Source organism: Hyperolius riggenbachi, chromosome 4, assembly GCF_040937935.1.
Source record: "Hyperolius riggenbachi isolate aHypRig1 chromosome 4, aHypRig1.pri, whole genome shotgun sequence".
Lineage (NCBI taxonomy): Eukaryota > Metazoa > Chordata > Amphibia > Anura > Hyperoliidae > Hyperolius > Hyperolius riggenbachi.
In genome coordinates, this window is record NC_090649.1 from 483,147,071 (window position 1) to 483,723,786 (window position 576,716).

Consider the following 576,716-nt stretch of genomic DNA (forward strand, 5'->3'; position numbering starts at 1 on the left):
ATACCTGTTCTGTGAACCCCCCACTGTATACCTGTTCTGTTCAGTGGACCCGCCACTGTATACCTGTTCTGTGAACCCGCCACTGTATACCTGTTCTGTTCAGTGGACCCGCCACTGTATACCTGTTCTGTTCAGTGGACCCGCCACTGTATACCTGTTCTGTTCAGTGGACCCGCCACTGTATACCTGTTCAGTGAACCCGCCACTGCATACCTGTTGTGTTTAGTGAACCTGCCACTGCATACCTGTTCTGTGAACCCGCCACTGTATACCTGTTCTGTTCAGTGGACCCGCCACTGTATACCTGTTCAGTGAACCCGCCACTGTATACCTGTTCTGTTCAGTGGACCCGCCACTGTATACCTGTTTAGTGAACACGCCACTGCATACCTATTGTGTTCAGTGATCCTGCCACTGCATACCTGTTCTGTGAACCCGCCACTGTATACCTGTTCTGTTCAGTGGACCCGCCACTGTATACCTGTTCTGTGAACCCGCCACTGTATACCTGTTCTGTTCAGTGGACCCGCCACTGTATACCTGTTCTGTTCAGTGGACCCGCCACTGTATACCTGTTCTGTTCAGTGGACCCGCCACTGTATACCTGTTTAGTGAACACGCCACTGCATACCTATTGTGTTCAGTGATCCTGCCACTGCATACCTGTTTTGTGAACCCGCCACTGTATACCTGTTCTGTTCAGTGGACCCGCCACTGTATACCTGTTCTGTTCAGTGGACCCGCCACTGTATACCTGTTCTGTGAACCCGCCACTGTATACCTGTTTAGTGAACACGCCACTGCATACCTATTGTGTTCAGTGATCCTGCCACTGCATACCTGTTCTGTGAACCCGCCACTGTATACCTGTTCTGTTCAGTGGACCCGCCACTGTATACCTGTTCTGTTCAGTGGACCCGCCACTGTATACCTGTTTAGTGAACACGCCACTGCATACCTATTGTGTTCAGTGATCCTGCCACTGCATACCTGTTCTGTGAACCCGCCACTGTATACCTGTTCTGTTCAGTGGACCCGCCACTGTATACCTGTTCTGTTCAGTGGACCCGCCACTGTATACCTGTTCAGTGGACCCGCCACTGTATACCTGTTCTGTTCAGTGGACCCGCCACTGTATACCTGTTTAGTGAACACGCCACTGCATACCTATTGTGTTCAGTGATCCTGCCACTGCATACCTGTTCTGTGAACCCGCCACTGTATACCTGTTCTGTTCAGTGGACCCGCCACTGTATACCTGTTCTGTTCAGTGGACCCGCCACTGTATACCTGTTCTGTTCAGTGGACCCGCCACTGTATACCTGTTCTGTTCAGTGGACCCGCCACTGTATACCTGTTCTGTGAACCCGCCACTGTATACCTGTTCTGTTCAGTGGACCCGCCACTGTATACCTGTTTAGTGAACACGCCACTGCATACCTATTGTGTTCAGTGATCCTGCCACGGCATACCTGTTCTGTGAACCCGCCACTGTATACCTGTTCTGTTCAGTGGACCCGCCACTGTATACCTGTTCTGTTCAGTGGACCCGCCACTGTATACCTGTTCTGTTCAGTGGACCCACCACTGTATACCTGTTCTGTTCAGTGGACCCGCCACTGTATACCTGTTTAGTGAACACGCCACTGCATACCTATTGTGTTCAGTGATCCTGCCACTGCATACCTGTTCTGTGAACCCGCCACTGTATACCTGTTCTGTTCAGTGGACCCGCCACTGTATACCTGTTCAGTGAACCCGCCACTGCATACCTGTTGTGTTCAGTGAACCTGCCACTGTATACCTGTACTGTTCAGTGAACCCACCGCATCAGTGCGCATACCTGTGCAGTTAAGTGAACCCACCTACCTACGTGAGTGCACGCAGTGTGATATACCACTCCGTGCATACCCAATATGGACAAAACAGGTAGAGGAAGAGGAAGAGGTAGTGGCAGAGGCAGAGGAAGGCCACCCGGCAGGTCTGCGCGAGGTCGTGTAAATGTAATTTCGTGTGGACCTGGCCCACAGTACAGTGCTCGGAAGAAGGCACGTCCCATCACCTCCCAAGATTGTCAGGACGTGGTTGAGTATTTAGCGACACAGAACACCTCATCTTGCTCAGCCACCAGCGCTACTACTAGCACCACTTCCGCTGCATTTGACACTTCGCAAGAATTATTTAGTGTTGAAATCACTGATGCACAGCCATTGTTGTTACAGCCAGATGAATTTTCACCAGCTAATATGTCTGAGTTACGCGGCAACACTATGGATGTAACGTGTCAGGAGGATGAAGGACCTACTGATGGTGCAAGTTTGGATTTGTCTGAGGCAAGCGAAGCTGGGCAGGATGACTACGATGATGACGGTAATAGGGATCCTCTGTATGTTCCCAATAGAGGAGATGAAGAGGGGGACAGTTCAGAGGGGGAGTCAGAGAGTAGTAGGAGGAGAGAAGTTGCTGAAAGAAGCTGGGGCAGCTCTTCGTCAGAAACAGCTGGTGGCAGAGTCCGGCACCATGTATCGCCACCTATGTACAGCCAGCCAACTTGCCCTTCAGCATCAGCTGCTGAGGTCCCCATAGTGCCCACATCCCAGGGTGGCTCAGCGGTGTGGAAATTTTTTAATGTGTGTGCCTCAGATTGGACCAAAGCCATCTGTTCGCTCTGCCAACAAAAATTGAGCCGTGGAAAGGCCAACACTCACGTAGGGACAAGTGCCTTACGAAGGCACCTGGAGAAAAGGCACAAACAGCAATGGGATGGCCACCTGAGCAAAAGCAGCAGCAGCACACAAAAGAAAAGTCACCCTCCTTCTCCTCTTCCTCCTTCAGGTGCATCATCTGCTTCTGCCGCTTTCTCCCTTGCACCTTCACAGGCACCCTCCTCCACTCCGCCTCTGCCCTTGAGCGGTTCCTGCTCCTCTGCCCACAGCAGCAGTCAGGTGTCCGTGAAGGAAATGTTTGAGCGGAAGAAGCCACTTTTGGCCAGTCACCCCCTTGCCCGGCGTCTGACAGCTGGCGTGGCGGAACTGTTAGCTCGCCAGCTGTTACCATACCGGCTGGTGGACTCTGAGGCCTTCCGTAAATTTGTGGCCATCGGAACACCGCAGTGGAAGATGCCAGGCCGCACTTATTTTTCGAGAAAGGCCATACCCCAACTGCACCGTGAAGTTGAGAGGCAAGTGGTGTCATCTCTTGCGAAGAGCGTTGGGTCAAGAGTACACCTGACCACGGATGGCTGGTCTGCCAAGCACGGGCAGGGCCGCTACATTACCTACACAGCCCATTGGGTGAACCTGGTGGTGAACGATGGCAAGCAGAAAGCGGCGGACCAAATTGTGACACCTCCACGGCTTGCAGGCAGGCCTCCTGCCACCTCCTCTCCTCCTGCTACATGCTCTTCGCTGTCCTCCTCCTCCTCCTTGGCTGAGTGGCAGTTCTCCTCTCCAGCTACACAGCCCCAGCTCCGCAGGGCCTATGCTGCATGCCAGGTACGACGGTGTCACGCCATCTTAGACATGGCTTGTCTCAAAGCGGAGAGTCACACTGGAGCAGCTCTCCTGGCTGCTCTTAAGAAACAGGTGGATGAGTGGCTGACCCCGCACCACCTGGAGATAGGCAACGTGGTGTGCGACAACGGCAGCAATCTGCTTGCCGCTTTGCATATGGGGAAGCTGACACACATACCCTGCATGGCACATGTCATGAATCTAGTGGTTCAAAGATTTGTGGCAAAGTACCCTGGCTTAGCGGATGTCCTGAAGCAGGCCAGGAAGTTCTGTGGGCATTTGAGGCGCTCTTACACAGCCATGGCACGATTTGCAGAAATTCAGCGTAAAAACAACATGCCGGTGAGACGCCTCATTTGCGATAGCCCCACTCGCTGGAACTCGACCCTGCTCATGTTCTCCCGCCTGCTAGAACAGAAGAAAGCCGTCACCCAGTACCTCTACAACTGGAGTAGAACGAAACAGTCTGGGAAGATGGGGATGTTCTGGCCCGACAACTGGACACTGATGAAAAATGCATGCAGGCTCATGCGGCCGTTTGAGGAGGTGACCAACCTGGTGAGCCGCAGTGAGGGCACCATCAGCGACTTAATTCCCTACGCGTACTTCTTGGAGCGTGCTGTGCGTAGAGTGGCGGATGAAGCTGCGAATGAGCGTGACCAGGAACCGTTACGGCAGGAACAGGCATGGGACCAATTTTCATCAGACCCAGCTGTTTCCTCAACACCTGCGGCAGCACAGAGGGGGGAGGAGGAGGAAGAAGAGAGGTCGTGTGCAGAAGACGAGTCAGACTCAGAGGATGATGAGCAAGGTGTTTCTTTGGGGGAGGAGGAGGAGGAGGGGACAGCGGCAGGAGAACAACCGCAGCAGGCGTCGCAGGGGGCTTGTGCTGCTCAACCTTCCCGTGGTATTGTTCGCGGCTGGGGGGAGGAGGTTGACTTACCTGACGTCACTGAGGAAGAGCAAGAGGAGATGGAGGGTACTGGATCCGACTTTGTGCAGATGTCGTCTTTTATGCTGTCCTGCCTGTTGAGGGACCCCCGTATAAAAAACCTCAAGGGGAATGAGCTGTACTGGGTGGCCACACTACTAGACCCTCGGTACAGGCACAAAGTGGCGGACCTGTTACCAACTCACCGGAAGGTGGAAAGGATGCAGCACATGCAGAACCAGCTGTCAACTATGCTTTACAAAGCCTTTAAGGGTGATGTGACAGCACAACGCCAGCAAGGTACCACTGCCACTAATCCTCCTCCCGTGTCCACGCAGTCAAAGACAGGACGCTCCAGCGATCTCATGGTGATGTCGGACATGCGGACGTTCTTTAGTCCAACGCCTCGCCGTAGCCCTTCCGGATCCACCCTCCACCAACGCCTCGACCGGCAGGTAGCCGACTACCTGGCCTTAAGTGTGGATGTAGACACTGCTGTGAACAGCGATGAGGAACCCTTGAACTACTGGGTGCGCAGGCTTGACCTGTGGCCAGAGCTGTCCCAATTTGCCATCCAACTTCTCTCCTGCCCTGCCGCAAGCGTCCTCTCAGAAAGGACCTTCAGCGCAGCTGGAGGCATTGTCACAGAAAAGAGAAGTCGCCTAAGTCACAAAAGTGTTAAGTACCTCACCTTTATCAAAATGAATGAGGCATGGATCCCGGAGGGCTGCTGCCCGCCCCAAGACTAAGTCAGTCCCCGCACACACAGCATCTCTGCCTGCACGCCGTGTGACTGGCTGCCTGGCCTGCCCCAAAAAGACTAAGTCGCTCCCAGTCCCTCCACACAGCATGTCTGCCTGCAGGCCGCTTCACTACCTTCTCCGCCACCACCAACAGGGTCCGGGACTCCAGGCGGATTGCTGAATTTTTTAGGCCGCTGCTAGCAGCGGCCGCTGTAATAATTTTTATGGTGCGTGTACATGACTGCCTAATTTTTCTGGCTGCACTGAGGGCAGCTGCAACAACAAAAGAAAAGGCATGTACATGCGCCCATTCCCCTTCGTGATCATTACCTTGCCGTGGTGAAGGGGCTTGCGTATCACAATGAAGCAATGACCGGCGCCTAGATGAGTGTCTCGGGGGGCACACAAAAGATAATAAGGTCGTTGCTTCATTGTGGTCAGACCAAATTTGATCAGCTGGACAGTCACTGTTCTGTCATTCAGCTACATCAGCCAGGCCGACCATATGGGCTGTAAAGCCACCAAAACCTGCACTCTCGCCATGGTGCGCACCAGTCCAGCACGGCCGTCACTAGTACAAACAGCTGTTTGCGGTGCGTTACACGGTGAGTTTGGTGTGTCAGTGTGAAGCAGTACCTTAATTACACTACCTGATTGATGTATACACATGCAAGATGTTTTAAAGCACTTTAGGCCTGTCATTTAGCATTCAATGTGATTTCTGCCCTTAAAACGCTGCTTTGCGTCACATCCAGATTTTTCCCCGGGACTTTTGGCGTGTATCCCACTCCGCCATGCCCCCCTCCAGGTGTTAGACCCCTTGAAACATCTTTTCCATCACTTTTGTGGCCAGCATAATTATTTTTTTTTTCAAAGTTCGCATCCCCATTGAAGTCTATTGCGGTTCGCGAACTGTAACGCGAACCGAACGTTCCGCGAAAGTTCGCGAACCCGGTTCGCGAACCTAAAATCGGAGGTTCGGCCCAACTCTAGCTATAATGTTTCCTGAGCAAAGCCAGACTGAATGCTCAGTCGGGGATTTTATCTGGGCTGATAAGAAGCAGGTTGAACAGTAAATAATGAAACAGAGAGCAGGGTATGTGTTTTCTCTAATGTTCCCACTGATATATATGGTAAAATACATGAGTGTGCTTCGTCTCTGGTTTCCTTTAAATGCTTTAAAAAGGAGTCACATCGCTTTGGTGGATCAGTGTCTTGGCGTTACACTGCAGCCATTGTAAGTCAGAGGATTTCCTGGACTGCAAAGAGAAATATACAACTGTTTCTTACAGGCTTTTGCACAAATATAATGATCATTCCTTTGCAGTTTTTTGTTGTTGTTATTCCAGTTTGCGCAGTATCATGGGGCGACGCACTGTGTTCCAGAGCTAAATCTTAAGACAATGCTATTGTACTTTACTAGCTGGACAAAAGGTCTCTTTTATGCCTTAATTATTTAACAAGGATTTTCATTTTTAATGCTCGGAGAGCCTTAATCCATGAGCAATGCAAAAGATTTATAAATGAATAAACAGCCAAATTTCCAGCATCAGGGACAGTCATATTATCCCAGGAAAAAACACATATATAAGTAGATAAATACTTGTTCCACTTACATACCAGGGGCTTGATTCTCTGAAGAGTGCTAAATGTTAGCACGCAAGGTGCAGTGCGCGCAAAGTTTTGAGCTCGCATGGTAACTACTGTTTGTGCACGCTAACACAGACGTTTGTGTGCGATCGCTTGCCCGTTCGCGTGCAAAGTCTGCATTATGGCACGCAAACGGGAGTTACAAAAACTTTGCACACGTAAAGATGCATGCACGGCACTTCGCGTGCTAACTGTTTAGCACGGGCGTGCTAACAGTTAGCACCCTTTACTGAATCCAGCCCAATATGCATTGTACTGTCCATGACTTGATTTCAGTGAATTTTATATAGTAAATAAAGAGGCATTTTCCATCTATACTGTCTCTGACTGAAGCCAATCCTGATGTCATTTCCTCCCTTACTCCTTTCTTTCTTCTGGGAGCTGCACTGTCATATTTAGCTTCCTTTGTAAACACATGTGAGCACAGCATAGATCGTATTTCAACATCTTCTGCAGAAATAGGCTTCTCAACCTGTCAAACTGAACTGCCCTCAGCCAATCAGTGAGGAGCAGGAATGTGGGAGGGGAGATAACAAATTTCCCTTTCCTCAGCAATGTACCAAAAAGAGCTAGGTTGGCTGAGATAAGATTTATTACAGCAGAAACATTTATGATTATATTGGAATGCTTGCAATGCTGGGTCAGGTTGTAGACTGCATAATAAACATAGACAGTGGGTAAGTGGAATTTGATTTTATGGCTGATAATCCCACTTTAATTTCTGCTGTAAACCAGCAGTTTTGGGGGCGCATTTATCAAAGGTGGCAAAACAGAGTTAAAGTGCTGAGCTAGAGTTCAGCGCTGCGAAATATGTTGGCGCATTGCAAATGCAATAAATAAATAAACATTCAGCCCCAGGTTGCTTCCCGACACTCGAGTCTATGCGGACTGCACAGCTGCTGCAATCCTGAGGGCCATCTTATGCGGGGAAAGCTAGCACGACCCGTGGTGTGGGGTCGGGATGCGACCTGGGGCTGAATCCGGATAGAGAAACTGCGCGGAATTGGTAGAGAGGGCACGGATGGCGTCCTCCATAGAACAACAATGCACACAGGTATTAATCTTTATTTCTGTTTTTCACCTCGTAAGTCCTTTAAGAATCCAGGACTGTGAGGGCCCGTTTCCACTTGTGCGGTATGAATCGTTGCGGTAAAAATTTGCATGCGGGTGTATGCGAATTCGCATGAATGACGCTGTATGCGAATTTAATCATGGCAGTGCCTGTGTGCTTTTCCATGGATTGCGAATTCGCATTAAAATTTGCATACACACGCATAGCGGTATGCGGTATGGGAATTCGGATGGCTCTGCCATGCAAATTTTTCACACGGGTGAAAACACTCAGAATCCTGACAAGTGGAAACAGTCCCATCCACTTGTATTGGCTACGCGGATTCGCATGCGGCAAACGCATGCGAATTCGCGATAGTGGAAATGGGCCCTAAATGACATTTTCTCTGTAGTTAGTCTTGAGTTGGATTGTAGCACAACTCTCAAAGATAAGTAATTAATGGTCATAAAACTCTTGCATGGTAGAGATTTGATTGCAACTGGTAAAAATCTGAAGGAACAGATTTAAAGTAAAGGTTCAGGGAGTGGGAAAAAAAATAAAAATCCATATCCACTTACCTGGGGCTTCCTCCAGCCCGTGGCAGACAGGAGGTGCCCTCGCCGCCGCTCCGGAGGCTCCCGGTCGTCTCCGGTGGCCGCCCCGACCTGGCCAGGCCTGGCTGCCAGGTCGGGCTCTTCTGCGCTCCAATCTGTGCCTCACGGGGGCGCGCTGATGTCATCGGACGTCCTCTGGGCTGTACTGCGCAGGCGCAGTAGTTCTGAGCCTGCACAGTACAGCACGGAGGACGTCCGATGACGTCAGCGCGCCCGCGTGGAACGCAGAAGAGCCCGTCGTTGGAGCGCAGAAGAGCCCGACCTGGCAGCCGGGCCTGGCCAGGTCGGGTCGGCCACCGGAGACCACCGGGAGCCTGCGGAGCAGCGGCGAGGGCACCTCCTGCCTGCCACGGGCTGGAGGAAGCCCCAGGTAAGTGGATTTAGATTTTTATTTTTTTTCCCACTCCCTGAACCTTCCCTTTAAAAGGTCAATAATACAAGATAGGAGCTGTAGAACCGTACAAACTGCCTTCATTCACTTGAGACAATAAAAAGTGTAACTTATGTTTTTAGCTTTTAAACACAAACTAAAGGTTTGATTAGATAATTTTGTTCAATTATTCCGTTAGATCAAATATAAAGATTTTTCCAACATATCCGATTGGGTTTTTGTTGAACAAAAAAAACAAAAACGGGACAATGGTTGCCGGCTTGCCGCTATATAAATCCAATAAATAATAATAATAAATCTTCATCAAAAAAAAAAAAAAAGACTATTTTCAACTCTCAATCGCTTCGATCGTTTTGGTTGAATAAACGGGAAAATCAATTTTATTGTACCGTATATGGGCACCATAAGACTGGGGGATTCCAGGAAAATTATCTTTAGAAGGACTGTCGATACGCTTGTTTATCTTTTCAGTTTATTTACAATTCAGGTTTGCCACGTTCACAGTGGGGCGTTGCGGCACTCGTTCAGGGGCCGTACGTTGTGCTCATAAATGGCGGGGAGCATGGTCACAAGAACATGTCCAACAGGCAACGGCAGGTTGACAAGGAGAAGAAACGTCTGAGGCTTCCCTCTACCTAGGTAAGTATCTAACTTTTTTTTTAAATCTGCCTTGGGATCACTTTAACCTAAAGAGATCACCACCAATAGGGTTGATCGAAACTGCCGAATTCCGATTTCAACAAAACTCGGCATTCTGCAGGCAAATAACAAATTTTGTATTCCAATTTTTGTGTTCCGAGGGCATATTCTCACAAAAGATTTTTATTGATTTTCCCAATACAAAACAGATCAGTTTTAAATGATACCCGAAGTGACATGTGGCATGATGAGGTAGACATGGGTATGTACAGTGCCTAGCACACAAATAACTAGGCTGTTGTGTTCCTTTTTTTCTTTCTCTGTCTGAAAGAGTTAAATATCAGGTATGTAAGTGGCTGACTCAGTCCTGACTCAGACAGGAAGTGACTACAGTGTGACCCTCACTGATAAGAAATTCCCCTTTTTACCTCTTTCTTGCTCTCAGAAGCCATTTTCTGCTAGGAAAGTGTTTTATAGTTGGAATTTCTTATCAGTAAGGGTCACACTGTGGTCACTTCCTGTCTGGACTGAGTCAGCCACTTACATACCTGATATTTAACTCTTTCAGGCAGAGCAAGAAAAAAAGGAACACAGCCTAGTTATTTGTGTGCTTGGCACTGTACATACACATGTCTATCTCATCATGTCACATGTCACTTCAGGTATCCATTAAAGTGCGTCTTAAAAAATTGCAGAAGGACACAGTGATAATACATGGTACAATAAGGTCTGCAGAAGCAGAAACATTTACACATAGGCAGAGTTTAGATGTCAGCATCATTTACTGACATCTCTAGTAGTCAACAGTTGGCAAAAATAAAAGTGTCTGTGTAGGAAAGCTACCATGCAGGATCAGTGGCTTCAATGCTCATGACAGTTTGTACCGTACAGATTATCGGATAGTCTGGATATCATTGGTAGTGTTCTTCTTCTTAACCCTATGCGCAGACTATATGAACAGTATGGCTAGTATGCTGCGCGCTATGGGAGCCACTGAAGCCATTTTCTATAGAAGTCAAGGTGCGGATGTGAAAATTGACTTCGGAGACAAGAATTTTTGGCAAACAGTGACACCAACAAGATGGCAACCGGGGAATCCCCGATCCCTGGAGGCCACGTTAGAGCGGCAGAACGAGCTGTTTTCCATATGGTTCCGGAGTCCCAGCCTACCAGGGCAGGCGATGCCCTGGTCTGCTGGACCCCCATTCATGTGAAAAACTGCTTGTTCTGCCACTCTAACGTGGCCTCCGGGAATTTTGTTAACTTCACTGTGGGGCAAAAATTCTTGTTTTAGAAGCCAATTTTAACATTCCTAGCCATTGTTAGCTGAAAACTCTTGTTTTTGTAGCCAATTTTCGCATCGGCAAAACAGAACCCAGTACTTGAAACTGTAATTTTCGATTTTTGCGATTTTACTTGGAACGGCTGCATTCCGAAAGCTCATCCCTACCTATGATCAGATTTTAACCTGTATTATTAGCTCAGGTGTCCTGTAATGTGAATGCTACCGCAAGTCTTTAAAAGGTCGTTAAATCTGACCCGCGGTGGGGGAGACAACTCAGAAAACTTTTACTGCATCACGGACAAAAGGCGGATCACACAGATCAACTTTCTTAATAAAGCGACTCGAACGGCATTACTAAATATTCCCACACTGCGGCTATATTTTATTGCATGAAATATGAACGCTCTGCACCAGCCACTACAGCAGACCCCATACTTCTTGTGTTGTCCTCAGCCATTGCACATGTGCAGTTCCTGCCTATAGAAACGGTTCCCTGATCAATGCTGAAGGAACGTTTACTGGAACTGTTGGAAGAAATTGAATACTACAGGGCCCTCAGGGAGAATCTGAGATGTTTCTAATTGGCCGAGGGCCAGCATCATAAACGTGCATTGTTCCAAGTGAGTATGGGAGAACGGAAGTAGGAGAGCCTTAATAAATGGGCTTTGCTTGGATGAATCCAAACCTCCGTGCTGAGTAGGGAAATAAGAGTTTATTGCTTCTCAGCGGTGGAGCCTTGGATGAGAGCCGTGTATTAGCTCCAGAGGCTCTATGCATGACATCGCATACTGCTTTCAGACTTTTATAGTTATATTCTGGATGAACTTGCAGATCAGATCGCTGTTGGGTGTGTGACAAGATGTTCTGGCCGTGATGCACAAAGCTTGTCTGAGGAGTTATCTCTTGCCCAGGGATCTCACGGGGTCCTCCAGATAAAACAACATGGGGCTCCATCAATGAGCCTCAATCCCATCCTCCAAAAGTTGGACAATGTAATACTAACCTCCAACTTTCCACCCCCGATTTCCCCCCACACCGTTTCAACACCACTCAGTCTTTTTCTACACCTTAATAGACTTTTTTTTTTACCATAAATTAAATTTATGGTAGTATAGGTTGGATCAAGTTAATTTAGGCACTTCCAGGGGGGAGTGTTAGGGTTAGGCAGTAGGTGGGGGGGAGTTAAGGTTAGGCACTTGCTGGGGGGAAGGGTGAGGCATTAAGTGGGGGGGGGGTTAGGAACCTGCGGGGGGATTAAGATTAGGAATTAGGGGGTTTAGGTACCTACAGGGGGCTTAGGGTGAGGCACTAGGTGGGCAGGGTTCTTTTTAGGCACTTACTGGGGGAGCTAGGGGTAGGCATTAGGTGGGGGGGGTAGGTACCTACAGGGGGATAAGGATTAGGAATTAGATGGAGAGGTTAGGCACCTACAGGGGGGTTAGGGTGAGGCACTAGGTGGGCGGAGGTTCTTTTTATTCTACTACCAACACCCGGCGCCCAACTCATGCGGCGCCGCCACAATACATTCTTATTTAGGTTTTCTGGACCAGTCATTTTGTTCCCATTGGACATAACTGGAGATCTCTGAAGAACTCACTGACTATTCATTTTTTCCAACAGATTCATTGTGGATAAAATACATCACTATACCATCGCCACTATTATACATAAATAATAATATAAAAAGTCATGCAGAAGGACTTAACGCTGGTTACAAAATTTTTTAAAAAAGATGGAAAGCAACTTGATACATAAACATTACGGAACATATGGCAGAAATTAAAGGGCGAATAAAGACCACAAGAGAGGGAAGTAAAAACAACACAAATGCCAAAGCAGAATCAGGCAGAGAAGGAATACGGTGCGGTTACAAAAATGAATAATAACATTCTGACTGAAACTATTAAAGAGAAACCTTAGACTCTTCTCAGTTCTTCAGCTGTGAATGTTCCTTGGCCAGAGAGCTCCAGATCTTCATACCAAACATTTAACTTCCATCTCACTTTTGTTCAGCTTGTTCCTTTTTATTGTTCTTACAACAAAATGTGGACAAGGGAAGAAGAATACTTTAATGCCCTGCACATTCCTAAGCACTTCCAAATAAACAGCATGCTGGCTTAAAGGACACCCGAGGCGACATGTGACATGATGGCGTGTATGTACAGTGCCTAGCACACAAATAACTAGGCTGTGTTCCTTTTTTTTCTTTCTCTGCCTGAAAGAGTTAAATATCAGGTATGTAACTGGCTGACTTAGTCCTGACTCAGACAGGAAGTGACTACAGTGTGACCCTCACTGATAAGAAATTACAACTATAAAACACTTTCCTAGCAGAAAATGGCTTCTGAAAGCAGAAAAGAAAAAAAGAGTTAGTTCATAGCTCTGGCATATGTCAAATAATGTTATTGTTAAAAGTAGTAATGTTAAAAGTAGATTTAAATATAAAATAAAACTGTAAAAATATCTTTAAAAGTCATTTTTAGGACGAGCATGATAGATACAATTGTTTACTTCATTAGTTTATTTTCACCACGGGTGTCCTTTAATACAGAGCCTGCATGCAGCGAGTTAGAATGACGTAGTAGTATATACAGGGGCTGCTGTTGGAAAGAGAATTGGGGGGGGGGGGGGGGGGGGCTGGAGCTGCAGCTAAACAACAGGGTGTTAAAAGATCCAGGACACCTTGGGATATTAAGGATAGAGATAGAATGTGGTGTGCTGTGGCGGGAAATGGGTGTGGTCATCATAATGCTGTGGAAACTGGACATTGTGCAGAAGTGGGCATAGCCAACTATAATGTAACAGTAACTCAAAAGGGCCCTGAGTTTTTCCCAAAAGGCTGTTAGGTAAAGTGACCCTAAAGATGATTACATCATGTTTTCCCACCCAAAACCCCACATATAATAAGGCAGCATTACCCCAGCAAAAAAAACAAAAACAAAAAAACCCCACACATATACCAAAGAAGCGTTTCCCTACATACTGGAAATGCAGAAACTGTTACCACAATGTGAAATGCAGAAAACGTAATGCTACATAAATGAGATGCAGAAACCATTACCACAGATGTGAAATGCAGAAAACGTAACGCCACATATATGAAATTCAGAAACCGATACTACAGAAGTGAAATGCATAGAATGTTACCACAGATGTGAAATGCAGAAAACGTTACTACAGATATGTAATGCAGAAACCATTAACAGAAAACTGCTAATACCCCCCCCCCCCCCCCCACACACACACACACACACACCACCACCACCACCACACGGGTGCTTCACCAGCTCCAGCCCACACAACTGCTTCAAACCCAACCAACTCTACTAAGGTGGTGTAGTGGTTAGTATATTCACCTTACCACGCTGGGTCAATGGTTCGAATCCCAGACAGGGCTTTATCAGCACAGAGTTTGTATGTTCTACTCCGGGCACTCTGGTTTCCTCCCACATCCCAAACACATACAGGTGAGCTACTTGGCTTCTGCTAAATTGGCCCTAGACTATGATACATACACTACATGATATAGACACAGGACTATGGTAGGGATTAGATTGTGAGCCCCTCTGAGAGACAGTTAAGAGACAAGACAATATACTCTGTACAGCGCTGTGGAAGATGTCGGCGCTATATAAATACTAAATAATAATAATGTTTCTGTGATTTCTTCCCACAGCTGATTTTTGCGGTTTTTCTTCCTGTATGGGGGCCATCGTCTCATTGGTGATGTCAATAATATGTACAGAAGAGATACAGTCACACGATTTTTAATGTGTGCAGATTTTTAATGTGTGCCAAAAATATAGAAGCCCCAGTAATCCCAAAAAATACATAAATCAATACAGAATATTGTAGGGAGGAGTGATGATGGCGTCAGCAGTGGTGTAACAGTGGGCTAACTGCCACATCCATCATTTGTTTTATTTGTTTTCATTATTATTTTAAACTAGTAGACCTAAGCCTGTTAAAAACGGGCTCCAGGTCTCTCTCTCACCGCCGCATGTCAGTGCGCATGCGCGCGCACCTGCCCCCCCTGGCCCCGTCCTCCTCCTGTCCCAACGGCTACACATGCGCAGTAGCGAAAAACCACGGACACAGGATGATGCAGGGACAGTTAGGTTTTATTATATAGGACAGTGATGGCTAACCTTGGCACTCCAGCTGTGCTGGAACTACAAGTCCCATGAGGCATTGCAATACACTGACAGCTCTAAGCATAACTCGGGGAGGCAGAAGCATGATGGGATTTGTAGTTTTGTCACAGCTGGAGGGCCAAGGTTAGCCAACCCTGATATAGGATAATAATACTGGGAAGTCAGTGTGCTGTTGTTCTTTTACAGAACTGCTCATAATGATGCATATTTCAAGCTCTCGAATGCCACCTAATATGGCAAGGAGAGCCGCTTCGGCCCGCGGGCCTGGTGTTTGACACCTGTGCACTAGATCGGAAGTTCACAAGGGCAGGCTCCTCCCTCTAGTGTTTCCTGTTATACACCACACAAAAAAAGATGAACAGGTATGTATTTTGTACTTGTGTCGATGGATTTTGTGATTACACTGCATTTTTATATTTACGCTACCCTCATGTTACGTGCGCGATTTTCACTAGTGTGGTTAATATGATGGGTTGCACATGCTTTATTAGCCGCATAGCGCGCGTAACCACGGATACGCGTGCTATGCTGCGGGTAGTGCAACATAGCGAGCGCTAGTAAGTTACGGCTCTTCCTGGAGATAAGGAGAGCTCCTCTCATCCCGCCCTGAGCCCCTTCGGGTCCAATCACTGCAAAGGACGTGATCCCCGCACTCTGATTGGCCCAATAAGCTGCTTGTCAAGTAACAGGCATTACGCGCAGCATAGCGTGTGCTTCTGTGATTATGCGCGCTCTACAGCTAATAGTGTGCGTAGCGTGCAACCCATAACTTTCAGGGCACGCTAGTGAAAATAGCGCGAGTAACAGGAGGTTATGTGCGCTATTTCCTTTAGTGAATCAACCTCTACATAATGTGTTGGCAACATATAAATAAATAATAATATTAATGAGTGTAAATTTGTCAAGGCCCATAAAAGAGGCTAAACTTCTCTGAGGGCACATGGGGCACATTTATTAGGGGTGAATGTACTTACTGACCCACTGACCCGAACATTGAGCTGGGCCAGAGACAGGCAGGGCCGGATTTAAACATATTACCGCCCAAGACCCACTGTCACCAAAGCCCCCTCTCCCTGTGCTCCTCCCATCCTGTGTGCTGGACCCGTCTGTGCTGTGCTCCTCCCATCCTGTGTGCTGGACCCGTCTGTGCTGTGCTCCCTCCCACCCTGTGCTGTGCTCCCTCCCATCCTGTGTGCTGGACCCGTCTGTGCTGTGCTCCCTCCCATCCTGTGCTCCCTCCCATCCTGTGCTCCCTTCCATCCTGTGCTGTGCTCCCTCCCATCCTGTGCGCTAGACCCGTCTGTGCTGTGCTCCCTCCTGTCCTGTGTGCTGGACCCGTCTGTGCTGTGCTCCCTCCCATCCTGTGCTCCCTCCCATCCTGTGCTGTGCTCCCTCCCATCCTGTGCTCCCTTCCATCCTGTGCTGTGCTCCCTCCCATCCTGTGCGCTAGACCCGTCTGTGCTGTGCTCCCTCCTGTCCTGTGTGCTGGACCCGTCTGTGCTGTGCTCCCTCCTGTCCTATGCTGTGCTCCCTCCCATCCTGTGTGCTGGACCCGTCTGTGCTGTGCTCCCTCCTGTCCTGTGCTGTGCTCCCTCCCATCCTGTGCACTGGACCCGTCTGTGCTGTGCTCCCTCCCATCCTGTGCTGTGCTCCCTCTTATCCTATGCTGCCTCCCGTCCTGTGCTCCATCCTGTCCTGTGCTGTGCTCCCTCCCATCCTGTGCTGTGCTCCCTCCTGTCCTGTGCTGCCTCCCGTCTTGTGCTCCATCCTGTCCTGTGCTTCCTCCTGTCCTGTGTGCTAGTCCCATCTGTACTATTCACCCTCCGATCCTGTGTTGTGCTCCCTCCTGTCCTGTGCTGTGCTCCCTCCGATCCTGTGCTGTGCTCCCTCCTGTCCTGTGCTGTGCTTCCTCCTGTCCTGTGTGCTAGTCTCATCTGTGTTGTGCACCCTCCCATCCTGTGATCCTTCCTGTCCTGTGCTGTGCTCCCTCCCATCCTGTGCTGCCTCCCGCCCTGTGCTCCCTCCCATCCTGTCATGTGCTCCTTCCTGTCTTATGTGCTAGTCCCGTCTGTGCTATGCACCCTCCTATGCCCTGCAGTGCTCCCTCCTGTCCTGTGCTGTGCTCTCTCCTGTCCTGTGTGCTAGTCCCGTCTGTGCTGTGCTCCCTCCTGTCCTCCACTGTTCCCTCCTTCCCTATCCTGTGCTCCCCCAGCCCAGTATATACAGCAGAATATATGTGCAGCAGTAACAGTGCTTCTCTCACCTCCTCCAGGTGTTCACTGTCCATCTTCTCACCAGCCGTTTCTCGCTCTAGTGTCCAGCCTATCCTCATGGGTAGCGTGATTACACACAACATGAGCAGATGAAGATTCTGGGCACTAGAGTGAGAAGTGAGCAGTGAGAGAAGCATAGTGGTCTAGGGGAGCACAGGATTGGGAGTGCACACCGGGACACCGGAAAGGGGGGGGCTGTGACCACTGCGGTTTACATGTTTGCCAGTCTGCTGCCCGCCCCATGCTTCCTGGTGCCCTAGGCCATGGTCCTTGTGGCCTTGCGTTAAATACGGCCATAGAACAGGACAAGGTGCAATGTCAGCGCCCGTCTCCTTATGCCCCAGTGGAGTTTTGACAAGCATTAGGCTGCCTTTAATCATACTTGGAAACAGTGTATTTCCTATCTCCGAGCCCTATAGCTGCATTAGAATAAATAAAGCATAAAATATGTAAACGACATTCAGCATCAAAGGTTTCACCCGCAGAGCAGCGTAGAAGACGCTCTTGCCCCAGGCTGGTTACAGCATAATGCAGCCATAGATAAAAGTACCAGATCTGCCATACATATGAATGAGGCACAACTTCTGCTCCTACCTCTGCTCGTAATGCGGACTGTCAGCCAAGAGACTCGAGGTCACATGAAAGACACAGGACGTGGAAAATAGACAATATATACCTTGGCAGCTCTGCTAGTTTGCTATGCACACATATGTGTATGTATGTACAGTGGAGGAAATAATTATTTGACCCCTCACTGATTTTGTAAGTTTGTCCATTGACAAAGAAATGAAAAGTCTCAGAACAGTATCATTTCAATGGTAGGTTTATTTTAACAGTGGCAGATAGCACATCAAAAGGAAAATCGAAAAAATAACCTTAAATAAAAGATAGCAACTGATTTGTTTTTGTGGAGTATACCAATAAATTTATGTCTGTTGAAGTTGACAGTTTGTATCTCTGCTTATAGGAGGTCTACCACTGCCTTCCAAGCATTTTTAACCATTTTAGCCTATTTTATACTTCTGGCTCCTCTGTTTACAATGCAGTACTCACCTAAGAAGAGACACCTGGAGGGCGAAGGCACCCCCAAAGCCAAGCCACAGTAGGTAAAGAAGTTGGTAGCAGGAAAAAAGGGCGCCACCATAGACTTTATTGCGAAAAAAAGCAGAAAAAAGGGCGCCGCGTATCGTTAACACCATTAGAACATTAAGGTTTTTGAAGTATGTTACCGTTTTAGAAGCTTGCAACATTATAGTTTTTCTCATGTTATTTCGTTTGTATGTACAGATTTTACGTTATCAAAGACATTATCATTTCTATGCGGAAAAGGGTGTTTTTGCAAAGGGAGTGGTTAGGGTTAGGCACCACCGGGGGGAGTGGTTAGGATTAGGCACCACCCGAGGGGGCGGGGGGTGGTGGTTAGGGTTAGGCACCACCAGGGGGGTGGTTAGGGTTAGGCACCTCCAGGGGGGTGGTTAGGGTTAGGCACCACTAGGGGGGTGGTCAGGGTTAGGCACCACAGGGGGAGTTGGATTTAGGCACCACCAGGGGGGTGGTTAGCGTTAGGCACCACCAGGGGGAGTGGTTAGGGTTAGGCACCACCGGGGGGTGGTTAGGGTTTGGCATTACCAGGGGGAGTGGTTAGGTTTAGGCACCACCAGGGGAGTGGTTAGGGTTAGGCACCACCAGGGGGAGTGGTTAGGGTTAGGCGCCACCAGGGGGGTGGTTAGGGTTAGGCACCACCAGGGGGAGTGGTTAGTTTTAGGCACCACCAGGGGAGGGTTCTGAGTAAGAGTAGGATTTGGATAAGCTGTATTGTTGAATTATGTAACGATTTTTAACATTAATATCTTTTTGTTATTATTTCCCGTCTGTTTTTACAACGGTATTTATTGTTAACCAGGTTTGACAACGATGTTTATCGTTATCAGATTTCGATATCCACGGGTGCCATTTCATTATCCAGCTGGGCCCTTTTTTCACGGCGCCCTTTTTTCATGCACGCAATAAGTTTATTAAATGGACAATCACACACAGTCCACTTACTCAGTTCAGTAAAACTGCACTCCTGCTGGGAGATCCTTGTTGCTGATATTGTGGTGAAACCCCTCCCACGGTGTGATGTCATGACCATGGTAGAACAATGCTATTTAGGTATGCAGAACATGGCACGGTTGGTTCATTGGAGGAAGGCTTAGTTAAAATTTTCTATAAATTATGTTATTTCTCTGAAAAACACCTAACTGGCTATCTCAGCTGGCTTCCTGTTCTTGACTGAAGATAAATTATACAGATGTAACAGGACTGAGCCAATGTAGTTCCTCCTTTTGCAAAGTACTTCCAATGTAAATTTCAGATGTGGATAATCTACTTCCTCATTTATTTACATTGTGCCCTGATTAATGCCAGCATATTGCTTGAATTATGTTCGCCCCAAACAAGAATGGAAAGAAGTTCGACGAAGGTTTATTTAGAAATGCCGCACCAAGGCCTAAATTCTAAATGTCAAGCCTCATAATTGTAAGAAGGTGAAAAAGTACTCTTTGCCTTTCATACGGGTTCTGTCATATTTTTGTGTTCTCTGAAAATGTCAAATACTTCGAAGATTAAGTCAGTTATTTAAATCTGTAGCGTTTCTTTCATGTTTTTAAGGCAACCAGTCACAAAGAAGCATCTGTAAAAATCAGAGTCTGCACTTTCCTGAAAAAAAAAAATGTCTGCCCTTTTATTATAACCTTATAAAGGACACCGGAAGTGAGTGAGATATGGAGGCTGACATATTTATTTCCTTTTAAGCAATACCAGTTGCTTGGCTGTCCTGCTGATCCTTTGCCTCTAAAGCTGGCCATACACTAGGCCGATTCCCCGCCGATCGACAGCAGATTCGTTCACGCTACACACTAAATTTCGACCTATTTCATCCCGAAATATCGTCCCGTCGATCGCTCCGTGCGGGAAATTACCGTAGATCGCCCGCGGGTAGGGAGCGCATCGCTAGCGGCGTTCGAGTGCCCGACGACCGACGCAATACAGCTGCAATACATTACCTGCTCCGCTGGCGCGACTCCCCAGGTCTTCGCTGTCTTCTCAGCTCTGGTCTGGTCTCCGGGTCCGGCATGCTTCACTTCTTCCTTTCCCGGCAGGAAGTTTAAACAGTAGAGGGCGCTCTACTGTTTAAACTTCCCCCAGACAGGAAGAAGTGAAGCATGCCGGACCCGGAGACCAGACCAGAGCTGAGAAGACAGCGAAGACCAGGGGAGTCGCGCCGGCGGAGCAGGTAATGTATGCGAGGGGGGGTGTAGGAGCGGCAGCATCACCACCACCACCACAGATTGTGAACGGTTTCAGGCTGAAATCGATGCACAATCTGTTGCAGTAAAGGCAGCCATACGATCCCTCTCTGGTCAGATTCGATCAGAGAGGGATCTGTTGGTCGAATCTGATGGCAAATCGACCAGTGTATGGCTACCTTAATACATTTAGCCATAGCCCCTAAACAAGCATGCAGATGTTTCTGACTGATTAGTCTGATTAGATAAACCCCATGCTTGTTTCCTGTGTGTGATTCTGACACTTCTCTAGCCAGGGTCGTAGCAATAGCCATAGCAGCCATAGCAACTGCTATTGGGCCCTGGAGATGAGGGGGCCCAGGTGTTAATTGATATGTTAAATATTTACTTTGCTTTGTTGCTCCGCCCTCTGACTTTGTCTCAGTGCCCATGGACTATACACAGTGTACATAGCATGGAAATGTATATTGCCCAGTCAACGCCAGGTGGCAGGTCAAGCAGGTGGCATGGATCAATAGTGCCTAGATCTAAAGGCACCATGCTATGGGGCCCTATAGTCTCTAGCTACGCCACCGAGTCCTCCCAAAGACAAACAGGTTAGCAGGATAGCCAGGTAACTGGTATTAAATACGGCAGCCTCCATACACCCATTGCTTCAGGTTCACTTTAACTAGAAATGTCTTCTCGCCGTTCTCCTTGGGGCCGGTGCAATGCCAGATTTTGCCGACTACAAGTATTGTTGCTCCGTCTTCAAGTTTTTAACACATATGCGCACAACCGCAACATTAGAAGCTTAGATTTTTCCTTTCTGAGCAGTGGCATACCTAGGGAATTTTGACACCCGGTGCAGATTATTTACAGACCTCCCCCCCTCTCAAAAAAACCCACAATTTTTTTGATGGGAGGGGTGACTGGCTGGGGCGCCGAGCGAGTCAATGAAAATGTTTGTATTTTAGGGAAAAGGAGTCGTCAGGATGTAGACGGAGCTGTTACGAAACTCTGTACTCTATACAGTGGTGCAGAAGATATCAGTGCTATATAAATACACAGTAATAATATGGTAGGACATTACTCTATGACTAAGGTATGATTAGATTGTTAGCTTCTCTGAGGACAGTCAGAAAAGGAGAACATACGAAAGAGGGTGGAGCATAGGAGGAGAGATGGGATAAAGAGGTAGAGGCACAAGACAGGGAGCCTGGTGGGAGAGGAGAAATGTCAGGAAGACCTCTCACCAGGACTGCAGACATCACCAGTGCTGTTTGGCAGGGACATGCTGTTAAAAGAAGCCACTGAAATCTGAAAAGAGGAAAGGGTCATGGGGAAGACAACAGGGTGGGAGCGGGAGCTGGGAAAAGAGATAAGACTACCTGCAATCAAGCTAATCTAACTTGCCTGGAGCTTGCTTCTCTGCTCACTACAGCATTCAGCTGTCAGCACCTGTATCACTGGCTTCTGCAACAGCAGACTGCGTTGCATTATAGATTAATTACTCTGATCAGGATAAATAATCAATAGTCTAGGGCACTCTGGTATTACAGCAGCCAGTGCACATGGCTACTGATGACAGGCAACTTCTGAAGCACTAAACACATCCTGCCACCTCTTCCTGCTAATGTTCCAGCTGCAGCACAGCAATCATTCTCTCTACTCACCCTGCTGCTCTGCCATTAACTCAATGCAGGCTGTGTGTAGAGAGCGAGGAGACACATTGCCCACAGGACAGGAAGGGGGAGGGGTGCTACATCTGGTGCAGGAAGTAGTACAGTCCCCTGCACTGCCTGCTGCTATTTTCCCGAATGTTGCCCAAACTAAACTATGAAAAATGGTCCCAGGTGGAAGAACACAGTGGCTTAGCACCACACAGCGGCACCCCTAGCCATGGCTACACCCGGCCCTGTGAGCACCTGTAGCCCTACGGTAGGTACACTACTGTTCCTGAATTTTTCCTAGGAAATCATTTTTCCTTTTCTTTTTAAAATAACTTTTCAGCACTTTAAAAAAGTACCAAATAGTAGGTGAAAAAGTACCATCAAAATTACTTAGGAGTATTTTGACGCTTGCTGGGGGTTTAACCTTTTAGCGGCCACATAAAGTAAAAAATGTACCATATATACTGAATACAAGTCGACCTCATGTATAAGTCGACTCCAATATTCAACCATCTTAAGCTGGAAATTTTTATTGACTCAAGTATAAGTCTAACCAGTAAAGTTAATGGCTGCACTTGGGGATCAGGACTGGGGAGTCTGGGGATGAGGAGGGATTAATGACTGCACTGCATACTGTATTGCAGCCATTAACCTCTCCTGCCTGACTTACGAGCTCAAATTATAAAAAAAGTGAAATACCTTTTTAAAGATGCCATCGACGCCTTCCCATTTATTCCGCCTTACCCCCGCTTCAATAGCTCCCCACGGTTGGGTCCCGACCCCTCCGAACAGATCGGGTTAAAATTACCCGCTCAATATGGACGCCACAGATGGCCGCGGCTGCGCGGTCCACATAGACACGATTGCGTCTGCGCAGCTCTAGGGCCTCCTCCCGCCGTGTCATCAATCCATGACAAATTGATGACATGGCTGCACAGTCGCAACCGTGTCTATGTGGATGCGCAGCCACGGCCATCTGTGGCGGCCATATTGAGGGCGGAATTTTAACCCGACTGTGAGGATCCGCTGGGCTGCTTGCGCAGACAGGCAGCCTTTTGACCACTGTTCAGGTCTGCATTCTGCAGGTCTCTGGAAGAGAGACCTTTTGTCAGTATTGCAGCTTGCTGCTGAGGAATTTGGATACTCCCGTTATGCAAATCCCCTACCTGCTTCCTTTGATGACTGGCAATATAAAGAGCTATGTTTCCCAGAGTCCTTGGCTGGTCATAAGGATTCCTTCCTGTGAAACACTCCTGGAGGAGTGTCAGCCTTACTCTTTGTTTGAACATCAGCTTAGAGTAATTTATGAAACTGCGCTAGGCAGGTTTCCCTAGTGCAGTTAGGATTGTGTATCTGTTTTGTTTGTCTGTTGCGATTGTCCTGTCCCAGGAAATCGTTCTGTGTGTCTGGGTGCTAACCGGAACAGCGGTTGTTACTGGTAGCCCCTTCTGATCTGTCTTACTTGGATCGCACTAGCCTCTTGCGCTAGTGCTGTGGATCCTTCTGTTCTGCCTCCCTGGATCGCACTAGCCTCCTTGCGCTAGTGCTGTGGATCCTTCTGTTCTGCCTCCCTGGATCGCACTAGCCTCTTTTCGCTAGTGCTGTGGATCCTTCTGTTCTGCCTCCCTGGATCGCACTAGCCTCTTTTCGCTAGTGCTGTGGATCCTTCTGTTCTGCCTCCCTGGATCGCACTAGCCTCTTTCGCTAGTGCTGTGGATCCTGTCTCTCGCCTGTTCCTGTTTTCTTGTGTCTGTCTTGTCTGCTACGAACGCTTGCTGGAGGCTCGGTGAGGTAACCGTTAAGCAAGCGCTCGCGTCCTCTGTTTTATGTTTGTCTGTCGGTGGTTAGTTAGGCGTGCTTGTCCCTGTTGTGCTTATCATGTGGGGACCGCGCACGAATGCGTGCACTGTTGCGAATGAGTGCGGTGTTCGCGTTCAGCTAGCGTTTGTTATTTTCCTTATCTTTCTCTTTGTATGATTTGCTGTGCCTTTGCTACTCTTGTGCTCTGCCTTGCTGTAGCCTTGTGTCACATCTGGCGATCGCACCTCTCGCGATCGCGTTCCCATTTTATATCTGCTGTTGTGTGTGCACTGTCGCGGGTTGGCGACTAGTTTGGTGCACACACATACAATCTGTCCCTGTGCTCATTCGCAATCACCTCTCTTGCGATTGCGTTCCTGCCCTTCGTGCAATTCCTGTCTGGCGTGTGTGGCAGGGCAGAGGAGCCGTTCCTCTGCACTCCACAGCTCCACCTGTCGACAGGAATTTCCCTCTACAGGTGCATTGCACCTTTTGCTGGGTTCCCGCAAATTATACGCTTGTGGAGGATTTCCACAGTGTCAGCGCACGTCTTGTGCGCTGATCACGGAGAGAATCCCACAATCGTTACACCGACCCGTTCAATGGGGTCGGGACCAAACCGGGGGGAGGGAGCCTAATGAAGTTGGGACAAGGCAGTATGGGCGTCGATGGCGTCCTCCATACATAGAGAATTTAAAACTTTTTTTATAATTTGAGTTCGTAAGTCCTTTAAGTGCAGCCAATACCTCCTCCATGCCCCCAAGTGCAGCAAATATTCACTCCCCTTCCTGCAGCCCTGTATTTCACCCCTGCCCCTTTCCCTATTAATTTTTGTGGCCAGGACTTTCAGACCTGTGTTTTCTTGGCATTTCCTTTATCAAGAAAGTATCACTTACCACTGGGTAAAGTGCTGCAAATGGGAATGTCACATTACTAGTACACATTACTCAGTGTGACTCATGAATAAGCCGACCCCTATACTTTTATGAAGTGAATCAGACCTACATTTCTAGACTTATACTCGAGTATATACAGTATGTGGCTGCAGGACCACATTTTTTCTGCCACTAGGGAAGTGTGCCCTCCCCAGCCTGGCAGGCTCAGCAAGGTATGCAGAGTGGGTGGCACTCTTTATTCCCGAAATCCTCTTCTGACTTCCAATCACATGTTAGAACATGTGATCGGGGCTCAGAAGATAGTGTCAGCAATGCAGTGCCACTCGGTGGTGGAAAAGGGGTAATGGAAGAGTACCCCTCCTCCTAGTTCCTTCTTGCACCCTCTAAGTCATTACTGGTAACTTTTTTTCTGGCTGCCAGATATAAAATAAGGTGGTTTTTAGGGAGCATTCCAAAGTGTGATTAATACAGTGTGCTGTAAAATCAGCCAAAGCACATACTGCAAAGTAAAAAAACTTTTTAATTTGATCAATATTTATTTAAAAAAAAAGTTTTTGTAGTACTGTTGCTGATATTCTGCCAAAGTACACATTACCAGTAGCGTAGCAATAGGGGATGCAGAGGTAGCGACTGCACCAGGGCTCCTGGACCAGAGGGGCCCACTAGGGGTTCTCCTTCAACTGCTTTATTAGCTCTTCATTGGTGCTATGCTGGTAATGATCACCTCTTTATGTGCTTTAATTAGTTGTAACCATTAATAGACTGTTCTCCTCCGAAGCTTACACCTCTCTGATGCTTCAGCTATCCCTTCCCTGCTTATTGCGCTCTGACACTGCAACTGTCCCCTCCCCTGATTACACCTCTCTGACACTGCAGCTGTCCCCTCCCCAGCATACACATCTGACACTGCAACTGTCCCCTCCCCTGCTTACACCTCTCTGACACTGCAGTCCTCCCCTCCCCTGCTTACACCTCTCTGACATTGCAGTTGTCCCCTTCCCTGCTTACACATCTCAGACACTCTAGCTGTCCCCTCCCCTGCTTACACCTCTCTGACACTGCAGCTGTCCCCTCCCCTGCTTACACCTCTCTGACACTGCAGCTGTCCCCTCCCCTGCTTACACCTCTCTGACACTGCAGCTGTCCCCTCCCCTGCTTACACCTCTCTGACACTACAGCTGTCCCCTCTCCTGCTTACACCTCTCTGACACTGCAGCTGTCCCCTCCCCTGCTTATACCTCTCTGACACTGCAGCTGTCCCCTCCCCTGCTTACACCTCTCTGACACTGCAGCTGTCCCCTCCCCTGCTTACACCTCTCTGACACTTCAGCTGCCCCCTCTCCTGCTTACACCTCTCTGACACTGCAGCTGTCCCCTCCCCTGCTTATACCTCTCTGACACTGCAGCTGTCTCCGTCCATGCGTACACCTCTCTGACACTGCAGCTGTCCCCTCCCCTGCTTACACCTCTCTGACACTACAGCTGTCCCCTCTCCTGCTTACACCTCTCTGACACTGCAGTCGTCCCCTCCCCTGCTTATGCCTCTCTGACACTGCAGCTGTCCCCTCCCCTGCTTACACCTCTCTGACACTGCAGTCTTCCCCTCCCCTGCTTACACCTCTCTGACACTGAAGTCCTCCCCTCCCCTGCTTACACCTCTCTGACACTGCAGCTGTCCCCTCCCCTGCTTACACCTCTCGGACACTGCAGCTGTCCCCTCCCCTGCTTACCCCTCTCTGACACTGCAGTTGTCTCCTCCCCTGCTTACACCTCTCTGGCACTGCGGCTGTCCCCTCCCCTGCTTACACCTCTCTGGCACTGCAGCTGTCCCAATGTAAAATTTGCACTGGGGGCCAGAGCTCCTAAGCTACGCTACTGCACGTTGCCAATATACTGTGTGGATGTAGTGTGTGTGAGAAATATGGAAGCTGCCATCTTCATTCCCTCATAACTGGCTGTCATGCTGAGCCTTTGGCTTTAGTTGTTTTTGAGTCGCACACCTGCAACAAGCATGAAGCCAGTGGCATCAGATCAGAGTCAAATAATTGGATGTGCATGCTCAATCTAGGTCAGTGACTTAAAGTAAACCAGAGACAAAGTAAATTAAAGAACTGATACTTACCTGGGGCTTCCTCCCGCCCCGTAGACACGTGTGAGTCCCTTGCTGTCCTCCTGCGGTCTGCTGTTCAGCCACGATCAGCACACATGGAAAGTTCCTGCTTTAAAGAGGGCGGGTTGGATGCGTGTCAGAAGCAGCGGTAGTGGCAGCAGATTTGTGGATGATGGATACCAGATCTAAAATTGTTCTCCCCTGGGCCCCTGCAGAGTTTTAGCGGCGGAGCACACTCACCTGTCCAACGGTGCGCTCCCTCCTTTCTTCCCCTCTTCATTCCCACTGGTGCACCTGTCTCCTCAATAGAAAAGTTAAACTTCAACTTTTCTATTGTGTAAAATACCTGTAAGAGTGTGCGCAGCCCACGCTGCACCCTGTCCTCTACTTTAATGGCTAGCTACTCCCAGGTCAAATGGACATTTGCATGTCATTTTGTGGTTGTTTAAAATAGAGGTTAGCATCCCTTTCAATAGCATAACCTCACTGTGGTGGAAGGGTCTACTACAAATTTTTTTTGCATGTAAACTGTTTTGGAAGCTAACATCCTCCATTAGTGTAAACTCTTTTGGATGCAGCTAGGTGCATTTATACCTTTAAGAGGCTCTGCATGCCTTCTTGCTGTAAAGTCATTCAGATGCAGCCTGGTGATGGATGCGCCGCCATTTCTCCCTACTGTGCACCCGTTTCCTGTGGCCTGGCGGTATGTACGTTATCAGACTGGGTTCATGCTGCGGGGCCACAGGGGAACAAGAGGTCATTGGGGATGCAAATAGGACATGGAAGGACTAGGTGGGGGGAGACGTGGGGGGGGGGGGGGGCCTGCCAGTGTGCCAGTATTTGCAGTATGTGACAGTAATAGATCCCTCTCTGATCAGATGCACCTATCTTTTGATCAAATCTGGTGGCCATCTGCCAGCGTATGGTCACCCTTAACAAACCCTTGGCACAGAAGTCAGGCAACTGGCATTGTTTATAAGACAATAAAGATGGCAACCAAATTATTTTCACCTCATTAAACGTCTTATAACTTTCATTGTCTTTGTCAGGTTACAGCAGGATGCACACAATGCAGTGGCAGCTCCAGCTTCAAGTTTTTTGGGGGGCTCAAAGGGGTCACGATGAATAGCTGGTTCGGCCCATTTGGGTGATCAAAATCAATGTTTGTATGGCGAGCTTTAGATATTTTGTGCTTAACTCAGGTGATAAAATTAAGGCTAACTAGTGCAGCAATGATAGGAACCAAATGCAAACGTCACAAACAGAACTCAGAGGCTTTTGAGCAGAGCAGATTGTCCAAATGATGGTGCTATTATTGAAGAAAAGTTACCTACTTTACTTTACCTAATGTAGCTAAGCATTGCTGGAGACTAGAGCTTGTTTTTTACAGACAGGAAGTTTTGAATCAGGATTGTTCTCTGTCTGTAAAATACAAGCTGTAGTTTATTGGCTAATTTAAAAGAAAAACAGTAAGCTTTCAGCTTGTAACCCTTCTTCAGACTCTCTTCCTGTTGACTGACAATGTCAGGAGGACATACAGTCAGAAGGAGGTAGAGAGATTTTTTTTTGCAAAAGAGCCATCTAGATACATTAATTACAAGGGATCTTGCAAGGATTGTGAGGTATTTATGGGAAATAGATAAGACCCTTGGTTTACTTAACACCTACATAGACTCAGGCTGACATGGAGAGTGTTTTACAGACCCTATCCTGTTCAGTTTATCCCGCTAAAGCCAGGAAACAGTTAATTGTATGTTACTGAGGGGGGGGGGGGGCACTCAGGGGGATACAGTGATTCCCAGGGGAGACCAGTGCCCCCGCATGCTCCAGTGCAGCGACGCCCATGAAAGCATGGGTTCGTCTGTGAATTTCTTGTTCCTACTTGATACTGAACTAAATCAGGACGGGACCAGTTTCTCTCACCCCCTCCCCCCCCCCCCCCAAAAAAAAAAAGAAAGAGAAAGAAAAACTGGATTAGCGTTGGAATGCACAAGAGCGCCATGGAAATTCTAGCAGAAGGATGCTTAGCAGTTTGAGAATTGGTTTCTGGTTTGGCTTCTTTTCATAGTAATTCCTTTGTCCCTTATCCAAAAAAATAAAAAAGATCAGACAAAAGTAAGCAGTTCTTACAGCGTCGTGGTTATGCAGCTATGCCGCGTCTCTCTTCTGATGAATCTCTCGATTGTTACGTCTCTGCCCACCTCCAGATACCCCACAACAATCGAGGGAATGGCTGTGTTCACATGCAGGCAATTGGGTCCTTACAACTCAACTAATCATATGAGTGCTTTAACCATTTCACCTCCAAGAGTTTTCCCCTGAAAAACCAGAGCAATTTTCACCTTTCAGCCCTGCGTCCATTCATCTGCCAATAGCTTTATCAGTACTTATCACACTGAAATTATCTATACATTGTTTTTTTTTTCACAACCAATTAGGCTTTCTTTGGGTGGTACTTTGTGCTTAGAATTATTTTATTCTGAATAATAAGAAAAAAAAATCGGAAAAAAAAATCATTATCTCTCAGTTTTCGGCCATTATAGTTTTAAAATGAAACATTCTACTGTGGATACAACCCACACATTTTATTTGCCCATTTGTCCCGGTTATTGCAACGTTTAAAATATTTCCCTAGTATAATGTATGGCGACTATATTGTATTTGTGAATGAAGGTGCATTTGTTTCAGTTTTGCATCCAACACTAATTACAAGCCCATAATAAAAGAAACAGTAATATACCCTCTTGACATACATATTAAAAAAGTTCAGTCCCTAAGGTAACTATTTATGTTTTTTTTATTGTATTTTTTTTTATACAAAAGTTTTATTTGGGTAACTATGGGAGAGTATGAGAGAGTGTGGGAGGTAAGGAGTTAATTTTAAATGTATGTATAGGTCTTTTTATAAAAAAATAAATAAATGTGTGTAGGTGTAATTTTACTATTTGGCCACAAGATGTCCTTGTGCATTACTTTCCTTTGCGTACTATTAGTACGCGAACAGGAAGTAATGCGTGGTCGCATTACTTTCGGTTGTTGTGAATGACTGTGGCATCTCTCACGGTGACTTAGATCAATGAACAGGAACTGCATTTCCATACATTGATCTCCCCTCTAACGATCGGCGGCGAGCGCGGGAGCGCGCACCTGCAAGGGACAAGTATCTACGTCCCTGTAAAATTGGAAAGTTCATATACGCTCTACCCCCCTCACCTCCAGCTAGTCGGTGCAGGATCTGGGATCTACGTTCCTGTGAGGTGTAGAGGGATTTTGCAGGGATGTAGATACTCGTCTCAGGGGAAGGAAAATGGTTAAAGGGTCCAAGAGGCTTTTTTTCTGCAGTTTGTCCTGATTTCCAATAGCTGTAAGAGCTGCCATTCCACACCCTTCCCTCTGCACTTATTAATTCATGGGAAGGTGTGGATTGCAATTAAGTGTAACTTCATTAAACTGTTTGAAGTACAGTGTCCTATCTCCCCCCTGCTGATGAATGCTTTTGTTTGCTTATTGTTACTGGTAATTACAGCAGTTCTTATCTGTCTGCTCTTTCTGTAGACTGCAGACCACAGAAATAGGGTAATAAAAGCCCCTAACAAACATTTCAATGTAAAAAGAAGATGTAGAATGGATTTTTTTTAGTAATGAGCCACATTGTTAGCATACATTTTTAATGTTCTTTTGAGATGCCCTGGGGGCTAAAAAATGCTGCTTAATTCACTTTAAAGGAATACTTAAGTCATTTAAAAAAAATGACTTTTACTCACCTGGGGCTCCCCTCAGCCCCCTGCAGCTGAACAGTGCCCTCGCCGTGTCCCTCCGATGCGGCTGGTCTCGCCGGCGGCCACTTCCGGTTTGGTCGTCACCGGCCGACAGGCTGTGAACGCGGCTGATTATCCGCGTCCCCGGACGCAATAGCGCCTTCTACAATGCTATTGCGTCCGGGGACGCGGATAATCAGCCGCGTTCACAGCCTGTCGGCCGTTGACGACCAAACCGGAAGTGGCCGCCGGCGAGACCAGCCGCATCGGAGGGACACGGCGAGGGCACCGTTCAGCTGCAGGGGGCTGAGGGGAGCCCCAGGTGAGTAAAAGTCATTTTTTTTTAAATGACTTAAGTATTCCTTTAAAGACAACCTGAACTGAAAATAAAAAGTCAAAATAAACATACACAGATCATACTTACCTCCCATGTAGTCTGCTCATCAATCTCTTTCTCCTCTACTGCATCCTGTTTGCCCACTGTGATCAATAGATTTCTCTATCCTCCATTTTGAAAACGGCCATTACCCCATAACAGCTTCCTGGTCAGCACACTGTTAAACTGTAATATCGCCCACTTGCGCCATAGGGAAACATGGACATTACCTTGCGCATTCAGTTATAACTGACAGCAGTTGATATATAACTGACAGCAACTGGTATATTTCAGTTCTGACACAATATTGTCAGAACTGGAAGGGATCACTGTAAGAAGAAAATGGTGAGCTTCTGAGAAGAACTGACGGTGAGGTTAGTATGTAATATTCATTTGCAGCTACGTCATGTATTTATTTTAAATAATTTTACTCAGTACAGGTTCTCTTTAAGGGAAATATCAGATCTCTTCAGTTCAGCTGTATGTATTGTAAGGATATAAGGCAAATTTTCTTAAAAAGAACCCGAGGCGGAATTTTAAAATCCTAATAGTACCCAGAGGCATGTCCTGTGCACAATGACATGCGTCTGTGTCCTTCTATTGCCGCTGCTAGTGCCCCCTGCGCTCTGCTGTCCCTCCTGAAAATATCGCCATGCTAGCGACAATTTGCTTGTCGCTAGCCGTTCTGTTTACCTGAAGCTTGTCAGTCAAGCCTCCTCCGCATTGCCGCCTCTATTACAGGCTCCGCCCGCCTCTGCTAGCTTCCTCCAATCGGAAGCCAAGCTGCGACCCAGGAGTACTCCTGGATTGCGGCTGGCAGATAACCCCTGGATAACGTGGAGTTTTCTGTATATAAGAGGATACTGGAAGATCAGCTGTTGGATGAGCAGTTGCTACTTGCTAACTGTGCAGTTTAGTTGACATCTGGCCTCAGTGTGTTTGTGTATTTACATCCTTGGTTTAGTATATAGGGTACCGGTAGCAGCAATAGTTGAATATGATAAGTTAGCGCCGCCTGGTTACACCCTCCCACAAGTTAGTTGTCATAACAGTAGTTATTACGTCCACAACAGCTGTGGATTAAATGATAATTAAAAAGTAATTTGAATGTAACAAACTGACAACAATAGACTTCCCGCCAACACAACAGACAAGATAATCAAATCCAGAACAGCCAATAATAATTGCATCCGTTGGCCGATGATAAGGTAGACAATAAAAGTGATGTAGTGAAGACAGCAATATACAAACTTCAAACATTTTTCACATAATGGCCGCAGTTATCTGCCCATGAACCATTAAGGTGCCCAACGGGTGCCAAACTGAGTTCAGGTCTATTTGTGGCTACACTTGTTATGGGTGTAAAGAGCCCGATGGCCACACTTGTGTTATGACTCTTGTGAGATGGGCCCCCAGGCCGGGAAGGGCACCAAGGGGAGGCAAGGGAAGGGTGTGAGCATTGGGGGGACCCTTGAAAGTTTTGCTGGGGGGACCTGATGAATTGTAGTTACACACTCTGGCTACCTATACGGGGGGGGGGCTCTCTGGCTACTTATACTGGGGTCCTCTCTGGCTACCTATACTGGGGGTCTCTCTGGCTACCTATACTGGGGGCCTCTCTAGCTATCTATATTGGGGCGCCTCTCTGGCTACCTATACTGGTGGCCTCTATGGCTACCTATACAGTGGACCTCTCTGGCTACCTATACTGAGGGTTTCTCTCTGGCTACCTATACTGGGGGGCCTCTCTGGCTACCTATACTGGGGGGCCTCTCTGGCTACCTATACTGGGGCACCTCTCTGTCTACCTATACTGGGGCCTCTCTGGCTACCTATACTGGGGTGTCTCTCTGGCTACCTATACTGGGGCTTCTCTGGCTACCTATACTGGGGGTCTATCTGGCTACCTATACTGGGGGGCCTCTCTGGCTACCTATACTGGGGTACTCTCTCTAGCTATCTATATTGTGGCACCTCTCTGGCTATCTATACTGGGGGTCTATCTGGCTACCTATACTGGGGGTTTCTCTCTGGCTACCTATACTGGGGGGCCTCTCTGGCTACCTATATTGGTGGCCTCTCTGGCTACCTATACAGTGGACCTCTATGGCTACCTATACTAGGGTAATCTCACTGGCTACTGGGGGGCCTCTCTGGCTATCTATACTGGGCGTCTCGCTGGCTACCTATACTGGGGGCCTCTCTGGCTACCTTTACTGGGCATCTCTCCCTGTCTACCTATACTGGGGGTCTCTCTATGACTACCTATACTGGGGGTCTCTCTCTCTGGCTACCTATACTATGGGTCTCTCTGTGACGACCTATATTGGGGGTCTCTCTATGGCTACCTATACTGGGGGTCTCTCTCTGGCTACCTCTCCTTGAGGTCTCTCTGGCTACCTATACTGGGGGCCTCTCTGGCTACCTATACTGGCGGGGGGGGGGGGGGGCTTCCCTGGCTACCTATACTGGGGATCTCTCTGGATGCCTATAGTGGGGGACGGGGGACTCTCTGGTAAACAATGTACCGCTTTTAAATTTCAGAATTCTAACATAATCAAACCGCCAGGAAGGGTACACTATACAAAGGTAATCTGATGAGGCTATTTCTGCGTTTGGAAAAGGTATGCTTTAAACCGTACGTCTATATATAGCTGGCAACCCATGTGAGTTCCATGCCTTCTTCCAGCGAGGAGGACCGGTCATAGCACTGACTGCACCTTTATAGCGCCTTTCTGGAAAGACATGAACAGGCATCCACCTAAAAGTCCTCTATAGCTTCTCGCTATAATTTCCTTTAAACAGTTATTACTGTTTAGTCTAGCGCCAACTTTTTTTTTTTTTCTCTAGCTCCTGCATTCCACAGAATGTTACAATTATAAAATAGCAGCAGCGGCTCTACCTCCCACTACTCCAGTGCTCGGCCTGGAACCAAACTGAGCGCAGCTGGTGCGAGAGCGCCTGTGCTTTCACTCCGCCGCTACGACTTCATGTTTATGGGTAGAACCGTATTAAAGAGATAATATTGTATTTGTTGGCCGGTGGCGCAGACTTGAAAGCGCGCAATGCAAAGTGGTTCGCTTTCTCCCTCTGACGTCGACGTTGTATAATGAGCGATTTATGTTTTAAGTAACGCTAATTAAAACAGTTTACGGTTTTCTGTTGCCAAAAAGTCAAGAGCCAACACTTTCTTTTTATTTAGTGAAAATAGACTGACTAAATGGACCTCACTCTTATTATTGCACGTCTAAAACCACAGAGGGGGTGAGGACATGGGACTGTCTCCGGTCTGCCTTGGTTTGCGCCAAGGAGGCTGGGTTTGTAAAAATGGGTGTGGTTCGGGTAAACACACAGGATGATTTTGTTGAATGAATGGGGAGAGGGATGTAAAGTGAAAGTCTGCTTTTGTTAAAGTGACACTGAAACAAAAATAAACTTACAATACTGTGCCTGACCTACAAATCTGTCCATCCTACATTTCCGATCTTACTCAGAGGTACACACCTAGACAATCACTCCGCTCCTCCAATGAACTTCGCCTGACCGCCCCCCGCATCACCCAGTCCCATGCATGCCTCCAGGACTTCTCAAGAGCTGCTCCAACACTATGGAACTTCCTACCTCCACCCATTAGGGTTTCCCCCTCCTTCAACATCTTTATCTTCAAGAAGGCCCTCAAAACTCACCTTTTCACTCTGGCCTACCCCCCCCCCCCCCACTAGTGCTCTAAACCCGCAGCTGAACTCTGGTCCCCTACCTCTCGTGTCCCCACCTCTCCCTCTAGATTGTAAGCCTTTGGGCAGGGTCGTCCTCCTTTTGTGTCCTACCTGATCATGCACCTCCATTACTGTGTACCCATGCTGTGCATTTTAGTGAACTTGACTTGCCTAATCTCCATGCTCCCAGGGCCGGCCCTAGACTTTTTGCCGCCTGAGGCAAATTTAGAAGAAATTTGCCGCCGCCGCCCCCCCCCCCCACCCCGTGGGGGGCCGCCGAGCCGGAGGGGTAGCGGGCAGGACGGGGGTATTGGGCCTAGCGGTGGGGAGGGGGTTCGGACCCCCCCTCCCTCGCCTGGGTCCCCCGATCTGCGCTCCCCTCCAGCTGTACATAGGAAGCAGCCGATGCCCAATAGTAAGAGGCACGGGCGGGGAGGACTCACCTTTTCCGCGTTCCAGCGTGCGCTCCACTGACGTCACTTCCTGCATCGTCGTCCACTTACAATACAGTGTGCGGCGATGCAGGAAGTGACGTCAGTGGAGCGCACGCTGGAACGCGGAAAAGATGAGTCCTCCCCACCCGTGCCTCTTACTATTGGGCATCGGCTGCTTCCTATGTACAGCTGGAGGGGAGCGCAGATTGGGGGACCCAGGCGAGGGAGGGGGGGTCCAACCCCCCTCCCCACCGCTAGGCCCAATACCCCCGTCCTGCCCGCTACCCCTCCGGCTCGGCGGCCCCCCCCTCCCCGCACCCACGGACGGGCGGGTGCCGCCCCTAGAAGTTTGCCGCCTGAGGCAAACGTTTCACCCCGCCTCATGAGCGGGCCGGCCCTGCATGCTCCCATCCAGTGACTGACTAAGCATTACCTTGTACTCATACTGTGCTGCATGATCTGGTATTTCTTGTATTCAGGTATTGTCATATTGCTGTATGTCAGCCCTAAATATTGTCTGTAACCTTAACTAATATCCAGCGCTGCGTAATATGTTAGTGCTTTATAAATACAATAAATAAATAGAATAATGAATTGTATGTGTAGTAGGGATAATTAATCAAACATTAGTAGCAAAGGAAAGAGTCTCTTTTTTTTCAGTTATATAGCTTTCATATTTGCATTTTAGAAACCACACTGTATTTTAAGCAGTAAAACAGTGCAAAGATAATGATCCTTTGAACTTCCCTGCAGTAAAACCTTATATCAAGCTTTCTCTCACTGTTTCTTGCCTGTTTAAAGAGAGTCTGAAGCGAGAATAGATCTCGCTTCAGACCTCATATATAGCAGGGGCACGTGTGCCCCTGCTAAACCGCCGCTATCCCACGGCTTAACGGGGGTCCCTGTCCCCCCAAACCCCCTCCGTAATGCGGGGGAGCGCTTCCTGGTTGGGGCAGGGCTAACCGCCGCAGCCCTGCCCCACGCGCGTCTGTCAGCGCGTATCTCCGCCTCTCCCCCGCCCCTCTCAGTCTTCCTTCACTGAGAGGGACGGGGGAGAGGCGGCGATGCGCGTCTGATAGACGCGACTGGAGGCAGGGCTGCAGCCGTTAGCCCTGCCTCCAGGAAGGATATCTCCAGCGACCATTTTCCGACCAACTTTTGCGGGGGGTGGGTTGGGGGTGAAGGGACCCCCGTTTAGCCGCGGGATAGCGGCGTTTTAGTAGGGGCACACGTGCCCCTGCTATATATGAGAGCTGAAGCGAGATTTAGTCTCGCTTCAGTGTCTCTTTAAGCTGCTCAAAAAAAAAGGACTTCAACCAAGTTCAACCAAGTTGGTGGAATAGCTCAGAAAAGTTATTTTGCGTACAGAACAACTGAGTTTTTTAACTTTTTTTTTTTTCCGATACTAATGTTCTATTTCTTAGCTGTACTACACATACAATTCATTATATCATAAGTTTTGTTTTCGCTTCAGGTTTGCTTTTAAAATGATCCCGAGCTAAGGCTCGGGTTCAAAATCATATACATACCTTACACCTGAGGGCCCGTTTCCACTAGAGCGAATCCGCATGCGTTGTCTGCATGTGGATTCGCATAACCAATACAAGTGGATGGGACTGTTTCCACTTGTCAGTTTTTTCCTGCGTTTTTCTGTGCAGGATTTTTCTGCACAGTAGAGCCTGCAGAATTAGCCTGCGAGTCGCCTGCATTCCACACGCAGGCGATTCGCAGTCTATGTATTTGATAGGGAAACCGCACATGCGTTTTTTGCCCCGATTTCACGTGCGAATTCGCATGAAAACTAATGTAACTTGAACCAGGCAGTGACATGGTTAAATTCGCATATACCCTGCCTATGCGAAATCGTGGCAAAAAACGCACGCGGAATCGCATCTGCATGTGATTTCATCAGCGGTGGAATTCCGGCGATTCGCACCGCACTAGTGGAAATGACCCCTCACACCTAGGGTGCTTTTGCCTTTTTTTAAGCGCAGGCGATTTTAAAAATTCGCCCTAAAAGCACTTGTGCAATGATTCCCTATGAGAGTGTTCATATCTGAGTGGTTCGATTTCGATCTGCTCACCAAAGCGCTGCCTGGACCATTCTTGGGGTGATTTGCCTCAATCGAAGGTATAGGAAAATCGCAAAGCGCTTGGAAAAACGTATAGTGATTTCCTGAGCACTTTCATGAATAAATACATTGGGCTTGATTCACAAGAGTGCTAACTGTTAGCACAGCCGTTTTTCGTGTGAATTTTCACGTTCGCGCGCAATTAAATGTTTTCGCGTGAAATCACTATCGTTTTTGCGCGAAAATTCGCATTTGCGCGCGAAAACGATAATTTCACGCGAAAATGGTTAATTGCGTGCAAACGCGTAAATTCGCGTGAAAAACGGCCGTGCTAACAGTTAGCACTCTTTTGTGAATCAAGTCCATTGTATTTATTCTTTTCCGGGTCAAAGAGTTCACTTCCTGACTGACGTAGGAAGTGAAAAAATAGAATCGCACTGCAAAAGCACTTAGAAAAGCGCCGTATTAAAAACCGCAGTGTGCAGGTAAGCGTTGGGAGGCACTAAAAAAATAGTGCAAAAAAATTGAAAAAAAGATGGCGTCAGCAATTTGGATTTTAGATGTGAACAGAGCCCACTAGAGGGAAGCCTCAGGATCCTACTGAGGCCTCTCCCGCCAATCTAAACCCCTCGTTGTTGAGCACGGTTCCCCTCCACGTCGGGGCCGAGCAGCTCTTCTTTGTGATGCGGGGCTGCGCGAGTTCACCCGCACTTGTGCAGTACCATGCTCTGACTTACTGCTCATGTGCAGTCGAGCTGGGTCGGCTATTGCGCGGCCCGCATCAGGAAGAAGATTAGCGACAATGCATTGTCGTCAATTTTCTGGGGGTCCGCGCTCAGCGACAGGGGACAACACAGCAGGGAGGGAAGCCGCAATAGGTTCCTGAGGCTCCCCTCTCTTTAGGGAAGGATGTGGGGTTGTACACCTAAGTTGTGGCTTAGGTACTCTTAATGGCCTTGTTCACATCTAAAATCGCAATTGCTGAAGACAGCGTTTTGCGATTTCGCGCATGATTTTTTTTAGCGCCTCCCGGCGCATAACTGTGCATTGCGATTTTTTGTAAAGTGTTTTTCTAAGAGCTTTTGTGAAGCAATTCGTTTTTTCACTTCCTGACGCAAGTCAGGAAGTGAACTGTTTGACCCAGGAAACAAAAAAATATAATGTATTTATTAATGAAAGCAATGAGGAAATCGCTATACAAAGCACTTTTTTCAAGAGCTTTGCGATTTCCTTATACCTTCCATAGAGGTAAATCGCCCTGAAAATGGTACAGGCAGCGCTTTGGTGAGCGGATCGGAATCGAACCGCTCAGATATGAACACTCTCATAGGGAATCATTGCACAAACGCTGTTAGGGCGATTTTGAAAATCGCCTCACCGGCACATTTAGGGCTGGAACCCACAAGAGCGTTTTTTGAGCATTTTGGCAGCGCTGCGATACGCTAGCGTTTTGCCAAAACGCTCAGCTGATGTTAATGGATGGGGCAACTTCCACAGGAGCGTTTGCGTTTCCCAGAAACGCAAACGCAGGACCTGCAGCATTTTGGGAGCGTTAGCGCTTCAATGTAAAGTATTGAAACGCAAGCAGAAACGCTCAGCAAAACCTAAACCGAGCGGTTTTGCTAGCGTTTTGCGGTTCAGCACACTGTAACAAAATTAAAAATAATTCACAGGACCAATCAGGATAAAAACGCGAAACGCAAAACGCTACACAACCGCTGAGCAAAAAAATACACTGTTGCAAAACACGACCGAAAACGCGCATGAATCCGCTTGCAAACCGCTCAGACAAAACGCTAGCGGTTGCGTTTTGCGTTTGCGGATTTCAGTGGGTTCCAGGCCTAAGGCCAGGCTTCCACTTGTGCGTTTTGTGTCAGATTTTTCTCTCAGAAAATTCGCATTGATTTTACAACTAATGGTGGTGAATGGGGCTGTTTCCATTCAATGCGAATTTTCGTTAGCGTTCGTACGTGTGAAAAAAAATCTGAGCTCCTGTATCATTTTTTCGGACATCGCGTACGATTCGCGTACAATGCTTTGTATAGGCAATGCGAATTTTCGCGTTACTTGCCCGAAAATTCACATTAGATCCATAGGTTACAGGAAGTTGTCAGCAGTCATGACTAAGCTGTTACTAGGCAGATTATGCATATTTAACTAATGCGAATTTTCGCGTACGAAAATTCGCATAAAAACGCTTACAAATTGACATGCAAATTTTCCCCAATCAGAAAAATCGTATACTTTTTTTTGCAGGCGAAAATGTCACGCTACAGTGGAAACGTAGCCTTCAAAACCTAAGAGCGACCTAGGTATGAACAAGCCCTAAAGCCGGTCTCCAGTCCAGGCATAGAGCTAAGAATTAGGAATGGTCGGAAATGTCAATGTCCGATTCCGCAGAAATTCCGATTTCCGCCATTACCGATTTCACGGATTTACGATCGGTTTCCGATTTCTGAGTTCGGATTTCCGATTTCCTAGTAATGTTTTTTTGCATTCTCTGATTGGCCAAATATTTCCGAGTTGACTCTACATTCTCTGATTGGTCCAATGCTTCCGAGTTCTGGGATTGGGCTGAAATTACCGAGTTGTGGTTATGCAGTATTTCTACAGAAATCCGATTTCAGAGTTTCATTTTCCGATCAGAAATACGGATTTTCAATCGGAACTCGGAAATTTCAATTCCATGAAAATCCGAATGAGCATCCCTACTAAAGTGAACCAGAGACGAAGCACCCTTGTGTATTTTACCATAGAAATCAGTGGGAACATTAGAGAAAACATTTACCATGCTCTCTGTTCCATCCTCACTGCTAAAAGTGTCTGTTATCTAGCTGAGATAAGAATCACGGACTGAGCATTGATTCTGGCTTTGCTATAATGACTCAGCTATAATGATTCCTGAGCAAAGCCAGCAGGGGGCAGGCTTGGACTTGAAGACACCAAAGAACACAGTCTCAGCTATAATTATTCTGTAGCAAAGCCAGACCGACTGCTTAGTCGGGATTCTTATCTTAGAGGTGATAACAGGCAAATTAAACAGAGAACAATGTAACAAAGAGCAGATTAGGTGTTTACTGTCATGTTCCCACTGATTTATAAGGTAAAATACATGAGGTTGCTTCATCTCTGGTTCTCTTAAGAATACAGCAGAACAGCTTAGTAAGCAGAGTGCTCACACGTTTTTGGGTTAAATGAGGCTTCTGTATGAAAAAACAAAACACAACACTAGTTCTTGCAATTTTCACTACTTGACCAGAAGATAGGAATACAGCAGCTTTGTCTCAGACTTTGTGATTATTACTAGGGCTGCTCAAATCCGGGTACGGGAGATACTCGGATAGTTGCTATCCGGATATCTCCCAGTAAACCTGTGCGGGGTGGGCGGGGGGTCAATCTTACCTGTCTGACGTCTTCTTCGTCCGTCCCTGGCGCCTCCCACGATGCGCTCCACGTGATTACAAACACTTCCTCCTTCAACCCGGAAGGAGTGTTTGTAATCACGTGACCGCCGCTTGGACCGCATCGTGGGAGGAGCCGAGGGACAGACCGAAGAAGACGTCAGACAGGTAAGATTGAACGCACAGGTTTACTGGGAGATATCCTGATGTCTCCCGGATCCGGATTTGAGCAGCCCTGATTATTACTGCTGCTGTTTGGATTGTGTGATCCTGCAAGCGTTGCGGAGCACAATTCCCTGCAGAGTACTCGCCGCAGAGCGAATTCACCTGTCAAGCCGGTGCTTTCCCTCCTTCATCTCCATCCCCACTGTAACATGCTGCAGAAGATGTCAGTGCTATACAAATACAGTTAAAACTCGAAAAATTTGAATATCGTGCAAAAGTCCATTTATTTCAGTAATTCAACTTAAAAGGTGAAACTAATATATGAAAGTCATTACATTCAGAGCGAGATATTTTAAGCCTTTGTTATAATGTTGATGATTATGGCTGACAGTTGATGAGAACCCCAAAATCAAAATCTAAGACCATTAGAATATTGTGTAAAGATTCAATATTCTCGGCTCAAAGCGTCCGACTCTAATCGTCTAATTAATGCAAAACACCTGCAAAGGGTTCCTATTTCATAGATTAGTTTCACCTGTTTGGCCTTATTCCGATCGCGTTAGGCGTTTTTTTTACGCAATTTTTTTTCCCGATGCTTGGGTAGGCTCTGCGTTTTTCTTAAAAGCTTTTTTAAGCGCTTTTCCAGAGTGTTTTTTTAATTCACTCCCTGACGCAAGTCAGGAAGTGAACTCTTTGACCCGGAAATGAATAAATACAATGTATTTATTCATTAAAAAGCGCTGGGGAAATCAATATACAAAGCGCTTGCAATTTCCCTATACCTTCCATTCAGGGCAAATCACCCTGAATATGGTACATGCAGCGCTTTTGTCAGCAGCAAGCAAACGGACCGCCCCAATGAGAACTATCTCATTGGAAAGCATAGTGTAAGCGCTATCAGGGCAATTTGTACAAAGCGCCTGCACAGTCTGGGTGTGAGGAGCAGTTTGGGGGAGCAGTCTGGGTGTGAGGATAAGCCAGACTCCTCCTATGCTGAGACATGTAGTGCACACACTGCACAGCTGCCAGCCTCCCCCTATGCTGAGACATGTAGTGCACACACTGCACAGCTGCCAGCCTCTTCCTATGCTGAGACATGTAGTGCACACACTGCACAGCTCCCAGCCTCTTCCTATGCTGAGACATGTAGTGCACACACTGCACAGCTGCCAGCCTCTCCCTATGCTGAGACATGTAGTGCACACACACTGTACAGCTGCCAGCGTCCCCCTATGCTGAGACATGTAGTGCACACACACTGCACAGCTGCCAGCCTCTCCCTATGCTGAGACATGTAGTGCACACACACTGCACAGCTGCCAGCCTCTCCCTATGCTGAGACATGTAGTGCACACACTGCACAGCTGCCAGCCTCCCCCTATGCTGAGACATGTAGTGCACACACTGCACAGCTGCCAGCCTCTCCCTATGCTGAGACATGTAGTGCACACACTGCACAGCTGCCAGCCTCTCCCTATGCTGAGACATGTAGTGCACACACTGCACAGCTCCCAGCCTCTTCCTATGCTGAGACATGTAGTGCACACACTGCACAGCTGCCAGCCTCTCCCTATGCTGAGACATGTAGTGCACACACACTGCACAGTTGCCAGCCTCTTCCTATGCTGAGACATGTAGTGCACACACAGCACAGCTGCCAGCCTCCCCCTATGCTGAGACATGTAGTGCACACACTGCACAGCTGCCAGCCTCTCCCTATGCTGAGACAAGTAGTGCACACACTGCACAGCTGCCAGCCTCTCCCTATGCTGAGACATGTAGTGCACACACACTGCACAGCAGCCAGCCTCTCCCTATGCTGAGACATGTAGTGCACACACTGCACAGCTGCCAGCCTCTCCCTATGCTGAGACATGTAGTGCACACACACTGCACAGCTCCCAGCCTCTCCCTATGCTGAGACATGTAGTGCACACACACTGCACAGCTGCCAGCCTCTCCCTATGCTGAGACATGTAGTGCACACACACTGCACAGCTGCCAGCCTCTCCCTATGCTGAGACATGTAGTGCACACACACTGCACAGCTGCCAGCCTCTCCCTATGCTGAGACATGTAGTGCACACACTGTACAGCTGCCAGCGTCCCCCTATGCTGAGACATGTAGTGCACACACACTGCACAGCTGCCAGCCTCTTCCTATGCTGAGACATGTAGTGCACACACACTGCACAGCTGCCAGCCTCTTCCTATGCTGAGACATGTAGTGCACACACTGTACAGCTGCCAGCGTCCCCCTATGCTGAGACATGTAGTGCACACACACTGCACAGCTGCCAGCCTCTTCCTATGCTGAGACATGTAGTGCACACACACTGTACAGCTTCCAGCGTCCCCCTATGCTGAGACATGTAGTGCACACACACTGCACAGCTGCCAGCCTCCCCCTATGCTGAGACATGTAGTGCACACACACTGCACAGCTGCCAGCCTCTTCCTATGCTGAGACATGTAGTGCACACACACTGCACAGCTGCCAGCCTCCCCCTATGCTGAGACATGTAGTGCACACACACTGCACAGCTGCCAGCCTCTTCCTATGCTGAGACATGTAGTGCACACACACACACTGCACAGCTGCCAGCCTCCCCCTATGCTGAGACATGTAGTGCACACACACTGTACAGCTGCCAGCGTCCCCCTATGCTGAGACATGTAGTGCACACACTGCACAGCTCCCAGCCTCTCCCTATGCTGAGACATGTAGTGCACACACTGCACAGCTGCCAGCCTCTCCCTATGCTGAGACATGTAGTGCACACACTGCACAGCTGCCAGCCTCCCCCTATGCTGAGACATGTAGTGCACACACTGCACAGCTGCCAGCCTCTCCCTATGCTGAGACATGTAGTGCACACACTGCACAGCTCCCAGCCTCTCCCTATGCTGAGACATGTAGTGCACACACACTGCACAGCTGCCAGCCTCTCCCTATGCTGAGACATGTAGTGCACACACACTGCACAGCTGCCAGCCTCTCCCTATGCTGAGACATGTAGTGCACACACTGTACAGCTGCCAGCCTCTCCCTATGCTGAGACATGTAGTGCACACACTGCACAGCTGCCAGCCTCCCCCTATGCTGAGACATGTAGTGCACACACTGCACAGCTGCCAGCCTCTCCCTATGCTGAGACATGTAGTGCACACACACTGCACAGCTGCCAGCCTCTCCCTATGCTGAGACATGTAATGCACACACACTGCACAGCTGCCAGCCTCTTCCTATGCTGAGACATGTAGTGCACACACACTGTACAGCTGCCAGCGTCCCCCTATGCTGAGACATGTAGTGCACACACACTGCACAGCTGCCAGCCTCTTCCTATGCTGAGACATGTAGTGCACACACTGCACAGCTCCCAGCCTCTCCCTATGCTGAGACATGTAGTGCACACACACTGTACAGCTGCCAGCGTCCCCCTATGCTGAGACATGTAGTGCACACACACTGCACAGCTGCCAGCCTCTTCCTATGCTGAGACATGTAGTGCACACACACTGCACGGCTGCCAGCCTCTCCCTATGCTGAGACATGTAGTGCACACACACTGCACAGCTGCCAGCCTTCGCCAGCCAGCCACAGACACTCAGGCAGCTCAGATCCTCCTCCTGTTAGCTCCTCCTCCTCGGAGTGTGCGCGGCTGCGGGAACAATAAAGTTATTGCAGAGAAGGAGGCGGAGCTGAAGCGGAGAGGAGAGGCGGGAGCAGCGGACCGGGAGCCGCACTGCATGACAGACCCCGCCGGGAGCAACATGGACGGCTTCACCGGCAGCCTGGGTGAGTGAGCACCGCTTGTGTGCCCGGACATGGGGGAGCTGCGCCTGTCACCGGCTGTCTGTGTGCAGAGATAGAGGGATATGTGTGGTATGGAGGGCTGTGTGCAGAGATAGGGGGGCTGTGTATAGAGATATCTGTGCTGTGGGGGGCTGTATACTGGCAGAGGGGGAACTGTACTATGTGTAATGGGGGGGGGGGGGCTGCATACAGAGGGAGCAGTGTCTGTAGTATGGGGGGCTGTGTACAGACAGAGGGGTCTGTGCCTGTCACCGGGGCTCTGCATGTACAGAGCACTCTGCGATTCCCATATGAATAGGGGGGGGGGGGGGGGAAAGAGGTTATTGGGGGAGTCAGGAAAACTTCAGCTGCAGCAGATTCAATTCTTAGTGTACCCCAGCTGCCCCCCCCCCCAGCTCCTGGGTTCCCCCCCCCCCAGCTCCTGGGTTCCCCCCCCCCCAGCTCCTGGGGTTCCCCCCCCCAGCTCCTGGGCTTCCTCCATAGTGTGTCTATGCCAATGCTGTGTATATGCATGGAGAGATATAAGGGTAGACACACAGCTAGTGCTCTGTCTAAACTCACACACTATATTTAATCTATTTCCTGGACCAAACATGGTGGCATACACATGGGTATTGGTTCCGCCCCCTAACCCATGTGTATGCTGCCATCGTTTGATCCAGGAAAGGAAAATTACGGAAGGTAAGTATACAATTTTCCGATTTCCTGGACCAAACATGGCGGCATACACATGGGTTAGGGGGTGGAGCCAATACCCATTCGTATGGCGCCATCGTTTGATCCAGGAAAGGAAAATTACGGAAGGTAAGTATACAATTTTCCGATATAATTATCTCCAGAGTGCTCTTCAAATCTTTGAAGCCAGTGCTTTCTGCCATGCTGCTCATACCCTTTGGAGCTCCCTACCATATGCAGGAAATGCAGCTCCATCCCTGGAGGTGACTAAAAAGCCACCTGTTCAGCCAGGCATTTGTGGACTTTTCCTTTATACTACAATTTACCATTTAACCAACAATTAATGATCGTAGACAAGCTTATGCACTTGTTGTTTGTACACAGGATGCAACTTCCTGTCTGATTACCTGTTGATCTGATGTCAAGTTACATGTTTGTACCCAGCTTTACTTTCTGGATGATCCGTGTGTAGGAAGAATCTGGCTGTCAACTGGCTTTTATCTGGTTATTTTTATTGCTAATCAGGTTCAATAGTTTGACCAACTTTTGCAAACTTTTGGATCCTGGCAGTCGATTGGCATATTGGGCACTAATGTGTATGTGTGCGCCCCTTTTTTATTATTTTTTTTTGTTTCTCCTAATCTTTGTAGTATGATTGTCTGTGTGTTGGAGGTTATGTTTGCAGGGAGTTCCATGGCTGTTCCATGTGGGTCTTGTGTAAATCCAGAATTTTCTATAAAATAACTTCCCCTTACAAGTCGCAGAACTGTAATTGGAAGATAGTCCGATTTGTAACTTCTCAATTCTGACAGGGTGGATAAAAGACACCTTTTTGCACCAGGGCCTTATTCTACTTGCTTGCCAGGGATTGGACATTTTGCATAATCCATGCAATATATTCCCAGTGGAGTCAATGGCAACTCCTGTAATTCTGTTGCACATGCAGGGGACTGATGTGCTCATATTGTACTGAAAAGCCATGTACAGTAATATTCTGACAGCACAACCACCGGTCAGATCTCAGTGAGTCGTTGTGAATGGGATGAAGCACTGAGCTAAAATCTTCATGCTGTCTCCCCACATTGCAGCTTCCTCACAAAACCCCTTGTGGCCTTATTGAAAAGGAAATACTACTTTTGCTGTAAAATTGCCTTGAAAGTAGATCAGTGCTGCACATGCCCAGTGAAGGCAAGCACTCGTTCATTACTTTGTCTTGTGGTTGTTTGCTTCCTTTTCCTGGGTTTGGAACTTGCACATGCCCGGTTTACAAGCGCTTGTTCCTGGCCACGGGTGCTTCTTGGATACTTGACTGAGGGCCAGTCGTATATTGGAGAGGTGGGGAATTGGTGGGACACTAAAGACAACGAGAAGCAGGTAATCTAGCCTGCCATGGGCTTAAAGGGAACCTGAACTCAGAACTTAAAGATAAGCAACAGCATAATAACTTTTTAAAGAATAACATTTTTGTTACAATTGATACAAATACTGCATTAAATCTGCAGTATTTGTTTCCTGCTTTCATGGAAGCAGACATGGGCTTAACATCCTGTGTTTACAAATTAGCTGCTCTGCCAAGGCAGCTAGCTGACCCAGCTGAGACTAAATTACAGTTGTGATTAGTCTCAGATGAAGGGGCATTAGATAGGCTAAACTCTCTAAATACATACAGGGTGCATTTCTCTGTTTTCCTTCTGTCATGTGCAAGAGTTCAGGTCCACTTTAAAACTAACCTGGATTGAGAGGTAAATGGAGACGGCCATATTCATTTCCTTTAAGCAATGCACATAGCCTGGCTGTCCTGTTGATCCTCTGCCTCTAAAACTCTTAGCCATAGACCCTGAACAAGCATGGAGATGAGATCAGAGGTTTCTGACTGGATTAGCTGCATGTTTGTATCAGGTGTGTGATTCAGACACTACTGCAGCCAAAGAGACCAGCAGGATGCCAGGTAACTTGTATTGTTTTAAAGGAAATAAATGTCAGCCTACATATCACTCTTAAGGTGTCCTTCAAATTCACACTCCCCCCCCCCCCCCCCCCCCTCCCCCACTTATTGGTACTTTAACCACTTAAAGCCATGGACTGAAGGGTTCAGATGTATGCCAGCGCTCTCCCGCTCTGCACATGTGTTTTAGCATAATAGTTGGGCTTTTATAAACTACCTATTTGCACCAAAACTGCACAAACGGGATGTTTATACACATCCATTTGGTAGGAAGTGATGAAATATACAGATGCTGCCATACTATACTAAAGCTTTTACAATTGGCTTGCTTGTGCTGGCAGCCTACTTCTGTAATATACAGTTACTGGGGCCTTTCCATTCATTTACACATACAGCTGCTAAGCCTGCCGCCAGCCTTTGTATATATGCAGAGACATGGTTTGCTGCCAACCCACCCATGTACATTTTTGTTGAAAATGTGTGTTTTTTTTTTTTAATTTTGTACACCAGCACATATCATACATAAGGCCGGTTTACACTTGCTTAAAAAATGTACCCATTTGGCACGTTTTTTTTTTTAAGCTCTACTTGTTGCAGGAAGTGGTTCCTAACATTAAAAAAAAAAAATCTGCCTCCGCTTTGTATGTTTTCCTGGACCGGACCTGAAAATGTATGCAATGAAAGCCCATGAGAACGGACAGTATCCTTTTTCGGGGATCCTCCATAGGGTTGCAAAAGACCAGTGGGAATCCTTAGCAACTGGGAGGATTCCCATTGGTTCATGGTTGACCTAGGACACACACACACACACACACACACACACACACACACACACACACACACACACACACACACACACACACACACACACACACACACACCACACACACCACACACACCACACACACCACACACACCACACACACCACACACACCACACACACCACACACACCACACACACCACACACACCACACACACCACACACACCACACACACCACACACACCACACACACACACACACACCACACACACACACACACACACACACTCTCACACTCTTATGCTACGTACACACATGCGACAACGATCGTTCGTTAAGAACGACCTAAGTAAAGGTAGTTTTAAAATGTGTGTAACGATCTGATCGTTAGAACGAACGTTACATCACAGAAAGCAACTATTGCGCCTGCGCATAAAAATGAGAAGTTCCATGGAGAAATAGTGAAATGCGCATGTCAAGCCTAGTACGAACGATCGTTTCCAACGATGTACTACTTTTGCAAACGATCGTCGTTGGTTAAAATCCGCCGAGACAGAACTTTCTTTTGTAGCGATTTGGCTCGTTCGTCGTTTGCCTTAATAGTCGGTGGTTCGTTTTTTGTAACGATCGTCGTTGGTAAAGATCGGGGAACGATCGTTACAAACGACTATAGTCACATGTGTGTACGCACCTTAACACTCTCACACACTCACACACTCACACTCTCTCTGCTGCAAGCGAATTCAAAATGGACAGAACGCATCTGCCTAGTGGATGGGCTTACCGTGCCAGTTTTGCATCTGCTCTGCTAGTGTAAAATGCCCCCAAATATACTGTATATACTGGCGTATAAGCCTAATTTTTCAGCACAAAAAATGTGCTGAAAAGTTGCCCCCTCTGCTTATATGCGAGTCAGGCGGATGGTGGAGCAGGTTGTGTTACTGGCAGAGGAGCGCAAGAATCGTGCACTAGTGATCCTGCTGTTGCCAGCTGGCTCCCTGCTGTGTCCGTGCCCCCTTCCCCTGCAGCATGGTATGCAGAGTGCGCTGATCAAGACTACCTGTGTCCCCCGGCTTGTGGAGCGGAGCCTGCAAGCAGCATGTCAGCGGTGCAATGATCGGGGATTCTTCCTATGTGGCAATCGCTGTCTCATATCTATGACCTCATCTAGTGGCATCTTGAGACACCAACTATCCATCCTTGTGGCACATCTGGCTATGGGGAGGGGGATTGACTTGTACTGGGGGCACATCTGGCTACTGTGGAGTGGGCTATGCTAGGGAGGGGGCTTATACGCAAGTCAATCACTTTTTCCTGGCTTCTGAGGGGAAAGTGGGGACATCGGCTTATACGCGGGTCGGCTTATATGCGAGTAGGTACAGCTAGTTATTTTTGTTGTCTACAAGCTTCATAATCCTTTGTTTCCTGTGTTGTGTTTTTGCCTGTGAAAGCCTGTTGATATTTTTTTTTTCCCCCCCAAGATATTACAGGTTAGTTTTGCGTATAATGTTGGTATATTGTGTATTTAATATCCCACATCTGCTGGCTTAGCTGTATGCATCCAGGTTGAGCTCTTTGAAATCCGTCCATTGCTTTGTGTGTTATTGCATTATCTGTTCCTCCTTCCTCTGCTTATTGCATTAAGGTGCGTACACACATGCGACTATAGTCGTTTGTAACGATCGTTCCCCGATCTTTACCAACGACGATCGTTACAAAAAACGAACCAACGACTATTAAGGCAAACGACGAACGAGGCAAATCGCTACAAAACAAAGTTCTGTCTTGGCGGATTTTTACCACCGACGATCGTTAGCAAAAGTGGCACATCGTTGGAAACGATCGTTCGTACCAGGCTGGACATGCGCATTTCACTTTTTCTCCAAGGAACTTTACAATTTTATGCGCAGGCGCATTAAGTGCTTTTACGTGGTGTAACGTTCGTTCTAACGATGTGATCGTTACATACTTTTTACAACTAACTTTACTTCGGTCGTTCTTTCGTCAATTAAAAGATCGTTCGTCGTTGACAACGAACGATCGTTGTCGCATGTGTGTACGTAGCATTACTCAGCTGACTGCCAGTCGTAGATAATTCGATACTGTCCTGCAGCTCACACCTGGCATATTTTTGTAAAGTGATCTGCTTTGTGAATAGGAATGTCTACACAGAGTGTAACTGGCGACTGGAATGCGAGTGCCCCCCTCAAAATCCCCCTCCGACACGCACAGAAATTTTAACCGTGAAAAACCAACCTTTCGAAAGCTTTTGAAGTTTTGTTGTAGAAAAAAAATCTATTTAAATCACTTTCCTGAGAGAGAAAAGACTGTGGCCCTTGAAGACTGCTCCTTTGGCTGTTTTTCTGTTTTTTATTATTTAGTATTTATATAGCCCTGGCACCTTCCGCAGCGCTGTACAGAGCATATTGTCTTTTGACTAAAGGTGCATACACACATGCGACTATAGTCATTTGGAATGATCGTTCCCCGATCCTTTCAAACGACGATCGTTTAAAAAAAAAGCAACCAATGACCATTAAGTCAAACGATGGACGAGCTACATCGTTAAAAACGAATGATCTAGCTTGGCAGATTTTTTTCCAACGACTATCGTTTGCAAAAGTAGTACATCGTTGGAAAACGGTCGTGGAACTTTTCATTTTTATGCGCAATAGTTGCTTTACGTGATGTAACGTTTGTTCTAACGATCAGATCGTTACACACCTTTTAAAAGCTAACTTTACTTAGGTCGTTCTTTCGTCAATTAAAAGTTTGTTCGTTGTTCACAACGAATTATCGTTGTCGTATGTGTGTACGTAGCTTAACTGTCCCTCAGAGGGGCTCACTATCTAATCCCTGCCATAGTCCTATGTCTATGTATGTATTGTGTAGTGTATGTATCATAGCCTAGGGCCAATTTAGCAGGGCTGTGGATTCAATTTTGGGTACCCGGAGTTGGTGGTTTCATAAACTGAGGAGTTGGAGTCGAAAGATTTTTGTACCTGCTCCACAGTCCTGCAATTTAGGGCGCAGCTAATTAACTTATCTGTATGTTTTTGGGATGTGGGTGGAAATCGGAGTGCCTGGAGGAAACACCCACATACACAAGAACATACAAACCCTCTGCAGATAGTGACCTGGCTGGGATTTGTACCGGTGACCCAGCACTGCGAGGCAAGAGAGCTAAGCACTACGCCACCGTGCTGCCAATTTGTATTACTTGTAGCGATGTAGAGTGTTTATGGTAGAAATACAGACCATGTTGGGAGCCTAAATGCATGTATAGCTACATGAAGCAGTTGGAATATCCATCTTACAGTGTAGAGGAAAAGTATGGTAAGTGTATGATTACTCCAAGTGTACAGGGAAACCTCTCCTACAAGAAATGAGGCTGCTATCACAGTCCCCTGTTTTGTGGATGATTGGCTGTAGCACAGATATATACTCGCTCTGTACTAAAAAACATGGTGGTTTGAGGCCGTCTCTGATGAGAATACAGGTGTACTTTGAATTGCTTTAAAAGGAACCCCAGATGAGAGGGATATGGAGGCTGCCATATTTTTTTTTCCTTTTTAAAGGACACCAGAGCCCAAAAACGTTAGAGAAACGGGGAGCAGGCATATACTACTAACTGTCCTTATGTCCACCATTCCCCCATTCTATCTTCCCCACCACCACCAGGATCCTCTTCAGGTCGGCTGGGTAGGAACCTCCTGTGCAGGCACCAGGCTGCGCGAGTCCTACACCGTGTGCAAGTGGCTGGGAGTACAATGTGCATGACTTCTTGCGCAGTGCGCTCCTGGCCACAGGTGCAGCCTGGAGCCTGCGCAGTAAGACCCAATAGAGGATCCCAGGGGGTTTTAAGTGAGCTACAGGATGGGGGGGGGGGGGGGGAGAAGGTAACGTTGGGCATAAGGACAGGTAGTAGTAATACATGCCGTTTCTCCGTGTGGTGTGTTTTTTTTTTTTTTTTTGAGTTCTGGTATCCTTTAAATAATACCAGGTAAATGGTAACTGTTGGATTGGTCAACTCCGCAGAGTCACATCAGAACCCCATCTAGAAAACTGCTAGATAGAAAGTGCTACCTACCACAATCTAAAAACTACAAAATCTTCTCATACATAATCATAGATAATAAATGACAAAGTTGGCAAGTGCTAGAGTCTACTCAGTGCTTGGTTTGAATAGATATACGGCCCTCAATGCAGTCCTTGAAGTCTTCACTGCGTATTCTGGCCCATATATACCTCAGAGAAAACAAAGGGCAGATCATGGCATAGACCGTACTATTAAAGGGACTCCGAGCAGTGCAGAAACTATGGAAAGATGCATATCATTTTAAAGCTCTCTTTCTCCTCTTTCTAATGATATATAAACCGCCACCCTACGCCTTTTAGTTTTCGCTATTTTCGCGATTGAAATTGCCGCGGCCACGATTTCAATCGCGAAAATAGAGAAAACTAAAAGGCGTAGGGCAACGATTTAGGTGTCGTCAGAAAGAGGAGAAAGAGAGCTTTAAAATGATATCCATCAAGCCATAGTTATATTGTATTACACAGGGCGACACTTTCCCCAGTGTCAGCAGCTCCATTCTGCTGAATGCAGCTGCTGACTTTGACAAAAAGTCGCCCTGTGTAATACAATATAACTATGGCTTGATGGATATCATTTTAAAGCTCTCTTTCTCCTCTTTCTGACGACACCTAAATCGTTGCCCTACGCCTTTTAGTTTTCTCTATTTTCGCGATTGAAATCGCGGCCGCGGCAATTTCAATCGCGAAAATAGCGAAAACTAAAAGGCGTAGGGTGGCGGTTTATATATCATTAGAAAGAGAGCTTTAAAATGATGTGCATCTTCCCATAGTTTCTGCACTGCTCGGAGTCCCTTTAAGCTCCTATTTCCCAGGTGGATCTTTAATCCAATATTTACTCGTAATCCAGGGTTTAGAAGTTAAAGGGGAACTGAAGAGAGAGGTATATGGAGACTGCCATGTTTATTTCCTTTTAAGCAATACCAGTTGCCTGGCAGCCCTGCCGATCCTCTAATACTATTAGCCATAGCCCCTGAACAAGCATGCAGCAGATCAGGTGTTTCTGACATTGTCAGATCTGACAAGACTAGCTGCATTGTTGTTTCTGGAGCTATTCAGATACTACTGCAGAGAAATAGACCAGCAGGGCTGCCAGGCAACTGGTATGGATTAAAAGGAAATATGGCAGCCTCCGTATACCTCTTACTTCAGTTCCCCTTTAAAGCCAACGTCTGTCAACCAAACTCTCATTTGTAAAACCAGATAGTTTAATTAAAAAAAAAAAAAAAAAAAAAAAAAAAAAAAAAACACTAGCACTACTCACTAGTTATTGTTCATGTTGAACGCGGTGCTTTTTATGCAGCGCTGCAGAGAAACACTTGGTGGGTCAATGACCTCACCAGCTGACCGGAGTAGGAAGCCGTGAGTGCTCGTATTATGGATTTGCAGACTGGAACATATGGAGACGGCCTACAGCTGCCTTACATCTGATAACACAGCCTCTCTGTCTTCAGTTAGGAAAACTTGAGCACATTTATAGTTTTTTTTTTTTTTTTGTATTTTTTTTTGGGGTGGTGGTTGTGGTGGGGGGGGTGACGTGTGTATTCATACATGCGTCTATTTTGCTGCGTTGCGTATTTTTCTGTAGTCTCACTTCCTATGACGATGTGAAGGGTTCTACAGTAATGAATATTATTATTATTATTATTATTATTATTTGTGTGTGTGTACTTTGTTGTGCACTTTTATTGTCAATTGGGCGCTAGACCGAGGGCTGCTCCCTGCAGTTTGGTCACAACCATTCATGAGGGCAAGAAATGAGGGACCCAGCAGGAAACACTATATCCAAACTCCCAACCAAATAGGTAAAGTTTACCTGAGTTTTAAAAGGAAAAATTCTTACATACCTGGGACTACTCCAGCCTTCTCCAGTCTCCAGCCTTCTGGATTCTCCGCAATCCTCCCTGTAACTTCGGCCAGTTGGCACAGTGCGACGGCGTGCGTTCCCCCGTCTGGGAGTGTTCTGCACCTGTATAGGAGTAGATTGCTCCCGGGCCGCGTGTGGCCGGGCCAAGCACGTGCAGTAAGCCCCGACTCCCGAAGTTACCGGGAGCCATAGCGGAGGAACAAGGCAGCGGAGGAGGACAGCGAGGGAGAGATCAGGCTGAAGGGGGCTGGAGGAAGCACCAGGTATGTATGCATTTTTACTTTTAATACATCTCTGGTTTACTTTAAGTAAAGTTGTACCCAAATCCCAGCAGCTGAAGGACGAGGGTCCTGGTGTGCAATTAGTGTTGAAAGTTTCCTGCTAGGTCCCTCATTTCTTTCAAATGAGTCGCTATGGGCAGGGACTGCCTGTTGATCTGAGATTTCCTGCTGGGATTCCCTCAACTAATCTAATGCCTAGTACACACCTTACAATTTTTCTGTCAGATTCTCTGAAATGCTAGGAATACACGGTACGTTTTGTACCACTGAATTGAGCCGCTGGATCGATTCCGGCGCGTCCCCGCGGGCGCTTCTTATCTTCTGCTCGTTTTCTTCCATTGTCCTGCCTGCGGTATCGAGAGCGGAATTGATCTGGCGGGTGATTGGACATGTCGGATTTTATCAATCGAGCCATCAGCGGCTAGATTCAGTGGTACAAAAGTATCGTGTATTCCTAGCATAAAGCAGGCCATACACTGGCTCGATTCACGGCTGTTTCGACAGCAGATCCGATCCTGGGATCGGATCTGCTGCCAATCGCTTGCGCTAAACGCACCCGCCGATCCGATTTCCTCCCGAAATCGGATCGGTCCGTCGATCGCGCCGTGCGGGAAATTACCCTCGATCGCCCGGCGGTAGGAGCGCGTCGCTTGCGGCGTACGATTCGGGCCCGATCCGAGCATGTATACATTACCTGAAGCTGGCTCCGGGGTCCTCTTCTCCTCGCTGCACCGCATTTCCGCATGTCCCAGTGTACGCTTATACTTCCTGTGTCACTCCGGTGACCAGGAAGTTGAAATAGAGGGCGCTCTATTTGAACTTCCTGGTCACGGAGTAACACAGGAAGCGCCGGGATGGAGCAAGAACAGCGGTGCGGTGCAGTGCAGAGAAGACGCCCGGGAGCCAGCCTCAGGTACTGTATACGGGGGGGGGGGGGGACAGGCGGCAGGAGCAGCTGAACAGATTGTGATCGGTTTCAGGCTGAAATCGATTCACAATCTGTTTGCAGTAAAGGCAGCCATACGATCCCTATCTGATCAGATTCGATCAGATAGGGATCTGTCAGCTGGTCGATCTAATGGCACATCGACCAGTGTATGGCCACCTTAAAGGAGTACTATCGATTGAAACGACTTTTTTTTTTAATACTCTATATTAGTGTACACATTACCACTAGTGCTAGGGGCATTTTATTTATTCACCCAGGTCTCTCTCCCTCTATCCCTGCTTAAAAATTCATTTCTCACACAGCTCATAGTAGTTTGGGTCACCCTGAGCTGCTTGGTTACTCTGTCACACAGCTCACAAATATATTTCACTGTGTCACTCACAGCATGCAGGAGACATGAGGAGAAACAGGCTGATCTGAGGTGGTAATAGGTAACTAAATGAGCTGTAATATTGCTGGAATATAACTAGCTATACCACGAGTCTGTGTTTACACTCAGACTGGCTGCCTGCTTGAGGCGATTCACTCCAGGCTGCATCCACTTTACAAGCTGCTGAGAGGGGCAGACCACTGTCTACAATTAGCATTATTAGTATCTTTATCAGTAAAGAGAAGCAAAGATAATAAACACACATTGCTAGAATCTTTAACCCCTTACCACCATATCAACAAGATTCTTTCAGCAAGGTAATAATTAAACTATAAACTGAGGAGTTGATAGCATCTCCCCTTTGCAGAGACATGGTCTAGCCCTCTGGGAGCTCAGTATTAGATACATTTGTATCCAACACTGACGCCAAAACTGACGGAGGATTTTACAGCTGAGAGGAACAGCTGTGTGAGGAATCAAATTGCTCCTAGTACTTGTCCTAATGTGTGCTACAACATACAGCATTTAAAAATAAATGCATACATCGATAGTATTCCTTTAAGATTTGCCTGCCAGATAGATAATTTCCAACATGTTGGAAATTATCTATCTGCCTAGCAATTAGGCATTGTTCTACTCAGCAGCAGATAACCAGAAGACAATGCACCAGAGATGACCAGTCTCTACCAGTACTTTACAGAAAATCTTACAGAAAATTGTATGGTTTATACTAGGCATAATGCCTCATCTAGACGGAGCGATCCGGCGGCACGATTAGCCGCTGGATTCGCCTCTTCCGCATCCCCGCGCATACCTGCCGCGTCCCCGCTCGCCCGTGCGTGCGTCGGATTCGATCCGCCGGCGTCGCTTATCTTCCGCTCGATTCCTGCCATTATCCCCTCCTGGGGAACGAGAAGGGAATCGGCGGCAGCGAGTTCGGACCTGTCGGATCTTATCAATCGAGCCTCATCAGTGGCTCGATAAGCCAAATCGCCGCCGGTTCGCTATGTGTAGACGTAGCATTACACTTTTCATTGTACATTGCAATCACAATTGCAGGCAGTCAATAAGTTGCTAATAATGTGGACTCTACAGATGAATGTGATACTACAGATAGTATCCCTGGATAGTGTACTGCCTCTGACACAGGACACCTGGGTTCAAATCTCACCCCTTCCTATTCAGTAAGCCAGCGCCTATTCATTAAGGAGTTCTTGGGCAAGACTCCCTAATACTGCTACTATCTCAGAGCACTCTAGTAGCTGCCTCGCAAGAGCTTTGAGTCCGACAGGAAAAAAAAAAACTATATACTGTACAAATATAGAACTATAACTAAACGTGTAGTACTTGCTTTCAAAATGCACATTTATGTTCTACTTCATCAAATCCGATGTTTAATCACTTCATGCAAATAAGATGTTTTATATAAACATCCATTCTGCGATCAGTGAGCAGAGCGCAATCGCTCAGTGTAAACCAGCCAAAACGGATGTCGGCTGCTGAGGAAGTGGTAAATGGCAGGGGCTGCACAAGATCAGTCTAAAGCTCAACACACACCATACAATCTTGGTTGTACAGATTTACCAAATTTATGTAGTATAAGGGCCAACAGATTGCAAATACCTTGAATGATTGATTGGATAAGCTCTTATACTACATGAAAGTGGTAAGATTGAACAACCAAGATTGTATGGTGTGTGTTGAGCCTTAGGTTGTAAACCAGAAATGTGGTTCATTACTCCTACAGTATAAATTATATACTCTAAGGGGTTGTTCACACTAAGGGTGCTTTGGCTATTTTTAAGTGCTGGCGATTTTCAAAATCGCGCTAAAAGCGCTTGTCCAATTATTCCCTATGAGTGTTCACATGAGCGGTTTGATTCCAATCCGCTCACCATTGCGCTGCCTGTACCATTTTCAGGGCGATTTGCCTCAATGGAAGGTATAGGTAAATCGCAAAACACTTGAAAAAGCGCTTTGTATAGCGATTTCCCGAGTGCTTTCATGAATGAATACATTGCATTTAATCATTTCCGGGTCAAAGAGTTCACTTCCTGACTGACGTCTGGAAGTGAAAAAAACAGAATCGCTCTGCAAAAGCGCTTTATAAAAAAAAAATTACAGCGCGCAGGTAAGCACCGGAAGGCGCTAAAAATAAATCTCCCGCAAAGCGCTGGCATCAGCGATTGCGATTTATGATGTGAACAAGGCCTTACTAAAAACCTGACATGAAAAGTTATTTTTAAAAAGAATAAACTACAGATTGATTAGTATATCAACAATACATGCTGACTTTGTTATTGTAAAGTAAAGTGTGGTTAAACATCGATGCCTTTATGACTGCAATGGGAAAAACGTTCAGTCAGCTAAAAGTGTATTTTGTTTTTTTTTCTTTTGCATTGCTCCTTTCAGTTCTGGTTTGTTATTGTAGATTAGCGGTAATGTGTTCTTAGGGAGTCATCGATATCGAGTCCATTAGGTATGTAATAAACTTGTATTTCCGTTGATTGCTGGCTATTGATTGCTGTCTTGCAAGCGATGAACCCTTTAAATGGATATCCTAGTCTTTTGCCAATCAAAGCATCCTGAGTCCTGCTATTATAGCGCAGTGCTTTTAGCTTCCACTTATTGTTAATGCTTACCTTTTTATATATTTAGCTATTGCAGAGCTGGACAGACCACAGACCAGCGGGCTGCCGGTAAATCTGGGGCCTAAAAAACAAACATTACTGGCTTCTGAATTGGACAGCCTGGATAGCTCCTGAATCCTATAATGGTTTGACAAGCACTCTTGTATTCTGTTGCATGAAAAGGCAGATATTAGTGAAGGTGGCTATACATACATAGATTGCTCTCATTGACCATCTTTAAAGGACCACTACAGCGAAAAAAGCAAGTAGTTCAAATCTGACAGGTTTTGGACTAGTCCGTCTCCTCATGGAGAATTCTCAGGGTTTGAAAAGCATTGCGAAAAATGCCCTCAATTTTAAGCGAGTGTGACCCCAGCTTTCAGGATTTTTTTTTTTTTTTCGAAAAGCACTTGCTGAGCAGCAGTTGTCAAATCTAAATGCCAAAATGGTAAAACACCAGCCTCCCTATTTGGGCAGTTAGATTTAGCAACTGTTGTACAGGAAATGCTTTTGAAAACAAACACCCTGAGGCTGGGGTCACACGTGCCTAAAATAAGGGGCATTTTCCACAATGGTTTCCAGTGCAAGAACCCAGTGCACTGGGAGCAATGTGCAGTTTTTTCGCATTGGGGGGGAGGAAGGTGTGTGTGTGTGTGTGTGTGTGTGTGTGTGTGTGTGTGTGTGTGTGTGTGTTTTTTTTTCTCCTTAAAGGTAACCTAAGCTGCGGGATATGGAGGTTTCCTTTTTAAACAATACCAGTTGCTTGGCAGTCCTGCTGGTCTCTTTGGCTGCAGCAGTGGCTGAATCACACACCTGAAACAAGCATGCAGCTAATCCAGTCTGACTTCAGTCAGAGCACCTGATCTGCATGCTTGTTGAGGGGCTGTGGCTAAAAGTATAAGAGACACAGGATCAGCAGGAGAGTCGGGCAACTGGTATTATTTTAAAAGGAAAAATCCATGGTTCCCTTTTAAGGGAGGTTTGTAAATTATATGGGCTGTCTCCCTAGTCCGTCTGTATGACAGACACAGAACAGTTATATCGTGCTTTTCTCCTGGCGGACTCAAAGCGCCAGAGCTGCAGCCACTAGGACGCACTCTATAGGCAATAGCAGTGTTAGGGAGCCTTGCCTAAGGTCTCCTACTCCTAGGTGCTGGCTTCCTGAACAGGCAGAGCTGAGGTTCGAACCCTGGTCTCCTGTGTCAGAGGCAGAGCCCTTAACCATTACACCATCCAGCCACCGCAGTCCTCAATCTTCAAGCTGCAAATGCCGAAACTTGAAGTGGCCACGTTGAGAACGTGTCCCTGTTAATCACATTATGGACTTCTTCCCCTGGCATGCTTTTTTTAGGCATCCGGGCCCCACTTTACCATGGGCACTTCAAACATTGGTTCCTGGTGCTGGGAGAATCACGATGGAGCCTTGCTCACATATGGATAGTGTTGAGCTCACGAGTAGTAAACTATTCAAAGCCGTAATTAAAATGAGGCTTGATTGCCTCAGGTGTGCGGCTGGGAGAGAGGTGGTTACTTACCCAGAAGTCCGCGGTCCTGTATGTGGTCCAAACGTCTGACGCGTTGCAAGACTCACTAGGCGCACTTCCCCCTTCCAGCTTCAAGCTGCCAACCGGCAACGAATAACCGATTTTCAAATCGGCGTTTGCCTTTTGCATATTTTGGTTGTCAAACCAGTCTTTCAATGTTAATCAAATTATTTTCTCTTTGATGCAAATAACCGCTGAATGTTTTGATGTCTTGTGTTGGAAAATACTCACCTTTTGCATAATCGTCCTGTTATGCAAACATTTCAGTGATAGGCTATCATTTGCACGAGCAGCTGCTTGATAATCATTATCGGTAGAATACTGCCACTGTCACAAAGTCCTGCCGGATGCTGGTAACATTAGTGATGGCCTTTTCTATAGTCTTCTGCACAGCCTCAAATTTTTACCGGAAATCAGGAAAACTTGACAACTTCTGTGCAGTGCAGAGCACAGCAGCCCCATACATACGCAAGGACACTGCAGTGCGAAGCACCGCAGCCTTGTACACACAGGATGACTGTGCAGTGGGGAGCACCGCAGCCTCGTACACACGGGAGGGCTGTGCAGTGGGGAGCACCGCAGTCTCGTACACACGGGAGGGCTGTGCAGTGGGGAGCACCGCAGTCTCGTACACACAGGGAGGGCTGTGCAGTGCGGAGCACCGCAGCCTCGTACACACGGGAGGGCTGTGCAGTGCGGAGCACCGCAGCCTCGTACACACGGGAGGGCTGTGCAGTGCGGAGCACCGCAGCCTCGTACACACGGGAGGGCTGTGCAGTGCGGAGCACCGCAGCCTCGTACACACGGGAGGGCTGTGCAGTGCGGAGCACCGCAGCCTCGTACACACGGGAGGACTCTGTGACATCCCCTTGACGACGGTCGTTAGCGACGCCTCTTCTTGCCAATGGGTATGCATGGCATCACACCTCGAGCGAACGAGACTTCAAGCGTTCGCGGTACTTTGTGCGGGAGGCGTCGGATCTTAGCGGTCTACCCCGCCGTGATGGTTCTTCTTGCGATGCTAAGCGTCGTTCGCATGGTCGTGCGCTTGTACCCACTTCACGATATCTCGGAATCAATCGCTCGGTACTCAAAAGAATCATCGGTCGTTGGGAAAATTGTGACGTGGGTAGCTTTACTCTGAGTTTTTAATTTCTTTTAGTTCTTCTCATCAGTGGCCAGAAGACTGGCAGCGCGGTGAACTTGCATAAACAGACGGCTCCCTCCACAAAAGCACTGACATTTGGCTAATGTGGAGGCGGCTGCAGAAGGTCATGCAGATGAGGCAGCCTCTCCTAGCCCAGATCGGTATATTGCGGATCTTTGCTGCTGTCAGATGTTAGGGCAAGATTGTTTATAGGGAAATTCCACAGTGGCTATAAACCTATGCTAGTGCTTATTTATCAAGGGCTAATGTACACAGGCCTTTCAGTTCCCCATACAGTTTATGCTCAGCTATAGTAGCTAGGCAAACTAGGGTCGTCTTGAGGTCAACTTGAACTCCAGCTTAGAGGAACTGTAAAACAAGAATTGAACTTCATCCCAATCAGTAGCTGATACCCCCTTTTCCCATGAGAAATCCTTCCCTTTGCACAAACAGGGAGGGCTGATATTCTGGTGAAACCCCTCCCACAGTGTGATGTCATGACCATGGTCCTGACAGTTTGCTGTCAGAAACACTTGATGTACTGTATGCTTGTTTAACCATTTAGTGGCATCCTAACGCATTAATACGCCATGCTTTACCCTATTAACGGCAACATGACGTATTAATAAGTCGCGCGTTCCCGCCGCTGCTACCGCCGTGTGCGCGCCGCTACGGCTGCCGTTTCCGTCAGGATCCCGTGCTGAGGGATTGGGGAAGAGGACCAAACGGTCCTCTACCCAATCGCAGTGCCTGGAGTGAATGGACGTGACCGCGAACAGCGGCTACGTCCATTCACAAAAACAGGAAATGTAACAATTAAATAAAGTGTAAAAAAAAAAAAAAAAAAAAAAAAGTGAACACTTACTATAACAAGTGTTCACTAGCGCCATCTTGTGGCCAAAAAGTATATGAAAGTATACAAAATACATACATTTACAAGTACATACACATGAGTAATAAAATTAATAAAATTCCACTTCCAACACTCCCCCTCCAAAAGAAAACACTTGTAAAAAAAAAAATCAGCTTAAAATAAATAAATATACTTGCCTTAGGGACTCAGCTTTTTTTTAATCTATATTTTATGGGGGAAAATTAATTTTAATTTATTACATTGGGGCTTGTAATTATGGCCAGAACAAAAAAACAGAACAGAAAAATAACACCTATATTTCAAAATGATATACTGTCGCCATACATTGTGATAGGGACATAATTTAAATGGTTTAATAATCGGAACAACTGGGCAAATACAATGTGTTTGTTTTATCCACAGGAGAATGTTTAATTTTAAAACTATAATGGCTGAAAACTGAGATGATTTTTTTTCTATTTTTTTTTTTGTTTTTTTTCTCATTAAAATGCATTTAGAATAAAAAAAATTCTTAGCAAAATGTACTACCCACAGAAAGCCTAATTGGTGGTGAAAAAAACGAGGTATAGATCATTTTCTTGTGATAAGTAGTAATAAAGTTATTAGGGAATAAAAGGGAGAAGCACTGACAAGTGAAAATTGCTCTGGTCCGTTAGAGTAAAAACCCTTGGGGGTTAACTGGTTAATTCCACTAGCAATCGCTAGCGTTCACGCTGAACGCTAGCGATTGCTGAATCACAATTACCGCCGATTCCCCGACGTTCGCGGCCGCGATTTTGCTATGCTATGCACTGCATAGCAAAATCGCGGCAAAAGTCGCTCCGTGGCGCGATCGCGATCAAGTAAAAAACGAAACGCGGTAGTGGAAATTACCTACCGCGATTCCTATGTTAAAAAGCAAACCGTAGCGATTGTAAAATCGATAGCGGTTTGCGTTTTTGCGAATTAGCCAGCGCAAACGCTCTGGGGGAAAAGGGCCCTAAGGGTCTATGGCTAAGGCTAGATGAATCTGCATAGAACCCCCTGATTTTTATTTTCCGGTCTCTCCATTCATTACTATTGATTTTCGCAAGCAAAAACTCGAATGGTGTGGAAAATTGTTAGAGGCGGACGATTTTTTTTTTTTTTTTTTTCTCTCTTCCCTGTCTGCAGGGGGAAGCTAATTTCTCCTGTAATGGAAATGGGCCCATTGACTTGTATATGTCATGCGACTCTGCATGCAGAAAATGCTCGCAAATTTGCGTTAGTGGAAATAGGCCCTAAAAGTGGAGGCAGAGGATTAGCAAGATTGGCAACTGGAAATTTTAATATGGCAGCCTCCATATTCCTCACTTCAGTTGTCCTTTAAGTCCTCTGACCCACCAGGTTTTAATTTTTGAGTTTTGGCAGACTTCAGGTGTGCTTTACAATTGATCTTTCCCTTGCAGCCAGTTTTTTTTCAAAACTGACAGTAAGCTATAATTACACATGTTCATAATCATGGCATCAGTGGTGTGTGGGATCAGCTGGCAGGTGGTGTATTCACTGCCTTTAGCCACTCCCCCTGCCCCGTATGACAGACTTTACCCTGATCCAGCGCCGTGGACTCGGCTCAGGGAAATAGCCGTCCTATTTTCTGTGATGATTGCAATTCCATCCCCTCTAGCGGACGGTCTCCAGATCTCCCTCATTCTCTCTGGGCCGGTGAATGACCTGCGGCCAAGCCACAACCCATCCCTATAAAAGCTTTGCTAGGAGGCAGAGATCAGTCGCGTTGTACTCACAGCCTGACTTCTATCAGTGATTTGGGTGAATGGCTTTTCCTTTCCTCCCCTGAGATCACTGTGAAAGCGGTTTTGCAGGTCTTCGCTGTATGCCGGCGAGTTATATTACCCACTGACTTGTGTTCTCTTTTGGGGACACTTGCAGAAATCTCATGCTGTGGAATTCCTGTCTCGGAATCCCTCTGCCAAGGAATATTACTTTTCCTGCTGCCGCAGGGGGGAGTCTCACTTTCCCCGCTGCATTCCCCATAATGTCAAACAAGATGGAATCTGAGGGAGAGAGTGAGGCAGAATGTTGGATGTGGCTGGTTGGCAGCTTATCCAAAAGATCACATTGGCAACAGGTGATTGGGCATTTAAAGGACAACTGAAGTGAGAAGACTAGGGAGGCTGCCATATTTATTTCATTTTAGACAATATCAGTTGCCTGGGAGCCTTGCTCTATTTGGCTGCAGTAGTGTCTGAATCGCACACCTGAAACCAGCGTGCAGTTAATCTTGTCAGATCTGACAATGTCAAACGCCTGATCTGCTGCATGCTTGTTCAGGGGCTGTGGGTAAAAGTATTATGCTAGGTATACATGATATAATTTTCTATCGATATCCCTCCTCCCTAAACTGTCCGATCTGAATTTTGATTTTTTTTTTTTTTCTGAGCGTTTTGGTTCAATGGAAGGTATAGGGAAATTGCTAAGCGCTTGAAAAAGTGCATTGTATAGCGATTTCCCCAGCGCTTTTATTTCCGGGTAAAAGAGTTCACTTCCTGACAGATGTCAGGAAGTGAAAAAAAACAAATCGCTCTGCAAAAGTGCTTAGAGATGCTCTTTACAAAAAATCCCTAATGCGCAGGTAAGAGCCGGGAGGCGCTAAAAAAAATTGCGCACAAGGATTTATGTGAACAAGGCCTTGGGGAGGAGAGTAGAGGACCACACTCACTTACTGCAACTTTCAAACTGGTCAACAATGGTACTGCAATACTTCCAGCCCTCCTCAGCAGATGCATAAGTTACACCTTTTTCCAAAAGGCTAGCCCATTTGGACTAATCCCATAGGAGAACTACTATGGTACATATTGCTGATTCGTCATACCTTGATAAAGGGGATCCTCTGTGGTCCACGAAACAATTGTGGTTGAGGTTACCTGATTTATACACTTGGAAGTAAAGTAAGCTATGTGTCTTCTGATTTGCAGACTGCAGATTTGACTTACAGCTATTCACTTGGATGGGATTCTACTGTATATCTATCTGACTGTTTCATCTCTTAACAAAGAAAGGTATTCAGCCATAGTTGCACTTTTGACAGACAACTTATTTTCCTACAGCTCCCTCTAGTGGAGGGCAACATTGGCTGGTGTACAAGAACTTCGTACTGCAGCTGGGGAAAAAGTTATCTGTTAGTACAGTATGATCTTGTTATAGTTAACTCCAGGGGACTAGGAAAAGGGGTTTACTATATCAGAAGTTGTCCTAGAAATGTCCCAGCATGCCCTGGTACATTCTCTGCTGCACAGGAGCAGCTCTGTCCTCCCATTGGAGGTACAGTACAAGCACTTGTACATTTGGTGGACTACAAGGTTAAGTATACCTCAGGGCTGCATAGCCAGACAAATTGCTGGTATAGTATCCAATTGCAGCTATCTCTGAACAGAGGCAGCCACTTCCTGTGAGTGGCTCTGATACCTCTGTGGGCGGGACTTGCAGCAGCAGCCTGAAGAGAGCAGCTGACCATGGGCTTCACACTGGCCTATGACGCATGCGCTGCCCACTTTTTACTTTTTACTTTAGAGTCAGCGTCACATAGGGGCTGAAAAACCTTTACTATAACAGTTTTTATATTCAGGTTTACTATACCAAGTGTTGATCCCATAGACTTATAATGGACATTGTCCTATAACTGAATGTTTACTATATCAGAGTTTATCATAACCAGATTATACTGTATTATCTAAAGTGTTAGGGCCCGTTTCCACTAGAGCGAATCCGCATGCGTTTCCTGCATGCAGACTCGCACAGCCAATACAAGTGGATGGGCCTGTTTCCACTTGTCAGGTTTTTCTGTGCAGGATTCTTCTGCACGGTAGAGCCTGCAGAATTCGCCTGCGTGAGGAATGCAGGCGATTCGCAGGCTATGTAGTTGATAGGGAAAACGCACATGCGTTTTTGCCGCAATTTCGTGTGCGAATTCGCATGAAAACTAATGTAAATTTAACCAGGCAGTGACATGGTTAAATTCGCATATACCCTGCCTGTGCGAAATCGCGGCAAAAACGCACGCGGAATCGCATCCGCATGCGTTTTCGTCAGCGGTGGAATCCCAGCGATTCGCACCGCACTAGTGGAAACGAGCCCTAAAGAGGTGGCCAAATTTTAGTGTGTGTGTGTGTACAGGGCTGTGGTGTCGGTCCAAAAATCCTCCGACTCCTCAGTTTAGGATTCCACCGACTCCGACTCCACGACTCCGACTCCTTTAATTTGCATATTACAATTTTGTTGCTTAAAAGTATGTAACATGAAATTCGTCTCTTAACTGCCAACGCTTAGGAATTTTACAAGACAACTGAAGTGAGAAGGATATGTAGACTACTATATTTATTCCCTTTAGACTAAAACTAGTCCTTGGTAAGAGTACTTGTAAAAGGTACAAACCGGAACAAAGAACATCTATCAGGCCCTAGGCAATGTAAGTGTGGGTACATGTAAGAATGATGTGCAGGTACTCTGCAGGGGAAGGAGGAGATTGTAAACAGACAACACCTCTGTGTTCAATGTGCACAGTATTCTCAGTGGATTCCCTGCAGCTCTGTGGGGAGTGCATATGTAGAGTATAGTACTACTGTGTAACAAAGTAAACCTGAGACAGATGAAATTTAAAGTTTTATACATACCTGGGGCTTCCTCCAGCCACCTTCAGGATAATCAGTGCCTCGTTGTCCTCCTCCACCACCTGGATCTTCTGCTATGAGTCCAGGTACTTGAGCTAGTCAGGCGTAGTGCGCATGCACACACTCCGCCGCCAGGAGCATACTACACCTGTGCAGCACTATTGCGCAGGTGCAGAATGTTCCTGGCTGTGGGAGTGGCATGCGGCCGGACTGCGCTGACTGGCTGAATTACCAGGACTCATAGCAGAAGATCCGGGTGGTGGAGGACAGCGAGGGACTGATTAGCCTGAAGCGGGCTGGAGGAAGCCCCAGGTATGTATAAAACTTTTCATCCGTCTCAGTTACCTTTTTTTAATTTGTAGTCACCAAACCAAATTTTAACAACATATCAAATTATTTGATTTCATCAGCAAAGGGAGTGCATACATTTGCATAAATCAGCATCAATGCGGAATTATTTCCATCTCGTTGACCATCTCTATTAGTGACACAGCTACACATCAGGCTTTATACTTACAGCATAGATGTTATTTAGTATATATAAGATTCCTGTGTACACATCATATATACAGTCACAATCAGATATGTATATCTGACCTTAAAAATACGGGGACTGCTTTATTGAAGCAGCACAAGTAACTCATTTTGATTGGTTTTTCATTTTTGTGGACAAAGCACAGCTATTACTGTATATATACATTATTTTTTATGACTATTATCTGAGAAATAGAACATTTTATCATATTTTCTATTTTAATTAGTTACAAATTCATTAGGAGTCGGTGCATTTTTTTTCCTACTCCAGGCACCCAAAATTGCCCGACTCTACGACTCCGACTCCACGACTCCGACTCCACAGCCCTGTGTGTGTATATATGTATGTATTCTAGTGCTTAGGGTCCATTATTGACAGGTAAAAGCGCAAAACCGTAACGCTCAGCGCTACCTGTTTCACAGGTTTTTTTTTTTTTTTTTTTCCCCGTGATCACCACGGTAAAATCACTGTACACTCGCGATTCCCGACGATCGCGATCAGCGCTTTTATAAGCACTATATAGTGATCACGCCTGAATCGCGAGAAATTGCTACAGGCAACACGTTTTGCGATTGCCATTAATCACAAAACGCCCGCGATCCGTGGCCGCATGATTCACAAAGCTTTTCCACCTGTTTTCACCTTATCTACTGTGTGTTACATTTTAAGCTCCCAAAGAGCAAAAATATAATATAATTCAGGTAAGAAAAGTAATATTGAAATGAAGTTAATCAGGAACAACTTACTTTAAAGAGAAACTCCGACCAAGAATTGAACTTTATCCCAATCAGTAGCTGATGCCCCCTTTTACATGAGAAATCTACTCCTTTTCACAAACAGACCATCAGGGGGCGCTGTATGCCTGATATTGTGGTGAAACAAGAAACTGAGGACCATGGTACTCCTGGCAGTTTCCTGTCTGTGAACCCTGTTGCATTGTGGGAAATAGCTGTTCCAACTGCCAAAACAGCAAGCAGTAGCTACATCACCTGCCAACAGCAATAATGTCACCATGTGATAAATGTCAGAATGTAAATCAGGGAGAGGAAAGATTTTACAATGGGCAAACCCTGACTAAATCATTTATACATAATTATTTTAAAAATGAAGCACTTAATTTATTACAATTATTTTTACTGGAGTTCCTCTTTGTGATTATTTTGCTTGTAAAGGTGCTGAAAGGTTATTTTTATTAATTAGGTGATAGATAAATCATTTGAGACATGTTGTGAATCGAGCTCTATGAGATTACTGCCGTAGTGTTAATATTGCGCTAGCGCTTTGGCATGTAGCGGGAATCACCCGCTAATAGCCCTAGTGTGAATGAGCTGTTAGAGTGGCCTCCCTTTGGAATGCTGGACAGGAAGTTGTCATGGCACATCCTGTACGGTCAGTACGCGTCCCATGCTTGTAAGTTCAAGCCTGTAGCAGTGTTCTTTGTGTTCATTGATTGCATTGGTTGCAGACACACAGCCGGCTGAGGGATTCCAGGAATATAATTCTGGCAGACAATGGATTGCCCTCATTCTTTAATACAGTACTTATTAGTCATTTTTCTTTACAGAAACACTGAGTGCTGCAGGGAAGTGACCCTTTGGGGGGGGGGGGGGGGGGCAGCGTGGCAATCGGTATGCACACGCAGCTAGTAAAGTGCTAGCTGCGTGTAGCAAAAAAAAAAAATTATGCAAATCGGCCCAGCAGGGCCTGAGAAATCCTCCTGCGCGGCTTGCCCCGAACTATGTTTACTGCCAGGAAGGTTAAACCATACATAGTGGTTGTTTGGTTTGGGGGAGGTAAGTCCACCCTTTGTTATGCTGTTGCTTATCTTTTTTAGAACTGTAGGGAAATAACTAAATCATTAAGTCAGTGCTTTCCTGATTTACATTCTGAAATTTACCACAGGTGGCCACAGCATATCAGCACTCTATCTGTTTACCTTTAAGCCAGTGAATAGAGCTGTGATGGACCGCAGACATCTAACAAGAGGAGGTTTGGTCAGAGGTCTTGTCACTCCTGGTTTTAGTTCTAGTAAATCCGAATAACAATCTGGCATGACCTATAATAAAAACTTGTTCTCCTGCACTTTATTGCCCAGTTATCCTAGATGCCTTTGACCACAAGTAATGTCATCTGTGTAGCAGTCCCCCCAGCTCACAGGAAAGCAATTCTAGGAACTGCTAGATGTCACTCAGCATACGCCATGCTTATCAAACGCCTGCCTAGTAAGTAAGCTGCTCATGCATGAGTGCAGAAGGAACCCGGGCAGTGGCCGAGGACTAGAGGACAGCGTAGGAAGGATCACAGGGCGGAGTGCTGCTCTGTCTGTCCCGTGGCAGCCAGTGGTGCCTGGATAGAGTTCCTAGAGCTGGTTGCACAGAGGTTGGTGGTAATGACCTGTTAGAAGAGCTGGTGGTACTCTGCCTCTGTTATTAATGTGCTGTGAAGGTGGACCTGTGAAGTGGGCAAAGACTCCTAAATTGCATCTTCTGTTTAGCAGCCGGTATCTGTGTCAGAAAGCGTTTTTTGCTTTTTACATGCTAATGAGTAACTACATTTGTAGGCACAGTGATGGATAATTTGCCTTCAGCACAGATCCAGCCATTCACAATCTGCAGTCTGTTTGTGAGAGGTCATCATTGCAGCCCCAGCCATAGGCAGCTCTGTGTTTTGCATGTGAAGTCTCTGAATGAATATTCTCCTACACGGGACAAAGACATAATTGTTGATCCGCTGCTCTGTTGACGGCTTCCCTAATGTCCGCTAACCCTTTCCAAGGGCCGAGCGGGGACTCTTATAAAGCAGCGCGGCTTTGTTCTTCTTATTTTTACAAGATAGTCAAGGATAATATCCACCTTTATACCCAAAATGAAAAAAAACAACCCATGTGTTAATTCCATGTGTGTGGCAGTGTTTAGTCTTTCTAGCTTTGAAGTTGTGTTGGTGGAATTGTATAGTGTTTACTGTACTGGCATTAAACTTGAAAGGGACTGTGTGATATATTTTTTCTATTTTTAGTAAACACTTTAATGTTTTCCTAAAGCTTCCTACCAGAGGACGGGAAAGTACATTCCACTCTTTATTCATCTCTAAGCTGATAAAAAAGGCTACAGAGTTAAAAAGGAATGACAGCAAACCTCCCCCAGGAAATTCAAAGGCAGGACTAGAGCGTCACCATTTCAGGAGAAGAGAGGCAGCAGTGAGTTAAGGGCCGGTTCACACGGACGGCAGGCGGCGTTGGGGCGGCCAGGAAGTCGCGTCGTCCTGTGACGTCCCGTTCGGTGGCGGCGGTACAGAGATCGTCGCGATCGGCGTTTCTCGTCCCCGCAGGGGGACATGAAGCCGCGCCGGCTAGCCGTCCCTGGACGTTGCATGCGGCTTCTAGGGACGGCCGAAACGATGCGTTAAATCGGGATCAGAATGCCTCGTTTATGCAATCGACGGTAACCGCGCAATGCTAAACGCTCCTATTCACTTGAATGGGAGAGTTTAGCCGATGGGTCCCGAATGCTTGACGGTAGACGCCGCCAAGCGTCCGTGTGAACCGGCCCTAAAGGATACCAGAAGTGACGTGACATGATGAGATAGGCCTGTTTATGTACAGTGCCTAGCACACAAATAACTATGCTGTGTTCCTTTTTTTTTTTTTTTTCTTCCTCTGCCTGAAAGAGTTAAATATCCGGTATGTAAAGCCCCATCTACACCATGGGACATTGAAGCGATCCGGCGGCTCGGTTAGCCGCCGGATCGCCTCTTCTGCGTGCCCGCCGCGTCCCCGCACGCCGCATTCGATTCCCCGCTCGTGCCCGCTCGTCCCCGCCAGCGCCGCTTATCTCCCGCACGATTCCCTGCCATTGTCCCCTCACGGGGATCGAGCAGGGAATCGGCGGTGCGAAGATCCGTCCTGCCGGATCTTATCAATCGAGCCGCATCAGCGGCTCGATTGATAAGGAGCATCGCGGCCGCATCTACGCGTGTAGATGCGGCTTAAGTGGCTGACTCAGTCCTGACTCAGACAGGAAGTGACTACAGTGTGACCCTCACTGATAAGAAATTCCAACTATAAAACCCTTTCCTAGCAGAAAATGGTTCTGCTGTGGGCCACTACCTCCCTATCTAGCAGTAAGGTTATGTACTTCACAATCCTTAAAGAGACTCCGTAACAAAAATCGCATCCTGTTTTTTATCATCCTACAAGTTCCAAAAGCTATTCTAATGTGTTTAGGCTTACTGCAGCACGTTCTACTATCACCATCTCTGTAATAAATCAACTTATTTCTCTCTTGTCAGACTTGTCAGCCTGTGTCTGGAAGGCTGCCAAGTTCTTCAGTGTTGTGGTTCTGTGATGCATCTCCCCCCTCCAGGCCCCTCTCTGCACACTGCCTGTGTATTATTTAGATTAGTGCAGCTTCTCTCTGCTCTATTATCTTTTACAAGCTGGATAAATCCTCCTCTGAGCTGGCTGGGCTTTCACATACTAAGGAATTACATACAGGCAGAGCTGTCTGCACTCTGCAGGAAGAAACAGCCTGACACTTCAGTGGAAAAGAGAATCTGTATTGTTAAAATCGCACAAAAGTAAACATACCAGTGCGTTAGGGGACATCTCCTATTACCCTTTGTCACAATTTCGCCGCTCCTCGCCGCATTAAAAGTGGTTAAAAACAGTTTTAAAAAGTTTGTTTATAAACAAACAAAATGGCCACCAAAACAGGAAGTAGGTTGATGTACAGTATGTCCACACATAGAAAATACATCCATACACAAGCAGGCTGTATACAACCTTCCTTTTGAATCTCAAGAGATCATTTGTGTGTTTCTTTCCCCCTGTTCTCATGCACTGAAGTTTTAGGCTGCTCTTTTCTTCCTGCAAACAGCTTTGCCCTTGTCTGTAATTTCTTAGTATGTGAAAGCCCAGCCAGCTCAGAGGACGATTTATCCAGCTTGTAAAAGATGAGTGAAGAGAGAAGCTGCCCTAATCTAAATAATACACAGGCAGTGTGCATAGAGGGGCCTGGAAGGGGGAGTTCATAGCAGAACCACAACACTGAAGAACTTGGCAGCCTTCCAGACACAGGCTGACAAGTCTGACAAGAGAGAGATGCATTGATTTATTACAGAGACTGTGATAGTAGAAAGTGCTGCAGTAAGCCAGAACAGATTAGAATAGCTTTTGGAACTTGTAGAATGATAAAAAACAGGATGCAATTTTTGTTACGGAGTCTCTTTAAGCTATTTACACACTGGAAGATAGAATTGTGTGAGATGAACGATTGATCCACGATCCATAAAGGTGGCCACACACCATACAATTTTTTAAATATCTGTTCAATTTAAGAATTGCAATCAATTTTTCTGACTGATTGTAACAAATTAAAAAATATGACCAATGTACCACACACCTATGTTCAATTTTTCCCCAATTATGATAAACATGATTGGAAACTCTGAGAAAATTGCTAGGGTGTGTATATTAACCCATTCAGGTTCCGTGGTTTTCACGAGAGAAATGTTCACCTCCCATTCATTAGCCTATAACTTTATCACTACTTATCACAATGAACTGATCTATATCTTGTTTTTTCCGCCACCAATTAGGCTTTCTTTGGGGGGTACATTTTGCTAAGAGCCACTTTACTGTAAACGCATTTTAACAGGAAGAATACGAAAAAAATGGAAAAATTCATTATTTCTCAGTTTTCAGCCATTATAGTTTTAAAATACATGCCTCCATAATTAAAACTCACGTATTGTATATGCCCATATGTCCCGGTTATTACACCGTTAAAATTATGTCCCTATCACAATGTATGGCGTCAATATTTTATTTGGAAATAAAGGTGCATTTTTTCCATTTTGCATCTATCACTATTAACAAGTTTAAAATAAAAAAAAATATAGAAATATTTCATCTTTACATTGATATTTAAAAAGTTTAGACCCTTAGGTAAATATTTACTTTTTTTTTTTTTTTATTGTAATGGTTTTTTTTTTATTTATAGTAAACATTTTTATTTGGGTAGTTTTGGGAGGGTGGGGGGTAAACAATAGATTTATAATGTAAATGTGTGTTGATTTTAATTTATTTTCATTTTCAGGTGTAGTTTTACTTTTTGGCCACAAGATGGCGGCCATGAGTTTGTTTACATGACGTCACTCTAAGCGTAACACACGCTTAGAGTGGCGCATCAGGAAGGGAACGGCCAGAAAAGGCGCAGCTTCCGAGAGAAGCTGTCGCTTTTTCAGCGGGGGAGAGGAATCAGTAATCGGGCTTCATAGCCCGATATATTGATTCCCTGACTACCGAATCCGAGGCCGGGAGTGCGCGTGCACGCGCGCGATCGGCCGCGGGGGCGCGCGGTAGCGCACATGGTTTCTGGACGTAGTTTCTACGTCCAGAAACCAAAATAGGTTAATAAACTTACCATACAATCTTAAGAGAAATTGAACAGGAATATCTGGCATTCCGGATCGATTTAAATAGAAAAAGACGGGAATTCCGATCAGATTTTTCAGTCGAATGAAGAAAAAACTTTGAGTTTTTTCGAGAGATACGATAGTTTTCATCGAATTGCTGCAAAATCGGATCATTTTATTGTATCGTGTGTGTGTGGCCACCTTAAAGGGACACTTAAGTCAAACAAAAAAAATGAGTTTTACTCACCTAGGGCTTCCAATAGCCCCCTGCAGCTGTCCGGTGCCCTCGGCGTCTCCCTCCGATCCTCCTGGCCCCGCCGGCAGCCACTTCCTGTTTTGGTGACAGGAGCTGACAGGCTGGGGTCGCGAATGATTCTTCGCGTTCCCAGACACATTAGCACCCTCTATGCTGCTATATGGTATATGATATATGCTATAGCAGCATAGATGGCGCTATTGTGGCCAGGAACACGAAGAATCACTCGCGTCCCCAGCCTGTCAGCTCCTGTCACCGAAACAGGAAGTGGCTGCCGGCAGGGCCAGGAGGATCAGAGGGAGACGGCGAGGGCACCGGACAGCTGCAGGGGGCTATTGGAAGCCCTAGGTGAGTAAAACTCATTTTTTTTTGTTTGACTTAAGTGTCCCTTTAAGACAGATCTTTACCAATTTGTTCCGAACGATTGCAGGAGACTGCAATAGAAATGCCAAACAATCATTAAATGGTAGGATTGTTGAACAATGCAAAGTGTAGCTATACCTTGGCAGAATTTGCGGACACATTGTTTAAAAATCGTGCGTAGCGCTTTACAACCTGCAAACGACTAGTGATTTGCCGATGTGATCTGTCATGTCACTTTTAAAAAGTCAGGGTACCGTCCTGAATCATGCGTTGGTTGTTAGAAAAAGGCATAAATGGTGGCTTCACCGAATATCTGAATGATGAGTGGTTCATCGGCCGTTTATACGATTTATCCTTCCTGTGTGTGCGAAGCTGTCCTACCACTTCAGTACTGGCTGTTTTCACTTACAAGGCTTTCTCAAGAGCTGCTCCAACACTATGGAACTCCCAACCTCCACCCATTAGGGCAGCCCCCTCCTTCTTCATCTTCAAGAAGGCCCTCAAAACTCACCTTTTCACTCTGGCCTACTACCCATCACAAGTGCTCTAAACCCACAGCTGAACTCTGGTCCCCTACCTCTCGTGTCCTTACCTCTCCCTCTAGATTGTAAGCCTTTGGGCAGGGTCCCCCTCCTTTTGTGTCCTACCTGATTATGCACCTCCATTACTGTGACCCCATGCTGTGCATTTTAGTGAACTCAACTTGCCTAATCTCCATGCTCCCCTCCAGTGACTGACTAAGCATTACCTTGTACTCATACTGTGCTGTGTGATCTGGTTTGCATGTATTCCTGTATTGTCTTACTGCTGTATGTCACCCCTAAATATTGTCTGTAACCTTAAAGAAAACCTGAACTGAAAATTAAAATTAAAAATAAGCATACACAAGTCATACTTACCTTCCATGTAGTCTACTCCTCAATCTTTCTCCTCTTCTGCGTCCTGTTTGTCTACTGTGATCAATGGATTTCTCCGTCCTCCATTTTTAAAATGGCCATTACCCATAACCGCTTTCTGGTCCGCACACAGTTAAACTGTAACATCGCCCACTTGAGCCATAGGGAAACATGGACATTACCTGGTACATCAGTTTTCCTCTCAGCTATAACTGACAGCAACTGATATTTTACTGACAGCAACTGATATATTTCAGATTTGACAAAATATTGTCAGAACTGGAAGGGATCACTGTCAGAAGAAAATGGTGAGCTTCTGAGAGGAACTGATGGCAAGGTAACTATGTAATGTTCATTTGAAGTTACCTCGTGTGTGTTCTAAAATTTTTTACTTAGTACAGGTTCTCTTTAACCACTTGCCGACCAAGTGATTTCCCATTGATCTGTGCTGGGTGGGCTCTTCAGCCCCCAGCACAGATTGTATTGCAGGCAGGGCGATCAGACTGGACCCCCACTAGGGGGATGTCCTGCTGGGGGGGGTCTGATCGCCACCGCACTGCTGTGCCTTGTGGGGGGGCTCCTCAAAGCCCCTTTCTGCAGCGCTATTCCCCCCCCCCCCCTCCTTCCTCTCCTTCCCTCCCTCTCCCTGGCTCTGTGGGCGGTACAGGATGGCGATACGTCCTTTACCGCCTCTGATAGGCTTCAGCCTATCAGACGGCGGCGATCCCCGGCCTATCAGAGGCCGGGGATCGCCGATCTCCTTTACGGAGCTGCTGCAGCTGCAGCGCCGTACAGTGTAAACACCGGGGATTTCTTCCCCGCGTGTTTACATTTCGCCTGCGAGCCGCGAACGGAGGCTCGCAGGCAGTTCACGGAGACGCCCTCCGTGAACTGACATGGAACGGCTGCTCGAACCGTTTCCATGGAAACACGCAGACAACCAGTTTACGCCGATCGGCGTTAGCTGGTCGTCAAGAGGTTAAAGAGACTCTGAAGTCGTTTTCTTTTTCTCCCTGCTTTTGTCATATAATCCTGTTCAGCATTAATGCGCAAGTGAAATCGCCGTATCCAAACGGCATATTACTGATTTATGACAGAGGATTAGCCCTGCAAAGCTTTACCCTGTAGCTCTGCCTCCTCCGAGGTCAATCTCTGCTGATCGCCGCCTCTCCCGCCCCTCTCAATCTTCTCTCACTGAGAGGGGTGGAGAGGAGGCGGAGATTGGTTGCAGAGAGGCAGAGTTACAGCTCAAAGCTCTGCCTCTCTAGGGCAGCACGAACTGCGACCTACAAAGTCGTGGAACTTTGCAGGTCGCTTTCTCTATTAAATCATTAATGTGCAGTGGGGATGCGGCGATTTCACTAAGGCATTAATGCTTAAAGGGATACTGTAGGGGGGTCAGGGGAAAATGAGTTGAACTTACCCGGGGCTTCTAACGGTCCCCCGCAGACATCCTGTGTTGGCGCAGCCACTCACCGATGCTCCGGCCCCGCCTCTGGTTCACTTTCGCTTTGCCGTGTCCTCGATCCCGCTGATGTCATCAAGAGCGCACAGCGCAGGCCCAGTATGGTCTGTGTCTGCACAGTACACTCCTGGTGACATCAGCGGGAGCGAGGACACGGGCGTGCAGGCGCAGTGGTTTTCTGACTTAAAAGTCAGAAATTCCAGAAGTGAACTGGAGGCGGGGCCGGAGCATCGGTGAGTGGCTGCGCCAACACAGGATGTCTGCGGGGGACCATTAAAAGCCCCGGGTAAGTTCAGCTCATTTTCCTCCGACCCCCCCCCCCCCCCCCCTACAGTATCCCTTCAACAGGATTATATGACAAAAGCAGGAAAAAAAGACTTCAGAGTCTCTTTAATGTCCAGCGCTGCGTATTATGCCGGTGCTTTTATACATATAATATAAGGCTCTGCCGATCCTTGGCGAGTACTGGTGTCTGACTGGACTTCCTTGTTCAGGAACCCGGCTGTGCCCAGTCCTAATTATTCCATGTCTGCCCACCCTCTGCCACATGCCAACCCTCGCCACTCCCCCCCCCCTACCCCCAATAACTGTGCAATGTGAAATTTAGGGGTAGAGTACTTTAATGTTGTATTTGCACTGTATAACCTCAGTTAGGATTCCTGACTCTGAAAACTGTGTGTTCAGCTATAAACTATCCCTAGTGTCCAATGAAAGCACAGGAATAAAGAGAAGCTTGATGGAGAGCAGTCGAGCCTGACTGGCGATACAAGTCATTTAGCCTGCGAGAGCCACAGCAGAAGCCGGGCAGCCAAGGCCCTGGCATCCTCCCGCCTCCACATGCAGCAGCCAATCGCAGCTCTGCCATGCTGCAGGAATACAAAGCTACCAGTGACTTACTGCTGCATGCATCATATAACTCACAGCCTGGACGTCACTCAGCAGACCAGTTGGAGGCTTAGATTGTTTCCATGTCCTTCTAATCCTATACATGTCAACAGGGCTGGCCTAGGTTACAGGGCAGCCTATGAGGGAATTTAATTTTATTTAAAGAGGAACTTTAGCGAAAAGGGGAAAAAAATAAATCAATGCGTTGCAAAGTGAGAAGTTAAATAGAAGAGAGATCAAGAAATGATTGATATTCGCCTTGTAATGTGTTCAAATTGTTTTATCCACAATCAGCCTGCATGTTATCATCTTTACTACTGGCAGACATGAAAAAAACAGGCAGCACCAACTGCCATGATCTATAACCACACCCCTTAACAATGATAGGCTAAAAGGTTTTTATTTTATTGATATACATACTGTATGCACAGAGGGAGATACTGGTTGCTTTGGTAGTTTGAAACAGCCCCTTGCTCACATAACCTTTTTATATTTCTTGATTTATCCTGAAAGAGAATCTGTACTCTAAAATTCTTACAATAAAAAGCATACCATTCTATTCCTTATGTTCTCCTGGGCCCCTCCGTGCTGTTTCTGCCACTCCCTGCTGCAATCCTGGCTTGTAATTAACAGTTTTAGGCAGTGTTTACAAACAAAACATGGCTTCTAACTAGAGTGTGATAGGCTTGAGAGTAGCTCAGTCTCTGACTCATACAGAGCTTGGAGAGGGTGTGTATAGCTTCTGCCAATGACAAGCAGTGCAGCACATTCCACACATTCCAGCCTCAGCCGACAGAGCCGATAGAAGAGAGAAGATTAGATCATATAACGGAGATAACACAGCCACTGTGCAACTAGAAAAGGCTGCAGTAACACAGACCACATTAGAACAGGCATAGGAACTTATAGGATAGAAGAAATGAGGCTGAAAATGTTGTTAGTCTCTTTAAAGTTTTCTTATATAAAATAAGTATTGCCATGGCATTATACTGTATTGAATAACTTCACCACTCTCTGATTCTAAGATGTGTGGCCAAGATTACCAAGAGCATTATTATTATTTAGCATTTATATAGCGCTAACCTCTTCTGTAGCGCTGCACAGACTGCAGAGTATATTCTCGTCACTAACTCTCACTCTGAGGGGCTCACAATCTAATCCCTATCATAGTCCTCCTATGTCTATGTATGTATCATATAGTGTATGTATCGTAGTCTATGGTCAATTTATGGGGGAAGCCAATTAACTTACCTGTATGTTTTTGGTGTGTGGGAGAAATTGGAGTGCTCAAAGGAAACTCGCGCAGACACGGGGAGAACATGCATACTTTGTGCAGATAGTGCCCTGGCTGGGGGACCCAGCGCTGCAAGGCGAGAGTGGAAAGCACTACGCCACCGAGCACGGAGGAGGAAAAATCTATTAAACCTTCGCACTCTCGCATGCAAATGTTCAAACAAATGCATTCACAGATTCACTCATCCAGGCACAACTGTTATCCCTACAGCTAAGTTAAAAGCCGGGTCTTAGTTCACAGAAGAATGCATTCCCATGCCTAGTCGCTTATACTGCGCAGAAGTACCCAGGTAAACATAGGTGTCCTAACTCTGGCCCTGTAACATGCATAGTGCAGACATGCAAACACATTCATTGCATCAAACCTATCAACTTCCTCTCCTGGGAAAGACAGTGCATCTTACCAATCGCACAAGGGAGCTAACGTTATGTGTCCATGTGCACCATGCGCATACACCAGCATAAGCTGTGTGCATGCTGACAAACACATACAGGGGAAGGAGGGAGTGCACTGAATTAGACCCTAGCCACAGGGGTCAGTAACAAGAAAAAAATACATATATCCAGACACATTGCCTCTAGTTAGGACACCAAATAAGTTATTAAGGAAAGGGAGGTGCTGAAGGGGGTGTGGCCAGAAAACAGCAAAAATCTATTAACCCTTCGCACTCTCACATGCAAATGTTCAAACAAATGCATTCACAGATTCACTCATCCAGGCACAAATGTTATCCCTACAGCTAAGTTAAAAGCCGGTGTTTTTGAGGATGAAGGAGGGGCTTTTGTTGGCGGGGCATAGAGGCTCTTGCTGACCATACTCTGACCGCATAACCTCAGGCCCTCCTTTTTTATTTTTCTGGTGACCTGTTAGGTGGTTGGCTCTAATTGCTTTTCATGCATCATTCCCATCCCCTGCATCTTATCTTGTGTGTACTTAAAGTGGATCCAAGGTGAACTTTGTCATTGCATAATTGTGTTCCTTTCCTATTGTTTATAGGGCATTCCTCAAGCCAAATACTTTTTTGTATTTGTTTTAATACTCTAATTCCCCATAAACTAAATAAACCACGCCCACAGGTTTTCAGAGAGCCTTGGCAGTAGCAAGGGCTCATGGGAGCTCAGTCTGGGCAGGAGGAGGAGGTGTTACTAGCCATTGATTTCAGAGGGAGGAGGGGGGATTAGTTTTTTTTTTTTTTTATCAGGCTGAGTGCTCAAGATACAGATAAGCCTGCCTCTGTGTAATGTTTACAAACATGGCTGCTGTCATTGTATCACAGGAAGAAATAATCATTTTCTATTAAAGCTGTTTGCAGCTATATTTGCTGTGTAAACTATCTAAACTTTAGATAAGATATATAGACAAGTTACTTGTTATAGTTAGTTTTTCATCTCGGATCCGCTTTAAGATATGTCTGAATACATTAGCGTTGATAGTGATCTGTAAGCCATGTGTTTGTGCTTCCTTCAGCTGCCAGCGTTTCCAGTTCTGTCTCCAGACTTCAGCAAATCGCCTTTTGCCAAGAATTGCACTGGCTGCGTTTTCCCCTAGACTGTTATCATAATAGTTTTCTGCTGTTTCAAAGGTTCTGCTACTCCTGGCCTGTGATTTTTATCGCTTTGCTTGTGGTTGAATGAAGGGCGTGTATATTTTCTCCCTTAAAGTGTAACTGTTGGGCATAAAATAAAAAAATCAATAATTTTTATCTGGTAAACAAGTAATAGGGATGCTAACTGGGGGGGGGGGGGGGGGGAAGCCCTGAAACGGAGAGGTGGAGATATTGGTGGATTGGCTCATCTAAGGAAAGTATCTGACTTTTCCCATTATTTTACAATCCAGGTATCCTTTATCGCTTTTTTACATCTAACATCGTGTGCAGGAGCCATTAATTGTCAGGAGCCGGGAAAACGCTGGCTCCCGACAATTACAATCTCCTGGGTGCGTCCCAACACACCAAAATGCGGCGTCGGGTGTGAAAGGTAAAATGAAAGGCTATGGATTTTAATTTTACCTTGGTTAACGCAAAGTTTCGACTTTGCGTTACACCGCAGAAAACAGTCTGTGGTGTGAAAGAACCCTTAGTGTACTCGGGGCTTCCTCCAGGCTGATTGCTCCCTCGCTTTCCTCCTCCGCCCCCAGGATCGTCCACAATTTGTCCCCGAAAGTCCCTCAGTCAGCGCAGTCCGGATGCACGTACCCCACTCCCCCCGTTGTATTCCTGTCGCTGGTAGTGTTCTGCGTGCGATGGAGCTGTTCACACGCAGAATGTCCCGGAAGACTTTCTGGGCAAAACTGCAAGGTGTTTAACACCCCCCCCCCCCCCCATCTCAGGTTCTATTTAATGTGAGACATACTGTAGCTATTCCGTTAACAGGGTAGAATTATAGGCTAGAGTCGCTTACAAAAGGATGGCCTCATCATGGTGAAAGGATCCAGTATGGAGTACACAACAAGCAAACTGCAGCGAGTCCCTGTGGAATAGGCCTAGTCAGGTCTATGTTGCCGGTGCACAATCCCTCTGTGGGTCACCACTCCACACATGGTTCAATGTAGTAAATACGAAGGAGGCACTCAATTGGCTTCAAACTTGCGTTTTATCAAATCCCAGTAATACACTTTTTTTTACATGTTTCGGGGCATATCCCCTTCATCAGGTGTACATACATTGAATGGCACACAGTGAATAAATACATACTTCTAACCACCACACCCTAAATTGGACCACCTCCATCTTGTCAGCTGACAAGTCAACTGATCACTGACATCACACAGTCCAAAGTCTTGTTAACCCCTTAGGGCACTAATCAGAGGCATTACTATATCCGTCTACCTCGGTAAACCTGATTAACAAATCAAATTACATTACTGCATCTTAGGTAAACCTAATACAGACAATACTGCGAAAAACTTCTGTTGCAAATATTTGGACCACAGATCCATCTTACCACCCTCTAACCGACACCCCCAACCAATCACGATGGTGTGTGTCCCATTAATACCTGGGGATTGGAGAGAGAGAGAGAGAAATTAAGTCAGTAACACATAATACAGCATCATAAAAAACATCTCAAGCTGAACATTTCATTCATCCCCTTGGGGTTGATGGACTCCAATTTTCTCATCCACCGGGCCTCCTTCTGTAGGAGAATCCGGTCTCTGTTCCCACCTCTCTGCAGCGGTGGTACGTGGTCCAAAACGAGCCAGCTTAACTGTGACACCCTATGTCCGCATTCAAAAAAATGTCGGGCTACTGGGGTGTCACAGCTTTTTTCTCCTGGCTTATAACCACGAATGTCACCCTTATGCTCCTGAATCCTAGATTTTACTATTCTGGTGGTTTTACCCACATAGAACATCCCACAAGGGCATTTCAAGGCATAAACAACAAACATGCTGTTGCATGTATACATTGAGTTAATCTTTATTCTGACACCAGAGTATGGATGTTCAACATAAGCGCCTTTTATAATTGCATGGCAGCAATTGCACTCCAAACAGGGAAAAGTACCCCTTTTCCCTGTCAGATCACCAATACATCGTTTCCTGGTTGACAGATCAACCCTGCTCACCCTGTCACTTATTGTTTTACCTTTCTTGTAGGAGAATAAAGGTGGCTCAGTGAATAGCATTCCAAAACTTGGGTCATGCTGAAGTATGGGCCAATACTTCATAACGACCCCCTTAATCATTCCAGACTGTTTACAGAATGTCTGCACGAACGGAATCTTGTTTTTACTCTGGTTGTTCCCCTGTCTACTACTATTCAATAGGTTATCTCTTGAGATTTGAGCCACCTCCTTCTCCACTTTCTCAAGCTTACCTTTCTTGTATCTGTTAGTAATCCGTTCTGCAGCAACTCTGTATCCGTGGTCTGTGGATGTGACTCTCTTTGCCCTAAGATATTGCCCCTTAGGGATACCTTTCACCACTGCGGAGTTATGGAAACTGTCCGTTCTTAAAAGATTGTTGCGATCAGTCGGTTTCGTATACAAATCCGTATGTAACCCCCAGTGTATTACTGGGATTTGATAAAACGCAAGTTTGAAGCCAATTGAGTGCCTCCAGTATGAAGTACTTGCATGCAAACAGTTTTGGAAGCTAATATCCTTCATTCATGGTAATTTAGTGCATTGGTTTTGCATGCAGGATGTGCACCCTGCCTATAATTAGGCTCTGCACGTCTATGCTGGTAGTCACTCAGATGCAGCCTGCTTTAGGAAGCGCCGTCGCCTCTCTCTGCTGTCTAATAGATGACCAGTTAGGGGTCTTTCACACCAGAGCCCGTTTCCTGCGTTTTGACGCAAAGTCAAAACTTTGCGTTAACCAAGGTAAAATGAAGGTCCTTAGACTTTTATTTTACCTTTCACACCCGATGCTGCGTTTTGGTACGTTGTGGTTCGACGCACCCCGGGGGCTTTTAATTGTCGGAAAGCTGGCGGTTTCCCCCTTGGGTAAATTAATAGCTACCGCCGCTGATTGCGTTGCACCGCAACATCCCAACGATACGCCACAGGCTATTTAACGCGTGCAGGAGGTGTTCTGTTGTTAGATGTGAAAGAGCCCTTAGTTGGTCAGGACATGTATGTGCAGAGCTACAATGAAGCTGCACTCTGAATGCCCACATCAAACACTAGTATGCCAGGAGACCCTAACACTGCAAGAGAGGAGTGCCCGGCTGCTTGCCTAAATTGTATTAGCGTATCTCTGCAGCAGCATTTGCACAGAATCCGGTTCTTGCACAATCTGAGATCTGTAGTTCAGCAGAGGCTGAGGGTGGAAGTCTGGTCTTCAGCTGATGCTGAACATTGAACACGCTGTTCTGTTTACTGTTCCATGCCATTTACAACAGTATAGAGACCTAGTGACAAGGTAAGCACAGATGGCTGAAGCTGACTTCACTGTTCCAGGATCTGGCAAGCCTTGTAACTCGCTAATGTGTGCTTAACGCTGCTCGTTAAATAAACTCCCCTATGCCGGCCTGACACGTCACGCCGGGGGCCCCTCGTACTGCAAAACCCGCCGCTCGGACCTCAGATCCTCAAAGGCTAATGTTCCCTCTGCCTGTTTTTCACTTCTCAGTTATGTTTAGGGAAAGTCTCTCAAGGATATCTAGGACCGTGCTCTTCAACCTTTTTGCAAACTGTACCACTTCTATCGCAAGAAACATTTCCACCAGTGATTTAGCAAGGGGGGTGGGTGGGGGGGGGGGGTTGTCGTGAGACCTGCTGTCTTTGCTACATTACAATCTGAGGGGATCAAAAAGACTTTTTTTTTTTTTTTTAATGTACGTACGTGTGAGGAGTGTGGTGTAATCATGGGGGTTGTACTATGCCATAAGATGAGGCAAATTCTATACTTGCATTTAATGGGAGCTTAGATGCTTTCCTTGTGTTGAAAGACATCCATGGCTACAATAACCAGGTAATGCCTAATGATGTTGATCCAGGGATTTTATCTGATTGCCATCTGGAGTCCGGAAGGAATTTTTCCCTTTTGGGGCTAATTGGACCATGCCTTGTAAGGGTTTTTTGCCTTCCTCTGGATCAACAGGGATATGTGAGGGAGCAGGCTGGTGTTGTACTTTGTTCTCTGGTTGAACTCGATGAACGTATGTCTTCTTTTCAACCCAAATAACTATGTAACTATGTAACTATGCCCCCCCACTATAGATCTGTCACTCACAATCAGCTAAACACAATATCTGTGCATGAACACGAATTTCATGGGCCTGCTGGTATCAGCGTTATTGGATTTAGACAGCTATTTCCTTTGTGACTGGAAGGAAATGATAGCCATATTTTATACCAAGTGAAGAATGTGTAACTGGTTCCTGCAAGAATGACAAATGTGTTGACTTCTATTCCACCCACAGCTCTGTGCATGTGCTGCATAGTGATGAAACGATTCACTGTGAAGGAAGGCTTCTGTGCTCTGCATCACAAAGTCTCACACAGCTAATGGCCCTCATTATTAAATGATGCACAGTGTGTCACCAGGGGCCTTGCCATGACTGGAGGGGTGACAGAGGGACTATGACTTCTGATGGTGGATGACTGGTCAGCGGAGAGAGGCTGAGCAGCAAATGTGCGTTCTATTCGCTGTCCCCTGTGTGTCTCCCAAGCACATAAAAGCAACTATTCATGAATAAAATCATTCAGTGCTTTAAAGTGACACTGTAGCAAACAAAAACAAAAAATTGTATGTGTAGTACAGCTAAGAAATAGAACATGAGTAGCAAAGAAAATAAGTCTCATATTTTCCAGTACAGGAAGAGCTAAAACTCCAGTTATGTATGCAAAAGAGCTTCTCTGAGCTATTCAACCCAACTTGGATTGAAGACAGTCCTGTTTTCTGTAGCATTTATGCATCAAAGAAACAGAAGATTTTACTGCAGGGAAGGTCAGTCATTATTTCTGCTGTTTCATAGTTTAAAATACAGAGTGGGGTAAAATACAGAGTGGGGACGTTTTTATAAGTCAGACAGTGTTGCTGCCGCTGTGCGTTTGCATGTACAAATAGTGTGGGGGGGGAACCACCAACGAAAAAAATACACCTTTGTTTCCAAGGACATAATTAAAATCTTGTGAGAACCAGGACAAATGGGCAGATAAAATGTGTTCTGTAAAGAAGCAGTGTTTTTATACCAGGGCTGTGGAGTCGGTACAAAAATCTTCCGACTCCAACTCCTCAGTTTATGAAATCATGACTCCGGGTACCCAACATGGCTCAGACTCCTTAGCCTAATACTTAAAGAGACTCCGTAACAAAAATTGCATCCTGTTTTTTTATCATCCTACAAGTTCAAAAAAGCTATTCTAATGTGTTCTGGCTTACTGCAGTACTTTCTGCTATCACCAGCTCTGTAATAAATCAATGTATCTTTCCCCTGTCAGACTTGTCAGCCTATGTCTGGAAGGCTGCCAAGTTCTTCAGTGTTGTGGTTCTGCTAGGAACTCCCCCTTCCTGGCCCCTCTATGCACACTGCCTGTGTGTTATTTAGGATTAGAGCAGCTTCTCTCTTCTCTCTTATCTTTTACAAGCTGGATAAATTGTCCTCTGAGCTGGCTGGGCTTTCACATACTGAAGAATTACAGACAAGGGCAAAGCTGTTTGCAGGAAGAAAAGAGCTGCCTGAAACTTCAGTGCATGAGAGCAGAAGGGTGAAAGAAACACACAAATGATCTCTTGAGATTCAAAAGGAAGGCTGTATACAGCCTGCTTGTGTATGGATGTATTTTCTATGTGTGGACATACTGTACATCAACCTACTTCCTGTTTTGGTGGCCATTTTGTTTGTTTATAAACAAACTTTTTAACACCGTTTTTAACCACTTTTTAATGCGGCGAGGAGCGGCGAAATTGTGTCAGAGGGTAATAGATGTCCCCTAACACACTGGTATGTTTACTTTTGTGCGATTTTTAACAATACAGATTCTCTTTAACAGGGCTGTGGATTTTGTACAAAAATCATCCGACTCCTAAGTTTATGAAATCGACTCCGACTCCAGGTGCCCAAAATTGCCTCGACTGCGACTCCACAGCCCTGGTTTATACTAAAAATATAGGGGATGAAATGTGAGAAATACTTTTTTTTTTTTTTTTTCCCATTTTTTTCCATGTTTTTCCCTTTAAAATGCATAGAAAAGAAAGTAATTACAGAAAACAAATACCAACCCTAAAAAGCCCAATTGGTGGTGAAAAAAACAAGATATAGATCATTTCATTGTGATTAGTAGTGATTAAGCTGTTGGCAAATGAAAGGGATGAACACTGAAAGGGGAAAATCGCTTTTGTCCGTTAGGGTAAAAACCCCTTTGGGGTGAAGTGGTTAAAGTGAACCCAAAATGATCGATTAACCTAATTCTAAGTAAGACTTTCGTAGGATCTTAAGTGGGATAAGAACTGCGATTTTTCAACTCTCATCGCATTGGAAAACGCACTTTTTTTTTTTTCCTTTGTGTGCCCCAGAGGACTTTATGTGGGACCTTTATGTGGGATTTCACATGCATTTTCCGCTATGTGGCAAAACACATGCAGTTCAAATAAGTGTGTTTCCTGTGTTACCAAGATAACAAACAGTGATCCTTATCAATACGCACTCACCTGTGATGAGGCGGCAGCCAGTGGTATTGCACGAATAATAAGGGTAGTATGGCGCTGTTGATGTAGTAGTTTGCGCTTTCGCCTTGCATCGCTGGGTCCCCGGTTCAAATCCCAGCCAGGGCACTATCTACATGGAGGTTGTATGTTTTCCCTGTGTCTGTGTGGGTTTCCTCCTGGCACTCCAGTTTCCTGCAACATACCAAAAACAGATACAGCTAAATTAACTGGCTTCCCCTAAAATTGGCACTAGACTACGCTGGTCACTATGGTAGGGGTTAGATTGTGAACTCCTCTGAGGGACAGTTAGTGACAAGACTATATATTCTGTACAGCGCTGCAGAAGATGTTGGCGCTGTAGAAATACTAATGTGACTGTGAGAAGCTGTGCTCATAACCTGCAGGTTAGTGATGCTGCCTGTTATGGAGGGGAGGTGTAGGGACAATATGGGTAGTATGGTGTAAGGCATTGTACAGATGCTAGATCAGGCATGGGCAAACTTGGCCCTCCAGCTGTTACGGAACTACAAGTCCCACAATGCATTTGTCTTTGAGTCATGACTGTGGCTGTCAGACTTCTGCAATGCATTGTGGTATTTGAAGTTCCTTAACAGCTGGAGGGCCAAGTTTGCCCATGCCTGCGCTAGATGGTTCTTGGCTGAGGCCGCCTCTCTACCTTTCTTCCACTCCCCATTTTGTGCCACCTGCAGCCCCATTTAATGCAGTCATTTCATTTATAACAGCAGCTGCGCGGTCCGCGAAAGAACCTGATTATCTGATAGTTGATGTGAGCGGTTAATAAGGTTAAGAGCCAATAATAACCCGCCAAAACAAGTAATGATTTCTTAAAGTAGAATGTTGGCCATTCTATCATGTTATGTCATTCTGATGTCCGCTGGCATACTAGCCTAGGGCAATCTCCGGTAAGTGCAAGGCGGGGAGCCGATACTGCGCATGCGCTGGAGCCGGGAAGGTAAATATTTACATCGCCGTTATTCGGAGGGGCACAGCGAGACAGCCGTGGGACATAGGAGGACGAGGGAAGCCTCCATAGGATCCGGAGGCTTCCCCCACCCGAGGTGAGTACCCCCAGGGGAACTTTTTTCTCGTTATAGGTTTTCTTTAAATAATACCAGTTTCCTGGCTGTCCTGCCGATCTATTTGGCTGCAGTAGTGTCTGAATAACACCAGAAACAAGCATGCAGCTAATCTTGTCAGATCTGACAATGTCAGAAACCCCTGATCTGCTGCATGCTTGTTCAGGGGCTGTGGCTAAAGGCATTACACAGGAGTAGCAGGACAGCCGGGGATCTGGTATTGCTTAGAAGGAAATAAATATGGCAGCCTACATATACCTCTGAATTCATTGGCCCTACCACGGTCGGTGTCTGTTGCATGGTCCAAAGTCAATTTAGGAGGGAGCCAATTAACGGTTTATTGGCTATTTACTGCTGTGCTGGGAAGCCAGGTTTAAAAGATGTTGGCAACCACATGTCTGGTATTTTTCCTCAGTTAAGTTTTGATGGATTTTCACACATTTCTCTGAAGTTGTGCGCGTGTGAACAAGTCCGTCAGGCCTCTCATGTGTGAAGTATTGGAATGATTGGGACACCTGCGTGGCGGTGAGGTAATGCCCTCCGTGTCGCCGTATCAGCTTCTCCCACACCAGGTGTTTCACGCGCTGCGTTCCCCCACTGGTGTGTCTGTCTGTGCCAAGCCGCGGAGAGTAAGGAGATAGCGTAATTACTGCTGATCTCAGCTGCTTGGCGTACTGAAATATTCAGAACTTTTGTTCTCTGTGATTAGCATGTCTTCCCTCATCTGTATATGAACTTCAGGTGTGCTCTCATGCCAGGTACGCTGAGGGATGACCAGACACTAGAACATACACTAGAAAATACAAGTAAGAAAGCGACGATCACTTCTGAAGTTACTATCAAAGCAGCAGCCATGCTTAACCACTCAGTTGTTTTCACTTTATGCTTCCGAGCAATGTTCACCTCCCATTCATTAGCCTATAACTTCATCACTACTTATCACAATTAACAATAACAATAATATTTATATAGCGCTTTTCTCCTTGGGGACTCAAAGCGCTGTGACCCTGCATTATGCAGTCACAAAGGCTAGGGAAAAGAGGTGAGTTTTTAGCCTTTTTTTAAAGCTGTCCAGAGAGGGAGCCTCTCGTACTGATTGTGGAAGTGAGTTCCATAGAGTAGGGGCTGCGTAGGAAAAGGCCCGAGCACCAAATGTTAAGTATCCTGGGAATAACCAGCTTCATCTTGTTGGCAGAGCGGAGGGTGCGTGGAGGGGCATAAAGTTCCAATAGATCCGCTATGTATTTGGGTCCCATGTGGTGTAGAGCCTTGAATGTCAGCAGGCAGATCTTAAAATTGATTCTCCATTTTACTGGCAACCAGTGAAGAGTTTGCAGTACTGGGGTGATGTGTGAGCTGTGGGGGGCATTGGCTAGGAGTCTGGCTGCAGCATTCTGCACTAGCTGTAAGGGGCGCAGAACCTTTTCTGTAGATCTGATGAACAGGGCGTTGCAGTAGTCTAGGCGGGAGGATACAAATGCATGAACCAGGGCAGGTAGGTCTTCAGCTGGGATAAGGTGTTTGATTTTCGCTATATTTCTTAGATGGAAGAAGGAAGACTTGACGACAGCTGATATCTGCTGTTTGAGTTTTAGATTTCCATCCAGGATCACCCCAAGGTTTCGCACAGAGTCTTTATACTGTACAGTATCTCCCCAATTGCTAGTTTGAGGTGGTGAGCTTTTTGAACTTTATCCATCATGTGTGGACCACCTACCACCAACACCTCTGTTTTGTCAGAGTTCAGCCTCAGCCAGCTGGTGTTCATCCAATTTTGTAAATCCACTAGACACGCATTTATGGATGCTGATGGGTCTTGGGTGCCAGGCTTGAAGGACAGATACAGTTGTTTGTCATCTGCATAACAATGGTATCCTAGGCCATAGTTCTGGATTATTTTGCCCAGTGGGAGCATGTAGACTGCAAAGAGTAATGGTGATATTGCAGAACCCTGTGGAACTCCATAGGGAAGTGGCACTGGATTAGAGTAGTGTGTGCCCAGACATACTTGCTGTGTCCTGCCAGATAGGAAGGTCTGAAACCAGCTAAGAACAGTACCCCTTAGGCCACAGTAATTCTTCAGTCGCTGGATTAGTATTTCATGATCCACAGTATCAAATGCTGCAGACAAGTCAAGAAGAATCAAAATTGAGCAATCACCCTTGTCCCTTGCAGTAAGTAAATCATTCATTACTCAGACTAATGCTGTTTCAGTGCTGTGCCTTTTCCTGAATCCTGACTGAAAAGTATCAAAGATGTTATCTGTAAGCCTGGCTTCTAGCTGGTTGGCGACTGCTTTCTCGATAACTTTTGATAGGAATGGTAAGTTCGCCACAGGTCTGTAGTTGGTTACAGAATCAGGATCTAGTAATAGTTTCTTCAGGAGGGGTTTTATGATTGCTTTCTTTAGTTCTTCTGGGAAAAGACCACTTTGCAAGGAGCACTGAGTGATTTTGTGAAGTGCTGGCCTTATCAGCTCTGGGCACTGCATTAAGGATCCAGTTGGGCCAGGATCCAGGTCGCAGGTAGTGGGGCGGAGACTTTGAATGAGAATTCCAAAATCTTCTTCACTCAGTGTCAAAGACTTGCCATGGTGGTACGGTAGTAGGCATATGCAACGTCCAGTGGTCAATTGATGTTTTTGGTGTAATGCTGGCACGGATGGTAGACACCTTGTTTGTGAAGAAGGCAGATAATTCTTCACACCTTTCCCTGGAGTATGTGGTTGGGGCTTTTAGGCAGGAAGGATTGCAGAGTGATTCCACTGTGTGGAAGAGTTGACCAGCTCTGTTGTTGGCTGTAGATATTTTGTGCGAGATAAAGTCTGATTTTTTTTTTTTCTTGGTTATTGCTTGTTGGTATTGTCTGAGGTGTTGAATTAGGCTAGATTTGTGCTCCTCAGACCCTGATTTACGCCACTGTCTTTCAAGTCTGTGCCCTTTCTTTTTTAGATCCATGATGGTTTTGTCAAACCAATTAGCTTTCTGCTTTTTGGTTGCTGATTTGGTGCGCCATGGGGCAATACTGTCAAGTGTTTCGTATATCGTGTTGTTGTACTGGGTTACTAGAGTGTTTGGGTCCATTTGACTGTGGAGCAGATTTGTAAAATCCAGGTTGGCAATTATCCTCTCCGGTGTTAATTTATTCAGGGGACGGATTTTGATTGTTTCTCTAGGGAGCTGCTTGATAGGGTGATGTTAAATAGTAAACTTTATTATGTGATGGTCTGACCACACCACTGGGGTTACTGTTATGTTACTAAAGTCCATTCCAAGGTGCAACAGTAAGTCTAGCGTATGCCCTCCTCTGTGGGTAGCAGATTTTACAACTTGTGTGAAGCCTAGTCCACCCATGAGATTTATTAGTTCATTTGCATTTTGATCTTGTTGTTTCCGCCACCAATTAGGCTTTCTTTGGGGGTACATTTTGCTAAGAGCTACCTAACTGTAAATGCATTTTAACAGTAAGAATAAGAAAAAAAAATGAAAAAATTCATTGTCAGTTTTCGGCCATTATAGTTTTAAAATAATGCCTCCATAATTAAAACCCACATATTGTATTTGCCCATTTGTCACTGTTATTTCACCGTTTAAATTATGCCCCTATCACAATGTATCGCGACAATATTTTATATGGAAATAAAAGAGCATTTTTTCCGTTTTGCATACATCACTATTTACAAGCTTATAAAAAAAAATAGAGAGAAATATTTCATCTTTACATAACGTGCCCCTAACGCAACACATGTTAGTATTGAAGTTGGACGTTGTATAGAGCAGCGTTATGCGTCTCTTGATGCGTTCGTGATGCGTACCTTTTGACACATACTATGGAACGAAAACGGAGCATGCGGCAAAGTAAAAAAAACAAAAAAAAACAAAACAGTACTGAGCATGTGCAAACATCTGAACCCAGCTACATACGAGTATAACGCACAGCATGCTGCACTTTCATAGAACGTGCAGCGTTATACTCCCAACGCAACGTGGGCACTGTGAACAGCACATTGATTTTTAATTGCTGTGAGTTGGGCTGCGTTACAGGCTTCTCTAATGTGCGCCTGTAACGTCCCACTGTGAAAGCAGCCTAAAGGTTTTTTTTTTTTTTGTTGTTGTAGATTTTTCACCTTTTCCTCAATTCATAGGGCACCAAGACTTGTCCTTTTACACCATCCAAATACATTGAGTAAAATCTGGAGGTGGTGATTTATTCCCTTTCCCCCCCCTCCCCCTCTTGCCTGAAAGTTTATGTATGTGTATGTGTGTGCCTTGCAGGGATTTCCTTCAGGGTATACATGAGATAATTACTGGCTTAGTTACAGCAATTATCCTAATTATGATAATACTACATCTTGGTTTCTCCAGCACACAGACTGCTGCAGGCCCAGAAGGAAGCTGTTGTGCAGGTCTGTTATATACTTGAGGGCTTGTGCGAGCTCATCTTTGTTTTAGCGCTGTATCAAATCTTTTTCCTTACTGCTGTATATCTTAGTGATCTATCTTTATCGTGATAGTGTTTTCATTAGGAGAAGCAATCTTTCAAAGTATGTTAAAAGCAAGGGGAACAGTATTCAGATGAGATTTACAAAAACTGATATAATTGAAGGTGGGAACATGGTCAGTAAAGGAGGCAAAACACTGGTTGATATTTTAATTTTTTTCCATGGATATCCGGATGGTTTGATCATTTGAAAAAGTCTGCAAGAAATCAGTGCTGCATAAGATCGATTTTTTTCAAGCTTACACTCACCGGTCCCCCAATGTGCATAGCCTTTCATTAGATTGCATGCTGACATTTATGGTGTGTGCAATCAGATGGATCCCTCTCTGATCTGTCGTCTGGCCATATAGACCAGCGTATGGCCGGCTTTACTGTTGCTGTTAGCGAATCTGACCTGGTGGCTAGGGCGACCACTTGCAGGCTTTGACCATTTACAGGACCTACTGTTTTCGTGCAGTTAGAAAAAGGCATGACTGTGCCATACACAATGGAGCGGAATCTGGAGGGCTGTGGGGATCATTTGCAATTGCCGTTAAAAATCCAGTGTGCTCCATCCTTAGTTGACACAAAAGAGGTTTGAGGGAGGGGGAAACTCTACAAGTGGTAAATTCTCAACTGTGCATTCCCCTCGACTGAGCTTCCTCTAGCTGGTGTAAGAGGCTTAACCACCCTGGTGTTCTATTTAAATTGCCAGGGTGGCGGTGGCAGGGGTATTTCATTTTTTTTTTTTTTTCATGCTGCCAACTGAAAGTTGGCAGCATGAAAGCCCACTAGAGGTGCGCCCTTCTGAACGCTTTCGGCGATCACAAGTAACAAGAAATCCCGCGGAGAGCAGGATTTCTTGTTAGGCTTACCCCGTCGCCATGGCGACGATCAGGCTGCAGGCATCTCAGATCCAGCCCTTTGCGCTGCCCGAAAGTTTTTGGTCCGGGCAGCGCAGGGCTCTGGCGCGGGGGGGGTGGCGTGGCCCTCTTCCGCCGCTGCAGGCGATCGCCGCTGAACGGCGGCGATCGGAGGCCACACGCAGTTGGCAAAGTGCTAGCTGCGTGTAGCGCAGTTTATTTGATGTAAATCGGCCCAGCAGGGCCAGAGATATTGGACTCGGCGGGTATGGATGAGCTCCATACCGCCAGGAAGGTTAAAGTGTACCTGAGATGGGGGATTAGCAATAAAATATAAATACCTGGGACTTCCTCCAGCCCCCTCCTGCATGATTGCTCCTACGCCATCCTTCTCTTCCGCTCTGCTTTCCCGCTTCTGGCCCTGGAATATCCTCCAGTCGGGCCAGTCAGCGCGTGTACAGTCCGGCCGTGCACGCTCCCGTCTCCTGTCGCCATGAGTGTTCTGTGCCTGCGCACGTTCCTGGCGATGTGAACACGGTGGGAGCGCGCACAGAGCCAGGCTGTACATGCCCAGTTGGCCCTGGACCAGAGGACTTTCCAGGGCTAATTGCAGGTGGACGGAGCGGGAGAAGAGGACGCTGTGGGATTGATCAGGCCGGAGGGGGCTGAAAGAAGTCCCGGGTGTGTATAATTTTTATTGCTAATCCCTCATCTCAGGTTCCCTTTTAAGACCTGGGGCTCGGTGGCGAAAGGCCTGGGACTGAAATCACTAGACTTCCGTAACTGTGAAAACGTGATTTCTGGAGTGATCAAGATTTGGCTCTGCAGCTATTAATGCATACCTTTCCAAAATGCAGCATGCAATGCTTTGCGATTGTGGCTGCAAGCGGAACCACTCCCATAGGGTTCCACTGTTGCAGCTTGAGGTTGCCATTGCCGTACGGGTGAAAATGAACAGACGGCAAAAGGATAAAAGTAGCTAAAACAAGAAAAACAGGGTAGGCAGCGGTGGACTTGCCTCGTCCAAGTAGACACAAACCGGTTGATATATCGGCAAGCAAATTTATTTAATATGTATGCTCCAAAGGGTCAAAGCAATGCGTTTCACAGTTGTGGCCCGCTTCATCAGGCAATAGGGGATGCAGCATACAGCAACAAGTGTCTATGACTCAGCCTAGTGCCTCTACGGAGGTAAGTCCACCACTGCCTACCCCGGGTTTTTAAAGTTTTAGCTACTTTTATCCGCTTGGTGCCTCTGTTCATTTCCACATTGCTGGGCATACACGGCTCGACGCAGGCTTATCAATCGAGCCGATGATGGCTCTATTGATAATATCCAATGTGTCTGATCACCGCGGGTATCGATTCCGCTCTCGATACTTGTGGGCGGACAATAGCGGCGAATCGAGCAGAAGATAAGAAGCGACGGTTGGGACAAGCGGGAATTGATTCGGGTGGACGTGCGGGGACGCGGCGGGAGTCGATCCCGCCGGATCGACCCGTGTATGCCCAGCATTAGTGGTAACCCAGGTTTGTGAGTATAACTTTACATGCCTCTCATTACCCACCTCAATCCGGTACATACTGCACTATATTGGGCTCTCGCCATTCTCTCTCTCTCTCTCTCTCTCTCTCTCTCGTTTTCTCATTGCCGTACTGGTGTGTAGGTTGAGGTCGGGGGTTTAAAATAATTGGAAGTACAAAAGCCATTTTAGAATGATTTGTCTTAGAACGACTGTGGATATAACCTCTTCCTCACTGAATTTCTTGAAGACGGCCTGTGTGATTCTTGTCAGCATGAACCAATTGATCTAATTCCCCCTCTTGCCCCATGTCCTGCAGCTAGGGTTGTGTTGAAGCTGTCCTAATAAAGTGAAGGAAAGGCAGATATTAAGTTACAGAATTCCTCTGCAGGGAAAGAGAGTGCAGATGCTTTCTGAATGCTTCCAGATGGGTGAAGTCTTCTGAGATTCCCACCAAATTTCTTTATTTCTGTTTTTACTTTCATGGATTGAATTCCCTTGATTTGACAGAGAACGATTTATTTCTCTTTCAAATTATCTATTATGGGGTTCCCTTACAACAATAGAAGGGCTGACACTTTCAAAGTGCGACTCCGCTTACAGAAATGGAACGTCGCTGCTGTTAGTGTGGCCAAGAGGAGGTCTAGAAGCCAGTTTCCTATCATGTTCATTACATCCTTGCAGGTGTTTTCCAGAATCCTCTGCCTATAGGTTATATTCCTCTGCTGCCTATATGTTGCAACTTAAAGAGAATCTGTACTGTCTGATTTGTACAATTAAAAAAACATACCAATCAAGTCACTGTGATCTCCTGGATCCCTCTTTGCCGTTTTTCTGCTGTGATCCTGGCTTTTAATCAACAGTTTTAGTCAATGTTTACAAACAAAAAACATGGCCGCTAACTAGGAAGTGATGTATGTGTGTGTATATACTGTATATCATGCTACAGTATACAAGTTTTTATTACATAGTGAACTTTCTGCACTCCAGTCAGGGTTTCTCAGCATGGGCAGCTTCCCCCCCCCCCCCCCCCCTCAGACAAGCTGAAATTGAGAGCAGAGACCTGTCTGTGAGGAGTAAACAAAGCGCACTTACACAGAGCCTGCAGGGGGCGTGCATAACTTCTCCCTATTACCGCAGAGGCAGTGCATTCCTCTCTGGATCGATACACCTTGACAAAGAAGAGATTAGATATATTAGAGACAGTGCAACTAGAAAAGGCTGCAGTAATCCAGACAACATTAGAACAGGTATAGGAACTTCCAGGATAGAAGAAATAAGGCTGAAAATGTTGTTAGTCTCTTTGGTGGAACAGTTTATAGGAAATGGAATGCTCAGCTTTCTTTACTGGAGGTCAAGTGACCATGTGTCCAAGTCTTGTGATGTAAGCACTGCACAGAGATGCTGTTCGGTTGCTTAGGGGAGGTGGTAGTGACACGGTGTGGAGGAACAAACACCATAGACTTTCCTGGTCAAGACCATGCTGAACGATCACCTTGGCACGAGTAGTTTTTCTCGAGTGTATAAAGCTTTCTAGCCATTACCATATAACATCTATTTCTCAAACCAGTGATAAAACCTGTATGATTCTCAGAACAAGCAGGTTTTATGATTATGTATTTATATAGCGCCAACATCTTCTGCAGAACTCTGCAAAGTACCGGTATATTGTCTTGTCCTTCAGAGTAGCTCCCAATATAATCCCTCCCATCGTCTTATAGCTATTATGTATTGTAGTCTAGGGCCATTTTTTGGGGGGGGGCAATTAATTTATATGTACGTTTTTGGGAATGTGGGAGGAAACTGGAGTGCCCGGAGAAAACACACACAGATGCAGGGAGAACATACAAACTCTGTGCAGCTAGTGCCCTAACATGGCTTCGAACCGGGGACCCAGCGCTGCGAGGTGAGAGTGCTAACCACTATGCCAACCCTAGCAGGTTTATAATCCTACCTTTTCTCCTGTTTGCTCCTCTTCTTTGCACCAGAAATACAGCTGAATATGAATCAGTAGCTTCCTCCTTTTGTGAGGTTTTATGGTAAAGTTCTGCGGAGTTGAGGCTCTCCCGCGAGTTCTCCTTGGCAGAGTTCCCACACCAGGCATTAGTTTGTATTTTAGCAGCTGTTACCTGTGAAATGAGATGAGGAGCCTGAGGGATTCTGGGTCCTGTACCCACGTAGACATAGCTTTATGTTAAGCAGATAAGCAATGACTATGGGTGATCGGTTTACAGGCGTGTCGCACATGACACAACATGCTTGTACTGTCTCCGCCGCTTGTTAGCAAGGGGATGACACGACTGCACATCTATCATGTTACAACGTTTATTTCCTTTCTGCTTCTTGATGGTTTTTTTTGGGTGTTTAAAGCGAACCTGCAGGGAAAAAAAGAGACAAAGTATGATATAATGAATTGTATGTGTAATACGGCTAATGAATAGAACATCAGCAGCAAGGAAAAGTATGTTCCCGTGGTCTGCTGTTCAACCGCGATTAGCTCCGGTAACTGGCTCAGTCAAGTCAGTCTGGGTATACTGCGCATGCGTGGACCACATGGGCATGCGCAGAAGACCCAGACTGGACCAGATTGAGCCAGTTACCAAGACTGATCACGGGAGGACAGCGAGGGACTCTCACGTGTTTATGGAAAAAACACCTAAATCCAGGCACATCGCCTCTAGTTAGGACATTTTAAATAATAAAGGGAGGTGGTAGAGGGGGTGTGGCCAGAAAAATAGCAAAAATCTGTAACCCTTCGCACTCTCGCATGCAAATGTTCAAACAAATGCGTTCAGATTCACTCATCCAGGCACCACTGTTATCCCTACAACTAAATTAAAAGCCGGGGTCTTAGTTCACAAAGGAATGCATTCTTTTGCTTCGTCCCCCTAGATAGGTTTGATGTAATGAATGTTTGCATGTTTTCACTATGCATGTTACAGGGCCAGAGTTAGGACACCTTTTGCTTAGTCACCTACACTGCGCAGAAGTACCCAGGTAAATGTAGGTGTCCTAACTCTGGCCCTGTAACATGCATAATGAAAACATGCAAACATTCATTCAATCGCCGCTCGGAGACTGAAGTCGGGGCGGAGCTCCGCTCCCCGAGCAGGAGATGCGCGCGATCTGCAAATCCCACCCCAGGACTTGACGCCAGTTGGCGTTAGGCGGTCCTGGGGCTGCCGCCACGACCACGCTCATTGGCGTGGGGCGGTCGTTAAGTAGTTAAAGTGAACCTCCAGACTAAAAATCTACTCAGCAGCACTGAAGGCTTGGTGTTTAAAAGTTTCACAACATCAGAATTTTGTTTTTCTTGCCCAAGACTCCTTTTTAGCTGCACAGAAGAAATCTGTCCGGGCATTTTTCTCCTGATGCTGTGCAAAGTATGATGGGATTTCTGATCTTGTTGCTTAGCGCGCAGCTGGGAGGGGTGATCAGGACATTTGGAACTGTGTCTCAATGCTCCCTGTCACCTCCTTTCAACCAAAAAGATGGCTGCCCCCACACAATCACAAACCTTTGCCTGTTCTTTTAAAACCAGGTGGGTAAGAGATTATATTTCCTATCTATTTTAATTAACGCAACTTAATGATAGTATGTTTGTTTAGGCTGAAGTTCCTCTTTAAGTCCTGCCTCTGGTGTTCCTAGCCAAGGCTGGGGTTTAATGAATTGTCCACTTCTTAGTATTATGGCGCGCAGAAGGTTTACGCTTGAGTGTGTTTACTTCTCAGCATCCAAAATCCTTCAGCCTAGACTTCCTGAACACTCAGACTGATGAATGTCACAAGTTCCACTCATAAGCGGCCCTTCAGAGATCTGTGCGCAGAGCAGGCTGCCAAGTTGTGGGGCTTCTTCTAAATAGGCACTGGCTTTGATAAAGCTCTTCCAAAATGTATTTTTTTTTTTTGTCATGCGAGAACAATTGGACCAAATCTTGGTGCAGGAGTTGCGCAGAGCTAAAATGGTTTTTATTGCCGTCTTTGACCCCAGCATAATCCAAAGCCTGAGTGACAGCTGAGCACGTTTCTCTCCCACCTGCCGGACGCCACTCTGTTGTGCGCTAGATGTGGTCCTTCTGCGCCCTCCCCACTCCATAACTGAAGCTTCGCTAGCTTACCTTGCTGAGCAGCCGTCCTTGTGAGTGTGGAGGGGACTTCAGAGCCTCGTGCAGATGTGAGACGGAACTCTGCCAGGGTGATCATTCAGGGAATGTTTCAGCCAAGAATCTAGCGTGTGTACAGGTGTGTCCCCTGAGATCCTAAAGATTATGCATGCCAGAGCTTTAAAAGAGTTATCAGGCAAAAAAGGTTGGCAAAAACGAAACTAGCTGGCGGCGGGGGACCGAAGCAGCAGTGAGTGACTACGAGGGCACAGGATGGCTGCATGGGGCTGGTAGAAGCAGAACTAGCTGGCGGTGGGGGACTGGAGCAGCAGTGAGTGACTATGAGGGCACAGGATGGCTGCATGGGGCTGGTAGAAGCCCCTGATAACACCTTTAAAGTGGACTTGAACTCTTGCACAGGTCAAAAGGAAAACAGAGAAAGGCACTCTGTATATATTTAGGGAGTTTAATTCCACTCTCGTTTGTGTCGAATTCCAAACTACTGCAACTTTTATACTGAATTTTCCAAATTGATGCAGCTGCAAAAAGATGATTCCAATGCAGTATTATTTATAATTTAAGTATTTATATAGTGCCGACCTCGTCCGCAGTGCTGTACAGAGGAGCTCACAATCTAGTCCCTACCACAGTCATATGTCTATGTATGTATCATATAGTGTATGTATCATAGTTTAGGGCTTATGTACAGGGAAGCCAATTAACTTATCCGTATAGTTTTGGATGTGGGAGGAAACCGGAGTGCCCAAGGGAAACCCACAGACAAGGGGAGAACATACAATCTCTGTACAGATACTTCCCTGGCTGAGATTCAAACAGGGGACCCAGCGCTGCAAGGCGAGAGTGCTAAGCACTACACCACCATGCCGCCCAGCAGCTGCATTTCTCCTCCAAATTAGTTGCATCATGTTTAACAGCCTTTATAATAAAACTTAACTGTCCCTGCATACACTCCTGTCCCTGTGTGCGTGGGTTTGCGCTACTGTGCATGTGCCGGACGGACAGCCGTTGGGACAGGACGGCGGGGCCAGGGAGTTGGACTGGGTGCATGCGCACTGGACTGGGTGCATGCGCACTAACATGCGTTGGCGGCGGTGTCAGAGACCTAGACCCCGTTTTTAAACAGGCTTAGATCAACTAGTCCCTGTATAATGATTGCCTCGTGCTAGAGTTATGTGTCTGTGGCATTCCTGGGCAGTACAAGCAGTGTGCTGGGAGGGAATACACCTAGGTCGCCCCCGCTGTTGTCCTCCCGTTCTGAATTTGTTCATCCTGTAATGTGTGAAGCTACAGCAGGACAGGCAGCGCTTGTGTGAATTCTCACCTATGCAGTTGGCCATCCCTGCCGCCTCTCAGCAGAGCAGCGTAATTGCTGACAGTGTCGTCGGAGGGGCACACATGGTACGCGTTCTGCCTTTTTATGTCTGTGAGGCAAAGCAGATGCGACTCCAGCTAATTTGTTTACAGAGGAACTTTAATATTTCTGAGAACAAGAAAATGGGGATTTTTTTTTTATATAGAAGCATTCCACAGAATAGAGCAAGTAATTGCTGACAGCCTTTCATTTTTTGGCAGGGCGGAAAGACAAGGCTGTGTCCATGCTTGGAGTTTGCTGCTTTCCAGAGGCTGCACACTTGTTAAGTGCCTGGTACACGCCTGATTTACTGTCGCCCGAAGGTTGGGGATGCAGAAGTGGCACAAGGGCGATGCTCATGGGAGGATTGCGGGGCTTGATTTATCATTTTGCTTTAGCAGTGCAGCTTAATGAGCAGTAGTGCACCCTATGCACGCCTTAAAGAGACTGAAGTGAACAAAAATTGCTATTTTTACCTCGTAGTTCGCTTCAGTACTCTCAGTAGAGGTAAACCGCCGCATCCCGAGCCAAAACGAGGGTTTTAGACCCCCCCCCCCAAATCTCCGGGGTCAATCCGGGCAGCACTTCCTGAAAGAGGCAGAGCTTTCTGCTGTAGCTCTGCCTCTACTGATGTCAATTGTCACGGATCTCCGCCTCGCCGCACGGCGATTGACGTCAGTAGAGGCAGAGCTACAGCTCAAAGCTCTGCCTCCCCGGGCAGCAAAAATCCACGACCAAGAAAGTCGTGGGATTTTGCCCCGGGGATTCGGGGGGTATAAAACCCTCGTTTTGGCTCAGATGTGGCGGTTTACCTCTATTGAGACTACTGAAGCGAACTACCAGGTAAAATAACAATTTTTGTTCGCTTTAGAGTCTCTTTAAATAGCAGCGCGTGCTACCATGTAAGGAGTGTCTTTCTTAGTTACGTGCATTGCTTCCTTAGCAATGTGCATAAGATTAACTGCAGGTGGTCCTGCTTCTGTAAAGTATAGTTACCGCAATACTTCACTCGCGGCCGCTACTGGGTTAATTTAAATTATGTAAATTAACACAGTAGCGGCTGCGAGTGAAGTATCGCAGGAACGATAATTCACTCGAGCAGGGCCACTCGCAGTTAATGTTACGCGCATTGCTAAGGAATCGGGGAGGGGTTTCCCATCAGGCAGGAGGATGGGGAGGGGTTTCCCATCAGGCAGGAGGATGGGGAGGGGTTTCCCATCAGGCAGGAGGATGGGGAGGGGTTTCCCATCAGGCAGGAGGATGGGGAGGGGTTTCCCATCAGGCAGGAGGATGGGGAGGGGTTTCCCATCAGGCAGGAGGATGGGGAGGGGTTTCCCATCAGGCAGGAGGATGGGGAGGGGTTTCCCATCAGGCAGGAGGATGGGGAGGGGTTTCCCATCAGGCAGGAGGATGGGGAGGGGTTTCCCATCAGGCAGGAGGATGGGGAGGGGTTTCCCATCAGGCAGGAGGATGGGGAGGGGTTTCCCATCAGGCAGGAGGATGGGGAGGGGTTTCCCATCGGGCAGGAGGATGGGGAGGGGTTTCCCATCGGGCAGGAGGATGGGGAGGGGTTTCCCATCGGGCAGGAGGATGGGGAGGGGTTTCCCATCGGGCAGGAGGATGGGGAGGGGTTTCCCATCGGGCAGGAGGACGGGGAGGGGTTTCCCATCGGGCAGGAGGACGGGGAGGGGTTTCCCATCGGGCAGGAGGACGGGGAGGGGTTTCCCATCGGGCAGGAGGACGGGGAGGGGTTTCCCATCGGGCAGGAGGACGGGGAGGGGTTTCCCATCGGGCAGGAGGACGGGGAGGGGTTTCCCATCGGGCAGGAGGACGGGGAGGGGTTTCCCATCGGGCAGGAGGGCGGGGAGGGGTTTCCCATCGGGCAGGAGGGCGGGGAGGGGTTTCCCATCGGGCAGGAGGGCGGGGAGGGGTTTCCCATCGGGCAGGAGGGCGGGGAGGGGTTTCCCATCAGGCAGGGGGAGGGCGGGGAGGGGTTTCCCATCAGGCAGGGGGAGGGCGGGGAGGGGTTTCCCACCAGGCAGGAGGGGGGAGGGGTTTCCCACCAGGCAGGAGGGGGGCGGGGAGGGGTTTCCCACCTAATGGGTAACCCCTCCCCGTCACTGTTTTATGAAAGGATTTTTGTATCTTGTCCATCTGGAAGCCTCTCACACTCAGCTCAGCCAGCTTGTCCACTGAACTGTAAAGTAAACGGTTCTTTCCAAATAAACCTCGACTCCGTCTGGAATTCACTCAGCAAAAAGCTGAAAAAATGTATGATTTCAGGCTATACGGTTGTAGGCTGCCCAACGCAGAATTAACCAGCAACAGTAAAGAGGACCAGTCCCTTAAGACATGGTTTGCAGACTTCCAGAGTTCAGTAGGACACGTCGGCTTTACCAAATCACATTACTATAAGTAAAAATAGTCACCTGTGCAGAAGATTACCAAAGAAGGGTTTACTGGTTGCCATGGCAACAGGAAGATCTCCCTTTCTGCCACTGCATCTGCAAATAATGTAGGATCAGCATCCTGGGTCTGGTCTTTTGGGGAAGGAGGCATTTCAGCTGTATTTACTAGCATTTTATCTCTGCAGTGAAACCAACTGTATCTGAATATTAACCGTTCTTTAAAGTGGGATAAAACTCTGACATAACATTCAATAAGAATGTGTGTTCTTACTTTTTATCAGGGCTGTGGAGTCGGTCCAAAAATCCTCCGACTCCTCAGTTTAGGATTCCACCGACTCAGACTCCTCTAATTTGCATATTACAATTTTGTTGAATAACAGTATGTAACGTGAAATTCGTCTAACTGCCAACGCTTAGGAATTTTACAAGACAACTGAAGTGAGAAGGATATGTAGACTACTATATTTATTCCCTTTAGACTAAAACTAGTCCTTGGTAAGAGTACTTGTAAAAGGTACAAACCGGAACAAAGAACATCTATCAGGCCCTAGGCAATGTAACTGTGGGTACATGTAAGAGTGGTGTGCAGGGGAATAAGGAGATTCTTCCTCTATTACACATTCTTCATGCACAATCTAAACAAGGTTTATGGGTGACAGACAACACCTCTGTGTTCAATGTGCACAACATTCTCAGTGGATTCCCTGCAGCTCTGTGGAGAGTGCATATGTAGAGTATAGTACTACTGTGTAACCAAGTAAACCTGAGACAGATGAAATTAAAGTTTTTTTTTTTTTTTTTATACATACCTGGGGCTTCCTCCAGCCCCATTCAGGCTAATCGGTCCCTCGCTGTCCTCCTCCACCACCTGGATCTTCTGCTACGAGTCCAGGTACTTGAGCCAGTCTGGTGTAGTGCACATGCACACACTCCGCCGCCGGGAGCATACTACACCTACTATTGCGCAGGTGCAGTATGCTCCTGGCTGTGGAAGTGGCACGTAGCCAGACTGTGCTGACTGGCTGAATAACACTTTTCTTTCATCCGTCTCAGGTACCCTTTAATTTGTAGTCACCAAACCAAATTTTAACAACATATCAAATTATTTGATTTCATCAGCAAAGGGAGTGCATACATTTGCATAAACCAGCATCAATGCAGAATTATTTCCATCTCGTTGACCATCTCTATTAGTGACACAGCTACACATCAGGCTTTATTCTTATAGCATAGATGTTATTTAGTATATATAAGAGATTCCTGTGTACACATCATATATACAGTCACAATCAGATATGTATATCTGACTTTAAAAATACGGGGACTGCTTTATTGAAGCAGCACAAGTAACTAATTTTGATTGGCTTATTTCATTTTTGTGGACTGAGCACAGCTATTACTGTATATATACTGTATATATACATTATTTTTAATGACTATTAGCTGAGAAATAGAACATTTTATCATATTTTCTATTTTAATTACAGTTACAAATTCATTAGGAGTCGGTGCATTTTTTTCCTGACTCCAGGCACCCAAAATTGCTCCGACTCCGACTCCACAGCCCTGCTTTTTATTACCCATACAGTTACCATATTTGCTTTTTCCCAAAGTACAGTTTAGCTGCTCTGAAAGCTGCCATTGCTCCTTATTGCATAGCTGCTGTTTATATATTAAAATCTGTCTAGTGATCATTTCTCAGTTGCACACATACTAGAAGCATACAGCCTATCACAGTGGATCGCTCCTGTGTCACACGGCTGTCCCCAGTACAGTGCTGTACAGCCCTATTAGACGACGGTTTCCCTGTCTAACAGTCTCCGAGCGCCAATCGCCGCTGGGAGACTGAAGGAGGAGCGGATGCCCATAGAAGGCCGTTCGTGCCAATTGGTGTGGAGCAGTCGGCTACAGGTTACATTTTAGACTTTTCCTTTTATTATTGATCACACTTTGGGTGCTCTTTAACCCTTTTTTTTCTTGCAAGTTTGCTTTCATCTTCTACCCTTTTTTTCTGACTTCAGTGTACCTCTCCAAAGCATATTACTATTTTAGTAGTTAATACGTATGCATGTATGTTAGTGTATTGAAGAATTTGTGTTGCTAAGTACCCATCAGAAGAGCTGACAATCTAATGTCCCTACCATAGTCTCTAAGGCCAATTTGTGGGGGAGCCAGTTAGCCTGGCACTGTGTTCTTTGGGATATGGGACTTAATTGTAGGCTGGTGGTCATTGGCCAGGCCGTGAAGGGAGGAGCACCGCTGCTCAGCACAGCCCACAATACACAGAGCAGTGGTGCCCTATGTTTTCTTTTCTAGGTGCCACCAGACTTCGTTGCTGTAATAGGTATAGAGCCTTTTAATCAATAAATTAAAGTTAAAGTACTATACTCTACCTTCTGATTTTCTTTTTTAAAGCGGTATTGTCACCATAAAAATCAAATTTCAACAGCAACTGGTCTGAGTGTATTAAGTGATAAAGATGCTAAACCTGCATTCAAAACTTTTTCTGCTGTTATGGTTTGGAGTTATCACATACTTTAGGAGCACTGGCCCTAGTGCCAAACCGTGCCAAAAAGTTGAATGCGGGGAGTTCTTTTGAATGCTGGGAGTTCTTTTTAGCTATAATATATTCCTCCTCTTCCATTTATTTCCCTGCTTAGCTGATTACTTGTGTTTACAAGCAAGGCTGAGGTGACTCAGTGATTGGATGTGTAAATAAAAAAAAAGCCTCTGGGAGGAGGGCAGCTAATGAATACACAATGAGCAACTGAAGGGAGGAGGGAACAAGAGTCAGGGAGGATATGATGTCAGCATTAGCTTGGCAAGATGGCCACTGCCTAGAATAGGATTTTCTGTTTTTTCCTTTATAAAATTCACAGGAATCGTTACGTGAATAGCACAATACATCTGTTATGTAAGTAGAAGTAGTATTTATCTACTTATATATGTGTATTTTATTTCTAGGTTAGCATGGGTGTCGCTTGTTCTTTAATGTTTTTGGGATTATTAAAGTGGACCTGAACTCTTGTACAGGACTGAAGGAAAGCATATTGAAACGCGCCCTGTATGTATATTTACAGAGTTTAGCCTGTCCCCCTCAGTTATGTCTAATCACAAGTTGTAGTTTGATCTCTCCCGTGTCACCTGACTGCCACGGCCGATAAGCTCATTTGAAAGCACAGGATGTTAACAATATGTCTGCTTCCATGAAAGCAGAAAGTAGACACACTGCAGATTTATTGCAGGACTTGTATCCGCTGTAACAAAGAAATGTTTTTCTTTAATGGACACAACTGGGTAAGCGATGATGGTGTTAATGCTTAGCTGCTAATAGTCAGGAAACTGGCAGTGACTTTCACACTGGATCCTTTCTTAGGAGGTGACTCGCTTTGCAGTAAAATACCAGGACCAGTTTTTCAAGTTTCGTAAATGACAAATGTCTGTGTAAGTGATATTGAGAAGGCAGGCGGCTACACATTCCTACTGTAAAGATTTTCTATTTTTAGTGGAGTCAACTCAAATCGTTTTTGGGGACTGCATTACAGCAGAGGTTGGCAAATTCATGTGGAATTGAGGAATTAGAAGCTGAGATACTGATTACACCACCTGTGCATCGGTGAGGTTGCCTGCAAAACTTGCACCGCTGGGGAGTCACGAGGACAGGTTTCAGAAACACTGGGGTAGTGAATTGCAACTACTTTATAAATGGCCACCTTAAATGACACAGGAAGTGAGAGGGATAAGGAGGCTTTCATATTAATTTCCTTTTAAACAATACCAGTTGCCTGGCAGCTCTGCAGTATTTGGCTGCAGTAGTGTCCGAATCACACCAGAAACGGGATGCAGCTAATCTTGTCATGTCTGGCAATAATATCAGAGCACCTGATCTGCTGCATGCTTGTTCAGGGGCTATGGCTAAACGTTTTAGAGGCAGAGGATCAGAGAAAGCCAGGCAACTGGTAGTTTAAAGAGAACCTGAACTGAAAATTAAGTCACAATAACCATACACAGGTCATACTTACCTTCTGTGTAGTCTACTCCTCAATCTTTCTCCTCTCCTGCGTCCTGTGTCCACTGTGATCAATGGAATTCTCTGTCCTCCATTTTGAAAATGGCCATTACCCCAAAACAGCTTCCTGGCCAGCACACTGTTAAACTGTAGTATCACCTACTTAAACCATAGGGAAACGTGGACATTACCTTGCACTTTCAGTTGTAACTGACAGCTGCTGATATATAACTGAAAGCAACTGGAATATTTCACTTCTGACAAAATATTGTCAGAACTGGAAGGAATCACTGTAAGAAGGAAATGGTGAGCTTCTGAGGGGAACGGACGGTGAGGTAAGTATGTAATATTCATTTGCAGCTACGTCATGTGTTTATTTTACATAATTTTACTCCGTTCAGGCTTCCTTTTTAAAAGGAAATAAATATGGCAGCCTCCATATTAGTCTTGTTACAGTTGTGTTTTTTTAATGCCGCTCACATTTGCTATTTAGGAAACCTGTACACTCTTGCAATAAGTGCCTGGTAGTATTTCAGATAATCATGTTGTGTGCCTTTTTTTGCTAGTGATCCGACATGCTGCAAAATCATAAATGATTGCGGCTGTTTTCCTCTGCAAGTACAGTTACCACTTGTTCGCCCCTCTCCCCTCCTAGAGCTGAGCACGTCAGACAGCTGGAAGCCAAATAGTGTTTGTCAACTTTAATTCTAAAACTGCCACATGAAACAGTGGCCAACAAAGTGTTGAGCTGTAAACAGGCCGTTATTGTAAGATTTGTCTAGGAAAATTAACTGAACCGCCATTTTCCTCAATTCTTACAGGTTTGTTGGCAGTATCAACATAATTACCAAAACTGCAGTATAGTAAAGCAACCAATAGATGTCACTGTCTGTAATAGGAGTTGATGATCTCTGTGGTATTGTGATTTCCTAGATTCATTCTTTGATCCTCTCTGTTCTATGTAAGCTGCATTTCCTGATGGTGGTGTATGATCTATCTCTGAATGCGTTTCTTCAGTAAAGAGTTCTACCTTGTTATACTGGCAGCCTATCTGCGTGTACAGACCCCTCTCTTCCATCAAGGTGCACAGTGTTTTTTGTGAAGTTTTATACATTTGCTGTATGACTCTCTGGCATCTGTGCAGTTGTATCTTCTGCTTTTCTCTGGAGAGGTCACAGGCTGCTTTGTTCTCTATAGACGCTGCTATTCTTGCTATACACAGCGAGCCTAGTGATGAGAGCCATACTGTGACTCTGTCATTTTTAATATGAATGCTGAGTTTGTCATTTTTTGTGTATGAAGTATAACTAAGCTTGCACAGGCCTAGAAAGCTTTTCTCTCACAGGGACACTAATGCAATTCCGGCAAATGTCACAGGAGATGCTGTACATTCTGTTACAGGGTGACGTGTGCTGCTTTCACTTCAAAAGATGATGCCGGTGGAACAAGCGTGGCATTAGCAGTAACATCTTGGCCTCAGCTGGGGGTGAGCTTATGCATACTGTGCATTGCTTTACCATTGTAAGGCCCACTCAAAACAGAAGAAAGGCAAGTTCCGGGTACTAGATGCGTTGCAAAGGACACCACTTTATTTCATCCCACCAAACAAATGCACAGCATGGCTGGTCTGACAGCTGTTTCGCAAAACACTTGCTTCCTCAGAGACCAATATCAATATTGTGAAAACGGTTGCCTAATGTATTTCAATGGGATGGGGCACACCAGCGGTTTGAGGTTTTTAGCAAACCGCAAACGTGGGTCCTGCAGCACGTTTGCGGTTTGCAGAAGTGTTTCTGCCTCAATGTAAAGTTAAGGAAAAACTCAAACCGCTCTGGAAAACTCTAGATCAGAGCGGTTTTCCAGGCGTTTTTGTTACAGAAGCTGTTCAGTAACAACTTCACTATAACAATATATGAAATCTGCTACACAAAAACGCTCCCAAAACGCTAGGCATGTTTAGAAAAACCTCTGCCCGTGTTTCCAGCCGCGTTTTTGGAAACACGTGCGGGAGGCCGGCACGCACGACATCAGACAGTGCATAGAGTGCACTGTCTGATGTTCACACTGCATGCGTTCCGGACCTGTGTGGTCCGGGAACGCATGCTACACGCATTTTTTTGTAAAAACGCGTGGCTGTCCCATTCACTTTTCAGTGATGGAGTCAGCCACGCAACGCACACAAACGCGGATGACGTGCGTTCGCATGCGTTGCGTTCCGCACGCATGGCCATCCGCATTTGTGATGTGAACGGGGAATAAACATGCCTAGAATCGCTCTGAAAATCTGCTTCAAAAACCTCTAGAGTTTTGAGGATCTGCTAGAGGTTTTGGTGTGCACTGGGCCTATGTGTTTGGCAATTACAGCGGTATAAAGCATTTAGAACAAAGTGGAATCAATGCTGTGTACTGTTCTTTTACACAGTCTCAAGAATCCAGTCATGTTTGAAGTTAATTGAAAACAGTCTCCTGATGGGTAACTTGTGTCATTTGCTCTGCCTGTGGCCTCTTCGGGTTCTCACCTCCACAGTTTGCATTTATGAAATTTTTGTTCACACACAGATTTGTTTTGCCCACAAGACCCTTTGAAGCAGTCTGCATGAAGGCCAGTTCTTCCAAAAAGGGTGCTGATTGCGTTGTGGTCCAATGTTTTCAAAATCTGAAGATCTCTGAGATAATTACGGACGTGTGGAAAGCAATTTGCAGGGGGCCTGGGCCAACATGCCAAGTTCTTCTGTTGGTTTGGAGATTGACTGTTAAAGTGCTGGCAACTTTTTGTTTGTGGTCTGGAAGGAGAGGGAAGGAACTTGTGCAAGCCATATTTTCCAACAGTTTGGAGAAATAGGAGGGTGTCATGAATAAGGCCAGCCACGAGGAGAATCTGGTGATTGGCCGGAATCATGGGACTTGGCCTTTTAGACATTCCTTTACCATTTTTATTTTGATTTCTAAGTTTCAAAGAGGAAAAACTTGTGTACCTTTTTTTTTGTTTGATGGACCTTAGATTTATCTTTGGTTCGGTTCTCTTTTTTGGAATCTCTTAGGCCTTGTTCACATTAGAAATTGCCAGGGCAAGTGCTGAGTGCTTTTGTGAGCGCTTTTGCATGTGCTTTCCCCAGCGATTTTAAGGACGATTTGTGCTTTCTTTTATTTTATTATTATTTATATAGCGCTGACATCTTCCGCAGTGCTGTACAGAGCAGTGTTCTCCCCAGACCCTTTTAGCCGGGTGCTCCACCCGGCTAGTTTTGGTGAACACTCGGCTGTCCTTGGCTTGCTGTAAGCAGATTTGTTCACAGAAGCACTGGCCCTGCATTCTCTTATCTCACCCACCTGCTACCTTTTTTTTTTATCCCACCCGGCTACTATTTCATGCCACCCGGCTGGAAGACATTTCTGGGGAGAGCACTGCAGAGTATATTGTCTTGCCACTTAACTGTCCCTCTGAGGAGCTCACAATCGAATCCCTGCCGTAGTCCTTTGTCTGTCTATATTGTGTAGTGTATGTATCGTAGTCTAGGGCCAATTTAGAGGGAAGCCAATTAACTTCTCTGTATGTTTTTGGGATGTTGGAGGAAACCGGAGTGCCCGGAGGAAACCCACACAGACACGGGGAGAACATACAAACTCCTTGCTGATGTTGACCTGGCTGGGATTCAAACCGGGGACCCAGCGCTGCAAGGCGAGGGCGCTAACCACTACGCCACCGTGCTGCTTTCTTAAGCGCGTTTCAATGCGCTTTTTTTTTTTTTTTTTTACTTCCTAATAACAATCAGGAAGTTAACTCTTTGCCCTGGAACTGATTTAATTACAATATATCCTTTTTTTTTTTTTTTTTTTTTTTTTTTTTTAAAGAAGCGCTCGCCAAATATCTTCCCTATACCTTGCATTGAAGTGCAAACGCTCTGGAAATCGTGCAGGACCTGTGTTTGCACTCGGAAAAGAAGGCTCCTTGCTCATGTGAGAACACTCACATAGAACATTGCACAAGCGCTTTCAAAGCTATTTTTTTTAAAAACCGCTAGCGCTTCAAAAATAAAAGCGAAACAAGTCTTTACTGTGAAGAAAACTCTGGCAATAAGACTAAATATATTGAGCATCACGCTACATAATCAGCGTGCCTTTTTATTTCTTGCAGTTCTGGAGTATGGAGGTGAGAATAATTACTGGTTATTCCTTGGTGGTCATCACAATTTTCTTGTTGTTGTAAGTTTCAATAGTTTATTTGTAAATAGACATAATAAACATAATACAGCCATTCAATTTTTTTTTTCTGAACGGATTATAAAAATGTAATCTGATGGTCGATCAGCCGCCAATTCTCCTGATGTATAGCCAGCTTTAGTGACAAGACCACATATACTGTACTATCTATATATCTATATCTCAGTGTTCTCCTCAGAAAGTTTTTTTTCTAGCCGGGTGGCATGAAAAAGTAGCTGGGTGGAGCAAGATGAGCGAATACAGCACCGGTGCGTCTGTGCACAACTCTGTTCACAGCATTGGAAAAGGTGAGCCGATGACACCTGGGTTCCCATCAAAACTAGCCTGGTGGAGCACCCGGCTAAAAGAGCCTGGAGAGAACACTGTATATGTTAAATAATAATACATTTACTGAGTACATCTGTGGATCCCTTTATGATTTCACCAAATGGGTTACACAAGTGAAAAATCAGACCTGATTTGGGGTCATTCTCTGTAGACGTTCCTGCGCCGCGCTGTATCGGTCTTTGTTCCCAACCTAGAGTTCCGAAACCATTTGCTTCCTTTCGTGGTGCTAGGCGGCTTTTTTTTCTGCCTCTTAATGCGTAAAAAATACCTATCACATCATCAACATTCCTTACCTTTGTCTGGCAGGGGTCTGTCGGCCTGCTTGGCTTTGCTTCGGTAATCCTCCTGGCTGCGGCTCGTACAGGACTCCTGAGTCAGGGTTTGCCCGCATGTCTCTGCTTTCTTTTCCCTTCTCTTGCAGCTCCCTGGCCGGCTGTAATCATGTAAATCAATAGCTCAGCGCTTCTGCTAATTTTGTTTAGGTCACCCGGCCTGATGTGATTTTTCTCTTAGCTGAGCTGACTCTTCTTGGAAGGGATAGGAAGAGAGGGAAAAAATAGCTAAACTACTTGTCTGAAAATATTGGCTTTGGACGTGGCCGGAGGTCGGTGCCAAATGTAACACCATCGCGTACTACTGGATAAGATTCCGAGCAGCAGAAAGCCATGACAGTGTAGATTTAACACGAGATACAGAGCAGAGATGGCGAGATGATGTCTGCTCATATGCTGTGCCGCAGTCACACACCTGTTCTGAAACGCTGTCATACTTTCCAGTGTGGTGTTTGTTCAAGGATCAATGCTTTAGATTGTAATGGCCCATACTCACGGGCAACTTTTTTGCCTGTCGCCAGCACACGTGAGCGTGTGCGCGACAGGCCGGCGACAGCTCGTCGCAAGGTCCCTCCGCATACACACGGTGGAGGGACCTGGCAACTGATGCGGCGGAAGCTGTTGCTTTTGCGCCTCCCCCCCGCCGGAAGCCTAATGGATACTTATCTTGTTGCTGTCGCTAGTCCGCTTACTCACGCGGACTAGCGACAGTTGCGGCGGCGACTGTCGCCAGGCGATTGAGCGGTTCAATCGCCTGGCGACATCAGCGACGAGCGACAGTTCGGGGTGCCCGCCCGGGCAACGCCCGCATACTCACGGGCGACATTTGTAGCCCGTGAGTATGGGCCATAAGCCTCTGGCAGTAACCACCCCCCCCCCCTGTGTGTCCAGCTTGCTCATTATTTATATAGTGCTGTACAGAGTACCGTATATACTCAAGTATTCTAGGAATTTAGGTCTTATTCACTTCATAAAAGTATAGGGATCGACTTATACACGAGTCACAGGCAACACTGAGCACACTGCGTAATGTGTGTACTAATGCTGACATTCCCATTTACAGCAATTTACCCAGTGGTAAGTGATGCTTTGAAGAAAAGAAATACCTAGAAATCAGATGTGAAAGTCCTGGCCACAACCATTAATAAGGAACGGGGCAGGGGGGGAAATACTGGGCGGCATGAAAGGGAGTGAATAATTGCTGCACTTGGGGGCCTGGAGGAGGTATTGGCTGCATTTAAAGAGGAACTCCAGTGAAAATAATGTAATAAAGCGCTTCATTTTTACAAAAATTATGTATAAATGATTTAGTCAGTGTTTGCCCGTCGTAAAATCTTTCCTCTCCCTGATTTACATTCTGACATTATATGGTGACATTTTTACTGTTGGCAGGTAATGTAGCTGCTGCATGGTTTTTTGGCAGTTGGAAACAGCTGTAAACGGCTATTTCCCACAATGCAGCAAGGTTCACAGACAGGAAACTGCCAGGAGTACCACGGTCCTCAGTTTCTTGTGGGATGGGCTTCACCACAATATCCGTCATACAGCGCTCTCGATCTGTTTGTGAAAAGGAATAGATTTCTCATGTAAAAGGAGGTATCCGCTACTGATTGGGATAAGGTTCAATTCTTGGTTGGAGTTTCTCTTTAAAGAGACTCTAACACCTTTCTCAGCCTTAGTTCTTCTATCCTATAAGTTCCTATGCCTGTTCTAATGTGCTCTGGCTTACTGCAGCTTTTCCTAATTGCACTGTCTCTGTAATAAAACTTATCTCCTTTCCTCTGTCGTGTCTGTCGGGCTAGGCTTGAGTGTGTGGAATGTGCAGGGCTGCTTGCGATTGGATAGAAGCGATACACACCCTCTGCAGGCCCCTTGCACACTCTGTATGACTCACACACTCTGTTTATGTGAGCCTATTACAAGCTGCTTAGTTTGTTTGTAAACACTCCCTAAAACTGTTAATTACAAGCCAGGATTGCAGCAGAGAGTGGCAGAAACAGCACAGAGGGGCACAGGAGAAAATAAGGAATACAATGGTATGCTTTTTAGTGTAAGAATATTAGAGTACAGATTATCTTTAAGGGACAGGTTAAATCGGTATCGTCACCATAAAAATCAAATTTCAACAGCAACTGGTCTGAGTGTATTAAGTGATAAAGATGCTAATCCTGCATTTAAAACTTTCAAAAAATTTTCTGCTGTTATGATTTGGAGTTATCACATACTAAAGGAACACTGGCCCTTTAGTAGTCGGTGCCAAAGAATTGCATGCTGGTGGTTCTTTTTATCTATAATGTATTCCTCCCCTTCCCTTTATTTCCCTGTCTGCTGCTTATCTGAAACCTGATCCCCCTCCTCACTTGTGTTTACAAGCAAGGCTGAGGTGACTCAGTGATTGGAGGAGACAAGAAAAAAAAGTAAAGGGCAGAAATGACATCAGGATTTAGCCTTAACTGTGGGCAAAAGACATGGCCCCCACCAGGAACAGAATTCTCGTCATTTACTATATAACATTCACAGAAATCAAAACGTGGACAGTATATAATACATGTTATGTAAGTAGATCAAGTATTTATCTACTTATATATGTTTTTTTCCCTGGCATAGTATGGCTGATCCTACTGCTTTAATGGCTGCAATACTGTATGCAGTTCAGTCATTAACCCCTCCTGAGCCCCAAGTGCAGCCATTAACTTTGCTGGGTGGACTTATACTTGAGTCAAAAGAATATTCCTGCTGAAGAGGGTTGAATATTGGAGTTGACTTATACACGAGGTCGACTTGTATTCGAGAATATACAGGTATATTGTCTTGTCACTTAAAGGGTCACTGTCGCAAAAAAATTGTCAAAATACATGTAAGCACATTCAAAAAAGTACAGTATGTTTCTTCCAGAGTATAAAGTGAGCTATGAATTACTGGAAATCTACTGGAACTGGCAGGTTTTTTGACTAGTCCATCTCCTCATGGGAGATTCTCTGTATTTAACTTATTTTTTACAAAATCACTCCATGGAAAGGATCTATACAACGATGCAGGCTGCCCCCTACCTTTTTATACATTACTAGTAGACCCAAGCCCCTTTTAAAACTGGCTCTAGGTCTATGTTTTAACAGTGCACATGCTAGCGCACCCGCCGCTCGTGCACACGCTGCCCCGTCCTGTCTCAACGGCTGTCTGGGTCCCTGCTGCGCACATGTGCAGTAGCAACACTGACCCAGCTACAGACAGGCACACACAGGGACACTGGGGTTCTATTCTAGAGGATTATGGCAGTTTCAACAGCCGTTCACAAAGTGCTTTTGAAAATTAAATGAGAACATACAAATTCCATCCAGATAGTTCCCCCGGCTGGGATACGAACCGGGGACCCAGCACTGCAGGGCAAGAGTGCTAAGCACTTCACCACTGTGTTAGGAAAATGCACAGTACTGTAGTACATATAGTGGCCAACTTTGTGCCTCCCCCAAGAATGCCTAAGCTTACCGCGCGTGCTCCCCCCCCACTTAACTTTATCTGACCAATAAGCCGCAATTAGGATTATCTTGGGACCCTGCCATAGGCACCATTATAAACTGGCTGTAATATAAAATTTGGGCGACTGCGTACCAACATCCCGGTGGCACCTGCTATATATCAGGCGACGGGACCCCCAGATTTCAAAGTATAGCCGCAATTTATAATGGTGCTTATAGAGGCGCCTGAGCTTCTGCCGGTAGAGGATGCCCACGTTTCCTGCTTTGGGTAACAGATCAGAGGTGGCTAATAATGCAAATTACTGAGCTGCAACCATAACTGAAGGCACACTGGCTGTACATGAAGGCCAGGCCATGTCACAGATTGCAATCCCAAGGCTCACTGCAGTCACATGGAGCTGGATGGCTTGGAATGGTTTCCAGCTGCCCCTCGGATATGCCAGAAATAAACAAAGGCTGACATGTTGTGACTTTCATCTGTTGAAAGGTGGGCTGTGAAGTTCTGTGTGGCACAATGTGTTCTCCTGGTTTTCTACCTTCTAAATAATGCACTGGCAGGACAATGCAGGACGCTGTGTTCCTTCTGCAGAAAGCTCGGAGGGCTCCCAGCCATCCCTGCTTTCCTAATGGGTTATATCCCACTCCACAACCCACTGTGGGACAGTTTATAAGAGTACCTCCACATAGTGCCATAAAGGGCTCACATTAGCGTATCACAATTATGAGGAGACTGTCAACCGCAGGGAGGGCCCTGTGGGGCCAGAAGGTTATTTTCCCTGTCCTGAGACTGACAGCTAAGGGAACGGAGAGAAACTTTCTGCTCTCTGCACAATTGTTCTAATGACTGCATCTGCTCAGCCACTGATAAGGAATCAGACAAAGTTTTGTAGAGAAAGATTTGTAGGCAGTCCCTATACAGTGCAGTGGGCTTTTGTGTACAGGGCCAAGCCCCCAAACTCTCTACCCCTCCCCAATTGCTGTGTACTGTAGTGATGCAGATCTGACAATGTCAAACCCCTGATCTGTTGCATGCTTGTTCAGGGTCTGTAGCTAAAAGCATTAGAGGCGGAGGATCAGCAGGACAGTCAGGCAACTGGTATTGCTTAAAAGGAGATAAATATGGCAGCCTCCATATCCCCCTCGTTTCAGTTGTTCTTTAAAGTGTACTTATAAATGAACACCCCAAGTGTTCATTCATACTTACTTAGGGCTTCCTTGAGTCCCATGAGGTCCATGGCCTCCCTCACCGTCCTGGGAGTGTTCTGCAGTGGCGCAGTACTACTGTGCAGGCGCAGGACGTGTCCAGGCACAGGAGAGCAATGGGGGTGCCTGTGGCCGGGGCGCACATGCGCAGGAGAGCGCAGCTGGCCGGATTACCCGTAAGGATATCTAGTGAAGAGGACAGCGTTGGGAGGGGGGGGGAGGCACGTTTATACATAAACGCACTGGGCCATCTCAGGTTCCCTTTAGGGCTTTGGTGGTTCATCACCGCCCCCTTTCCACAACTCATGGGTGTGCAGGTGGGAGGGCCTATGCATACCAGGTCTGCCCTGTTTTTTAATCAGCATGTAATAAGGTATCCTGGAACAAAAGGCGGCGAAATCACAGAAGCTATTTTGAAGGTATAAAGCTATGGAACAGAAAGCTTTTATTTGTTTTGTAATGAATCTCGTAAGTTTTTTACGTCTGCTTTGTGCGAGGCAAGCTAATGAAATCGTCAGTCACCTTTTTATAGTGCTCATTACCTATCCTGTTCCGTTCAGCCTGAGAGTGACACCACTGAGAGGAGGCCGAGGTCAGCCCTGCCGAGTGTAATTCTACTCAGTCCTGGAAGAGAATTCCAGACCTCGCTGAGCAGAAAAATGAGGCTGCAACCAACCAGGAAGATGTTTATTTAACCCAAGATATTCATAAAAAGAGAACTATGCCGTCTGCTTTATGTGCAGCTTTGGCTGTAATTAGACTGAGCCATGGAATGTGCTGTGCTGGGCTCTTTTACATATTTACAGCATCCTTCAGCTTCTTATGCGCTGAGGTCCACGGCAGACATGCAATAAAAAACTCCAGGTGACAATCAGTCCTTCATAGACCCTTTTTAAAAAGTTAGAATTTAACCACTTCCCTACCCTGGTCATTTTCACAGTTCAGCTCCACTCATTACTTTGGCAATGACTTTATCAATAATTAGCACAACTAAAAGATCTATAGATCCTCTGGGCCAATTTTATTTATCACATTTCTTTTGTTAGATTTCCTTGCTACTAATTAGTACTGCTGGAATGTGTATTTATGACCCCAGGGGCAGTGTGAGAAGATAAGAGGACTTCTGCTTTTCAGTTTTTTAATTGTCTGCTAGCCGAGAGAGATCAAAGCCTTCCAGAGATTTATAGCGCAACGAGATTCTGCCAGCTAAGTTCAAAAGCAGTGCATTTATCTCAAACCAGATAATTCCTTTGAATATTCTAATGGAATGGGTTAGCACTACAGTGTCATTGGAGAAACTGCTGCCCAAACTCCTCTTACCCCCTACATGAGAGATAAAGGAAGGAACTGGGAGCGGGCAGCATCTACTCTTTCCCTTTCTGCTCTCTCCCACTTCCTCTCCTGAGAAGTTTCACTTTGTGACCAGCACTGCAGCTTGGCAGTCTCATTTCTAGGAATGGTCAAGGAGATGAGAAGTTGATTTGATTCAGGTTTATTAAAATTTTATATGCAAATTTATGCTATGCTTTATATTCTGTATCCTCCTAGACCAGAGGTGTTCAAACTTTTTAGTCAAGGACCATATGCCATTCTTGAGACTGCTAGGGGAGGCTGAGCTATTGAAATAAAACACAATTTCTACAGATTGCTGTTATGTACACTATGGCTGTCACCTTTTTGTAAAATAAAACCTCTGCACACAGTATATGGGTTATTTCACGTGGACAGTGGCAGCTGCTCATCAGTGCCTGTTAGACAAGACAAGACAAATAACATTTATATCGCGCTTTTCTCCTGGCGGACTCAAAGCGCCAGAGCAGCAGCCACTAGGACGCGCTCTATGGGCAGTAGCAGTGTTAGGGAGACTTGCCAAAGGTCTCCTACTGAATAGGTGCTGGCTTACTGAACAGGCAGAGCCGAGATTCGAACCCTGGTCTCCTGTGTCAGAGGCAGAGCCCTTAACCATTACACCTTCCAGCCACCACTGCTGCTGCTGGCCCCTGCAGGCCACATGGAATTAACTTTAGAGGGCTTTGGGGGCCACCAGAAATGGCTCGATGGGCCGCATTTGGCTCCCGGGCCGGACTTTGGACATTATTTCCCTAGGCTCTCAAAACATGACTCCAAGCCAAAGGGAAATTATGCCAAATGCTTTTCTGCTCGGTTGAAGAAAAGCATTTAGTACAGTGAAATGAGATACCTCCTTAATAAATGACCCTAGGGGAAAAAAAGTTGATGAGAGCAGTGAGAAGTGGTTTCTTGCCTGCAGCGGCATGGTGCGAAGAGGTACACATGACTTACCTGGGGGAGAGTATGGGAAGGGTTAAATTATTTAGTATTTATATAGCGCTGACCTCTTCCGAAGTATTGTACAGAGTATATGTAGTCTTATCACTAACTGTCCCTCAGAGGCGCTCAGTCTTATCCCAATAATAGTCCTATGTCTATATATGTATCGTGTGATGTATGTGTTGTAGTTTAGGGCCAATTTTATGGGGACGCCAAATAACTTTTCTGTATGTTTTTGTGGATGTCGGAGGAAACCAGAGTGCCTTGGAGGAACCCCACACAGACACGGGGAGAACATACAAACTCCATGTAGATGTTGCCCTACACCACCGTGCTGCCCACAGCCGTTAACTGCTTTATTGCGCAGTGAGCTGGGTGGAAATGTCGCTGCTCTGCGAGCCACAAACGGTTAATGTTTTTCAGCACAGGGAGGATGTTGTTGGGGACTAGTGATCTCAGCTCTTTGCTTGAAGAGGAATCTCCCACTCTGGTGGCAACAAGAAGTTAGAGGACCAGAGAAGCAGTCAGCAGCCAATTCTTTTTATAAATGTACTGCTTTATAGTAAAAATTACAGACTTTCAATGCACATAAAACTGCATTAGTAATTAAAAAAAAAAGAGGATGAAATGGGAGCTAACATTCAGGCCAGTAGGGGGAAACATCACCGTCAGCCTGTCATACTTTAGTGCATTTCACAGTGCTGTCAGTGTCAGCAATATGATGTGATGTAGGCGCAGAATGATGACCTCACCGCCTGCCTGTCATATTGTACTGCATTTCACAGTGCTGTCAGCAATATGATCAGATGGAGGCGCAGAATGATGACCTCACTGCCTGGCTGTCATACTGTAGTGCATTTCACAGTGCTGTCAGCAATATGATCAGATGGAGGCGCAGAATGATGACCTCACTGCCTGGCTGTCATACTGTAGTGCATTTCACAGTGCTGTCAGCAATATGATCAGATGGAGGCGCAGAATGATGACCTCACTGCCTGCCTGTCATACTGTAGTGCATTTCACAGTGCTGTCAGCAATATGATAAGATGGAGGTGCAGAATGTCGTCGCCACCGCCAACCTGTCATACTGTAGTGCATTTCTCAGCGCTGTCAGCAATGTGCCAGTGATGTCATCATTCTGCGCCTCCATCTCACATTGCTGACAGCGCTGAGAAATGCACTACAGTATGACAGGTTGGCGGTGGCGGCGACATTCTGCGCCTCCATCTTATCATATGGCTGACAGCACTGTGAAATGCACTACAGTATGACAGGCAGGCAGTGAGGTCATCATTCTGCGCCTCCATCTTATCATATTGCTGACAGCACTGTGAAATGCACTACAGTATGACAGTCTGCCAGTGATGTCGTCATTCTGCGCCTCCATCTCAGACTTTCATACTGTACTGCATTTTACAGGATGTGATTGGGGGGGAGGGGTGGCAGAATTTTATTTAATTTTTGTATTTATAAAGTTCCAACATATTACGTAGCGCTAACCACCTCCATTCAATGCGTGGGCAGTGGAAGACCCTGTGCTCATGCTGCACTGCTGACACGCTGGTCTATGTGACTCACTTGACAGAATTGAAAGTCTTGGCAGGCAAGACATGTCCCATTTACATTTAAACTGCGTATTTAACTGGCTTCCTAGATTTCAGGCTGGCGTAAAGTTCAGTAGCCTGCAAAGGCAATTAGGAAGAGCGAGAGGGCCCATATGTCTTATAGAAGACTGGGGAGCCTGTATTCTGTAGGCGGTAGGGGACCTATGGACAGCAGTGAGTATGGTTACAGAATGTGTGTGCTGGCGTATTGGCTGTTGGTATGTGCAATGTGGGGGCTAGCTGCTACAGGCCTGCAGCACCTTCTGAGTATCGCTTAGTAAATGGCTTTTCATGGGCAGTATTTATTGCAGAGTGGTGAGCTTTGCCTGGAGAGCTGCTGTAAGGAGACAGCGTGAATTACTGTATGTGTCTATGGAATGGGCTTTATCTGGATATTAAACATTCAGCGTTAGCAGCCAGAAAGGAAGAATGTAAATGTGGCGGTTTGTCATTTTCTTCATTCTTTACGCGTTGGCATGCTTAGACTAGCGCTGTAATCACTCCTGTCTTTCGTAGAGATAGTAGATGGTGTTGCATCACACACAACACAACACCCAGGGGTTACAGGAGAATTCCACAAAATGGCGTTTTTTCCTCTTTATACAGTAGAGTCCTAGTTAACCGGAACACGGGCTTCCGGCAGTCCCATCTAAAAGTGCGTACACACGTCTGATTTTTCCAAACGACCGATCGTTCGAACCGGTCTTCTGGACGGCAAATCGGTCGTGTGTACAAACGGGCTGCTTGGCGGATCGGTCAAAACCAGTCTTATCAGCTGAACGATCGTTTGTACACCCGCCCGGTTTGACATCTGAACGACTGGTCGTTTTGGAAAATCTGATGTGTATGTACCTTAAGGGATACCCGAAGTGACATGTGACATGAGATAGACGTGTATGTACAGTGCCTAGCACACAAATGACTATGCTGTTCCTTTTTTTTTCTTTCTCTGCCTGAAAGAGTTAAATATCAGGTATGTAAGTGGCTGACTCAGTCCTGACAGGAAGTGACTACAGTGTGACCCTCACTGATAAGAAATTCCCCTTTTACCTCTTTCCTGCTCTCAGAACCCATTTTCTCCGAGGGCAGTGTGTTATAGTTGGAATTTCTTATCAGTGAAGGTCACACTGTGGTCCCTTCCTGTCTGAGTCAGTACTTACATAACTGATATTTAACTCTTTCAGGAAGAGAAAGGAAAAAAAGGAACACAGCCTAGTTATTAGTTTGCTTGGCACTGTATATACCCATGTCTATCTCATCATGTCACATGTCAGTTCGGGTATCCTTAAAGATATTCCACAGTTTTATTTTATATTTAAATCTACTTTTTAGAACTCTCAGAAGCCATATTCTGCTAGGAAAGTGTTTTATAGTTGTAATTTCTTATCAGTGAGGTGTCACACTATAGTCTGACTCAGACAGAAACTGTCACTTACTTACCTGATGTTTAACTCTTTCAGTCAGAGAAAGAAAAAAAGGAACACAGCCTAGTTACTTGTGTGCTAGGCACTGTACATACACATGTCTATCTCATCATGTCACCTCGGGTATCCTTTAACCGGCATACCTGGCGGGACACAATGGGGCGTTCTTAACTAAGATTGCACAGCGTTGTGCAGCAGGAAATGCTTACGACTCCTCCGGCGCCATCTTTTCACTTCTTGCAGCTCTTTGCAGCATCCTCGTAATGGCTCCCCAGCGTGTCTCCTGATCCACATCGCACATCGGGTCACATGACACATTGGGGCCATGCAAGGACGATGCCACAAAGCAGCTCGGGAGCTGCAAGGAGTGAAAAGAATGGCACCGGTGGATTCGGAAGCATTTCCTGCTGCACACCGCTGTGCAGTGAATCAGTTGGGGGGGGGGTAGTGTTTTTTTTTTATTTTTTTTTTTTATTGTGGTTTGCTTGACTCCTCAAGCAACCAGCCGGCGATTTTGGCAAAACGCTCAAGCGCTAGTGCTATAATACCCTATGGGCCCGTTCTTGGGTGATTTGCGTTAATCGCCAACGATTAACTCAAATCTCCAAACGTGCAGCCTGCACCATTTTCAGACGATTTCCCGGCGATCGCGTTTCAGTGCTATAGAAGCGCTAAACTCTATCGCGGGAAAAAAATCTCTGCAGTGTCTAGTGATTTTTACGTGTGAAATCGTGGAAACATCACTCCTGCAAGTTTTGTGCTTTTAAAGAGGAACTCCAATGAAAATAATGTAATAAAAAGTGCTTCATTTTTACCATAATTATGTATAAATGATTTAGTCAGTGTTTGCTCATTGTAAAATCTTTCCTCTCCCTGATTTACATTCTGACATTTATTACATGGTGACATTGTTACTGTGGGCAGGTTATGTAGCTGCTGCTAGCTGTTTTGGCTGTTACAGACAGCTGTAAACAGCTATTTCCTGTCTGTGAACCTTGTTACATTGTGGCAGTTTGCCCAGAGTACCGCGGTACTCAAAGCTTCTTGTGGGAGGGGTTTCATCACAAAATCAGTCATACAGCGCCCCTGATGGTCTGTTTGTGAAATGCAATAGATTTGTCATGTAAAAGGGGGTATCAGCTACTGATTGGGATAAAGTTCAATTCTTGGTCGGAGTTTCTCTTTAAGTGTGAATGGGCCCTGAAAGTTGTGCTTCCCAAAAAATGTTTAAAAAGGAAAAAAAAAAAAAAAAACCCAAAACCTGACTTTTTGAATGGTTACATCTTCAGTGGTTAAGGTGGTAACTCTATAGGTTTTGCTAAGAGCAGCATGTAAAAGGATTTTTATTTTTTAAATTGTTCTCTAAACCTCTCTAGCTTTCATTTCCCTGTTCTTGTAAAGCATCACAGCGAAGTATTGCCTTACAGACCAGTTTCTTTGTGCCTCCTCCGCAGCTCGGCCTCCACATGTCTGGTTTGTTCCGTTCAGGAAGCAGTGTTTGCAGAGTGGTCATGTGACCCCAGCCCTGTCAGTGGGCCCCGCCTCTAGATAGCAGTTTCAGTGATTCAAAAGTAACCTTTGCTCAGAGCAGGCTCTTTCTCCTGCACAGATAGAACCTGCAGCAGTGCGTCTTTAAGAAAGTCCTATTTTTAGCCCGTGTGGATGCTGAGTTTAAAGGTTTTGCAGTTAGAAAGCAGCAAGAGACTGGAATAACGTTCTAAGGAATATCACTCTTCACCTGCAGGGTTTTCCCTCCATCCCTTGCAGCGCAGTTGGATTCTGCAATGACAGCCGACAGTGAGTACAGTACAATAAGCCTTTTTGTCGTGTAGAATTGCCATGGGTATCCTTTTGGGAGGTTCCAGCCATGTTCCTCATTCCTGCTAATTACACACGATGTTTTCTAGCGCACGATTACTAAATTACCCCTTTTACTAAATGAGATAAATGCAGACGTGCCATCGTAGAGTACAGAGTGCGAAAGGCTTTATTTGCACTTAATGTGTTGTGGGATTAGCTTTCTGGAGTCTCTTCCTCCCTTCGGATCAGTACATGGCTTCCTTAGCATTGTTACTCTGCTGCCTCTGTGCAGCCACATGGCGTAAGAGTCGACGTGCAGACTGGATTATCGTTACTGAGATATCTGCCGCTCCTTCGTAAAAAGATAGTTTCAGCTTTGCAGCTCAGAAAGTACCGTAATCCTACGCTGATGAATTTCCCGGAGATTTCTAATGAGGTCATCACTTGTTTGTAGTGTAGATATCAATTCATTTATTGAGTTTTTTTGTTTGTTCTCTCTAAATTGATGTACTGACAGATGTTACAGTCCCCTGCTTACAAATGACTTGATTTACAACTTTTCATACATAAAGTTGTTTCCATGTACAAAATATACAGGGTTTTTTTTTAATTTGCATATTTTTGTTTGTTTTTGGTTTTCGATGTGCTTTTAAACTACTTTCAACAATCTCTACAAACATTATTTATACAATATGTCCAAATCCAGAGTTATACATAATCAAAGTGGATAATTTATTAACTTCTGGATAACACACAACTCAACCTACAAATTCACTTTACAAACCGGTTCCGCACTGGGTGATTGTAAGAAGGGGACTGCCTTTTGGCGGTCCTTGGCCAACTGTACTCACCTCACCCCCAACAAAATGATATGTACAACACAGGGGACTGCCTTTAGACACGCTAGTGCCACATGATCCAATCCTAAGCAGGCAGCAGGTCTGTATGAGATTTAACTTGGTGCTACTGTATATTTATGTGGGCTTAAAAATAAAATGAGTCCCTGATAATGCAATGTACTTACATACCGATTTAATTACTTTAAAATTCATGCTTGTCCCTGCCTTTTGTCTACTGCCATGCTCTTGTATGTGTTTACAGGTGATCTTGGCACTTTAGTAGAAGTATAATAATGTGTAGTGTGTAAATTTTTGCAGACTGCAGCTTGTTTAACCTTCCTGGCGGTAAGCCCGAGCTGAGCTCGGGTTATGCTGCGCAGGAAGATATCTCAGCCCCTGGTGGGGCGATTTGGGCCATTTAAAGTGCTGTACGCGCAGCTAGCACTTTGCTAGCCGCGCGTACAGCTTGGTCGCCGCCGCTCTGCGGCGATCGCCCTCGCACGCAGCGGCAGAAGAGGGCCCTCCCCCTGCGCTGCCCGGACCAATGAGTTCCGGGCAGCGCTATGGGCTGGATCGGAGGCGTCTGACGTCGGCTGACGTCCATGACGTCATTCCGATCATCGCCATGGCGACAGGAAAAGCCAAACAGGGGAGCGCGTTATATACGCTTTCCCCTGTTTGCTATTGATGCCAGCGACGATCGCACTAGAGACAGATGTGCCCTCTTGTGGTGTTTCATGTAGCTACCACTCTAGTAGCTTTACATGAAAAAAAAAAAAAATTTAAAAAAAGGATTTTTGCCTATTTGGCAAAAAAAAAAAAAATTACCGCCAGGGAGGTTAATGTCCATATATACACTGTAAAAGCATTATTATTTAGTATTTATGTAGCGCCAACATATTACGCAGCGCCGTACAGAGTCTATTGTCTTGTGACTTAACTGTCCCTTAGAGGGGCTCACAATAGACTATCTATCATAGACATGTCTGTGTAGTGTATGTATCAGACTAAGGCCAGGTAGGGGGTAGTTAATTAACTTATCTTTATACCATGCATACGGAGCTTGACATGCCTGAGGGTAAAATAATCCATGTATAATGAATTATTGATTATGACCCTGTTTTAAGATGTCTTAAGCATACTTCAGTTTAGTACACAAATTCTTTTGAATCTGCATGCAAATTTATGCAACTAGGCCACCTCTGCTTCCACTGATGAGTTTATGAAGCTTGGATAGTTTAAAGGAGTTTTCAACTTTTTAGACGGTTTTGCCGAGTTTTGTATTTGCTTGGATGCAGATATTGCATGTTTGTTTTTGTTTGAGGCCTCTTTCACAGTGGGATGTTGCGTTTGATGCGACGTTAAAGTCGCACAACGTGTCCCTAACGCAGCGCATGTAAGTTATAAAATTGGACGTTATTTTGTACTACGTTGGCTCTTGGTGCACAGTTTTCGTCGCATACTGATGGAAGGAAAACTGCATGCGTTACATTTAAAAAAAAAAAAAATACTGAGCATGTGCAGCAAATGTATTGCTAAACGCACAGCATGCAGCACAGTCTAAATATTGCTACACGTTACACACAACGCAACGTGTGCACTGTGAATGTTGCACAGACTTTGTATTGCTGTGCGTTAATCTGCGTTATAAAATTTTCTAACGTGCGACTTTAACGTCCCACTGTGAAAGAGGCCTAAAGTAAAGTTGTTGTTTCTAATCTAACTGCGTGATTGTGCGATGAGATGAAGAGGCCGCACTGTAGGAGACATGTGAGTTCTGGTGTACAGTTCTCCCTTGTACACCCATCAGGAGAAATCTAGCTGCTGCCAGTGCTGGCTTAAGAAGACTAGACTCCCAGCCGTAAGATTCTGGCTGTACTTTTGAAAACCCTTTGAACAATTTTTGCAAGTCAGGATTGCAGATTTTTATGGAACGATTGACTGTGTTGTAAGCAGAGTATCATTTTTAAGGCCTGTTTCCATGACAAAACACAATCATGCGTTTTTTTCCCCTCTGTGCGGCTATGCAGTTTTTGCAGGCATTTTAAAATCCCTGGGGCTTTTTTATAACATGCAAATATTTGCAGATTCAGGGAGGGAGTTAAGCCTAGTGACCAGGCTATTTTTTATAAATTAGGGCTCTGCAGCTTTTAATGGCTTGCTGCAGAGCCACACAACCGAGCACACATATGAATCACCCACCCCTTTTCTGCCTCATCTGTGCTGATTGGGGGGTAGAAGGGCAATCGCACAAAAAAATGCAGCATCATTGTGTTTGATAATCCACAAGCACCACAAATTTACATGATTAAAGTGACACTAAATCCAGCTGAAATAAAGTTCGACACCCACTATCCCTTTAGCAGCCAATTTATTTAGAGACCTGCAAGGGCTACAATTTTAGCACATTTTTTTTTTTTATTTAATCTTTGCTACATTTCCTAGCTTCTAATTAGTGCTGCAATGTGTATTTACAGCAACTTGTCACTAGGAGGCAGTGTGAGACAATAATGTACTTCAACAGAGAGACATCAAAGTAAGCCAAAAATTTACAGCACAACGAGTTCTGGCAGCTAGAGACAAAAGCTGCACACTTATCTTAAAGTGAGATAACTTGGTTGTGGCTGTGAACAAGTAAAGAAAAGGGAAGATGTTGCATCCTATAGCCTTAAGTGAGTTTCATTGCTCCATGTTTGCTTTAAAGGACAACTGTAACGAGTGGGGCTGCCAGTCATTTCCTTTTAATCAAAACCAGTTATCTGGAAGTCCTGCTGATTCTCTGCCTCTACTACTTTTTAGCCATACCCCCTGAACAAGCATGCAGCAGATCAGGTGTTCATGACATTGTCAGATCTGACAAGATTAGCTGCATGCTTGTTTCTGGTGTGATTCAGATACTACTGCAGCCGAATAGACCAGCAGGGCTGCCAGGCAACTGGGATTGGTTAACAGGAAATGTCAGCCTCCACATACCTCTCACTTCAGTTGTCCTTTAAGGTTTTTGGTTTTTTAGTTGGCAAAACACGATCATTTCAGAAGTCACATTTAGTTAAAATAGGCATTTACAGCTAAGCAACAAATATATGGAAAGTAAAGACAGACGTTGGGTGATTTTCAGGGTAATGGATGTGTCTTTTCATTGAATTGTTTGATATCAGCAGGCAGGTCACACTTTGGCATGAGTGTTTCCATGTCTGCATGTGGCAGGGCTCCAGGACACGTGTTAGGCCTCAGCCGGTACGGGCAGAAGGAGATTAGCTTTATGGTGTCTGTACCACGTGAAGTCCATCCTCATAACTGGGAAGATTTTCTGAGTACTTTGTTTCCAGCGCTGTGATCAGCACTCCTTCCTCTGAAATGCACCAGAGCAGCGTAACAGCGCCACAGCGCCTTCAGAGTGTTCCGGCTGCGAGGACACTTCCCTTATATATTGTAGTGCTGTCGGTCTGATCAGTGGAAGGACAAGCAGCCTGCATGATGCAATAGGAACTTCCTGTCAGTTCTAGGAGCTGCTGTGGGCGGAATGATCACATGGAGGAGGTGGACTTATGTACAATAAGTGAGGCTGTAAGGACCTAAAAGGCTGACCTGATGCTGCCTCCTTACTGAAAATATCCTGGTTGGCTGTAGTGATTTCCCTTCCTCCTCGTTCTATATCCCAGTGCTTGCCTCTCCTGTATGTTACATGCCCATCGTTCTAAATGTGTGAAAATACACACACAAAACACAGAACATTTTATATTGTGCTTTTCTCCTGGCGGACTCAAAGCGCAAGAGCTGCAGCCAATAGGGCACGCAGTAGCAGTGTTAGTGTCTTGTCCAAGGTCTCCTTACTCAATAGGTGCTGGCTTACAGAACAGGAAGAGCCGAGATTTGAACCCAGGTCTCCTGTGTCAGAGGCAGAGCCCTTATTAGTACACTATCCAGCCACTGGCAGTGCTTCAACAAACAAGGAGCGCGCCCAAAGACTGTGGGCAGATAGGATGATGCCCTTGCAGGAAAGCTCTTACCTGGAATGTTGTGCTGGTAGAGCCTGTAAGGGTAGCTAGCGGTTGAGCTGTGCCCTTCTTCTACTGCAGGGACTGGGGGGGGGGGGGGGGGGGCTCATAAGCCACGTTCACACCTGAAAATAGCTAAACAGAAGCGCTTAGCACTTCCGTTTTGCGTGAGTGATTTTACTGCGATTTAACGTGGTATAAATCACTGGACACTTCCCCGATTTCAGAGCGATCACGGTCATCGCTTTATAAGCACTGTACCGCGATCGCATCAGAATCACCCCTAAAATGCTGCAGGTAACACGACTGCGATTGGCACCATTAGTGGCACTGAGAACCCTGCCATAGAGTAACAAAGCACAAGCCATTAGCGGGAGATTCCTGCTAAAGTGTGATTGGGCCCTTAGGCATCCTGGATGATCCAAAGGGTTGCTGAAGGAAGCCGCTGTGTAAGACCCCATTCACACTAGAGCGGTTTGCCGCGATTTCGGCAAAACGCTCAAACGCTAGCGCTTTTTAAAAGCACTAGCGTAATGAAACCCTATGGGCCCGTTCTTGGGCGATTTGCGCTAATCGCCGCAAATCACCCAAAAATGCCAAACGCCTGCACCATTTTCAGGCGATTTCCAGGCGATCACGTTTCAGTGCTATAGAAGCGCCAAAATCGCTGCAGTGTTCAGGGATTTTTTTTCCTGCAACATGCCGGCAAAAATGAAAACTTAGGTGTGAATAGAGCCGAAGCGAAAGCGCTAGACTCCCACATCCGCTGGTGCTGGCTGCAAGATGTAACGGTGGTGTGCAGGAAGGGGAGCTGTATGGCAGTGTGTACTCGTAGTGGTATTCTACTATAGATTACAGCCCAAAACGGCAGCATTTCCCTGCATGCGTGTAGGTTGGGAAAATGCTGCCTATCTCTTTAATGAATTGCCGTCCGGATCTGTGCTGTGCATGGCATGTATTTAGCGATGTCTGGCTGCGGTTTCACAGCACTGCGGGAGCCGGCACTAAATCAGAAACGGCCGCGACTCCTACTGGAAATAAACCAGATGGTTCAATAGATAATTTCCAACAGGTCCGATCTGATTTTTGATCAGAAAATCGATCGGACAGTAAATCTGCTGAAAAATCTCATTGTGTATTCCCAGCATTGGTGCAAGTAGTTATCTCATGGATCAGCCTGGTATAGGTTTTGAATAATGGTTTATTGTGACTCGTTTCATCAGACAGTAACCTGTTGTCCCAAATGTCCATCTGGTGCAGCATATTTGTCCTTGGTGTAGACCAATGTAAATCTTTTTGCTCTCCATTGATATTTTGTAGCATGAATGTGCTTTGTGATTTTAATTCAGCATTGAGGCTCCCATAGCCGGTATATCCTGCCTCCTGTAGCACATTGTTTCATGAATGGACTCCCATGTGTCCTTTTTATAGGTGCGTACACACGCTAGATGGAATTTGGCTAAAATGATCCGGCTTCCAGGCTGTTTCCTGAAGTGAAAATAAACTTATGATATAATGAATTGTATGTGTAGTGCAGCTAAGCAATAGGGCATTAACCCCCCCTGGCGGTATGACTCCCGCGGCTGCGCGAGAGTTTTTTCACTTTTTTTAATTTTTTAGCGTGTAGCATTTAGCCTAGTGCTAGCTACATGCTTCCCCCCCCCCACCTCCCTGCGGCGTCCCCCCGTAGCGTCTGATCGCCGCCGGCGCCGCTTGCCCATAAGGAAATCCCGTTCTGAACGGGATTTCCTTGAGGGCTTCCCCCGTCACCATGGCAATGATCGGATTGACGTCGTGACGTCACAAGGAATCCCGATCCACCCCATAGCGCAACCTGGCGCCGATTGGCCAGGCTGCGCAAGGGGTATGCGGGGGGGCCCTGTATCGCGGCGGGTAGCGGAGCATCGGCGGCGGCGATCAGACCAAACACGCAGCTAGCAAAGTGCTAGCTGCGTGTTTGAAAAAAAAATTATGTAAATCGGCCCAGCAGGGCCTGAGCAGCACCCTCCGGCGGCTTACCCCATGTCACACACGGGGTTACCGCCAAGGAGGCTAATAGAAAAAAGGTCTCGTGGTGTTTTCCAGTACAGGAAGAGTTGAAAACAAAACGCTTGAGTAGTTATTTATGCAAAAGAGCTTCTCTGAGCTAGTCGACCAATTTGGTAGAACTCTGTCCAATTTTCTGAAGACCTTAAAGTGGACCTGAACTCTTGCACAGGAAAGAAGGCAAACGGAGAGAAAGGCCCCCTGTATGTGTTTAGAGAGTTTAGGCTGTCTTATGCTGGGCATACACGGCTCGATTTTTGCCACTTTATTCTCCTGCTCGATCAATTCCCTGCTCAGTTCTGCAGGCGATTATCTTATCTTCCGCTCGTTTTTCTTATCTTTTTTCCATTGTCTATTTTCCATTGGCCACCTGTACCCCCTTCCTCTGTCCCCTTCCTTACATACCCAAAAGCCTCCCGGAACCCTCTTCCAGGTCCCCGGAGTCTGGCATCAGTGCATAGGCACTGGCCCGGGAGCGCGCATAGTTTTTAATCTGCAAGGAGTTTGTATGTTTTCCCTGCGACTCCTTTTCCCTCCCAGATCAAAAAAACATAGATACTGTAAGTGAAATGGCTTCCCCCTAAATTGGCCCTAGACTAATTATGCACTACACAATACATGCATAGAAGTATAACTATGGTAGGGATTAGATTGTGAGCTCCTCTGAGGAACAGTTATTGACAAGACTAACTACTCTGTACAGCGCTGCGTAATATGACGACGCTATATAAATACATAAATAAATATGATTGACCCATCCAGCTTCTTATTCCAGAGCTAATTAGGAATATGAAACAGGACTTTTGTCCACTACTTCTTTGCACTGTATATTTACACCTAACACTCCATTTACCTTCAATTGTCTGTTTAATTGTATATTCAAATTGCTGGGTACAGGATATCTCTCCATGCCACATGACTGTTGTAAAATATCTTTCGTACACCTTTTTTTTTTTTTTTTTTTTTTTTTTTTTTTCCCCCTTTCCCAGTTTTTTGGAATTATCCGGCAATTCACAGGTGATACAGAATATCCAGCTTATGTAGTAGCCCATCATTTTGAATCCCCCAGGGAAGTGGGCATTGGAGGAAGTATAATCTACGTACCCCACTTTATACAGGTGGCGTTCCCTTTTCCAATCACTGGCTGTTGCTCTTTGATGCATAGTCCTCTGTATTCCCAGGTGATATAGTATCCTGATTTGATTAATAATTGGCTTTCTCGAGTTACTTCTATTTATGTTCCTCGGAATCTGTGTCTTTCAGAAATAGGTCAGCAATGCCTCCTCCTAATACACGAGCTCTGTGAATACGGGTATTGAGAAAGCGGCGAGAGATCGTATGTTGGTCACCACAGGCATAAGTTCTCATGCTAAAGAATCTCTCTTCAGCACAGTAACCATTATTCAGCCACTCCAGAGTTTGGCTATCCAATGACAAAAGCAAAGTTCTTCACACCTCGTAAGACTGTAATGTTACCCGCTACCTTTTGTGTTTATTTTTTCCCTGGCCTCATTTACCTGAGCTACAAGTTACACGGCTTGCCTCTGACTTCGTCCTAGATTCTTCTCTAAAGGGGAGCTCCGCTGAGACCTGTGGTTGTAACTAAAATTCATGGGGTCCCCCAATGTCCACACCCCTTCCCTAGCCTTCCCTTTTATGCCCTCCACGGATTTGGAACCATAAGAACTCCTGATCTGAAGTATAGTCCCCTGTATTGGAGGAAGGGAAGGTTAGTGGGATTTGGGGCCACCCTGGCTGAAATTCTGCTGCTTTACCTCTGGACATTCTGTTTTGGACAAAGGGAAAAGGTACATAACATTAAACCTCCGCTCAGTGCAGGAAGTGGATCCTTTATTATTATTATTACTAGTTTACAAACAGGCTCTAGGTAGTGAAATGACCGCAACCAGTCAGTGTGCGTGCGCGCCCTGCTCCCAGGCCCGACCTGCCGTCTTAATGGCGGTCTGTACTGTGCACATGCGCAGTACAAAAAAGCCACGGACAGAAAGGGAAAGTGGATGACGCAGGGACAGTTAGGTTTTATTGTATAGGATTATTATTTATAAAGCACCAAAGCATTGCGCAGCACTGGACAATAAATAGATACAGTAATACAACGGATGACAGATGTAACAAAGTTATACAGCATAGGACAAAGCTATACAAGGCAAATGGTACAAATTACATGATCATGCAATTTTGGGTTGGTTAGGTTGGCCCAGTGATAAAAGTACGAGGGGGTCATAGGAAAGGAGCACACGGTCATGTAGAATACACTAGGGAAGGGAAAGGGTACAAGATACATTATCATGTGATTTGGGTTGGTTAGGTAGGTCCAGTAATACAAGTACGAGGCGGTCATAGGAAAGGAGCACACGGTCATGTAGAATACACTAGGGAAGGGAGAGGATACAAGACACATGATCATGTGATTTGGGCTGGTTAGGTAGGACCAGTAATACAAGTACGAGGCTGTCATAGGAAAGGAGCACACGATCCTGTAGAATACACTAGGGAAGGGAGAGGGTACAAGATACATGATCATGTGATTTGGGCTGGTTAGGTAGGCCCAGTAATACAAGCACGAGGCGGTCATAGGAAAGGAGCACACAATCATGTAGAATATACTAGGGAAGGGGGAGGGTACAAGATGCATGATCATGTGATTTGGGCTGGTTAGGTAGGTCCAGTAATACAAGTACGAGGCTGTCATAGGAAAGGAGCATACAATCATGTAGAATACACTAGGGAAGGGAGAGGATACAAGACACATGATCATGTGATTTGGGCTGGTTAGGTAGGACCAGTAATACAAGTACGAGGCGGTCATAGGAAAGGAGCACACAATCATGTAGAATACACTAGGGAAGGGAGACTCCGCCAAAGGCTTACAATCGGGGGGGGGGGGGGGGGGTGAAGGAAGGGGGTGAATAATTGCTACACTTGGGGGCCTGGAGGAGTTTTTGGCTGCACTTAAGGGACACTAGGGGCAATGGATGGCTACAATACTGTATGCGGTGCAGTCATTAACCCCTCCTGGGCCCCAAGTGCAGCCATTAATTTTGCTGGGTAGACTTGTACTTGAGTCGGTGAAAAATTCCAGCTGAAGAAGGTTAAATATTAGGGTTGACTTATACACGAAGTCGACTTGTATTCGAGTATGACCAGTGTAAAATAATTCTTAGCAAAAAGTATCACCCAAGAACCGCCTATTTTGTGGCGAATACAACCATATATAGATCAGTTGAATGTGATAAGTAACAAAGTTATTGGCGAATGAATAGGATGAGCGTGATGTAAACATCGCTCTGGTTTTAAAGGGGGTAAAAAAAACCCTGCGGTTAGGAAGTGGTTAAAGGATACCTGAAGTGACATGTGACATGAGATAGACATGTGTATGTACTGTGCCTAGCACACAAATAACTATGCTGTGTTCCTTTTTTTTCTTTCTCTGCCTGAAAGCGTTAAATATCAGGTATGTAAGTGGCTGACTCAGTCCTGACTCAGACAGGAAGTGGCTGCAGTGTGACCCTTACTGATAAGAAATTCAATAAATATAAAACATAAAATATATAAAACACTTTCCTAGCAGAAAATGGCTTCTGAGAGCAGGAAAGAGATAAAAAGGGGAATTTCTTATCAGTGAGTCAAACTGTAGTCACTTCCTGTCTGAGTCAGGACTGAGTCAGCCACTTACATACCTGATATTTAACTTTTTCAGGCAGAGAAAGAAAAATAGGAACACAGCCTAGTTAGTTGTGTGCTTGGCACTGTACATATCCATGTCTATCTCACCATGTCACATGTCACTTTGGATATCCTTTAAACCTTTTTAGGTAGAAGGATATATTTACACAGATCTGTACATCCGTCCTGAATAAGGGACAAATGTGGAAGAAAGAGGGACTTTGTTCCTCTTTTGGAAGGACAGTCCATCTTTGGGGACAGTTGGAAGCTATGTAATACTTGACATGCGGTTGTTAGTTACAAAGCGTTTTCAGTGGTACAGCTACTGTCAGTTATGCAATCTCTAACTGGTGACGGTTACAGCGCTGGGTTTGGAGACAGGGAGGCAGACGTCGGTGTTTGTGTTGGCGAGTAAACGTGTCGGAGGGCTCAAGCAAGTGTCAGCAGGAGGAAAGACAAACGCTTGGGGAAAATTCACACGGTGTAAAGCCAAAGAGCATGATTTGATGAAGCGCTGCGGCGTCTGGAAGGGAAGACTAGCAGCAGCGTAAGGAAGGTTGCAGTAAGACCATCTGGCCCTGGAATGTGGAGGAGTGGTCCCACATTTAAGCAGGCGATGATGGTGAGGCTATTTAAAGGCCATTCCAGGCAAGCTATGCACTCATCTGCATTTTTTACATTGGTCTAATAGCTTCTTTACTAGAAGAATCGCATGCACATTTACAATAGAATGTCCTGCATCCTAACCGATTACTCCAAGGTTTCTTTAATGGAAGAAGGGTGCATACACACATCCAATCTTGATTGGCCAATTTTACTACCTTCATGTAGTATGAGGACCAACAGATTCCAAATACTTTATTCCCGAGCCAAAGCTCTGGTTCAAAATAACACTTTACCCTTAAGAGAGGAAAGCCTCAGGATCCTATTGAGGCTTCCCTCAGTGGTCCCAAGCCCCCCCCCCCCCCCCCCCCCCATTGCTGAGTGTGGCTATCTTCTACAATGAGACTGCCCATGTGTTGGTGGACTCGCACTGCTACTGCATGGCCATGATGCAGGAAGAGGAACTGCACGGCCCCGATGTGATTAGTGACCATACCTAGATGTCCAGTCACCTTCTGAGGAATCAACTTTTACGAGGGCACCTTGAGGAGGGGGAGCGGTACGGTCAACTACTGAGGAAGCCACTTTAGGAAGCACCTCAAGGAGGGGGAGCGGTCCGGTCATCTACTGAGGAAACCACTTTAGGGAGTGCACCTCGAGGAGGGGAGTGGTCTGGTCGTCTACTGAGGAAGCCACTTTAGGAGGGCACTTTGGGGGTCGCCTGGTAAAGCCACTTCAGGAGGACATCTTGGGTGTGGGTGACTGGTCTACTACTGAGCAGGGTTGTGGAGTTGGAGCGATTTTGGGTACCTGGAGTCGGTGGTTTCAATAAACTGAGTTGGATGATTTTTGAACCAAATCCATTGCCTTTGTAAAAATTAGACTAAGGAGTTGAGGAGTCTGTCAGCAATTTGAAGGACCTGGAGTCTGATTCGGTGGTTTCATAAACTGAGTCGGGTGATTTTTTTTTTTTATTTTTTTATTTTTATTTATTTATTTATTTATTTTGTACAAACTCCACGGGGGGGGGGGGGGGGGGTGTGTGTTAATTTCTGGTCGTCCACTTTAGGAGGGCACCTCGAAGAGGGGGGAGCAGTCCGGTCTTTAAGCCGGCAACCTTGATTTAAATCCTGCTGTTTGCTTTTTGTAATCTTGTCAAGTTTAAAATCCACTTTATGCTTCAGGCCACAGATATTGGAATGTAAGCCGTCCGGGATGGGATTAGTGCTGCCGTGTACAACAGTATGCTCTCATAATCATTTTACTGAGCCTTTTCTGGGGAACTCGCGATTGAATTTAATCCGGCTTTATGCAGCTGAAATTGACAATTACTAAACTTTGTTTTGGTTTTTTTTCCCTTCCTCTTTGACTTTTCTTTTTGCTTTGTTTTTCCAGTCATGCTCATGTCGTGTAGTGCGTATTTGCCACTCTGTGAATTCATGTCTCGAGTCCCTGAAATAGGTCACCGTTTCCAGGTGGCTAGACTGAAATCCAGCAGGCTGTTATCATTAGCCGAGATGGTGGATATGATGACGATAATTTCTGTGTAATGTCTGACTTTGCTGCCTTCCACACTAAGCAAAGCCCCGTACACACGCTCAACAGCGGTCCTTTATGCAGCACAATTATCAAACAACTTTTGTGAAACAAGTTGAACAACCCAAAAAAAAGTTACACTACGCCTGCGCATCCAGTTATCCTAACGTGGAACGCAACTCACTTGCGCTCCACGTAAAATTTTAAGCATGCACACTACGCACTTTTTCCCATGATGCGACGTTTACTACGTCACATCGCTCATCAGTACAAACGCGTCCATTTTTACGCATGCCTCTTTAAATCAGGTTCCGTTCTTATTTTGTAAGCTATGGCAATATACCCTACTGTACAGGATTAATTTGGAACTGCTATGGCCCCCTACCCCCCACTCCTGTAAGATTTTCTGCCAAAAAGTCGATTTTTTTTTTTATTTTTTATTAAGCAGTTGGCTCTAATCAAAAACTTACTAATTTAGGAGCCATTTTATTTGGAAAGTTTTTTTAGATCCAGTTTAATCCCGTCAGTAACCCTACCCTCGTATAAAAGACCCACATCAGCTTCTCTGGCATACGTGTGAATAACTCCCAACCCGATACCTGTAAACATGGGGAGAGACTGTAATGCAAAGCTTGTGCTGTGATGGCCTCTTCTGCATGTGACAGGCTTTCCAGTGTGAAGGATAGGCCTTTCCATGTCCCCAATGTCAAACATGTTTTGTCATTTTTCTTTTATTTGTAAACAGATTTTTCTTCCTCCCCTTCCCCATTACTTTACTATTTGGTCCAGTTGAATATCCATAATTCTCTGATCCATTTCAGCTCCGATGGACATTCTCCCGATCGTGCCCCTTGCACCTTGTCCCGAAAACCACTCACACCCACACTCACACCCACACTCACACCCACACCACACTCACACCCACACCCACACTCACACCCACACTCACACCCACACCCACACTCACACCCACACATCCACCCACACATCCACCCACACATCCACCCACACATCCACCCCCACACACATCCACCCCCACACACATCCACCCCCACACACATCCACCCCCACACACATCCACCCCCACACACATCCACCCCCACACACATCCACCCCCACACACATCCACCCCCACACACATCCACCCCCACACACATCCACCCCCACACACATCCACCCCCACACACATCCACCCCCACACACATCCACCCCCACACACATCCACCCCCACACACATCCACCCCCACACACATCCACCCCCACACACATCCACCCCCACACACATCCACCCCCACACACATCCACCCCCACACACATCCACCCCCACACACATCCACCCCCACACACATCCACCCACACCCACACATCCACCCACACCCACACATCCACCCACACCCACACATCCACCCACACCCACACTCACACCCACACATACATACACCCACACACCCTTATGTTGGTTGTCCATGTACTGTTTGTGATTTGAATTCAGTGAATTTTATATAGTAATTCAAGAGGAAACTGTTCCAGACATTTTCCATATTTACTGCCTCTGACTGAAGCCAATCCTGATGTACTTTCTACCCTTACACTCCCCCCCCCCCCCCCCTGCCTGAAATGGTGTATGCATTGCCAGCCCTCCTTCCCACGGAGTTCTGTACTAGAAAGTGCACTGTCATACCTAGCTTGCTTTGTAAGCACATGTGAACACAGCATAGATAGTATTTCAGCAGCTTCTGCAGAGGGGGTGAGACGTGTTTCCCTTCTCTGCCACCTGTCAGACTGAACTGCCTTTAGCCAATCAGTGAGGAGCAGGAATGTGGGAGGGGAGATAACAAGCTTCCCTCTCTCCGGCAATGTACCAGAATAGAGCCAGGGTGACTGAGATAAAATTCCTCACAGCAAAAACATTTGATTATATTGGGATGCTTGCAATGCAGGGTCAGGTTGTAGACTACATAATAAACACAGAGCAGTGGGTAAATGGAATTTAATTTTATGGCCGACGACCCTTTTCTTTCTCTGCCTGAAAGAGTTAAATATCAGGTATGTAAGTGGCTGACTCAGTCCTGACTCAGACAGGAAGAGACTTTCACTAATAAGAAATTCCCCCTTTTTATCTCTTTCCTGCTCTCAGAAGCCATTTTTCTGCTAGGAAAGTGTTTTATAGTTGGAATTCCTTATCAGTGAAGGACACACTATAGTCACTTCCTGTCTGAGTCAGGACTGAGTCAGCCACTTACATACCTGATATTTAACTTTCAGGCAGAGAAAGTTAAAAAGGAACACGGCCTAGTTATTTGTGTGCTAGGCACTGTACATACACATGTCTATCTCATCATGTCACATGTCACCTCGAGTATCCTTTAACTCACTAACTAGAACAGCGGTGTAAGAAAGCGAGATGGAGGGATTTAGAACTGAAGCGGCACAGCGGAGAGCCTCGTAGACCTACAGGAGGAAGTGTCAAGTCAATCGGCTCCCCGGCACTTGTTTTTTCTCCCATTATTCATGGTGGGACTTGAAAATGCCTGAGGACAGGCAGCTGAACGCGGTCTCCGTAAATCCACTCTAATCCAAGACTCTGTGTGCTTAGCAGAGGATTGTGCAGGCTGCGGGGAGCCACACTCTGCTGCCCATCTTTCATCGCAGAAAGTAGGTGTCACTTGCTGTCAGGAGTTTTTAGCATACACACAAAAGTAATAAGATTACTGGTCATCGGCTCTGGTGTCTCCCATGATTTGGAAATATCCTCCCGACAAAAAGGCAGTCACGGCCAATAACACAGTGACAGCACTGTTCCAGGAGGACAGCCTCATTACTTGTCATTGCCCTGTCCCATTTCCAGATCACATGGTCGCGCTGGACTTGTATAGGCCTGGTAGTACGTGCAGCAGACTTGTATAAGGCATCCAATATAGAAATGATAGCCCTAGTCCTGATAGTAGATGAATCCAAAGCCTCACTGTGTCTGGTAGATGCCTTTCTGGGTCTGTTTTTGCAGACTTGACCCCTCACCCTGGGACAGTAAATTAGCATCACCACCCAGTCCTCAAGTGTGCAGACTATTTCCAAGGATTTAGTCCCTTCTGTCCCCCCCCCCCCCCCCCCCGTCCCCCCATAACCCAGAGCGCATGATTTGTGCATTTTTACCATAAAGAAGTCTTTGCTTTAATTGGGGCTGTTAGTTTAGTTTTATTTCACTTCAGGGTCCATTTAAAAAGGACCCCGAACTCTCACACAGCATACAATGAAAAGTTTTCATTCCACATATAAATGCTGTAAATATCTACTGCACTGATCTTTGTGTTAAGCCTCCCTGGCGTTATGATTATTTCCAGATTTAAGGTCTAAAAGCCATACATTTTTTTTTTTTACAAGCTTTTAGACCCTAAAAACAAGAAGAAAAACATACCTCAGAGAGGTTTGCAGCAGCTGCTGCATGAAACTCAATCAGTCACGGGATTACCACCCTGTTCTGCGGCTTTCCGTCCCGAGCCTGACTCGGGATTAACGCTAAGGAGGTTAGGTTATGTCCCACTGGGATGGAGTTCAATCCTGGGTTGCAGCTTTAAAATTTTCCAAGGAGCTTTTGGCAGTGGGATTTTTCTGTACCTGCTGGGCTACTTGTAAGATATATTATGGACATTATAGATGAATACAGACCAAACAAGAGAGAAGTGACCAAATACACCATGACAGATTGTTTTTAGAGAACAATAAGGTGAAGAAATTCTAATGTGGCTCTGGCAGGGAAGACATCCCTACAGTCTGGTCCTCTGTTCTTAAAGACCACCTCCAGCCAAAAAAAAGTCTGAATGGCAATACATATATCTAGTCTAGGCACTGTGTACAGTTAGATGAACATATAAAGTTTACATCTGGTACATCATTGTGGATAGAACAGACTCCCATTTATATCTGTATGTAGCACTTCCTTATTCCTCCTGAAGCTGAAAGCATTGTGCCCACCTCTTCAGCCTGGTTAACTCCCCTGTCCCTCCCTCCCCTGCTATCTGCCCCTCCCTCCCCTGCTGTCTGTCCCTCCCTCCCCTGCTGTCTGTCCCTCCCTCTCCTGCTCTCTGCCCTCAGCATGTGTCCTTCCCTCCAGCCTGGTCCCTTACCTTCTATCTGCCCCTCCCTCCCCTGCTCTCTGCCCTCAGCATGTGTCCTTCCCTCCAGCCTGGTCCCTCCCCTTCCCTGCTGTCTGCCTGCCTGGATCAAATTACTACTTTTTCACAAACTGTAGTACAGAGAAGAGACAGGGAAACTGCAGAAGCTTATCTTATCGTGTCTGTTTGCTACAATTCTTATTTCAGATGTCTGACTGTCTGTCTGCCTGCCTAGATTAGATCACATGGACATGAGGGGTGGAGTTATGACATCAATCCCCCAGCATCCTTTGCACCTATAGTTTGGAAAGGAAAAAAGTCAGGGCCCAATTTCACACTGGGGGCAGGGATTTCAAGGTTATATGTGGAATACGGACCCTGGGGATGAGAAAATCACACTTAATCATGTGTGAGTTTATATATCTTGACAATTTTTTAGGTTTAAAGGAAACTGTCATTTATAATATAGGTACTCTTTAATACTAAGGCATAGGAATGACACGGCTGATATGCTCAGGTATTTGTAAATACTGCTCTATGTTCCAGGCGGTCATGTGAGGTCAGGGGAGGTTGTGCAGCGCTTCTTAGCTCCCCTCCCGTGTCGCTCCTTCCTTCCTGTGCAGCGCTATGAAATGATTGCAATCAATGTACGTCTCACAGGAAGCAGCCTTGCCTCTCGTAGTTATCACTTCACTAGTGGATGTGGCTGTTTGTGAAGGACAGGATTTTTTGTGATTTCTTTAAGCAGCTCTTTTGAATGCGCAAAAGATTTGTAAACCTGAGTTTATTCTGTTGAGGGTCTTTTGCTTTTTATTTTTTTAATTTAAATAGCTGTATGAACTTTATAGCCTCGATGCAGCCAAAAGGTTTATTTCCTCCGCGAGCAGCAAAGTTCTGTGACTGTGTGTTCCTATGGAACTCACTGTAGCTTATGTGATTTGTGTACATCACTTGTTTGTGTCAACACAGCACAGGGAGGGGGCGGAGTGAAGAGACAGGCATAGGGAGATTCTTGCCATTACCAGTGACCAGAGATAAGCAAGCTTCTCCTGCTCTCTGCGGGGAAAATACATGATTTTACGCACAAGGAATGCTTAGAAATGCTTTCAAATGTTCTTTTGTGTAATAGAGTAGTTGCTGAAATTTTATGTTTTTGAGTATAAGCCATTTTAAAGGACAATTGAGGCAACGTGACGAGAGATGTGTATGTACAGTGTCAGGCACACAAATGACTATGCAGTGTTCCTTTACTTTTAAAGAGGAGCTGTCAGCCATACTATCTCAGGGAAAAAACACATATATATATGTAGATAAATACTTGCTCTACTTACATAACAGATGTATTGCATTGTCAACTTTTTGATTTTAGTTATTTTTCTACAGTGAAAGTAGAGATATAGTATATAATAGGTGCTGGCTTACTGAACAGGCAGAGCTGAGATTCGAACCCTGGTCTCCTGTCAGAGGCAGAGCCCTTAACCATTACACCATCCAGTATGCATTGCCTGTTCTTCACTATAGAAAGTGCATTGTCTCAGCATGAGAAATATTGGCCAATCAGAGAGGAACAGAGGTGTGGGAGGGGAAACAGGAGGGAAAAAGGCTTCAGCCAATCAGGCTGCATTAGTTAAGTCTGCAACTTCCTTTTTGTGTACCAAATTTTGTGTACCAAAAGTCAGGTAAACTGGGGAATGATCATTTATCAACATGAAAAGTAATAGTGATTTTAACTTTTGGATAGCCTGGTTAGCATCCTTATTACTTGTTTACCAGATAAAAATAAAGAATTGATTTTATGCCCGACAGTTACTCTTTAACTGCCTAAAAAAGTAAAAAATCAGGTATGCAAGTAAGTTTCTGTGCAGGTCGGGACGTGGGTCAGACTATAGCACAACCCTCACTGATAAGTATTTACTGCTATAAAACACGTTCCTGTCAGTAAATTGCTTCTGAGGGAAGGAAAGAGATTAAAAAAAGGGTAAATAGTTCATAGATTTGAGCTCTGGCATACTTCAATACATGTCATTGAGCAGAGACCCTGAGGCAGTAAAAACTTAAAACTAGATTTAAATATAATATAATGTAACACAATGGACAATTTTTTAATTGTTTTTATCAACTGCTTGTTTATGAATAAAGATTATCCTTCATTGAAACCTAATTGGTTCTTTGAGATATGATTTCATTATTTATGGCCTAGATAGGTTCTTTTCTTTGTATACATTAAATATAAAATAAAGCTGTGAGATATCTTAAAATGTAATTTTTAGGATGAGGAGAATAGATACAATTGATTATCTCATCAGTTTATTTTCACCTCAAATTTCTTTTAAAGCGGAACTGAAGTTAGATTTAAAACAAACGGTTTAACTTACCTGGGGCTTCTGCAAGCCCCCCAGCAGCCGTCCTGTCCCGCGCCGGTCCTGCACGAGCCTCCGTTCTCCTGCCGCCACTCCGTTCTGTTCCTCGACTTTCAAGTCCAGGCCAGCGCAGCCCTGCCATGCGTATCCTTATTACGCTTTCCTGTCTGGAATAGCGATATTGCGGACTGGAACACGAAGGATATGGGTGGCCAGAGCCGTGCAGGCGCAGTGGCCCGGCAGCAAAACCGAAATTAGCTGGCGGCGGGAGAACGGAGGATCGTGGAGGACTTGCGTGTGACAGGACGGCTGCTGCGTATGTGAAACCGGTCTGCGCAGACTGACAATAGACCACCGGCTTGCAGGTCTGGGTGAGACTTATTCATTTACCATACATCTGTGCGGGAGATTGACATATTGCAGAAGGTTATTGCATGTTACTATGACATATGTCATGGAGTTATACCCACACAGACAGTGGTACCTGCTCTAGCGCTTATTTGTGGGATCTATGTGTTGGCCTGTGTACTATGTTTTTAATTTGTTTTTATTTTTAAAGGGATAAGTCCTTAATAAACTTGAGATTGTTTTCACTACATTATGGTGTGGCGAGTTCTGATTGCTAATTGATTATAGTGCCTAGATGGACACTTTAGTTTGTAACGATAGTTGCTACAGGTCCATGGCCTTGGCCCTATTTCTTTTGGGCAGTGTTGTCTCTATTTTTTGCGTTGTGAGGCTAAACTCTCTCAATACATACAGGGAGGCATTTCCCTGTTTTCTTTCTGTGCAAGAGTTATGGTTGTCTTTAACCACCCTGGCATTCTATTTACATTGCCAGGGTGGCGCGGCAGGGTTTTTTCGTCGTGTTTTTTTTTTTTTTTCATGCTGCCAACTGAAAGTTGGCAGCATAAAAGCCCACTAGAGGGCGTACATAGTGCGCCCTTCTGATCGCTTTCGGCGATCACAAGTAACAAGAAATCCCGCGGAGAGCGGGATTTCTTGTTAGGCTTACCGCGTCGCCATGGCGACGATCGGGATGACGTCAGCCGACGTCCTGACGTCAGACCACTCCGATCCAGCCCTTTGCGCTGCCCGAAAGTGTTCGGGCCAGGCAGCGTAGAGCTCGGGCGGGGGCACCCTCTTCTGCTGCTGCACGCAGCGGATCGCCGCTGAGCGACGGCGATCGAATACCACACGCAGCTAGCAAAGTGCTAGCTGCGTGTGGCACAGTTTAATTGGTGGAAATCGGCCCAGCAGGGCCAGAGATATCAGACTTGGCGGCAATGGACGAGATGAGCTTGTCCATACCGCCAAGAAGGTTAAAGGATACCCGAAGTGATATGATGATAGACATATGTACAGTGCCTAGCACACAAATAACCATGCTGTTCCTTTTTTTTTTTTTCTTTCTCTGCCTGAAAGAGTTAAACATCAGGTATGTAAGTGGCTGACTATCCTGACTCAGACAGGAAGTGACTACAGTGTGACCCTCACTGATAAGAGATTCCAACTATAAAGCACTTTCCTAGCAGAAAATGGCTTCTGGGAGCAGGAAAGAGATAAAAAGGATCAATAGTTCATAGATTTTAGCTCTGGCATACTTCAATGAATGTGCCATTCAGCAAAAACAAAACAGTTAAAACTTAAAAAGTAGATTTAAACCTAAAAATGACTAAGATATTTCACAGTTTTATAACAGGGAAGATAGATACAATAGTTTATTTCATTTGTGTATTTTCGCTTCAGGTGTCCTTTAAAACGCACATCCACCTGCGTCACAAAGCAACATGAAAGTGTGCACAAGTCCTAGGTGTGGAATAAAAAACAGATTTTAAAACGTTGCTTCTTTTTTTAACAGTTCCTCTATCAACATGGGGCAGTTTGTGTCATCACTCATTATTTTGTATACTTGGCTTGCTTAACCAAATATTTCACACTTTTCCTCTAGTGTCAGATCAGTGAAATGTCTGTCTTGACACTTTTTTTTTTTTTTTTTTCCTGAAACTGGTTTAAACTGCCTCGCATACTTCACTCAAAATACTTAGGAATAAAAGACAGCTGCAGAACGGTTATCACAGCGTGAAGATGGAAAGTGTCAGGACTGATATTTACTCTGCACATGCTCTGAATAGCCCTTGTTTGCATGTTTCTGGTGGTATTCTGTTCCGTAGTCGCGTCAGATACTGGTATAGGGCCACTGCTTGGAATGGTAGTGAGTGTATGTGAGGAATGGGACATCATGGAGACAAAGATACATATATAATGTGGCGTCAGTGGTAACCATGCGAATACCTTTTAAAACATACCTGAGTTGGCAAATGACATGAGGTAAAGATGGATACTTAAAGCGGACCTGAATGCACAACTTCCTCTCTGTTTTAAAAGATAAACAACATACTAACCTTTAAAGAAAATTGTTTTTGTTACAGCTGGTACCAATCCTGCAATATATCTGCAGTGTCTACTTCCTGCTTTCACAGGAGCAGACATAGGGTTAACATTGGCTGCTCTGTCGTGGCAGTCAGCTGACACAGCTGAGAGATCAAATAACAGTTGTGATTAGTGACAGATGAGAGGGAATTAGAGAGGCTAAACTCTTTAAATACACACTGTGCATTTCTCTCTGCTTTCATTATGTGCTGCGCAAGAGTTCAGGTCCACTTTAATGTGCTAGTCCTTATAAGAATGTTGCCCGAGATCCCTTTGTATGTTATTTTTTTTTTTTTTTTTTAATTGCAAGGGTTAATAGACTTTTATCTTTGCCAATGAGGCAGAGGAATACAGACTGGATTCTTCTGAAAAGTAAACATGGAAGAGGAAATGCTGCTGCTAAAAAGGACAAGGCTGAAAAGTTCAGACAGTTACAGTATTCTTTCTTTTGCAGCTGAGTGGAGCTGATTTTACATCGCATCGACATGGCTGATGTTTAGAATTCAGTTCTTAAAGAGGAACTCCAGAGAAAATGTAATAAGTGCTTCATTTTTACAATAATTGTGTTTAAAGGATTTAGTCAGTGTTTGCCCATTGTAAAATCTTTCCTCTCCCTGATTTACATTCTGACATTTATCGCATGCTGACATTTTTACCAGGGCTGTGGAGTCTGAGACGAGGAGTCTGAGTCGGGGCAATTTTGGGCACCCGGAATTGGAGTCGAAGTCGTGGTTTCATAAACTGAGGAGTCTGAGTTGGAGTCGAAGATTTTTGTACCGACTCCACAGTCCTGATTTTTACTGCTGGCAGGTTATGTCAGTGGAAGGAGATGCTGCTTGCTGTTTTTGGCAGTTGGAAACAGCTGTTATTACCCACAATGCAACAAGGCTCCCACAGTGTGATGTTAGGCCCATGGTCATGACATCACACTGTTGGAGGGGTCTCACCACAATATCAGCCATACAGCGCCCCCTGATGATCTGTGAAAAGGAATAGATTCCTCATGTAAAAGGGGGTATCCGCTACTGATTGGGATGAAGTTAACTTCTAGGTTACGGTTTCTCTTTAAACTATCAACATCCATTCTCCTGAGCACTCTGAAGTCCAGGTCAGATGACATCACTGGCGGCTTCTTGTGATGCTATTATCTTTTTAACCCTTTCCAATCCAGTTGCTGGATCCCTAACGCCCACCCCCTGGAGGGTCTCTACCACCTCGCACTTGAGGGGGTGGGGCCAGCTCCTGTTCACACTGCAGCTCCGCCCCTTGCATCCCAGCGTCATTTCCAGGGTTGTGGAATCGGTACAAAAATCGTCCAACTCTGACTCCAACCCCTCAGTTTATGAAACCTCCCAACTCCTCGACTCCGACTTCACAGCTCCCGCAGTTTCATATTTACATGGTGTAGCATGGTGCTGGAGGGTATGGAAGGATCAGACTTAAGGTGCCCAATAATGGTACCATTTTTCTCATAAGATGCGATCTTAAAACGCAATTTGAGCGATTGCAATCGATAATTGCCTTCCAATTAATTCCACCTATTAACGGAACGATTTAAGGTTTTACAATCTCATTTGATTGTAAAATCCAACCTTCAGTTTGATAATTTTTCCTTTTCCAATCGACCAAACAATTGTATGTTATCGATTTGCACCACATGCAATGCAGTTTTCTGTACAGTTTGATTATAAAAAGTGTCAAAAGATCGAATCTGAAGGGAACATTATACCATTAATGAGCACTTTAAAGGAAACCACAGCTCTGTTAAATAAAAATACCTCATGCTTGCTCCCGCCCCATCCACACCGATTACTCCCACGCCGCCGTCCTCTGCTGCCTGCATCGGGTATCTGGTTCCCGCACTTCTGTCAGTCGGAGCCAGTCTGGCGTAAGAGAAGTGCACCCTCTACGAATCTCTCTGGCAGCTGCAGGAGAGATACGCGAACAGTGCACTTCTCCTGTGTAGACTGCCTCAGACTGACGAAAGTGTGGGAACCCGATACCGGAGCTGCGGGAAGCCTGAGGACTGCATGTGAGTGATCCGTGCGGATGGGGCTGGAGCAAGCACGAGGTATGTAAAGTGTACCAAAGCTCTGTTAAATAAAAAGATTTATAAAGCGGAATTTTTTTTTTTACTAGAACAGCATTCAAAGGGTTACACACAGGACTTCAAAGTTCAGTGCAGAGAAATCTGGACACATCCTAAGTGAAGATGTTATCTTGTGTTTACTTAATCGTATCAAGTGAGGAATGTGACACATTCTGACTGTGCAGAAGCTGCTGGGCACAGACAGACACTCAAAGCATGTCTGCCTTCAATGCATAATGAATAAAAAAAAGTTATAAATAAAATGCAAAGTCCGCTCTCAAAGCAAAAAACTGTACATTTGGGAACTAATAATTTCAAAAATAATATAACTGTGGCATATAAAAAGTTGGAAAACCTGTTTTTATTGAATATTATGTCGGTTTTATATTTAAAGATGATTCTGTGCCGGATTTTATCCAGTAACAGCGCTACCTAGCGGCATCCATTTTTCCTATGTTGGAACTATGCTGGAAACTGCCAATATCGCAACATAGTCTGACACAGGATTGGAAATGGTTGAAACTATTGTTTGTGGGCGAGGTAGTAAGGTTGGTTTAATTAAAAACAAAATGCTGTATTTCCAGAAAGTATAAACTAGCCTCCCTCCCAAAAGCGTAACCGCGTTCTATGAAGCCTCCAGTAATCTCCTGTGTGGTTCCAGTCTTCAGAAGCAGCTTTTGTGCGTACCATGTTTACTTCCCTGCTATTACATCACCAACTCCAAGGCCTCAGGCTGTTTGTGTTACCTTTTTCGTATTTCATAATTGATTTGAATATGGCTTCCAAATCGTATGACAATTACACTTCTATAAGTGGAGCCTTGAAAGCCCCTGCAGCGGCAGCAGTTAATTGCTCTTTACTTTTCGCTTCCACCTGCTGCTTTGTTTGTTAAAGGCCCTCGTTCCCCTGATCATCTCTGCTGGAACATCCTGGTGTTTGCATGTGGTTGTCTCTGTACCGGACAGGTAATGTCATCTCTGCCGTACATCGGGGCTTTGTGTACAAAATGAAAACCTTGCAAACAGCGGCGCGGCCAAATAAATGTCCCCGAATCCGTTCTACCTGTCGTCGTCCAATACAAAGTGCAGAGAGACAATGGCGGCGTTGTTTTGCATGTCTGTTGTTTTATGTTGAGCCCATGTACAATTTCATGCTTGGAAATGTGTGGATTGCTTTATGCCTGTCCTAGTTGGGTGATATTTTACATGCATGCTTTGGTAGGATTTACAGGCTTTTTTTTAGTGTGTAGTTATTATTATTCAGTATTTATATAGCGCCGACATCTTCTATAGCACTGTATAGAGAGTATTGTCTTGTCCCTTAACTGTCCTATCTCTGTCATAGCCTGGGGTTCATTTTAGGGGGAAGCCAATTAACGTATCATTGTTTACGGGATGTGGGAGGAAACAGGAGTGTCCTGGGGAAACTCACACACACTGGGAGAACATACAAACTTCATGCAGATAGTGCTCTGGCTAGGATTTGAAACAGGGACCCAGCGCTGCAAAGCAAGATTGCTTAGCAACATAAGAAAAATGCAGGGAAAATAAACCTGCATGCAGGACTCAAAATTGCATCAAAATCAGAATCGCGTGTAGTGTAAAATGGCCCTAGGGCTCTTATATCGCATCAGAAATCGGAATTATTTGTAAAATCGCATTAAAATCACGGTCTGTAGCTCTTCCTTAAAGGGAACCAATCACTACTTTTGTTTCCTTGTCTCTAATAGCTGTAGGAGCTGCCCTGTTTCCCCCTCCCCTTCTAACTGCTCTCTGTTCATCCAGGGGGAGGGGAAAAGATGGCATATGAGACTTCTCTAAACTGTTGGAAGTACAGTGTCTTCTCTACCTGCCCCCCCCTCCCTGCTGATGAAAGCTTTTTGTTTGCTCTCTGCTAATGTGTTCAATAAAATAATTACATCAATCCTTATCTGCCTGGTGTCAGGCAGGCCATGGAAGTAGAAAGATAAAGGGCAAAAAATGCCTCTGCTAAACCTTTAAAGAGACACTGAAGCGAAAAAAAGATATAATGAATTGGTTGTGTACTATGAATAATTACTAGAAGACTAGCAGCAAAGAAAATATTCTCATATTTTTATTTTCAGGTATATAGTGTTTTTTTCTAACATTGCATCATTCTATAATATGTGCAGATTACACAACACTCAGCATTCAAAATGATTCCTTCAGAGCAGTCTGTGAACGAATGACCTCTCCTCTAGCAGAGGAAAAGTAAACAGTTGAGATGATAAAAGTCAGATAACAGCCCTCTCCAAAGTCGTAGAGCTTAATGGCTTTTTTGCATAAAGATAACAACTGGAGTTTAACTCTTCCTGTACTGGAAACAATTAGACTGATGTATCTGATCTTAATGTTTTATTTCTTAGCTGTACTACACATACAAATCATAATATCATCACTTTTTTTTTCGCTTCAGTGTCTCTTTAAATGTAAAAAGGTCAAATGAGTTTTTTTTTCTTCTTTTTTTCACATTATTGGCATGCATTTTTAATGTTCTATAGAGATGCCCTGGGTGCTAAAAATGATGCTCGGTTCACTTTAAGAGTTGCAGCGGAGTGTGTTTTGGCACCTTGAGAAATATGCATTGCTTTTCTTGGTTTATGAGACTTGTAAGGCCAGCAGCGATCATCCATCCCCGCAGGCTGTTTTCCTTCACATCTCTGGTTCCCAGGAGGTTTCATGAGATAATGGGCAGGGCTGGCGTTTAATCATTATAGAGCAAAGGGGAGAGAGAGAGAGAGAAAAGTGTTGCTTTTCTTTCACTTCATTTGAGATCTGTTGACAAAGAAGAAAATCTCTGGCTCTTGCCAAGGATACGCTGCCTAAGCCGCTGCCAAGCGGCCTCTTAAAACGTACAATATCTCCTTGGCAGGAATTTTCTATGAAAATAATGGAGTGAATTCTATGGAAAATTGCCTGGGCCCGGGAGGAGACTGCCTTACTGCAGCCGGGCTGGGAAGTAAATTATATAACGAAGTGTATGCATCTCATGTGACAGAGCATTCCGTTCTATTCATAGCCGGTGAATCTTCTTACAAGCATGTACACAAATCATTTGTGAAGTTCACGCCGAGGGTTTTACTCTTTAAAGGGTTATAGACTTAAAAAAAAGCATTGTTTTCAGTACATGAAAACAAGAAAAGCAATCCAATTAAACCCCCCTGAGCTGATCCCAATGGACTATGGATTGGACAGATCCAAGCTTGTGCTCCAATAAAGAGAAAAAGAAAACCTTAAAGGGGTTCTGTGGGGGTGTGCCGAGGGTAAAAACACACTAACCTGGGCCTTCTATCAGCCCCCTGTAGCCGTAATGTGCCCACCCCCCCCCCAAAAAAAAACCATCCCCCCCCCCCGCCATCCTCCTCTGATGTGCCTTTCCCCGCCGCCGGCACTGGGCAATTGTTCGTCTAACACAGACGAATAATGCGTGCTCCTGTTGGCGTCATCGCAAGCTTACTGCGCTGGCGCAGTACGAGGGTGGCTTGTACTGCGCGCTTCCGATGATGTGAGCGGAAGTTAGCAGGCACGCAGCCACGGCCGTGCAGCCGCAGTTGGAAAGCATACCGCGCTAGACCGGAGCCGGCGGTGGAAAATGGCAGATCGGAGGACGGCGTGGCACATGACTGCTACAGGGGGCTGATAGAAGCACCAGGTAAGTGTCTGTTTTTACCCTCAGCACCCCCCCACAGATGCAACTGAGCATCCCTTAATAGCAGTAATTAAAAATGCATGCTAAAAATGGGGCTCATTCACAAAAAACTTTCATTTTACCTAATCTTTTTACATCTAAGGGTTAATTACAGGCAGTATTTTACTACCTTCACTTCCTCTATCAGCAAGCAGCAGAAAATGGAAGGCAGATAAGGACTTTTTTTTTTTTAATTTAGAATTAATTACCCAGAAGCTGAGATAAACAGACCCATTCAGCTTTAGGGAGGTGGGGGGACACTGTGCTCCAAACACATAAGATAAATCACACTTGATGAACTTCACACCAACCCTGGATAATGGCAGTGAAAAGGGGGGAGGGGGGGGGTGTTAACTTCTCAAACATGGCAGTTATTTGAAACTCTGAGCTGCAAAGATTCCTTTAACCTCCCTGGCGTTCTATTAAAATCGCCAGGGAGGCTGCGGGAGGGTTTTTTTTAAAATAAAAAAAACTATTTCATGCAGCCAACTGAAAGTTGGGTGCATGAAAGCCCACTAGAGGGCGCTCCGGATCTGCACTTTCGATCGCCTCCGGCGATCAAAAGTAACAAGGAAGGCCGCCAGCCGACGTCCTGACGTCTGCCGCCTCCGATCCAGCCCTTAGCGCTGGCCGGAACTGTTTGTTCCGGCTGCGCTGGGCTCGGGCGGCTGGGGGGACCCTCTTTCGCCGCTGCACGCGGCGGATCGCCACACTGCAGCGGCGATCAGGTAGCACACGCGGCTGGCAAAGTGCCGGCTGCGTGTGCTGCTTTTTATTTGATAGAAATCGGCCCAGCGGGGCCTGAGGAACCCTCCTGCGCAGGTTACCCCGAGCTGAGCTCGGGATAACCGGCAAGGGGGTTAAGGCAGTGATATGCAAATTTGGCTTTCCATCTGTTGAGGAACTAGGAGAGAGGGGTATAGTAGGGGAACAGACAACATAGACGCAGGTAGTCTCCGACTTACGAACGACCCGCCGATACGAACGGCATGGATTCTGTGTTGCCATAAAAAAAAAAAAAAATTCAAATTGGACTTCTACTTTTTGAGAAAAATTAAAAAAAAAATCAAACAAAAAATGGCTTTTAAACTTGTATGGCAGAGGTGACACAGAGGGTGACACTGGAGGTACAGGGGACAGAGATGGCACCGTTCCGACTTAAGAACCAATTCAGGTTAAGAACGAACCTACAAGTCCCTATCTTGTTCTCGTTAACCGGGGACTACCTGTATATGGATCCAGCATGGCCATACCTCTGTGCTTACCTTGGATAGCTTTACTTAGTGTCAGGTTTGTTTTGACAGCATTACTTCTTGTATCACTGCAGTTCTCCTTTGTCTGCCATCCTGGGGTTTCTCAACCTCTTATTGGTATGTACCCCTTTTTAAAATGCTATACTCACTACGTAGGTCCAGCATAGTAAACCTTATCACAAGTAGCCCATGACAAATATATATTTAATTGTAGTGCATAATTGGTTCGAAATCATTTCCAAGCATCTACTATTGCTTTTAATTTGCTAAAATACTAATTTGGTGTTTTTTAAATTAAAATGTATCATTTTTTAAAACTCTAAATTTGGTATTCTTGGTGAAGTATATCAAGCCCGAGTTACCCCTGGAACCATCAGAAGTACCCCCTTGGGGAACACGTACCACACGTTGAGAACCTAGGCTCTAGGCAATCAGTATTGCTTTATTAAAATGTAGAGAACCTGAGAGCCCAATATCGTGTAGTATGTTAAAACATAAACAAAGTAAGGCAAATCAGTGAGAAGAATATACTCACAAACGTGGGTTACCATCAGGCAACCACTGTATAAGCAGGTGAGAAGATTAGACCTGTCCTCACTCAGGATTAAGAAGTCGCTCTCTGTAGATCAGAATAAGGGGTAGATCACCCCTCCACCAGGGGTGGAAACTATTTTGCAGTAGGAGCGCCTCGCCAGCAGAATAAAAGTGGATAAAAACCTTTAAAATTTGCTTGGAGGAAGCGGTGGACTTGCCTCCATAAAGCAGACACGAAAGACTGTCTGAAAAGTAGCAAAGTCCACCACCTCCTCCATGCAAGTTTTAAAGGTTTTATCCACTTTTATTCTGCTGGCGCCTCTGTTCTTCTACTGCAGTATTGCTTTATTGTATTTATACAATAATATGCTGTACATTATTGTGCTGTAACTTTCTGCCATAAAACATCCGTATGTTTACACTGTCTTTAGTGTTTCCATTTGTCATCACTGCACTTCCACAAAGTAAAGATAGTTTGTCCATTTCGTTCGGTACATTGTGCCATCCAGAGAGACATTAATTTATAGATCTCCCAGCTGCTCTGCTGACTTATTTGTTAACTGGGTCGTGGATAGTGATGGTTTGATAAGGTCACGCTGTGCTCACTCAAATGCTTTCTTTCCGCAACTTGACTTCCGGAGTATTTTCTGAAGACGCTTATTGGCGTTTAATCATCACAGGAGATCAGGACTGTTATTATTCCACTGCCGTGTGTGTGTGTGTGTGTGTGTAATGCCACTTTTATTTTTAAAGGGACACTTTTATTCAGATACTAGCAGTGCATCAAGTGTATTGTATGCATAGCCTAAAGGTCACGTTGCTGTGTCTGCTTGCCCTTGTTAATATGAAACTTTAACTACTGTTATATTTATCATACAGTTATAAATATGTGATCGCTTACAGTGCCTGCTGAGCTGTACGTGTTGTGAGCACCGTAGCACAGCATTACTCAGAGCTGCAACAAAACACACTCTCCACACTTCATTGGATTAAAGCAAGCGGTGTCAAACTCCATCACATAAGGTGCCAAAATCTAGTCACCTAGTCTGAGCCGGCGGGCCAAATTATTTAACCCTTGAGCAGCCAATATATTAAGAGGCTTGCAGGTGCTCCAGGCCAATTTATTTAAAGGGAACCAGAGATGAACCTTTCACAAAAAATAAACATATCAGTCGATGGCTTGCAAAGAATAAATGCTCTACCTGATAATTTCGCCGCTCTGGTGTGCCTTATTTAGTGTTTTTTATCCATTATTGCTCCAGGAAACATCAAATATGGCCGCCGGTTCATATCCCTTCTGCTTCCAGGTTATGAGTTGTTCTGGATGTGCTGTCTAGACTATGAGAGACTAGGCTGCTAGTTAGGCTAAATGCAGCCTTTCATTTTGGTATGATGTGCAGCTGCCTGTAGGAAGTGTCTTTCATAGGAATTAAACTGCAGTCATCATCAGTATCTATGGAGAGTGCACACAGATCACATTTTGCAGCCACACTTATCTGTTTTAGAGATTCTCTCTCAGCAGCAGCAGCCCCTCCCATGTCATCACAGCTCTCAGTATGCAAAGCAGGAAATCTAAGCCAGGAGGTGGCAGGCTTGGGCTTGAAAAGACTCCACAGAAGAGTGACTCAGCTATAATGATTCCAGGTCAAACCTAGACTGAGCCAGTCGGGGATTCTTATCACAGCTGATAATAGACTAATTAAGCAGATAAGACTGAAACTAAAAGCAGGGTAGGTGTTTACTGTCATGTTCTCACTGATAAATGTAATAAAATACATGAGGGTGCTTCGTCTCTGGTTCTCTTTAAGCACCTTTTTTATGTTACATTTTCCTTGCTACTAATTAGTACTGCTGTAAAGTGTATTTATGCCCACTTGTCACTAGGGGTCAGTGTGAGACAAGAACAGGATTTCTTTCAGTCTCTCTATTTCCTGCTAGCAGAGAGATATCAAAGCATACCAGTAACTTACAGCACAATGAGTTCTGCCAGCTGATGTCAAATGCTGTGCACCGTATTTTTCGGACTATAAGATGTTACTGACTATGACGCACCTAGGTTTAGAGGACAAAAACCAGGGGGAAAAAGTATATACTAAACCTGGTGCATCCATGGTGAAGGGGATCTTGTGGATTATGCCCCTTTGTACCTCGTGTCTCCCTGTGTCCTCCTGTGTCCACCTCTGTCCTCCTTGGCTTTCTCTATGCCGCCCTGTGCCCTCCATTTGTCCCCCGGTGTCCTCCTCTGCACGGGCACAGTACAGGGAGTCCCCGACATTGCAGTGGGTTGGAGGTTTGTATTGGCAGGCGTTCACAAGTCAGGAACTCCCTGCATTTGGACTATAAGACGCAGTGATCAAAATGTATATTTGATGTTGCTCATTAGCAGAATGTGTTCAGGCTGGTGTGAGTCGGACAGCATCACCTTGTTGTAAATGATCCACAATGGAGGTAATGCTCCTGTGACTGTGACTCCGGCAGGATCCTTTAACATTCACTGGAGCAGAGAGATACGGCTGAGATAAGTGAACTAGAGAAAGGCGAGGTGTGAAAAACAAAGCGCACCATTCATATTTACTGTTCCAAGCGAGCTGTGTGTACATTTCAGCCCTGAGCCGGTTCTCCTGTCCTCACATTTCAGACGTCTGCTTGTTATGTTTGCAGTTCCCTGAAATCTCATATTGGTTAGTACAGTAGACAACTCAACAGGACAACTTGCATGTTCTGACGGTGCCCAGAACAGGAAACTGACCCAGACTCCACCTAGGGGACCTTGGGAGGGTAGTGTGTCCAGAAACCTCATGCCAGTATATGCAAAAAGTAGAGGGGGGGGGGGGCACGCACTCCTCCGGGATATAACTGAGGTGCTATCACGGTCAGCCCACCAGGGCATGGGTAGGCCAGATATTTGTATTGTGCAAAGACCAGCACACTCAAAATAAGACTGAGAAAGTAGCTTTAACTTAATCCAGCAAATTTACAGGCAGTTCAGAATAGTGTACAAAATAGTGTAAAATTAAAGTACTATGAGTATGTGAACAGGAAGTAATGCTTAGATGTGTTACGCCGGAAGATACAATGGCGCAGGCGTCTCATTGACACAGGGCCACCTGCGGCAGAAGACGAACATTTATGTCCCTGGGACTTCAGGTGAAGTTTCCCAGGATGTAATTATACTGCTACGGTAATTGGCCTGGTGCACACCAGAGGAGTTTTTGAGCGTTTTGAGTTTTTTTAATCTGCTGCTAATGTTATCCTATGTGTCTGTGCACACTGGAGCAATGAGGTTTTGTAAAAAAAAACCCATAGCATTACATTGGGAAGAGCTTTTGAAACCTCTAGTGAAACGCTAGAGGTTTCAAAAGCTCGTCCCAATGTAATGCTATGGGTTTTTTTTACAAAACCTCATTGCTCCAGTGTGCACAGACACATAGGATAACATTAGCAGCAGATTTAAAAACTCAAAACTCTCAGAAAAACTCTTCTGGTGTGCCCCAGGCCGTACTTGCCATTCGACCTAGCAGGTCAAATAACTTCCAACGGGGGACAGCAGTGGGGCGACGGGACGGAGAGAGAGGTCCAGGAAGGCTGTAAGGTAGCCAGTCTTCCCTTTACACAGACAAGTGTCTAACCTGAAGCAGGGTTCCTCATTTCAGGTTCATTTTATCTGTAATAGACTTGTAGATATGTATGCATTGTATTAGAATCTCGCATTTTTATAGTACAAACACTGAGGCCACCAACTGTCCCTCAAAGCTCCCAGTCTAAACCCTACCATAATCATGACTTGACTATAGTGTGGAGTCAATTTTGGAGTCAAAAAGTAACTTTCCAGTATGTTTATGGGGTATGGGAGGCAAAGGGAAAGACTAGGTAACGTGCAGCTTTTTCATGCAAATTTTGTAATTGGGCCAATCAAATTCAATTCGATAGGCCTAGTTGCAATAAATTTCCGTGCATGGTGGTAATCCTACATGCAGATAGTACCCTAGCCGAGATTGCCAAACCTAGGCCTCTAGCGCTGCCAGGTATTTATGCGTGTTTATAATGTATATATTCTGAGATCAACCATGAGGGCTTAACCACTTTACCCCTCGCGGTACGGATTTCTCCGTCCCTTTTTGCACCCTTAAAAAACCAAGGGACGGAGAAATCCGTACCTCCCGCGCTACCGCCGCTGTGCACGCCACCGCCCGCCCGGAGATCAATGAACGGGAAAATCCATTCCCGTTCATTGATCTAAGCCCCCGCAATGATCTGCTGCTTCTATGAGAAACAGCGCGATCATTGTGATTTTCCCAGCCTCATACTGCTTCCTGTAAGCGTCCTTCCGGACGCTTACAGGTCGCATGAATACCAACTCACTGTGGCCATCTTGTGGCCAAATAGTAAAACTACGCCCTAAAGCATTTTACATATACAATTACATTCATTTTACACAATAAATTAACTCATTACCTCCCACATTCCCCAATTTTATTTTATTTTTTTGTAATTTAAAAAAAAGTTACCTTAGGGACTGAATTTCTTAAATATTTATGTCAAGAGGGTATAGTATAACACTGCTACTTTATAAACTACGGGCTTGTAATTGGGGATGGATGCAAAACTGAAAAAAATGCACCTTTATTTCCAAATAAAATATTGGCGCCAAACATTGTGATGGGGACATAATTTAAACTGTTTTATAACCGGGACAAATGGGCAAATACATTTCATGGGTTTTAATTGCAGTAGCATGCATTTTTTAAAACTATAACAGCCAAAAACTGAAAAATATTTTCCCACATTTTTTTCCTACTTTATCATTAAAACACATTTAGAATAAAATAATTCTTGGCATAATGTCCCACCTAAAGAAAGCCTAATTGGTGGCGAAAAAAACAAGATATAGTTCATTTCATTGCGATAAGCAATACTAAAGTTAGACGAATGAATGGAAGGAGAGCTGAAAGGTGCAAATTACTCTGGTGTTAAAGGGGCAAAACCCCTCAGTGGTGAAGTGGTTAAAGAGTAGCTTTCAGCCACACTATCTCAGAAAAAAAACAATGTTTTTATTTTAGTGATTTTTGTACAGCAAAAAAGAGAAACTCCTGCTTAGCATTTCCCATTGTAACTGTGGCTATTTTGAAACCAATCCTGATGTCATTTCCTCCCTTACTCTCCTCTGTCTAATTGTGTATGTATTGCCTGCCCTTCGCTATAGAAAGTGCATTGTCTCAGCATGACAAATATTGGCCAATTGGAGAGGAATAGAGGTGTGGGAGGGGAAAACAGGAGAGAGACTTCAGCCAGTCAGACTGCATTAGTGAAGTCTGAGGGGAAATAGAGAAGCAAATAAAAGGACAACCCACCATGTCCTTTGTGTACCAGATGTTGTGTGTACCAAATAAGATCAGGTAAACTGGGGAATGATCATTTATCAACAAGAAAAGTAATAGTGAGTTTAACTTTTGCATTGCCTGGTTAGCATCCATATTACTTGTTTACCAGATAAAAATAGAATTTTCATTTTATGACCGTTACATTTCAAAGTCTAGTTTTGTATTTTTTAAAGTTTTAGTCATCCTGTTTTTGCCAGCCAGGTTGTTTCTGGAGACCATGTCCCCATGGATCTCACACACCTGGCCTGGTGTCTTGTTCTGCACATTGTAAAGCTGGGCGTGAGGAGCAGCAGGAGTCCTCCCCGCTATAGGTTAGTATAGTGTCTGCTGAAAGGGGGATCCAGCTGGGCTGACTGTTCTTTCCTGGCTTTAGAGGACAGGGACACCTGTGCGGAAATGTCAACGGAAATGATGGCAAGCTATTAAATTTGACAGCAACTGTCTCTATCAAGGCCTTCTAACCACGTCCTAAGCACTCTAGCGGTGTCCGCGGCTATGGCAAATGTGCTGCCCGGAGGCGGGTATAGCAAAGCGTATGACCAGCAAGCGGCGATGACTTGGGCAAGGCCTGGAGCCTGCGGTTTCTCCTAGAACCACGTCGGTCGGAATAATACGTGAGCTATAAGGCATGTGGTATGAGAAATATGTCACTCACGAGCTATGTAGTCCTGAAAACACCAAGGCACACTGTTATTATTGGCTCCCGCATGTGGACAGCACCGTCCTAGATGGAGAATCTGGCCTCCTGCTCGTATATTGGCTGCAGAGGGAAAACGAGTGACCTGGAGAGGTATTCTGGAATGCGCAAATAACGCAGTATATAACTTCCAATTGCTCAGGGATTGTTTTGACATCTAGCTGAATTCCTTCTGCCAGCTGGTCTTAAAAATCCCATACCAAACAGAGAACACATGTTGCATTCATCAGGCATGGAAGGACGCACCAGTCTGCTAAGAAAGCAGGGAAGTTAAAAGCACATTCCGGAGCAACGTGGAAATTTCCCATTTCAAAAGAGACGGCCTACTACTTATCCCGCTATTACACACATCGATTCTCTTATTGATTCTGTGCTCTGCTGATGGTGATAACTGTGTCCCTCTGACGTCCACCTATAAATAATAGCAAGCAGGTTTACCTCCATGCATGAATGGACTTAAAGGGAACCAGAAGTGAACGGAGCAGGTTTTTAAGGAATATTACCGATTCACATATTTTTTTCAATTGACACAGGAATTGTTTGGGAAGTGCTGCTAAGTACTGGTGTATACATTTTAGTAGCAACTTCTTTGTTTACTGTTATCCATATACATTCAAACTTTACTGACACCAAAACTGACGGCTGACTGAGCCATGAGGAGAGGGGAAATTCCCCTCACACTTGATCAGTAACTCTATGTGTAGCTCTGTGTGTGACAGAGAAGAGAACTCCCAACAGCTGCAGCTCCTGTGTCCTGTGTTTCTGACTGAGCTGTCTAAAGAGAGCAGAGGAAATGTAACTAATTGTCACAGCTTTTTCATACTGTTTGCTTCCAGAGTTTGATATGTTTGATATTTGCTTTCTGTAGTCTGATATGCAACTCTGGCTGCTGTGCATTGAAGCAGACACCCCTTCTGCAATTGATTTGTCCCAATATAGCTAAATCCTACCCTCAATAAATTACAGCTTTTGCCTCTATTTTACATGAAAAGTAGGAAAATGTTTACACAGCTACTTAGACATTATTTGCACACTGTCATTTTAGAACACTTGGGCATCGATAGTATTTCTTTAATTGTAAGGGTTTTTCACCTTCCTTTGGATCAAATGGGCCATGCAAGGACACAGACGGGTGTAACTAGAAACCACCGGCCCCCTCTGCAAAAATTTGGATGCCCCGCTTGACCCCAAATTCCCCCCCGTGGTCTCAGGGCTGTTTTGGAGGGCCAGAGGGGTCGCAGCATGAGAGCATAGGCACACATCGGCGGGGAGGGGGGACAGTCCCGTCCCCCCCCACCTCAGGTTCTTATCTCAGGGCTCCCGGGCAGGAACACATACCTCCATCCACCGCGGAGGTCCGATCTCGAAGTGCCTCACCTCTACTTCCTGTTCAAACAGGAAGCAGTGTCAGACACTTAGAGAGAGGAACCTCCAGCAGTGGAACGCATGAAGGGATGTGTTCCTGCTGCCGCTGATGGATGCTGGAGGGGGGAGAGCCCAAAGTGAGGGAGAGGGGGCACTATCCCCTCTCCCCGCAGGTGTGTGCCCATGCTCTCTGCTCATGTTATGACCCCTCTCTGCCCCCCATAATGGCCCTGAGCGGGCCCTAGAGGGCCCTCCCCCTGCGGGTGCAAGGGGCTGCAGCCCCTATTGTTACGCCACTGGGTGCAGGCTAGTGTTCGTGTTATGATCGTACCATACGTTCTGGAAAGCCCAGGGAAATTCCTCTAATGTGATTGGGTAGACAGCGCCCTCTCAAACCGTAGGTTGTAGTAAAAATACGCCCTCACTATTCAGCCAATCAGATTGCTTCAAGTTGTAGACATTGCTGTGATTGGAGAACTGTTTTCTGTGGACTTTCTTGCTGGCTCACCTCAACACATGGGTAGGGAAGGGTTAATGTGAGAGTTGGTTACAGGAGATGATTGTAGAATATCCGTAATGTTACCGATATCCAACTATCTGCTTCTTCCGTTGACCAAATGAACCCGCGCCTAAATCCCACATTCACCCTCCAGCGATGCAGAATGCTGACCGATGGCTTTTTCTTTAAAGAATCGCATAGCATTGGTGTGAATGACTGCCAAGGAGTTGATGGAACGTCCTGCCAGCGGTGGCTCAGGGAAGCGGCCACATGGCCTCTCCACCATATTCTGTGTGAGGGTTTGATAAACGTGCAGCTGCCTGTGTGTTGTGTGTTATTTTTTGTGGTGAGGCTGTTTAATATTTGCCAGGAGTTAATCTGGCCTGGCAGAAAGGAGAACAAGGTTACATCCAGAGAGGTTTCATTATACAAGAGGCCCTTTCATTTCCACCGCTTTCCTTATGGTGGTAATCATGTGCCAAAGAACTGCAATAATCCTCTGCTCATTTTGTAATGTTTGTTTTATATTGCCAATGCTTTTTGATATGTTGGTTTTGTTTTTATGGCCTGTAGCCTCGTACTCTAAATGAACAATCCACCGACAGTCAGTAGTTTCTTGCTAAACAGCCCAACGATGCAAAAAGATAATGGCCAATAACTGTTCTTGGGCAGAATGAGCCATCTATCCTGGCAGATCTGTTTGCGTGATTACAATTCGTTATCTCATAAGCTTGTTTTCAGCTAAGGTTTGCTTCAAAAATGATCTTGCATGACGCATAGGCCACCTCTCCTCAGAGCGATGTCAAGGCCACCCGAGTCCTCCCATTATGCCTTCCTTTTTATATCTCGCCATGATGCAGAGCATCTGAGGTTGATTTGCAATGCGCTAGAGAGGGAGATACTAACTGAACCAGCAAACCAGGACTGGAGCTTTTTATGCTATTAGACATTTAAAAAAAATTGGATGCCCTCTACAAACCTTTATACTCGGCTTTGGGAGACTTCCACTGCTCATTCCTGTGCCAGTCAGTCTTCTAGTTGTCTGCATACTCCTCCTTCTTCCACTTGATTATCTCTCTGAATACTCTGCCTTCCTTTTCCACCCGATTAGCCCTTTGATATCCTCCCCTTCTTCCTCTCAAGTACGCCTCTGGATACTCTACTCTTCCCCTTATTCACTTAATTAAGCCTCTGGATGCTCTCTCCCTCTTTGGCATGCTTACGCCTCTGGATACTCTCCCCCTCTTCTTCTTCATTACGCCTCTAGGTACTCTCCCCCTCTTGATTATGCCTCTGGATACTTTCCCCCTCTTCCTCTTGATTATGCCTCTGGATACTTTCCCCCTCTTCCTCTTGATTACACCTCTGGATACTCTCCCCCTCTTCCTCTTCATTACACCTCTAGATACTCTCCCCCTCTTCCTCTTGATTACACCTCTAGATACTCTCCCCCTCTTCCTCTTGATTACACCTCTAGATACACTCCCCCTCTTCCTCTTGATTACACCTCTAGATACTCTCCCCCTCTTCCTCTTGATTACACCTCTAGATACTCTCCCCCTCTTCCTCTTGATTACACCTCTAGATACTCTCCCCCTCTTCCTCTTGATTACACCTCTAGATACTCTCCCCCTCTTCCTCTTGATTACACCTCTAGATACTCTCCCCCTCTTCCTCTTGATTACACCTCTAGATACTCTCCCCCTCTTCCTCTCGATTACACCTCTAGATACCCTCCCCCTCTTCCTCTCGATTACACCTCTAGATACCCTCCCCCTCTTCCTCTCGATTACGCCTCTGGATACCCTCCCCCTCTTCCTCTCGATTACGCCTCTGGATACCCTCCCCCTCTTCCTCTTGATTACGCCTCTGGATACCCTCCCCCTCTTCCTCTTGATTACGCCTCTGGATACCCTCCCCCTCTTCCTCTTGATTATGCCTCTGGATACCCTCCCCCTCTTCCTCTTGATTACGCCTCTGGATACCCTCCCCCTCTTCCTCTTGATTACGCCTCTGGATACCCTCCCCCTCTTCCTCTTGATTACGCCTCTGGATACCCTCCCCCTCTTCCTCTTGATTACGCCTCTGGATACCCTCCCCCTCTTCCTCTTGATTACGCCTCTGGATACCCTCCCCCTATTTCGTGCTTGATTATGCCTTTGGAAACTCTACTCCCACCCCTCCGCTTAATTACGCAACCAGATATTCTTTCCCCCCTTTTGCTTAATTATGCCTGTGGACACGCTCTCCCCCCCCCCCCCCCCACCCCCACTCTTCCTCTCAATTACGCCTTTGGATACTCTCCCCACTTCCACCGCATACTCTTCTGCCTCCCTCCAGAACCTGACACTGGAGAGAAGTTGGGTGAGCAGACTCCATCAGCTATACTGCTTTTCCAGTGGGTTTCATTGGTTGTAAGTGTTGCTCTTCAGCTGAGTGCCAATGAAAATCATTAGCGGCAGAGTGAACTCTGTTCAGACATAATGTGTGAGGAAGATGTCAGAGAACTTTGAGTTTCCCAGAGGTCAAGGAGTTAATCTCTTCTGATCTTCCATGCAGCCTCCCTGCTGGTGTAATGTTATTGGTTCACATGTATACCGTCCTACAGAGCATAGTGCTGAGTCAGTGGAAACCTGGAATAAACATAGCCCCGTGGTACAGTATTGATGGCAGCCGTCCATGTAATAAATTACACACCACGACAGAGACAAATGTACGCTAGACTCGCATGTTCACAATACAAGCAGCTACTTCACTTAAAGCCTCCGGGAAGGACAACGACCGCAGGGATGCTAGATTTATTCTGCCTTTACCCTGATTCAGGCTGGGACGAATACTACATACATAATACAGCAATGTTCCCTTTATGTGAAAGTCTCAACTAACCGGCATGCCTGAGGCATAACGTGGAATTTGTTTTTGGGCGGGTTTTGAAACTTTTTAAATACTTATCGAGCCTCCTGCAACGTCTAGCAGCCTTCCTGCAGCACCTAGCAGCTCCCGTGCACGTAAGTCGGGGTGTCACCTGATGTGGGTCAGGTGACGCACCGGTTTCCGTGCACGGGAGAAGCCCGAAGGACGCAAGGAGCAGTTATGAGGTACAGGAAGGCTGCTCGAGGCCCGGTAAGTATTTGTGGGGGGAGGTTTGTTTTTTAGGTAAGCACATGTATCAGTCTTCAGGCGATCCCCGCTGGTGACAGATATCGAGGACTCTGATGTATGTATTTTCCTTGACGGGAAAAAGTGTGTGTATATGTGTGTGTGTGTATGTGTGTGTGTATATGTGTGTGTGTATATGTGTGTGTGTATATGTGTGTGTGTGTGTGTGTGTGTGTGTGTGTGTGTGTGTGTGTGTGTGTGTATATGTATGTGTGTGTGTGTGTATATGTGTGTATATGTGTGTGTGTGTGTGTGTATATGTGTGTGTGTATATGTGTGTGTATGTGTGTGTATGTGTATATGTGTGTGTGTATGTGTGTGTGTGTATATATGTGTGTGTGTGGTGTGTGTATGTGTGTGTGTGTGTTTTGCCTCAGGGCCTGGAGGAATTCACCCACTCCCCTGGCTGCAACTAAATACCAGACAGCGATCTTTGATGTGGCTTGCACGTCTTTACTTGCTGTTCTATTTTTCTCGTTTTATGCTCAGTACAAAGTTCTAGATGTGTATGTGTGTATCAGCAGGCTATTAAGCATCCCCGGGACTGCTGAGGTCAGAGGATGGGCTACAGAGGACACTAACCCAGTAAACTGACAGAAGTAAACCTGCAGTCCAATTCAATCAGATTAATGGAATTGATCCAAAAAATTGATCAATTTTGATCCATATTACGAAATATCGTAATCGGAGAATCGATTGCCCAAAGTATTGTATTATTAATGGCCACCGGAAGCTTACTTGAAACCATAACCGTGTAGAGATTTGTATTTTGAACTCCGGAGGATTGTCCCCTCTAATCAGGGTAGCAATTGAATCCACCACCTTGTCCACCCAATCCGACGAGTTTTCACTAGAAATCGAATTGACCATCTCTGATTCTCTGTGAGATACGAACAATTCTGGCTTGTACAAATTTATGCAGCTTGGAAATTGATTTACAGCACAAAACCTATTACCACAAAAAAAACCTTGTTGCCGAATCCGAGGGGTAATCACATTATCTGTTGTTTACATTCCTTTGTCAGCTACAATTAGTAACCATTGGCAGCAGTGCTAAAACTGAGCTGCACACGTAGTAGAAGCAGAGAGCGCTGAGACGAGATCACTGGATAGATTTTAATATATGAATACAGCAGCTATGCATTTAAATGCAAAGCAAGCTTTCAGAGCAGATAAACTGTACTTTGGGTACTTGTAATCTGTAAATGGGCAATATTGTACACAAAAGCAATTAAAGTAACTGGGTAATAAAAAGTTGCGAAACACATTTTTATTGAATGTCATGTCAGTTTAATCCCGCTTTTAATTTATATACTTGAATTATTCGCAAGCTGGAATTATTAGCCTGTCGACGGTCTTTAACCACTAAGCCCCATACACGCTCAACAGCGGTCTTCTATGCAGCACAATTATCAAACAACTTTTGTTGTGAAACAAGAACAACCAAAAAAAAAAGTTGCTTGCTAGGGCTGCACGATTTTAGGAAAACATTTAAATTGCGATTTTTCTCTCAAATTGTGATTTCGTTTTTTTCACGATTTTCTTCAAATCAAGCTTTAGCACTAAATTCCCAGTGCCCCCAGTATAGGTTAGCCAGGTTGGCGCCTCCAGTATAGTTACCCCAGTTTAGGTTTTTTGGGTAGGTGCCTCCCGTATAGGTAGCGGCCAGCATGGTTGCCCCAGTATAGATTAGCTAGGTAGGTGCCTTAAGTATATGTAGCCAGTATAGTTGCCCCTGGTTAAGGTTAGCTAGGTAGGTGCCGCCAATATTGCCCCATAGGTTAGCTAGGTAGGTACCTCACGTATAGGTAGCCAGTATCGTTGCCCCCAGTATAGGTTAGCTAGGTAGGTGCCTCAAGTATAGGTAGCCAGTATAGTTGCCCCCACTATAATGTAGCCAGTATAGTTGCCCCTGGTTCAGGTTAGCTAGGTAGGTGCTGCCAGTATATTTGCCCCATAGCTAGGTGGCTGCCATCAGTATAGGTAGCCAGGCAGTATAGGAGTAGCAGCTGGGGAGAGCGGGCATAGTAAGAACTTACCTTTCGGGATGAAACCGGCAGCTTCTATCTTCTTCCTCTCCTAGCCGTCCATCACGTTAATATCAGTGCCCACTGTGATGACTTCTGGTTTCATAATCGCAGGGGGCGCTGTAATCAACGCGACTGACGGCGCCTGGGAGAGGAAGTAGGAAGAGGCTGGAAGTAGGAAGGCGAGTTGCGCTATAATTACACGTGTCGGGTTGCGGAAAAACATACGCGGCAAAAAACCCCGCCGCTTTCACGATTATGTAATCGTCGTGCCCCACATTGCGATTTCAATTTTAAAACTATTAATCGTGCAGCCCTATTGCTTGCTATTGTTCACACAACTGATAAGACGTCAATCCAACTGTTGGACTGCAATTAGTGTTCACTGCAATATAACACTACAAAGCTCTCCTCTGCCTGCTAGGCTGCTGTAGGCTTTTTCAAAGAGAAAAAATTGTTAGAGTAAAAAAATACATTTGTGAGAAAAACAAATGCAAGCAACCAAAATAAAGCCACCAAATATTTATTCCGTAGGTAATAGTACTTATAAAAGTTTGATACTTGGTTATCATTTTTGTACAGCCAAAAAAATATGCCTCTAGCTAATTACCTATCAACACTTCTCTTATTACAGTTTTTATTGTACCTAAAATATAAACATGCCAAGCCCTCAAAGCACACCTGTAAATATTAATGTCTCACTGCCAAGCAAGACAATTAAACCTGTCACACATTTAAAGGTAACCTGAAGTGAGAGGTAAATGGAGGCTGCCATGTTTATTTCCTTTTAAGTAATACCAGTTGCCTGGCAGCCCTGCTGATCCTCTGCCTCTAATACTTTTAGCCACAGCCCCTCATCAAGCATGCAGATCAAATGCCCTTACTGAAGTCTGGCTGGATTAGCTGCATGCTTGTTTCAGGTGTGTGATTCAGCCACTACTGCAGCCAAAATGATGAGCAGGACTACCAGGCAACTGTTATTGTTTAACAGGAAATATATATCAGCCTCAATAATACATCTCGCTTCAGATTCCCTTTTAAAGGGGATCTGTGGGGTAACCTAAGGGTAAAAACCACCACTTACCTGGGGCTTCTATCTGCCCCATGGAGCAGTAACGTCCCACGCTGTGCTCCTCCAATCCGCCGTTCTCCGCTGCCGGCCCCGGTCTAGCGCGTCATGCCGTCCAACTGCGGCTGTGCGCCCGTGGCCTGCTCGCTCCCGCCCGCTTCATCTGAAGCTTACTGCGCAGGCATAGTACAAGAAAACCTCATACTGCGCCTGCGCAGTAAGCTTCCGAGGACACGAACAGCAGTGCGCATTATTCGGCAATGCCAGACGTAAGTGGCGGTTTTTATCCTTGCCAAACCCCCACAGAGCCCCATTAAGTTTCACGTAACAGTCGCACATGCACACACACATACACCGGCGATTGCGATTTGGGGAAAATCTAATGTATCGCTTTAGTGTCTACACTACACCTCAGTTAAACTGAGAGGGGAGGGTCTTAATAATAAGGGACACGTTGGGAAGATACAGTCTTCCTCCTGCCCTTGTAGTTTGAATTGTTTAGCCACATGGGCACATGGTAACAAAATCATTGCTAGAACTCTGGCTGCAAAACTAGCTCAGAACTGCAACCAAGAGACTCTGAGGGCTCGTTCCCACTATCGCGAATCCGCATGCGTCCAACGCATGCGGATTCGCACATGTAATGCAAGTGGATGGGCCTGTTTCCACTGTAGCGTTGTTGAGGTGCGTTTTTTTTCAGCGGTAAAAAAACGCACAAAAGCCAACGAATTCGCCTGCGAGTGGAATGCATGCGAATCGCCGCTAATGTATTTAATAGTAAAAACGCATGCGTTTGTTACATGCGTTTTTACCCGCGATTTCGCACCTTTTTCAATGTTATTTTGCCCTGGCAGTGTCATGGTTAATTTCGCATGGCAGGGTAAAAACGCATGCGGAAACGCATCCGCATGCTTTTTTACAAGCGTCGGAATGCCGGCGAAATCACGTCGCAACAGTGGAAACAAGCCCTGAATGTGCGGTCTGAGGAGCCAGAATAGCTTCACCATGCCAATTTTACGTAGAAGTGAGCCATGGGCCTGAAATGGTTAATATCCCTTTGGTTTTGTTAACTCTTAGCTTAGGGATGCTTAGCTATATGAAATTACACCCCCCCCCCCAACATTCTGGGAGACTAGGTATATTTTGTACAGGCTTTGGAACTCAGTCAAAAAATAAAAAAAAAAATACATAGAGATGCTCCTGACAGCAGTTAAGCTGTAGCTACTTGTGACTAATTTCCGGATGTAAATGGGGGAGAGAAAAGATTTTACAATGGGCCAACACTAAAATCTTGAATGAACGAGTATTGTAAAAAAGTCATTTTCTCTTCTATTCCTCTTTAATAATCTTGAATGACAGAGACTTCCAGATTCTTTTGGAATCTCCTGTTTCAATAAACTCTAATTGTATATTGTCTTATATGATGCATCTCCGACTATTTTTTTTAAGTGCTGCAGAAGATATCGGTGCTATTCATGCATAATTATAATTTCTTGAGGTGGGGAGAGGAACTTGGACTTCAGGGACTGTTCTGCTGCAACTTTTACTACTGGCAGTAACTGGGAGAGAAGGGTGCCCTCGGGGTGGGGATTGCATCGGGGCCCCCAAGTGTTTTTATGTAAGCGATAGGCAGTGTAGTAAGGGAAAGGCATTTGCCTGTCAGGATGACTGTGTGCTTGGATCTGCTGACATTTGACTCTCATTACTTGCACCAAACTGAGATTTGGCTGCTGTCTCCACCCCTCTCCTGTGGAGTCTGAGCACAGGGGAAGCAGGCAGGGCAGGCACTGGATGTGTCTGTATGTCACAGTGTCTTCTTGAGGATCTCTTTGTGCCAATACAGAAGTGCTTTGTGGTAGGCCATCTGGACTGGGAGGATTTCCTCGCAATTCGAAGCATGACGCGTGTCGCAGTGCTGTGGGATTTACTGTGAAGGCTCTGGAGGCTGCGAGGAAACGTTGACAAATTCGACTTTAGGACGTGTGAAAGAGGTGCTAGGATGGAAGCCAGCTTGCCTGACCTCACGTCTGCGGGGCTTTCCTTCAGCAATGGTAAGGTATGCCTCGTCCGGGGCACACGCGCAGCATTGGCGTCCCTCGCCGCTCACGCCTGATAACATTCCTACACTTTTATTTCTGTCTGGCCGCTTCCTAGAAATGTTAACTGCTGGCAGCTCTCACCACCGGCAAACTGGTAAAACTAGAATTTGTGCAGGGGACTTTTTACATTGGAATGTGCCAGAAAGGGGACCTGTCAGATGTCGCCGCCTGAACGCCAGGAGATAATGACGGCCTGTACAAGGCTCAGATTGCCCTCCGGGGCGTTCATTAGTGAGTCGGTGTGGTTTGTGTCGATGTTGGCTATAGTATGGCAGCCGCAATGTTCCGCGACTGGTACTCTTTAACGCAGAGCCGGTTTGTGAAACGTTGCGTTCTGCTGCATATGCATTTATCTATTTTTTTTGTCATAATGAAGAGCGTTTCGAGTGCGTTTGCTTTTCGCACCTACATTTTTTCGCTTATGTGAATCGTGCGTTTTTGTATGTTTTTGTATGCGTTTCTGATATGCTTTTCATGATTTTTTTTTGAAATGTGGCCAGTATGAAAGCAAGCTCTTGCATCACTTCTGTTGTGGGCTGTGTAGGAGAGCTTACAAGTTTGTAGTTGTTGGAGTTTACACGTGTGTTTGAGATGCTTAGCCTGCACTTCAAACATCAAACGCTCCACTGTAAAAGTAGAAGCTTCCATGAATTGAGCAGCACACATTTTCGATGTCCTCTCTGACTCATCACTAGGAAGTCAACAGGAAGCGGAAATACATCATCACTTGTTTTTCATGCAAAAACACACAAAAAAGCAATGCAAACGCAATAACATGCTGTACCTCTGCATCACCATTGACATACGTTATGTGCGTTTTGGAAAAATGTGCAGCAAGTTCGGCGTTTCAAAAACGCACATTGCATAATGAAAACAAATGCATTTTTTCATGCGGTCCATTATGCCCGTTAACATGAGCAATGTACACAACGCTAGAGTTTCTGCCTAGTCTGTTCCTACCCTTGAAGAAATATGATCATGTTCTAATAAGCTGTCAGTTTAAATATTCCAAATTGCTTCGCCCAGGAGGTGGAAGATATGGCTAACAAATTACTGGATAATGAATGCCGTTGAGGATTAAAAGGATCAGTTACTATATGCTTTGATTATAGGGAATCTGAAGAGAGATGGATATATGGAGGCTGCCATATTTATTTCCTTTTAAACCGTACCAGTTGCCTGGCAGCCTTGCTGATCTCTTTGGCTGCAGTAGTGTCTGAATCACACACCTGAAACAAGCATGCAGTTAATCTTGCCATACACCTCTGAAACAAGCATGCAGTTAATCTTGCCATACACCTCTGATCTGCATGCTTGTTCAGGGTCTTATGAGGTTATCTTGTCTATGCCTTTATTGCATCTGAGGCTTTATTTTTGTCTTTGACCCTGTTTAGAACCTTTCCTGCTCATTTCCTGTCCAGGTAAAAGGGCTGGACACTGTACAGGAAATGCTTGAGACACTGCAAGACATGCACATCTCAACCTGTAGCAGAGTGGTGGAAGATAGAGAATAGCTCTTGAACACTATTGGAACACTGAGTCCCAATAGTGTAATATGTACTGGTAAATGGTTACTAGATAGAGTAAATGGTAATACTCACAAACCAGGGTTACCATTCGGCAACCACTGTAAATGCAGGTGGGGAGATTTTCCTGACCCCACTCAGGAATAAGTCTCTCTTTGTAGATGAGAAAAAAGGGGGTTCAACCCTCCACCCAGGGTGAACTCCATATTATGCAGGAGAACAGAGGCGCCAAAAGGATAAAAGTAAGCTAAACGGAGGATATGGATTTTTTCCTTTTAAAATAATACCAGTTGCCTGACTCTCCTGCTGATCCTGTGTCTCTAATACTTTTAGCCACAGCCCCTGAACAAGCATGCAGATCAGGTGCTCTGACTGAAGTCAGACTGGATTAGCTGCATGCTTGTTTCAGGTGTGTGATTCAGCCACTACTGCAGCCAGAGATCAGCAGGGCTGCCAGGCAACTGGTATTGTTTAAAAGGAAACATCCATATCCCTCTCAGTTTGTTCCCTTTAAGCGCTAGAGATTTTAAAAGCTCTTGCTAATGCAATGCTATGGGGGAATCTTACAAAATCAGATTGCTCCAGTGTGAACACACATAGGATAACATTAGCAAGAGCTTTTAAAATCACCAAGCGCTTATAAAAGCTCTTGTAATGTGAGCGAGCCCTTAAAGTGGAGATCTCTCCTGAGTGTCTCGCTGTGAGCAATTCATGCAGCTATAGCAAGGTTTGAAAATGGTAGGACTTCCTCCTGACTCTATATGGAACTTCCTCCCGACGTTTAGAAACCGTAGTACTTTTGCTGGGTGCAGCTTTAGAACAAAAATAGTTATGCAGCTTTCACTGAAGGGAACTCTGATTATATGCTTAATCAAGGGCCCGACCAGCGTGCAATTTAGCCTTCTGTGTGAAAGAGGCCTCAATACTGTGTGAAGGTGTTTTTTTTTTTTTTTTTTTTAAATATTAAGTTGTTCCTCCATTTCAGTTTGCAGCCAGCTATACATTTGTAAACCTGAGTGAAGCAGAAATTGCTGTTCTTTGTCAGCCTGGAATCTGTACACTTAGGGTCCTTTTACACTTAATCAGTTGCTCTCAGTTAAAATGGAAAGAAAACTGATTTTCAAAGTAATGCCCATGTTTTCCTATGGCCTCTTTTACACTTAACGCGTTTTAACTGAAATCCTCTTCCCAATGCACGGCTATGGGAAAAAAGCGGGCACTAACGCATCCTAACGCATGCCAACTGATTAAGTGTAAACGGGCCCTTAGTAGAGTACAGCTTGCCTAGAATCTTCCCATCTTGCTGCAATACTAATCTGCTACACGGGAGGAGGAGCTTGTTGTCCATGCCTGGACCAATCCGGTGACTGGGCAATGGTAGTGGCCAAGCTGGCTTCCAGCCTGTAAGGCCCGGGGCCCACTGGAGCATTTTTGGCTGCGTAAGCCTGAGGCCATAATTCCAATACCTGCCTGTGACATTTTTGAGCAATTCAATTCAGGGAAAGCAGATGTCTGGGTCAAAATCACATTCTCTGAAATGACTCAGTTTAAAGTGAACCTCCGGACTAAAAATCGACTCACCAGCACTGAAAAGGCTTGGTGTTTAACAGTTTCACAGCATCAGAACTTTGTTTCTCTTATACAAGCCTCATTTTTAGCTGCACAGAAGAAAACTGCCCGGGCTTTTTTCCCCTGATGCTGTGCAAAGCATGATGGGATTTCTGATGTTGTTCTCGTTCTGCTGTTTTGGCGAGAAAATTTTTTTTTACAATTTGAATTTGACATTTGAAGCCTAGCGTGTGCAGCTGGGAGGGGTTATCAGGACACAGGACAGTTGGAACTGTGTCTCATGCTCCTTGTCACCTCCTTTCAACCAAAAAGATGGCTGCCCACATGACAAAGATGGCAGCCCCCATGAATCACAAACATTTGCCTGTTCTTTTAAAACAGGGTGGGTAAGAGATTATATTACCTATCTATTCTAATTAACATAACTAATGTAACTTGATGACAATATGTTTGTTTAGGCTGAAGTTCCTCTTTAAAGAGAAACTCCGACCAAGAATTGAACTTTATCCCAATCAGTAGCTGATACCCCCTTTTACATGAGAAATCTATTGCTTTTCACAAACAGACCATCTGGGGGCGCTGTATGACTGATACTGTGGAGAAACCCCTCCCACAAAAATTCTGAGTACGTACTCCTGGCAGTTTCCTGTCTGGGAACCTTGCTGCATTGTGGGAAATAGCTGTTTACAGCTGTTTCCAACTGCCAAAAAAGCATGCAGCAGCTACATCACCTGCCAGCAGTAAAAATGTCACCATTTAATAAATGTCAGAATATAAATCAGGGATTTAAAAGATTTTACAATGGGCAAACACTGACTAAATCATTTATACACAATTCTTGTAAAAATAAAGCACTTTTTTATTACATTATTTTCACTGGAGTTCCTCTTTAAGGCTATTCTTAAATGCTCAAAAAAAAAAATGCTCTAGTGGGTTCCGGCCCTTCTTGTTTAAAAGGTAATAAATATGGCAGCCTCCATATACCTCTCGTAACGGTTGTCCTTTAAGTGGGTCCCAGACACTGTGTAGAATAGTTTTTGTTTTGCAAAGGTGTGTTTAGTTGCTTACATATAAGCAAGCTGAAATGAGTCAACCTTCTTGTCCCCTGCAGCCAGTAGTGTCGCCATTGTCTTCAGTCAGTATTGTACTTATTTAGCAGCAAGGCATTTGCTTTGAAGTGGATACACACTTTAACTTTTTTTTTTTTAAATAGTTTTAGTTTTAATACAAAATCCAGATACTTAACTAAGGAGAGGGAAGGCTCTGGATCCGATTGAGCCTTCCCTGCCGCCTCTTGGTGCCCTCGTTCCAGCCCTGTCACCCCCCTTGTATTTGACTAACTAGTCAGATACGTTTTTGGGGACCCGCAGATGGCTCCGGGAGCACTTATCGCCGAGTCCTGCCAAAGACGGGCGGCTCAGTACTGCACATATCGACTCCAAAGAATTTTATAGGCTCTGACTCCAGCAATCTATACAATATATCAAAAATGCCAGCACTGTCATTGCTGTTAAAATGGGCATCAAGTTTATACAAAAATAATCTTCAGTTCAAACAAATTATAGAGCAACATTCAGATTTCACATGCAGAGTCTCCAAAAACATCCAATGGCTTAACGATTCGTGGTGAGGCACTGCTTCCAATAGGGCTCCCGTGGTGGCAAACTTCACTGGGGGAACGATTTGCTTTAAAGTATACCTAAAGTGAAAAAGAAAAAAAACCTAAAAATTACAACTACGGTATATAGAACTAATCCTAAATAAAACTTTTCTAAAATTTTATTCTTATTGTTATAACTTAGGGGCCCATTCAAGTAGCAAAACGATAGTGCGTAACGATGAGCGCAGTAAAATCAGTGGACACCCTTGTGATTCCGACGATCGTGATCAGCGCTTGTTTAAGCACTTTACCATAATCGCGGCAAAAAGCTGTAGGAAACATGTTTTGCGATTGCCGTTTTCCGCAAAACGCCTGCGATTGGCGGCAGTGAGGTCACTGCCATAGGATTATAATTGTGCTAGCGCTTTAAAAAGCGATAGCCCTTCAGCAGTTAGTGGGAATCACCCACGCCGTAGTGTGAATGGGCCCTCAGGGTTAAAAACTTGAAAAGGGTCTGAAGTTTCAGCCAGGTGTAAGTTTGCACTGACGAGGTTTCATCTTTTTCCTGGGGCTTTCAAATCCACGCAGAGGTCTTTTTGCATCAAATCAGTTTTCCAGAGGACTGCTACTGCAGGCTTTCACGTCTGTGCAGATAACGCACTGGTTTTTTAAACCTTTGCATTGAAAAAAACACAGGCAAGTTCTACGTAGAATTGGGACTACATGTACACGTTTATCATGTCAGGTCTCTGTAGCTGCCCCTTAACGTGTACCTGAGACAAAAATTATTAAAGCATTTATACTTACCTGGGGCTTTTTTTTCTGCCCCCTTCAGGCCGTTGGCCTCTTCTTCCAGTTGGCTCAGTTGTGCTGTACTACGCGTGTGGCCCAGGCATGCATGCCCCATTGTGCTCTTAGTCTTATTGCCAGCAGGCGCAGACCGCTTCCAGCAATGGCGCATATGCAGTACAACTTGACTCGCGTGGCTGGAAGAGACTGGACCGGCCAGCTGTCAGATTAGCCCGGGAGGTTGGCGTGGGTGATGACGGCTTAAAAGGATTGACTGAAGCCCCAGGTGAGTATAAATGCTTTAATTAATCTCGGGTTTCCTTTAAGCTATTTGGAATAAAACTTGCGGTTATAGAATCTAATTGAAGAGATTGCCATTTTCTCTATTGGCAAAAGTGGAGTTTCACTTGAGCGGTCTAATATTAATTGAGCAATGAAACTGTGTGATTATTACAGGAGTTCTGTCTGTCTGGGATGTTTGCAGGTGTAAACTCTGTGTGACTTTGGGTACAAATACTACATGGTTGGGCGTTCCAAGTACAACATGGCTACCAATGGTTTGTTTGCCAAGGAATTACTGCGCCAGAGTGACTGCTTGCCGGAGGCTAAATGTATTTCCTGTAGAAAGGACAAAGGACAGAGATGTGTGGGGGACTGTTTGCTGTTGGGTAACAAAAGCCACTAGAAAAATAATGTAGCACGGTCCACCAGCTGGCTGTGAAGGGTGGGGGACACCTAAAGAAATAAAGGTGTGTGTGTGTGTGTCTTCACCTTCCCCATTGTTGCTCAGAGAAGGTGGGACACGGTCCCTCGGATGACAGTTTAGGGGCAGAGTGCTGTACAGGAGCCTTGCACCGCTGAATGTCTGCTACAGACAGACATTTTATACATATTCATACTTCACACATGTATTTTGCAATTTTTCGCAATAGTGGTCCTTTAACAGCGTAAAATACGCTTTCGGCGAAAAAACATTGGCTCAGGGATGACCCACAAAGGAGTACATACCAGGGCTGTGGAGTAGGCCCAAAACGATTTGTGGTTTTATAAACTGAGTCAGACTCCAGGTACCCAAAATTGCTCCAACTTCACAGCTCTTACAAAGTTATGGGGTTGGTACAAAAATAATCTGACTCCAACTCTGACTCCTTTTATGAAACCACCAACTCTGAATCCAGGTATCTAAAAATTACACAGACTCCTCCACTCTGACTCCACAGCCCTGGTGCATGCACTGAAATGGTTGAGAACCACTGGCTTGTACGGACATGTCGGTCCAGCTGCTCTCTAGGCCCTGCGCTTTCTGTATAATGGACGGGCCTGTCCCTGCAGATCCATGCATTGGTGCCGGGCTATATATAGGACAGCATAAACAGTGGTTCCCTTTCTCTGTACATGCAATGTGAACAGGAATGCACATTGTGTAACAAGGCTACAGTCGTAAATACACACACAGGCCAGGGCTGCAGCTTCTATAGCTATTGTGGATTACCCCTGCCGGAGTGCAGCCCTGTGAATTTGGAAGTGAATTAGGGCCCATTCTCACTGGGGCAATTAGCAGGCGATTCCCACTAATCGCCAAAGAGCTAGCGTTTTTTTTTTAAAGTGCTAGTGCAGTACTAAGTATATGGCTGTGATCTCATTGCCGGTGACCGCCGCTGGATTAGCGGCAATGGGAAAATGCGTTGCATGTAGAGTTTTTTTACCGCAATTCTGGAGTGATCGCGATAGTGCTTCAAAAAGTGCTGATCGGGGATCACAAGTGTACATCGATTTTTTTTTTTTTTTTTTTTTTTTTTTCTGTGGGTTTTTTTGCATTTACAAGTGTGAATGGGCCCTAAATGAGACGCTGCCAGCTGCTGTGAACATAGTTAAATTTTGTAGGTGTGGAGGACAAGTCTGTATTTACCACATACTGGGCTATGTCTGCTTAGTATGCGAATGTCTGCTGTATATATGCTATGGAGGAGACTGCTTTACTAGACTGCTTATTGGTTTACAATATTACTTTATAATGTAGTCTTTGCCCACAGTAAAATCTTTCCTCACCCTGATTTACATAATCAGACTTCACTTGGTGGTGACCTCTTTAGTCCAGCTAAGTGATCTCGGTGAAAATGTTTGTTGAGTTCTATGCACAGAGGGAGATGCTGCTTGCTTAGCAGTTGGAAAAAGTTATTTCCCACAATGCAATGAGGCTCACAGATGGCAAACTGTCAGGACCATGGTCATGACCTCACACTGTGGGAGGGTTTCACCACAATATCAGCCATACAGAGCCCCCTGGTGAATTGTTAGAGAAAAGGTAAAGATTTCTCATGGGAAAGGGGTTATCGGCTGCTGATTGGGATAAAGTGCAATCCTGGGTTAAAGTTTCTCTTTAGGGTAGGAACACACTAGGCAGAATCGCATATGCGGATTTTCATAGCGGAAAACGCATATGCGATTCTGCCTAGTGTTTTCCTACCCTGAAGGACAACTGTAGTGAGAGGTATACAGAGGCTGCCATATTTATTTCCTTTTAAACAATACTAATTGCCTGGCAGCCCTGCTGATCTATTTGGCTGTAGTAGTGTCTGAGTCACACCAGAAACAAGCATGCAGCTAATCTTGTCAGATCTGACAATGTCAGAAACATCTGATCTGCTGCATGCTTGTTCAGGGGCTATGGCTAAAAGTATTAGATAAGGGGTGTCAAACGCAAACACAAAGTGGGCCGAAATTGTACACTGGGATCTAGTCACGGGCCATCATCAATGTCTAGTGCTCCCCTCCCTCCCATATACAGTTCCCTGGTGTCTAGTGATCCTACCTCCCCTATACAGTTCCCTGTGTCTAGTGCCTTCCCCCTCCCTCCCCTATACAGTTTCCTGGTGTCTAGTGAGCCTCCCTTCCCTATACAGTTCCATAGTGTTAATTTATTTCGCCCATGTCCCCCATATGGCTTCCCTGGTGGTCTACAGAGGGCCAAACGTAATACAAAGCGGGGAAACCCCTTGAGGGCCAAATGTAATCTCTCTGAGGGCCATATTTGGCCTGTGGGCTGGAGTTTGACGTGTATGTGTTAGAAGCAGAGGATCAGAGGGCAGCCAGGCAACTGGTAATGCTTATAAGGAAATAATATGACGGCCTCCATATCCCTATTCTTACAGTTGTCCTTTAATCTGGGACCTTTTTCTCCTGGTAGTTTCCTTTGCTCTTCAGCGCTGACTTCTCATGCTGACACAGAGCAGATAGCAGCACAGTCACATCACACCCAGCATGCTAACCACCTGACCACCGCTGTGCCACCCAGTGACTAGGATTCTGAGGGTTGCAGACCGCAGGAGAGAGAGGTGTAGGCCCATTATAAGTAATGGAGGTTAAGTATTATATGTAATGATTTCCTCAGCTCATCATTCTAAAGAAATGTCTGTCCTTCCCTTGTAAAAGCTTATCTTTGTAAGTGATCAGCGGTCTGTGTGGCAAACTGACATAACCGGTTTGTGCTGAGCTGTGCAGCATAATCTCTACCACGGCTTGTGGCTTTCATGTTGTTGTCCTACTTTTGTTAATAGTTATGTATGATGAAACAAGTGAACTGTATGGAGAGTCATTACATTAAAGGCATATTCTCTAGATCAGAAGTTATAGCATGTGACTTTGTAGTAATACTCATCAGCAGAAAAGGACAACTGTAGCGACAGATATATGGAGGATGCCATATTTATTTCCTTTTAAAGAACAAGCGACACCCATGCTAACCTAGAAATAAAACTAACATCTATAAGTAGATGAATACTCTCTTACATAACAGATGTATTGTGCTATCCACATAGTGATTCCTGTGAATTTTATAAAGGAAAAGCAGAAAATCCTATTCTAGGCAGTGGCCATCTTGCCAAGCTAATGCTGACATCATATCCTCCCTGACTCTTGTTTTCCCCCCTCCTTTCTCTTGCTCATTGTGTATTCATTAGCTGCCCTCCTCCCAGGGTCTTCAGGCACTCCCACTGAGGTGTATACTAGGAACTGCACTGTCTCAAGGGAACCAGCTTAAAGAGCCCCTTTAAAGCAGTGACAAATCTAATGATAGATATTCGATATAAGTCTAGAAATTTAGATCTGACTCACTAAATAGTATGGGGGTCGGCTTGTACATGAGTTACGAGCAACAATGAGCACACGGAGTAATGCTTGTAACTATAAGTGACATTCCCATTTGCAGCAATTTACCCAGTGGTAAGTGACGCTTTCTTGATAAAGGCAATGCCAAGAAAGCACCGTTCTGAAAATCCTGCCCACAACAACCATTAACAAGGAAAGGGGGGGGGGGGGGGTACTGGGCTGCATTAAAGGGAGTGAATAATTGCAGCACTTGGGGAGGAGGTATTGGCTGCACTGAAGGGACAGGAGGGGTTAATGGCTGCAATACTGTATGCAGTGCAGTCATTAATCCCTCCTGGTCCCCAAGTGCAGCCGTTAACTTTTCTGGATAGACTTATACTTGAGTCAATAAAACATTCCAGCTTAAGAGGGTCTAATATTGGAGTCGACTTATAACTAGGTCGACTTATGTTCGAGGATATATAGTATATAATTATAACTTTTTAAAATGAAATTAAAATGTACAAGTTGAAGCACTCACTGCGCCCGGCATACCGTGCGTCAACCTAGACCATCGGCGTAGCAAAATAACGGCAGAGTCTTACTTTCTCTGCTGCGCGCTTCACAAGTGGCCTGCATGAGCCTCACAACACCCACACAAAGAGCGCACACGCATAGATTTCTGAGTATTCTGCTCTGTGCTTGGCTCAGTGGCCAGAACTACTTCTGTGTAGTAAAACCATACGTTACAGTTCTTTTTCCTTTTCTCGTGCCAGCAGCAGCTTTGTGGCTTTCACAGCTCCGCCTCCTCATCCTCCTGCTGAATGGCCGCAGGAAGTGCCTCTTTACTGCAGAGCCTCCGGTACAGATTAGTGAATACACACCATTTACACAATTATTTGTACATTATTTCTCTCCGCGTTTAGCAAATGATTAAAACTGTTTTTGAACTACTGTTTTTATCCCCCCCTATAAAATTAGTGATCATGTGACTTGTTCTCCAACTTCCTGAAACCGCTGTGTACACCTGCTATGGGAGTGACCTCATTGTTACATCACAATCGTAGTGTTGTGCGATTATTGCCCCGATTGCGTTTTGCTCCCGACTGTTCACATTGCAATTGTGTCGAGTGGAAAAAGCTTTTGTAAGGCTACTTTCACACCAAGACGTTGCGTTTTAGGGGACGTTAAGGTGCCCCTTATGCAACGCATGGTGGTGTTGAAGTTGGACGTCAGATTGAGCCGCTCCAGGATAGTGATGGGAAGTCCAGATCTTTTTAAGGATTCAGATCATTCAAATCGGATCATTGATAAGATCCGATTCTTTGAACCGAATCATTTGAATCATTTTACTAGGGAAGCAGACTGGGGGTGACATGACTAGCAGGGCAGGACTTTCCCTGCACTGTACATTCTGTATGTTCCTGTTTCTTCCAGACAGACATCCACTGTAAACGAATCTTTCATTGTGATGATCCGGCTGATTCGACTCACAAAAAAGATGCGGATGAAATGAACGATTTGTTCATGATCCGGACAACACTACAAGTCCCACCACGAGTCACCACAGTGCAGTGAATATTAATTAGCCATGTGGCTAGTCACTGAGCAATGTACATACAATCTAACACAGCTCTATAGGGGTATAACGTACAGCATGCTGCACTTTCATTTAACGTGCAGCGTTATACCCTAACGCAACGTGGGCACTGTGAACAGCACATTGATTTTACAGTGCTGGGAGTTAGGCTGCGTTACTGGCTGCTGTAACGTGGGACTTTAACGTCCCATTGTGAAACCAGCCTAAACGCAAATGCATTTGTGCTTACAAGTGGAAAAGCGCTATACAAATGTTAGGATTATTAGGATTATTTTAAAGAAAAAAAATAATAATTTGTTCTCCAACCCTGTATCCATGCAGACTGGTACAGAGGATGGGTAACTGTTACCTGTCACACTGCACTCTCTCCTTCCGTACATCATTTCCTTCTCACCTGCATCCTCTCCCATCAGCTCTTGCGTGACCTCACAGGGACACCAATGGGAGATGGATGCTGATGTGACTGGAGAGAGACTACCCATTTCTTATCTAGCCATTGCTATGGAGGGGTTTTGACGTGTGCACAATGACACTGAAGACTTCGTAAAAGTTTAAAGGAAATCTGAAGTCAAAGGGATGTGGAGGTGGACCTAATTCTTCCCTTTTAAACAATGCAAATTGCCTGGCTGCCCTGTTGATTCACTTACAGCCATAGACCTTGAACAAGCATACAGCAGATCAGATGTTTCTGCCAAAAATCTGACCAGATTAAGCTGCATGCTTGTTTCAGGTGGTTCATTAAAAACTGGGATGATCAGCAGGACCGCCAAGCAAAATGGTATTGTCTCAAAGGAAATAAATATGGCAACCTCCACATCCCTCTCCTTCAGAGAGAGTGTCTGCTACACATTTCATAATGCCTACCCGCTACAGCCTCAGCCTTTACCACTTCATCAGGCTATGCCATTTACCCCCCTCTGCCCCTTCCTGCCATCCCAGCAGCCAGTGCAGGTGCTGAGCGATTTGGGAGAAAGAGCCATACCAGGCAATGTAAAGGCTCTGCTCACAATCTCATAAACCACCTGTTTATGCAATGATTGCACAAGCTGTATCCTGACACCAGGACAAAGGCACCTGGCCATAAATCAGCTCTGTCTATCCGGGTAGCTGTTATCTGAGGTCACAGCCATGCAGTGTAGGCAGTGGGTAAGCACAATGGACCACGAGTTATTAACTATTAAATGGGGGAAGGCGATAAACCTTGCTGTTCGAGAGAATAGAATAGTATCTCATTCACATTTACGTTGGCTAGATTTTTGTATTTCCTATTACTATTTGTTTGTGTTTTGTAGTTAATGACATCGCTGAGTGTTGTGCTTATTCTTAACCGTGATAAATGGAAGAGGGGGAGGTTCTGCTTAAAGCAAACCTGAACTGGAAATTGAAAAGTCAAAATAAACATGCACAGGTCATACTTACCTCCCGTGTAGTCCACTCATCAATCTTTCTCCTCTCATGTGTCCGGTTTGTCCTCTGTGATCACCGGAATTCTCTGTCTTCCAATTTAAAAATGGACATTACCCCATAACCGCTTCCTGGTCAGCACACTTTTAAACTGTAATATCGCCCGCTTGAGCCATGGGGAAACATGGACACTACCTTTGCTCATCTGTTATAACTGAAATGGGGTGCTTCTACCATAGTCGCTTAGATGGATCATTTTAATTGTTTGATTGGTTTGCTACCTACAGATTGAAACGTGTAGGTAGGCGCGTGTCTGTGTGTTTTGCCTAATGAGCTGTGTAGCTATTATGCAAGCTATATCATTCAGTAATAAAAATGCAGATTGAAGTGTTAACTTTGAGGCTGTTTTTTTTACTTGTGGCGAGCGTTGTGGTGCGATGCTTCACCCGCCAACTTTGCAACGCCAAAAAAAGGTTCATATGACCATATGCATACCACCGCACTTCTTTCCTCACCCAATGATGTACTTGTGACTGGACAGGAAGTACGTCACTGGGATTCCCGGCTTTTCTGTCCTGTTTGCGTTGTTCCGCACATGCGCACCGCCATCAGATTTAATATTTCTGCATCACCCATTGACTTCCATGCATTGCATTGCTGCGGAAGTCGCACAGTAACACACTGTTGACTTTGCGGAAGAATGGCGACAAATCTGAAGCTTCCGGCGCAACATGGCTAGTGTACTGGGCCCCATCCACTTTATTTGCCGTTGTTACTCTGCGTGCAGAAAGGGTAACGCAACGCAGAACGTGCCAGAGTGTAAAAAGTGGCCTCAACAAGGAAGGGTAAAGGGCAACTCTGCATTTAGCTTAAGCTAGAAAAATAAAAATACCTACTGTGTATAATCTTATTTACCAATCTCCGATGTAGACGAGTTGGTACAGCATTCAAGAGTTGGCCCAGTCCAAGAATTGAATTTTTTTGCGGTAGCTATGTTATTATTATTCGTATTATTGAGAGGAAAAAAATGGATTAGGAGTCTTCTAGAAAAGCGCGCTATAAATGTTCTATGTCTTGTCTTGACCCGGGATTCCTAATGGCTGCAGAGGGGGATAGTTCAGCCCTGGCGCCTCTGTGTGCAGCGCTGCCGGAGTGGAGGACGCTGAGCTATTCTGTAGACAGGCAGTGGGCGGCTGGTAATTGCAGTTTTAATTTAGACGGCACCTTCAGCAGCTCCCCACGTCTCATTATTCACCGCGCTGATTAACCGCAGTTTAATTGAATTTCGTAATTTTTTTTTTTTTTTTCTGTGAGATTGGAACCTTTTGTTAGAGGCAGCTGGAATTCTGCTAAATGAGGCTCCTCAGGGGATTAAAATCCCAGCTTCTAAAATTACAACTTTCACTTTAAAGCAGAATCCAGAATGGCAACATACTACAGGATGATCCGGATTATGTATGGGCCAATAGGGAAGGATGGGGAGGGATTCAGTACAGAACTCTTAAAGGATACCCGAGGTGACATGTGACATGAGATAGACATGGGTATGTATAGTGCCTAGCACACAAATAACTAGGCTGTGTTCCTTTTTTTTTTTTTTCTTTCTCTGCCTGAAAGTTAAATATCCGGTATGTAACTGGCTGACTCAGTCCTGACTCAGACAGGAAGTGACTACAGTGTGACCCTCACTGATAAGAAATTCCAACTATAAACCGCTTTCCTAGCAGAAAATGGCTTCTGAGAGCAGGAAAGCGATACAAAGGGTCAATAGTGCATAGATTTTAGTTCTGGCATACTTCAATGAATGTCATTGTGCAAAAACAATAAAAAGTAGATTTAGACAAAATAAAACTGTGGAATATCCAGTCATTTTTTAGGAGACGGAAGATGGATACAATCGTTTCTTTCATTAGTTTATTTTCGCCTGAGGGTAAACTAGCTCTCGGGCATCAGTTCAGGTCCTGATGATATACAGATGTGCTGCTAGCCTGCAGACCATCAGCACATTCTGTTACTATGGAGAAGGGGCGGAGGGACAAGATGCACAACAGAGCAGGAGGATTAAAGGATACCCGAAGTGACCTGATGAGATAGACATGTGTATGTACAGTGCCTAGCACACAAATAACTGTTCCGTTTTCTCTTTCTCTGCCTGAAAGTTAAATATCAGGTATGTAAGTGGCTGACACAGTCCTGACTCAGACAGGAAGTGACTACAGTGTTACCCTCACTGATAAGAAATTCCCCTTTTTACCTCTTTCCTGCTCTCAGAAGCCATTTTCTGCTAGGAAAGTGTTTTATAGTTGGAATTTCTTATCGGTGAGAGTCACACTGTAGTCACTTCCTGTTTGAGTCGGGACAGGAGTGAAAAAAATACCTGCATCATATTTTAAGGCACGGAGGACGCCGTTCGCGCCCTCCGTGCCGTTCCGCCGGGTCCCCGCCAGCTCATGCGGCCATGTTTGTAGAGGCAGGAGAGCCCGGCCCGGACTGTGAGGTTGGGAGCCGGCCCGGGGGGCTATTGAGCGGCGGGTACCCGGCGGAACTGCACGGTGGGCGCGGACGGCGTCCTACGTGCCTTAAAGAGAATCTGTATTGTTAAAATCGCACAAAAGTAAACATACCAGTGCGTTAGGGGACATCTCCTATTCCCCTCTGTCACAATTTCGCCGCTCCCCGCCGCATTAAAAGTGGTTAAAAACAGCTTTAAAAAGTTTGTTTATAAACAAACAAAATGGCCACCAAAACAGGAAGTAGGTTGATGTACAGTATGTCCACACATAGAAAATACATCCATACACAAGCAGGCTGTATACAGCCTTCCTTTTGAATCTCAAGAGATCATTTGTGTGTTTCTTTCCCCCTGCAGCTATCTTCCACTGAAGTGTCAGGCTGTTTCTTCCTGCAGAGTGCAGACAGCTCTGCCTGTATGTAATTCCTCAGTATGTGAAAGCCCAGCCAGCTCAGAGGAGGATTTATCCAGCTTGTAAAAGATGAGAGAAGAGAGAAGCTGCCCTAATCTAAATAATACACAGGCAGTGTGCAGAGAGGGGCTTGGAGGGGGGAGATGCATCACAGAACCACAACACTGAAGAACTTGGCAGCCTTCCAGACACAGGCCTGACAAGTCTGACAAGAGAGAGATAAGTTGATTTATTACAGAGATGGTGATAGTAGAACGTGCTGCAGTAAGCCAGAACACATTAGAATAGCTTTTGGAACTTGTAGGATGATAAAAAACAGGATGCAATTTTTGTTAGAGTCTCTTTAAAATATGATGCAGGTATTTTACTTTTTTTTTTTGCCTCGGAAGTCCTTAAAAAAAGACTTAGAGCCAATTTTTAAAAAGGCTTGGGTCTACTAGTAGTATTTAAGAGGTAAATTTTCCCATAGACTCATCGATTTTTAACTCATTTGATTCATCTGCTGGGAATCCATTCCCCAAAATATCATATCAATATTTTGATCGATTTTTGACAAAAATATCGATCAAGAGTATAAATCGGACAGGATGGAAAATTTTAAACATTGGGGGCGGGGCAAGAGCATTGGCAGATCGATGGCCTATAGCTTTGCACTGCATCAAACAGAGCCACTCTGCAGTTCAGTCGATTGGCAAGGGCGGGGGTTGCGTGCACGGTAGCGGCGACAAAGGATGTTTTAAAACTTATGTTGGTCTGTTAAGACTAACAGGATCTTTTAAAACCTGCATGTGGGCAGGTAGTGGTTAAAGGACCTTTGTCGTGAAAATAGTAAAATTTTAAATACTTGCAAACCTATACAAATAAGAAATGCGTTTCAGAGTAAAATGAGCCATAAATTGCCTCTCTCCTATGTTGCTGTCACTTACAGTAAGTAGTAGAAATCTGACATCACCGACAGATTTTTTTGGACCAGGCCATCTTCGGATGGGGGGGGGGGGGGGGGGGGTCTCAGGGTTTTCTTTATTTTTAAAGGCACTTAGTGAATGGCAGTTGCTCCGTCAAACTGCCAAAAAAGTGTGCAGGGAGGCTGGCTAGCATATGTTTATAAATCTTTTTCTGGGAATGTCTTTATAAAGAATAAAGGCCATGCTGAGAATTCCCCATGCAGAGATGGACTAACTCAAAACCTGTTGGTTCTGTCAGATTTCTGCTCCTACAGTAAGTGACAGCAACATAGGAGAAAAGTAATTTATGGCTCATTTTACTCTGGAAGAAATGAGATTCTTGTTTGTATGTGTTTTAAATTTTAAGATTTTGTGACAATTCCTCCTTTTAATGACATCAAGGTGGTATAATCCACACAGAAGGTTATTTTAGGTTGTTGTGCTTCATAAATACTTGGTGCTGTTTTCCCACCTTGCTGTGTAGTGGACCTCCTGCTGTTTGTACTGTGATGGGAATCCTGCGTGGACCCACGTGAGCTCTCCTGCTGTTTGTTGGCCGGTTGCTGTAGCAGCTCTGTGAGGTTGTGCTGAGCCGAAGTGAAACCTCCTTACTAATAACGTTGAGACTTGTTGCATCAGAGGCTGGGGTCGCAGTATCCAGGGAAGTGTGCGATGTGATTGTGCTTTCAGGGATTTCCCCCTCTCCTAATGCACCAGCGGCGCCTGCGGAGTTATTGATTAAACCAAAGCTGCTGGGCCCCCTGTACTCCTGACTTCAGTAAAGTTCTTGCACATAGTTATTACTCAGCATGTGCAGCCTGATGTCTTAAAGGACATCCAAGGTGAAAATAAACTGATGAGGAAAAACAATTGTATCTATCCTCAGTCTCCTAAAAATGTGTTGTTTTTTTTTGTTTGTTTTTTTAGATATCCCAGATTTATTTTATATTTAAATCTAGTTTTTAAGTTTTTACTGTTTTATTGTCTCTGCTCAATGACACCTTCACTGAAGTATGTAAGAGCTCAAATCTATGAATTAGTGACCCTTTTTTCTCTTTCCTGCTCTCAGCAGCCATTTACTGACAGGAAAGTATTTTATGGCTGTAACTACTTATCAGTGAAAATCTATTAACCCTTCGCACACTCACATGCAAATGTTCACACAATTGCATTCACAGATTCACTCATCCAGGCACAACTGTTATCCCTACAGCTAAATTAAAAGCCAGGGTTTTAGTTCACAGAAGAATGCATTCTTATGCTTAATCACCTATACTGCGCAGAAGTACCCAGGTAAACATAGGTGTCCTAACTCTGGCCCTGTAACATGCATAGTGCAGACATGCAAACACATTCATTGCATCAAACCTATCAATGGATTAGGAGCACACATCCTAACTTCCTCTCCTGGGAAAGACAGTGCATCTTACCAATCGCACAAGGGAGCTAATGTTATGTGTCCATGTGCACAATGCGCATACACCAGCATAAGCTGTCTGCATGCTGACAAACATACAGGGGAAGGGGGAGTGCACCGAATTGGACCCTAGCCACAGGGGTCAATGATAAGAATAAACATACATATATCCAGGCACATCGCCTCTAGTTAGGACATTAAATAAATTATTAGGGAAAGGGAGGTGCTGAAGGGGGTGTGGCTAGAAAACAGTAAAAATCTATTAACCCTTCGCACACTCACATGCAAATGTTCACACAATTGCATTCACAGATTCACTCATCCAGGCACAACTGTTATCCCTACAGCTAAATTAAAAGCCAGGGTTTTAGTTCACAGAAGAATGCATTCTTATGCTTAATCACCTATACTGCGCAGAAGTACCCAGGTAAACATAGGTGTCCTAACTCTGGCCCTGTAACATGCATAGTGCAGACATGCAAACACATTCATTGCATCAAACCTATCAATGGATTAGGAGCACACATCCTAACTTCCTCTCCTGGGAAAGACAGTGCATCTTACCAATCGCACAAGGGAGCTAATGTTATGTGTCCATGTGCACAATGCGCATACACCAGCATAAGCTGTCTGCATGCTGACAAACATACAGGGGAAGGGGGAGTGCACCGAATTGGACCCTAGCCACAGGGGTCAATGATAAGAATAAACATACATATATCCAGGCACATCGCCTCTAGTTAGGACATTAAATAAATTATTAGGGAAAGGGAGGTGCTGAAGGGGGTGTGGCTAGAAAACAGCAAAAATCTATTAACCCTTCGCACACTCACATGCAAATGTTCACACAATTGCATTCACAGATTCACTCATCCAGGCACAACTGTTATCCCTACAGCTAAATTAAAAGCCAGGGTTTTAGTTCACAGAAGAATGCATTCTTATGCTTAATCACCTATACTGCGCAGAAGTACCCAGGTAAACATAGGTGTCCTAACTCTGGCCCTGTAACATGCATAGTGCAGACATGCAAACACATTCATTGCATCAAACCTATCAATGGATTAGGAGCACACATCCTAACTTCCTCTCCTGGGAAAGACAGTGCATCTTACCAATCGCACAAGGGAGCTAATGTTATGTGTCCATGTGCACAATGCGCATACACCAGCATAAGCTGTCTGCATGCTGACAAACATACAGGGGAAGGGGGAGTGCACCGAATTGGACCCTAGCCACTTATCAGTGAGGGACGGGTTATGCTATATTCTGGCCCAGTCCAACCCAGACAGAAACTGCCACTTACATACCTGATGTTTAACTCTTTCAGGCAGAGAAAGAAACAAATGAACAGATCCTAGTTATTTGTGTGTTTGGCACTGTACATACGCATGTCTTTCTCATCATGTCACATGTCACCTCGGGTATCCTTTAAGGTAGCCACTAATGGTCCAATTTCTAGCGAGAAATCATTCAAGCGATCAGAAATTCAGATCGAATTAGTTGTAAATAATCTCAGTTGATGGGCGCAATCTATTACGAACAATTATTAAAATAATCGTCCTATTGGCTTTTCCTCAAACCAAAATTTGGATTTTCTTGTTGGTTGTGATAGATCGGAAGCAAAGATTGGTTCGTTGTTGGTGTAATGAATGATTATTCTTACAATCAGAATTATCTGATCGCTCAAACGATTTTTCGCTAGAAATTGGATAGTTAGTGGCCACCTTTAGAGCTGAGAGTTTTCTGTTTGGCCTCAATGACCTATTGGATGCTGCTGTGGACTGGATGAAGCTAGGTTTGCCAGGAACTGAACAGAAGGACGCCGGGACGCTTGGAGCAGCATGTGCGAGTCTGTCACTTGTTAGTTTAGCGCCAGAAGTAAATATCGGAAGTGGCTGTGAGATTTTTATCCATTTTTGGTGTTCACCCCCTGCCTACCCTACCATTAATCCTTTCCTGATGCTTAACTGTAACTTTCTCACATCCCCGTGATGTTGACCTCATCCCGCCTAGCCTCCCACCAACTTGCCTTCCATCATATTTCGTACCCATTTGTTTTTGAGGTTTAATAACATGGTTACCTTAAACTGCAGTGTAGTAAAACTACAAGATGTAGTGGTTGGATAGTGTACTGGTTAATGGCTCTGCCTCTGACACAGGCGACCTGGGTTTGAATCTCGGCTCTGCCTGTTCAGTAAGCCTACACATATTCAGTAGGAGATCTTGGGCAAGTCTCCCTAACGCTGCTGCCTATAGAGCGCGTCCTAGTGACTGCTGCTCTGGCGCTTTGAGTCCGCCAGGAGAAAAGCGCGATATAAATGTTCTGTCTTTGTTTGTTTTTTTTGTTAATGGCTCTGCCATTGACATGGGAGACCAGGGTTTGAACCCTGGTAAGCTGACGCAGGATTGAGCTTAATGCAATTGGCAGAAATGGTACAAGATCGGACAGAATGAAGAGAGCTAACCCATAGAATCACCTTGAGTCGGATACGACTGAATGGATAACATCATCAAGGAGTCTGAGGCAAGACTCCCCAACACCGCAGGGTGGACTCTCGAGCGCGTCTCAGTGGCTGCAGCTCTGTAACCACTTAACGACCACCTAACGCCGATAGGCGTCGGCGGGTCGTTAGTGGTATAGCATGGAAACGGCTGCTCGATCGAGCGGCCTTTCCATGCCAGTTCACGGTGGCTGTCTCCGTGAACAGCCGGAGAGCCGCCGATCGCGGCTCGCCAGCGAACTGTAAACAGGCGAGGAAGAAATCCCTGCTGTTTACACCACACGGCGCTGCTGCGCAGCAGCGCTGTGAGGTAGATCGCCGGCATATGATAGGCTGAAGCCTATCCTTCAATGCGCAGGACGGAAATCCATCCTGCGCAGCCCATGGAGGGAGAGGGAGGTAAGGGGAAGGAGGGAGCGCCGAAAACGCTGCGGAGGGGGGCTTTGAAGAGCCCCCCCCCCGCAGATCACAAACAGCCGGCGGCGATCAGACGACCCCCCCCAGCAGGACATCCCCCTAGTGGGGAAAAAAGGGGGAAGTCTGATCGCCAAGGCTCAATCCTGATCGGTGCTGTGGGCTGAAGAGCCCACCCTGCACCGATCACTGCAGAAAGCCCTGGTCCTTAAGTGGTTAAAGTTCACCTCTGGGCAGGGGATGTCTGGAAACATGACTGTACTTCCATCAGGACCACCGTCAGCAAAAATTGTAACATAAATACAAGTATATGTGTTGTGTATTGGAGGCTGCTGTCACTGGTAGGAGTTCAGTGTTGTGTATTGGAGGCTGCTGTCACAGGTAGGAGTCCAGTGTTGTGCAGAGGCTGCTGTTACTGGTAGGAGTCCAGTGGTGTAGCACTGTGCAGTAGCTGTGTGTAACATAATCGGAGATGAATCACACAGACTGGCTGGAAGGGCTAGCTGTCTGCACTAGCTGCACCCCTGTTGCTGTCCTGCTCAGCAGCCTGCTAGCAGATGCTTGGCTCTGTGTCCTGGGCCTGCGGCTCCCAGTCCCGTCCTCCTGTGCAGAGCTCCCCACAGATGACTGTTATTCCAGCTGTGTCTTCTCTCTGGAGACTCCGGGATCCTGTGAAATGTTTTTATTTCTGACTCCAGCCATGGTGAAAAGCTAATGCTTCTCATCTCATTCCTGGACTGACCTGAGCTTTTACTGTCCAGATGTTGTCTGAACCTTCATTGTGGAAAACCTGAAGCTAAAGATGCAGACGCCACTTAAAGTGGACCTGAACTCTTGCACAGGACAGAAGGAAACCTGTAGCGTAATGCACCCTGTATGTATTTAGAGAGTTTAGCCTGTCTAATTCCCCCTCATCTGTGACTAATTACAAGTATAATTTGATCTCTTAGCTCTGCTGTGGCAGCCAGCTGACAAAGCTAACTGTTAAATACAGGATGTTAACCCTAAGTCTGCTTCCATTAAAGCAGGAAGTAGACAGACTGCAGATTTATTGCAGAATCTGTAACATAAGCTGTAACAAATGTTTTTACTTAGTGTATTATGCTGTTGCTTATCTTTTAGAGCAGAGAGGAAGGGCAGGGGATGTCTGGAAACATGACTGTACTTCAAGGGCCACTATCACCAAAACTTGTACCGTTATAAATACAGTACATGTGTACACATACATATAAAAGGTATGCTGGTTCCAGAGAACAGTGCATTATAAGTTACTTTCTTATGTAAGAGACCCTGATCCATTCCATCACTAATCCCTCCAGTTCACCAAGCATTGCTTATTAGTAGGAGGGCTTTTTGGTCTCTTATCCCCCCATACATTCCTAGTGGTTTGGGTCACCCTGAGCTGCTTGGTTACTCTGTAATCCCTACAGTAACAGCTACAGACAGGTTTCAGACTAGTCCACCACCTCGTGGGAAATTTTCAAGGTTTCAAGATATCAGGCACCTGTAAATCCACAAATCCTGAGCGATTGTGACAGCAATTAGCGATCTGTAGTGAGCCCCAGACCTAAGTTATGAGTCCCTGTGAGAAGTGTACGGAGTTTACATTTTAGTTAATTGTGGTAGTGGTCCTTTTGAGACCCTTTTAGGGAAGGGGGGGGGGGGGGTGTTGTCTTTCAAAGGCAGCCTGCCTTCCTGCTGCCTCAGGTTGAATGGATATCAGTGCTTGCGCCAAACAAGCCATTCTGTTTGAAGCTAATTGGATGGGAGGCTTAGCACTGGGGAAGTTAGAGACCACCCCCCCCCTTCATTATATGAAGCCAAGGCCAACACTACCATTTGGGCAAAGGGAGCAATTGGCCCGGGGCCCCAGCATCCATAGGGGCTCCCACGTCTCAGCCCCACCTCACTAAATGATCTCCCTCCCCCCTGCAGTGTTACGGAGGCAGTGGTGAGAGACGCACTCTCCTCCTCTGAGTTCCAGGCGATGCAAATCCGTCTGTCTTCTCTTTAGTGTAGCTGCTCTGCACTTCTTGCTTCTCTGTCTGGGCTCTAGTGCCCTCTTGTGAGGAGCAGGAAGTGCAGAGCAGCAACACTACAGAGAAGATGGCATGGGGGGCCGTAGGGGCACATCTGACTACTATACTATGGGAGAAGAGGTGGAAGTCAGGCGGCTTCCCAGGTTACACTGGCCCCGGGCCCCATTGTAGCTGTTAGGATATAGAGATTCATATATCTGTTGCCACCCACAGTAATCTAAAAGTACTGCATTCTCGCTGTATGTTAATGTTATGTCTCAATAAAGTTTTGTTGTTCCATTGACCATGAGGCTGAGTTAGGCCCCGTTCACACTGCACGCGTTGCCGTTGGGATTTTGGCAACACGTGCAGGAGGACGACACGCACGACATCAGACAGTGCATAGACAGCACTGTCTGATCGCACTGCATGCGTTCCGGGAGCGCATGCTGCACGCATTTTTTTTTTTAACAGAACGCGCGGCTGACCCATTCACGTTCAGTGAATGGGATCAGCCATGCAACGCATGCAAACACAGACGGCATGCGTTCATACGCGTTGCATTCCGATCGCACGGCCATCTGCGTTTGTTCTGAACGTGACCTTAACAGTAGCTAGAACCAGCCCTGGGGGATGCATTGTGGGATCAATGCTGGGTCATCATTCAATGTCTCACTCGATCATGCATAGATTTTTTTTAGAATTACTATTGTTAGTGAAAACTGACCATTATTGCAATGCTGCCCAAATGAGCGTCCTGTGTGCCTCCCTTCACCCTCACTCCATGGCTGCCTGCATTCATCACTCTGGGCTACGTATGTATATCCCTTAATACTTTGGGATCCATGATCCCTATATGTACTGTCCATACATGTTTATGTTCACCAATTCTCATGGCTCATGAGCATATTGTCATGCACTAAGCACTTCTCTGACCTAATCCTCACGGTGGTTTATAGGAGATTTTCCCCTGGTGAATTTTTACCCTAATTATCCATTTTCAGACTATTAGCTCAGACCCGGGTCTCACATACCCAATCCAAGCTCGGAGGCTGCGCACAAATGTTCACAGTAATCAAGTCTATTAGGTGCAATCCTGTAAGGAAAAACAGTCAAAACGCTATTGATCCAATAGATAAACAATCCAGTGCTTTTTCCTAAGTTGCAGGCTGTTCTCGCCACTGATCACCTTCAGCGAGTAGTCACCACCACCACACCCCTCACAGTGGGCACTCACCGCTATTATATGACCCTCTATTAGGTGGGTCTTCAGCGCTTATGGGGTCATCAGGCCGCCCCTGCCACTCAGGAACTTTATCCGCTCAATGAGACTTGCACAGGAACATATACACTTCTAAAAACATGAACAGAGCTCTCATAGCGTAATACTGTAAAAACAAGTTTATTCTAAAAGAAATGCGCACTTACAAACATGAGGCTTGGCGTTGGGCACAGAGTTTTAGTGGGCTCTACCCCAATCGTAGGCCGCCGGATCGGCTTGTTGCGCTGGCTGGGTCCGCTTCCAGTGGCTCTCCACCTCGCCCCTCTAATGTCTGTAAGCTTGCAATGCGACCACTTTTTTAGCAAGCTTACAGACATTAGAGGGGCGAGGTGGAGAGCCACTGGAAGCGGACCCAGCCAGCGCAACAAGCCGATCCGGCGGCCTACGATTGGGGTAGAGCCCACTAAAACTCTGTGCCCAACGCCAAGCCTCATGTTTGTAAGTGCGCATTTCTTTTAGAATAAACTTGTTTTTACAGTATTACGCTATGAGAGCTCTGTTCATGTTTTTAGAAGTGTATATGTTCCTGTGCAAGTCTCATTGAGCGGATAAAGTTCCTGAGTGGCAGGGGCGGCCTGATGACCCCATAAGCGCTGAAGACCCACCTAATAGAGGGTCATATAATAGCGGTGAGTGCCCACTGTGAGGGGTGTGGTGGTGGTGACTACTCGCTGAAGGTGATCAGTGGCGAGAACAGCCTGCAACTTAGGAAAAAGCACTGGATTGTTTATCTATTGGATCAATAGCGTTTTGACTGTTTTTCCTTACAGGATTGCACCTAATAGAGACTTGATTACTGTGAACATTTGTGCGCAGCCTCCGAGCTTGGATTGTGATTTACTTATATATTTAGGGCAGCGCACCACTGTTGTCACCCATCTTACTATCTATCAGCGCGGTTTTTTGTGTATTTGTGCTTACATACCCAATGGTGGGCTCAATCCCATGAACCCACTTTGAGTACCTTGTTGGCAGCCATTAGGGTCCATTTAAAATATAGGAGGTGAGGCATTTGTGAATCGGTTTTCCCACATTATACCGCATTGTGGTGATTTGCTGGTTACAGTAACTGTTTTAATGTTTTTATGATGTTTTTGTAGAATGTCCAATAAAGCTTTGTTACATTTATAATTGGTGGTGCAGCAATTTGTACAGGATCGCTTTTGCTCTCCCTTTTCAGAAACTCTTCTCTTGGTCCTGTAGCTAGCACACCATGTAATTATACATCCAATATTCGGAGTGCGGATGCAACCATCTCTTTTAATACTGCCCAAATGCTGACACCACACATGCTGCCCGTGTCACATGGGAGGGTTTCTGCTGCCCCCTTTGCAGGTAGAGGCGTCCGCTGTACCCCACTGCAGGCGAAGCCTTGTTCCCGAGCGGATTCATTCTTTTATGTTTCTCATTTGGATAATCATCTCGCTAGTAGAGTTCACTTTCAGAGTTTTATTGCAGAGGCTCCCAGCATTTTGCTCTCCAGTATTTAGGTGGCGTCCCTTCTCCGCAAATTAAATGACTTTTAAAAGCTGCTTATATAAAATGGTAATTGATTTATTACTCTGCTATCCAGATACATAAAGCCATCCACCGAGATGGATTGTTACAGTAAGTGAGATGCCGGCAGTGTCCAGGCATGTCTGCTCAGACACCTCTTTGTTGCATTCTTGTGCTGTAAAACTTCAAATAGCTTTGTGCGTGTGAGAGAGAGCCTGGGGGTGGCAGAGAAGGTGAGGATGCTACAGACTTGTGGTGGCTTCTGCCACTCACTACATACATGGCTGGGAGAAAGCCCCGCCCTCTCACCTACTTGTCTCCTAAATCAAATCAAAGATAGCTTTATTGGCATGACCAAGATTCATACAGGTATTGCAGAAACAGGAGGGAAATGGGGAACATGGAATGGGGTGGGGGTTCAGTGCGTTAACACTTTGTGTACATTTTTTAGGTTTACAGTTCATTTATGCCCCTTTTACTCCGTGGCATGCTGTGAGCATGCTGAGTGTGCAGCAGTTGTCACTGTGGCTTCATCCTCTGTCTGTGGCATGCTGTGACCCAATGAGCCGGGATTGTCTCTGCAGATTCCGCCTCTCTGTGGCAAGTTGTGACAGTGTGCAGCGATTGCCACTGGCTGCCTCCTCTGCCTGTGGCATGCTGTGACATAGTGTGCAGCGATTGTCACTGGATTCCTCTTCTGTCTGTGACATAAGGTGCGTACTCACTCACTACGGCCGAAAACGACTGGTCCGTCAGACCCTCCTGCTGGGCGGACTTTCAGGCGTCCATAGTGCGTGTGTACGCACCTTTAGTGTGTAGCGATTGTCCTTGCGGATTCCTCTTCTCCTTGTAAAATGTGGAGTTTTCACTCATCCTCTGTGTGACAGTCTGGAAGTAGTTCCATCAGTGTCTTAAGGTGTCCCTGGTTGCAGAATATTTGGGGCAGTGCAGCAGGAAGTGATTCTCGTCCCCAAGGGTCTTCTGCTCATTGTTGGCACAGTCTCTCCTCCCTGGGTTTGTACGTCTGTCTGTGTCTCTCAGACTCTATTTCGAGGTTGTGAGCACTGTCTAGACACTCAGGATTTGCCTCTGGAGAGGGGGGCTATTATATGATGTTGTACATTATAGGGGGCTATGATGGGGTGCAGACTGTTAATGGGTTCTGCCATGTTGGGATTACCTGTTACAGAAGTGCTGTCAATGTGTGAACCAAGCATTGATGTTACACGATGAAGTGTGGTGAATGTGTGCGCTTTTTAAATGCTTGGGATTTGAAAAGCTCTTGCTAATGCCATGCTATGGGGGATTTTTTATAAAATCACATCGCTCCAGTGTGCACACCCATAGCATTACATTAGCAATAGCTTTTAAAATCACAAGCGCTTGGAAAAAGCTCTTGTAGTGTGAACCGGCCCTAAAAGGTGTCCTGTCAGTTTTTGAGTTTGCATCAGTTTTGTATGAGTGGTCTATGGCTTGGTTTACACAGAACTGGACTGGAAATGTACAGATTTGTCAGTTTTCTATGGGTGTGTTCATACATAAGGTGTACAGTTCTAATCCTGGCTGTCAGGTAAAACTGATAGAAATGGATGGAAATGTCCAGATTTGTGTGACTCAAGCCTTAAAGTGTTTCTGAGATGACCTGCAATAAAAAATGCATACATACCTGGGCCTTCCTCCAGCCCCCCTTCAGCCTGATCCGTCCTGTGATATCCTCTCCCCCATAAGTTCGGCCAGTCGGCACATGCACAGTGCGGCTGCACGCTCTCCCGTGGTCTGGGGCGTTTTGCACCCGCACAGAAGTGCTGCGCTGGCGCGGAATGCTCCTAGCTATGGTACCACATGGTGGCCGTGTCGTGAATGCGCAGTAAGCCCCCACTGGCCGAACGTACGGTAGCCCTTACGATGGATCCAGAAGGCGGAGGATGGCGGTGAGGGGCGGATCAGGCTAAAGAGGGCTGGAGGAAGCCCCAGGTATGTATGAATTTTTTTTTATTAAAGGACATCTCAGGTTTCCTTTAAGCTTCATTTTCCCAGTTGACTCCCAAAAATGCCCCAAACACCTCTTACCACCACCCCCCAAATTGCTGTCTTCTCTCAACAGTATTCCGTTTCATCTGCGTCCTTAGGCGTTCTGACAGTATTCCTGGTGTTTGTAGGTCCATCTGAAGGTGTAGCAAATACTATTTGGTTCATGAAACTCATTAATTGCAACAACAAAAAAATCAAGAAATTGGGTCCACCTTCAATCTATTTAGATGGAATTATCTATCCAAAGATTAATGGGAAAGGTAGTGTTTTTTTTTTTTTGTTTGTTTTTTTTGTCTGGTTGTGAGTTTCGTCCAAGAGGTGATGTAGAGCAGGATCATACCCCAGGCAGGCTAGGCAGGTGCTTGGGGCCTAGAGGGTGTCGAGGGGCCCACCTGCTACCTTCTCAAACCCTCTCCACTTCAGCTTACCAAAAAGACCACGAGGAGGCCCAAATCTACTACCTTGCCTAGGACCCCATTACCTCTTCATTCACCTCTGTGCAGATGATTGTACACGCAGGGCTCCATGTCCCCCATCCCACATGCGCTCTTCCCGCCCACCAACTGAACCCGCACTTGCTGCTCATTCCATGCAGGCTGGACGCTTTTGTGTATTTGTAATACGGTGTTAAACACACAAACCTTATAATAACGTCACGTTTCCTGAGCCGGTGCAGCTGCGCTCCCCTAATTGGGACGAGGGAGAGAGAATTCCTGTGTTTCCTTTATCTTCACCCGTGAAGGTTCTCTTTATTTTGGCATGTTTTTTTGCCTCCTCGTTTGCAGTCCTCAGCATGGAAGATACCAGTCATCAGAAAACACGGGGGGTGCTGCGGCGGTACAACTGCCGGGCCGGCCCACATGAATGGCCGCTTTTAAGATTTTCCACCAATTAGTGAGTTGTGATAGCTGGATGGAATCTAAGCCTGTGACCCAGTCAGGGCACCCTGGGGAATGGATTCTTCTTTACTTAGTCATGAACCTGGTGCAGCGGGCAGAGAACAGTGCCTCACTGTACAGACCAGGCTTGCCGGGAGGCACACAGATCCACTATTATGCCTCACTGTACAGACCCGGCCTGCCAGGACACACAGATCACCTATTGTGCCTTACTGTACAGACCAGGCCTGCCGGGACACACAGATCACCTATTATGCCTCACTGTACAGACCAGGCCTGCCGGGACACAGATCCACTATTGTGCCTCACTGTACAGACCAGGCCTGCCGGGAAACACAGATCCACTATTATGCCTCACTGTACAGACCAGGTCTGCCGGGACACACAGATCAACTATTATGCCTCACTGTACAGACCAGGCCTGCCAGGAGGCACACAGATCAACTATTATGCCTCACTGTACAGACCAGGCCTGCCGGGACACACAGATCACCTATTATGCCTCACTGTACAGACCAGGCCTGCCGGGACACAGATCCACTATTGTGCCTCACTGTACAGACCAGGCCTGCCGGGACACACAGATCACCTATTATGCCTCACTGTACAGACCAGGTCTGCCGGGACACACAGATCAACTATTATGCCTCACTGTACAGACCAGGCCTGCCAGGAGGCACACAGATCAACTATTATGCCTCACTGTACAGACCAGGCCTGCCAGGAGGCACACAGATCAACTATTATGCCTCACTGTACAGACCAGGCCTGCCGGGACACACAGATCACCTATTATGCCTCACTGTACAGACCAGGCCTGCCGGGACACAGATCCACTATTGTGCCTCACTGTACAGACCAGGCCTGCCGGGACACAGATCCACTATTGTGCCTCACTGTACAGACCAGGCCTGCCGGGACACACAGATCAACTGTTATGCCTCACTATACAGACCAGGCCTGCCGGGACACACAGATCACCTATTATGCCTCACTGTACAGACCAGGCTTGCCGGGAGGCACACAGATCCACTATTATGCCTCACTGTACAGACCAGGCCTGCCGGGACACACAGATCAACTATTGTGCCTCACTGTACAGACCAGGCCTGCCGGGAGACACACCGATCAACTATTGTGCCTCACTGTACAGACCAGGCCTGCCAGGAGGCACACAGATGAACTATTATGCCTCACTGTACAGACCAGGCCTGCCGGGACACACAGATCACCTATTGTGCCTCACTGTACAGACCAGGCCTGCCGGGACACACAGATCACCTATTGTGCCTCACTGTACAGACCAGGCCTGCCGGGAGGCACACAGCTCACCTATTATGCCTCACTGCACAGACCAGGCCTGCCGGGACACACAGATCAACTATTATGCCCCACTGAACAGACCAGGCCCGCCGGGACACACAGATCACCTATTATGCCTCACTGTACAGACCAGGCCTGCTGGGAGGTGCACAGATCACCTATTATGCCTCACTGTACAGACCAGGCCTGCCGGGAGGCACACAGATCAAGTATTATGCCCCACTGTACAGACCAGGCCTGCCGGGAGGCACACAGATCAACTATTATGCTTCACTGTACAGACCAGGCCTGCCGGGAGGCACACAGATCAACTATTATGCTTCACTGTACAGACCAGGCCTGCCGGGAGGCACACAGATCAACTATTGTGCTCCCTTTACATTCACTTACCACTGTCTATTTTGTTTTTCTTATCTAATGTTTATATTTTTTTTTCTTATCTTATGCCAGTGAGCATAGTGCCAAAATGTCAAATGTGTTTTAGTATTCGAGAATGTTAAAGAGAACCCGAGGTGGGTTTGAAGAATATTATCTGCATACAGAGGCTGGATCTGCCTATACAGCCCAGCCTCTGTTGCTATCCCAAACCCCCCTAAGGTCCCCCTGCACTCTGCCATCCCTCATAAATCACAGCCACGCTGCTGACAAACAGCTTGTCAGAGCTGGCTGTGTTTATCTCTATAGTGTCAGTCTGCTGCTCTCCCCGCCTCCTGCAGAACTCCTGTCCCCGCCTGCATCCCTTCCCTCCCTGCTGATTGGAGGGAAGGGACGGGGGCAGGGACCGGAGCTATGCAGGAGGCGGGGGAGCAGCTGAGACTGACACTACAGATGTAAACACAGCCTCAGAGCACGGCTGTGATTTATGAGGGATTGCAGAGTGCAGGGGGACCTTAGTGGGGTTTGGGATAGCAACAGAGGCTGGGCTGTATAGGCAGATCCAGCCTCTGTATGCAGATAACCTTCTTTAAACACACCTCGGGTTCTCTTTAAAGGGACTCAGAGCACCACTCATGGGCATGCCTTTAAAGGGAAACTTAACTGAACGGGGAGTAAAGAGTTTCACTTACCTGGGGCTATTACCAGCCCCCTGCAGCAGTCCTGTGCCCTCGGAGCCGCTCTGGAATCCTCCGGTCCCCTGCTGTCACTTAGTTTCGTTTATGACGACTCACCAGTCGGCCGGCCGCCATGCGTATTATTGGACGCATTCCCTACTGCAATTAGCGCTATTGCGGACCGCAACGCGTACAAAAATACGTGTCGCATTCCGCACGCGTAGATATGTGGCAATGCGTAGTTTTGTACGCGTTGTGGTCCGCAACCGTGCTAATTGCAGTAGGGAATGCGTCCAATAATACGCACGGCCGACTGGTGAGTCATCAAAAATGAAACTAAGTGACAACGGGAGACCGGAGGATTCCATAGCGGCTCCGAGGGCACAGGACTGCTGCAGGGGGCTGTTAATAGCCCCAGGTAAGTGAAACTCTTTACTCCCCGTTCAGTTAAGGTTCCCTTTAAGACTCCGACCAGTACTGCAAAGTACTTAAAGATGCATACCTTTCTGTAGCTTGTGCTCTCCTCTTTCATTTGATGCCTGAGTCGCCGTTCTACACCAAATAGTTTTTGTTCAATTTAAAAATCGCGGCTGCCATCTTAGCTATGTTATAACTTCTGGGTCACCCCTGTCTTCTCTGTTAGAGAAGTGAATCCCTGAATGAAGCAGGAAGAGGAAGTGACACGCATGGCCATTGCAAGAGGCTCCTCCAGAGGGGTCATAGCATGACTTTGTTGGAAGTAGTCTGGCTTGGAGGCATGCCTCTGAGAGGTGCTCGGAGTTCCTTTAAAGGACCATCCAGAAAGAAAAAAAAAAAAAAAAAAGTAAGCAGTTAAAACCTGAACCCATCAGGTTTGGACTAGTCTATCTCCTCATGAGAGGTTCTCAAGGTTTTCTTTGTTTTTAAAAGCATTTTACTGAAGTCTAACCGAAAAAATGGAGTACAAGTGTGTAGGTAGGCTGGCAGTTAAACTGCCATTCAGAAAATGCTTTTGAAAACAAAGAAAACCCTGAGAATCCCCCATGAGGAGATGGACTAGTCCAATACCTGTTGGTTGTGTTAGATTTTACCTGCTTACTTTTTTTTGCTACTGTGGCCCTTTAATTTAGTCTTTTTAATGCAGCCGAGTAAAACAAGCAGGAGTAAAGACTTGTACACATGGTGATGGGTGTATTGTTTTGTCCCTGTACACCCCTGGTTGCTCCTCTCTCTTGCTGCCAGTTATTCTATTTTCCGTACAACTATGCATGCTATAGGCACAGAGTATGTCTGTACAGTGCTCTCCTAGGAGGGTAGACACACTGTTACAGCCGATACAAATCCTGCAATAAATCGGCAAAGAAATACTTTTCTTTGAAGTTTCTTATGCTGTTGCTTATCTATTAGCGCCAAGAGGAAGTTCTGAGTTCAGGTTCGCATGAATGAAATGCCTGCATGCTTCTCTTGTTGTGCACGGATAGTATTTTTCACTCTTTAGGTTTACGGTTATCTGCTAAAAGCTTAATAAAGAATGCGATATGCTTAATATGACTTGCAGGATTTGAGTCAGCATAGACTAGATGCAGAAGCCGTTCTCTTCCCCCCCCCCTGATTACCCCTGAAGAATAGATCCGACTGCGCCAAGTCTCGTCTGCTAATCTTGCTAAGTGTCCAAGCAGATTCTTGGATTGCGCACAGAATTCCTTCTTTTCCCCCCTTCTGCAGAGCCATGCCAAGCGTCTAACCATCAGATTCTTTTTGTAATGTAATTAATGATTGTCTGATGGCCGCTAGGAAAAGGAATACTTGCAAAATTGCTCTTGCAGTTTTAAAATAACATTGTCCCTAGAAACCCTGATTTTAAATAGAGCAATTTATTATTGGTTTTATAAAGCAGACCTGTCGCAATCTGAAATCTGTGATCATCTGCTTTTGCCTGCCTGAGAGGTCTGTTTCTCCTATTATTGCTTTGTCTTTGTAGTGTTCTGTTCAGTGAAGCTATTGTAATGTGCTTTGCAGATGCTTCTTTCTGTTTCACCTTAGCTTATATTGCTCATTTGAAAAGCCTTTAGGTGCCCATAATTACGCAACTTGTCGGCCAATCGGACTATTGATTTGATCATTAATTAGTGAAAATCGGTGCCACCACAGTGTTCTCCCCAGGAATTCGTTCCAGCCGGGTGGCATGAAAAAGTAGCCGGGTGGGATAAGGTGAGAAAATGCAGGACCGGCACTTCTCTGCATAACTCTGCTTACAGCAGAAAAGGAGGTGAGCCGATGACAGCTGGGTGGTCACCAAAACTAGCCGGGTGGAACACCTGGCTAAAAGAGCCTGGAGAGAACACTGACCAATAGCATGCCCAATGTATCGATCAGACCTACTAGAAAATCTCAGGCCAACATGCTCAATTGGGTGCACGGCAGTAAAAGCATGTGATAATCACGAATGTAATGGAATCACCTGTATGCTGCCCCCCCCCCCCCCCCCTCCCAACACCCTTGTCTCGGTTGGTAGCCAGTAAAAGATCATGCATGCTGGGCTCTGCTACGGGGGAATAGTGACATATCTTGGGGCTCACTAGTAGACTGTTAGATGGCTCGCTTGCTTTCCCCTTGTCTGGCTTTTGGCCTTAAAGTGACCTAGAAGCGAGCAGAATATGGAGGCTGCCATATTGGTTTCCTTTTAAAAAATACCGGTTGCCTGCCCATCCTGATGGCCATTGCGACATCAGTAGTGTCTGAATCGCACATCTGACAAATTCTGAAGAGATTAGCTGCATGCTTGTTTCAAACGCCTGATCTGCTGCATGCTTGTTCAGGGTTTATGGTTAAAAGTATTAGAGGCAGTGCTGTGGAGTCAGTGCCGGAGCAATTTTTGGGTACCTGGATTCAGATGATTTTCGTATCTATTGCACAGCCCTGCGCAGAGGATCAGGCAATGCCAGGCAACTGATATTGGTTTAAAGGATACCCGAGATGACATGAGATAGACATGTGTATGTACAGTGCCTAGCACACAAGTAACTATGCTGTAGTCCTTTTTGTCTTTCTCTGCCTGAAAGAGTTAATCAGGTATGCAAGTAGCAGTTCCTGTCTGAGTCAAGACTAGGTCAGACTACAGTGTGGCCCTCAGTGATAAGAGATTACTATAAACTATAAAACCCTTTCCTAGCAGAAAATTGCTTCTGAGAGCAGGAAAGCGATAAAAAGGGTCAATAGTTCATAGATTTTAGCTCTGGCATTGAGCAAAAACAATAACAGTAAAAACTTAAAGTAGATTTAAATGTAAAACTGTGGAATATCTTAAGTCATTTTAGGAGGATGATAAATACAATTGTTTAATTAGTTTTTCACCTCGGTGTCCTTTAAATGAAATGAATATTGCAACCTCCAGACACAGCCTGCCAAAGAATACCATTACTAACAGAACGATGTACTCCACTTAACCTTTTTTTTTTTTTTTTTTTTGGTGGTGGGGGGGGTGGTCCTTGGATGTCCTGGATAAGACTATTGTCCTCAATGCTGCAATTCAAATCTGAAGAGCTGACTTTTTCTCTTTTTTGTGTTCTCTCTGCAGATGACAGCGTTTCCGCTGCAAGTACCTCTGACGTGCAGGACCGTCTCTCTGCCCTGGAGCTGAGAGTTCAGCAGCAGGAGGATGAAATCACTGTGCTCAAAGCTGCCTTGGCTGACGTGCTCAGACGTCTGGCGGTTTCCGAGGATCAAGTGGCCACTGTGAGAAAAGCGCCTCCTAGCAAAGGTAACTAGAGGTTCAGCTGCTAAGTCAAAGGACCAATGGCTGCGGGAGCTTGTTTTGGAAACGTTAGGCTGCATATATTGCACACAGCTGCTGTGCCGAGGGACTGATGGCTGCAGGAGCTTGTTTAGGAAACAGAGACGCTGCATATATTGCACAGAGCTTTGTACATTGCACAGAGGGACTGATGGCTGCGGGAGCTTGTTTAGGAAACACTGGACACACTGCATGTATTGCACAGAGCTTTGTACATTGCACAGAGGGACTGATAGCTGCAGGAGCTTGTTTAGGAAACAGAGACGCTGCATGTATTGCACAGAGCTTTGTACATTGCACAGAGGGACTGATGGCTGCAGGAACTTGTTTAGGAAACACTGGACACGCTGCATGTATTGCACACAGCTTTGTACATTGCACAGAGGGACTGATGGCTGCAGGAACTTGTTTAGGAAACACTGGACACGCTGCATGTATTGCACACAGCTTTGTACATTGCACAGAGGGACTGATGGCTGCAGGAACTTGTTTAGGAAACAGAGACGCTGCATGTATTGCACACAGCTGCTGTGCTGAGGGACTGATGGCTGCAGGAGCTTGTTTAGGAAACACTGGACACGCTGCATGTATTGCACAGAGCTTTGTACATTGCACAGAGGGACTGATGGCTGCGGGAGCTTGTTTAGGAAACACTGGACATGCTGCATGTATTGCACAGAGCTTTGTACATTGCACAGAGGGACTGATGGCTGCAGGAGCTTGTTTAGGAAACAGAGACGCTGCATGTATTGCACAGAGCTTTGTACATTGCACAGAGGGACTGATAGCTGCAGGAGCTTGTTTAGGAAACACTGGACACGGTGCATGTATTGCACACAGCTTTGTACATTGCACAGAGGGACTGATAGCTGCAGGAGCTTGTTTAGGAAACACTGGACACGGTGCATGTATTGCACAGAGCTTTGTACATTGCACAGAGGGACTGATGGCTGCAGGAGCTTGTTTAGGAAACACTGGACACGCTGCATGTATTGCGCAGAGCTTTGTACATTGCACAGAGGGACTGATGGCTGCGGGAGCTTGTTTTGGAAACAGACGCTGCATGTATTGCACAGAGCTTTGTACATTGCACAGAGGGACTGATAGCTGCAGGAGCTCGTTTAGGAAACACTGGAGACACTGCATGTATTGCACAGAGCTTTGTAACCGATAGCATTACTTGTCAGGTCTTATTATGGGCAGACTAAGGCCACATACAGACATCAGACCATAGTCTTTGGAAACTGAAAGATCACAGACCAATCTTACCACCCTTCCTGTAGTATAAGAGCCATACTCTACACAGTCTTTTCTATGGAGCTGAACTCCACATCAGAAAAAAATCTTTGCAAGATGCTGCACACACAGATGCTGTACAGACACAAAAGATCAGTATCTGCAAAAGATCTGTTCCTGCCAAAAATCCATTCCTGCAAATTGCAATGATAGTCTATGAGATCTGCAGATCATCATACACACATGATTTAACTGACATTCATCTGCAGATCTGCAGATCTGAAAATCCATCCTGGTGGATCTGATCTGCAGATGAATGTCAGTTAAATCATGTGTGTATGATGATCTGCAGATCTCATAGACTATCATTGCAATTTGCAGGAATGGATTTTTGGCAGGAACAGATCTTTTGCAGATACTGATCTTTTGTGTCTGTACAGCATCTGTGTGTGCAGCATCTTGCAAAGATTTTTTTCTGATGTGGAGTTCAGCTCCATAGAAAAGACTGTGTAGAGTATGGCTCTTATACTACAGGAAGGGTGGTAAGATTGGTCTGTGATCTTTCATTTTCCAAAGACTATGGTCTGATGTCTGTATGTGGCCTAATGTGTACACAGAGAGCACTAAGCTGGCCACAGGCAGGAAACAATCAATGCCCTGTAATCCTAGACAGTCTCTGGATTACGTAGGTTGCTATTGATCACTCAGTTTAAAAAACATAGTCGCTTGTCTGGCTGTCACGCCGTTTCTGCAAATTTAAAGGGGAAAAGGGCTTATGAAAGAACTATGGTAAATGCAACTTTTAAAGAGCAAGCGCAGTGAAAAATTTTTTTTTTCTTCATGTAGCGAGACGAGGTCTCGCTACATGATAGCCGCTGCTCAGCGGCATCCCCCCAGCCCATCCGATCGCCGCCGGCGATCGGAGATCAAGAGATCCCGTTCAAAGAAAGGGATCTCCTGGAGGGCTTCCCCCGTCGCCATGGTGACGGGGCGGGATGACGTCATCGACGTCGTGTCGTCAAAGGGGACTCTGATCCACCCCACAGCGCTGCTTGGCACTGATTGGCCAGGCAGCGCACGGGGTCTGGGGGGGGGGGGGCGGCTGCGGCAACGCGTATAGCGGCGGGTAGTGGCGGCGATCGGGCACTGCATGCAGCTAGCAAAGTGCTAGCTGCGTGCAGCAAAAAAAATTATGCAAATCGGCCCAGCGAGGCCTGAGCGGTGCCTCCCGGCGTCGTGGGCTTACCGCCAGGGAGGTTAAAGTCCATGACTGGCTTTGCAGTCTTGAAAAGTTTTGAGGACCTAATGGAGGTCTGTTGTTTGCTGTCACTTCTCCATTACTAGAGGTCTGTACCATGCCTGCAGTAGTGCTGTGGCTGCTATTAGCTTCTCCTCCACTCTCTGCTCTCTACAGGTGTGTTCATACACTTATGTTCCCACTTGAGCTGAGACTTTTTTTTGTCTAGTGTCCACTCATCCCAAAACTGATAGTCAACGACTCTTATAAGATGATACAGAGGCGCCAGAAGAGTAAAATTTTACTAAAAAGTTTAAAAAGTATTTGGGTGGTGGTGGTAAACCAGCCACACTCAAAAACCGACACGGTGCTGTTGATTGTAGATACAATAATTTATTTGCATACTCCTAAAGAATATCTGCAACGCGTTTCACGGGCAACATCCCGCTTCATCAGGCAATAAAACGACAGGAGTATCACACAGCATAGGGTCCAGTACAAGCTTGGCACCTCTGTGTCAACGACTCTTATTTTATATATAGGAGCTCTTCACACTTGTCAGTCAGCAATGGCACCATCCTCCATAATCCTGGGCCTTCCCTTCACATTTTTTCCTCTGTTTATAAGTCCCGTTAGAAGGCCCTGATACGCACTATTTAGGACAGTTTGAGTTGCAGTACCCTCCCAATAGTAGGACTTTGCCCGTGCCCCTATACTTTGCTTTGAAGCAAAACCGCTCACAAAATGCTGCATGTCGCGTGGTTGCGATTTTCAAAATCGCAATCGCTCTAGTGGGCTTTTTAATTAGCAAAGCATTTCTTAATACTCCAAAATCGCTCAAAGAACTATTCTAGTGAGCCCCAGGCCAAAAAGACCTTATCAAAGATGCTGGCCAGCCTCCCTGCTCACTTGCATGCTTTTTTTGCAGTTGGACTTGGCAACTGCCATTCAGTAAGTGCTTTTTAAAATAAAGAAAACCCTGAGAATGCCCCATGAGGGGAGAGTGTCTAGTCCAAAACCTGACAGATCTGTCAGTTTACCTACTGTAATTAAAGGGACACTTAAGTCAAACAAAAAAAATGAGTTTTACTCACCTAGGGCTTCCAATAGTCCCCTGCAGCTGCCCTCGCCGCCTCCCTCCGATCCTCCTGGCCCCGCCAGCAGCCACTTCCTGTTTCGGTGACAGGAGCTGACAGGCTGGGGACGCGAGTGATTATTTGCGTTCCCAGACACATTAGCACCCTCTATGCTGCTATATGGTATATGATATATGCTATAGCAGCATATATGGCGTTATTGTGGCCAGGAACGCGAAGAATCACTCGCGTCCCCAGCCTGTCAGCTCATGTCACCGAAACAGGAAGTGGCTGCCGGCGGGGCCAGGAGGATCGGAGGGAGACGGCGAGGGCACCGGACAGCTGCAGGTGGCTGTTGGAAGCCCCAGGTGAGTAAAACTCATTTATTTTGTTTGACTTAAGTGTCCCTTTAAGAGACATATGAAAAAATTACTTTTTATTCTGAATCAACCGTTCATTTTATACATATTACTTGTAATTTTTTGCAATAGTGATCCTTTAAAGGGAATCTGAAGTGAGAGCGATGTGGAGGCTGCCATATTTATTTTTAAACAATACCAATTGCCTGGCTGCCCTTCTAATCTATTTGGCTGCAGTAGTGTCTGAATCACATCAGAAACAAGCATGCAGCTAATCTTGCTAGATCTGACAAGGTCAGAAAGAACTGATCTGTATGCTTGGTCAGGGGCTATGTCTAAAAGGATTAGAGGCAGAGGATCAGCATGAAAGCCAGGCCCCCCTCTCCCCCCCCCCCCCCCCCCCATCATTCACTAGGCTGCCAGGCCCAGTCCAGCCACTGACCCTCCACTGACGGATGCTGCAGCATTTGTTGCATACTGACACAGTGTCTCCCACATTGTAATTTGTGAACAGGAAGAGTGCTCTCAGCTTCTTCTCCTCCTAGCCTGGGGGATTTACACTCCCTTCTATGCAAAAAGAAAAATTATACAAAGCAGCTACTTGAGGAGGATGCAATTGCTTTGAAGTTTCAATACTTTTAATTAGGAGGGTTAGCAGGCTTGGGCCAGCGGTTGTGCATCTGAAGCATCTGCCTAAAGGGCTGCTGTGCGTGTGAACGTCGACCTATCGCTGTCTCATCAAGCAGTGCCAAATGGCTTCAGCCAGCAAACTCTCTGCTTGCCCTTTAGTGGGTGTATTACATCCTTAATATAGCAAAGTGTTAGGATAGTGCAGCTCAATTATGCGCTTTAACCGGTTCAGCACCGCAGTGCCGAAAATCTCATGCATCCGAGCAACGTTCACCTCCCATTGATTCGCCTATAACTTTATTGCTACTTATCACAATGAATTGATCTAGATCTTGTTTTTTCCGCCACTAATTAGGCTTTCTTTGGGTAGTACATGTTGCTAAGCATTATTTTTTTCTAAATCCATTTTAACAGGAAGATTAACCTCCTGAGCGTTCTGGACGAGCTGAGCTCGTCCAGAGACGCCGGAGGGTGTCGCTCAGGCCCTGCTGGGCCGATTTACTCCAAATAAAAAGGAGCACACGCAGCCGGCACTTTGCCAGCCGCGAGTGCTACCTGATCGCCGCCGCGGTGGCGAAAGAGGGTCCCCCCCAGCCGCCCGAGCCCAGCGCAGCCGGACCAAACAGTTCCGGCCAGCGCTAAGGGCTGGATCAGAGGCGGCTGACGTCAGGACGTCGGATGACGTCACTCCGCTCGTGGAAAGCAAAACAAGGGCCGCTCATCGCGGCCCTTCTTGTTACTTCTGATCGCCGGAGGCGATCGGAAATGCAGATTAGGAGCGCCCTCTAGTGGGCTTTCATGCAGCCAACTTTTAGTTGGCTGCATGAAATAGTTTTTTTTTTTTATTAAAAAAAACCGTCTGGTCGCCAGCCTGGCGATCTTAATAGAACGCCAGGCAGGTTGAGGAAGAAATGAAAAAAATTCATTATTTCTCAGTTTTTGGCCATTATAGTTTGAAATTAATATACGCTACCGTAATTAAAACTCATGTATTTTATTTGCCCATCTGTCCCGGTTATTACATCGTTTAAACGATGTCCCGATCACAATTTATGGTGCCGATCTTTCATTTAGAGATAAAGGTGCATTTTTTCAATTTGCGTCCATCACTATTTATAAGCTTATAATTTTAAATAATAACATATTCTCTTGACATGCATATTTAAAAAGTTCAGACCCTTGGGTAACTATTTATGATGTTTTTGTTTTGTTTGTATTGTGTTTTTTTTTTTTTTTTTTTTTTATAAAACATGTGGGTAATTTTTGGTGTGAGGGGAAACTGCTAATTTTAAATGTAAAGTAATATAATTGTTTGCTCAAAAATGTATGTGGGTGCAGTTTACTATTTGGCCACAGGATGGCCACAGTGAAAAAAGTCCCAGATGCGAACGATCTCGCATCCAGGAACTAAAAAGCAGAGGAGACGTTTCCTGGGGGCAGAAATACCGCGCTCTCTGAATAGAAAGCGCCGTTTTTTCTGCGGGCAAGTTAGATTGGTGAATGGGAATTCTAGCGGCGGGCGTCGGGAGCACGCCTGATCACGCGCACCATGCGACGGGAGCAGCAGTGCCTATCTGGACGAGGAAGCTTCTCCAGATAGGTTGAACTGGTTAAAGAGGAACTGTAGTGCATATAACATGATTAAAATTGCTTATTTTTTTATAATAATCATTTATAAATTTTGTAGACGGTGTTTTGTCCATTGTAAAATCTTTCCTCTTCGTGATTTACATTCTGAAATGGATCACTAGTGGTGACATCTTTAGTCCTGCCAGGTGATCTGGACGGAATGTTCGTTACTGAGAGTTCTATGCACAGGGGGGAGCTATTGCTTGCTTGGCAGTTGGAAACAGCTGTTATTTCCCATAATGCAATTAGGTTCACAAACCGGAAACTGTCAGGACCATGGTCATGACATCACACTGTGGGAGGGGTTTCACCACAATATCAGTCACACAGATTCCCCCTGATGATCCGTTTGAGAAAAGGTAAAGATTTCTCATGGCAAAGGGGGTACCAGCAGGGTTCCTCTTTAAAGTATAATGGCTTCATTCGGACAGTTTCCTTCATAAAATATAAAAAGCCTATGCCACTAAATGGATCGCACTACACAATGTACAGCAAGGGACAACGTTGCCACATGAATATAGTAAACTCCATGTCGATTGTAAATCAATACAGTTCCAAACCTGTTTAGTTTTTCTTAGGCCACAATTTCCCAGTTTGCCATCAGCAGATTAGTTCTTGCATAGAAAATAAGTAACAGTGGCTCCTGTTCTGTGCAGCTCATTGCTCATGTAGTCTCTGTACTCCCTACAGTTTATTGTTGCTGTGGTTGCAAAGCAGTGTTTGAGTTACCGCAAATACTCATGTGTAAGTCTAGAAATTTAAGTCTGACTAGCTTCATAAAAGCATAGGGGTCGACTTATACATGAGTCACGAGCAACACTGAGTAATGTGTGTACTAATAGTGACATTCCCATTTGCAGCAATTTACCCAGTGGTCAGTGATATTTTAAGGATAGGAAATGCCAAGAATACACAGGTCTTAAAGTCCTAACCACAACTATTAACAACGAAAAAGGTGGGGGGGGGGAGGGAGTGAATAATTGCAGCACTTGGGGATCTGGAGGAGGTATTGACTGCACTTAAGGGACAGGAGGGGTTGTTGGCTGCAATACTGTATGCAGTGCAGTCATTAACCCCTCCTTAGCCCCAAGTGCAGCCATTCACTTTGCTGGGTAGACTTATACTTGAGTCAATAAACAATTCCAGCTTAAGAGGGTTGAATATTGGAGTCGACTTATACTCACGGTCAACTTGTATTCAAGTATATAATTATCGGTTTGCAGAAATCATAAAGAAAATCTGAAGTAAGAAATTCCCTTTAACCTCCCTGGCGGTCTATTAAAATCCGCCAGGGGGCAGCAGAGCAGTTTTAAATTTTTTTTTTTTAAATCATGTTACATGATAGCCGCTGTGCAGCGGCATCCCCCACCCTCTTCGATCGCCTCCGGCGACCTCCGATCAGGAAATCGCGTTTGAAGAACTGGATTTCCTGGAGGGCTTCCCCCGTCGCCATAGCGATGGGCGGCATGACGTCATTGACGTCCCCTCAGCGCTGTCTGGCACTGATTGGCCAGGCAGCGCACAGGGTCTGGGGGGGGGGGCGAGCGGCGGACAATCGGCGGGTAGCGGCGGCGATCGGAGTGCACACACAGCTAGCAAAGTGCTAGCTGCGTGTTGCAAAAACAAATAAGGCAAATCGGCACAGCAGGGCCTGAGAAATCCTCCTGCACGGCATAGCCCGAGCTTAGCTCGGGCTTACCGCCAGGGAGGTTAAGCTTCATACATACAGTATATCACCACGGAATAGCCAAATTCTGGGGACCAAAAAAAACCACTCAACAGAGGGGAGATTGTCTTATCTGCAAGTGATATACAGTGGGTGATGTGTGGAGGGATTCCTGATAGGTTTCCTGGTTGTAGCACTCGCACTCTCGTGAAAGTTAATTTAGCCTCCTCTCCATTGTGCAGATGACCTGTGCGATATCTTTAGCTGCTCTATCAGGAGTAAATATCACTGGTGCATACAGAAGTGTAGTATTGGTTTCCTGCATGGACCTATTTTTGTCCTGTCCCAGTTTCCTTTTCCTGTCCAGCTTTATTCCCCTCGGAGCGGGAATGTCTGGATGGGAAATAGTAGCCCGGCGTTCACACATTTGTAAAAAGACATATTTCAGTAAAGGATGTCGCTCTGGATGAGAAATCGCCACTAATAAAAGCAGCTGTGAAAAGCAAACGCCCTGTGCCCCTTCCTGATGGAAGCTACCACTGTTACTGAGCAGTGAGGCAAATGATGAGCGTGGTGAAAGATGGCGCAGGATGCTAGACTAGCGGAGGCTGTGCTTGTGTGATCCGACCAGCGCTGCTGAAACCAGCAAACTCACAAGGTGGCCACACATCAGTCGAACAATTTCAGCCCACAATTGGTTGACTGTATCGATTGGACAGCCTGCAAGATGTGGTCATTCGGGTGCTTCACAGTAAAGGTTTGTGATATCAGGACGAAGGATAAACACGATGGAACCTCTGGCGCGGTCTTCCCTTGTGGGGGGCCTTGCATTTAATACTTTACCTGTCTGCTGTCTCCCACTGTGGTCCCCATGCATCGTTTGCATTCCTGTTGGGCTTCCGTAAAGCAGGCAGTGCGTGAAATGTGCCACGTGCTTAAAGCGGATTCGAGACAAAAAACTAACTATAACAAGTAACTTGTCTATATATCTTATCTAAAGTTTAGATTGTTTACACAGCAAATCTGGCTGCAAACAGCTTGAACAGTATATGATTATTTATTCCTGTGATACAATGACAGCGGCCATGTTCTGTTTGTCACATTACACACAGGCAAGCTGATAGCATCTCCAGCCCTCAGCCTGTGAAAACTTCTCACCTCTCCTCCTCCCCCGTCCCCTCTGCCTCTGAAATCTCTGGCTAGTAACCTCCTCCTCCTGCCCAGACTGAACTCCCATAAGCCCTTGCTACATGAGTCTGAGAGTACCTAGGCACTGGAGAAGCTGTGGGCGAGGCTTGTTTAGAGTTAGAGTATTAAAACAAAACAAAAGAAGTATTGGGCTTGAGGAATGCCCTATAAACTAAATGAAAGGAATACAATTATGCAATGAGTAAAAGTTCATTTCTGATCCACTTTCATGTCAGAAGCCCACCTGCAATGGAAAACCTGATTGGGGACCACAGCAGGCGACAGCTGACAGATACAGTGTTAAAGAGGAACTCCAGTGAAAATAATGTAATTAAAAAAAGTGCTTCATTTTCACAAAATTATGTATAAATGATTTAGTCAGTGTTTGCCCATTGTGAAAGCTTTCCTCTCCTTGATTTACATTATGACATCACATAGTGACATTTTTACTGCTGGCAGATGTCAGTGGAAGGAGATACTGCTTGCTTTTTTGGCAGTTGGAACCAGCTGTAAATGGCCATTTCCCACAATGCAACGAGGTTCACAGACAGGAAACTGTCAGGACCATGGTCCTCACATCACACTGTGGGAGGGGTTTCACCACTAAAGCGATACAGATCCCCCCCACCACCCCGCCCCCCATTAATCCGTTTGAGAAAAGTAGTCCCAATACAGTAGGGGGCTGTTTGGGTGTTGTATGTTGCTGAACCTCCTTAGCGGTAACCCCGAGTCAGACACTGGGTAGCTGCTTGGAGGTGCGCAGACACAGCGGCGGCGTTTCTACTCTCCACCCCCCATGATCCAGAAACTGGCAGCCATTCTTTTTCTGGTTTTCGAAGGCTCTGGATCTTTCAGGTGAGACGGCGATCTCACTGTAGGGTTACAGCGCCACTCGGAGGATAGATGGAGAATTGCAGCGCTGGATCCCAGGGAGGTAAGCGCTTGTCTAAAACCTTTTGAAAAAATGGAACCACTTTAGGACCCTAAAATTCGGAAATAATCAAACGGCCAGGAAGGTTAAAGGAAACCTGCAATGTTATAATCCTTAAGTTACTTTTTTGCTTACTACGTTGCAGGTTTCCTTTAAAGGAAATCAGCGCTGACATTGTTTTATACATACCTGGGCCTTTCTCCAGGCCCATTCGCATGGATAGCTCATACGCCGCCATCCTTAGTCCCGTAACTTTGGCCAGCCGCGGGCAGTCTGCGCAAAAGAAGGGCACCCTCTACGTATCTCTCCAGCAGCCGTATCAAACATATCAAATCCCAGCCAGGGCACTATCTGCACGGAGTGAGTTTGTTTTCCACCTGTGTCTGTGTGGGCTTCCTCCAGGCACTCTGGTCTCCTCCCATATCCCAAAAACTTACAGATAAGTTAATTGGCTTCCCCCTAAATTGTCCCTAGACTACGATACATACACTACATGATACATGCATAAGACTATGGTCGGGATTAGATTGTGGCCCCTCTGAGGGACAGTTCACCTCCCTGGCGGTAAGCCTGACACAGTGTCGGGCTAGCAGCCGCAGGGGATCGCATGACCCCGGGAGGATTTTTTTAAAATAAAAGTTGTGCAATAGGCTTCAGCTAGCATTTTGCTAGCTAATTATGTCCCCCAAGTGCCTCCGGTCCCCACCGATCGCACCCGATCACCGCCGTAATAAGTGTACCCCCCAGGGATCCCGCAATGGCGCAGCCTCCCAATCAGCTCCAGGCTTCGCTTTGGGGAGGATCGGGACTGCGCATGACGTCATGTCTGATCGTCGCCATAGCGACGAGTGAAGCTGAATCGTGAAGCTGCGGCTCTCGCCGGATCGCGGTGGGGTAAAGGTTACCGTCGGGGGGGTGCGGGCTTAGTTGGTTGCCGGGGGGCTTGGTGGACATAATTAGCAAAGTGCCAGCTTACGCATATAGCGACACTTTTATTTTTAAAAGGAATCCTCCCGCGGATGCAGCCTCTAAAACTACATACCGCCAGTGAGGTTAAGTGACGGGACAATATACTCTATACAGCGCTGCGGAAGATGTTGGTGCTATATAAATACTAAATATCTAGATAAGCACATATGGATCTAGTAGGCCAGCGCTGCGTAAGATGACGGCGCTATATACTGTACACTAATAATAATTTGTATAATTTTCACCTGATTTTCAGCATTGGTACGGAGCTTTTTACTGAAGCTTTTTTGTTTCTTTTAAACCAAAGTAAATGTCTCCCTTTCAATGCTTTAAAGGGAAGGTCCAAGCAAAAAAAAAAAATGAGTTTCACTTACCTGGGGCTTCTACCAGCCCCATGCAGCCATCCTGTGCCCTCGTAGTCACTCACTGCTGCTCCAGTCCCCCGCTGGCAGCTTTCTGACCTCGGAGGTCAGGGCCACATTGCATACATTTTTACGCATTCCAGCTAGTGCAGGAACAAAAATGTATGCGTTGCACCACTAACGCGTAAAAATGTATATGTTAATGTTCCTGCACTAGCGGGAATGTGTACAAATGTACGCAATTGGGCCCTGACCTCCGAGGTCAGAAAGCTGCCAGTGGGGGACTGGAGCAGCAGTAAGTGACTACGAGGGCACAGGATGGCTGCATGGGGCTGGTAGAAGCCCCAGGTAAGTGAAACTCATTTTTTTTTTTTTTGCTTGGACCTTCCCTTTAAAGCGGTTTAACACCCAGCATTACAACTTTGCTTTAAAAGATTGCTTACAGCTTACAAACTAGTATGCCAGATTTTTTTTTTAAGCAGAAATTCACTGAATGGGTTAAACATGACATTTTAGTGTTGGATTTAACTAGGAATCCGCATCCATTCTTATCTTTAGTTACAAATGTATCTTTATTTGGAATACAAATAGACCTTTGAAAAGCCTGCAGGGGAAGCCCTCTTTGTTCTCTCAGAGCAGTGTTTGTTTGTTACATTGTAGATAGATACATTTGTAACTAAACAAGCAAGCGCAGAGGAGGATTTCTAGCTAAATGCAGCACTAAAATGTCATGTTTAATCCATTCAGTGAATTTCTGCTAAAAAAAAAATCTGGCATAATAGTTTATAAGCTGTAAGCAATCTCTTAAAGCAAAGTTGAAATGCTGGGTGTTAGACCACTTAATGGGTTCCACTACCAATTTAAAAAGATCTTTACGTCTTTGATCTCTGGCAGTCTTGGCTCTTCTCCTGGTCACTGAACAGTGATACTTGTTTTGTACTCATTTCACATCTGGCAGCTGGGCCGAGCCAAAAGATAAAGCGGCCATTTCTCAGACTGTTTACACGGGTAATTGACAAGCGGTGTGGCAGAGGCAGGCTTGCACAACTTGCCTATTGGAGGAAAGCTGTCAGCTCAGGTGATTTATCCCATGTCTGAATACTGATGTCTTCTCCAATCCAAACACAATGTAGTTTCCGTGCCAAGCCGGTGATCTCCTATAGCACAAAGGTGTGTTTGTAAGGCCGGTGTTGTAATAGATCAAAGGCTGCTGACAAGTCTGCTGCTCAGGCAGAGAAGCTGTATAATGATTTAACTAACCGTCCTGGGAAAACCTATTTTGCAGACCAGGTGAAGCGCAACTGATGACTTCAGGTTGGAAAGAATATTTACTCTTTAAAGAGGAACTGTAAGGAGCGAATTTTTTTGTGTTTTCTTTTCTTTTGCTACAAAAGAAAGGAAAAGATGGTGTTATGAGGTAAAGAAAAAATATAAGCTTGAGAGGAAAAAATCCTCTTACAAGACAAAAAACATTTACATTTTCTCCTGGCAGAATCTTAGTATATTAGAGCTGCAGACACTAGGGTGCGCTCTATGGGCAGTAGCAGTGTTAGGGAGTCTTGCCCAAGGTGTCCTCACTGAGTAGGTGCTGGCTTACTGAACAGGAAGAGCTAAGATTTGAACCCTGGTTACCTGCGTTAGTCAGAGCCATTAACCAGTGCACTATTCAGCAACCTCACTGTCGGTGTAGTATAGAAAAATTGCCGAAACATGGGAGGAATCATGTTTACTATTGGCACGCAGAACTTTTTTTTTTTTTTTTATTTCTTTAGTTGAAGACACGCCCCCTATTTTTTTTCCTTTGTATAGATGGCCATGGTGATTCAGATTGCTTATGGCCCTGGTTTACACTGAAAATCTCTGCAACATCACCTCTATTTTTGCCACAAATGCAATCACTGAAAAATGTTGCCAGAGTTTTCAGTTTGAAACCGACTGGTTTTCACATTGGCCTCGACTCATAAAGCATTACTTCATTCGGTAATGCAGAAAACCGCTTACTTTACCGAGCACTTAGGAAAATGTCAATTCATAAAAGCTGTTGCTGCATGAAAAGCTGAAATCGCAGAGTAGTGAGGTAAATGACCGACTTGTGCGGTAATTACCTCAACACGTCAGTAAATGTTAATTCATAAAGATTAAAACGGGGGTAAAGCCTCGAAGCAATACCGCCTGCTTTGAAATGGTGGAAAGCAGTGATGAGCTTCAAATGGATTCCGAATTGATTTCGACTCAATCATTCGGAATCCAAACGTTAATTATTGCACCTGAGCGGGTGAGGAAGGGTTAACTTACCCAGGCTGCCGTCTTCTTAAATCCCCCTCTAATTGTGTCCCACGTTGTGTCACGTGACTACCACACTTCCTCCTCCTGGGTTGAAGGAGGAAGCATTCTAGTCACATGACTATCAGTATAGTGGGAATCCTGAATAATTTAGTGCATTCCACTATTGGTCATTACAGGGCCTCTCTAAGGTAAGTACTTAAAGAGGACCAGCGTGATCCTTCGGGCAATACAGAGGCGTATGAGCACTCTATAGACCTGCCCCTGGCTTCAGCCAAAGGATGTTAGTTCCTGTGGAGGAGGGAGGAGTCCTTTCCAGTGGGCGTGGTTAGAAGGGGAACAATGTTGTGTCTTTAGATCCAGTGTGGGAGAGGTGGGGAGAGGTTCACACTGTGTGTGTGTTGTGGACAGAGGCTCTAAACTGCTTTTTGTCCAGGTACAAAGAACGCAATATACACCACAATATCTGACTCTGTGCTCTTCATACTCTTGAATGTATTAATGTACAGAAATGACCAAACTACTTTAACCGAGCAAAAGAGGTAGCTGCAGATCACTGTGCCCTAAGCTCCGCCTCTTCTCCAGCAAAATCTCCCACCCTAATCTCCGCCTCTTCTCTTGCTAAATCTCCCATCCTAATCTCCACCTCTTCTCCTGGGAAATCTCACCCTAATCTTAGCCTCTTCTCCTACAAAATCTCTCACCCTAATCTCCGCCTCTTCTGCTAAATCTCCCATCCTAGTCTCCACCTCTTCTCCTGTAAAGTATCCCACCCTAATCTCCGCCTCTTCTCCTGCAAAATCTCCCACCCTAATCTCCGCCTCTTCTCCTGCAAAATCTCCCACCCTAATCTCCGCCTCTTCTCCTGCAAAATCTCCCACCCTAATCTCCGCCTCTTCTCCTGCAAAATCTCCCACCCTAATCTCCGCCTCTTCTCCTGCAAAATCTCCCACCCTAATCTCCGCCTCTTCTCCTGCAAAATCTCCCACCCTAATCTCCGCCTCTTCTCCTGCAAAATCTCACACCCTAATCTCCGCCTCTTCTCCTGCTAAATCTCCCACCCTATCAGCAGGCAGATTCAGAAGGGGATGTTATTAGGGAGTAAGGTCTTGAAGCTCCTTGTAATTGTTTTATAGCTGGCATAATATTTTGCTTTTGTAGCAGCAGATCTTGCAGAGAGCAAAAGATTGAATGGAAGACCCGTCATACATGTGTTTGTTGGTTTAGCATCCATATCTGATTATCGATTGGTGAATTCAATTGATTGGAATGCCTGATTGTAGGGATGGTCAATAAGATGGAAATAATGTCGTGTTAATGCAGGATTATGCATATTTTGTATGCAGCTTGAGCATGAACCAATCAAATCCTGCTGAGGTAAAATTTGGTATATTTTCAAGATGCATAAATTTACATACAAAATTTGCACAATCCTGCATCAACTCGAAATTATTTGCATGCCATTGACCATCCCTACCTGATTTCCCAAATCTTTGGCCAGCAATTTACACATGCGTGTACATCCTTTGTCAGCCACTAGAGGGAGATCTGTATTTCCCTATACTATGAATTGTAGGTGTAATGGGCCTCATGTAATTGTGGAAACATTAAAATTGCGCATTCTAAATGGTTTTCTCTCTCTTTTCTCCAGGCCCTCCAGCAATGCGAGAAGCCCTTTCTATGTCTTGTATAACCAATGGAGGAGCTGGCACCAGGAAATTACCCCACACTGCATCTGTCACTAGAAAAGATACATTTTCATCAGCTGCTAAAAGGTATGCATCACCCAGCTACATAGAAATGGGCCAGTCCTGACAGGTAAGAGGAAAGGAGTACTTCAGTAGGACTGGCTAGTGCACAAGTGCTCTGACCACACTGTCTATCCGACTCAGCAATATTCCAAGGGGCAAACTAAAGCCTGGCATTGCAGGGGGTTATATGGCAATGCTTTATGAATTTCAGAGACTGCCCCCTATCCTCTACTTCATACATGTCAAATCTGGCCTTCAGAGCCATTCAATTTGGCCCCCAAGTGGTAACCCCACTTTGCATTGTGATTGGTCCACTCTAGACCACCAGGGAGGCTATAGTGTAGATAAAGCCCTAGAACACCACGGAAGCCATGTGAGGAAGGTAGGGGGAAAGCACCAGACACCAGGGAACTATTTAGGGGAGGGAGAAGGACCACTAGACAGCAGCAGATTGATGGCCCATAGAGCTGCATTGGATCTAATGGTAATAGATGGCTTCAGATGCAACTCAAATGACCTTTACAATTACACTCGCAGTCCATGCAACTCAACTACTTCCTCCTTCAAACCTGGAACCAGGAAGTAGTGGCGTTACGTGGAGCCACACAGGTAAGTTAACCCCCCCTCCTTCTGATGCGGGCATCGCTATCTAATTTTAAAATTCGAGTACGGGTAGCTATGTACTTGTAGCTACTCGTAGCACACACTACGTACAAGCCTTTAGCATTTTATAGTGCATCTCTACCAGTAGGTATACATTACACAGTACATACCTTGCCACCGCCAATTCTAGTGCCCAATTCTGGAACTGGACATGTTCCATTAACACCAATACCCAATTCCGGAACTGGACAGCGCTGTACACACCAATTCCCATAAACTGGACAGCGCTGTACACACCAATACCCAATTCCCATAATCTGGACAGCGCTGTACACACCAATACCCAATTCCTGGACACTGGACAGTGCTGCAGTGTTCTCCCCAGGATCTTTTAGCCGTGTGCTCCACCCGGCTAATTTTGTTAAACGCCCGGCTGTCATCAGCTCGCCTCCTCTTCCTATGCTGTAAGTACAATTGCACAAAGAAGCGCCGCCCCTGCATTCCCCCATCATGCCCCACCCAGCCACTTTTTCTTACCACCTGGCTGGAAAAAATGAGCGGGGAGAACACTGTGCTGTAAACCACTCAATTGCTGATTCCGGAACTGGACATGCACTGTGAACAATACATATTCAATGTCACGTTTATCAGCTCCAGATGGGAAAACAGAGCTATGTGCTAGCATTCACTGAAACCTTCTTGCTTCCCATCTTGTAACTGGATGGATGGTGTTTGAATTTACTTCTCATGATAAATTATTTTCTCCTATTTGTGAGATGCCCCCTCTTCCCTCACCCCCAACTCTTCTCTATTTTATTTTCCTTAAAGCAATTTATTACATGTCCAAAGATCAAAGTGTCACAGTAAGAAGAGCTGATTAAATTAGCTTTGCTGCTTCTTTTTTTTTTGGCTTCTAAGAAATACCATCAAAGCTGCAGTTTGATGTTTGCAAAGTACGAAGTGGCCTTGCTTTTAATATTAATGGAAATGTAGTTTTCACTTGTTTTAATTTATTTATGTATATTTTTTGTAGCCATATGACACACACAGAATTCATTACTTAAACACATTTTTACTATTTTTTTCTGGCAGCAAAGTACATTGTATTTGTGTGTTTTCTTTTTGTAAAACAATGCTTTCATACCCCAGAGTTTTAATTTTAGTTGAAATTCCTATTTATAAATATAGATGTCAGTTTTAAAGGGTTTCTACACTTAAAGGGACACTTAAGTCATCCCCAAAAAATTTTTACTCACCTGGGGCTTCCAATAGCCCCCTGCAGCTGTACGGCGCCCACACCGTCTCCCTCCGATCCTCCTGGCCCCGCCGGCAGCCACTTCCGGTTTCGGCGACAGGAGCTGACAGGCTGGGGACACGAGTGATTCTTCGTGTTCCCGGCCACAATAGCGCCCTCTATGCTGCTATAGCATAGAGGATATATCATATAGCAGCATAGAGGGCACTATTGTGGCCGGGAACTCGAAGAATCACTCGCGTTCCCAGCCTGTCGGCTCCTGTCGCCGAAACCGGAAGTGGCTGCCGGCGGGGCCAGGAGCATCAGAGGGAGACGGCGAGGGCACTGGACAGCTGCAGGGGGCTATTGGAAGCCCCAGGTGAGTAAAACATTTTTTTTGGGATGACTTAAGTGTCCCTTTAAAGTGAAGACCTGAACTCTTGCACAGGACACAAGGAAAAAAGAGAAAAATGCACCCTGTGTGTATTTAGAGAGAAGAGCCTGTTTAATTCCCCCTCGCCTTCAAGTAATCTCAAGTGTAATTTGATCTCATCTGTGTCAGCCCAGAAATTCGGTAGACACAGCTAATGTGTAAATACAGGATTTTAACCCTTTGTCTGCTTCTAGGAAAGATGGAAGTAGGCACACTGCAGTTTTATTGCAGGAGTTCTGTAAGCTGCAGCAAAGAAATGTTTCTTTAAAGGTGATTGTGCTGTTGCTTATCTTGTAGAGCAGAGAGGAAGTCCTGAGTTCAGGTCCGCTTTAAAGCTGTGTTCAGTGCATATTGTTTACAGCGCATGTCAAGTTCCAGTACAGGGAGCTGTTGTTGAAGGGCATTGTTTACATTATAAAATTCTTAATTACCTGCTGGAAATTATTTCTTCCTGGCTCCACCCCCATCTTCACACTACTGGTGTCACCCAGTTGTCTCTTTTGTCCCGTGGCCACGCCCCCGCACTGCTGCCCAATAGCCTAACAGGCCTAAGCCACTCCCTTTCAGGCTGCAGAGGAGACCTGCTGGAACATGGAGGGGGCCTGGATATAGAAACCGACACAGCTTACCTATTAGGCAAATTCTTTTAAACGGTATCAAACTATATCAATTCATATTCTATTATGAGGCTGATTCCAGAGTAGCACCCACCTCACCATTACTGTCACAAGGGTTACATTCCTTCCTTAAAGGACAACTGAAGTGAGAGAGATATGGAGGCTGCCATATGTATATCCAGTTGCCAGGCTGTCCTGTTGATCCTCTGCCTCGAATACGTTTAGCCACAGTCCCTAAACAAACGTGCAGCAGATCGGGCATTTCTGACATTTTCAGATCGGACAGGATTAGCTGCATACTTGTTTCTGGTTTGATTCAGACACTACTGAAGCCAGAGACAACTGGCATTGTTTAACAGGAAATAAATATGGCAGCTTCTATATTCTAATTTCAGTTGTCCTTTAAGGCAGTCTTATGTGAACTAAGGTAAGTGCAATGCATCAAAGCAATAAGTGGTTTTAATTTCCCAAAACTGGAAACCTCCACCTGAACCAAGCGAACAGAAACTGATGACACTTTAGAAACTCCTGCCAGCTAAAGCAGCGTCTAGGGCTACTGATTGCTGATCTTTAAAGTGAACCTGAGGTAAGAGTGATGGGAGGGCTTCCATATTTATTTCCTTTTAAACAGTATCCGTTGGCTCTTGATCTTCTGGCATCAGAAGTGTCTGAGTCACAGCCCTGAAACAAGCATGCAGTTAATCCAGTCAGACTTGAGTCAGGGCACCTGATCTGCATGCTTGTTCAGGGCCTATGACTAAAAGTATTAGACACACGGTATCAGTCACTGCCTGGAAACTTGCATTGTTTTAAAAGTAAATAAATATGGCAGCCTCTATATCACTCTCACCCCAGGTTCCCTTTAAGCAGGTTTTGGGCAAGGGACACTGTGAGACAATTGTGAGTGGAAGGTCCATTACCTGAGCATGAAGGATAGTTGGTGTCTATCACTGATCACAAATTATCACTTATCAGGACATTGAACAATTTATGCACAAATTATTGCCTAATAGACTTCCCCACGGCCGTGACGTACCCCCTCGGGGAAGACCTAACACTGATCTAACGATAAAAACATAATAATCCTCGTGCTGCTTATCAAATAAATGGTATACACATTTCATAGAACAAACAGACAAAAAAGTGACAGCGCTTAGGGCCTGTTCATACTTGCTGCGTTTGTAGAACGCGTATAAATTCAAAGAAACGCAAGTTGAAAAAACGCATGCGTTTTTCTTGCGTTTGAATGCGTTTTCTATTGCGTTTTGCACAAACACGTGACCCAGGGGAAAAAAAAGAATTATGGGAACCGCAGAGGAAAACGGACGCTAAAAACGCAATAGTACACGTTTTTGATACGCGTCCATAGACTTTCATTGCGTCCGTCTCTATGCGTATCGCACAGAACTGCGTGCAGTAATGCGGATGAGAAACGTATGCGTCTCATACGCATACATGTGAACTACCCCATTAAAAAGCATTACGAGCCGTTTCTATGCGTTTTTGGTACCAGTACGCATTCCCTGAAAACGGCTAGGAATGCATATAGTCTGAACAGGCCCTAAGGATGCACCTGAAATGTAAGCCTACAGAGGCAATGCAGAGCCCCTCTGGAACTAAATACATGCCTTGAATACAAAACTGATGCAAATTATGTGCGAATGTCAAAAACCTGTCTCATCATATTTCTACTATTGTACTACTGCTACTGTAAGTGACCACAACATAGGAGAAAAGTAATAGCTCATTTTGTTCTGAAAAAAAAAACTTATTTGTATGTATTTACATGTATTAAAATTGTAAAATGTTTTGTGATAGTGGTCTTTAACAGTTTCTTTATTTCCATAAAACAGTTGGGGCCGTAGTATGTTGTCAGTGCGTGCCTTGCTTTCTAGAAGAGACTTTAACTTTTAGAAAGGTTTTTGGTTTCCACCCTCATTTTCTCCTTTGTGACATTCTTTCACAGAAAAGCCAATCGCTGGTACGGGCTCCTAACCTCATCGTTTGCCTGAGTCGTTTATCATTCCTTGTTTTATTGTTTCTATTTATCATTACTTATTTTTTTGTGTTTCCATTTATCATTATTTGTGTTGTTGTTTTTTTTTTCATTTTCCTATTTCACTGTCTAATTTACGTCTAATTTATTTTTGCAGTAGCACAGAGAAAAAGAAAGAGCGAACGCCAGGCGTCAAAGAGGAATCACATGCCAATGATCAAAATCTCTTAAACCAAGCATCTCCTTCTCCCCAACCCTCCCCACAGACCATCCAATCACACAGACAAAATCAGGAGGGCAAAAACACTCCGCCAACAAAAAGGTTTATATTGCGCTGAGGAGGGTGCAAGCTGACCAGAGCTGTAATGATGCGGTATTGTGCTCTGCTAGACCGGAGGGAGCTTTAAGGTTGCTATAAAAGTTTAACGTAACCCTGAAATGACGATAGTATGGGTGATGATTAGAAAATAACTAGTATAGAAGAGTCTGAAAGTGTTAGAAGTTTATTTTTAGGATCGCATAAGGCTGTCACTGCTGCGGTTCAGAGTCCACACTCTGCTTCGTTTAGCTGAAGACAATACAGAAGTAATGACCCTTTCAACTTCCCTGCAGTAAAACTTTATTAGAATCCTTATTTCTCAGCTAATTTAGCTTCTGTTCACTGTTCAGGAAATTGGACTGAATTTGACAAGTATAGAGAACTCAAGTTTTTTTCCTTAACATTTGCTGTACAAGAAAACAAATAAACTTCTGATAATTTTTTTTAGAAGAGCTAGTACTGTATGTGTGTGTTTATCTCATCATGTCACTTTGGGTATGTTTTAAAGAGAACCTGTAAAATAATACAAAAAAAAACTGGGTACTGGATACTTATCCCAGGAGGGGAAAGCCTCTGGATCCTAAAGAGGCTTCCTCCTCATTAAAGGGGAACGCCCACCCCCAATCTAAAGCCAGCACCAACTGCCATTATTTATAACCAAACCCACTAACAATGCGATACACCAAAAGGTTGTTTTTTAATAGCTATACGTATGCACAGAGGGAAATACTGCTTGCTTGGCAGTTGGAAAGAGCCGTCATTTCCCACAACGCAACAAGTTTCACAGGTGGGAAACTGCCAGGGCCATGGTCATGACGTCACACTTGTGGGAGGGCTTTTACCACAATATCAGCCATACAGACCCCCCCGATCTATTTGAGAAAAGGTAAAGATTTCTTGTGGGAAAAGGGGGTATCCGCTACTGATTGGAATGAAGTTCAACCCTTGGTCATGGTTCCTCTTTAAAGAGACACTTAAGTCAGGACTGGCCACGCGTAGCTTTTTCCACATTCCCGACTGTAATTAGCGCTATTGCGGGCCGCAACGCGTACAATAATACGCATTACCGCATTACGCACGCATAGATATGCGACAATGCGTATTTTTGTACGCGTTGCGGCCCGCAATAGCGCTAATTACAGTCGGGAATGTGGATAAAGCTACGCGTGGCCAGTCCTGACGGGCCTGTTGGCAAAAACGAAACTAGCTGGCAGCGAGGGACCAGAGGATTAGTGAGTGACTGCGAGGGCACAGGACTGCTGCAGGGGGCTGGTAGAAGCCCCAGGTGAGTAAAACATTATTTTTTCTGGCTTAAGGTTCACTTTAAGGTCTGTTGTGACCTTAAAGGAGACTAAAAATAAATCAAATAAAATTCCAACCCACACACAGTTTTCCCATTTTAGACATGTCCGCTAGTAATCAGTTCATGATTCTTTATTGCTCAAGCATGTCTTTATTGAAATATTTTAAAACCGCAGTTTGCTTTTTGCCTATTTTTTCCTCTCCTCTTTAAGTAATGGGTATTGTGTTTTATAAATAATCAAGGCCATTAACGACCTCTTAGCTGCCGCGGTACACTGAGGCTTTTCATAATAGCTCTCAAGAGCACTTAGAACGATCTGTTTCCCCGCTGAGAATGTGCTGTTCCAGCTTGTCAGGGGCGATCGTTTTCTGCCATAAACGTTTCGGCTAGACAGGCGCGGGGAAAGACGCGCTGTGTCATGTGTTGGCTGCAGAGGAGTCTGGAACTTTCTAAGTTATTTTCTGGTTAAAGCGAGGAGAGCCATTAAGAGATTTGCAGAATAATGGCAAGAGTTGTGGACAGAGCGAGAGCGCTATCTGCGCGAACGCTCCTCGCTCTGCTAAACTGCTTTTAATCTGCTTTACAAGACGTTAAGCCGCTGGTGAAATGGCAATAAAAAGTTACAGGATACATTAGCGTAAAGTGATTGTACAGATTGGCTTACGTTAACACACTAGGCCACTTTAATCAGGCTTCGCAGAGTGCCGTGAAATTACATTATTGTCTTGGATAGAAAGCTCATGAAGCAAAGGACTTTTAGCTGTCGTCCAAGATTGTGTTAAGTGGATCTGAGATAAACTCTTACTCATTGCATGATTGTGCCCCTTACATATAATTTATAGGGCATTCCTCAAGCCAAATACTTTTTGTTTTGTTTTAATACCCTAATTTCCTATAAACTAAACAAGCCTCGCCCACAGCTCCTCCAACGCCTAGGCAGAGTATGTGAAGAGGATGTCGGAATCTTTACTTCCAGGTAGGGCATGAAGGGGATGTCTGAAACTTTACTTCCAGGTAGGGCATGAAGGGGATGTCTGAAACTTTTCTTCCAGGTAGGGTGTGAAGCGGATGTCTGAAACTTTACTTCCAGGTAGTGTATGAAGGGGATGTCTGAAACTTTACTTCCAGGTAGGGTATGAAGGGGATGTCTGAAACTTTCCTTCTAGGTAGGGTATGAAGGGGATGTCTGAAACTTTACTTCCAGGTGGTGTGTGAAGGGGATGTCTGAAACTTTACTTCCAGGTAGGGTATGAAGGGGATGTCTGAAACTTTACTTCTAGGTAGGGTATGAAGGGGATGTCTGAAACTTTACTTCCAGGTGGTGTGTGAAGGGGATGTCTGAAACTTTACTTCCAGGTAGGGTAAGAAGGGGATGTCTGAAACTTTTCTTCCAGGTAGGGTGTGAAGCGGATGTCTGAAACTTTACTTCCAGGTAGTGTATGAAGGGGATGTCTGAAACTTTACTTCCAGGTAGGGTATGAAGGGGATGTCTGAAACTTTCCTTCTAGGTAGGGTATGAAGGGGATGTCTGAAACTTTACTTCCAGGTGGTGTGTGAAGGGGATGTCTGAAACTTTACTTCCAGGTAGGGTAAGAAGGGGATGTCTGAAACTTCCAGGTAGGATGTGAAGGGGATGTCTGAAACTTTACTTCCAGGTAGTGTGTGAAGGGGATGTCTGAAACTTTACTTCCAGGTAGGGTGTGTAGGGGATGTCTGAAACTTTACCTGGAAGTTTCAGGCATCCCCTTCACACACTACCTGGAAGTTTCAGACATCCCCTTCACACACTACCTGGAAGTTTCAGACATCCCCTTCACACACTACTTGGAAATTTCATGCATCCCCTTCACACTACCTGGAAGTTTCAGGCATCCCCTTCACACACTACCTGGAAGTTTCAGGCATCCATTTCACACCCTACCTGACAGTAGTGTGTGAAGGGGATGTCTGAAACTTCCAGGTAGTGTGTGAAGGGGATGTCTGAAACTTCCAGGTAGTGTGTGACTGGGATACCTGAACCTTTACTTCCACCTTTGTGCAGACTTCTGGGTAAGCATTGACGCTAACAAATGAGAAGTCTTGGGTATCCTGCGTACCAATCCATGCTCTATTGCCATGATTTCAAAAAAGCTGATTTATATTCATCTTTATCAGTTTTTTGGAAATTTGTAACTGCTGCAGCCTGAAATTTTGAAGATAATACGATTGTTTGTGGTAGGGATGATTTATTTCATACAATCTTGTACTAAAGTGAAATTCCAACATATTTCACCATAGGGAGTCGTTATTTCATCACCCCCTCATAATTCTTTTTACGACAATACATGCATCATTACAACTCTTGTCAGACAACGCCGCGTCCTAATGCCTCTGTATACTCATTTTTTATTTTTCAAATTTGTCGCTTTTAAGCCTTACTTGGTTGTCAACAATTACCTTGCTCCTGTGATTTCGCAATAATACTAATCCGCTAAGGCATTCACACCAAAACAGCCACTTTTACTGCTAAGTACCTCACAGTTTCTGAACTTCAGCTAATAAAACAACTGACAACTTTAGCTAAAATAATGGAATGAGCTCTTGGGGAAAGGCATGCTTGTGTGTTCTTCAGCATCTCTGCCATATCTTTCTCTCTGCTTGTTTTATACCCGCTTCCTCTGCACGCCCGGCAGTTCTGATTGGCTGCCGTTCCTGCATTTTGCTGCGCTTTCGCGCATTCATATCCTGCAGGGTATATCGTGCTCTACTAACTCGATTTGCTTTCTAACTTTGATTGCGATAAAGGTTAATAGGAAGATTTTCTGCCGCTACTTCACTTTGCTTATGTCTGATAAAGCTGGGACGTAAAAGTATTAGTGTGCTTATGCTTAAACAAGATTTAAAAGGGTCTTAAAACGAGGGTAGTACCCATAATGCAATATGCTTGTGTAACCAGTTTTTAGCTCTGTTCTAAGATTCTAGCATGTTTCTGCAAGGGATTGACAAAAGGTGCAAATGGAGAATCTACAGCGAGAGAGAAACTAGCACACACGACAGATGCTATGAAATTAGAAGCCACGTCATGCAGTTTTTCTGTAGAGAATCTGTATTCACAAAATGAAGTATAAACCAACATCCCTGCCTGTGTGGGGTCATCTCCTAGCCCCCTCTGTAATATTTTTGCTGCTCTCCGCTGCAATAAAGAGGGTAAAAAATACTGTTTTGTAAACAGAAAAGATGGCCACCAAAACAGGAAGTACATCAGCAGAGCAGTGACGTCAGTTAATACACAGTGAGTACACAGAGAATTCAGTGGGTTACACATTGAATTCAGTCTCCAGAGGTTATGTGCAAGTTGTGAAAGAGCTCTGTGTCAATGAAGCATGACAAGCTGTGTCTTTAGAGCCTGGAGTCCTGTCAGCCTGACAGGCAGCTTCCTCCTCAGCCAGCTATTCTTTGTTCAGTTTATGAGTCTGTGTTTATCAACCTCACAGATAGCAGACAAGCTGACAGTGAGAGCAGGGACATTGTCTGTGAGGAATAATCATCACAGGAGCACTGGAGGGGCTTGGAAGGAGTTAACTTGTTCACATTACTGAAGAGTTGGCAGCCTTCCAGACACAGGGCGACAAATCCGACAGGGGAAAGATAAGTTGATTTATTACAGAGATGGTGCAAGTAGAAAGTGCTGCAGTAAGCCAGGGCACAATGGAACAGCCTTAGGAACTTGTAGAAAATGAGAAATACTGCTAAAATTTTTGTTTTGGAGTCTCTTTAAAGAGTAACTGTCGGGCAAAAAATCAAGAATCTATTTTTTTTATCTGGTAAACAAGTAATAAGGATGCTAATCAGGCAATCCAAAAGCTAAAAATCACTCTTACATTTCTTGTCCATAAAAGATCATTCCCCAATTTCCCTGGCTCTTATTGGTACATCTGCCACGTTGCAGGGCATGCTGGGATTTATTTTTTACTTCTTTACTCTCCCATCAGGCATAGCTAAAGCAGCCTGATTGGCTGAAGCCACTTTCCCTCCTGGTTTCCCCTCCCACACCCCTGTTCCTCTCTGATTGGCCAATATTTCTGAATGCACTTTCTACTGCAGAGCTGGGTGGGAGTGTCTGAGCACTGGGAGGGGGCGGGCAATGATGTACACACAACGGAGGAAATGTCAGGATTGGCTACAGGATGGACACAAACAAAATGGAAAATCTGAAGGTTTTTTCTTTTTCTATCGAAAAAATCACTAAAATCAAAATTGTGGCCGTGCAATACATATGTAAGCAGAGCAAGTATTTATCTACATATGTGTGAATCTTTTTTTTTTTTTTTTTTTTTCTGAGATAGTATGACAGACAGCTCCACCTGAAGTGAGAGGGATATGGAGGTTTCCATGTTTATTTCCTTTTAAATAATACCAGTTGCCTGGCTGCCCTGCTGATCTGTTTGACTGCCGTAGTGTCTGACTCACACACTTAAAACAAGCATGCAGCTAATCTAGTCAGACTTCTGTCAGGGCACCTGATCTGCATGCTTGTTCATGGTCTGTGGCTAAGCCTATTAGAGATTGAGGATCAGCAGTACAGCCAGGCAATCTGCGTTGTTTAAAGGAAATACGTCAGCCTCCATGTTCCTCTCAGTTCAGGTGTGCTTTAATACATTTCAACCTAGAGTTGACATTAAGGCCGGGTTCACACTTGAGGGGATCGCTCACTATTTTTTCCCACATGCAGGGGAAAAAAACTTGCTGCATGCAGGATAATATCCGTGTGCGATTCGCAAAGCTGATCCCCTATTAGCTGACTTTGTGATGTACAGTAGATGGCGGGAACATAAGGAAGTTTTCCTTACTTTTTTGGAACAAGTTTTTAAAGCTTTGAAACACTAAAACAAGTATGTTGCATTATTGAGCAGGGTCCCATTTTAAGACCTCTTAAACTCTCCTTAAGAATAATTACACTAACATCTTAAACTCAGTTAAACCCAAAACTCAACAAGGCAAATTCTTAAAGCGATCATTTTCGGTTAGCGCAAATTGGAAGTATTACCTTTGCAGCAGAACTTTTAGAATTCACATTGCTGGCCTGCAATACAGACTTGGGACTCTTGTTTCCTGTGAGCAGTTTGTGGGGCTGCCATTTCCCAGAGTTGTCTTCCTTTACACAATTTCAACACAAGGATATTGAATTGCAGTTTATTCAACTGTACAGTAAGGATTCTGAGATGTCTAGCATTTGTTTTTCCGGCTTGGGTTGTCCATGGCCCGCCCCCACCAGTTGCATCCAGGGAGGAGAGGGTGAGAGCTGCAGTGGAGTTTGGCAATCATATGAAACCTCTTATGTTGGCCACCTACCCTCTATATATTGTTAATTTGATTGCTATTAGATTTTGCCTTGTTAAATGTATGGGTTATTTACAAATATAACTGGTTATGGATACCTGTCCTCTTTCAAGTGTCTTCCTGTGTCTGCTAATGCATTTCCAGTCTGGATTTCCATGTTCCTTTGTTGGCCAGCTAAGAGGACACCTTGCAGCATCTGTCTTAGCTTGATGTTTGCCTATCAACCAAAGTTGTTCATGGATGTTTTTTTTCCTCCAGTGTAAAGCGAAGTTCTACTATCGAAAAATCACACAATGCATGGGAATCCTCGGATGACAGCCGAAACAAGCTGCTGAGGGCGGCTTCAACATCTAAACTGACTTCAAAGGTTAACAAAGCTGCTGATAAGTAAGTGGAAAATACTAACTCAAGTCTGTCTTGATAGAGATATGGGCGCTCCCCATGGCTTTGTTTCCTAGCGCTGGCAATAGATAGGATACCGGAGTCTGCAGATGGTAGACAGGCAAGCACCAATGGCCATCACCGCTTGTAGGCTAGCCAATAGGAGTTGCAGAAACCCTGTAGAACCGATGGAAGCCACGACCATCTTTCTAGTTTTAGGTAGCAGACCTCAACTGGAACTCTGGTGATACAGCAGCAATTGGAGTGTTTTCCATCCGTTGCTGGGCAAGGTTACTGTGGAACTGTGACACTAACCATTGACTCAAAGAATCTGTTTTAGTGGATGAGTTTTTCGTCTAAAACATCATTGGCAGGCCAGTATCGATTGCTTCAGCTGACAACGTATCACATTTATGGGTACTTCAACGTGACCTTGTAAGTTGCATGAACCATGAGATAAACATGTATAGTACTAATCCTACTTAGAACTTGCCACCTTTCTCCTTCCACCATTCTGGTAGTGCTGAACTTGTAGCACTAGCCACCGCCGTCTCTTTTCCGTGTTTTTTAGGTGGTCTTCAAGGAATTGTTGCGGCATGCGTGCAGGTTAGGAATACGGCCATTACTACTCCCAACAGTGGTCATCATTGGTCTTTGACTCAATAGTGTAGCCATGGTTACAGTTTCAGGGGAAGATAATGCAATGGCGGCCCCCATATTGCTATCAGGACAGATTTTCTGGAACATAAGCTGTGTGTTAGACAAGCGATACTTCACAAGAGATGGGTGTCTGTTTTTTTCATTTCCCAGATCAGCTGGTCTATATGAATGTTGGTTAGCAGGTGTGGCCTACTGCTAGATGCTCAGTCTAAATCAATCCCGCTACTATAAAAAAGCAATGATCACTGTATCCTTAAAGTGGTATGGAACTCAGCATTTTTTTTTTTTTTTGCTCTAAAAGATTTACAGCATAAAATCTACTACCACAAAAACAATTTGTAGCAGAGCCGCATTCAAACAGTTAAACACAGCACTTTCTTCTCCAATGGAAAGCTTACTGCCGCATCTGAAGGGGTGATGACATTATCTTTTGTGTACATTCCTATGGCCTCAATTCACTAAGCTTATCTCTTGTCTTTAATAACGTTTCTAGAGTTATCACCATGGTGATAAAGCATGTAGTATTCAGGAAACATTTTACCTTAAGCAAACCTAAAGTTAACTCCTCTGTCTTTAATTTGAGGTGAGATCTCTAAAGTTAACTCTTCAATCCTTAAAATAACTCCAGAATTCTAAAGTTAAAGACAGGCTGTTAACTGCATGTGAAAATAACTACAGAGGATGTAACTTAAGGACTGAAGAGATAAGATAACTCGCTCACTGTGAAAACTTATCTCTACACCTTAAGGCAAGATTGATGTGTGGTGTTAAGTTTTCTCTTGCCTTATTATCTCCAGCATGATCTTGGTAAATTGAGACCAAATCTGCTACAATTAGTATACATTCCTAGCTGTGCTGAAAATGAGTTTTCTCCTCTGTAAAAGCAGAGATTTGAGAAGTAATCATTGGATAAATTGTAATATATAAATACATCAGCTATGCAGCAAAATGCAATGGCAGCTTTTAGAGCAGATAAACTATACTTTGGCAACTTGTAATTTGTAGACCATAATACTTGTGCGCAAAAGCAAATACGGTAACTGTATGGGTAATACAAAGTAGAACACATCTTAATTGATATGTCAGTTTTATCCCACTTTAAGACATGACTTAATGGTACTGAGCCAGTAGCCAGACAACCGCATAAACTTTACCATTTCTCCTGGTTTCCAGATTTAGTCAAGTATGCAAATATTGGTTGGCCTGTGTTATGGTCATCATGCTTGTTTGTTACTACCAGCGGAAGTGTTGGGAGGTCATTTCTATCAAAATCTGCACCTGCCAACAATCCTCTCAAGATATCCTTGTAGAACAAGCCCTGGCATATAATATTTGTGTGTCTGTTTTCCTTTTAACCAGACATTTTGGAGCCCATGTTTTCGGAAGGGCAGGAAGGCTAATTTGCTACAAAATGTTCATGATCTGTAATGAATTTTACACGTCTATTAAAAATGGTTGATTTGGGCTAAGCATCCCTCAGCAGATCACCCTAGCCTTTTGGCCCAGGCCCAGCATGCCAGATGACCAGGCCTAGGCCATTTTCTGCTGTAATTGAATTTTGAGCTTTTTAATGAATTGCAGCTGTTGCAACTTTATATATATATATATATCTTTGGTGCATGAAAGGGGATGTAGCAGGTGAAATTAACCCTTAAAGGGAAGGTTCAAGCAAAATAAAAAAATGAGTTTCACTTACCTGGGGCTTCTACCAGCCCCATGCAGCCATCTTGTGCCCTCCTATTCACTCACTGCTGCTCCAGTCCCCCGCTGGCAGCTTGCCGACCTTGGAGGTCGTCGGGCCGCATTGCGTACATTTTTACGCATTCCCGCTAGTGCAGGAACATTAACACATACATTTTTTTTTTACGCGTACTGGTTCAATGCGTAAATTTTTACGCATTGAACCAGTAATGCGTAAAAATGTATGTGTTAATGTTCCTGCGCTAGCGGGAATGCGTAAAAATGTACGCAATGCGGCCCGCCGACCTCCAAGGTCGGCAAGCTGCCAGCGGGGGACTGGAGCAGCAGTGAGTGACTACAAGGGCACAGGGTGGCTGCATGGGGCTGGTAGAAACCCCAGGTAAGTGAAACTCATTTTTTTATTTTGCTTGGACATTCCCTTTAAGACTAGGTTCACAGTGGAGTTTCAGAACTTATGTATTATAATGCTTTATAATGACTGTGAACTGCAATGGAGCCTGGGCATAGACTTTGATACAAATGCAGCGAGTTAGAAAAACTCAATCCGTTACAATGCAGTACTGTAAACAGACCCATAGAATTGTATGGCCAGTGAGTTGACACACAGAATTATTCTGCAACCTCGCCTTAAAGGACACCCGAGGTGAAAACAAACAAATGAAATGATTGTATCCATCTTCCGTCTCCTAAAAATGACTTTGTTGTTCCTCAGTTTTATTTTATATTTAAATCTACTTTAAGTTTTTACAGTCTTTGTTTTTGCTCAATGACACATTCATTAAAGCATGCCAGAGCTAAAATCTATTAACTATTGGCCCTTTTTCTATCTCTTTCCTAGCAGAAAATGGCTTCTGAGAGCAAGAAAGTGTTTTATAGTTGGAATTTCTTATCAGTGAGGGTCACACAGTAGTCACTTCCTGTCTGAGTCAGGACTGAGTCAGCCACTTTCATACCTGATATTTAACTCTTTCAGGCAGAGAAAGAAACAAAGGAACCCAGTATAGTTATTTGTGTGCTAGGCACTGTACATACCCATGTCTATCATGTCACCTCGGGTATCCTTTAAGATATGATCGTTACCAAACTCTGAGTGTGTGACAATGCCAGCAGAGACATGGTTGTTGGCCTGTTAATGAAATCTTAGCTCTGCAAACACAAAATGAACATGTAGCATCTCAGAAACTGTTACATGGGCAGCCGAACAGTACCTGTGCTCTGCTGCAGTCACGGAAGCCTGATTGGGCAGAGAAGCCGTTCCCCCTGACTGTTCTAAACTCTGAGCCCGCATTAGCACCTTACTTTCAGATGGTATGGTACCTCTACCTCTCCCCTCCCCCAGTGCTGGTGAATGAAATTAAGATTTATGGATGTAGCGGTAACTTGTAAAATTAATTCAACCTGATTGCCATATTTTGCCTGCACATCCCCTTTTGCTGGATAAGAAGCACTACACAGGTAGCGACCAGCTCGTCTGTCATGGCTTAACATCAAGTAATGGTGAATTATTTTTATTTTCAGGCATAAAGATATTGTCGTCAGCCCAGGTAAAAACCAAAACAAACCACCAACAAAAGCTTAAGACCATGCAGCTTTTCTATTCCATTGTGCTTACTCCTTCCTGTGCTTACTATTATCGCTATTCTTTTTTTTTTCGTGTGACTTAAACTAACCAAAAATTGCATTGTAAAGTTTCTTTAGTTTTGTTTTATTTTTATTGTGTCTGAAAATGTTTTGTTAATACACAACTCTGACTCATAGTGTGTGCTTTGATTCACTGCTCATTTCACAATCAATGGATATGTAGCGCTATGATTACATGCTAAGCAGATGGAAATTGTTTTTATTACCAGAGTTAAAAGTTGTTTTACTTCTGTCTCAAAACCAGCAAAAATGTCCACGCGTGAAAAAAACAGTCTAGGTAAGACCGCTGCTCTCCTCCTAAAGCTTGGCCTTCTCTCTGGACTCTTTTCCTCACTCTTAATCTATAGTCTTGCTGCTTTTTCTGCATATAAAATAAATATTTCCGGCATGTAGTCTGTATTTTTTTGCTTCCTAGTTAAACGCTAGCCTCGTTTTGTTTTATGAAATAAACTCAAGCCAGTATTAGAGATCTTGCGGATGACTCGTTTACGGAACTGAAAGTCCTCTGTCCAGCCCAGTCTTAAAGAGACTCTGTAACCTCAAAAAGATCCCCTGGGGGGTACTCACCTCGGCTGGGGGAAGCCTATGGATCCTAATGAGGCTTCCCACGCCGTCCTCTGTCCCACGGGGGTCTCGCTGCAGCCCTCCGAACAGCCGGCGACAGACCCGACTGTAAAATCAATATTTACCTTTGCTGGCTCCAGCGGGGGTGCTGTGGCTGCTTTCCGCTCTGAACTACACGGAAATACCCGATCTCAGTCGGGTCTGCTCTACTGGGCAGGCGCCGGAAACTTGCGCCTGCGCAGTAGAGCAGACCCGATGGCGATCGGGTATTTCCATGTAGTTCGGAGCCGACAGCCGTCAGAGCGCCTGCGCAGGAGCCGGGAAGGTAAATATTGACGTCTTCTTTCACGGAGGGCTGCAGCGAGACCCCTGAGGGACGGAGGACGGCCTGGGAAGCCTCATTAGGATCCGGAGGCTTTCCCCACCCGAGGTGAGTACCCCCCAGGGGATCTTTTGATGTTACAGATCCTCTTTAAAGCAGATGAAAAACTATAACAAGTAACTTGTCTATATATCTTATCTAAAGTTTAGATAGTTTACACAGCAAATCTAGCTGCAAACAGCTTCAACAGTTTATGATTATTTATTCCTGTGCAACAATGAGGGCAGCCATGTTCTGTTTGTCACATTACACACAGGCTGAGTGCCGGAGATGCTATCAGCTTGCCTGTGTGTAAAGTCAGTCCCCTTCTCCTCCCCGCTGCCGCTGAAATCTCTGGCTAGTAACCTCTTCCTTCTCCTGCCCAGACTGAGCTCCCATAAGCCCTTGCTACAGTGGCAAGGTTTTCTGAAAAGCTGTGGGCGAGGCTCGTTTAGTATATAGGGAATTAGCGTATTAAAACAAAACCGTATTTGGCTTGAGGAATGCCCTATAAACTATATGAAAGGAACACCATCCTGTAATGAGTAAAAGTTTATCTCGGATCCACTTTAAAGCCACTGTAAACTGAAAAATAGTGCTGTATATACTCAAATATAAGTCTAGAATTTTAGATTCTGACTCACTAAAGTATAGGGTTTGACTTATACACGAGCAGCATTGAGTAATGTGTGTACTATTAGTGACATTCCTATTTACCGCTATTTACCCAGTGGTGAGTGACCTTTTTTTTTTTTTATAAAGGAAATGCCAAAAAAAGCAGGTGTGAGAGTCCTGGCCGCAACAATTAAGGAACGGTGCAAAGGTGGGGGGGATACAGGGCTGCATAAAAGGGAGTGAATAATTGCAGCACTTGGATGCCTGGAGGAGGTACTGGCTGCACTTAAGGGACAGGAGGAGTTAATGGCTGCAATACTGTATGCAGTGCAGTCATTAACCCCTCCTGGTCCCCAAGTGCATCCATTAACTTTGCTGGGTGGACTTATACTTGAGTCAATAAAAAAAATCCAACTCAAGAGCGTCAAATATTGGAGTCGACTTATACACAAGGTTGACTTATATTGGAGGATATACGGGACCTATGGCGAGGGATCCTATAGAGCCTTCTCGTTCCTCTGACGGTCTACTTGTTCCATCGCTGTCACCTCATCCTAACCTGCCGCTGCGGGAGGCTTCAGGAGTTTTCGGGAGCCCAAGTGCTTTTGAAGATTGGTGGCTCCGTACTGTGCCTGCGTGAGAACGCTCTTTCGCTCACACATACGCAGTATGGAGCTACCCATCTTCGGGAGCACTTAGTTAAATTTTATCCACATTTTCCCTAACAGCCCCCTTGTTTAGCCCCAATACCAGGGTAGAGCCGAAAGGTGGCTCGCCCTGTGCCTGCACTAACCCCCGGACCGATGGTAATTACTATTCCCCCCCTCTGAGTTGCAGCAACTTGGGGGAGACACACAGTTCAGGCCGAATTACCTTTTTGCGCTTCACATGGCTGGAACTCTGGGCGCCCAAAATGGCTATGCAGTGCTGGCGCCGAAATCGGCAACCTCGCTCTATAGTGCTCCCCGTTATAGTAGCCTGCGTTTGTGTTTCTTACTACAGTTCCCACAGTTATACTGCTCCCCTATAGCAGTGGCCATTCTTTGTGTATTGACCCTTTTCATAAAACAAAACACATGGCGTTGTCAGACCGTAGCAATTTAGTTTGAAATGGGCACACCTGATTCTTCTGAGCATCATAAATACACATGGTCCATGAGATGCCAATAGTTCTGGTTTGCAGGCAGATTTCATGCAAACTGCGTGCAGTTTGGAATTGAAGCAGATTTTTGAGGTTTAGTTGATTGCCTTGGGAGGGGGAAGCCTTTGGAGGATACAGGGGCTTCCTCCTTTATTAGGCTGGTCCAGCACTTGGACCCCCAAAGCACGCCTGCACAGTAGCACATACCTGTCTGGACTTTGAAAGGAAAAAGCCCAGCCGGGTCTCTTGCGCAGGCAGCTTGCTTATGTACAGCAGCACAAACCCAACTGGTTTCGGCTTTTTCTGACGAAACCTGGGCGGGTCCACCGTACATGCACAAGCGGTTCTGCAGAGGGGACCGTGCTGATTTGGCCTGACGGAAAAGGATGTAAATGGTGATTAGCCCAGTTCCAAACAGCATGAATTATTGCATCTAAGCCTGAACGATGTACATCTCATTGACTGTCTGTATTTGGCAATCTCAGAGTTCTTAGTTATCGTTTGCTGCTGCTACTACCTCTGCTGCTGCTTTGGCATAATGCTGGCTTTCTACTGACAGAAAATAAACAAACTGTATCCATTATATTTGCTATAACGCTTCTCAGGTTGACTTTGAATCTGTTTTTACCCTCTTCCTAAAACCTCTCTGCTTTAGCATGAAATCCTCTGCAATCTGTGCATGCTGCTTCTATGCATGATCAGTGCTCTCCATTGTGACACATTATGCAGGTACTCTCTAACAACAAGCTCTGTGATCGAGTCTCTAGACTGGTCCTGGGAAGGCTTGCGTATTGGTCCAGTAATCAGTTATTGGTAGAAATGGGTTTCATTATAAAATTGAAATTGGTATCCTCAGATTGCTGTGTGTGTGACCTCTCTTCTCATGCTGATGCCAATTTCTGCCTTGGCTCCTTTTCAAAAGTCAGGGTCAGAGGGATGCACTGATAGTTTTACCTCTGAGTCTTAACTAATCTCTGTTAAGGCTAGTGCACACCAAAAAGCGATCGCATAATCGCAAACGCTCAGTGCTTTTTTTGAAGTGATTTTTCTAGGCAATTGCCTAGCGATTTTCTATTAATGCCTAGCGATTTTTGGAGCGTTTTGGTGTAGCTTTTATTTTTATTTTTTTACAGTAGAGCTGTTAAGTTTCTGTAACAAAAACGCTTGGAAAATCGCTCTGATATAACGCTTTTCAGAGCGATTTTCCACTTTCCTATACTTAACATTGAGGCCTCAGAAATCAGCAGAAATGCTGCAGGACCAGAGTTTTCTTTTGGGAAAAGAAATCACATTGCTCTGGTGTGATCAGTGCCATTCAAATACATTAGCCAAACGCTTTTCAAAGTACTCGTTTTTTTTAAAAGCGCTCAGAAGCGCTCTTGGTGTGCAGCAAGCCCTTCGAACAACAGTGCATACAGGGATACTCTCAAGCTGCTTTAAAGGTGGCCCCACACACCATAAGATTTTTTTAAAAATATCCTTTCAATTCAAGTATTGCAATCAATTTTTCTGACTGATTGTAACATATTTAAAAAATCTGACCAATGTACCCCAGACATATGTTCAATTTTTTCCCCAATTATGATAAAAATGTTTGGAAACTCTGAGCAAATTGCTAGGGTGTATATATTATTAAATTGACAATCTAACACACACCATACAATCTTAAGAAAATTTTCCAGCATTCCTAATCTATAAAAATAGAAAAAAAAGGGAAATCCGATCGGATTTTTCAGTCGAATGAGAAAAAAAAGGCTTAAGATTTCACCCCCGCTCACCCCGGGGAGATCCGGTCATATTTATCGAATTTCCGTTAAATTGGCTCATCTTATTGTATTGTGTGTGTGGCCACCTTAACTCAAGAAGCCTCTTGTCTGTAATTGCTGTAGATATTCTTTGAGCTTACAACAAAAACAGCAGCCATTTGTGAATGTGGGGAGAAGGTTTACACTCCATTTCAAATTTTTCTAAACTTTCCTGAGCCCATGCTGTTGTGATTTTAGGGCACCAAAATGTTTCCACAAATATACTATTTTCTTTATAAATGCAGTACAGTGTATGGATTAAGGGCACTGCCTCTTATGCTGGGCATACACGGCGCTTTCTTTCCTTATCAATCGAGCCGCTGATGGGCTCGATTGATAATATCCGACAGGTCCGATGATATATTCCCTGCTCGATCCCCGGGGATCGATCCGCGCGGACGAGCAGGGGTGCGCCGGCATCGATCCGGCGGTTAATTGCATCCAGAAACGTGCTGTGTATGCCCGGCATTATGCTGGGAATACACCATACAATTTTTTTGTTAGATTTTCTGTTAGATTTACCTGCCAGATAAAGTCCAACATGTTGACAATTATCTATCTAACCATCTATCTGCCTAGCAATTAGGCGTTTCTCTACTCAGCAGGAGACAACGCGAAGACAATGCACCAGAGATAATGACCAGTCTCTACAGAAAATCTAATTACAGTAAAGGTCCGTACACACGCCGGACTGCAGGCAACGACGGGTCTGTCGTCACCTCCCGCTGGGCGGGTTTTCAGCAGACAGTCCGATGTGTGTACAGTCTGTCGGCGGACTGATACGGCGGTTTCTGAGCGATCCGCCGAGCGGATCGCTCAGAAACAGCCGTATCAGTCTGCAGACAGACTGTACATACGCCGGACTGTCGCTGGAACGCCCACCCAGCGGGAGGTGACGACAGACCCGTCGTTGCCTGCAGTCCGGCGTGTGTACGGACCTTAAATCTAACAGAAAATCTAACAGAAAAATCTAAAAGAAAATTGTATGGTGTATTCCCAGCACAACATAGACCACATTGTTCGTCTCGACTCTTCCTAGTCAGTAAGTAAGGTAGCACTGGGGGGACACAGTTTCAGTGGCTGCGTCCACGGGAGGCATTTTTTAATTGTGTTTTATTTGTTAGCTAGCACTAGACTATGTGCCCCAAGTCCCCCAGCACCTCTCTGACCCCGAAACCCACCCACGATCGCTGCCGGCTGTACTTGCCCATCCGCGATCCCGCGAGAGCCGCAGCTTCACCAATGAGCTTCACTCGTCGCTATGGTGACGATCGGACATGACGTCATTGACATCATGCGCAGTTCCGATCCTCCCCATAGCGAAGCTAGGTGCTGATTGGGAGGGGATCCCTGGGGTATACGTATTATGGCGGCGATCGGAGGGGGCCGGAGGGACTTGGCACACATAGTTAGCTAGCCTAGTGCTAGCTTAATAATAAGCAAAAGATTTTATTTTAAAAAATACTCCTGGGGCGATGTGATCCCCTGCGGCGGCTAGCCTGAACGTAGGTCGGGCTTACCACCCGGGAGGTTAAAGGACAACTGTACCAAGAGGGATATAGATATTTCATTCCTTTTAAGCAATACCAGTTGCCTGGCAGCCCTGCTGATCTTCTGCTTCTAAAGCCCCATCTACATCATACAATTTTTTTTGTCCGATTCGATTCAATCCAACATGTCCATCGGGATTCGATTCAATTTGCCATTGTTTTGCAATGGCAAATTGAATCGAATCCTAATTGGACATGTGGGATTGAATCGAATCGGACAAAAAATTGTATGGTGTAGATGGGGCTTAACACATTTAGCTATAGTCCCTGAATAAGCATGCAGCAGATCAGGTGTTTCTGACCTTGTCAGATCTGTCACAATTAGCTGCATACTTGTTTCTGGTGTGATTCAGCCACTACTGCAGCAAGACCAGTAGGGCTGCCAGGCAACTGGTATTGTTTAAAAGGAAACAAACCTGGCAGCCTCCATATACATCTCTCTTAAGTTGTCCTATTAGGATTCCCTAGTACTGCTACTGCCCATGGAGCACACACTAGTGGCCGCAGCTCTCAAGGACTTTGACAGAAGAAAAGCGCAATACAAATTTTGGAATTATAATTCGATTTTTTTTGTTTTTTAAGAAAAATCACTTTCGTGCTCTATAGGGAAAAAAAAATCGCAATTTACTCTTTTTGTTTAAAAAAGTGCACATAAAGTATATTTTATAGGGTAGTGGCAGATGCCCATTCTCAGCCGTAAACACGTACAGTATGTGTTTATATACATTATTCCTATATCTGTTAGAGGCGGTCCCCGATTGACTTATCCGTAGCAAATATTAACCCTGTCTACAATGAAACCACTAAGTTTCATATACCCATAAAACCGAATGAGCGAGCTGAAAGAAGAATTGCAGCAAGTCCTCACTTCTGCCTTGGCTCCTTTTCAAAAGTCTAGGTCAGAGGGATGCACTGCTAGCTTCACCACCCCCAAACAAATGTGGAATTTCCCTGTAAAGAATAAGTGTGCTTGCGGAACAAAGTGAACCTAAAGATTGGATTTTGTATATGCTACAGTCAGAACCTGAAGTCTGGATCTGGCCAGGCAATGTTAGGGGTGTCCAGCTACTGTGGGCCAATATGGGAAATGCTTCTACATACAGGAATTGTCAATAATAGGACCAATATAGCCAGAACGCAACCTGAGCTGGTTGGTCAAGTCCTGAAAATCCATAAAGTACAGCCATAGCTGCGGGGGGGGGGGGGGGGGGGGAAGAGTGTATGCAGATCTCCAGGCTCCCATAACCTCTACATGGTGGCTTTAACTCTACTTTAACCCAAATCTAAAGCGAAAATAAACCTGTTCCATAATGAATTTTATGTGTAGTATGGATATGAAATAGAACATTAGTAGCAAATAAGAGTCTCGTGGTGTTTTCCCGTACAAGAATAGTTAAAACACTTGAGTTATCTATGTGAAAGAGCTTCTCTGAGCCATTTGACCAACTTGCTTTAACTCTGTCCTGTTTTCTAAATTGCTTAAACAGCCAAGAAACAGTAAAACACAGCTTGAGATGAGGTTTTACAGCACGAAAGTTCGGAGTCATTCGCTCTGCTCTTTTTTTACAGCTTAAAATACAAGTGTGGTTTCTAAACTGCAAATATGACAGAATGACGCAGTGTTATAAATAGTTATATGACTGAAAATAAAATTGACTTTATTTTCTTTACCAATGTTCTATTTATTATCTGTGCTACACATACAATTCAAACAATAAGTTTATTTTCGCTTCAGTGTCATTTTAAGGTAGTTGACAAGACTCCCTTCTCAGTAGTACAATGAGAATATATTACTGACTTGGCCTGCACACTGTGCTCCAGCTTTTGTATGGCTGTATCTTCATGTGACTAAAGCTTTCACATGAAGATGCACACACCTCCAGGCTGTATCTTCATGTGAAAGCTTTAGTCACATGACTCACAACTCTGGGCTGTATCTTCATGTGAAAGCTTTAGTCACATGACTCAACTCTGGGCTGTATCTTCTTGTGAAAGCTTTAGTCACATGACTCACAACTCTGGGCTCTATCTTCATGTGAAAGCTTTAGTCACATGACTCACAACTCTGGGCTGTATCTTCATGTGAAAGCTTTAGTCACATGACTCACATCTCCGGGCTCTATCTTCATGTGAAAGCTTTAGTCACATGACTCACATCTCTGGGCTGGATTTTGGTCTGTACTCTCCATCTTGTTGCTTTGAGCATCCTTCCTGCTTTATAAGAGACATAAACCAGGGAGAGGGTATGGAGAGACCGGAGAGCAGACAGCACTGCTTGTTCTGACCTGGGACTCCAGTGATGCAAGGTGAAGAGTGCCTGTCAGCCACATGCAGTGCTGTGCCAACATATCAGCCCTGGCAGGTTCACAGCTTTCACACCTCCAGTTACCGAATGCCAGGTATCACTTGTCTTAAACGCAAGTCATCTCAGTAATTGGATTGTGGTGATTGGATTACCTGGAAGGGGTTTTCAATGCCAGCAAATTACACCCATCAGTTGATGAAGCAGCTCAGATAAGACGTGTATACGTGTAATCTCCTCAACAATAATCAATGCCATATTTTTTTAACTTGTAGCTACTGGATTTTCCATGTGCTGGGGAAACAAAGAAACTTTTATATGCCAAATAGTTCAGAATAAAAGAAAAATATATTTTTAAACTGCATGTAGGAGAAAATGAAATCTACACCACTTCGATAAATTGCGTTGGGAGATACTTCATGTGAAGGGGGGGGTTTTGCATCTGCCTGTGTGGATGCGACCTTTGCGCTCCAGGATCAAATTCGATGCAGTCATTGATAGTGATGAGGGTTTGGGGGGAGGGGAGGTCGCGCGGGAGGGTTAAACTTACCCAGGAGCCTTCTGCTTTAAACCATGGGCAGCATGGTGGTGTAGTGGTTAGCGCTCTCGCCTTGCAGCGCTGGGTCCCCAGTTTGAATCCCAGCCAGGTCAACATCTGCAAGGAGCTTGTATGTTCTCCTCGTGTCTGCGTGGGTTTCCTCCGGGCACTCTGGTTTCCTCCCACATTCCAAAAACATACAGATAATTGGCTTCCCCCTAAATTGGCCCTAGACTGATACATACACTACACAATACATACATAGACATAGGAGTAATTTAGGGATTAGATTGTGAGCCCCTCTGAGGGACAGTTAGTGACAGGACAATATACTCTATACAGCGCTGCAGAAGATGTTGGTGCTATATAAATACTAAATCATAATAATCCGTCCCACAGCGCGTCCCACACTGTGTTCCAATTCACGGTCACGTGACTACCGCACTTCCTCCTTTCGGGTTGAAGGGGGAAGTGTGGTAGTCATGTGCCCGTGAATTGGAACCCAGCATGGGACAGATTATAGTCGAAGGCTCCTGGGTAGGTTTAGCCTCCCTCTCTCTCAGGTGTGCTAATTACCTCTATGAATTCTGAATAAAACCTATTCGGAATTCATCCATTGCTCATCACTAGTCATTGACCTGCATACAAACCAGAGGAAAGTTTCAGTAAGATCCAAAAATAAAACTGCATACAAACCAGAGGAAAGTTTCAGTAAGATCCAAAAATAAAACTAAGAGTGTCTGAAGCTAAAAGAAAAGAGATAACTAAGGAAGAAAGGCTTTGGGTCCTATAGAGCCCTCCGATCTCTGCATTCCCCTGCAAGTTCCCCCTTTAGCAGTCTACAACCCATGTGTGTCGTAGACTGCTCTCTTTCGTCTTGCGCAGGCTTTGGGAGTGTTTGGAAGCATTCATGCTCCTAAAGAAAGGCCGCTCCGTACTGAGCGCACACACGGGCACACTCACTCACTCGCGCGCACTACAGAGCCGCTGGTCTTCGGGAGCTCAAGTGCTTCTGAAAACTTCTGAAGTCTCCCACGAAGGGACCCAAGAGCCTTACCTCTCCTTAGGTACTGTAAGCAGCCGGGGTTTTTTTTTTTTTTTTTTTTAAGCTTCAGACTCACTTTAAAGCAAACCTGAAGTGAAAATAAACTTCTGAGATACATTGTACTGTATGTGTAATACTAATAACAAATAGAACATTAGGAGCAAAGAAAAAAGTCTCAGGTTTGCCAGTACAGGAAGAGAGAAGGTTTTGCTGCAGGACATTTTTTGCTCTGTTTTATAGCTTAAAAGACAGTGTGATTTCTAAACTGCAAATGTGATAGAATGATGCAATGTTATAAATAATTTATAACTGAAAATAAAAATGAAAGACTCTTTGCGACTAATGTTCTCTTAATTATCCATACTACACATACAATTCACGATACGCAGAATGCAGGCATCATCCGATGCAACACAATCATGTATTGTAGTAGCCTAGCTAGCCCAGCCTAACCCTTAGGCTGGTTTCACAGTGGGACGTTACAGGCGCACCCCAACGCACAGCAATGAAAAATCAATGGGCTGTTCAGTGCCCACGTTGCATTACGTCGTAACGCAGCAAGTCTACATAACGTACTGCATGCATTACTTTACACGCGGCTAAGCCGCGTTAGACGGTTTGCACATGCTCAGTAGGGTTTTTTCATTTTATGGGCGGAGAGGAGGCGGGGAGAGGCCGCTACGTAGCAGTGTTTACATCCTGGAGCGGCCGCGGATTGGCTGGCAGGACCAAGTGATGCGGAGAGCTCCGCTCACGTGGTCTCCGCAGTGCCTCCGACAGAGCAGGCGCACCAAGAGCTGCTTGTAACGCGGCTCTTGGTAGCGTCCTGTTCCAACACCACCAGGCGTTGCGTTAGGGGCACGTTATGCGACCTTAACGTCCCCTCTAACGAAATGTCCTGGTGTGAAAGAGGCCTAAATGTTCTTTTATGTCTTTCCGGGAACCTTTAAGATTTCATCCCGGGGGAAATTGGTGAACAATAACTTACAAGCAGAGTTCCCCAACCCTGTCCTCAAGGCCCACCAACAGTGCGTGTTTTGCAGAAAACCACAAACATGCACAGGTGAGGTAATTAGTGTCTCAGCAGAGGTGATTACCTCTGTGGATTTCTACAAAACATGCACTGTTGGTGGGCCTTGAGGACAGGGTTGGGGAACACTGACGTACAGGTTTTATGTATTTGAAGAGGAGCTATTCTATGCATGCATTGACTTTTCTTGGTAGGTCTCAAATGGCGTACGAGAGATAACGGCACTGGAGACTTGGGAGCAGGATTCAGACAGTATATGGCTGATCCTGCTGCCACACAAGTCCCGGCCGTATTAAAAACTATTCCCCCTCCAGGCCGCCATGGATAGTGGATAATGAAATAATTCGGCTTCTAGCAATTGCTGGAAGCCGAATTATTATGTTTTTTAAAAGTAACTTCAGCTCAGTCTTCTGACGGCGCTGAAGTTGCTCCCTGTGCCTGCTACGGCTGTAATTCCTATTACGGCCTATGGTGGCGCCGGCTGCCTGGTTTCAGCGTGTTCGTTCAAATGACCCAACCAAAATTGTGACTCCTCACCAATATTTCAATCGTAATGCACAAGAGTGCTTCCATTCAGAGTTTTAAACTACGGTAGTCAGCCTTCCTATCCTACGGATTCAAACAAAGCATAGGGATACAGTACGCAGGTGAGTTCTCTTTCCTGGATTTGTTTGGGCTTCAGAACACCAACTCCAGCTCTGGAAGCCACAAAGTCCACTTCGGATTCTTGGGATGAGTATTTTATCCAGAAACGTGCTCTGACAACTATTGAAACATTTTGTCTTAACAGAAGGAGAATACATAAAAATGTTCATGCGAGGTCGACCAATCACGATGTTCATTCCTTCGGACGTAGAAAGCTACGAAGACATAAGAACAGAGCTGCCGCCTGAGAAGTTAAAACTGGAGTGGGTGTATCCTTCATATTCTCATGTTTGGATCTCTTTGGAAATGTATGTCCTGCCCGGATCTGACAATATCATCTGATTTTTACCATCATTCTGTCAATAATAGCGAAATTACCTCTACAGCAGAGAGCGGCACGACCGCCGCTCTCGCGTCTGACGTCGCGGCATCCGCCGCCTCCTTGGCATCGCTTCCTACCAGGTCAGGTCTCTCCAAGGTACATCAGAGCAGAAGGGCACACGCGCGCACCCAGAGACAGGACAACTGAGGAGAAAGGTCAGCTGACAACTCTGGTCTGACCTTTTGCCATCTGATTGGCTGGGGCTAATGGGTGGAGCCGATGGCATTACCTTTTGCATTTAAGTCCCGGGCTGTCAGTGCATTGTTGTCTGCTGTTGCTGAAACTGTGCGGTTAAGCTCTCAGACCTTAGTTAGTTCCCAGTGTGCTTTGATCCGGCAGGACCCCGGGGATTTCACACATAGCTTAGGATCTATTTGATAGCTATAATTATAACTGATATTGTTTGCCTTTATGTGTATGAACCTTGCCTGAACTTCTGACTATCCCTTTGCCTCACGATTCTGTACTCAGCCTTTCTGTCTTGTTGCCGACCTCGGCCCGACCTCGACTCTGTTCTTGCCCTCTGATTCTGTACCTCCGCATATTTGATTGCTGCCGACCTTGGCTATACTCTGACTACGATTCTGCTTGCTGATTTTGTACAGCGACCTGACCGATCTGTTACCGACCCTGCTTGTACAATCTCTCTAGGATTAGTGATAGTCCCCACAGCCAAGGGGCTATCACTTAGGAGTACTCCTGAGCTACTGTGCACCAAAACAGGTGTGATCACACCTTTATAAAATACTGACATTTTGCTGTACTGTTCTATTGATAACTAGTCTGTTTGAGCTCACTCTGATCAGCAGAGTACCACTGATCGTTACACATTCAATAAAATTCTGTCGGATAAAAAAAAAAAAAAAAAAATTGAACAAAACTTACTACAAATGACAATCCTTGATTTTGGAGGTTTACGTTTTTGATGGTCCTCAATTCCACCAGTTCTGTAATGTGAACCTTTCCTCTTCCCAAGGTTCCGCAGTGTAAGTGACGGACGTGTCTGATGCCTCTCCCGTGTCATTCTATTCTGTCCCTTCTGATCGCTAAACTCAGAGCTTCCTCTCCGCTCTAAAAGATAAGCAACAGCATAATGACCTTTAAAGCGGATCCGAGATAAAAAACTAACTATAACAAGTAACTTGTCTTTATATCTTATCTAAAGTTTAGATAGTTTACACAGCAAATCTAGCTGCAAACAGCTTTCATAGAATGATTATTTATTTGATACAATGGCAGCAGCCATGTTGTTTGTAAACATTACACAGAGGCAGGCTTATCTGCATCTTGAGCAAAAAACCTAATCCCCCCCCTCCTCCTCCCTCCTCCCCTCTGCCTCTGAAATCTATGGCTAGTAATACCTCCCCCTCCTCCTGTCCAGACTGAGCTCCCATGAGCCCTTGCTACTGTCTGAAAGTGCCTTGGCTCTCTGAAACCCTGTGGGCGTGGCTTGTTTAGTTTATAGGGAATTAGAGTATTAAAACAAAAAAAGTATTTGGCTTGAGGAATAAACAATAGGAAAGGAACACAATTATGCAATGAGTAATGGTTCATCTCGGATCCACTTTAAAGAAACATTTTAGTTACAGCTCATAGAACTCCCAACAGAGGTCCTGCAGTGTGCTTACTTCCTGCTTTCATGGGAGCACAGAAAGGGATAACCTCCTGTGTTTACAAATTAGCACACAACCTTGGTTCAGAGAAAGCTTATAGCCCTAATTTACATTTGTTGAGTAATGCAGAAATGGGTGAATTAAAGGGACACTTAAGTCAAACAAAAAAAATGAGTTTTACTCACCTAGGGCTTCCAATAGCCCCCTGCAGCTGTCCGGTGCCCTCGCTGTCTCCCTCCGATCCTCCTGGCCCCGCCAGAAGCCACTTCCTGTTTCGGTGACAGGAGCTGACAGGCTGGGGACGCGAGTGATTCTTCGCGTTCCCAGACACATTAGCACCCTCTATGCTGCTATATGGTATATGATATATGCTATAGCAGCATAGATGGCGCTATTGTGGCCAGGAACGCCGAAGAATCACTCGCGTCCCCAGCCTGTCAGCTCCTGTCACCAAAACAGGAAGTGGCTGTCGGCGGGGCCAGGAGGATCGGAGGGAGATGGCGAGGGCACCGGTCAGCTGCAGCGGGCTATTGGAAGCCCCAGGTGAGTAAAACTCATTTTTTTTGTTTGACTTAAGTGTCCCTTTAAGCTGATTACTCACCACACGACGGATCCAGCAGCGTCCCTTTGATGACAAGCTTTCAGCGATATCTCTTCCTGCTCACAACGTTAGACGGCACCCGATGGGTGCAAAGTGTAAGTCAAGCGATCGCTATACTTTGCGCAGAGTCCTCAGGGACCTTAAATATCCGATCCACCATGTTTATTATTGGTGCGACCGCTGGTTGCTTAAAACGAAGCGACCAGTTATCAGTTCAAGGGAATGATTAGACTGAGTCTAGAACACCTTTTGTGGTGAAACCTTTTATAACATTTCAAGAAGTCTTCATCTAGAAGTATACAAATTAGTTGCTTTTAGAACCTGGCTTGTTGAATTGCAATCAAGGGTGCTCTAGGAAAAGATGACATTGGGGTGAACTGTTGTATTTATCGCTTTCTGTCCAGCTCACGGTGTTCACCTTAACAGAAGGTCGTGAAGATACGGATACCGAGGGAGAGACTGCCGTGCCAATGTTTACCTCCTCCCTACCGGGGAGATTGTATATTTCATAGCCTCTGTTGTAGTACTGTTCAATTATGACGAGCGAACTCAGCGCCACTATCTGGGGCACACGGACTGCGTGAAGTGGTAAGTGCAGAGGTGCAATGTATTAAACTGTTTTACAGAATTTAATGAAATGAGAACTGTAGGACCCATTAATCACTTCACCCCACAGGCCGTTTTTACCCTTACCACCAAGAACCATTGGAAGGAAATATTTTTTTCTCTTTTGTAATGTACGGTGGTTGTAAATTTAACTTTTTCATCACTAGATGGTGCTACAAACACTATCCTGGGTTACCAGGGTGTTATTTTTATTTTATATTTTAACTTTAGTTATTATGAATGAACATGGTCCCTGATCGGGGTCATGTGCATTCAATCCAGGCACTGCGATTGTCTCGGCGAACACTTGTTCCCCTTCACCAATTGTGGTCATGTAAATGCTGGGAATGAGCGGCGTGCACATCCGCCGCAGTAATACTGGGCACGGGTACGCGTCCAGTTACACTTAACCTCCCTGGCGGTATGCCCGACACACTGTCGGGCTTGCCGCTGCAGGGGATCGCATTGCCCCGGGAGGATTTTAAATAAAATGTGTTACCGTTTGTTATGCTAGCACTTCGCTAGCTAACTATGGTGGGCAAGTTTCTTCGGTCCCCTCCGATTTCCCACGATCACCTCCGGTATACATACCCCCAGGGATCTCGCGGTGGTGCAGCCTCCCAATCAGCACCCGGCTTCGCTATGGGGAGGATCGGAACTGCACATGACGTCATGTCCGATCGTCGCCTTAGCGACGAGTGATGCTAATTAGGAAGCTGCGGCTCTCGCGGGATCGCACACGGGTTAGTGTTGCTGGCGGCGATTGGGGGGCTCAGACCAGTGCCTGGGGACTTGGGGGCCACATTTAGCTAGACAAGTGCAGCTAACATAAAAAGTAATCAAAAAAATCCCTCCCGCGGTCGCTGCCACCGCATCTGCGTACCGCCAGGGAGGTTAAGCAGCTTTTATCTAGACTGCAATAGTCGTCCAGATAGAATGAAGTGGTTAAAAAAAAGTTATACCCAGTTCCTCAGATGCTAATCTGCACTGTCCAGTCAGTGGTCTGGGGGAGGGGCTGTGCCCTGGCCTGTGCTGTTCAGCTGGAGAGGACACTGGATTCTGAGATGACAATTCACACATACCGCACGTCATATTGTAGATGCCCGAAAGAATATCAGCTCTAAACTGAAGCATTCAAAGAAAATAAAATGAATACCTTATATACTCGCGTATAAGCCTACATTTTCAGCTCAAAAAATGTGTTGAAAAGTTACCCACTCGGCTTATATGCGAGTCGGTGGAGCAGAACTGATGGTGGAGCAGGTTTTGTTACTGGCAGAGGAGTGCAAGGATCGTGCACTAGTGATCCTGCTGTTGCCAGCTTGCTCCCTGCTGTGTCCGTGCCCCCCATCCCCTGCAACATGGTGTGCAGAGTGCGCTGCTCAAGACTACATGTGTTCCCTGGCTTGTGCAGCGGTGCAAGGATGGTGTGTTCTTCCAGTGTGGCAATCGTTGTCTCATATCTATGACACCATCTAGTGGCTTCTTGAGACAGAGCTGTACCATCCTTGGTGCACATCTAACTATGGGGAAGGGGGCTGATGTGTACTGGGGGCACATCGAGCTACAGTGGAGGGGTCTTATACATGAGTCAATCACTGGTTTCTGAGGGAAAAGTGGGCACCTCTGCTTATACGGATTTGGCTTATATGCAAGTATATACGGTAAATGGTTTTGGAATAAGTTGTAACATTCTACACACATTGTTCTTGCAGCATTGCTGTCCATCCAGACAAAATCAGAATTGCAACAGGACAGATTGCTGGCGTAGACAAAGATGGAAGGGTAAGTACACCTGTAATTTATTGATATGTCTGTGTCTATTAACCTGCGATTTAACTATGCTTGCTTTTACCTTTAATAGTCTTATGGTGGCCATACACGGCACAATAAAAACGTTTGATTTTCCCGTTTATTCGATCTAAATGATCGAATTGAATGAAAGTTAAAAAAAAAAAATTTCGATCAAGAAATTCGAACGATTATCCTGTTTTTTTCGGGAAAAATGATCGGACATGCTGGAAAAATCTTTATATGCGATCTAACAGAATAATCGAACTAAATTATCTAATTGAAAAATTGTACCATGTATGGCCATCTTAAGCTCCGTTTTCTTAGATCTGATTGCAACCCTCCCTGGGCCTTATTCAATTCACCTTTTTCTCCTAGGAAGTACATTTTCATTTTCTCATTAAAATAACCTTATAGCACTCCGTACCTTTGCAACCACTTTTTAGTAATTTTTTAAGTTGGTCTAAATTATTCGGAGTATTTTCTTGCTTTCTGGTGACTTAAAAGGCAGTTTATTGATAAGGTGTGTTAATATCACCTACCTTGAGGCCTCTTTCCCACCAAGACGTTGCGTTTTAGGGAACGTTATGGTCGCATAACATGCCCCTAACGCAACGCCTGGTGGTGTTGGAGGAGGATGCCAGAGTGAGCTGCGTTATGCAGGTCTTTGTGCGCACTGCGCAGTACAGACTGCGTAGACCACGTGATCATTACGATTGGCTGGCGGGACCGCGTGATGTGGAGTGTTCCACTCCGCATCACGTAATCCCGCCAGCCAATTAGCGGCCGCTCCAGGAAGACAACACCGCAAGTGCAGTGAATATTAAGTAGCCATGTGCCTGGTTACATTAACGGACTCTCCCCGCCTCCTCTCCGGCAGCATATATTTAAAAAAAACATTACTGAGTATGTGCACACAGTCTAACGCGGCAAAACCGCATATAACATACTGCATGCTGCACTTTCCCAGAACCTGCAGCGTTACAATGTAACGCAACGTGGGCACTGTGAACAGCCCATTGATTTTTCATTACTGTGCATTACTCTGCGTTACAGGCTGCTCTAACATGGGACTTTAACGTCTCACTGTGAAAGCAGCCTAAAGGACTACTGTAGGGGGGTAGGGGAAAAAAAGAGTTGAACTTACTTGGGGCTTCTAACCGTCCCCCACAGACGTCCTGCGCCCGCGCAGCCACTCACCGATGCTCCAGTTCCCGCCTCCGGTTCACTTCCGGAAATTGTAACTTTAAAGTTGAAAAACCACTGTGACTGTGCGGCCGCGTCCTTGCTCCAATTGAAGGCAACGGGAGCGTACTGCGCAAGTGCAAGACCGTACTGGGCCTGCGTAGTACACTCCTGGTGAGGTCAGCGGGAGCGAGGACACGGTCGTGCAGGCACTTGTTTTCAGACTTTAAAGTCACAAATTCTGGTGGGGATCATTAGAAGCTACAGGTAAATTCAACTCTTCCCCCCCCCCCCCCAGCACTCCTTTAAGGGCACGTTTCCACTAGCCACCGCGCTCGGCTGCGAGATGCGCAGCGACACTTCCTGGTAATCCCAAAAGCCGTGCCAGGCATGGCTATGGGATTCGCTGCTGCCCGCATGGAAAAATTCTGCAATGTCAGGCAAATCGCTAAGACAATCGATTCGGACCACGTGGCACCAGTGTTGGCTTCAATCCACTAAATGTCCAGGTGTGGTCTCCAGGCCACACTCTCCCACAGCATAAACTGAGGTGCAAGGCCAGTCCGCCAGGGCACCAGGTCGGACACCCGGTATAAAGTCCACAAGGACCAGCACACTCGGATTTCTTTCAAAACCCATAGAAATCTTTATTACAAAATCTTCAACATCATAAACATTAAAATATGTGAGCCACACGGGGACAATCCACAATACGATAACCGCCAAGAGCACTTTACTTAGCTTGAAGACGGCTGTACACCCAAAACAGCTCTTGGCCGGTGTCTGCTGCTGTGATGTTATGACTTTCTATAGGATGTCTACCCGACTGATAATTAAATACTCTGTCTGCTTGGGGAACAGGCTTTTGATGGACATTGACCGTCTTTGGCGGTTATCTTATTGCTGGATAATGTTGAAGATTTTGAGTGTGCTGGTCCTTGTGGGCTTCAAATCCACTAAAACTCATTCTGTAAAAATTGTGTTGGTTAATTTACCTCATGCGGTATTTTTGACTTTTTTTTTTCCCCCAAATTTACTCAGTAATAGTTTGGTAATTTACCAAAAACTCCTGCAGTATTTCAGTTGGTATTTGCTGGATTATTGCAGAGCAGGGAAGATGAATGAAGGATACAGATAGCATTTTTTTTTTTTTTATTATACTGACAAGTAAAGTCCAAGCTGGGCCCAGGCACCTGCCTAAGTTACCTTGTGGATGATCCTACTCTGCAGACTGCATTTTCCTAGATCTGGCGTCTGTCACTTATTACTGAGTTTATTTGGTACCTCTATAACTGTCTTCATCAGATTAATAGGTTTTTTATTCTTCATGTATTTTGCAGCCTTTACAGCCTCATGTGAGAGTCTGGGACTCTGTCAGCCTGTCTACCCTGCAAGTCATTGGCCTGGGGACCTTCGAGCGCGGGGTCGGATGCTTAGGCTTCTCTAAAGCGGTAATTCCATGTTGAATATTTGCAGCCATACACCCCCTACACCACATGCACACACCACGCGTGCGGACCCGACAGGATGGCAAATACCGATTGATCGTGAAGGAATCTGCTTCTGTTTTGTCATGATTTAGTTTGTCACAGAATCTATTTTTGCTTTCAGAGCATGGTGGCACGACATCGTTCAGCTCGATTACAGTAGGAGACTCGCATAGGATCTCTCTGGCAGTTTGTGGGCAGCTAGTCAATCAACCACACTGCTGTTGATCCCCTAATAAAGTTAAAGCTGAGTAATGTATGGCACCTTCATTCTACATGGAAGTGTAAAATTGGCCAATCATGATTGGTTGTGTGTACAGACCTTTACTCTCCCCCTGCCGGCAGCATTCCCACTATCAGTGTTTTAATGCAGTGCATGCCTCCACACCACTGCTGGGTATCCATTCTTTCTTATGAAATATGCAAACTACTAAAGGAGGAAGTACTATTCTGGCAGGATGTTAAGGCGGCGTTGGCTGCATGGCTCTATTTGGATATATTGCATCTTTGCCAGCGGCAGTGCTGGGGCATTGTCAGGGCATGAACTCCTCTTGGCAGCCTGCATGGCATGAACAAGCCCCGGAGGGTGACTAATGGGTGATTCATATAGTCAACCCTTTATGCCACATCCTGTATGACTGTTTTGAAAATGAAACCTTTAGACTTATTACTTTTATGCATTAACATAGTGCAGACTTCCTGTGCCACACTTTACAGAACACGTTGTCATGTCACTAACTGTCCCTCAGAAGAGGTTACAGTCTATGGCACAGTTGTCAAACCCAAGGCCCTCCTTGACATTTTATGTGGCCCTCGAGAGCTTCAAATTCTCATCATTTTTAGTTTGAAGGCGAGGAGGCACTGTGCCCTTAATGTGTACCTAAGATGGGGGCGCAGTAAAATATATATGACTGTGGTTTCCTCCAGCCCCCTCCGGCCTGACCGCTTCCTCGCTTCCGTCCTCCACTGCCTGCAGCCTATGCAACTGGTAAGTCGTCCAGTCGGTGCAGGCGCAGTCGAGCTGTGCCCGTGGCCAGTAGCGTTCTACGCTTGAGCAGTACTACTGCACAGGCGCAGAACACTCCCGGCCACGGGGGCACCTCAGGAGCACGTGCGTGGCCAGGCCGCACATGTGCACTATGCCCTGGACCAAAGGACTGTAGGCAGCGGAGGACGGCGGCAAGCGAGCTGGAGGGGGGCAGATGGAGGATAAGTTGCTGGCCTGTGAGTGCCTCTGATACGCAAAGCGGCTATCAGGCCAGCCATTAACTTCCACTTTGAATCGCTGTATGTGGTGCCTGACAGACAATGAAAAGGTGTTTAAGGGCACAGTGCCTCCTTCCCTCTCCTTAAAAACGTTAGATGCGCGATTTTGAGCAGCACGCGACCCTGGTAGGCACCATCAGTATTGACGAGGTCCTGCCTACATCTGGTGCCAAGCTTTACCCACTAACTACACTTTATCATTGTAAGCAGAAAAAGAACATGGGCACACTGCCTTCCCATCCTGAGGAGCTTACCGTTTACAGTGTTTCTGGTTGAAACTTTGTCAGTAGCAACTTTGGGATCTAGCAACAACTCACGGGACACCCCAATGACAGCATGAGCCTCCCTGAACCCTCCCCCCCCCCCCCCTGTATCCAAAACCTCTTGTGTGGTTGTTGACACACCTTGCAGAGTAGCGCATTCACGCAGTGAAAAATATACCTTCTCCAGTGATGCGTTGGACGCCTTCTGTTCTTCCCAGCAGCTGCACACTCTGTTTCCTCCATACCTCCAGCTCCCGATCACATCACATGACATGCATTCGGGGGCAGAGGTATACAGCATAGAGCTTGTGGCTGTTAGGAAGCTCAGAGGAGTCCTAAAGCAGTGCTGGTGCAATTAAATATTAAACTACTTCACTGCACTACTCTCCAGGAGGGGGAGAAGTAGGCCCCCCGTCCGTCGCTATAGTTACGGAACTTAAGACCATAAACGCAGTTTTGTCCACGACTTTAAAGAGAGACCGAGGTTGGCACATGAAATTGAAAAAAAAAACATGCTACCTGATCTTGGGGGGGCTGGGTGGATCAGGTAGCCGCCACCCCAGCTGCTCTCTGCCACTCCGTTGGCTGCATCAGCTTACTTTTATTTTCATGACCTCTTGGGTCACAACACTGGAAGGAGAGATTCTCTGTGTGCAGGGGGTGTGGCCAGGGAGAGACTGCTGTCCAATGGCAGCTGGGAATGCCCTCAGTGGGCGTTTTGAGCAGGGAATCCCTCTCCTCCTTTTCCTTTCTCCTTGAGGTGAGATTGGTGACCATTGTCGCCAATTTCTGGGGGTTATTGCGTGGGGGGGGGGGGAGGGGGGCAGAGAACGCCGTGGGGGGGGCAGAGAACGCCGTGGGGGACACACAGACATGTCATGAGGCAGGGAACATGCCTCTATGTCCCATCTTCCCCCTTGCCACACCGCCTCAGGTTCTCTTTAAATATGTCTTCGAATTTGGCCCTTCATGTGATTTGAGTTGGACACCCTGGGTCTAAAGCTGGACATAATTTGGTTGATGTGGCCAACAGATAGATCCTCTCTCTGATGATTGGGGAGGGATCGATCTGCTCGAATCCCTCCACACAGTCCACAAGGAATTTCAATCGATTTCATCGCGAAAACTCTGAAAATCTACGGGCTAATACTTTGAATCAAGCCTGAAACAAGCATTGCTTGTTCAGAGTCTATGACTTAGACACTAATGCAGCCAAAGAGAGCTGCAGGATTACCAGGAAACTGGTATTGTTTAAAGAGGATCTGTAAAATTAAAAACATCCCCTGGAGGTACTTATCTCAGGAGGGGGAGGCCTCTGGATCCTAATGAGGCTACCCTGTTCTTCTCTTCCCTTGGTTGTAGCGCTGGCAGCCCCGATGAGGCTGAGAAGCAGAGAGGTAAATATTTACCTATGGCGATCCAGCGCAGGCACAGTAGCAGCTTCCTGCTGGGGCTCTGGCAGAAATAGCCATACCTGATCAGGTCCGCTCTCCTGCGCCACATCTGACAGGCTTGCCGGCTGTGGTGTTGGGGTTGCCAGCATTCGATCCCCTGAGGCTTCGGAAGGTGGGAGGAGCCTCATTACAATACGGAGGTAAGTATCTCTGGGTGGGGGGGGTTATTTTTTTACAGATCCTCTTTAAAAGGGAGTAAATATGGCAGCCACGAAATCCCGCTTACTTCAGGTGTACTTTAAGGGGTCAGATACAATTCTAGCTTCTCACATGCGGACTACATACAGGTCAAGTCATTGTTAATTAGTGATAAGTATGTGCATGTGAAGAAATGAGGCTTCCTGTACATCCAGACCTGTGTTTTAGTCCCCCTAATAATATTTTAGGGCCCATTCAAACTTGCGTTTGCAAAACGCCGGCGATTTTTGCCAACGTTTTGCAGGTTTGATTTTTCTGCAATTTCACGTGGAAAAATCACTGAACACTGCAGCGATTTTTTTTTTTTTTTTTTTTTTTTTTTTTTTCCCCCCCCGATCTTGTTTAGCACTTCTATAGCACTGAAACGCGATCGCCGGGAAATCGCCTGAAAATGGGGCAGGCGACACGTTTGCGTTTCGCGTTTTTGTGCGATTTGCGGCGATTAGCGCAAATCGCCCAGGTAAGAACGGGCCTGTAGACTTTTATTACACTAGCTATTTGAAAAGCGCTAGCGTTTGAGCTTTTGCTGAAATCGCCGGAAAAACGAACAAGGCCTTACAGAAGAATAAATGAACATATCCATTACTGCACTTTATACCATTCAAACCTGTATACTAAACAAGTAAATACAAGTTCCCAGTGGCCAACAATTCGATTACCAGAGTTACTATGCTAATAACATTAATTTTTTTTCTCCTCTGTTCTCTGAAGGACTCCGGGTCACATTTGGCAGTTATTGATGACTCCAATGAACACATGCTGACTGTGTGGGACTGGCAGAAAAAGTCCAAAGTAGCAGAGATAAAGGTACAGTAATGGAAACTGACAGAATGGATGCCGGGTGATGATACAGATCCTCAGAGCTGTCACTGGGTGTGATGGGCAGTTAGAAAGCTGTTCCGATTTATTCTATTATATCATTCATCTGGGTGTGATTTTTCTACCCATCTCAGAAAGCTAAATATCTCAGTGCAGCTGTGACGGTCTTAATTTTCCATTCAGCATGCGATTGGTGCAAGATGCAGGTTCATCCTCTCTGACTTGTACATCTGCTAGCAGTGTTTCTCAAAATTTTATTGGTATGTACCCCTTTTAAAACCCTGTACTCACCAAGTACCCCCAGCATAGTAAACATTGTCACAAGTACCCCTTGACAAATATATATTTCATCATAGTACATAATTGGCTCTAAACAATTTCCAAGCACTTACTAATGCTTTTTTAATTAGCTAAAACACTAATTTGGTGTTGTTTAAATAAGATTTATCATTTTCTAAAACTCTCAATTTGTTATTCTTGGTTGAGTATATCAAGTCTGAGTACCCCCTGGAACCATCAGAAGTACCCCCTGGGGTACGCGTACCACACGTTGAGAACCTAGGTGCTAGGGTACAGCTGTAGGGCTTCAATGATTGGCAAGAGCAAATGTTCTTTGTTCAAATTCTCGTTTCAATGATGCCATCAGAATATTCAGATTTCTTTTAAAGCAAATCTGAAGCAAAAATAAACTTATGACATAGTGAATTGTATGTGTAGTACAGCTAAGAAATAGAACATTAGTAGCCAAGAGAAGTCTCATTTTGTTTTACAGTAGAAGCAGGAGTGTTGTACCGTGTTAGCCATCAGTAAAAGCAAGGAGTTTTGAATCAGGATGATACCATTTATTGGCTAACTTAGAGATGGATAAACAGTGAGCTTTCAGCTTATAAAAAGCCTTCGTCGGACTGGTTCCAGTCCGACGAAGGCTTTTTATAAGCTGAAAGCTCACTGTTTATCCATCTCTAAGTTAGCCAATAAATGGTATCATCCTGATTCAAAACTCCTTTGTTTTGTTTTACAGTACATTAAGAGTAAAAAAAAAAACTTCAGTTGCTATGCAAAAGAGCTTCTCTGAGGTCAACAACCCAACTTGGGTCGTCTGCAATGCTGTTTTCTGAAGCACTTAAACAGACGAGAAAAAGTGAGAGGGGTTTTACCGCAGTAAAGTTCAAAGGGTCATTATTTATGGTTTGATTTATAGTTTAACTATTTGACATTCCTGGACGTGAGTTTCACGTCCAGGAAGCCATGTGCGCTCCTGCGCGTTCCCGCGGCCGATCGCGCGTGTGCACGCTCGCTCCCGGCCCACGGTTTGTTAGCCAGCGAATCAGTGAATCGGGCAACGGTGCCCGATCACTGATTCCTCTCCCCCGCAGAAAAAGTGACAGCTTCTCTTGGAAGCTTTGCTTTTTCTGCTTCCTATGTTCCCCTACGTCGCTCTAAGCGTACGTGTTACGCTTAGACGTCACTGTAAACAAACTCATGGCTGCCATCTTGTGGCCAAAAAGTAAACTACAGCTAAATATTAAATAAAAATACACATACTTACAAAAAAAATACAATTTCAATCCCACCCTTCCAAAAATACCCACATAAAATGTTTAATCAATAAAAAAAACAAAACACATATTTACCTAAGAGTCTAAACTTTTTAAATATCTATGTAAAGATGAAATATTTCTATTTTTTTTTTTTATTATAAGCTTGTAAATAGTGATGAATGCAAAACGGAAAAAATGCACTTTTATTTCCAAATAAAATATTGTCGCCATACATTATGATAGGGACATAATTTAAACGGTGTAATAACCGGGACAAATGGGCATATACAATACGTGGGTTTTAATTATGGAGGCATGTATTATTTTAAAACTATAATTGCCGAAAAGTGAGAAATAATGATTTTTTTCCGTTTTTTTCTTATTCACTCCTGTGTCCCCCAGAGGGACAGCCATGTCACACGGCTGTCCCCAGTACAGTGCTGCTTCAATAAAAACGATCGGATCTCCTGAAAAATCGAAAGCTTTTTTTTCATTCGACTGAAAAATCAGATCGGATTTCCCGTTTTCTTCGATTTTTATCGATCCGGAATGCCAGATATTTTTCTTCAATCTCTCTAAAGATTGTATGGTGTGTGTTAGATTGTCAATTTATGAATATACACACACTAGCAATTTTGTCCGTTTCCAATCATTTTTATTATAATTGGGGAAAAATTTTAACATAGGTGTGTGGTACATTGGTCATATGTTTTAAAGTTACAATCAGTCAGAAAAAATTGATTGCAATTCTTAAATTGAACAGATATTTTAAAAAAATTGTATGGTGTGTGGCCACCTTTAGTTAGCAGCACTATACATAGTTATTAGATGGCGGTTTCGCCGTCTAATTGAAAGTGGAGCTCCGCCATCAGAGCGGAGATGCGTGCATTGGCGTGCACACTCTCATGCAAGCCCCATAGGAAGCCATTTACGCCAGTTGGCATGGAGCAGTCCTGGGGATGCCGCTGCGTTCATGCCAATCGGCGTAGAGCGGTCGGCAGGTAGTTAAGCAGCAGCATCGACCTTCAGAAATGCTGAAAATAACCTTGACAGGCCAGCATTAAAGCATTTTATGACTTGCCTTTCATTTTGCTCTCTCCATCCTCTGTAGATTATTGCGCTCGTCAGCGTGAGTTGATTTTAGCGCATGCTCTACGTTAATTAACATAGTAGCGGCCGCACTAGTGAAGTATCGCGCACGCTAGAATTAACGCGCACTGTCAGTGCGATAACGTTAGGGAATCAAGGCTATTGTTCCTTTTTATGAAGTGTGTAATGTACTGTATATCTGTGTGATAAACATTGAAAGCTTTTCAAAAAGTTACTGAGAATGAAAACGCTCATAGTCTAGAAGTCACAGGGCAACGCTGAAAGGGATTGGGGGCGTGTCAGTCAGTCCGTATATTTACTATATCCCCACTGATTTATCTTACAGACAACCAATGAGGTGGTCTTGGGGGTGGAGTTCCATCCAACTGACCCCAGCACGATAGTGACCTGCGGCAAGTCGCACATCTTTTTCTGGACCTGGAACGGCAATTCTTTGGCGAGGAAACAAGGAATATTTGGGGTACGTTGATTATGTAACGTTTTTTTAATTTCTATTTTACAGTGCTTCTTTTTACAGGCCTGTATAAAAGCACAATATGTTTGCGGCTCATGTCACCCACTGGTATCAAGCGCCATCCTACAAGTGACGCTGTTGTAAAGCGATATATAGATAGCTATTATTAAAAATTTATTTATAAAGCTCCAACATATTCCGCGGTGCTGTACAATGTTATAACATTTTATAAATTGTGTGGGAAAAAAAAAAATTCAACAGCCAGTAGCCAGTACAATGTCATACATAAAAAATAATTATAATTGTCGAAGCTGATGAAAACCGGTGCCGCCAAGCGCATACTTGATTGACAATTCATGGCAGATTGACAGTGGCATGTAACGATCAGACATGCTGGAAAATCTTGGCACGACATGCTCAATCGAGGGCGTGGCGGTAACAGCATGCGATAATGGGGAACAATGAATGCGACAGAAACCCCCGTCACACACCCCATGGGCAATGCGCCGGCAACCGCCTGGGCCTAAAATGAGGAAGAAGTGCAGAGACAGTGGCGGATACTGGACTGGTAAAACATGAATGCACAGGCACCGAGGGGGGGGGGGGGGGGGGGGCGACGTGGCTAGGGGGCAACCAGACAGCGTTGCTGAACCGATTTTTGAAAGATTTCATGCAGAAATATATCGGCCCGCGGTTTATTTCGGGAATCGGCCTGCGGTTTATGGCAGCCAACAGATCTCCTTCTGATCAGAGAGGATCGGTCACCAAAAAAGCTTGATGTATGGCCACCTTTAGGGCTCTTTTCCACTATGAAATGCGATTGCGATTGAGCTACTATATTCATTATAATCCAGCTCAATCACATACAAAACGCGGCAGGACGACGATTACGCTTTGACCAAAATCGCATCGCAATCGGATCGCACTAATGGAAATTGCTGCTGCAGTTTCCATTAGTTTAATGTACCTTGCGATTTGCGATCAGAAGCAAATCGCAGGCTAGTGGAAAAAGGCCCTTAGACTGAGCCGATTCCCTGGCTGTCATGCTTGTCTTCCCCTTCCCTCCCCCTTTCCATTACCTGCTTGGGAAGATAAACACATTTCTGAACCTTTTTTCACAGACTTGTTTTAGAAAGGTTTTAAATCGGAATCGATAAGAAAAAGTTTGCGTTTACAAGGAATTTCACTTGGCATTTGCTTAACGAACAAAGACAATGGCCTCTATTCATAAAGCATTCCCGCATGCGGTAATGCTCAAAACAGCTGACTTTACCCACCACTTAGCAAAGTGTCCATTCATAACAGCGGGTTCCGCATGAAAAGCTGACATTCCTGAGCAGTGCGGGAAATGACTGCTTTATGCGGAGATTATCACAACACATGTCACTAAATGTCAATTTATAAAGATTAGAGCAGGCGGAATGGGAATGGAGAATACCGACTGTTTAGAAAAGGAGATAAGCCAGAGATAACAGGCAAGATAACAGCCAAGCTAATGGAGAGACAGACCTCCCAGGCAGCAGCAGTGAGAGCAGAGCAAACAAGGCATACTGGAATACCCAGGCTGTGTTTTTTAACCCCTTGGGTACCTGTTTTCAGATAAATTTTACATCAGAAAGCCTGCATGTGTAACATTTCTGGAACTTCTTCTAAGCTGCGGCAATTAAAGAGGATCTATAATGTCAAAAGATCCCCTGGGGGGTACTCACCTCGGGTGGGGGAAGCCTCAGGATCCTAATGAGGCTTCCCACGCCGTCCTCCGTCCCTCAGGGGTCTCGCTGCAGCCCTCCGAGATAGATGACGTCAATATTTACCTTCCCGGCTCCTGCGCAGGCGCTCTGACGGCTCCGAAGTAGGCGGAAATACCCGATCGCCGTCGGGTCTGCTCTACTGCGCAGGCGCAAGTTTCCGGCGCCTGCGCAGTAGAGCGGACCCGACTGAGATCGGGAATTTCCGTCTATTTCCGTGCTGAAAGTAGCCACAGCGCCCCCGCTGGAGCCTGCAAAGGTAAATATTGAAGCTACAGTCGGGTCTGTCAGCGGCTGTTCGGAGGGCTGCAGCGAGACCCCCGTGGGACAGAGGACGGCGTGGGAAGCCCCATTAGGATCCGGAGGCTTCCCCCACCCGAGGTGAGTACCCCCCAGGGGATCTTTTTGATGTTACAGAGTCTCTTTAAATAGATTGTTTAGAAAGCCTAATAGACATATTCAGCGCAGATTCAGGGCAAGGAGTGGCAGTTTAAAAAAAAGAATGCACATGTAAAGGGAAGTTGGGGCTGCCTCCTTTATAGTAACTGTCTCTGCACTGAGAAAATGTAACCACTCAGCCAGCACCGCTTGTTCAGTGCGGGAATTCCCCGACCTTTTATCGCAAGTGTAAACTTTTTTATGAATTCGCACACAAAAGTCTAAAATACCGATGTGGTTTTATCTCCAAGATTTTTTCTTTTTCCGCAAATGTTTTATAAATAGAGCCCAAAGTAATGCAAGGACAGACATTTTAGATAGAAGATAAGCGAAGGACAGTATATGGGTTAAAATAGTAGAATACAGGATAAGAAACGTTCATTTCCAGTTCTGTGCAGCAATTTCAGCATTGCTACTCATGTTGGATTGATTAGCAGGATTCTGCATTAAGCATGGATACCGCCTGAGACATGAAGCTGTTTCTATGCCTGGAAGCTTTTGTAGCCACTGACCGGTATCTCACTCCTGAAGGCAGAAGCTGGAAGATGGGGTGAGAGGCAATCTTGATCGCTCTCTTTCTGCACCTACTAGCATAAAGGTCCTGCAGGGAAAATAAATGCAGCCAGTTATTCTTTCTGCTAATCGGATGATGCACTGCAGTCTCACCTTTTTCTTGTATGAAGCATTGCCCAAACCAGAGAGTTTTATAAAGGTTGGTTATGGTCATGTCACTACAACTTTGCGGCTGAAGAAAGGTATTTGGACTTAAAAGACAACTGAAACGAGAGGGATATGAAGGCTGTCATATTTATTCCCTCTTAAAGCGGAATATAACCCTGCATTTCAACTTTGCTCTAAAACATTATTTACAGCATATTATATGCAACCAGCATTTTTTTTTTTACTAGACCAGCATTGGAAGGGTTAAACAGAGGTTTAAAGTTCCGTGGAGAGAGATGCAGAAGTTCAGATTGTTACATTCTATTTAGTTATATGTATCTATCGAGAAATGTTACACACTCTTTGGCTGTCCTCCAACTCCTTCTCAGTGAGAGAGATGAGTCACATTCAACACTTAGATACATTTATGTAAACAAAATGCATCTATGTCAGCTTCGGATGCGTCTGCAGAAATCTCCAGGAACTTTAAAGCCATGTGTAACCCTTCCAATGCTGGTCTAGTAAAAAAAAAAAAAAATGCTGGTTGCATATAATATACTGTAAATAATGTTTTAGAGCAAAAGTTGAAATGCAGGGTTATATTCCGCTTTAAGCAATACCAGTTGCCTGGCTGTCCTGTTGATCCTCTGCCTCTAATACTTGTATGCATAGACCCTGAACAAGCATGTAGCAGATCTGACAAGATTAGTGGCTGGATAGTGTAATGATTAAGGGCTCTGCCTCTGACACAGGAGACCTGGGTACGAATCTTGGCTCTGCCTGTTCAGTAAGCCAGCACCTATTCAGTAGGAGACCTTGGGCAAGTCTCCCTAACACTGCTACTGCCCATAGAGCGCGTCCTAGTGGCTGCAGCTCTGGCGCTTTGAGTCCGCGAGGAGAAAAGCGCAATATAAGTGTTTGTCTTTTGTCTTTTACATGCTTGTTCCAGGTGTGTGATTCACACACACTACTGTAGGCAAATGGGTTAAAACCATACCAGTTACCTGGCATTCCTGCTAAACGGAAATAAAAATGACGGCCTCCTTATTCTTTGTACTTCAAGGACATCTGAGGTGAAAATAAACTGATGAGTAAAACAGTTGTATTTATCCTCCTCCTAAAAATGACTTTTTTTTAGATATCCTGCAGTTTTATTTTATATTTAAATCCAATTTTTAATGTTTCATTGTCTCTGCTCAATGACACCTTCATTGAAGTATGCCAGAGCTCAAATCTGTTGTGGTAGTGAGAAAAATCTGCACAACCAGTCGATTCAAGGTTCTTAGATGTGCCTGGAGATGGGATCAACAGCAAACGATTCCAATCTTTAAATGAATAAAGTTGAGTCCGGCACCATCTCCTTGTATGCTCTTTCACTTTTTTATAAGATAGCTGGCATATCAAACGACGTTTTGGAGGACAAGCCTCCTTTCTCAAGTATGTGGTTTATGTTAGATGCTGACACTACTTGAGAAAGGAGGCTTGTCCTCCGAAACGTCGTTTGATATGCCAGCTATCTTATAATAAAGTGAAAGAGCATATAAGAAGATGGTGCCGGACTCAACTTTATTCATTTAGAGCTCAATCTATGAATTATTGGCCCTATTTATCTCTTTCGTACTCACAGAAGCCATTCACTGCCAGGAAAGTGTTTTATGGCTGTAATTACTTATCAGCGAGGGTTATACTGTAGTCTGACCCAGTCCCGACCTGGAAAGAAACTGTTACATACCTGATATTTAACTCTTTCAGGCAGAGAAAGAAAAAAGGAACATAGCATAGTCATATGTTTGCTAGGCACTGTACATACACATGTCTGTATCATCATGTCACCTCGATTGTCCTTTCAGTTTTCCTTTAATCTCTTCTGCCATCTATGCTCTATTCACTTGATGGTGCTGGGGAGAGAGACCGGGGTGTTTGGATACAGATAATAATTTTGAAAATATTCCTTGAATTTAATTTCTCAGTCCAGTTTTGCAATCTTATACATTTTTCCCCCTTTTTTCCAGAAATATGAGAAGCCAAAGTTTGTGCAGTGCTTGGCCTTCTTAGCCAATGGAGACGTTCTTGCCGGAGACTCCGGAGGTGTCATGCTAATATGGAGCAAAACGGCGGTGGAATCCACAGCTGGTAAAGGAGTGAAAGGTAGGCCTCCCCCTCAGCCAGGTGTGAGATAATCCCGGTGGGCTGAACGGGATAGAATCGGTCGGCTATAAAGATCACACCTGTGCTTAGTTGTGACTCACGCGGCTCTATGCCGGAGGTTCCGCCGCTGCGACCCGGGTGGCAGTGAAAGTCCCTGATAAACCCTCCAGGAGAGGGAGATGCACTGGCGTTCGGGCGTGGCATTATTTCAAAGGTTAACCGGAATGTCTCAGGCTTTCTCTCCACACCACTCCTAACGTTTTAATTGCTTCTAAATCCCCATTTGGCATTCAGCTAAATGTCTCAATAATGGTTTGTAGAAGTCTAGCAATTATTTGTGGGCTTAATAGCAATGAGTCATGAGGTGTATTCTCTCCTCATGTCATTAATATGCCTGGCACACGCTGAGCAGTGCTTTGTCAGACGTATGCCAACCACAGCATTACCGGATAGAAGCAGAAGATCGAGTGCTTCAGAGGAAGCACATTCTATTATCATTTAGTATTTATATAGCGCCCACATTTTCTGCAGCGCTGTACAAAGTATGTTGTCTTGTCACTTATCTGTCCCTCAGAGCAGCTCACAATCTAATTCCTACCATAGACCTATGTCTATGTATGTATCGTGTAGTGTATATATCATAAAGTAGGGCTAATTCACATATCTACATGTTTTTTGGCATATGGGAGGAAACGGGTGTGCCCGGAGGAAACACACACAGACACCGGGAGAAAAACTCTGTGCAGATAGGGCCCTGGCTGGGATTTGAACTGGGGACCCAGCACCAGGGCTGTGGAGTCGGAGCAATTTTGGGTACCCGGAGTTGAAGTCAGTAATTTAATATACTGGGGAGTCGGATGATTTTTGTACAAAAAGTACCTTCTGGAGTTACCTTCTTGTCGTCTTGTCCGAAACAGGAAGCTTTGGTATTTGCATGCTGAGATAAGCTTGTTACTGTAGCCAAAAAAAGCATAAAATAAGCAACTAATGCTGGGAAACCACAATGAGATTTTTCAGCAGATTTAATGTCCGATCATTTTTCCAATTGTTTTTCTGATCGATTTCCATTCACTTCTATGAGAAATCGATCAGAAAAAGATTGAAAATCAGATTGGACATATCTGAAATTATGTATCGAACCATCTATCTGCCAAAAATATATCATGGTGTATTCCCAGCATAATTGTGTTTTATTTTTTTCAGAAACTTCTGATCTGCATGCTTGTTCAGGGTCTTTGGCTAAAAGTATTGGAGGCAGTTGATCAGCAGAACAGCCAGCCAATGTGCATTGTTTAAAGAGAAACTCCGACCAAGAATTAAACTTTATCCCAATCAGTAGCTGATACCCCTTTTTACATGAGAAATATATTCCTTTTCACAGACCATCAGGGGGTGCTGTATGACTGATATTGTGGTGAAACTCCTCCCACAAGGAACTGAGGACCATGGTACTCCTGGCAGTTTCCTGTCTGTGAACCTTGCTGCATTGTGGGAAATAGCTGTTTACAGCTGTTTCCAACTGCCAAAAAAGCATGCAGCAGCTACATCACCTGCCAGCAGTAAAAATGTCCCCATGTAATAAATGTCAGACTGTAAATCGGGCATTTAAAAGATTTTACAATGGGCAAACCCTGACTAAATCATTTATACATAATTATTGTAAAAATGAAGCACTTTTTTATTACATTATTTTCACTGGAGTTCCTCTTTAAGATATGAGAACTGTCATCCTCTATATGTCTCTCACCTCTGGTTCCCTTTAGAAAAAAATGCATGGAGATTGACTGGCTGTTATCCTTCCTCTTAGCAGTCTCCTTCCATCCATACAGTTACTGCTTCTGACCTAGATAAATGGAAAACCCACCTTTTTGTCAGGAATGCCTTCACCCTTTGTCACAACCCTCCAACGGTCCACAGGACAGTTCTGGGAACTCTTTCAAGAAATAATGTGGCAAACAATGAAAGCTTTCCGTTTCAAAGAAAATCGACATGAACAGTGCAGTAATAATAGGTTCACAAATAGAAATATTATACAACTCTTGCTAATACTGGTAACGTTTTATTAGCTGTTATGACCATATTTGGGGTTGTGGGTGGAAATTTAGCATTCTGTAAAGACCTGCTCTAAATCTTCAGATTTTTACAGCTGGTGTTATACTGTGCATCTATAAGCAGGCCGTACTAATATCTTGGCTAAATATGGTGTAGCAAGGGATTTAGTCAAATACAACTGTTTTCCTTGAAATGTAGAAGGGGTTCGGTGGTCCTTGTAGGGACCAGGAGCACCTAAATGAGAAGTAGAGAGAGACCAGGAGCCCAATGGTGCAGTATCGTTGGTTATAGATCGTTAGTTATAGGGGGGGGGGGGTGAAAGTATATATGATTATATGCTCACAAAGGTATTTTCACCATCCCCACTCGGTGCTCCAGGTCCTGACGGATATTGGATGGTCGCTTTATAAACTATAAAGCTATTTCCAGAGATGGGCTTCCGAGTAGTGAAGTACTTGAATTCAGAATTATAATGAAGGTTAATTACTCCACGTGTGACCGCGGGATGGGGGGGGGTTAACTTACCCAGAAGTCTGTGGATCCTATGCATCTCATTTAACACGCGACATATGGGACGCGTTCCACCACTTACTACTGCACGTCGTCCTTCCGGCTGCCAAGTGCGTGTACGACCGACAAAGCGACCAATTTCGGGACGGAAATTGGTCGCATTGTCAATAGCACATGCTGCAAGATGTCGGGCAAATGTTGGTTGGTCGGTGCGCGACAGGAATGGTGTGCAATTTCCTGACGACCGACAAAACCATCTGCCGCCTTGCCGCTATGTCCACCCCAATGCCCGCCGTGCCAAAGTGTATTCATTACCTGTCCGCGCCTCAGCTAGTCCCCCGCTGCTCCGGGTGCATTCTTCTCTTAGGGCTGGAACCCACAGGAGCGCTTTTGGCAGCGTTTTGGCAGCGCTGCAATACGCTAGCACTTTGCCAAAACGCTGGGCTAATGTTAATGGATGGGGCAACTTCCACAGGAGCGTTTGCGTTTCTCAGAAACGCAAACGCAGGACGTGCAGCATTTTGGGAGCGTTAACGCTTCAATGTAAAGTATTGAACCGCTAGCAAAAACGCTCAGCAAAACCTAAACTGAGCGGTTTTGCTAGCGTTTTGCGGTTCAGCACACTGGTCCTGTGAATTATTTTTCATTTTGTTACAATCAGGATAAAAACACAAAACGCAAAATGCTACGCACCCGCTGGGCAAAAAAATACAATGTTGCAAAACACGACCAAAAACGCGCATGAATCCGCTAGCAAACCGCTCAGACAAAACGCTAGCGGTTGCGTTTTGCGTTTGCTGATTTCAGTGGGTTCCAGGCCTTACAGAGCAGGATAGTGAACTTTTTTTAAACCTTTCTCTGCAGAGAAAAAGAAAATCCATTTACAGACACTTGAGATAACAAGCTTCAGAAGACAGAGCTCTCTGCGACTTTGAAAGTCCTGGAGCTCATTGGCTCTTTTGCATAGATAACTGGAGTTTCTTAACTCTTCCTGTACTGGAAACAATATTAGACTTCTCCTTTTTTTTTTTTTTTTTTTTTTTTTCTTCAGGGTCTCTTCAAAAGCTGATAAATATGGCAGCCCCCATATCCCTTTTACTTCAGGTTCCCTTTAAGTTGCTTATTTTGAGCACAATGGCAACACGTGAGTCAGATTTGACCCAATCAGCCCTAATTGATATATGGTAGTAATCTGCTTACCTATTAATAGGCACAATTACATATCCAAATTTGAGAACCCGTAACAAAAAAAATGTTCCCCTGGGGGTACTCACCTCGGGAGGGGGAAGCCTCCGGGTCCCAATGAGGCTTCCCCCTCTCCTGTAGCTGCAGGCAGTCCAGCGCTGGCTCCCCCGAAGTGTCTCGGAATCCTCCCATGACCAGCGCTGATTTATTTACCTCTCCTGGCTCCAGTGGGTGGCGCTGTTGCAGCTCCCCGCATGGCTATAGGCGAAAATAGCCGATCTCCGTCGGGTCCGCTCTACTGCACAGCTGCATGAGACTTGTACCTGTGCAGTAGAGCGGCCTGACAGCGATCGGCTGTTTCCGCCTATCTCCGAGCGGAGAGCTGATACTGTGCCTGCGCTGGAGCCGGGAAGGTAACTATTTTCATCTCCGCTGTTCGGGGAGCTTTATCGCCGCCGCCGTGGGACACAGGAGGACTGAGGAAGCCTCAATAGGATCTAGAGGCTTCCCCCACCCGAGGTGAGTACCCCCCAGGAGAGGTTTCTCTGTAAAATAATTTAAAAACAGCGAACATGAGGTAGACTGTATACAGGCGGGTGTCTTTGCTGATCCCCCGCACATGCAAGTCACTGCAGTATGTCAGAGGTGGGGTGTAGCTGGCCCTGAAAAACCTGCACACAGTTATCGATTAAATAAAGTACCCATCAGTACTATGAGACACAAATCGATTGGAGGGTGGGTAAAGCAGACATGTGTCAAATGGTGTCTGCAGTACATGAGGCATCAAGCTGCTGGGCCATGTGGTCGGCACAGCTGAGAGATACTCAGACAGCATGACTAATGTATCTACCTATCAACACCCCAATTCAATCGTTAAAAGAATCCAGAGACGAACCATAGCTGAAAAATTGAAATAATGTCATACATACCTCGGGCTTCCTCCAGCCCCATAAGCCTGGATCGCTCCCACGCCGCCATCCTCCGCTGCCTCTATCACCGGTACCGGGTCCCGTCACTTCCGTCAGATGCGACCAGTTGTACACATGCGCAGGGGCTCCCTCCGGCTTTGTACGCATACGCCTGCGCAGTAGGGAGATAGCGCACTGTGCTCGCGTCGACTGGGCGAAATGACTGGACCCGGTGCCGGCGGACAGAGGCAGCAGCGGACGGCGGCGTGGGAGCAATCCAGGCTTATGGAGCTGGAGGAAGCCCAGGTATGTAGAAATCTATTTCTTCTTAGTCTCTTGTTCTCTTTAAGTAACAATATGAGGGATAACAGTAGAACAAAGGAGTGCATAAATATGTACAGTTAGTGCTCAACATGTTTCATCTGAATAAGATTTTGTCAGGAGCTAGATAAAGTGCTAACAGACATAATAAGTCCCCCATCACATAAATTCCCCCCATATGCAATGCTCAGGACTGAGCTGAAGCGCCCATCGCAAATGAGGTTTAAATGGGTAGCAACCAGAAATTCCCTCCTCAATGGGTGTGTCCAGAACCTCCCCCACAGCATGTGATCAATGCTCAGGGCGTACCTGTAGATTGCAGCCCATCTATGCCATCAGCGTTCCATGCATGCCCTGTATGCTGGATGCCTGCATGCTAAACTTCTGATGGTGTTGGCTGGATAATTCCCGCCCCACTCCATTCACAGGTCAGTGCATGTAGGCACTTCCTGTATAAACGCTGGCGTCACATCTGCGTTTCCATAGCAACGAGTACCCATTGCCGCAGATTATGCAACGAATTGTATGGCTGGACTGTGTTGCCAGAGGATCCAGCCACGCCTCCATAAACGCCCTGAGCATTGGACATATGCTGTGGGGGGCGGTTGCTATCCATTTAAACCTCATTTGCGATGGGCGCTTCAGCTCTGTCCTGAGCATTGCATATGGGGGGAATTTATGTGGTGGGGATCTTATCTGTATGTCACTTATCTAGCTCCTGACGAAATCCTATCTATTCAGATGAAACCTGTAGAACACTAACACTGTACATATTTATGCACTGCTTTGTTCTACTGTTATCCCTCATATTGTTACTTAACGATTGAATTGGGGGGTTAATGGGTAGATACATTAGTCGTGCTGTCTGAGTGCATCTCTCAGCTGTGCCGACCACATGGCCCAGCAGCTTGATGCCTCATGTACTGCATACACCATTTGACACATGTCTGCTTTACCCACCCTCCAATCGATTTGTGTCTCATAGTACTGATGGGTACTTTATTTAATCGATAACTGTGTGCAGGTTTTTCAGGGCCAGCTACACCCCACCTCTGACATCTGACATACTGCAGTGACTTGCATGTGCGGGGGATCAGCAAAGACACCCGCCTGTATACAGTCTACCTCATGTTCGCTGTTTTTAATTATTTTATCATTTGTGTATGTAATTGACATATGGTAATAATCTAGTTACCTATTAATTGGCACAATTAGGGCTGATTGGGTCAAATCTGACTCACGTGGTGCTACTGTTTATTCTCTGTGCAATCATTCGGCATCGTTGCAATTTTGAGCACAATGGCCAAGAACTTGTGTAGCTACTAGTTAAATTTACTGCAGTCCTCATTCATCAAATGCTGCAGTGGTAGCCAGTCTAGGTCAGGCATGGGCAAACTTGGCCCTCCAGCTGTTACGGAACTACAAGTCCCACAATGCATTTGCCTTTGAGTCATGACTGTGGCTGTCAGACTCCTGCAATGCATTGTGGGACTTGTAGTTCCATAACAGCTGGAGGGCCAAGTTTGCCCATGCCTGGTCTAGGTGGGGCAGAGCCCTAAACAAATATCGGTAAGCACTTCCTGTGCGGCTGTTTGGATTGCAACCAGTCAATCCTGTTCTCATGAGGCAGCGCTCTGTAACCTCAGTGCAATCGGCCTCTCTCTCTGCGGGAACATTGTGTCACTGGGATCTGGCCCCCAGACCTCCATGATAAAAAACTGCATTATGAATTCAGTCGCTCAGGGCGCAGACAAGGAGGAACTGAGAACATTAGTCACTTCCAAAAGAATTCTCAGACCGCCAGGGCTTCCTGTTTTTCAGCACAATCTATAAAAATCAAAATCTTGTTTAAAAAAAAATTACATCCAGAGCCTCAATGTTTTTAACCCCCGCCCCCCCCTTATGGATTTCTCTTTAATACTAACTTAATCAAGGAATGGCTGAAAAAGTCTTTCCCAGGCCAGAAATCCTTTGTTTTTAAGCTTTAAGGAATGAACACGTCTGGCTGCGGAAAGGTAAAAGCTGTTTTCATTAAATATAGTTTTGGGACACTTCCTCCCTTTTATCGGATGTGGTGGGCAGTTGGCAGATCACCTGCTGGTCCTGAATTTTCCACACACTTAGGATCCGATGCTGGCATGTTCTGTTTCCGGACACTTGCGACCTGCCATGTCGGGGTTGTTCAATGAGTACTTGGTGTGTGAAGTGCTTTTAAGTATAAATGTACAATCACAAGATTAGAGGGAGTTATAGTGAGTGGGAAAGAAACCTTAAAGAGAACATGTAACAAAAAAATAACCCCTCTCGGGGTTACTTGCCTCGAGAGGGGGAAGCCTCTGGGTCCCAATGCGGCTTCCCCGACCTCTGAAGCTTGGAGGCATCCAGCGCTGGCTCTCCTGACAAGCGGTGATATACTTACATCTCCGGGATCCTGTGCATGCGCACGAGCGGCTCTCCGCTCCGGCTAGGCTGAAGTAGCAGAGCCCGACCGTATCTGCTCTACTGCACAGGTGCAAAGGACTCGTGCCTGCGCAGTACAGCGGATACGATCGGGTTCAGCTATTTCCGCCTTCACCTGAATGAAGAGCTGGTGGTGCGCCTGCGCAGGATTGCAGTAGGTAAATATTTACCTCGCTGCACTTCAAGGGTCCCTGTGCTTGAACGGGAGGGATAGAGGAGGATGGCGGGGGCTCATTAGGATCCAGAGGTTCCCCCTTCCTGAGGAAAGTATCCCCCAGAGGGTTTTTTTTTTTACATTATAGATTCTCTTTAAAGAGGAACTGTAGTAAAATTAACCCAATGAATATAATTTATATATTTAGTAATCGTTTTCCCATTGTAAAAACTTTCCTCATCCTGATTTACCCATATATCCTCGAATAGAAGTCAAACTTGTCTAAATAAACTCCAATATTTGACGCTCTTAAAGTGTACTAGAGCTGGATTAAATTAAACATTTTATACATACCTGGGGCTTCCTCCAGCCCCATACGCACGGATCGCTCCCATGCCGCCGTCCTCATGGGACGTCCTCTTCGGTACCGGTCCTGTAACTTCCTCCAGTCGCGGCCAGTCTGACGTAAGAGAAGGGCGCCTTCTACGTATCTCTCTAGCGGCTGCTGGGGAGAGACGCAAAGCGCGCATTTCTCATGTCAGACTGGACGCGACTGGCTGAATTTACGGGACCGGTACCGAAAAGGGAGAAGACGGAGGACGGCGGCGGCATGGGAGCGATCCGTACGCATGGGGCTGGAGGAATCCCCAGGTATGTATAAAATGTGTAATCCCGCACTGCTTTCCTTTAACCACTTCACCCCAACGGCGTTTTTACCCTAACAGACGAGCAATTTTCACCATTCAGTGCTCATCCCTTTCATTTGCCAATAGCTTAATCACTACTCATCACAATGAAATATAACTTTATTTTTTCCACCACCAATTAGGCTTTTTGGGGTTGAGATTTGTTTTCAGTAATAACTTTATTTTCTATGCATTTTAAAAGTGAAAAACAAGAAAAAAAAATACACTATTTCTCCAATTTCATCCCCTATAGTTTTAATATAAACACTGCTACTGTACATACAACCCATACATTGTATCTGCCTATTTGTTCTAGTTATCACAAGATTTGAATTATGTCCCTAGTACAAAGTAAGGTGACAATATAGTATTTGGAAATAAAGGTGTATTTTTTTCTATGGTGGTTTTTTTTCACTATTTTCACGCGCACAGCGGCAGCAGCACTCTCTGACTTATTAAAACGTCCTGGAGCCATTAAGAAACTCTAGCAGGAGGTTTTTTATAGTCAGCTTGTCTTTAAAGAGAACCCGAGGTGGGTTTGAAGAATATTATCTGCATACAGAGGCTGGATCTGCCTATACAGCCCAGCCTCTGTTGCTATCCCAAACCCCCCTAAGCTCCCCCTGCACTCTGCAATCCATCATAAATCACAGCCACGCTGCTGACAAACAGCTTGTTAGAGCTGGCTGTGTTTATCTCTATAGTGTCAGTCTGTTGCTCTCCCCGCCTCCTGCAGAACTCCAGTCCCCGCCTGCATCCCTTCCCTCTTTGCTGATTGGAGAGAAGGGACGGGGGCAGGGACCGGAGCTATGCAGGAGGCGGGGGAGCAGCTGAGACTGACACTACAGATGTAAACACAGCCTCACAGCACGGCTGTGATTTATGAGGGATTGCAGAGTGCAGGAGGACCTTAGTGGGGTTTGGGATAGCAACAGAGGCTGGGCTGTATAGGCACATCCAGCCTCTGTATGCAGATAACATTCTTTAAACACACCTCGGGTTCTCTTTAAGTGATTAAACTTGAATTTTTTATTGACTCAAGTATAAGTCTAATCAACAAAGTTAATGGCTGCACTTGGGGACCAGGAAGAATTAACAGCTGCACTTGGGGACCGGGAAGGGTTGAGGGGAGTACTGATTTCTGTCAACCTCACATACTATGTTTAATTTGCATTATTTAATGTTGACCTGCAAAACATGGAGCAAGCGTATGAACTGCAGGTGAACCCCGGGTTGCATATTCTCGACTTGTGTATAACCCACAAATACGAACGGTGTACCAGACGTTTGGGAATCACAAGAGTGGCTCTACACAGTTCCACTTTTTTTTTTTTTTTAGAATGTGAAAAAGGGGTAATATTGCTATGAGTTCATGGCAATATTACCATTACGATCGCCAATAAGCATGACCCTAGTACATAATTTATGTGAACATCACTAGGGTAACATGCAATATGCTGCTTGCCTAATGTGCCTAACCGTAAGAACACTAGTGCTAAGCATGTACCATGGGCAGGTGCATCGTGCGGTAAATTCTGGCGGTAGGAACAGTAATATTGCTGTGCACTGCCTGCATGTAGCAATACTACTGCAGTGTTCTCCTCAGAATTTTTTTCCTGCCGGGTGGCATGAAAAAGTAGCCGGGTGGGGCGAGATGAGAATGCAGGGCCAGTGCTTCTGTGAGCAACTCTGCTTACAGCATAGGAGGAGGTGAGCCGATGACAGCCGGGTGGTCACCAAAACTAGCCGGGTGGAGCACCCGGCTAAAAGAGCCTGGGGAGAACACTGCTACTGGCTGTTAGTGTATCAACAAAAAAGTCCTGTTTCTATTTCTCTTATGCTTTTAGGCATTTGATTGTGACTCCACTTTCCAATTTTGACGCCATAACAGGGCAGCACAGTGGCGTAATGGTTCTCGCCTTGCAGCGCTGGGTTCCCATTTTGTATCCCATCCAGGCTGCTATCTGCATGGAGTTTGTATTACTCCCTGTGTCTGCGTGGGTTTCCTCTGCACACTCTGGTTTCCTTCCACATTCCGAAAAAATAGTTAAGTTGCTTGCCCTAGAATTGGCCCTAGACTCTGATACATACACTACAGGATATAGACGTGTGACTATGCTAGGGATTAGATTGTGAGCCCCTCTGAGGGATATTTAAGTGACAAGACAATGTACTTGGTAGATGTCGGTGCTATATAAATACTAAATATTAACACATAACCCGTATATACTCGCATATAAGCCGACTCGCGCATAAGCCGAGGTACCCACTTTTCCCTCAAACTAGGAAAAAGTGATGGACTCGTGTATAAGCTACCTCCCCAGTATAGCCCCCTCCCCAGTAGCCATATCTGTCCCTAGTACAAGTCATCCCCTCTACTCATAGCCAGATGTGCACAAAGGATGATACAGCTGTGTCTCAAGATACCACTAGATAGCATCATAGCTATGAGATGCAGCACTTGCTGGGGGATGGGGGGCCACGGACACAGCAGGGAGACAGTTGGCAAGAGCAGGATCACTTGTGCACAATCCTTACACTTCTTCGCCAGTAACAAAACCTCCTCCACCCTCCGTTCTGCTCCACTGACCCGCATATAAGCCGAGGGGGTAACTTTTCAGCACATTTTTTATGCCAAAAATTTAGGCTTATATGCGAGTATATACAGTCCCCCCCCACCCCCGAAGCAGGAACCGATACAGAAGGTTCCCTGTGATGTTAGGGGCTTTACATAAAGCTGTGTGCTCGCTGGCTAATGATCCTGACGTTTTGTTTCAGGTGTGTACCAGATCAGCAGGCAGATCAAAGCGCACGATGGCAGCGTGTTCACGCTGTGCCAGATGAGGAACGGAATGCTGCTCACCGGAGGAGGGAAGGACCGCAAGATCATCATGTGGGATCACAGCCTCAACCCGGAGAGAGAGATCGAGGTAAGGCAGCAATCTGCTGTGTGCAAGCGTGAGCTGTAAAGGGACGTACACACGTCTGATATTTCCGAACGACGTGTCGCTCAAACCGGTCGTTTGAGCAACAGTTGGAAGTGTGTACATACAATCTTTAGACGCATACGAGAAGAATCGGTGCAGGAGACTTGGGCGCAGGATAGAGTCTATATGGCTGATCCTGCTTCTGCACAAATTCCCATTGATTTTAAATACTATTCCCCCTCCAGGCCGCCATGGATGGTGGGGAAAGAAATAATTCTGCTTCCTATTGCTGGTGGCCAAATTATAGTGTTTTTTAGAAGTAACTTCAGCTCTGTCTTCTGACGGCGCTGAAGTTACTCACTGCTGCGCCCAAGTCTCCTGCGCTGGAATAGCAGTGTTTGCTTTAGACTGATAGCAGCAATTTTGACTGATCCGCTCGGCGGATCTGTGACCTGTTGTTCAAATGACAGTTAGGTTTAGGTCCCTCCATGGTGTACAAATGACTTGTTGTTTGAATGTCTATTAGTGTCAAAGTAATAGACTTTCAAACAACAAGTCATTTGATCTGGTCCATTGTTCTATCCACTCCATTGACAAGTCAAGACATTTAAATTAACTGTAATTAGCATTTCAAACGTTTTGCCCTGTGTGTGTACAAGGAGTCTGAACAACCAGAGGAGTGTCTAGAGGGGTGCAGACATGGTTTATGCCATAGGCACATGTCTGCTCCTGTGCAGTGCTGCTATGCCAGCCCCTGTGTGCCCCCCCCCCCCCCGACCCATGCCTGCCACTGTGCTGCGCTCCCATGCCTGCCTCATGCCTTCCGGACACTCAGACCTCAGATCAGATGAATTCTGTTATCTGGGGAACATGGGTAACTTATGTATGTTGGGCGCACTTGGTTTAGTGTTAGCACAGAGGACAGAGAGGGAATAAGAGAGATATTTCCCAAAAATATAACTTCAGCAATATAATGAGCCAAAAAACACCGGCAACCATAACAAATGTACAAGAGAAATGATGCTGTTTTTATGGGAAAGGGGGCTCTGACCGGGGGAAGGGCGCAATTTCAGTATTTGCCATAGGCTCTATATTACCCAGATACGCCCTTGTGAACGACTTTTTGTTTGAATGACAATCGGGCATAAAAGCAGACGTGTACGCACCTTAAGAGAGCGGGGAAGGGGATTACAGGGCTGGACGTAAACATAGATACAGAATCAATAACTTCAACACAAAATGTAAAGTCCAAAATCCGACACAAAAAATAGTTTTTGTTAAAGGAAACCAGAGACGGGAAAAGACATTTTTTTTTTTTATACATACAAGGGGCTTCCTCCAGCACCATCTGCCTGGATTGCTCCCATCCTTCGATGTCTACGAGAACTGGACCAGTCACTGACGTTATCAGAGCCAGGCTACGCAGGAGAAGTGCGCCCTCTACGTATCTCTCCAGTTATAGCTGGAGAGATGCGCAAACCTCGCACTTCTCTTACACTAGACTGGCTCCGACTGACAGAAGTGCGGGGACCCGGTACTTGTAGCTGCCGGCAGCAGAGGGCGGCGGCGTGGGAGCGATCCAGGCGGATGGGGCTGGTGTAAGCCCGGGTATGTATACATTTTTTTTTTTTTCCCTTTTCGTCTCGTGTTCACTTTAAGAATAAAATGGGTACAAACCTATTGCATGAATTCATGTTGTCACATCATCCTTGGCAATAACCACATGCCTGATCACTCCCTCCTATCCCCTCCCCCGTTACTCTGCTTTGTGAGAACATGGATCGTTCTGCAGCATGACGGATTGTTTGTCTGATTGTAATCTTCAGTCATAATGTCTCATAAGTAATCAATTAACAGACAGCTTGAGACATGCCTGTAGATTGTAAACACCAGAACACTCAGCGCTGTGTACCAGATGACTGTGCTTCCTGTAAAAACAAACGTTTCCCTCTCACACAAATGGAGCAGGTCCAAGGAGGGCCTCTCACAGTAAGCAATGCTGCCCTACAGAAAATGTCTGCCCAGTAGAGGATATAATCTTATGTGCTCATAAACCCTCTTAAAGTGGATCCGAGATGAACTTTTACTCATTGCATAATTGTGTTCCTTTCATATAGTTTATAGGGCATTCCTCAAGCCAAATACTTTTTTTGTTTTAATACTCTCCCTATAAACTAAACAAGCCTCGCCCACAGCTTTTCAGAGAGCCTTGGCACTCAGTCCCAGGTAGCAAGGGCTTATGGGAGCTCAGTCTGGGCAGGAGGAGGAGGTTACTAGCCAGAGATTTTAGAGGCAGAGGGGAGGAGGAGGGGGGAGTGAAATTTTCCACAGGCTGAAGGCTGGAGATACAGATCATCTTGCGTGTAATGTGACAAACCGAACATGGCTGCCCTCATTGTATCACAGGAATAAATAATTATAAACTGTTGAAGCTGTTTGCAGCTAGATTTGCTGTGTAAACTATCTACACTTTAGATAAGATATATAGGCAAGTTACTTGTTATAGTTACTTTTTCATCTCGGATCCGCTTTAAAGCGGACCTGAACTCAGAACTTCCTCTCTGCTCTAAAAGATAAGCAACAGCATAACAACCTTTAAAGAAAAACACTTCGTTTTTACAGCTGATACAAATACTGCAATCTGTCTGCAGTGTCTTACTTCCTGCTTTCATGGAAGCAGACATATTGTTAGCATCCTGTGTTTACAGATTAGCAGCCTAAGCAGAGGAGATTCCTGAGCTGATGAGATCAATTTATAGTGGTGATTAGTCACAGATGAGGGGGAAATAGACAGGCTAAACTCTCTCAGTATATACAGGGTGCATTTCTCGGTTTTCCTTCTGTCCTGTGCAAGAGTTCAGGTCCACTTTCAATACTGTATCTATTTGGAAACGATCCCTTGTAGAACACGTCTTTATTGCCTCAGATCTTAAAATTGCACATCACCTGCCTGCATAGGGAATGGTGTAAATCTAGTACAGGAAATATGTAGACCTAGTACTGAAGCAGGCTTTCCTACTCTAAACGGTGGCCAATTTGCTGTCCTCTCTAAAGCCTTGTACACAGGTCCGCGTAGCGTTGCCTGTAGGGATCAGGACTTTATCCCTTGGGAAACAGTTCAAGGGAAAGCCCTGTACAGACCCATTGCTAGCCTAGAGGCTAGTGATGCATCTGTTGCTATAGAGGGAGGCAGAGGAATAAAGCATAGCGTATTATCAAGTGGCCTCTGACGCGTGGGGTGAGGAAAACAATGTGAATGGGCGTTGGTGTTGCTAAAGATACTCACTTACTGATACATTTTTGGTGATTAGCGGAGTCAGTAACAGGTAAATTGGCTGAGTTTAATCCAGCTTGTGTACCTAGCTTAACCACTTACTGCACCTTGAGCAGTATACTTGCACCCTGGGAAACTTCACCTGAAGTCTCAGGGACGTAGATCCTCGTGTATTGCGGCCTATGGCCGCTGCTCGCTCCTGTGCAGGTACTAATCACCACCGGTTAAAAGGAAGATCAATGAATGGGAACGTAGGTCCCATTCATTGATCGAACGTCCCCATTCATTGAGCGAAGTCCCTTTGTCAATGATCACTGGCATTAATGAGATTAAAAACAAAAAATACATAGTTACTTTAGGGACTGAGTGTTTTTAATATGTATTTCAAGAGGGTATATTACTGTTATTTTTTAAACTATGGGCTTGTAAATAATGATGGACACAAAACTGAAAAAATGCACCTTATTTCCAAATACAATATTGTCGCCATACATTATACTAGGGAAATATTTTAAACGTTGCAACAACGGGACAAATGGGCAAATAAAATGTGTGGCTTTTATCAACAGTAGAACGTTTTATATAAAACTATAATGGCCGAAAACTGAGAAATTTTTTTCCCTTTTTTTTTTTTTTTTTTTTATTATTATTATTCCCATTAAAATGCATTTAGAATAAAATACTTATCATAATGTTTCACCTAAAGAAAGCCTAATTGGTGGCAAAAATTACAAGATCTAGATCATTTTGTTGTGATTAGTAGTGATAAAGTTATTGGTGAATAAATGGGAGGAGCGCTGAAATGTGAAAATTGCTCTGGTCCAGAAGGTGAAAAACCGTTCACTGGTCACGTGGTTAAAGCAGCACTTAAGTGACAGTCAAATGTAATAAATTACTCAGAATACCCCCTTTTATGTTAAATATCCTGGTTTCAGCATTAGAAAAACGTCCTCTAGCTATATATATTGCTGTATATGCTTAGCATAGGCCAGTGATGGCTAACCTTGGTACTCCAGCTTTGACAAAACTCCAAATCCCATAATGCCTCTGCCTCCTGGAGTTATGCTTGGATCTGTCAGAGTATTGCAATGTCTCATGGGACTTGTAGTTCCACCACAGCTGGAATGCCAAGGTTTGCCATCACTGGCCTAGGCTATTTATTATGTGGACTTTTCTCCGGAACCCAGACAGGGGCTGATGGGAAAGGCAGTGCCATCCAATCAGAACACCCCGAAGGTGAGTGGGGAGGAAGTGGACATGGACTTTAACCATTTCCTGAAAAATGGACATATACTGTATAAATAGCCTATTTGTGCCCCTTTAGTGCAAATGGGGCATTTCATTTCAACTATTCCACTAAAGCACACGTGCATTTGAGCCATTCAGCCCGTGGCATTAATTGGTTACAGATTGTTGGGTTTTGTTCCCCCCTCCCCCCTTATTTCTTCGGAGTTGGTTGTTACGCTATGAAGACTGGGAAGTATTTGCCAGTGTGTTTCATTTGAGGATAATCTCACACAAATTCTGCTCCGCCAGCTTTGTTTACACAGGCGGGGGAATTCGGCCTCTTTCAGCCATGACACACGCTGCCCTTTATTTTTGCCAAAGATTTCCCTTGTTTTTGCAATAGTAAGAAGCTTTTCTCTTAATTAGCTAATGGCTTAATTGCAGAGTTTGGGGACAATGTTTAGGAAGTGCAGCAAAGCCCCGGATTAGATGAGAGCATAACTCTCTCCATGCTCTGCCTTGCCTGCAGGCCACATGCTTACCATTTAATCTTGCCCTACCACGGCGGTATGCAGTGGCCAAACACATGGCCAATCTGTAATGTATGCAGTGTTATTACAGGGAGGCGGAACAAACGGACCTGGGTTTCCCCTGCTGTAAGTGGAGTCAGTATAAATACATCCGAATAGACAAATCTAACTGGTATGTCGGCTTTGCAATTTTTAACACCAAGTTGAAATGGGGAGTTTGAAAAACCAAATGAACGGAGTCCTGGGAGACTATCATGGCGTAAGCTGTTCACATTTATATAAGTATTCCCAGCTTTACAAATGTCCTGACTTACTATTTTTGACGCTCATGTTCGTGACCAAAGGTTCCACAAGCATCAACTTGGAATTACTGACATCCCATTGGCCACCCCTAGTCAGGAGGTCACAACAGCTCCACTACAATTATATTATGAGCTTCAGATCACATTTATAGTTTTGGCTGGAGTTCTGCTTTAATGTAAGTGGGCTTTCACTAGAGGTAGTCCCCGGGTAACAAACGAGACAGGGACTGCATGTTTGTCCTTAACCCGAATCCCTTATTAAAGGGAACCTAGCAGTGTTGCACTGGGAGACATCTCAAGCTCACTCCAACCTGAATTATCGCAAATTCTTTGTTTTAAGAAAGCAAACTTTTTGTTTTTCTTAACATCTTAGCAAGGGGGCTTTTAGGACCATTGTAGCCCCTTACACACTCCAATGAGTTCTGGGTCACCATGAGCTTGCTGGTTAGTCTGTACCTCTCGGTGTTACAAGCCCTACTGCATAGAGCCAAATTAATCCATGCCATGCACTGATGAGGATCAAACAATCCGAAACAGTCTGTATGCATGTTGGATTATTATGGCTCTGTACAAATTAACAAGCTGACACATCATTGCATTCCAGCGGTTCTGGAGGTGTGTTTAGCTTCTAAGGGTACAATGGTTAATTTGCATATATTCAGCAGTGGTGCCTGGGAGACATCTCGAGCTCACTCCAACCTGAATTATCGCAAATTCTTTCTGTTTTAGGAAAGCAAACTTTTGTTTTTCTAAGCTGAGAAAGAAATGGATTTTTCTTTTTAAAATAATACCAGTTGCCTGGCTCTCCTGTTGATCCTGTATCTCTAATACTTTTAGCCACAGCCCCTGAACAAGCATGCAGATCAGGTGCTCTGACAGAAGTCAGGCTGGATTAGCTGCATGCTTGTTTCAGGTGTGTGATTCAGCCACTATTGCAGCCAAAGAGATCAGCAGGACTGCCAGGCAGCTGGTATTGTTTAAAAAGAAACCTCTCAGTTAAGGTTCCCTTTAAGTGGAAACACTGCCATCTCTGGCCCCTGTACTTCCTCTAAGGCCTCCCAGTGCCTCCGGTGTCCTTCTCTTGAAGAGGTGTGTTTTGAGGGCTAAACGAGATCAGTTCCAATTGAATATACTTTATTTTTCTGTATCAGCAGTTGCCACGACTCTGTTGTCAGTAGTCTTCAGCAACCATTTTAGTCCATCAAGGCAGCTATTTCGATAAAAAAAAAAGAGGTTTGACAAATTTTTATTGGTTCTCTTTACTTGTACACAATGCAGACACAAGCCTCAGTTAAAGTGAACCTCCGGACTAAAAATCTACTCAGCAGAACTGAAAAGGCTTCGTGTTGCTTTAACAGTTTCACAGCATCAGAACTTTGTTTTTCTTACCAAAGCATCATTTTTAGCTGCATTTTTAGCTAAGCTCCTCCCATTAAAGAAAGCTGCCCAGGCTTTTTTTTCCCCCTGATGCAGTGCAAAGCATGATGAGATTTCCTATGTTGTTCACGTTGCCTGGCAACTGGGAGGGGTGATCAGCACACAGGACAGTTGGAATTGTCTCATGCTCCCTGTCACCTCCTTTCAACCTGAACCAAAAAGATGGCTGCCCTCATGAAATCAAACATTTGCCTGTTCTTTTAAAACAGGGTGGGTAAGAGATGATATTACCTATCTATTTTAATTAACATAACTAATGTAACTTAATGGAAGTTTGTTTGTTTAGGCTGAAGTTCCCCTTTAAGACAAGCAGTGTTGATACGGAGATGGGCAAAGGCATCATTATTTTTATCTCTGGAGGTATTGTATATAAAGGTTATACTTGGCATCTCTTCCAGGTCCCGGATCAGTATGGCACCATCAGAGCCGTGGCAGAGGGCAAAGCTGACCAGTTTCTAGTTGGCACATCGCGGAATTTCGTTTTACGTGGCACTTTCAATGACGGTTTCCAGGTGGAAGTTCAGGTAACGATGGCAGATTGCTTTCTTTTCATCTACCTTCCATTATTATTGTTACCATTATCTACAATGAGATGTTGACCAATTGCCTTTATAACCCAATATTTCTATGCAATAAAACAGCTTTCTCTCTGTTTGTGTTTGTGGCAGGGCCATACAGATGAGCTGTGGGGTCTGGCCACCCACCCCTTCAAGGACCTGCTATTAACATGCGCTCAGGACAAGCAGGTCTGTTTGTGGAACTCTGTAGACCACACGCTGGAATGGACCAGACTGCTGGAGGTATGTGTGTCTCCTGCTGATGAAACCTTGTTTCCCTCACATTTCACTACAGATACAAAATAAAGGAGGATTTCATAGTGAAGTCAATCCCATAAGTTGTAGCTGTTAAAGGAGAATTATATGGATTTTTCCTTTTAAAATAATACCAGTTGCCTGACTTTCCTACTGATCCTGTGTCTCTAATACTTTCAGCCACAGCCCCTCAACAAGCATACAGATCAGGTGCTCTGACTGAAGTCAGACTGGATTAGCTGCATGCTTGTTTCAGCTGTGTGATTCAGCCTCTACTGCAGACAAAGAGATCAGCAGGACTGCCAGGCAACTGGTATTGTTTAAAAGGAAACATCCATATCCCTTCTCAGTTTAGGTTCCCTTTAAATCAATCCATTTTAAACACCTTTTCCTTTATTGTTATCCATTGGCAGATTGCAGATAGCTGCCTTTTCTGTTCATGCAAACTGTGCTTGTCTAGGTCTGAATTTAAAGAGGATCTTTAAGGAAAGATTGCACCTTTGGGATACTTACCTGGGAACGGGGGAAGCCTCTGGACCCTAATGGTGCTCGCCCCATCCTCCTGTGTAGCTTCGATCCAGTGTTGGCCATCTCAAATTAAGGGCACTGCTTTTTACTTCAGCTGGCTGAACTCCTCCTGCTGTAAACTCTTGGAATGCGTTGATGTCTCTACTAGCAGAGGATCTAGAGACTGAAAGCAGAACACCTCTGTTGTTGTCTCACACTGCCCCTAGTGACAAGTGGTCGTAAATACACATTACAGCAGTACTAATTATAAGCAAGGAAATGTAACAAATAAGCAATAAAAAAGTGCTAAAATTGTCATGGGGCATTTGATAGCCTCTAAATAAATTGGCTGCTAAAGGGTTTAAGTACACCTGTCACCAGAGAGCTGCAATACTTCTAAATCTCACATTTGCAAGGAGCAAATATACAGTTCTGAGGTTATCTGACACTCTTAGCTGCAAACTTGTTCCAGGTGAAAGACCACAATGTTACATATAGATGAGTTAAATTTCTCACTCTCGCTTTCTCACTCTCGTGCACGCCTACAGGACTTCTCAAGAGCCGCACCCCCATCCTATGAAACTCCCTCCCACCGCACTCAGACTCACCCCTTTCCTCAACACCTTCAAGTACAGACCTCTTTAACTCTCCTTAGCTCTTAGCCGAGCACTGTTTCCACAGCCCTACCGGTGTCCCTCCCATTTAGATTGTAAGCCTTTTGGCAGGGTCTCCCCCGCCCTTAGTGTGACCCCACCAAAGACACCTTTCCCATGGAATAACTTGGACATGAATTGTTGTAAAATTGCATGCTCTTGTATCTTGTATCCTGTTTGCGTTTAGAACCTTGTGCCATGTTGTATGTTGTATAACCGTGTGCTACTTCTCTGTCTGACACCCCTTGTAAACATTGTATGTATCCCTTTATATTGTCCAGCGCTGCGTAATATATTGGGGCTTAATAAATAATAAAAAATGCTATTCACCACTATGGCAAACCCCTACAAGTGCTTGGTTGATGGAAGGAGAGGAAGAGGCTGGATTAAAAGTTACATCTGGAGCTTGTAGTGCAACCCCCTCTTTATCCAATGCCGGTCTCCTGAATGTCTTAGGGTCGGTTCACACTTGTTTTAAAAAGGTATCAGTTGGATACGGTTTTAAAGCTCTGCAGAAACGCAGGAAGCGGATCCTATGTTAAAAATAGGACCCACTTGTGCAGAGACATGGATCTCATACGGATCAGTGTTGCACGTAAAGAAAACGTCGCGGATTTGACACTTTTTTTTTTTTTTTTTTCCTGAACTGGACGGGAAAACGTGTCTAGTGCAAGCCAATGAGAAGGTATACTGTCTGCTCTCACTAGGCTTCTCGCTGCATCCCGTCGCCGTTGTGATGTCATACTCCTGCGTCCTGCTGTCCATCACCGCCGCTCGGTCCACTCTGAAGAGCCCAGCGGACGACAGGAGCCATTGGGATTCTCCATTGGGCTGCAATAGACAGATGAGAATCCTCAGCTACAGAGAGAATTCTCATTGGTTCATGTTGAGCCAATAATAATTCTGCCTGTTGCTAGGCAGAATTTGCCTGTTACAGCCTATAGAGAGCCACGCTTCTGTTGTCCTCCAGGCTGTGGAAGGGACCGAGCGTTGGTGGTGGTGAAAGGTGAGCAGAGCGGCGTGTAAATATCGGAACATGCCCTACCATCCAGATCAGATCCATGTCAAACTGATCCGTTTTTTAGAAAAACTGATCCGTTTGACACGGATCCGATCTGGAACGAGAGAAGTGTGGAGCGATCTTTACACATAATATAACCTGTGATGTTTCTCTGTTCTGTGCAGGAGCCGGGACACTGTGCTGACTTCCATCCTAGCGGGACCGTAGTGGCAATTGGAACACATTCTGGAAGGTAATTTGTGTTGTCATTGCTGTGCCTCAGATGATCTGTGCTGTGACAGCCCATAGCCTGGTGGCTTTCCTGTGAGCGGTGCATGTCCAGGCTGTAGGATTTCATGGAGCCGGTAATGGGGTAATCTGTCTTGGTTGGATCATGTTTTTAAAGCGGTATTGTCACCATAAAAATGAAATTTCAACAGCAACTGGTCTGAGTGTATTAAGTGATAAAGATGCTAATCCTGTATTCAAAACTTGCAAAACTTTTTCTGCTGTTATGGTTTGGAGTTATCACATACTTTAGGAGCACTGGTCCTAGTGCCAAACAGTGCCAAAGAGTTGAATGCTGGGAGTTATTTTTATCTATAATATATTCCTCCTCTTCCATTTATTTCCCTGCCTTGCTTCTTAACAGAAACACCTTCTGATTACTTGTGTTTACAAGCAAGGCTGAGGTGACTCACTGATTGGATGTGTAAACAAAAAAGACAGTGTAGTTCCTAGTATACACCTCAGTGGTAGTGTCTGAAGACTCTGGGAGGAGGGCAGCTAATGAATACACAATGAGCAAGAGAAGGGAGGGGGGAAACAAGAGTCAGGGAGGATATGATGTCAGCATTAGCTTGGCAAGGTGGCCACTGCCTAGAATAGGATTTTCTGCTTTTCCTTTATAAAATTCACAGGAATCATTACGTGGATAGCACAATACATCTGTTATGTAAGTAGAAGTAGTATTTATCTACTTATATATGTGTTTTTTATTTCTAGGTTAGCATGGGTGTCGCTTGTTCTTTAAAGGACTACTGAAATGAGAAGAATATGGAGGCTGCCATATTTACTTTTAAGAATACCAGTTGCCTGGCTGTCCCCCTGATCTTTTTTTCATCAGTAGAGTCTGAATCACACACCTGAAACAAGCATGCAGCTAATCTCGTCAGATCTAACATTAATGTTAGAAATGCCTGATCTGCTGCATGCTTGTTCCACGTGCAATCGATTGATTTAATCAATCCAACTGAATTCGGACATGTCCGATCGGGACTCAATTGATAGTGTGATCGATTTTGGTTAGTTATCAATTCAAAATTGACCACACTATCGATCGAGTCCCGATCGGACATGTCTGATTTAATTGATCGAATTTGATCGATCACACGTGGAATTGTAACGTGTAGATGGGGCTTTAGAGGCAGAGGATCAGCAGGATAGCCAGGCAACTGGTATTGCTTATCCTCCCTGGCGTTCTATTAAGATCGCCAGGAAGGCTGCAGGAGGTTTTTTTTTAAATAAACAACTGTTTCATGCAGCCAACTGAAAGTTGGCTGCATGAAAGCCCATTAGAGGGCGCTCCGGAGGCGTTCTTCCGATCGCCTCCGGCGCCCAGAATAAACAAGGAAGGCCGCAATGAGCGGCCTTCCTTGTTTTGCTTACATCGTCGCCATACCGACGAGCGGAGTGACGTCATGGACGTCAGCCGACGTCCTGACGTCAGCCGCCTCCGATCCAGCCCTTAGCGCTGGCCGGAACTTTTGTTCCGGCTGCGCAGGGCTCGGGCGGCTGGGGGGGGACCCTCTTTCGCCGCTGCTCGCGGCGGATCGCCGCAGAGCGGCGGCGATCAGGCAGCACATGCGGCTGGCAAAGTGCCGGCTGCGTGTGCTGCTTTTTATTTTGTAAAAATCGGCCCAGCAGGGCCTGAGCAGCGACCTCCGGCGGTGATGGACGGATATATTCGTCCATACCGCTGAGGAGGTTAAAAAGGAAATATGGCAGCCTCCATATAATAATCGAAGCAATTGAAAATCATGATGCCCATAAACGACAGAGATTCTGCTTCTACAGAAGGAGTGTCCAGAATCTCTGCTGTATGTAAAGCTGTAGCCACACCTCCGCCTGCCCTCATGACCATGCATTAACCTTTACTGAGAGAAGAATATGGAACAAAGCCTAGTTCTGTGTAGGGCTGGGGCTTAAAGAGAAACCGTAACCAAGGATTGAACTTCATCCCAATCAGTAGCTTTATACCCCATCCCTTTCCCATGAGAAATCTATTCCTTTTCTAAAACCCCGCCCACAGTGTGATGTCAGGACCATGGTGCTGACATCACACTGTGGGAACCTCGTTGCATTGTGGGAAATAACAGCTGTTTCAATCTGCCCAAAAAAAAAGCAAGCCCCATCTCCTTCCACTGACATCACCTGCCAGCAGTAAAAATGTCACCATGTGATAAATGTCAGAATGTAAATCAGGGAGAGGAAAGCTTTTACAATGGGCAAACACTGACTAAATCATTTATTATTGTAAAAATGAAACATTTTTGTTCATTATGGTATTTTCACCGGAGTTCCTCTTTAAAGGGGAACTGAAGTAAGAGGTATACGGAGGCTGCCATATTTATTTCCTTTTAATCAATACCAGTTGCCTGGCTGTCCTGCTGGTCTATTTCTCTGCAGTAGTACCTGAATAACACCAGAAACAAGCATGCAGCTAGTCTTGTCAGATCTGACTTTAAAGTCTGAAACACCTGATCTGCTGCATGCTTGTTCAGGGGCTATGGCTAATAGTATTAGAGGCAGAGGATCAGCAGGGCTGCCAGGCAACTGGTATTGCTTAAAAGGAAATAAACATGGCAGCCTCCATATACCTCTCTCTTCAGTTCCCCTTTAAAGAGAACCCGAGGTGGGGTTCTGACAATGCTATCCGCATACAGAGGCTGGGTCTGCATGTACATCCCAGCCTCTGTTGCTATACAGATCCCCCTAAGTTCCCCCTGTGCTCTGCTTGCCCCCATAAATCCATTTTCTGTATCCATAGGGAACCTGTATGTGGCTGGATTTTCTGTTGCACACGTTCTCAGCCTCTTCCCCTTGTGCTGCAGGTGGTTTGTTCTGGATGCAGAGACCCGGGATCTGGTTTCCATACACACAGATGGGAATGAGCAGCTCTCGGTGATGCGATACTCTGTTGGTGAGTGACTTTCCTCCTAGTGCCCTCTGATAATTAATGACCACTGATTGTAACATTGTGTCCAGGTCACCGGCTACATTTCAGCTCAGTGCCCAGAACATTTCCATAGGGGAAGTATGCCCGCTATTTCACCAAGTCAGGAGTGGGCAATGCAGCTTTAGCTGTGCTGCTCAGAGGACCTCTACTGTCCAAGTCCGGAAGGAAATGTGTTAGATTTGGATAGTGTAAATAAGGAATGGGACCTTTTGGGGGCTTTTAGCAGACATCAGGCTTTATTCACTACGTGTGGCCACTATGCAGGCTACACGCGATCATGCTGCGTAGCGTGTCTTACTTAGTTACGCACACGGATTAAAGAGAACCAGAGACGAAGCACCCTCATGTATTTTACCATATATATCAGTGGGAACATTAGAGAAAACACCTACCTGCACTCTGTTTCATTCTGCACAGCTTGCTTCTAATCAGCCCTGATAAAATCGCCGACTGAGCATTCAGTCTGGCTTTGCTCAGGAATATTTATAGCTCAGTCTGTGTTCTCTCATGTCTTTTCAAGCCCAAGCCTGCCCCTTTCTGGCTCTGCTCAGGAATCATAGCTGAGTCATTATAGCAAAGCCAGACTGAATGCTCCGTCGTGGATTTTATCAGGGCTGATAAGAAACCAGCTGTGCAGTGCAGAATGAAACAGACAGCAGAGTAGGTGTTTTCCCTAATGTTCCCACTGATATATATGGTAAAATACGAGAGTGCTTCATCTCTGGTTCTCTTTAAGCAGCAACGTAAGATCCTTTAACTGTCACCCACTGTGAAGTATCGCGACCGTGATACTTCACTAGATATTACCGCTACAGTGTTAATTAACATTGTAGTTACTACTAATGTTAACATAGTAGCGGTCGCAATGCTTCACAGCGGGTGGCAGTTAACCGGTTCCGGACCGCGTTGGTAGAAATCTACATCCTGCAGGTGGCTGCGTGGCTCTGACAGGATGTAGATTTCTGCTTACCCACCGCACGCTTCCGCTGTTAGCGTCGATCTCGCCGCTGTGCACCTGCCGCAATTCACTCGCTCTGCCGTCTATAAGATGATAGAGCTTTGTGAGAAGGTCAGGAGCCGCTTTCATTGGCTCCTGACCACGTGATCACTGTAAGCCAATCACATTGGCTTACATTGATAGATCGGTAAGAGTGGCAGGTATGTGCGCCGATTCATCTGGAAGCGCAGTTTTCTGGTACCAGCGGTCTCTGGTCCTTAAAGGAGTTCTTTGAAATGTAAAAAAAAAACTGAAACTTACCTGGGGCTTCTCTCGGCCCCCTGCAGCTGTCCTGTCCCGCGCCGTCGTCCTACGATCATCCGTTCCCTGCCGCCAGTCTCGGTATAATTTGCCCTGTAGCGCGACTGTGCAGCCGGGTGAATGCACGCTCCTGCTCACATCTCCGGGAGCTTACAGTACAAAAAAAAACCTCGTACTGCATCTGTGCAGTAAATTCCCGGAGACGTGAGCGGGAGTGCACACTATGCATTAGACTAATAATTCACCGGTGCCGGCGGCGGGGAACGGAGGATCATAGGACGACGGCGCGGGACATGACCGCTACAGGGGGCCGATAGAAGTCCCGGGTAAGTGTCAGTTTGTTTGGTTTTTTTTACATTCCACAGAACCCCTTTAACAGATACCAGAGCTCAAAAAAAGATGAGCAACGGGGGGAGCTGGTGTGCACTGCAAGCTGTCCTGATGCTCACTGATTCTTTCCCGTTCTCCTTTCTTCCCCCTCCTGTACCTGGAATTGCCCAGTGGCCTCCGTCTTTTCGTCGGGAAGCACTGCGTTTTTCTGGCCTGGTCGCACGCGTACTACAGCACGCAACTGCTGCCGGCATGCATACCACAGCATGCTACCTGTACCACAGGTGTACCATAGCGTGCCATCTACATGCGCAGAGCGATCTTGGCTGCAGGTTGCGTGCTGTGGAACGCGTGCAGCCCGGCTAGAAAGAAGCAATGCTTCCCGACCAAGCCAACCGGAAGATGGGGCCACGGGTAAGGTTTGTTTTTCTACAGACTATCCATAAAGCTTTGGGTCTCTGCAGTACTCTGACTAAATACCCTTCAGACAATTAGTATGGTTTGGCTACAATACAGGGAATTGCTAAGGTTTGGTTCCCTGTAGACTATTAATAAAGGTTTGATACCCCACAGGCAGTTAGTAAGGTTTGGTCTGTCAAAGTGGACCTGAACTCAGAACTTCCTCTCTGCTCCAAAACATAAGCAACAGCATAATAACGCTTAAAAAAAATCTTTGTTACAGCTTACAGACCACCTGCCATAAATCTGCAGTGTGCATACTTCCTGCTTTCATGGAAGCAGAGAAAGGCTTAACATCCCGTGTTTACATATTAGCTGCGCCTACCGAATCTGCCGAATTCCTAAGATGACACAGCTGAGAGATTAAGTTACACTTATGATTACTTCCAGATGAGGGGAATTAGGCAGCTCTTCTCTCTAAAAACACACAGGGTACAGTTCTCTGTTTTCCTTCTGTCCTTCGCAAGAGTTCAGGTCCACTTTAAGCTGCCCATTAATGATGCATTTATTTTTTGCCAAATCCATGTAGTAGAAAGCATAACTGGGTGAATATACTTTGAAATGAATATTTTAGGTAGTCCATTATATTAAATGGGAAGTTTCTGAAAAAAAAAGATTGTATTATCAGTGGGCATTTTTACAGGGGATCTGTAAGCTTTGGTACCCTACAGAAGATTGGCAGGTTTTTTTTTTGTATACTACAAAAAAAGAGATTGTTAACTAAATTGAAAGTATTCCTCTGCTTTGGATTGTGAATAACGTGACCCCTTTGGGACCAAAGGCCTTTGTTACGTCCTGTGCTGCTGAATGCATGTAACTGTAACGTGCCTTGGGCCTGCTGCCTGCAGCTGAATGGGGAGATTTAGCTGTTATATGACAGCTGACATATCCCCTCACTGATCAGGAGCCATCGTGATTGGCCCCTGATCACTACGATCTCCACTGATCGTAGTGATCACCAGGCGGTGGCAGAAGAGGACCCACTCGCCCCTCCTGACCTGCCTCCGGCAATCATCATTCCCCCTTCGCTCTGCCCGGCATCCAGCTTCACACTGCTCCTGGTGTCGGGTCTTGGCTTGATGATGTCATCAAGCCGGGACCTGGAATTTAGAAGCTGGATGGTGGGAGAACGGAGGCGGGAAGAGCTGCTCGTCACAGGACCCAGGGGAGGTGAGTAATTTCTGGCTAGCTATACTGAGGAAACATATGCCTTGCTACCTATACTGGGGATACCTATGCTGGACTGTCTTGTATAGCCCGGTACTGAAGTGTTTAAGAGAACCTATTTTTCTCTTTTGGTCACTGTGTATTCTTTCATGAATCTGAGCTTGCTACAAACTTGTCCTGCACACTACAGGGATGATTTACGATGAGCTATTATTCCCAGGCAGAACCCATTGATTCTATTGTGTAGGTGACTCTTTTCTTGATGTCTTTCAACAGATGGGACGTTACTGGCGGTGGGCTCTCACGACAATTTTATATACCTCTACAACGTGTCAGAGAATGGAAGGAAATATAGCAGATATGGAAAGTGCACTGTGAGTATCATATTAATAAAATGTTACTTTATTCAGTGGAATCTCGTTATAGTAAACTCTGATCAAGTAAACCTCTGGCTGTAGCAAACTTGGTCCCCAGGTCCCAACTAGAGGTGAGCTATTGGTAGCTCCGCTGCTCTAAATCATAATTCTTTTTTACTCCAAGGAAAAGGGATTTAACACTTTCCAATTCAGCTCTGCTGTATGTCATTCTGTGGCCGCGGCGTACCGCCGTCCTGAGCCAATCCCTGCTTGCTGGAGGAAGTCAGTTCGGCAACGCGTATGGCTGTGCATTTGGGTTGCAAGAGCACCCGATCACACGCCATCTGCGTTGCCGTGCACTGCTGGTCTCATTCATTACAGTGAACTGATCCCCAGCGATGCACTTTGCCAAAAATTCTTGCAGCAGTGTGATAGCGCACGGCACTGCTGCGCAGAACACATTGTCTGAACGTCAGAAGTGCTCTCTACCCACTTCTTACGTTCTTGCTGATCGCATGCTGTACACGCGGCAGAAATGCACACAGCAGCATGTGTAGTGGGAACGGGGCCTAAGGAGACAGTTTCAATGTCTCCTTACCAGATGATCACTGTGAGCCAATCACAGTAATCACAGAGCGGCCGCATTTAAACAAGGCTCTGGTCCTTAACTGGTCAGAGGGGGGTGGTCCGTAATCTGTTAACCAGCAAAAAAGCCTGCTAGTCCAGTGATCTGCAAATTTGGCTCTCCAGCTGTTAAAGGACACTCGAACTGACGTGACATGATGAGATAGACACGTGTATGTACAGTGCCTAGCACACATATAACTAGGCATTGTTCCTTTTTTCTTTCTCTGCCTGAAAGAGTTAAATATCAGGTATGTAAGTGGCTGACTCAGTCCTGACTCAGACAGGAAGTGACTACAGTGTGACCCTCACTGATAAGAAATTATAACTATAAAACACTTTCCTAGCAGAAAATGGCTTCTGAGAGCAAGAAAGAGGTAAAAAGGGGAATTTCTTGTGAGGATCACACTGTAGTCACTTCCTGTCTGAGTCAGCCACTTACATACCTGATATTTAACTCTTTCAGCACAGCCTAGTTATTTGTGTGCTGGGCACTGTACATACACATGTCTATCTCATCTTGTCACATGTCAGTTCGGGTACCCTTTTAGGAACTACAAGTCCCGCAATGCATTTGGCGTTATGAACCATGACTGTGGCTGTCAGACTACCGCAATGCTTCGTGGGACTTGTAGTTCTGTAACTGCTGGAGGGCCGAGTTTGCAGATCACTGTCCTAGTCTGTTTGCTTTGTGTTATGTTCACATAATTTGTAATGGGGAGTGAGCACTTGCTGCTTTGTAAACACACCCCTTTGTATACTGAAACCAATACTAGTTTGCATTGCTTTCCTTTTATTTCAGGGACATTCCAGTTATATTACACATCTTGACTGGTCCCCAGACAACAAATATATTATGTCTAACTCAGGAGATTATGAAATATTATACTGTAAGTACTGGAAGATTTTCATCTTTGAAGCAAAATTGTATCTTTTTTTTTTTTTTTTTCTATATTCAATCTTTTCACATCAAGTTGTCGGCAAAGCTTAAAATGTATTTATTTTGCTGGTACCATAAAAAAAAATTCATATACAGAAATGTTGTTTCTCAAAAGAAGTCTACAAAATATACATAAATTATCACCGGGCTAGATACACCTCACCAACCCAAACTGATTGAACATACGTACCAACCGTACCTATGATTATGATGGGCGTGTGGCCACTTTATAAAGGCATCATACTGTGTATGTACAGCCTGGGTCTTCAGAAGTTAGAAATGCAAAAAAATCAATAAACACCTAAAACAATTACTGCTTAATCAGCACATTAATAGCACCGGCCAAATCATTGCTATGCTAACCAGCAGTGACCATTTATGAGTTAGAATTACCATTCATACATTTCTTGATCTAGTGGCTGTGTGTAAGAATTCCATCAAACACAGTGTGCTAAGAATAGTTCTGTGGTGCCCTCACCTGCAGGTGTCACTCCAGGCATCTGCCTGGGTTGTCTATCCCTAAAAACGGCTCTGGAATATTACAAAAAAAATGCAAAATTTAAAATACGTGTTTGCATACATATAGGACATACAGAGTAAACAGCGACAGAAAGTTGACTTTTTTTTTTTTTCTTCCTGTGTTGCTGTCACAGTAGGTTTTAAAAATCTGACGGCTCAGACAGGTTTTAGACTGATCTATCTCCTCATGGGGGATTCTTAATATTTCCATTATTCACAAAGCATTTCTGGAAAAGGTTCTATATAAAGATGCCAGTCAACCTTCCTTTTTTGTTTGCACACTATTATGGTAGTTGGGCTGTGCCATCAAATAAAGGAAATCTGGAGAATCCCCCATGAGGTGCATAGTTGCGCACAATTGCTGTCACCCACAAGGATTAAGATTATTCCCTGGGGGGGGGGGACACATTTTTTGTGGTCTCGTTTTATACAGGCGCATTGCTAGACTACAGGCTAGTGGTGCGTTTTGTTGCTATAGAGAGGGGAGGATGGAGGACGGCACAGTGCACTACAGAGCCAGTGGGGCGAATAGGAGAACATTGGGGTCTGGCTGAACTCGGCAGACACCATCTGCCAGCCTGGATTCTTGCCAACACTTTGTGGGTTGCCATACACATGCTAGTTTCTCAGCATAGGCAGCCCCTGCTGGCTGCCTTGGTTGAGCCACATAGTCTTAATTGACAGCAACTTAGGGAAAAGAAGTTAATTCTACTCTGGGTCAAAGGTTTACATTATATGTATGTGTACACATGTATTTTAAATTGCTGTGTTCTCCCCAGGCTCTTTTAGCCGGGTGCTCCACCAGGCTAATTTTGGTGACCACCCAGCTATCATCAGCACACCTCCTCATCCTCCTCCTATGCGGTAAGCAGATTTGCACAGAGAAGCCCCACCCCTGCATTCCCCAATCGTGCCCCACCCGGCTACTTTTTCATGCCACCCGGTTGGAAAAAAATTCTGATGAGAACACTGAATTGTACAACTTTTTGTGATTGTGGAAATGCACATAGTGTGTGAATGAGCTCTTGCTGCGACTAACATGAGACAGCCTTGTATCTGAAAGTCAACCTTAAATGGGGAGAAGGAGTTTTACTTACCTGGCCAGCCCCTCGTCGCCTTGTAGGTCCTTCTGTTTTCTCCTGGGCCTCTCTGTTGTGCTGCTGTGCCCCACTGAAAGCCTGCCGATTGGAAACGTGGTCGACTGCGCATGCATGACATGTCACTGGTCCAGTTTGGGAGATTTCAGAGGGGCACAACGGAGAGGCTAGCAAAGAAACCGAGGGACCTGCAAGACTATGGGGGGCCGAAAGAGGCCAGAGGTAAGTAAGACTCAACGTAAAAAAGGATACCTGAGGGGTCAAAAATAGTAAAAACAGGGAGAGCAGGCATGTGTAGGAAGGAGGCCGCATGCCCGCTGCTCCCCTGTTCTCCTCCGTCCCCCTCCGATATCCCCTAAAGGTCCATCGAAGCTACTTCCTGGTCAGCCAAGTCGGTGAGTAGTGGGACGAGTGTCCTTGATTGTGCGCCGGTGCCCAGAATCACTCTGCTTGTGCACACTACTTGGTCATGACGCCGTGCGTAGAGCGCTGGCACACTGTCTACAATGGTGATAGCAGTGGGCATAAGGACTTCTTCCTACACATGCCTACCCTGCTCGTTTTTACAACTTAGCACCGCTCCAGTATCCTTTAACTACTTAAGGACCGGGCTCGTTTGCGCTGATCTTTGCAGCGTGGGCTCTCCAGCCCACAGCACAGATCAGCAAGCAGCCAGGGCGACCAGACTCCCCCTCCCCCCCCCCCTTTTTCCCCACTAGGGGGATGTCCTGCTGGGGGGTCTGATCGCCGCCGGCTATTTTCGATCAGCGGGGGGGTAGAAGCTCCTCAAAAAACCCCTCCGCGATTTTCCGCCTCCTTCCCCTTCCTTCCCTCCCCTTCTTATGGGCGGCACAGGACGGCGATCCGTCCAGCGCCGCCACTGATAGGCTTCAGCCTATCAGATGCTGGCGAGCCCTGGCCAATCAGAGGCCGGTGATCGCCGATCTCCTTTACAGCGCTGTGTGATGTAAACAGCGGGGATTTCTTCCCCGCGTGTTTACATTTAGCCTGCGAGCCGCGATCGGAGGCTCGCAGGCTGTTCACGGAGACACCCTCGAACGAGCAGCCGTTTCCATGGAAACACCACTGCGACCTGCGTCCGCCTATCGGCTGACGTTGGTCGTTAAGTGGTTAAAAGAAACCGGAGTTGTGACGCTTTTGGAAGCTGCCATATTAAGTTTGTTTAAAACAATACCAGTTGCCTGGCAGCCCTGCTGATCTATTTGACTGCAGTACAAATAATAATGTCAGAAACGCCTGATCTGCTGCATGCTTGTTCAGGGTCTATGGCTAAAAGTATAAGAGGCAGAGGATTAGCAGGACAGCCAGGCAACTAGTATTGCTTACAAAGAAATAAATATGGCAGTCTCCATATCCCTCTCACCTTGGGTTCCCTTTAAGGTTCATTTTAAGGGCCTGTTCACATTAGAAACACTACGTCGTTCACTGGCACTTATACAGGAATTGCGTTACACAGAGGAGTTTACCTCTTGCAAGAGTCCTGTATGTGGTTTTCTAACAGTAGTTTATGGAAGTATTGACCCTCATTGAGTTTAGCTCGACTCTAGATCAATACTATGTCAGCGTTGACTTTTTTCTTTGCTTCCATGTTGGATGTTCTAACTGCTCTTTGCTTGTCACCAGGGGACATTCCAGGTGGTTGTAAATATATTCGGAATCGTTCAGACTGTAAGGACATTGATTGGGCGACGTACACCTGTGTGCTGGGATTCCAGGTCTTTGGTCAGTATTTACACATTGCATTTCTCTTCAATGCCTGCCCATCCCTCTATACTCTGATTATAACTGTATTTACACAACGGAACAAGCATTGTAAAGACTACATAGATCTGTTCACATCTGGCCTTGTTTTCAAAGGATCTTAGTTTGTTGTCCCCAGCCCTTCCACAGATGCATTATGCAAGGTATGCAGTTAATGATTAACACTGAACACTATGTTCCAGATATAATCTATCTAGTTTACCACTCTGAACTTGTCTTCTATCGATCACACCATTGCAACTGCCAGCTATATACTGCCCAGTGCATTACCCACTGCCAGCTATATACTGCCCAGTGCATTACCCACTGCCAGCTATATACTGCCCAGTGCATTACCCACTGCCAGCTATATACTGCCCAGTGCATTACCCACTGCCAGCTATATACTGCCCAGTGCATTACCCACTTCCAGCTATATACTGCCCAGTGCATTACCCACTGCCAGCTATATACGGCCTAATGCATTTCCCACTGCCAGCTATATACTGCCCAGTGCATTACACACTGCCAGCTATATACGGCCTAATGCATTTCCCACTGCCAGCTATATACTGCCCAGTACATTACACACTGCCAGCTATATACTGCCCACTGCATTTCCCACTGCCAGCTATATACTGCCCAGTGCATTTCCCACTGCCAGCTATATACTGCCCAGTGCATTTCCCACTGCCAGCTATATACGGCCTAATGCATTTCCCACTGCCAGCTATATACTGCCCAGTACATTACACACTGCCAGCTATATACTGCCCAGTGCATTACCCACTGCCAGCTATATACTGCCCAGTGCATTATCCACTGCCAGCTATATACTACCCAGTGCATTACCCACTGCCAGCTATATACTGCCCAATGCATTTCCCACTGCCAGCTATTTACTGCCCAGTACATTACACACTGCCAGCTATATACTGCCCAGTGCATTTCCCACTGCCAGCTATATACTGCCTAATGCATTTCCCACTGCCAGCTATATACTGCCCAGTGCATTACACACTGCCAGCTATATACTGCCCAGTGCATTTCCCACTGCCAGCTATATACGGCCTAATGCATTTCCCACTGCCAGCTATATACTGCCCAGTGCATTACCCACTGCCAGCTATATACTGCCCAGTGCATTATCCACTGCCAGCTATATACTGCCCAGAGCATTACCCACTGCCAGCTATATACTGCCCAATGCATTTCCCACTGCCAGCTATTTACTGCCCAGTACATTACACACTGCCAGCTATATACTGCCCAGTGCATTTCCCACTGCCAGCTATATACTGCCTAATGCATTTCCCACTGCCAGCTATATACTGCCCAGTGCATTACACACTGCCTACTATATACTGCCTAATGCATTACCCACTGCCAGCTATATACTGCCCAGTGCATTACCCACTGCCAGCTATATACTGCCCAGCGCATTACCTACTGCCAGCTATATACTGCCCAGCGCATTACCTACTGCCAGCTATATACTGCCCAGTACATTACCCACTGCCAGCTATATACTGCCCAGTGCATTTCCCACTGCCAGCTATATACTGCCTAATGCATTTCCCACTGCCAGCTATATACTGCCCAGTGCATTACACACTGCCTACTATATACTGCCTAATGCATTACCCACTGCCAGCTATATACTGCCCAGTGCATTACCCACTGCCAGCTATATACTGCCCAGTGCATTACCCACTACCAGCTATATACTGCCCAGCGCATTACCTACTGCCAGCTATATACTGCCCAGCGCATTACCTACTGCCAGCTATATACTGCCCAGTACATTACCCACTGCCAGCTATATACTGCCCAGTGCATTACCCACTGCCAGCTATATACTGCCCAGTGCATTACACACTGCCAACTATATACTGCCTAATGCATTACCCACTGCCAGCTATATACTGCCCAGTGCATTACCCACTGCCAGCTATATACTGCCCAGTGCATTACACACTGCCAACTATATACTGCCTAATGCATTACCCACTGCCAGCTATATACTGCCCAGTGCATTACCCACTGCCAGCTATATACTGCCCAGTGCATTACACACTGCACCTGACTACACATGATATTGACACTTTGGGCACAATTTTGACATTCTTAACTTATGGGTTGTTGCCAGCAGTATACACAATGATGGCTGTGTGTTATTTTGATGGGGCAGCAGTTTTACACCGATCTACAAGCTGTGCACTGACTACTTAAAGGTATAATACAATATTTACAAAAATGTGAGATTCTGAGCATCAGATGCGGGGAACTGTTTATATGTTGAGATACAAGGTTTAGCCCGAGGGTCTGTTTATTATTCCAGGCCTTGCCATTATGCTAAATGGAGTCACCTCTTCTGCTGATACTCCACCTTGAAGTTAGAAAAGTGGAGCTGAACTCTTGCACAGGACAGAAGGAAAACAGAGCGAGAAATGCACCCTGTGTGTATGTAGAGAGTTTAGCCTGTCTAATTCCCACTCCTCTGTGCCTAATCACAAGTTGTAATTTGATCCCTCAGCCATGCCGGCTGACTGCCACGGTGAAGAGCTAATTTATAAACACAGGATGTTAACCCTATGTCTGCTTCCTTGAAAGCAGGAAGTAGACCCACTGCAGATTTATTGCAGGTATTGTATCAGGTGTAACAAAATGTTTTTCTGTAAAGGTTATTATGCTGTTGCGTTTCTTTTAGAGCAGAGAGGACATTCAGAGTTCAGGTCCGCTTTAATTATTTGGGGGTTGCATTGTTTCACTAGCAGTTTATGAAGTCTTGCAGTCTGACACAAGTTATTTCCCCTGACCTTTCAGGAGTGTGGCCGGAGGGATCGGATGGCACAGATATTAACGCATTAGTACGATCACACAACCGAAAGGTTATCGCCTTGGCTGACGACTTCTGCAAGGTCCATCTATTTCAGTATCCGTGCTCCAAACCAAAGGTAAGGCCGCTCGCGTGATCCGCCGCCATTCCTCATGTCCAAATTCCTGCTGGTTATAATTAGCAGGAGGCTTAATTGTGCTACGTGATCTGCGTCGGACGAGGAAATCTCAATCAACGGCGCCCAAACGAGGAACCGAAAAACTGGCTGCTGAAAGAGGCGTGTGGACAAAATAACATAAACGCCTGACAACACTGCAAAACCGTATCAGTGATTTAATAAACATCTGGCAATACTGCATAATTAGATCTATGGCCTGCTTCAGTCCTTCCTGCAGTCAACACTTCCAGAAAAAAAATTGGTATAAGGGAAAAGTTTAGAATGACTTGTAAGACTCACTGGGGGACAGTTATCAAGAGTGTCTGAGACAAAATATTAGTAGGTTTTTAGAAATCCGTGCAGAACTGTCTCAGACATCTTAAAAAAAATCACTAAATGGTGCAGATTCCTTCTTAAACTGTAAGGAATAGGAGGAGTTAGGAAGGTCTCTCAGGCAGTGCAGTGTGTGAGGGGAATTGCTGTTGCTCAGGTAACCAACACATCTGTCAGCAGGCTCTGAGTGAGGGGGAGGAGCCCTTCACAAATCATGTCTAGCCTGCACTGCTGCATTATCTTTAGAACTGCTATGAAGAACTTCTTAATCTGCAGCAGTTTATGGATGGATTTGCACTTCTGTAGTGCAGCTCTAGAAATCCACACTAAACTGACGCTATTACGTAGGATTTGAGAAGTTTCTTATTATTATTATGCAGAACAGTTCCTCTGCTGGTTAGAACAGTTTTAGAAGAAAAAAAACTGCTGGTAATGCTTTGATTAATCTGGCCCACAGTTATTTAGTTTTTATATATTGCCAACATCTACTGAACCGAGTACAGTCCCTCAAAAGGGCTCGCAATCTAATACACTTACCATAGTTATTTACCCATTGTAGTCTAGGGCCAGTTTATTGGGAAGCCAATTAACTTATCTGTATGTTTTTGGGATGTGGGACGATACCGGAGTGCCCAGAGGAAACTCACAAAGACATGGGGAGACATACGAACTCCATGCAGATAGTGCCCTGGCTGGGATGGGATGCTTCCCTGTATCCATATTGGGGATATTTTTGTTCTCTTTATTAGTCAATAGAGGTAGGTGAAGCTTTAGTAGAATATAGGAAGTTTTGCCGATTTTTTTTTTTTTTTTTTTTTTTTTTTTTTTTTTTCTACTACCCTTTTCACCTGGCGCACAATTTTCCCTGGACCCTTTTCCGTTGTGCACCACCACAGTGCCATGATCCACACTGCTTGTAAGGCCATAAACATGTACTGTACTCAACTGCCTGCCCACCTGATTAGGACGAAGCATATCGGAGGTGCACACACTCTACTCCTTTATGCTGCTAAGGCATTTTTTGTATTGACTTGAGAAAGCGGGCCATGACCTGAGCAACATGTTGTCAATTTTTGGAATAAATATTTTTCCAGTTGGTGTCTATCTTCTGGAGAGGTAAGCGATTACTTCTCATTCACACGTTAGGTTTTAAACTTTTAACACCCACGTATTTTGGGCATCCACTCCACCCTTCTATCTCCTGGACTTCGAGGTCATCTTTGACCTGCATAGCACTTTAGATTATTTCATACTGATTGTATTTTCTTTTCCCCAGGCTCCAAGCCACAAGTACAGTGCTCACAGCAGCCACGTCACCAATGTCAGCTTCACACACAGCGACAACCATCTTATCTCAACAGGAGGGAAGGACATGAGCATCATCCAGTGGAGACTCATTGAAAAAGTATCAATCTCCCAAAATGACAATGTAGTTGAAATAAGCTCTGCCAGCACGCCGACGATCAGTGAAAAGGTTGTGGAGGAAAGCTCCCCCACCTCTGAGACGCCCACGGTCAACGAGGAGGACAGCACCCCTGTGGAGTCTTCACCGACACCGGTTGAAGACCCTGTGGAGAACAACATCCAAGACGGCGCCGAGGAACACAACGAAGTGCAAAGCGAAGAGGGCAGCCAAGAACCCTTGGAGACAAATGGCCAAGTGCCACCTAGTGAAATAATCGAGGATACAGCAGGTTCTCCTACGGTAACGAAACCCCAGGAAGAGGAGTCACCAGTGTCTTAACAGCTAGTATCCTAACGGTTCTATATTTCTCTCATTTCTTTACCTGGTGTGTGAGCTTTCGTCATGGGAGGAGGGTTAAAATAACAGGAGAGCAGTTTTTGTGTTGGCTGGATATTGACGCCATACTGATGTGATATATATAGCTTGGTTTCGTCCAAGAAACACTGCCATGGGCTCCAGAAAAAATTAAAGCCAAAGCTGGAAGTTGGACAAAAATGTAAAAAAAAAAGAAAAAAAGTGTAGTTGATAGATTGCAGGAAATGATGTCACTAAGTGGTGTGCTGTATATATTTTGTAGGGTAAAACTGGGTCAATAAAGGATTTAAAGAAGTGAATAAAATACAGTAAAAAGTTTTACTTGTGATAAAAAGGTTTTTCCTAGGATGCATATTGTTGAGGCCAAAGGACGACCCTTCGTGGATGAATTTTTTTAAGATCTTGAATACTGTGCTCTGTGACTTTGGTCAACACATATGCAATTTTCTTACGACAGCTCTAAACACCATTTGCCATAAGAAGCCTATCCTAGGTGCTGCTACCTGTCTTAAGGACTATTTTATTAACCTAATAACTTTTAATAGCAGCATATCGAATTTGATCTGGCATTGTCCTGACCAAGTTTTGTTTAGGGGATCCTAGAGGTGGCAATACGTTGGCAAAGAGGTGGGTGTGTAGACAGTTAGATGTTCAACATTTTCGGCATGATCATTCAGCCTTCTCCCTTCAACAGAGTTGAAGTAGTTCAGCCAATTATCACTGTCGTTTTACCATCAAAATGAGCCTAGCATCTTGTAACCGTTAAAGCCTTCCTCCTGGCAAACTTTTCAAAGTTCAAAAGGTAATGCAGTGCTCCTTCAGGTAGTCTCCCTCTGGTCATCAGTTCTGAACTTCTTTCTTCAGGACTCGACCCTAGTTTCTTTGTCAGTGCAGCTGTGAGTATGGAATGCGTCAGTCAGTGTCTTCAGGGCTGTCTCCTCTAGTTTACGGACACTCTGTCAGTTAGAGGAAGCTGACCTGTCAATCAGTAATGGCCATCTATAGCATGATGTTTTTTCTCCATGGGGTTAGTTTTGAATAAGTCTGGAGTTTGGCTTTAACCATAATAAGCCACTTTGTTTCTGGAAGAGCTTAGTAGAGCTGAGGCCAGGTGAGAAGAGTATTTCAAATGAAGCAATGGCCTCTTCACATGAAGCAATTGGCTCTTCACAAACAGGTCTATGTCCTCATATATGACCAATTTTTTTTAAAAAAAAGTTTTAGCTTTCTAGAAAGCTGTACATTCATGCAAATGTAAATGGTAAACCTGAAGTATGATTACAGTGGGGGTCATTGAGATCTTGGCTTCAGGAGGACCAGTCTCTTGACTTTTTAGGTGCATGCTGGCAGTTTGATACCCACCAGTTTCTTATCAATCTTGGGCTCTTGAGGCCCTGTCTGGCCCGTACCTTATAATTTTTCCTGGTGCATCTGCCAAATGTTAAATTAAGGAAAAAAAATTCCAGCAATTCCAGCATTTTTATAATTATTCATAATTGAAGTAATACTAAAAACACTGGAGCAGATATCTTTCCATCCAAGTCCCCCAGAGATATATCAAAAGTTGGTTAGGTGTCATTTAACCCCTTTAACCGCTTCAATAGTTATGCTCTTGAACTCAGTCGGCAGAATTTGTTGTGCTGTAAATTCTCGGAATTCTTTGATCTCTCTCTACTAGCAGAAAACATAGAAATTGAAAGCAGAAGTCCTCTTTTATTGTCTCACACTGCCCCTAGTGAAAAGTGGCTATACCTACACATTGCAGCAGTACTAGTTAGAAGCAGGGAAATTTAACAAATATATACAGAAATGTCCTAAAATAGATTGGCCTGAAGCACTTGCAAGCCTCTAAATAAAGTGGCTGGTAAAGGGTTAGTCATAGTCCAGGCAGAAATATTTATAATATTAACTGTACGAATATCAACCTTGTCTTTCCGTTTGGCTTATAAATACTCAAAATATTACATAATTATACAAATTTTAGACTCCTGGTAGCTCAGTTTATTATAGTGGTGTTAAACTTGCAGGTTCTACATAGCCGAGTGTCTAGACCACAGATGTCAAACACCAGGCCTATGGCCTGAATGTGGCCCTCCTTGACATTTTATGTGGCCCTTGAGAGCCCTCAAATGTGCATCACTGTAAGCAGTAAAGCAGTTTCTACCTAGGGGAGCAAGCCGATAGCGTTTCCGATTGAAACATTGTCTGTATGAGCCCGGTTACTGGGATCTAAAGCCCCATGTGGCTGATAACACCCCCCCCCCCCCCAAAAGCAGAGTAGTGTAATATTTACCGGTTCCAGCAGTGCTTTGTGTCTCTTCTGTTCTTGGAAGTCGCACACTTTATGCTGCACACCTCCTATCGATCACGTGACATGCATTCAGAGCCACAGGTATGCAGCATCGAGGGTGTGGCTGTCAGGAAGATCAGAGGAGACCGGAAGCAGAACCGGTTAAATGTCAAACTGCTCCACTGTGCTACTCTGCAAAAGGGGGAGGAGCTGCCCCCACACTCACTAGAATTGTGCCACTTAGTTTGAAACTGTTCAATAAATGTTAAATCCTGATGAAAAATTTGGCCCAGTAATCAGACTGTGCTTTAAATTTTTGGCCCTTTAAAGAATTCCAGTGTTCTCCCCAGGCTCTTTTAGCCGGGTGTTCCACCCGGCTAATTTTGGTGACCACCCGGCTAACATCGGCTCACCTCCTCATATGCAGTAAGCCGATTTACGGATTCCACCGTCGTGCCCCACCCGGCTACTTTTTCATGCCACCCGGCTGGAAAAAAATTTCTGGGTAGAGCACTGAAATTTAATATAACACACCTGATCTAGACAGTAGTGGATGGTACCTTATGAGACAGAGTTCAGTAACTCCACTCACAGATCATAATTGACTGTCAGTACTCCGCCATCTGAAAACTTAGCCGGAAGCAGGTGCTAGGCCTTTGAGTTGAGTATGCACAGTTCAACCTTATGGATGCATTTTTTTGGATTAATAACCAGAGAACTGTAATCATGCGACCAGATCAAAAATCTGTTAACTGGTATGTGGCTGCTTCATAACAACCAAAGCATGCTGCGATAGATAAGAGGACCTGTCAAGGCATATAAACATATTCTCCTTACTTGCCTGGGCTTAGGTTGAAAAGTTGGACTATTTAAACAAAGGGAGATAGACTGCTTTAAAGTGGACCTGAACTCTTGCACAGGACAGAAGGAAACCCTAGAGAAATGCACCTTGTATGCATTGAGAGTTTAGCCTGTCTAATTCCCCTGCATCTTTGACTAATCACTATTGTAATTTGATCTCTCAGCAGTGTCAGCCGGCTGCCTTGGCAGAGCAGCTCATTTGTAAACACAGGATGTTAACCCTTGTGCTTCCATGTAAGCAGGAAGTAGACACACTGCAGATTTATTGCAGGTATTGTATCAGGTGTAACAAAGAAATGTTTCTCTGTAAAGGTTATAATGCTGTTGTGAATCTCTTAGAGCAGAGAGGAAGTTCTGAGTTCAGGTCCACTTTAAAAAAAAAAAAAATCATTAAAATGGTGCTTGGCATTTCTAATTTTTCTTTTTCTAAACTTATTTTGTAAACCAAAAAAAAAAAATCAGGTTTAAATCGGTTATACATTTATTATACGTCCGTTTTTGTTTTTTTTTAAGGCTTGCTGACAAATAATTTGATGCATTTCCCACCAACTAGTCTTAGAATAGAAAAAAAAATGCATCTTCTTTATACTTGTGAATATTTTACTAACATGATACTTTATGTAACTTCGTTCTAATATATTAGGTAAGTTTAGATTTTTTTTTTTTTTTTTTTTTAAGTCTTAAGTGTGCAGGCGTTTACGTAAGTGCACCATTCCAAAGTGCATCCAAAAATAGTGTCATTCCCTTTCAGTACGTTCTCAGGAGTATAGCTACAGATCAGCTGATCGGGGTTTTTGTCAAAGCAAACCCAAAGCGGAAAAAAAACAACCTTCTGATATAATGAATTGTGTGTGTGTAGTACGGATAACTAATAGAACATATTTTTGTTTTCAGTTATATAGCTTTCTATTTATTACTATGGCCTCAATTCACTAAGATCATGCTGGAGATAATAAGGCAAGAGAAAACTTACCTCCACACAGTGATAGTTATCTTATCTCTTTATTCTTTAAGTTACCTCCTCTGTAGTTATTTTCACACGCAGTTAATAAACAGCCCGTCTTTAACTCTGAGTTATTTTAAGGATTGGAGAGTTAACTTAAAGACAGAAGAGTTAACTTTAGGTTTGCCTGAGGTAAAATGTTTCCTGAATACTACATGCCTTATCACCATGGTAACAACTCTAGAAACGTTATTAAAGACAGGAGATAAGCTTAGTGAATTGAGGCCATTGTCATGTTTGCCGTTTACAAACCACACTCTGTATTTTAAATTCTAAAACAGAGCAGAGCTAATGACCCTTTGAACTTTCCTGCAGTAAAACCTTATCTCAACTTTTCTCTCACGGTTTCTTGGTTGTTTAAAGAGACTCTGAAGCCACTATAAAAATCCGTTTTTACCTTTTATTTCGTTAAAGAGTCATTGCCAGACCTAAAACGCCGCTGTCCCGCGGCAGAACGAGGGTTTTATCACCCTCAAATCTTAGGGCAAAAATCCATGACTTTCCTGGTTGTGGATTTTGCTGCCCGGGGAGGCAGAGCTTTGAGCTGCAGCTCTGCCTCCATTAGCTTCAATCCACCGCAGATCTCCGCCTCTCCCCGCCCCTCTCAGTGAAAGAAGACTGAGGGGCGGAAATTGATTCGGGGAGAGTCAGAGCTACAGCCCTAAGCTCTGCCTCAATCAGGAAGCGCTCCCCACAATGTGCCCCGGCGATCTGGGGGTGATGGAACCCTCGTTCTGCCCCGGGATAGCGGCATTTTAAGTCTGGCAATGACCGTTAAACGAAATAAAAGGTAAAAACTGATTTTTATAGTGGCTTCAGTCTCTCTTTAAGTGCCTCAGATAACAGGACTGTATTTGACCTAAGTTGGGTTGGAGAGCTCAGAGAAGCTCTTTTGCATAGATGACAGGACTGTATTTGACCTAAGTTGGGTTGGAGAGCTCAGAGAAGCTCTTTTGCATAGATAACTAAAGTTGTTTTTAACTTTTCCTGTACTGGAAATAACATGACACTCTTTTCTTTGCGACCAATGTTCTATTTCTTAGCAGTACGACACATACAATTCATTATATCATATGCTTATTTTCTCTTCAGATTTGCTTTGTCATACGAGTCATGACCACCCAAAGGAATATAATGTACACAGATGTATCTACAGTCGAGTTATATGGCAATATGTGCTTGTGTCTATAGATGTATGTCTTTATAACTGTATGGGTACGGGGGAAGAGACGCATACATTGACTTAAAGATTTACACAGATATATTTACTTGTTTACAGTGGTCCTAATATTGCCTCGGAAAGTTGAGGGGATAATATATGTATTTTTTTTTTTCTGAGCAAGATGTGTATTAAGATAAGGCTACATACTAACTTAGCAGAAAACAGTACATGGATTTATTAAAGACATACATTTGATGGTATTTTTATAACATGAAATATATTTATACAGGGGTTTCAGACAGATAGTTGCACTGTGTTCCTCGTACATGTCTCAGAAGAGATTAGCAGAAACTAGCATAGTGCAGTAGAGTCTCGGTTATCCGGCACCGACGGGGATTGGTTGATGCCAGAGAAATGTGCTTTCTGGTGGTTTGAGACTCAATGTTAAAAATAGGCCTAGCTTGTGCAGTACTATACCCCACCCTATATACCGTACCATGAACTCTATATTAGGGCCCTGACACACCAGAGAGCGTTCTTTTAATTTTTTTTAAAGGCTTCCAATGACTTGCATTAAAATCCCATCAAAATTGCCGAGATCGAGATTTTTCAAATATTCACAATCGTGGGTATTTTGCTGTGATTTTAAATGTAAGTCTATAAAAGCGGTTTTTTTTTTTTTTTTTTATGAAAACAATTCAAAAACCACTCTACAGTGTGTCAGGGCGCTTAAAGAGACTCTGAAGTGAGAATATTTTTTTCCTGCTAGTTTGCTTAAAGTGAACCTAAAGCCTGATAAAAAAAAATGAGATTAACTCACCTGGGGCTTCCCTCAGCCCCCTGCAGCCGATCGGTGCCCTCGCAGCTCCGCTCCAATGCCTCTGGACCTCCTGGCCGCAATAGCAGCATAGGGGGCGATATACAGGCTGGGAACGCGAACAATCACTCGCGTTCCCATGCCTGTCGGCCGGTGACGGCGAAACCGGAAGTAGTCGCCGGCGGGTCCAAAGGCATCGGAGCAGAGCTGTGAGGGCACCGATCGGCTGCAGGGGGCTGAGGGAAGCCCCAGGTGAGTTCATCTCTTTTTTTTTTTTTTTTTATCAGGCTTTAAGGTCACTTTAAGAAGTATCAGTAGAGGAGAAACGCTGCATTCCCGCAGCAAAAGGAGGAGTTTAGACCCCCCAAATCCCGGGGCAAACATCCACGACTTTCTTGGTCGTGGATTTTGCTGCCCGGGGAGGCAGAGCTTTGATTCTGCTCAATTGGCAATTTGGGTAGGTCTCTGGGAGTTTTTAGGGGATATTTACATGTCAGTAATTGTAAAAAATAGTCCTATGTCATTTGTCTGTATTAAACCATAATATTTAACCTTCGTGGCGGAAACCCCGAGTCAGGCTCAGGGTGGAAGAAAGGCCAGGAGCGTAATCCCAAGCCTGACTCTAGGTAGCCCCCAGGAGGTCTGTGCAGGGCCTGCAGCGGGCGTTTTAACTCACCTTCCCTGAGGATCCAGATGCCGGCTGCCATTCTCCTTCCGGTCCTTAGAGGCTGTGGATCCCTCAGGTGAGATTGCCGTTTGTCATCATGACAATGGATGGTGATCTCACTATAGGGGTACAACGCCACCTGTGGGACGGAGCGAGAATTACAGCGCTGGATCTCAGGGAGGTGAGTCTGTGCAGGGGCTGCCGCAGAACTCACTTCGGTATGATTTTTTTTTTCTTTCCTGCTTTTAGGGTCTAAACCTAAAAGTGTGTGAAAAGATTGCACCGCTTTTATTAGACCCTAAAATCTGGAAATAATCCTACTGCCGGGGAGGTTAAAGATTTAAAAGACAGTTTTCACAGGTAACATTCATTAAAAGAACCATAACATAAATATGCTATAGTCCATACAAAACATTTGACAATTACAGTAATCCAGCTTATAATATTACTGACCAATGACGTAGGAAAATTGACTCTTCCTGTCAAATGTTATATTTGGACTATGTCATATTTGTTATGGTTCTTTTAGGTATCTTTCACAGTGCAACGTTAAAGCACGGTAGGAAATGTTTTAACGCAGACTAACGCACAGCAATACAAAGTCTGTGCAACATTCACAGTGCACACGTTGCGTTGTGTGTAACGTGTAGCTTTATTAGAAAGTGCTGCATGCTGTGCGTTTAGCAAGAAATCTGCTCGGTTGTGTGTTGCACATGCTCAGTAATGTTTAATGTAATGCATGCGCCATTTTCATTCCATCACTGTGCGATGAAAACAGTGCACCAAACGCAGGGCTAAAGAATGCACTATAACGTCCAAGTTATAGTCTTTAAATGTGTTGCATTAGGGGCACGTTATGCGACCTTAAAGAGAATCTGTACTGTAAAATTCTTACAATAAAAAGCATACCATTCTATTCCTTATGTTCTCCTGGGCCCCTCTGTGCTGTTTCTGCCACTCCCTGCTGCAATCCTGGCTTGTAATTGCCATTTTTATGCAGTATTTACAAACAAAAAACATGGCTTCTAACCAGAGTGTGATATACGCTGAGAACAGCTTACTGTGTGACTCATGCAGAGCTTGGAGAGGGTGTGTAAAGCTTCTGCCAATGACAAGCAGTGCTGCACATTCCAGCCTAAGCCCGACAGAGATGACAGAGGAAAGAAGATGAGATTTATTACAGAGACCGTGCAACTAGGAAAGGCTGCAGTAAGACGGACCACATTAGAACAGGCATAGGAACTTATAGGACAGAAGAAATAAGGCTCAACATTTTGTTAGTCTCTTTAACGTCGCATCAAACGCACCGTCCTACTGTGAAAAAGGCCTTAATTAATGCTATATGTAATCACTGTTTTGTTTTGCTTTTTTGTTTGTTTTTTTCAGATGTTTAAACAAATATGGTTTTATTCTGATACGTGTCATAGGACTCTTATTATTAAATATTGACCTATAAATATCCCCTAAAAACTCCCAGACATTTATCCAAATTCCTAATTGTATATATAAATTAATTGACTGGTGCCACCCATTTAGATGTCTCTTATCCTGAATGTACAAATGTAGGCAGCTTGAAAGTAGACCAATCTAATTTCACCGTTGGCCATTTTCAAGTTCATAAATTTGCATGATGCTGTTTCGACTGAATTCTCTGCAATTCATTGACCATCCCTATTAGTAAATGTGAATAATAATGGCTAACGCGGTCCCTTTCTTCATGGTAGAACTCATGTTGTGAAGAGGAAGAATATAGGAAACGTAACTTTTTCTTCCTGTTCCTGAGGGTGTTCTAACATTGTATAGTACAAGCCCAGAGGTATCTTAAACTTCTATTTTAGCTTCAAGTAGCTAAGAGAATTGGTACATCTTTGTAAAATATTACTGCTGGTTGTGGACCCATTGAAAGCACAGAGAGAGTACAGAACTTTGCCAAATGCAGAATGGAACCTGCCTTCTTCCATGGTGACTCCACAGGTTCAGATGAAGTCCTTGGTGTCATAAGGACAGAGTGTGAGGAAGTCACTTTTCAGTGAGAACGGCAGTATAAACTGTCGAAGGCTCAAACCCTTACCCCATTCAAATCTTTAAAAAAAAAATATATATATATATATATACCATTTTGTCTATTTGGAATTTTTGTTCCTGTTGCATGGTAGCCATGGGAGGTTAGCTTATGAATAAACATGAGACTGGCATCTTGTTTTTGAGAAGTTGTGGATAAGGATTTCCCAACTAGAAAAAGTGGAAATGTACTGAGAAGGTTGGAGGATGGTGGAAAGTGTTTTAACCACGGTCTCACCACAGTCACTGCCCCGATTGTCTTCTGTGACTTCCTCTTTTATGCCACCAACTGCTTATGACCTTGTGTAGTCTCCTACTGTCCTACAATCTCAGCTCCTAGTGCTAATAGGGTACTTTAATCTGAGCAGTATACATTGGGCATATACTGGACTTTACACCTCAAATATTTACAATTTTTACATTTTACAACCTCAAAAATACACAACATTTGGTAAACTGCAAACTAGTAAAATACATATCTATGAAAAATGGATATCCATGGTTTGAAATCCAGCTTCGAAGTGGGTCCCTCACTTTTTTCCATAGTCCCAGTTTAAGCTCGCAGGTGGATCCCAATCCTTCCTACTCATTTACGCAGTGATTAAACTGCAAAAGTCTGATCACAAAATTACGGAGATTACCCAAGTAAAATATTGTAGCTATGCCAGAATGCCAAATTTCACCACCAGGGGGAGTTGGTGAGCTGCACAACTCCAGCGTGCATATAAAACGTGGGATGCTGTAGAAAAAGGATCTTTCTGTATTAGGACATGTAAGGGTCAAAATGAGCATTATTCAATTTACTTTTTCTTCTTAGTTTTCCCTTAGGAGATAATTGCCCTTTGCAATTGGAAAAGGTATCAAAAAGTAGTGTCAAAATTATTCTGATTATTTTCTTGCTTGCTGGTGGCTTATGGCTACTTTATTGATAAAGTGTACAAAATATAATATAGGAGTAAACTTGAGAAAAGGTGACTTGAATAAGGGCCAATGGGGTTGATCCACAAAAAGACGGTAATATTGTCCTCCGTGCGACAGTAGTGTGACTATTTTCAGTACAGGCCGGATAACTTTGCCGCGCGTTGGTCAATGTTGGCGGCCTTTTCTCCATCAGCCCCATTGGCCCTTAATCATTCACTTTTTGTTCTGTAAGTTTTCACCTAGGAGATAATTTTTCATCTTCTGATTAAAATCACTTTTCTGCACTCTGCAACGTAAGTAGTCAAAATTCTATTTTCTATTTTGCTGGTGGCTTAAAAAACATCTTATTGATGAGGTGTGACATATCACCTAGGAGAAAACTTTGGAGAAAAAGGGAATTGAAAAAGGGCCGATGTGTTTTTAAAGAACCAGAGACGAAGCACCCTAATGTATTTTACCATATATATCAAAGGGAACAGGTCGGTAAACACCTACTCTGCTCTTTGTTTTATTCTTCACTGCTCAGTCTGCTTGTTATCAGCTCTGATAAGAATCCCCGACTGAAGTCGCGTACACATCCTGATCTCTTCAAAGGACGGGTCGTCAGAGCGGATCAGTCAAATCCAGCCTTATCAGCAGGCCGACGGACTGTACACACGGGGAAACTGTCATCAGAACAGTTTGGAGCAATCATGCATCTGTACGCACCTTGAGCATTCAGTCTGGCTTTTCCCCAGAATGATTATAGCAGAGTCAGTCTTCTGTGATGTCTTTTCAAGCCCGCCCCCTCCTGGCTCTGATTTCCTGCTAGAGAATACATAACAGGAAATCAGAGCCACAAGGGGGCAGATTTGGGCTTGAAAAGACATTACAGAAGACTGACTCAGCTATAATCATTCTGGGGCAAAGCCAGACTGAATGCTCAGCGGGGCTTCTTATTAGAGCTGATAACAAGCAGACTGAGCAGTGAAGAATGAAACAATGAGCAGAGTAGGTGTTTACTATCATGTTCCCATTCATATATGGTAAAATACATGAGGGTGCTTCGTCTCTGGTTCCCTTTAAAGGATACCACAACCGAATGGTTGTGGTAAAATTGATTGCCGCACTGTGTAGGGGGTGATGAGCGCATACCTGCATTTCCTCCCGCCCCCCTCCGTCTGCCGCCGTTCATACGCTATACACTCCGGTGTGCGGCGACTTGCTTGACCTCTGCCCCGGAGCGCACACGCAGCAAAAAGGGGACAGCGTGCTTCTGAGCCTGGCACTATGCGCCGGCCAGAAACGAAGGGGGAAGGACATACTGCGCACACATGGCGCAGTATGTCCGGGGCAGAGGTCAAGCAAGTCGCCGCACACCGGAGTGTATAGCGTATGAACGGCGGCAGACGGAGGGGGGCGGGAGGAAATGCAGGTATGCGCTCATCACCCCCTACACAATGCGGCAATCAATTTTACCACAACCATTCGGTTGTGGTATCCTTTAAGTTGTTGCTGGTGATTCTCTTTGACAGGAGGAGAGAAGACTGAATCCTTGAGCCACAAATGTAGCTGACAGCAGAAACCATAGACCTAAAAATAAATAAAATAATAATCTATCCAGATATAACAGGTAAAATAAATATGCCCATATATATATAGAGAGAGATATAAGTGAACCCTGTGTGAGGGGAAAAATATGGTATGTAGTTCTAAATACACAGTTGTTGGGGGAAAAATAAGAAAAAAAAGTTGCTATTGCTAAACAAAATATTACAGAGAAATTTTATGAGATGACTAATATGCAGAAAGATGAGCTTTGTTTGTCATGGCAACTGTTAAAAGTAAAAAAATTAAAATATATATAAAATAAAAAAATGTGATTTATGGATGGGAAAAAAAAGTTTTAACTATGTAACTGTAGATGTCTCAGATTCAAAACTTGTGAATGAAATTTGAATACGCGTGTTTCATGTGAAGATGTTTGAGCCATTTCTATCTCATGCATTCCTGTCTCACGACAGTAACCTTTTTTTTTTTCTTTTGACATTTAAGAGAAAAATAAAATCATACCATAGAAGTCTGTCACAGTGTCTTTTGTACCAGAATTTACTCATGGGAATGACTGATTACTTACCTCCCTAATGGCGATATTAACCACTTCATCCACCACTACAGTATATCTATGTCCTCTGTGACTTCATCTAAACCTCGAGGACGTAGATCTACGTCTTGTAGCTGGAACACAGCTGTGCAGGATTGGGCTTGCTCATGTGCAAAACCTCCGGCACTATCCGATGCAGCACTAATTGGTGAAAGGGAATACATGTTCCCTGAGCCAATAAGATCAATTTTTATCATTAAAAATATTTTTATTTTCTCAGTTCATAGTGAAAAATACACACTAGCATTATTTCAGAATCAAATATCCTCACCATAAATTGTGACAGGAACATACTCTAAGAAATTTTGTGATGAACGGTAAATATAGCAAAACAAAATTTGTTTATCTACAGTAGCACTTATTTTTAAACTAGAAATAGAAAAAACACATTTCTCAGTTGTGCCTCCCCCCCCATCAAAATGCATAGAAAACAAAATTGTTGGGAAAAAAAAGCCATACAATGAAAACCTGGTTTGTCCTAAAAACATATATCTATATATTTCATTTAGGTGTCATAAGTAGGGAGAAAAAGTTACTACTGATTAAATAGGGACATAGCTAAACTGTAAAAACTGCTCTGGACCATAAGCGGGAAACTAGGTCTGGATGCGATGTGGTTAAAGAGAAACTGTAGTGAAAATAACTGAATGCATACGCTGCTCACACCGTCACCCTGCGTCCCCTCCCTAACCCCCCCCCCGCCCGTCGTTGCACAGCAACCTCTGCACGGTCAGCATCCATGCACGTGTAGGTGCCCATATGCCCCGCCCCCATTCTGTACTGTCCAACGTCCGCCCGCTGGCAAAAGACGCAGGTCTTATTATATAGGATTTAGTCAGTGTTTTCCCTTTATAAAATATTTTCTCACACTTATTTACACTCTGAAATTTATCACAGGTTGGCAACATCTTTAGTCCTGTCAGGTGCATCTCTGTGGCATGTCTGTTTACTGAGCGTTCCAATGCCATAACAAAATATACCTGGACTCCCAGGAGGAGAACACTGCATAGCAAAACAGCCTAGGCTAAGAATAACTGGAAGGGCGGGGGCTACATACCATATATAGCAATAAATAGATATAGGAAGTGTTTCTGATAATGAAACCAGGAAAATTACCATAAAAGTGGGCACCCTGAATAATTTACTGCATTCTACTATATGTCACTACAGGGCCTCTTGAATTTTGCGTTCATTAAAAACTCCTGCTGTGGCCTGCTAAAATGCACCTGCCTGAACGTAGGGGTCTGGTAGGTGACTTGGCTGAATCACTTCCTGGTCACCTCTCTTCCAAAAATGTACTTCCTTGCAACTGCTCCTCACCATTTGCAACATTAATTCAAAAAGCACCAATATATACCGTGGCACTGTACAAAGTAAGAAACAAACATGGGGTAAAAAACAATACAGACAATGGTATACACCAATATACAAAATACAGAATTGGTAATTGCAGTGACAAAAATAACAATGAATAAAATATATAAATCCCAAGACACAAAAGGATGGGAGAGCCCTGCCCTTGTGAGCTTACAATCTAAAGGAATGTGAGGAGGGGACAAGAAGTGGGGCAGTATACAATATTCATACCTAGAGGGTATGCTGGGCTTTACGGTATGTACTTGCCTCACGATGTAGGGAGATGGATCCAGCTACATCTCCCTGACAACTGGTACTCCGCTGATCCATCTTCCGGCCAGTGGGTATGTGCGATGTTACAGGACAGGCAAGATTTCAAGCGATCGCTGTACTTTTTGCGCGGGAGTTGTAGGAGACCTACCCGATCCAAACTGCCGTGTCTGTCATTTAGAGGAACTCCAGTGACAATGTAATAAAAAAAAAAGTGCTTTATTTTTACAATAATTATGTATAAATGATTTAGTCAGTGTTTGTCCCTTGTAAAATATTTTAAATCCCTGATTTACATTCTGACATTTATTACATGGTGACATTTTTACTGTTGGCAGGTGATTTAGCTGCTGCATGCTTTTTTGGCAGTTGGAAACAGCTGTAAACAGCCATTTCCCACAATGTAACAAGGTTCACAGAAAGGAAACAGCCAAGAGTACTACTAAGAAATTCTTAGTAGGAGGGGTTTCACCACAATATCAGTCATACAGCGCCCCCTGATGGTTTGTTTGTGAAAAGGAATTGATTTCTCATGTAAAAGGGGATATCCGCTACTGATTGGGATAAAGTTCAATTCTTGGTTGGAGTTTCTCTTTAATAATGCGTGATCACCACAGGGAGCGGCATCCTTTAACATGCTTATGTTAGACGATATTGCCCGAAGTGTGGTAACTTCGCTGCCAGTACCACCCAGTGGGTACATGCCTTAACTTACATAACAATCTCTAGGCCTTGAAATCACCAGAGGGCAAAAGTGATTTTTCAGAAGCTGGCACTGCTTGGCTTTGCAAAATATAGATATCTCTATCTCCGTCATCAAGCCCAATTCAAGAACAAAATGTAAATAAATGCTTAAAAACGCATGATTTATTACACTGCTAAGCAAACTCTAAAGATTCTATTACCACATATGCAATCAATCTGAAAACTCCAAACTTTAGGAATCCTTTGTATAAATCAGCACTCTTGGATATAAGTTTGCAGTAACCTACAGTAATTTCAGAGATGTTATCCCAAATATTAGCAACTTACTGTTAGGCATGCCTGTGTTGGTTTCATTTCAGTTGCATCCTGATTAGGAGTGCTGACAATCTTTTCCCTGTTGGGGACCCTGAAAGAGGCCTGCACGTGGCGTCCCTGCTGGGGACCTGAGAGAGGCCTGCAGATGGTGTCCCTGCTGGGGACCCTGAGAGAAACCTGCACGCAGTGTCCCTGCTGGGGACCCTGAGAAAAGCCTGCACGTAGTGTCCCTGCTGGGGACCTGAGAGAAGGCTGCACGTGGCGTCCCTGCTGGGGACCCGAGAGAGGCCTGCACGCGGCGTCCCTGCTGGGGACCTGAGAGAAGGCTGCATGCAGCGCCCCTGCTGGGGACCTGAGAGAAGGCTGCACGCGGCGTCCCTGCTGAGGACCCGAGAGGGGCCTGCCTGCGGCGTCCATGCTGGGGACCCGAGAGAAGCCTGCACAGGGCGTCCCTGCTGGGGACCCAAGAGAAGGCTGCACGTGGCGGACCTGAGAGAGGTCTGCACGCGGCATCCCTGCTGGGGACCTGAGAGAATCCTGCACGCGGCGTCCCTGCTGGGGACCTGAGAGGGGCCTGCACGTAGTGTCCCTGCTGGGGACCCTGAGAGAGAGACCTGCACGCGGTGTCCCTGCTGGGGGCCCTGAGAGAGACCATGTGACATTCCTGCTGGGGACCTTGAGAGAGACCTGCACACGGTGTCCCTGCTGGGGACTGGAGAGAGGCCTGCACACGGCTTCCCTGCTGGGGACTTGAGAGGTGCCTGCAAGCAGTGTCCCTGCTGGGGACCTGAGAGAAGCCTGCACACGGCATCCCTGCTGGGGATCCTGAGAGAGACCTGCACGCGGCGTCCCTGCTGGGGACCTGAGAGAAGCCTGCACGCGGCGTCCCTGCTGGGGACTTGAGAGAAGCCTGCACGCGGCGTCCCTGCTGGGGACCTGAGAGAAGGCTGCACGCGGCGTCCCTGCTGGGGACCTGAGAGGGGCCTGCACACGGCTTCCCTGCTGGGGACTTGAGAGGTGCCTGCAAGCAGTGTCCCTGCTTGGGGACCTGAGAGAAGCCTGCACACGGCGTCCCTGCTGGGGACCCTGAAAGAGACCTGCACGTGGTGTCCCTGCTGGGGACCTGAGAGAAGCCTGCACGCGGCGTCCCTGCTGGGGACCTGAGAGAAGGCTGCACGCGGCGTCCCTGCTGGGGACCTGAGAGGGGCCTGCACGCGGCATCCCTGCTTGGGGACCTGAGAGAAGCCTGCACACGGCGTCCCTGCTGGGGACCCTGAAAGAGACCTGCACGCGGCGTCCCTGCTGGGGACCTGAGAGAAGGCTGCACGCGGCGTCCCTGCTGGGGACCTGAGAGAAGGCTGCACGCGGCGTCCCTGCTGGGGACCTGAGAGGGGCCTGCACGCGGCGTCCCTGCTGGGGACCTGAGAGAAGCCTGCACGCGGCGTCCCTGCTGGGGACCTGAGAGAAGCCTGCACGCGGCGTCCCTGCTGGGGACCTGAGAGAAGCCTGCACGCGGCGTCCCTGCTGGGGACCTGAGAGAAGCCTGCACGCGGCGTCCCTGCTGGGGACCTGAGAGAAGCCTGCACGCGGCGTCCCTGCTGGGGACCTGAGAGAAGCCTGCACGCGGCGTCCCTGCTGGGGACCTGAGAGAAGCCTGCACGCGGCGTCCCTGCTGGGGACCTGAGAGAAGCCTGCACGCGGCGTCCCTGCTGGGGACCTGAGAGAAGCCTGCACGCGGCGTCCCTGCTGGGGACCTGAGAGAAGCCTGCACGCGGCGTCCCTGCTGGGGACCTGAGAGAAGCCTGCACGCGGCGTCCCTGCTGGGGACCCTGAGAGAGACCTGCACGCGGCGTCCCTGCTGGGGACCTGAGAGAAGCCTGCACGCGGCGTCCCTGCTGGGGACCTGAGAGAAGCCTGCACGCGGCGTCCCTGCTGGGGACCTGAGAGAAGCCTGCACGCGGCGTCCCTGCTGGGGACCTGAGAGAAGCCTGCACGCGGCGTCCCTGCTGGGGACCTGAGAGAGGCCTGCACGCGGCGTCCCTGCTGGGGACCTGAGAGGGGCCTGCACGCGGCGTCCCTGCTGGGGACCTGAGAGAAGCCTGCACGCGGCGTCCCTGCTGGGGACGAGAGAAGCCTGCACGCGGCGTCCCTGCTGGGGACCTGAGAGAAGCCTGCACGCGGCGTCCCTGCTGGGGACCTGAGAGAAGCCTGCACGCGGCGTCCCTGCTGGGGACCTGAGAGAGGCCTGCACGCGGCGTCCCTGCTGGGGACCTGAGAGGGGCCTGCACGCGGCGTCCCTGCTGGGGACCTGAGAGAGACCTGCACGCGGCGTCCCTGCTGGGGACCCTGAGAGAGACCTGCACGCGGCGTCCCTGCTGGGGACCTGAGAGAAGCCTGCACGCGGCGTCCCTGCTGGGGACCCTGAGAGAAGCCTGCACGCGGCGTCCCTGCTGGGGACCCTGAGAGAAGCCTGCACGCGGCGTCCCTGCTGGGGACCTGAGAGAAGCCTGCACGCGGCGTTCCTGCTGGGGACCTGAGAGAAGCCTGCACGCGGCGTCCCTGCTGGGGACCTGAGAGAAGCCTGCACGCGGCGTCCCTGCTGGGGACCTGAGAGAAGCCTGCACGCGGCGTCCCTGCTGGGGACCTGAGAGAAGCCTGCACGCGGCGTCCCTGCTGGGGACCTGAGAGAAGCCTGCACGCGGCGTCCCTGCTGGGGACCTGAGAGAAGCCTGCACGCGGCGTCCCTGCTGGGGACCTGAGAGAAGCCTGCACGCGGCGTCCCTGCTGGGGACCTGAGAGGGGCCTGCACGCGGCGTCCCTGCTGGGGACCTGAGAGGGGCCTGCACGCGGCGTCCCTGCTGGGGACCTGAGAGGGGCCTGCACGCGGCGTCCCTGCTGGGGACCTGAGAGAGGCCTGCATGCGGCGTCCCTGCTGGGGACCTGAGAGGGGCCTGCACGCGGCGTCCCTGCTGGGGACCTGAGAGAAGGCTGCACGCGGCGTCCCTGCTGGGGACCTGAGAGAAGGCTGCACGCGGCGTCCCTGCTGGGGACCTGAGAGAAGGCTGCACGCGGCGTCCCTGCTGGGGACCTGAGAGAAGGCTGCATGTGTCGTCCCTGCTAACATGCTCTGCAGCGTGGGAACTGATGTCTCTCCCAAAAAGAGAAGGGTAAGGTTCCCCAATAAGTTGTATTTATGTGAGTTGCAGAAGTTTGCATCCATTATTAGTGTGAGATGCATTAGTTCTAATTGTTCCCGTTTAACTGCAATGAGCATAGTTGTGCCTTTGAGAGGCTTATTAGCCCTATGCAATGAGTGTTTATCAGGTGCATCTTGGTTAGATGCGCAAGCATTTCATTTCTACATGTATTTTACCTACAATGTTAAATGCAAAATCGCAATCTTTTACATTTGTGATTTTCTTTTGCGATTGCTATTGGAAAAAGGCCCTAATAATTGGAAAGTCGTGTTTAGCATTAGATTCTACAGATACCATTCGTTATCCCATAAGTTTTCACTTAAAGTGATCCCAGCAGCATTTTTAGCTGTCATGGCACTCAATAGCACATTAAAAATGTATGCCAACAATGTGGTTTATTACAAAAAATAATCAATTCTTCCTCTTCTTTAAACATTTTAATGTTTGTTTGCCGCTTTTATTGCCCTACATCCATGGCCTGCCATCTGCAGATAAGGACTGCGGTAATTATAATCGGCAGTAGCAATTAGCAAACAGCCTTAATCAGGTGGGGGAAGAATAGGACACTGTACTTCAAACAGTTTAGTGAAGTCATATTTGATAAGATTCACACCTTCCCCTGGATAAATAAAAGCAGAGGAGAGGGAGGGGGGGGGGGGATGGCAACTGCTGCAGCTATTAGAAGCCTGGACAAAAAAAAAGCAGCTTAGATCCCTTTAAGGTTAATGATAGTCATGCAAACATTTTCAGACCATTGCAAATCCTCCAAATGATGCTCCTTTACAGTTCCATGCTGCTTAGTAATCGCTTAGAATGAGTAATATCGCCTAGAATTCTGCTACTGTGTTTTTGACGACTGATCAAAGCTATTTATATTACACGTTTGCTGCTGCCTTTCATAGCAGATGTTCTTTCCTTAAACTATAGCCCATAATAAAAAAAAATGGTGGAAACAGATCAGATGCTTTGAATTATAGTAACTTCACCCAACTCCAGCAGTGATGTGAGTTCCAGTAAAGAGCTCCGGCTTGTGCCGCGGAAGAGAAGGCTGGAAAAGAGCCACCGCCAAGTCCTGAAGCGGAGGAATCGGCCGCAGACGACCGCGCCGTAAATCATATTTATATGTGCGTACCTTCTATGAATAATTAACTTCAATTTATTCCAGTTAAGCCTTGGCGCATTAACTGGAAGTTCAGTGATTTGGCCACATTGTGCTCGGCTAAAATGCAGATAGCTCATAAATGAGTCATGCTATCAAAACAACGGCAAGTCCAGCAGCGCTGCAATATATTGCTGAAGTCTGGGGGAACGTGGGATTTTGACTTAAAGCAGCAGGGGCAGCCATACTATGCCAGGTAAAAAAAACACATGGAAGTAGATAACTACTTGTTCTACTCACATAACAGAACCCACATTTCCAATCTTACCCATAGATACACATCTAGCCGCTCACTCTACTCCTACAATGAACTTCGCCTGACTAACCCCCTCCCCCCCCCCCCCCCCCCGCATCACCCAATCCCATGCACGCCACCAGGACTTCTCAAGAACTGCCCCAACAACACTATGGAACTCCCTACCTCTCTCCCCCCCCCCCCCAATTAAAGTTCCCACCTCAAACATCTTCAATAAGGCCATCAACACTCACCTTTTCACTCTGGCCTACCCCTCCCAGTGCTCTAAACTCACAGCTGAACTTTGGTCCCCTACCTTTCGTGTCCTTACCTCTCCCTCTAGGTTGTAAGCCTTTGGGCAGGGTCCTCCTCCTTATGTCTCCTACCTGATCACGCACCTCCATTACCGTAGCATTACCTGGTACTCATACTGTGCTGTGTGATCTAGTATTCTTGTATTCCTGTATTGTCATATTGCTGTATGTCACCCCTAAATATTGTCTGTAACCTTAACTAATGTCCATATGTAATATGTTGGCACTTTATATATACACAGTAAATAAAAATAACAGATAGTTGTGTTTTACTGTCCATATTTTGATTTCGGTGAATTTTATACAGTGAATAAAGAGAATTCCTGGCATTTGCCATCTGGGTTCGCTCTGACTGAAGCCAATCCTGATGTGATTTCCTCTCTTACTATTTTTCTCCTAGAATCTGCTCTGTCATAACTAGCTCACTTTGTAAACATCGTAAGGAGAACAGAGGCGCCAAAATGTGTTTAAAAGTTTTAAAATTCCTCGGGAGGCGGCGGTGGACGCACTTCCCGGAAGTAGACAATATACTGTCAATTTTTATACAGAAAAGTGTATTTATATACTCCAACATATGTATGTATGTATGTTGGAGTATATAAATACACTTTTCTGTATAAAAATTGACAGTATTATGTCTACTGTGGGGAGGTGAGTCCACCACTGCCTCCCGAGGAATTTTAAAACTTTTAAACACATTTTATTCTTTGAGCACCTCTGTTTTCCTTACGATATCAGTATCCACCCCTGGTGGAGGGGTCAAACACCCTTTTCTTCTCCTGATCTACATAGAGCGACATCCTAATCCTGAGTGAGGACAGGTCTAATCTCCTCACCTGGCTGTACAGTGCTTGCCTACAGGGTAACCCTGACTTGTGAGTATATCAATTATATATACTTCTCCATTTCCCAATAATTTACTTACTACACTATATTGGGCTCTCGGTGTTCCCTTCTTTTCTTCGCTTTGTAAACACGTGAGCACAGTAAGTTCAGATTTCAGCCACATGTCACACTGAACTGCCCTCAGCTAATCAGTGAGGAGCAGGAATGTGGGAGGGGTGATGACATGCTTCCTTCTTGTCGGCAATGTACCAAATAGAGCCATTCTGACAGATGAAACTTATTACAACAGAACATTTATGAATAGATTGGAGTGCTAGCAATGCAGGGTGAAGTTCCAGGCTGCATAATGAACACCGTTCAGTGGCTAAATGGAATCTGATTTGGTGGCTGACTATCCCTCTTTAAGGAAAAGCTCTGTACTGATGTATTCTAAAAAACAGTGGGCTAAATTTGGGCGCAGGGCGAAGCTGAAAGACTGCTCACTCTGCTCTAGCTATTCTCAAAACTATTTCTCTACCGACTGCAGATTGCCCAGCAAGCTCATGGTAAACCAGAACTCCTAGAAGTGTGTACCCAATAGGCTCCTTACTAAAATGTTATACAAAACAGAAATTCCTTCTGCCCCCATTTGTGTCTCTTTCCATTCTTTTGTGCCACTTATCCCTCCTACTGCGCTTCCCCAGCTCAGTGTGTAATGCAGCTTATAGCCCAGCATAAGCTGTTCTTCTCTCCCTGCCGGAGTCCTGAAATGTGCAACCATCCTCTTTGCTCACTGCTCACTCTAGTGCCTGGCATCTCCTCCTGCATGACGGGCATATGAAAAGCAACCGATAGTTCAGACAACACTCACTTTAAGTATGGCTTACCTGAAGACTCACGGTTGTCAGCCTCAGATCTGTTGGCTCTGCTGAAGTCAGAGATAGTGTTCTAAAACTTCACTATTATGAATTTAAATTAATAAATTATGAAGCTAAGTTAACCAGGCCACCAGAAACTCGCCAGTATATATATATATATATATATATATATATATATATATATATATATATATATATATATATATATATATATAATATCTATCTATCTGATACAGAATACTGCTGCCAGGCTGCTAACCAACCAACCCCGTCACTGCCACATAACGCCAGTCCTGCACTCCCTTCACTGGCTACCTATAGAATGGAGGGTCCTATTTAAGATCGGCCTACTGACATTTAAATCCCTGAATACTCTGGGCCCTGGATACATGAGAGATATGTTACAGCTGCGTAGCAATCCCCGCATTCTCAGATCCACAGGTTCTAATAATCTAGTCATACCCAGAGTCCACTTGGAAACTTTTGGTCCCAGAGCCTTCTGTCATGCTGCCCCTACGTTTTGGAACTCCCTACCTCAACAATCAGGACAGCTCCATCCCTGGCCGTGTTTAAATCCGGACTGAAAACCCACCTGTTCAGTTTGGCATTTGCAGAAATATAACTTTTGTTGTGTGAATACTTCATCCTACTACCAATTACTGAATCTGAGAGAGCCTAAGCGCTTTGATGGGAGAAAAGCACTATAGAAATGTTATTGTATTGTATTGTGTGTGTATATATGTATATATATATATATATATATATATATGTGTATGTATATATGTATATATGTATATATATATATATATATATATATATATATATATATATATATATATATATATATATATATAATACACACATTCTGTTGCCATACTATTCCAGGTCTTAAAGGATACCCGAGGTGACATGTGACATGATGAGATAGACATGTGTATGTACAATGCCTAGAGCACAAATAACTGTTCTGTGTTCCTTTTTTCTTTCTCCGCCTGAAAAAGTTACATATCTGGTATGTAAGTGGCTGACTCTGGATCTATGCGCCCGAGCTCAGTACGGCTATTGTTAAGGTTATCTGTTTTATTGACCTGAGGAAGCGGGCTGAGTCCCGTGAAACGCATTGTCTACAGTACAACCGTTATTTTAATAAGGACTCCTTTTTCTACCCACGTGAGTCTTCTTTGAAGGTAAGAGACCTCCTCATCATACCATATTTTTATTTATTTATTTTTATATTTATCTAATTTTATGAGCAAAGTTATAATATACGTTTGGGCGCCTCCACCAATGTGCGTCACTTGTATACTCCACACCTCCTTGAGGTGTCATCCCTATCCCTGGGCGACATTATCTACCGGGAAACAGGACTAAAGGAGGAGAGCGACCACCCAGATCCAGAGGGTCCGGGATACCGATCGGAGACGGTTATCTTTCCGCAGGCATTTACGGTGGTTGCAGGACTGCATCCTACCTTTGTGAGTATATCTTATTCACAAATGTACACCTCGAATTTATACTAACAATACTGCACCATAAGGGCTCCTGGTCTCACCTTTCCTACAGGTCAAGGTTAACCCTCTCCATTGTGCAGGGAGCACCCGAGACCCACACAGATACAGGATCAGAGTCAAACGGGATAGCACAGCAACAAGCTTAGCAGATCAAGGCACAGTACAAAAGGAGCATGCTTATAGAAAAGTCAGACATGATGACTGGTTCGGCAACAGGCTAGCAAGTTCAGATACAGATACCAGTGGCGTAGCTAGGGTGTTTGACACCTGGTGCGGATAATTTACCGACACCTCCCCCCCCCCCCCCAAAAAAAAAAGTGAAGCGCGAGGCAGCAAAAAAATGGGTGTGGACATGACATCACATGGGTGGGGGTAACTGTAATGGAACTGTAAGGCAGTGGGCTAATGTAGGTAGCCAGAATAGTTGCCCCCAGCATAGGTTAGATAGATAGGTGCCCCCAGTATAGGTTAGTTAGGTAGGTGCCTCCAATATAGGTAGCCAGTATAGTTGCCACCAGTATAGGCTAGCTAGGTAGGTGCCCCCAATACAGGTTAGATAGGTAGGTGCCCCAGTATAGATTACATAGGTAGCTGCCCCCAGTATAGGTTAGATAGGTAGGTGCCTCCAGTATAGGTTAGATAGGTTTGTTTTTCGAAGGGGGTAGGAGGCGCCCGTAAAGTGTATTCAGTGGTCCCCTTATACAAAGAGACTCCACTTGATGAATGGTTAAGAGGGTTTATTTAGCACAATAGACAACGCGTTTCGCGGTCCAAGCCGCTTCCTCAGGTCGATTACAGGTGCTTTTAAAACAAATAAGTGAAATCAATAAAAACAATAAAAGAAAACATAATAAAACTCACTAAAAAGGCGCTCAGAAGTTGTAAAACATAGATGCTGACATATGGTAATCTAGATGTTCATAAAATAATGATAAATTAGGTTATAACAACAAAATGTTAGAATCCATGGGATCCAGTACTAGGTCATAGTAGTATACATATACTACTGTATGTTCATAAAATAATGATAAATTAGGTTATAACAACAAAATGTTAGAATCCATGGGATCCAGTACTAGGTCATAGTAGTATACATATAAAGGAGAACAAGTAATAGTAATAACGATACAGGGGTTTATAGGTGTAAGTTAGCTAGAACACTCTTTGTTGGTGTAATAGGTGGTGGTAGAAAAGGGGTATGTGTGTAGTACCTAGATATTGGTGGGACCTACATCAAGAGTTGGACGAGGTTGTAGATTATGTAAAGGTCTGGATGGTCCAGGAGGGAGGGGGGGGGGGGGGGGGTCTGGAGTCGGGGAGATGACGGACTAATGCTAGTGGGAACTAATATATATAAACCAAGGGGGTGGGAGGGGGGGGGAGGGGGGCGTGGTTTGGGGTATACTCATATGCTCAATGATGTAGGGAAAGCTATTCCCAATATTGCTGGGTGGGTGAAAGTGGGTCTGACCTGATAAGGTCATAGTGGGTATCTATGGTGTGTGTGAGGGCACACCAGTGGGTCCTAGCGATATGCACAGGGAAGCCCAGGATGGTATGAAGTGACCCGGAAGGGTCACAGGGGCATATTTTATATGCCCTCTTAGGGTGGTATTAGTGAGCAGGAGGGGTCGCTTAGGGCTAATGCTAAGTGTCCTCTTCAGGTGGGAATCTATAATGTAATATGTACTGGCAGTAAGATCTAATATATATTAGTTCCCACTAGCATTAGTCCGTCATCTCCCCGACTCCAGACCCCCCCCCCCCCCCCCTCCCTCCTGGACCATCCAGACCTTTACGTAATCTACAACCTCGTCCAACTCTTGATGTAGGTCCCACCAATATCTAGGTACTACACACATACCCCTTTTCTACCACCACCTATTACACCAACAAAGAGTGTTCTAGCTAACTTACACCTATAAACCCCTGTATCGTTATTACTATTACTTGTTCTCCTTTATATGTATACTACTATGACCTAGTACTGGATCCCATGGATTCTAACATTTTGTTGTTATAACCTAATTTATCATTATTTTATGAACATCTAGATTACCATATGTCAGCATCTATGTTTTACAACTTCTGAGCGCCTTTTTAGTGAGTTTTATTATGTTTTCTTTTATTGTTTTTATTGATTTCACTTATTTGTTTTAAAAGCACCTGTAATCGACCTGAGGAAGCGGCTTGGACCGCGAAACGCGTTGTCTATTGTGCTAAATAAACCCTCTTAACCATTCATCAAGTGGAGTCTCTTTGTATAAGGGGACCACTGAATACACTTTACGGGCGCCTCCTACCCCCTTCGAAAAACAATCCTGTATTACCCCACGCGTGGGGTCCTTCACGACTAACGAGAAGTGAAGACTTTTTCTAAGGAGCAGCGACCGACTACTACAAAGACCGAGTGGGGACGGGACTTCCCCACACGCCTGTACAAGTGGTTGCCTTAAAGCAACCTACACTTGTGAGTATATTTACTCTTAATTTTAATTCCTTTATCTGAAGGTAATACACCATAAGGGCTCCTGGTACCCCTGCGGTTTTTTTCTTTTCTTTTCTCCACAACTGACCAGGTTAGATAGGTAGCTACCCCCCAGTATAGGTTAGATTAGGTAGGTACCCCCAGTATAGGTTAGATAGGTAGCTGCCCCCCCAGTATAGGTTAGATAGGTAGCTGCCGCCCAGTATAGATTAGATTAGGTAGGTGCCCCTATTATAGGTTAGATGGGTAGCAGTATAGGTTAGATAGGTAGGTGCCCCCCAGTACAGGTTAGAATAGGTAGGTGCCCCTCAGTATAGGTTAGATTAGGTAGCTGCCCCCCAGTATAGGTTAGATTAGGTAGGTGCCCCCAGTATAGGTTAGATTAGGTAGGTGCCCCCCAGTATAGGTTAGATTAGGTAGGTGCCCCCAGTATAGGTTAGATAGGTAGCTGCCCCCCAGTATAGGTTAGATTAGGTAGCTGCCCCCCAGTATAGGTTAGATTAGGTAGGTGCCCCCAGTATAGGTTAGATTAGGTAGGTGCCCCCCCCAGTATAGGTTAGATTAGGTAGGTGCCCCCAGTATAGGTTAGATAGGTAGCTGCCCCCCCAGTATAGGTTAGATAGGTAGCTGCCGCCCAGTATAGATTAGATTAGGTAGGTGCCCCCATTATAGGTTAGATGGGTAGCTGCCCCCCAGTATAGGCTAGATAGGTAGGCGCCCCCCAGTATAGGTTAGATTAGGTAGGTGCCCCCCAGTATAGGTTAGATTAGGTAGCTGCCCCCCAGTATAGGTTAGATTAGGTAGGTGCCCCCCAGTATAGGTTAGATTAGGTAGGTGCCCCCAGTATAGGTTAGATAGGTAGCTGCCCCCCCAGTATAGGTTAGATTAGGTAGGTGCCCCCAAGTATAGGTTAGATAGGTAGCTGCCCCCCAGTATAGGTTAGATTAGGTAGGTGCCCCCCAGTATAGGTTAGATTAGGTAGGTGCCCCCAGTATAGGTTAGATTAGGTAGGTGCCCCCCCAGTATAGGTTAGATTAGGTAGGTGCCCCCAAGTATAGGTTAGATAGGTAGCTGCCCCCCAGTATAGGTTAGATTAGGTAGGTGCCCCCAGTATAGGTTAGATTAGGTAGGTGCCCCCCCAGTATAGGTTAGATAGCTGCCCCCCAGTATAGGTTAGATTAGGTAGCTGCCCCCCAGTATAGGTTAGATTAGGTAGGTGCCCCCAGTATAGGTTAGATTAGGTAGGTGCCCCCCCATAATGGAGGGGGGAGCCGCGGGGAGGGCAGCCCGACCTCTCCCTCCCTTCCTCTCCCCGGGCCGCCCTCCATGCTCCCCCTTCCGAGTGCAGAGTGAGCACGGAGCCGCAGGGAAGCGCTGTACTAAACTACTCACCTCCCTGGTTCCAATCGCTGCGCTCGCCACCAGTCTCCTCCCGCTCTGCATAGATGCTGATACACACGCCGCTTCCTGTTTAGCCGGAATCAGCGTGTGTATCAGCATCTATACAGAGAGGTGAAGATCAGTGGCGAGTGCGGCGATTGGAACCAGGGAGGTGAGTAGTTTAGTACAGCGCTTCCCTGCGGCTCCGTGCTCACTCTGCAGTCGGAGGGGAGAGGAAGGGAGGGAGAGGTCGGGCTGCCCTCCCCGCGGCTCCCCCCTCCACTACAGCGCACCCCCTCTAGGTAGTGTTGGGCGAACAATGTTCGCCACTGTTCGGGTTCTGCAGAACATCACCCTGTTCGGGTGATGTTCGAGTTCGGCCGAACACCTGATGGTGTTCGGCCAAACCGTTCGGCCACATGGCCGAACTAAGAGCGCATGGCCGAACGTTCCCCGAACGTTCGGCTAGCGCTGTGATTGGCCGAACGGGTCACGTGGTTCGGACCCGAACGCGCCCTGATTGGCCGAACTGTCACGTAGTTCGGGTAAATAAATACCCGAACCACGTCATATTTCCGCCATTTGTCTGTGGGTTTAGCTTTGGGTAGGCAGGCAGGGTAGTTCGCGCTCCAGCCACGCTAGCCAGGGTCCCCCCAGTCATTGTGTCGCTGCTGGGAATAGTAGTACACCGCTCGCTCAGCATTCTGTTTACTGCCACTCTGTGTACCTCGCTCAGCCACACTATATAGCATTCTGTTTACTGTTCTGTGTCTGCTGGGAATAGTAGTACACCGCTCGCTCAGCCACACTATATAGCATTCTGTTTACTGTTCTGTGTCTGCTGGGAATAGTAGTACACCGCTCGCTCAGCCACACTATATAGCATTCTGTTTACTGCCACTCTGTGTACCTCGCTCAGCCACACTATATAGCATTCTGTTTACTGTTCTGTGTCTGCTGGGAATAGTAGTACACCGCTCGCTCAGCCACACTATATAGCATTCTGTTTACTGCCACTCTGTGTACCTCGCTCAGCCACACTATATAGCATTCTGTTTACTGTTCTGTGTCTGCTGGGAATAGTAGTACACCGCTCGCTCAGCCACACTATATAGCATTATGTTTACTGCCACTCTGTGTCTGCTGGGAATAGTAGTACACCGCTCACCCGCCACTGTATAGCATTGTGCTCTGTGTCGCTGCTGGGAATAGTGGTACACCGCTCACCCGCCACTGTATAGCATTGTGCTCTGTGTCGCTGCTGGGAATAGTGGTACATCGCTCACCCGCCACTGTATAGCATTGTGCTCTGTGTCGCTGCTGGGAATAGTGGTACACCGCTCAGCCACACTATATAGCATTCTGTTTACTGCCACTCTGTGTACCTCGCTCAGCCACACTATATAGCATTCTGTTTACTGCCACTCTGTGTCTTCTGGGAATAGTAGTACACCGCTCACCCGCCACTGTATAGCATTGTGCTCTGTGTCGCTGCTGGGAATAGTGGTACACCGCTCACCCGCCACTGTATAGCATTGTGCTCTGTGTCGCTGCTGGGAATAGTGGTACACCGCTCACCCGCCATTGTATAGCATTGTGCTCTGTGTCGCTGCTGGGAATAGTGGTACACCGCTCACCCGCCACTGTATAGCATTGTGCTGTGTGTCGCTGCTGGGAATAGTGGTACACCGCTCAGCCACACTATATAGCATTCTGTTTACTGCCACTCTCTGTCTGCTGGGAATAGTAGAACACCGCTCACCCGCCACTGTATAGCATTGTGCTCCGTGTCGCTGCTGGGAATAGTGGTACACCGCTCACCCGCCACTGTATAGCATTGTGCTCTGTGTCGCTGCTGGGAATAGTGGTACACCGCTCACCCGCCACTGTATAGCATTGTGCTCTGTGTCGCTGCTGGGAATAGTGGTACTGTATAGCATTTCTGTACTGCCACTGTACTGCTGCCAGTCAGCGTGTACTGTAAGGATAAGTGAAATGAGGAAGAAATCCGGTGAAAGAGGGAGGGGCAAGGGAAGAGGTGTTTCCCCTGATGGTTCACGTACAGGCCACAGGGGAGCACCCAAGAAAACCCACTCAATACCGCCCATGTTGTCCAGGACAACAACCCTCACAAATCCAAAAGAACAGGACCAGATAATTACTTGGATGACCTCTCAAGTGTCCAGCAGTGGGTTAAGCAGCACCAGCACATCACGCACGAGGTCCGAGTCCTCAGCCAGTTACAAGGAGCCAGTGGGCACAAAGCTGACACAACCGGCAGCGACACCACGCACACAACTGCCAAATAACCAGTCCGATGAATTACTTCAGGACACAATGGGGTATTCGCAGGAGCTATTCCCAGCCCAACAAACTTCCACCTTTCAAAGGTCAATGGAGGAACAGCCAGAAATGTTGTGCCCTGATTCACAACCATTAACTGTGGGAAATGCACCGCGCACTGAAATACAAGGCGAGTCCGAGGAGGACTCGGAAACCCAAATCCCAGAGCAAGTTGGGTAGGAGGGGTTGCAATTGCAGGAGGTCGGCCGACAAGATCTGGAAGACGACGTTGGAGTGAGCTGCGCAGAGGTTGTTCTGGGGAGCTCTACTCCACGGCGGCGGCCCCCACAATGACATATGACGAGTTTGAGGAGATGGAAGAGGAGGGTATGGACAATGTGGACAGAGACCCAGATTTTGTTTGTGAACGAGAACATCGCCATCGTAGCAGCAGCACAGATGAGTCTGTTGAAGAACCCACTGCTGCACGAGTTCGCCTTGTGCCACAAGGTAGGCGGCGCGCAATTTCAGGCACCACAAGAGTGGAAGTTCAAGTGAGAGGCAAAAGAGGAGCAAACAGAAATCGCCAGCAAGGCAGGTGCTCCAAAGTCTGGGCTTTCTTTGAAGACTGCACTGAGGATGTTACCATGGCGATTTGCAAGGTGTGCAAGACCCGCCTGAGCAGGGGGAAAAGTATTAACAACCTCTCCACCACCAGCATGAGCCGCCACATGCTATCCAAACATCCCACTCTGTGGGCAAACTCGGCAGGACAGGGTACCAGCAACACTGCCTCCCTTGGGTTCACCAGACTCACCACCAGACCCGCCTCAGCAGCAGCGGTAGCCCAGCCATTGCGTGGTTCACAACATTCACAAACATCAGACGACGCTGACACTGTCACTTTCCGGAGTAGTGCTCTTGAGGTCTCCCAGTCTTCATCAAACACAACAACCAACAGCCCTTCCGTGTGCAGCGCTACGGTTCAGTTGTCTGTGTCGGAGATGTTTGAGCGCAAGAGGAAATTGCCAGCAAATGACCCCCGGGCCGTGGCAGTAACAGCCAGCATAGCCAAGCTTCTGGCCTGCGAAATGCTGCCATATCGAGTGGTGGAGACAAACCGCTTCAAGGGCATGATGTCAGTGGCCATCCCACGTTACGTGGTTCCCAGCCGCTACCACTTTGCGCGCTCTGCAGTGCCTGAGTTGCATGAGCACGTGGTCAGCAAAATAACCCGAAGCTTGAAGAATGCCGTTGCCTGCAAGGTTCACCTCACCACTGACACCTGGACGAGTGCGTTCGGCCAGGGTCGATACATCTCCCTTACCGCGCACTGGGTGAACCTTGTGGAGCCTGGCAGCGATTCCTCACCTGCTACGGCGCGGGTGTTGCCCACGCCGCAAACAGCTGCACCGCCGTCCCTCCCACTGGATAACAACAGCAGCACCTACCTCTCTGACTCCTTCTCCTCCAACGCATCTCAAAGCTGTATCTCATCCGGAAACGCTAACCCAGCAGCAGTAGGGTCGTGGAAGCAGTGCAGCACAGCTGTTGGCATGCGTCAGCAAGCGTTGCTGAAGCTGATCTGCCTTGGGGATAAGCAGCACACAGGGGAGGAAATTTGGAAGGGAATAAAGGAACAGACGGATTTGTGGCTGGCACCGCTGGACCTGAAACCGGGCATGGTTGTGTGTGATAATGGGAGTAATCTCATTCGCGCTTTAAGGTTGGCTAAGCTGACACACATCCCTTGCCTGGCGCACGTGATGAACCTAGTAGTTCAGCGGTTCCTGAGGACATACCCAGGCGTGGCCGATCTTCTGTTGAAGGTGCGTCGAGTGGCCAAACATTGTAGAAATTCCAGTACTGCTTCGGGGGCACTCGCCAAGATGCAGGAGCGCTTCAATCTCCCCCACCATCGCTTGCTGTGTGATGTCCCTACGCGCTGGAATTCTACGCTGCACATGCTAGCCCGCTTTTGCGAGCAGAAGAGTGCAGTGGTCCAGTACATGACGGCGCAGTACCGAGGCGCATCCGGACAGCTGCCAAGCTTCTGTGGATCCGATTGGGCCAACATGTTGGACCTCTGCCAAGTCCTCCAAAATTTTTAGCAATCCACGTTGCTTGTGACCAGTGACAACTCTTCAGTCAGCATTACCATACCACTGCTGTGTTTACTGAAGAGGTCAATGTTGAAAATCAAGGAAACAGCTGTCATGATGCAACTGGGGGAATCTGAAGGAGAAAACGATCAGCGTGATGGTACCAACATCAGGCCATCCGCCTCAGGGAACGCTGGCCCCAGCAGCTATGACGAAGAAGAGGAGGAGGAACAGCTGGAGTTGGAGCAGGAATTTCATGCCACCACTGACGAGGGCCAGAGCGGTGCACGTTGGACTTCCACAATTCAGCGCGAATGGTCAGCAGAAGCAGACCAGGAGGAAGGTGACGACTATGATGCATCACAACAACTATCACAACGCTCACAAGAGGATGATGAGGATTCTGGTAGGACTCTAGCACACATGGCTCAATTCATGCTAGACTGCATTGAACGTGACCCACGCATTGTGCGCATTTTGGACAACACCAATTACTGGGTTTATACCCTTCTGGATCCACGGTACAAACACAATGTTCCAAAACTGCTTGAAGAAAGAGTCAGACAGGTCAAAATGGAAGAATACCAGCAGGCCCTTGTGGAGACTTTAGAGAGGAGATTGACATCCTCCCCCTCCTCTAGCCAGTTGTACGCCGACAGACTGACTTCCGCAAACCCAGGACGACCAGGAGGGCAGCAAACAACGCAAGCCGCAACTAGTGCCCAAAAGGGAATGGTATCGGCAGTGTCCTTGGATTGGGAAAATTTTCTGACACCCATGCAGCAGCAGCCCACTGAACAGCAAGCGTGCAGATCCACCTCCAACACCGATCGCCTGGAGAAGATGGTCAAGGACTACATGTCAGATGACGTAGCTGTGTCGAACAATCCATCTGCACCCTTCAACTATTGGGTATCGAAGCTAGACACGTGGCACGAACTGGCAATGTACGCAATAGAGGTGCTGGCTTGCCCGGCAGCCAGCGTTATGTCGGAACGCTGTTTCAGTGCTGCCGGAGGCATCGTCACAGATCGGCGTATCCGCCTCTCCACAGAAAATGCAGACCGTCTGACTCAAATTAAAATGAATCAATCCTGGATTGGAAATGACTACGCAACACTCCAGGACCCCAACCAAGTAACATGACCAATGAACATCTGGGATGGTGTAGCGTTTCCGGTCCCTGTTTATTGAACCTCTCATCTGTATTACATTTATGACTACATGGCGGCAAAAAGCATTGCTGCTATATCCGCACGCTTTTTGTCCTCATGCAAGGCCTGGGTTGTTGTGTCTCACAAAGCGTGGCCTTCTCCTCCTGCGCCTCCTCCTGTTCCATCACGTCTGCTGCTGCTGGGTTAGCGTTGCCGCGTGGTCCCTGTTTATTGAACCACTTATCTTTATTACATTTATGACTGCATGGCGGTACAAAGCATGCTATCCGCACGCTTCTTGTCCTCATGCAAGGCCTGGGTTGTTGTGTCTCACAAAGCGTGGCCTTCTCCTCCTGCGCCTCCTCCTGTTCCATCACGTCTGCTGCTGCTGGGTTAGCGTTGCCGCGTGGTCCCTGTTTATTGAACCACTTATCTTTATTACATTTATGACTGCATGGCGGTACAAAGCATGCTATCCGCACGCTTCTTGTCCTCATGCAAGGCCTGGGTTGTTGTGTCTCACAAAGCGTGGCCTTCTCCTCCTGCGCCTCCTCCTGTTCCATCACATCTGCTGCTGCTGGGTTAGCGTTGCCGCGTGGTCCCTGTTTATTGAACCACTTATCTTTATTACATTTATGACTGCATGGCGGTACAAAGCATGCTATCCGCACGCTTCTTGTCCTCATGCAAGGCCTGGGTTGTTGTGTCTCACAAAGCGTGGCCTTCTCCTCCTGCGCCTCCTCCTGTTCCATCACGTCTGCTGCTGCTGGTGCTGGGTTAGCGTTACCGGTCCCTTTTCGTGGAACCTCTTCTCTGTATTACATTTATGACTGCATGGCGAAAAAAAGCATGTTACCTGTGCAAAGAAACATGACATTTTCCACATTTAAAAGACAGTTTTTCCTTTGAAACTTTACAATCAATTTTCTCAAAAACTATAAGCTCTTTTTCAAATATTTTTTTTTTCCTCTTGTACCCACTCCCAAGGTGCACATACTCTGCTAATTTGGGGTATGTAGCATGTAAGGAAGCTTTACAAAGCACGAATGTTCGGGTCCCCATTGACTTCCATTATGTTCGGAGTTCGGCGCGAACACCCGAACATCGCGGCGATGTTCGGCGAACGTTCGCGAACCCGAACATCTAGGTGTTCGCCCAACACTACCTCTAGGGCGGCTGGGGGCACCCCACCTGGTGCGGGTTGCACCCCCGTCACGACGCTACTGACAGATACAACAAGAAACAGGTTCAGATCAGGGAACATACAGGGAATGCCCAGAGACTGAGGTCTGCAAATAACTACAAAGTTGTGGCCATTAGCAGAAGGAAGACGCAGATCTAAAAGGGAACGTTAACTGAGAGGGATATGGATGTTTCCTTTCAAACAATACCAGTTGCCTGGCAGTCCTGCTGATCACTTTGGCTGCAGTATTGGCTGAATCACACGCCTGAAACAAGCATGCAGCTAATCCAGTCTGATTTCAGTCAGAGCACCTGATCTGCATACTTGTTCAGGGGCTGTGGCTAAAAGTATTAGAGACACAGAATCAGCAGGAGAGTCCGGCAACTGGTATTTTTTTTTTTTTTACTTTTTATTTATGATTCAACATAGCAAGATTGTACAAACATATTGATCCATAAAATTATTTACAAAAAGATCCTTGCCACATCACATTTTCACATAAGTTTAAGTTTGTCATTAGAACAGTGCATGACTAAACAACTTTGCATAACCGTAGGGCCAACTTATTCAGATAAATAAAAGGACATAATCAAGAAATCGGAACCAACAGACAAGATCATACTTATTTTCCCCAGCTCCATCCAGTATCCCCCCCTCCTCAGACCACCCCAATTGTCCCAAATCATATTTCCAGCTTGCCCAAGAACCCTCCAATTTTCACTTTTAAATACGATGTGGTATTTTCGAATCGTTTCATTTGTTGAACTTTGTTGTTGATTCTTTTCAATATAGTTCTGCCAAGTCTTAAAAAACTTGCTCACTGAATTAGATTTTTGCCTCTCTACATTCAGGCATTCTAATTGTAGGAAATGCCTTAACATCCCTTCCAAGCGGAGCAGTGCTTTTCAGCGCTGCTAGATTTGGGCGCAGCCAGACTATAATGGGAATCACTCCTATTGAAGCGCTCAGTGAGTAACGTCGGCGCCGCCAGAAGATGGAGCCGAGGTTGCTTAAAAACATAATAATTCGGCCTCCAGCAATCACTGGAAGCTGAATTATTTCATTCCCCCACTATCCATGGCGGCCTGGAGGGGGAATAGTAATTAAATCGGCCCGGACTTGTGCAGCAGCAGGATCAGCCATATACCGGCTGTATCCTGCGCCCAAGTCTACCGGCGCCGATTTCAAATGTACTCCTTCCAAGTCTTGTAAAGTGGGGGGGAGAAGTATCTAACCAGTTTTTCATGACCATTGTTTTTGCAGCCAATAAAACCATATGTTCAAATTTATTGATGGAAGGGAGAGTATCTCCAGCTTCAGGCCCCAAATTATGAAATAAACAGTACAAGATATTGGGCTCTCTTTTGTTGCCCGTGATGGTATTAGAAAGGGTAATGGCCATCTCCCAAAAAGATTGAACAGATACACACTGCCAAATCATATGGTTTAGATTAGGTGCGGGGTCTTAGCACTTTGGGCAGCACATTAGATCAGGCTTATCTCTGTGTTTATTAGGACCTGCAATGGGGATATATGCCCTGTGTGCAGTTTTAAAAAATGATTCCCTCCAAACTTCTCCCGTTACAGCTTTCCTAACCGCCAGCCAACCCTCTTTAATATATTCAGAGATATCATCTATGGAAGTTCCTGTTAAGCCTGCCCACTTCTGGTATTGGCGGTTACAGTTTTTACTCCGTTTTTGTGTTTGCCTCAAAAAAGAATATAGCCAGGATAGTGATTGTTAAACTTAGGATTAGACAAAAGGTCCTCAAATTTGGAGTTTGATAACACAATTCCATTTAATCCCAAAGATCTATTTACATAACTTCTCAACTGATTATAATAATATGACTGGGATGGGTTCATAATTCCTCTAAGCACAGCGAAATCGAAGGAAATTAGTTTGCCCTCGACGTCCAGAAGATCCCCTAGTTGCTTAATACCCCTTGAAATCCAAGTTGAATAGATCCCATGCATGTCCCCCGGCGGGAAAGAAGGGTTTCCCACAAAAGGAGTCCTTTTTGAAATGCATCCTGGGAGTCCATACTTTTTCCTAACTTCCCGCCATACAATAATAGTATCTCGTAGGAGAATATTCTTTTTAAGTTTTGGGGGTAAGTTCTTGATGGGGGTATGTAGAATTCCCAGAAGAGTGAAGGGGGCAACTAATGCCTTATCAATATTGAGGGAAGTATAGTAGTTAAGTGTCCCTGATCCAGTCTCTCAGATGGCGGAATATGGCCGTTAGGTTATAGGATCTTAAATCAGGGAAGTTAAGTCCTAACTGATCAATGGCATTTTTGAGTTTTGACAAAGCAATTCTTGTTTTTTTTTAAATTCCAAATAAACCTCATAAACGCTGAATCTAGTAAGTGAATGTCCTTATGCTCAGTAATGGAAGGGTCTGTAAGGGATAAAGTAGTCGGCTGAAGCTAAACATTTTAATTAAATGGATCCTTCCCATCAAAGACATAGTCAGACTCCCCCAGTTTTGAAGCTCTGTTGTTATTTTATGGACTAACGGAGAAAAGTTGAGTCTATATAATTGGTCAATTTGCCTAGGGATTTTAATACCTAAGTATGTAATAAAAGAACTTCTATATTTTATCGCTAATTAATCCAACCAAGGGTGTTGTTGATGTGCCAGTCTTTCTGACAAAAACAGAAGTTCACTTTTAGAATAGTTTATTGTAAATCCTGATGATACTCCGAAGAGTTGAATATGTTTTATTAATTTATTTACCGTATATCTCTTTCTGGATTGGACAGAAAGACCAGCACATCATCTGCGAATAGGTTTGTGACAAAAAATAAAATCTTCTATGAACTCACCATACTCCTAACGGAAAACCTTGGGGTGTCTTCTTTCTAAAATGGGGTCATTTGTGGGGTTCCTATACTGCCCTGGCATTTTAGGGGCCCTAAACCATGAGGCGTAGTCTTGAAACCAAATGCCTCAAAATGACCTGTGAAATCCTAAAGGTACTCATTGGACTTTGGGCCCCTTAGTGCACTTAGGGTGCAAAAAAGTGCCACACATGTGGTACCGCTGTACTCAGGAGAAGTAGTATAATGTGTTTTGTGGTGTATTTTTACACATACCCATGCTGGGTGGGAGAAATATCTCTGTAAATGACAAATTTTAGATTTTTTTTTACACACAATTGTCCATTTACAGAGAGATTTCTCCCACCCAGCATGGGTATGTGTAAAAATACATCCCAAAACACATTATACTACTTCTCCTGAGTACGGCGATACGACATGTGTGACACTTTTTTGCAGCCTAGGTGCGCTAAGGGGCCCAACGTCCTATTCACAGGTCATTTTGAGGCATTTGTTTTCTAGACTACTCCTCACGGTTTAGGGCCCCTAAAATGCCAGGGCAGTATAGGAACCCCACAAGTGACCCCATTTTAGAAAGAAGACACCCCAAGGTATTCCGTTAGGTGTATGGTGAGTTCATAGAAGATTTTATTTTTGTCACAAGTTAGTGAAAAATGAAACTTTGTGAAAAAAACAATAAAAATCAATTTCCGCTAACTTTTGACAAAAAATAAAATCTTCTATGAACTCTTCATACACCTAACAGAATACCTTGGGGTGTCTTTTTTTCTAAAGAGGGGTCACTTGTGGAGTTCCTATACTGCCCTGGCATTTTACGGGCCCAAAACCGTGAGTAGTCTGGAAACCAAATGTCTCAAAATGACTCTTCAGGGGTGTAAGCATCTGCAAATTTTGATGACAGGTGGTCTATGAGGGGGCGAATTTTGTGGAACCGGTCATAAGCAGGGTGGCCTCTTACATGACAGGTTGTATTGTGCCTGATCTGATGGATAGGGGTGCTAGGGGGGTGACAGGAGGTGATTGATGGGTGTCTCAGGGGGTGGTTAGAGGGGTGATTAGGCGGGTGATTGGGTGCAAACAGTGGTCTGGGGGGTGGGAGGGGGGGGGGGTCTGAGGGGTGCTGTGGGCGATCAGGGGGCAGGGGGGGGGGGCAGATCAGTGTGTTTGGGTGCAGACTAGGGTGGCTGACACTGTAACCACCAGGGCAGGAGGCAGCCTGTATAATACACTTTGTAAACATTACAAAGCGTATTATACGCTTCCTATGCTGCGATCGTCGGGATGACAACCCGCCGGCGCTTCCGATTGGCCGGCGGGGTGACGACGCGGGTGGGCGAAGCCTATTGCCGGAGGATGCGCGCGCATTCCAGCCGCGCGATCCCCGGCAACACAGTGTCCCAGGACCCGACGCCAATCTGCGTTACGTGGTCCTGGGGCTGCCACTTTGCCGCCGCTAATGTGCAGTGAGCGGTCGGCAAGTGGTTAAAGAAAATTCCTAAATCCTACTTAATAGCGACAGTTTAGCGTGAATTTCTAGAGAAGCACTACAGTTAAGAAAAGTGCAAATCCATCCTTAAACTGACGCAGATTAAGTAGTGCTTACTAACAGTTCTACAGATTGTGCAGTGCAGGCTACAAGTGATTTGTGAAGAGCTCCTCCCCATGCTGAATCCTGTGAAGCTGTTCTGTGCTTAACACTTCCAGTGCTGGACATTGATGCAATTCAGCAGATGTATGGGTTAAAAAAAAACAAAAAACATTTATTTCGCGCTTTTCTCCTGGGGGCAGCCCCGTTTCTATGAACGTGCAACACGTGCCATCGCCCAGGACGCTATATTTTGCGGCAGGAGGGGGGCGCTGGGGCCGGGGGAACGGACATAATAGTTACAACTCACCTTCTCCAGCCGTTCTCCCGCAGCTTCAATGTCTTTCCTCTCCTGGCGTCCGTCGCCTGGTAACGGCGCCCCCTGTGATGACGTATCGCGTGTCATCACAGGGAATGCTGTTACTGAGACAGATGCCGTGAAAGGAAGGACACTGAAGCAGCGCGGGTTCGGCGGAAGCAGGTGAGTTGTAACTATTATGTCCGCTCCCCCAGCCTGCCACACAACTGCGGGCACCTACCTAACTGACCTAAACTGCGGGCACCTACCTAACTGACCTAAACTGCGGGCACCTACCTAACTGACCTAAACTGCGGGCACCTACCTAACTGACCTAAACTGCGGGCACCTACCTAACTGACCTAAACTGCGGGCACCTACCTAACTGACCTAAACTGTGGGAACCTACCTAACTGACCTAAACTGCGGGAACCTACCTAACTAACCTAAACTGCGGGCACCTACCTAACTAACCTATATTGCGGGATCCTGCCTATCTAACCCATACTGCGGGAACCTACCTAACTTACCTATACTGGGGGAACCTACCTAAGTAACCTATACTGGGGGAACCTACCTAACTAACCTATACTGCGGACACCTACCTAACTAACCTATACTGCGGGAACCTACCTAACTAACCTATACTGCGGGAACCTACCTATCTAACCTATACTGCAGGAAACCTACCTAACTAACCTATACTGCGGGAACCTACCTATCTAACCCATACTGGGGGAACCTACCTATCTAACCTATACTGCGGGAACCTACCTATCTAACCTATACTGCGGGCACCTACCTATCTTACCCATACTGGGGGCAACTATATGGGCTACCCTATACTGGAGGCACCTACGTAGCTAACCTATACTGCGGGCACCTATACCTGGCTCCATGGGGGGGGGGGCGATTTTTACACCCTCGCCCTGGGTGAAATTTAGCCTAGAAACTGGCAGGATTCAAAGCGCCAGAGCAGCAGCCACTAAGGCCCGCTCTATAGGCAGTAACAGTGTTAGGGAGACTTGCCAAAGGTCTCCTACTGAATAGGTGCTGGCTTACTGAACAGGCAGAGCCAAGATTCGAACCCTGGTCTCCTGTGTCAGAGGCAGAGCCCTCAACCATTACACCATCCAGCCAATAGCTGCTGTTACCTCAGCAATAGCAATTTCCCTCACACGTTATACTGCCTGAGAAACCTTCCTGACTCCTCCTATTTAAGAACAGTTTAAGAAGGAATCTGCACTATCTAGCGATTTCTTAAGACCTCTGAGACAGTTCTGCACGGATTTCTAAAAACCTACTAATATTTTCTCAGACACTCTTGATAAATGTCCCCCTGTATGTTTCCTGAAGCCGCAAACAGAACAAAAAAAAGTCCGTTTTGCACTATAGAAGGATCCAAGCCTAAAACTCTTGCACAATTTTATATTTGAAGTTAACCCAGCAATGCGCTGCATCTTTCTTTTTGCAAAAGAACCCTTAATTTACAGATAGCTAACATAACCTGCAATGCAACTAACAGCCACTAGGTGGTAGTGACACATTATTAAACGGCTTGCAGCGGTAAGGATCTGGCTTTTGATTTTAAAATCTTTGATTTATGGAATGTGAATCAAATTCTTTTCTTTTTTTGCCTACACAGAAGACTTTGAAGCAAAGCTATAATATTACCAGCAAATTATAGGTTTCTGCATAAACTCCTTTCTTAAATGGAATCGGAGTAAGTACTTCACAGCAATACATAGAGAGAATTGAGGAAACATGTTACTGGATCTTTAGTGAACAAATAGTTGAAAATGAAATTCCACATTTTTACAAAATGCTTAAAACGTAGGCGGTGCTACTTGGTAGCCATGGCAATAGCTCTCTGTTGGCGTGTAGACTACCCACAAATCCCCATTTTCCTGAATGAATAACAGAACTGCAAAGAACACGCTATGATTAATTTGGCTGCACATCTGTCCATTTTAAGATGTGGAACATACTGCCCAATGGTTAACATGTATGCTGGTCCATTCTTGCATATAGAACTAATTCAGTCTATGCACATTTTTGGACAGAATCCTTGAAATTGTACATTTTCAAAGCATACCACAGCATTACAGATGTATTAAGGTCAGGCCTCTGAATTGATTATTCTTAAATAAGAAATGTCTTCAGTTTGAGACACTATTGAGTCCTAAAATATAAAAGTCTGTGCTCAGTGGTGTAACTGAAGACCCATGGGCCCCACTGCAAATGTTATACTGTGCCCCTCAGCACTTTATGTGTGATAACCTCATGATACAGACCATGAAAACCAGCTGCTATGCGATAGATGTAAGCAGAGGAAAAGGGATGGGTTGTTAATAATTACTAATTTGGAGCAAGAGAAGTAGGGTTCCGGCACTCTCAGGATTGTAGCAGGAGATTGGACTAGACCTTGATTGGCTATATTAGAAGTGCATGTCCCTTTGAAGAGCGTGCACAGGCTGAATGGCAAACAGCAAACTTGTCGTGTAGAGGAGGGAGGCAAGGTGGAGCCAGCACTGCAGTTCAAATAGTGTTTATTGGGACAAAGAAGTGATAAAAACACTTACAATCAGCTCAGGTCGGATGCGATGCGGATGTGGTGGGCGCCAGGTCTAGATCCCCCTGCAGACGTCCGTTTCGTGCGTCTAGCTCTTGTTCACCGCAATGGGTGTTAATAATTACTACTACTGTATTCATAGCACATACAGAGGTAATAATCATTACCACTACGGCACCAATAAAGTGCTATAGCAGAGACTGGGGGAGGGCCCCTCACTTCCAGGGCCCTGATATAGTCACATCAGGGCAGTTTCTAGACTAAATTGCCCCCAGGGCGAGGGTGTAAAAATTGTGCCCCCTTTCCCCCACCCCTGTGGACTTGCGAACCCTTAGGTAATCGAGCTGGTAAACTTCTTCCATTTGGCTGCACCGCGCCTCACCAGCTCCCTAGCGGTTACGTCCTTCTGCCTGCGCCCTCCTTCTTCTACTTGCCGGTCTGCGCCCAGGGCGGTCACCCTGCCCGAACTGCCCAAGAAACGCCCCTGAGTCCACACCCTCTGCATTCCCTGCTGCTCCACTACTGTCTATGCTCCTAAATCCTCCAAACTGATCGAATTTCGCTTTCTTCAAACAAAAGGTATTTGCGATCTTTTAGGTTGGAGTATATGATGTTTCCCACAATGCATCACCATACCAACTTTTTGAGATGAGAAAGATGGGCACTTAAGCCACGCCCCACCACACCCCTGATCACACCCCTGTCACACCCCTAGTCACGCATACCATAAAGATTTCATAAGAAAAATATGTTTTTTTATAATTCAAACCACACTGATCCTTTCTATCCTGGTTCATTTTACTTCATATTAACATTTTAAAATTAGTAATATAACAATTTGAAGGATGGGGAAAAGTTTAGAGTCAAACACATTTTTTAGTAGAGAAACATTTTTTAGTAGAGAAAGAGGGACAAAGTCCTGAAAGAGGGACAAATGAGGAGGAAAGAGGGACAGAGGGACAGGGCTCCCAAAGAGGGACAGTTGGGAGCAATGCATCACTGCTGAATATACCAATCGGCCCTTGGGTGTCCCCGATAGCTAAACACACCTCCGGAACTGCCCCAGCTCGATCAGGCTACTGCGCATGCGCAAGCCATCTACAAGCCCTTTTTGAAACCATTGTTTAGAAGGAAATAAATATGGCAGCCTCCGGATCCCCTTCGCTGTACGGTCCCTGTAGTCAGATTTTGAAGAGTGTGTTGTTGTATTGCTGTCATGTTAATCGTTTAGCGTTCCCTGTGTTATAAATGGTCTGGAGCCCTGCTGAGTTAGTTATTTCGGGAATCTCGTTCTCGTTAGTGGAACGTGACTTTCTGATGAGCTTTTTAGAAGCTGACAGATTGGGAGGATCATCTGATAAGAATGATGCTCTATTTTCTATTAATAGAAGGCGAGTGCTGAGACGATACATCTTAAACATCTGGCCTCCTCGTCCCCAATGGGGCGCTAAAGTAGAACACCCACTTCCTCGGTGACACTTTGCATTCTCCTTAATAACTTTCCTGCCTTAAAGGGTCCATCATGCAGCCTATTCCTCAGAGTGCTACTCTAGATATGTCAGTCACAAGCTGGGGAACACCAGAACGTTGACTTGTTCCTCCTCGTATGGACCTAAAATATGACTTTCCTAATAACTAGGAGGGGTGAAACTGTCCTTCAGTCACGCCAGATGACAATTAAAGAGCACCTGTGCATTGAGCACAATGCTCTGAAGGTGGATAGAGAGGGATGTGGATGTGGAGCACCTAAAGATAAAGATTTAGTATATTTTGAAGGTGTCTTCTGAAGGTTTGTCATAGTCCTCCTCAACGACGAAACCCTGAAATGAGAGGAATATGGCTTCTGCCCTGCTTTTTTTTTTTTTTTTTTTAAACTGCTTGTCTGGCTATTGCGAAGGAAAACAAATATTTAATTAAAGAGGAACTGTAACCAAGGATTGAACTTCCTCCCAATCAGTAGCTGATACCCCGTTTCCCAGGATAAATATTTACCTTTTCTCAAATAGATCATCAGGGGGTTCTGTGTAGTCAATATTGTGGGGAAGCTCCTCCCACAGTGTGATGTCATGACCATGGTCCTGACAGTTTGCTGTCTGTGAACCTCTTTGCATTGTGGGAAATAACAGCTCTTTCCAACTGCCAAGCAAGCAGCATCTCCCTCTGAGCATAGAACTCTCAATAACAAACATTCCATACAGATCACCTGGCAGAACTAAAGATGTCATCACCAGCGATACATTTCAGAATTTAAATAAGGGAGAGAAAAGATTTAGCAATGGGCAACAGTGACTAAATAATCTATAAAGGAATATTGTATAAAATAAGCAATTTTATTAATCATGTAATTTTCACTACCAATAGAAAGTGAAGAGGACAAGAATCCGGGCACCAACCACAGAAAGATCCAGTCAATTCACACCTTTGTTGCTTCCCCAATACACCCAGGGTTGGGCCGAGACAGAGGCGAGAGAGGCTCCAGCCTCAGGGCGCAGTGTAGGAGGGAGCGCAGGGCGAGGCCGAGGCGAGAGAGGCTCCAGCCTCAGGGTGAAGTGTAGGAGGGGGCGCACAACCCACTCAGCTATCATTCCCATATTGTGTTTGAAGCAGAGAGAAATAAGAAAAGGGGACGCATGGCAGTGACTGCAAGCCAGGTGGTAACTAGAGAATGGGGTCCCTGGGGCACCTCATAGTCTAATAGCAATCAGTGTGTGAGGGCTGGGGGGTGGGAGGGATGAGACACTTTGGTGTCTCAGCCTTGAGTGTTGGAGGGCCGTGTCCCTGTTCTTCTGAATACACCGACATACAGGTAAAGTGTTGGCCTGACAGCTGTTTCGCAGCCTGCTTCATCAGAGGCAAAATTTACACCGTGTAAATGTTGCCTCTGACGAAGCAGGCTGCTGGTGGTTGGTGTCCGGATTCTTGTCCTCTTCACTTTCTATTGGTATTGAAAAGAAACTGCTTATAAATTAGCCACTAGATGGTGTTATAACCTGGACAGGGTGCAAAAAAATGTTTCCTCAATCGTCTTCATTATGCTTTCGAGGCTGTAACTCTAATGGGACCATCAAACACACATTTTGGGAGTGCCCAGTGGCAGTATACACCTGGCAAAAAACAGCTAACCTAATCAAAGACGTCTTGAAAATTGAGATTAAACTTAACATGTTAAACGCCCTATTTATTTATTTTTTTGTCCTCAAAAGAAGTATTGAAACCCCTCAGACCATTAGTAAATGTAATAATTGGTGCCACTCAATGGTTGATTGCCTTTCACTGGAAGAAGTTCACCATTAAAGGGAAGGTCCAAGCAAAAAAAAAAATGAGTTTAACTTACCTGGGGCTTCTACCAGCCCCATGTAGCCATCCTGTGCCCTTGTAGTCACTCACTGCTGCTCCAGTCCCCCGCTGGCAGCTTTCTGACCTCGGAGGTCAGGGCCGCATTGCGTACATTTTTACGCATTCCCGCTAGTGCAGGAACATTAACATATACATTTTTACGCGTTAGTGGTGCAACGCATACATTTTTGTTACTGCACTAGCTGGAATGCGTAAAAATGTATGCAATGCGGCCCTGACCTCCGAGGTCAGAAAGCTGCCAGCGGGGTACTGGAGCAGCAGTGAGTGACTACGAGGGCACAGGATGGCTACATGGGGCTGGTAGAAGCCCCAGGTAAGTGAAACTCATTTTTTTTTTTTTGCTTGGACCTTCCCTTTAAAGGACAACTGAAGAGAGAGGTATATGGAGGCTGACATGTTTATTTCCTTTTAAGCAATACCAGTTACCTGGCAGCCTTGCTGATCCTCTGCCTCTAATACTATTAGCCATAGCCCCTGAACAAGCATGCAGCAGATCAGGTGTTTCTGACTTTAAAGTCAGATCTGACAAGACTAGCTGCATGCTTGTTTCTGGTGTTGTTCAGATACTACTGCAGAAAAATAGACCAGCAGGGCTGCCAGGCAACTGGTATTGATTAAAAGGAAATAAATATGGCAGCCTCTGTATACCTCTTACTTCAGTTCCCCTTTAATTTCGAACTCCTGCTCACTAGAATTGACCAAATCCTGCTTATGGAAAAAATAGCATACAACCTGGATGATTCCCAGTGGCGGACATACGGCCGTGCAGGCCGTGCCGCCGCACAAGGGCCCCTGAAGTTCCGTTTTCTTCAGGGGCCCATTAAGTTTTTTTTTTTTTTTTTTTATATATATATATATATATATATTTTTTTTTCCCCCGGGGGGCCCCGACTCCTATCCTCCCTCCCTCCCTCACCTCGGGGGGCCCACCTCCCGGTATGCGCGGCGAGCGGCAAATCCGGGTCTCCAGGCAGACGCTAGAGGGCTCCGCCGGCAGCCGCTTGGTCTCCAATATGTCGACAGAGTTGGCGACATATTGGAGACCAAGCGGCTGGGCCTCTAGCGTCTGCCTGGAGCTCTGAAGACTTCCTGCATTTGCCGCTCGCTCGCTCTCCCGCCGCGCATATCGAGAGGGGGGCCCTCCGAGGTGAGGAAGGGAGGGAGGATGGGAGTCGGGCCCCCCACCCGGATACTCAAAGGGCTACCTGCCTACCCACCCGGCTTCCTTCCTACCTACCCACCAGGCTTCCTAACCACCCACCTGGCTTCCTACCTACCTACCCACCCGGCTACCTACCGACCCACCCGGCTACCTAGCCACCTACCCACCCGGCTACCTACCCACCCACCAGGCTTCCTACCTACCTACCCGGCTACCTACCCACCCACCAGGCTTCCTACCTACCTACCTACCCACTCGGCTACCTAACCACCCACCAGGCTTCCTACCTACCTACCCACCCGGCTACCTACCTACCCACCCACCCGGCTACCTACCTACCCACCCGGCTACCTACCCACCCACCAGGCTTCCTACCTACCCACCCGGCTACCTACCCACCCACCAGGCTTCCTACCTACCCACCCACTCGGCTACCTAACCACCCACCAGGCTTCCTACCTACCTACCCACCCGGCTACCTACCTAACCACCCACCCGGCTACCTACCCACCCACCCGGCTACCTACCCACCTGGCTACCTACCTACCCACCCGGCTACCTAACCACCCACCAGGCTTCCTACCTACCCAACCGGCTACCTACCCACCCACCAGGCTTCCTACCTAACCACCCACCTGGCTACCTACCTAACCACCCACCCGGCTACCTACCCACCCACAAGGCTACCTACCCACCAGGCTACCTACCTACCCGGCTACCTACCTACCCACCAGGCTTCCTACCTACCCACCCGGCTACCTACCCACCCACCAGGCTTCCTACCTACCTACCCACCCGGCTACCGACCTAACCACCCACCAGGCTTCCTACCTAACCACCCACCTGGCTACCTACCTAACCACCCACCCGGCTACCTACCCACCCACAAGGCTACCTACCCACCAGGCTACCTACCCACCCGGCTACCTACCTACCCGGCTACCTACCTACCCACTAGGCTTCCTACCTACCCACCCGGCTACCTACCCACCCACCAGGCTTCCTACCTACCTACCCACCCGGCTACCTACCTAACCACCCACCCGGCTACCTACCTACCCACCCAGCTACCTACCTAACCACCCACCCGGCTACCTACCGGGCTAGTTACCATCCCACCCACCAGGCTACCCACCCACCCACCAGGCTACCTACCCACCCACTCACCAGGCTACCTACCTACCCACCCACCAGGCTACCTACCTACCGGGCTAGTTACCTACCCACCCACCCACTCACCCACCCACCAGGCTACCTATCCACCCAACCACCCATGGGAGCTGCGCGCCGGATGGAGGCTGGGAAAGGAGGTCTGCTGCTGCAGGTGAGTAAATGTTTTTGTTTTTTTATTTATATTAGCAGGTGTATGTTCTGGGCAGGTCTGCCACATGATTGCATGTATTTTCTGGGCACATCTGCCGACTTGATTGCACGTATTTTCTGGGCATATCTGCCGATTTGATTGCACGTATTTTCTGGGCATATCTGCCGACTTGATTGCACGTATTTTCTGGGCATATCTGCCGACTTGATTGCACGTATTTTCTGGGCATATCTGCCGACTCGATTGCACGTATTTTCTGGGCATATCTGCCGACATGATTGCACGTATTTTCTGGGCATATCTGCCGACTTGATTGCACATATTTTCTGGGCATATCTGCCGACTTGATTGCACATATTTTCTGGGCATATCTGCCGACTTGATTGCACGTATTTTCTGGGCATATCTGCCGACATGATTGCACGTATTTTCTGGGCATATCTGCCGACATGATGTGTATTTTCTTGAGAAAACCTGCACAATTATGTGAATTTTCTGGGGAAAGGGTCACCAAAACTTGGGCCCACTGTCTTTGCGTTGCACTTTTCAAGGGAACCTGAGGTGAGAATAATCTTGAGGCTGCCATATTTCTCTCCTTTCAAGCAATACCAGTTGCCTGGCTGCCGTGCTGGTCCTCTGCCTCTTATTCTTTCAACCATAGACCCTAATCAAGCATGCAGCAGGTCAGGGGTTTCTGACAATATTGTCAGAACTGAGAAGATTAGCTGCATGCTTGTTGCTGGTGTAATTCAGTTTATTACTGCAGCCAAATAGATGAGCAGGGCCAGCAGGCAACTAGTATTGTTTAAAAGGAAATAAACCCTCACCCCGGGTTTGCTTTAAGTTAGTTAGCTCCGCCCTCATCCAGTCATTGCCACGCCCATTTTTTTGCCGCGGCGCTACGCGCCGCAGGTTCTATCCACACCTAGGTTGTAGCCACGCCCATATTTTGCCGCGCCGCAGGTCGTAGGGGCCCCACAATTACAATTTTGCACAGGGGCCCACTGCTGGCTGTGTCCGCCACTGCCCAAGACAGCATAGATTGTATTTCAGCAGCTTCTGCAGAGGGGTGAGGTGTATTTCTCTTCTCAGCCTCATGTCACACTGAACTGCCCTCAGCCAATCAGTGAGGAGCAGAAATGTGGGAGGGGAGATAACAAGCTTCCCTCTCCTTGGCAATGTACCAGAATAGAGCCAGGCTGACTGAGATAAGATTTATTACAGCAGATCCATTTATGATTATATCGGAATGCTTGAAATGCAGAGTCAGGTTGCAGACTACATAATAAACATAGAGCAGTGGGTAAATGGAATTTGATTATATGGCTGACAACCCCAATTTAAGAAAGAAAGAAAAATCTTGAAACCTGTGTCATCTTCCGAGACTAGAATTCTGCACTAAAGGAGCAACGTCTGAGGCGACCGTATCTATAATTAACCACTTTACCCTTGCCCGTACGAATTTCTCCGTCCCTTTTTCCACCCTTTAACCCCCAGGGACGGAGAAATCCGTACTTTGCGCACTCCCGCCGCTGCCCGCGCTCCCGCTTGTAAACACGCCGCCGGCCGCTCGTAAACACGCCGCTCGCCCGGAGATCAATGAACGGGAAAATCCATTCCCGTTCGTTGATCTAAGCCCCGCAATGATCCGCTGCTCTCCGATGAGCAGCGCGATCATTGTGAAAAAAAAAAACACTTACCCAGCCTCCTAGTACTTCCTCCAAGAGTCCGGAAGGACTCTTGGAGGTCGCATTAAACAAAAAGTTACTGTGGCCATCTTGTGACCAAATAGTAAAACTACACCTTAAACATTTTTCACATACAAATAAATTACTTTTACACTTTTAACCACTTTACCCTTGCCCGTACGAATTTCTCCGTCCCTTTTTCCATCCTTTAACCCCCAGGTACGGAGAAATCCGTACTTTGCGCACTCCCGCCGCTGCCCGCCGCTGCCGGAAGGACTCTTGGAGGTCGCATTAAACAAAAAGTTACTGTGGCCATCTTGTGACCAAATAGTAAAACTACACCCTAAACATTTTTCACATACAAATAAATTACTTTTACACAAAAAATTAACTCATTACCTCCCACACTCCCATTTTTTTTTTTTTTTTTTTGTAATTAAAATTTTTTAAAAAAAATGTACAATAAAAAAAATACATAAATAGTTACCTTAGGGACTGAACTTTTTAAATATTTATGTCAGGAGGGTACAACACTGTTACTTTATAAACTATGGGCTTGTAATTAGGGATGGACACAAAACTGAAAAAAAATGCACCTTTATTTCCAAATAAAATATTGGCGCCAAACATTGTGATAGGGACATAATTTAAACGGTTTTATAACCGGGACAAAAGGGCAAATACATTTCATGTGTTTTAATTACAGTAGCATGCATTATTTAAAAACTATAATGGCCGAAAACTGAAAAATAATAAATTTTTTCCCCAAATTTTTTCCTATTTTCCCATTAAAACACATTTAGAATAAAATAATTCTTGGCATAATGTCCCACCTAAAGAAAGCCTAATTGGTGGCGGAAAAAACAAGATATAGTTCATGTCATTGCGATAAGTAATGATAAAGTTATAGACGAATGAATGGAAGGAGCGCTGAAAGGTGAAAATTACTCTGGTGGTCAAGGGGTAAAACCCCTCAGTGGTGAAGTGGTTAAGCCATAAGTACAAAAATAAAAAGCTGAATTGTGACTGAATGAATACACTGAATACATTTCCTCTCCATGTGCATTTTTATAAAGTAGTCTCAAATGGTAACCATCGCAAGAGGGGAGAGACTGCGCGAGTTGCTGGTGTTTGATATGGATATGAGGCAGTCGCAGGGAAGTCTCGTTTGCATACCGTTAATGCGGTTTTCTGTATAAGCGCCGCAGCGTAAGTGACAATAGAGGAAACTCGTGTCACCCGCTCAGGAGATAAATGTTCTTCTGAATTCCAGCAAATTATACAAGTTTGTTTATTCCGATCTATGATAATGTTGTGACTGCAAACGCCAGATAAACGGCAGATACATAGATCAGCTGTCGGCGCCGCCCACTTCCATTAGAACTCCCTGCGAATCTATAGAAAGCGAAAATATATACATTATTTAAATCTCCCCTTTATGTCCTCATGTATATTTCATTAGGCACAATCAATATCTATGTCTTGCCCGTCTTGTGAATAATAACAAGGTTAACAAGTCGATTGTTAATAGCCCGACAAACAGCCTTTTCTCTTTACCTGACTCCTTATAAAGAATGTAAAATAATTAAAGAGACACTGTAGTGAAATTTAAAATCATTAATAAAATTGCTGGTTTTTTTTTGTTACAATATAAAGGTGGCCATACACTTATAGATTTGCAGCAGATTCAACCATCAGATAGATTTTTGTCAGATGCCTGTCAAGCCAAATCTGACAGGAATCTATCTGATGTGTGCCACTCACTAGGAACAGATTTCTTTCTGAAATCTATTGGAAATCTATCTAAATGCATTATTGAGGACAATTGAAGAGAAGAAATCGTCAGGCACTGTAACTTTAATTGGTAACGGCAGGTGTACGTAGTCCATGCAAAACACATTCACAAAGACATAACAGAGTAACCAAGCAGCTCAGGGTGACCCAAACCACTAGGAATGTATAGGGGGATAAAGACATAACTGTGCGAAGTGCTGTGTACTTATCGTGCTCCTGCTGGGGTGGGGGAGATGGCTGTGGGCGCCAGTGGGTGCACGGCCTTACGACCGTTTCACAATGGGGTGAGCCTTTCTTCTTCGGAGGCCTGAGAGAGACTTGACCCTGTCTAAGTCTTGAGCACGTAACTGCTGCTGGGGGTTCATGCAGACAGCCCTTACATGTGCCAGTATCTATTGGGTTTTTAACTGAGTGCCTGCCTCCCACTCCTACACACTGCTTAAATGCATTATTGGACCATTAGATCCAATGCAACTCTATGGCAGTGTTGCCAACTCATTCCTTTAATTACTGCTACATATGAATTATATAGGTTTTGTGGCTAGGTAGATGCAGTTAAGGCACTGATTATGTGCAAACAGCCCAGAACCTGTATTACTTACATGTGTCAGTAATTAAAGGGATGAGTTGGCAACACTGCTCTATGGGCCACCGATGTGCTGCCAGCAGGAGATTGACCTAGATTTTCCATCCTGTCAGATAGATCAAATCCATCTAAACTGGCTGCAAATTGATTGATCGATAGATTTGATAGAATCGATTTCAAATCGATGGATTCTTTAGAATTGATTGATCGATGGCTGAATTCAACCAGTGTATGGGCCCCTTTACTTTATAAATTATTTAGTCAGTGTTTTATCACAGGTGGTGACATGATCCTTAGAGTTAGGAGCTGGGGGTCATTAGAGTGTGAGTGTGTGTGAGTGTGAGTGTGTGTGTGTGTGTGTGTGTGTGGGGGGGGGGTGTCTTCAGGGGTTAAGGTTAGGCACCACTGGCGGAAGGGGGGGGGGGGTGCTAAAGCAAAGCAAAACTGAAAATTAGAAGTGGTTAGGCACCACCAAGGAGGGGGGGGGGAGGGGATGTCGATTCATTGAAAAGAGCCGGACTTCCCATCACTACAGTTCAAAATCGATTCATGGAAAAGAGCCGGACTTCCCATCACTACGGTTCAGTCCTGCTGCTCTGCCCCTGATGACGCGGCTGCGCAGTGAGCCGATGGAGCCGTTCTCCTGTCTATTCAGTCACCACTATTCAGCCTCCATGCAATGACATAGGGGGAGAGCGGCTCATCCCGCGTGTCTACGCTGACACCTGCCTCCTCCAATGCCTGCAGGGCAGGAAGTGCCGGGGTCCTTTCTATGCAGCAGCGTCATTGTATTGGATACAGCGCGTGAATTTTGCAGTTATGGAGAGTAGGGCAAACTATCTGTGATTCATTTACCTGGCAAGCCTTCCCCTATGGTGAATTAATAGTTACAAAAGTCCGTCAGCGTAGATGCAGGGCTGACGGATGCAGGAGACACGGACATGTGGATGTTTAACCATCCTGGCATTCTATTAAGATCACCAGGGTGACTGCACAGCAGTATTTTTTTTTTTTAAATCATGTAGCTAGCCTAGCGCTAGCTACATGATTCCCCCCTCCCTGCAGAATTCCTCCCACCCGGCGATCAAACCCACCAGGAAATCCCGTTCTGAATGAGATTTCCTTTAGGGCGATGAACGGAATGGCGTCATCGACGTTGTGGCGTCACAGGGAGTCCCGATCCACCCCTCAGCGCTGCCTGGCACTGATTGGCCAGGCTGTGCACGGGGTCTCGGGGGGGGGGGGGCAGCCCTGTTACGCGGCAGGTAGCGGCGGCGATCATCCCCAACACGCAGCTAGCAGAGTGCTAGCTGCGTGTTTTTAAAAAAAAATTAAGCGGTGCCCTGCGGCGGTTATGGACGAGCTGAGCTCATCCATACCACCAACGAGGTTAAAGGATCATGCTAAAAAATTAAAACAATTACACAGTGAAGCTTTTGTCTGAATAATGTAACCACTGTGGGGGTGCTTCAAAAAAAAAAAATGTTTCGCGTTAGTGGTCCTTTAAATGACGCAGACTAAATTGGGGGGGGGGGGGGGGGGGAGGGTGCATCCTCACAAGTTTGCCTCAGGCAGTAAACAGTCTAGAACCAGTCCTGGTGACCGGAAACAAAAGTTTCACTCACAGGATAGGGTTATCTTCAGGTAATGACTCAGAAAGGCACTTAGAAAATTTTGGCCCGTCCTGACTCGGGCTAAGGAGTCCTGAAGAGTCAGATCGCACCCGAAAATAAAACGGGAATAATTGGTAATATCTTGCTAATACAGCACTGATCAGTGAGGCTCATTTCGATGTGGTTGGGGAACTGAAAAGCACATTGTAATGAGTACAAACTAAAAAGCCCCATTTTTTTACGCAGCACTGCTGAGATATGTGGATGCGTAGCTGTGTGCAGATGGTTCGCGGATAGCTGAGTAGCATGTGGTCTCACCCCGCTACCCCTTCTGAGATCTTATAAATAGGTGACTAGGATGTGAGAACAGGCGTCTCGGTTTCCTTAAATAATCGAGTGTTAAAATCCACTTCCAGTGACAATGTTTAGCTGAAGGCTGTTGGCTGCCAGACATCATTTAATGATTTCTGAAGAGGAAAAAAACAACTCTCAATTTCTCCTTCTTTTATGCAAACCCATCTGCCAATTACTTACTCCATTGGGCCTTATTTAAAGGGATACTCTGCTTTTATTATTAAAAAAAATATATATGATTCGTCCCAGTAGTGACTAGCGAGAGGGATGTAGAAGCTATATATCTATATTTATATTTAAACACTCAGACCAAATTTAAGCACTCAGACCAAAGGGGGCTGAATAATTATGCACACCCAGTTATTTATTTGTAAAAAATGTTTGGAATGATGTATGATTTTCGTTCCACTTCTCACGTGTACACCACTTTGTATTGGTCTTTCATGTGGAATTCCAATATAATTGATGCATGTTTGTGGCAGTAATGTGACAAAATGTGGAAAACTTCCAGGGGGCCGAATACTTTTGCAAACCACTGTATGTTGTGACCCTTGATGCTGCTGATCTACTCTACCAATGAGCTAAAATCCCCAGAATATCACAATACATACTAATAAAGTTATTGCTGAATCAATAGGGACATAGCTAATATGTCAAAAGAGCTCTGGTCCATGAGGTCTTAACAAGCTTTAGAAGTGAAATAGTTAAATTCCAAAAGTTTACTTTAACATTCTGTCTCAATCAGTTGCTCACAAAGGAATGTAGCTTATTATTTATGTGTGTTTTGTGTTGTTGTCATTTTTGTTTTTCAGCTAATTGTGTGACCGAGATGTCTGCCTCTGTATTTGTCCATGCATAAAACAGGAGAGATGCATACTATGATATTAAGTGGCTCCTTCTAGAAAACATATATATTTACGTTCCCTTTAGATACAATTATGTTTGTTTTTCTGAACTGGTCACTAAGTGGTTTGTCGCGGAGGATGTTGAAATGATGAGTGCAGGATTGCGTAGCCAATTATAAGTTTCAAGTGTTCTTCAATTATTGTCCGCCGCTCCACGGACTAGTAATGAGTTATGGAGATCCTGGGAAGAAACAAGGAACCAAACAATTAGACCAGTCTTGTTACCGAGAAGATGTGACTATAGCGGTGTAACATTGATATAGTTTGCACGTTTCCATCCTACACTGGCAGGAGTTGTGTACACAGATAGGAAAATGGAGAAACCGGAAGCAGTGGCGTCAGTAGGAGGGTGCGGTAGGTGCGGACCGCACCAGGTGTCACCAGCAGAGGGTGGGTGACACCAAGTTCCAGGCTAAGGGAGAGTGGAGTAGGCTATGTAAATATTGACCAGGCTAGTGCCTGATGTACTCTCCCTCCTGCTCTTCTCGCTTCTGGTTGCTCCGTGTTGATAGCTCCGAGCTGATAATGGAGTTCAGAGGCCACCAGGGCCACATGGTGTCAATACATGCCTCAATAACAAGCAATGTTACTACCTGGTGAGGTTGGGGATTCATGGGGTAAGAGGGGGTGGCACCATGAGTTTCCGCATTGGTTGACACCAACCCTAGTGATACCTCTGACAGGAAGTCCACAGCCCACCTGCCCACCTTCTGACTCTGGCTAACGCTAGAAAGACTAAGAAGAATAGAACATGACAAAATAGACCCAGTTTACTAGTTAGCTGCTCATACAAGCTTGGAATATTCTTCCTCATCATCTCTTAACTTTCTGTGGCTTATAAAATTTAAAGCGCACCACCAGTAAAAAAAAATAAAAAATAAATAAAAAATACAGAGCTTGTCATGATGGGTCTCAACGTCTAATACTTACCTGATCCGACATACTTGGGACTCTCCGTTCCCTTCCTTGGGAACTCAGTCTCGCCATGTTTCTGCCGAAGCTCTTCAGAAGGCCCGCCCGTCCCGCCCCCAGCTCGGCATCCACCAATTAAGCTGCAGCTGCTGAGCTAAGGGCGGGCCATGGCAAAGCGGATGCAGAAGATTGAGGGAAAAAAACATGCCACAACCGCAATTTCGAGGGTGGCAGAGCGATCACCTGCCTGGAGGAATGATGGGCGATTAGGTATGTATTTAACCATAAGACCCCCCCAGTCATATATCATTAAGACAAAGCCTGACAAGACAGACTTTTTTTTTTCTTTGGGTAGTGTGTGAGCATGTGTGTGTCAGTGTGTGTGTGGCAGAGCCGGGACAACGTCCTCCAGCACCAAGGCTGCGACACCATAGTGCGCCCCTCCATCCCTCCCACCCCAACCGTCAAACACTGATTGCTATTAGACTAAGAGGCTCCCCAGGGCCCCCTCCCCCCCCCCTCCCCCGCCCCCTCTCCCCCCCCCCCCCCCCCTCCAACACCTTAATCTCTAGTTATCTGGCTTGCAGTCACTGCCATGTATCCCCTTTTCTTATTTCTCTCTGCTTCAAACACAATAGGGGAATGATAGCTGAGTGAGTTGTGCGCCCCCCCTACACTGTGCCCTGAGGCTGGAGCCTCTCTCGCCTCTGCCTGTTCCAGTTGCATTGGATCTCTGTCCTGGCTCTAGGTGTACAACTGCACTACTACTACTACTATTTGGCCCCATTCAGAAATGTACGTAGGGATACTGAGGAATTGTGCATTCCAAGGTGTTACATTGTAATGCCTCTGGGAGCTTTTAATCGTACGACACAAGCGTTTTCCCGTCAGGTAAATTAGAACAAGCTAGTGTGAAAGAGCCCTTAGCTCCGGGGGTATAGATATATGTAGCTTGCTGCGCACGCTCCCGCATGTGTTCTCGTCGCTGCCGTTAGTGCGCTGATCCGTGAATGGGAAAACATGTTCCCATTCACTGATCAAAGTGCCTGTGATCAATGATCACCGTGGTCATTGATAAAATAAAAGTAAAAACATGCACACAACACTTCCTGTATACTGTTCGCAGTACAGAGGAATAAAGTGGGGGGACATCTAGTGGGCAAATAGTGAAAAGACACCTACATACATTAAATTAAATACAAATAAATGAATACCCCAATAATTAACCCATTACCTCCCTTCTCTCCCATAGTTATCAAAATAAAACACTTGGGAATAAATAGTTACCTTCGGGACTCAACTTTTTAATATGCATGTCATGAGGGTATATTACTGTTATTTTCAAAAATAAGGGCTTGTAATTAGTGTTATAATGTAAACGAATAAAACTGAAAAAAAATATACCTTTATTTCCAAATAAAATATTGTCGCCATACATCGTACTTGGGACATAAAGTTGTAATAGCTGGGACAAATAAAAAGTGTGGGTTTTATTCACAGTAGCATGTTTTATTTTAAAACTATAATGGCTGAAAAGTAAGAAATAATGATTTTTTTTTTTTGGTCTATTTTTTTTCTTATTATTCCAGTTAAAAAGCATATCAAATAAAACAATTCTTAACAAAAAGCACCACCCAAGTGAAGATATAATCATTTTGGTGTGATAAGTAGCGATAAAGTTATTAATTAATGAATGGTAATAGCGCTGAAATGTGAAAATTGCTCTTGTGCATAAGTAGATCACCACCTGTAGTGGTCAAGTGGTTGGGGAACTGACTGTACTATATATGGGGGCAGCACAGTGGCATAGTGGTTAGCGCTCTCGCCTTGCAATGCTGGGTCCCCGGTTCGAATCCCAGCCAGGTCAACATCTGCAAGGAGTTTGTATGTTCTCCCCGTGTCTGTGTGGGTTTCCTCCGGGCACTCCGGTTTCCTCCCACATTCCAAAAACATACAGATAAGTTAATTGGCTCCCCCCTAAAAATTGGCCCTAGTCTACAATAAATGCACTACACGATACATACATAGACATACGACTATGGTAGGGACTAGATTGTGAGGCCCTCTGAGGGACAGTTAGTGACAAGACAATAAACTCTGTACAGCGCTGCGTAATATGTCGGCGCTATATAAATACTTGAATAAATAAATATACACTTCAAGCTGTGTATTCAGAAGACTGCCCTGCTTAAATTCATCATCTGACTGTCAGACTTTCTTAATCTGAAGCTCCTACAGCTCCACAGGGACAGAACATCAATATAAGCACATCATCCACAGGAAACTCAGAATTAAGTAATTTATTGACTGCCGGCCTCGCAGGACTCTGCAATTTCCCTCGGCCCGGGATTCAAGGCCGGATGAAGATGGAAACGAGGGAGTCCATCTGGATTCCAAAAATCTTCATTTGTGTGCCGTGGAGCCAGAAGAGATAATATCAGATGAGGACAATGACAGCAAAACCTTCTTCACTGTATAAGGGGAAATACAGGAATTGTGAATGGATGATAGACTTCTGCTTTTAGAAACATCAGTGTCTGTCCTAGACTAGTAGATCTGTTTGAAAGAAGCAATACTGAATTACCCAACAGGTAGCAAACCAACACTGAGAACAACCATGTTTGTATTGAGAAAATTGGAGAATATTATGGCATTAAACAGGGCTGGATTTGTACTTTTTTCTTAAAGGACTTACGAGGCCAAGTCCATCAAAAAAAAATAAAAAAAAGTTAGCTACCTTGCTCAGCTTGTAAAGCACGGAGGACGCCGTCCGCGCCCTCCGTGCCGTTCCGCCTGGTCCCCGCCGCTGCACAGCCCCCCGAACGGTCCCCGACCGCGCGGCCCGGGTCGGGCTCCCCAGCCTGTACCAAGATGGCCGGCGGAGCTGGCCACGGCTGCGCAGTCCGCATAGCCGCGAGTGCGGCTGCGCAGCTCTAAGGCCAACCCCCCGGGCCGCGCGGTCGGGGACCGTTCGGGGGGCTGTGCAGCGGCGGGGACCAGGGGGAACGGCACGGAGGGCGCGGACGGCGTCCTCCGTACTTTACAAGCTGAGCAAGGTAGCTAACTTTTTTTTATTTTTTTTGATGGACTTGGCCTCGTAAGTCCTTTAAGGCCCATTATCACTAGCAGGCAGGCACGTGCAGAGGGGGGAGCTCTGGGTGCCCAAGCACCCCCCCCCCCTCTTTAAATTCCCATAAATAGGCCCTTTTGGCTGTAAAAACAAAGCCTCGCCTCCGGCTGCAATAACCTCCGCCCCCTACACGCGGACACTCTGGACTCACACCCAGAACCCACATGGCACCCAGCATCTGCATTTAACACCCATATGACAACCAATACCCCCTATCCAGAAACGAGGAGTGGGTGTTGTGAGGCCCCCTTTTTCAATTTGAGAACCCCCCAGTTTAGGACCCTCTGTACGGCCCTGCTAGCAGCCCACCCTCTAAAGAACAGACAGGAAAACCAGATAAATACAGAAAATCACAATACCATAGAGATCAATGCGTCATTTTACAGACAGTGACATCTTGTGGTTGCTTTACTATACTGCAGTTTAAGTAATCCTGAAGATAAGTCTAACACTCTGTTTTTTTCCCCTCCAGTAAGGTAGCTTTAGTTTAGGTAGCCAGATCTCCAGTACCCCTTGGTATAGCCTTCCCTTCTCCCCTGAGAGCTTAGCAGTGACTGACTTATCTGATTTTCTCCCTAAAGTTCCCCTTACCAGTTTCCCTCTGCTTAAAGAGGAACTGTCGCGAAAATCTTAAAATTTAAACCACATACAAATAAGAAATACGTTTCTTCCTGAGTAAAATGAGCCATAAATGACTTCTCTCCTATGTTGCTGGCATTTACAGTAGGTAGTAGAAATCTGACATTACCGACAGGTTTTGGGCTAGTCCATCTCTCCATAAGGGATTCTCAGCATGGGTTTTACCCTTTGTAAAGACACTCCCTGAAAAGGATTTATACAAAGATGCTGGCCAGCCTTTGTGCTCGCTACACACTTTGTTGGCAGTTGGATGGAGCAACTGCCATTCACTAAGTGCATTTTGAAAGTAAAGAAATCCCTGTGAACCCCCCATGAGGAGATGGGCTAGTCCAAAACCTGTCGGTTCTGTCAGAATTGTACTTCCTACTCCAAGTGACAGCAACATAGGAGAAAAGTAATTTATGACTCATTTTACTCTGGAAGAAACGTACTTTTTATTTGTATATTATTATTATTTAGTATTTATAAAGCGCTGACATATTACGCAGCGCTGTACAGTGTATATATATATATATATATATATCTTGTCACTAACTGTCCCTCAAAGGAGCTCACAATCTAATCCCTACCATTGCCATATATCTATATTATGTAGTGTAAGTACTGTAGTCTAGGGCCAATTTTTTTTTAGGGGGAGCCAATTAACTTATCTGTATGTTTTTGGAATGTGGGAGGAAACCGGAGTGCCCGGAGGAAACCCACGCAGACACGGAGAGAACATACAAACTCTTTGCAGATAGTGCCCTGGCCGGGATTCGAACCAGGGACCCAGCGCTGCAAGGCGAGAGAGCTAACCACTACGCCACCGTGCTGCCCATATACATATATTTTACATTTTAAGATTTTTGCGACAGAGGTCCTTTACAGATCACAAGTGGCACCAATGACTTGCCTCCCGCTACCCGCCCTCACCTCACGCCCGCGGCCACCCACACAAGTAACGACACACCTTCTCCATAAAGTTTCCCTCACTGGCGCTGCACACACAAGACCTGCAGATCATCAGCTGAGTGAAGAGAGAGCGTTACCGCGTCAGTTTTGAATGTACCTCAATATGAACCTCACGTCGTGGTACAAATGGCTGATTCCTGAATAAACATTGCATCTGAATAAATATTTTCTGCAGTCTAGTAGGAATAAACAGGGACAGGAAACCTCCTAATCACGTTACACGTAAAGCACATTCTGCTGCATTTCACTAAAAGTCAGTTAGCAGTTAATTAAAACGAAGCAGAGCACATTCTGCACAAGCGGTTATTGGATTGAGGAGCGAGTCGAGTGTCTTGCGCAACTCGCGTTTCCTCGGTTGTATCTAAAACTTCACCGCGAGTTTGAAGTGTCTGGGCTTGCGACCCAAGAGTAGAGCTGTCGCTAACATCAAATTTTGGGTTCACGAACCGCGAACGCAAACTTCCACAGATGTCCACGAACTTGCAAACCGCCATAGACTTCAATGGGCAGGCAAATTTTAAAACCTACAGGGACTGTTTCTGCCCACAAAAATTATGGAAAAGTTGTTTCAAGGGGATAATCGGAATACAGTGAAAAAAAAAAAACAACAACACTGGAGTGGTACTGTGCTTGCAACTTAATGTGTCAACAATAGCAGTAGTGTGCACAGCTATGGGTGTCAGTGGGCTGTGGAGCGTCAAACACAAAATAAAAAAAAGGAGGCCGATGTGCTAGCCCTCAAAAGGGCACTTTGGGGTGCTTTCAGCAAGTAGTCAGTGAGGAACAAGAACACAGGCCTAGCTAATGCTTTCCCTACCTATCCACAGCCTGTCTGACCCTGCTCTCACTAACAGTCAGCAGCCAGCAGAGAATGAATCCAATATGGCCACTGCAACTGCTTTTTAATAGGGGGGTGGGGGGGCCAGGAGTGGATCCTAGCTTATTGGCTTCCATATGTCTGCTGACTGTGAGGTAAGGGGTCAGAGATTGAACAGTCCGCCGATGAACAGTTCGGACCATCTCTACCCAAGAGAAGAGGGGGGAGGAATCTGTGGCGAACTGGAGATTTGTAAAAGAGAGAGGAAGATAAGTAAGTGGGATTTAGGAGGTGGGTTTTGAGGGCTTGTTTAACTACCTAAAGACCGTCTGACGTCAATTGCCGTGAACATGGCGGCTCCCCCAGGACCACGTAATGCTAATTGGCATTAGGGATCGCACTCCGCTCCGTCATCAGTCTCCCAGCGGCGATCGCTGCTAGGAGACCGTTAGGCGGCGAATACGCTGTCTATTTACTTTGTACAGTGCTGTGATCTACAGCAGCGATGTACTGGGGACAGCTGTGTCACTCGGCTGTCCCCTGGGGAGACACAAGAACGATCTGCTCTCATAGGCTGATACCTATAACAGCCAATCGCTGTCATTGGCTGGCAGGAGGAGGGAGGGGAAAAAAAGTAATTAAAAAAAAATAGGGAAATTGATAAAAACAAACAAATAAATACATACATAAACAAACATTGCAGGAGCAATCAGAGCCCACCAACAGAAAGCTCTATGGGTGGGCAGAAAAGGGGGGGGGGATCACTTGTGTGCTGAGTTGTACGGCCCTGCAGTGAGCCCTTAAAGCTGCAGTGGCCTGAATTGTAAAAAATAGCCTGGTCACTAGAGGGGTGTAAGCCTATGGTCCTGAAGTGGTTAAAAGACACCTGAACTGAAAGGGATATGGAGGCTGCCAAATGTATTTCCTTTTAAAGAACAAGTGACAATCATGCTAACCTAGAAATAAGAAAAACACATATATAAGTACATAAATACGAGTTTTACTTACATATCAGATGTATTGCACTGTCCACGTTATGATTCCTGTGGATTTTATAAAGGAAAAGCAGAGAATCCTATTCTAGACAGTTTCCATCTTGGTTACCTTTGAATGAAGCTGATCCTGATATCATTTCCTCACTCACTCTTTTTTCCTCCTCTTGCTCATTGTGTATTCATTACCCGCCCTCCTCCCAGAGTCTTCAGACACTCCCACTGAGGTCTATACTAGGAAGTGCACTGTCTTATGTCATTAGAAGGAGGAAATAAAGGGAAGAGGAGGAAGATATTATAGATAAAAAGACCCCCCAGCATGCAACTGTTTTGCCAGCTGATTGCAATGTCAATTAAAGGGCCAGTGCGCCTAAGGTATGTGATAACTCCAAACCATAACAGCAGAAAAGTTTTGAAAGTTTTGAATGTAGGATTAGCATCTTTATCACTTAATACACTCAGTTGCTGTTGAAATTTGATTTTTATGGTGATAATCCCGCTTTAAAGGACAACTGTAGCCTAATACTTTTAGCCATAGACCCTGAACAAGCAGATGCAGAACAGGTGTTTCTGACATTACTGTCAGATCTGACCAGATTAGCTGCATGCTTGTTTCTGGTGTTATTCAGAAACTACTGCAGCCAAATAGATCAGCAGAGCTGCCAGGCAACTGGTATTGCTGAAAAGGAAATAAATATGGCAGCCTTCATATTCTTCTCACTTGATGCAAATATTAGAGAATTATGCAATGTTATAAAAAACACTATATAACTCAAAATAAAGAGAATATATATGAGAATATTTTCTTTGCTACTAATGTTCTAGTAATTATTTGTACTACACAACCAATTCATTATATCATCATTTTTTTTTTCGCTTCAGTGTCCCTTTAAAACTATCGAATAACCTTTGGTGGCATTTAGGCCAGCTCATATGTAAACTCCTTGACGTCAACCTAAATAAAAGCAAAACACTTACTTATCGACTGTACATAGTCATAGTCTATGCGGTGCAATCTTCTCCTGCTTATAATGATCCAAGGTCCATTTAGTTAAGAAATTCATGAAATGGAAGTAGTTTGGGAGGACTGCCTGGTAACAGCCAATAGTACTGAGCTATTTTAGTTTGGTTACATATTCAAGGCTGGGCTCTGCAAGGGTTAAACTTTCTGCCTCCCAAAATAACTAGCGCATAATATAAATTATTTCTATAGCTCTCACCTATGCAAACACTGAGCCTCTTGCATACGTAAAAATGGAGCAAATGTGGGAAAACCAGTTATTTTCGGTATTGTACTCAGTGAGTCACGCAGCGGGATTACGTCAGGAGAGTGCAAAAGCCAAAACACTAACTTTAAATATGGACTCTGTGTTAGCGACAACACCAAAAAAACTAAATGTTATCTGTTGTTTTCAAAATAGATATATTTATTTTTGAATTATTAAATTCTAAATAATAATTTCATCTAGGTTTCTCCAGTCTCAGCTGCTGTCTGATTCAAACTTTCAGAGTAGTAACTGCTCCTGAATTCACTGCAGTGCTCAGGGCCAATTTTAGCGTACATAAAAAAATAGCGCACGGTGATGCGGATAATGACATCTTGCTACTAAGGTTATTAAACATTTTAGAAATATCCTAAAACATAAATACTCTTAGTAATGGCAATCACATCTCCTACACTTCCTGGTTGGTTTGCAGGGGTCCTGCAGCCAGCCAATCACCATGCAGGGACTCAAGCCACATGGTGATTGGCTGGCTGCAGGACAGCTGCAAAATAACTAGGAAGTGGAAGAGATGCAATCGTCCAGGACCAGGTAATGTATACCTACACCCCTGCCTACTCTCACACTGAACCCTCCCTTTACCTATGCCTAACCATAACACCCCCCAGGTGCCTAACTCTGTTATACTCCACCCCGCTGCCTAACCCTAACCACTCGCCCCCACTGCCTAACCCTAACCACTCCACCCCTGCTGCCTAACCACTCCAACCCTGCTGCCTAACTACTCCACCCCCACTGCCTAACCCCAACCACCCCCCCCCCACCTCCGTTGCCTAACTCTAACTCCCTACCTAGTGTATGTACTCCCTGCTGCCATAAGCAGCAAAAGTAAAAGTCGTGATTAGTGGCAGGAGGTTAAATAAATCGCGGGTTTTACTATTGCCACCCATGGCAGTGCCATTTTTATAGGCACTCATCCTGCGCCATTTTTATCTGCTCTGCATTTTTCGACACAGACAAACAAGGCGGATTCCTGGCGGAGGACATCCAAGGCTATTCTTAGCACGCTGTGCTTTATGGAATTATTTTACACCTCTAGATCCATTAGGAAAGAGATGGATGTGAATTTAAACACCTGAGTGGGCTGATTAGCATAACAAAAGAGGCCCAAATAGCATAACAATGACATGACTTGTGCAATTAATGTGCTAATGAAGTTGTAATTGTTTTAGATTTGATCTGTATTGATTGGATTGTTGTAACTCAAAGATCTGTGGCCTTGATGCAGGAAACCGTGGTAATTTTTACTTGCACAGACATCACATGACAAAATATCCTTACTAATGCCCAGTGTACCAATTATGCTATTAGCCAGAGCAGGAACAAGGTCCTCCAGCACCCAAGGCTGAGACACCAAAGTGCGCCCCTCCACCCCTCCCACCCCAGCTGTCACTCACTGATTGCTATTAGACTAAGAGGTGCCCCAGGGCCCACAACATCCCCAACACCTTAATATCTAGTTATCTGGCTTGAAGTCACTGCTATGTATCCCCTTTTCTTATTTCTTTCTGCTTCATACACAATTAGGAATGACAGCTGATTGAATTGTGCGCCCCCTCCTACACTGCGCCCTGAGGCTGGAGCCTCTCCAGCCTATGCCTCGGCACGGCCCTGCTATTAGCAGCAGGGCCAGATCATCCACAAGGCACCGGGCAGTTGCCTAGGGCCTGCAGAGAGCCTAGGGGCCTGGTGGATGCTAGCCCCAACCAATTATTTTTTTTTTTAAAGCTAGGTGTTCACCAGTGGTAGGCAAAAACGTATCTTTCTTGCCTAGGTCCACATTTCATCCTAATTCTTTTTTGATTAGTGCAAACCGCAGTATTAGCAGTTATGGGTTTACTGTATGGTTTACATGAGTTTGAGCGGTATTCCCCATCTGGCATTGGGCCAAGCAGGAAGTGACACGCTCTTACGGTCACTTCCTGCTTCGGGGTATGCGGAAGTGCACGGAAGCGTATTGTAAAAATACACTTCTGCGCATGCGCACCGCGACGGTAATTTTTAAAAAAATCCATGCGTTGCCACATGACTTATGGACCGACGCGGATGCCACAAATCACCGCAGAAGAAGCGCAGTAACGTAGTTTTGGAGCCGCGTCAGATTGAGGACTTCTGGCGGACCCCACTGTGACGCAGGTAATGTAAATCCCCCATATGGTTACATTGAAGTGTGGTAGCAGTGCGTCAGTTTGACGCATCACAACGCCCCGGTGTTAAAGGGCCCTAAGCCTGGAGCTATTAGAAAGCTACTATTTTCAGTGGGTTGCCGTAGCCCGTAAATGGCATCATACTTCACACTTTCGGCTTTCATAAATGACTGAACTGCGCTACACGTGGCGCTGTTACACGTCTGCCATGTATTTATTTGCATTTCTTCGTCCTTGTTTAATCTGAATTAGCCTAGGCTAAGTACCTCATTGTTGATGTAGACTCAATTATCCGGGACCGGGGACATTCTCGGTGACCTCTGCCGCCGATCTTCTGCGCGTTCTCTCGGTGTAATTCCTTCATGTCCCCAATCGGCTTCAGAGAAAAGATGATTCCTTTGATGATAACAGAAACCAATTTCTAAAATGAGCTTCTTAAACTCTGCTTTTATTTACTGTTCATTTGGTGGCTTAAAAGTCAATTTAGTTACAGATGAAAATGATTTTTACCCATCAGTGTCGGCGTCGCACGACCTCCTTTGAGAAACATTTTTTTTTTCAAAGAGACGGAACAGACTATTTAATGAACAGCATCATTTTAATAATGGCCTGAAAATTTTAGATATGTTTTTATCTTCAATAATTTTTATTGATTTTAAAGTAGAACCAGAACAAATTTACAGTTAAAGTAATAACATTGAAGTACATAGCTGTATACAGACATAACAGTAATGCAAGTGGAGTACATTTTTGGATAGTCATGACATAACAACATGGATCATAGTACTGTATAGGCTTGTGGGAGATGTGCAACACTAATCAGAAACTTAGGAAATGGCCCCTAGCGAGCTGGTTAGATGCTCAGGAGCTGAGTGCTAAGGCTTAATAACCCAGTTGGAGATGGCAGCGACCGCCCAGCCATACACTCAACCGAAACGGCTGGGCAGGGCTACCCTCCCCTGTTTACAACTATAGGCTTTTGAGATCCTATCTCCAGTGAGACCGGATCGGCATTACCGGCCTTGAAAACATTGCTCTTGCATCTTAGTAGATTCTTGAGATAAAAGGTTAGCTGGGGTTAGCGTTATATCATGTCAGATTACCAGTTCCTAGATGAGGGTAATTGGTAGGGGAAAGGAGAGAGAGAGGGAAATAGAAAAGGTTAGAAGGGGGTAGAAAAGAAGGTCAAGACCACGGGAGCGGGGGGCCCACCGGTTCTCCTCACAGTTGAAGCAAAAGCTTTTGATTTAACTTGCTAGCCCAGGTGAATGTAATCAGTATCGTCCTAGTTATACGTTTAGTTCAGGCCCAAAAATATAGTTGGTAAGGGGAGCCCATATTTTGTTAATTTTTTTCATCTTATCCATTATTTTAGCTTTAAGCTTCTCAAAAAATAAAATGCAGCAAAGTCTCTGCTTAATTTGATTAAAGGATAGGGTTGTGGTGTTCCAGGAGGCTGCTATTACTAATTTTGTGGCTGTGAAGATGAAGTTAATTAGAGCATTCTGAGTAGAGGTCAGGCTCGGATACGGAAGGCCCAGAAGTGTGTGGATAGGATTTTTAGGGATGGGAGTGTTAAGCAGTGACGAGGCCCACGTACAGACCCTTATCCACAGTCTGTTTACTTTTTTGCATTTCCACCACGTGTGGGTATGGGTACCCGCCACTGCGCAACCCCTGAAGCAGTTGGGCGCTGAATTTGATTTGATTTTTGCCAGCCTTTGTGGGACTAGGTACACCTAAATAGCAGTTTATAATTAACTTCAATTAGGTCAGCATTCACAGAGACCCGGGGGATATTGTTCCAAATATCCTGTAGATCCTCGTTCGCTATAGTCACTCCCAGTTCTTTTCCCCATTTTATTATATATTCTGGTTTCCATTCTGTAAGTGCTCGTGTCAGGTCTTTATATATCATGGAAATTATTCCAGGGGAAAAGGGGTTTGTTGCACATATTGCTTCATATGCTGTTCTACATAAAAGGGAGGGATTATCGGGCAAGTTAGACTTTACGAAGTGAGTTATCTGTCGGTATCTAAAGATTTCCCCTTGGGGTAAGTTATGTTTCTCTTTTAAATAGTCCAGTGATTTTATTCCTTGATCTGTGGTAAGATCTAGTGTTGGGCGAACAGTGTTCGCCACTGTTCGGGTTCTGCAGAACATCACCCTGTTCGGGTGATGTTCGAGTTCGGCCGAACACCTGATGGTGTTCGGCCAAACCGTTCGGGTTCGCCCGAACTACTAAATGCCCGGCCGAACAGGGCCGAACAGGGCCCTGTTCGGCCGAATACCGCCCCCCTATGGGGTCGCAGGCATAAGGGGGGAGCATGCCCCGATCGCGGGGGGGGGGGGGGGGACGGAAATTCCCCCCACCCCCTCCGCTAGCGCTCCCCCCTCTGCCCGCTTCCCCATAAAAAAGTTGGCATAAAGTTAAATATTACCGGTGGTGGCTGCTGCAGTGGCTGGCTGGTAGTGGTGTGAATGAGGAGGAGGAGTCCGAGTATGACTAGAGTTGGGCCGAACCTCCGATTTTAGGTTCGCGAACTTTCGCGGAACGTTCGGTTCGCGTTAAAGTTCGCGAACCGCAATAGACTTCAATGGGGATGCGAACTTTGAAAAAAAAAAATAATTATGCTGGCCACAAAAGTGATGGAAAAGATGTTTCAAGGGGTCTAACACCTGGAGGGGGGCATGGCGGAGTGGGATACACGCCAAAAGTCCCCGGGAAAAATCTGGATTTGACGCAAAGCAGCGTTTTAAGGGCAGAAATCACATTGAATGCTAAATGACAGGCCTAAAGTGCTTTAAAACATCTTGCATGTGTATACATCAATCAGGTAGTGTAATTAAGGTACTGCTTCACACTGACACACCAAACTCACCGTGTAACGCACCGCAAACAGCTGTTTGTACTAGTGACGGCCGTGCTGGACTGGTGCGCACCATGGCGAGAGTGCAGGTTTTGGTGGCTTTACAGCCCATATGGTCGGCCTGGCTGATGTAGCTGAATGACAGAACAGTGACTGTCCAGCTGATCAAATTTGGTCTGACCACAATGAAGCAACGACCTTATTATCTTTTGTGTGCCCCCCGAGACACTCATCTAGGCGCCGGTCATTGCTTCATTGTGATACGCAAGCCCCTTCACCACGGCAAGGTAATGATCACGAAGGGGAATGGGCGCATGTACATGCCTTTTCTTTTGTTGTTGCAGCTGCCCTCAGTGCAGCCAGAAAAATTAGGCAGTCATGTACACGCACCATAAAAATTATTACAGCGGCCGCTGCTAGCAGCGGCCTAAAAAATTCAGCAATCCGCCTGGAGTCCCGGACCCTGTTGGTGGTGGCGGAGAAGGTAGTGAAGCGGCCTGCAGGCAGACATGCTGTGTGGAGGGACTGGGAGCGACTTAGTCTTTTTGGGGCAGGCCAGGCAGCCAGTCACACGGCGTGCAGGCAGAGATGCTGTGTGTGCGGGGACTGACTTAGTCTTGGGGCGGGCAGCAGCCCTCCGGGATCCATGCCTCATTCATTTTGATAAAGGTGAGGTACTTAACACTTTTGTGACTTAGGCGACTTCTCTTCTCTGTGACAATGCCTCCAGCTGCGCTGAAGGTCCTTTCTGAGAGGACGCTTGCGGCAGGGCAGGAGAGAAGTTGGATGGCAAATTGGGACAGCTCTGGCCACAGGTCAAGCCTGCGCACCCAGTAGTTCAAGGGTTCCTCATCGCTGTTCACAGCAGTGTCTACATCCACACTTAAGGCCAGGTAGTCGGCTACCTGCCGGTCGAGGCGTTGGTGGAGGGTGGATCCGGAAGGGCTACGGCGAGGCGTTGGACTAAAGAACGTCCGCATGTCCGACATCACCATGAGATCGCTGGAGCATCCTGTCTTTGACTGCGTGGACACGGGAGGAGGATTAGTGGCAGTGGTGCCTTGCTGGCGTTGTGCCGTCACATCACCCTTAAAGGCATTGTAAAGCATAGTTGACAGCTGGTTCTGCATGTGCTGCATCCTTTCCACCTTCCGGTGAGTTGGTAACAGGTCCGCCACTTTGTGCCTGTACCGAGGGTCTAGTAGTGTGGCCACCCAGTACAGCTCATTCCCCTTGAGGTTTTTTATACGGGGGTCCCTCAACAGGCAGGACAGCATAAAAGACGACATCTGCACAAAGTCGGATCCAGTACCCTCCATCTCCACTTGCTCTTCCTCAGTGACGTCAGGTAAGTCAACCTCCTCCCCCCAGCCGCGAACAATACCACGGGAAGGTTGAGCAGCACAAGCCCCCTGCGACGCCTGCTGCGGTTGTTCTCCTGCCGCTGTCCCCTCCTCCTCCTCCTCCTCCTCCCCCAAAGAAACACCTTGCTCATCATCCTCTGAGTCTGACTCGTCTTCTGCACACGACCTCTCTTCTTCCTCCTCCTCCCCCCTCTGTGCTGCCGCAGGTGTTGAGGAAACAGCTGGGTCTGATGAAAATTGGTCCCATGCCTGTTCCTGCCGTAACGGTTCCTGGTCACGCTCATTCGCAGCTTCATCCGCCACTCTACGCACAGCACGCTCCAAGAAGTACGCGTAGGGAATTAAGTCGCTGATGGTGCCCTCACTGCGGCTCACCAGGTTGGTCACCTCCTCAAACGGCCGCATGAGCCTGCATGCATTTTTCATCAGTGTCCAGTTGTCGGGCCAGAACATCCCCATCTTCCCAGACTGTTTCGTTCTACTCCAGTTGTAGAGGTACTGGGTGACGGCTTTCTTCTGTTCTAGCAGGCGGGAGAACATGAGCAGGGTCGAGTTCCAGCGAGTGGGGCTATCGCAAATGAGGCGTCTCACCGGCATGTTGTTTTTACGCTGAATTTCTGCAAATCGTGCCATGGCTGTGTAAGAGCGCCTCAAATGCCCACAGAACTTCCTGGCCTGCTTCAGGACATCCGCTAAGCCAGGGTACTTTGCCACAAATCTTTGAACCACTAGATTCATGACATGTGCCATGCAGGGTATGTGTGTCAGCTTCCCCATATGCAAAGCGGCAAGCAGATTGCTGCCGTTGTCGCACACCACGTTGCCTATCTCCAGGTGGTGCGGGGTCAGCCACTCATCCACCTGTTTCTTAAGAGCAGCCAGGAGAGCTGCTCCAGTGTGACTCTCCGCTTTGAGACAAGCCATGTCTAAGATGGCGTGACACCGTCGTACCTGGCATGCAGCATAGGCCCTGCGGAGCTGGGGCTGTGTAGCTGGAGAGGAGAACTGCCACTCAGCCAAGGAGGAGGAGGAGGACAGCGAAGAGCATGTAGCAGGAGGAGAGGAGGTGGCAGGAGGCCTGCCTGCAAGCCGTGGAGGTGTCACAATTTGGTCCGCCGCTTTCTGCTTGCCATCGTTCACCACCAGGTTCACCCAATGGGCTGTGTAGGTAATGTAGCGGCCCTGCCCATGCTTGGCAGACCAGCCATCCGTGGTCAGGTGTACCCTTGACCCAACGCTCTTCGCAAGAGATGACACCACTTGCCTCTCAACTTCACGGTGCAGTTGGGGTATGGCCTTTCTCGAAAAATAAGTGCGGCCTGGCATCTTCCACTGCGGTGTTCCGATGGCCACAAATTTACGGAAGGCCTCAGAGTCCACCAGCCGGTATGGTAACAGCTGCCGAGCTAACAGTTCCGCCACGCCAGCTGTCAGACGCCGGGCAAGGGGGTGACTGGCCAAAAGTGGCTTCTTCCGCTCAAACATTTCCTTCACGGACACCTGACTGCTGCTGTGGGCAGAGGAGCAGGAACCGCTCAAGGGCAGAGGCGGAGTGGAGGAGGGTGCCTGTGAAGGTGCAAAGGAGAAAGCGGCAGAAGCAGATGATGCACCTGAAGGAGGAAGAGGAGAAGGAGGGTGACTTTTCTTTTGTGTGCTGCTGCTGCTTTTGCTCAGGTGGCCATCCCATTGCTGTTTGTGCCTTTTCTCCAGGTGCCTTCGTAAGGCACTTGTCCCTACGTGAGTGTTGGCCTTTCCACGGCTCAATTTTTGTTGGCAGAGCGAACAGATGGCTTTGGTCCGATCTGAGGCACACACATTAAAAAATTTCCACACCGCTGAGCCACCCTGGGATGTGGGCACTATGGGGACCTCAGCAGCTGATGCTGAAGGGCAAGTTGGCTGGCTGTACATAGGTGGCGATACATGGTGCCGGACTCTGCCACCAGCTGTTTCTGACGAAGAGCTGCCCCAGCTTCTTTCAGCAACTTCTCTCCTCCTACTACTCTCTGACTCCCCCTCTGAACTGTCCCCCTCTTCATCTCCTCTATTGGGAACATACAGAGGATCCCTATTACCGTCATCATCGTAGTCATCCTGCCCAGCTTCGCTTGCCTCAGACAAATCCAAACTTGCACCATCAGTAGGTCCTTCATCCTCCTGACACGTTACATCCATAGTGTTGCCGCGTAACTCAGACATATTAGCTGGTGAAAATTAATCTGGCTGTAACAACAATGGCTGTGCATCAGTGATTTCAACACTAAATAATTCTTGCGAAGTGTCAAATGCAGCGGAAGTGGTGCTAGTAGTAGCGCTGGTGGCTGAGCAAGATGAGGTGTTCTGTGTCGCTAAATACTCAACCACGTCCTGACAATCTTGGGAGGTGATGGGACGTGCCTTCTTCCGAGCACTGTACTGTGGGCCAGGTCCACACGAAATTACATTTACACGACCTCGCGCAGACCTGCCGGGTGGCCTTCCTCTGCCTCTGCCACTACCTCTTCCTCTTCCTCTACCTGTTTTGTCCATATTGGGTATGCACGGAGTGGTATATCACACTGCGTGCACTCACGTAGGTAGGTGGGTTCACTTAACTGCACAGGTATGCGCACTGATGCGGTGGGTTCACTGAACAGAACAGGTATACAGTGGCGGGTTCACAGAACAGGTATGCAGTGGCAGGATCACTGAACACAATAGGTATGCAGTGGCGTGTTCACTAAACAGGTATACAGTGGCGGGTCCACTGAACAGAACAGGTATACAGTGGCGGGTTCACAGAACAGGTATACAGTGGCGGGTCCACTGAACAGAACAGGTATACAGTGGCGGGTCCACTGAACAGAACAGGTATACAGTGGCGGGTCCACTGAACAGAACAGGTATACAGTGGCGGGTCCACTGAACAGAACAGGTATACAGTGGCGGGTTCACAGAACAGGTATACAGTGGCGGGTCCACTGAACAGAACAGGTATACAGTGGCGGGTTCACAGAACAGGTATGCAGTGGCAGGATCACTGAACACAATAGGTATGCAGTGGCGTGTTCACTAAACAGGTATACAGTGGCGGGTCCACTGAACAGAACAGGTATACAGTGGCGGGTCCACTGAACAGAACAGGTATACAGTGGCGGGTCCACTGAACAGAACAGGTATACAGTGGCGGGTCCACTGAACAGAACAGGTATACAGTGGCGGGTCCACTGAACAGAACAGGTATACAGTGGCGGGTCCACTGAACAGAACAGGTATACAGTGGCGGGTTCACAGAACAGGTATGCAGTGGCAGGATCACTGAACACAATAGGTATGCAGTGGCGTGTTCACTAAACAGGTATACAGTGGCGGGTCCACTGAACAGAACAGGTATACAGTGGCGGGTCCACTGAACAGAACAGGTATACAGTGGCGGGTCCACTGAACAGAACAGGTATACAGTGGCGGGTTCACAGAACAGGTATGCAGTGGCAGGATCACTGAACACAATAGGTATGCAGTGGCGTGTTCACTAAACAGGTATACAGTGGCGGGTCCACTGAACAGAACAGGTATACAGTGGCGGGTTCACAGAACAGGTATACAGTGGCGGGTCCACTGAACAGAACAGGTATACAGTGGCGGGTCCACTGAACAGAACAGGTATACAGTGGCGGGTCCACTGAACAGAACAGGTATACAGTGGCGGGTCCACTGAACAGAACAGGTATACAGTGGCGGGTTCACAGAACAGGTATACAGTGGCGGGTCCACTGAACAGAACAGGTATACAGTGGCGGGTTCACAGAACAGGTATGCAGTGGCAGGATCACTGAACACAATAGGTATGCAGTGGCGTGTTCACTAAACAGGTATACAGTGGCGGGTCCACTGAACAGAACAGGTATACAGTGGCGGGTCCACTGAACAGAACAGGTATACAGTGGCGGGTCCACTGAACAGAACAGGTATACAGTGGCGGGTTCACAGAACAGGTATACAGTGGCGGGTCCACTGAACAGAACAGGTATACAGTGGCGGGTTCACAGAACAGGTATGCAGTGGCAGGATCACTGAACACAATAGGTATGCAGTGGCGTGTTCACTAAACAGGTATACAGTGGCGGGTCCACTGAACAGAACAGGTATACAGTGGCGGGTTCACTGAACAGGTATACAGTGGCGGGTCCACTGAACAGAACAGGTATACCGTGGCGGGTTCACAGAACAGGTATGCAGTGGCAGGTTCACTGAACACAACAGGTATGCAGTGGCAGGTTCACTGAACACAACAGGTATGCAGTGGCGGGTTTACTGAACAGGTATACAGTGGCGGGTCCACTGAACAGAACAGGTATACAGTGGCGGGTCCACTGAACAGAACAGGTATACAGTGGCGGGTCCACTGAACAGAACAGGTATACAGTGGCGGGTTCACAGAACAGGTATACAGTGGCGGGTCCACTGAACAGAACAGGTATACAGTGGCGGGTTCACAGAACAGGTATGCAGTGGCAGGATCACTGAACAGGTATGCAGTGGCAGGATCACTGAACAGGTATGGAGTGGCAGGATCACAGTACAGGTATGCAGTGGGCTGAGGGCTCACTGAACAGAACAGGTATGCAGTGGCAGGATCACTGAACAGGTATGGAGTGGCAGGATCACAGTACAGGTATGCAGTGGGCTGAGGGCTCACTGAACAGAACAGGTATGCAGTGGCAGGATCACTGAACAGGTATGCAGTGGCAGGATCACTGAACAGGTATGCAGTGGCAGGATCACAGTACAGGTATGCAGTGGGCTGAGGGCTCACTGAACAGAACAGGTATGCAGTGGCAGGATCACTGAACAGGTATGGAGTGGCAGGATCACAGTACAGGTATGCAGTGGGCTGAGGGCTCACTGAACAGAATAGGTATGCAGTGGCAGGATCACTGAACAGGTATGCAGTGGCAGGATCACTGAACAGGTATGCAGTGGCAGGATCACAGTACAGGTATGCAGTGGGCTGAGGGCTCACTGAACAGAACAGGTATGCAGCCAGGAAGAAGTTAAGCCTAACTAATCTTTCCCTATATGAGAGACTGCAGCAGCTCGCCCTACTCTCACTAATGCAGGCACACGAGTGGCCGTAATGGCCGCCGCTGCCTGCCTTATATAAGGGGGGGTGGGGCTCCAGGGGCTAGTGTAGCCTAATTGGCTACACTGGGCCTGCTGACTGTGATGTAGAGGGTCAAAGTTGACCCTCAGTGCATTATGGGGCGAATCGAACTTCTTCCGCAAAAGGTTCGCGTGCAGTACCCGCACGCGAACCACCTACGTTCGCGCAAACCACGTTCGCCGGCGAACCGTTCGGCCCAACTCTAAGTATGACGCGTTGAGGCCAGGCAGCGGGCGGTTCAGCGGTAGTACCCTTGTGGTACTTCCGCCCTTTTTCTGACCTCACGTCCTCTACGTGATGACGCATACGAGGGTACGCGTCACGCGTACCATCGTATGCGTCATCACGTAGAGGACATGAGGTCAGAGAAAGGGCGGAAGTACCACAAGGGTACCACCGCTGAACCGCCCGCTGCCTGGCCTCAACGCGTCATACTCGGACTCCTCCTCCTAGTCCTCACTCACACCACTGCCAGCCAGCCACTGCAGCAGCCACCACCGGTAATATTTATCTTTACGCCAACATTTTTATGGGGAAGCAGGCAGAGGGGGGAGCGCTAGCGGAGGGGGTGGGGGGGATTTCCGACCCCCCCCCCGCGATCGGGGCATGCTCCCCCCTTATGCCTGCGACCCCATAGGGGGGCCGTATTGCGGCATGTTCGGGTCCCCATTGACTTGCATTGAGTTCGGGGTTCGGGCCGAACATGCCGAACATCTGGCCCATGTTCGGCCTGTTCGGCCCGAACCCGAACATCCAGGTGTTCGCCCATCAGATCCCAAACACTCGTTAGTTTAGCTCTAGACCACCAGTGGTAGCTAGCAGGGGATGATAATCCAGCTGGAAAGGATGGGTTGCCTAGGAAAGAAACTAGAGGTCGGTGGGGAGATATTAGCTTCCTTGAATATTTGCAACTGTCCCATATTATAAGTGAGTTTTGGATTATGGGGTTAGAGATTTTATTGCGTTCAGAGGGAGAGATCCAGAGAAGATGGGACAAAATGGCGAAGAACCACTGCAGCACACTTTAGAATTGTATATCAGCTGTTAAATCTCCCCGCAGCGCACGCTATGCTCCATTCACAGGCGCTCATGCAGGAGATGTTTAGTAGCCTAGCTCTCTGATTGGCCCAAATGCTGCCCGTCACAGCAGCGCTTGCACCCGCCCGCACCACCAACGGCAATCAGAGCCGCTGCTGTGACAGGCAGCATTTGGGCCAATCAGAGAGCTAGGCTACTACACATCTCCAGCATGAGCGCCTGTGAATGGAGCATAGCGTGCATTGCGGGGAGATTTAACAGCAGATATTCAATTCTACTGCTCCCCGATTGTGGGAACCCCCCCAGGTTTTGAACTGGCCCCGGGGTCTAATAGACGCCGTGCCAGTTCATTCCCCGCAGCCCTGCTCCAGCCTGCATAGTCTTACGGCAGGCAGAGCAGGGCTGCGGGAAGATGGTGTCCGAAGCCCTGTACTGGAGACTATTTGTGTCTCCAGTACAGGGCTTCGGGCGCCATCTTCCCGTAGCCCTGCTATTCCATTCAGCGCGGGAGATTTGCAGGAGCAAGATCGTCAGGGGAGCTGCACACCAGAGGCCGGCCGGGAGAGGAGACTTCTGGCAGGTGAGTAAATTATTTTTTTTGCAGGTGAAATGCTGCCCACATTGCGTTTATTTTCTGCTTAAATGCTGCCACATTGTGATTATTTTCTAGTGAAATGCTGAAATGCTGCCCTCATTGCAATTATTTTCTGCTACAATGCTGCCACATTGCGTTTATTTTCTGTTGAAATGCTGCCCACATTGCAATTATATTCTGGTGAAATGCTGCCCACAGTGCAATTATATTCTGGTGAAATGCTGCCCACAGTGCAATTATTTTCTGCTGAAATGCTGCCCACATTGCAATTATATTCTGGTGAAATGCTGCCCACATTGCAATTATTTTCTGCTGAAATGCTGCCCACATTGCAATTATATTCTGGTGAAATGCTACCCACATTGCAATTATTTTCTGCTGAAATGCTGCCCACATTGTGTTTATTTTCTGCTGAAATGCTGCCCACTCTACGATTATTTTCTGCTGAAATGCTGCCCACTCTACGATTATTTTCTGCTGAAATGCTGCCGACGTGATTATTTTCCTGCTGCCCACTGTACGTTTATTTTCTGGTGAAATGCTGCCCGCTTTGCAATTCTTTTCTGGTGAAATGCTACACACATGTTAAATTATTTTATGGTGAAAGATTGCCGCATCACGATTATTTTATGGTGAAACGCTGCCCCATTACGATTATTTGGCACCGATGGGGGGGTCACCATCCAAATTTTTGCAGGGGAACCCAGTGATTTCTAGTTACGACCCTTATTCTAAACTGTGCTGCAGCAAATATACAGTATGTATGTATTGTATGTATGCAATACATGGGGAATATAGTTTTTCTGGGTGGTTGAGCATTTTCCTGTTGCCAGGAATAGAGGAGCAAGCCACAGGGAGGGAAGGGGAAGGCAAAGGAGGAGGCAGAGGCTCTTTTGTCCAGCGCCATTTGCTACATGTGGCTGGACGTGTGAGAGGGAGCTCTCACTGTGTATCACTGTCAAAAATACTAATCCCAAAAGCTTTTATAAAAGCTATTATTAGGAGAAGGCGCGGTGTTAGTAGTGAATTGGATAGGTAGGCTGGTGGTGGTGGAAAAAAAACAGTTTTTCAAATCTTTTTCCTTGCTGAGGCCCATAGATTTTCATTGTGTGTTGCTGTTATACTGCGTGACTAGTGAAAGGCAATCGTACTGTCACTCCTTCCCAGCGCAGATATACGACTCTGCAGATAGACGCTGTCAGCTGTCACCTCTCTGATACCAGATTTTACCAAAATTGCTACAAATATGCAACAGCAGATTTCACATCAACTTTTTTTTAAAATTAAGTATGGACACAGTCCCTGCCCATCTCATTTGTTTACCAGGGATTACCTGTATTTCGCTAGTATTTGGTTCCACCCACATTATGTCATGGCCACACCCTCTGTTTGCTGCGGCGCATTTCACGCACCACCTTATTCGGTAGGGGGTACATTTGATTAGGGATGACCTACAAAGGGGTACATGTGCTGAAAAGGTTGAGAACCACTGGTGTTGGTAAACCCTCATACTGCATAGAGGTGGTAAATTTGGTCAGCGATTGGCCGATCATAATTGACTTTCACTATGGAGCTATCGGGACTTGATCTTTCAGATGACAGTTCGGGGGCCCGATGCTGTAGAGACATCTCTAGCCTGCAGACTAGCAATGCTTCTGTTGCTATGGAGGGGCCGAGAGATGATGTGGGGTGCATAATGGGAGGAGAGAGAGTGAGTGGGAAGAACAATGCAGCCAGGGGTTGTTGGAGTGCGCTGGAGTAGTGGCTAGAGAGTGATTTCTGGGAAAAGTCTGTGCTGGGGGATGGTATGAGTGATGGAGAGGAATTTCTACTTTACCAGGGAAAGGTAGAAGCACAGGAGGGTTTGCTGTGGTACTCCCCCCAGGGGGCGGTTCTCCCATGACGCAGCCTGAGGCGCGTCATTCAGGTGACAGATGGATGGGGGCGGCACCAGACATAAACCAGAAGTGACGCCGCAGTTCGCCTGCCTGCCGTTTGCCTGGAGGAGTTGCCACCGCTGAAGGAGTGCGCTTAAGATCTTTAGGAGACATCAGGTGGCGGTTGGACACATACTGTATTCACTCTATATTCTGAGCCGAAGCAGTCTTTATCGGCCGCCCCGTAAAGGGAATTCGAAGTGAAAGTGATATGGAGGCTGCCATATTTATTTTCTTGTAAACAATGCCAGTTGCCTGGCAGTCCTGTTCATCGTCTGGCATATGTAGGGTCTGAGTCAAAACCCTGGAACAAGCATATGGCTAATCAGGTAGAACTTGAGTCTGGTGAGTCAGGTGAGTCAGAGTACCTGATTTGCATATGTTGTTCAGAGGCTAGGTCTAAAAGTATTAGAGACACAGGGTCAGGAGGACAGCCAGGCAACTAGTATTGCTTAAAGAGAATCTGTACTGTGAAAATCTTACATAAATAAACATATCAGCCTGTTAGTTGTCTTCTCCTAGCTCCCTCTGTGACATTTTCACCGCTCCCGCTGCTTTCTTGGTGATAAAATCACTGTTTTATTAATTGTTTTCGTAAACAATGAAGATGGCCACCAAACAGGATATACATCATCAGAACAGGTGCTTATTTGCAGTGGCTCCTCTCAAGAGTGACTTGACTGCTGGAATGTTACTCCCAGTGTTGCCTTAGCTGCTTGTCTGGGCTTTGAACTGATCTTTCTGCACGCACAGCTCTTCACAAGGTCACACAGGCACACAGGAGAGAGGGGGGGGGGGGCAATGCATAACTTCTCTCTATCACAACAGAGGCAGCACATTCCTCCCTAGGTCGACAAAGCTTGACAAAGAAAAGAAGATTAGATATATTACGGAGACAGTACAACTAGAAAAGGCTGCAGTAATCCAGACCACATTAGAACAGGTATAGGAACTTATAGGATAGAAGAAATAAGGCTGAACATTTATGGTTAATTTGCATATATTCAGCAGTGGTGCCTGGGAGACATCTCGAGCTCATTCCAACCTGAATTATCGCAAATTCTTTCTGTTTTAGGAAAGCAAACTTTTGTTTTTCATTTTTTTTACAGAGTCTCTTTAAAAGGAAATAAATATGGCAGTCTCCATATCACTCTCACCACGGGTTCCCTTTAAATTGAACCTCCGGACTAAAAATCGACTCAGCAGAACTGAAAAGGCCTGGCGTTTATTTAACAGTTTCACAGCATCAGAACTTTGTTTCTCTTATACAAGCCTCATTTTTAGCTGCACAGAAGAAAACTGCCCGGGCTTTTTCCCCTGATGCTGTGCAATGCATGATGGGATTTTTTTTTTTTACATTTTTAATTTGACATTTGAAGCCTAGCGTGTGCAGCTCGGAGGGGTTATCAGGACACAGGACAGTTGGAACTGTGTCTCCTGCTCCTTGTCACCTCCTTTCAACCAAAAAGATGGCTGCCCCCATGACAAAGATGGCAGCCCCCATGATTCACAAACATTTGCCTGTTCTTTTAAAACAGGGTGGGTAAGAGATTATATTACCTATCTATTCTAATTAACATAACTAATGTAACTTAAAGAGAATCTGTATTGTTAAAATCGCACAAAAGTAAACATACCTGTGCGTTAGGGGACATCTCCTATTACCCTCTGACACAATTTCGCCGCTCCTCGCCGCATTAAAAGTGGTTAAAAACAGTTTTAAAAAGTTTGTTTACAAACAAACAAAATGGCCACCAAAACAGGAAGTAGGTTGATGTACAGTATGTCCACACATAGAAAATACATCCATACACAAGCAGGCTGTATACAGCATTCCTTTTGAATCTCAAGAGATCATTTGTGTGTTTCTTTCCCCCTGTTCTCATGCACTGAAGTTTCAGGCTGCTTGTTTCTTCCTGCAAACAGCTTTGCCCTTGTCTGTAATTCTTCAGTATGTGAAAGCCCAGCCAGCTCAGAGAACGATTTATCCAGCTTGTAAAAGATGAGAGAAGAGAGAAGCTGCCCTAATCTAAATAATACACAGGCAGTGTGCAGAGAGGGGCCTGGAGGGGGGAGATGCATCACAGAACCACAACACTGAAGAACTTGGCAGCCTTCCAGACACAGGCTGACAAGTCTGACAAGAGAGAGATAAGTTGATTTATTACAGAGATGGTGATAGTAGAACGTGCTGCAGTAAGCCAAAGGACATTAGAATAGCTTTTGGAACTTGTAGGATGATAAAAAACTGGATACAATTTTTGTTACGGAGTCTCTTTAATGACAGTATGTTTGTTTAGGCTGAAGTTCTCCTTTAAGGACCAGACTACTGGTTCCAAAAAAAGTGGTCTACCGACGTCTCATTGTACAGACCCACCGCTCTCACCATGAACGCCACTCTCCCATCACTGCAGGCCACTCGCTCTGCCGTTGCTTTGATAAAGTTCTGTGAGCCGCACAGAAGCAGATTTCATTGGCTCCTGGCCCTGCAAACACTGTGAACCAATGAGATTGGCTCACAGTGATCACGGGGTCAGGATCCAGTTCCTGGCCTTCTCACAGAGCTCTGTGGTCATAGCAACAGGTAGAGTGAGTGGCCTGCAGCGACGGGAGACCCACCTGATCGGCATTAGTGTCGGATCCGTGGGGATTGGTCATTGAAATTTACCCCCTGGCAGGAATAAGCAGCCATAAACAGGGCGTAGATTTCAATTCCTGCAGTCCAGAAGTGGTTATTTCCAGCGCGTGTATGTAGCTTAGGTGTATGAGCCAATCACAAAGACAAAGATGCATATAGAGTTTCATCTGGCCTGTCACTGATGGGCAGAGAGATCAATGCCAGTTAGCAGGTAGACAACCTTCTCCTGAATTCCATGCATTTTCATGCCTGGCCGGGGTGGCCCTTTCTGGCTGATTGAAGCTCATAGATGATTTCTCCCTGAAGGCTACAGAATAGCTTTGTGAGTGAAGGTGGCATTTCATATTTTTCCACAGATTTGTCACAGCTGACATGACGACGCTCAGGGTACAGCTTGTAATATGGAAATGCAGATAGTCGTGCTGCTGTCGCCTTCAGACGAACGCTATTTTTAGACGGCGGTATTTATAGGTGATGCGGCCGGACAGGACGAGGAAGTGGAATGTCCAATCAGTCAACTTAATGAATTGTGATTGGATTCCCTGAAGACCTTGATGAGCAGTCCTTGTAGTCTACAAGCTCAGCATTAACCAGGAGGACGCTGGAATGTCCACAACCCAAGTCCGTCCAGGTACCTTTCCTAGACATCCGGAATCTTAAAGAGACTCCGTAACAAAAATTGCATCCTGTTTTTTATCATCCTACAAGTTCCAAAATCTATTCTAATGTCCTCTGGCTTACTGCAGCACTTTGTACTATCACCATCTCTGTAATAAATCAACTTATCTCTCTCTTGTCAGACTTGCAGCCCGTGTCTGGAAGGCTGCCAAGTTCTTCAGTGTTGTGGTTCTGCTATGAACTCCCCTTTCCAGGCCCCTCTATGCACACTGCCTGTGTATTATTTAGATTAGGGCAGCTTCTCTCTTCTCTCATCTTTTACAAGCTGGATAAATCGTCATCTGAGCTGGCTGGGCTTTCACATACTGAGGAATTACATACAGGCAAAGCTGTCTGCACTCTGCAGGAAGAAACAGCCTGACACTTCAGTGGAAGATAGCTGCAGGGGGAAAGAAACACACAAATGATCTCTTGAGATTCAAAAGGAAGGCTGTATACAGCCTGCTTGTGTATGAATGTATTTTCTATGTGTGGACATACTGTACATCAACCCAGAGCTGGGACAAGGTCCTCCAGCACCCAAGGCTGAGACACCAAAGTGCGCCCCTCCATCCCTCCCACCCCAGCCGTCACACACTGATTGCTATTAGACTAAGAGCGCCACAGGGCCCACAATCTCCCCAACACCTTAATATCTAGTTCTCTGGCCTGCAGTCACTGCTATGTATCCCCTTTTCTTATTTCTTTCTGCTTCAAACACAATTAGGAATGACAGCTGAATAGATTGTGTGCCCCCTCCTACACTGCGCCCTGAGGCTGGAGCCTCTCCAGCCTATGCCTCGGCCCGGCCCTGCATCAACCTATTTCCTGTTTTGGTGGCCATTTTGTTTGTTTATAAACAAACTTTTTAAAACTGTTTTTAACCACTTTTAATGCGGCGAGGAGCGGCGAAATTGTGACAGAGGGTAATAGGAGATGTCCCCTAACGCACTGGTATGTTTACTTTTGTGCGATTTTAACAATACAGATTCTCTTTAAAGGACACCTCTTATTTTTCGGCATATAAGACCCTGCCCCCCATGCAATTAACTTTCTCTCCCGACTTATCTCCTAGGTAGAAGATAGTTATCATATTCTTTTTAAAATAACTTTTACGCATTTTATAATTAACCACTTGAGGACCCACCCTTTACCCCCCCTTAAGGACCAGCGCTGTTTTAGCTGATCTGTGCTGGGTGGGCTGTGCAACCCCCAGCACAGATCAGGGTGCAGGCAGAGCGACCAGATCGCCCCCCTTTTTTCCCCACTAGGGGGATGATGTGCTGGGGGGGTCTGATCGCTCCTGCCTGATGGGTGTTGCGGGGGTTGGGGGGGGGGCACCTCAAAGCCCCCCTCCGCTGCGAAATCCTCCCCCTCCCTCTCCTACCTGGCCCCCCTGGTGATCTGGGCTGCAAAGGACGCTATCTGTCCTGTGCAGCCAGTGACAGGCTGTCCCCTGTCATATGGCAGCGATCCCCGGCCGCTGATTGGCCGGGGATCGCCGATCTGCCTTACGCCAGCAGCAGCAGCGCCGTACAATGTAAACAAAGCGGATTATTTCCGCTTGTGTTTACATTTAGCCTGCGAGCCGCGATCGGCGGCCCGCAGGCTATTCACGGAGCCCCCCGCCGTGAATTGACAGGAAGCAGCCGCTCGCGCGAGCGGCTGCTTCCTGATTAATTAGCCTGCAGCCGGCGACGCAGAACTGCGTCGCTGGTCCTGCAGCTGCCACTTTGCCGACGCGCGGTATGAGTGCGCGGTCGGCAAGTGGTTAAATAAGTACCCAAAAGTTGGAGAAACACTACTATCAAAATTATTATTCTGAGTATTTTCTTGCTTGCTGGTGGTTTAAAGTGCATTTTATGACAGGGTGTGAAATTATCACCTAGCAGAAAACTCAGGAGAAAAAGCAAATTGCATATGGGCCAGATTTATACTTTTTCTACCCCTATGCCAAGTATGTTGTGACTCCTCTTTCATGTACAATAGCCCACTCCCATTCCATGTGCCACCCCCTCTTCCATGTGTATCATCCATGTTCTGTAGCCCCTCCCATTCCATGTGCAGCCCCCTCTTCCATGTGTAACATCCATGTACAGCAGCCCCCTCCTATTCCATGTGCTGCCCCCTCTTCCATGTGTATCATCGATGTACAGCAGCGCCCCTCCCATTCCATGTGCAGCCCCTCTTCCATGAGTATCATCCATGTACAGCAGTGCCCCTCCCATTCCATGTGCAGCCCCCTCTTCCATGTGTATCATCCATGTACAGCAGCGCCCCTCCCATTCCATGTGCAGCCCCCTCTTCCATGTGTATCATCCATGTACAGCAGCGCCCCTCCCATTCCATGTGCAGCCCCTCTTCCATGAGTATCATCCATGTACAGCAGTGCCCCTCCCATTCCATGTGCAGCCCCCTCTTCCATGTGTATCATCCATGTACAGCAGCGCCCCTCCCATTCCATGTGCAGCCCCTCTTCCATGAGTATCATCCATGTACAGCAGACCCTCCCATTCCATGTGCAGCCCCCTCTTCCATGTATAACAACCATGTACAGCAGCCCCTCCCATTCCATGTGCAGCCCCCTCTTCCATGTGTAACATCCATGTACTGCAGCCTCTCCCATTCCATGTGCAGCCCCCTCTTACATATATAACAACCATGTACTGTAGCCTCTCTCTTTCATGAACAGCTCCCTTGGGCATCAGTTTCCCTTTTTCAGCCTCTTTTTTCCTATGTTGCATTTCCTCAGGTGCCCCACCCCTGAGCTGCAGCCATCCAAGGCCTGGACCCTTGTAGCCTTTCCAGAAATCTGTCCTTGCCTCTCACTGCTGCTGTCTGTTCTGCCCATCCTCCTGATGCTTCATGTCCTGTTACTGTGCAAGCCCAGGTCCTATGGCGCCACTCCCGCCCACCCCAATAGCCGGACCGCAAATCACTTGTCCCTCCGAATTGCTATGACTCGGAGGGGAAATAGTATTTAATGCTGTCTGGAACTTCGACAGTAGCAGGGAGAGCCATCATTCGGTTCACCCTGCGCCCAACTGACCAGGTGATGATCTGATACGTACACCCCCCATGTTAGTTATACCCTATAAAAGTTGGGGCCTTGTGATAGATTGCTGACTGCTGCAGAGTTGTAATGCCTCCTGCTTTGTGCATCTTATTACTCATGCAGAAATATGGGGCGTTACTGGGGTGCTACTGGTCAGGGTGTTCTATACATAGAGCATGAAAATGTACAATGTCTGTTTTATATTAAGCTTACAGGTCCTGTAATATTATTATTTATTTAACACCGACATCTTCCGCAGCGCTGTACAGAGTATACTGTCTTGTCAGTAACTGTCTTTTTAGAGGGACTCACAATCTAATCCCTACTATAGTCATATGTCTGTATGTGTATCGTGTAGTGTATGTATCATAGTCTGGGGCAATTTAGGGGAAAGCCAATTAACTTATCTGTTTGTTTTTTGGGATGTTGGAGGAAACCAAAGTGTCTGAAGGAAACCCACACAGACACGGGGAGAACATACAAACTCCTTGCAGATGTTGACCTGGCTGGGATTGGAACCGGGGACCCAGCGCTGCAAGGCAGGAGTGCGACCGCGAGAGCGAGATCGTGCTGCCCGCATGCTGCAAGCTGATGTTGAAACATAATTTTTAATAACAGATTACAAAATACCTTGAGTAACTTTGACTTGTGCCATGGCTTTTTTTTAAACTAAGATGGATTATTGTTTTAACGAATGGAGCATGTTTCAGATACGAGGAGAAGTGATGGATTGCCCAACAATGGTGCCTTTGCTGACAAGCTAATCCTGGTGTTGATTTGGGACTTTTCAACGAAGCAGGTGGTTTTGTAGCACGATGTTCAACAACGAGCACCGAAACAAGTCGCCTCCGTAGTAATGTTATACTGCGCGGGCCGGGTAAGGGTAATTTAGGGTTGCGTCGATCGCCAAACCCCGAATTATATCTCCGTCCAAGTTGCGACGACTTGAAGTGGTCTTCCCTAGCTGTTTTTGGCAGGTTTTGGTGGCCTTTTGTTATGTATAGAAAGCTTTAGGAAGTCCATTGTAAAACTTGCACTGGGGGCCCGAGCTCCTAAGCTATGCCATTGCCTTTATTATGTCCAGTCCACAGTCCATTAGAACTAGCGGACACAGTACATATCATGCTTTACCTTCAATTCATTCCTTCACAAACTAAAGGTTTCTCCTACACACTTTAGATTTAACTGGGCCGGGGTGACTGCCAAAGCCTAGACTCTAGAGTGTGTACAGCAACCCAGATATGTCAGCGAAAGATTTAGCATGCAGCTCTCTCCCCTGCTCTCCTCCTTCTGTCATGGACCACCCCTTAACCCCCCCCCCCCCCCCCCCCCCCACACACACACACACACACACACACACACACACACACACTCTCTGCCATAGTGACAGAGTCTTTTGCTAGCCTGTAGGCTAACAACCTGTCTGTTCAGCATCATCCAAGGGATTGAGTCCCGATCCCTGCTGCAGTAATCTTAAGTGTGTAGGAGGCTTCATACTCCAGGCCAATTTAACTTTAGCACATTTCTTTATTTCTTCTTTGTTACATTTCCTATTTGTTACATTTCCTGGCATCTAATTAGTACTGCTGTAATGTGTATTTATGGCCACTTGTCACAAGGGGGCAGTGTGAAACAATATCAGAGGACTTTTGCTTTCAGTTTCTATATTTTCTGCTTGTACTGAGAGATCAAAGCATTCCAAGAATTTACAGCACCGCGAGTTCTGTCAACTGAGGCCAAAAGCAGTGCGCTTATCTCAAACGAGGTAACTCTATTGAAGCTGCTTATTGGTTAAAGTGGCCCTGCTGCAAGCTGCAAAAATAAAAAGTTAGAGAACTGTTTAGAGGGAAGACTCTAAATCCCATAAAGGCTTCCTAGTCCTTTGTTCCCCCAGTGACATTTTTCAACCTGCAGGTTTGATTGGGTCTGCTCTACTGCACAGGCAACTCACGCAAGCCGAGCAGGCTTGGCCATTTTCGCTGGAGCCCATCAGAGAGCCGCAACTGCATTTGCATGGGAGTGTAGAAGGTAAAAAAAAGTACATTGCCGCTATTTGGAGGCTGCCAGTGCTGGATCCCCAACGGTGAAGAGGACATTAGGATCCAGATAGGACGGTGGCTGGATGGTGTAACGATTAAGGGCTCTGCCTCTGACACAGGAGACCAGGGTTTGAATCTCGGCTCTGCCTGTTCAGTAAGCCAGTACCTATTCAGTAGGAGACCTTGGGCAAGACTCCCTAACACTGCTACTGCCTATAGAGCGCGCCCTTGTGGCTGCAGCTCTGGCACTTTGAGTCCGCCAGGAGAAAAGCGCGATATAAATGTTATTTATCTTGTCTTGTATTGTAATATCTTTAGCTCTGCCAGGTTATCCTTAAAGGATACCCGAAGTGACATGTGACATGATGAGATAGACTTGTGTATGTACAGTGCCAAGCACACAAATAACTATGCTGTGTTCCTTTTTTTCTTTCTCTGCCTGAAAGAGTTAAATATCAGGTATGTAAGTGGCTGACTCAGTCCTGACTCCGACAGGAAGTGACTACAGTGTGACCCTCATTGATAAGAAATTCCAACTATAAAACACTTTCCTAGCAGAAAATGACTTCTGAGAGCAAGAAAGAGGTGAAAGGGGGAATTTCTTATCAGTAAGGGTCACACTGTAGTCACTTCCTGTCTGAGTCAGGACTGAGTCAGCCACTTACATATCTGATATTTAACTCTTTCAGGCAGAGAAAGAAAAAAAAAAGGAACACAGCATAGGTATTAATGTGCTAGGCACTGTACATACACGTCTATCTCATCATGTCACAGGTCACCTCGGGTATCCTTTAAAGGATGTTCGTTACCGAGAGTTCTATGCACAGAAGGAGGTACTGCTTGCTTGGCAGTTGGAAAAAGCTGTTATTACCCACAAGGCAACAAGGTTCAAAGACAGCAAACTGTCAGGACCTTGGCCCTGACATCACACTGTGGGAGGGGTTTCACCACAATATCAGCCACACAGACTCCCCTGATGATCTATTTGAGAAAAGGTAAAGATTTCTGGTGAGAAAGGGGGTATCCGCTACCAATTGGGATGAAGTTCAATCTTTTGTTAACCTTCTTCTTTAAGGCTGATACGCTAGAGTGTTCTTTGTTGTGGTGGCCCGTCGGGGATGTCTTTACTGAAAATCTAGAGTGAGTACGGCCTCCTTGATCCAAATGATGCATTGTTGTATGGATGAGATCGCTCAATTCGGATATAAGAGGGATGTAAAAAAGCCTCATGTAAGAGGAACTCCACCTTCTCCACCCCAAACAAAAAGCTCAGTTTGAGGCGGAGTTCCATTTCTAACATAAACAGGAAAAGTCCACTAAACTCCCCTAAGTGTCTTCTTGAGTTAGCGTTCAGCGTGAAGTCTTCCATCACCGTCTTCTCATTCCGTCCAGTATTTATGTTGTCAAGGAGATAGCTCTATTTATATCTTGCTCTGGGTTTTCATGTCCTTGCTGGAAAGCGACGATGACAAGCAGGAGAGTCAATTCATAACACAAAGCTTTTTATTAAATGCCGAGAGTCTCTTTATGGGAATTTCTTATTTTTCTTAAACCGTTTACTGCTGCTTATTGTTCCAGCCTGACAAAGGACGCCCACGTTGGCGGTCTGGAGTGGCGGAGATTGAAGAACGTATTGGGAGACTGCGCCGAACAACAGAGCTCTGATCATGTGACTGCTGTGAACACGGCGGTAAATCATGCAGAGCGATGACCAAGGACACTAGAGAGCGCAGCGAATCAATGACTCATAAACCCCCAAAGCCTCCTACCTTCCCTCGGTTTCCAAAGCAGCAGTAGAGTGTTGTACCATGTTAGCCATCAGTAAAAGCAAGACGATTTGAATCGGGATAATACCATATGATTGCTTAGGCGTTGTCAGAGCACACAGCCATATACATACAACAGCAAAAGGGGATACACATTTTCATACCGCCCAACTTTTTGAGATGAGAAAGAGGGACACTTAAGCCACGCCCCTGCTACACCCCTGAGCACACCCCATGTCACGCCCCTAGTCACGCATACCATAAAGATTTCATAAGGAAAATATGTTTTATAATTCAAACCACACTGGTCCTTCCTATCCTGGTTCATTTTCCTTCACATTAACTTTTTAAAATTAGGTGTATTTGCCTTCTTAAAACAGAAGGAAATCTGCAATAATTCAGCCGCAAGTGAACATTTGTGGTTACCCACAATGCACTACTACTTTATATGCAAATTATCCCTTTTCACCCTTAGTAAGCCAAGCAAGCATCCAGAACCGCTGGTGTATAGCAAGCCTGTAGCTTTAAATTTAACACAGCCATATCAAACCCACATGCAGACAGCCTGTTTCGGACTTTTGGTCCTCATCAGTACATGGCAGGGATTGATAAGGCTGTATGGGATAGGGCTTGGACCAGTACAACAGAGTAACTTGCTTGCTATACACCAGCGGTTCTGGATGCTTGCTTGGCTTACCAAGGGGGAAAAGGGATAATTTGCATATTTAGTAGCAGTGCATTGTGGGTAACCACAAATGTTCACTTATAGCTGAATTATTGCAAATTTCCTTCTGTTTTAAGAAGGTAAAAACACCAAGCTTTGCTTTTTTTTTTTAGTAGGAGGGCTTTTTGGCCCCTTTTATCCCTTTATACATTCCTAGTAGTTTGGGTCACCCTGAGCTGCTTGGTTACTCCATTTTAAAATTAGTAATACATCAATTTAAAGGATGGGAATAGAGTTTAGAGTCAAACACATTTTTTAGTAGAGAACTATATATATTTACATACAAAGAGGAACCAAGTCCTGAAAGAGGGACACATGAGGAGGAAAGAGGGACTGAGGGACAGCAGGGCTCCCAAAGAGGGACAGTTGGAGCTATGCATTTTGGAAACATAAATACATGTCATTAGGATTCCTTAATTGAAAAAATAGAACCCACTACAAATCGCTAATTGCTAGCGCAATCGCTAGTGTTTTGTAAGCGATCTTATGAGCTGTTTCCCGGCAATTTTGGGAGCGTTTTGAAAAAGTGTAAGCTTTTTGTCAGCAATTTTGTAGCGATTTGTGATTAGCGATTTTAATTCTGATTGGTTCTTTCAATGTATCATCTTTTTTTTACAATTTACAGTAATTTAAAATCGCACTCAAATCTCTATGTGTAGCAATTCATGAGCAATTACGCCAGTGTTTATACACTTTACATTAAAACGCAAACGCTCCGAAAATGCTGCAGGTCCTGTGATAGCGATTTTGCTAATCGCAATCGCTCCAGTGGAATTTGGCCTATCCATTAATATTAGCTGAGCATTTAGGGAAATCGCTAGCATTTTGAATCGCTCCCTAAACGCTTAAAAAAATCGCTCTAGTGGGTTCCAGCCCTTAGTCATCCAAAGAAGGTCTTGAGATGATGTTGGCTGATTTACGATAAATAGATAAGACCCTTTGTTTACTCAATCCTCACACAACTGAGACACTGCCTGGCACAGAGGCATCGTAAATTGCAATTTCAAGAGTTAGCTACAAGCAGAAGAGATTCAATTCATTGTGTGCTCTAACAACTTCTCAGCATATAGGATTCAAGTCTGATGAAGGCACACTAGCCGAAAGCTTACTTGTATATTTTTAAGTTGGCCAATAAATGGTATCATCCTGATTTAAAACTTCTCTCTGTTTTCAAACAGTTTTAGAAAAGTGTAAATGGCAGTATAGCTTTCCTTGTGGCTAGGGTGAAAACACACCAGTCCATTACTATTTAAAAAAATGGTTGTCACTATATCATGAATATGTAATCTCTATAGACTTGATTCACAAAAGCGTGATAACTAAGTTATCACGCCTAAAAGCTTTGCACGTGCAAACTAGGGTGCTTTAGTAGTTAGCATGTGCAAACTACTTAGCACCCTAGTTAGCACATGCAAACTACTTAGCACCCTAGTTAGCACATGAAAACTACTTAGCACCCTAGTTTGCATGTGCAAAGCCTTGAAATCAATGGGCTCGATTAAAGTGCAATAACTCAGTTATCACGTGTAAAGGCTTTGCACGTGCTAACTCATAGTGCAAAGTAGTTTGCACGTGCTAAGCGGCTTTTCACTGCCGTGCCAACACTTAGCACCCTTTAGTGAATCGAGCCCTATGTGTGTTCTCTAACATAAAGAGGAACTTTTACCAAAAGATAATAGTAGGAGAAAAAAAATAAATCAAGAGGTTTCAAAGTGAGAAGTTGAAAAATAGAAGATAGATCAATAAATTATTGATACTCGTAATTCATTCATGTGGTTTGTTCCATCATAAGCCTGCAGGTCATTATCTTTACTGCTGGCAGTCATAATAAAAAAACTTGTCCATTAACAATGTAATTGGCTAAAAGGTTGTGTATATGTATCAACGTGACTGCTTTTAGAATTGGCCTTGTTAAAAATTGGGTTCCGTTTGGCTTTAAAGTACACCTGTGACCTCTTAAAAAAAAAAAAAATATCAGATACTTACCTCTGGAGGGAGAGGCCTCTGGATCCTAAAGAGGCTCCTCCCATCCTCTTCAGCCAGCTGGATCCAGCGCTGGCTTCCCCGAACGCCGCAGAGCATTTAATTGTGCCTGTCTGCGCATGCACATCAGCAACTTCCTGCTTGGGCTCTGGTGGAAATGGGGCTAGTAATGAACATAATCTGCTAACCACGATTATGCAAAATTACGCATACATTTCCGCAATTACGCATACACGTAATTACAAATTCGTAATTCACTTGACATTTTAAATCATTCGTAATTACGCATGAATTTACGTGTAATTGTGTGCCGACTTGGTGAATAGCAAACACCCCCATATATGCTATTGCTACCAAAATTGCTACATATGTTACAGAGAATATTGGGCACAAGTCAAAAAAATAATTTTTCAAAAAAACCTTGTAGTTTTGGAGAAAATTGATTTTAAAATGCAAAGAAAAATGGTTTTTAAACCTAGAAAAATTACAGTTTAAAAAAACATTTTTTTGTATGTTTAAAATAGATTTTCTCAAAAACTACAAAGTCTTTTTGAACAATTCTTTTTGCAACTTGTACCCAATATTCTTCTTAACATATGTAGCGATTTTGGTAGCAATGTCATGTATGAGGGCTTTGCTATTAAAGGGAACCAGAGACGAATCACCCTTGTGTATTTTACCATATATATCAGTAAGAACATTAGAGAAAACACCTACCATGCTCTCTGTTTCATCCTCACTGCTAAAAGTGTCTGTAATCAGCTGTGATAAGAATCCCGGACTGAGCATTCAGTCTGGCTTTGCAGGGAATAATTATAGCTGAGTCATTATAGCAGAGCCACAAGGGGGCAGGCTTGGGCTTGAAAAGACACCAGAGAAGACAGACTCGGCAATAATCTTTCCATAGCAAAGCCAGACTGAATGCTCAATTGGGATTCTTATCAGAGGTGATAACAGTCAGATTAAACAGAGAACAATGAAACAAAGAGCAGATTAGGTGTTTACTGTCATGTTCCCACTGATTTAGAAGGTAAAATACAAGAGGGTGCTTCATCTCTGGTTCTCTTTAACCGTCAAAGCCGGCAAAGAATTACACGTAAATTCATGCGTAATTATGAATGAGAACAATTACCTACCAAATTGCTTACACTGTTTCCATGAAATTATGCATTAGGATTACGATGTGTAATTGTGTAATTATGCATGGGTGTAATTTCTGCTGATCACTAGATATAGCCAATCCCGATCGGATACACTTCACTGCGTGGATGGGCTTCCACCTGCGCAGTAGAGCTGACCCGATCCGCCTTGTCCATTTCCACTGGAGCCTGAGAACAAGCTGCACTTGCACAAGGCTCCTGACAATTGGTGACAAGGGGATTTTCGGAGGTCCCAGAGCTGGTTCCCCTCTGGTGAGGAGGACAGAGGAAGCATCTTTTGGAACCAGAGGCTTCCCTTTCCTGAGATAAGTAGCCCCTAAGGGCACTTTTTCCCTTCAGATACACTTTAAATAGTAATTCTTCGCAGCCTATAGGGTGTAGCTAGAAGGGAGCATGCCCTGCGATCGCAGGAGGGCCCAGAGCTGTGCGGGGACCCAACTACCAACCTCCCCTTCCTCAGATACAGGGGACTATACTTCACATCAGGTGTTATGGGTGTGAAGATCACGATGGCCACACTTGTTTTAGGACTTTTGTGAGATGGGCCCCCAGGCTGTGAAGGGCACCAGGGGGAGGCAAGGGAAGGGGTGTGACCATTGGGGGGTCCCCATGAATTGTAGATACGCCACTGACAACAGATAAAGTTGTGTGAGCGCCAATTGCAATATGAGGACGTTGGTCTGCTCGGTATTCTGCACTTGTCGATTTGGACTTTACCACTGATAATACAGTAAAATAAGAAATACAAAAAAAATCAAGTAAGAAAAAACAAAACAAGAGAAAGAAGTTTTATTTTACTGATGTGAGCAGATGTGATTTATTATATAATCTGATTTGCATTCAAGGCATGTATTTAGTTCCGGAGGGGCTCTGCATTGCCTCTGTAGGCTTACATTTCAGGTGAATCCTTGAGCGCTGTCACTTGTCTGTCTGTTTGTTCTATGAAATGTGTATACCATTTAGGATAAGCAGCACGAGGAATATTATGTTTTTATTGTTAGATCTTCCCCGAGGGGGTACGTCACTGCCGTGGGGAAGTCTATTATGTAATAATTTGTGCACACATTATCACTGAAGCTAACACCCCCCTTTGCCTGTAGTGAGTGCTAGTTTTGTAATGTAGTCCAGTTACTGGAGCTCTGCACATCAATGCAGATAAATCATTCAGGTATAAGTTTTGTTTGAAAGTGCTGCCATGTCTCCCACTGTGATTTATTATATAGCGGATCCTTTACTGTTCTCCGGTTGCCACACAGAGCAGAGAGCAGTCCCATTAGCGCTGCTCATACGGCCATTATCTGCATTCAGCAGGTAATTAGACTCCTATTGACTCTGCCTGATGCATGTGCTTCCCGGTCAGAGAGGAGGCAGGAATGTGTCCATCCTCAGACTCTCAGTCAGCCGTCACCCACCAATCACCCTCACCGTCCACATTAGCCAGATTTCTCCTGTGGGCTGTGGGATCCAACACAACCGCTATTCCATCCTGATTTAGCATAGAAACAGTGTTTTAAAGGAATCTTCCTGCCTTAAAGGAATATCGAGGTATAAATAAACTTATGTGTTGAACACAACAATGCACAGTGCTAAGCACACAAATACAATAACTCGGAGCAGATTATTGAAGCGCGAATAAAAATGGGAGCACGCTAAATAGCGGGTGCCCTATGGCAACTGCGACTACAAATAGCCGCAGTTTCCATAGCGGGCTGCCCCAGCCGACCATGTTTTGGGGGGGGTAGAATTGGTTTAAAGTTAGGTGGGGGGGCATTATTAGTTGCCTGGGGAGGATTATTAGTTGGGGGGAGGGGGGGGAGTAAGGTTATTAGTTGCCCACCAGGGAAGGGTTCTGTGTGAGAGTAGGGCGAGGTTAGGTCATAGTGAAATATTGGCAGATATTGACAATATTCCACCAAATAAATTAGTTTGTAAAATATTGGTAAATTTGCCACTATTCTACTGCCCCTATAAAATGATCCATAACAAGTGTTTGTTTCTTTTCCGATTACGCCCGCACCTAAATTAGAACGCAGCGTTTTAAAATGTATGCCAATAACTAGGGTGTGTTCCCTTTTTTCTTTCTCTGCCTGGAAGAGATAACATTCAGGTATGCAAGTGACAGTTCCTGTCCAGCTGGTACCAAGTAGGACTACAGCCTAGCCCTCACTAATAAGGGATTACAGCCATGGGCCGCACGGTGGCGTAGTGGTTAGCTCTCTCGCCTTGCAGCGCTGGGTCCCTGGTTCGAATCCCAGCCAGGGCACTATCTGCAAAGAGTTTGTATGTTCTCTCAGTGTCTGTGTGGGTTTCCTCCGGGCTCTCTGGTTTCCTCCCACATTCCAAAAACATACGGATAAGTTAATTGGCTCCCCCTAAAATTGGCCCTAGACTACAGTACTTATAATATAGACATATGGCAATAGTAGGGATTAGATTGTGAGCTCCTTTGAGGGACAGTTAGTGACAAGAGATATATATATATATATATATATATATATATATATATATATATATATACACTGTACAGAGCTGCGTAATATGTCGGCGCTATATAAATACTAAATAATAATAATAAAACTCTTTCCTCTCAGAGAACTGCTTCTGAGAGCCGGGAAGAGATAAAAAGGATCAATAGTTCATAGATTTTAGCTCTGGCATACTTCAAAGACTGTGTCTTTGTACAGAGAAGATTTGATACTGATACTGCTGGATTTCATGTATGGTTGCACTAACTCACTGGCTCCAGCCTGCTGATCACCTGACACCTAACGGATAAACAGTAACCAGCACAACTGTCATCTTCGTGTTTACTATTTACCTGCATCAGTGTTTTACTTCAGCTTACATCTGGAAATATGCATGAAGAAGGGGACTAGATCCCAGAAAGCTTGCATCATTTAACTCTATCAGTTAGCCATTAAAAGGTATTATTTTTGGCGCTAATCTACTTTAGGGGACCCACCGCAAATCCCCATAGACACTTTCAGCTGGGCTGCAAAACGGAACAAATAGCTTCCGTTTGCTTGTTTAAACCCCTTATATCCCCGGTTAGCTACGCATGTCCTCTAACGAATTTTGCGGGTTTCGGTAAAAAAATAGTTTGAACTGACTGTGTAGGAGCCGCGGAACGGCCGCAATTTCGGGTCCATCGGCCATCTTGGTTCTGCTCTGCAGGTCGTTTCTTCCTCCTCATTGGAGGGATTGTTAGGTGGGGGCGTGCCAGCTAACAAACCCTCCAATGAGGAGGAAGAAAGAGACCTGCACAGCAGAATGAAGATGGCCGACGGAACCGAGATTTAGGCCGTTCGGTGGCTCCTACACGGCCAATTTAAACTTTCTGTTACCGAAAACCTCCCAATTCGTTACAGGGCATGCTTACCTATCCATGGGTATATGGCTTGTGGGGGTTTAAACAAGCAAACGGAAGCCATTTGTTCCGTTTTGCAGCCCAGCTGAAAGTGTCTATGGGGATTTGCGGTGGGGCCCCTAAAGTAGACTAGCGCCTTATTTTTTACAAAACGTTTTTTTTCTACCTATATAATTTGTTTGGCTAACACAGTACAGAAACTTTTTTGCTACAGAGAAGATGAAACATTAAAAACTGAAAATGATTTTAATCCCATCGTTTTACTTTAAACATAAAATAAAACTGTGGGATAACTCAAAAAGTCAATTTTAGGAGTAGGAGGATAGATACAATAGTTTATTTTATCAGTTAGTTTTTTCCTTAATATTCCTTTAAGTGTATAACTGGGCACAAAAATAGGTCATTATCGCTTTCCAAGTGGCCTGGATAATACTCAATAACCTATTACTTTTGTTAGAAATGGTTTTACTACATTCTGACATTTTTGGCCCAACTTCCCCTCCTACACCTAACACCCCCTCCCCTCCACCTATGCCTAACACTAACTTCCACCCCACATATTCCTAACACTTGCCTTCCCACCTATGATTAATACTATCCCTCCTCTCTACCTATGCCTATCACCTCCCCCCCTTTTTTTCGCTTACCTAAGCCAACATTGCTCTCCCCCCCATCTATGCCTAACACTAACCCCCCACCTATGCCTAACACTGACCTTCCCCCTACCTATGCTAACACTAACCTCCCCTCTCCCTACACCTAACACTAACTCCCTACCTATGCCTAACACTAACCTTCCCCCTACCTTTGACTAACACTAACCTCCCCTTTCACCTACTCCTAACACTAAGCCCCCACCTATGCCTAACACTAACCCCCCCTACTTATGCCTAACACTAACCTTTCCTGCTACCATGCCTAATATCTACAGTATCTCTTCCCTATGTAGGCCTAACACTAACCCCCCACCTACACCAATGCCTAACTGCAGTAGCCTGTTTTTTAGGCCAAACGTGTGAGTATATGCATTTGGGAAGGGGGGATTATCTGTGGTTGAGCTTCTCCATGGTGATATACGGTACTTACCTCTCTCTAATAATCACCATGAAAGTATTTGCCAGTGGTTGCGGTTATTGTTCTCTTTGTTATCATAAGCGCTCCATTAGATTTAATCTTTCTTTACAAGCTGGCTGACATTTGCTTTTTGCCTCCTGTGAATTGTTTTATATCTGAAGACTTGATCCGCATTATCATGAAGGGTATCGTCATTGTCTTCCGCTGTGCCCTCCTCACAGTGATGAATGAAGACGCAGGACTCGGATTGTCCTGCATCTCGGTGACATTCTCATGACGGGAACGAGAATTAGTACATCTGACCTTTCATTACGGCAGAAGATAATAGACTCCCCGAGCTGGAGGAACCTCCAATAAAAGCCCTGTACAAATGTCGCACAACCTAATTAACAGGTCGAAGGCCCAGCGGATGTTCACATGAAAACTGGACGCGGGAACAAACAGTCGTAGGTTTCCAAAATTCAGAAATGAAAATGAAGCCACTAGGGTCGGATTTACCATAAATGGAACCCGAGGTGAGAGCGATATGCAGACTGCCATCTTTATTACCTTTGAAGAAATACTAGTTGCCTGGCAGTCCTCCGGATACTGTGTTTCTAATATGTTTAACCATAGCCTCTGAATAAGCATGCAGCAGATCATGTACTCTGACTCGGCTGACTCAGGTTTTACTGGATTAGCCATATGCTTGTTACTTGTTGTTGGGGGGCATTTTGTAGTTGCTGGGCTGTTGTCTAGTTGCTGTGGTCTACAGGCCATGCAACTGCTGTAGTGTCTTCAAACAAGATCGGTGGCCTTAAAGAGACTCTGTAACATGAAAAAGATCCCCTGGGGGGTACTCACCTCGGGTGGGGGAAGCCTCCGGATCCTAATGAGGCTTCCCACGCCGTCCTCCGTCCCACGGGGGTCTCGCTGCAGCCCTCCGAACAGCCGGCGACAGACCCGACTGTCAGTTGAATATTTACCTTTGCTGGCTCCAGCGGGGCGCTGTGGCTGCTCACGGCTCTGAACTACACGGAAATACCCGATCTCCGTCGGGTCCGCTCTACTGCGCAGGCACCGGAAACTTGCGCCTGCGCGGTAGAGCAGACCCGACGGCGATCGGGTATTTCCGCCTACTTCGGAGCTGACAGCCGTCAGAGCGCCTGCGCAGGAGCCGGGAAGGTAAATATTGACGTCATCTTTCTCGGAGGGCTGCAGCGAGACCCCTGAGGGACGGAGGACGGCGTGGGAAGCCTCATTAGGATCCAGAGGCTTCCCCCACCCGAGGTGAGTACCCCCCAGGGGATCTTTTGACGTTACAGATCCTCTTTAATATGGCTGTCATGCTTCTTATTCATAAGTTTTACTTAGAGTATAAGTTAGTTATTTATATGTATTCGGGAAATTCACATGCACTTACCATGTTTTAGTCATGAGTAACTCATTTGCAAAGTGTTTTGTTATTGTTGCAGTTACACTTCTGGATCGGGGCGAGGTGACAACTTGCCTATACCCAAAAACGGGGCACCTTCAACCAACCAATCAGCAGACGCCCTCCTGATTAGTGTTGGGCGAACACCTGGATGTTCGGGTTCGGGAAAGTTCGCCGAACATGACCGCGATGTTCGGCATGTTCGGGCCGAACCCCGAACTCCCCGAACATCCCGCTTTTGGGGGCCCTAAGGGGTCACAGGCATAAGGGGGGAGCATGCCCCGATCGCGGGGGGGGGTCGGAAATTCCCCCCACCCCCTCCGCTAGCGCTCCCCCCTCTGCCCGCTTCCCCATACAAAAGTTTAAGGAAAGTACCGGTGGTAGTGGATGGCCTGGCAGTGGCACTGTGGAGTGAGGAGGAGGAGTCCGGAGAGTGACGCGTTGAGGGAGGCCGGGCAGCGGGCGGTTCAGCGGTAGTACCCTTGTGGTACTTCCGCCCTTTCTCTGACCTCACGCCTGCTGCCCGGCCTCCCTCAACGCGTCACTCTCCGGACTCCTCCTCCTCACTCCACAGTGCCACTGCCAGGCCATCCACTACCACCGGTACTTTCCTTAAACTTTTGTATGGGGAAGCGGGCAGAGAGGGGAGCGCTAGCGGAGGGGGTGGGGGGAATTTCCGACCCCCCCCGCGATCGGGGCATGCTCCCCCCTTATGCCTGCGACCCCATAGGGGCCCTGTTCGGCCAGGTTCGGCCAGGAATTGAGCCGTTCGGGCGAACGCGAACAGTTTGGCCGAACACCACCAGGTGTTCGGCCGAACTCGAACATCACCCGAACAGGGTGATGTTCTGCAGAACCCGAACAGTGGCGAACACTGTTCCCCCAACACTACTCCTGATCTGCTGCCCTCACACATCCCTGTCACATAGATAAACTCAGCCATGTCTCTGAAAGTTCTGGATTTCTGCAGTCTAATTGCCTCTAGCCGTAGATTATTAGTGGAAATGTAAAATAATATATCAGCGTGCCGCTACGATGTCTCTGCAGGGACCGGAAAAGTTTTATGTGATCGCTCTTCACGCAATACTTTATCTATGACAAGGGGTAATTACTTATAGTTCCATGTATAATTTAGCAGAGCATGTGGAAGGAGCGTCGTAGTATTTCCTCTTCAGCTGTCAAACCGAAAGATTAAGTGCCAGCCACAGATCTGAATATACCTTCCAGTGGCTCAGTAAGATTGGTGTCCCGAAGATTGCTTTCTAATGAGTCAAATGAGGCTTTTGCAGCTAAAAATGCCTGGTTTATAATTTGGTCATATGTATGAAACGCGGAACCAATCATATGTGAACACCTGGATATCTAAGCAGGGGACACTGTTTTGTTTTAGCCGCTGTGGCTATGTAATTACTGATCCCTAGACTGTCTCAAGTCCCCGGGTTTAAGTGTAATAACTTATATAAGGCAGCGTCCAATGTCCATAGATAATCGACTCATTGTAAGATCTTGAAGAGGTTTAATCTTGCAGAGTAGATCTTACGGTGACAAATTCCATAGGTCAAAACAAAGTAGCTTTACCAGGTACAGAGAGAGACAGGTACAGCACATGCTTACAGATACTTGTCTGCAGAAATACTGACTATGGGGAGGGGATACATGGGAGGAACAAAACTACAGGAAAGAGAGAGGCACAACCTAGCCACATGCAAATTTAGCGGATTAGCATCATAAACACATGTATGTGGGACATAACACTCCCCGCCTGAAATCTTTAGATTTCACTATTATTATAGCAACATTAGTCTAACGTTAAGTTCATAGCTGGACAAAGTCATCTTCTGAAACCTGGAAAATAAAGCAAACAACAATAAACATAGAAAACAGGTTTGCTTATGGAGGTCTTAGTAGGTTCTCTTGACAGACATAAGAGCGGTTCCACCAAGGATATAATTCCTCAAAGAAGTCCGTTCCTCTAACACAACCATCTTCAAGTCAGAGAGGCCATACTATATCAAAACCTCAGCTGACTCACAATAGTAATCCAAGGGATAAACACTTTCCAGCACTTTCACTTGCCAAATCGCACCTGTTTTTTGCCACACTATAGAAATCGCACAGCATTGCAACATGTGGTTACAGTCAACTGGACAGACTCAGTGGTGGCAGTGTAGAAGCTAGTCATGAGTTAATGCGGCATCCCCAACTTCCTCAGTTGCCTCAGGATCAGAAGAACAACATCTGCTGAGCCTTCTTCTGGACCTTGGAGGTGTTCTCCCCCACTATAGATTGTTGGTAATGGTAGCACCTACTCAGGGCTGGTTCAAGTAACAATTGGGCCCTAGGGCAAAATTAGCCTGGGGGCCCCCCAACTGACACCCCTGACCAAAAAGTGTCATTAGAGGCCCTTTGTTGCAGGCAAATCTCCCTCCTGGGCCCCTGAGCTGGCTGCTGACCCTCCCCCAATCACCTCACAACTTAACAGACTCTGCAGAGTCCCTGGGGAGCAACAGTTAAGATGGAGGAGGGACACCTTGGGGGCCCCTACAGGCTCTGGGGCCCTGGGGCAATTGCCCATTTTTTGCTATGGTAGCTCCAGCCCTTCACCTACTAACCCAAAGTTTCTAGGTACATACAGACCAGCCACCACTGCTAAAAATCTAGTTTGTGAACAGTCACCCTTAGACTTTGCCAAAGGATCCAGAGTGCCAGATCATCTCGGACGAGTACACTGTTCCTCTCTTAACCTCGCCCGTCAAAATCTGCTCCATCATGAGCTACGCTGTTTTGACTATGACTAAGGGCAGATTGTAAGCCCGACACGCGTTAGTCGATCCTGTGATTTTATTGCACTACTTTTTGTCATGTGGATTTTTCAAATAAAGAACGGACGCTTTTTCACTAAGCCAAGTCTGGTCTGCGGATCCTTTCTCTTCTGTATGAGCTACGCCGTTGTTCTTCCTCCCTTCTCCATAGAAACAGAGCCTGTCTCTAGCTTGAAGCCTGGCAACGTGTCTGTACAGCACTCAGCTCTGAACTGTTGCTCCATTGTGTATTTGTCTATGCACTCTCATTAGTTGTTCCTGATTGGTCTGCAGCAGAATTTATATTCGATTTTCGGACAATCTGATCAACTCACATAGGAAAGGGAATATCGGCCAACGTGCAAGAGGACAAAAGGGGCAAATAAAGACAGCAACTGATGTCAGGCAGCAGGACAGGACATACTATATATTGCTTTGCTCGCATGTTGTGTTGCGTAAGGCAGCAGGACAGGGGATACTCATACAGCAAACTGAGGAATGTCTGTGTAGATCAGGCATGGGCAAACAAGGCCCTCCAGCTGTTAAGGAACTACCAGTCCCACAATGCATTTGCCTTTATGAGTCATGACTGTGGCTGTCAGACTCCTGAAATGCATTGTGGGACTTGTAGTTCCTTAACAGATGGATAGCCACGTTTGCCCATGCCTGGTGTAGACTGAATGCAATTTGTAATTATAATGGGCTGCGATTTCAGCATGGCCTCATGAAAAGCCACGCTATCCTTCTGTCTGTGAGCAGAAGTTACACTTTAAAGAGGACCTGAACTCAGAACTTCCTCTCTGCTCTAAAAGATAGGCAACACCATAATAACCTTCAAAGAAAAATATTTATTTGTTACAGCTGATACAAATCCTGCAATAAATCTGCAGTGTGTCTAATTCCTGCTTTTATGGAAGCAGACATAGGGTTAACATCCTGTGTTCACAAATTAGCTGCTCTGCCAAAGCAGACAGTTGACAGCTGAGAGATCAAATTACAGTGGTGACTAGTCACAGATGAGGGGGGATTGGACAAACTAAAGTCTCTAAATACACACGGGGTGCATTTCTCTCTGTTTTTTCCTTCTGTCCTGTGCAAGAGTTCAGGTCCACTCTAAGTACACATTCCGTAATACTTTAAGTCTAATCTTAACCTCTGGCAATAAATTGTGATTAGAAGGAATAAAATGGCGTTCTTCAGAGCGCAGCCCTCATCATAGCGATGTTCTGCCTGTCAGATCATAAAATGACAGCTATCATTCAGACGGGCAGATTTCTCGGGGGACGCACAGAGACATCCCCGTGTTTATCGTATTACACGGGACTTATTTCTTGGTTTCGCGTACGTATAAGTGACCTTGATCGCTGGAAGAACACAGTTATTTTAGGACATCTCATAAATAACACAGAGAACACCAACTGAGCTGTCACATCTTATTCTGCGGCGAAAACGGTTTTGACAAACGGAGTGGTTATTTGCCGACCTCGCATGTCAGAGAAGAAAGGCCGAGGTCTGGCGGAGAGCCGCGGACTATCATAATACAGCTTAACCTAATATTAAGGCTATCTCTCAAAGATTTCAGCAAAGTTTTACTAAAACATGTCTATTGTATGTCTTACTTAATACCAACGTACAGGATGACATCCTCTTCTCATTCTCCTTAGTTGTCTATTCTTTTTCTCGCATATAGGACTGTTCTTGAATTTCTTCCTGTTTCTTAACTCCCTTCTACAACCTATTTGCCACTTACCCACCCTTACCAACCATAAAAAGGAACTTAAAGTGACCCTGTAGCAAATATAAAGTGCAGAGGCACATCTACAGGGGTGCAGGTATGGAACATGCCATGGACGCCTCATACTAACGGCGCTGCTCTGTAGCATCTTTGGTGAATTCCATACAGAGTCTAGTTTTTATTTGAGGGATATTCTGCTACCTGGTTAAAACTTTGGGGTGACAAGCTGCCTGTTATTTGGGGCATATGTATAGGCTGACGTATTGCAATATTCCATTGTTATAGACCTTGCTTCACTTCACCTTGGATACAACCAATTCAACTGAGACTACATGTTAAAATATTTGGAAGATCCCCCTTCCGTGGCAGCAAATTTAAAATGTTTGCCATAGGCGCTATTTTCTCTAGATACGCCTCGGCCTTGGTGGTACTTACCTCGGGAGGGGGAAGCCTCTGGGTCCTAAAGGCGTCCCCTGTATGTATATGTATCCATCCACCCAGCGCATCCCCCCTCCTGCCTCACACCGCTGTGATGGCCGGCGCCATCCAAACTCTGCACACTTCTTCGACCCATAACCCTGTAGGTTGCTTGTGCTTCGTTAAGTGATACCACCCTCTGTGCCCGTCTGGCCACCCCCTGAAGACCCCGATTTTTCCCATAGACTTAGAAGCTAAACTCACCAAACTTGGGTCACAAAGTCATGGGCCTCAACCTGAAAAATTTGGTCACATTTTGGGGATTTCAAAAAGTGGATGTGCAGCCAAGATCAGCCCATTACATTTTACCCATTAACTTCAACTGAACCATTTAAAAATCTTTCATTCTCACAGTATTAAAGCCAGAGTCCCCAAACTTGGTACAGTCTGTCACTGGGTGATTGGGGTTAAAATTGTGGGCAGGTTCTGCAACAACCAATCAAATTTCAGAAATGAATTTTAATTAGGAAAATTTAAACTGCAGCTGTTGAATTGAATTGCACAGTTGAACCAGATTGGATCAATCCCTCCAATCGTATTGTCCTCCCCACCCACCACTCCTGCTCCAAGCCTCTCCGTCGTGGACTCTACACCGCCCGCCCCCCCTCCATAGCAACAAATTGATCCCGGACCCTGCTTACCGATAGACTTAGTTAATGTGTGCCCACTGCCCGGATTTGGTCACATCAGACAGACTCATACTTTGTGCCTCTATATATGGATTGTGAGTTTATCTCTTGCTGCGTTCCAGAAATAAGCGTCTCATTTATGCTGATTATTCCTGACGAGGGAAGTCACATTGCGCAGGAAATGGATTGATGAAGATCACACCTTGTAATGTGTTTGCCTCTCACACCTCTGCAGAGATGCACACGGCTGGGATTCTCATCCTGCTGAGCTCGTCTCACACAGCTGAAGGTACCAAACATGAAAAGCTCCATTTACTGGGGAGCAAACACTCACCTTCCCATTACTTTGTTAAAGAAAATTGCAGACGTGCTGCACAAGCCGTTTTGTAATCGAGCTTTTAAAGCAGTAGGATCAGCCATACTATGCCAGGGAAAAAAACACATATATAACCACTTAACATCTCAGTCGTTTTCAGCTTATGCATCCGAGCAATGTTCACCTCCCATTCATTAGCCTATAACTTTATCACTACTTATCACAATGAACTGATCTATATCTTGTTTTTTCCGCCACCAATTCGGCTTTCTTTGGGGGGTACATTTTGCTAAGAGCCACTTTACTGTAAATGCATTTTAACAGGAAGAATAAGAAAAAAAATGAAAAAATTCATTATTTGTCAGTTTTCGGCCATTATAGTTTTAAAATAATACATGCCTCCATAATTAAAACCCACGTATTGTTATTGTCCATTTGTCACGGTTATTTCACCATTTAAATTATGTCCCTATCACAATGTATGGCGACAATATTTTATTTGGAAATAAAAGAGCATTTTTTCCGTTTTGCATACATCACTATTTACAAGCTTATAAAAAAAAAATAGAGAGAAATATTTCATCTTTACATAGATATTTAAAAAGTTTAGACCCTTAGGTAAATATTTATGTTTTTTTTTTTTTTATAGTAATTTTTTTTGTTTTTTTTTATTAAACATTTTATGTGGGCATTTTTGGGAGGGTGGGATATAAAAGTGTTTTATTTGGGGAAATATTGGTGTATTGTAATGTTTTGGGGAATTTACTTGTAGTTTTACTTTTTGGCCACAAGATGGCAATCTCGATTTTTTTTACATGACGTCACTCTAAGCGTACAATGTACGCTTAGAGAGACACAGCTTCAGAAAGAGCGAAGCTTCCGAGAGAAGCTGTCGTTTTTTCAGCGGGGGAGAGGAATCAATGATCGGGCTCCATAGCCCGATAAATTGATTCCGTGGCTACCGACTCCGCGGCCGGGAGTGCGCGTGCACGCGCGCGATCGGCCGCGGGAGCGCGCCTGTCCTCCTTGACGTTTTTATACGTCAAGGAGGACAAAGTGGTTAATATAAGTAGATAAATACTTGATCTACTTACATAACACATGTATTGTACTGTCCACGTATTGATTTCAGTGAATTTTATATAGTAAATCAAGAGAATTCTGTTCCTGGTGGGAACCATGTCTTTTGCCCACAGTTTAGGCCCTTTACTTTTGTTTCTTTTCTCCTCCAATCGCTGAGTCACCTCAGCCTTGCTTGTAAACACAAGTGAGCAGAGGATCGTGTTTCAGCTAGGCAGGGAAATAAAGGGAAGAGGAGAAATAGATTATAGATAAAAAGAACCCCCAGCATGCAACTGTTTGACACTAACTATTAAAGGGCCAGTGCTCCTAAAGTATGTGATAACTCCAAACCATAACAGCAGAAAAAGTTTTGAATGCAGGTTTAGCATCTTTATCACTTAAAGCTAATAGGAACCGAAAAAAAAAAAAAAGTCAGATACTCACCTAAGGAGAGGGAGGCTCTGGGTCTCAGAGCCTTCCCTCTCCTCTCCCAGTCCCCGCTGTTGCACTGGCTCCCCCGTAGCGGTATTCGACTGTTTCGGTCAAATAACGCTGTTCCCCTGCCGAAGGGAGGCTTCGGAAATGCTTAGGGAGCCCAAGTGCTCCCGAAGACGGGCCGCTCTACACTGCGCACGTGCGAGCGCCCTCTATGCCGCACTCGCACGTGTGCAGTATGGAGCCGCCTGTCTTCAGGAGGACTCGGCTCCCGAAGACTTCCGAAGTCCCCGCGGCGGGGGAATTGAACGGGGGAGCCAGCGCAGCACTGAGGGCACCCGGAGAGGGGAGGCTCATTAGGACCCGAGCCTTCCCTCTCCTTAGGTGAGTATCTGACTTTTGTTTAGTTACATATGGATTCCCATTAGCTTTAATACACTCAGACCAGTTGCTGTTGAAATTTGATCTCGCTTTAAAGGATACCCAAAGTGACCTGTGACATGATGAGATAGACATGTGTGTCGAGCACACAGATAACTGTGCTGTGTTCCTTTTTTTCTTTCTCTGCCTGAAAGAGTTAAACATCAGGTATGCAAGTGACAGTTTCTGTTAAGGTCGGGACTGTGTCAGACTGGGTCAGACTATAGCATATTCCTCCCTAATAAGTAATTACAGCCATAAAACACTCTCCTGTCAGTAAATGACTTCTGAGAGCAGTAAAGAGAAAAAAAATGGTCAATAATTCATAGATTTGAGCTCTGGCATACTTTAATGAAGGGGTCATTGAGCAGAGACAATAAAACAGTAATAACTTAAAAACTAGATTTAAATATAAAATAAAACTGTGGGATATCTAAAAAAAAAAAAGTCATTTTCAGGAGAAGGAGGATAGATACAACAGTTTTTCTTGTCAGTTTATTTTCACCTCAGATGTCCTTTAAAGCATGATCTTTACCTGTCAATTTGAAGCTCACTATAAAGCTAGTAGGCTGCACAGCTACACGGAGTAGAGGACCCGTCCCACTGGATTTAGGTAAAGTATACCCTCTGCTGCAGCTCCCACTGCTCTGAATGATCGCGTAGGGGGTCCCCACCAAGGGGTGTCCTGGACGCCCGTAAAAGGGGGAAGTCTTCGGAATTTTGCAGGGGGACCCAGGCTGTTTAAGTTCCACCCCTGGGCAGTATAGTGCTAGCGGTGTACCTCTCTCTACTAGTGGTGCATCAGTTTGATCTCATACTCTCTAGATCAGGGCTTTTCAACCTGTGGTACGCGTACCACCAGTGGTACTTTGCTTTTGGCCAGGTGGTACACTCCAAGTTTGTCTGCCACTTAATTGCCTGCCTGCTGCTTGTCCTGGTCCTTTCCCGCCTCCACAAAGTGTGGCTATCCCTTGCTCGCTCCTCACTGTGCTGCCCTGTGGCATAATTCAGACCTCAGATCAGCAGTGAGGAGATAGCCAAGCGAATGGTGCACAGTGACAGCGGGTATACTTCAAATACAGGAAGTAACATCACTGCTTAGTTCCTGTAATTGATGTATACGTGGCGTCACTGCACCATTCGCTTGGCTATCTCTTAACTGCGGCCGGGTTACTACTGATCTGAGGTCTGAACTAGTGGTGCTCAAATACCCCTTTTCAAAATTCGAGTTAGGTCGAATTCGAATAGTAAATTATTCAAGATCAGTCGAATATTCGAGTCGAATAATTTTTACTATTCGATTCGACCTCGGAATTCGAGCTCACTATTCGAGTCGGTATTCGAGCTCATTATTCGAGCTGACTATTCGAAATGGCCTTAAATAGCTTCCAACACTTGTTTTGAGGGTGAATGATGCAAGAAACCTCTTTTTTTTCCAAGTAACAACAGCAAGTGATTATGTGGGGATGTTCCTTTAAAAAAAAAAGTTGAAAAGAGAAGTTGTGTCCAGAAATTTGTTCAGTAATGTATATACTTCTTCTTCTTCTTCTTTATCTTCTATATCTTCTTCTTCTTCTTCTATATCTTCTTCTTCTATATCTTCTTCTTTTATATTGTCTTCTTCTTCTTCTTCTTCATCTTCTTCATCATCATCTTCTTCTTCTTCATCTTCTTTTTCTTCATCTTCTTCATCTTCTTCTTCATCTTCTTCTTCATCTTCTTCATCTTCTTCATCTTCTTCTTCATCTTCTTCTTCATCTTCTTCTTCATCATCTTCTTCTTCTTCATCTTCTTCATCTTCTTCATCTTCATCTTCTTCTTCGTCATCTTCTTCATCTTCTTCATCTTCATCTTCTTCATCTTCTTCATCTTCTTCTTCATCTTCTTCTTCATCATCTTCTTCTTCTTCTTCATCTTCTTCATCTTCATCTTCTTCATCTTCTTCATCTTCTTCATCTTCTTCATCTTCATCATCTTCATCATCTTCTTCTTCATCTTCATCTTCTTCTTCATCTTCTTCTTCATCTTCTTCTTCTTCATCTTCTTCTTCTTCTTCATCTTCTTCTTCATCTTCTTCTTCATCTTCATCTTCATCTTCTTCATCTTCTTCTATATCGTCTTCTTCTTCACTTATTTCTCTTTTCAAATTTTTTTTTTTAAAGAAATGCAGCTATTTTTGAGCGTAACAAATAGCTGGTGGCGCACGCATGTTGGAAGTGCCATTGTATGTGCTCCATGGCAGTGGAAACACACAGACAGCAGGAGGTAAATTCAGCAGCAGGAGGAGGAGGATGAGTGTGTGGCAGCAGGCAGTCAATGAGGCAGGCAGCGTGACATAATAGCCCTGGTACCTAGCGGTGATACCAGGGCTGTAAATAAACACAGCAGGCAGGAGGTCCCAGACAGCGGTCGTGCAGCCCACATTGTGTCCAATACACAACTGGGACAACACAGTTTTCAACCCGGGCACCTCAGAAAAATTAAACCTTTTTTTTTTTTTATGGTTTTGTAGTTTTGTTTTTACAACAAATTACACAGACAGATATAGCTATTTTTTGACGTAATAGCTGGTGGCAGAGTGGCAGCAGAAGGTAAATCTGTGTACCCTGGCGTTGGGAAACACAGACAGACAGACAGCAGCAGCAGCAGCAGGAGGAATGGAGGAGTAATGTGAGCAGCTATTGTTTGACGTAATAGCTGGTGGCAGAGTGGCAGCAGAAGCTAATTCTGTGTACCCTGGCAGTGGGAAACACAGACCGACAGCAGCAGCAGCAGCAGGAGGAATGGAGGAGTAATGTGAGCAGCTATTGTTTGAAGTAATAGCTGGTGGCAGTGTGGCAGCAGAAGGTAATTCTGTGTACCCTGGCAGTGGGAAACACAGACAGAAAGCAGCAGCAGGAGGAATGGAGGAGTAGTGTGAGTGTGGCAGCAGGCAGGCAGCGTGACATAATAGCCCTGGTACCTAGCGGTGATACCAGGGCTGTAAATAAACACAGCAGGCAGGAGGTCCCAGACAGCGGTCGTGCAGCCCACATTGTGTCCAATACACAACTGGGACAACACAGTTTTCAACCCGGGCACCTCAGAAAAATTAAACCTTTTTTTTTTTTTAATGGTTTTTTGGTTTTGTTTGTAAAACAAATTACACAGATATATAGCTATTGTTTGACGTAATAGCTGGTGGCAGAGTGGCAGCAGAAGGTAAATCTGTGTACCCTGGCAGTGGGAAACACAGACAGACAGCAGAAGGGCAGTACACAGCAGCCCACTGTAGGTGTAAAATGTGTGGCTGCAGGCGACGTAATAGTCAAAGTGAACCAGGCTGGCTTAGTGAGCAGGAGCCAGGAGGTGGTAAAGGGTGGTAAGGCACATTAACGATGGTTCTTAGCCAGTTCATGTCCCCCTCTCGCCGACAACAGGGGCCAGGAACTCGCCTTCCACCCACGCCTGGTTCATCTTGAGAAACGTCAGTCTGTCCACAGACTTGTGAGACAGACGTGAGCGTTTCTCGGTGACCACACCACCAGCTGCACTGAAGCAGCGCTCGGACAGCACGCTGGAAGGGGGGCAGGACAGCACTTCCAGGGCGTACTGCGCCAGCTCGCTCCAGATCTCCAGGCGCTTGACCCAATACTCCATGGGATCAACAGGGGCATCGCTGTCAAGCCCGCTGTAGGACCCCATGTAGTCAGCCACCATGCGGGTCAGGCGCTGGCTGTGACCGGTGGAGGATGCTGCTGCATGCACCTCCTCTCTAGTCACTGCTGCCGGAGCCTCTACAGTCCTGTAGAGCTCGTGGCTGAGAGACAGCAGGTCTGTGGGGCGCTTGCTGCTGGATGCAGGCACCTGCTGCTGCCTCTGTGCTGGCTGCTGGACAGTGGGGGTGGAAGGCTGGGGGAAGGCTTCCTCCAAGCGCTCAACAAGGGCCTGCTGCAAGCTCCTTATTTGTTGCGCTGGGTCTCCTCCTGCAGGCGGCAGGAACTGGCTCAACTTCCCCTTGAGGCGTGGGTCCAACATCATGCTGATCCAGATGTCCTCCCTCTGCTTCATCTGGATCACCCTGGGGTCTCTGCACAGGCACGTCAGCATGTGCGCTGCCATTGGGAAGAGGCGGGCCACGTCTGCTGGCACATCGACGGCAGTGCTGCTGTCCTCATCCTCCTCCTCTGCCTCGTCAGCCTCATCCTCTCTCCACCCCCGCACCAACTCAGCTGCACTGTGCTGATCCCCCTCATCAGCAGCAAGGTCAGGGACCTCCACCAAGTCCTCCTCCTCCTCCCCCTCAGAGGTGGACTGTGCAGCTGCTTGCCGCTCCTGCTGGTCCAAGGCTGCCGCTCCCTGTTCCAGCAAAGCATCGAGGGCCCTGTTCAGCAGACAAACCAGGGGCACCCACTCGCAGACCATAGCATGGTCCCTGCTCACCATGTTAGTGGCCTGCAGAAAGGGAGCCAGCACTAAGCACACCTGCTGCATGTGCCTCCAGTCATCATCGGGGACGATGGACGGGATGTTGCTGGTCTTGTCCCTTCTCTGAGCGGCGGAAACAGTGGCCAGGGCAAGGTACTGTTTGACAGCGCGCTTCTGTTCAACCAGACGCTCCAACATCGCCAGGGTGGAGTTCCAGCGAGTCGGAACGTCAAGGATCAGCCGATGGCGTGGCAGATCCAGCTCCTTTTGCACGTCTTCCAGGCTCGCACAGGCTGCAGCCGAGCGCCGGAAGTGACGCACAACGTTCCTTGCCGTTTCCAGCAGTTCGCCCATCCCCTGGTAGGTGCGCAAGAACTTCTGCACCACCAGGTTCAGCACGTGGGCAAGACAGGGGATGTGGGTCAGGTTTCCCCTGTCTATTGCGGCAACCAGATTGGCCCCATTGTCGGCCACCACCTCTCCGACTCTGAGGCCTCTGGGGGTCAGCCAAATCCTCTCCTGCTCCTGGAGTTTGGCCAACACATGGGTTGCCGTCAGCTTGGTCTTCCCAAGGCTGACCAAGTGCAGCAGCGCTTGGCAGTGGTGGGCCTTCACGCTGCTGCTGAGGTGGGGGGTTTGGCCAGGTGTGCCGGAGGATGGCAGAGGATCGGAGGAACCTGCTGCAGTTCCCCTGACCCTGCGGGGTGGCACCACCCACTGTGTTGCTGCTGCTGCTGTGCCCGCTGCTGCTCTCCCATCCTCACCCCCTTCCACCAAGCTGACCCAGTGGACAGTGAAGGACAGGTAGCGGCCTGTCCCGAAGCGGCTGCTCCAGGAGTCCATGGTGACGTGGACCCTTTCACCAACCGCGTGCTCCAGCCCTCGCTCCACATTGGCCATCACAAAGCGGTGCAGTGCAGGAATGGCCTTGCGGGAGAAAAAGTGTCTGCTGGGGAGCTGCCAGTCTGGGGCTGCGCAAGCAAGCAGCGCACGAATGTCGCTCCCCTCCTGCACGAGCGTGTACGGCAGGAGTTGGGAGCACATGGCCCGTGCCAGCAAGCCGTTCAGCTGCCGCATGCGACGGCTGCTGGGAGGCAGAGCCCTAACCACCCCCTGGAAGGACTCGCTCAAAAGGCTCTGGCGTGGCCTTTTGCTGGCACGGGAATCAGCAGACACAGCGGAGGAGGCCACTGAGGACTGGCTGCCAGAACAGGCCTCAGTGTCGGCGGCAGGAGTTGCAGAGGGGGGAGGAGCAGTGCGTTTCCGCACTCCTGCTGGTGCTGCTGGAGGAGCAGGAGGGCGGGTGGCTGCTGTTGCTGCTGCTGCTGAAGGCTGTGCAGTGATGGGTGTGGTGCCACTGCCAGCACCAGATGCCTTCAGCCTCTGGAACTCCTGATGCTGGTGGAAATGTTTCGCAGCAAGGTGGTTGATGAGCGAGCTGGTGCAGAACTTTAAGGGGTCTGCACCTCTGCTCAACTTCCGCTGACAGTGATTGCAAGTGGCGTACTTGCTGTACACTGTGGGCATGGTGAAAAAGCGCCAGATTGGTGACAGAAACATCCCCCTACGGCATGGAAGCGCTGCTGCCTGTCTCCCTGTGGTGGTTGGGGGGGGGGCTTGGGTGCGGCTGGTGGTGGTACTGGCAGATGCCGCTGCTGCTGCTGCTGAGCCTGAGACACCAGCAGGCTGTGGGACCTGCCTACTGCTGCTGCCAATGCTTGCAATGATGCGCCTCCTTGCAAGGCCCACAAGAGCATCCTCCTCCTCCTCCTCCTCAGAGCTGCTGAGGACGACATCCCCTGGAGGTGGTGGCACCCAGTCTCTGTCTGTCACCGGGTCATCATCATCCTCCCCCTCCTGAAACATGTCCTGCTGGGATGAGGACCCCCCAAACTCCTCTCCTGATGCATGGATGGGCTGCTTGACTGTCGCCACAGTCTTGCTGTCCAATCCCTCATCCCCCAAAGTGCCCATCAGCATCTCCTCCTCAAAATCGCCAACAACAGCAGACAATTGACTCATGATGCCTGGGGTCAAAAGACTGCTGAATGACAGGTCGCCAACTGACGGTGAACTGGCCTCCTCCCCAGGCCCTGCTGGGCGGCTGCTGCGAACAGGGGTGGTGGTGAGGGTGGAGGCCTCGGATGCAGAGCTGATGGCGGGCTGCTCATCCTCCGTCATCAGTTGCACCACAGTGTCTGCATGCTTTTCCTCAATGGGACGTTTCCGACCCGGCTGGAGGAAAATCGGAGCAGGTGCTACACGCTGCTGCTGCTGTGTCTCTGCAGCGTGAGTTGCAGATGCTCCTGCTGGGCGGCGCCCAAGGCGTCCACGGCCAGTGGCTATGGGAGGAATGTTAGCCACTGACGCTGCTGCTGCTGCTGCGGAACTGTGCATGGTGGCGCGCCCGCGGCTTGCCACAATGCTGCTCCCTCTCCTCCTGATTCCCTTGCTGCCCTTCCCCTTGCCCAAACCGCGCTGGCTGCCACTTCCAGACATCTTCGATGTTTTGGGCGTATAGACAAAAGTTTTTTAAAAGGGCGGGTGAAAAGTGGGGTACTTTAATGGAGTGGGTTGGTGGGTGAGGTGACTGAGTGAGTGTCCCTAGTACAGTAAGTAAGTAGTAACAGTCAGGAAGTACAACTAGCAGTTACAATAATCAGTAGTAATCACAAGTAAATTTAGTGTGTGTACACTACAGACAGTGAGTGCACGCACGCGCAAACACGCGCAGGAGCTAGCCTATGAACAGTGACTGAGTGAGTGTCCCTAGTACAGTAAGTAAGTAAGTAGTAACAGTCAGTAAGTACAACTAACTAATTACAATAAGCAATCAGTTATCAGAAGGAAATAGAGTGTGTGTAGTGTGTGTACACAGACAGTGAGTGCACACACGCAGGAGCTAGTAGCCTATGAACAGTGACTGAGTGTCCTAGACTCCTAGTACAGTAAGAGTAAGTAGTAACAGTAAGTACAACTAACTAATTACAATAAGCAATCAGTTATCAGAAGGAAATAGAGTGTGTGTAGTGTGTGTACACAGACAGTGAGTGCACACACGCAGGAGCTAGTAGCCTATGAACAGTGACTGAGTGTCCTAGACTCCTAGTACAGTAAGAGTAAGTAGTAACAGTAAGTACAACTAACTAATTACAATAAGCAATCAGTTATCAGAAGGAAATAGAGTGTGTGTAGTGTGTACACAGACAGTGAGTGCACACACGCAGGAGCTAGTAGCCTATGAACAGTGACTGAGTGTCCTAGACTCCTAGTACAGTAAGTAGTAACAGTGAGTACAACTAACTAATTACAATATTCAATTACAATAATCAATCAGTTATCAGAAGGAAATAGAGTGTGTGTAGTGTGTACACAGAAAGTGAGTGCACACACGCAGGAGCAGCTAGTAGCCTATGAACAGTGACAGTGAGTGTCCTAGTACAGTTACAGTATATAACTACAATACTAATACAATCAGTAGTAAAGGACAGCAGAAATACTGGTATAGAATAGAGAGAAATAAACAGAGGACAGGAGGACAGCTGCCCACACAGGCAAGGCCCTGAGGCCTAAAGCTGTAAGCCTGCAGCAGCTGGCCTGTCTCTATGTAACACAAAAGCTACTAACTAAAATACAATGTCTAACTAACTAACAACAATATAGGTGTGTATAGGAGGTGTATGTGAGCAAAAACGCTAGGTAAATGACCACAATAAAGCTCTTGCTAAGCCAAAGCACAAAGGAGCAACTCTCTCTCTATGCAAGTCTCAGGCAAGGACGGAGAAACGTAACATGGCGGCCGCTATTTATAGGGTAGGGGCTGGCCAGGGTCCCCCTCTGTGATTGGCTGCCGTCAGAGGGCCTGGGAGCCCTCTGATTGGCTCTAAGGACATCAATCTGGGCTATGACGCTATTCGAGCTCGGTACCGAGCTCGAATAGCGCCGTTTGCTCGAATAGCTCGAATAGTGAATGGGCTATTCGAGTGTACGCGAATAGCCCATTCGAATAGCTACAGCTATTCGGAGCTCGAATACCGAGCTCGAATAGCTGGAAAAGAGCTCGAATATTCGAGCTACTCGAATATTCGAGCTCTGCTGAGCACCACTGGTCTGAACTATTCAGCAGGGCAGCACAGTGAGGAGGGAGTGAGACGGAACTGAATATTGTGGCTGATCACTCCCCAGCTCTCTGGTGGTGGGAAGGAGGCTACCTATTCTGAAGCAGGGGAGGGAGGAACTGGAAAGGCTACCTATATTGGCAATCTGTAGGCTAGAAATCTAATTTTAATCCTAATGCCTAGTGATATCTGATATTCCCCTCCCATATGCCCCCCTTTTCTTACCTGTGTACATGTAAGAAGAAAGTGCTCCTGGGTGGTACTTACCTCTGGATCTTAAATAGGCTTCCCCATTTTCCCTCAGTAGAGGGAATCCAGTGCTGCCCCCTCCCCCCCCCCGAAGATCTCCTTGTTGACGTCAGAGCATGCGCAGCAGCGGCTGTCTGCTTGGGCTCCAGCGGTAACAGCGTGGGCAGCACGGTGGCGTAGTGGTTAGCTCTCTCGCCTTGCAGCGCTGGGTCCCTGGTTCGAATCCTGGCCAGGGCACTATCTGCAAAGAGTTTGTATGTTCTCTCTGTGTCTGCGTGGGTTTCCCCCGGGCACTCCGGTTTCCTCCCACATTCAAAAAACAAACAAACATACAGATAAGTTAATTGGCTCCCCCTAAAATTGGCCCTAGACTACAGTACTTACACTACATAATATAGACAGTAGACACATGGCAATGGTAGGGATTAGATTGTGAGCTCCTTTGAGGGACAGTTAGTGACAAGATATATATATATATATACACTGTACAGCGCTGCGTAATATGTCGGCGCTATATAAATACTAAATAATAATAATAATAATAACAGCCAAGCCTGATTGGATCAGATCTACTGCGCAGGCGCAGTGGTGGTACTTGACATTCTTCAGGCGATAAAAGTGGTATAATTAGTGAAAAGGCTTGATAAAAATTAAAGAGAGTTGGCTCTTGGGTGCATGAAAAATTACAAAGAGTTTTATTATGAAATAACACAAAACTACCACATATACAAAAACTATAGATCTAGAAAAGAGGTCTAAAACTAATAAATAAATCCCTCCGGAGAGTAGCTTCCTGGTGAGAATTGATGAGGCTGCAGTCCTCAAAACAACCCCCCCCCCCCCCAAAAAAAAAGTAAGGGGAAAAAGGAGTCCAGCTTCCAGATAGACAGGCCAGATCCAATACAGTAATGACCAGGATGGTATATATAGCGAGTTCCAGACCCACAGATGAGAATGATATCATCCAATTATTGCACAGCCTTGTATATGAAAAATGCAGCTCTAGGATGTTAGTAAGCCAAGCATTGATGATCCTTAAAATCCTGGTTAGTAGGGTGTAGACACAAGCACATATATGTCCTAAAGTTCCCCCAATCGCAGGGAACACATCAACAGGTGTGAATTTGATGTACAATCAGCCATGCACATACTGAGTGTGAAGCGTGGCAAAGAAGTTGAATCACAGTTGAATCACAGAATATATATCAATGGCAGTTCATGCATATGTCAGCAAACCAAGATAGGTGCAGTGTGGACATAATACATAGGGGTCCAGGGTCTCCCCCAATCGCAGGGAAGCAAAAGCAGATGATATGATGTGCAATAAGCCAAGCAGATGTTTAATGCAAAGCATGAAGGATGGATGAATGCATGGTGGATCAATGCCAGTTCAAGCATAAGTCAGCAGTCCATAGTTACCATCCTAGTGTCCAGATGATGATACTGCATTGAGGCCTAGCGGCTCCTGAGAATATACTCCGGAGAGGATTGAAGGCTGATTAGAGGCTGTCAGGGGGCCTGACATGTTTCGCCGCCTCTCGCGGCTTTTTCAAAGGCGGACAGCCGTACATACAACCATACACACCATAATGGCATCTATATCTGCCGCCGCGTGTGTCAAAGGCCCGCCCAACCCCGCCCACGCACCCGCCCACGTCCACCAATGAGCAAAGGGACGCACCGAGTGACGCCACGTCGCAAGGCACGCCCCCCAGCGCAGAGCGAGGACGCGCAGGACCAACCTTTTTCCCCTTACTTTTTTTGGGGGGGAATTGTTTTGAGGACTGCAGCCTCATCAATTCTCACCAGGAAGCTACTCTCCGGAGGGATTTATTTATTAGTTTTAGACCTCTTTTCTAGATCTATAGTTTTTGTATATGTGGTAGTTTTGTGTTATTTCATAATAAAGTTCTTTGTAATTTTTCATGCACCCAAGAGCCAACTCTCTTTAATTTTTATCAAGCATTTTCATTTTGTTGGCAGGAGGCATGAGATTTGATATTACTATTCATTGTGGATTATATTGATTATCTAATTAATTGCCTTGACCATCCCTCTCCCAAAAACTTTTGAGCTATTTTATGTAATATATTTGGGGCTTTAGCCCCCCCCTTTTTGGGAGGCGGTTGGGATCAAGATATATGTTGTGGAGTCAGGGCGAATTTTTTGGAGGGGCAATTTTCTCTTTTTTTACTTTTGAATTTGTCCTGTCATGTTGCAGTGGGAAGAAATTGTGCGACAGGTGGGAGACGACTGTGCCCGTGACAGGGGTGCAAGGAATGCTGAACAGCTGATTAATTCCAGTTTTAGAAAGTTAGAGAAATTATATGAACAGAAAAGTAGAATTTGGTGGAATATTAAGTTTAATGAAAATTATCTAACAGAAAGAAAAGCTCCTTTATGGTTGCGGGTGCAGATTTTCCCATTCAAGAAAACCTTATCTGACAGTTTTAAACAGAGGTGGGAGGAGAATTTTGAAAATTGTTCCAGAGTGATGCTCGAGCTGATGCAGGAATTGGAAAAGGTGGATTTGCTGGAGATAGATCAAAAGATTACAGACATATTGGAGTCTCTGTCTGAGGTTCAAGATCACCCTTTGTTTGTGACCAGAAATAGTAAACTGAAATCTCATATTGAGAAATATAATAAGGAACTGGTCACCAGGAAAGACAATAAATTTGAACGGGACAAAACAGCCTATAAATTAGGCTATGCCTATAGGTGGGGTAAATTACCACCAAAGGGTAAGAAACCGTTAATTCCCAAAAACCATCCGAAAAATCCACCACATAATCCACCTGCTGAGGCTGGAGCTGATCCTGAAACGAGAGGGGAGTCTGATTCATCTGTGGGTGGGGGGAGTGAAGCCTCAGTGTCCTCCAGTGGACAGAGCTCACAAGCCCCCAAGAGACCTTTGACCAGGTCCGTCACGGGGGGCAATATTCCTAAATCAAGTAAGCCTAGGAACAGTAAGAAAGAGAAAGAGAAAAAGAAAGATAAAGACAGGATCATAGATAAGAGTAAGTCCAAAACTGGTCCCATTAATAAATATCTCACAACTAGCGCCAGTGATTCCCAGGAGGAAACAAGTGAATCCGCCTTAGGAGCATGTGGTGGTTCGGACTCTCAGTCCTCCTCTGCGGTTTTTTTAGGGGAGGACGAGGAACCGACCATGTAGAGTCCACGGCCCCTCAATATATGACCCAGCACGATAACCATGCTAATTTACAGGTTGTGAATATATCAGGCCATGACCTATCACAGGGGGTCAATGACCTTCTGGCGAAGGGCCTTGGCTTCTGTCCCACTACTAATCTGGACCGTTTTGATTTTGTTAAAGATTTACACCTTTTTGGGCGGAAACTTACTTTGAAAACGCTGCATAAAAAGAAAAGCGAGTCCCCACTAGGAGGAGCAATTAACGATTGGAAGGATTGGTCCAATCGTGATTATCGTGCCTTGATGGACCTGGTCAAATTAAGTGAGGAAAATGCTGAAATAGAGGATGAGGATCTTTTTGGTTTCTCTGCACCGAGTAATATGGCGAGTGAACGAATTAACAGACAGTTCCGTCCCGGGTCCACCACGTTCCCCCCCTCTACTTTGTGTCCGAGTGTACACACATTTATCTCTCTAGTGGAGAAAGACATCCAGAAATTATGGATTGAAAAAAGTCAGGTTACTAACCTTTCAGAAAGTGAAATCTCGGCTGTTTCCGAGTTACGTGCAAATAAGGATATTGTTATTAAGCCCTCGGATAAGGGGGGGAACGTGGTGGTTATGAATACGGAGCAGTATGTTTACATGTGTCAGAGAATTTTGAGCAACAGGGAATGGTACCGGAGGGTCCCCGCATCCAGGGTCATTAGCAACCAACGGGCACTCTTTGACATCATTGATGATGCCATAGGGAAAGGGATCATTACAGCTGAGGTGGGGTCCACTCTAAAGGTGGAGCACCCGGTGGTGCCAACCTTTTACGCTTTACCTAAGATACACAAAAATCTTTCCAAGCCTCCTGGCCGGCCCATTGTATCGGGCAATGGATCTCTAACCGAGAAGGTTAGCGTATATGTGGACAAACATTTACAACCCCATGTTCACCGGCTGCCATCCTTTGTGCGAGACACACTGTACCTCTTGGGCATTTTAGAGGGGTTGCAGTTGCCGATAGGCGCCCTTTTGGTGACCCTGGATGTGGAGGCCCTCTACTCTAGTATCCCGCAACAAAAGGGAGTTAGGTCAGTGGGCAAATTTTTGTCAGAGATGGAGATCAATGAGTTCCCACATAATCAGTTTCTTATGGACCTATTATCCTTCATTCTACAGAATAATGTTTTTATGTTTGACGATACCCATTACCTCCAGGTGCAGGGGGCGGCGATGGGGACCACATGTGCCCCGTCGCTTGCCAACCTGTACCTGGGGGACTGGGAGCGACACCTGTTCGGGGATGACGCCCTCGTCGAGTACCTGTGCCACATTGTTTCGTGGCACAGGTACATAGACGACGTGGTCATGTTCTGGACAGGTGGCAAGACCTTATTGGATGAGTTTATATTGACTCTGAATCAAAATGATTGGAATTTAAAGTTCACTATGGAGTGCGATCCACACTCCATTTCTTTTCTGGATGTGAGAATTGAGGCCAGTGCGGAGGGATTCCTATCCACACAACTGTTCCGTAAACCAACGGCATCGAATTCATATTTGCATGCCAATAGCGCCCATCCAATACACATGATACGAGGAATACCCACTGGGCAATATTTGAGGCTGCGTCGGAACTGCACTGATGATCAAATTTTTGAAAAAGAAGCCAAATTATTACGCTCTCGTTTTAGAGAGCGAGGATATAAGGATAAATGGCTCAAAAAGGCATATAAACGTGCTAAGGCAGCCAATCGCACTGAATTGCTGGTCAAAAAGACTAAAGAAATTGATATCAATAGTACAACACGCCTGATCACGCGATATAATGAACAGAGAAAGGAGGTGGAGGGAATTCTCCGCCGGCACTGGCACATCCTGACGTCCGATAAGAATCTTGGGGGGTTTGTGTCTTCCACCCCACAAGTCACCTATAGACGCAGCCAAACATTAAGAAATATGCTCACCTCGAGCCATTTTTGGGGCAGGGGGGGGTCTGGTAAACACTGTACGGTAACCGGGACCTACACATGTGAGGGATGTGTATATTGTCGCTTTCTTTCAGTTGGCAAGTCGGTGGTGCTACCAAATGGTCGCAACTGGTGGTTGCAACATTTTGTTAATTGCAACACAGTAGGCGTGATTTATCTTCTGTATTGCAGATGTGGTTGCTTCTACATTGGCAAGACAGTAAGAGCCTTTAAAGAAAGAATAAAGGACCATGTTGGTGACATCACTACGTGCAACTTTAAGTCTCCTATTGCCAGGCATGTACATCTCGAGCATAGGGGCAATCCTGGCTTCATCACCTTTGTGGGTCTGGATAGAGTACATGCCCACCCTAGGGGTGGCGACTTAGATAAAAAATTGTTACAACTTGAATCCAGGTGGATTTTCAATCTAAAGGCAACTGAACCTAAGGGTTTGAATGATAGTATTAATTATCGTGTGTTTTTAACAGACTAGACTGGATTGTTTTCAGCTCTGAGGTGTTACTTCCCCGTCTCTACTTGGGCAGCTTTGCTCGTTTTTGGCTTGTTTGCACTCCTTGGGCTTTTTTTCCACGGCATCATGAAGTGGTAAAGGCTTACTTTGGGCCCCTCAGTGATTGGCCCTAGTATGCAATATCATTAATATTGTTCGTGTTGACCATTGCTCCTCTCGCCCTGACTTCACATATGATGATATTCTGATGTTGGTATTGTTCTGGTTTACATAGGGGCTGGGTTTATGAACTTTCCGGCTCCTGTGTTATATGTTTATATTTACAAGTCGGATTCATGTAGTTGAGTGGTTCCGATACTTGGTACACGCTTTTTTTTGGATGACCATTGGTTCATCTGTTACTATGGCGATCTTGGTTTATGTTGATATGGCTGCGTTTGGTGTCTCTGTCCCGCCTCTCCCCTCCCTCGCCCCACCTTGGGTCCCGCCTGCTGTGTGCCTCCCAGGTCGCGCTGGGCGCTTCCTGGTCGGCATTTGACACGCATTTGCGTGTCAGCGGGTTGGTCCTGCGCGTCCTCGCTCTGCGCTGGGGGGCGTGCCTTGCGATGTGGCGTCGCTCGGTGCGTCCCTTTGCTCATTGGTGGACGTGGGCGGGTGCGTGGGCGGGGTTGGGCGGGCCTTTGACACACGCGGCGGCAGATATAGATGCCATTATGGTGTGTATGGTTGTATGTACGGCTGTCCGCCTTTGAAAAAGCCGCGAGAGGCGGCGAAACATGTCAGGCCCCCTGACAGCCTCTAATCAGCCTTCAATCCTCTCCGGAGTATATTCTCAGGAGCCGCTAGGCCTCAATGCAGTATCATCATCTGGACACTAGGATGGTAACTATGGACTGCTGACTTATGCTTGAACTGGCATTGATCCACCATGCATTCATCCATCCTTCATGCTTTGCATTAAACATCTGCTTGGCTTATTGCACATCATATCATCTGCTTTTGCTTCCCTGCGATTGGGGGAGACCCTGGACCCCTATGTATTATGTCCACACTGCACCTATCTTGGTTTGCTGACATATGCATGAACTGCCATTGATATATATTCTGTGATTCAACTGTGATTCAACTTCTTTGCCACGCTTCACACTCAGTATGTGCATGGCTGATTGTACATCAAATTCACACCTGTTGATGTGTTCCCTGCGATTGGGGGAACTTTAGGACATATATGTGCTTGTGTCTACACCCTACTAACCAGGATTTTAAGGATCATCAATGCTTGGCTTACTAACATCCTAGAGCTGCATTTTTCATATACAAGGCTGTGCAATAATTGGATGATATCATTCTCATCTGTGGGTCTGGAACTCGCTATATATACCATCCTGGTCATTACTGTATTGGATCTGGCCTGTCTATCTGGAAGCTGGACTCCTTTTTCCCCTTACTTTTTTTTTGGGGGGGGGGGTTGTTTTGAGGACTGCAGCCTCATCAATTCTCACCAGGAAGCTACTCTCCGGAGGGATTTATTTATTAGTTTTAGACCTCTTTTCTAGATCTATAGTTTTTGTATATGTGGTAGTTTTGTGTTATTTCATAATAAAGTTCTTTGTAATTTTTCATGCACCCAAGAGCCAACTCTCTTTAATTTTTATCAAGCATTTTCATTTCGTTGGCAGGAGGCATGAGATTTGATATTACTATTCATTGTGGATTATATTGATTATCTAATTAATTGCCTTGACCATCCCTCTCCCAAAAACTTTTGAGCTATTTTATGTAATTAGTGAAAAGGTTGAAAAGCCCTGTTCTAGATTGTAAGTTCGCAAGGGCAGGGACCTCCTCCTAGTGTTTCTCATACTGCTGTAACATATGTACATGTACCAACTACACATCAACTATGTATGTATTTGTATTTCTACTATTCAATGTCATGACTGTACAGTGTCTTGTAGTTCTTATGTATATTTGTTCCTTATTATTTGTTTGTACTATGTACAGCGCTACAGAAGATGTTGGCGCTATATAAATAAAAAATAATAATAATACTCTGGGTTAGGGAAAATGAGAGGACAGATGAGCTGCATTGTTAATAGCACATCAGTTTCAGGGCTGGTTGTAGACTTTTTGCTGTCTGACGCAAACTTGTGAGGATGCGCGCACACGCACGCACGCACGCACACACACACACACACACACACACACACAATGGCTGGCTGTGTGACAACTGCTCACCTGCAGCTACTCCATTCTGACAGCAGTGCCACCTCCTCCCTTCTGCTGTGCAAGTCAAATGAAACACTGCTGCTCTCCTGCCTCCCCCCATCCTCACTCATTGTCAGAATCCTCACACAGCACAACAAGCTGCTTTTCCCTAATGCTGCTCTCCTGCCTCACTCACTGTCAGACTCCTCACAGAGCACAACAAGCTGATTTTCCCCAATGATGATCTCTTCACCTCATTCACTCTCCTCTCACTTCTCCTCCTACTCTGACTGCATGCTGTTATTTTAAACACAGTACAAACATGCTGCCCCTGTAATCTCTGCCACCTAATGCAAATGTTTCACCTTGCTTCATGAGAGAACCGGCCCTGATCAGTTTGCTCTCATAGTCTGGGTCAGTGAAAACAAGAGGACAGATGAATTGCATTGTTGAAGGGACATATCGCTGCTCACCACTGACGCTCTCTGAGATGTCTCCAGCCTGATAAATTTTGCATATGTTTTCGTCCTGGTATGATTCATTATGCACTTGCAAAGAATGAATCACCATCTTGCATCCTTCCAGGTCTATTTCCGTCAATGAACCATCTTACTACTGGCTTTCCCCATAGAGAGACGAATGCTACTAAGAAATCTTTATTACATTTTCACCGCCCGTATTTACAAAGAGTGCTGCCAGTTATTATCTTGCCAAATATTATCTTTTATGGTTATCTTATCTTTTCTTTTCTTTTTTTAAGGGTTACTTAAAGAGGAACTCCAGTGAAAATAACAATAAAAAAAGTGCTTAATTTTTACAATAATTATGTATAAATGATTTAGTCAGTGTTTGCCCATTGTAAAAGCTTTCCTCTCCCTGATTTACATTCTGACCAGGGATGCTCAAATCCGATCCGGATAAAATCAGGATAGTTGTATTCCGGATTTCATCCTGTTAAAATCAAGCCACCTGTGCGGGATGGGTAGGGGGGGCAGGTTAATCTTACCTATCATGCAGTCTTGCCAACCTCGTAAATACATTTTTACTGACAAAGCATAAGGGCTCGTTTCCACTATTGCGGTGCGGAATCGCCTGGATTCCACCGCTGATGAAATCGCATGCGGATGCGATTCCGCATGCGTTTTTTGCCGCGAATTCGCATACGTGAGGGTATATGTGATTTTAACCATGTCACTGCCTGTGTGAATTTACATTGGTACCTATGCGAATTTGCATGCGAATTCGCTGCAAAAACCGCATGGGGAAAACGCATGCAATTTCCCTATTAAACACATTGTGTGCGATTCGCCTGCATTCCACAAGCACGCGAATTCTGCAGGGTGTTCCGTGCAGATTTTCTCCGCACAATAAAACGCTCCCGCAGATGCATAAGTGGAAACAGGCCCATTCACTTATATTGTCTATGCGAATCCGCATACGCAAGACGCATGCGGATTCGCGATAGTGGAAACGGGGCCTAAAAACATTTACTGACAGAACACTTTTTTTTACTGACATCTAATATTACTGTAATTAAATGAAAGATATCACACATGCGCCCCACGTGCAATACAGCGGCATCCACGTGGGCTGCGAATGAGGAAGAAGAGTGCAGTGGCGGACACCGGACAGATAAAGTATTAATGCACGGCATCTAAGGGGGGGTGGGGGGGAATCGGGGGACACTTTGATACATTTACATTTGAGGGATGCGACCGGGGGTTTCCATCATGTTTGTTCTCCATTATCGCAGCCCTTGCCGCTGCACACCTGATCGAGCATGCTAACCTGAGATTCTCCAGCATGTCCGATTGATACATGCAATCGATACACGCAACCAATTTTGGGCCGAAATTGGTTTGATTGTATAGGCATACTCTTGGTGGCGCCAATTATTATAATATCAATAATAATTGTCTTATCTGATGGTTGATTGGCCACCAAGTCTACAGATGTATGGCCACCTTTAGCTACATTCCAGAGTGATACATGAACTGATAAGCAGTAAGTGCTGTGATCTTCTGGGAAAGAGAGAGGGTTTTTTTTTACTGACACCACAAAGTTTTTCATGGACTTTACTGACAGCCCAGATTTGTTGACTTTTTTACTGACTGTCAGTAAATTTACTGACGGTTGGCAACACTGCTATCATGACGTCTTCTTTGTTCCGTCCCTCGGTGCCTCTTATGAGGTGGTCCAATCCGGCGTCACGTGATTAAAAACACTTCCTCCTTCCGGGTTGAAGGAGGAAGTGTATAGTTCTTGCCTGCAAATTGGCAATGACGAGAGCTCCACTCATCCTGCCCTGAGCCCCTGCAGGTCCAATCACTTTAAAGGACATTATCCCTGCACTTTAAATTGGCCCAATAGGCTGCCTGTCACTTGACAGGAAACTTGACAGGCAGCCTATTAGGCCAATCAAAGTACGGGGAAAATGTCCTGTAACCTTCCTGGCGGTAAGCCCGAGCTGAGCTCGGGCTATGCCGCGCAGGAAGATATCTCAGCCCCTGGTGGGGCGATTTGCGCAATTTAAAGTGCTGTGCGCGCAGCTAGCACTTTGCTAGCCGCGCGCACAGCTTGATTGATGCCGCCCTGCGGCGATCGCCCGCACGCAGCGGCAGAAGAGGCCCCCCCCCCGCCAGAGCCCTGCGCTGCCCGGACCAATGAGTTCCGGGCAGCGCTATGGGCTGGATCGGAGGCGTCTGACGTCAGGACGTCGGCTGACGTCATTCCGATTGTCGCCATGGCGACAGGAGAAGCCTAACAGGGGAGCGCGTTATATACGCGTTCCCCTGTTTGCTATTGATGCCGGCGACGATTACACTAGAGGGCCACATGCGCTCTCTAGTGGTGTTTCATGTAGCTACCACTCTGGTAGCTTTACATGAAACAAAAAAACAATTAACCGCCAGGGATGTTAAATGACCCGCAGGGGCTCAGGGCAGGACGAGTGGTGCTCTCCTCATTGCCAGTTAGCAGGCATATGTTCATAGCGCTCACTATGCTACACTGATAAGGCGTGTTAACTTGCATAAGGCATATTAACTCTGATAAGGCATGCTATTTGTCTTAGTGAATCAACCCCAGAAGGTGGTTTGTAAACTGTAAATATGACAGAATAATTCAATGTTATAAAAAAAAAAGCTATATAACTGAAAATAAAATACTATAGACTCTTTTCTTTGCTACTAACATTCTATTCATTATTCATACTACACATACAGATTATTATATCAAATTGTTTTCCGCTTCAGGTTTGGTCGAAATAACAGCGAACAAAGTTACCTGGTGGGTACACCAAAATCTTATTTTCATCCCAGAATCCTAGAACTACAAAGCAAGATGGCTACACAGGCAGGGCACATGAATTTTACCAGCGTTAATGCGAGTTACATAATGGGCACTACACAAGCAATGCAGTGGCTGGGTATTGTACTGGTTATGGGCACCGCCTTTGACATAGGAGACCAAGGTTTGAATCCTGGCTAGGGTCAGTACCTATTCAGTAAGGAGTTCAGGGCAAGACTCCCTAAATGAACCATAAGGCAAGAGAAAAAGTCTGGTAGTATAATGATTATTGTGCAGAAAAATGACACAAAAAATGCAGATATGGTGAACATCAGCAAGATATGACAGTCATTCAAAAGTGACAATTCAAAGGGTCATACCGGTAGTGTCTCTAATGGTACCTGGGTGTAAATGGGAGGCAGCGGTGGTGGGTGCCAGAAGGTGCACGGCCTAACGACCGTTTCGCGTGACTTGCGCCAAGCTTTTTCCAAGGTGGGTGTGCATCAAGTGCTGGGAAGGCGGCGGAGTGTTTTAAAGTGTAAGAAGGTACAATTCCGGTCCGCCGCATTAGAACCCGCCCCTTCTGGGAGTGCGTAGTAACTCTGCCCAATCGCCATACGGATGCTGGTGGAACGCATAATGTTACGCATGAATGGCTGCGTGTGCGCGTCATGAAAGACGCAAGCACACGTCAACCAATAACAATGCACAAAGGTCCTGCTATGTACGGAGCTGCAATTAAGCGCTCTACTCGTACATAAACAATGGTGGTCATGACAACCTCGGTGCTTGCAAGTTCGACACGGGCACTAGAGGAACCGAGGATGAGCAGTACTTCATGAAAATGCTCAAAAGGCATGAACTAAACATATAAAAACAGGGACCAAATATGGAGATATTCTCACATATGCAGGCTATATTGGTCTTTTAATCTTATTGCGTAACCAGCTAAAAGTACCTAAGGGCAGAAAGTAAATACCAGGAAGGGGGGAGGGAGTGAAGAGAAAAGAAGTGAACCCAAAAGAGTGATAGCTGTGAAACTAGTGAATAGAAGAAAGATTGAATAAGGGCCGGTTCACACTTGCGGTTCCCTGCCAAACGGACCGGATGACCTGACCGGATCCGGACCGGATCCAGATCGGAACCGTACGGTTCTGATCCGGATCCGATCCGGATCCGGTCAGGTTGCATCAGGTGTTCATCAGGATGCGATCCGGATCCGTTTGGCAAAAGATAGTAGAAATAGAATAAAAATGTTGGGGTCTGGGAGGTCAGCAGAAGGTGGACCTGTGGAATCAGGCCCTCCGCTGTTTAGCACTCACCTCCACCTCCGACATACTGCCAACATCTCCAGCACGTTAAAAGTCACTGCTGCTCCACTCTAAAATGCTTGCCCATGTGTCCCCATCCAAAATTGCCGCTACAATACGCATAGGAAGTGGGGTAGAACATCTGGATTTTTAGCCAGTGTGTTGTGCGCTCTCCGGTTCTCATTGGTTTGTATTGGCCGGATGTTGCAGTCCGGCTCCGCTCCGGATACGGCTGCCGGAGGAGCCGGACCAAAAAATAGCGCATGTTGGGTCTTATGCCGGAGTCCGGATCCGGTCCGGACAAAACGGACGCATGTGAACGGATGCATAGGCTTTCATTGCTATGCCGTGCGTCCGTTCCATCCGTTCTGCATGCGGTCCGGCTCCGGCACGGCGATTTCGGATGGCGACCGCTAATGTGAACCGGACCTAAAAGAGAAAAATACAAGAATAGTGTGGATACACTAGGGTGAGTAGAGGGTGGGGGCCGCAGGGCGGCATCCAAGTGGGGAGGCAACAGTCAAAACCCAAAATGGTACGTCTCGTAGTAAAAACTGCATTTTATTATGATAGTATGAAAATGTTAAAATAGACGAGAAATTTAAGCCATAATGGGAATGGACGGGCAACAGAAGGCGGTACAGAGGTAAAGGACACAAAAGCAGAAAAGGCACCGCCGAAGTGATCAAGGATCGAGAAAACAAGCCAGATCCACATAGTCATTGAGACCCAAGGGACCCATAGCATCAGTGCGTAGGATCCAATGCGCTTGTGTCATACTCACCAGGTCAAGGACTCTCAGCTTGCTCAGGCAGGGGGCTTCACGCGTACGCGCGGAGGAACGCTGGGCCTGGTAGTTCCTCTCAAATCCAAGATGGCGCGCGGCGCGGGGCGCTGCGCGCGCATACACGGAGTTGTATGGCTCTAAGAGGCTCTAAGAGTGCGCGCGTGCACGGAGCATTGCGCACTGCGCACGCGCAGGCGTTAATTCTGGCGCCAGAATTCAATTGGCCACCAGTATTTAAGCAGCACTGCCCTTCACTGCAGTGCTGCTTGTTCTGGCAGTTTGGCTTAGTGTTCCTGTGCAGTACCTATTGATTACCTGATTTCCTGTTGTGACCCGGCTTGTGACCTTGACTCCGCTTGATCTCTATCCCGCCCTGACCCTTGGCTTGTGACCTCGATAACCTGGATTGCCGCCTGCCCTGACCTCAGCTTGTGACCCCGACCATCCTTGATATCCGCCTGCCCTGACCTCCGGCCTTGCCTTGTGGACTACGCCTATTATCATCAGTCCTACACCCATCAGTATTCACCTGTTCTCCAAGTCACTGTGGAGCCATTTCCAGCGCAACCTGGTGGGCACTAGGCAGCGAAGCGCGGCATCCCCATTAGGGGGGTGTTCCGGCATTCCCTTTAGGGGAGTGTTGGTGAAGACCCGTGGTCACTTAGACTCTGCGCTGGGGTAGTTCTATCTCAGTGGTAAGGTCAACAGTCTCCTGGACTCTAACAGTAACAAGCAGTTCCAACAACAGTTCCAACACTTCGTGAATGACATCTTCCGGGATTTCATCGATGACTTCATGGTTGTGTATCTGGACGACATACTGGTATTTTCCTCATCTCTGGAGGAGCCCCGCATTTATGTTAAGAAGGTACTGTCGCGACTCAGAACTCATGGACTTTATGCAAAACCCGAGAAATGTGAGTTCGAGAAGGGGTCTATCCAGTTCCTGGGTCTAAGGATTTCCCCAGAGGGGTTAGAGATGGACCCACAGAAGGTCTCATCCATTCTGGACTGGCCAGTTCCTTCAGACAGAAGAGCCGTACAAAGGTTCATCGGATTTGCAAACTTCTATAGAAGATTCATCAGGAATTTCTCCCGAGTTGTGGCTCCCATCACGAGGTTGACCAGTACCCGACAAACCTTTCACTGGACTTCCGAAGCTCAGGAAGCTTTTGAGAGACTGAAGACTTGCTTCACTTCAGCACCCATTTTGAGACATGCAGAACCCTCTAGACCCTTTATCCTGGAGGTTAATGCCTCGGAAATAGCTATTGGAGCTATCCTGTCGCAACGGTTTGATTCGAAAGACATTCTTCACCCCATTGCCTTCTTCTCCCGGAAGCTTAACAGTGCTGAGAAGAACTATGATGTGGCAGATCGGGAACTCCTTGCTATCAAGGCAGCCTTGGAGGAATGGCGCTACTTGCTAGAAGGAGCAGAGCATCCTATCCTCATCTTCACAGACCACAAGAATCTCGAGTATCTCCGTTCAGCCAAAAGATTAAAGCCTCGACAGGCCAGATGGTCCCTGTTCTTCTCAAGATTCAACTTCCACTTAACCTACCGCCCCGGCTCTAAGAATACCAAACCGGATGCCCTGTCATGCATGTTCCATTCAGAGGCCAGCCCTAACTCCGTTCCAGAGAAGATCCTTTCCTCACAACATTTTCTACTCCTCCAATCAAGCCTACTTACCTCTATCCAGCAAGAATCCGCTCTCCTCGATACCCCTCCTGACCACCTTCTCAAAGATGGCCTTTACTATCATCAGGACAAGATTTTTGTTCCCCGCAAGTCACGACTTCTGGTCCTGCAGGCCTGCCACGATAATAGACTCGCAGGTCATTTTGGAGTTTCCAAGACTCTCGATCTACTTCTGAGAACCTTTTGGTGGCCTGAAATTTCCAAGGATTGTAAACACTTTGTGAAGACCTGTGAGACTTGTGAGCGATCCAAGAGCTCCCGCACTAAGCCATGGGGTTTGTTGAACCCATTACCAGTTCCAGAACGGCCCTGGGAGGACATCGCCATGGACTTCATTGTTGAACTACCCCCTTCTAAGGGGTTCACAACTATCCTGGTGGTGGTTGATCGCTTCTCCAAAATGGCGCACTTTCTCCCTCTCCAAGGGTTACCTACGGCTGCAGAGACTGCTGAGATCTTCCTGAAAGAAATAGTCAGGTTGCATGGTTTACCCAAGAACATTGTCTCAGATCGGGGAGTCCAGTTCACTTCTAAATTCTGGCAGGAACTGTGCAGGAAACTTAAGATTCATTCTTCATTATCTTCAGGTTACCACCCGCAAACGAATGGTCAGACAGAACGGACCAACCAAACTCTTGAACAATACCTCAGGTGCTTCACCTCTGCTTCACAAGACGACTGGTCCTCACTGCTGGCTACTGCAGAATTTGCCTTTAATAACACGGTCCATACCTCCACTAACCAATCCCCATTCTTCATGAACTATGGATTTCATCCCTCATTCCTACTAGATATCAAGTCTGAATCTAAGTTACCCGGAGTCCAGGAGAGAATATCTTTTATCACTAAAAACTTCACTAAGATACAGGAAGCTCTGAAAGCATCTCAAGAAAGGGGAAAAAGATTTGCAGACAGACGCAGAAAGGAGGGGCCAAGTCTTGTACCAGGAGATCAGGTTTGGCTCTCCACAACTAACCTGAAACTGCGTTGCCCTTCGAAGAAACTTGGGCCAAAGTTTATTGGGCCTTTCCCTGTTCTGGAACAGATTAATCCAGTGGCTTTCAGACTATCCTTACCAAGATCCTTACGGGTCCATCCAGTGTTCCACGTCTCCTGCTTGAAGAAGGTTGAGGTTAGTGACTTTCCGGGACGTTCTGCTTGTCCTCCTGCTCCCATCCTGGTTGAGGGAGTGGAGGAATTTGAGGTCGAGAAAATCCTTGATAGCAGAAGGGTTAGAAATTCCATCCAGTATTTGGTAAAGTGGAGGGGGTTTGGGATGGAGGAGAACTCTTGGGAACCAGGCCAGAATGCTCATGCTCCCAGATTAGTCAAACAGTTTCATCAAAGATTCCCACAGAAACCTAGACCTGGAGGCACCCAGAGGTTGCCCGTAGGGGGGGGGGGCAATGTCATACTCACCAGGTCAAGGACTCTCAGCTTGCTCAGGCAGGGGGCTTCACGCGTACGCGCGGAGGAACGCTGGGCCTGGTAGTTCCTCTCAAATCCAAGATGGCGCGCGGCGCGGGGCGCTGCGCGCGCATACACGGAGTTGTGCGCGCGCACGCCGCTGCGCACAGCGCTTGCGCATGAGTGTGCGCGTGCACAGAGCATTGCGCACTGTGCAGGCGTTAATTCTGGCGCCAGAATTCAATTGGCCACCAGTATTTAAGCAGCACTGCCCTTCACTGCAGTGCTGCTTGTTCTGGCAGTTTGGCTTAGTGTTCCTGTGCAGTACCTATTGATTACCTGATTTCCTGTTGTGACCCGGCTTGTGACCTTGACTCCGCTTGATCTCTGCCCGCCCTGACCCTTGGCTTGTGACCTCGATAACCTGGATTGCCGCCTGCCCTGACCTCAGCTTGTGACCCCGACCATCCTTGATATCCGCCTGCCCTGACCTCCGGCCTTGCCTTGTGGACTACGCCTATTATCAGTCCTACACCCATCAGTATTCACCTGTTCTCCGAGTCACTGTGGAGCCATTTCCAGAGCAACCTGGTGGGCACTAGGCAGCGAAGCGCGGCATCCCCATTAGGGGGGTGTTCCGGCATTCCCTTTAGGGGAGTGTTGGTGAAGACCCGTGGTCACTTAGACTCTGCGCTGGGGTAGTTCTATCTCAGTGGTAAGGTCAACAGTCTCCTGGACTCTAACAGCTTGTCTGAGTAATATCTTTTTCCTGTCGCCACCTCTACGAGGGGCGTCACGGGAATCAATGCAAGCAAAAGACAAAAAAATTGGGATTACTTTGATGGAAAGGAAAGTTGACATATGTTCAACGATCCTAGGACAGCCTTTGTTTTTAGGAAGCAAGCGTACGTGTTCCAGGATGCGTTCCTTCACCATCCTGGTGGTTTTGCCAATATAGAATCATTGGCACGGACACCACAAAGCGTAGACAATGTATTTTGTTCTACATGTGGCAAAAAAGGAAACATTGTGATGAAACGGGCCTAAAGTATAGGACTTACCAGTCTTCATAAAATGACAAGCTTTGCAAAAGCCACATTACCTGAAGAGGCAAAATCACTCAGCCAAGTACGTTGTGGATGCTCGCGGAAATCGCTGTGCACCAGAAGATCACCATTAGTTGGTGCTCTTTTAAAAGCAATTAAAGGTTGGGGAGGTAGGGAATTCTTCAAAATTGGGTCCTCCAACAGGAGGGACCAATTCCTGCTGAAGGCCCACTTAATTTGACTAGCCATGGGGGAGAAGTCAAAAGAAAAGACTCCTGATCCCCTGGCAGTCTTATCCAGATTTTTCCTTTTGATAAGATCAGATCTATCTTTCTTAAGAGCCCTTTTAATAGCCAGGTCAAGATTTTTCTCATTGTAACCCCGGGTCAAGAGCCTCTGTTTCAAATCTTCCGCTTGATGAAGAAAATCTTGAAGCGCAGTATTGTTCCTGCGCAACCGCAGGAACTGACCATAGGGGAAGGATTCTGTCACATGTTGTGGGTAGTAGCTCTTGCAGTGCAATAGAATATTGGAGGCAGTGGGTTTTCGATAGCTCTTAGTTACTATGCCCTCTTCTGAAACGGCCAATTCCAAATCGAGAAAGCTAATGCTTTCCGTTGACCATTCCATGGTGAAAAGCATATTAACATTATTGCAGTTTAAATACTCCAAAAAGCACTGCAATTGCGGGATGTCTCCTGACCAAAAGGTCAGGACGTCATCCACATACCTGGACCTGGGTCCCCATGTGCGCTCCCCCTCCAGCTTAAGCTCAGCAGGACCCCCCTTACCTGGTCCCCCATGTGCGCTCCCCCTCCAGCATAAGCTCAGCAGAACCCCCCCTCACCTGGGTCCTCCATGTGCACTCACCCTCTAGCTTAAGCTCAGCAGAAACCCCCCTCACCTGGGTCCCCATGTGCATTCCCCCTGCAGCTTAAGCTCAGCAGGACCCCCCTCCCTCACCTGGGTCCCCCATGTGCGCTCCCCCTCCAGCTTAAGCTCAGCAGGACCCCCCTCCCTAACCTGGGTCCCCCATGTGGACTCCCCCTCCTGCCTAAGCTCAGCAGCAGCCGCCACTATTAGTAAGAGGCACATTCCATTGTGCGTTCCACTGTTGTCACTTCCTGCAATGCCGCACACTGTATTGGTGTAATTTGCCTTCTTAAAACAGAAGAAAATCTGCAATAATTCAGCTATAAGTAAACATTTGTGGTTACCCACAATGCACAGCTACTAAATATGCAAATTTTCCCTTTTCACCCTTGGTAAGCCAAGCAAGCATCCAGAACCGCTGGTGTATAGCAAGCATATAGCTTTAAAGTTTAAACAGTCATATTAACCCTACATGTAGACAGCCTGTTTTAGACTTTTGGTCCTCATCAGTACTTGGCAGGGATTGATATGACTGTATGAGATAGGGCTTGGACCAGTACAACAGAGTAACCAAGCAGCTCAGGGTGACCAAAACCACTCGGAATGTATGGGGGATAAAAGGGACCAAAAAGACCTCCTACTAAAAAAAAAACAAAGCTTGGTGTAATTTGCCTTCTTAAAACAGAAGGAAATTTGCAATAATTCAGCTATAAGTGAACATTTGTGGGTACTGGTTACCCACAATGCACTGCTACTGAATATGCAAATTATCCCTCTTTGCCCTTGGTTTGATATGACACTACTTCTTCTTCTTCTTGCTTGGACCAGCCCCTTCTTCTTGCTTGGACCGGCCCTGGGGGCAGGGCGCTACTTCTTCTTCTTGCTTGAAGGTTGAGGCACTTACTCTATTATATATATAGATAATGTTTGTGCTGTGTGCGCGATCTGAGTTGCGCTATTTGTGCCAAGCTCATTATGTACTTTGCATCAATGCTGGTAAATATACTGTATGTGCGCTTTTTAGCATACATAAATGTTACTACTAGTTACTGAATCTGCTCGCTGCCCACTATGCTGCCCATGATTGAAGATGGAAATATCTACAAAACACACCTCTGTTTTTAAAGGGAGTCTGATGCGACTTGTAAAAAAAAAACAGATACTTGCGTGAACACGCTCATTCTCACATCCCGTGGTGGGAGATTTGTATGAGGGAGCTAGCGTGGGAATGCAGGGACTGTGAGAGGAACGGGGTGGCTTTTTAAAGGATACCTGAGGGGACATGTGACATGATGAGATAAACATGGGTATGTACAGTGCCTAGCACACAAATAACTGTGCTGTATTCATTTTTATTTCTTTCTCTGCCTGAAAGAGTTAAATATCAGGTATGTAAGTGGCTAACTCAGTCCTGACTGGCACAGTGCACACCAAAAACCTCTAGCAGATCTGCAAACCGATAGAGGTTTTTGAAGCAGATTTTCAGAGCGATTCTAGTTATAGGTTTCTAGTTATGTTTTTTCAGCGCTGTGTAATATATTAGAGCTTTATAAATACAATATATAAATAAATATTTCGAGAGGTTTCCTAAACATGCCTAGTGATTTTTGGAGCGTTTTTGTGTAGCAGATTTCGTACTGTATATTGTTACAGTAAAGCGGTTACTGAACAGCTAATGTAAATGCGGTTTAATCGCGCATGCGCAGTACTGTCACGCCGGCCGCCGTGATGACAACAGACATGACGTTTCAGAAAGAAGGAGCCCGACACTCGGGCCCAGTGTCGCCGGGGAGCCATTTCTGAGCAGGCCCCTGGGAGAAGAGCCAGATGGACGCAGAGGGACCTCCCGACCTACGGCGGGCCGGAAAAAGCCCCAGGTAAGTTCAGATTTTGATTTTCGTTACTGCTCAGAGCCCCTTTAAGATCCAGAGCCTTCCCTCTCCTTAGGTGAGTATCTGTTTTTTTTGTTTTGTTGTTTTTTTATGTTTTTTTCAAATTGCTTCAGACTCACTTCAACTATAGTGAGTTGTATATGATTGGTAACCCTCAAAGCCTGGAGGACCATCTCACAGGGGTCATAAAACAAGTGTGGACATCATAATCTTCCCCCCCCCATAACAAGTGTAGCCACAAAAACACCTGGGGCTTGATTCAATAAAGCGTGCTAACACTTAGTATGACAGTGATAAGCTGCTTTGCACGTGATATCATACGTGTAAAGGTTTACGTGCGTAAAGGTATGACTTCACGCAAACGGCGTTACACTTCGTGCGCAAAGTATCGTTATCACGTGAAGTCACTGCAGATCATGCAAATGGAATGTAGATCGTGAATTATTACTGTATACAGTAAATAAAGCGACACGCGTTATACTTTGCGCACGCCGTATTACATTAACTCACATGTTACTGTAAGCACCATTGCTGATTACATTGCCAAACTATCTTTTGATTGCGTGAAGCGCCGTAGTTTTCAATGGCATTCCGCACTTAGCGCGTGTAGCGTAACGCCGTTCGCGCGATAAAACTTAACACGCGAGCGGTGGAAACTGTTCGTGCGCATAATGCTTTGCACTCTCGTTTGCGCTTGCAAAACCTTTACACGTGATAACTGAGTAATCACGCTTTAACTACTTAAGGACCGCCTCACGCCAATGGGCGTGACTGCAGTGGCAGCCCCAGGACCGCCTCACACCAATGGGCGTGACTGCAGCGGCAGCCCCAGGACCGCCTCACGCCAATGGGCGTGGCCGCAGCGGCAGCCCCAGGACCGCCTAACGCCAATGGGCGTGACTGCAGCGGCAGCCCCAGGACCGCCTAACGCCAATTGGCGTCAAGTCCTGGGGCTACAGTTTCCCAGGGAACGGCCAAGCGCATGCATGATCGTTCCCTGCCGCTTCACGGAACGGAGTTGCGTGATTAGCCTGCTAGCCGCCGATCGCGGCTAGCAGGCTGTTTGTAAAACGAAAGGGGAAAGAAATCCCCTTTGTTTACAAGCGTACAGCGCAGCCGGGGGCCGCAGCGCTGTACGTGATCGGCGATCCCCGGCCTCTGATTGGCCGGGGAGGGCCGTCCTCTCATAGGCTCTTGCCTAAGAGAAAATCTAACCGAAAATTGTATGGTGTGTACCTAACGGACAAAAAAAGGAGGCGAGTTCGATCGCTGGGCTCCCAAGCTGGGAGTACTGCAAACATGAGCCTGGTCTTTAGGAGGGGTTACCACTGCGGTCGTCAAGTGGTTAAAGAATCGAGCCCCTGATCTTAAGCATGTTTCTCTTTATTAGAGGAAGGGAAAGTTAGTAATTGAGGTCCACCTTACAGCTCTGGGCCCCCCTACGATCGCAGGAGCTGCTCCCCTGTAGTCGAGCCCTTGTCTGGCAGGGGAATAAGTTCAAACAAAATCGTGTATTGGAAGCAGCACAGATACGTGGCGTAGAGCAGCTTGTTAGAGGCCAGCTGTGGCTGGGAGTTAGTGGGAGGCCATGGATCAATAGAAGAGGCTAGTTAGTTACAGTGGCTGAACTCTATTATTAATGATTGCTCTAGTTATGAGAGCTCGCAGATCGATATCACAACTCTGACGTGACTCCGCTGTGAGATCTCACGTGTGGACTTCTCACCAGGGGATTCCGATTGTAGGTCTCCTCATTGATTACAGCCCGCTTATGAGCTTTTCCTGACTCTAATGCATGGAACGTTTAAGTACAGGAAGTAAAAAGGGATTTACCACAAATAGGTTAATGTGAAGGTTTTTATTTTAATTGGTCAGCTTTAATACAGTTTCGTAGAAAATTTACGTTAGCAATAAATGATTTGTAATGTATTACTTTTCTTAAAGGGATCCTTAAGCCCGTAAAAAAAAAAGTTTTACTTACCTGGGCCTTCTACCAGCTCCCTGCAGCGGTCCCGTGACCTCGCAGTCCGGATCGGAGCCTCCGGTCCCCCGCCAGCAGCCAGTTTTGCTTTCGGCCGACAGGCTCACTGGGCCACGCGTCTCCTTATATGCATTCCCATCCGCAATAGCGTCCTGCGCTGGAAGCTACAGGAGTGAAGAGGACCAGCGGCCAGAGCATTCATAATTCCCTTCTGCTGCGGACCCACTCTACCTGTTATTTGGGGAGGTTAGTGTTATTTTTATTTCCTTCTCAAGCAACTGGCAAGAACACATATACGGCATCAGGCAATCCCCACCTCTGCCGCATAAATGAGACTCTTCTGTAACGTGCACCAGCCCAGTGCATCCCTACTTTGATGATGATAAATGTTTTGTTCTCATTGAGGTTCACAACCAAAAGTTTATCTACTTCTAAAGGTTCAGAACTTACATATACACTAATTGGTCAAAATATTACATTCACATTAAAGTGAACCTCCGGACTGAAAAATCGACTCAGCAGCACTGAAAAGGCCTGGTGTTTCTTTAACAGTTTCACAGCATCAGAACTTTGTTTCTCTAATACAAGCCTCATTTTTAGCTGCACAGAAGAAAACTGCCCGGGCTTTTTTCCCCTGATGCTGTGCAAAGCATGATGGGATTTCTGATGTTGTTGTTTTCGTTCTGCTGTTTTGGTGCAATTTTTTTTTCTTACATTTTGAATTGGATATTTGAAGCCTAGTGTGTGCAGCTGGGAGGGGTAATCAGGACACAGGACAGTTGGAACTGTGTCTCCTGCTCCCTGTCACCTCCTTTCAACCAAAAAGATGGCTGCCCCCATGACAAAGATGGCAGCCCCCATGAATCACAAACATTTGCCTGTTCTTTTAAAACAGGGTGGGTAAGAGATTATATTACCTATCTATTCTAATGAACATAACTAATGTAACTTGATGACAGTATGTTTGTTTAGGCTGAAGTTCCCCTTTAACAAGTGAAGTAAATTACTTTCAATACTTTGTTACAATGGCACCTGTTAAAGTGGTAATGTAAATTAGCAAAAAACTAATTGTTTCACTTACCTGGGGCTTCCTCAAGCCCCCAGCAGCCGTCCTGTCCCGCGCCGGTCTTGCACAATCTTCCGTTCTCCCACCGTTGCTAAGCAACTGCGCCTGTGCGCCCCAGGCTATGCGAAGCTTTCTTTGCCTTCCAGCCTGCAATAGCATCGGGTGCTAATAGCAGGACTGGATTCCCAGTGTTCGCCCCTGGGGTATGTGTACCACATGTTGAGAACCTGTGGTGTACACTGTAGAGGACCTAAAGCATCTGATGCTAAGGAATTCATGTCAAATACTACAGGACACCTTCAGAGCTCTTGTGGACTGTATTAGATGCTCTTACAATACTACAATCTCGGACCTCTGGGGTCCTTACCGGCCACAGCAGTCTTGCCAAGGAAACACAAAACCACATTACTGAGAGAATTCTCAACCCCTCGAGTAACGTACGAGTTTTTGAGGATATACCTTTTGTAGCATTTTCAAGGCTTTCGGCACAGAGAGCCAGGAGAAGCAGAGCTGTCGCCATTGTCATGGCCATCTGTAGATCCTGTAACAATCATTTATTACACTGCCGCCCTTCAGGTCAACCCAGCTTTAAGTAAAGGTAAAACAGAAGCAGAACAAAGGCTCTCTTTTTTCTTTCCTCCTCCTCTTTTCTCTGTGTAGTTCTTTATAAAAGTCCAAGGCTGGAGGCTGACTGCACTCATAAAGGTCATGAGCTTCCTCAGTGACCCTCCAGCATACGTTTCACTTGACAGATGCAACCAGACCTTGTATGCAGAATCAGCATGCTAGCTTTTAACGCTCTGTCTCCCAGGGTATATACAGTATACATATATCATTGAAAAAGGAGGAAACGCAGCATCTGGTGATGCCCTTGAGTTGAAGACTTCAGGCAGTCATTGCCAGCAAAGGGTTTTCGGCCCAAGCACTGGAAATTTTATTTGTGGTTATGTAATTTGTCCAATGACTGTTGAGCCCCTGAAATGAAGGGATTGTGTTTAAAAAATTGCTTTAGTTCAGTGGCGTAGCTAGAGATTATGCGGCCCCATAGCAAAATTTCCATGGACTCTTGAGTTGATAGGAAATTTGCACTCCCATGCAACATACACTGTATATAGTCCATGGGCACTGAGGCAAAAGTCAGAGGGTGGAGAAACAAAAGGAGAGTTAATGGTGAGCACATCAAGTACCACCTGGGCCCAAAGCAGCTGCTATGGCTATTGCTACACCCTTGATAGATATATAGATATGGATATATATATATATATAGAGAGAGAGATATATAGATATAGAGATATGGATATATAGATATAGAGATATGGATATATAGATATGGATATATAGATATATAGATATAGAGATATGTAGATATATAGATATGGATATAGATATGGATATAGATATGGATATATAGATATGGATATATAGATATGGATATATAGATATGGATATATAAATATGGATTTATAGATATGGATTTATAGATATGGATATATAGATATGGATATAGATATGGATATATAGATATGGATATATAAATATGGATATATAGATATGGATATATAGATATGGATATATAGATATATAGATATAGATATATAGATATATAGATATGGATATATAGATATGGATATATAGATATGGATATATAGATATGGATATAGATATGGATATAGATATGGATATAGATATGGATATATAGATAAATAGATATAGAGATATATCAATATATAGATATGGATATATAGATATGGATATAGATATTGATATAGATATGGATATAGAGATATGGATATAGAGATATGGATATAGATATGGATATAGATATGGATATAGATATGGATATATAGATATGGATATATAGATATGGATATACAGATATGGATATACAGATATGGATATACAGATATGGATATACAGATATGGATATACAGATATGGATATAGAGATATGGATATACAGATATGGATATAGAGATATGGATATACAGATATGGATATAGAGATATGGATATAGAGATATGGATATAGATATGGATATAGATATGGATATAGATATGGATATATAGATATGGATATATAGATATGGATATACAGATATGGATATACAGATATGGATATACAGATATGGATATACAGATATGGATATACAGATATGGATATAGAGATATGGATATACAGATATGGATATAGAGATATGGATATACAGATATGGATATAGAGATATGGATATAGAGATATGGATATAGATATGGATATAGATATGGATATAGATATGGATATATAGATATGGATATATAGATATGGATATATAGATATGGATATACAGATATGGATATACAGATATGGATATACAGATATGGATATAGAGATATGGATATACAGATATGGATATAGAGATATGGATATAGAGATATGGATATAGAGATATGGATATAGAGATATGGATATAGAGATATGGATATATAGATATGGATATATAGATATGGATGTGGATATAGATATAGATAGATAGACACACACACACACACATATATACATACATACTCAATCCACACACCCATCCTACATCTCTGACCTGGTCAGTAGATGCAAACCTAGCAGCACACTTCTTTTCTCCAACGACCTCCTCCTGACCTCCCCACGCATCTCACACTCCCATGTGCGACTACAGACTTCACTAGAGATGCCCCTGTCCTGTGGAACTCTCTCTCACTGTTCATCAAATTACTTCCCCCCCCCCCCCCCCCCCGGCACCTCTGCGAGAAGGCCTACCCCACTTCAACACTGCCCTAAGTGCCTGTTTTCACTTGTGCGGTGGGAATCGCCGCAGAAAAAAAGAGAGAAAAAGAAAAAAAATTGCATGCGGATGCGAATTTTCATGCGAATTCGCATACGATTTCACATGGATGACTATGTATGCGAGTATAACCATTGAAGTGACTGTGTGCTTTTCCATTGTTTTTATGCGAAATCATATGCGAATTCGCATGAAAATTTGCATACCAAAACCGCATGCAAATTTCCTATTAAAGTGGATCCAAGATGAACTTTTACACATTGCATAATTGTATTCCTTTCCTATTGTTTATAGGGCATTCCTTAACCACTTCAGCCCTCAGTCGTTTTCACTTTATGCATCCGAGCAATTATCACCTCCCATTCATTAGCCTATAACTTTATCACTACTTATCACAATCAACTGATCTATATCTTGTTTTTTTTCCGCCACCAATTAGGCTTTCTTTGGGGGGGGGGGGGGGGTACATTTTGCTAAGAGCCACTTTACTGTAAATGCAGTTCAACAGGAAGAATAAGAAAAAAACAGAAAAAAATCAATATTTCTCAGTTTTCGGCCATAATAGTTTTAAAATAATACATGCCTCCATAATTAACCTGCTGAGCGGTCTGGACGAGCTCAGCTCGTCCAACACCGCCAGAGGCTGCCGCTCAGGCCCTGCTGGGCCGATTTTCGTCAAATAAAAAGCAGCACACGCAGCCGGCACTTTGCCAGCCGCGTGTGCTGCCTGATCGCCGCCGCTCTGCGGCGATCCGCCGCGAGCAGCGGCAAAAGAGGGTCCCCCCAGCCGCCTGAGCCCAGCGTAGCCGGAACAAAAAGTTCCGGCCAGCGCTAAGGGCTGGATCGGAGGCGGCTGACGTCAGGACGTCGGCTGACGTCGATGACGTCACTCCGCTCGTCGCTATGGCGACGATGTAAGCAAAACAAGGAAGGCCGCTCATTGCGGCCTTCCTTGTTTATTTTGGGCGCCGGAGGCGATCGGAAGAACGCCTCCGGAGCGCCCTCTAGTGGGCTTTCATGCAGCCAACTTTCAGTTGGCTGCATGAAATAGTTTTTTTTTTATTTAAAAAAAACCCTCCCGCAGCCGCCCTGGCGATCTTATCAGAACGCCAGGGTGGTTAAAACCCACGTATTGTATTTGCCTAATAGTACCGGGTATTACACCGTTTAAATTATGTCCCTATCACAATGTATGGTGACAATATTTTATTTGGAAATAAAGGTGCATTTTTTCTGTTTTGCATCTATTACTATTTACAAGTTTATAATTAAAAAAAATAGAAATATTTCATCTTTACATTGATATTTAAAACTCTTACTGTTTCTTGGCTGTTTAAAGTGGACCTGAACTCTTATACAGGACAGAAGGAAAACATAGAGCAATGCACCCTGTATGTAGTAAGAGAGTTTAGCCTTTTTAATTCCCCCTCATTGGTGTCTAATTGCAAGCTGTAATATGATCACTCCCGTGTCACATGACTGCCTACGGCAGAGATGGCAGATAAGCTCAATATGTCTGCTTCCATGAATCAGGAAGTAGAAATAGAGTAGATTTATTTTAGGATTTGTACCAGGTGTAACAAAGAAATGTTTTTTGTTTAAAGGTTATTATGCTGTTGTGTGTCTTTTAACACCGAGCAGTGCAGAAACTATGTGAAGATGGATATCATTTTAAAGCTCTCTTTCCAATGATAAATAAAACGCCGCCCTACGCCTTTTAGTTTTCGCTATTTTCGCGATCGAAGGCGTAGGGCGGCGGTTTATATATCATTGGAAAGAGGAGAAAGAGAGCTTTAAAATGATATGCATCTTTCCATAGTTACTGCACTGCTCAGAGTCCCTTTAAAGCAGAGAGGAGGTTCTAAGTTCAGGTCCACTTTAAATGTTTCGGAATAGCACAGAGAAGCTCTTTTGCATAGATAACAACCGAAGGTTTCTTTTTAACTCTTCCTGTATTGGAAAACAACATGAGACTCTTTTATTTGCTACTAATGTTCTATTTCTTAGCTGTACTACAAACATACAATTCATTACCTCAAAAGTTTATTTTCGGTTCAGGATTGCTTCAATCTCCCTGGTGGTAAGGCTGACCGTAGGTCAGGCTGGCCGCCGCAGGGGATCACATGGCCCCGGGAGGATTTTTTAAAATAAAACTTGCGCTATATGCTTCAGCTAGCACTTCGCTAGCTAATTATGTCCCCCAAGTGCCTCTGGTCCCCACCGATCACTGCCGTAATACGTAGCCCCCAGGGATCCCGCGATGGCGCAGCCTCCCAATCAGCTCCATGCTTTGCTATGGGGAGGATCGGGACTGCGCATGACGTCATGTCCGATCGTCGCCATAGCGATGAGTGAAGGTGGATCATGGAGCTGCGGCTCTCACGGGATCGCAGAGGGGTAAATATTACCGGCGGAGATCGGGCGGTTTAGTTGGGTGCCGGGGGGCTTGGGGGACATAATTAGCTAGCGAAGTGCACAAGTTTTATTTAAAAAAAATCCTCCCGTGGACACAGCATCTAAAACTGCGTACTGCCAGAGAGGTTAATGATTATTGTACAGCGCTGTGTAATGTGTTGGCGCTATATGAATCCAATAAATAATATAGTGAAGCACACTTACCCTGCAGAACTCTGCAACATAACCATAATCTACAGAAGTGAATAGCAAGGACAGAGGCATTGTCTAAATGCGCCCTCCTGAGCGTCATGCCTCATAATGGTAATAATTAATAATTATCCGTAAGCAGAGACAGACAATAAGCCAGCTTTCAGCCGCAGTTAAGGTCACGATGCGGAGCAGCTGTAGGAATATAATGACATTATGAATAAAGAGTTCCGTATACAGCGGAGTAGATCAAGGTCAGAGCTGCCGACTGCTGCAATCTGTGCAGGAATTACAGAACGATTTACTCCGAGATGTGCAATGAAAACACCGCCTGCCTCGCCAGTACGGCTATAAGAAACTTATTTTGTGCTACATCTAAAATATTTTGATAATCCACTTCCAATCATAACTGCAGAGGAGTGGACAAAATATTTAATGGGCTAGCTGAAAATCATTTTTTTTTCGAGTTCGAGTACATATGATACCATGTGACCAGGGCCGGATTTACCATAAAGGCACTGTAGGCACGAGCCTACAGGCGCCTGACAATGGAAAGGCAGCTCACTCTCCTCCCCTAGTGCCCACTTCTCTCTTTCCTTATGCAGAGTCTTGATGAGAGTGTAAATCAGAGGTCACTCTCATCCAGCTCTCGGCGTTCCGCTGTTGAGATTTCCCTACACTCAAGGGCATGTCTAGTTACTTAATGCTGAGGTTCCTCTAGCTACCTAATACTTGGGGGCACCTCTAGCTACTTAATACTGAGGATAACTCTGGCTACCTTATACTGTAAGAAGCACCTGTAGCTACCTATGATGAGCAAGGGAAGTAGGAGAGAAGTGGCAACTGAGCCAGCCAGCACACTTGTGGTGCGGTTCAGTGGGTGTTTGTAGGTTAATGGAGGGTGAAGTCTAGGGTTGCAGGACATCTGTGCCTATAGGCTCCTGGGAGGTAAATCTGGGCCTGCATGTGATGTGACACTGGCAAATGTGGTGAGGTCATTACATATAAATCAACACAGAACCTGATTTCTCAGAATTTTGGAGGGATGAAACTTTGAACTGTGGAGAATGGATAGAACTGGTTAGTTTGTCTATGTCTCAAACCTAGGACACTTTTTAAGCCATCATGGGACTCTATTGGGTCACTCACTGATTGGCTTGGGAGTGACTGACAGTTATTTGAACCAATAAGGCCCGGTTCACATTAGCGGTTGTTTGCCAAACGGACCGGATGACCTGACCGGATCCGGACCGGATCCGGATCGGAACCGTACGGTTCTGATCCGGATCCGATCCGGATCCGGTCAGGTTGCATCAGGTGTCCATCAGGATGCGATCCGGATCCGTTTGGCAAAAGTTACGTTAAAAACAAAAAAAATGTTGGGGTCTGGGAGGTCAGCAGAAGGGGGACCTGTGGAATCAGGCCCTCTGCTGTTTAGCACTCACCTCCACCTCCGACATGCTGCCAACATCTCCGGATCCGGATCCAGCTGTGCTGCTCCACTCCAAAATGCTTGCCCATGTGCAGGGGTGCAGCTAAGGTTTTTGTGGCCCCAAGCGGACTGTAGCAAGAGGCCCTATCCTGCGGCGCGCGAAGCGCGCCGCGGCGAAAAATGGGTGTGGCTATCCCGCATAAGTGGGCGTGGCCATGACATGTGGGTGGAGCAGGAGGGCGGATTGGGGCGGGGCTGTTTGCGGGGAAAAAATGGATGTTGGGGTGATTGAGGCGCACGAAAGATTGGCGCGGCCATGACATTGTATGGGCGAAGCTTAACCGTAGCACAGCAAATATAGCCAACTATGACCATTAAATAATAAATGCAGCAACAGTTACCCCAGACACCAGAAAATAAAAACGCAATTTGGGCCACATTTCAGCAGAAATCAAACGCAATTAGGGCACATTTTCAGCAGAAATCAAACGCAATTAGGGCACATTTTCAGCCGAAATCAAACGCAATTAGGGCACATTTTCAGCAGAAATCAAACGCAATTAGGGCAGAGTTCAGCAGAAATCAAACGCAATTAGGGCCACATTTTCAGCAGATATCAAACGCATTTAGGGCACAGTTCAGCAGAAATCAATCGCAATTAGGGCCACATTTTCAGCAGATATCAAACGCAATTAGGGCACAGTTCAGCAGAAATCAATCGCAATTAGGGCCACATTTTCAGCAGATATCAAACGCATTTAGGGCACAGTTCAGCAGAAATCAATCGCAATTAGGGCCACATTTTCAGCAGATATCAAACGCATTTAGGGCACAGTTCAGCAGAAATCAATCGCAATTAGGGCCACATTTTCAGCAGATATCAAACGCATTTAGGGCACAGTTCAGCAGAAATCAATCGCAATTAGGGCCACATTTTCAGCAGATATCAAACGCATTTAGGGCACAGTTCAGCAGAAATCAATCGCAATTAGGGCCACATTTTCAGCAGATATCAAACGCATTTAGGGCACAGTTCAGCAGAAATCAATCGCAATTAGGGCCACATTTTCAGCAGATATCAAACGCATTTAGGGCACAGTTCAGCAGAAATCAATCGCAATTAGGGCCACATTTTCAGCAGATATCAAACGCATTTAGGGCACAGTTCAGCAGAAATCAATCGCAATTAGGGCCACATTTTCAGCAGATATCAAACGCATTTAGGGCACAGTTCAGCAGAAATCAATCGCAATTAGGGCCACATTTTCAGCAGATATCAAACGCATTTAGGGCACAGTTCAGCAGAAATCAATCGCAATTAGGGCCACATTTTCAGCAGATATCAAACGCATTTAGGGCACAGTTCAGCAGAAATCAATCGCAATTAGGGCCACATTTTCAGCAGATATCAAACGCAATTAGGGCACAGTTCAGCAGAAATCAATCGCAATTAGGGCCACATTTTCAGCAGATATCAAACGCAATTAGGGCACAGTTCAGCAGAAATCAATCGCAATTAGGGCCACATTTTCAGCAGATATCAAATGCAATTAGGGCACAGTTCAGCAGAAATCAATCGCAAATTCGCAATTAGGGCTGCGGCTGCAAAAAGAAAAGAATTTACTCACCTGGCAGGCTGGCACTGGCAGAAGTCTTCTCTCCCTGGTCTCCTCTCCCGGCCGGCTTCTCAGGCGCGCAGTTCCCACGGAGCTCCCTTCCTGGCTTCCTCCTCCAATCTCCCGCGCTGATTCATGCAGGGCTATGGGTCGGGAAGATGGCCACCCAAAGCCCTGTACTGGAGACATAGTCTCCAGAGCAGGGCTTCGGCGGCGGCCATCTTCCTGTAGCCCTGCTCTGCTCTGCCAGCCCGGCGGGGCTGCGGGGAAAAAGTGACGTCACGCCGACGTCACGGAGCCGCCGAGGCCCCTAAGATTGTGAGGCCCCAAGCGACCGCTTGGTTCGCTTTATGCCTCGCGGCGCCCCTGCCCATGTGTCCCCATCCAATATCGCCGCAACAATCCCCATAGGAAGTGGGGTAGAACATCCGGATTTCTCAGCCAGTGTGTTGTGCGCTCTCCGGTTCCCATTGGTGTGTATTGGCCGGATGGTGCAGTCCGGCTCCGCCCCGGATACGGCTGCCGGAGGAGCCGGATGAAAAAATAGCGCATGTTGGAACGGAGGCCGGAGTCCGGATCCGGCCCGGATCCGGTCCGGCTCCGGTTCGGCAGAACGGACGCATGTGAACAGACGCATAGGCTTTCATTGCTATGCCGTGTGTCCGTTCCGTCCGTTCTGCAAGCGGTGCGGCTCCGGCACGGCGATTCCGGAGGGCCACCGCAAGTGTGAACCGGGCCTTAGGCTTGGGGATTGGATGGGTGGTAACAAGTATGATCTCCACCTCCACCCCAAGTGACTCCTGGTCAGTATAAAAGGAAGGCTTGCCAGCCATGTCGTTTAGGCTACTGTCAGAGGCCTATACGCTACGTTACTTATATAATGTGTTGATTTTAATGACTTTATAATGCACCTTGGCACTATATGCACTTTTGCACTGCACTTTTTCCCTTGAAAAAGCTTCCAGTTAGGAAGTGAAACATGTTGGGTAGTTAGTTATGGTGGAGGGTATGTGTATTTAGTTATTAATGTGACTAGTAAACTGAAGTAGTTGAGATTTACTCTACATATACTAAAAACTACTTGTCAGTTTTCTCTATAGTAACTTTTTTTTTTTTTGACAGTAACCAGTACTATTTTAGATGTAAACAATAAATGTTAGGTTTTATCCCCGAAAGGAGGGAAAATATTTGTGATTTGTCATTACATATGGCATATACCATTGTCACATGGTACAGGCGTTTGCAGTGGCGCTGGACACCGATTCAAACCGGTGTGTCAGGTGAGCCTTCAACACTGCACAGAAAGGGGGGGGATGTGACATATATACACTTGGGGGCGGCAGCAGGACGTTCTCCAGTCGATTTTATCTAAATCTATCGGGAATAGGTGTGTAGTGTGCGGGCAAGAAATGGATTCCTCTGATTAGAAGCAGTTCCATTGTATGGCCACCTTAAGGCTATGATAGGAATTAGAGTCTGATCCTCCTCATGGCAGTCAGTGACATGTGTATGTACTCTGCAGAAGATGTCAGTGCTATATAAATACATAATGATAATATGTAAGGACATTAGACTATGACTTTGGAAGGATTAGAGTGTGAGCTCCTCTGAGGACAGACAGTGACATGACTATGTACTCTGTAATGTGCTGCAGAAGATGTCAGTGCTATATAAATACATCATAATAATATGGTAGGACATTACACTATGACTATGGTGGGATTCGATTGTGAGCACCTCTGAGGACAGACAGTGACATGACTATGTACTCTGTACAGTGCTGCAGAAGATGTCAGTGCTATATAAATACATAATAATAATATGGTAGGACATTAGGCTATGACTATGGTAGGGTTAGATTGTGAGCTCCTCTGACCCCAGTCAGTGACATGACTATGTACTCTGTAATGTGCTGCAGAAGATGTCAGTGCTATATAAATACATAATAATAATATGGTAGGACATTAGACTGTGACTATGGTAGGATTAGATTGTAAGCTCCTCTGAGGACAGTCAGTGACATGACTATGTACTCTGTAATGTGCTGCAGAAGATGTCAGTGCTATATAAATACATCATAATAATAATATGGTAGGACATTAGACTATGACTAGGGTAGGATTAGAGTGTGAGCTGCTCTGAGGGACAGTCAGTGACATGACTATGTACTCTGTAATGTGCTGCAGAAGATGTCAGTGCTATATAAATACATAATAATAATAATATGGTAGGACATTAGACTATGACTATGATGGGATTCGATTGTGAGCACCTCTGAGGACAGACAGTGACATGACTATGTACTCTGTACAGTGCTGCAGAAGATGTCAGTGCTATATAAATACATAATAATAATATGGTAGGACATTAGGCTATGACTATGGTAGGGTTAGATTGTGAGCTCCTCTGACCCCAGTCAGTGACATGACTATGTACTCTGTAATGTGCTGCAGAAGATGTCAGTGCTATATAAATACATAATAATAATATGGTAGGACATTAGACTGTGACTATGGTAGGATTAGATTGTAAGCTCCTCTGGGGACAGTCAGTGACATGACTATTTACTCTGTAATGTGCTGCAGAAAATGTCAACAATATAAATACACAATAATAACAGTTTGAGAGTCAGACAATCTGGTTTATATTCATTTTGCAGTTTTGCAGTGAAGATGTATATTACATAATAGTGCTCTCTTCCACATGTGTCATTTGGATAAGCAGCTTTTTTTCCTGGTATCTGTATAGAGGCCATCAACAGTATTACCCTGTAAAAGGATGCACCTTAGTGATAATGTACAGCTTATGCTATTTCATTGTAGATCTAATTCACCAGTACAGTAAAACACAACAAAGACATGAAGATAATGACTCTGACATAATCACTAAAGAGCATTCATGTCAATCCTTCTATTGCTCAGGGAGTGAAAAGGAACAAACAGTCCTCCTTCTCTATCATGCATTGAATCACACCATTGTCTTCTCAGTACAGGAGACAGTCACATACCACCACTTTCATAACTAGTCTAAGGGCCCATTCACACTAGAAATCGCTAAACGCTAACGCAAAACACTGAGCGTTTTTCTGGCGTTTTTTCCTAGCGATTTTCACTGTATAGAGAGCGTTTTTCCAGCGATTAGCGTTTTGCGATTTCTAGTTCGATTCAAATACTTTTATTGAAACGCTAATCGCTCCAGAATCGCTCAGAAAACGCTGCATGCAACGCGTTTGCGTTTCAGCAAATCGCTAAACGCTTAGACGAGAACACTTCCATACACTTTCATTGTGCACACGTTTTTCAAATCGCTAGCGATTTTCAGCAAAGCTTAAATCGCTCTGAAAACGCACAAGTGTGAATGGGCCCTAAAGGTGGCCATACGCTGGTCGATTTGCCATCAGATTCGACCAACAGATAGATCCCTCTCTGATCGAATCTGATCAGAGAGGGATCGTATGCCCACCTTTACTGCAAACAGATTGTGAATCAATTTCAGCATGAAACCGATCACAATCTGTGGAGCTGCCGCTGCTGCCCCCCCCCCCCCCATACATTACCTGTTCCGGCTGGCGCGAGTCCCCGCTTTCACCTTCTCCGCTCCGGGCTCCAGACCGTTCCTGCAGCTACTGAACTTTCTGTCCAGGGGAAGTTTAAACAGTAGAGGGCGCTCTACTGTTTACACTTCCTGCCGGGACAGGAAGTTCTGTGTAGCTGCAGGAACGGTCCGGAGCTTAGAAGAAGACAGCAGAGACCAGCGGACTCGCGCCGGCCGGAACAGGTAGTATATACCCGCTGTATTGCGTCGGTCGTCGGGCATTCGAACGCCGCTATCGACGCACTCCCGACCCGCCGACGACCGAGAAAAATCTTCTGCACGGATGGATCGACGGGGTTCGACGGGAGCGATCGATTTCGGGCGAAAATCGATCGTTCTGCCAGCGGTGTGCGCGGCGATTTCACAGCCGATTCGATCACTGTGATCGAAATGGCTGTATATCGGCGGGAAAATCGTTAGGTGTATGGGCCCCTTAAGTTACTATTTTACTATTACTTAGCATTTATATAGCGCCAACATCTTCCTCAGCGCTGTACAGAGTATATAGTCGTGACACTTAAAGTGGACCTGAATGATAAGCAACAGCATAATAAACCTTTTAAAGAAAAACATTTCTTTGTTAAAGCTGATACAAATCCTGCAATGAATCTGCAATGTGTCTACTCCTGTTTTTATGGAAGCAGACATAGGACTTAATTCACTAAAGCATGCAAAGTGTTAGCACGCCAGTGAAAAGCCACTTAGCACATGCTAACGTGCTTTGCACGTGTTAACATGCGCGTAAGAGTTCGCGCTTGTAAAGATTTGCGCGCAAATGCATCGCATGCAAAGTACCATGAACTGCACTGACTTTACATTATAATAATAGTTAGCACATGAAGTCAGTGCAGATCACGCGAGCGCAATGTAAAACATTGACCATTACTGTATATACTTCATTATGCAAAGTCTTACGCATGCCGCTTTACAGTACCGCACATGTTAATGTAACCACCATTCATAATTACATTAACATACTCTATTTTACTGTGTGGGCGAAGCTCCATTGATTTCAAGGCTTTGCACGTCCAAACTAGGGTGCTAAGTAGTTTGCACGTTCTAACTAGGGTGCTAAGTAGTTTGCACATGCTAACTAGGGTGCTAAGTAGTTTGCACGCTCTAACTAGGGTGCTAAGTAGTTTGCACATGCTAACTAGGGTGCTATGTATTTTGCACGTGCTAACTACTTAGCACCCTATATCGCACATGCAAAGCTTTTAGGCGTAATAACTGATTTATCACGTGACGGATAGCGGCGATCGAGCGTGGGGCGGCGGCGATCGGTGTGCTGACGCAGCTAGCAAAGTGCTAGCTGCGTGCAGCAAAAAAACAAATTAAGCAAATCGGCCCAGCAGGGCCTGAGAAAACCTCCTGCGCGGCTTATCCCGAACTACGGTCGGGGTTACCGCCATGAAGGTTAACTGTGGCCAACTGAAGCCAATCCTGATGTGATTTCCTACCTAATGCTGCATACACACTTGAGATAAAAGTCTCTGGAAAAGGCAAGATCACAGACCAATTTTACCCCCTTCCATGTAGTATGAGAGCCATACCTTCACAGTCTATTCTATGGAGCTGCACTCCCCATCAGATAAAATCTTTGCAAGATGCTGCACACAAAGATGCCCGTACACATTCAAAAGATCATTTTCTGCAAAAGATCTCTTCCTGCAATAGATCCATTCCTTCAAAATGCATTCATAGTCTATGAGATCTGCAGATCATCATACACACCTTGTTTAGCAGGCAATCATCTGCAGATCAGATCCACCAGGATAGATTTTCAGATCTGCAGATGATTGCCAGATATGCAGATGAAGTCTGTTAAACAAGGTGTGTATGAGGATCTGCAGATCTCATAGACTATGAATGCATTTTGAAGGAATGGATCTATTGCAGGAAGAGATCTTTTGCAGAAAATGATCTTTTGAATGTCTACAGCATCTTTGTGTGCAGCCTCTTGCAAAGATTTCTGTCTGATGGGGAGTGCAGCTCCATAGAATAGACTGTGAAGGTATGGCTCTCATACTACATGGAATGGGGTAAAATTGGTCTGTGATCTTGCCTTTTCCAGAGACTTTTATCTCAAGTGTGTATGCAGCATAACTCTCCTCTGCCTGATTGTGCATGCATTGCCCGCCCTCCACTTTAGAAAGTGCATTGTCTCAGCATGAGAAATATTGGCCAATCAGAGAGGAACAGAGGTGTGGGAGAGGAAAACAGGAGGGAAAGAAGCTTCAGCCAATCAGGCTGCGTTAGTCTGAGGGGAAGTAGAGAAGCAAAAAAGGACAACCCAGCATGCCCTGCAACTTCCTTTGTGCGTACCAAATTTTGTGTGTACCAATTAAGAGTCAGGTAAACTGGGGAATGATCATTTATCAACAAGAAAATTAATAGTGATTTTAACTTTTGGATTGCCTGGTTAGCATCCTTATTACTTGTTTACCAGATAAAAATAAATAATTGATTTTTTATTTTATGCCCGACAGTTACATTTTAACTGTCCCTCAGAGAAGCTCACAGTCTTTTCCCTACCAAATTCATATGTCCATTGAAATCTAGGGCCCATTTAGGAGAAAGCCAATTAACTTAATTTATATGTTTTGGGGTATGGGAAGAAACCGGAGTGCTGAGAGGAAACCCACACAGACACGGGGAGAACATACAAATGCCAGTCTTTGTTAAAATTCTGCTGATAAAAAGCAGAACCATTCAGATCGAAGCATCACTACTGCAATAATAATGTCAGAATTCTTGCCTTGGTTTTATATATAGAAACAGATTCCACAGGACTGCAGGAAAAACAGTAATAATACAGTCCTGTTTATGGATTAAAATGTCATACAGAGGTTCCATTAAAGTGGGATAAAACTAACATAACCTGTAATAAAAATGTTTCCTACTTTGCATACAGAAATCATATTTGCTTTTGTAATTTAGAAATTACAAGTTCGTTCCCAAAGTACAGTTCATTTGCTCAGAAAGCTGCCATTGCATATTTTTGTTTTGCATAGCTGCTGTATTTATATATTAAAATCTATCTAGTGATCAATTCTCAGCTTCAGTTTGCTAATGTTTACTAAATGTATCTGACAAAGAAATGTAAACAAAAGATAATGTTATCACCTCTTCAGATGTGGCTAGAAGCTGCCCACTGAAGCAAGGAGCTTTCCACTGAAGTAGAATGTGCTGTGTTTAAATGTTTGAATGCTGTTCTGCTACAATTTTTTGTGGTAGTAGATTTTATGCTGTAAATACTTTTTAGAACAAATAGGAAATGCTGACTTTCACACCACTTGTAGGCCTATTTTTACTGTGTGATGTATCCATTCCTGAATTGGAGGTGGCACCCGTGCTGATGCGAAACTGCAACCAGATTGCTATAGCAGCCTTGCCATGCATGGCTATAGGGATTCGGATGCACACTTTGTTTATTCAGGCTCAGTCTATCACCTCTAATTCACTGACCAGCCATGCAACCGAAACTGCCCTACTGTCAGGCTAGTCTGGTCAATGATTATAGGACAGGCTGTTTGCCCATATGACTGACCTATAGCACAGCCCGTAACACCTGCACAAACTCCTACCTAACCTAACACAGAACTAATAATAACCCTGCAGGTAGATGTAGCATACAGATTGACAGATAGGGCCTGATTCACAAAGCGGTGCTAACAGTTAGCACGCTGGTGAAAAGCCCTTTATCACGCCTAAACTCAGTTTAGGCATGATAAGTTTAGGTGTGATAAGTTTAGGTGTGATAAGTTTAAGCACCAACTGCGTTAGCACCGCAGTGCACAGCTGATCAAATGTTTTGCGCTAGCAAAGTCTGGTGCACTTTGCATAGAGTTTAATGGCGCTGCTTTGCTTGCGGGATTTGCGCGCGATCTAATCTTATCTAAACTTAGCATGCCTAAACTTATCACACCTAAACTTATCACACCTAAACTTATCACGCCTAAACTGGCTTTTTACCAGCGTGGTGCAATGTTTATCACGCCTAAAGTCTCTAACTGGGTTAGCACCGCTTTGTGAATCGAGCCCATAATATTCACCAAACAGAACCAATAGTTATGAAACAAGGCACAGTATTCACAAGTAGTACCTGAGGCTTGAAGGCTGAGGCCGTCCAGATGCTCGCCAGGTGACTGCAGGCTGGCGTAGATTGGTTTAGGCAGTTCAAACTATTTACAGGTAGTGTGGTCAGTACAAGCCAATGTCGGTCCAGGCAGAGTTCATGGAAGTCCTTTAAGCAAGCAGGGGTCGATCCAGGCGGCAACCAGGCAAGGTCCAGGTACGAAGCAGAGTCGGCAGAAAATAATCCAATAAGAGGCAAAGTCAGGAACAGGCAGTGGTCAGTAACAAGAATTAATCTAGAGTTAAGCTTGGTCAGGATACAAGGCAGAGTCAGCAACAGGAACCAAATCAGTGTGTGAGCGCATACCCAGCAACGAGCCAAAAGCTAATGCTATCACGCGGGCGATAACTGGGGGCGCTCACCTGGATTAAATACACGGACTAACCAATCAGAAAGCAAAGGAATAAAAAACAACCAATGGCCTTTCAGCGTGTCAGCAGATCAGCTGACACACAGTGTACACACATGGCTTATGTTTACAGCGGCGAAGCGCTGTCCCCTGCCTATCCAATGGGAGCTGAGCGCCACACTGTGCTCCAGTGACATCAGCGGCCTGCCGCGACCCAGAAGCTTGCGCCTCAGCCCGGGTCTCGGTGTTCCGCCGCCATGAGTACCCCAAGGATCTTGCACCTACTCAAATTAACCAATGACCTGGTAACTGCCAAATCTATAGGCCTATACTCTACTCTTATCCTCCTAGATCTCTTTTCTGCTTTCGATATAGTGGACCACCCTCTCCTTCTCAAAATCCTCACATCCGTGGGCATTTAGGGTTTTGCTTTCTCCTGGTTTTCTGCTTTCCCCTAGCCTCCAGGGCAGGCGCTGCTATAGAGGCAAAGGGGGCAATTGCCCCAGAGCCTGTGGGGCTACCCCAAGGTGTATCCCTCCAATCTTAACTGTTGCTCCCCGAGGCCTCTGCAGAGTCTTTGGCAGAGTAGCGTCACACCAGTGGTGGTGGGCAGGTGCTACACTGCTAAAGACTCTACAGGGGACCCGGGGAGCAACAGTTAAGTTGGGGGGTGATTGGGAAGGAGGGTCAGTCGGCTCAGGGGCCCAGGAGGGAAATTTGGCTGCAGCAGAGGACCCCCGATGCTGCTTTTTGGTCGGGAGTATCTGTTGGGGGACCGCCAGGCTAATTTGGCCTTGGGGCCCTATTTTACTAGAACTGGCCCTGCTTGTCTTCCATATCTATCTTGTCTTCTTTTCCCTGTAACTCTTGGATGACCGAACCGATGCCTCATTAAAACCTATGTCTGATACACTGCACTACTACCAATGCCTGAGTGTACCAGAAGCAATTCCAAGTGTGACATCTGTCGTACTTGGCTAATGAAACCGATTCTGACATATATTGTTTCTAGAGAAGGAGGTAAAGAGTCAAGGCTGCTGATCCATTACTCCATTCAAGTGTTTAGGTGAATTAAGCTACTGGCTATCGGCAGTGACCATGACAGGATTGTATAGGGGTGGGGTGTTCTTCTGTGATTCTTGTAGGGACCAAAAATACCTAGGTGAAAAGTAGCTGGAGACTGGGAGCCCAATGGTGCAGTATCGGAAGGTACAGGGAGGATAAAAGTATAGATATATATATATATACTCACAAAGTTTGGCCATATAGGCCTGCAGGGAATTAACGGTCCCTGCTCTGTACTCCAGGTCCTGCTAGATACTGGATGGTCGCTCTCCTGTAGTACGATAGACTGGAAGCAGGACATTTGGGCACATGAGGCAAGTGGTCAAAAAGGGCGCTGCCATTGACTCATGTTGAATATCATTTGATGGGTGCCCAACGGGAAATTTGTGCGTCCAGTGAATAATAACGTTTACAAATTGTAATGGATTGCGGAGATGCCGCCGCGCGGTCTGACGGCGGGGCGGCTGTCTCCGTGTTCAGACCGGCGGTTTCCGCACAGCGGCATGCGTCTGGTTTGCCTGGGCCTTCTAGTGCACACAGATGGAGAGCTGCGCGCGCTGTAAGGCAGGACCTTTATGCCAGTAGGAGAGGGATCAGCTGATCACTTCGAACAGCTGATCCCAGCACAGTTAGTGATTGGCTGAGTGGCGCTGGGCGGCGCTGAGGAGCGCTGCAGTATATATAGATCTTGCTGGTCAGTCTCAGGTTGTCTGCCGTTGCGAATACTTACGTGTGAGCACTCAGACCTCAGTCAGATCCCACAGTGTGTTAGAACCAGGTGGACATGGGAATTCACACTTAGCCAGATTACGCTTGTGTTATACTTTAGACCAGTTCCGGGGTGTTGAGACCAAGGACCTCACACCCAAGTTTAGGATTACTGTGTCATTGCTGTGTTATACTTTAGACCAGTTCCGGGGTGTTGAGACCAAGGACCTCACACCCAAGCTTAGGATTACTGTGTCATTGCTGTGTTATTCTTTAGACCAGTTCCGGGGTGTTGAGACCAAGGACCTCACACCCAAGCTTAGGATTACTGTGTCATTGCTGTGTTATTCTTTAGACCAGTTCCGGGGTGTTGAGACCAAGGACCTCACACCCAAGCTTAGGATTACTGTGTCATTTCTGTGTTATACTTTAGACCAGTTCCGGGGTGTTGAGACCAAGGACCTCACACCCAAGCTTAGGATCACTGTGTCATTACTGTGTTATGCTTTAGACCAGTTCCGGGGTGTTGTGACCAAGGACCTCACACCCAAGTTTAGGATTACTGTGTCATTACTGAGTTATTCTCTAGACTAGTTCCTGGGTGTTGAGACCAAGGACCTCACACCCCAGTCTAGGACACTGCTTTATTCTGTTATGACTATTTGCTCTGTCGACCTCTCTATTGCTTTCTGATTCGGTACCTCTGCATATCTGCCTACCTGTTGCCAAACCCTGCCTGTACCCGGTTACCGAATCAGCTGCTCCTCAGAGAGTCCTTCCTGCAGTACAGCCAGAGGCCTCTATCCCATTGGAGTACTCTGGCTGCAGTACAGTCCGATTCCCAGGTTACCAGGGAATCACTGGCTGCCAGATTGTCCCTATCTCCTCTCTTAGGAGATAGTTCCTGCACAGCCAAGGGCCACCTGCTCCTCAGGTGGTCTCTGGTCGAAGTTATCTTGGTCTCCCGCTCCACGGGAGATAGCCTACAGTTGCACCAAACACTTACACTCTATTAGGTGTCCAGAGGTTAGTCATACTTGTATTATTGGTAATTGTGCAGATCATCAATGATCAGTTATATATCTGTATTGTTGGTGATACTGCAGATCACCAATAATCAGATTCTCTCTGGGTGCTGACACCAATCGTTACACAAATATACTTACCATAGTTATCGTTTCTATCTACGTAAAGTTTATTAACTAAAACGATATAAACTGGAAAAGAAAAATACTCCTCAAATAACTAAATACATAGTTTTAAAAAATAATTTGATAAATGATATGGGAGTTTTAGGGATAGGCACGACTAGGGGAGTTTTAAGGTTAAGTAAAGGCTGATAACTAAAACAATATTATCTGAAATAGACAAATACTCCTCAAATAACTAAATATAGGCACCACCAGGGGGGGTCTAAGGGTTAGGGATAGGTGAAGGGAGGGTTCTGTGCGAGCGTAGGATTTGGAGACAGCAAAAAAAGAGAGGTGCTCGCAGGGGCGTAACTAGAAATCAACGGGCCCCCTTGAAAAACTTTGAATGGGTCTCCCCCACCCCCACACACCCCCTCCCCCACTCCACCCCCTGCTTTCTGCACATGTAAACTTAGAAACAATGTTATTCCATTGGCTAGTGCACACTTGAATGTGTTTTCTCCATGCAGATAATAACAGAGAGCAGTGAAGCACTGCATGCATGTTCTCTATCAATTACATCAGCTTCTGTGATAAAACGTGCATGTTTTCCCACCTACAGACACACATGGGGCCTGATTCACAAAGCGGTGATAACTCAGTTATCACGCCTAAAAACAGACTAAGTTAGCACCGCTTTGTGCTCTTTATCGTGCGCAAAGTCCCGCGCGCAAATTCCGCACGCAGCGCCCATAGGGTTTAATGGGCGCATCGCGCGCACTGCACCGTGTGCCGCGCGCAAAACTTTGCGCGTGGGAATTTGGCACGAGTTTCATTTTATCACGCCTAAACTGAGTTTAGGCATGATAAAGGGCTTTTCACAGGCATGCAAACACTTTGCACCGCTTTGTGAATCAGGAGTGCAGAAATCACAGGCAGAAAACCAACAGACAAGTGTGCTCCCAGCCTCAGCTTATTACACTCACTCTGTCCATCTCTGATGGAGCAGAACTGGCTCTGCAGACTTCTCTAGCATCACTACAGTACACAGCTCTTGGGGAGGGGTAGAGAGGTTGGGGGGCAGGGAGCTGTACACAAGAGCCTGCTGCACACTGAATAGGAAATGTCTACAGATCTTTGTCTACAAAACTTTGTATGTTTCCTTATCAGTGGCTGAGCAGACACAGTCATTAAAACAATTGTGCAGGGAGCAGAAAGTTTTTTTTCCTCCAAGCTCTTAGTTGTCAGTCTCTCAGGACAGGGAAAAGAAAGTTCTCCCCCACGAGGCCCCCTGTGGCTTCTGGGCCCCCCCTGCAGCTGCATCCCTTGCAGGGTCTATCATTACGCCCCTAGGTGATCGCTTACCTGAGAATATAGACACCATTTCAACTGGAATCCTTTTTATACAAAAAGTTCTGACAACGCATTTCACGGGTAAGAGTCTGCTTCCTCAGGTCAATACAAAATGCATTGATAAAATAGGAGAAAGAGTATAGGCGCCTCTAATTATCCATTACCATGACAGGATTGCTGTTTTATAAATATGTTGATGTAAAAGTATGAATCACGTTTTTCTTCTTTTTCAGTGTTTTTGTAAACAGGTCCTGTGAGGATATGGATGATATATGTGGTGATGACAATATGTACAGTAATACGCAGGACATGGCGACTATTTATGATATTGTCATGATATTAGAGGTAACTGCCATCTTGTTTGTCTGCTATGTCTCATGTATATTCTGCTTTGAAGCGATTGTTATCTGGTTGTACTACATTTGCATCTAAAGCGGGCTTCAGTGAATAGAGCTGGGGTGTTAGCCTCCAGCCAGGACATGGTTAATTAGACAATGTCAGAAGTGAAGGGTTTTGTTCCACCTTATCTGGAGTTGAAGCTTTGAAGTCATTGACAACTGAAACATTTAAGGTGGCCATACACTGGTCGATGTGCCATTAGATCGACCAGCTGACAGATCCCTATCTGATCGAATCTGATCAGATAGGGATCGTATGGCTGCCTTTACTGCAAACAGATTGTGAATCGATTTCAGCCTGAAACCGATCACAATCTGTTCAGCTGCTCCTGCCGCCTGTCCCCCCCCCCCCCCTGTATACATTACCTGAGGCTGGCTCCCGGGCGTCTTCTCCGCACTGCACCGCACCGCTGTTCTTGCTCCATCCCGGCGCTTCCTGTGTTACTCCGTGACCAGGAAGTTCAAATAGAGCGCCCTCTATTTCAACTTCCTGGTCACCGGAGTGACACAGGAAGTATAAGCGTACACTGGGACATGCGGAAATGCGGTGCAGCGAGGAGAAGAGGACCCCGGAGCCAGCTTCAGGTAATGTATACATGCTCGGATCGGGCCCGAATCGTACGCCGCAAGCGACGCGCTCCTACCGCTGGGCGATCGAGGGTAATTTCCCGCACGGCGCGATCGACGGACCGATCCGATTTCGGGAGGGAATCGGATCGGCGGGTGCGTTTAGCGCAAGCGATTGGCAGCAGATTCGATCCCAGGATCGGATCTGCTGTCGAAACGGCCGTGAATCGAGCCAGTGTATGGCCTGCTTTACACTTCTGTTGATGAAGGCTGTTAAAGCATTGTGAAGAACTCTTGATAGTGGTATAACCTACCCAGTCTCCGTCTAACCCCCAAACCATTTTCACCCCTTTTCCTGTAACCCCTTCATGCATCCTTGAATAAAACCACACGGACTACCCGGCTTGGATAAATTTTTCGGCCAAAGCAGCCCATTTATTTTAACCAAAACATATTTAAGAACAACATTTCCATCATACATAAATAACTCTTTATTCAAAACACAACAGTAACTCTGAGCACTGAGGTAAGGGGTCCGGAGGCGCCCTCTGAGAATCGTACCCTTCTGAACTTGGCATGCAGCCTTGAACCGGCCCCCGCCGCGTTCTCCGGCTCGGGGACAGCTGCATGCCCACTTAAAGCGACCGTCCGCCGAATTGTCTCTCTTGCAGGATTGTCCCTTGACAAATCCTTAACCTGATAAACTCAACCTCCGGAGCCCCTTCCCCTCCACTACGAACGGGCATGAAGCCTCATGCCCGAGAGGCCCCCAACCTCAGAGCTCGCTGGATTCCATCTTCTATCCCTAGGGCTCACAAATCCAACCCCACATCCGTAAGGTGAACCCCATCCCTTCTTAAGAAAAGATGGGTATCCTCTTCCAACTCCAAATGCCTAATGGCCAAGCCCCCATTTCTAATAAAAAATTTAGACACCTCCTTGTTCAACTTCACTCTGGCCCTGTTGACTTTGCTGACCGATCTCGCCAACCTCCAAGACGATCTGGCCACCACGTCTGACCATATCACGATCGCGTCCGGAAAAAGCGTACGAATACGCAAAAAATCAAATTTTATGTCCTTTACTAACACCCTTGTGGATCTAGCAGCCAGGTCATTCCCCCCAACATGTAGCACCAAAATGTCCGGGGCCCTATCAAGTCTGTAACATCTGTGTAGCTCCGGCATTACCCTAGACCACACCATGCCTGGGAAACCGAGCCACCGTATACAAACCTGCTCCCTGGGGAAGCCAAGTTGCCGACCTTCTGGCCTCACCTCCGCTCGTTTTGCTCCCCAGCGGACATATGAGTGTCCGAAAATCCAAACCAGGACCTGCGGACCTGCAATACAAACAACAGGTCTCTAACAACAATTGTCCTCTTCTGCTCCCAATACCTAGCCCCCCCTTTTTTTTTTTAACACACCAAATGCGGCCTAACATACAACTTATAACGAGAAGATTCCCATCGCCCTATTCTTTTAATGATATTTTCGCTAAGTCCCCACCTAGACGCCTCTGTGGCTGCACCTATCCTGAAAGAGTGGGAGGCGAACTCGCGTGCCTGGAGCCCAAGCCCAGTTAAACACTTTCTAAAAACGGCAATAAATTGGAACCTGGATAAGGGGGTACCATCTCTATGCACTAGGAATGAGGGAGCCGCTGAAGGCCTCATGGCCCCAAAAGCTTCCACTGCTCCGCAAGGACAAAGCGGGCCGTCCGTCTGAAATAAAGAGATGCACCTGCCCTTACCTGATTGATCCGTTTTTGAAAACCGAAGACGGATGACTACGGAGTCCGCCTGCACCCTGACGTCCTCCGCGAGGATGCCTCCCACCTTAACCTTACTGCTGCTAACTAATTCCCCTATCCTAAAGGCCTCAAAGAATGCCAAAATGAACCCTGTCCTAAACAAACTTACCTCAAATGCCGATGAACAAACCCCATCCAGCCTAAGAACTAATCTCCCTAACAGCTCAAAAGACACCGGGCGCCTTGAATCCCTGTGAATCACCCCCACCCTGAAACCCTTTAATGCCTGCCTCACCCTAAAATCCTTTGTCGCATCCTGAAAACCCCTAATTTTAAACCAAAAAGCTAACGCCGACAATTTCTTAGACATTGCTGATGACGACATTCCTTCCGAAAAGCACTTTCCCACAAAGTATAATAGCAGACATAGCCTGTCCTCTTGCGAGTGACAGCCGCCCACTTGTACCATCAAAGCATCCCACGTGTTCCATACCAAACGTGTACGCTGCCCATGACGATGCTGACAAGGATTGCCTGATCAATCCAGATACTGCCCGAAAGGAATTTTCCACACCGCTTCGGGACACTCCTCCCCACTCTCGTCCGCCGATGGAGCCGCCGCCCGGAATCTGGCCCACTGGAATCGAGAGAGGGCATCAGCAATCACGTTATCAATTCCTGGCAAATGCACTGCAGTAATCTGAGAATTCAAATGCAAGCAGTCCAGTACTAACTGCCGCATCAAACAGATAACTGGCGTTGATGACGCCGAAAAGTTATTTATAGCTGCCACCACACCTATGTTATCACAGTTAATTCGAATCGTTCTATCAGCCAGTCTCTGCCCCCACAAACGAAATGCCACTACGATCGGAAACAATTCCAACATAACCAAATTGGAGGTAAAACCTGCTTCCACCCAGGACATGTCCCAGGCGGAGGCACACCAACTTCCTGCCAAAAAGGCTCCAAAACCGATTGCACCCGACGCATCCGTGAATAACTCAGCATCCACATTACTCACCATTTCCTGAATCCGTAAGGGTCTGCAATTAAATTCCTCCAGAAATCTAACCCACACCCTTAAATCCCCCCGCAACTCTGCCGATAGATGAATCCGATGGTGCGGAGAGGACTTTCCTGCCATTGCCATGGACAGCCGCCTGCAGAATACACGTCCCATGGGCATGATTCTGCAGGCAAAATTCAATTTCCCGAGTAACGACTGCAGATCTCGCAACGTAATTTTTTTAGACTTTTCAGCCAGCTTCACTGCCACCGTTAAATCTTCCACCTTGTCCGGCGGTAACCGACATTCCATGGCCAACGTGTCAATAGTGATGCCCAAGAATTTTATGGACGTCACCGGGCCCTCTGTCTTGTCCTCTGCCAGAGGCACCCCGAACAGAGCACACACATGTCTCATTGCGGCAAGCGCGGAAATGCACTCACCCGAATCCGATGCCCCCATAAACAAAAAATCATCCAAGTAATGGATAATTGATCGTACACCTGAAACCTCCCTCACCACCCATTCCAAAAAACAGCTGCGCGCCACTGGATGAACGCTTCCCGCCTCTTGGATTCCTCTCGGCCGCCCCCCTGCCGCTAGCATGTGTTCGCTTGGCAGGAGGCGCCGGAGGGTCCCCGTGGGGGCTCCCACTGCGGTTGCTCCGTCTTGGCCTGGCGTCCGGGCTGAGCCGCTCCGGCGGCCTGGATTTACGCTTGGCCTGCGCAGCCTCACCTTGGCTCCCCTCCGGCTGCGCAGACGTACTCGGGGCCATAGCTGCTAGCTGGGACTGAACCCATTTGGGCCCCCTGGCTGCTGCTTCGTCGCGGATGCGCGCTACTAAGCTTTCCACGTCTTCCATGCTGTGGAGAAGCAGTGCGTGCAGCCAACTTTTTCTCTTCTCTCCGCGGAGTGCCTAAGCTCCGCCTACCCCCTACGCAATACCCTTACTCCCCAGCCCAGCCTCTTCCTGCTACTCACCAGGGACACCACTCCTCCCTCACCACACTAAGGCACCACCCCTTCCCTACTCCTGGACGGCTACCCTATCATACTGGGCCTTGCGTATTACGCTTTGCTCCAGCTCCAGGCCCTCTCCTAGACTAGCCGGGAAGAGCCTCCTCACCAAACGTTTGACATGTGTGTTAAACACTATTTCATTGTGAGGAAATTAAATTATTGGTGGAGGTGCAAACTATATCCTGTAAATTACATCTATTGGGAGATGGGAAATCTCTGCAATTAGGGACTGTCTACCTAGCCTCTAATTAGGAGATGGCTAATCAGGCCAAGAGCAGCCGTATCCTTACCTTTGATCGGCTAGGAAATACTGTCAACAATGTGTTTGTCACCTGTAACTTGTACTAGGGAAGTCTTTTCATGTATGTGCTAAAATACACTTTTACCTGTGTAAATTAGAGATGGGGAGAGGGGAATTGTCTGCAAAGTTATTTAAAACTAGTTCCTCCCCTCCCCAAGGAAGTTGTAGCCTCCGGGCGTATCTCACAGTATAAAAAGCAGGGCCAAATGCCTAGAAAGGATCTTTCTCTTGGAGGTAGCGCATAGCTAGAGGGATCCCGAGTGAATCGGAACGGCGTTCTCCCGCCAAACCACGTTCTAACCTAAGCGGTAATGTTATATCCCATTTTTATTTTTATGCAAATATCTTTGTGTGTATCTTGTAACTTTTACTTTGTAACTTTTTTACTTTGTTTTTTTGTACATCTTTTGTATATATTATGTTCTGCAGTGTTCCATTCTTTTTCTGGAATATTAAATTGTTATTTAATAAGCTTGACTTCTGCTGTACTTAACTAACACTCATAGCTTAGAAGAGACTGAAGTGTAACTAAGTTCATGCCTGATTGTATGATTGAGCGACACTACCGTATGAGATTGTAGTTGCATTGTGTGTATAGGGCACTTCTCCGCTCAACAGCCGAGTGGGAAGTCTAACCGTATCGTTCGGAACGACTGTTAGTGGTTTTGCTTCACTACAGTGTAAGATTGCAACTGTGTGTGTGTGCGTGGCGTTCTCGTATTCGGCCTAAGCGCAAAGCTGACCCAAATACGAAAATGCAGATTGCGTGTTGAGCACTCGACAGCTGAGTGGACGTGTCTAGCAACGGCTAGTGGTGGCAGTGGGAAGTGTTTGAGGGGTCCCAGCCTTGTTTGTAGCTTGAATAAGGCTGCTCCCCACTTGATCTGGTCAAACCCGCAGTCGGGAACCGCATACGCAGGCGTGCCGCGGGCCGGTTCCTGACAGGTCCCTTTAACTTTTTCCCACTTCTTTTTATTGTTCTTATTCCTGCTGATGCGTTTCATTGTTATTGCTGCTGATGCGTTTCATTGTTATGCTTTACAGCTGCTGATATGATTGAAATGCTGGAGGTTGAGCCGAGCATTAGACCCATCTCTGCGCGGCCATAATTGAGAGATGTCATTTGATGTAAATGTGACGGACAGATGGAGGAATTGAATGCAGCTTATTTAATGCACAGATCGGAGACATTCCCACTCACGACCCTCATCTTCATAATTGAAATGTTTTGTTCATGTCGCTGACTTTTGTTATTTTAATGGCGTGCGTTCTGCTTCTGTGCTTTGTTTCAGATTATTTAATTTGTATTCTGTTATTCATTATTGCCAGTATCGCAATTAAGTATCGGGAACTGTGGGTTTGACGTGAATTCTGACTGTCAACAGCACAGGAAGTGAGGCCACCGAGGCGAGACCTCCTCCACAGGGACACAGAACTCTATAAAACACAAATTCCATCTACAGTATTCCCCATTCTGCAAGAAAGAGAACGTTTTTCCTGTTGCTAAACAAAAGTTTGCCTTTTTAAAACAGAAGGTACCGGTATTTGCGATTATTCAGGTTGGAGTGAGCAGGGCAGTTTCTAGGCTAAATTTCACCCAGGGCAAGGGTGTAAAATTTGCATCCCCCCCTCCCGTGGAGCCAGATATAGGTGCCCGCAGTATAGGTTAGCCAGGTCTACTTGCACACTTAGTATAGGTAGCCAGCTATAGGTTCCCCCCAGTATAGGTAGCGAGGCATAGGTGCACCCAGTATAGGTAGCTAGTATAATTGCCCCCAGTAGAGGTTAGATAGTCAGGTGCACCGGGATAGGTTAGATAGGTAGGGTCCCCTAGTATAGGTTAGATAGGTAGGTGCCCCCAGTATATGTTAGATAGGTAGGTGCCCCCAGTATATGTTAGATAGGTAGGTGCCCCCAGTATATGTTAGATAGGTAGGTGCCCCCAGTATAGGCTAGATAGGTAGGTGCCCCCAGTATAGGCTAGATAGGTAGGAGCCCCCAGTATAGGCTAGATAGGTAGGAGCCCACAGCATAGGCTAGATAGGTAGGAGCCCACAGCATAGGCTAGATAGGTAGGAGCCCCCAGTATAGGTTAGATAGGTAGGTGCCCGCAGTATAGGTTAGATAGGTAGGTGCCCGCAGTATAGGTTAGATAGGTAGGTTCCCACAGAATAGGTTATATAGGTAGGTAACCGCAATATAGGATAGATAGGTAGCTGCCCCCAGTATAGGTTAGATAGGTAGGGGCCCCCAGTATAGGATAGATAGGTTGGTGCCCCCAGTATAGGATAGATAGGTAGGAGCCCCCCAGTATAGGATAGATAGGTAGGTGCTCAGAGTATAGGTTAGATAGGTAGGTTTCTCCAGTATAGGCAAGGTAGGTAAGTGCCCGCAGTATAGGTTAGATAGGCAAGTGACCCCAGTATAGGATAGATAGGCAAGTGCCCTCAGTATAGGATAGATAGGTAGGTGCCCACAGTATAGGGTAGATAGGTAGGTGCATGCAGAATAGGTTACATAGGTAGGTGCCCCCCCCCATAATGGACAGGGGAGCAGCGGCCTCACTGGGATTCAATCAGCTAAGTTTGCATAGCCGCTTATACACATTCTACTTCCTGTTTAGCAGGAAGTAGAGTGTGTATACGCGGCTATGAAGAGCAGGAGACCTGCGGCAAGTGAGCGGCGATTGGAACGCAGGGAAGCGAGTTGCTCTAGGCCAGTGATGGCTAACCTTGGCACTCCAGCTGTGACAAAACTACAAATCCCATCATGCCTCTCCCTCCAAGTTATGCTTAGAGCTGTCAGAGTATTGCAATGCCTCATGGGACTTGTAGTTCCATCACAGCTGGAGTGCCAAGGTTAGCCATCACTGACCTAGGCTTCCCTGCGCTTACTCTGCATAAAGGGAGGAGCACGGAGGGTGGCCCCAGTGGAGAGGAAGGGAGGGAGAAGTCGGGCCGCCCTCCCCGCATCTGATTAAATCCCAGTGAGGCCGCTGCTCCTCCCCCCTCCATCACGGCGCCCCCCTCCCTCACAGCAGTCAGGGTGGCTGCACGCCTTGCACGCCCCTAAACACGGGGCTGGGAGTGAGCATATGATGTCTCCCACAATGCATCACTGCTAAGTATGCAAATTATCCATTGTTGTCCCTGTACTCTAACCACACCTCAAGAACCACTGGAATGGAATAATGTGTCAGCTTGTTAATTGTACAGAGCCACAATAATCCAACACACAGACAGACTGTTTCGGATTGGTTGATCCTCATCAGTGCATGGCATGGATTAAAGTGGCTCTAAGGGGTAGGACTTAAAGAGAATCTGTACTCAAATATTCTTACACTAAAAAGCATACCATTCTATTCCTTATTTTCTCCTGTGCGCCTCTGTGCTGTTTCTGCCACAATCCTGGCTTGTAATTAACAGTTTTAGGCAGTGTTAACAAACAAACTAACCAGCTTGTGATAGGCTCGCATAAACAGAGTGTGTGAGTCATACAGAGTGTGCAGGGGGACTGCAGAGGGTGTGTATCGCTTCTATCCAATCACAAGCAGCCCTGCACATTCCACACATTCCAGCCTTAGCCCGACAGACATGACAGAGGAAAGGAGATAAGATTTATTACAGAGACAGTGCAATTAGGAAAGGCTGCAGTAAGCCAGAGCACATTAGAACAGGCATAGGAACTTATAGGATAGAAGAACTAAGGCTGAAAATTTTGTTACAGAGTCTGTATAAAACACCCAGAGCTACAGATTGCCCAGTAAGCTCATGGTGAACCAGAACTCCCAGGAGTGTGTAAGGGACTACAAAAGATCAAAAAGCCCTCTTACTAAAATGGTATGCTGTCTCTATTTCTGGAGAGATTTACTATGAAAATCTATCCCATTCAGGGCGAGTTCTTGCTACAATGGGCCCACCTAGGATAAATAGTCTGGGGCTCCCCTGACCGAATCAGGAAAAAAGGGTGCAGGAGCCCTTACAAAAAGAAGGGGTGCCGCCATAGGTGCCTATTAAAAAGATACGATTTGCGGCAAACGGAAATTTGGGCGCGCTGCGATTCCCGCTATTGGGCACCTCCGTCTGCCAAAAATTACCTTCTATGCTGCAAAATGTGTCCTTTATAAAAGCGGTGATTCGCAGCAAAGAAGGTACATTTCTGTGCCTGGAGCACCCGCTGTGCAATGCCACAATTTGCATATCGGCATGCCTTGGCACCCACTTTTCTATCCACCTTTGGGTGCAGAAATTTACCTCATGTGCCACAAATTGTGGCTTTGCAGCAGGTCTAGGGTAAGGTTTGGAGAGGGGTGGTTAAGTGATGGGGGGAAGGTTAAGTGTTTGGCAGCGGTAGAGGGTGGTCTTATGATAAGGTATCAGTAGAGGGAGATCTTAGGGCTAGGCATCGGTAGAGGGAGCTCTTAGGGTTAGGCATCGGTAGAGGGAGGTCTTAGGGTTAGGCATTGGTAGAGGGAGCTCTTAGGGTTAGACATCGGTAGAGGGAGCTCTTAGGGTTAGGCATCAGTAGAGGGAGGGCTTAGGGTTAGGCATCAGTAGAGGGAGGGCTTAGGGTTAGACATCGGTAGAGGGAGGTCTTGGGGTTAGGCATCGGTAGAGGGAGGTCTTAGGGTTAGGCATCGGTAGAGGGAGGTCTTAGGGTTAGGCATCGGTAGAGGGAGGTCTTAGGGTTAGGCATCGGTAGAGGGAGGTCTTAGAGCCAAGGGCGTAGCAATAGGGGTTGCAGAGGTTGCGACCGCACCGGGGCCCTTGGTCAAGAGGGGCCCCGAAGGGCCCTCCCTCAACTGCAGTATTAGCTCTCTATTGGTCCTGTGCTCATAATAATCACTTCTATAGATACTTTGCATAGTGGTAATCATTAACAAGCTGTTCCCTATCCCCTTCTTGCACCTCTGACACTGTAGTTGCTATTGGCAGGTTTTAGAGCGCCATCTCAATTGTTATGTATAGAGTGTTTGGGGGCCCCATTGTAAAACTTGCATCGGGGCCCACAGCTCCTTAGCTACGCCACTGCTTAGGGCTAGGCATCGGTAGAGGGAGGTCTTAGGGCTAGGCATCGGTAGAGGGAGGTCTTAGGGCTAGGCATCGGTAGAGGGAGGTCTTAGGGCTAGGCATCGGTAGAGGGAGGTCTTAGGGCTAGGCATCGGTAGAGGGAGGTGTTAGGGCTAGGCATCGGTAGAGGGAGGTCTTAGGGCTAGGCATCGGTAGAGGGAGGTCTTAGGGCTAGGCATCGGTAGAGGGAGGTCTTAGGGCTAGGCATCGGTAGAGGGAGGTCTTAGGGCTAGGCATCGGTAGAGGGAGGTCTTAGGGCTAGGCATCGGTAGAGGGAGGTCTTAGGGCTAGGCATCGGTAGAGGGAGGTCTTAGGGTTAGACATCTGTAGTGGGAGGTCTTAGGCTTAGACATTGATAGTGGGAGGTCCTAGGGTTAGGCATCGGTAGAGGGAATTCCTAGGGTTAGGCATCATTATAGGGAGGTCTTAGGATAAGGCATTGGTAGAGGGTGTTCTTAGGGTTAGGCATCTGTAGAGGGAGGAGGTCTTGGGGTTAGTTATCGGAAGAGGGTGGTCTTAGGGTTAGGCATTGACTGACAAGTGACATCATTGCTTCTATTGCCGAAAGCCTGTAGAGGGACATTGGTGTCCCGTTTCTATAGGCATTGTTGTGGGCAGCTTTCAAGTCTCTGAGACTAGCAAGCTGTCCCCCGCAATGCCTGACAGGACACCAAGGTCCCCTCTACAAGCTTTCAGTAATAGAAGCAGTGACTAGAGATGGGCCGAACGGTTCGCCGGCGAACGGTTCCAGGCGAACTTTGGGGGTTCGCGTTCGCCTGCATCAGGCGAACTTTTGCGAAAGTTCGATTCGCCCCATAATGCTGTATTGAGCAAAATTTTTACCCTCCATTTCACTGTCAGCAGACATGTTATTGTCAAACACACTGCTTTCAGTGCTAGAGAGCCCACCCTCCCTTCAAGCTAGGTCTTTTATACCATTTGACTCAGTTGTCTGCCTACACTAATTAGTTATGGGACAGCTGCTACACACTCTGCTAGGGAGATTTTAATTGGCCTCCTCCCTCCTACCCTTCTACCCTCTCTACCTATTCCCTCCTCCCTCCTACCGGAGGAATTATACTATTTTAAAAACCAGTATACATCATACCATAGCTAGGAATCGAACCCAGATCTCACTGTGTGGTGGGCACGTCACCCTAAGCACTGTACCACTACAGTAGTAAGTGAAGCTAGCCAGGGGTCTAGTCCTGGAAAAAGAAGTGAGTGGACTCACCCGGAAAACCTCTGCGCTGCGCCAAAAAGTGGGCGTGGTCAAGCATAATGTGGGCGTGGTCATGGGTGGGGCCAAATATACATGACCTTAGCAGTGATGTAAAAGGTCTGCCAGGGAAGTTTGAGCTCTGCCGTAGTGTATCCCCCCAAAATAGATGTAATCTGACAGCATTTCACCAAAAAGACACATAATCTGGTAGAAGTTCCTCTAAAATACAGATAATATGGAAGTGGTTCCCCCAAAATAGACAGTGTGGCAGCAGCAGTTCCCCCAACATACACATAATTTGGAAGCAGTTCCCCAAAATACGCAAAACCTGGCAGTGGATCACCCAAAATACACGTAACACCCAAAATACATATAATCTGGCAGCAGTGGTCCCCCAAACATACACAATCTGGCAGTCGTTCCCCTAACATACACATAATCTGGCAGCTGTTCCCCAAAATACACGTAATCTGGCAGCAGCTGTTCCTCTAACATACACATAATCTGGCAGCTGTTCCCCAAAATACATAACAGCAGATAATCTGACAGCAGTTCCCCCAAAATAGGTACCCCCAGCATAGGTAGCCAGGTCTATAGGTGTCCCCAGTATAAGTAGCCATGAGTATAGTAGTCCCCAGTATATGTAGCCAGAGGTATATGTGCCTAGTATATGTAGCCAGGGGTATATATCCCTAGTATATGTAGCCAGGGGTATACGTACCCAGTATATGTAGCCAGGGGTATACGTGCCCAGTATATGTAGCCAGCGGTATACGTGCCCAGTATATGTAGCCAGGGGTATACGTGCCCAGTATATGTAGCCAGGGGTATACGTGCCCACTATATGTAGTCAGGGGGGTATATGTGCCCAGTATATGTAGCCAGGGGTATATATGCCCAGTATATGTAGTCAGGGGGTATATATGCCCAGTATATGTAGCCAGGGGTATATATCAGGGGTATATATGCCCAGTATATGTAGCCAGGGGTATATATGCCCAGTATATGTAGCCAGGGGTATATATGCCCAGTATATGCAGCCAGGGGGTATATGTGCCCAGTATATGTAGCCAGGGGTATATATGCCCAGTATATGTAGCCAGGGGTATATATGCCCATATGTAGCCAGGGGTATATGTGCCCATATGTAGCCAGGGGTATATGTGCCCATATGTAGCCAGGGGTATATGTGCCCATATGTAGCCAGGGGTATATGTGCCCATATGTAGCCAGGGGTATATGTGCCCATATGTAGCCAGGGGTATATGTGCCCAAATGTAGCCAGGGGTATATGTGCCCAGTATATGTAGGCAGGGGTATATGTGCCTAGTATATGTAGGCAGGGGTATATGTGCCCATATGTAGCCAGGGGTATATGTGCCCATATGTAGCCAGGGGTATATGTGCCCATATGTAGCCAGGGGTATATGTGCCCAGAATAGGTGTCCCCCAGCAGGAGGGGAGCAGCGCTGTGGAAGGAGAGCTGTGAGCAGCACCTTAGGGTGCTCTCCTTTCCTCGCTCTCCCCTCCTGAAATAATGTGCGCGCAGCCGGCAGCGGGCGGGACTTACCTCTCCTCCTCGTCGGATCTCCGGATCTGCGTGCCACAAGTCTGATCTGATACAGACCAGAGCAGCTGCACGCAGATCCGACGCCGGAACGAGGAGAGGTAAGTCCCGCCCGCTGCCGGCTGCCTGCACTTTACCTTAGGAGGGGAGAGCGAGGAAAAGAGAGCACCTAAGGTGAGGGGAGGGGGGGGGAATGGCTCCCCTTCTCCACCGCTGCTCACAGCTCTCTTTCCACTGCGCTGCTCCCCTCCGAACATGGCAGGGTGAACGGCGTCCACCCCAGAGAAATAGTAAGTGGACGCCGTTCACCCGCGTCCACGCACCACTCGACCCCTGAAGCTAGCCTAAAATGTACCATTTATGCTCAATGCAATAGAACCATTAGGTTGCTTAAAGGAGAACTGTAGTGAGAGGTATATGGAGGCTGCCATATTGATTTCCTTTTAAGCTATACCAGTTGCCTGGCAGCCCTGCTGCTCTATTTGGCTGCAGTAATAATAATCCAAACATTTGTATAGTGCTTTTCTCCTGTCGGACTCAAAGCGCTCAAGAGCTGCAGCCACAGGGACGCGCTCAAGAGGCCACCCTGCAGTGTTAGGGAGTCTTGCCTTGAACTCCTTACTGAATAGGTACTTGACCTAGCCAGGATTCAAACCCTGGTCTCCCATGTCAAAGGCAGAGCCCTTAACCAGTACACTATCCAGCCACTGTAGTGTGAATCACACCAGAAACAAGCATGCAGCTAATCTTGTCAGATCTTACAAAAATGTCAAACACCAGATGTGCTGCATGCTTGTTCAGGGTCTAGGGCTAAAAGTATTGGAGGCAGAGGATCTGCAGGATAGCCAGGTAACCGGTATTGCTTAAAAGGAAATCAATATGGTAGCCTCCTTATACCTTTCACTACAGTTCTCCTTTAAAAGGAACCTTAACTGAGAATGATATGAATGTTTCCTGCAAACAATACCAGTTGCCTGGCAGTCCAGCTGATCTCTGTGACTGCAATAGTGGCTGAATCACACCCTGAAACAAGCATGCAGCTAATCCAGTCTGACTTCAGTCAGAGCACCTGATCTGCATGCTTGTTCAGGGGCTGTGGCTAAAAGTATTAGAGACACAGGATCAGCAGGCGATTCAGGCAACTGGTATTATTTTAAAAGGAAAAATCCATATCCTTCTCCGTTTAGGTTCCCTTTAAGGATTTGTAGCATAAAAGCCAACTCACATTGGCTGGGATTTGAACCTGGGTCTCACTGTATGGTGGACAAGCACACTAACCACTATACCAACTGAAGCTGGCCTAAAATTGCTGGCCTAAAATTTACTATTTATGCTCAATACAAGAGAAAAAGTAGACAAGACAAATAACATTTATATCACACTTTTCTCCTGGCGGACTCAAAGGACCAGAGCTGCAGCCACTAGGGAGGAGGGTGGAGGGTGGAGGGCAATTAAAATCTCCCTAGCAGAGTGTGTATAGCAGCTGTCCCATAACTAATTAGTGTAGGTAGGCAAATGGTATAAAGGACCTTGCTTGGAGGTGGGTGGGTGGGTCCTCTAGCAGTGATGTGTATTTCACTCAATTAGGTGTGGCTCCAGGTATTAGAGCTTTTGAAACATGTTTTCTATCATTTTTCCAGTTGATAGAATTTTTTTAAACTTTCAAAGTTCGCCTCCCCATTGAAGTCTATTGCGGTTCGCGAACTTTTTCGTGAACCGAACCTTTCGTGGAAGTTCGCGAACCTAAAATCGGAGGTTCGGCCCATCTCTAGCAGTGACGTCACTTGTCAGCGTGAGAGGTGCTGCCACTGTGTACCCGAGTGAGAGCAGATTCAGCGCTCACAGAAACAAACCATGTAGGCAGGGGGAGAAAAAAAAATCAGTTGCGTGAGACGCTCCCCTTCAGATCATTAGAGCGTCCTATGTACGTAAGTGTATTTAGTTTCTGTGGCAAATTCAGAAGAAAACAAAATGCTGGTTACTTAAGCACTACAGTATATGTGCTACCAATAAACAGGTCTCCTCAAAAAAAATTGCGACAGTGATCCTTTTTAACAGTTACAAAGTAGGTTGAATTTTTTACTGTGTCTAATCAGTGGCAGCCTATTAGGTTTCCAAGAGTGTAAATACATGAACTATTGACCTTTTTATATCTCTCCCCTGAGCTCAGAAGTTGTATTCTGCCAGGAAAACTTTTATGGCTGTACATTTCTTATCAGTCATGTTTACTATATTCCCAACAAGCTACCGACAAGACAGAAGCTGTCACTTTCAAGCCTAGAAATTAACTCTTTCAGGCAGCAAAATAAAACAAGTCACATGTCGCCTCGGGTACATTTTAAGGCTTTTATTTTAAAAGATATACAAGGTTACACGATAGACGTGTACAGTGGCAAGCACACAAATAACTAGGCTGTGTCCCTTTCTTTTTCTTTCTCTGCCTGACAGAGTTAAACATTAGGAATGCAAGTGACAGTTTCTGTCCAGTCAGGGCTCAGTCGGACTATAGCATAACCCTCACTTAGGGCTGGTGCACACCAAAACCCGCTAGCAGATCCGCAAAACGCTAGCAGATTTTTAAACGCTTTTTTTTATTTTTATGAGGCGTTTTGCTAGCGTTTTGCGGATTGCTGCTGCGGTTTTCAGTATAGTAGATTTCATATATTGTTACAGTAAAGCTGTTACTGAACAGCTTCTGTAACAAAAACGCCGGCAAAACCGCTCTGAAGTGCCGTTTTTCAGAGCGGTTTGCGTTTTTCCTATACTTAACATTGAGGCAGAAACGCATCCGAAATCCAAAAAATGCCTCACCCAGGCATTTTTCGTTTCTGCAAAACGCCTGCCGCTCTGGTGTGCACCACCCCATTGAGATACATTGACCAAGCAGATCCGCAGCCGCAAGCGGATCTGAAAACGCCCAAAAAGCCGCTCGGTGTGCACCAGCCCTGATAAGGAATTACAGCCATAAAGGCAGGAAATGGCTTCTGAGAGCAGGTTAAGAGATAAAAAGGGATAATAGTTAATAGATTTGAGCTCTGACATACTTCAATGCATCTGTCACTGAGCAGAGGCAATGAAACAGTAAAAACCTAAAAAGTAGATTTAAAAGTAAAATAAAAACTGTGGGATATCTAAAAAAACAAAAAACCTTTTTAGGAGAAGGAGGATAGATACATCTATTTAACTCATCAGCTTATTTTCACTTTGTGTTTCCTTCCATCTCTGCATAAAAAAATTACTGAAAAAAACAAAAACATGGAAAATGCTTTTTAAAGGAGTATTCAGAAAATAAAGCGTTAAAAATTTTTTTTTTAAAAAAATGAGAATATATAAAATCCCTTTGATTAAAGATAAACAATAATTAAATTTCATTTATATGCATTTAAATCACTTGGTTAATCAAGGTTTGAAACTCAAATGAAGTCTCTACAAAACAGTCATTAACAGTCATGCATAATTAATAGTTTAAACTATTAAGCCACAGAGATTAAGCTTTAGTTGCTGTAAATCAGTTACTGGGAATAGCAGCCATTACAATGCAGTATGTGTGGGTTGCGGCCTGCAAGCAAGATGTTCTCCATTAAGAATAGAAAAATGCTTCCTTTGGATTGGTTGATGATGCGCCACGGAATGTAACAGCGCGAAACGGCTGTCGACCTCCCCATTAGCCTGTACCTCTCTCAGCTAGGCTGTGGAACTGTAATGTATGCCTTTTAATTTTTTCTAATAAATGCCAAGTTTTATATTAGGGATGTGCAAGGCCTCTCTCTTTTTACGGATTGGTTGTTTTTGTTTAAGGATACCCGAGGTGACATGTGACATGATGAGATAGACATGTGTATGTACAGTGCCTAGCACACAAATAACTAGGCTGTGTTACTTTTTTTTACTTTCACTGTCTGAAAGAGTTAAATATCAGGTATATAAGTGGCTGACTCAGTCCTGACTCAGACAGGAAGTGACTACAGTGTGACCCTCACTGATAAGAAATTCCAACTATTAAACACTTTCCTAGCAGAAAATGGCTTCTGAGAGCAGGAAAGAGATAAAAGGGGAATTTCTTATCAGTGAGGGTCACACTATAGTCACTTCCTGTCTGAGTCAGGACTGAGTCAGCCACTTACATACCTGATATTTAACTCTTTCAGACAGCGAAAGGAAAAAAAGGAACACAGCCTAGTTATTTGTGTGCTTGGCACTGTACATACCCATGTATATCTCATCATGTCACATGTCACTTCGGGTATCCTTTAAGGAAAGGTACTGGTCAGTTGAAGGTTGTTATAGTTTCATTATATAGACAATATACATACTTATGCCTGGTACACACTTTCAATTATGATTGGCCAATCACTGACCAAATGTACCACTCCCATGTAGCATGAGCGCCAACAGAGTTTGAATAGTCTAAGCACAGGTTGTGTAGGTAAGCTCTGATACTATGTGGAGATGGTAAAATTGGCCATTGATTGGCCAATCGAAAGTGAATGTGTGTACTAGGCTTCACAAAGCCGTAGGCGTTCTGGCTCACCATGAGCTTGCTGGGCAATCTGTAATTCTATAGATAAGATAGCTACAATATCCTCTAGTAAACAAGTCCAAGCAGCAATCTGGTTACTGGCTTCTAGTTAAAAGTGAGGCCTGTGGGTGCAGCTCAATTTTATGAGCGATTTTTTCCCGCGACTGACGTTTTTGAGTGACAAGCGATTGTTTTATGTGATCTCACGACGTGGGTACATGTGCGCAATAGACACTTTGGGACACGTGGCAATAATAACTGTCACAGCAGATCAGATCTTTAAGATCCCCGATGACTCCCGTGCAAAGTGGCGCGATCGTTTGAATTCTCGTTCACGCCCTTCATGAGCCATCACATGATGTTTCATGTTCCCACGGGTCGGAGATGGAAAGGAAACGCTCGTTAAAGGTGGCCATACATTAGAACGATTATGGGCAGATTCGACCAAGAGACAAATTTATCTCTAGTCGAATCTGCCCACACACTACAGGCCATTTCCCGTCTGATTTCAGCATGAAATCATCAGGGAATCGGCTGAGCCACCACGTCCGCCCCGCTGCTGCCCCCAAAATGTATAAATGTATGTAGTGTAGTGCATTTATACATTACCCGTCCTGTAGCAGCTTCCGCACGGTGTTTGTCCATGTCGCCAGGTAACAGACGTAGCGCCGCCGACGTGTATGCGGAACCCGGCGAGATGGACAGAGACCGCGAGGAGGCCGACACCGGACAGGTAATGTATAAATGCACTACACTACATACATTTATACATTGCAGCGGCATCGGCGGGGGTTTCGTCGTCTCGTCGCTCGTTCGCAATTCGGCCGCCATACCGCCGTGCACTTGACCAACCAACTTCGGCATGACATCTTCCAGCATGCGCGATCGACTGTGCAGCCAATTTCTGTCCCGAAATTGGTCGCTTTGTCGGTCGGGCATGCACTCGGCCGCACCAATTTTCATCCAATTCGGTTATAATCGAATTGGATGGTCGATTAGTTGGTTGGTCGGCTAGTGTATGGCCCCCTTTAGTCAGACTGCGTAGCTGAGTGTTCCCCAATCCAGCGGTGAGTATGGGGCTTTAGTGACTTTCGATCTTTCATGGACTCCAGAGATCTGAAACTGTTCTATTGGGCTCTTATTGAAAAACAATATCTATCTATTGTCTGTGTATCCACACTGTACCGAATGTTATTTACTACAGATTTATCTGTACTTGATTGCTTGTTCACACTCTTGTTTTTTCTTAAGCGCCGGCATTTTCAAAATCGCCATAAAAGCGTTTGTGCAATGATTCCCTATGAGAGTGTTCATATCTGAGCGGTTCGATTCCGATCCGCTCACCAAAGCGCTGCCTGTACCATTTTTGGGGCGATTTGCCTTAATGGAAGGTATAGAGGAATCGCAAAGCATTTGAAAAAGCGATTTGAAGAGCAATTTCCCCAGCGCTTAAAGAGAACCCGAGGTGTGTTTAAAGAATGTTATCTGCATACAGAGGCTGGATCTGACTATACAGCCCAGCCTCTGTTGCTATCCCAAACCCCACTAAGGTCCCCCTGCACTCTGCAATCCCTCATAAATCACAGCCATGCTGTGAGGCTGTGTTTACATCTGTAGTGTCAGTTTCAGCTGCTCCCCCGCCTCCTGCATAGCTCCGGTCCCTGCCCCCGTCCCTTCCCTCCAATCAGCAGGGAGGGAAGGTATGCAGGCGGGGACTGGAGTTCTGCAGGAGGCGGGGAGAGCAGCAGACTGACACTATAGAGATAAACACAGCCAGCTCTGACAAGCTGTTTGTCAGCAGCATGGCTGTGATTTATGAGGGATTGCAGAGTGCAGGGGGACCTTAGGGGGGTTTGGGATAGCAACAGAGGCTGGGCTGTATAGGCAGATCCAGCCTCTGTATGCAGATAATATTCTTCAAACCCACCTCGGGTTCTCTTTAATAAATATAAATAAATAAGTACATTGTATTTATTCATTACCTGGAGAGACCGACAGGAAGTGAAAAAAAACGAATAGCTCTGCAAAAGCACTTAGAAAAGCGATTTACAAAAAATAGGAAATGCGCAGGTAAGTGCCGGGAGGCGCAAAGAAAAAAAAATCACGCACAAAATCGCAAAACGCTGGCTACAGCGATTGCGATTTATGATGCGAACAAGGCCTAAAAGAGACACTGAAGCGGAAAAAAAAATATGATATAATGAATTGGTTGTGTACTATGAATAATTACTAGAAGATTAGCAGCAAAGAAAATATTCTCATATTTTTATTTTCAGGTATATAGTGTTTTTTCTAACATTGCAGCATTCTATAATATGTGCAGATTACACAACACTCTGCATTCAAAATGAGTCTTTCAGAGCAGTCTGTGAACTAATGACCTCTCCTCTAGCAGAGGAAAAGTAAACAGTTCACTTAGGGCCCTTTTCCACCAGCGCATTTGCGCTGGCTGAATCACAAAGTCGCAAACCGCTAGCGATTTTACAATCGCTACGGTTTGCTTTTTAACCTAGGAATCGCGGTAGGATATTTCCACTACCGCGATTCATTTTTGACGGGAACGCGAACGCGCGGCGGAGCGATATTTGCCGCGATTTTGCTATGCAGTGCATAGCATAGCAAAATCGCGGCCGCGAACGTCGGGGAGTCGCCAGTAATTGCGATTCAGCAATCGCTAGCGTTCAGTGTGAACGCTAGCAACTGCTAGTGGAAAAGGGCCCTTACAGTTGAGATAATAAAAGTCAGATAACAGCCCTCTCCACCACTAAGGCCACATACACACATCAGACCATAGTCTTTTGAAAATGAAAGATCACAGACCAATTTTACCCCCTTCCATGTAGTATGAGAGCCATACCTTCACAGTCTTTTCTATGAAGCTGAACTCCGCATCAGAAAAAAATCTTTGCAAGATGCTGCACACAGAGATGCTGTACAGACACAAAAGATCAGTATCTGCAAAAGATCTGTTCCTGCCAAAGATCCGTTCCTGCAAATTGCATTCATAGTCTATGAGATCTGCAGATCATCATACACACCTTGTTTAACTGACATTCATCTGCAGATCAGACAATCATCTGCAGATCTGAAAATCCATCCTGGTGGATCTGATCTGCAGATGAATGTCTGTTAAACAAGGTGTGTATGATGATCTGCAGATATCATAGACTATGAATGCATTTTGCAGGAACGGATCTTTTGCAGGAACAGATCGTTTTCAGATACTGATCTGTTGCATGTGTACAGCATCTGTGTGTGCAGTATCTTGCAAAGATTTCTGTCTGATGGGGAGTTCAGCTCCATAGAATAGACTGTGTAGGTATGGCTCTCATACTACATGGAAGGGGGTAAAATTGGTCTGTGATCTTTCATTTTCCAAAGACTATGGTCTGATGTGTGTATGAGCCTTAAGACTTAGGCCCCATACACACATTTTGAAAATGAAAGATCACAGACCAATCTTACCACCCTTCATGTAGTATGAGAGCCATACTCTACACAGTCTATTCTATGGAGCTGAACTCCCCATCAGAAAAAAATCTTTGCAAGATGCTGCACACACAGATGCTGCACAGACACAAAAGATCAGTATCTGCAAAAGATCCGTTCCTGCCAAAGATCCATTCCTGCAAATTGCAATGATAGTCTATGAGATCTGCAGATCATCATACACACATAATTTAACTGACATTCATCTGCAGATCAGATCCACCAGGATGGATTTTCAGATCTGCGGATGATTGCTTGATCTGCAGATGAATGTCAGTTAAATCATGTGTGTATGATGATCTGCAGATCTCATAGACTATCATTGCAATTTGCAGGAACGGATCTTTGGCAGGAACAGATCTTTTGCAGATACTGATCTTTTGAGTGTGTACAGCATCTGTGTGTGCAGCATCTTGCAAAGATTTCTGTCTGATGTGGAGTTCAGCTCCATAGAATAGACTGTGTAGAATATGCTCTCATACTACATGAAGGGTGGTGAGATTGGTCTGTGATCTTTCATTTTCCAAAGACTATAGTCTGATGTGTGTATGAGCCTTTAGTCGGAGAGTTAATGGCTTGTTTGCATAGAGATAACAACTGGAGTTTCTTAACTCTTCCTGTACTGGAAACAATTAGACTGATGTATCTGATCTTAATGTTTTATTTCTTAGCTGTACTACACATACAAATCATAATATCATAATTTTTTTTTCGCTTCAGTGTCTCTTTAAAGAGAAACTCCGACCAAGAATTTAACTTTATCCCAATCAGTAGCTGATACCCCCTTTTACATGAGAAATATAATGATTTTCACAAACAGACCATCAGGGGGCGCTGTATGACTGATTTTGTGCTGAAACCCCTCCCACAAGAGGCTCTGGTACCGTACGGTACTCTGGGCAAACTGCCACAATGTAACAATGTTCACAGACAGGAAATGGCTGTTTACAGCTCTCTGCAAGGCCAGAACAGCTAGAAACAGCTAATAACCTGCCCACAGTAAAAATGTCACCATGTAATACATGTCAGAATGTGAATCTGGGAGAGGAAAGATTTTACAATGAGCAAACACTGCCTAAATCATTTATACATAATTATGGTAAAAATGAAGCACTTTTTTTATTACATTATTTTCACTGGAGTTCCTCTTTAAAGCTTACTTGAAAAGGAAATAACTTAAAGAGGAACTTCAGCCTATACAAACCTACTGTCATCAAGTTACATTAGTTCTGTTAATTAAAATAGATGGGTAATATAATCTCTTACTCACCCTGTTTTAAAAGAACAGGCAAAGGTTTGTGATTTCATGGGGGCAGCCATCTTTTTGGCTGAAAGGAGGTGACAGGGAGCATGAGACACAGTTCCAACTGTCCTGTGTCCTGATCACCCCTCCAGCTGTGCGCACTAAGCAACGAGAACAACATCAGAAATCCCATCATGCTGTGCACAGTATCTGGGGAAAAATGCCCGGACAGATTTCTTTGATGGGGCGGAGCTTCGCTTCTGTGCAGCTAAAAATTAGGCTTGTGTAAGTAAAACAAAGTTCTGATGCTGTGAAACTGTTAAAGAAACACCAAGCCTTTTCAGTACTGCTGAGTAGATTTTTACTCTGGAGGTTCACTTTAACTGCACTGCAGTGCCTGTACTCACATCTTGAAAGATCCAGGTCTTCTTCCTCAGCTATATAATTATCAGATGGCTTGCTCTGGAAAAACTCGCCTGACACATAGAAGTGTGTGTGTATGTGGGAGGGGTTTGGTATTGGTCAGGGGGAGGCTGGTGATAGTGGCCTTGGGGGTAAAATGTACAGATCCGGCCCTCTTAAGTTTACAGACAGACAATCTGTAGGAAGAATACACTTTTTTTTTTTTTAATCAAATGATAAAATCCTTTCTTCCACACTGAATACTCACCCTTATGGAAAATGTATGCCTTGGCGGTTCCTCCCACATTCTGCGGGGATTAAAAATGTCATTTGTGTTTAGGTGTTAATAAAAGCGAAATTCCTTGAAATTGCCATTTGTGTGTATTTATGTTTCCTGTACACAGCGCGAGGATCTGCTCTCCAGCTGTGCTGTGATTATTGAGAATTATATTGTTGTGGCAGCGCTGCTGACATTGCTGGCTGTGTTTTATGGCTGGAAGGTAACAAATTATATTTGCAGGTTTAGAAGCGTAATCTGTAGCCGTACGTTTTCCTTTATCCCGGCGTGCAAATGCTGATGTATCTCAACGTCTCTTAATTGCCCCTTATTGGGTAATTGTCCTCCCTGCAATGTGCATTCAATTCATACCATGCCCAATAAATCTATGTTACGGGTTTGTTTATTGATGGGACCCTGAGCAGTGGTAAAAATAGCAAATCTGGGCTTTCCTAGAGCTTCCTCCAGCCACCTGTAGCCCACAAGATCCCTAGGTGTCCTCTTGGTCCCCTCCATGGTCCCGCTGGCGACTCCGTAAACCTGGCGACTTCGGCTAAAGTCAAGCATGAGCGGCCTGTCCAGGGACCCGGTGGCGGCGCGTCATCGCACCCATCATCGTAAGGATCCTGTGCATGCATAGGTTCAGCCTTTCTAGTACCGCCAAACTTGGGCGGCCTTCCTGTCCTCATTCAAGCACCTAAACTTGACCTGAAGAAGCGGTTTGAGCCGCGAAACGCGTTGTCTATAGTGCTAATAAAACTACTTAACTCTTTACCAAGTGGAGGCTCTTTATACAAAGGGAACTTTGAACATACTACAAGGGCGCCTCCTATCCTTCTCGAAATACGACTTTGCTACAGACTTAGTCACTTTGTTCTTGACCTGAGGAGGCGGGCCAGTACCCACGAAACGCGTTGCCTTTTTTGTGCATAATCAAAAACCTTTACTCACATGGTTGTCAGTTTATGGAGGTAAGACCAAATTACTCCTATACTTTATGATTTAAGATAATTATATTCTGGGCACCTCCAACAAGTTTTGTTAGTTGAACCCCAGGGATGGTTACTTTTGCAGACCTGCTGGTAGTTTTGGTTTTTGATGCAGTTCTTCTTGTACTCTTTTATACTTTTATACTAGTTGCATCAGGAAAAGTTTTCAGCCTCAGACAGAGGCCATTATACTATCTGCATCCAGATATTCTTATTTTATGCTTCTCCCTCCCCAGACATTCATATCTTCCTAACAGCGGCATCAGACATCTCTTTATATCGCTGAGCGCAGGAAGACAGACTCGTGTAAAAACAGACCATTTGCATTACATTTACTGTTCCCCATTTTCCCTGAAAGAGAGTTTTAATGCAAAGAGCTGTGGTGACTCAGTTTTCATAATACCGGCATTGTATCGGCTCTGATTCTTTAGGGGAATGAGGCATGTTTAATGCATGAGTCATTGTCTTTCTACTGAAGCCGATCACACGATGTGTCACTCAGGTACGAGATCCCCCTACTGGAAAAGGAACATCTTTACAGGTCTGTGTATTGTGTAATCATCACTGGGACACGCTGCCCTATTTTATCCATCACATCTACACTTACGTCTGAAGTTGGTGAATTAAATACAGCTCCACCCCCTTGAGGGTTCCTAGTTTTTGAGTGGAGTGAAGGAAACATTGTACTGAGTCTTAAAGAGGAACTTTACCCAAGATAGAACTCCCATCTAAATCGGTAGCTGATACTCCCTTTCCCATGAGAAATCTTTACCTTTTCACGAATAGATCATCGGGGGGGGGGGGGGGGGGGGTGGTGGGCACACAAGCTATGTGCTGAAACACACAAGTGGTGAAATACATATTCAACCCTTTCAAGATGGAATTTTTTATGGACCCAAGTATAAGTCTACCCAGCAAAGTTAAAGATAACGTAAAGTCAAAAAAAAAATGAGATTAACTCACCTGGGGCTTCCCTCAGCCCCCTGCAGACGATCGGTGCCCTCGCAGCTTCGGTCCGATGCTTCTGGACCCGCCGGCGAGCACTTCCGGTTTCGCCGTCACCGGCCAACAGGCATGGGAACGCGAGTGATTGTTCGCGTTCCCAGCCTGTATATCGCCCCCTATGCTGCTATTGCGGCCTCCTGGCCACAATAGCAGCATAGGGGGCGATATACAGGCTGGGAACGCGAAGAATCACTCGCGTTCCCATGCCTGTCGGCCGGTGACTGCCAAACCGGAAGTGCTCGCCGGCGGGTCCTGGGCCATCGGACCGGAGCTGCGAGGGCACCGATCGTCTGCAGGGGGCTGAGGGAAGCCCCCAGGTGAGTTAATATTTTTTTTTTTTTGCCTTTAGGTTCACTTTAATAGAAAATAAGAAAAACTAAATCGAGAGCCCCCAATAGTGTATTATTGATGATGGTGAAAAAATTGTAGCAGCAAATTGAAATATACTCACAAGTGTGGGTTGCCAAAGTTCAGGCAACCACTATATGCACATGAGGGGATATTCGACCTGTCCCCCACTCAGGTTAAGAAGTCGCTCTGTGTAGAAGGAAACAAGGGTGTGCACACCCATCCACCAGGTGGATCACAATAGCGTACAGAAGTAACAGAGGCGCCAACAGGATAAAATATCTTAAATTTAAAACAAAATAAGATGGGGGGGAGGGGGGGGGGGTAAGGGTGGACTTACCTCCCCAGGACAAACACCACGATTCTATATGATCATTAAGTTTTAATTCTTACTCCAAAAATATGCAACGCGTTTCACGGGTCTCAAGCCCGCTTCCTCAGGCAAAAATACAACAGGTAAAAGTACACGTTGTATTTTTGCCTGAGGAAGCGGGCTTGAGACCCGTGAAACGCGTTGCATTTTTTGGAGTAGGAATTAAAACTTTTGATCATATATAATCGTTGTGTTTGTCCTGGGTCGGTAAGTCCACCATTCCCCCCACCCCCCATCTTATTTTGTTTTAAATTTATGATATTTTATCGTGTTGCCGCCTCTGTTACTTCTGTACAGCAAAGTTAATGGCTGCACTTGGGGACCAGGAGGGGTTAATGACTGCACTGCACAGTATTGCAGCCATTAACCCCTCCTGTCCCTTAAGTGCAGCCAAAACCTCCTCCAGGCCCCCAAGTGCTGCAATTATTCACTCTCTTTTATGCAGCCCAGTATTTCCCCCCTGCCCCTTTCACTGCTGTGGCCAGGACTTTCAGACCTGTGATTTCTTGCCATTTCCTTTCCTCAAAGTATCACTTAACACTGGGTACATTGCTGCAAATGGGAATGTCACTATTAGTGCACACATTTAGAGATGAGCTGAAATTTTCGAAATTTCGAACTGCTTTTATTACGAATGCGAAATTTAACATTACGACCCAAATTCGTAATTTCGTAATTAATTTTCAAATCGTAATTTACAATTTCGTAATCGAAATTTCACTCCCGTAATTACGAATTTCGTGTCTCCAACCGAAATTTTACTTTTTCACGTTTGTAAGGGTTTGTATCCCTCTAGATGCCTAAAATGAATAGCACAGCCAGCCAGCCAGCCAGCCAGCCAGCCAGCCGTCCTCCTCCTTTTCTCTCTCTCTCTCTCTCTCTCTCTCTCTCTCTCTCTCTCTCTCTCTCTCTCTCTCTCTCTCTCTCTCCAGAGATCTGTAGTATTTCAAAACCATACTCACATTCATGACATGTCCAGGGATCAAACCCAGGCCAACCACATGGAAGACAGCTATGCTCACCACCATACCACCAAACACACACTAAATAGACTGCTAACCTAAATCTTACTTGTAGACAGTCATATGAGACACATGCTGGGTGCAGGGCTTTGTGATTGGACCATGGACCATGCGATAGAGTGAGGTGCAAAAATGAAATCATGCCTAGCAGAGGATGGTTTCACAATGCTAAATGCTAGGCTGGCTGTGGTGCAATTGGTTAGTGCGTCTGGCTGGTAACAGCAAGGTTACAGGTTCGATTCCATCCAGGCATGTCTTTTCCTTTTGCGTTCAACAGTTGTCCAAACAGAGCCAACAGAGCCCCAGATAGCCATGTAGAGTTAGGTCACAGCTAGCCTGGCTGTGGTGCAATTGGTTAGTGTGTCTGGCTGGTAACAGCAAGGTTACAGGTTCGATTCCATCCAGGCATGTCTTTTCCTTTTGCGTGCGCGCGCTGCGCCATTGAACCCCATGGGGTATTTTGCGTGCGTAAAACTTTACGCATGCAAAACTTTGTGCTCGGTGTTTGGACAACTGTTGAACTCAAAAGGAAAAGACATGCCTGGATGGAATCGAACCTGTAACCTTGCTGTTACCAGCCAGACACACTAACCAATTGCACCACAGCCAGGCTAGCTGTGACCTAACTCTACATGGCTATCTGGGGCTCTGTTGGCTCTGTTTGGACAACTGTTGAACGCAAAAGGAAAAGACATGCCTGGATGGAATCGAACCTGTAACCTTGCTGTTACCAGCCAGACACACTAACCAATTGCACCACAGCCAGGCTAGCTGTGACCTAACTCTACATGGCTATCTGGGGCTCTGTTGGCTCTGTTTGGACAACTGTTGAACGCAAAAGGAAAAGACATGCCTGGATGGAATCGAACCTGTAACCTTGCTGTTACCAGCCAGACACACTAACCAATTGCACCACAGCCAGGCTAGCTGTGACCTAACTCTACATGGCTATCTGGGGCTCTGTTGGCTCTGTTTGGACAACTGTTGAACGCAAAAGGAAAAGACATGCCTGGATGGAATCGAACCTGTAACCTTGCTGTTACCAGCCAGACACACTAACCAATTGCACCACAGCCAGGCTAGCTGTGACCTAACTCTACATGGCTATCTGGGGCTCTGTTGGCTCTGTTTGGAGAACTGTTGAACGCAAAAGGAAAAGACATGCCTGGATGGAATCGAACCTGTAACCTTGCTGTTACCAGCCAGACACACTAACCAATTGCACCACAGCCAGGCTAGCTGTGACCTAACTCTACATGGCTATCTGGGGCTCTGTTGGCTCTGTTTGGACAACTGTTGAACGCAAAAGGAAAAGACATGCCTGGATGGAATCGAACCTGTAACCTTGCTGTTACCAGCCAGACGCACTAACCAATTGCACCACAGCCAGCCTAGCATTTAGCATTGTGAAACCATCCTCTGCTAGGCATGATTTCATTTTTGCACCTCACTCTATCGCATGGTCCATGGTCCAATCACAAAGCCCTGCACCCAGCATGTGTCTCATATGACTGTCTACAAGTAAGATTTAGGTTAGCAGTCTATTTAGTGTGTGTTTGGTGGTATGGTGGTGAGCATAGCTGTCTTCCATGTGGTTGGCCTGGGTTTGATCCCTGGACATGTCATGAATGTGAGTATGGTTTTGAAATACTACAGATCTCTGGAGAGAGAGAGAGAGAGAGAGAGAGAGAGAGAGAGAGAGAGAGAGAGAGAGAGAGAGAGAGAGAGAGAGAGAGAGAGAGAGAGAGGAGGAGGAGGAGGAGGAGGAGGAGGAGGAGGAGGAGGAGGAGGAGGAGGAGGAGGCTGGCTGGGCTATTCATTTTAGGCATCTAGAGGGATACAAACTTTAAAATACTAAATTTCGTAATCGTAATTACGAAAATTTGCGTAATTAGCGAAAATTACGAAATTCCGATTACTGTTAAAATCGTAATTGTAGTAATTTCGCGAAATTTCGGAAATTCGTAATTAGGTCATTACGCTCATCCCTACACACATTACTCAGTGTTGCTCAAGACTCGTGTAGAAGTCCACCCCTATGCTTTTATGAAGTGAATTAAACTTACATTTCTAGACTTATACTCGAGTATATACAGTAACTTTCTGAAGATTTGTGCACTGGATTTGGGAATTGTCTTTGGACTTTTTGTTGAGGAGCCAACATTTGGCTGAACACTTTGGACTAAGACTGTTTGCGCTGACATTCATTGGTTATCAGTTTTTTAACACACTTTTTTTTTTTTTTAAATCAGTGAAACCTTGTTGACTGTTTCATTCATTCATTCATATCTGTACTTTGTTATTCTGAGAGAGGCAGCCTACAAATATTCTGCCATGGATTGGAAATAGAATCTGACACACGGCTACGATGATAAACGCTCTCGGCACGTCTGTTCTAAGAAGTTTATCAGTGCATTTGGCAGAGAGAAGCAATTACGGTGATTCCATCTAGAAAGACATGTTTGCCAGGAGAAGCCTCAGCAAAGCACGATATTTTACACTTCTGTTATTGGAGATCTGATACTACTCATACACCAGGGTCTGCAGCTGCTCGTACGCCAGGGTCTGCTGCTACTCCTACGCCAGGGTCTGCAGCTGCTCATATGCCAAGGTCTGCTGCTACTTGTACGCCAGGGTCTGCTGCTACTCATACGCCAGGGTCTGCTGCTACTCATACGCCAGGGGCCGCTGCTACTCATACGCCAGGGGCCGCTGCTACTCATACGCCAGGGGCCGCTGCTACTCCTACGCCAGGGGCCGCTGCTACTCCTACGCTGCTACTCCTACGCCAGGGGCCGCTGCTACTCCTACGCCAGGGGCCGCTGCTACTCCTACGCCAGGGGCCGCTGCTACTCCTACGCCAGGGGCCGCTGCTACTCCTACGCCAGGGGCCGCTGCTACTCATACGCCAGGGGCCGCTGCTACTCCTACGCCAGGGGCCGCTGCTACTCCTACGCCAGGGGCCGCTGCTACTCCTACGCCAGGGGCCGCTGCTACTCCTACGCCAGGGGCCGCTGCTACTCCTACGCCAGGGGCCGCTGCTACTCCTACGCCAGGGGCCGCTGCTACTCCTACGCCAGGGGCCGCTGCTACTCCTACGCCAGGGTCTGCTGCGAGCTACAGAAATGCCAGGGGCCGCTGCTACTCCTACGCCAGGGGCCGCTGCTACTCTTACGCCAGGGTCTGCTGCTACTCGTATGCCAGGGTCTGCTGCGAGCTACAGAAATGCCAGGCGGAATCGTAGGCAGCACAATGAAGCCCACGCTGCAAGTTTACAATTACTATTATAGCAACAATAGTAATCATGGCACTAATAATTATAAGTAATTTCCACCACACCAGATGCTTAATGGCTAAATAACGACTCGGTACTTTATCATTAATATCAAATTTAACAACTAACCAGCTAAATTACCAGCCGAGATCTGAAGTTTAATAACCAACAAAATGTTAATGTCACATCTCATTAATTAAAGCACAGATGAAGGGAGATGAATATGGAGGCTGCCATATGTATTTCCTTATAAATAATGCACATTGCCTGGCTGTCCTGCCGATCCTCTGCCTCTAATACGTTTAGCCAGAGTCCCTGAACAAGCATGCAGCAGATCAGGTGTTTCTGATGGAAGTCAGACTGGATTAGCTGCATGCTTGTTTCAGGTGTGTGATCAGACACTACTGCAGCCAAAGAGATCAGCAGGACTGCCAGGTGTTACCAGTGTTCTGTGGTGGAAGTGCAGACTAGTGCCGCCATGCAGCCAGCAGCATCTGTTTTAAACAGAGAAGACACACAGACATGTGGCTCAGTTGATGTCCAACTTTAACCACTTCACCCCAAAGGCATTTTTACCCCAACGGACAAGAGCGATTTTCCCCTTTCAGTGCTCATCCCTTTTATTTGCCAATAGCTTAAAGAGACTCTGAAGCGAGAATAAATCAGAGGTCATAGTTAGCAGGGGCATGTGTGCCCCTGCTAAAACGCCGCTATCGCGCCGCTAAACGGGGGTCCCTTACCCCCAAACCCACGCCCGCACACCTTGGTCGCAAACTTGGTTGTGATTTATTTCTTCCTGGAGGCAGGGCTAACGGCTGCAGCCCTGCCTCCAGTCGCGTCTATCAGCAGCGCATCGCCGCCTCTCCCCCACCCCTCTCAGTGAAGGAAGACTGAGAGGGGCAGGGGAGAGGCGGAGATACGTGTTGACAGACGCGCGTGGGGCAGGGCTGCGGCGGTTAGCCCTGCCCCAACCAGGAAGCGCTCCCCCGCTGCACCGAGGGGATTTGGGGGTGAAGGGACCCCCGTTAAGCCGCGGGATATCGGCGGTTTAGCAGGGGTAAAGGTATTGTGGAGCATCCAACCAGTTGCCGCATAAGCGATGTGCCCAGGCCCGGATACATGCCCCTGCTAACTCTGAGGTCTGAAGCGAGATTAAAGGTGGCCATACACTGGTCGATGTGCCATTAGATCGACCAGCTGACAGATCCCTATCTGATCGAATCTGATCAGATAGGGATCGTATGGCTGCCTTTACTGCAAACAGATTGTGAATCGATTTCAGCCTGAAACCGATCACAATCTGTTCAGCTGCTCCTGCCGCCTGTCCCCCCCCCCCCCCCCCCGTATACATTACCTGAGGCTGGCTCCCGGGCGTCTTCTCTGCACTGCACCGCACCGCTGTTCTTGCTCCATCCCGGCGCTTCCTGTGTTACTCCGTGACCAGGAAGTTCAAATAGAGCGCCCTCTATTTCAACTTCCTGGTCACCGGAGTGACACAGGAAGTATAAGCGTACACTGGGACATGCGGAAATGCGGTGCAGCGAGGAGAAGAGGACCCCGGAGCCAGCTTCAGGTAATGTATACATGCTCGGATCGGGCCCGAATCGTACGCCGCAAGCGACGCGCTCCTACCGGCGGGCGATCGAGGGTAATTTCCCGCACGGCGCGATCGACGGACCGATCCGATTTCGGGAGGGAATCGGATCGGCGGGTGCGTTTAGCGCAAGCGATTGGCAGCAGATCCGATCCCAGGATCGGATCTGCTGTCGAAACGGCCGTGAATCGAGCCAGTGTATGGCCTGCTTTATTCTCGCTTCAGACTCTCTTTAATCACTACTAATCACAACGATCTGTATCTTGTTTTTTTCCCCCCACAAATTAGGCTTTTTTGGGTTGATATTTGTTTTCAGTAATTACTTTATTTTCTATGCATTTTAAAAAAGGGAAAAACAAGGAAAAAATACACCATTTCTCCAATCTCATCCCCTATGGTTTTAATATAAACACTCCTAGGCCTGGTGCACACCAAAAAACGCTAGCAGATCCGCAAAATGCTAGCAGATTTTGAAACGCTTTTTCTTATTTTTCTGCAGCGTTTCAGCTAGCGCTTTGCGGTTTTGTCTAGCGTTTTTGGTATAGTAGATTTCATGTATTGTTACAGTAAAGCTGTTACTGAACAGCTACTGTAACAAAAAACGCCTGGCAAACCGCTCTGAAGTGCCGTTTTTCAGAGCGGTTTGCGGTTTTCCTATACTTAACATTGAGGCAGAAACGCATCCGCAATCCAAAATCTGCAGCAGCCCGGGAGTATGCGTTTCTGCAAAACGCCTCCCGCTCTGGTGTGCACCAGCCCATTGAAATACATTACCCTAGCGGATCCGCACCCGCAAGCAGATCGCAAACCGCTGCGGAAACGCTCCGGTGTGCACTAGGCCCTACTGTGCATAAAACCCACACATTTTATCTGCCTAGTTGTCCTGGTTATCACAAGATTTTAATGATGTCCCTAGTATGTATGGTGGCAATATAGTATTTGGAAATAAAGGTGTATTTTTTCTATGGTGTTTTTTTTCTCACTAATTTCACATGCACGGAAAAGCACGTGCACACGCGGGAGCGCACACGAGCATTTACGCACGCACATATAGGCAGCAGCACTGTTTGACTTAGAAAAACGTCCTGGTCTGGAGCCGTTAAGAGGTTCTAGCAGGACATTTTTATAAGTCAGGTTGTCATTAAGTGGTTAATATCTCTTTTTATCATCATAATGCAATGATATGCAGACTAGAAAACTAGCAAAGAACAAGTATATTCTATCTAGACATACATATTCTGCCTATAGTTATAAGAACTAGCACAGACAAACCCATAGGCTAACATAGCAAACAGGAACAAGTATATTTTATCTTGACATTAATATTTTGCCTATAGTTATAAACACTAACCTGTTTTAAACAGAGGAGAAACTCAGACAAGTGGCTCAGTTGATGTTCAACTTTCATATGCGCCTCAGGCCCTGAATCTCCTCTGAACATTGCAATCTTAGCAGAGCTCCCTCTAGTGGCGGCCTTATTATTGTGCTGTTTGGAGATCTGAGTTTAACCAATTCAGGATTCTGCGTACGCATAAGTACGCCCCTGAATCCTGAAGTGGTTTCCATGGAAACGGCCGCTCGTATGAGCGGCCGTTCCATGTCAGTTCACGGAGGGTGTCTCCGCGAACACCCTGCGAGCCGATCGGCGGCTCGCAGGGTAAATGTAAACACGCGGGGAAGATCTTCCCCGCTGTTTACATACATACGGCGCTGCCGCGCAGCAGCGCCGTAGAGGAGATCGGCGATCCCCGGCCACTGATTGGCCGGGGATCGCCGGCATCTGATAGGCTGAAGCCTATCTGAGGCAGCGCAGGACGGATTTCCGTCCTGCGCCGCTCACAGGGGAAGGGAGAGGGAGGGAAGGGGAAGGAGGCCAGAAAGCGCTGCGGAGGGGGGCTTTGAAGAGCCTCCCCCCGCAAGCGCAAACAGCCGGCGGCGATCAGACCCCCCCAGCAGGACATCCCTCTAGTGGGGAAAAAAGGGGGGAAGTCTGATCGCCCTGGCTGCCAGCTGATCGGTGCTGCGGGCTGAAGAGCCCCCGCAGCACAGATCAGCAAAACCACCCGGAACCTGGAAGTGGTTAAAGTGTACCAGAGCTGGATAATTAAAAAGATTTTATACATACCTGGGGCCTCCTCCAGCCCCAGCCGCTGCGATCGCTCCCACGCCGCCGTCCTCCGCTGCCCGCACTTCTGTCAGTCTAAGCCAGTGTAGTGTAAGAGAAGTGCGCTGTTTGCGTATCTCCCCAGCAGCCGCTATACGTAGAGGGCGCACTTCTCCTGCGTAGCTGGCCACGACTGACGTCAGTGACGGGACCTGGTTCCCGAAGCTGCTGGCAGCAGGGGACGGCGGCGTGGGAGTGATCGCAGCGGATGGGGCTGGAGGAAGCCCCAGGTATGTATAAAAGCTTTTAAATTATTCAGCTCTGGGTCCCTTTAACCCAGTCACACAGGCAACTGGTATTGTTTAAAGTGTACCCAAGGCGACATGTGACATGATGAGATAAACGTGTGTGTACAGTACATACCATATTAATAACCAGACTGTTTTACTTGTTTTATTTTGCTGCCTGATAGAGTTAATTTCAACAAGAAATCAAGACAGGGCGGTTTTTTAGATCATCCCCCCAACACACCAAATTCACAATGTGTAGATTCAGAGGACACACAGATGGGAAAAACGAAACAAACTCTGAGAGACCGCAGAGAATGAGCCTACACGGGACAGAGAAGGGGCAGACAACGAGTTCACCAATGGTAGACATAGATGGAGGGGAAGATGCTCTACAGGACACACTCAGAGTGGTTAATTTATCCTCACACGTACTAACTGACACACAGATATGCCTTCTCACTAAAGGGTTGTCCTTTGTACCCACCAGCAAATACAATGCGTTTGAATGGGTAAAGGATTTAAACTTGTTTGCCAGGAAACTAGCATTAATAAAAATGTTTGAGAGCAAGGATGCTAAAGACAGAAAGACTTCCAGGCATGAACGTGAAGCGTTGGCAGCCCTGCAGGATCTTGCTAATGAAAATAACGAATATCCAGAACATGTGACCCCCCCCTTGCACCCCCTAGTGGGACTAGTGTTAAGAGTGTGTTTTGCCCGGCCATATCACAGTACCCCGCAGATACATACATTTGTGGATATGGTGACGCGGGCGTTGCGGAAATTGGAACTGGATACTGTAGGGATTCCCATTCATGACAATCTTAGTAAAGAGGAGAGACTGGCTCTAGAGACACTTAAGGAAAATAAGAGCATCATAATCAAACCAGCAGATAAGGGGGGTAATGTGGTGGTAATGGATATTGACAACTAGTATGAACGAATGTGTTTAACAATTTTAAGCAATGAACAACAATATGTGATTATGAAATCAAATCCAATCAGATCACACTGTACACAACTCCAAGGCCTTTTGAAAAACGGCCTGGAGAAAGGGTGCCTAGATCCTGATGATTACACACGTCTAAAAAAGTCCACCGAACATCCCACCATGTCTGTTTTTTATGCTCTACCAAAAATACATAAGAACACAACCCCCCCACCGGGGAGACCAATAGTCTCAGGTAGGGACAATTTGACTGACGAAGTCAGCCAATACATTGACCAATTCCTGCGTCCATTCGTGGAGGCCCTACCGTCTTATCTTAAAGACACTAAAGATGTCCTTATACGCCTGCAAGATCTCCAAGTTCCACCTAACACGTTTTTAGCAAGTTTAGATGTGGATTCCCTATATAGCAACATCCAACACAATCTAGGGATTAAGGCGGTCAATCATTTCCTGCAGACGAGGGGAAGGCACCTCGCGGAACATAGCAGATTCTTGCTAGACCTTCTAGAATTTGTTTTGACACACAACACATTTCTTTTTGGCGGTCGTGTGTACCACCAGCTCAGGGGCAGTGCAATGGGGACGGCCTGTGCGCCGTCCTACGCAAATCTGTTCCTGGGTTGGTGGGAAGATACCATTGTATTTTCTGAAGATTTATTGTTCTTCACGTCCCATATTCTATACTGGGGACGTTTTATAGACGATGTGATCATCTTGTAGGAGGGCCCGAATAAACTCTATGAGGATTTCGTGTCCATCCTCAATGACAATGCGATTGGCATGAAGTTCACTTATGAGATCCATCCTGTGTCTATAAATTTCCTGGACCTGACTATATCTATTGGTGAGGGAGGGAAACTAGATACAGCCATCTACCGCAAACCCACGTCTACCAATGCCCTGCTAAAATGGGAAAGTTCACATCCAAGGTCCCTCAGACAGAGCATTCCAGTGGGCCAATTTTTAAGGGCAAGATGAAATTGTTCTTCTGAGCAATCATTTAACAAAGAATGCCAGCTACTAACGCAACGGTTTAAACAAAGAGGTTTCCCTGAGCAAGTGATTGCACAGGCACGAAAAAGAGCTATTGACACTCCAAGAATTGAAACTTTAAAAGAGAAAGAACATAAAAAGAGTCAGAATAAGAATATTCCTAGACTGATTGGTACGTTTACAGATCAATCACACACAATTTTTGAAATAGTGCGACATTACTGGCCAATCCTACAGAAAGACAAAGATCTGTCACGTATTCTACCACACAATCCAGCAATCACATACAGGAGATCCCCTAACCTCAGAGATATGCTTGTACACAGCACATTCACACGACACCCACTGTCAGTACAGACCTGGTTGCCCCAAAGACTCAATGGTTCGTTTAGGTGTGGGAAATGCAAAGCCTGCAGATATGTACCCACCACCAAACATTTTACATCCCCCAATAATGGACGAACCTTTGAGATCAGGTCATTTATAAATTGCGATACGCGTGGGGTCGTATAGGGGGCAAAATGCACATGCAATCTATGGTATGTTGGCAAAACCACAAGACAAATGAAGGACCGCGTTCTTGAACACGTGGGTGACATTAAGCATAGAAGGGAGACATCAATATCAAAGCACATGAACGAGGTACATGGGTCAGACAGATTCAATATCTCGTTTTGGGGCATTCAATGTTGGAAGAAAAATGTGAGGGGAGGGGATTTTGATCGAAAATTGACCCAGATAGAGTCCCAGTGGATCTTTAGATTAGATACTATTGCACCGAGAGGATTGAATGAAGATTTCAATTTGGCGTGTTTTTTATGAGAGCCAATCTCTGGCATGGACACACTGTGGCAACATATTGTGTCAACATTGGTATGTACATCTTCCAACGATGTTCCGTGGTTTGCCACATAGATTGCATCTATTCAGCATATGCATGCATAAAGCTGCACCCGCGTGTTCTCCTACAATGTTTTGACAAAACTGGAGGAGACGTGGACTGGAGGATGCGTGGAATGAGCCTGTACTGTAATTTATGTACACTTACTTACATGGGGTGTGGCTTATATGTGTACCATTTTGCCCCTACTGACACGATAGCACTGGGTCCTCTCGGGTATAAGTGTGGGATATCATCGAATTTATATATAGGTACCTATATTGATATGTGGTCTACCTGCCTCTTCTGTGTTCTTACACAATTGTATATCTTCTACACGTATTATCCGCGGTATGTGTTTACAATGATATATGACCTCTGATCTCTGATATTTATACAAGTAATGCCCGTCTGTCTTCATGTCTATCCATCCCCCCTCTTTTGTTGATGCATATATGCATTTGTTATTTTAGTTACATGTTGCGATAGAAACAGGATTTGTGCCATTTAGATATGTACGATAGGTTGCCTAGCAACCGCCAGCAAATACAACCACAAGCTCGGGCCTGCCCGTGGGTGGGGTTATAGAATGGCCGTACCCTATAGGCTGCAGAGCGGACTGATGTCAGATGGAGGCATGGCACGCAGGCTGCGCTCCAAACGCAGCCGAACTGGGAGGGATTGACGGCGTAGGCGGAAATGACGTCACCGGCTTAACGCCGAGCATACAATCAAGTGACCGGTAGAGGGGAAGCCCTGTCGAAATAGTGGGGCTACCCAACCAGCGAAGAGGTACAGTGGGACACTCCCTCCCTGCCTTCATGCACCATCCCAACTGGGCGGACTCTGGCCGGTATGGGCGTAACCTTGCGCACTTTTACCTTGTTCCCGACAAAGGGTTTAGATATACAGGTAAGACCTGGGAATTTCTATCTCTACCCCGCAACATGTTTACCTGCAATAGGTGGGCGGATAGGGGGACACCCCCGCCATACCTTAACATCCACCTTCGCCCCTCCCTTTATCCTCTATATATACGGCCGTGCCAAATCGGGCACTTCAGCTCTGACTGGGGCTATGACGATGGGGGGTTTTATTGTACATTTGTAAATATGTGATTTAGGTTGTCATAGGACTACTGTAGATATGTATAGCACACTTTCTGAGGAAGCCACTTAGGTGAAACATGAGCATGTAAAAGTTTGTACAGCACCTGCACTATTTTGTTTGTCCTGAACCCACCCGTCCTTTTTGTGATTCTGTAAGGTGATAGCTCACCCCAGGTGATGTGCCAGCTTTGATCTCATAACAGATCCTGTTGGTAGCTATTCACCATATCACCTACAGAACACCTTTGTGTATATTGTTAGTGTGGGATAGCTACACCTCTTTCCAGTTTAACATGCTGGAATAGAGGGGGATCAGCAAAGACCCTCACACTACCAACAATTCTCTCACTTGAGATATACACAAGAGAACCTTCCAGACCTGTGGAGGTTTTTCTCTTCTTATAGATTATCAATAAAAATTATCATGTTTTTATAAATGTACTGATAGGGCCATGTCCTTCTGGACCCTAGTGTTTGATTAAGTTTCCCTGGTACACTTTTTCTTTCGGCTAGTGCTTGAAAAAAAGTGATGGAAAAGTTGTTTCAAGGGGTATAACACCTGGAGAGGGGCATGGCGCAGCACGGCGCAGCTAAAAGTGGGGGGACTGAGGAGCACGCAGCGCCGAAGACTGGGGGTGGGGGGCTGCCGCAATGAAAAATGGGCGTGGCCATGACATTGTATGGGCGGAGCTAACGTAATGATGTAACAGCGAGGCATAAGAAAGCAGTGTTTACGCCATGATGTGGTCAAACGAGACTTTGCATCATGGGTGTGCAGAAACTGTGTGATGCTATTTATTAGTATACCGTAACCACAAAGCAGCAAACATAGCCATCTATGACCATTAAATAATAAATGCAGTAACAGTTACCCCGGACACCAGAAAATAAACGCAATAGGCAACATGTCAGCACAAAATAAACGCAATGCGGGCAACATGTCAGCACAAAATAAACGCAATGCGGGCAACATGTCAGCACTAAATAAACGCAATGCGGGCAACATGTCAGTACAAAATAAATGCAATGCGGGCAACATGTCAGTACAAAATAAACGCAATGCGTGCAACATGTCAGTACAAAATAAATGCAATGCGGGCAACGTGTCAGTACAAAATAAACGCAATGCGGGCAAACATGTCAGTACAAAATAAACGCAATGCGGGCAACATGTCAGTACAAAATAAACGCAATGCGGGCAAACATGTCAGTACAAAATAAATGCAATGCGGGCAACATGTCAGTACAAAATAAACGCAATGCGTGCAACATGTCAGTACAAAATAAATGCAATGCGGGCAACATGTCAGTACAAAATAAATGCAATGCGTGCAACATGTCAGTACAAAATAAACGCAATGCGGGCAACATGTTAGTACAAAATAAACGCAATGTGGGCAAACATGTCAGTACAAAATAAACGCAATGCGGGCAACATGTCAGCACAAAATAAACGCAATGCGGGCAACATGTCAGTACAAAATAAACGCAATGCGGGCAACATGTCAGTACAAAATAAACGCAATGTGGGCAAACATGTCAATACAAAATAAACGCAATGTGGGCAAACATGTCAGTACAAAATAAACGCAATGTGGGCAAACATGTCAGTACAAAATAAACGCAATGTGGGCAAACATGTCAGTACAAAATAAACGCAATGCGGGCAAACATGTCAGTACAAAATCAACGCAATATGGGCAAACATGTCAGTACAAAATAAACGCAATGTGAGAAACATTTCACCTGGAAAAGAAAGCATTTACTCACTTGGCAAAAGTCTCCGGCCTCTGACGCGATGCTCCCGGGACCACCTTCCTCCTGCTCATCTCCCGCGCTGACAGGGCTACGGCAAGATGGCGCCCGAAGCCCTGTACTGGAGACACAAATAGTCTCCAGTACAGGGCTTCGGCAGCCATCTTGCCGTAGCCCTGCTCGCCTGCCAGTGTCGGAACACTGGAAGACTAAGGAGGCTGGAGCAGGGCTGCGGGCAATGAACTGGCACGACGTCTATAGACGCCGATGCCAGTTAATGCAATACAGTGGCCAGAGTCCCGAGGCCGGGACGTCCCGCTGCTAAAAGCGGGACATTTCCCGGGACCTCATGCAGCCTGGGACAGCGGACCCCGAATCCGGGACGCGTCCCGGGCAATCCGGGACGTCTGGTCACTCTACCTTAACGGACACCTGGCTGCTGTGTGCAGAGGAGCAGGAACTGCTCAAGGTGAGAAGCGGAGTGGAGGAGGGTGGCTGTAAAGGTGCCAGGGCAGCAGAGGATAAAGCGGCAGAAGATGCTAGACCAGGAAGAGAAAGAGGAGGCGGAGGGTGGCTTTGCATTTGTGTGCTGCTTTTCCTTGTGTGCTCATCTTATTGGTGTTTGTGATGGGAGATCATGTGCCTTCGTAAGGCAGATGTCCCTAGGTGGGTGTTGCACTTTCCACGACTCTGTTTTCGTTGGCAGAGTTTACAGATGACATCGCTGTAATCTGAGGGAGAGACACAAAAAAAAATGCCACACTGGTGAGCTCTGGAATAACGGCGTTCTGGTGGTGGCAGCAGCAGGCGTTGAAGGGCATGTTGGCTGGCTGACCCTAGGTGGCGATACATGTCATCGGACACTGCCGCGAGCTGTTTCCGACAAGCTCCCCCTGCTGCTTACAGCAACTTGTCTCCTCCTCCTCTCTGTCTCCCCCTCTGAACTGCCCCCCTGTTGATCTCGTCTTCCGGGCTTCCGCGTGACATCCATGCCATGATCATCATCATCCATAGCTTTGCTTATATCGAACACTTCCAAAACTGCACCAACAACCAGGGGCATATCTGGGTAATACAAAGACTATGCTAAAAATGCACCCCCCAGTCAGAGCACCCCCCCAACCTCCCCCCCCCTCTCCCCGTTAGAGCCCCCTCTCCCTTTAAAAAAAAAAAGCATCCTTTTTTGCCTACATGCTTCATGGTTGCCTGTGTTTTTTGGCTTGGGATATTGCTGAAGTTACTTGTATGGAAATATCTCTGTTCCCTCTCTATCGTCTTTTCTAACACTAAGCCAAGTGTACCCTACATACATAAATTAAGTAGCCTTGTTCCCCATTAACAGAAGTAATCTTAATTGAGGTCTGAGTGACAGGGAGGCACGGGGGCAGGCATCGTAACACAGCAAAAGAGCAAGCTTGGTGCCCATGGTGCTGTGGCGCCCATGGCACAAGCCATGCCTGTACCCCTCTAGATACGCCTCTGCCAACAACAGGTAGTTCCTCATCATCCTCACACCTTACGCCCATGTGTGTAGTGACGCCTAACTGAGACATATGAGGTGGTGTAACATCCTTAGTGCCTTCATCTTGTAACAATAATGGTTGTGGATCAGTAAATTCATTACCGGAATATGTGCATATGGATAACTCCTGCGACAGCTCAGTGGAGCGGCTGTGGTGCTAGTAGTAGTGGTGGTGGCTGCCGGCTGAGTGGTAAGTAGTTGTGGGGTGCCCAAATCAGAGCAGGAGGAGTAAGATACATCACGGTTCTGTGCGTAAGCTGAGGAAGATGAGGTGTGCTGCTGTGTTAATCAGTCAACTACGTCCTTGGAATTTTGGGGGTTCAGGGTATATGCCCTCTGAACACTGTGCATTGGTCGAGGGCCGCACAAAGTCACGCCAGCACGACCTCGAAAAAAGGTGGCCTGTCTCTCCTTGTCATTTGTTCCATATCGGGTATGCAGTAGTAAAACAATATTCAATACTGGTAGACAGTGTGTGTAATCCCAAAGAGGCACACAATCAGTGTCAAATACACAGCAGTGTATCACTGGGCTGTGTACTTTAACACACACACAGAGACGTGCAGTTGTAATATTACAATGGTTGTAAAAAGGCTGAAGTGCTGTAAAAGTAGTGTGCACAATCAGATGGCTGCGTGGACTGAGGGTTGTATGCAGTGTGTCACCCACACAGAGAGATATCCTATAGTTATAGTAAGTTCAATCACAAATACTACAGTTGGAAGCTATGGACTGCTAATGATACTGTGCTGACGGAAATACAAGCCCCATCTATGACTGTGGGCTGGGCTGTATGCAGCGTGTCACACAGATATGCTATACTTTGATCACAAATACAGTTGGAAGATATGCACTGCTAATGATACTGTGCTAGCAGAACTACAACCTCCATCTGTGACTGTGGGCTGGGCTGTATGCAGCGTGTCACACAGATATGCTATACTTTGATCACAAATACAGTTGGAAGATATGCACTGGTAATAGTGTGCTGGCGGACTAGAAGCCCCAGCTGTAACTGTGGGCTGTATGCAGTATCACGCACACACACATACAAAAAAAAACACAGCAGAAGAATATTAGCCCTGAAAAGGGCTTTTTTAGGGTGCTTTCAGCAATAAATTTCAGCAAGTAGCAAACTCAACAACAGCCTAACTAACGCTTTCCCTATCTCCAACAATGTCTCTCCATTCCTCTCCCTACAACAGCAGACTGAGGGTGAGAACATGGCCGGTGCTGCTGCATTTTTATGGGGGGGGCGGGGGGGCAGGGATCCGTGGGCGAGTGCAGCCTGATTGGCTGCCAAGTGTCTGCTGACTGTGATGTAGGGGGTCAAAGTTTAGCCCAATGACAAAGTATAGGGGGCAGGTTGAACGCGTTCGCGTCCCACTGCGGTCGCAAACAGCTGAATTTCGCCAGGGAACTGTCCGCCGGCGAACTGCTCGGGCCATCTCTACTTTTAGACACTTAATAGGCTGCCACTGATTAGAGACCTTAAAACATCCAACCTACTTTGTAAAATTTTAAATATTAAAGAATACCCTGGGTACTTACAAAAGTCATTTTTATGCGGAGAATAAATAGAATTGTTTATTTCACCAGTTTACTTTAAAAGGAAATAAATATGGCAGCAATCATATCCCTCCTTCTTCATCTGTGCTTTAATTAATGAGATGCCATATTAAAGAGAACCTGTAACAAAAAAAAGTTCCCCTGGGGGGTACTCACCTCTGGAGGGGGAAGCCTCAGGATCCCAATGAGGCTTCCCCCTCCCCTGTAGCTGCAGGCAGTCCAGCGTTGGCTCCCCCAAAGTGTCCGGCAATCCTGCCCCGACAAGCCTGACAAGCACTGATTTATTTACTTTTCCTGGCTCCAGCGGGGGCGCTGTTACAGCTCTCAGCACGGAGATAGGCGGAAATAGACGATCTCTGTCGGGTCCGCTCTACTACGCAGGTGCAGGATACTTGTGCCTGCGCAGTAGAGCAGGCCGACAGCGATCGGCTATTTCCGCCTATCTCCGTGCTGAGAGCCAATACTGCGCTGGAGTCAGGAAGGTAAATATTTACATCCCCGCTGTTCGGGGAGCTTTATCTCCGCCGCCGTGGGACCGAGGAGGACGGGGGAAGCCTCAATAGTATCCGGAGGCTTCCCCCACCCCAGGTGAGTACCCCCCAGGGGAGGTTTTTGCTCAATACAGTTTTTTTTTTAACATTTAGTTGGTTATTAAACTTAAAGGGACTCCGAGCAGTGCAGAAACTATAGAAAGATGCATATCATTTTAAAGCTCTCTTTCTCCTCTTTCCAATGATATATAAATCACCGCCCTACGCCTTAGTTTTTACTATTTTTGCGATTGAAAGTGTAGGGCGACGATTTATATATCATTGGAAAGAGGAGAAAAAGAGCTTTAAAATGATATGCATCTTTCCATAGTTTTTGCACTGCTCGGAGTCCCTTTAAGATCTCAGCTGGTAATTTAGCTAGTAAGTTGTTAAATTTGATATTAATAATAAAGTACCAAGACCTTATTTAGCCATTAACCACTTTGTCCTCCTTGACGAATAAAAACGTCAAGGAGGACAGGCTCGCTCCCGCACGCTCCCGAGGCCGATCGCGCGCGTGCACGCGCACTCCCGGCCGCGGATTCGGTAGCCCAGGAATCAATGTATCAGGCTATGGTGATCACTGATTCCTCTCCCCCGCTGAAAAAGCGACAGCTTCTCTCGGAAGCTTCGCTCTTTCTGAAGCTGTGTCCCTCTAAGCGTACATTGTACGCTTAGAGTGACGTCATGTAAACAAACTCGAGATTGCCATCTTGTGGCCAAAAAGTAAAACTACAAGTAAATGTAAAAGAACATTACAATACACAAATATTTCCCCAAATAAAACACTTTTATATCCCACCCTCCCAAAAATGCCCACATAAAATGTTTAATAAAAAAAACCCAAAAAAACATTACTATAAAAAAAAAAAACAATATTTACCTAAGGGTCTAAACTTTTTAAATATCTATGTAAAGATGAAATATTTCTCTCTATTTTTTTTTTATAAGCTTGTAAATAGTGATGGATGCAAAACGGAAAAAATGCTCTTTTATTTCCAAATAAAATATTGTCGCGATACATTGTGATAGGGACATAATTTAAATGGTGAAATAACCGTGACAAATGGGCAATTACAATACGTGGGTTTTAATTATGGAGGCATGTATTATTTTAAAACTATAATGGCCGAAAACTGACAAATAATGAATTTTTTCATTTTTTTTCTTATTCTTCCTGTTAAAATGCATTTACAGTAAAGTGGCTCTTAGCAAAATGTACCCCCCAAAGAAAGCCGAATTGGTGGCGGAAAAAACAAGATATAGATCAGTTCATTGTGATAAGTAGTGATAAAGTTATAGGCTAATGAATGGGAGGTGAACATTGCTCGGATGCATACGCTGAAAACGACTGAGATGTTAAGTGGTTAAACATCTGGTGTGGTGGGAATTACTTATAATTATTAGTAGCATGAAATATTGTTGCTCTTATAGTAATTGTTAAGTTGCAGAGTGGGTTTTATTGCGGGTTCGGGAATCGGGACCGGATCCCCTTGGGCGTCATTGCAGGGCCAAGTTGCACAGACATGAGTCAGCCGTATAGCTGACGACGCGCTGTGCTGCTATGCGAAGGGACGATGAAGGGAGGACAGAGCGGCGTGTGTGTGATGTTGCGCAGCATGTGGGGGAGGGGTGTGAACAATGAAGTTGGCCATATTTATTTCCTTTTAAACAATACCAGTTGCCTGGCATCCCTGCTGATCTATTCGGGTGCTGTAGTGTCTGAATCCCACCAGAAACAATCATGCAGCTAATCTTGTCAGATCTGGCAATAATGTCAGAAACATCTAATCTACTGCATGCTTGTTCAGGGGCTATGGCAAAAAGTATTAGAGGCAAAGGATCAGCAGGACAGCCAGGCAACTGGTACAGGATCCTTAACTGAGAGGGATATGGATGTTTCCTTTTAAACAATACCAGTTGCTTGGCAGTCCTGCTGATCTCTTTGGCTGCAGTAGAGGCTGGATCACAACCCTGAACGAGCATGCAGCTAATCCAGTCTGGCTTCAGTCAGAGCACCTGATCTGCATGCTTGTTAATGGGCTGTGACTAAAAGTAATAGAGATACCGGATCATCAGGAGAGTCAGGCAACCGGCATTATTTAAAAAAAAAATCCATATCCTTCTCAGTTTACGTTCCCTTTAAAGGGAACCAGAGACGAAGCACCCTCATGTATTTTACCATGTATATCAGTGGGAACATTAGAGAAAACACCTATCTTGCTTTCTGTTTCATTCTGCACTGCACAGACTGCTTCTAATCAGCCCTGATAAAATCCCAGACTGAGCATTCAGTCTGGCTTTGCTCAGGAATATTTATAGCTCAGTCCGTGTTCTCTCATGTCTTTTCAAGTCCAAGCCTGCCCCCTGCTGGCTCTGCTCAGGAATCATTATAACTGAGTCATTATAGCAAAGCCAGACTGAATGCTCAGTCTGGGATTTTATCAGGGCTGATTAGAAGGAAGCTGTGCAGTGCAGAATGAAACTGAAAGCAAGGTAGGTGTTTTCTCTAATGTACTCACTGATCTATATGGTTAAATACATGAGGGTGCTTTGTCTCTGGTTCTCTTTAAAAAGAAAAAAATATGGCACCCTCCATATCCCTCTCACCTCGGAGTTGGGTTCATTTTAAAAACAGCAATAAAAACAGGAGACGGAAACAAAATTGAGAAAAAGCTCCCAACACACAAGTGACAAAAGTGGATAAACAGGAAAGCCGTTGGTGTGTAGTGAAGCGAGATCGGTAAACAGAGAGAAAGAAGGTAATGGAATTATTCAGAAATTAGACAAGAATATCAGAGGCACAGGAGATGATCATAATCTGCCTGGTTTGGTAATCTGAATGTAGAGTTTTTCCATTTCATTGAATTAAAGGGGAACTGAAGTAAGAGGTATACGGAGGCTGCCATATTTATTTCCTTTTAATCAATGCCAGTTGCCTGGCAGCCCTGCTGGTCTATTTCTCTGTAGTAGTATCTGGATAACACCAGAAACAAGCATGCAGCTAGTCTTGTCAGATCTGACTTTAGGCTGGTTTCACACCAGGACGTTGCGTTTTAGGGGACGTTATGGTCGCATAACGTGCCCCTAACGCAACGCCTGGTGCTCTCTGGTGTGGACGCGTTGTGCAGCTCACTCTGGCGTCCGTGATGCGTACTCTTGGACGCATGCGGTATCACGTGGTCCCGCCCGGCCAATCGCCGCACAGAGCGGCCGCTCCAGGAAGTAAACACTGCACGTCACTGAGTGCAGTGAATATTAATTAGCCATGTGCCTGGCCGCTCTCCGCTCCTCCCCAACATTACTGAGCATGTGCAAGCAGTCTAACGCGGCTCTGCCGCTTATAAGGTACAGCATGCAGTACGTTGTCTTATGGCGCAGCGTTACAATGTAACGCAACGTGGGCACTGTGTGAACAGCCCATTGATTTTTCATTGCTGTGCGGTGGGGTGCGTTACAGGCTGCTCTAACGTGCGCCTGTAATGTCCCACTGTGAAACCAGCCTTAAAGTCTGAAACACCTGATCTGCTGCATGCTTGTTCAGGGGCTATGGCTAATAGTATTATGCCGGGCATACACGGCACGCTTTATGTGCCGGATCGAGCCATGCCGGCGCATCCCCGCTTGTCCACGCATGCGCGTGGATCGATTGCCGCTCGTCCCCGCCGGCTTTTCCTTATCACCGCTCGATTCCCTGCCATTGTCCGCCGGCGGGAATCGAGCGGGCGCGGGTCGAGTGGCATAATCGGGCCAGCTGAATATTATCAGCTGGCCGGATCAGCTGGTCGATACACTGTACAGAAACGTACCGTGTATCCCCAGCATTAGAGGCAGAGGATCAGCAGGGCTGCCAGGCAACTAGTATTGATTAAAAGGAAATAAATATGGCAGCCTCCGTATACCTCTTACTTCAGTTCCCCTTTAAGGAAAGACCGTTTGTGAAATGCTGCGCACAAAAGGTTGCTTTGTACGCAGGAGTTGCTCTGACCGCAGATCACCATCTGAGACTTTTGTGTTTGTGATGTAAAATGCTGTTGGATGTGAGTATCAAAGGAAACTCTTGTGCACATGCAATAAAAAAAAATAAAAAAATCAGAAACATCATCTGAGGACATTTTCCGCAGCAGGACTGATCATACAGCAATGACATCTTCTGCAGCCGTTTACAGACTAACTGTCCCCAGAGGAGCTCACAATCTAATTCCCACCACAGTCCGTCTTATGTCCTTATCAGCCTGGGTGCATACTTGTCAGTGTGTTAAAGGTCGCGGTTTCTGTCATTTGCGTTTTTGCATTTTTAGTGCGTTTCTAAGTGTTTTTTTTTATCATTTTGCGTGCCTTTTAACGTGTTTGCGGTTCACATATACAAAACGTTCGCGTTTTCTATTGCGTTGTATGCAAATCACTAGGAAGACAACCGGAAGAGGAAATACATCAGAAAACGCTGTTTTTTTTCTCTAAAATGCATATAAAAACTCATGAAAAACATACAAAACGCATTACATTGCGTCACCATTGACTTTCGTTATGTGCGTTTTTGATGCGTTTTTGAAAAATATGCAACAAAACCAGCGTTTTTAAAGATGCACATTATAAAAGGCATACAAAACGCATATGTATTTTTTATATGCGTTTTTTGCTGTGGCCCATTGACTACCATTGCATGCAAAAACGCTGCATTTTCGGCAACGCTAGCGTTTCTGCTCAGTGTGTTCCCAGCCTCTCAGACTAATGTCACTTTTGTAGAGGAATCAATTAACTTATTAGTATGTTTTGGGAACGTGTGAGAAAACCAACGCAAAGTCTCGCTACATGATAGCCGCTGCTCAGCGGCATCCCCCCAGCCCCTCCGATCAAAGAACGGGATCTCCTGGAGGGCTTCCCCCATCGCCATGGCGACGGGGCGGGATGACGTCACCGACGTCAACGACGTCGTGACGTCATAGGGGATTCCGATCCACCCCATAGAGCTGCCTGGCACTGATTGGCCAGGCAGCGCACGGGGTCTGGGGGGGGGGGGGGGCTGCGGCGCGACGGATAGCGGCGGATCGGCGGGTAGCGGCGGCGATCGGGCACTGCACGCAGCTAGCAAAGTGCTAGCTGCGTGCAGGAAAAAAAAATTATGCAAATCGGCCCAGCGGGGCCTGAGCGGTGCCTTCCGGCGGCATAGCCCGAGCTCAGCTCGGGCTTACCGCCAGGAAGGTTAAAGCAGAACTGTAGAGTGAAAATAAGCACAAAAGGCCTCAATTCACTAAGATCATGCTGGAGATAATAAGGCAAGAGTAAACTTACCTCCACACAGTGAGAGAGTTATCTTATCTCTTCATTCCTTAAGTTACATCCTCTGTAGTTAATTTACCTCCTCTGTAGTTATTTTCATACGCAGTTAATAAACAGCCTGTCTTTAACTCCAGAGTTATTTTAAGGATTGAAGAGTTAACTTAAAAGACAGAAGAGGTAACTTTAGGTTTGCCTGAGGTGAAATGTTTCCTGAATACGACATGCCTCATCACCATGGTGATAACTATAGAAACGTTATTAAAGACAGGAGATAAGCTTAGTGAATTGAGGCCATTGTTTCACTTACCTGGGGCTTCCCCAAGCCCCCAGCAGCCGCCCTGTCCCGCGCCACTTCTCGACGAGCCTCCGTTCTCCCGCCGCCAGCTACTTTCGGTTTTGCCGCCAGGCCACTGCGCCTGTGCGGCTCTGGCCACGCGTATCCTTTCTTCGCATTCCCCGCTATTGCCGAGGGGAACGCGAAGAAAGCATACGCTTGGCGGGGCTGCGCTGGCCTCGACTTACAAGTCGAGGTACGGGACGGAGCGGCGGCGGGAGAACGGAGGCTCGGGCAGTAGCGGCGGGGGACAGGACAGCTGCTGGGAGCTTGGGGAAGCCCCAGGTAAGTGAAACAATGTGTTTATTTTCATTCTACAGTTCCGCTTTTAAGTAGTGTTGGGCGAACAGTGTTCGCCACTGTTCGGGTTCTGCAGAACATCACCCTGTTCGGGTGATGTTCGAGTTCGGCCGAACACCTGACGGTGCTCGGCCAAACCGTTCGGCCACATGGCCGAACTAAGAGCGCATGGCCGAACGTTCCCCGAACGTTCGGCTAGCGCTGTGATTGGCCGAACGGGTCACGTGGTTCGGGCCCGAACGCGCTCTGATTGGCCGAACGGTCACGTGGTTCGGGTAAATAAATACCCGAACCACGTCATATCCCCGCCATTTGTCTGTGGGTTTAGCTTTGGGTAGGCAGGCAGGGTAGTTCGCTCTCCAGCCACGCTAGCCAGGGTCCCCCCCAGTCATTGTGTGTCGCTGCTGGGAACAGTAGTACACCGCTCGCTCAGCCACACTATATATAGCATTGTTTACTGCCATTGTGTACCTCGCTCAGCCACGCTATATATATAGCATTGTGTTTTCTGACACTCTGTGTACACGGCTTAGCCTGACTAATATAGCATTCTGTGTACTGCCACTGTGCACCTCGCTCAGCCACGCTATATATAGCATTGTGTGTACTGCCACTGTGCACCTCGCTCAGCCACGCTATATATAGCATTGTGTGTACTGCCACTGTGCACCTCGCTCAGCCACGCTATATATATAGCATTGTGTGTACTGTCACTGTGCACCTCGCTCAGCCACGCTATATATAGCATTGTGTGTACTGCCACTGTGCACCTCGCTCAGCCACGCTATATATAGCATTGTGTGTACTGCCACTGTGCACCTCGCTCAGCCACGCTATATATATAGCATTGTGTTTTCTGACACTCTGTGTACACGGCTTAGCCTGACTAATATAGCATTGTGTGTACTGCCACTGTGCACCTCGCTCAGCCACGCTATATATAGCATTGTGTGTACTGCCACTGTGCACCTCGCTCAGCCACGCTATATATAGCATTGTGTGTACTGCCACTGTGCACCTCGCTCAGCCACGCTATATATAGCATTGTGTGTACTGCCACTGTGCACCTCGCTCAGCCACGCTATATATATAGCATTGTGTTTTCTGACACTCTGTGTACACGGCTTAGCCTGACTAATATAGCATTGTGTGTACTGCCACTGTGCACCTCGCTCAGCCACGCTATATATAGCATTGTGTGTACTGCCACTGTGCACCTCGCTCAGCCACGCTATATATAGCATTGTGTTTTCTGACACTCTGTGTACACGGCTTAGCCTAACTAATATAGCATTGTGTGTACTGCCACTGTGCACCTCGCTCAGCCACGCTATATATAGCATTGTGTTTTCTGACACTCTGTGTACACGGCTTAGCCTGACTAATATAGCATTGTGTGTACTGCCACTGTGCACCTCGCTCAGCCACGCTATATATAGCATTGTGTTTTCTGACACTCTGTGTACACGGCTTAGCCTGGCTATATAGCATTGTGTGTACTGCCACTGTGCACCTCGCTCAGCCACGCTATATATAGCATTGTGTTTTCTGACACTCTGTGTACACCGCTCAGCCAGACTATATACCGTTGTTTACTGACACTCTGTGTACACCGCTCAGCCAGACTATATACCATTGTTTACTGACACTCTGTGTACACGGCTCAGCCGGACTATAAAGCATTGTGTGTACTGCCACTGTGCACCTCGCTCAGCCACGCTATATATAGCATTGTGTTTTCTGACACTCTGTGTACACGGCTTAGCCTGGCTATATAGCATTGTGTGTACTGCCACTGTGCACCTCGCTCAGCCACGCTATATATAGCATTGTGTTTACTGACACTCTGTGTACACCGCTCAGCCAGACTATATACCGTTGTTTACTGACACTCTGTGTACACCGCTCAGCCAGACTATATACCATTGTTTACTGACACTCTGTGTACACGGCTCAGCCTGACTATAAAGCATTGTGTGTACTGCCACTGTGCACCTCGCTCAGCCACGCTATATATAGCATTGTGTTTTCTGACACTCTGTGTACACGGCTTAGCCTGACTATATAGCATTGTGTGTACTGCCACTGTGCACCTCGCTCAGCCACGCTATATATAGCATTGTGTTTTCTGACACTCTGTGTACACGGCTTAGCCTGACTATATAGCATTGTGTGTACTGCCACTGTGCACCTCGCTCAGCCAGACTATATAGCATTGTGTTTACTTCCACTCTGTGTCTGCTGGGCCTGAGAACAGTAGTACACCGCTCACCCGCCACTGTATAGCATTGTGCTCTGTGTCGCTGCTGGGAATAGTGGTACTGTATAGCATTTCTGTACTGCCACTGTACTGCTGCCAGTCAGCGTGTACTGTAAGGATAAGTGAAATGAGGAAGAAATCCGGTGAAAGAGGAAGGGGCAAGGGAAGAGGTGTTTCCCCTGACGGTTCACGTACAGGCCACAGGGGAGCACCCAAGAAAACCCACTCAATACCACCCATGTTGTCCAGGACAACAACCCTCACAAATCCAAAAGAACAGGACCAGATAATTACTTGGATGACCTCTCAAGCATCCAGCAGTGGGTTAAGCAGCACCAGCACATCACGCACGAGGTCCGAGTCCTCAGCCAGTTACAAGGAGCCAGTGGGCACGAAGCTGACACAACCGGCAGCGACACCACGCACACAACTGCCAGATAACCAGTCCTATGAATTACCTCAGGACACAATGGGGTATTCGCAGGAGCTATTCCCAGCCCAACAAACTTCCACCTATGAAAGGTCAATGGAGGAACAGCCAGAAATGTTGTGCCCGGATTCACAACCATTAACTGTGGGAAATGCACCGCGCACTGAAATACAAGGCGAGTCCGAGGAGGACTCGGAAACCCAAATCCCAGAGCAAGTTGGGCAGGAGGGGTTGCAATTGCAGGAGGTTCGCCGACAAGATCTGGAAGACGACGTTGGAGTGAGCTGCGCAGAGGTTGTTCTGGGGAGCTCTACTCCACGGCGGCGGCCCCCCACAATGACATATGACGAGTTTGAGGAGATGGAAGAGGAGGGTATGGACAATGTGGACAGAGACCCAGATTTTATTTGTGAACGAGAACATCGCCGTCGTAGCAGCAGCACAGATGAGTCTGTTGAAGAACCCACTGCTGCACGAGTTCGCCTTGTGCCACAAGGTAGGCGGCGCGCAATTTCAGGCACCACAAGTGTGGAAGTTCAAGTGAGAGGCAAAAGAGGAGCAAACAGAAATCGCCAGCAAGGAGGCAGGTGCTCCAAAGTCTGGGCTTTCTTTGAAGACTGCACTGAGGATGTTACCATGGCGATTTGCAAGGTGTGCAAGACTCGCCTGAGCAGGGGGAAAAGTATTAACAACCTCTCCACCACCAGCATGAGCCGCCACATGCTATCCAAACATCCCACTCTGTGGGCAAACGCGGCAGGACAGGGTACCAGCAACACTGCCTCCCTTGGGTTCACCAGACTCACCACCAGACCCGCCTCAGCAGCAGCAGTAGCCCAGCCATTGCGTGGTTCACAACATTCACAAACATCAGACGACGCTGACACTGTCACTTTCCGGAGTAGTGCTCTTGAGGTCTCCCAATGTTCATCAAACACAACAACCAACAGCCCTTCCGTGTGCAGCGCTACGGTTCAGTTGTCTGTGTCGGAGATGTTTGAGCGCAAGAGGAAATTGCCAGCAAATGACCCCCGGGCCGTGGCAGTAACAGCCAGCATAGCCAAGCTTCTGGCCTGCGAAATGCTGCCATATCGAGTGGTGGAGACAAACAGCTTCAAGGGCATGATGTCAGTGGCCATCCCACGTTACGTGGTTCCCAGCCGCTACCACTTTGCGCGCTCTGCAGTGCCTGAGTTGCATGAGCACGTGGTCAGCAAAATAACCCGAAGCTTGAAGAATGCCGTTGCCTGCAAGGTTCACCTCACCACTGACACTTGGACGAGTGCGTTCGGACAGGGTCGATACATCTCTCTTACCGCGCACTGGGTGAACCTTGTGGAGCCTGGCAGCGATTCCTCACCTGCTACGGCGCGGGTGTTGCCCACGCCGCAAACAGCTGCACCGCCGTCCCTCCCACTGGATAACAACAGCAGCACCTACCTCTCTGACTCCTTCTCCTCCAACGCATCTCAAAGCTGTACCTCATCCGGAAACGCTAACCCAGCAGCAGTAGGATCGTGGAAGCAGTGCAGCACAGCTGTTGGCATGCGTCAGCAAGCGTTGCTGAAGCTGATCTGCCTTGGGGATAAGCAGCACACAGGGGAGGAAATTTGGAAGGGAATAAAGGAACAGACGGATTTGTGGCTGGCACCGCTGGACTTGAAACCGGGCATGGTTGTGTGTGATAATGGGAGTAATCTCATTCGCGCTTTAAGGTTGGCTAAGCTGACACACATCCCTTGCCTGGCGCACGTGATGAACCTAGTAGTTCAGCGGTTCCTGAGGACATACCCAGGCGTGGCCGATCTTCTGTTGAAGGTGCGTCGAGTGGCCAAACATTGTAGAAATTCCAGTACTGCTTCGGGGGCACTCGCCAAGATGCAGGAGCGCTTCAATCTCCCCCACCATCGCTTGCTGTGTGATGTCCCTACGCGCTGGAATTCTACGCTGCACATGCTAGCACGCTTTTGTGAGCAGAAGAGTGCAGTGGTCCAGTACATGACGGCGCAGTACCGAGGCGCATCCGGACAGCTGCCAAGCTTCTGTGGATCCGATTGGGCCAACATGTTGGACCTCTGCCAAGTCCTCCAAAATTTTGAGCAATCCACGTTGCTTGTGAGCAGTGACAACTCTTCAGTCAGCATTACCATACCACTGCTGTGTTTACTGAAGAGGTCAATGTTGAAAATCAAGGAAACAGCTGTCATGATGCAACTGGGGGAATCTGAAGGAGAAAACGATCAGCGTGATGGTACCAACATCAGGCCATCCGCCTCAGGGAACGCTGGCCCCAGCAGCTATGACGAAGAAGAGGAGGAGGAACAGCTGGAGTTGGAGCAGGAATTTCATGCCACCACTGACGAGGGCCAGAGCGGTGCACGTTGGACTTCCACAATTCAACGCGAATGGTCAGCAGAAGCAGACCAGGAGGAAGGTGACGACTATGATGCATCACAACAACTATCACAACGCTCACAAGAGGATGATGAGGATTCTGGTAGGACTCTGGCACACATGGCTCAATTCATGCTAGACTGCATTGAACGTGACCCACGCATTGTGCGCATTCTGGACAACACCAATTACTGGGTTTATACCCTTCTGGATCCACGGTACAAACACAATGTTCCAAAACTGCTTGAAGAAAGAGGCAGACAGGTCAAAATGGAAGAATACCAGCAGGCCCTTGTGGAGACTTTAGAGAGGAGATTGACATCCTCCCCCTCCTCTAGCCAGTTGTACGCAGACAGACTGACTTCCGCAAACCCAGGACGACCAGGAGGGCAGCAAACAACGCAAGCCGCAGCTAGTGCCCAAAAGGGAATGGTATCGGCAGTGTCCTTGGAGTGGGAAAATTTTCTGACACCCATGCAGCAGCAGCCCACTGAACAGCAAGCGTGCAGATCCACCTCCAACACCGATCGCCTGGAGAAGATGGTCAAGGACTACATGTCAGATGACGTAGCTGTGTCTAACAATCCATCTGCACCCTTCAACTATTGGGTATCGAAGCTAGACACCTGGCACGAACTGGCAATGTACGCAATAGAGGTGCTGGCTTGCCCGGCAGCCAGCGTTATGTCGGAACGCTGTTTCAGTGCTGCCGGAGGCATCGTCACAGATCGGCGTATCCGCCTCTCTACAGAAAATGCAGACCGTCTGACTCAAATTAAAATGAATCAATCCTGGATTGGAAATGACTACGCAACACTCCAGGACCCCAACCAAGTAACATGACCAATGAACATCTGGGATGGTGTAGCGTTTCCGGTCCCTGTTTATTGAACCTCTCATCTGTATTACATTTATGACTGCATGGCGGCAAAAAGCATTGCTGCTATATCCGCACGCTTTTTGTCCTCATGCAAGGCCTAGGTTGTTGTGTCTCAAAAACCGTGGCCTTCTCCTCCTGCGCCTGCTCCTGTTCCATCACGTCTGCTGCTGCTGGGTTAGCGTTGCCGCGTGGTCCCTGTTTATTGAACCACTTATCTTTATTACATTTATGACTGCATGCATGGCGGTACAAAGCATGCTATCCGCACGCTTCTTGCCCTCATGCAAGGCCTGGGTTATTGTGTCTCACAAAGCGTGGCCTTCTCCTCCTGCGCCTGCTCCTGTTCCATCACGTCTGCTGCTGCTGGGTTAGCGTTGCCGCGTGGTCCCTGTTTATTGAACCACTTATCTTTATTACATTTATGACTGCATGCATGGCGGTACAAAGCATGCTATCCGCACGCTTCTTGCCCTCATGCAAGGCCTGGGTTATTGTGTCTCACAAAGCGTGGCCTTCTCCTCCTGCGCCTGCTCCTGTTCCATCACGTCTGCTGCTGCTGGGTTAGCGTTGCCGCGTGGTCCCTGTTTATTGAACCACTTATCTTTATTACATTTATGACTGCATGGCGGTACAAAGCATGCTATCCGCACGCTTCTTGCCCTCATGCAAGGCCTGGGTTGTTGTGTCTCACAAAGCGTGGCCTTCTCCTCCTGCGCCTGCTGCTGTTCCATCACGTCTGCTGCTGCTGGGTTAGCGTTGCCGCGTGGTCCCTGTTTATTGAACCACTTATCTTTATTACATTTATGACTGCATGGCGGTACAAAGCATGCTATCCGCACGCTTCTTGCCCTCATGCAAGGCCTGGGTTGTTGTGTCTCACAAAGCGTGGCCTTCTCCTCCTGCGCCTCCTCCTGTTCCATCACGTGTGCTGCTGCTGGGTTAGCGTTACCGGTCCCTTTTCCTGGAACCTCTTATATGTATTACATTTATGACTGCATGCCGACAAAAAACATGTTACCTGTGCAAAGAAAACAGACATTTCCCGCATTTAAAAGACAGTTTTCCCTTTGAAACTTTAAAATCGATTTTCTCAAAAACTATAAGCTCTTTTTGCTAATTTTTTTTTCTTCTTGTACCCACTCCCAAGGTGCACATACCCTGTAAATTTGGGGTATGTAGCATGTAAGGAGGCTTTACAAACCACAAAAGTTCGGGTCCCCATTGACTTCCATTATGTTCGGAGTTCGGGTCGAACACCCGAACATCGCGGCCATGTTCGGCCTGTTCGGCCCGAACCCGAACATCTAGATGTTCGCCCAACACTACTTTTAAGGTCACTGTGCCATAGATGTATACATGGCACAATAGTAGCCAGCACTGTCACTTAAATAAATGAACTGGCATCCAAGTGCTGCAAGGTCAGAGAGAGTGTTACCGTGCCACCCCGCACAAATATACAAAAAGACCAGAACCCAGTTTTATCAGAACTAGAGCTGTGATGTCCAATGCACAGGTCACTTGGGCATATTAAAGTACACCCTCACCGAGACCAATAATGATCCTGTGCTGGTACCCTCTGGAAGTTTTGTGGCCGCGCTCCTGTCCGTGAACGAGTGTGGCTGCACTTCGCCAGCGCAGGACGCATTGCTCAAAACAAAATGTCAAGCCCAAATGGCTCCGAGCGGCTGCGCAGGCACAAGGTATCCTGTGCCTGTGCAGTTCATCTATTCTCCTATATGGGAGCGCAGCTGCGCCCACCACTCGACAAAACCCCCATTGATGAGCTTCGGGGGGTCCCAGCGCTGGATCGGTGGTGGCGATTATCCGCTACTGCTGTCCCCTCTGTAGTGGCCGTTGCCCCAGCCGGGTATGCATGGGGAAAGGTGCTGCTTCACAAGCATGATGCTGGGTTGTTCTCTGTTTCATTCTCTATACCGTATAGGTAACCAGATGACCCTTTCCCCTTCCCTCTAGTATAAGAAGCCAAATGACCCCCTCCTCCCTTTCCATATAGATAGATTGATGAATCCCCTCCCTCCACTATAGGTAGCAAGGTGACTCTTTCGTAGTAAAGCCTGGTGCCCCTCCGCCCTTGATCCTGTGGTGCCCTAGGCCATAGCCTATGGAGCCTTGGCTTAAATCCGGCCCTGGTGTCATCATTTTTTATTTCTGATTTGCACAATTACCAGCTTTTGAAAGAATATAAAAAAATATAGTGTGGCAAAGCATTGTCTTTCATTGTAATACGTAGGATTGTGCTTTTATAAAATTAAAGGTTATAGAAGTGGTGATCAGATTATAAAACACAGAGAATAAAGATGTGCTGATCTGTTTTTGCAAAATGCAATGGAGAAATAAAATGAAATGAAAGTTTTGTGCAGAAAAAAAGTTTTCAAATAAACTGTCTGCCAGACTGAAAGCCCAGAAGACCAGATGGGGATTAGTGCAGGTGTACAGAAGTGATTAATTCATTAGGATTAGAAAGAAAGCCATTTGTGTCCCATTTCTACAAACAGAAATTATAACATTCCACCCCTGCTGTTACTATTCATACTCTCTGCTGCCAGGCTTAAAGGGGAACTTTAGCAAAAAGGAGAAAAAATAGATCAGTACATTACGAAGTAAGACATTAAAAAATAGAAGAAAGATCAAGAAATGATTGATATTCGCCATGTAATTTTTTCATGTTGTTTTATCCACAATCAGCCTGCAGGTCATCATCTTTACTACTGGCAGACAAGGAATATCTAGACAGCACCACCAACTGCCATTATCTATAACCACACCCCCTAACAAAGCGATAGGCTAAAAAGTTCTTTTTTTTATATATAGATATACATATACACAAAGGGAGATACTGGTTGCTTGGCAGTAGGAAACAGCTGTTATTTCCCACAATGCAATGAGGTTCACAGACAGGAAACTGTCAGGACATAGGTTCTGACATCACACTGTGGGAGGGGTTTCACCACAATACCAGCCATACAGACCCTTCTGATCATCTATTCGAGAAAAGGTAAAGATTTCTGGGAAAGGGGGTATCAGCTACTGATTGGTATGAAGTTCAATCATTTGTTACAGTTCCTTTTTAAAGGAAACATAAGGTCAAAATAAACTGATGAAATAAACAATTGGCCACCCCCATAATTATAAAGGTGTCCCCTGGTGCCTGTGCTCAATAAAGACCTCCTTCTGGGGACACCTGGCTACATATTCTGGGGACACCTATAGATCTGGCTACCTATTCTGGGGATACCTATAGACCTGGTTAACTGAACTGGGGACATCTAAAGACCTGGCTACCTATTTTGGGGACACCTATAGACTTGGCTACCTATTCTGGGGACACCTAAAGACCTGACTACCTATACTGGGGACACCTATAGACCTGGCTACCTATTCTGGAGGCACCTATAAACCTGGCTATCTAAACTGTGGACACCTAAAGATATGGCTACCTATTCTAGGGACAACTAAAGACATGGCTTACTATTCTGTGGACACCTAAAGACCTGGCTACCTATACTGGGGACACCTATAGACCTATAGTGTGTGAGGGGCTACAATCGCAAATTCTTTCTGTTCTAAGAAAGCAAACTTTTGTTTTCCATAGCATTTTAGTAAGGGTGCTTTTACGACCATTGTAGCCCCTCACACACTCTAATAAGTTCTGGTTCACCATGAACTTGCTGGTTAGTCTGTACCTCTCGGTGTTACAAGTGACCAAGTGTGGCAAGTTTGAAAACCCTGCGATTAACAGTGTAAGAATGGCTGCAGTTTACATTTTCCCATTTAAAATTAATGGCTGAAATTTGATTGGCTGTTATATGCTCCGCCCACTTTTCCTGGATTTGTAACCTCAGTCACCAAGTGACCAACTGTGCCAGGTGTGGGGACTCTGGCTTGATTACTGTGAGAATAGCAGCCTTTTACATTTTTTCTATTGACATGAATGGGGAAATCTGATTTGCTGTTTGTAGCTACGCCCAGGTGTGCAGGGGGGCCGCGAGACCCCCAGAACATATCATCCCAGGTAGTAAGGGATCTGTATACCAAGTTTCGTTCAAATCGGTCAAGGCGTTTTCGAGTGATCGTGGCACATACATACATACACAAATACATACATCCGATTTTATATACAGTGGTTTGAAAAACTATTTGCCCCCTTCCTGATTTCTTATTCTTTTGCATGTTTGTCACACTTAAATGTTTCTGCTCATCAAAAACCGTTAACTATTAGTCAAAGATAACATAATTGAACACAAAATGCAGTTTTAAATGATGTTTTTTATTATTTAGTGAGAAAAAAACCTCAAAACCTACATGGCTCTGTGTGAAAAACAAATTGCCCCCTGAACCTAATAACTGGTTGGGCAACCCTTAGCAGCAATAACTGCAATCAAGCGTTTGTGATAACTTGCAACAAATCGTTTACAGCGCTCTGGTGGAATTTTGGCCCACTCATCTTTGCAGAACTGTTGTAATTCAGCTTTATTTGAGGGGTTTCTAGCATGAACCGCCTTTTTAAGGTCATGCCACAACATCTCAATAGGATTCAGGTCAGGACTTTGACTAGGCCACTCCAAAGTCTTCATTTTGTTTTTCTTCAGCCATTCAGAGGTGTATTTGCTGGTGTGTTTTGGGTCATTGTCCTGCTGCAGCACCCAAGATCGCTTCAGCTTGACGAACAGATGGCCGGACATTCTCCTTCAGGATTTTTTGGTAGACAGTAGAATTCATGATTCCCTCTATCACAGCAAGACTTCCAGGTCCTGAAGCAGTGAAACAACCCCAGACCATCACACTACCACCACCATATTTTACTGTTGGTATGATGTTCTTTTGCTGAAATGCTGTGTTACTTCTACGCCAGATGTAACAGGACACGCACCTTCCAAAAAGTTAAACTTTTGTCTCGTCTGTCCACAAGGTATTTTCCCAAAAGTCTTGGCAATCATTGAGATGTTTTTTTTAGCAAAATTGAGACGAGTCTTAATGTTCTTTTTGCTTAAAAGTGGTTTGCGCCTTGGATATCTGCCATGCAGGCCATTTTTGCCCGGTCTCTTTCTTATGGTGGAGTCGTGAACACTGACCTTAATTGAGGCAAGTGAGGCCTGCAGTTCTTTAGATGTTGTCCTGGGGTGTTTTGTGGCCTCTCGGATGAGTTTTCTCTGCGCTCTTGGGGTAATTTTGGTCGGCCGGCCACTCCTGGGAAGGTTCATCACTGTTCCATGTTTTTGCCATTTGTGGATAATGGCTCTCACTGTGGTTCGCTGGAATCCCAAAGCTTTAGAAATGGCTTTATAACCTTTACCAGAGTGATAGATCTCAATTACAGTACTTTTGTTATCATTTGTTCCTGAATTTCTTTGGATCTTGGCATGATGTCTAGCTTTTGAGGTGCTTTTGGTCTACTTCTCTGTGTCAGATAGCGCCTATTTAAGTGATTTCTTGATTGAAACAGGTGTGGCAGTAATCAGGCCTGGTGGTGACTACAGAAATTGAACTCAGGTGTAATAAACCACAGTTAAGTTATTTTTTAACAAGGGGGGCAATCACTTTTTCACACAGGGCCATGTAGATTTGGAGTTTTTTTCTCACTAAATATTAAAAACCATCATTTAAAACAGTTTTTTTTGTGTTTGACTAAAAGTTAACGGTTTTTGATGAGTAGAAACATTTAAGTGTGACAAACATGCAAAAGAATAAGAAATCAGGAAGGAGGCAAATAGTTTTTCACGACACTGTATATAGATTATTCATAAAGTGGATCTGAGATAAACTTTTACTCATTGCATAATTGTGTTCCTTTCATATAGTTTATAGGGCATTACTCAAGCCAAATACTTTTTTTGAATTGTTTTAATACTCGAATTCCCTATAAACTAAACAAGCCTCGCCCACAGCTCCTTTTGTGCCTTGGCACTGTAGCAAGGGTTTATGGGAGCTCAGTCTGGGCAGGAGGAGGAGGAGGTTACTAGCCATTGATTTCAGAGGCAGAGAGGAGGAGGGAGGAGGAGAGGGGACTGAATGTACACACAGGCAAGCTGATAGCATCTCCAGCCCTCAGCCTGTGACAATGTGACAAAAAGAACATGGCCGCTGTCATTGTATCACAGGAAACAATAATCATATAAGACAAGACAAGACAAATAACATTTATATCGCGCTTTTCTCCTGGCGGACTCAAAGCGCCAGAGCAGCAGCCACTAAGGCGCGCTCTATAGGCAGTAGCAGTGTTAGGGAGACTTGCCTAAGGTCTCCTACTGAATAGGTGCTGGCTTACTGAACAGGCAGAGCCGAGATTCGAACCCTGGTCTCCTGTGTCAGAGGCAGAGCCCTTAACCATTACACCATCCAGCCACTATACTGTTGAAGCTGTTTGCAGCTAGATATGCTGTGTAAACTATCTAAACTTTAGATAAGATATATACTTGTTACAGTTAGTTTTTCATCTCGGATCCGCTTTAAAATAGAATTAAAAAGTCAGCCTCCTGATCCTTCCTACTTCAAGTTTCCATTAACATTTATGTTTTGTAATGATCCGCTCAGCTGGATGCACTGGCAGACAGCTGTTTGACCATTCCTCTAGTCTGTGGGCTGCAGGTCTCTGCAAGAGAGCCCTGTCTTTCCATTACAAGTTTCTGGTCTGTTCTGCTGCTGAGGAATTTGCATACACTCGTTATGCAAATCCGCTACCTGCCTCCTTTGATGACTGGCAGTATAAAGAGCTATGTTTCCCAGAGTCCTTTGCTGGTCATAAGGGTTAGTTCCTGTGTAACACTCCCGGAGTGTCAGCCTTGCTCATTGTTTGAAGATTAGCTTAGAGTAATTCCTGGGACTGCACTAGGCAGATTCCCTAGTGCAGTTAGGATTGCATATCTGTTTTGTTTGTCTGTTGCGATTGTTCTGTCCCAGCGGTGGTCGACAGGAAGTCGTTCTGATCTTTGTTCTTCGAGTATAGCTGGAGCAGCGGTTGCTACCAGCTATCTCATCTAATCTGTCTTGCCTGGATCGCACTCACCTTGCGCTAGTGCTGTGGATCCTATCTCTCACTTATTCCTGTTTTCGTGTATCTGTCTTGTCTGCTACGAACGCTTGCTGGAGGCTCGGGGAGGTAACCGTTAAGCAAGCGCTCGCGTCCTCTGTTTCATGTTTGTCTGTCGGTGGTTAGTTAGGCGTGCTTGTCTCTGTTGTGCTTATCACGCGGAGACCGCGCATAAACGCGTGCACTGTTGCGAATGAGTGCAGTGTTCGCGTTTAGCTAGCGTTTGTTATTTTCCTTATCTTCTCATTGTATGATTTGCTGTGCCTTTGCTACTCTCGTGCTCTGCCTTGCTGTAGCCTTGTGTCACCTCTGGCAATCGCCTCTCCCGCGATTGCGTTCCTACTTCATATCTACTGTTGTGTATGCACCGTCGCGGGTTGGCGACTAGTTTGGTGCACACACATACAATCTGTCCCTGTGCTCATTCTCTTTCGCAATCGCTTCTCTGGCGATTGTGTTCTCACTTGGTTTCCTTTGTTGTGTGTCCGCCGTCGCAGGGTGGCGGCTAGATTGGTGGACATACATACATTCCTCATCTGTGTTTATTCAGTCTTGTGTCGCTGTTAGCAATCGCCATCTCTGGCGATTGCCTTCTCTCCTGTTCTTCATGGTTGTGTATGCACTGTTGCGGGTTGGCGACTAGATTGGTGGACACACATACCCTCTGTCGCTTTGCTCTCTCTCCTTCAGGGCTATCTTGCCCTGCGTTTCTTCCCTTCGTGCAATTCCTGTCTGGCGTGTGTGGCAGGCAGAGGAGCTGTTCCTCTGCACTCCACAGCTCCACCTGCCGGCAGGAATTTCCCTCTACAGGTGCATTGCACCTTTTGCTGGGTTCCCTCAAATTACACGCTTGTGGAGGATTTCCGCAGTGTCGGCGCACGTCTTGTGCGCTGATTACGGAGAGAATTCCACAATCGTTACATGTTTGAGTTGAGATTTGCAGACCGGATTAGCCGATTGGAGAGTGTTCTAGGTGAATGTGAAACACTTGGATAAATGCTGAGAGCCAAAGATGTTGTTATAAGATTACACTGGTGATGTCTGGTGAGATTAAGGTCACAGATTTGCAATAACTATAAAATAATGGGGAATAAAAAGCAGACGGAAGAGAATGAGACAAGTGTGTAGATGGGAGAGTGACAGGTACGCTGGAGGAGGGAGACTAGTGCATATCAGGGGGGAATGGAATGCCTGCTTTACTGTAGCTAAATCATACGAGTTTTTATATATGACAGGATCAGAGTATAACAGTTACTTAAAGTGAACCTAAAGTGAAAATAAACTTATGAGATAATTGTATGTGTATTATGGATGATAAATGGACTTGACTGGAAATAATTGTTTTACACATTGGCCTCAATTCACTAAGCTTATCTCCTGTCTTTAATAACTCTTCTAGAGTTGTTACCATGGTGATGAGGCATGTCGTATTCAGGAAACATTTTACCTCAGACAAACCTAAAGTTACCTGTTCTGTCTTTAAGTTAACTCTCAAATCCTTGAAATAACTCCAGAGTTAAAGACAGGCTGATAATTAACTGCGTGTGAAAATAACTACAGAGGAGGTAAATTAACTACAGAGGAGGTAACGTAAGGAATGAAGAGATAAGATAACGCTCTCACTGTGTGGAGGTAAGTTTTCTCTTGCCTTATTAGCTCCAGCATGATCTTAGTGAATTGAGGCCATTGTCTCTGCACCTTGGCTTCAATATCTTTAGCTTGGTTTATGATGTAAGACGCATGAATATTATGTAATGTAATGTCTCACTAGCAATGGGGAGGAATTGACAGTGAGTGTTGTCTTTTGCCTAGGGCACCAGAAATGGTCAGGGGTGGCTCTGCATACTGGTGACTTTTTTGTACACCTTACCTATAGTTCCTAGAAAGCTGGTGAGTTAAAGAGGAACTCCAGTGAAAATAATGTAATAAAGAAAAGTGCTTCATTTTTACAATAATTATGTATAAATGATTTAGTCAGTGTTTGACCATTGTAAAAGCTTTCCTCTCCCTGATTTACATTCTGACATTTATCACATGGTGACATTGTTACTGCTGGCAGGTGATGTCAGTGGAAGGAGATGCTGATTGCTTTTTTGGCAGTTGGAAACAGCTGTAAACAGCTATTTCCCAGTACTATTCATCTAGTTAGATTAATAATTAGCAGGTCACCGGCGGCGGCGAACGGCAGAGGCTTCAGTGATGGCGTGGGACGTAATAGCTGCAGGGGACTGGTAGAAGCCCCAGGTAAGTGATGCCTTTTGGTTTTTGTAACACCCCACAGAACCCCTTTAAGGACCACAGGCTTACACCCCCCCTAGTGATCAGGCTATTTTTTTTACAATTCAGCACACTGCAGCTTTAACAGTGTGCTGCAGGGCCGTACAATTTAGCACACAAATGAATCTGGCATCCTTTTCTACCCACCAACAGAGCTTTCTGTTGGTGGGCTCTGATCGCTGCTGCAGGCTTTATTTTATTTTTTTAATTAATGTATTTATTTTATTTTAGATAAAAAGGTCTATTTTTTCCCCTCCCCCGAGGTCCAATCAGGACGATCCTCTCTCATAGGCATCAGCCTATGAGAGGGGGGCGCATGGTGAGCCTTTTCAGGGGACAGCCAAGTGACATACGGTAGCTGTCCCCAGTACAGTGCTGTTATAGATCGCAGCGCTGTACAACAAATAAAAATGTCCGTTTGTTTTTTTACAGTCTGCCAGCAACGATCGCCGCTGGCTGACTGTTTACAGAGCTCCGCCCCGTCACTCAAGCGCATGCTCCCAACTAAACTCCTCCTCCGGGACTTAACACAAATCGCAGTTAGGAGTTCCTGGGGGAGCCACCTTCCAAATGCTAAACGGCATTAGGTGGTCGGGAAGGAGATAAGGGATGGAATTTCTTGCTGTACCGTATTAGTACTATTGGTGCCAGGGGCGTAGCAATAGGGGTTGCAGAGGTAGTGACTGCATCGGGGCCCTTGGGTCAGAGGGGCCCCAAGGGGCCCTCCCTCAAGCACATTAGCTCTCTATTGGCCCTGTGCTGATAATAATCACTTTTATAGATGCTTTAAATAGTAGTAATCATTAACAAACTGTTCCCCATCCCCCTCTTGCACCTCTGACACTGTAGTTGCCATTGGCAGGTTTTGGTGCGCCATATCAATTGTTATGTATAGAGTGCTTGGGGGGCCCCATTGTAAAACTTGCACCAGGGCCCATAGCTCCTTAGCTATGCCACTGATTGGTGCTCTTGAAATGGCTTCCCTGAACTTGACTATGGATCAGCACTGTGACTACTCTATTGTATCCATTGAGGGTGAGCTGTCATTCCCATAGCATGCTGAAGAAAAAATAATGTGCTTAATTAAGATGCCATATGTTGCATAGCGTGACATGTGGGATCACATACTAATCATGGCTCCAGTCCATCACTACTTCTCTGGCACCAGAAAGATTGGAGGAGTTGGAAGCAGTGACACAGTGCATAGCTATAGATCCCAATATAAATGGTATATACATTATACATGGGATGATTAGCACTTTGTTCAATAACAATTTTGGTGAGCTCGTGCAAATTGTAGCCTCTTTTTCCTATTTGTAGTGGAGAAGAGTGGTACCCGGTTGGGTCTTCTGCTGTTGTAGCCCATCTGCCTCAAGGTTGTGCGTGTTGTGGCTACACAAATGCTTTCCTGCATAGTTACCTCTGTTGTAACGAGTGGTTATTTCAGTCAACGTTGCTTCTCTATCAGCTTGAATCAGTCGGCCCATTCTCCTCTGACCTCTAGCATCAACAAGGCATTTTCGCCCACAGGACTGCCGCATACTGGATGTTTTTCCCTTTTCACACCATTCTTTGTAAACCCTAGAAATGGTTGTGCGTGAAAATCCCAGTAACTGAGTAGATTGTGAAATACTCAGACCGGCCCATCTGGCACCAACAACCATGTCACGCTCAATATTGCTTAAATCACCTTTCTTTCCCATTCTGACATTCAGTTTGGAATTCAGGAGATTGTCTTGACCAGAACCACACCCCTAAATGCATTGAAGCAACTGCCATGTGATTGGTTGATTAGATAATTGCATTCATGAAAAATTGAACAGGTGTTCCTAATAATCCTTTAGGTGAGTGTATTTTAACAATGAAGTATGCTGTTTAGGATTTTGTGGATCCAAGTGGAATTCTAGATGCGTGGAGGAGGTCCGGCGGTGGCAGGGATAACCCACTGATCTTCTTGGCAGCGGTGATTACCGTACTCTCTGGAGCTTATGCCTGTCGCTTGCATTTGCCCCTGTGTACTACACAATGATGGCGGAGCAGAGGACTGATTCAATGGTGGCAGTATAGAAACTGCTCAGTAACTCTCATGGGATTCCAAATATTCTCAGTTGCCTCAGGAAGGATAGCCTCTGCTGGGCCTTCTTTTGCATTATGGTTGCGGGTCTGAGACCGCTTCCTCAGGCCAATCACAGTGCCAGTGGAATAAAGAGCCAATAGCATAGGGAGCCTCTCACGAAATGCGTTGCCTGTGCCCATTTCAGCCTGCTGGGATTTTTCACCTTATGCATCAGAGAAATTTTCACCTCCCATTAAATCGCCAATAACTTTATCACTACTTATCACAATGAATTAATCTATATCTTGTTTTTTGTGCCACCAATTAGGCTTTCTTTGGGTGGTACATTTTGCTAAGAATTATTTTTTTTATAAATGCATTTTAACAGGAATATTAAGAAAATAATGGGGGAAAAAATCATTATTTCTCAGTTTTCAGCCAATATAGCTTTAAAATAATACATGCTACCATAATTAAAACCTATGTATTTTATTTGCCCATTTGTTCTGGTTATTACACCATTTAAATTATGTCCCTATCACAAGGTGCATTTTTTTCAGATTTGCGTACATCACTATTTACAAGCTTACAATTTTTAAAAAATTATTCGTAATATGCCCTCTTCACATGCATATATAAAAAGTTCAGACCCTTAGGTAACTATTTATGTTTTTTTTTATTATTTTATTTTTTCATTAAAAATTTTATTTGGGTAATTTTTGGTGTGGGAGGTAAACAGTTAATTTTAAATGTAATAATATGGGTTTATTTCATTAAAAAGTGTATGTAGATGTAGTATTACTATTTGGCCACAAGATGGCCACAGTAACATTTTCTCTTTCTTAGTCCTGGAAGCGAGATCTTGCTTCCAGGATGTACTGGGAGGGAGGGAACATTTTTTGTTTTGTTTCCAGAAAGACGGCGTTTTCTGAAAAGAAGCCGTCGGTCTTTCTAGCGGGGACTTAAATCAATGAATGGGAATTATATTCCCATTCATTGATCTCTGGTCTAACGGGGGGCACCATGTGCATGCGCGAGTGTGCACCCGCACAGGAGCAGCTGCCTGGGCGTGAGCATCACATCCAGGCGGCATAAATGGTTAATAAAATTCTTTGTTATTACAAGAATTTCGTTACTGAGTTAAGTCATCTCACCTTTTTAATTTTTAAACTGTTTTTAATCCATTTTATGTATACCAGGGCACCTCTTTCCCTTTGATTGTGTTTCCTCTACGGAGATAAGTACCCGTTACAGGCATTATTTTGCCTTCAGGGTCACTTTACGCATTGCAGAGCTGTAATAACAGTGAAGATGGGCAGGTGTGAATAGGACAATGATTTGGAAAGTCGGAGGAGTTCATTGATCTGCTGTGATTCGTTCTGGGGTTCCCTCTGGCAGAGGATCTAGTAGTGTGAACCACAATTTACCATTCAGCCAATTACTGGTCTCTTTGTCTTCAGCTTCCCTTTTCATGTGTTGCTTCCCATTTGCAGCCTCCTCTTTCATATGTAGCAGCCTCTATTTCATGTCCATGTGCACCCTAAGACTGCACTCGCCCAAGGCCCGGGCCTCGGTGGCCTTTGGTGAAATACAGCCCTGATCTGAGCCATGCTTATGTGTTTTGAGTCCTACGGGAGAAAAGTGCTTTACAAATGCCCTAGCAATAACCCAGGTCTTGTGCAGGAGTGAACGGCTAATTTGATTTTGTGGTCCCTGAACTTCTGCTGCCGTCGCACAAAGGGCCAATAAGACAAAGAGTCTGTTTCAGCTGACAAGCTGGCAGGAATGGGGTGAGATAAAATGGGGAAGAATAAATGTGGGACCCCTTACATTTTTATAATGTACTGACAGTAAACTTGTATCTACTTCAGTCCCTTACTAGTGGGCCTCTAAGGACATTGGTGCCCTGGGAAAATGCCCACCCTGACCCTATGGATGCACTGGTCCTACAAGTTGGGGTGACACACAGCAAGAAAGATAGTGGAAACATACAGAGGTGGTACACAGGGCTGTTACTCCTACATGCAGGGGATGTCACACTTATGTATAGCCAAAGTCAAGATTTGCTCTGATAATAGATTAAAAGTATGAAAATTCAAGTGACATAAACAGGAACTGTAACCCAGGATTGATCTTCATTCCAATCAGTAGCCGATCCCCTCTTTCCCACGAGAAAGCTTTACCTTTTCTCAAATAGATCATCAGGGGGGTCTGTATGGCTGATATTGTGGTGAAATCCCTCCACACAGTGTGATGTCATGACCATGGTCCTGACAGTTTGCTGTCTGTGAACCTTGTTGCATTGTGGGACATAATGGATTTTTCCAACTGCCAAGCAAGCAGCATCTCCCTCTGTGCGTAGAACTCTCAGTAACAAACATTCCGTACAGATCACCTGGCAGAACTAAACCAGTGATACATTTAAAGAATGTAAATCAGGGAGTGGAAAATTTTTAATATTGACTAATGATCTGTAAATGAATATCATAAAAAAAATAAGCAATTTCATTCATTATATTATTTTCACTACAGTTTCTCTTTAATATAATGAATGCACATTTAATCATTAGGTAAAGAAAAAGTCTTTTTTTTATGTATAAAAAGAAAAAAATGTCAAAATGTATCACCGCAGATTTGTAGATTCAGAGACGATTACACCAACTGTTTATTATCACAGCCGTCCCCGGCAGTCCCAGGCAGGCAGCAGTTATTTATAGATCTGTGTAATCGTCTGGGGAGGATTATTGAGGGATTATATTGTTTTCTCTGAAATGAAAATAAAATAAAGTTTTAGTACGAAGTTACGGTTTTGATTTTTTATTGTTGTTTTTTTTTTTTTCAGAAAAATGAGGATTTAGATGTCGCCATCACATGTACTGTACAGGAGGAGGAGGAGGAGGGATGTCTACTTAATTTCTCTAGCGCAGAATTCCCCAGTAGCGAGCGTGCCGGGAATATGGAAAACAGATCTAGGTGCCGCGCTGGAAGGAGCGCGAAGGAAAGAATTATTAACATATTTGCGAGAAAATTAATGTTGAAATATTTAGTATTTAGCATTTACCGTATTTTCCGCCGTATAAGACGCTCCGGAATATAAGACACACCTGGGTTTAGAGGGCAAAAAACAGTGAAAAAAGGAAAAACTAAACCTGGTGTGTCCATATTTCAGGAGCGTCTTGTACATGACCTCCCCCAAATGGTTTCCTCCTGTGTCCCCCATGTCTCCTCCTGTATGCCCCATGTAACCTCCTGTATGCCCCATGTGTCTCCTGTGTCCCCCATGTCTCCTCCTGTAGCCCCCATGTGTCCTCCTGTCTACCCATGTCTCCTCCTGTAGCCCCCATGTGTCCTCCTGTCTACCCATGTCTCCTCCTGTAGCCCCCATGTGTCCTCCTGTCTACCCATGTCTCCTCCTGTATCCCCCATGTCTCCTCCTGTCTACCTATGTCTCCTCCTGTAGCCCTCATGTGTCCCCCATGTGTCCTCTATACCCCCCCACATCCTCATGTTTCCCCCGCTGTGCTTGGATCCCCGCTGTGTGTCTATCCTGCCCCCCCCCCCTTATGTCTCTGGGTCCCCCGTGCAGTGAGTGGCAGCAGCTTACCTCCTCGATCATGCCCGCAGTGATTGAAGACATCCGGCTTCCCTGTGCGGCTTCCTCTAGTGCCGGCTTCTAATTCAATCGCCACGGGCATGATGGAAGAGGTAAGCTGCTGCCACTGACTATACGGGGGACTCAGAGACATAAGGGGGGGGGCAGGATAGACACACAGCGGGGATCCAGGCACGGCGGGGGACACAGGCAGGGAATCCCCAATGGCAGCGGGTCGGCGGTTTGTATTGGCAGGTGTTCGGAAGTCTGGGATTCCCTGCCTTTGCCGTATAAGACGCAGGGACTTTTTCTCCCCATTTTTGGGGGAGAAAAAGTGCATCTCATACAGCGAAAAATACGGTATATATCACTGACATCTTCCACAGCCCTGTATAGCGTATATTAACTTGTCACTAATTGTCCCTCGGAGGGGCTCACTATCTAATCCCTGCCATAGTGATATGTCCATTTTAATCTAGGGCCAATTTAGGGAGAAGCCAATTAACTTATCTGTATGTTTTTGTGTTTTTGGATGTGGGAGGAGACCAGGGTGCCCAGAGGAAACCCCCACAGACAGGAGAAGAACATACACACTCTGTGCAGATAGTGCCCTGGCTGGGACTCAAACTAGAGACTCAGTTTTACAAGCCGAGAAAGCTAACCTGCACTGAGCTGTCCAAAGTAGATGCACTGACTTTACCTACTTTGGACAAGAGAGACCTTATGCACATATCAGGGTACTCTCAGGCAAAGCTTACCATTAGCAAAGAAGGAGGAAAGCGCCGGCACTGCTGTCATTCACAATTTATTGGTTCTAAGAAAGGCAACATGTAACAACATGCATGCATAAAAACGACATGGTAAAGTCACATACCCTGTGGTGGATTGTTGTGGCGTGGTGGTGGGTGTAGAGGGAAGGAAAGCCTGACGGCCGTTTCGCGCTATGCGCTTCTACGGAGGCAGCCTCCGTAGAAGCGCATAGTGCGAAACGGCCGTCAGGCTTTCCTTCCCTCTACACCCACCACCACGCCACAACAATCCACCACAGGGTATGTGACTTTACCATGTCGTTTTTATGCATGCATGTTGTTACATGTTGCCTTTCTTGGAACCAATAAATTGTGAATGACAGCAGTGCCGGCCCTTTCCTCCTCCTTTGTTGATGCAGATACACTGCTGCCTGAGCACGCTGGGGAATCACCCATCCGTACCTGACTGTGTGGTTTGAGCCATCTCCCTCCCCCTCCCACCTACACAGGAGTCCACTGACTGCAGTGCCAACGTTTCTCATACTTTTATTTCTTACTGTGTTTATCAAAGCTTACCATTAAAAGCAAAGGTGAGGGAGAGTAGATAGGATCAAGGCCATATTTATGCATTTTCCTCCTCAGACCAGTTTTCTTTTGATCCTCCCTTTCATGTTTCCCCCCATTTTGAATATAGCAGCCACCCTTCCTGTGTGCTGCAGCCCCTCTCACCAATCCATTGGCATCGCCTTTTAAGTAAGTTACATCCATGTATAGAAGCGCCTTTTCGATAGACAGCTCCTCTTTTCAATGTGGTGCTTCCTATACAGTATGCAGCCTGTGTATTACATAAGCAGCAATGTCCAGCTGTCCCTTGATGTGGCAGCTGACATAGACCATGGCCTTTGCAGAAATACCGCTTTAGGTAGGAAAGAGAGAACATGTTCAAAATTCAGCCAAGGCATGGGTGACATGTATTGGCCCATACGCAATTCACTTTTTCTCCTGTTATCTCCTAGGAGACCATTTTAAAGTGGACCTAAATTAAAAATACAAGAAATAAAATCTATTTTCTAAATTATAATAATAAATAGCAGCCTTTTTTTCAGCTGCATGATGACAAATATAAAATATTTTACATTTATTGGAGGAACCCCTCCTTCCTTTCATATTGCCGGGATTTTCCGGCAAACTGATGGAGGAGATAAAAAAACAAAAACAAAACACAGGCTGCTACTGATGATGTCACGGGGGAGGTGATCTCAGCTTGTGTGAGATTTCACATAGACAACGCCCCTGTGAGGGAGGGTAGATGATGACAAACACACCCATGATCTAAAACCTCCTACTAATCTCAGAAGTAATGGCTGCCACCTGCATAACCCTAGTTATGAAAAGAGAAGGGTGAAAAGCATGTACTGAAATGCGCATAGGCTTAAAGGAGTGTTTATCTTTGTATGTGTCAGAGCGGTGCAACTAAATATTTTGAATTAAAAAAATGTTTGGTTTGGGTCCGTTTTAATCTTCTATTTCAAATAACTTTTAACTAATTTACAACAATAAAAAAGTACCTAAAAGTTGGTGCAAAAGTACTAACACAATTATTTTGTGTATTTCCTTGCTTGCTGGTGGTTTAAAGTGGATCCGAGATGAAAAACTGACTATAACAAGTAACTTGTCTATATATCTTATCTAAAGTTTAGATAGTTTACACAGCAAATCTAGCTGCAAACAGCTTTAATAGAATATGATTATTTCTTCCTGTGATACAACGACAGCAGCCATGTTGTTTGTAAACATTACACAGAGGCAGGCTTATCGGCATCTTGAGCAACAATACCTAATCCCCCTCCTCCTCCCTCCTCCCCTCTGACTCTGAAATCTCTGGCTAGTAACACCTCCCCCTCCTCCTGCCCAGACTGAGCTCCCATGAGCCCTTGCAATTGTCTGAAAGTGCCTTGACTCTCTGAAAACCTGTGGGCATGGCTTGTTTAGTTTATAGGGAATTAGAGTATTAAAACAAAAACAAAAAAGAATTTGGCTTGAGGAATGTCCTATAAACAATAGGAAAGGAACACAATTATGCAATGAGTAAAAGTTCATCTCGGATCCACTTTAAGAGGTATTTTATCACAGGGTGTGAAAATATCACCTAGGAAACAACTCAGGAGAAAAAGTGAATTGCATGTGGGCCATTGTGTACCAAAGACCCATACTCCTACGCAGGACCAGATTTACCATAAGGCACTGAAGGCACGTGCCTACAGGCGCCTGATAATGGAAAGGCGGCTCACGCCCCTCCCTTAGTCCCTCCCTCCCTCCTGCCCTCTGCAGAGTCCTGATAAGGGTGTAAAGGAGAGGTTACTCACCCGGGTCTCTGCATTCCACTGACCAGATCTACCTTCAGCCAGAGGCACCTCTAGCTACTTAATACTGAGGATAGCTGTGACTACCTAATGCTAAGGGGCACCTGTAGCTACCTATGACGGGAAAGGGAAATAAGGGAGAAGTGACAGCTGGGACAGCCAGCACACTTGTGGTACGGTTTGGTGGGTATTTGTAGGTTCATGAAGGGCGAAATCTAAGGTGCCAGAACATCTGTGCCTATAGGCTCCTCTGATGTAAATCCGGGCCTGCCCTCCCCAATGATATTCAAATAGCTGCAAAGGAATAGCTGTTGAAATGTGAACCAAGGAACTCATCCAAATTATAAGTGTAGGTACGTCCGGGAAACCCTCCATCCTTCCTGCGCCCAAATGGGTACATTTTTTTTTATAGCGTTACTAATATATCCCATAGCTCTTCATTTGCACATATCCTGTAACACACAAATGATACTACCTAGCAGCAAGCTCTTTCAAATTGTCTTTTAGGTTTATTGCTCCTTGAACTTAGCTCCATGTCTCTAAACAGCATCAGAGAACTCGGCTAATTGGGGAGATCTCTTCTTGGAAATAGTCTGCAATGTGAGTTATGATGTTATTGAAACCATTGGGTTTCTCCGCAGATGACTACCATAATCAAGTCAACAGTGCTCAGTACCTATATATAGCACATAAATGTCTGTTTACTGGATGTCTTGGCCCCATGGAGCAGACATATAAGAGATGTCACAGAAAGGTCAGAGAGTAGAAGATAGTCGTAACAGTTCTTATAGCAAAAGAAACTTCATCTTCATGACTAGAGCTGGCCAATGGCCCCTTGTAAGACTGTAGGCAAGACAAAGGTTTTTCACTTTCTATGTAAACATCCCATAGTGAACAGAGGAACACTGATAGAACAGAGAGAGACCGGTGAGATGGATCAATTAAGGCACGCAAACACATGCATTTTAAAGGATACCAGAAGTGACATGTGACATGATGAGATAGACATGGGTATGTACAGTGCCTAGCACACAAATAACTAGGCTGTGTTCCTTTTTTTCTTTCTCTGCCTGAAAGAGTTAAATATCAGGTATGTAAGTGGCTGACTCAATCCTGACTCAGACAGGAAGTGACTACAGTGTGACCCTCACTGATAAGAAATTCCAACTATAAAACACTTTCCTAACAGAAAATGGCTTCTGAGAGCAAGCAAGAAAGAGGTAAAAAGGGGAATTTCTTATCAGTGAGGGTCACACTGTAGTCACTTCCTGTCTGAGTCAGGACTGAGTCAGCCACTTACATACCTGATATTTAACTCTTTCAGGCAGAGAAAGAAAAAAAGGAACACAGCACAGTTATTTGTGTACTAGGCACTGTACATACCCATGTCTATCTCATTATGTCACATGTCACTTCGTGTATCCTTTAATGTATTATCCTAACACGTGGGTGCACGTTTGACATCACACAGTTGCCCACGTTAGTCTGGAAACCACGTGGGGAAGTGTATGTGGCTGGAGGACGGTGCCCAGAGGCAGCGGCACAGAAGCGGTGGACACGGCATGTCCCGATTTCGCTCGTTGTTACCAATGTGTACCCGATTGACCATGAAGGCTTGACATTGTTGCATCATGTCCGATCGATACATGCAACCTATTTTGGCCCGAAATTGGTCTCATTGTTGATCACGCATGCACTTGGAGGTGCCAATTTTCATCCGATTTATTGATAAACTATTGAATCGGATGGGTGATCGGCTGCCAAGTTGACAGAAGTATGGCCATATTTAGAGATGAGTGCACAGATTTTACGAAATTCAAACTTACGCAATGGGATTTTGCAATTGCAAGTTGGAATTCATGGAATTCCAGCATCTCAATTCCAAATGTTACACAAAATTACATCTCTGTATTTCTCACAAGTAGTGAAAAATGTGTACTGAGCATGCTGAAGGGACCTGAAGGTAAAAATACTAAGTGAAAAAAGCAGGGCTGTAGAGTAGGGATGGTCGGAATTGCAGATTCCGCAGAAATTCATATTTCCGCCAGTGCTGATTACCGATTTTATGGATTTCTGATTGGTTTCTGATTTCCGAGTTCGAATTTCCGAGTAGTTTTTCTTTGGGGGGGGGGGGGGGGGTAGGGTGGATCATTTTTTGCACTCTCTGATTGGCCAAATACTTCCAAGTTGACTCTGCCTTCTCTGATTGGTCCAATGCTTCCGAGTTCTGTGATTGGGTTAAAATTAGAAAACCGATTTCCGAGTTCGGTTTTCCGAGTTTCGATCGGAACTTTAGATTTCCGATCGGAAATGTAAATTCTGCAAAATCCGAATGAGCATCCCTACTGTAGAGTCGGTACAAAAATCATTCAACTCCGACTCCTAAGTTTATGAAACCACCAACTCCGTCTCCAGGTACCCAAAAATTGCTCCGACTCAAAATTCAAAGCAAAAAACCTCTTGTAAACACAGTTTTGTAAATGCACACTGACCATAATTAATCTAATGTTGAGTTCCAAAAATACTAGCAATATTGAAATTTCACAATTTCACAATATAAACTCAGAATCCACAAAATTAGTTTGGAATTTCGTGTGAAATTTCAGAATTTTGCCAGATCATAATTCTGTAATTCTGACCATCTCTACTGCTCATTCATCTCTTCATTCTCCTTCAAAAAATATTTCTCATGAGTGGAAGCAGGAACTTTGGGTGCCCAGTGGCTAATGGACGATTTGGGCTCCCCAATCGGTGCTAATGCAAATATTGGCTATTAGGCGCCCAGAGTAGAAATTTGGGCGTGCGATAATTAACGTTTTGAAAATAACAACGTTATAGTTTTTGAATTTTTGTACCCTTTTCAAAATGTGAATGTTTTAATTTTTTGTATTTACAAATTACTCATATCTGTTTTGAGTTAAGGTTAGAGGGGGGGGGGGGGGGGGGGGGAGTAGGCTAAGGCGTCAGGAAGGGGAGTTTTAGGATTAGGCGTCAGGAAGGGGGGGTTTTAGCATTAGGTGTCAGGAAAGGGGGTTTTAGAGTTAAGCCTCAGGAAGGTGGGTTTTAGGGTTGGGTGTCAGGAGGGGGGTTTTAGGATTAGGCGTCAGGAAGGGGGGTTTTAGAATTAGGTGTCAGGAAAGGGCGTTTTAGGGTTAGGCCTCAGGAAGGTGGATTTTAGGGTTGGGTGTCAGGAAGGGGGATTAGGCATCAGGAAGGGGGATTTTAGGGTTAGGCGTCAGGAAGGGGGGTTTTAAGGTTAGGCATCAGGAAGAGGGGTTTTAGGGTTAGGAATCGGAGTGGGGAGTGTTCTGTATGGGATTAGAGTTAGGTTAAGTTGTAGCAAAACATCATTAATATAAACTGATTATTTTTTTACGATAATTTACACAATCTACAATTTAAAAAATAAAAATATTGGTAGATATTAACAAAAATTTTATTAATAAAAACAGGTGCACACTTTTCCCCACGCCCCTATTTAATGCATGCCATTCTCTGATTGGCCAAATATTTCTGAGTAGTCTCTACATTTTCTGATTGGTCCATTGGTTCCGAGTTCTGTGCTTGGGCTAAAATTAGCGAATTGCGGTCCGCAGAAATCCGATTTCCAAGTTCAGTTTTCCGAGTTTCAATCGGAAATACGGATTTCCGATCGGAAATTTAGAAATGTAAATCTCTTTTCCTCTGACACGTTTCACCTATTGCCTTGCCACTCTCTCACCCTTGACATCTTCAAACACAACCTTAGCTCCTCAGGCAAGCATGTGAGGGTTCTGGGGTCCCCTTGCATGTGACAAAAGTATCTTGTTCAGTACTGATATCAATAATAATAGTCGATTATTTCCCAGAAGCAAGTAGGAATCTGATGTTATCTAAGCATCCATCTAACCACAGCCTTAGTCAGCTTCGTATTTAATTATTAAAGAGGAACATTAAACAAGGATTGAACTTTATTACCCCCTTTCCCACAAGTGGATCTTTACCTTTTCTCGAATAGATCATCAGGGACGTCTGTATGGCTGATATTGTGGTGAAACCCCTCCCACAGTGTGATGTCATGACTAAGGTCCTGAGAGTTTTCTGTTTGTGAGCCTCGTTGCATTGTGGGAAATAACAGATTTTTCCAAATGCCAAGCAAGTAGCATCTCCCTCTGTGCATAGAACTCTCAGTAACGAACATACCACACAGACCACCTGACAGAACTAAAAAATAAATTTCAGAACGTAAATCAGGGAGAGGAAATATTTTACAATGGGCAAACACCAGGGGCATCTCTAGCCATCTTGTCACTCCAGGCGAGAAAACATGTGGTTCTCCCCCATGAAAATAATCGCAATGCGGCAATGTTTCCCCAGAAAATAATCATAATGCAGCAATGTTTCACCAGAAAATAATCGTAATGCGGCAATGTTTCACCAGAAAATAATCGTAATACGGCAATGTTTCACCAGAAAATAAACGTAATACGGCAATGTTTCACCAGAAAATAATCGTAATGTGGCAATGTTTCCCCATAAAACAATCATAATGCAGCAATGTTTCACCAGAAAATAATCGTAATGCGGCAATGTTTCACCTGAAAATAATCGTAATGCGGCAATAAAACAATCATAATGCAGCAATGTTTCACCATAAAATAATCGTAATGCGTCAATGTTTCCCCATAAAATGGGCAGCACGGTGGCGTAGTGGTTAGCTCTCTCGCCTTGCAGCGCTGGGTCCCTGGTCGAATCCCAGCCAGGGCACTATCTGCAAAGAGTTTGTATGTTCTCTCCGTGTCTGTGTGGGTTTCCTCCAGGCACTCCGGTTTACCCCCACATTCCAAAAACATACAGATAAGTTAATTGGCTCCCCCTAAAAAATTGGCCCTAGACTACAGTACTTACACTACATAATATAGACATATGGCAATGGTAGGGATTAGATTGTGAGCTCCTTTGAGGGACAGTTAGTGAAAAGATATATATATATATATACTGTACAGTGCTGCGTAATATGTCGGCGCTATATAAATACTAAATAATAATAATAATAATAATAATAAATAAAATAATCGTAATGCGGCAATGTTTCACCATAAAATAGTCGTAATGTGGAAATGTTTCCCCAGAAAATAATCGTAATGCGGCAATGTTTCACCAGAAAATAATTGTAATGTGGCAATGTTTCACAAGAAAATAATCGTAATGTGGCAATGTTTCCCCATAAAATAATCGTAATGCGGTAATGTTTCACCAAAAAATAATCGTAATGTGGTAATGTTTTCCCATAAAATAATCCCAATGCAGCAATGTTTCACCAGAAAATAATCGTAATGTGGCAATGTTTCCCCATAAAATAATCGCAATGCGACAATGTTTCACCAGAAATTAATCGTAATGTGGCAATGTTTCCCAATAAAATAATCGCAATGCGGCAATGTTTCACCAGAAAATAATCGTAATGCGTCAATGTTTCCCCATAAATTAATCGTAATGCGCAATGTTTCACAAGAAAATAATCGTAACATGGCAATGTTTACCCATAAAATAATCGTAATGCGTCAATGTTTCCCCATAAAATAATCGTAATGCGGCAATGTTTCACCAGAAAATAATCGTAATGCGGCAATGTTTTGACATAAAATAATCCCAACGTGGCAATATTTCACCATAAAATAATCGTAATGTGGAAATGTTTCCCCAGAAAATAATCGTAATGCGGCAATGTTTCACCAGAAAATAATCGTAATGTGGCAATGTTTCACCAGAAAATAATCGTAATGCGGCAATGTTTCCCCATAAAATAATCGTAATGCGGCAATGTTTTGACATAAAATAATCCCAACGTGGCAATGTTTCACCATAAAATAATCGTAATGTGGAAATGTTTCCCCAGAAAATAATCGTAATGCGGCAATGTTTCACCAGAAAATAATCGTAATGTGGCAATGTTTCACCAGAAAATAATCGTAATGCGGCAATGTTTCCCCATAAAATAATCGTAATGCGGCAATGTTTCACCAGAAAATAAACGTAATAAGGCAATGTTTCACCAAAAAATAATCGTAATGTGGCAATGTTTTCCCATAAAATAATCCCAATGCAGCAATGTTTCACCAGAAAATAATTGTAATGTGGCAATGTTTCCCCATAAAATAATTGCAATGCGGCAATGTTTCACCAGAAAATAATCATAATGCGGAAATGTTTCCCCATAAAATAATCCTAATGCGGCAATGTTTCACCAGAAAATAATCGTAACATGGCAATGTTTACCCATAAAATAATAGTAATGCGGCAATGTTTCCCCATAAAATAATTGTAATGCAGCAATGTTTCACCAGAAAATAATCGTATTGTGGCAATGTTTCCCCATAAAATAATCGCAATGCGGCAATGTTTCACCAGAAAATAATCGTAATGTGGCAAGGTTTCCCCATAAAATAATTGTAATACGGCAATGTTTCACCAAAAAATAATCGTAATGTGGCAATGTTTTCCCATAAAATAATCCCAATGCAGCAATGTTTCACCCGAAAATAATCGTAATGTGGCAATGTTTCCCCATAAAATAATCGCAATGCGGCAATGTTTCACCAGAAAATAATCGTAATGTGGCAATGTTTCCCCATAAAATAATCGTAATGCGGCAATGTTTCACCAGAAAATAATCGTAACGTGGCAATGTTTACCCATAAAATAATAGTAATGCGGCAATGTTTCCCCATAAAATAATCGTAATGCGGCAATGTTTCACAAGAAAATAATCGTAATGTGGCAATGTTTCCCCATAAAATAATTGTAATGCGGAACTGTTTCACCAGAAAATAATCGTAATGTGGCAATGTTTTCCCATAAAATAATCCCAATGCAGCAATGTTTCAACACAAAATAATCGTAATGTGGCAATGTTTCCCCATAAAATAATCGCAATGCGGCAATGTTTCACCAGAAAATAATCGTAATGCGGCAATGTTTCCCCATAAAATAATCGTAATGCGGCAATGTTTCACCAGAAAATAATCATAACATGGCAATGTTTACCCATAAAATAATAGTAATGTGGCAATGTTTCCCCATAAAATAATCGTAATACGGCAATGTTTCACAAGAAAATAATCGTAATGTGGCAATGTTTCCCCATAAAATAATTGTAATGCGGCAATGTTTCAGCAGAAAATAATCGTAATGTGGCAATGTTTCCCCATAAAATAATCACAATGCGGCAATGTTTCACCAGAAAATAATCGTAATGTGGCAAGGTTTCCCCATAAAATAATTGTAATGCGGCAATGTTTCACCAGAAAATAATCGTAATGTGGCAATGTTTCCCCATAAAATAATCGTAATGCGGCAATGTTTCACCAGAAAATAATCAGTATGTGGCAATGTTTCCCCATAAAATAATCACAATGCGGCAATGTTTCCCCATGAGATAATCGTAATGCGGCAATGTTTCACCAGAAAATAATCAGTTTGTGGCAATGTATCACCAGAAAATAATCGTAATGTGGCAATGTTTCCCCATAAAATAATCGTAATGCGGCAATGTTTCACCAGAAAATAATCAGTATGTGGCAATGTTTCACCAGAAAATAATCAGTATGTGGCAATGTTTCACCAGAAAATAATCGTAATGTGGCAAGGTTTCACCACAAAATAATTGTAAAATAGGCAGCATTTCATCACAAAATAATCTGCACCTGTAAAAAAAAGCATTTACTCACCTGCAGAAGACTCCTCTCCCGGCGGGCAGGTACAGGCCGAGCAGGGCTACGGGAAGATGCAGCCCAAAGCGCTCTGCTTGCAACTACCGCAAGTTGAGGTGAGCTGCAGGTTGCGGGGAGTGAACTGGTGCGGCGTCTAATAGATGCTGCAAGCCAGTTCATCACCTGGGGGGGTCACACAATCTAGCAGGGGGTGGGTGCGGCTACCCCCCCCGTGCGTGGCAGCGCCCCTCCCCCCCCCCCTCCCCCCCGCACAGCACTCCAGGTGACCGTGTGATCAGTATGGTGCATTAGGAGCCTGTGGCAAATGCTGACTAATCAGTAATCAGTCTATAAATTAATATTGTAAAAAATATAAGCAATGTTATTCATTATGTTATTTTCACTTCAGTTCCTCTTTAAGTCTGGCTGGAGTTTTAAATGTCACATAAATTCTGATGTCCATCAGTGTGGATGATTTGAAAGATATATAACATCCTGAGCTGAATACTAATGATAATGAAAATGTCACTTTTCTGTAGAATCCCCATTATTTAGGTTTGTTTTTAGTTGTTTAAAGTTCCTGTAAGTAATGAGAGTGGATCGCACAGGAGACTGTCCCCATTTCCTGGCATCTCTTCCTCATTAAAATAATAACAGGGCCAATTCGCTATCACCTTGCCTGAGCACCGCACTCTCATTAGAAAGAAGATTCTGCAGAGGGGAGACGTGGCTCTTTCTACCTCACTGGGAAGAAGCTTCAGAAGATGCTGTAGATGATTTAAGCCATTTTAAGGTTACCCCAAGTCTTCTCTGTTCAAAGCAACGTTTTGTGCTTGTCTCCCTACCTCCCAGTCCCATAATACAGTAATGTGTGAAATCTATTCACTGCAGCTATTGCAACTCAGTCATTAATTGAGCACAGGTCCAAAAGTAATTGTTGGGTCATATCGGGGTAATATTTTGATATAAGGAATTCTAAAATTTATACGGAGATGTAAATATTTATTCGTAGGCATACATATGTGTATAAAAGACACCGTAACCTTTCTTAACCCTCTGGCGGCTTTCACTGTTTGGTTCCTTAAAGTGACGCAGAGATGGGGAAATCCAACATTTTTTAACTTACTTAGGGCTTCCTCCAGACCCATAAGCATGGATGCGTGCCCCTCGCCGTCCTCCCGTTGTCCTCCGATCAGCGGTACTCAGCCCTGGTAACTGGCTCAGTCGGCTCCAGTCTGAGTCAGCCGGGGTCTTCTACACATGTGCGGACCTTCTGTGCATGCGCAGAAGGCCCCGGCTGATGTCACTGAGCCAGATACCGGAGCTTATTACAGCTAAACGGAGGACTGCAGGAGGACGGCGAGGGACGCATCCATGCTTATGGGACTGAAGGAAGCCCGGGTAAGCAGTGGCGTAGCTAAGAAGCTGTGGGCCCCAGTGCAAGTTTTGCATTGGGGGCCCCCAAGCATGCTATACATATTAATTGAAATGACACACCAAAACCAATCAAGGACGACCATAAAGTCAGAGATGCAAGAAGGGGATGGGGAACAGCCTGTTAAGGATTACTACTATTCAAATCATCTGTAGAAGTGAATATTATCAGCACAGTGACAGGACCAATAAAGAGCTAATACTGTAGTTGAGGGAGGGCCCTTTAGGGCCCCTCTAGCCCAAGGGCCACAATGCGGTGGCTACCTCTGCAACCCCTATTGCTACGCCACTGCAGGTAAGTAAAAATACTTGGGATTTTGCCGTCTCTGGTACACTTTAAAGCAGACTCGAACTCTTGCACAGCACACAATGAAAAGTTTTTTATTCAACGTTTTAACATGTTATCAATAAAATGCGCTTTAAAGAGGAACGTTGGCGAAAATAAGAAAAATTATAAAACAATAAATTGCAAAGTGAGATGTTAAAAAATAGAACAGATCAAGAAATGATGATGAATTTCACTGTGTAATTTGTTCATATTCTTTGATCCACAATCAGCCTGCAGGTCATCATCTTTACTACTGGCAGACATGAAAAAAAATAAAAATAAAACAGACAGCACCAACTGCCACTATCTATAACCACACCCACTAACAATGCGATAGGCTAAAAGTTTTTTCTTATATACACATGCACAGAGGGAGATACTGGTTGCTTGGCAGTTGGAAACAGCTGTTATTTCCCACAATGCAACAAGGCTCACAGACAGGAAACTTTCAGGACCATGGTCATGACATCACACTGTGGGAGGGGTTTCACCACAATATCAGCCATACAGACCCACCTGATGATCTATTAGAGAAAAGGAATAGATTTCTCATGGGAAACGGGGTATCAGCTACAGATTGGGATGAAGTTCATCAGTCCTTGGTTAAAGTTCCTCTTTAAACCACCATCAGGCAGGAATAACTGTAATAGTACCTTTTCACCTACTTTTTGGTATTGGTATTCACTGTTGGGTGTTGAAAATATTTTTTAAACAGAAGATGAAAACTTATCTCGTAGAAAACGTAGGAGAAAAAGTGAATTGCATATGGCCCATAGTTGGTTGCTAAAGAAATTTACCGCACTGTGCTCTGTGTTCGTTTAGCTAGATCAGAGCATCCAATTAGCTCTTATTCACAGCTGTGAATTAGAGTGGTGAGACTCTCTCCTGCCTGTACAGGAAACACTGCAGATTAACCCTTTCAGTGCTCCCGTTGGCTCCTATTACCATGGCTCCTCATTGGCTGCCGGGGCAGAGCGGGGCAGTCTGTAACCCAGAAGAAAGCAGACTGTGTGGGGAGGAGGGCAATTGGGGGTCCTACTGCTGCCCAGAGGATCTAGTGCCAGTTATATAAATGGCGTAAGGTTTAGTTACTCTATAATTAGGCCTGTAAGGAAACTTTTGTTTTGTTTGCTTTAGTCCTGGCTGCTCCTCTGTAGAGCTCTGATCTACTTCAGAGAGGAGCAGTTCTGCATTCTTACAGAAGATTCTGTACATATCACAATGCTAGCAGCTACAGGAATTCATTCCTCGCCACATTCTCTGGGGACCCTGCGGGGCGTTTATCATACATGTTGTCACTCGTTCCTGCAGAGCTGTGAAAACATCGAAACAAGAACCTCGGAAAGCATTCCCAAATACCTCTGTGTCACACCATCTATTGTCACCACTGTACGGTGCTATCCGAAGTCACAAACGCGGACGCTGCTAATCATGTGACAAAGTGTGACTGCTTCTAGCGCTGTCTGACATACACGGGAAACCCACTTACTTACCAGCTCCTACGTCAATGGAAAAATGTGTTTTACATGCACTTACCACCTTCAGCATGTGCGACCCATTTATAGAATGAATCACTTAAAGCAGGTTCCTAAAGTCACGTAAAACAAATCAACCTGACATATAACAAAGTGGCAGTGGTTACAATCTTCACATATGAGCTGTTAAAATGGCGCAGACTGTATTTTCTGGTAGGGTTATCAATAGGGTTGCCAGGTGTCCGGTTTTACACCGGACAGTCCGGTTTTTGTGCGCTGTGTCCGGTGCAAAAAGGCATGCTAAACCGGACAATTAAGCAGGAGGAGAACAGCGCAGCAGAGAGAGAGCTGGGAGCAGCGGTGGAGAAGGGGGGCAATCTCCCCCCCTTCCCTCACCTTAGGGTGCTCTCTCTCCCCCGCTGTCTCCTCCAGGATGATGTGCAGGCTGGCTGCAGGCAGTTCCTTACCTCTGTGTCGCTCCAGCGCCGGAAGTTCGGGTCCCGCAGCCGCTGAGATTCGACTCAAAAAAGATCCGGATCAAAGATCCGAATCATTCATGAGCCGGACAACACTAATCAGTCTGAATAGTGTTGTCCGGCTCATGAATGATTCGAATCTTTGATCCGGATCTTTTTTGAGTCGAAACTCAGCGGCTGCGGGACCCGAACTTCCGGCGCCTGCGACACAGAAGTTCCGCCCGCAGCCACCCGCCAGCCTGCACATCATATTGGAGGAGACAGCGGGGGAGAGAGAGCACCCTAAGGTGAGGGAAGGGGGGGGAGATTGCCCCCCTTCTCCACCGCTGCTCCCAGCTCTCTCTCTGCTGCACTGTTCTCCTCCTGCGGGGGGGGGGGGGGGGGGGGGGCACCTGGCTACCTATTCTGGGCACATATAGCCCCTGGCTACCTATTCCGGGCACATATACCCCCTGGCTACCTATTCTGGGCACATATAGCCCCTGGCTACCTATTCTAGGCACATATACCCCCTGGCTACCTATTCCGGGCACATATAGCCCCTGGCTACCTATTCCGGGCACATATAGCCCCTGGCTACCTATTCTGGGCACATATAGCCCCTGGCTACCTATTCTGGGCACATATAGCCCCTGGCTACCTATTCTGGGCACATATAGCCCCTGGCTACCTATTCTGGGCACATATAGCTCCTGGCTACCTATTCTGGGCACATATACCCCCTGGCTACCTATTCTGGGCACATATACCCCCTGGCTACATATACTGGGACATTTACACCCCTGCCTACATATACTGGGACATATATACCCCTGGCTACATATACTGGGCACATATATCCCTGGCTACATATACTGGGAACACTGGCTGTTTGTCATTATGTGCATTTAGTGGTGAAAAGCTGTCTCTTTTGTGCATTTACTGGTGAAAAGCTGTCTCTTATTATGTGCATTTACTGGTGAAAAGCTGTGTCTTATTATGTGCATTTACTGGTGAAAAGCTGTCTCTTGTGCATTTACTGGGGAAAAGCTGTCTCTTATTATGTGCATTTACTGGCGAAAAGGTGTCTCTTATAATGTGCATTTACTGGTGAAAAGCTGTCTCTTATGTGCAGTTACTGGTGAAAAACTGTCTCTTATGTGCACTTGACCAGTACTACTGGTGAGGACAGTTAGTGACATGGCTATGTACTCTGTAATGTGCTGCAGAAGATGTCAGTGCGATATAAATACTATAAATTTTTTTAAAAAAAAGCCCATTGCTTAGCCCCACTCTACATAAAAGTGCGCTTCTGACTCCGCCCCTAACTCCACCCCTAACTCCACCCCCTGTCCGGTTTTCTCCATCAGCCGACCTGGCAACCCTAGTTATCAATCAAATTACAGTACCTCATGTGAGGTAATTTACCTCATGAGGTAAGGACATTTAGCAATTCTGGTAAGTTTTAGTCATGTTTTACCTCATGAGGTAAATTATAAGGTAATTTATCAGGTTTTAAGGGGCCCATACACCTAACGATTTTCCCGCCGATATACAGCCGATTCGATCACAGTGATCGAATCGGCTGTGAAATCGCCGCGCACACCGCTGACAGAACGATCGATTTCCGTACGAAATCGATCGTTCCTGTCGATTCCCGTTGATCCGTCCGTGCGGAAGATTTTTCTCGATCGCCGGCGGGTCGGGAGTGCGTCGATAGCGGCGTTCGAATGCCCGATGACCGACGCAATACAGCGGGTATACATTACCTGTTCCGCCGGCGCTACTCCCCTGATCTCGCTGTCTTCTTTCCGCGCTGGCTTCCGGACCGCTGCAGCTACACAGAACTTCCTGTCCCGGCAGGAAGTTTAAACAGTAGAGCGCCCTCTACTGTTTAAACTTCCCCTGGACAGGAAGTTCAGTAGCTGCAGGAACGGTCCGGAGCAGAGAAGTAGACAGCGGGGACCAGGGGAGTCGCGCCGGCGGAACAGGTAATGTATACTCGCTGTATTGCGTCGGTCATCGGGCATTCGAACGCCGCTATCGACGCACTCCCGACCCGCCGGCGATCGAGAAAAATCTTCCGCACGGACGGATCAACGGGAATCGACGGGAACGATAGATTTCGGACGGAAATCGATCAATCTGTCAACGGTGTGCGCGGCGATTTCACAGCCGATTCGATCACTGTGATCGAATCAGATGTATATCGGCGGGAAAATCGTTATGGCTTTTGTTTTATAAGGGATGCCTATAAATATACTTTTCATAGGTTGCTACATAATCAATAACACCCTTCCCCACTCAAAAAAAAAACAACATCTTCCAAAGACTATCGTCACTTATGGAAGACAATTAAAGACTACTATTATTTATTTACTGCATGCTTACCGCTGAAATACTTCATGTTTTACCTCACTTTATACATTTACCTCATATTTACCTCATGTTTCACCTCCAAGCTTCCCCCTCCCCCCCGGAGCCCTTGTCCAATCCATGGACAAGGGGCTCTTCCCCACCTCCGGTGTCCCAGGAGGAGGTGGGGGCGACGACTCCCTGGGGGGTTTATGTCGGCATCTGGGAGTCCCCTTTAAGAAGGGGACCCCAGATGCCCACCCCCCTCCCAGGAGAAGTGAGTATAGGAGTACAAAGTACCCCTTACCCATTTCCACAAAGGGTTAAATGAAATAAAAACGCAACCACGAGAAAAGTATTTTAATATTCTTAACTAACCAGAAATACTTACCCGTACCTTTAAAAAAATGTTCCCACGCCATTATGCTCGGTAAACAATCCAACGTATATAGTATCCTCTATCTTGCGACCTTCAATTAAGTTGATTGAAGATCTCCGACGCCCCCCCACATAGCAGAGAATGCATCCCGTGGGCTTGGTGAGGTGACAGGTGAGGAGGCGGGGAGGACAGCGGGAGACGGCAGCTATGCGTCCCACAGGACGCATTCTCTGCTATGTGGGGTGCGTCAGAGATCTTCAATCAACTTAATTGAAGGTTGCAAGATAGAGGATACTGTATACGTTGGATCGTTTACCAAGGATAATGGCGTGAGAACATTTTTTTAAAGGTACAGGTAAGTATTTCTAGTTAATTAAGAATATTAAATTGCGAGTTACTGCCGATACCGTTGATCTTGACGCTCTGCACCCGCCGCAATTTGCTTGCTCTGCCATGTATAAGACGGCAGAGCACTGTAAGCAGGTCAGGAGCCACTTTCATTGGCTCTTGATCACGTGATCACTGAGAGCCAATCACATTGGCTTCCATTGATAGACAGCGTCAGGAGCCAATGAAAGCGGCTCCTAACTGGCTGACAGCGCTCTGCCGTCATAGAGAGAGGAGCCTGCGGCGATGGGGAAGCGTCATGACCAGCGAGAGCGGCGGGTATGTGCGGGCGATTCGTCAGGAGGCGGAGATTTACCGTACCAGCAGTCTCTGGTCCATAAGGGGGCGGAGACTGCTGGTACAGAAGTGGGTAAAGAAGTGATGGGCTGCAGCAGCGGGATGCACTGCTAGCGATAACTCACCTTCTGGGCTTCAGAAGATGTTCACTTACATGTTGCCGGGCTGCTCTGTGTACATACCGCTCACAGGAAGTAGTGTAATACTACTTCCTGCAGAGTGAGCTCAGGGAAGCGCTGTATAGAGCAGCAACACACATTTTTTTCACTTACTGCTGATTGGTGAGTGTCAGTTTGAAAGGTTTATTGCCTATTGGTTATTTTGTGGTACTGACTGTCTCCCATCAGGTCTGCTTTCTGTCAGCTGCCAGGATTGGTTGATTCACACCCTATGGGTGTGTACACTTATGTATATACAGTGGCTTGCAAAAGTATTCCGCCCCCTTGAAGTTTTCCACATTTTGTCATATTACTGCCACAAACATGAATCAATTTTATTGGAATTCCACATGAAAGACCAATACTAAGTGGTGTACACGTGAAAAGTGGAACGAAAATCATACATGATTCCACACATTTTTTTTACAAATAAATAACTGCAAAGTGGGGTGTGCATAATTATTCAGCCCCCTTTGGTCTGAGTGCAGTCAGTTGCCCATAGACATTGCCTGATGAGTGCTAATGACTAAATAGAGTGCACCTGTGTGTAATCTAATGTCAGTACAAATACAGCTGCTCTGTGACGGCCTCAGAGGTTGTCTAAGAGAATATTGGAAGCAACAACACCATGAAGTTCAAAGAACACACTAGTCAGGTCAGAGATAAAGTTATTGAGAAATTTAAAGCAGGCTTAGGCTATAAAAAGATTTCCAAAGCCTTGAACATCCCACAGAGCACTGTTCAAGCTATCATTCAGAAATAGAAGGAGTATGGCACAACTGTACACCTACCAAGACAAGGCCGTCCACCTAAACTCACAGGCTGAACATGGAGAGCGCTGATCAGAAATGCAGTCAAGAGGCCCATGGTGAGTTTGGACAAGCTGCAGAGATCTACAGCTCAGGTGGGGGAATCTGTCCATAGGACAACTATTAGTCATGCACTGCACAAAGTTGGCCTTTATGGAAGAGTGGCAAGAAGAATGCCATTGTTAACAGAAAAGCATAACAAGTCCCGTTTGCAGTTTGCCACAAGCCATGTGGGGGACACAGTAAACATGTGTTTGGCCCAGTGCACACCGAGCGGTTTTTGGAGCGATCCGCCGGCCGCATCCGCCTATAAAAACGCTTGTCTAATGTATTGCAATGGGATGGTGCACACTGGCGGTTTGCGGTGTTTGCCAAGCCGCAAACGCGCCTCCTGCTGCGCGTTTGCGGATTTCGAAAGCGTTTCGTCCTCAATGTAAAGTATAGGAAAAACGCAATCCGCTCTGAAAAACGCTAGTTCAGAGCGGTTTGCCAGGCATTTTTGTTACAGTAGCTGTTCAGTAACAGCTTTTACTGTAACAATATGTGTAATCTGCTACACAAAAACGCACCCAAAACCGCTAGGTATGTTTAGAAAACCTCTCTAAACATACCTAGAAACGCTCTGAAATCAGCTCCCAAAACCGCTAGCGTATTGCGGATCTGCTAGCGGTTTTGGTGTGCACTGGGCCTAAGGCCTGGTGCACACCAGAGGAGTTTTTCTGAGTGTTTTGAGTTTTTCAATCTGCTGCTAATGTTATCCTATGTGTCTGTGCACACTGGAGCAATGAGGTTTTGTAAAAAAAACCCATAGCATTACATTGGGAAGAGCTTTTAGAGGTTTCAAAAGCTCTTCCCAATGTAAGGCCCAGTGCACACCAAAACCGCGAGCAGATCCGCAATACGCTAGCGGTTTTGGGAGCTGATTTCAGAGCGATTCTAGGTATGTTGAGGCCTGGTGCACACCAAAAACCGCTAGCAGATCCGCAAAATGCTAGCAGATTTTGAAACGCTTTTTCTTATTTTTCTGCAGCGTTTCAGCTAGCGTTTTGCGGTTTTGTGTAGCGTTTTTGGTGTAGTAGATTTCATGTATTGTTACAGTAAAGCTGTTACTGAACAGCTACTGTAACAAAAAACGCCTGGCAAACCGCTCTGAAGTGCCGTTTTTCAGAGCGGTTTGCGTTTTTCCTATACTTAACATTGAGGCAGAAACGCATCCGCAATCCAAAATCTGCTGCAGCCCGGGAGTATGCGTTTCTGCAAAACGCCTCCCGCTCTGGTGTGCACCACCCCATTGAAATGCATTACCCTAGCAGATCCGCACCCGCAAGCAGATCGCAAACCGCAGCGGAAACGCTCCGGTGTGCACTAGGCCTGAGAGAGGTTTTCTAAACATACCTAGCGGTTTTGCGTGCGTTTTTGTGTAGCAGATTACACATATTGTTACAGTAAAAGCTGTTACTGAACAGCTACTGTAACAAAAATGCCTGGCAAACCGCTCTGAACTAGCGTTTTTCAGAGCGGTTTGCGTTTTTCCTATACTTTGCATTGAGGACGAAACGCTTCCGAAAACCGCAAACGCGCAGCAGGAGTCGCGTTTGCGGCTTGGCAAAAACCGCAAACCGCCGGTGTGCACCATCCCATTGCAATACATTAGACAAGCGTTTTTAGAGGCGGATGCGGCCGGCAGATCGCTCCAAAAACCGCTCGGTGTGCACTGGGCCTATTGCTATGTTTTTTTTAACAAAACCTCATTGCTCCAGTGTGCACAGACACATAGGATAACATTAGCAACAGATTTAAAAACTCAAAACGCTCAGAAAAACTCCTCTGGTGTGCACCAGGCCTAAGAAGGTGCTCTGGTCAGATGAGTCCAAAACTGAACTTTTTGGCTAAAATGCAAAACGCTGTGTGTGGCGGAAAACTAACACAGCACATCACTCTGAACACACCATCCCCACTGTCAAATATGGTGGTGGCAGCAGCATCATGCTCTGTGGTGACTTCTCTTCACAGGGAAGCTGGTCAGAGTTGATGGGAAGATGGATGGAGCCAAATACAGGGCAATCTTGGAAGAAAACCTCTTGGAGTCTGCAAAAGACTTGAGACTGGGGCGGAGGTTTACCTTCCAGCAGGACAACGACCCTAAACATAAAGCCAGGGCAACAATGGAATGGTGTACAACAAAACATATCCATGTGTTAGAATGGCCCATTCAAATCCAGGTCTAAAGGTTCGTATACACGTCCGATAAAGATCGTTCGTTACGAACGATTCGTGACGTTTACACGATATTCAAATTAGACCGAAAAGATCGTTCGTAATGAACGATTGTGTACACACGTGAACGATATAAGTATAAAGTACTGAACGACGAACGATTAAAAAATGCGTGCGCAAACGGAAGTGACGTTATGACAGGCAATAAGAACATGCGTTATCGGACGATCTTTGTACACACTGCAACGATTGAACGATTATCTTTCGAAAAAATCCGCCGGGTTGGATCGGTCCGATTGAACGATAACGATCGTTATCGTTCACAAAAACGATCGTTCACACTTTTTGAACGCACGATTATCGTTCCGATTGTCGTTATCGTTCGTTTTTGAACGATCGTTATCGTACGTGTGTACTCAGCTTAAATCTAATCGAGAATCTGTGGCAAGATCTGAAAACTGCTGTTCACAAACGCTGTCCATCTAATCTGACTGAGCTGGAGCTGTTTTGCAAAGAAGAATGGGCAAGGATTTCAGTCTCTAGATGTGCAAAGCTGGTAGAGACATACCCTAAAAGACTGACAGCTGTAATTGCAGCAAAAGGTGGTTCTACAAAGTATTGACTCAGGGGGCTGAATAATTACGCACACCCCACTTTGCAGTTATTTATTTGAAAAAAATGTTTGGAATCATGTATGATTTTCATCCCACTTCTCACATGTACACCACTCTGTATTGGTCTTTCAAGTGGAATTCCAATATAATTGATGCATGTTTGTGGCAGTAATATGACAAAATGTGGAAAACTTTAAGGGGGCCGAATACTTTTGCAAGCCACTGTATATATGGTGATTTGTGCACTTTGTATTTTTATGACTTGATAAAGGCCCTGTGAGGCCGAAACATCATCTGTCGTTGCTGTCATGATTCTGATTTTGGAATAAAGTAATTGAGCTTACATCTTCCATGGTGCCGGTCCTTGAAGATTGCTATTGTGGTGACCCCTTGGTACTACGGTGGGACCTTGGCACACCGTGTCGATTTTGCCTATCTTGGTGCAACTTTGACCACTGTGATAAGTCATGTATGAGAAGTTTTGTGACTACAGACCATTATCTCTTTCTGTGTGCTCTCATTTGAATGATTCAATGTTTAAAAGCGCTGACGGATCTGGATGACAACCCCAGAACTTGCATCTTTAAAAACCATTTAGCAGCCCCAAGAGAGCGTTTCAGCGCAGCAGGATTGTCACACAATAGCTGCCGATTCTCACTGCTGATAATTGGTAATAATGACACCTCAGACATCTGCAGATGCTGCGAAAAGCAAGACGGATGAACGCGGCGCAGCGGGCCACGCGCTCCTCACTTCTCATTACTAAACAAATCAGGGAATCACTTGTGAAGCAGCTTTCCATATAAAACATTATTACTTTGAGAGCTTCTCGAGTTATAAATCCCGAGCAAAACAAACAAATGCGCGCGCTCAGATACATTCGGGGACCTGAAGAACCATTAATGTCACCTTCTATCTGACGGCGGTGACAAGTCGAGGAGGGGAGACTAGATAATACACTGGAAACAATATTTACGGGTGCGGAAAGTCCAACGTGAACTTTATTGTGTTTCCAGCAGGACGGAGATTTGCATATTCCAATAAAGAAAGCGTATAATTCAGAGAACTACGCATGGAGTTTGCATACATTGAGTATAATACTGTATGCATGAAAAGCCAAGGTTATACATCTTATAAAGAATATAACAACACACACAAGTATTCATACATACATACAAAAAAGAAATGAACGCAAAGTCTATTAAAGAACAAGCGACACCCATGCTAACCTAGAAATAAAAAAGACATATATAAGTAGATAAATACTACTTCTACTTTACATAACAGATGTACTGTGCTGTCCACGTAATGATTCCTGTGAATTTTATTAAGGAAAAGCAGAAAATCCTATTCTAGGCAGTGGCCAAGCTAATGGTGACATCATATCCTCCCTGACTCTTGTTTTCCCCCTCCCTTCTCTTGCTCATTGTGTATTCATTAGCTGCCCTCCTCCCAGAGTCTTCAGACACTCCCACTGATGTGTATATTAGCAACTTCACTGTCTTTTTTTATTTACACATCCAATCACTGAGTCACCTACAGCCTTGCTTGTAAACACAAGTAATCAGAGGGTGTTTCTGATAAGCAGCTAGGCAGGGTAATCAATGGAAGAGGAGGAATATATTATAGATAAAAAAAACTCCCAGCATTCAACTCTTTGGCACTGTTTGGCACTAGGGCCAGTGCTCCTAAAGTATGTGATAACTCCAAACCATAACAGCAGAAAAAGTTTTGCAAGTTTTGAATACAGGATTAGCATCTTTATCACTTAATACACTCAGACCAGTTGCTGTTGAAATTTGATTTTTATGGTGACAATACCGCTTTAAAGGAAGGCAGCGTGACAAATCATACAGACCAATCCGCTGGTACTGCAATTCACTTTTAAAATAGATTCTCTTGCATGCGGGTTATTTAGAACAAACTTCACGAGATAGGGAGGGAGGTGGGTGTGACCCAACTGAAAACAAACACCTCCGAAAAATCAAAATAAACAACATTTTAACCAAAGATTGAACTTCATCCCAATCAGTAGCTGATACCCCCTTTCCCATGAGAAATCTTTATCTTTCATCAGGCCTTGTCTACATAGCGTTCGGCTCGCGTGTCTGTCCGCGGTGGGCGTTTTTTAAGCGTTTTCCGGCGATTTTCTGCGTGTTCGTTTGTTTTTGTGTGCGTTTTTGTAAGCGTTTTTTCAGATCGCTTCCTTCTTTTTGTCCGGAAAAAAATCCGGAAAAAATAAATACAATGTAATTTTTTTTTTAAACGCTCACGCAATCGTTTGTCAAAGTGATTTTGTGAGCGTTTTGCATTTTTCCTATACCTTCCATTGAGGCGAATTGCCTTAAAAATGGCCCAAGCATCGCTTTTCAAAGCAGATCGCAAATGAACCGCTCTGATAGGAGCTCTCTCATAGAGAATCATTGCACAAACGCTTTCAGGGCGATTTTGAAAATCGCCTGCGCTTAAAATTTTTCAAAAACGAATATAATGTGAGCAGCCTCACAGACATCTGTGTGGTCAATATTGTGGTGAAACCCCTCCCACAGTGTGATGTCATGGTCCTGACAGTTTGCTGTCTGTGAACCTCGTTGCATTGTGGGAAATAACGACTTTTTCCAATTGCAAGGCGAGCCATATCTCCCTCTGTGCTTAGAACTCTCAGTAACAAACATTCCGTACAGATCACCTGACCGAACTAAAGATTTGTCCACAAGTGATAAATGTCAGAATGTAAATCAGGGAGCGGAGAGATTTTACAATGGGCAAACACTAAATAATTAATAAGGCTCTGTTCACATCTAAAATCGAAATTGCTGACGCCAGTGATTTTAGACTTTTTTAGCGATTTTTCCCCCCTTTCCCAGCGATTACCTGCGATTTTGTATTAACCGCATTTCTAAGTGCATTTGCAGAGCGGTCCTGTTTGTTCACTTCCTGACACCTGAGTGAACTATTTGACTTGGAAAAGAATAAATACAATGTATTTATTCTTAAAAACATTGGGGGAATCGATATACAAAGCGCTTTTTCAAGCGTTTTGCGATTTTCCTATACTTTCCATTGAGGCAAATCGCCCCAAAAATGGAACAGGCAGCGGATTGGAATCGAACCGCTTAGATCACTCTCATAGGGAATGATTGCACAAGAGCTTTTAGGGCGATTTTGAAAATCGCTGGCGCTTAAAAAAAGGCAAAAATGCCCTAGTTGTGAACATGCCCTAAATGAAGCATATGAAAAAGAGTACAAAGGGTGAGGCGGCCCTCCTCTAGGATTGATAATGTTTTGTAGCAAAAAAGTACAAAAAAACTATACTCTCACCACTGGTAGCTGGCTTTCTCTGCATGCTGACTCTAGATGTGTGCTCAGTTGAAAGAAAACAACAGGGATGTAGCAATAGGTTGCGACCGGATCGGGGCCCTTGGACCAGATGGGCCCCGAGGGGCCCTCACTCAACTTCAGTATTAGCTCTGCATTGGTCCTGTGCTCACAATAATCATTTCTATAGATACTTTGATTAGTCATTAACAAGCTCCTCCCATCCCCTTCTTGCACCTCTGACACTGTAGTTGCCATTGGCAGGGATTGCTATGTATACAGTGCTTGGGGGTAATCAGTAACAAGCTGCTCCCCATTCCCTTCTTGCACCTCTGACACTGTAGTTGCCATTGGCAGGGATTGCTATGTATAGAGTGTTTGGGGGTAATCAGTAACAAGCTGCTCCCCATCCCCTTCTGGCACCTCTGACACTGTAGTTGCCATTGGCAGGGATTGCTATGTATAGAGTGCTTGGGGGTAATCAGTAACAAGCTGCTCCCCACCCCCTTCTTGTACCTCTGACACTGTAGTTGCCATTGGCAGGGATTGCTATGTATAGAATGCTTGGGGGTAATCAGTAACAAGCTGCTCCCCATCCCTTTCTTGCTCCTCTGACACTGTAGTTGCCATTGGCAGGGATTGCTATGTATAGAGTGCTTGGGGGTAATCAGTAACAAACTGTTCCCCATCCCCTTCTTGCACCTCTGACACTGTAGTTGCCATTGGCAGGGATTGCTATGTATAGAGTGCTTGGGGGTAATCAGTAACAAGCTGCTCCCCATCCCCTTCTTGCACCTCTGACACTGTAGTTGCCATTGGCAGGGATTGCTATGTATAGAGTGCTTGGGGGTAATCAGTAACAAGCTGTTCCACATCCCCTTCTTGTACCTCTGACACTGTAGTTGCCATTGGCAGGGATTGCTATGTATAGAGTGCTTGGGGGTAATCAGTAACAAGCTGTTCCCCATCCCCTTCTTGCACCTCTGACACTGTAGTTGCCATTGGCAGGGATTGCTATGTATAGAGTGCTTGGGGGGTAATCAGTAACAAGCTGCTCCCCATCCCCTTCTTGTACCTCTGACACTGTAGTTGCCATTGGCAGGGATTGCTATGTATAGAGTGCTTGGGGGTAATCAGTAACAAGCTGCTCCCCATTCCCTTCTTGCACATCTGACACTGTAGTTGCCATTGGCAGGGATTGCTATGTATAGAGTGCTTGGGGGTAATCAGTAACAAGCTGTTCCCCATCCCCTTCTTGCACCTCTGACACTGTAGTTGCCATTGGCAGGGATTGCTATGTATAGAGTGCTTGGGGGTAATCAGTAACAAGCTGTTCCCCATCCCCTTCTTGTACCTCTGACACTGTAGTTGCCATTGGCAGGGATTGCTATGTATAGAGTGCTTGGGGGTAATCAGTAACAAGCTGTTCCCCATCCCCTTCTTGCACCTCTGACACTGTAGTTGCCATTGGCAGGGATTGCTATGTATAGAGTGCTTGGGGGTAATCAGTAACAAGCTGTTCCCCATCCCCTTCTTGTACCTCTGACACTGTAGTTGCCATTGGCAGGGATTGCTATGTATAGAGTGCTTGGGGGTAATCAGTAACAAGCTGTTCCCCATCCCCTTCTTGTACCTCTGACACTGTAGTTGCCATTGGCAGGGATTGCTATGTATAGAGTGCTTGGGGGTAATCAGTAACACGCTGCTCCCCATTCCCTTCTTGCACCTCTGACACTGTAGTTGCCATTGGCAAGTTTTGGTGCGCCGTATCAAATTGTTATGTATAGAGTTGCAAACTTGCCTCGGGGCCCACAGCTCCTTCGCTACGGCAATGGAAAAAAAAAAACAGTAATTGGCCACATGTGAAGAGGAAAGATACATGCACTTTCCATCTGTCTAATGCATATTTATTCCATGCGAATCAGCATACATATCAGTGCATCATCCGCCTATTGTGTAGGCTTAGTGGTGCAGCCGTGGGAATGGAGGTGGGTGGCGGACACAGAAGGGGAGCATGTGACGGCCATTGGTATTGCTGAGTTCCACCGTGACCATTTAAATCAGGGGTCAGGAACCTTTTTGGCTGAGAGAGCCATAAATGCCATTTATTGTAAAATGTAATTCTGTGATACAATGTGCCATACAATATGTTTCAAACTCAGACAGTAGGGCTCAGGTCCTTGTTGCCATGGTGATGTGTATACAGTTGATCCGCCGGGCAGCGGAAGTGTCAGGCACGTCTTCAGCTTCTCTTGGGTTTCAGCAACATCAGCAATTTCTCCGAGAGCCAGACAGGAGAAATACTGACTAAGGCCCAGTGCACACCAAAACCTGCTAGCAGATCCGCAAAATGCTGGCAGATTTTGAAACGCTTTTTCTTCTTTTTCTGTAGCGTTTCAGCTAGCGTTTTGCGGTTTTGTCTAGCGGTTTTGGTATAGTAGATTTCCTGTATTGTTACAGTAAAGCTGTTACTGAACAGCTACTGTAACAAAAAACGCCTGGCAAACCGCTCTGAAGTGCCGTTTTTCAGAGCGGTTTGCGTTTTTCCTATACTTAACATTGAGGCAGAAACGCATCCACAATCCAAAAAATGCCTCACCCCGGGAGTATGCGTTTCTGCAAAACGCCTCCCGCTCTGGTGTGCACCACCCCATTGAGATACATTGACCAAGCAGATCCGCAGCCGCAAGCGGATCTGAAAACGCCCAAAAAGCCGCTCGGTGTGCACCAGCCCTAACAGCTTGTACAATTAGCTAGCTGACTTTGGGGTTGATTCACTTTGTAGGACGAGATCTACGCATTTTGGCCCAATAGGCTGCCTGTCAAGTGACAGCCAATCAAAGTCTGGGGATCTCGTTCTAAAAAGTCACTGGACCTGACAGAGTCTAGAGTGGGACAATTGGAGCAGCCATTCGTTTTGGGGTAGTGCGAGTAAATTAGTAGTGCATGCTACAGCAGTAACTTTTTACTGCTGCCACACTAAGCTGCACTGCTTGAGCAGTGTAGCTTAGTGAATCAACCCCCACTGATTTGTCTGTGAGCCATAGGTTCCTTACCCCTGATATAAATGAATATTGTAAATAAGAAGCAATTTTATTCATTATGTTATGTTTACTACAGTTCTCCTTTAAATACTGTAAATCATCAGCTTAAAGCACACGTCTGGCCAGAGAGTGGGAGGGAAGATTTTGACCAGGGTTGCTCAAATCCGAATTCGGGTGAAACCCGGATAGTTGCTATCCGGATTTCACCCTGCTAATTACAATCAGCTGTGCGGGGTGGGCGGGGTCAATCTTACCCAGCTGACGTCTTCTTCGGTCCGTCCCTTGGCACCTCCCACGATGCGGTCCAATCCGGCGTCACATGACTATACACTTCCTCCTTCAACCCGGAAGGAGGAAGTGTTTGTACTCACGTGACTGCCGCGTGGACCGCATTGTGGGAGGTGCCGAGGGACGGACCGAAGAAGATGTCAGCTGGGTAAGATTGACCCCCGCCCACTCCGCACAGGTGATTGTAATTAGCAGGGTGAAATCCGGATAGCAACTATCCGGGTTTCACCCGAATTCGGATTTGAGCAACCCTGGTCAAAATCTTCCCTCCCACTCTCTGGCCAGTAGTTCTGAGCCTGCGCAGTACAACCCGGAGGACGTCCGATGACGTCAGCGCGCACCAGTGAGACGCAGATTGGAGCGCAGAAGAAGCCCGACCTGGCAGCCGGAAGCCCACTGGGAGCCTGCGTAGCGGCGCCGAGGGCACCTCCTGCCTGCCACGGGCTGGAGGAAGCCCCAGGTAAGTGGATTTAGATTTTTATTTTTTTCGACAGTCCCTGAACCTTCCCTTAAGGCTGCTTACACACAGGGACGTTACAGGCGCACGTTAGTGCGCCTGTAACGCTCCCCCAACGCACAGCAATGTAACACAAGTGGGCTGTTCACACAGCCCACGTTGCGTTACATGTAATGCTGCACGTTCTCCCGAAAGTGCAGCATGCTACGGCGTTAGAGCGGCTATAGCCGCGTTAGACTGTTTGCACATGCTCAGTAGGGGGCGGGGAGAGCCAGCTACAGTAGCCGCGCACATGGCTACTTAATATTCACTGCACTGGCGGCAGCTGATTGGCCGGCGGGACCACGTGATGCGGAGTGTCTCGCTCCGCATCACGTGGTCCCGCCGGCCAATCAGCGCCACTCTGGGAGACCTTATAGGGATAGAGCCGCCTAACGCGGCTCACTCTACCGTCCTATCTTGCAGCACCATACGTTACAATACAATACAATAACATTTGTAAAGCGCTTTTCTCCCATAGGACTCAAAGCGCATAGCTGTGTCTCAGATTAATACAGGGTTTCAGGCTGGGTTGTGTTACAGAGGAGATAGTCAGATGTTCATGAATGCCAGACTGAAAAGGTAGGTTTTCAGTTTAGACTTAAATGCTTCCAGGGATGGGGCTGTCCTGATTGGGTGTGGCAGGGAGTTCCAAAGTGTAGGGGCAGCATGACAAAAGGCTCTGTCTCCAAAGGTTTTGAGGTGGACTCTGGGGGTGACCAAGGTGTTACGTCCTTTTGATCTAAGATTGTGGGGGGTGTGATGTAGTTGCAACAAGTCCTTCAGGTATCCAGGGCCCAGATTGTGCAAGGATTTGAATGTCAGTAAGCCAATCTTAAACAGAATTCTCCATTTTATCGGTAGCCAGTGGAGTGAGCTCAGGGTTGGTGTTATGTGGCAATGGCGGGGTTGGCTCGTTAACAGCCTTGCGGCGGCATTCTGTACTAATTGCAGGCGGCGTAAGTCTTTCTTATGCAGGCCTGTGTAGAGGACGTTGCAGTAGTCTAACCTTGATGTGACGAAGGCATGAACTAGGGTTGGAAGATCCTCTGAAGGAATTAGGTGTTTAATCCTTGCAATATTCCTTAGGTGAAAGAAGGAATGTTTCACAACAGCTGAGATTTGATTCCTGAAGCTTAATTTCCCATCAATCAGTACTCCCAGGCTGCGCACACAGTCTGAGTTGTTCAGGTCTGAGCTCCCTATCCTTAGCGGTGTTGGTTGAGACTGGAGCTGCTTTGCTGTTGAGCCCTGGCCCTCGATAACAAGAACCTCAGTTTTGTCAGCATTAAGTTTTAGCCAATTATTATTCATCCACTCCTGAAGCTCAGCTAAGCATGCGTTTATTTGTGGAGTAGGGTCTGTGACATCAGGTTTGAATGACAAATATAGCTGGGTGTCATCAGCATAGCAATGATATGTCAGGCCATGTTTTTGTATGATTTCTCCAAGTGGCAGCATGTATATGGTGAACAGTAAAGGGGATAATATTGCGCCCTGAGGTACACCGTATTTTAGTGGTACAGGGTTGGAGAGGAAGGGCCCTAAGGCTACCCTTTGTGTTCTGCCAGCCAGGAAGGAGTTGAACCACCGGAGAACGATGCCATCTATGCCACAGTACTCTTGTAGCCTGTTGAGTAAGATTTCATGATCGACTGTGTCAAAAGCCGCTGAGAGGTCGAGCAAAATCAGGATGGAACATTGACCCTTGTCTCTTGCAATGAGCAGATCATTGCAAATCTGGGTGAGGGCTGTTTCACAGCTGTGATATTTCCTGAAACCAGATTGAAGAGGGTCAAGGATGTTGTTTCTGGAGAGCCTGGCTTCAAGTTGGAGGTAGACAGCCTTTTCAATAACTTTTCCCAGAAAGGGGAGGTTTGAGACAGGTCTGTAGCTGTTTAGAGCATCTGGGTCTAAGGTTGGTTTCTTGAGTAGAGGCCTGACGATTGCTTCTTTCAGAGTAGAGGGAAACCACCCTTCTTGTAAGGAGCCGTTGACTATTTTGTGGAATGCCGGTGTAAATAGTTCAGGGCATTTCAACATGAACTTAGTGGGGCCAGGGTCCAGATCGCAGGTAGTCTGGCGAAGGTTTGAGAGGATATCCAAGATGTCTTTTTCAGTGATTACCTTAAAATCAGACCATGGTGGTAGGCTATTTTTGCACCTGTTATATGGCTCTGCATGGGTTTCTGGGGCTGTGAATTGAATGGCAGATCGTATGGAGGAGACTTTGTCTGAGAAGAAGTGGGCAAATTTCTCGCACAGTTCCTGTGAAGGTCTGATGCTGGATTTCCTGCAAGATGGATTGCAGAGACTGTCAACCGTGCGGAAGAGTTGGGCAGGTCTGTTGGCTGCATTTGCAATTTCGTGAGACAGGAATAAGGACTTCTTTTTGTTAATCAGTGGCTGGATAGTGTAATGGTTAAGGGCTCTGCCTCTGACACAGGAGACCTGGGTTCAAATCTCGGCTCTGCCTGTTCAGTAAGCCAGCACCTGTTTCAGTAAGGAGTTTCTTGGGCAAGTCTCCTTAACACTGCTACTGCCTACTGAGTGCGCTCTAGTGGCTGCCTCGCAAGCGCTTTGAGTCCGACAGGAGAAAGGCGCTATACAAATACTGCCATTATTATTATAATCATCGTTTGATAATTTTTCAGGTGAGCAATTAGGGAAAGTTTGTCATCAGGAGACTGATGTTTGCGCCACCTTCGTTCCAGTCTGCGTCCCTGTTTCTTTAGTTCCTTTATAGAGTTGTCAAACCAGCGAGCGTGATGTAATGGTGCGGAACGTTTAATCTTTAAGGGAGCTATGGCGTCAAAAGCGGCTGAGACATTGTGGTTATATTTAAGGACCATGGATTCAAGGCCTAAGTTGTGATCTGTCAGTCCACCTAGATTGAGGCTGTTCTGAAGGTGTTGGGGTGTCAAACCTATCAAGGAACGATATTTTATTAGTTCTTTCACTTGGTGTGTTGTAGCCGGTGCTGTAAAGGAGAAGTGGACAGTGTGGTGGTCTGACCAAACTACTGGATCAATTTCCACATTGGATATTAGGAGTTCTGAATGGAAAATGAGGTCCAAAGTGTGTCCTTTTTTGTGGGTAGGGAGGTTGACGGCTTGAGAGAAGCCCAGTTCATTCATGGAGAGAAGTAGCTTAGTTCCAAATTGGGAAGAGTGTGTATCGACCCGTGCGTTAAAGTCTCCAAGAATTATCCACCTAGGGTGTTTCAGTGTTATGCAAGATACAAGTTCTGCTATTTCCTTGAGAAAAGCTGAGCCAGCGTCAGGGGGTCGGTAGACAAGCAGTATGTTTATTTTTTTTCCAGCTGAGAGCTGGGCTGCTAGACATTCAAAAGAGTGGGTGGGGGCTACAGCAAGGGGTTTAATATTCAAACTGGATTTGAAGCACAGAGCTAATCCTCCGCCCTTGCGGTTTTGCCTTTCACAGTGCAAAACTGAGTAATTGTCTGGTACCACAGCTGCGAGAATGGGTCCTGAGTTCTGATCCAACCATGTCTCTGTAATTAAAGCTAGATCTGAAGCCTCTATTAGATCATGAATAACTGCTGTTTTGTTGTTTATGGACCTGGCATTGCAGAGTACTGCTTTAATGTTTTTTCCCTTAACTTTGAGGTCTGTGTTCCTAGCTCCTGGCTGGGGGTTGTAATCAGGAGTGTGGCAGCTGTCTCTGTTATCTGGGTCCTTTACTGATACAGCTGATTTATAGATATGTGATGATTGCTTTGGCTTTGATTTATGGGTGCCTGCACCTCCTCCCCTCTTCCCCCGCCTTGTTTTCTTGAGAATCCCAAAGGATTTAAGAGGGGTAATCAAAGCAGAATCTACTTGTAAGAGTTTCTTGGGAACAGAGGTTGCAATATAGATAAGCATCTCAGCTGAGTATTTTAATGGTGGCATTTGGACAGCTGATAGACACCCTGCTGAGATCAAAGGGAAGGGGTCTTTTGCAAGCTGTACTTCTCAGGAAAAAAAAAGAGATGCTCCAGATTAAAACAAATTAAGACAGTTCCTTGTTTCAATTTAAAAAGTTTGGAATAAATGTAGAAATAGGATAGTCATAACATAGAAAGCTCACAAGGTGTTTTTTGCCATTTCCGTTACTTACAGAAGGATCGGGAGCTGAAGGTTGAAGAAAGTTGAAGAATTTAAAAGTTTGAGGTCACGTTATGCGACCCTAACGTGGCACCTAACTTGTCTTGGTGTGCAAGTAGCCTTAAGGGAAGAAATTACATCAGTATTTAGCCTCAAACTCTGGGCAAAAGACATGATTCTCACCAGGAACAAAATTCTCTTCATTTACTATATAAAATTCACTGAACTCAAACCGTACAATACATCTGTTAGGTAAGTAGATCAAGTATTTATCTACTTATATATATGTGTTTTTTTTCCCCTGGCATAGTATGGCTGATCCTACTGCTTTAAGGTGGGCCCATGCGTTTTCAGGAATTGAAGGTTGTTTGTTAGGTGTTTATTGCAGTACATAGAAATGTTTTTGAATAATCCGTAATCCTTTGAACCGCTCAGCGGATCGTTCAGAAACAGCCTTATCAGTCTGCCGACAGTGCGGACACACGCGTTACTGTCACCTGAAAGTCCGCCCAGCGGGAGGGTCTGACAGACCCGTCGCTGGCGGCCGTAGTGCGTGTGTACGCACCTAAAGCCTTGTTTTGCAAATCTGCCTTCACTTGATTTTGTGTGTGAGTGAAAGGGTCACTTTAAATGCAGTTATTTATACAAAGCATGTGCTAAAGTATTGTCGCATTAGCCCATCTGTTCATTTTATTAATAGGCCCGATCCGTCAATCAGACTCTTGATTCCTTTCCAATCTGATTTCCTCTTATTTTCGGTAATTGAAACCTGGCAGCACTAATTTTTCAGTGAGTTTCTCAATCAGATGCAAATTACCGCCAAGAAACTATTAAAACGCAAGGAGATGTGTAGTGAGATGAGCAGAAGGTTAGCTTGTGTAATTCTCTTTCTGCCATTCACCATGATAGCTTGGAAGGGCATGACACATTCCTCAAAGCTGCATGGCGGATTTGCAGCCACTTAGGCTGGGGACCCGCTAACAGGCAACTGCTTATCAAAATGCTTGGACTGTTCCCACATGCCAGATAAACAGCTGCCAAACTGCTGACAGAGGGGTTAAAGTGTAACTGTCGGGCATAAAAGCAATTCTTTATTTTCATCTGGTAAACAAGTAATAAGGATTCTAACCAGGCAATCTAAAAGTTAATATCACTAATACTTTTCTTGTTGATAAATGATCATTCCCCAGGTTACCTGACACTTATTTGGTACACACAACAGTTGGTACGCAAAAAGAAAGTTGCAGGGCATGCTGGGTTGTCCTTTTTTGCTTCTATACTTCCCCCTCAGACTAATGCAGCCTGATTGGCTGAAGCCTCTTTCCTCCTGTTTTCCCCTCCCACACCTCTGTTCCTCTCTGATTGGCCAATATTTCTCATGCTGAGACAATGCACGTTCTATAGTGGAGGGCAGGCAATGCATACACAATCAGGCAGAGGAGAGTAAGGCCTAGTGCACACCAAAAACCGCTAGCAGATCCGCAAAATGCTAGCAGATTTTGAAACGCTTTTTCTTATTTTTCTGCAGCGTTTCAGCTAGCGTTTTGCGGTTTTGTGTAGCGGTTTTGGTATAGTAGATTTCATGTATTGTTACAGTAAAGCTGTTACTGAACAGCTACTGTAACAAAAAACGCCTGGCAAACCGCTCTGAAGTGCCGTTTTTCAGAGCGGTTTGCGTTTTTCCTATACTTAACATTGAGGCAGAAACGCATCCGCAATCCAAAATCTGCAGCAGCCCGGGAGTATGCGTTTCTGCAAAACGCCTCCCGCTCTGGTGTGCACCAGCCCATTGAAATACATTACCCTAGCGGATCCGCACCCGCAAGCAGATCGCAAACCGCAGCGGAAACGCTCCGGTGTGCACTAGGCCTAAGAGAGGAAATGACATCAGAATTGGCTTCAAAATAGCCACACTTAAAATGGGAAATGCTAAGAAGGATTTTCTCTTTTTTTACTATAGAAAAATCACTGAAATAAAAACGTGGACAGTACAATACATATGTTTTGTAAATAGAGCAAGTATTTATCTACTTATATATGTGATTTTTTTTCAGACATGGGGCCTGATTCACAAAGCGGTGCTAACAGTTAGCACGCTGGTGAAAAGCCCTTTATCACGCCTAAACTCAGTTTAGGCATGATAAGTTTAGGCATGATAAGTTTAGGTGTGATAAGTTTAGGTGTGATAAGTTTAGGCGTGATAAGTTTAGGCGTGATAAGTTTAGGCGGCAACTGCGTTAGCACCGTAGTGCACAGCTGATCAAAAGTTTTGCGCTAGCAAAGTCTGGTGCACTTCACATAGAGTTTAATGGCGCTGCTTTGCGTGCGGGACTTTGCACGCTATCTACACTTATCTAAACTTATCATGCCTAAACTTATCACGCCTAAACTTATCACGCCTAAATTGGCTTTTCACCAGCGTGGTGCAATGGTTATCACGCCTAAAGTCTCTAACTGGGTTAGCACCGCTTTGTGAATCGAGCCCATAGCCTCCCACCATCCCATCAATTAGAGCCCCTGTCCACTTTGGTCCCAAGTCTACTGTAGAGATGAGGTCTATAGTGGCTGAATAGTGTACTGGTTAAAGTGAATGGGAACCGCATTTAAAAAAAATGAGACAGATACTTACCCAAGGAGAGGGAAGGCTCTGGGTCCTATAGAGCCTTCCGGCTCCTCTCCTGGTGCCCTCGTTCCAGTGCTGGCTCCCCCGGTAGCAGTATTTGACTAAATTAGTCAAATACTGCTTTACCCGGCCGAAGGAAGCTTCAGAAGTCTTCAGAGAGCCCGAGTGCTCCTGAAGAAGGGCGGCCCTGTACTGCGCCTGCACAAGCACGCTCTCTTGCACGCTCACGCCTGTGCAGTATGGAGCCGCACGTCTTCGGGAGGACACGGCTCCCGAAGACTTCCAAATACCCTTTCGGTGGGGGATTGAAACAGAGGGGAGCCAGCACAGGATAGAGAGCACTGAGAGAGGAGACGGAAGGCTCTATACGACCCAGAGCCTTCCCTCTCCTTAGGTAAGTATTTGCTTCATTTTTTTTTTAAATGCGGTTCCCATTCACTTTAAGGCCTCTTTCACATCATGACGCGGTTTTGTGCGCATTTGGAAGCGCATATGATGTGCGAAACGCAAGAACTGCAGAAGGGCATAGACAGCCCTTCTGACAATCACATCATAGGCGCTGCGCAGCATTGTGATGCGCTATCATACTGCTGCATGTGTTCTGTCCGCAAACGCGGCGCTGACCCATTCAATGTAGTGCATGAGATCAGCAGTTCAGCGTGAAGTGACGCAGATGGCGTGTGATCGTAAGCGCTGCGTTCCGATCGCACGGCCATCTGCGCTGCATGATGTGAACGAGACCTGAGGGCTCTGCCTTTGACATGGGAGACCAAGGTTAGAATCCTGGTTAGGTTCAATACCTATTCATTAACCTCCTTAGCGGTAACCCCGTGTGTGACACGGGGTAAGCCGCCGGAGGGTGCCGCTCAGGCCCTGCTGGGCCGATTTACTTAATTTTTTTTTTGCTGGACGCAGCTAGCACTTTGCTAGCTGCGCCAGCACCCCGATCGCCGCCGCCGCGCGCCCGATCGCCGCTATCCGGTGCGGCGCGCGCCCCCCCCCCCCCCAGACCCCGAGCGCTGCCTGGCCAATCAGTGCCAGGCAGCGCCGAGGGGTGGATCGGGTCTCCCAATGACGTCCCGACGTCGCTGACGTCATTCCGCCCCGTCGCCATGGCGACGGGGGAAGCCCTCCAGGAAATCCCGTTCTTTGAACGGGATTTCCTGATCGCCTATCGCCGGAGGCGATCGGCGGGGCTGGGGGGATGCCGCTGAGCAGCGGCTATCATGTAGCGAGCCCTGGGCTCGCTACATGATTTTAAAAAAAAATAATTAAAAAAAAACTGCTGCGCTGCCCCCTGGCGGTATTTTTCATACCGCCAAGGGGGTTAAGAAGACCTTGGGCAAGACTCCCTAACACTGCATGGTAGCCTCTTGAGCTTAGTGGCTGCAGCTCTTGAGCGCTTTGAGTCCAACAGGAGAAACCGACACTAGGAATCCAGCGCAGGAGATTTGGGCGCAGCCGGCGCCACCACAGGCCGTAATAGGAATTACAGCTATAGCAGCGGACAGGAAGTAACTTCGGTGCCGTCAGAAGACGGAGCTGAAGTTACTTTTAAAACACTGCAATTCGGCCGCCAGCAATTGCTGGAAGCCAAATTATTTCATTCCCCACCATCCAGGTGGACCTGGAGGGGGAATAGTAATTAACACAGCCGAGACATGTGCAGCAGCAGGATCAGCCATATACCGGCTGTATCCTGCGCCCAAGTCTACCGGCGCCGATTCCTCTCCTGCACCCAAGTCTCCCGCGCCGATTCCTTTCGTACGCAGGAGAAAATCGCTATACAAATGATAGGAGGATTGCATAGCAAGTGCAATGGGTGCTGATGCTGTATTTCTCTCCTGACTTATTCCTAAAGCAAAACCTGTCAGTTAATCTGTAGGAACCAGGGGCGTAACAAAATTCTGAATTGCCGATTACACCGAATTCGGTATATATATTCCAATTTCCGCGGAATTTGTTTTTGGCATTTCTGTTAATAAAGTTATGTCATTTTTCTTTAAAAAGTTATTTTACGGAATCCACTATATTTTATGGCTCTCTGCTATTATGTGGACATACTTGACACACTACCGACCTCTCTGATTGGCCAAATACAGCACATCCAAGTCTGAAGTATTGGACCAATCAGAGAATACAAAAGTTTACATCAGAAATCAGAATACTGTGGTAATGTTTGACCAATGACAAGGCTCAGATACTACCGAGTTTTACCGTGTCTTGTGATTGGCTTAACCACTTCACAACTGAGGGGTTTTACCCCATGAACAACAGAGCAATTCTCACCTTTCAGTGCTCCTTTCATTCATTCGCCAATAACTTTATGACTACTTATCACAATGACACGAACTTTATCTTGTTTTTTTCTTCACCAATTAGGCTTTCTTTGGGTGGTGCATTATGCCAAGAAATATTTTATTCTAAATGTTTAACGGGAAAATAAAAAAAAACAGTATTTTTCAGTTTTCGGCCATTATAGTTTTTAAGTAATGCATGCTACCATAATGAAAATCCACGTAATTTATTTGCCCATTTATGTCCCTATCACAATATTTTATTTGGAAATAAAGGTGCATTTTTTCAGTTTTGCGTCCATCACTATTTACATTCCCATAATTAAAAATATAACAGTAATATACCCTCTTGACATACAGATTAAAAAGTTCAGTCCCTAAGGTAACTATTAATGTATTTTTGTATTGTAATTTTTTTAAATTTTTTTATTATAAAAAAAAAATGCTTGGGTACCTTGGTTATTTTTACATGCAAAAAAAATGCTTTTAATGGAAAAAAAGAGTTTGTTGATGTAATTTTATTATTTGGCAACAAGATAGCCTCAGTCATTTTTTTCATGCGTCCTGTAAGCGTACTATGTACACTCACAGGAAGTGTACTGAGGATGGGAAACTTTTTTTTTCACAATGATCTTATACAATTCGCCGATCATTCAACTGCATTTCCATTCATTGATCTCTGGGCGAGTGGGTGGCGACATGAACGAATAAGATGTGGAATGCATTGCCACAGGAAGAAGTTATGCAGGAGCGTAACTAGAAATCACTGGGCCCCCCTGCGAAAATGAGGATGGGGCCCCCCCATAGGCGCCAAATAATCATAATGGGGCAGCATTTCACTATAAAATAATCCTAATGCAGCAATGTTTTACCAGAAATGAATCGTAAAATGGGCAGCATTTCACCATAAAATAATCGTAAAGTGGGCAGCAGTCACCAGAAAATAATCGTAATGTGGGCAGCAGTCATCAGAAAATAATCGTAATGTGGGCAGCAGTCATCAGAAAATAATCGTAATGTGGGCAGCAGTCACCAGAAAATAATCGTAAAGTGGGCAGCAGTCACCAGAAAATCGCAATGTGGGCAGCAGTCACCAGAAAATAATCGTAAAGTGGGCAGCAGTCACCAGAAAATTGCAATGTGGGCAGCAGTCACCTGAAAATAGCAATGTGGGCAGCAGACACCAGAAAATCGCAATGTGGGCAGCAGTCACCAGAAAATAGCAATGTGGGCAGCAGACACCAGAAAATCGCAATGTTGGCAGCAGACACCAGAAAATCGTCATGTGGGCAGCAGTCACCAGAAAATAGCAATGTGGGCAGCAGACACCAGAAAATCACAATGTGGGCAGAAGTCACCAGAAAATAGCAATGTGGGCAGCAAGCACCAGAAAATAGAAATGTGGGCAGCAGACACCAGAAAATTACAATGTGGGCAGCAGTTACCAGAAAATCATAATGTGGGCAGCAGGCACCAGAAAATAGAAATGTGGGCAGCAGTTACCAAAAAAAAAAAAACAATTGCACTTGTGAAAAAACAAAACAATTCACTCACCTGGCAGAAGTCTCCTCTCCCGCCATCTGGCTCGCAGCTCCCTGACGATCCTCCTGCAGCACATCTCCCGCGCTGACAGGCAGAGTGCAGGGTTACGGCAAGATGGCTTCCGAAGCCCTGTACTGGAGACATAAATAGTCTCCAGTGCAGGGCTTCGGCAGCCATCTTTCCGTAGCCCTTCTCTGCCTCCCGGGAGACTGCGGGGCTGCGGGCAATTAACTGGCCCGGCGTCTATTAGACGCCACGGCCAGTTCCACACCTGGCTGGGGGGTCCCACAATCGGGGGGCAGCGCTTCCCCCGCACACGGCTGGCGGGCCCCAGAGCGGCCCCGGGCCCCCCTGCAGCCGATGGGGTTACATGCCCAGTAGGTACGCCACTGTAGTTATGGCAAACTCTATACCTGCATTTAAAGGGGGCTTAGATGCTTTCCTTGCATTGAAAGACATCCATGGCTACAATTACTAGGTAATGCCTAATGATGTTGATCCAGAGATTTTATCTGATTGCCATCTGGAGTCGGGAAGGAATTTTTTTCCCTTTTGGGGCAAATTGGATCATGCCTTGTAAGGGTTCTTGCCTTCCTCTGGATCAACAGGGATATGTGAGGGAGCAGGCTGGTGTTGTACTTTGTACTGGTTGAACTCGATGGACGTATGTCTTTTTTCAACCCAAATAACTATGTAACTATGTAATTAGAAGCAAAAAGAAGAGTCTCATTTTTATTTTCCGTTATTTAGCTTTTTTGTTTAACATTGCATCATACTGTTATACTTGCAGTATAGAAACCACACTCTAGCCCATATGCAATTGAATTTTTCTCCTGAGTTGTATATCAATCCAAGTTGATATTTTCACACCATGTCAATAGAATGACCTTTGAAGCCCCAGAAAGCAAGAAAATACACAAAATAATTGTGATAGTACCTTTTCTACTACTTTTGGTACTTTTTCAATTGCAAAGTTCTTATTTTAAAGAGAAGATGAAAACATATTACCTAGGAGAAAACTTAGGAGAAAAACTGAATTGCATATGGGCCTCTGTCCTTTAAGCTATAAAACAAAGTAGAAATAATGACCCTTTAAATTCTCCTGCAGTAAAACCTTATCTCACTGTTTCTTGGCTGTTTACAGAACACCCGAGGCAAAAATAAACTAATGAAATAAACAATTGTATCTATTTACCTAAAAATTACTTTTTAAGATATTCCAGTTATATTTTATATTTAAATCTACTTTTTAAGTTTTAACTGTTTTATTGTTTTTGCTCAATGACACATTCATTGAAGTATGCCAGAGCTAAAATATATGAACTATTGACCCTTTTTTATCTCTTTCCTGCTCTCAGAAGCCATTTTCTGCTAGGAAAGTGTTTTATAGTTGGAATTTCTTATCAGTGAGGGTCACATTGTAGTCACTTCCTGTCTGAGTCAGGACTGAGTCAGCCACTTACATACCTGATATTTAACTCTTTCAGGCAGAGAAAGAAAAAAAAGGAACACAGCATAGTTATTTGTGTGCTAGGCACTGTACATACACATGTCTATCTCATCATGTCACATCGGGTATCCTTTAAGTGCTTCAGAAAACAGGACTGTTTTTGACTCAGTGCATGGAAAAACTCAGAGAACCTCCTTTGCATAGATAAATAACAAATTATTTTTTTTAACTCTTTCTGTACTGGAAAAAATTCCAGCCTGCTGTATATTTTTAAGATTACAAAGGTGTTGGCAGAGAATTACAATCTACGGTAACAAGCCGGCGTGCTGATAAAGATGACATGCAATTCAATGTACTGTACTATTTCAGGAAGCACTTCAGCCTGTAACAGCTCTGCCGTACCGCAGGGTAAATGTCCAGAAGAAAAGGGCCTTAGAGACAATTTCCATTTAAATGACTGCTACAAATGGGTTTCCATAATTGCATGCTGCTACCTGGCCCTACTGTTCTGTGGTGATTACACATATTCATTCTTCTTATCTTCACTTCAGGAACAGCCAGACCATCACTCAGTGCACAGGCAACGCATTCCTCTGCCAGTCATTTACTTCTGCTTCACAGAGAAGTGAAGATCAAGCAGTCTCATTTTCTCAATAGAACAATTCTTCAGACACTTTGGGCTTGATCCACATAAGCGTGCTAAGTGTTGTTGCGTGCGTAAAGTTTTGCATGAAAAATCAGCCGCTTGCTTTGCATGCGAAGCGGCTGATTTTGCACGCGTACGGACCATATGGCGTAGCGCCGTTTGCGCGCACCACGTTACTGCTAAAATAGCACGCGAACCGTAACAGCTTTGCAGTGCAAACTACTTAGCACCCTAGTTTGCACGTGCAAAGCCTTGACACGTGATAACTCAGTTATCACTGGTTAGTGAATCAAGCCCCTTGTGTCTGAAGAAGACACATCGAATGCAGTGTAGGCCTAAAGAAAAACATTTCTTTGTTTCAGCTGATACAAATCCTGCAATAACTCTGCATTGTTTCTTTCATTAAGGCCTTGTTCACATTGCGTTCCGTTCGCATGTCCGTCCGCGTTGGGCTGTTTTTGAGGCGTCTTTTTTTCCCAATTCCTGGCGGTTGGGTGGGCGATTCGTTTTTGTGCTTACCGGTTTTCTAAGCGTTTTTTCCGAGCGGTTTTGTAATTGACTCCTTGACGCAAGTCAGGAAGAGAACTCCTTGACCCGGAAAAGAATAAACACAATGTATTTATTCTTAAAAACACAAATGCAATCGCTACACAAAACGTTTTTGTGAGCGTTCTGCATTTCTCCTATTCTTTCCGTTGAGGCAGAATTAACTCAAAAATGGTGCATGCACCGCTTTACTGAATGGACAGCGCACAACCCGCGCTGATATGAACCTTCTCATAGACATTCATTGCACAAGCGTTTGGTGGGCGATTTTAAAGAGAACCTGTAACAGAAAAAAGTTCCCCTGGGGGGGTACTCACCTCGGGAGGGGGAAGTCTCAGGGTCCCAATGAGGCTTCCCTCCCCTGTAGCTGCAGGCAGTACAGCGCTGGCTCCCCTGAAGTGTCCCGCAATCCTCCCCCGACAAGCCTTGATATATTTACCTTCCCGTCTCCAGCAGGGGCGCTGTTGCAGCTCTCAGCATGGAGATAGGCAGAAATAGCCGATCTCTGTCGGGTCCGCTCTGTCGGGTCAGGACTTGCGTCTGCGCAGTAGAGCGGCCCGACAGCGTTTGGCTATTTCCGTCTATCTCCTAGCGGAGAGCCGATACTGCGCCGGAGCGGTAAATATTTACATCCCCGCTGTTCGTGGAGCTTTATCGCGGCTGCCATGGGATCGAGGAGGACGGGGGAAGCCTCGATAGGATCCGGAGGCTTCCCCCACCCAAGGAGAGTACCCCCCAGAGGAAGTTTTTTTTTTGTTACAGGTTTTCTTTAAAAATCGCCCGCGTGTAAAAATTTGCAAATTACCTGATCTGCCGAGGCAGCCAGCTGACACAGCTGAGAGATCAAATTACACTTGTGATTAGTCACAGGTAAGGAATCTTTAGGCTAAACTCTCTAAATACATACAGGGTGCATTTCTATGTTTTCCTTCTGTCCTGTGCAAGAGTTCAGGTCCACTTTGAGCATTGCTTTTATAAGGAGTACATACTGTACATGAATTAAGTTGTTTTCGATGTAAAGATCAAAGATAAAGCAAAGAAGAAGTGACAATGTAACAATGATGCTGGTGATCTCTGCACGGTTTTAGCATTTCTGAAAACTTTCTCAAAGGCCGGCACTTCAAACAGACGTCACTGATGTTCCACTTGAAAGTTTGAATAAAAAGTGAGGTGTCCTTTTCATAATGTCCTTGAAAGGAATCTGGCGGAGACACAAGGCCAATGTCTGATTCCAGGGCCGTCATACATCACACCTGTATAATTACACACTGACATCTCACTGCGTTTCCTTCCAGACGGGTGCCTGTGATCGCAGGGATTCTAAATTATCACCTGAAAATTACCATGAAAACGTGAGCATAATTATAGCGCCAGCTTCACCTTTCCTGGAATATCTGGACCGATATTAGTAAAGAGTTGTCCACATGCAAGGTTTAACCTTTTCGGGACCGGCCACCTACCCCCCCTTAAGGACCAGGCATTTTGCGCGGGAAGGGGGTGCGCGCGTTTGGGGGGGGTCAGGCGGCCGGATCCCGTGTGTGGCTGGCTAGAGTGGTGTCCCCCATGGTGGCCTGTGCCTCCCCCTTCTGCCCGCAGCCTTCACTTACCTTCCAGGCTCCAGCGATGAGCCGCACGGGTGACGGGACCCTCTTCTCCGGCCGGCATCTCCGTTCTGTCTGAAGATCAGTTCCGGGTCGCGGCTTGATGACGTCATCAAGCCGGGACCCGGCGCTGACGTCAGACGGAGCGGAGATGCCGGCCAGAGCGGAGGGGGGCGCCGATCGTCGCTGGACTGGCAGGGAGGTGAGTGGATCCTCTTCTTTTCCCCCCTGCCGCCGCAGCTGTCAAACTGATCACTACGATCCGACGGCGATCGTAGTGATCACGTGATCAGCAGCCATACGCGATGGCTGCTGATCACTCGGGGGAGATGTCGGCTGTCATATGACAGCTTAATCTCCCCCTCCGGGTGCGCACGATCGCGTCGGGAGCGGAAATTGCGGGCCGGCGTAGATCCAACGCCGCATCAGGCTAGAACAGCCACAAGTGCGGCGTAGGATCTCATTAACATGGTCCCGAAAAGGTTAAAGGACCACTTTCACAAAAAATTGCAAAATGCAAAATACATGTTAACATACACAAATAAGAAGTACGTTTCTTCTAGAGTAAAATGAGCCATAAATTACTTTTCTCCTATGTTGCCGTCACTTACAGTAGTTAGTAGAAATCTGACAGAACGGACAGGTTTTGGACTAGTCCATCTCCTAATGGGGATTCTCAGGGCTTTATTTCAGAAGCATGCTTTGTTCACATCTTAAATCGCAATCGCTGACCGCTGCATTTTGCGCAATTTTTTTTTGCCCCCTCCCAGGACTCCACTACAATTTTGTACAAAGCGCTATGTAAGCTCTTTTGCAGAGCGATTCCGTTTTTTCACTTCCTGACGTTAGGAAGTGAACGCTTTCACCCGGAAATGAATAAATAGAATGTACTTATTCATAACAGCGTAAACGCAATTGCCGGATAATGCGATTTGTGAGCGTTTTGCGCATTTCCTATTCCTTCCATTGTAGCAAAATCGCCCTGAAAATGGTCCGTGCAGCGCTTCTCTGAGCGGAAAGCGGACGCAACGCCCTAATATGAAGTATCCCATAAGGAATCATTGCACTAGCAATTTCAGGGCGCTATTAAAAATCGCCAGCGCTCAAAAAAAAACAACGCAAAACGCACGAGGTCTGAACAAGCCCTTAGTGGATGGCAGTTGCTCAGTCCAACTGCCAAAATAGTGTGCAAACAGGTAGGGAGGGCAGCCGGCATCTCTGTATAGAACCTTTCCAGCGAGTGCGTTTGTAACAAAAACAAAAATATATATACTAATAATCCCCCATGAGGAGATGGGCTAGTCCAAAACCTGTCAGTTCT

General features: G+C 45.8%; 1 protein-coding gene and 2 long non-coding RNA genes across 9 annotated transcripts; 2 read left to right on the plus strand and 1 right to left on the minus strand.

Annotated features, from left to right (window-relative positions):
- Positions 1 to 44,615: 44,615 nt before the first annotated feature.
- On the plus strand, positions 44,616 to 304,386 carry EML4 (EMAP like 4). Of its 7 annotated transcripts, none has more exons than XM_068232996.1 (24): positions 44,616 to 44,715; positions 203,180 to 203,362; positions 218,613 to 218,736; positions 223,753 to 223,917; positions 230,795 to 230,923; positions 234,797 to 234,822; positions 235,164 to 235,196; positions 246,661 to 246,784; positions 249,550 to 249,699; positions 251,433 to 251,502; positions 254,034 to 254,144; positions 258,073 to 258,168; positions 261,157 to 261,291; positions 266,144 to 266,279; positions 277,334 to 277,485; positions 284,651 to 284,776; positions 284,921 to 285,052; positions 287,410 to 287,477; positions 290,338 to 290,426; positions 293,953 to 294,050; positions 295,459 to 295,546; positions 298,857 to 298,955; positions 301,800 to 301,930; positions 303,579 to 304,386. In XM_068232996.1, the coding sequence occupies exons 1-24, from the start codon at positions 44,667 to 44,669 to the stop codon at positions 304,044 to 304,046; spliced, it is 2,982 nt and encodes a 993-aa protein (XP_068089097.1). In that variant the 5' UTR covers positions 44,616 to 44,666; the 3' UTR covers positions 304,047 to 304,386. The 7 variants fall into 7 exon arrangements, with proteins under 7 accessions (XP_068089097.1, XP_068089100.1, XP_068089096.1 ...); XM_068232999.1 differs by lacking the exon at positions 44,616 to 44,715 and adding an exon at positions 123,065 to 123,247; XM_068232995.1 differs by lacking the exon at positions 44,616 to 44,715 and adding an exon at positions 168,412 to 168,696.
- On the minus strand, positions 81,207 to 96,830 carry LOC137571015 (uncharacterized). Its single transcript, XR_011031282.1, has 4 exons — positions 96,638 to 96,830; positions 95,779 to 95,854; positions 86,725 to 86,913; positions 81,207 to 81,620 (listed from the first exon to the last, which is right to left on the minus strand). It is a non-coding gene; the product is annotated as an uncharacterized lncRNA (long non-coding RNA).
- A 93,641-nt stretch (positions 304,387 to 398,027) lies between the features above and the next one.
- On the plus strand, positions 398,028 to 468,197 carry LOC137571016 (uncharacterized). Its single transcript, XR_011031283.1, has 4 exons — positions 398,028 to 398,212; positions 399,891 to 400,244; positions 461,965 to 462,076; positions 467,823 to 468,197. It is a non-coding gene; the product is annotated as an uncharacterized lncRNA (long non-coding RNA).
- Positions 468,198 to 576,716: the final 108,519 nt, after the last annotated feature.

Excerpts from the sequence above, each read along its gene's own strand:
- EML4 (XM_068232995.1), top strand. The coding sequence starts at position 168,645 with ATGGAAGCCAGCTTGCCTGACCTCACGTCTGCGGGGCTTTCCTTCAGC. Across the intron at positions 249,700-251,432 it reads CACACGGACTGCGTGAAGTG|CATTGCTGTCCATCCAGACA; the intron begins GTAAGTGCAGAG and ends TTGTTCTTGCAG. Across the intron at positions 290,427-293,952 it reads GGTGATGCGATACTCTGTTG|ATGGGACGTTACTGGCGGTG; the intron begins GTGAGTGACTTT and ends GTCTTTCAACAG.